Source organism: Perna viridis, chromosome 8, assembly GCF_037379345.1.
Source record: "Perna viridis isolate PV_CMFRI_1.1 ecotype Kerala chromosome 8, ASM3737934v1, whole genome shotgun sequence".
Lineage (NCBI taxonomy): Eukaryota > Metazoa > Mollusca > Bivalvia > Mytilida > Mytilidae > Perna > Perna viridis.
Window position 1 is genome coordinate 48390010 of NC_142452.1, and position 576716 is coordinate 48966725.

General features: G+C 33.6%; 21 protein-coding genes, 4 long non-coding RNA genes and 1 pseudogene across 53 annotated transcripts; 18 read left to right on the forward strand and 8 right to left on the reverse strand.

Annotated features, from left to right (window-relative positions):
- Positions 1–5324: 5324 nt before the first annotated feature.
- LOC148610800 (allene oxide synthase-lipoxygenase protein-like) lies at positions 5325–26241 on the forward strand. The gene is made up of 15 exons (XM_088596177.1): positions 5325–5848; positions 7499–7543; positions 8204–8332; positions 8988–9085; positions 11106–11241; positions 11875–11970; positions 13282–13378; positions 14219–14336; positions 15399–15491; positions 16363–16423; positions 17018–17126; positions 18500–18591; positions 21140–21313; positions 22874–23037; positions 25491–26241. Exons 1-15 carry the CDS (start codon positions 5390–5392, stop codon positions 25603–25605), a joined length of 1986 nt encoding a protein of 661 aa, XP_088452303.1. The 5' UTR covers positions 5325–5389; the 3' UTR covers positions 25606–26241.
- Positions 26242–30310: 4069 nt separating this feature from the next.
- Positions 30311–31294, reverse strand: LOC148610801 (uncharacterized). The gene has a single exon (XM_088543239.1). It carries the CDS (start codon positions 31292–31294, stop codon positions 30311–30313), a length of 984 nt encoding a protein of 327 aa, XP_088399365.1.
- Positions 31295–34281: 2987 nt separating this feature from the next.
- On the forward strand, positions 34282–160365 carry LOC148610802 (uncharacterized). Of its 2 annotated transcripts, XM_088596178.1 has the most exons (13): positions 34282–34435; positions 37228–37358; positions 39445–40679; positions 44225–44520; positions 147466–147575; positions 149813–150032; positions 150283–150351; positions 152236–152580; positions 153530–156949; positions 157083–157172; positions 157808–158095; positions 158543–158632; positions 159601–160365. In XM_088596178.1, the coding sequence occupies exons 2-13, from the start codon at positions 37233–37235 to the stop codon at positions 159717–159719; spliced, it is 6408 nt and encodes a 2135-aa protein (XP_088452304.1). In that variant the 5' UTR covers positions 34282–34435; positions 37228–37232; the 3' UTR covers positions 159720–160365. The 2 variants fall into 2 exon arrangements, with proteins under 2 accessions (XP_088452304.1, XP_088452306.1); XM_088596180.1 differs by lacking the exons at positions 157808–158095; positions 158543–158632; positions 159601–160365 and adding an exon at positions 157647–157764.
- Positions 85218–88777, forward strand: LOC148610803 (uncharacterized). The gene is made up of 2 exons (XM_088596183.1): positions 85218–85676; positions 87914–88777. Exons 1-2 carry the CDS (start codon positions 85649–85651, stop codon positions 88210–88212), a joined length of 327 nt encoding a protein of 108 aa, XP_088452309.1. The 5' UTR covers positions 85218–85648; the 3' UTR covers positions 88213–88777.
- LOC148610804 (uncharacterized) lies at positions 110171–115885 on the forward strand. The gene is made up of 2 exons (XR_015924773.1): positions 110171–112583; positions 115338–115885. It is a non-coding gene; the product is annotated as an uncharacterized LOC148610804 (long non-coding RNA).
- LOC148610805 (uncharacterized) lies at positions 119860–124955 on the reverse strand. 2 transcript variants are annotated; one of them, XM_088596181.1, is made up of 3 exons: positions 124846–124948; positions 121271–121464; positions 119860–120736 (listed from the first exon to the last, which is right to left on the reverse strand). In XM_088596181.1, the coding sequence occupies exons 1-3, from the start codon at positions 124918–124920 to the stop codon at positions 120079–120081; spliced, it is 927 nt and encodes a 308-aa protein (XP_088452307.1). In that variant the 5' UTR covers positions 124921–124948; the 3' UTR covers positions 119860–120078. The 2 variants fall into 2 exon arrangements, with proteins under 2 accessions (XP_088452307.1, XP_088452308.1); XM_088596182.1 differs by having other exon boundaries at positions 119861–120736; positions 124913–124955.
- On the forward strand, positions 121841–128693 carry LOC148610806 (uncharacterized). The gene is made up of 3 exons (XR_015924774.1): positions 121841–122011; positions 125142–125205; positions 125604–128693. It is a non-coding gene; the product is annotated as an uncharacterized LOC148610806 (long non-coding RNA).
- A 399-nt stretch (positions 160366–160764) lies between the features above and the next one.
- Positions 160765–263073, reverse strand: LOC148610807 (uncharacterized). 2 transcript variants are annotated; one of them, XM_088596184.1, is made up of 54 exons: positions 262830–263070; positions 252074–252163; positions 249900–249961; positions 245850–245932; positions 244557–244641; positions 238640–238783; positions 237784–237906; positions 236136–236390; positions 232824–232950; positions 231183–231417; positions 228683–228838; positions 226382–226745; positions 224385–224679; positions 222386–222509; positions 221264–221488; positions 220367–220576; positions 218117–218388; positions 216958–217108; positions 216418–216636; positions 215029–215182; positions 213560–213816; positions 212406–212438; positions 211007–211204; positions 210292–210427; positions 209019–209186; positions 206329–206558; positions 205180–205338; positions 204510–204699; positions 203210–203449; positions 200723–200940; positions 200066–200171; positions 199175–199291; positions 195234–195369; positions 194632–194815; positions 192707–192983; positions 191688–191874; positions 190809–191020; positions 189966–190192; positions 188684–188837; positions 187985–188163; positions 186291–186428; positions 182261–182432; positions 180921–181053; positions 179568–179689; positions 179227–179366; positions 177718–177865; positions 176910–177113; positions 174022–174225; positions 171165–171953; positions 170589–170801; positions 168483–168578; positions 165339–165664; positions 164733–164934; positions 160765–163400 (listed from the first exon to the last, which is right to left on the reverse strand). In XM_088596184.1, the coding sequence occupies exons 1-54, from the start codon at positions 262898–262900 to the stop codon at positions 163117–163119; spliced, it is 10224 nt and encodes a 3407-aa protein (XP_088452310.1). In that variant the 5' UTR covers positions 262901–263070; the 3' UTR covers positions 160765–163116. The 2 variants fall into 2 exon arrangements, 1 of the variants encoding a protein (XP_088452310.1); XR_015924775.1 differs by lacking the exons at positions 160765–163400; positions 164733–164934 and adding an exon at positions 166740–167707 and having other exon boundaries at positions 165531–165664; positions 262830–263073.
- LOC148610808 (uncharacterized) lies at positions 233683–244563 on the forward strand. Its single transcript, XR_015924781.1, has 3 exons — positions 233683–233820; positions 234779–234862; positions 244422–244563. It is a non-coding gene; the product is annotated as an uncharacterized LOC148610808 (long non-coding RNA).
- Positions 252151–268428, forward strand: LOC148610809 (uncharacterized). Of its 8 annotated transcripts, none has more exons than XM_088596187.1 (7): positions 255828–256889; positions 261531–261625; positions 263628–263850; positions 265976–266100; positions 266835–266922; positions 267265–267320; positions 268109–268428. In XM_088596187.1, the coding sequence occupies exon 1, from the start codon at positions 256274–256276 to the stop codon at positions 256694–256696; it is 423 nt and encodes a 140-aa protein (XP_088452313.1). In that variant the 5' UTR covers positions 255828–256273; the 3' UTR covers positions 256697–256889; positions 261531–261625; positions 263628–263850; positions 265976–266100; positions 266835–266922; positions 267265–267320; positions 268109–268428. The 8 variants fall into 8 exon arrangements, 3 of the variants coding, with proteins under 3 accessions (XP_088452313.1, XP_088452315.1, XP_088452314.1); XR_015924776.1 differs by lacking the exon at positions 255828–256889 and adding an exon at positions 256924–257277; XR_015924777.1 differs by lacking the exon at positions 255828–256889 and adding an exon at positions 256924–257204.
- Positions 254908–255867, forward strand: LOC148610810 (uncharacterized; annotated as a pseudogene).
- A 7732-nt stretch (positions 268429–276160) lies between the features above and the next one.
- Positions 276161–278821, forward strand: LOC148610811 (uncharacterized). The gene is made up of 2 exons (XM_088543240.1): positions 276161–278173; positions 278345–278821. Exons 1-2 carry the CDS (start codon positions 276161–276163, stop codon positions 278819–278821), a joined length of 2490 nt encoding a protein of 829 aa, XP_088399366.1.
- Positions 278822–293665: 14844 nt separating this feature from the next.
- Positions 293666–298109, forward strand: LOC148610812 (uncharacterized). 2 transcript variants are annotated; one of them, XM_088596185.1, is made up of 7 exons: positions 293666–293759; positions 294443–294569; positions 295032–295084; positions 295678–295795; positions 296217–296272; positions 296478–296742; positions 296972–298109. In XM_088596185.1, the coding sequence occupies exons 2-7, from the start codon at positions 294446–294448 to the stop codon at positions 297103–297105; spliced, it is 750 nt and encodes a 249-aa protein (XP_088452311.1). In that variant the 5' UTR covers positions 293666–293759; positions 294443–294445; the 3' UTR covers positions 297106–298109. The 2 variants fall into 2 exon arrangements, with proteins under 2 accessions (XP_088452311.1, XP_088452312.1); XM_088596186.1 differs by lacking the exon at positions 293666–293759 and adding an exon at positions 294008–294201.
- Positions 298110–305145: 7036 nt separating this feature from the next.
- LOC148610813 (uncharacterized) lies at positions 305146–305658 on the reverse strand. The gene has a single exon (XM_088543241.1). The coding sequence runs from the start codon at positions 305656–305658 to the stop codon at positions 305146–305148; it is 513 nt and encodes a 170-aa protein (XP_088399367.1).
- A 5148-nt stretch (positions 305659–310806) lies between these two features.
- LOC148610814 (uncharacterized) lies at positions 310807–315028 on the forward strand. The gene is made up of 7 exons (XM_088596193.1): positions 310807–310950; positions 311632–311758; positions 312183–312235; positions 312625–312742; positions 313165–313220; positions 313537–313801; positions 314043–315028. Exons 2-7 carry the CDS (start codon positions 311635–311637, stop codon positions 314174–314176), a joined length of 750 nt encoding a protein of 249 aa, XP_088452319.1. The 5' UTR covers positions 310807–310950; positions 311632–311634; the 3' UTR covers positions 314177–315028.
- Positions 315029–315742: 714 nt separating this feature from the next.
- Positions 315743–325232, reverse strand: LOC148610815 (SH3 domain-containing YSC84-like protein 1). Of its 2 annotated transcripts, none has more exons than XM_088596192.1 (9): positions 325170–325232; positions 324336–324531; positions 323680–323805; positions 322813–322877; positions 321966–322207; positions 320491–320683; positions 319165–319330; positions 318529–318627; positions 315743–317432 (listed from the first exon to the last, which is right to left on the reverse strand). In XM_088596192.1, exons 2-9 carry the CDS (start codon positions 324448–324450, stop codon positions 317323–317325), a joined length of 1116 nt encoding a protein of 371 aa, XP_088452318.1. In that variant the 5' UTR covers positions 324451–324531; positions 325170–325232; the 3' UTR covers positions 315743–317322. The 2 variants fall into 2 exon arrangements, with proteins under 2 accessions (XP_088452318.1, XP_088452317.1); XM_088596191.1 differs by having other exon boundaries at positions 325134–325211.
- Positions 325233–326786: 1554 nt separating this feature from the next.
- LOC148610816 (palmitoyltransferase ZDHHC17-like) lies at positions 326787–349647 on the reverse strand. The gene is made up of 14 exons (XM_088596194.1): positions 349558–349647; positions 347585–347820; positions 346810–346887; positions 346293–346363; positions 344464–344602; positions 343513–343675; positions 341853–341978; positions 341023–341162; positions 340579–340679; positions 333430–333711; positions 332722–332805; positions 331827–331984; positions 330747–330892; positions 326787–329716 (listed from the first exon to the last, which is right to left on the reverse strand). Exons 1-14 carry the CDS (start codon positions 349612–349614, stop codon positions 329548–329550), a joined length of 1950 nt encoding a protein of 649 aa, XP_088452320.1. The 5' UTR covers positions 349615–349647; the 3' UTR covers positions 326787–329547.
- Positions 349648–349666: 19 nt separating this feature from the next.
- On the forward strand, positions 349667–397730 carry LOC148610817 (muscle LIM protein Mlp84B-like). 5 transcript variants are annotated; one of them, XM_088596199.1, is made up of 11 exons: positions 349667–349751; positions 363016–363133; positions 367655–367820; positions 377981–378150; positions 387658–387823; positions 388663–388829; positions 390033–390198; positions 391790–391931; positions 395018–395111; positions 395643–395734; positions 397519–397730. In XM_088596199.1, the coding sequence occupies exons 2-10, from the start codon at positions 363037–363039 to the stop codon at positions 395708–395710; spliced, it is 1236 nt and encodes a 411-aa protein (XP_088452325.1). In that variant the 5' UTR covers positions 349667–349751; positions 363016–363036; the 3' UTR covers positions 395711–395734; positions 397519–397730. The 5 variants fall into 5 exon arrangements, with proteins under 5 accessions (XP_088452325.1, XP_088452321.1, XP_088452322.1 ...); XM_088596195.1 differs by having other exon boundaries at positions 395643–397730; XM_088596196.1 differs by having other exon boundaries at positions 349684–349755; positions 395643–397730.
- A 12461-nt stretch (positions 397731–410191) lies between these two features.
- Positions 410192–421090, reverse strand: LOC148610818 (NEDD8-conjugating enzyme Ubc12). The gene is made up of 5 exons (XM_088596204.1): positions 420919–421090; positions 420231–420325; positions 418740–418882; positions 417215–417278; positions 410192–412937 (listed from the first exon to the last, which is right to left on the reverse strand). The coding sequence occupies exons 1-5, from the start codon at positions 421025–421027 to the stop codon at positions 412797–412799; spliced, it is 552 nt and encodes a 183-aa protein (XP_088452330.1). The 5' UTR covers positions 421028–421090; the 3' UTR covers positions 410192–412796.
- LOC148610819 (uncharacterized) lies at positions 414534–417208 on the reverse strand. The gene is made up of 2 exons (XR_015924782.1): positions 415875–417208; positions 414534–415776 (listed from the first exon to the last, which is right to left on the reverse strand). It is a non-coding gene; the product is annotated as an uncharacterized LOC148610819 (long non-coding RNA).
- A 153-nt stretch (positions 421091–421243) lies between the features above and the next one.
- Positions 421244–446584, forward strand: LOC148610820 (phosphatidylserine synthase 2-like). 3 transcript variants are annotated; one of them, XM_088596201.1, is made up of 13 exons: positions 421274–421290; positions 426373–426427; positions 427474–427656; positions 428300–428401; positions 429356–429438; positions 431997–432064; positions 432861–432992; positions 434972–435022; positions 436207–436320; positions 436992–437110; positions 438058–438172; positions 438997–439142; positions 439796–445369. In XM_088596201.1, the coding sequence occupies exons 3-13, from the start codon at positions 427505–427507 to the stop codon at positions 440121–440123; spliced, it is 1410 nt and encodes a 469-aa protein (XP_088452327.1). In that variant the 5' UTR covers positions 421274–421290; positions 426373–426427; positions 427474–427504; the 3' UTR covers positions 440124–445369. The 3 variants fall into 3 exon arrangements, with proteins under 3 accessions (XP_088452328.1, XP_088452329.1, XP_088452327.1); XM_088596202.1 differs by lacking the exon at positions 426373–426427 and having other exon boundaries at positions 421244–421290; XM_088596203.1 differs by lacking the exons at positions 426373–426427; positions 439796–445369 and adding an exon at positions 446357–446584 and having other exon boundaries at positions 421251–421290.
- Positions 446585–455178: 8594 nt separating this feature from the next.
- Positions 455179–469546, forward strand: LOC148610821 (alpha-1,3-mannosyl-glycoprotein 4-beta-N-acetylglucosaminyltransferase C-like). Its single transcript, XM_088596206.1, has 5 exons — positions 455179–455261; positions 459134–459217; positions 459812–459861; positions 460356–460629; positions 466830–469546. The coding sequence occupies exons 2-5, from the start codon at positions 459142–459144 to the stop codon at positions 468020–468022; spliced, it is 1593 nt and encodes a 530-aa protein (XP_088452332.1). The 5' UTR covers positions 455179–455261; positions 459134–459141; the 3' UTR covers positions 468023–469546.
- An 8576-nt stretch (positions 469547–478122) lies between these two features.
- On the forward strand, positions 478123–479025 carry LOC148610822 (uncharacterized). Its single transcript, XM_088543242.1, has one exon. The coding sequence runs from the start codon at positions 478123–478125 to the stop codon at positions 479023–479025; it is 903 nt and encodes a 300-aa protein (XP_088399368.1).
- An 8002-nt stretch (positions 479026–487027) lies between these two features.
- On the forward strand, positions 487028–507951 carry LOC148610823 (alpha-1,6-mannosyl-glycoprotein 4-beta-N-acetylglucosaminyltransferase-like). 7 transcript variants are annotated; one of them, XM_088596210.1, is made up of 6 exons: positions 491541–491666; positions 495615–495673; positions 500154–500247; positions 502750–502793; positions 503525–503861; positions 505914–507190. In XM_088596210.1, the coding sequence occupies exons 3-6, from the start codon at positions 500157–500159 to the stop codon at positions 507083–507085; spliced, it is 1644 nt and encodes a 547-aa protein (XP_088452336.1). In that variant the 5' UTR covers positions 491541–491666; positions 495615–495673; positions 500154–500156; the 3' UTR covers positions 507086–507190. The 7 variants fall into 7 exon arrangements, with proteins under 7 accessions (XP_088452338.1, XP_088452334.1, XP_088452337.1 ...); XM_088596213.1 differs by having other exon boundaries at positions 503525–503693; positions 505914–507188; XM_088596212.1 differs by lacking the exons at positions 491541–491666; positions 495615–495673 and adding an exon at positions 487028–487168 and having other exon boundaries at positions 503525–503693; positions 505914–507951.
- Positions 507952–525767: 17816 nt separating this feature from the next.
- On the forward strand, positions 525768–564847 carry LOC148610824 (NADH-cytochrome b5 reductase 3-like). 5 transcript variants are annotated; one of them, XM_088596217.1, is made up of 9 exons: positions 525842–525877; positions 551149–551190; positions 552206–552352; positions 558863–558935; positions 559385–559491; positions 559648–559777; positions 560958–561127; positions 562085–562184; positions 563057–564847. In XM_088596217.1, the coding sequence occupies exons 1-9, from the start codon at positions 525848–525850 to the stop codon at positions 563227–563229; spliced, it is 972 nt and encodes a 323-aa protein (XP_088452343.1). In that variant the 5' UTR covers positions 525842–525847; the 3' UTR covers positions 563230–564847. The 5 variants fall into 5 exon arrangements, with proteins under 5 accessions (XP_088452345.1, XP_088452343.1, XP_088452344.1 ...); XM_088596218.1 differs by lacking the exon at positions 525842–525877 and adding an exon at positions 547546–550836; XM_088596216.1 differs by lacking the exon at positions 525842–525877 and adding an exon at positions 547546–547580.
- On the forward strand, positions 538528–542662 carry LOC148610825 (uncharacterized). The gene has a single exon (XM_088596215.1). It carries the CDS (start codon positions 540628–540630, stop codon positions 542398–542400), a length of 1773 nt encoding a protein of 590 aa, XP_088452341.1. The 5' UTR covers positions 538528–540627; the 3' UTR covers positions 542401–542662.
- Positions 564848–576716: the final 11869 nt, after the last annotated feature.

Here is a 576716-nt window from a genome sequence, read left to right on the forward strand (position 1 = left end):
TGATGTAGGTTATTCTGTAGTAGTTAGATTCTAGTGATCCATATTTTTTGTTGTCCTTAGTCATGTAACTGCAAATCATAGCTTAAAATAAACAAAATAGATAAAGATTCTACGAGTGTAGAGGCAGTAATTGTGACTAGTAATTTGTAAAGATTTGTTATTATGGAGAATGGAGCTTCTGCTTGTATAGATTTTATTGTGTGTTGTTATGTACAGATACAGTGCTGAAAGTAGAAGTTGAACAATTGTCTATCTCCACAGTGAAATGTGAAAAAAGCTAAATCACCTTAACTATGCTGTAGTTCTGTGATTGTAGTTGCCGAACAGAGTGGAATGATTAAAGTCCACTTTGGCTATACTGTAGTAAACAGTATCATTTCTTAAATGTCTGAAACTTGAAAATTAAATCCTGTTTATAATTATAATCAAATACCATAAAACAGATTATTTTGATTGGTGTATAATTTGGTGATTTGTAGGCAAAACAGTATCGCAAATATTATGGTGATTCTAATTTTGGCAAATGCTAATTTGTGCTCTAAGTACCTGAGCTCAGAGTCATTATTTCACAGAATTTAAAAATAGTATCGCAAATATTTTGGTGATTCTAATTTTGGCGGATGCTAATTTGTGCTCTAAGTACCTGAGCACAGAGTCATTATTTCACAGAATTTATTTTGCTGATTTTAGTCTGGTTTATTCAGGGTTTTGTTCTGACAGGTTTCTCAGTACAGATCAACAGCATTTTCCCTAATAACAAGTCTATAGTGTAAATACCTGTGGTATAATAAAGTATTTGACATTTAAAGGTCAAAAGTTCATTTCTTCCATTTTCCAACATTCATATCAAAAGTGGATAGCATTTCTTAAGGAGAAGTACACTGACTGATGTAATTAAGTATTTTGATAGTTGGCGGATTCCATGGTTTAGACCTCACATTTTCGTTGGTTAAGTTTTTTTTTTTAATTTTGTGCCCAATTTCCAAAACTCCTTTTTTTCAAAATCATTGGGTTTGTCCCTCATTTATTAAATATAATTTAATTATTGTGAATAAGAAAATATTGTATATTTTATTTACTAAGAGAGAATTTGAGTCATTTTTTTCTGTATTTTTTTTGTTATTTTAAACTTCTGTGATCTTTTATAATGAAATTGAAATGATTTTATAGCATGAAATGTACTGAAGTAAGGTGCCACTTCTGTAAAGTTTGTTCTCTTCATGCTATATTTATATTTATCACAATAATTGTTACTATATTTAGAAATTGTTGATATTTTCTGGAATTTTATATTACACTGTTATTTCTTTTCTTCAACTTTATTACAAATAAATTAATGTTGTGTAAATCTTTCTGTTTTTTTTTTGTTTTTTTTTGGGGGGGGAGAGTAATCAAGGGAACCAAGGATATAGCATTAATCAAAAGAATGTAATCCAGGGACAAAGACCAGACATGGAAAATAGACATGCACAACAAAGAACATAAAGTAACTAAAATCATACATACAAAGTAACATGAGTAAATCAGCAACTGGGACACCACTAAAAATTGGGAGCATGGACCAGGTGCATTGGTAGGGTAAGCGTCCTCTGTTTTTCTAGAAACACCCGCCAAGTTGCTCATAAAAAGTCAAGTCCGGGATAGACATAAAAAGTCTTGTAGTGACGACTTCAATCTTGTAGCAACATAACCCTGTTCCAGAAGCCTATTTATTAGAATTCTAGCGCGATACAAAAAGTCTGCGTAGTTTCGGCAAGCTCTGGCACAACGTACGAGTTGTGATATGAACACTCCATATGCAGGTGCTGAAGGGATGTTGCCACAGATGAAAGGAAAGTTGACAATTCTGAATGAAAAGTCACCACGTTTGTCGTACAGTTTGGTCAATAGTTTTCCTTTACCATCGATTTCTAAGTGTATGTCAAGATATGAGGCTGACTTCACAGTGTCTGTAGCATCCTTGATCTCAAGTTCTTTTGGGTAGATGCGATGTATCAAATCCCCGAAATTAGATTTGTTTAAAGATAATACGTCACCAATATAGCGGAAACTGACATTAAAGGATCTAGCCAAACGATATTCTTTCTTTCGGATCAGATCAGCTATAAAGTCAGCCTCGTAAGACTGAAGGAATAGGTCAGCAAGTAAAGGAGCACAATTTGTTCCCATTGGAATGCCGACCGTTTGTTGAAAAACACGTTTACCACACTGGACAAATATGTTGTCCATTAAAAATTTCAGCATTTTGTAAACATCTTCGTCTGTATATTTGGAAGACGATTTGGAATTATTTCTTACAAAGTATGAGGAATCTCTACCAAGAACTATATATTTGTATCTAGGTGTACCATCTTTTTTTTTGGAAAAAACAACGATGTATAATGTTTTTAAGTCGGAATTTTAACTGAGTATGGGAATAGAAGTTTACAGTGTTGAAAAACATAGGTTTTAATGCTATTATATTCAGATAATAGTCTTGAACTGATTGTCTCCAAAAGATCTTTCGAATTTTTCAGGATCCACATTGAATTAATTTCACTACAGAAGTAACAAGTGTTGTGGTAGGACTGTAGACCTTCTTTGACAGTTGTGAGTATAGAGGTTTAAAGGTTTGGAAGAGGTTTAGTGGTAAATTTTGCAGATCCAGCTATGAAACGTTGTTTGTATGGATTCTTGTAGAGTTTAGGAATCCAGTACATAGACGGTAAATCACAATCATCGTCCTTGGTAGAGACCAAAAGATAGCACAGATTTATGGTTTTCCACAATCTCTTCTTTGGAGAATGTGATAGCAGTATAGGTCTTATCACTACTATTATTTTCTACGTCTGCCTCTGATAATAAATATTGGATGTAAAACGTTTTGCAGACAGAAACAATGTTGTTTTGGGCTTTGTCAGCTGGTACGACAACATATTTGTCATGTATAGTAGACAATGTTTTTTGCTACATCGGGGTCTTTGAAAACTGATGTAGCCTTGGCGCTCATTGACCTACTTAAAACTACTTCATTCGTTTCAAACTTAAAGACCTCACGGCCTTTAACCACTCTGACAGAGAATCAATGTCTTCTTGTTCTCGTTTTATCCATTTTCTTGCATAGTCCTCGACGGCATTCATAAGAACTTTAAAGTTATAATTCCAATTTATGGAGCGTGGTTCACGGTACTTGGGACCTTTAGAAAGGATATTATGCAGAGATTCGTTTTCTATGATGGTTAAATCTTCCTTAACGACATGACCAGAAGGACCATATTTGAATGGAGAGTTTTTGCAAGAACAGTCAGGTGGTTTAGCATTGAAGTCCTCAATCTCGAGGTTCTGGAATAGCCTTTTATAATTGAAAATTATGGATGTAATGGGTGAAGTATAGGAATATGAAATAATTGGTATGGATTTGTCTTTGAAATATAGGGGAATTTTGTTGGTAACGTTTTTGTGATGGAGGATGTTAGCCGAATTAATTGCATCTATACCTTTGTTGACAAACGGTAGTGGAAGAAATGATCGTTTTTCTTCATCTTGACTTTTCACACAAACTGATTTAAAGAGTCTGTGGAAACCAATATCCAAAATGATGGCAACAAGTCTGTATAATGATGAGGTGGGGTCAGAAACAGGAGTGTCAAGACTTGTTTTGTAAAGGGAGTGTAGCAGAGTGAGAGGTATAGAATAAAGTTTGGTTCTTATGTGATGAAGTCCAAGAGGTTTTTGTATGAAAGGAAGGAGACCATCTATGGAGACATCATGTAACTTAGGTGACGTATAGTGGCGATGGCCATGACTCCTTTTCCGTCTTGGATTTTTGTCAAATAAATTCATCACATTTATGTTATTGTTATATCGGCTTGAAAGGTTTCCTGTACTTTTGATGTTGTCATTGCATCCGTAAGGTATTGCAGTACCTAGCCTGCGTATCCAGTACTCCTCTCTTTCCCTACGATAGTTTTTTCTTAGAACGGGACTGTTCGTAGGATGGTTATTTTTTTTCTAAAATACGAACTTTCATAGAGAGGATTGAATGATCTTGTCGATTAAAGTGTTGATAAACTGAAAAAAAAATTACTTGGTGGATCTTGATAAATTTGCACCTAAGGTTCCAAATCATTTAATGAGGCTTTATATTGAATTTGGGGGTTATGTCCCCAACTATTTTGGAATTAGGGGCCAGAAAGAGAAAAAGAAAATCATTTCATAAAAAGAAATTGGTCACTGTAAGCACATTTTGTATTCGTAGGTATTTGAACTTATTATGAACCAATGATTATCGAGGATTATTTTGCAATGATCCGGGCGGATCTTGAAAAAAAACTTATTTAGTTCCGGTTGAGACCGGAAAAAATATTTAGTGTCAAGTAAATAAATACAGTACATTTTGTAACATAACAGCAGTATTCTAAGTCAAAACGGTAAGTTCATATTAAAAACTTTTTTACTACCACAATACATAAAAAAGACAAACGGTCGAACCCGGCGTGGACTTAAAAAACGAAGGTTCCTGGGTAAAATTGTTCATTGTTTTTGACAAACTAATGGACGAAATTTAAAAAAAAGAAGTTCAAACTAAAAGTGGAGATTCCAATTCTCGGAATCCTTTGGCGGACTCGCAAATACGAACATATCATAACTCACCCATATTCAGGATTGATTGTGACTTTCAATTTTGGTTTCTGTCCTTTACACATTCAGGTGGGGCATTATCACTTCTCAAAAGCAGTTAATATCATCCAGATGCAGGCATGGATTTATGAAGGGGTGGACCCGGCTTACATCCCTTCCCTTTAAAATGATTTAATTGGCATGATTTTTATTTTAAATGAATTCTACCTCAACACAATTTCTTGCAATACTTGTCTCGCCTTTTAAATTTTACCTAAGTCCTCATATTTTCCTGAAATCCTGGGTCTGCCCCTGAGATGTATTTACAACGGTATTGCATGTTCTCACTAGGATAGCAAAAATAAACATGAAAACGGCTCACGGAAAAAAACACATTTTGAAAATGGGTGCGTCTTCACGTCTGTCACTGGGTCAATAATATCGATAATTGTCAAAACTGTTAATGAGCTAACCTTCTCTCTAACAACAGTCAGACCGTTACCCTTAACAACGGATTACATTCAATGATAACTAATTTCATATTGACTTGACAAACCCTCATTTAAAGTTACCTCAAAATCAATGAAGCGATCGAGGAGCTGTACTTTTAAGGAATGTGTATTGACAAACACATAGACAAACAAGTGAACGGACATTATAATTCATATGTTCCTACCTAGAACTTCATTTGATAGGATGGGTTATACGAAAAATGCAGAATATATATTTTTTTATTCATTTGGTGTATTTTCTACTCAATTCAGATTAGTTCAAAACGTTCGTTAAAACAATGACACGCTATGAAATAACCATTAAAACGGGTGATATTTATGGAGCTGGGACGAATGCCACTGTCAGAATTATTTTGCACGGCAAAGGAAAAAAGACGGAGGAGTTTGAGCTCGACAATGCCTGCATAAATGATTTTGAGAGGAATCAAGTCGACAAATTTTTCGTCGAGTCACAAACAAACATTCTAGAAGTGGATAGAATAGAGCTGTGGAGAAACTCAGATTTTTTTTTCGGCAATTGGTTTGTCGACTACATAGAAGTTACCAATCTGGTTAGCAAAATCAAAACTATATTCCCTGCAATGAAATGGATAAGAGAAAATGAACGATATTTCATCAAACACATTGACACATGCCTGCCCCAAGATGAGCCGTTCAAGGAACACCGTGCCTTAGAGTTGAAAGAAATTCAACAAAAATATCTGCTTGAAGTCAAAATACCAGGTGGGACCGCTCAGGTTTGTTTACAACCTTACTAAAATCTAGTTCAATCTGTTAGAGGACGAGAGTGATATCCCACAGGGGTCTTATCAATAGATATATCACTGATCATAAGTTGAGCAATGTCTTATGTCCTGTAGTAGAGTAGGGATGACTTTGTCTGTAGATCGAGTTGTCCCATTTGTTAATTTCAGTATTTGTTTCACGATTTCCAGCAGATCTTCAAGACTAAAGTGTCAATACTAAATACATATAAAAACCCGATTTAAACGCGTTCCCATACATATCCTTCCAATACACATAACTCTCGTAAATTAAATTGATTGAATCACAATGGCGATGCAGTATGACCAACAATTATCAAAGTTTTAACGAAATCCAACGGACGGTTTCATGGAATTAACGTCCTTTGGACGAATGTGACGGACGGACGGACAGACGCACAATATTACTAAGTCCTGTTGCATTGTGGCAGATGACTCTTTTCCATCGTAAACAGGTTCGCGCATTTGTTATAACGTTTTGGTAGTGCTCATGAATGCCCTGTGATTGCCTGTGGTCAGGAAGTGGTTATGGCTCTGCATGGGAGATTTTTTTCGTCACTTCGGCAACGTACAATGTACACATATACAATAGTATATCCTTTATTCTGTTGGTAATGATACGACAGAGGGAACAATAAATAGTCTATACACTTTAAAAAAGCGGCTATTGTTCATTATTGTAATATCGATATATTTTCTTTATTTGTTTTCTTTGGGTGATTGGGAGTCCAAATAATGCATGAATAAAAGAAGTAGCACGTACATTGTATTTATGTTCACATAATGCACGAAAGTCGGTGAGGATATAAGATATAATGGCTAATTAGCCGAACTGGTTTCCCGGACTGGTTGTCCTTTCTGATCTGCATTGCTCCGAGCGGGAATATTTAGATATTTTAAATTGTTATCGTAGCTCTGTCACCGAAGCTATAAAAAATAAAAAAATCTTTTTTTTTTCTTTTTTTTTTTTTATAAAAAACATATACTTTGTCAATAATTTACGCAGCACAAAATAGGACAGATCCATGCGCAAATTTTGAAAAGCGGGTTCTAGAGAAGTTGTATATAGGCTCATTTATTCCCAATTTTATCGCATAATTAACAAAAATTTTCAAACTGAAGCCGGATGTCTGACTTCCGGAAACACCCCACTTTGGACGCGCCCCTACAAGAGACATGGTAATGTTCTAATTAAAATTATCGCGATTTGAAGGGACGAACATTTCAGATATTATTTTACACACATTGTTATAATCAATATTTTTTGTAACTTACTTATCTATATAAAAAATCAGTTTCGACTGTATCTCGACCTTTATTGAAACCGCCATAGCTATACACTTCATTTCTGACTAATAGAAACTGGTAGATTCTACCAATGTCGGAAATAATGAATGACTTTAAAAGACCTCAATATCAAATGTCTGCCGATTGTGCACGGCTGCCGTTTTGTGGCGCCTATAATTTACTCAAATAGCATTTTTTATTGGCCGTTGTGTGTGTATGTGGGCATAAATTAACTGTAACCATTAAGTCGATGTGTACAAGGACTTAATTCATATCGTTAGTTTGTGTTCATTAAAATCGAAAAAAAACTTTATTTATTTCTGCTTTGATTTTTAGCTAAAAGAGCTCCCTGATGATGAAAAGTTTTCCTTCCAATACCAGGTAAGTATCACTTTTTATATCTAAATCAAACACAAATTTCATACATCCCTTTCTTCATAGCTTTCAACCAAACCGGACGCATTTCGATAATAGTTACGGATTGAGATCTCCCTCACTTCGACCAATCAAATCGACTTTTACTGAAGATTTGAGGAAAATCTCAAGGGTTCAAGGAAGTTCTCAATTTGAGATTTTATATTTTGATGAAATACAACAATGTGGCGACACGTGTTTGCTTTAAGATTGTGAGCCAAACGGAGATAGATACGGACGGAGACAAAACAATAGACGACTTCGTGTCGAATTTGATTGAAACTGGTCTGTGGTTTCACACTAGACAACGAAATTTAGAATATCCGATTTGAAGGATACATTATAATTGTTTCTCCCATTCTAAGCCGGTAATAAAAATGCACGTGGAGTTTTAACCACCGAGCGGTAATTTAGTTTCAGCGAGAGTTTTCTGCAGTAATAATTGGAGAAACAGATTCTCGTCCAATGTTTTCGTGGGTTGAAATCAAAATTTGACTTTCTCGAGTTGAGAAATATTGTAATCTCCTCGATACTGATGGAGAATTTATATGTCTCCCATTGCAATGCCTCAGATCGTACGCCTGTTGACGTCTTAGTCCGCGCCTGATAAATCATTTATGTTTCTAGTCGAACGTCTTAAGCAAGATAAAGAAATTCCAGGAAGAGAGTAAAAAACAAATACAAGAGAAGGGAATTCAGTGGAAGAGTGTGGAAGATGTTATGGGTAGTTATACAGGAGTGTTTCCCATACCGAAGGTACATGTACATCTCTGCTTTTCATCCACTTATACATCGGCAAAAATACAGAGTCAACACTGGGACAATTCAGATATATCAAAATTCAAATGTTTACAGGACATGAACATGAAAACAAAGCCAATCTACATTGACAATGTAGCAAACAGAATATTACACAAAAACAAAAACATAAATATATAAACAATTAAGATAAGGCAAATAAAACAACACACCCTCCCCCCCCAAAAAAAAACAAAACAAAACAAAACTAAATTAAAAATACTAAAATAGTATCAATATGAACTCCCACATAAGTAAATCCTGTTCCGTTAGCGGCACGCGGCATATTGCAGGTGAGTATAATCTAGAAAACACAAAAAAGGGCCCTTAAAAACAACGGAATGAATAACACTTACATGGACGGTATAACATAAATAATATGATGTAAATAAAGTATGTAATGAGGATATTGTAGAATATTATCCGAAATAACGAAATAAATAAGGCGCTTTAAAGAAATATGATGAAAAATCTCCGAAAAACATGACAATACACCCTATATCAATTTATAGTTCGAGTTTTTTTTTTTTTTTTGCACTCTACAGATCTGTTTACATAGTTTGAGGCAAATAGTGTTTGGGACCCTTCAGATGTTTTTGCATCTATTTTTTAGGGTTCTACAAATTTCAATGATGATGCAAGCTTTGGCAGGCAAAGACTATCGTGTTTGAATTCCACTGTGCTGAAACTATGTACTGAAATACCAGAAAAGTAAGTCCAGTCTTTATACGACCACAAGACATGTATAAGGTTTGGATTGATTTTTGTGGTTTCGCCTGGAATCATTTAGAAATAAGGGACCGAAAAGTGACCACTTCGTTTCTTGTCAAATTCTTATTCTGTGTTAAATAACTAATCATAATCAAAATTAAAAGCTGTTTAATTCTATTTTGAATGTTGTGACCATACTTACCCGAACTGTACTGTTCATGGTTCGATCTCTGCGTTCCTATCAAGCTGTGCTCTTTGGAGCATTTTTTTTTATTTGCCATGTTATTCTCTTTTGATCATGCTTATTTTAATGGATTTAATTTAAGTGTTTTGTTTTAACTGCGGAGTAGTCTTTGTGCATGCCTAATATATATTTGCGCGAGGGAATTTTCTGAGTCATTCCTCGCGAAAGTAATTGTCATGTATGCTCATAGACCAATGTATCTATTCATGTACTGCTTTTCAAGGGTTTGTTATTTGTCATAACATGAACTACATTGACACAAAATACCGGTAATCATCTATGAGATAAAAAGACATGTCATACATAAAATAAGCAGATAACTGTATGGTATCTTAAGAGATTTGGAGGCATTAATCTTTAATTCGACAGTTGCAAATAGAGTTTATTACAGTGTAGTGAGCATGTTTACAAAATGCTGGAATTTTTAATTGACAACATATTTGTCCAGTGTGGTGGACGTGTTTTTCAACAAACGGTCGGCATTCCAATGGGAACAAATTGTGCTCCTTTACTTGCTGACCTATTCCTTCACTCTTATGAGGCTGACTTTATAGCTGATCTGATCAGAAAGGAAGAATATCGTTTGGCTAGATCTTTCAATCTCAGTTTCCGCTATATAGATGACGTATTATCTTTAAACAATCCTAATTTCGGGGATTTGATACATCGCATCTACCCAAAAGAACTTGAGATAAAGGATACTACAGACACTGTGAAGTCGGTCTCATATCTTGACCTACACTTAGAAATCGATGGTAAAGGAAAACTGTTGACCAAACTTTACGACAAACATGATGACTTTTCATTCAGAATTGTCAACTTTCCTTTCATCTGTGGAAACATCTCTTCGGCTCCTGCGTATGGAGTATTCATATCCCAACTCATACGTTATGTCAGAGCTTGCCGAAACTACGCAGACTTTTTGTATCGCACTAGAACTCTAACAAATAGGCTTCTGGAACGGGGTTATGTTGCTACAAGATTGAAGTCATCATTACAGAAGTTTTATGGTCGTTATCATGAACTCGTGGATCGTTATGGTGTATCCATCAGCACCATGAAAACTGATTTATTCAACGGGTCATAGTTTTCCTTCCCTCGTTTGTCTACCCCGGACTTGACTTTTTATGAGCAACTCGGCGGGTGTTTCTAGAAAAGCAGAGGACACTTACCCTACCGGTGCACCTGGTCCATGCTCCCAGTTTTTAGTGGAGTCCGAGTTGCTCATTTACTTTTGTTACTTTATATGTATGATTTTAGTTACTTTATGTTCTTTGTTGTGTATGTCTGTTTTCCATGTCTGGTCTTTGTCCCTGGATTACATTCTTTTGATTACCGCTATAACCTTGGTTCCCTTGATTACTCTTAAATAACATTGATAGTATCAAAACTTTGTTGAAATTATTGTTACATATCAATACCATATTGAATGTATATCGTAACTCTTTTTTTCAATTTGATCGTTGCCACTATTTATGAAGTTTACCGATTCTTCTGATTTAAAACTGGTTTCCGTTCAGCCAGTATCAGTCTAAAAAAGATGCTACAATAATGACAATATACCGTAAGCGCATACGGTTCTACGTATTGATTTTAGAGTGTGTTATGTTGTCAGCCAATCATAAATAATCGGCGCTTCACTTCTGCGTTATTTGAGATTTTTATCCAATGAGATGATGGTTTTCAATTTCTTCGTGCATGTTATCTGCGTTCAATTCTTTATAATCGTCTCCACGGAGACGATTAATCATGTAATGACATACTGATTTTTAATAGGTTTGGTGTTACAGAGAAGATGATTGGGAGTCTCTTAGAAGGGAAAAGTATTCAACAAGCAATAGATATGAAAAGAATGTTCATGGTAGATTATGAAATTTTAGAAGGAGTTCCAACTAAAGCCCCCGAATTATTGGTTTGTTTCTTTTTAAAATAAATATGGGATTTACTTGTCAGTAATACTTCACTTGTAAATAGAAACATTCAATGCATTCTGACGGATGAAATAGAATTGTTCAACATTCCACCTGTCAAAACAATGGGCTATATTTCAATACATGATCGCATTGTATTGAATATATATGCATGCGCAACTCGCACAAAAAAGAAAACTTTTCATGGGGGTCTTTGTTGGCATAAAGACAGAACGGGAAGTAAAACGTATTTAAAGGGTACATATTTTTTTCAAGTTTATCAGACGTTTTATTCAGTTGTGAGTGCATCGCCACCGTTTATTCATCAATAAACTCTATAAAAACGTATTTAATTCTTTAGCATTATCATGCTGTCTAATTGAGTGTGGCTTTTTAGGCTCACATCTTGTAGTATGATTTATTCAAATGGTTATACAATAAAATGTAATACGTTTTTGATATAAATCAAATATTGAATACTTTCTATGATGGTGATAGATGCTATTATGAGCTGGAACATAACAAAGCAGGGCAATACACCAAATATCTTTCTAATAGGGTTTTAAACGTTGACTTAATTGATCACTTACTGCTTTGCAAGTTGACATGATTATATGACGGATTATTATTTACAGGTTCCTGCCCCTATCGCTTTATTTTACTTCAATGACAAAAATCGACTGATGCCTGTTGCCATACAGCTCTACCAACAGAAAGCAACAGACAACCCGGTAAATATTTAAATATTTTGTCGCAATCGGCCCTTCGCAAATTTCTGATTTTATTTTATATTGATTTCCGGATTTTAAACTATCAACAACACTAAATCGTTTTTTCTCCTATGTGGCGCTTAACTTCTCAAATCAACAACTGTACGAATATTTGGTGAGAACTGATGAACGAGGTAAAAAGTAATGTTACAAATTAAAACAGAACCTTAAGATTTTGAAATCGGATCAGAAAAAAAATCAGGACAGATTTATTTTCTGAATGCAAACCAGGAAGGCTTAGTGGTTCCTATTCAGAAATAATAGCATACAGATATTAGATATACAAGTTACCAAAACCCGAGGCAATAGTCATGCCAAACCAACGTGAAATGAAGTTAATCAACCGTTTCCGAGCTTTCAACAAATCTTGTACAAGAACCGACTCCTCGTCAGCCAAAACCCCTCCCCTTTCTGTGGAACAAATAATGATAAAACCCTTTTTCCGACGCAGTCCGTATACTTTCGCTTTTTACTCGTCACCTGATCGCAATTCTATTTCCCGATTGGCCAAATACTGATAACGTAGTGGCGTTTGAAAAAAAAAACTGTACCGAAAATTAAAATTGGGTGCCATGTGCTATTTTCTTGAATGGAAAATAGAAACTTATAAGTAAAAAGAACAAAATTTTACTGTGTCGGATATCTTTTTTAAAGATAGCACTTGTTTATTCTTAAACTTCGTCTGACGTTCAAAGCACATTCCAAACGCTGCAGACAGCCTTCTTAAAATTTACTGGTTCTCCCGTCCTAGATGCTACTCTAGTCAGAGTAGTAGAGCACAACGCAAGAGACAGCCAGTTTATCTTAAAAAAAAAATGCGAGAATCTTGGAAAGTCGGGAAAAAGTGAATGATTTTACGCTTTATCCGATTATCAAACGATGTTTATTGAAATATTGTCCAATAATTTCAAAAGGCTTGTCTGCATCAGTAAGTAAGGGAGGAGCGGATGTCTGCCACTGCTTGAGTCAAAGTATAAGGCAGGTGTAAAAGGACCAAGTTGAATATATTGATATTAAAAAATAATTCTACCTGTAACATTTTTACATTAATTAAGAGTTTTGATTGAATAATTCTTTCATGATGAAATAAAAACCTTTTAGATGCGAGTTATAAACAGAAACCCATTTTGTTTTTGCTATAGATACGAAACTAGTAATATTCCTAACTCGATATCACAAAATCTCCGTGCTTCTAATGTCAGTTAATTTAATATCGTTATTAGAATGTCATCGTCTGTGATACAATCATCATTATTCTACTTTATTTTAAAGGTATTTCTTCCTACTGATCCAGAATACACGTGGATGTTGGCAAAGATGTGGTTTAATTTGGCTGATTCTACATACCACCAATCTCTGGCACATTTAAGTAAGTTAATTACGTATCAAAATATCTTGTTCTTTGAAAAGGATTCAGATATTTTATGCTACAGCCTTTAAACAATAGCTGTTTTTACCCTATATATTTTTTTGGATTGGGTCAACCTCTCATTATTATATTGGTGATGGATGTTTCGAATTAAGGATTTGGAAGTTGAGTAAATTTTTATATAAAAAAAACATAGTTATACCATATGTTAACAATTTAAAAAAAGAATAATGTTTATCACGTGTGTCTACAAAAACAGAGAACGCTTACCCTATCGGTGAACCTGGTCTATGATCTCAGTTATAATGGGGTCCGAGTTGCTCATTTCTTTTGTAATTATGTGAGTGTTATTTCCGCTACACTAAAAAATTACCTGGGATGCAGAAAGATGAATTTATCCCTGAATTATATTTTTTTTTTATTACGGTTTGAATCCTGAAGTTCTTGATTTCCGTTTCACTTGCTTTAGATTCAAATATGAAATTATTTTAGTAAGATTCACTCAACACGTATATGTACACAGTATTTTGTTTTTATACAACATGTAGTTATTAATTAAAAGAAATTAACATCATTAATTTTAATTTCTTTTCAACTATTTAACTGTATCTATATTGTTCACTTTCATACTTCCGAAGACACCTACGTTAGGGATGTAAAAATCGGTAAAATAAAAATTAATTATCTTATACATATAAGTATGTTTCTCTGAAGAATAATCTTTCTAATCAAGATTCGACAGATAAAACAGCTCCAAAACAAACAGCGGGTGTGAATTTATTTATCGTCGGGTTTTAGAATTTATCTGTCTAATATTAATACGATCTTTTCAATATTTAGCTCTCACCCATCTGATGTTGGAAGGGATCGCTGTTTCTTGTAATCGACAGTTGTCCTCATCGCATCCGATATTTAAGCTGCTGAAACCTCATTTCCATTACCTGTTCCCAATTAATGCGTGAGTAAATATCGGCAAAAAATACCGACGCATCAACAGTGGGATGATTCAAATACGTAAAAATCCTAAAACATGGCCGACACGTGAACACATGAAACAGAGACGATCTATATACACAATGTAACGAGCCGAATAAAAAAGATTACGCATAGAAAACTAAGGGAAGCAGAACGTCGTCCTGCTCCGCTGGCGTAGTAGGACATGATTATTAAATGTATAGATACACAGCCAAAATTGCCCCTTATGGTCGTATTTTGCTTGATTCAAATAATCATCATATGATAATCAATATGATAGACAAGACTCATAAGATTCCTGTTGTAAGTATTTGCTTCGTTACATACAAATATATGATTATGTTAATTTTGAAATAAAAAAATATGATTATCATGTCATTGACATACCATAATCATGTGTAAAGTAAAACATCATATGTTGAATTTCGTATAATTCTCATGTGTAGCACTTTTGCCAGCTGTGCAGTAATCATGGGAGGTAATCCAAAATTAAACATTAAGAACATCTTAAAGAAACTTGTCATTTTCATACTATAATAAATCGATTCTTATACAAAAAGGGATACTTCCAAATAGTGGGTTGAATCTAAGATTACCTGCGAGTAGATTTGCTCCTTTTATCGCAGAATATACTTGGTGGTAAAAACCAGACATTTTGCGATAGACATACAGAAATGTGTTGAACATTTTCATTCTAAAACGTATTAAACACACATAGATACAATATTGAAAAAACTGCAGCAAAAACAATGATGATGTTAAAAAGACAGAATTAATGATAGTCATATGATTCTCATATGTAAATTTTGGCTGGAAAACATATGATAATCATATGGTTTCGAAAAGCATAACTATGATTCTTGTATGATTATCATGCGATAATCATTTGTAAAACTGGAAGAAATGAGTATTATATCATGCTCGCTTCATGTATGATTATCATATGTGGCAAACCAAATGATTCTCGTGTGTATATGTATATGATGCAACTTGGAACTTTATACAACTTGTATAGTAATTTGACATTTATTTCTACACACAACAGATTGGGCCTAGTTACCCTGATTAAGCCTGGAGGTTTCTTTGACAGAACTTCAAATGGTGGAACCAACGCTTTTCTGTTCTTAATGAAAAAGGGGTAAAATTACATGCATATTGTTTAATGGAATCATTTCTAGAATTTATGTTCAAACACGGTTTATGTAAACAATTGTACAAACAAGGTGGAAAAGTCTATTTATAGATATCATTACCAATTAAGATTAAGTTTTTGTAAGAATAAAGATATATCAGAAACGTGCTTGGGAAAAAAATACCGATCCGACAACACAATTTCACTCGAGGATGCTTTCTCTGTTTGAAAAGACACTTATTTATTTGATCTCAACATCACTGCATTTGCTCGGAAATTTTTCAATACAATGTAAGAAAAAAATATGTTTTCGACAGTTATCTGCCCTTGAAATGTTCATTTTCAGTGCATTTCAGTAAAATTGTAACTCAGTTTACCAAAATGATATGGAAAATCTTGTCTTTTTCCCTCCATTCTGAGGGTGAAAATTTCCAAATGCATGGTGTTTTTTTAAGGATACTTACCCTAACGGTGCACCTGGTGCATGCTCCCAGTTTTTATGGAGTCCGATGTTATTTTGGTCATTTTATGTTATTTGTTGTGTGTGTCTGTTTTCCATGTAATGTCGTTGTCCCTGGCTTAGTTCTTTTGATTTCCGCTAGAATCTTGTTCCATTGATTACTCTTCCATGTAATGTCTTTGTCCCTGGGTTAGTTCTTTTGATTTCCGCTAGAATCTTGGTTCCATTGATTACTCTTTGATATCCGCTAGAATCTTGGTTCCCTTGATTACTCTTTGATTTCCGATAGAATCTTAGTTCCCTTGATTACTCTTTCATACCAAGTTTCACCCAATGCCTGATTCTTACAGACAATTAAACTGCCAAAACGTCATTCTTCAAAAAAGGCGTTAAAAATGTTCTTCCTTTCGAATTTAGATTGGAGTTCTGGAGACTCGATGTTCATGGAAATTTTCCCGAGAATCTGAAAAGTCGACAGGTAAACCATATACACGTCTAAAAGTTCTACACATGAGAATCAGCTGATTTTCAACATATGATAATCATATGTTTTGGTTTACATATGACTGTCGAGTGATTATCGTATGAAGATCGTGTGTTTATCAAGTTCCATAATCAACATATGAGAATCATATGGCTAGCATATGTCAATTATCATATAATAATTGTATGTACAAATGTATATTACATATAGCGATCACACAGACTGTGATGTGTGATACATTTGACTGTATGAATACAAGTACAATGACAATGCAGGGACGGGTACAATTTTTTTTTACAAGGAAGGCAATAACTCATGAATATTTGCTTATTTTTAGCCACCTTTGCCACATTTTATATAGAATTAAAAAAATGTTTAAAAAAGGAATGTGAACGGGTGTTATTTTGATACTAACTGTTTTTGTTTGTTTGTTTTTTTATTTATTTATTTATTTATTTATTTGCATTTCAGAAATGCATGTCGATTGGAGACGGCATCATTTTTGAAACCGTTTTTGTTGACGTTTAGTTTGTAGGTTGTATTTGACATTATATTTACATTTTGATGAGCTAAGTTTTGATTAACTAGGTTTATGATGGATCCGTTCTTACTGGAGCGTATCACGTCAGAGATGACGGTTTGTTGATTTATGACGCAATCAGAACGTACGTCGATAAATACGTCAGACACTACTATGGTTAGTATTATTTATAAGAGAGATTTATTTCAATAATACATGGACGTCGTGGTGACTGAGGCAACATCGAAAGCAATAAACAGAAACAAGGATAAAATAGTCGAATTAAGCAGTTTTTGAACAATACTTTAAAGCTCAATGCCCTGGCAAGCGTTCGTTCACTATCAAGCCCTTTGATGATCGAGCATTTTTCAAACAAAATGTCAATTGACAATCGGGAATCGCAGCTTAAAATCATTCATTTTATTTTTTGACAATTCAAAATTATTTCAATGAAGCAGTGTATGTGTGTTTCGAAATTCAATCGTTGTTCTGAGCTTATCCAATGAGGCTAATGGAATGTGATGTTGATTATTGGGGGATGTAATATAATGTAAATGGGAAGTTTCATATCATTCAAGTGCTAAACGTCATTTTTTCATTTACTGTTTAAAATTTACCTGTAAATCGATGAGGATGCAAAACGAATTCTCTATTTCAAAGGTTTTACACCACTGCCACGCCACTCCGTGCAGGTCCGGGTGTCAAAAGAATAGACCTGCAGCAGCGCTAAGCTTGTCGTAAAAAGCGACTAAATACTGCTCAGAACCCTAGCCGGGGGCTAGGGCGCTCTGCCCACAGAGCAACTGGGATGTGTGCCCCATGTGGTGGAATGGGGTACCCTTGGCGTGTTACATGCTGGGGTTGTCAGGCTATAATACGGAAAACCTGATCGCAAACCATAGTGGTGCACCGTGTTGGGAAAGATGCCACGTTCCTCGCACGTTAAAGAACCCTACTGTGGTATTCTCCCGGAGTATGAACCACAGGGCTCCGCCACAGGAAGCTAAATTGCCCGACCCTACCCACCTGTCCCTATTTCCAGTGGCAATCAAAATTTGTCGACCCCATTGCCCTTGTGTCCCATCCCTTTTTCATTTCATCATCAATTTCATGTTCATCGTCTGCATATAGCTGAAATATTGCTGCTCGGGCGTTAAACCCCCAACAAACAAACAAACAAACGCCACTCTGTGTTAAACCTCACCCCTTTATGCAAACTAGTACAGTACAACGGTAACAGATGATTTGAAATAAGCAGCATTTATGTCCTGTAAATTTAAAAGAGAGCCTAAAAGCATACAAGCTGAGTGCATGAATGATAGTAAATCAGAAAGCGGTTTAATATGTCTGTGGAGGTCACAAGGACTTTGGTAGAAGAAAAGATTTCTTTCTCCCGGAAGTGTATGCTGAGCATGCTCTTCTCAGTTAACATAAAAGGGTTTCTTGAATGACCGAAACAAAGGCTAATTTTTTATTACATAACAAACAATATTTCGCTTTGAGTCTATTATCAATGCTTGTCTTCATATGGCTTTTTAATTACTTCTTAGCTAAGGATGGTTCACTGGTAGCTGATTATGAATTACAGGCATGGGGAGAGGAAATTGTTCGGCCGAGAGACGAAGGAGGAGTTGGAACTTTGGTAAGTATTTATTATTCTTTATCCACCTCGTGTGTAAGTGGACACATTTGATAACTTTTGTTGTGTCTTCTTGAAACAGGGCCGTGATACTTTACATTTTAGTGGTCTGCTAACTAACTATAATACAATTTAGGATATTACCTGTACATCAAAATCTTTCATTTTAAATGAAACTAATTTTCATATATCGAAATATACTGTGTGAACGTACCGTAACCATGGGGAGTATGTTCGGTGTAACTTTGTTCAACGTGTCTTAGTTTTCCTTTCCTTTTTCGTCTATCCCGGACTTGTCAATGACTTTTTATGAGCAACTCGGTGGGTGTTTCTAGAAAAGCAGAGGACGCTTACCCTACCGGTGCACCTGGTCCATGCTCCCAGTTTTTAGGGAAGTCGAGTTGCTCGTTTGCTTTTGTTACTTTGTATGCATTATTTTAGTTACTTTATGTTCTTTGTTGTGTATGTCGGTTTTCCGTGTCTGGTCTTTGTCCTTAGATTACATTTTTTTTATTACCGCTATAACCTTGGTTCCCTTGATTACTCTTTGCTTCACACATCCCTGTGATAAATACATATACATGTACAGGCTGTATTTTCGACAATGTCTTAATATTGGTACGATATATTTAATATGCAGCCCAAATGGTTTTTTTCATTCCGTAGTGTTAATGGACTTCTACGTCATTATATTCCTCACTGAAAGTTGGGAATGTGAATTAAAGATAAAGGAGGACACTTCCGTGACGCATGCAAAGGGGAACCCTTTCCTTATTTACGTCTTCTTCTTCAACAATGCATGTAATTTAAGGTTGTAGACCTAGGGTAAGGGACACAACTCATAAAAATCATTGGATCGTTTGAATTCAGCATTTTATATCAATCTTATGTAAGCTTCTAATTAACTTGGATTCATTTTATTCTACTTCAAACGAAAGCGTGAGAGGCATTGGTGAAATTGAATACAATACAAACTTATCACTGATTTCATGAGTTATGTCGCTTACCCTAGGTCTACCTTCATAGATTATTTATCTGATATCGAAGAAATATGAATCTCTTATTTCAGAATTTAAACTGAATGGTTTTGGGGTTGGGGGTTGGGGGGTTAATAGCCAAATATGGACTTTTGATGATCAGCAACTTCTCCCACATGCATGCACTAAGTGGGATTTAATGACACTTTCAAACATAGCAATAAATTAAGGCGAAAATCTATACAATGAAAGAGAGCTTTAACTCGGAACAACTCATGTGGTTATCTGAATCCTGTCCCATACAACAATCATCAGCTTTTGATCAAAGTTTATGCTTGAGTAGAATAGTCCTGATCACCTTTTTCAAAATACTATTGACTTCAAGATAACTGGTAATGACATGGGGAGCTTGGGTATCAATATAGTGACCAGTGCTCACAGGATTTTTTCTACTTTATCTTATAACTTGTCTATGGGGCAAGGTTTCTAATTATATTTTTATCTCATTTTCGCATTCCCTGCTTACCATATAACATACAGCTTAATATTGAGGATAATAAATTGTTATGAACTATGTTACGTATGTAGTTTCTTTATTGCATTTCACTCGACATTTAAAGCTGCATTACCTGTCATTTTCGGAAATTTTTGTTTCTTATGAAATTTGAATTATTTCTACTAAATAGTACTTTTCTTATACAATTTCATTTGATATCCACAAATAAAATACAATACATACCTGAAATAGGTGTCTATATATTTATTGTCTTGCAAGACAAAAAATCGACCTAGATAAGTTCGTATGCATGTAACTTCTGGTGACCTTAATCCGCGCATGTGCTGTAAAGGTCGTTTCTATAATAACAAATCTGATTGCAAAGCGAAAGAGACCGACGGACTCAAAAGCCGTAAAAGAAAAAAGTTCGAGTACAACACAAGGGTCATTTTGGAATTTACGTATTGTGATGTAATGCGACTCAAATATGGTCATTATTTATTTGAAATCTAATCAAGAAGTAGATGAAATGAAATGAAAACAAACTCGTGCGTTATTGCTTTTTTTTCTCACCAAGGTCAAATTATTTTTAATCCAGGTGAATGTCCTTTCGGCAATTTTCGGAAGTAATTAGATCAGACCTATCGATCTTCTTTGATTAAAAAAAGGTTGTTTTCACAATATTCTGTATTATCAACATTTATTGCTTCAATTGCATTACTACAAAATTATTTCATTGATTCAGCCCGATACAGTAGGATCAAGAACTACCAAATTTGGCAGCTAATGCAGCGTTAACTTAAATTAGTTACGTTTAAATTTTTTTATAAACAATTTGTGCTTATAAAATGATCATCCTCCAGTTTCCCTTTTCTCCATTCCCTATAGCAAAATTGTTCGTTGATGTTTTGTCCCATTGAGAACTGTACTTATGTACTGTGAAACCTGCCTTAACCGAACACTTGTCTGACAGGGGTTTGGTTTACCAAAGTTAAAAGGCGTCTAGTTTCGATAGTTTTTATATCATTCAGGGTTCATTTCCAACAAATTTTACTGTACATACAGTATATAATTGTAGGGAGTCCCGAACAACGGAAGGTTCGAGACAGTAGAAACATTGATTGTTACCCTTACGGCTATTATATATACATGCAGTGTTGCCCACGCAGCGGCTAACTTTCAACAATACGATGAATATGGAGCGCCATTCAATTATCCTTATACCATGTACGGCACACCTCCAAAAAATAAGGTAAACAAAAAAAAGATTAAGATTCCACTAAAGTCAATATTTAGGACATTTCTTGTTTAACTGTTTTCATTCATCGTTTTAAGTATTCATTAAACCTAGCTTTGAAACTTTGCTATGTGTGTCTGTGTGTGTGTGTGTGTGTGTGTGTTTGTGTGTGCCATTCAACACAAATGGACAAAACAATGAATTATCAATATTACAACATTATATTTTTTAATATTAGAAATTGATTTTCTAATATTAAAAAATTGATTTGTCGTATTCAATTACGATTTTTTAATATTAGAAAATCATTTTGTAATATTAAAAAATGTGACTGATTTAGCAATATTGAAAAGTGATTTTCTAATATTACTTATTCATTTTCTAATATCACAAATTAAATTTGTAATATTACAAAATGTGTGGTATTTTATAATATTACTAAATCAGGAATTTGTAATATTCGAAAATGAATTTTTAATATTAGACAATGAATTTGTAATATTGGAAAATGAATTAGTAATATTAGAAAATAAGTGTTTTTTAATATTAAAAAATGATTTTTTAATATTACAAATTCATTTTCTTATATTACAAATAAGATTTCTAATATCACAAAACACTTTTTTGATATTAAAAATTCAATTGAATTTCTAACATTAAAAATGATTTTTAATATAAGAAATTGCTTTTCTAATATTAGTAAATGGATTTGTCGTATTCAGTTACGATTTTTTAATACTAGAAAATCATTGTGTAATACATGTATTAAAAATGTGACTTTATGGCAAGCCAAAGTGAACAAAAATCAATATTTTGTAATATTAGAAAATTAACTTGTAATATTACAAAATCATTTTTTTAATATTAGAAATTCATTTCGTAATATCAAAAATTGATTTTCTAATATTACAAATTCCTGATTTAGTAATATTATAAAACATCAGACATTTTGTAACATCACAAATTGAATATGTAATATTAGAAAATGAGTTTGTAATATTAGAAAATCACTTTGCAATATTGCAAAATCAGTCACATTTTTTATTATTGCAAAATGATTTTCTAATATTAAAAATTCGTAATTGAATACGACAAATCCATTTTCTAATATTAGAAAATCAATTTCTAATATTAAAACATCGTTTCAATTCAATTGAAATATAATATTACAAAATATTGATTTTTGTCCACTTTGGCTTGCCATAGTTTTGTGATATAAGAAATCTAATTTGTAATATTAGAAAATGAATTTGTAATATGAAAAAATCATTTTGTTTTAATATATATTAAAAAAATCATTTTTTTTTAAATATTAGAAAATACTCGTTTTTGTCCACTTTGGCTAGCCATAGTACGAAAAGGTAGATGTTTCAGTGACAATTTAGTTTATTCGACTTCGTCATATTAAAATGATTGTGTAGTGAGCAATTTTGAGTGCAGATAACATTTTGAGTGTGTATTTATTCCCACTTTTGACGAGAACATCATGCGATAAAAAACGCAAAAACTTTTCACACGTTTCCCATTGCACTTAAAATTCTGGCTTATTTTGATATTATCATTGTGATTTTGAAGGACCCTTTAACATTAGATGATGTGTTGAAGTCCATTGGTAACAGGGTGGACGTCTTGAGCCTCATGTCAATCACCTTTGTTTTGAGTGAAAAAGCCACACAAAGTCTAGGCGATTTCGAGAAACAATTTATTGTTGACCCTCCAGCGATGAAGATTGTGGAAGAGTAAGTTTAATTTGAACTGTATTAAGCTTTCTGATTGTATGATTCTCTAAAATCGAATGGATTCATTGGTGTATAGGGTTTGATTCTAATTATCAGCTCACTTGGCGTCTGCCGTCGTCAACATTTTTTTCAAAACTCTTCTTTTCTGACAATACTTGACCAGTTGAAACCAAACTTGGTATGAATGTTCCTTGGAGTATCCTTCATAGAATTGATGTGGAGATTTTTTATCTGTTCATATTTTTTACAGCTTTCAGCCAATATCTTGATAACTATGATGAATATAAAGAAATGAGATGCTTATGATAAGTCCTATCAAAGTTTTCTTGAGTCAAAATTGTTGGACAACTCTTCGTTAAATTTATTGCCATTGAAAGGCATAATTTAACTAGGTGAGCGTTCAGGCTCATGAGAGCCTCTGTTATATAACAAAACATGTAAAAGAGACAACAACCTCACCGGGATGAAAATGTCGGCTCAAGGTCACTCATTGGTCTTCAAGTGATTGAGATATGCTGTTATTGTTGGTTTAATGATGCAATGCATATAACTTATAAAGAAACCATTCTCGATACAAAAATACTGCTGAGAGACGCGATGGAAGAAATTATTTATACTCCCGCCCCAAGCAAGGTACATAGTGATCATGGTGTCCTAATGTCCATTCGTCCACAACTTTTTCGCAACATTTTTTCCGTATAAACCTATGCTACTTTGGTCACTTCATATTTTGGCAGATGTTATCGTGGATTTTATTTCTGACTTAAGCGTCACTAATTTCCTGTTTGGCAGCTCCATTTTTACTTCACATGGATTTGGAGCGGGGTGTGCAAATCTTCTCAAATTATCACAGTTTTAAAGAAAAGAACAAAATGGCTAGACATTTCTACTGTTGTAATTTTAAGTGGGTGTTCATTAGTAATTTTCTTCTCCGGATCCCTTAACCGTTAATTGATGAAAGTCGCGGTGTAGCATCAATCCATGGCTAGCCTGGTTAACTCTTATTAGTAGTTGGGAAGAAAATTTTGCGAAGGGGTAATTTTCTGATTTTTTCCAAAGCTTATCAAAATTAGAGGGGCCATTTGTTAACAAGTTATATTAAATTCTTTTTTGCGAAGGGGTCATTTTCTTTCAGAAAGGAGAATTAGCTCATGGCCTGCGGCCTTCCCATCCACTGTCTTGCATGATTTCTACTTAAGCTTCAATCCTTGGCCAGCCTGGTTCTTATTTTGACCTCTATTAAATCATCTATTCGTAGTCTGTCTGGGCCTTACATTGATCTCTATTTAAGTACCAATTCATGTCCTGACTGATTCTGACGTATATCTCACCTTAAGCATCAATCCACGGCCAGCCTGATATCCCCCACACTTTGTAAAGGAGACATGATATTACTGTTTGCTCTGTTCGTCTGTCTCTTCGTCACACTTTTCTTACAGCAATTCCTCGTAAACTACTGCAACAAAACTCATGAAACTCTGTAGGTATGTAATTGTGTATACTATCGGGAATTTATTATTCATTGAAATTTGTGGAAGTTATACCCTTTTGCACTTTGGAATTGGGGCATACGTTTTGTTGGCCAAAAAAAAATCTTACACAGATCTCTACTCAAGTATCAATCCAAAAATATTCAGACAAAGTCTTTTGTTGAGGTAATACATCTTACTGTAACTGTAGTACAAAATTAGGCTAAAGATGTGGAAATTAATAGTCTGGAACTCTCTTTTCAAAATTTCTGGTTTTGCAGCCCTTTTCACAAAAAAAATCGTAAGAGTACAATTAGTCGTAAGATGTGACTTCACAATACTTTATTCTATTATGACATCTTTACTTACGACTAATTTTACACTTACGATTTTTTGTGAAATGGGCCGCTGACCCTGGGAGTCAATGTCTTTGATAATGTCTTGTTATCTATTACATTGTATTTGCTATGAATGCTTATCTTTCATGGTCGGTCTACCGCTACCTATAAACACATTCATCTTATCCAAACATGTGATCCCAATCTCCGGACCACTTCCCTACTCGGATCCCCCACTTGTTGCGTAGTGACGAGATAGCTTTGATAGTGTCTAATTATGTATTTAGGTAGCACTCCACATTAGAATCATGCAAAATGTAATTCATGATGGGAAAGCCTACATACATGTATTTTTATATTTGATATTTTGTTTGTACTGTAAATAACACTACAATACAATAGAAACTATTGGAATTTCCATGTGGATTGTCTCCTTAGAGAAGAGAGATTGGAATAAATATTTATACATTTCATCATATAGACCTATAAAGCAATTTAATAACAAAAATAAAAATATAGAGCCTTTTTTAGGTGTATCACATTTACAGAATTTGCATGATCCTTACAAAGACTGCTACTTAAAATACGTGATGTGTATGCTTACAGTTTACTGCTCTTAAATCAGCTATAAACATTTGTATTGTAGATTTAGAGAAGAACTCCGAGGAGTTCAAAAGACGATTGAAGAACGGAACTCGATAAGAGAAGCTCCATATAATTATCTCGAACCAAATGGTATACCAAATGGGATCAGTATCTAAACCGAAATCTAATGTGTGTACCCTGTATATATATCTTGTTTTGGAACATAACTTCAATGATCCAAGGACAAATAAAGGGCGAAAATTAATCATTAAGTCTTTAAAGATTTAAATGGGAATTTGGAGACTTGAATACATATAATAAAATAGAAAACAGTAACACTTTGGATAATTCTGCATTAAAATAACAAAAGAATTGTTTGAAGTTTACCAAAATTCTGATATTCTGTCAGTCTTGTACTTTTTGTTCACTCTCCGTTTATAATTTCTGCAAAGAAATGGGATCCATACAACAGAAACAACTTCGATCATATTGAGTGAATAAATTCATTATTACATAGTTTACAAAGTTTCCTGTATGTAAATATGTTGGGAGTGAAACACTAAAATTTACAATTTTCTGCAGTTTATTGTTAAATGAGGTATAATTATGGCATTCTAATGAAATAATGCCATTAAAGATTATTTGCCCTAATATTGATATATTTTACTGTGCTATGAACAATATTTATGTTATAGTAATAAAGTTGACATTTGTGGCAATATTCGTAGCCTAATGTCCCTATTCCTTTAAGTATTATGCATAAATTGTCCTGTACTTTACCCACTTCATGCTGTTTTATTAAATGTAATAAATATTTCATCAAACTTAGTATTTAATTATTTTCTTAAGCGTGGTATACGTATCGTTCATACGGGAAGAGAAAACATCATTATGTTTAAATACTATCCTGGCTAAGGATCAGGCAATGGTTGGCACAACATTTTCCCATATTTATTCATTTTTGCCTAAAATATATTCAGTACATCTAGAAAATAACCCAAATGCTATTCAAATTTACCCTGAAGCATCTGTGACGTAAATATTTTTTACTGCTTATATATAGGGGAAAAAATTTACGCCTTTTTTCATAGTACGCTTCAATTAAATTTGACGACTCAGTATCTTCTAAATGAAAACATGACAAGCTCTTTCATTGTTACATGTAACTCTGAGGTTTATGAGTGAACCTCAACCGGCATGTAACGTTGACTCGTCTTACTCTATCACTAGTATACAACATGCGTGCATTATTTATATTTAAAATACAATATTGAAGAATCTGTATCAAATCGGTTGGGACGGATCCAGAATTTTGAAAAAGTGGGTAGGGGTTTCAGAATACAATTTGCTCTTTTTGGTCAAAATTCGTTCACGAAATAAACAAATTTTCTAACAAAAGAGGTGTGTCCCAACCCCGAAGACCCCTTTTTTGGTCCACGGTTTCCTCTTCTTTTGTACCTTTGGTTTTAAACATCTTTACATCATCGTTTAGATCGTGTTTGCCTTGAGGAGAATAATGGATTTTATTTGTTGTTTAATATATTGTGCTTTGACGTCGTATAGTATACGAAAATATATTTCATCCATTTCCGGAGGTTTTTAATGTGTTAACAGTTCTAAGCAACGCCTAATTGAAGCATGATCCCACTTGGACACATTTTTTTTTTCTGATTCCGAAATAACAAGTCGTCACTCAGTACCCGACATCGCGTGCTTGGCGAACGTGCACGCAGTGCATGACTCAATCGGGGATTGAACCCACGACCCCAAGCAGTCATAGTGAGCACGCTGCCAAATGATGATCATAAATAACACGAAATAAAACACGGTGTATGAGTGGTAAACAAAGGTATGACCAGAGAATTTTGAAAAGGGTGTTTTCAGGCTATAATTTGCTTTTTATCAATTCAGATCGAAGATCAGAGTTGATATAGCAGTCAGCAGAGCCTTTAGATTTGTAAAGCCTGATAGCATCTGCAATTATCATATACTTCCGCTGTAAAAAAAGCCCAATTGGCATACCCTATATAGATTCAAATGCAGATAGTTATATCTATTTTATAGGTATTTCTAATATATTCTATACATTATATCTAATATATAACTGCGAACTCAATATGCTGATTTATTTAAGGATTGTACATTTGTATTAACAACGATCCACTTAAAAATAGTTGACGTCTAATTTCTTATCAATACCTGGCAATTTCTATGAAATCAGTCGATATATTCAAGTTGTCTACTTATTTTTAGACGCATAATATAGCTAGAAATGAAAACATACGAGGCTAGCTATAATAGTCGGAATGCTAAAGCTGTCTTCTGAGATTTCAATGCTGGCCCTAGCGGACCCAAATATTTACAAAAAGGGGGCAGTAGATCCCATCAAGGAACATATATAATGAAAGGGGTTTCATGCTATTATTTGCCACTCATTTTTGCCAATGTACAAAAAGGGTAGCCTAACAGGTGTTTCACTCACTTTATCGTGTATTTTATTACAGTTATCACCTCATGGCACCGGACGTCCGCATAGACTATGAGATAGGAATTTCGATAATGCATTTCTCGGGAAGGATGTCAGTCTGTGTTCTGGTGATATTACTTTTTATAACAATAATTCAATTGGGCTATTTTGGCCGTGTGTAAGGATAATAATGCTGCAAGCGTTCCACGGCCTTAAAAGTGCATGCCTAATGACTGCACCGTACATCATCTTCTTGTCGTTCGCCATTACACTTGAATGCCAGACTCCTCAATAAATCTGGCCGTCTTCTGTAGATCTTCCACAGGTCCATACAGTTTCTCTGTAATTGTGCTTGGTTTATCCCATATCTTCTCTCTCTGTGACTGGTGTAACTTGCACGTCTGACCTTCAAAACTCTGTACTGATGTTGGTTGAGTCTGTTGTGTCCTGTCCTGAGCCTGAAGATTGTAGTTTGCTCAAATTTTTTTAGTTGATGGTAGCTATCTTGCTATCTTCTGAGGGTATTGTGCAGAGACTTGATGATGGTCTTCATCTCTGTGTAGCAGACAAGATTTTTATCTTGCTGTTGTTGAGCGCCTTCCTGTGCTAGCTTATCTGCTTTTTCATTTCCATTGATTCCACAATGTGAAGGTATCCACTGTATGGCAGTTCTAAGGCTCTTGATGGAATAAATAGCTCTTTCAAGTTGTGGTAGTTTGTTGTTGGTCAGTGCTTGTATTACAGAGAGGGCATCTGTTAGGAATACTACTTGCATATTTTCTGCACTTTCCTTGATGTAATTTGCAGCATGGATGACTGCTTCTTCTTCAGCCTTGTAGTTGGAGCAATGTAATCCCGTTGGTATTGCCATTGACTGTTGTACTCCATTTGTGTATTCTATGTAGATACCTGCCCCTCCTTTTGTTGTCGCATTTGTGGCTGAACCGTCAGTGTAACTCTTGCCCACAATTCTGATGTATACTCTTCTTCCAGCATGCTCATTGTTACGGTTTTTCTGACGATGTTTGATTGTTCATCTTTGGCACTGAGTAACGGAACTGTTGTCTGAATGGTTACATTGTCCTCCTTTCTCTGCATATAGTTTGTCATTCATTTTAAAATCTATAGGTGGTGTTTTCTTTGCAATGCTCTTGTTTCTAGAGTGAAGCTAGATCTTTTGAGTCTGCCTGAGGATAGTTGTTTCAGTCTCTCATTCATTGGGTGGTTTGGTAAGCATTGATATTTGGTGGCCTGTATCATAGCTTTACATTCTCTTCTCTTACTTAATGGTTGAATGTTTGTAATTTCCTCCATACTAGCAATAGGTGTTGATTTCATGGCTCCTGTGATGATGCGGAGTGCCTGATTCTGAGCAACTCGGCGGGAGTTTCTAGAAACGCAGAGGACGCTTACCCTACCGGTACACCTGGTCCATGCTCCCAGTTTTTAGTGGAATCCGAGTTGCTCATTTACTTTTGTTACTTTGTATGTATGATTTTAGTTACTTTATGTTCTTTGTTGTGTATGTCTGTTTTCCATGTCTAGTCTTTGTCCCTGGATTAAATTCTCTTGATTACCGCTATAACCTTGGTTCCCTTGATTACTCTTTCTGGACTTTATCTAGAGTCTGATGGTTAGACTTAGCTGCTGTCATCCAAGCACTAGAGACATATTCTAGATGTGGGCGTACATTTCCTTCGAAGACAGATTTCAAAACTTTCTTATTAGCACCCCATTTTGTACCAGGAAGTTTTCTCATGATGTTTAGTTTTCGTCTGGCTTTGGCTTCTGCTGTCATTATATGCTGTTTCCATGTAAGTCTTTTATCGAAGGTTACACCAGGGTATGTTTGCTGATCTTCCATTGTGATATGGATGTCATCCATGGTCAATTTGACAGATTGGGTTTTAGGTGAGAGTGTAAAGAGGGTTGCTGTTGTTTTCTCTCTATTGATGGTAACATTGACCCATTTGACTACCATACCTAATGCTGTTTGTATCCTGTACCTTTCAGTAGTTGCATACTCTTCAGATCATCTGCGTAGAGTGCTGATTGTACACCATTTGGTAGCTCTGGAAATAGGTCATTCATATAGAGTATGAAGAGAGTCGGTGGCAATACTCCTCCCTGTGGTACACCCTGTTTAGAAGTATTTTTCGGCCATGCTTCCCATCTACGAGTACTCTTGCTCTTCTATTGTACAGATATGAGTTGGTCCATTTGTACATTCTTCCACTTACGCCAAATCTAAGAAGTTTCACAAGAAGCCCATCTTTCCAAACTTTGTCAAATGCTCTCTTAAGATCTACAAAGACAGCTAGCGTTACTTCCTTTGATTGAAATGCATCCTCGACTACTTGAGGTAGATGTGTTTCTGATTTTCTGTGCTCTTGTACTGTCTAAAACCAGCTTGTTCATGACCAAGAATGTTCTCCGATTCCAAGCATGTCTGTAGGCTCTTGTTGATTATACACTCCATTTAATTTGCAGCAACAGCTTGTTAGGCTAATTGGGCGGTAGCTTGAGGCTTTCGACTTGTTCTTTCCCCTCTTCGGTATTGGCATCATTATGGCTTCTTTCCAACATTGAGGAACTTGACCTTGTCTCCAGCTCAGGTTGAGAATTTCTAGCAAAGTTGTTAATGCTAAGGTGCCAAGGTGTTGAAGCATTTCATTGGTGATGTTATCTGGACCTGGTGCCTTTTTCATTTTCATTTTTCTGATGGCTGCTTTCATCTCAAACATGGTGATATCTCTCTGCATAACTTCATGTGTTGGCACCTCTGATCTTTTTCTCAATTCAGTTCTTACTTCTTTTTTCCGTGATGGTGGTATATCAGTGTTGCTTTCTTTCTCATAGCCTTTAGCAAATTCATTTGATGCCGCTTTCCCTATGGTTGTTTCTCCTTCAACTGCTAGCGTGATCTTTTCACCTTTGCTTCCCTCACCATTCAGTGCTTTTGTCAAGTTCCAAAGCTTTTTTGTATCTTTTTCCATATCCATAGATGATGTTTTCTCTCTCCACCCTTTCCTTTGACATTCAATCTTTGTTCTTAGATGTTTGGCCTTGCACTTTTGGAGTTTGATGTTATTTTCCTGACTGGGATTTAATTCTGCATCATCCCTTGCCCTTGTGAGTGCCTCGTATGTTGCCTGTATCTCACTGGACAAGTATGGCTTGTAGTCCTTTCTTACACCTCTTGGTATACTTTCCTTTGCTGCCTTTAATACAACAGCGTTGAATGCTTTCACCACATTGTTAATATTCTTTCCCTCTACTTCTATGTCCCTTGTAAGTTCATCTGTTCTAGCTTGAAACATACTCCAATTTGCCTTCTTGTAATTCCATCTTGGTAGATGAGCATACTCAGATGTTGTTGTTTCTGCAATGAATATCATGACAGGTCGATGATCACTGCCTTCTAGCTGGTCACATACCTTTCTACTGATTTTTTGGTGTATATCGTCAGTACAGAAAGCTAGATCTGGTGTGGTGGTTGTATGCCATCGACGAGAATAAAAAGTAGGCGCGTCAGTGGCGTCGTTGACAATGATAAGGTGGTTTTAATCCTGCCAGTCTTCTATGGTCTCCCCTCTTTTGTCCATGGTATTATATCCCCAACTTTGTGATTGGCTGTTGAAATCACCTACTATGAGGAATGAACTCTCTGGTATTTGTATGGTGTCTAGTGACAGTTTCTTATCATTTGGACAGTAGAAGTTAACGATGTTATACGAGCTTTTCCCAATAGTTGCTTTGATTTCAATGTATTCTGCTTCCTCCATAAACTTTTTTGTCTCTAAGGCATTAATGTTGTGTCTTACAAGGGTCATTACACCACCTTTCTTTCCTTTCTATCACTCTTGAAGACTTGGTATCCTCTGATCTTAAAAGGTTTGTCCTCTTGAAGATGTGTTTCTTCAATACAGCAGATGTTCACATTGTTTTCATGAAGAAAGTGTTGAAGTTCTTCTCTCTTGTTTGATACCCCTTCTGCATTCTACTGCACAATGCTAATATGTGGTTGCTCTTTTCTTTTCGGTTGGATCTTTCTATGGTCAGTAGCTCTCCTTGTTTGTCCCCTGACTCCACAAGACGAAACTAAGGTACCTCCAGTAGCATTGGTTGGGCTCCTTCGAGACAGAGAGCCCGGCATGCACCTGCTTGGTAGGTCCTCACAGCGAGCACTAAATCGTTTATTCATGGTTTCAAGTGTCATTTTGGCTGTTTGTGCGTGGTGTTGTGATCTGTTCGAGTGTGCTATATCGCACCGTACATAATTGTTGAAATGTATTCTAAGACTTTTGCGTTTATGTTAATGTACTTGCGTCTGGAACTAGATGCTTAAGAAGCTAAGCACTTTGATTGACACATAGGTGTCTATGCGATAACGTCGAGCACTTGAGCTACAAAGCTTATATCAACAGAGGAATGTAGCTAGTTGCCTTTTGAAATTGGTGTGTGTTTTTGTAATGTCTGTTTTTTTTTTTTTTTTTGTTTTTTTTTTTGGTTTGTTCTTTTTTTTGTAATTAGAATGGTGAATTTAAAAATAAATCAAAGTGTTCAATATTAACTATTTACAATAATAAGCTTATTCGATTCCCGTACTTTCTTTTTTCTCAAAATTTTGCAATTTGACGATTATATGAGGCTTAAAAATTCAAACGATCGAAATAAATTGATTCAGTACACGAGTACATCGATTTTTATCAAATTATGCACAAAATTAACAATTATAATGGTCATACCGGAACACCCTTGGATCGGACATCGTGTACAGTAGAAATATTATACATCATACGACACTTTAATTAGATATATATTTAAAAACACGCAGCTGGTCCAGGATTTCAGGTTTTATGGCGTAAATATAATTAAAGCTAGACCGACCGTGGCGAGACAAGAAGAATTACATGCCCCAATAATATTTCGCCAATTTCAGGGGTCGCCCCGTGAGTCTGACCTGAACACAATGATGGTCAAGATATAGAGAACATATAAATACAAAAATGTGTATTGATTTTGATATCAAAGTACATCTTAAACAAAATGTTACAAATTGAGAATTGAAAAAAGAATAAAATCATATTTCATCACATATTTAACTTAATACGTGTGTTTTTACCCATTTGATAATAGCCGGAAGATAAGGAAAGTAATCAGACCAGGGCAATATAACATATTTATCACATATTTCTGGCTTTGAATAGAAATGCATTGTAATTAACAATTTAATAAATCAACGAATGTAAATATATATATTTAACAAAACAAGAAATCACAATAGCTTTTCTCAACTTCAAATTAATAAACACAAAGTTAACACTTTTGATTTTTATTAGTCACTTACCAAAGCTGTTAATGTTAATTGTGACATTTCCAATAGAAGCATTTGGCAAAATAGTGAATTTGGATCCCAGACCCTTAGGGGGTGTCATATTTACGTCATTATTATTGCGATTTTTTTTTCAATTTCATTAAAAGAGCTCCTTACTGCATCGAGAGCAAAGTCACATAAGGCATTATCGCTTGCCTCGTCAGCTGCAAACTCAATCACTGGTTCATATACTACATCATCCGTAGTATTTGGAACGGCGGTTTGAGGATTTTGAACATTTGTTGGAGCATATTTACTTGGTACAATTTGTAAATTTGCACGTGAAACAGTATTTTAGACGCACAATAAACCATTTAATGTTTATCTAGAAATAAAAGCTCTGCGAGATTAATCATTTTAAATAGTCAACAACCAGAAAAATGAAGTATAAAGATAAATGCTGAATACAAATTGAAAGAGCGATCTTCTGATATTTCATTCATGGCATAGCGGATCCATATACAAACAAAAGGGGCAATTGTTCCGATCAAGAGACGTATATATAATGAAAGGGGTTCCAGGCTATTATTTGCCGTTCATTTGTTTCGCCAATTTTTTGACAAAAGAGTAGCATAAATGAAACATCGCTTAATTTTAATAGACGGTGGCATAGGAATTTCGATAATGTATTTCTCGGAAATGGTGTCAGTCTGTGGTGTGGTGATATTGCTTTTTGTAATGTATATTATCATTCTGAAAGGCGATACCACTGAAATAAGACAGTATTGCTAAAATACAACATTGCGATATTATATTTGATTTTGTATCAAAATAACTATATTACACATTCAACGTAAAGAAATGAAAAATAAAGAAAAAAACGATTAAAATCACTAATTTCAAAGCTACAGTATGTCTGTCTATATTTCCGATCTCTAATTTTGTTTTCCCATCCTCACCTCTATGGTCCTCTATGTCCCAACCGACCATCAACCCATTTCAGTTGTAAGCAATTAAATTTTGGCGCCAAGTTTACTTTTCACCACTGACCCTGATAAGTGGTTCTCTTCGCGGAAGTAAACGAACCAACCATCTCAAATCGAGGCTAAAATTGAAAATTTGCGACAGGCCATTGTTATCGATGCTGTTTCTTTTGAAGTAGTCTGAAAAAAAAAACACTCAATAGCTTGTCATACATTGATAATTTAAAACAAAAGTACAGGTATGAATATGTGTTGTAAACTTCATTCGTTGTCGAAGAAAACTTATCACATTCGCAAAAATCACCATTCAAATGTTGACTGATTTCGGGCACTTGCGACTGGCCGCCATTTTAAAGTTCAGACAAGGCAAGTTTGATTTGCCTCACAGACTGTTTGAACTATTTACGTTATTGTGTTACCATACCTTTCCAAAACCTCGTAACTCAGTCCCTGTTGTGAAATACCTACCGTACTACACGACGACAATTGCTAACCTCGTTAAAGAAGGGGGGTTGGTGTAGAATGCACTTTTTGAAGCTGTGACCGTAGAACATAAGGGTCCATGAATACAGTGGTGAATCAAGAAATCCTGATTAAAGGGGGCACGCTGACTGGCTTTATATTAAATGTTGTTAATATGGGGTAGGCATTGCCTAATTCAGCGAGCACCGTGAGCTTTTACCTTATATGTACCGTCTGTGCGAGACTTTTTAAAATAATGAAAGACATTACAAAGAGGGGGGTCGACCCAGATGAAAATTTTTGCTTCTCTAGTGCAATATTTTCATTAATATTTAAGCAGCAAGTAAAATCAATATATCTATTTGAAAATCTGTCTTGTTAACAAATAGGGATTTTTTTTTAATAAATGATTCACCCCCCTCCCCCCACCAAAAAAAAAAAAAATTCCAACCCCATACCCCCATTCCCTTGCTCTCAAAATGGTCAATAACTTTTCAGTACTTTACATTACTTTACATTTTATATCCCTAAAGAGCATCTCTAGCAACATCCATTTCAGTTTTAATCTGATACCGGAACTATTACAGTGGTGGGAATATTTTATATGTGACATAAACAAAATTCAGACGACAGCTGCAAATTCCAAACAAGAAAATAATTGCCTTTCCTATCTTAGAAAAGCTATGCTGCGATTTTGATAATATAATCGGAGTTATATTTTTTCCGAGGTGGGTTTGGTTCTGACAATATCCTCATGGGAGGTATCAATCAAATGTAAATATTATTGAGCCAATCAAAACTCTCATCATCTGGTCAAAGGTAAACACATATGGCCATGTGCACGTGGCTATATACAAGCTTCACAGTCCTGTCTAACCATGTGATACATTCAGAAAAGACTTACCTAATAACAGAATAAATTAAATCCAATTAACAATGATTATCCCATCAGGAAGTGTCTAAACACTTAGAAATTAAAGAATTGATGAAAGAAAATGGATGACATTTGTTTACACTTTTGCCATATGACTTTTTGGCGGGAAAGTCGGTACCAAGATAATTAAACAGGGACACAATTAATGGTCCTTGATACAAAATGTAGTTTGTTCGAAATTTTATCACGAAAAAAAAAAAAAAAAGATTCCAGTTTGTTAAATTTTAAAAAAATTAAATTATATTGTAAGATAAATTAGACCATGAAGGACAAAGGTGAAAATGCTTTCAAATCAGGGACTATGTGAGAAAAGTAGTTAAGTCCTTGATAGAAATAAAATACCTGTTTCTGGAGTAGTACTTCATTATTTTATGCATATGAAAGTGACAGACTAGAGCTAAAAACCTGCTTCATTCATGCATCAAGAGTGAATCTTGTGTACATGTATGTCATGAACGGAGATGTTATTTTGATGAGTTGACAAAGATAATTCATCAGTGGTCTTAATACTGTCATATTTTTTAAAAAAAGTATAAACTTTTTTTTTTTGGCATTAGAATCCCAATTTTCAAAACTTTATAGCTTTGTTATTTTACATCTAATTTTGGTTCTGTAAAATGTTTCATTTACCTACATGTAAAAGAATTCATATTTTATATGTGAATTTTTAACTGTTTTTCTTGAATAAATTTGAAATGATATTTAGGAATCTTGGTTCCCTTGATTACTCTTACTTAACATATAATATATACAGTAAACTATCAGATACACAAATGTACATGAGATTTGCAACTAACTAAAATGTCATACAAGATCTTGTATATGTCATACTTTATTAGCAATTACAACTTTACTTTATATGATCATACATACATGTAAGTATTGGGAATAGTTGAATAAAACCTCCATTTTCCCATTCTACGATATCTTAACTTCATGTTCATACCATATTTTTCTTTCTACTAAAAAAAAGTTTCTTATCTCTGTGTATCACACATGTATGTCTCTGATGCTATACAAAAACGTATAACAATTATGTCTGACGAAACAAACACAACAGAGCAAGAATTGCATGTAAGAATTAACAACAGAAGAAATAAACATGTCGTGATGATACTTCTGTTGTCCGTTATAATGACCCTTTTAATAAGTTGCAGTGCATATAAGTTTCATTCTATTTTCATTTTCTTTCTGGAATTTCCAATGTAGAATGTATTGAACTCCGACGACCAATCTGCATCTTATTGTTTACTTCACTTCGCTGCATTACAATGCAAAATCTTCTATTTTATGCTTGTCGTAATATTTTTATCATGTATAACTAGATACATTATATTTGTCATTTTTTATTGGTATTTTTACATAAAAAGATGTTTTACCTTTAATACTGAAGACAATGCTATGTTAATGACAAAAGTTCCATGCGTTTGAATGGTAGATTGTCCAGCAATAGCCCATTGGGACCCATTCTCAAGAAACCAAGGGGTCATGTGACAAGACTTGCATTTATATACCCTATAAAAGCCAAAAACTCAAAGAAACAGGATTTGATAAATATACTCATTTTTGTACTGCACAATATGAGACATGCCTTGTGAGGGAGAGTTATATTTTTTCATGAATTAATTTTTTCAGGAACAATGAATTACCAGAAAGTGTATATGAATCACATCCATTCAAGCTCATTGCTCTGTCAGCTTGCCCAGATGTGGAGAAGTCAGCTTCTCTGTGATGCATTGATTTGCACTGGAAATGTTGTCACTAAGGTAAACATAAACTTTTGCATTTGGATTGTCACTTATGCACAAGTCAGAAGTAAAAATAAGAAAATTTGTCTAACTGGTCAATTGGGCAAGTTTCACCAAAAGTGAATGGACCCCAAATGAAGATTTCTTACCTTAATGATTTGATAAACAGAGAAACATCAAACATTTGGTGGACCACTTGGCTGTCATTCAAGTTGCTTGCCTTGGCCCAGTATGAGAGTACTTGATACAATCTTTGCATGTACGTGTACAGTACAATGTAGACTAAACTTCTTAACCAGGGTTGAATTTCATGTACCTGTACACATGTAGAGCAGGGATCTTCATGGATCAAAAAAGAACACATGGCTTACCTTTTGATTGGACAAATTTTCTTTGTGGTGCATGTCCTTTCATGTAGAAGATAAATTGCCAATGAAAGTAAGATAAGGTTGAATGAGACATATTTAATAACACAAGCTACAACATAGAAATTAACAATAAACAGTGGTAAATCTTTCAGTCTGTATTGTCTAACTCAATTATCCCAATGACAAGTTTTCTTTTCCCCAGGTTTGATCATTGTTCCACAGCTGTAGAGAAATTCAAATCACTGGCAGGTGTGGTCATTTTGTTGATACCATTAAACAAGTTCTTTATACAATATTGGAACTTAGACAGTCATACATTGTCTGAATCAGACAGTCATACATCGTCTGAATCTGTTACTAAACAATCTATTTGAGATTTTGGGAGGAAATCCATCATCCTTTCAAAAAGTTAAGCAAACTGGATAAATGCCAAGATTGTTGACATTTTTGTATAAATTTAATATTGTCTTGCTCCCTCTTCAATCACATTGATCTTTGTCAAATTAAATTTAACTCTTGATACTTTCTATATTTCATTAAATGAAAAGTTATCAAATTTTATTCATTGAAAAAACAGTAGAAATCATTCAGCTTATTTGAATCTTATTGATTTTCCAAAGGTGATAATTGCCATTTTAACAGATCCTAGATTTGTTTATACACACGTTTCACTCCCTGACACATTAACCCCTTGGAAATGACCAGTCAAAACATTGTACACATGTACATTATAGCTCACAACATAGTCTGATAAATGCCAGGTATACCTTCAACACCTGGCATACCTGGCACAACTCTTAGAAGTTATCTCCAAAATTTTTAATTTACATGTACAACTCAATAGTTAATTGAAAAAGAATTGTGGTATCCCAGGTAACGTGGAGAAGTCCAAGTAGTTCAGTTAGATAGGTAATTATTGAATGCTTGTTGAGTTATGATATGAATTTTGAAATGCAAGACCCAAAAAAAAGGCTAAATGTAAAATTGACTGAAATTATTCTATACACTTATGTGACACCTACATGTGCAATGTAGTACAGAAGGGAGTCACCTGTTGAACCAAGACAGGTTTTACCTGTACAGTTAATTAGTCACATCCTGTGTATATTGGAACCACAGATGATGGAATGGGGTCCTCTTACAAAATGTAATTATAGGACAAGAAATAATTAATACTTAACATTGGATGCCAGGTATGAGGTATGCCAAGTATTTATCAGACTATTGTGTGAGCTGTATTATCATTAGAATAACACTCATGCCATATTGACTTACTATGGGTATAGGTAATTAATAGGCAAGAGTAATTGGGAAATACAGTGCCGCGATATGCAATGCATGACACAAATTTGAATACATGGTGCTCGTTTGAAATCATGCCGTTTGGAAACTAACACATGGCGCAGCGCCGTGCAAAAAGAGGTCATTGAGAGCCCTGAAAAATCAAATTTCTCACTGAACAAAGTGTACACACTATATGATTCTCTTATCTACCCCTGGGAGTTCAGATGCAGAAATGGTCTTTTTTGTCACATTTGAACAGAAATAGTTCATGTTACAGAATGTAGGTATGGTGTTGTACTCATTTACACAAAGATTGGCTTTTACATGTACAATGTACAGTATATTTAAGGCTTGGTGTAACTAATGGAATATAAAGACCCCCCCCCCCCACCCCCAACTGCAAAAAAAACATTAATTATTACATGTCCATGTAATGTATGATTCTCTTTCAGGCACACAGAGTAGTACTTTTGGCAGCTTGCCCAATGTTGCAGTCTATGGAAAATGCATCCATTGGAACCGAGTTGGAGGTTCGTCTTGCCGCTGATATAAAACAGGAAGCTGTAAACACGTTCCTACAGTATTTATATGAAGGATTTATGTTGCTTACTGAAGATAATGTAAAACATGTTGAAAAAGTTGCTCGATTATTGCAAGTAGACAGTGTTGTTAAATGTTGTTCAGACTTCTTCAAATGTCTTGAAAAATCAACTGGAAGACTACACAATGGCAACTATAAATTTGACAAGTATGACTTGCTGGAATTTCGTCATGTGCGTGCTACAGGATTACAAAAGACATATCATGATAGACTTATGAAGAGAATATCTGAATCTCCACACTCTCCCAGTCCTACTAGTGGGAAAAGACAGAGAATGCAACGCCCCTCCAGTCCACCTTCTGATTTCACAGCGCAAAGAACTGATGATGCACGGACAATGACACAAAGTTACATGACTGCTATGCCATCTGGTGGAGCTGGAAGTGTGCGTTCTGGTACATCAAGTCGTTCAGATTCACCATCAGTTGTTGAAATTATTGAAGACAGTTTAGAATTGATTCAAAGAGAGAAACCTGTGCCAGGACAACCTGAGCCATCACGCCTTTCACAACAAAAAACATCAATATCTGTTGCCTCCCATGTCTCTAATGCTAAAGACACTCGTGTTGTCAGTATTGCTGATGATAGCGGGGGCAGTAGAACGTGGACAACTGATTCATTTAGTGATAGACTTCAGGGAATAGCAGCAAGTCAAAGTTCTGTACAGCAGACTTCATCACAAATGTCAGCTTCACCAAAGATTCCATACCGTGATCAAGCCAAAGCCTCTCATCATCAGGCATTACCATCTTTCATGCAGAGAATTCCGCCAAATCAAATGAGTTCCACATCATCATCGTCACAACCACCTCCACCACCATTACAGCAAGGAGGAACACTAAACATAGCCCCTCTCTCTCTGTCATTCTCATCACAAGAACAGTCTTCAGATTCACGTCCTTCACAAATGTCCTCTGATATACCAGCATTTGCAACAAGTACGCCACAACGATCCCACGCCACACAACCCTCTCCTGGTAAACTGTCGTTTGCAGCAGGAAGTGCTTCTCAGGCAGTTCAACAGTCGACCACGCAGCAGCAAGACTCTGGCCAAGGGGAGAAAACTGAGAAAGAGGAGGGAGACAGGTACATTTGTAATTAAGGCTATACATACTTATTTTTTTTTTATTCTGAGGTCAGTTAGATCAGGGGTAAAGATTAAGAAATACAAGCTGGAAGCCCAGACTATATTTTCTATATGTTATCTTAATTTTTCTCAAAAGTTTGGTAGTCCAGCTCAAAATCTAGTATTCATGGGCGGCTACCTTGATTACATGTATGTTGATAATGACTTGTACATTTGTGTATACATGTACATTGTACATGTATGTACATGAAATGTATCAGAATTTATGTTGTGTAAAAAATACAAATTTACAGAACAGCTTGGTTAAAGTTTTGCTCAACATGTACATGTACATACATTTGTAATGAACTATTAGTAGATTCCAATTAATTAAATGCAATGTACATTGTAAATGTCTATTTTTACCTGTTAAATGTAAATGTACATTATGTAATTGTGTATTCCTGTACATGTACATGTATATCTCATTGAAACTCTATCCACAAAACCATTCTTTATCTTAAGCCCGTCGAAAATATTGTATGAATTTGCTTAGTGTTGACCATTCGCGATTGCATAAAACCATAAAATGAACGAAGCAGCAATATGCAAATGGAGAAAAATCCATCCGCGATTGATGAAAATATTTGAATTAACAATATGCAAATGACAATTAAAGGAAAATCCATTCACCAATGATAGCAATAGTTGCATAATGGCATTTAGACCAATATAGCTGCTCTAGCAATGAAATGAAGCACACTAACTGAGCACTTTTGAACAAAGTAACCTGAATAGTTCAATCATGCCACAATCAGTCACTGTACATTTGACCTGGGCGCCAAGACAAAAATAGATTTTTCCTAGTAACCACTGAATGATTTCCAAAATAACTTAATTAATTAACAAAGATTAATTTATTTCCCCGTGATATGGATAAGCAAAATTTTACGAAAACATTATAGGCTCCTGTAACTGTCTATGATTATTTAGACAGTCAGTAGATCTGTAAGGGGAAGTCAGCAAACGCCTCGCCCTCCAACCAAATTTACTGACTGTCTAAATAATTAAATAGGTCACTTAGGAGATTATAATTTAAAACTGGTCTTGTTTCCTGCTTACAGCAAGAAAAAAAAATAGGGCTAGTACAGTGTGGGAAACCATTTTTTTCCCCAACTTGCCATACTGGCTAGTGGAATATTGATCTTGCTAGCCAAATAGAAATTCAACTAGCCAAATGTTTTCTTTCTGCAACTATCTTTTCATTTGTTTCTAAATTAATCAAAAACTTTTCCTTTTTCGAATATTCCCTCCTGTTGAAGTTTCTCAAGTACTTAAATACCAGTCCACATAAAATTCAGACACTACCAGTGGTAAAGTGATTCATGGTCAAGAAAAACCCACCAAACAAATGATACTTTTTAGTCTACATATGCTATAGTTTCACATAACAACAACCTTTTCTGTACTCAGATTTGCACTTTTGGGAAAATCATACATTTATCTCCCACTATAAGCAACCAAATGAAGCTAAATCAAGAACGATAACTCTTGCAAAGTGCAAAGTTCATGTACAATCTATAAAATTTTTATCTCAAAATCGCAACAACCAAATGGAAACCTAAGACTTGTTATGTGATCAGTTACTTAAAGTGCTCCTTTTCTGAACTCCTATTTTAAAAATAAAATTATATTTCAACAGATTCATCATCATGAAACTAGGAAATGTTTATCATTTGCTTCCTTTTCATTTTTATTTTGACAATAAACAACTAATTTGCAAGGTAACATTTCATAAATTACCCAGATAATACGAGATCGGGTCCGTTGCATAGGTTTTAGGATACAAGAGCACAATTATTCACAATGCAATTTCTGTATGGGGGGTCCTCGCTTCCACATAAATCTAAAAATAGATACGGGTGAAATTTTTCCAATTTTAACGCAATGTTATTAAAATACACCCATATAGCTTTTAAATTTTGAAATAAAAACCACCATGTCATGATGACGTTTCTGTCTGCAAATTAAGTTAAAAAAGGAGGATACTTTTTCAAACATTGTTTTTTCAGTAGCCATCCTAAGCCTTAAGTGCTCCATAAAATACAAATATATGGGCTACTAGCTTTTAAATTCGATACTTTTGGTTCCTTACTGTTCGTACAATTTTTTCATGAAAATATCTTTTTTATTATCCACCAATCGTGAACATTTCTGTATTTTCCACTGGGTTGCATGTTGGGGGTAATGATCTGGCTTAATACCAAGGAGACATAATTGTGCTATTGTAACCTTTAGGTCATCCTGTTCACTGTAAATTAAAATGGCAGATCGTAAACAATGCTGTACAAGTCAATAAAATTGTGCAAAATTCACTTGAATTCAAGCTAAACTTCTTAATATGTAGGGAACATATTTTTAGTGTATGATGTTAAGGGATGTTTAACTAAATAAGCTGTTTGCTGGTCATCTTTCCTTGGAACTCACCAATCAATGACAGTCACCAAATTGACGAGTGTAAGCTAATGGGAACTCCCCAAATTATGCATCTGCTCGTATGTGGCGAGCTGGCGAGCGGTGGTTTCCTACACTGGTAGTACATTGTTGGAAGGGAAATTATTTTTTTTGCAAAACATTTTACATTGAGTTAATTGGAAAATTTCTAGACTTTAACATTGTGTTAGCCAAAATGGTTGTAAAGTGTTGAGGGTTAGGCATAAAAATTTAGGATAGGTACATTTTACATATATCTGAAGGGTAGCAGGAAACATTTTTTTGCCTTATACAAATCCATATAAAAATCCTCTTATTTGCTTTAAAGAAAAACCGCAAGGGAAAATTCCTCTTTGATGTACAATTGTAATTGCATAGTTTGTAATATATTTTCGTAAACATTTTACTAAAAGTTGTACCTGAATGGGTAAAACAGCATTATTATATTGATAGCAGTGTTTTATCCAGTGTTCCACGTGTAATAAGTTTCAATACTTAACACTGAAATAAATTTGATAATTTCACTCTTGGACTGTCTTCTGCCAAAATGTCACAACTTTGATATCGATCACAGAATTTAAAATTCATGTTGAAAATATTGATAAATTATGAAGAAAATCTAGATGATAAAGAGATAATCAATTGGCTGTTGTGAGTAACCAAAATATGATCACTTGTGTCAAGAAAGATTGAGGATTTAACAAGGTTTGCACGCTCTTCAAATCTAGCCACAGGTGTAGGCATTCTTCAACACTCGTGATAATATTTTGGTTTTTCACTCTTTCCAATTAGTTATCCTATTATTATTTCTTCAGTGAAATAATCTCTTAGTTACATTGTACATACACATGTATGTAAAATGTAAATTTAAAAAAAAAAAACAACATTTTTCTCTTTTCTAAATCTGTAAACAGAGACATGCAATAAAAGAACTATACATCTACAATGTACATCAAGAATTTCCCTTTCTGTAAATTGCATTAATGATAAACATGACCAGTGGGATATGAGGTCTGCTGTACTATTTACATGACCAAACTTTTACAAAATGTAATGCATTAATTCATTGCAGTTCAAGGCCACAAGAAGGTCATGACCCAGGTCCATCTGAGAGCTCAGAAGATACGGCAGACCTGGCAATAGTTAAAATTGAAAAAGTTGATGACGAAACTGGCGGACTTTTGATGCAAGTTGATAATGGACAGGGTGATGGACAACGATCTGGACAATATATGGCGGATGAGGAACATGAATATGATGAAAGTGATTTGACCGGTGATTTCTCTCAGGATGACGTGTCTAATGAAGCCAGCATGCTGCAGGGTGACCAGAGTGGAGCAGGATCGATGTACATGGGACCAACAACAGGTAGGGGTCTATTTCTATTTTCTGTCATAGTATGTGGTCCTGAAAATACCTAGTTATCACATGTTTTAAATCTGCTTGGACTGTGCTGAATAATTACATTTAATTTTATCAACTCAATTTTGTTTTACCATATTTCACACATTTTTTGAAAACCTAAAGTAAAAACCAGAGTGTTGTATTTAAAATAGAAAACTCAAAGGATACAAAATAATAGCGTATTAAATTGTACTAAAGCCTGTAACGGTGAATTTCTAAGCAATACATGTTGTCCCGTAATTACATTTACATGTATGATATGAACAATTAGAAAACAACAAAAATCTTAGGGGAGATTAATTTCCTGAAGACACATGTGGTGTTAAAAATGATCAATATCTGTCAAATCATTTCTTACACGTATTTTTAAGTTATCATAGATTTTTTGGGTGACAGACAGACAGAAAAACATAGAGAGGAATACATGTAGAATTTTCAGATATTGATTGATGGTAAAAAAAACGTTTGTATAGGGATAATACAGCACTACAATGTTTAGGAGAATTCTTCTTCCTGAAGTTTGAACTGACCGATTTGGCCTAGAATTAGTAACTTCATGGAACTGATTAAATTAAAAGTTAGCCAATACATGAATACACTTTTTGTACATGTACTTTAAATGTACAGTTGTACTTCAAAATTAATGTTCACAGTATACAGTTTACAATGGTCCAGGCCGGTTTGAAAATGTACTGACCATTCATTTTATGTTTCACTGTTCATCATACTGATTTATATGAATTCACAAGCCATTTGTTTTTATAATTACATAATTAACCTTCCATTTTCTATTTATAAGAAAGTACAGAGCAATTATAATGCAAAGAATGCATTTCTGTCAAAGAATTAGCTTTAGTTTTGATTTTAGATTTGCAGACTATTATCTTCCCACTACTGTATATGGAATTGTACTTGCATATACATGTACATGTACATTGTGTACATTTACAAGTGTACATGTGTACAGCAAGTTCTATATTGTCTTGCTCTTTTTTTTTTGCTTCATGCAATCTCATCTTTTAAGGATTTCCAAAATCTGAAACATTTTAAAGGGGGCGTGCATCGACATGTACATGTAGCTTATTCTATGTACGATATTCCAGCCTTATATTCGATATTTCTTTATTAGTTGCCTTGATACAACAAATGTTTATTCTTGACAAATAGACGTTGTTGACACATTTACCTAATATTTCCATTTAAAAGAAGTCGTGGCATTATCAAAATTGGCTAAAATTTGTCAGATTTAGACACTTACTTCATTTTTCACTTTTCAGTTACAATTTTTATTCTTGCATGAAGTGCAATTAGGTAATTGTTAGTGAAGTACATGTAAGCACACGGTTTACCGAATATGATGCAATATCCATATTTTGGAAAAATGTTTTCTCCTCAAGGGGGGTTGGTAGGACTGATTTTAATTCAGACTTAATGTACATCGTACAATGATTACATTTTGTAAGTTTTGGGATTATTAGGCCTTGTTTCTATTTCCACATTTAGTTACATGTACATGTACACATGTATGTACATTGTAGGTCCAAAGGTTGCAAAATTTAACCTTTTTTTTTAAATCTTTGATTCCATTATGCTTTCTGATTCTAACTAAATGTAGATTTAAAATTTTGTGCCCTGTGTTAAAGTTGAATAAAATTTGAGTTGTAAGAGTCTGTATATTTTTGAAGATGGTTAACTCTTACAAATCATTGGTAAGTTTGTACCATTTAAATCTGTCTAGTATGAATGCTTGACAGTTTTTGATGAAATTGAGTAAGATACAAACATATTACTGATTTAAAGAGGTGAAAAATGTGCAAAAATGTATGTTCCCTATTCTACATTTTTGTGAAGGTCCACCTCCTTAAGTTTGTATTCAAATTTTAACCACACTTATTCTGAATCACAAACATACCATGTTATTTGTTTACAATTCTAAATTTAGACACATGTACATGTGTATATCAGACTTGAATAAAGTATCCATTTTTGCCAGAACAGCTCAGGCAGTTGTCTGAATGGTGTCATTAATGCAAACTTTCGGTGACATTGGTAAGGCCAAAACATAAACGCCTTCTTTTCTGCAACCAGCAAGAAAAAGATAGGTTGGGTAGGTACAGTGTAGTTAAATTATTTATTTTTTCAAAATACATTGTATTTACATTGAGTTAAACAAGAAAAAATTTAGACTTTAAAGATGCTTGAGTCAAAGTAGCCATTATATGTTTAAGGTAGGCACCCCCCAAAAAAAGAGCGTAGAAACATGTATGGTAGCAGGAAACAGATAGGCATGTTACTTCATTTATTTTTTTTGTCCTAAAATGGTTAAAAATATGAATTTAACATGGAAAACAAAACTTTCTTTTGCATTTTCTTCTAATACCAGTTTCCTCCTTTGGTAGTAATTTTACATATACTTTTACATAAATGGTTGGATTTAGCAAAATCACGTACAGAAGTTTTTCTCAAATTTGTTCAAAAATTGAAAACAATTGCTTGTGAATTCATCAGAATGTTTAGTTTTCAGCCTTGAGAAGAAAATAAAGGTAGGTGGTCTGGCCCCCTGGTCCTCTTGCTACTGACATCAAAGGATAATTAAGAAAAAAGACCTTTTTTTGTCTTTTTAAAAGGAATTTCAAGGATTTTTATTTTTAGTTACTTATTTAATTTAATTTTTATTTATTTAATTTTATTTATATTTATTTCTCATGTCTAACAATGTGCATTACCTGTACAGTTTGTGTTTTGAAGGAACTGATGCCTAGGCAAAACTAAGATTAGTTTTAAAAGTTGTATTTAATATAAGGCCATGAAAAAAAAATGCGTTGTATTTCCAGTAACTTGCTAAAAAATTATGTTCATTAGCTCAGATTTTTATTTTGTTTTGTTATTTGTTGGGACATACATGTAATTTTCCGCCATTCTCATTGAGATGGGAATTTTCTGTAATTTCTGTTCCAGATCTGTTTGGCAAATACATTTTTTTCAGTTGCAAATATGATAAACATGTTGTTTTGCATAAAAATATTTTTTTTCAGTGAATTTGACCTTCATGTTATGTTTTGCGACATGTTTTGTGATCATGTCTTTACTGAATAAATTGTCTTAATAGTGGCAAGTATTGAAAATTTTCAGTCAGTTTCTTGAAACCTGTAATTGATAACAGGGTCGGTCGGGTTACATGTTCTTGTATGTCATGTCTTTTATTTTCTTAGAAGTTGAATAAAAAAAAGTAGTGTCTGGCTGTAAGAAATAGAGTCAGTTTAGTTACTGGAAATATGATTTTTTTTTTACTTCAGCCTTATGTTGTAACATGAAAGATTAGTTAAAGTTATTTCATCAGGTCAAATTCTGCTGGTTTTCTGGAAGCCAAAGTTATTTCATCAGATCTGGTTTTCTGGAAGCCAAAGTTATTTCATCAGGTCTGGTTTACTGGAAGCCAAAGTTATTTCATCAGATCTGGTTTACTGGAAGCCAAAGTTTTGCATGTTTTTCATTATTTTTTCATTCTGTCAATATTTGTTTAGTTTTACATTTGAATTTCAGACTTTAAATTGTTGTTGAAGCAGTTATAAAACTCAAAAGTTGTAATAATGCATCTGTATTTCTATTTGTGCATTTATAGTTGTTTTACAATATTTAAAGATAATTTTTGTTTGGATTGTAAATTGTACATGTACATGTCAGATAGCATAAAGCATAATTTGAATTCAGTTTTAAAAAAAAGTTGTTTTGATGTCAGTAGCTGTCTCCTTGATTTTCAAGTATACTTATCATATTATTGAATTGTTGTGCATTTGAAACTTGCAAACCAAGACCAAATAGAAAAAATCTGTGTTTCTCATACCACAAAATCTTTGTAATGCAATATACACAACTGTCAAAATGACTTTATTTCTCTTTTGGATCTCCATACTGGAGATATTGTGTGGTGATCACCAGATCTCCACAATGGAGATATTGTGTGTTGAGTCATTATTTCAATATTTGTTTGTAATTAACTTATCATGTTACGGAGATATATTTTATGGTTTTGACAGTTTTACAAAAAAAATATTGAAAAGTATTGAAATGAAGCAATTTTATCTCAATTGTGTCATAATAGAGGACAATAGTGACTCCACTGTTGAGAGTTAAGAAATTAAAATTTATATTGATGGTAGTGTAGTTCCATTGATTTTTTCTGGGCAGAATTACAGCTAGTTGAAGTAGACCAGTTCCAATTTCTAAACAAATCTAGGTAGGCTACTGAGTGGTTTAAATACATGTAGCTCTGTAGGTAGAACTCTGCCCTACATTATACCAATATGTTCTACCTAACTTCTTGAGAACACCTGTGTGATCTTTTGGACAGTCTTTTAAGTTTGAATAGCTGTCATTTATGATGACCTTAACCTCTAAAGGTCAAGTTAATACAACTCACTGAGGCCATTTAAATCATTATCATCATAGTAGACATCTATTCAAACTTAAAATACAGTGTCCAAAAGATCACACAGGTGCTCTGAAGTAGTCAAGTAGGACACATAGGTATAATATAGGACAGATTTCTCCCTAGAGAGGTATTTAAATTACTCACTAGGCTTAAATTAAAATATTGTTTGTTTGCCCTTTACTGACCCTCTTTTTAGAAAGTGGGTTGGTAGGTAGGTAAAATATATATATTTTTTTTTTTTGCCAAAAAATAATTTGACCGTAAATTTTTTTCCATGGGTAGGTAGGTAGGTAAAATATTTTATTTTACTGATGGGTTAATAAAACGTGCATGAAGTAATTTTTGTCTGTATTGCGTATAAATATATCTATATGTATACACCAAATTTTCTGAATTTAATAGATGGAATATATCAGTGTTCTAGGATTTTTTGCTCTACTGAACTTTCCAAGGGGAAGTTGCTTACAAAAAATCACTTTCCCACATTTCAGTTTGACTTTCCCCTACATTTGAAATGTGTACAGAAATTTATCACAAATTCAAACTCATTTATATTCATTTCAACTGAAATTCTTTTGTTATTTGATTTTAAAATGATAATTTTAGGCTTTTTTCTTTGTATTTTAACATTTTTGAATCAAGAAATCGTTCCCATCGATCCTTGTTTGAAAAAAACTAATTCCGGATTTTCCGATTTTACCGTCACGATGCAATTTTAGTAATCAAGTCTCGAAAGCGTTTTACTGCAATGACCGTTATGACTAAAAGAAGCGCCGTTAAGACAACGATTCAAAATAACAAACTTGTCAACTTCACGATCTAATATAAGATGCTTTACTTTAATAAAATCCCCGGGGATGATTTTAGAGATAAACGGAGAGTAACGGGAAAGCTTAATATCATTTTCAACAATCCCGAACTTTAAAAATTACTTCCCCACGGGTCAGTAGGTATGAAATTACAACTTTCCCGACCTCAAAAATTACTTTCCACGGGTGACGGGAAATAGGAATCCTAGAGCACTGTATATGTATCTTAATTCAAATCTGTAAAAGTTAAGTTGAAAATTTTGGCACATTGAAAATTAAATCATTTCAGATTTGAAAGCAAATGCTCTTGGTAAATTCCTTTCATATGAAACCATCCAAAACAGGACCATGTTTTCAAATAGACCAAATATCATTGAAATCTGTATAACTTATGTTTGATGAGAAAATGGCTGCCATTATATTAGAATAACATATTTTAATATGTAAGCATGTATAATGAAAAAAATATATCTTTGAAATCCTAAACAAGTTGAAAATTGATGTTGGAAAAATGTTTCCCAGAAAAAAATATTAAATATCACAAGGCTTTCAAGTTTAATAGCATATCAGATTTACTGTTGAGCTGGTATGTGATTCCTTTTTCTTCATGTACATTAGTTTTAACATAGACTTGAATTCTGTGAGCACAGCTAACTATAAGATACCCCCAGCCCCCAAAATTAGTCAATCAAATTCCAAAATACTCTACAATCCATTGTCATCATGGTCATTGACTGTTTCAGTCATAATCTGTAGGATGATTTTAGACAGAAAGATTTTTTAAAGTGTACAGACAACATACATGTACTTTTTTGCTCAACTGTTTTATTGCTACAAGTAGATGTCAGGCTATCAAAAATTGAGGAATAAATCCAGTATTTCAACCAGTCCATTCATTTAAAACAGAGAGAAAATACAAAATATTTGTCAAAGACTACAAAAAATCTAGCTTTTCAACTCCTGAAAACCAAAATGTTGAAAAAAGTACACCAAATTTCAAGGCATTTTGTAAAACTTGTATTTTAACAGAATATTCGTATTAAATGAATACCAATTCAATGGTAATGTCAAACGTGAATACCAATTCAATGGTAATGTCAAACCAAAGCTCGAAGTCTTAATTGATGATGGGTATCGATTCAAACGCTCCCAAGCTACTAATCAGGTTTGATCTTATGCAAGAACGAAAAAATCCGAGGGTTCCGATAAAAAAGTTTTCAGCGGTAAATACAAATATAAGATTTTTGATGGGTCGGAACAAAACACGATAAAAAAAATTATTGCCAGTAAATACAAATAAAAGATTTTTGATCGGAACAAATTTAATGGGTCGGTCAGTAAAGGGCAAACAAACAATATTTTAATTTAGGCCTTATCCTACATATATACATTCATTAGTATTGATATTGGAACTGGTCTTTTTCAATTAGCGATAAATTCAGGAAAAAATATGGAATAAAAATGCAAAGATCAAAACTATTGCAATCATTTTCAGCAGATGTTCAAGAGGGTGTACTTTTCAAAACAGAGAAAAAAAAATTAAGATTTGTTAATGAAGAAGCACAGACTTATATACATGGTCTTTCTTAATAACTTTTACATTCAGTAATTGCCTCCCTTGAGATAAATACAAAGTGTGCAAAACAAATGCTCAAACTTAGTAATACTAAAATAATAAGTCTGTTTATGACAGCATCCTTTGTTTTCTCAATTGAAACCATTCAAATGTTCTACAATTTTTTGTTGACAAAATTATAAATCTGAAACATTTTGTGCATATAGGAGGCAAGTCCTGTGTGTTGTGTTTCTTTGTTTGGTTGTAATTGTTACATGTAATGAATTTATTTGTTTTCTTCAGCTCACTTCGACAACAGGTTCATGTGAGCTATTGTCATCACTTTGTGTCCATTGTTATCTGTCATTAACTTTTCTTAAAAAGGAGCTGTCTTCCAAATTGAGCATCCTTGAAGTACATGTATCTAATGTTAAAATTGTGTCAGTTATGTAGTTCAAATGTAAGACATGGTTGCAGTTGCTAATTTTACTTGCTAGTTAGGACATTTACCCTACCTGTGCACCTGGTCCATGCTCAAGGCTTCAGAAACTACATGTATAATAAATGTCGGTCAATGACCGACAAGTTTTGCTAATGACTAACAATCCTTTTCCAATATCGGACATAAAAAATTGTTAACCCTTATAAATTAGTCTGTATTGTTTTATTAAATATCCTGTCTACCTGTCTCCTAATTGTTTATTGGAAATTAATGGGCAGATGTGCATCAATATTAGCCAAAGTGCAACCACCTTTGTCTGTGATTTTTATGTAACTGATTAGTTGATTGCATAATTAAATTAAAGATACACCAGCAGCTCCATTGCTTATACCAATAAATTGAAATGACTCCAAGAATTTTCATACATTTATTACTTGATGTACTTGTATTAAATTAAGAAAAATGTAAACAAAAATTTTACGCACTCCATCATTTTCCCACGATCTTTCAGTGGAAATGAAAGCATGTGGGTACTGAAATTAGGAATCAGTCAGAATTTGAAATATTAATTTATCAATTGAACCCTTTTAACACAGAACCCATTTAAATCAATATACTAAATGTATTAGCGTTTTTCTTTTATCAACATTTTTCATCACTCAGAACTCGGCTGTTTACCTATGTGATGAAAAAATCCAAGAGATGTAATGTTGTGTTTACTTGATAGAATACAACATGTGGTCGAAGCCAACCTCATTCACTCGTTCAGGTATTTTGCAACGGAAAAGTGCGTGTATGTGATGAAATAACATGAATTCCAATTTTTATCTTTAAATAACTATAAAAACAGTTTTTGAAATTTTATTCTCGATGTGAGCATGTAAAAGACTGACACAACATTTTGCTGGCTGATGGCTGTCAAGATTTCTGGAGCCTTGTCCATGCTGTCAGTTTTTAGAGGAATCCACTGTCTTGGTTGCTTACCTTGTACATGTTTTTTGTGGTTATTTTATTTTCTTTGTTGTGTGTGTGTATTTATCGTATCCAGTCTTTATCCATGGGAACTATTTTTTTATTTCTGCTCAAATCTTTGTTCCCCTGATTTCCCTTTAGAGCACTGGAGTTAAGTCATCAATATCTTCATATATACTGGAAAGTAAATGTTAGTATTCTTCAATATTAAAGACCCATTTGGGTATTGTCCCTAGAAGGTCATAAATAAGGATTTTTGAGGCACTTAAAAACAGTGATAGATAAAAAGAACTTTCAATTGTTGATATGATCCTTTGTACAAGGTTATTTTTGCAAGGATCAACACCTCCAGTGCTACTAGCACTTTCGTGGTGAGCAAATAAGTCAATCCCTAAAAAAATACATGTGTTTACTTGTACATGTATGATTATAATAGATGGAACTTAATTCTTTCTATTTTGCATTCAGTATTCAATGTGCATTCTCATGTAATTGTAAATTGATTAGGTCCCCAATTTACATGTAGTTAATTTATTCTTTGATCTGTAACCACTGAATCAGATCATGAAAAGAAACTCTATAACTACTTAACATATGTTCATAATTATTTGTAAAACACATGTTCAGAACTAACATTTTGAATAATGATAAACATTTTAAAAACATTACATAGGAATTAAATGTTCTCCATAGTACTCATAATTCTTTTTAAAGTGAATCATCTTTGTATAATTTTGGAAGTCATATGATTTCTTGTGTTCCAGTATTTTTTGTGTAGATGATGTCCATTTTTATCAAGTCCTCATTCATCCTTTCGTTGGGAGCATAGGCCATCAACAAACTCTTATTGACATGGTTAGACAAAAGAAATCTGCCAAGCTCCAGTTGTGACCCTGCAGATTTGAAGCCTGCCTATGTTATCTCTTTGTCAGGTGTTTCCTGGTTTCTTTTGCATTTGTCCAAAATGTCTTCATTCCACACATTTTTTGTGATTATTTTTGTTGATATTGAGGTGGTTTTGTAAGTGTTTGATTTGATAGGTTATATATCTACTTGACATTGTGTTCTGTTGATGAAATAATGTCCCATGGACTTAATTAACTTCAGTTTTAATGAAGAAACTGATTATTACCCAATATGAGCATAAGTGAATCAACATTTTATTAGTCCTAAATTATCAGTAGTGATTTTAGTACATGTACATGCTGTTTTGCCCTTAAAGGACAAATATTTTGTATATGGGCTGAGTAAAAAGAATTAGAAACTACTGCCCATTCAAACAGATTGCTACACAATATTGTACAAATATAATTGCAATGCCCACTCCTTTATCAGTTCAGTAATTTTGTTATTACCTTTGATTTGGATCACTTTAGTCCTGCAAGTTTTTAATACAAACAAGTAAAAATTGTGGGGATAGAAACTTTTGAATGAGGTTGCCTTGGAGCTAATAGATAAGGTTCTAAGTAGAAAATACAGATTTCAGCTCGATATAAATGTTTTTGAAGGTGAGCTTCTGATGTCCATATAAGTGCTCCATTTTCTTTGCTATTAAGTCTGTAAATTGATATCTAGCAGATTATTTAATATAATGCATGTGTTACAAGATTTAAAAAAACCTTATGAAAAAACTTGTTTTTAACAAAAATATTTGCATTATGACAAATGGTTAAACACTTGTGTGCAGTCATATATATTAAAAACACAGTGCACTTTCCTGAGTATCTGGTTCAGTTTATCTTTCAGAAGTTTTAGAAAGATTATCAGAAATTGATTTGAGCTTTGTTCTCAAATTTTGAACAGATGCATATGCATACATAACAGGTTTTTTTTTAATGGTTTCCCCTTCTATTGTCCTTAAGACCTTGACCAAGGACATAATGTGTGTGTTTAGTTGCTTCCAAATGTTGTTGATGTTCAAAGATTTTGCAAAATTGAATTTAATGTAATAAAGTTAAGCTGAAATTTTTTAAACTGTATTTTTTGCAGACTGCAAACTGAAATTAGTTTTTAATTTCATAGAAGAAAAGAAATTTTCTTTGGACTGTTTGTTCTTTGAGAGTTTCATTTACATGTTGTTTTTAATGAAGAGGATTTTTAAAAATTCGTAACTGGTACACACATTATGTTCATTGTCTGGTTATGTTGCCCAAGAAGACAAAGATACAGAACAGTTGGAGCAGAACAGATTGTATGAGGTTTTTCATTTCATAAAGTATTATCCAAATTGGATTAAAATAGATTGAGAATGAATTTTATGTACAAGAAATATGTTCATTTCCTTTAAAATTCCATTTGTTGATATCAATATTATATTAACAAATGTAGCTAATTGGCAAACTAATATTTTTCTTATGGAATTTTAACTTTGCAGTGTCTTTCAAAATTTCAACAACTCATAAATTGAGTTAACAATGATTAATGGATTTAATTTAAACATATTTTATTTGCTAATAAGAAAAATTGGTTCAGACACAAATTATTCCAACTAACAAGGGTCTTCTCCATATTAATGAGTCTATGAGTATTTTAAACTCTACTGATATGCCCAAACTGTGTGTGTACAAATATTTTTCAAAAATTTAAAACTTTAGGAACACAGAAAACCATTTTTATAAATTTTGTCTTTTACAAATACAAAAAAAAAATAAAACTAAACATTCTTGAGTTCTTAGTTTCAATTGATTACAACTTGCACATCATTGAATTTTTTTTTAAATTGTAATAAAAAGCCACATATTTCATAGCTTTATTTTTCTTCATATGTTTTTTTGGGAATGAAAGTGAAATGAGAAATCTCAGAAGGTAAGTTATGTGTTGTTTGCATCATGTTTTGTTTTCATTCATCATCTTGGTCTGTACTTGTGATAACTAGGTATTTCATCATGGTTCATGACTCTTGAGGCAATACTGTTTACATTATGAGCTCCTGATTTGTGCTTTGATATGTTATTTTTTTTTTATTTTGTCAAATTCTATTGTTTTATTTCTTCGGTGAATCTTAGGTAGCTGTGATATTTCAAAGTGAACTTAATTTCCAATTCTTGCATTTTTTAGTTGTTTTGTATTTTTCTTTATTTAGTAAAGTCTTTACTAAACATAATAATGAACTGTGAATACATATAGTAACCAGTGGTGTTATCTTATTAAAGTATATTTTTTACGTCAATGCATAACTGCCTTTTTTTCTTTTTTGGGGGTGTGGGTGGAGTTTGTTTAATCCTTTACTTGTTTTGGAGAAGATCCTACTCTCTAAGATTAATAGTCAAAATTTTAAAAAAATTATCTCGCAGAAACTTTAAATTTTGTATCTACTGTATGGAGGGTAATATTTTTGGAGTGCTTATTTTGGAATATTTTAGAGACCTGTTTTAATATCCCAAAATAACTTTCTAAGAAATATTATCTCTGAGCATCAGAACTTGGTGCACTTAGCGATCACCATTTTTTTTTTAAATGGTCCATTCTCAAACATTGTATATCCCAATATCAGAATTAGTTTATGAAGCTTTTTTTTTTAAAGAAAATGTTTAAAAATAATTGGTTTAATTTTAAATTGCGTACCCAATTATATTTTCTCGACACATGTATGAGAGTATTGCCTCATAGTTTGTGACAATCCCCCTGCTTACATTTTATTTATGTATGTTTATATGTAGACAAATGGTTATTATGAATATTGATAATGTGAAGATACAATCTAATGGAAAATAAGGAAATATTAACAAAGCGAGATTTTTGACATGACATTTTCTTTAACTTGATCTTAGTATTGTTGAAGATTGTTGTGTTCATTGTTAAAAACTTGATTCAGATTGAAATTTGATTTTACTTTAAATGATTATAATAACTTGAAAAAGAAAGGGTATTTTAAGAACTGACTATTTGAGTGGTTTTTTTTCTATATAATGACTGAATTAGGTGATGGAAGTGGATTGGTTTTCTGTTAATAGTTGTGGTTTATGATATGTTTCAAATATCTGATACTACTTATTTTGGTTGCACTATGCTTGGGATTTTTGTCTGTGATAAAAGTTGTGTACAGGTGGACAAGACTTTGAGGCAAGATCAAGATAATGTTTGTAAACGGTGAAAACACGCAATTGAATACATAAAATGTTTTAAAACCGTTACAGATAAGATGCTTTGTTAGAAATACGATATTCTAGATTACGAAGTAAATTGAAGATGTTACGGCGTGGATTCAGGGATTTTGTAAAGAGATTTATTTTTTAAAAGATATCTGATCCTCTTTAAGTATTGCCTTAAAGTAAGATATTGAATTATTGTTAGCAAATTTAGTGATAAAGAATATTTGTTTGATAACTAGTATTTATATGAAGATTATTGCTTGTAGAGCATTTAGTACACTAAAATCGATTTTAAAAAGTCCCTTCTAAATACTCAGGTAGATTGAATTTAATGGAGACATGAGGAAAACTTGCAAATGTCCTTAAAACACCCACCTTTCACGGTGTAATCATTATATTTTTCTATGGTGTACCCACCAAAGAAAAAAAAAACTGAAATAAAACTGCCATTTTTATATGTTTTTGTGATTCCACTAATTCGTTTACTTAGTGAGTAATGGAGTAATTAAAACGTGTGTATGTCCAAACAAAATTTTAAAAACAGATTTATAAATGGGCAGTTGCAGTTCTTACAAAAAACTATTAAGTTCATATATTTCTTCCATTAGCATGTATTTGTGGTTGCATTTTCTTGGTGATTACTTGTTCTTTAATACTTACTGTGCGACGGTAGATATTGCAACTTCGAAAAAAGTACAGGTAATGTCTTTCTTCTTGATGGCCTGTGTATGTATTTATTCTTTTCATGCACATCAGTGAGAAGAAATGGAGTCTTAAGTTTACATGCACATACGTTTTATTGTCACAGTGTTTAACGGAATGTATACTCTTGAAGTCGGCACCTTTTACTTTTGACTTCTTGGAACATCATTATTGATTATGAGATGAGTATTGAAAAATGTTTTGTCTGTTTGTTCTTTTGTTGGACGAGACATTGACTAATTCAAAAGAAATGAGGAAAAGGGTGCACTGTTTTATCATTGGCAGACTGCCTACTGTCAAATTCTTTTGAACAGTTTTCTCTTGCAACTATTTGCATTGACGTCTATATATAAATCTGAAAGTGGAAGCGGGTTACATTACTTAGGGGCATTGACTATCAGATTCATACTTTATTTTCCTTAGGAAAACCTTCAAACCATTGTCTGTAATTTGTAAATGATAGCGAACAATTTAGTGGACGTGTAATGGTATCATGTTGACGTCGTCGTTGTTGGCATCCGATTTCGTTTATGTATGAAATTTGAGTAGAACGCGTTTAAATCGAATTGTTTGTATGAGCATGATAGAGGGTCTTATAGTTTCTGGAGATTTTGGCCCAGTTTAAGAGGTTAGTAAGGTGTAAATAGACGTTGCAGTTAGAATCAATTATCTGATTTTGATGATTCTGTTTTCGAATTACGTCTGTCTGGGTTATGGGGAATATAACCGGACCGTGCCCAAAAATAAACTTTTTAGCTCACCTGGCCAAAGTTCAAGTGAGCTTATGCCGTCACTTGGCGTCCGTCGTCGTCATGGTCAAATTTTATAAAATCTTCTCCTCTGAAACTACTGGACTGACAGGTTTTAAACTTGGCATGATTGTTCCTTAGGGTGTTCTGCACAAAATGAATGTTGGGAATTTTGATTCATGAAAAAACATGGCCACTATTACTAAAAATAGAACATAGGGGTCAGATTGCAGTTTTTTGCAAATAACTCAAAAACCGTTGCCCTTACCAAATTTCTGGCATTGGGTAAAATTGTTAAGCATCATGAGAAGGACCTATGCCGAAATTTTCAAAACCATTCATTGACTGATTGACAGGTAATGAAATGCTATGAAAAGCATTTCCTGCTTTTGACAATTTATTTGATTTTAACTTAGCCTGTCTCATTCCTCAAGTTTTTTTTCAAAAAAGCAAATGGTTAACCAGGTGAGCGATTCAGGCTCTCTTGAGCCTCTAGTTTTATTTTGGGACCAATTTAATTAAATTTTTTTTTGTTTATTAGATTCGAAAATCTTTGAGTTTCTCAATGAGATTTCAGATGTCTCATGTCGTTTTTCGAGTAAAGGGATCGAACAAAAAGGTTTTTGATGGACACTCTAAGGACAGAACTTCTTTAACTATATTAAATTTCAAATTTTGCGCAGTATAGTGTTAAAACAAGTTATTATGTCCATAAAGAAGTGTGCCATAAACTGATTGTATATCCTGTTTTTAAGCTGCATTGATTTGCTTGTTCTTTGAAGAGTAAGCATGGTTAATTTTCATTAAACTGTAGTTTTAACCTACATTTACCTCCAGTGGTACCTATATCATCGACTTGATTTCCATGATTTTTGGAGTGAAAGAACTCTGAAAGATGTCTAGATCGAAGATGTTTGAATTCTAGTTGTTTCTGTCGAAACATTTCAAACCAAAATGGTTTTAAGTACATATATTTTGTCACGTCGACGAAATATGTTCCCAACTTCTACTCCCTTGTCTACATACTGTGTTATAAAATATAATGAATTGTTCAATATTCTATTGGCGTAAAGTGTAATATAATTTGAGTATGCTCGTGATTTGTTGGTTTTAACCACAATTCAATCTCCCTGTTTGTACTGATGTTTAGTGTGTGCATTGAATTTTCCGTGAAGAAAAGAAGGAACATTAAATGTTATGTTATGTAGGAAACAATCTTCTATATTATGGAAACTGTTCAATATAATTATCATGATTATGTAAACCAGTTAAAAGCCTTTTTGACTAAAGAGCGGAAGTGTACTTTTTCACTTGTGATCTTGGTACATGGAGTAAAAGAAATAGTACACGGAGATGAAATAATTATGATTCGTTTGTTCAGTTTAGCTTAAATTGTGAAAATGGTGTTTTCGTGTTGTACTCAAGAATAGGTTTGTTCCATTTGGAAGGCCTTATCTGATTTTGTATACTGTATTTCAGAGTATCTGCTATCTGACTATACACCAAGGAGACGGTCTTACAACATAAACAACTTAATGTTGGCTGTTGATGCTGTCAAAAACAAAACCATGAGCCGCTCACGGGCTTGTGAAGTCTATGGTGTTCCTAGAACAACAGTGTATGATTGGATTGCAAGAGAAAAAAGGGAGAAACAGGCAAAATTCAACAAACAAATACAGGAAATAGTTCAAAATGACCCCATGTTAATGAGGACCACACCTACTACGGGTTTTACCCAGAGACAAGACCAGTCGATTGTAGATCCTACAACCTTATATTGTGATAAAAGATTGGACGACGACAAAGATTCTGGTGCTTATCATTTGAAAGAAAACGACAGGAAAGGGAAGGAAGAATCGAAAATAAACAAACAATTGGAAGAAATAATTCAAAAGGACCCAATGTTAATGAGGACGTTTCCTTCAGCTACAGCAAGTGCTACTAAAAGTCCTGATAAACTTAATATAGACTCTATGAAATTGTATATTGACAGGAGTCTGGAATTGGATTCGGCAGATGAAAGTGAACGATACAAAAACTAAATTATATCTTCGAAGTACTTCAACATATATATTTAACTCAAGCAATTTCTACTCAAACACCATATCTGTTATAGTTTTGCTCAGATCAACGTAAAGATACAAATGTATATGAAAAATAACTAGAATTTTGTCAAATACTGAACCTTTCCGGACATTTTTTTCGTTGCATGAGTTTGACTCAGAAAGAGTAGTTTAATAATGCAGATATTCTCCAAGACAGGAATATTATATAAATTATAAATGAAGACATGAAATGGCAGGTCTGAAACACTATTATTTCTTGACCTCTTTAATCTTATTGGGATCATGAAAATCTTGGTACTTTCATCTTGATTCGATTGTTATTTTCTTTATTTTTTTCTGCTTTTATTGAACATTGAATGTTTGTAGTTATGAAACAGTCTCGGTAAGACTCGGGCTGTGGACGAAACGTGGAATGAACGGAATATGTTCCTTACATTTTTGGTTAAATGACAATTTCTGGGACATAAAACCTTATTTCTTTTACTTTTTAATGAAAACATTACGTATGGATTTCTAAAAGCCTTGCATTGAAATTGCAGAGAAATTTTTGAAGTTTATATCAGAATTCAGGAATTCTCTCAAATTTGCTTTTTGGCCATGTACCAGTCAGGTTTCTGTCAGGGAAATGATTTCCATAATCAAGCAAGCAAAGATAAGCATTATTACATATATCTACATGTGTGAAAATATTAAGTTGTATCTGGTGTTTTCTTGGTAAAAATGTGTACGAAAGCAGCTAAAGGGGCAAATTCGTTTTCACCAGTTTCTAGTCGTGCTATTTCGTGAATATCATAGCTTTCCAACAGAATACACGTATTTAGATATTTTCGAGTTCACCAGGCCAAAAATATTTCAGAGTTGTCATATCATTAACAGATCTAAATGACGTCACAAAGTATCGCTTCTTTGCAACATTCAATAATTTCTTGCGGAATTTTGAGATTTGTTTATCCGGACATATTGGTCAAAGCTGCGACGAACTAAATACTTTAGACATTGTCTTATTACGGCTGGAATATTTTAGTTGTCGATGCAAGTGGCCAATATCTCCATCAAAGATAAATGTTATGAAACAAATTGTTAGGTCTTTTGCACATATTTTGCTGAATTTACGCTTTTTTGTTCTATTTTGAATTAATGTTTTAATGTTTTCATAGATAACAGCTAAAGAAATTGTTGTAAAATGGAACACCTTTTTTTACTAAAGATAAAGATTTAGCTACATGTTTATCGAGCAAGTTCATGGCCAATGTTGATAAAAACCGAACACATCTCTTTAACCAATAACAATTTTTTTATATGACCTATAATTATAACACAGTTATAACATAATTTTAATGAACGTAAGCAACAAAACATTCATTTTCTCTACAATTGTGTATGAATATTTTTTTATGTTGTTGAAACAGGTACGATTTGTTTTTGGATTATTATCAGAGCATTATGCCACTACATCTTTGCCTGAGTCTTTCAAAGACTTCAATTATCGTTCTTGAAATTTTCTCAATATAAGGAAATGAAAAAGCCATCTTACTAATAGTCCTGAATCATTGGAATTGTTAAAATCAAAATATAAGAAGCACTTGTTCACAGAAAAATTGCTAAATATACACTAAATTTGTAAATACGTTGCTTATAAAATTGAGTTTTTACATTCGATTTTAATGGAAATTGTATGTTAGTGTTATGTGTTTTATTAAAGTGCTATTGTTTTATTGTGGGTTTTAATTATTTCATAGTTACATGATTACGGAAGGCAATCTTGTTCTCTGTATATGCCTTTGCGTTGCTTTAACTTTCTGTTTTTCTGAAGAAATCAAACTTGATAGCTTAAAAAAAAACTAACAAATATTACAACCAGAAAAAAAAGTTGAGAGAACAGATTGACAGTGAATTTATTATGCGTAAAATCCGTCCCCTTAGTGCCAATTTGTTTTTCTTTCACTTGATGAACTAGTACAATTGTTTACAATTGCAATTGTAGATAAATTCAAATAGGGTTAAAATCTGGTGTTAAAGAGAATCAGGAGTAAAATTTATTACGTTCATGTTTCAATAGATGAAACGCTGTACATGAATGATAGTGTAAAAAAGACAAAACAAGAATAACTGTAAGGACGACTTCAGTGTTTCATGGTTAGACCGCTTAAACTATTTAAACTGTATGACTCCAAGTTTGTCGACAACTAATATGGGAAATACTTGTAATTGGTAATAAAGGTATTTGAAGATCGGAGACCAAGAACCAGTGTTTGCTTCATGGAGACCATGACCTTTCAATATAAGTGCTCAAGTAATTTCAATATTGCTGACATGAACCATGTATTGCAAAAGTGCCACTCATTTTTATCATTTAAGTTACATAATCCCAGCAGTTAGATTGTACTGGACAGTAGGTTGTACCTGGCGGTATTAGTATGTTATATTCTGTGTTGAAACGGCTTCTTACTGGTTTTCTCTTGACAACTGTATTGAATTTAGCTTTACGAAGATACATTTCCAATTACTTTGGAAAAAAATATTACTTCTTTAAAAACACATATGAATGGTTGAACTTCGAATGTTTGTATTGAGGAACATACTTATATTTGTACGTGTAAGGTAGTCATTTAGACACGTTTTAGAGTTTCTTCTGACATCCTTACTAGTGTATGCATATATGGAATTCTGATACTTCATGACCGTTGAATATGAATTTTCGGTGATTGGTTTCTTCTATATTTATAGAAATTAATTCATTTATGTGTTCGATAATTTTAAGTCAGTATTGATAAAAATGTGTTGTTTGATATTTGAAACCGATATATGGAGGTAAAAGTCGGTTTAAAAGAAAATGGTCTTATTATATTCTTTGGCGACATGTATAGAGTAGTAAATGCATGTGAAAGTTATTCCCGTTAAATCCCTTGCATGGTTGTTGTGTATATTTCTATTGTGTGTCTTTCAGAGTTTTTCATGGGCAGTTACACAGACCTGACACGTAGAAAAAGAACACAACAGAAAGCTTATGATCCCAATAATTTAGTAGCAGCAGTTAGGGCTGTGCAAGATGGTAGTATGAATGCATATCAGGCAGCCCAGGCTTACGGAGTTCCTAGAAGAACTATCAGTTACAGGGTAAAGAGAGAAAGAGAAAATTTCCTAAGGAACCTACGGATAATGGAGAGCATGGGACAGAGAGTCAACCCACAGACATTTCCAATTGAGAAAGCTAGTAATATGCCTGTTTCAGCAGAGTTCTTGACATCTTTGCATACATCGTCATCCTCAGTTGAGAGCATTAAAAACATAGGTCGAACTATCGACCAAAGGACAATTTCAGATGTTAATAACATGCGGATACCAACAGAATGTAGTCACCCAATGCCCAATTCATCTGTTGACCAAGAATATGTTATTATAGAAGATAATGAAGATACTAAAGATGGTCGACGGATTGATAGAACCAAACAGATACTAGAAAAGCATGAAGACAGCTGAATTGTCAAACATTACGTAAATAGAACTTAAACATGTTCAGATCGATCTCCGCTGGACACATTTCTGAATGGAGATTTATATGCTACAATAATGCCTTTGGATGCATGAGAAATAGACTTCAAAATGTTTAATTTTAACGCTTAATTTTAAGGATATTTTTGTTTTTAGACAGAACATAATATAAAAGAGCTGTTGAGAATGTTTTTCTTTACTGTAACCAGTACTTTTCTTTTTCTGGTCTGTTGAAGTTGAGGATCCTCGGGGTTTGCTTTTAAATGATAATGCATTCATAATCATAAAAGCAGAAATCTGATTAGTTAATGAGAAAGGTCATTTTATTAGAAATTTGTTTTGTTAGATCATACATTGTCTGAATTGTCTAAATAGAACAGCTAGAAAATTTGATTAGATGCGGTTGTCCGGTTTGTGCATTTACTTTTGTTTTTTATCGCCTGCCTGTTCTCAATCTTGTGCATTCCAATGTTTCTACAGTTTTGTAGTTATGTGTTGTTTGTATTTGTTTTGTTTGTTAATAATTGTCGTGTCTTTTATTGATGCAGATAGTATACACACACTTGAAATCCAAACTTTAACCGTGTGATACTTTTCGCAGATCATCATTTCATTGTCAGAAACATTCTTTGAGCATTCATTGTATGTAACAGTTAGTTTTATATATATCTTAAATCTATATCTTTTCATATATAATAGTTTATGTTTATATATACATTTTGTATGGGTATATACAAAAGCAGGGCCCTCCGGACCTATAATTTGCCTATATATATATTTTAAGTTGACAAAACGAAAACAAACCGGACATCAGCATATTATGTCAAAAAAATTAACTTATGGTGTATACAAAAACACCACAAGACAATATTGACTTCTGAATACCATTTTTTCTCAAGGTCTCTATTTTGTTCAGTGTAGTGCTTTCTAAGAATATAGAAATATCAGCTTTATTGATTTTTTTATATAACCCTTTATTCCGTGTTAAACTAAAAAATCATGTATAACTTCTATTATTTTTCTACTTGTGTATTTAGTAGAATAAACTCTCTACATCGTATTAGACTTCAAGTTATTGACTTTTACAGGTTACCTGTAAGAGGACGAAGATGATTAAATTGATATTTAAAAAAAAATAATGCCTTTCACAGTTTTTTTATAACTAGGATTTATTTTTCGAAACAAACTAAAAACTGCATTCTGTTAATCTTAACAGTTAAATTCCTGTTAGACTGAAATCAAGCTCACAGTGCAGGTTTAATTCGCATTGATTAACATTATGAGAATCGTCTTCTATTATTTATATGAAGGTAGAACAGAAATAAAAAAAAAAGTGCGGAATAACGAAAATGACACATATACAAATGTTTATATATATGTTCCCAGACTCCTTATTAACTGTCGGGTAAACTACTTGTTATCAAGATCAGTGGTTTTTTTTTTGTTTGTTTTGTTTTGTTTTTTTTTTTTTTTGAGCAGTGACCGTTATTTGCATCTTTTGAACAGTCTTCGATTTGTTTTACTTTTGCTGAAATGAGCGGGTATCTTTTTCTCTTGATTGATCTGTTTCTGTACTTCAGGGGGACATGCTGTTGATAAACCACTTTGTGTTCATCACTTTAAGAATTATTTACAGAGTTTGAATATGTCTTCGCCAATTCTTTTTCAAAGTATGTTTAATTTTTTAAAAAATGCATTGTGAATACAATGTTTCTGAAAACAACCCTTTGTAAATGTCTGATTTTTTGTGAAAGTCATGCGTATTCTGCAACTTTAGAGGGAAGAACAATTAAATGAGAACAACAAGGACGCCCTTGTTTTCTTTAAATCAGATTAATCCTCAAAGATAACTTAAGTGCTTTTAAACTTGCATACCCTTTTTTTTGCGATGTTGAAACAATATGGGAATAACTCCTGCTATATCATTTATACGTCGTTTCAAATATTTCAACCTACTTAACTATTACCTTACAAGTCGTTATATTGGCCTTGGTGGACTAAACTGCTGATGATTCTTGGCATATGATTGATAAACATGGAAGTTGAATTTGTGACCGAATTCGCAAATTCTAAGTATACCGGTGCTTTTATACGAGGCGTTAAACCTTCCATGGCTGCATGTCTTTAGCTGTTGTCTTATCAAACTTAACTCGAAACGACGGAATCTTGTTTTAAATTTTACTATTTGTTTCAGAGTTTTCCCGTAGGACAAGACGGCGAAGAAAGGATTATAAAGACTATCATAGAGTAAATCTGGAAATGGCTGTCAATGCCGTTATAGCGGGAAATATGAACGCTATCCAGGCATCAAACTGCTATGGTGTGCCGAGTCGGACTATTTACGATCGTGTTGCTAAAGCAAGAAATTTACCCAAAATTAAAAAGCAAGATCCTGACAATGTGACTGGCACTGAAACATGTTTTTCTGACCACACTGATCAAATACAGTATATTCTCGTTAAACAACTTAGAGAAGATGAGATAATCAAAAAGGAGTAGTAATTTCATTAATGCCGTCGTATAAAAAGGAAAATAATTGTTACATTGGATCCATTGAATGGAGAAAATTATTGCATCAATGCCATCATATTGATTGACTTACTGTGTCATCATATGTACTAGTATGAAAAAAAATATTGCTCCAAATTGTGTCATATTTGCTTAATATTGTCGAAGTACCTATTTGTGTGATCGTTGTCGTAGTTAGAAGTCTTCAGGCTGTGACTATTACTGTCGAATGACTGTTTCATTTCGTTGAGACTTGTTTATTAACCCATGGTGAATCTAGAGCAGTGACATCTTGAAGCTGAGTGCTTTTGTGCGCCAAAACTACACGTACTGGTTTTTGTGCAAGTAAGCTTCATGCTCTAACGGCTACGTTATAGATGTTCTGTGGACTTTTTTCTTTTTTTTTCCAGAAACGATATGATACCTGTGACGATATCACTTGTGACATAGCAAGATTATAGTATTTAAAGTAGTGTATTCATTGGCATTGCAATTGTTTGTTCTTTTTCTTTTTTTTTCTCTCTCTCTGTTATAAAAAATAAAATCAAGGTTATGGTTATTATTGTATTTGAATACAATAGCTTTCATGGCTTTAACGATGATGCAAGTTGAGTGTAAAATTTGACTCATGTAAGTGTCATATATCTACAGGTTGATTTTTTAGTTGCTTGAGAAATGCATGTAGGTAATAATGATGACTGTTTCGGCCTGTAAGTTTTCGACGAAATGAATAATATTTATTGTAAATTAGAAGTTTACATCGAAGATTGCCCTTCGTTTTTCTTACCCTCTTTTGTGTTACTAACTCTTGTTCGTGGTCTTCTTCGTAAAGTATGATTCCTGATGTGAATCCATTTTTCCATGGTACCTAGTGAGCCTGCAACTTGTATATTTCGTAAGACCATTTTAAGACCCCCTTTTAAGTAACATTTATATCCATATACATGTAGTAGTTGAAGAGTTCAACTTGATCATCTCAGATCTTACTTCCTTTAAAAAAAACATTGTTACTTAGTGACTGATTGAAAATATTTGCCTAAATACTGTATACTGTGTCTTTTAAGCTTGTTAAAAGTTTGTTTTCTTGAAAATAATGTTGATGGCACCTTTAATACTCTCCAGTTTTTAGATAATTAATATTCCGACTTTTATATTCGTTTTTTCCTTTCAGACATAACACAAATGATAATGACTATGACAAACTCTCAGAGAAAGTATTCGAGGAATTACAGCGATGACAACTTTCGGAATGCCCTACAAGCCGTTCTGTGCGGAAAAATGAATCCTTCTCAAGCCGCGAGAACATTCGGTGTTCCAAGAATGACAGTTGTGGATAATGTTGCAAAACTTCAAAGGCAGATATACAAAGACACTTCGATTGGAAATGCCTATCTGTAAAAGCAGATTTATATTTTTCCATTGTTCTTATGTTCTGAGTGCATTTGTTTTTGTTTGTTGTTCTTTGTTCAATGCATTCTTCGTTTTCGGTTCCTGTTCAATGTCAATGATGTAAACTTGTTGTTTTGTGTTGCATTAACTTGCTTGTAATGGGCTGAATAGTGTTACACAGTAATAAATTTGATATACTCCATAAATCTAACGTATTATTTGACGTCAATATGTAAGATGATAAAAACGTGTCTATAGACCCTTATGTGATAAGTTAATGAGCATTGTGAGTGACCAATATACACTTCCGCGATGTAAGAATTGGGTAGAATAAAAGAATTCCATGAAGTCCAAAAAGCTACACGCGCAACTTCTATGCCTGTATATAATTAACAACTGCCAATTTGACAAACTGTGTATTGGAATGGACATTTGCAGTTTTTAATTTCGTTTCAACATTTTGTAGTTTTTATAAAATAAATGTGTGACTCCTTAAGTCTTCATTATATCCCGTTTAAAATAAAAGCTTCAGTCTATTAAGTAAGTCACACATACCTAAACGAAAGCCAAGGAATAAAAAAAAACATTGTTTATCTTGTGATATACTTTAGAATACAGTTATATTACCTTTATATCACATTCAGTAACAAATAACAAATAACGTTCAGTAATGTCATTAATATCAGGAAGCTGAAAAGAAAAACTCGTGATCAAACTACTGTACAACAAACGCGATGACTTCACATTCCTTATTATTCACTTTCTTTGCATTTCTGGCATCATTTCTGAGTACCAGAATTATGTTGCTACAAGATGAAAGTTCGTTATGAGGACCGATTTGTTCACCGTGTCATAGTTTCTCTGTCCACCCCGGACTTGACATTTTATTAACAACACGGTGGTTGGTTCTGGAAAAGCGGATGAAATATCATTGATTGATGTGTGTCATAATCCAAATGTAGTGCAATCTCTTTTTGTGATGAGAGTCAAATCTGGGTACACGAGCGTGCTCATTTAGATTATTTATAATTGGGGGAGGGGCTAGTTTCAGAATAGGAAAAAAACGAATTAAGAAAATGTTTAATATTAGTTGTATGGAAATTCATTATTTGAGTCTCAAATATTGCGATCATATATATTGACAATGTTGAAATATCGTGATTAGTAAACAGTTAAGGTTATACATATTCCATGAACAAAGTCAATAATATCTGTATATAAATGCTGATTGTTTGAAGAATTGACAGTTTGTCTTGTTTATGTGTGAGTTTTTTCAATATTTACTTCTCATTTCTTGAAATAATTGCTCAGAGTTAAGAAAAATAATTTCGTTAATAAGATTGATATAATAACGATGTATTTTCTGTAAATGAATGACTTCAATAAGACGAGATTAAGGATAGACTGCAAGTGCACGTTTGACTCATTTTGAAAATAAAACGACCCTTTAATCTTATTGTTGATATGATTAATACCGTGAAGGCATTTATATTTATATGAACCAGTATTAAAACTTCGTTACTCTGTGCATTTGTATAGGTCAACGGGAATTTAACATTTTGCTGGGAATTGAAATAACGAAAAACCAGAAAAATGTCATTTTTTATCTCTTGAACAACAGTTCGTTTACGAAAAAAAAAATCGAATATATGATGGTCGATCTCAAATTTGAACTTTGAATTTAAAGTTTGAAACTTAATTATTACATTTGGCTCGTCATCGACATAGCAAAAAAAAATTATATTTGTATTTATTAAGTAGACTGGCTGGATAAGTCCATTATGCGGAGCTTATTTGAGACAGTTTGTTCTGGCTTTAAAATTAACAGGCTAGAAAAAACGAAAAGTAGAACAAGCGGTTTCATATCGATCATGTATTTGAAAAAAAACAGAATTTGCTTATTTCATCCAAATTGTATTTAGCTTTTTCTATTCGTTTTTTCTTGTTGACATGTCTATTGGAAAGTGTTTGGTTGCTATGGAAACGAATGTTTGTTTTGTAAAATGTTTAGTGAAATCATCAAAAGACTGCATGAAAATATCCTCCTGTGTTTCAGATTACGGTTTTAGAATGAACCTCTCAAGGAGACAGCGGAATTACAACCCTATCTGCATGGATCTGGCCGTATCGAGTGTTCTCACTGGCAAATTGAACCCAACCCAGGCATCCAGAGAATTTCAAGTTCCCCGACAAACTATTGTTAATAGACTGAATAAGATGAATTGGAAAAATGTTATAGCTACGCCTACTACTGACACATGATTTTACGGAAGCTACAGGGGATGATTTCTTGCTGCTGTTTTGCCGTATTGGTTAACTTAATTCTGATGGAACAATTTTGATGAACAGAGGCGTTTTCTCTTTTGATAACTCATCCTGTACCTAAGTCCAAATTTATTGGGTTTTTTTTCTGCTTTTTTTTTTTTTTTTTTTTTGCGTGCTTGTTTGTTTTTTTTTAATGAATAAAACAGTTTCCTTGGAGTTGATTGCAAAATGTCTATGTCTTTGAAGTCGATATTGATGAACGTTCAACTGATTAAATTGGATAAGGTAGTTTGTCAGCAGAACAATAATTTTATCATGATGGTTACTTTTAACTTATCGGTTGTGATACCCAAAATATTATAAGAAGTTGCTTCTACCAGAAACCTCTTAACATATCATTAATGACTTAATAAATGATGACATTAATGCATTATAATGGACTATAAAATTCAAGATTTCCAGTCGCTGACATTGATGTGAAATATCAAAATTCTTGAGGCCGTGTAATTAGAATGACTTTAAAATCAATTTAGGACTAATGCTGGACATTTATTGACTAAGTCATGGTGTTTTTAAAAAAATTGAAACTTTTGTTTGATGGTTGTTTAGTTTACCTTGTCGATTATGTTGTTTTTTTTTTCATCTCATTGTTTCCCTTCTTATTTAACCTGCTTTGATCGAACAATTATATTTGTCATTCAAGTCTTCACTTAAAGAAGAGAATTTCAATGAATGAACACAATCAATGTATGATTCTAAGACAACAATCTGACGTACAATTTACCATATCGTTTCAGCTCGTTGGGTCAAGACCAGGAAATACCAGAGAGTAGATTCTGAACGAATAGATCAGGCAGTCAAGGCATACATGTCAGGAAAAATGTCCATACTTGAGGCATCAAAAGCGTATAATATACAGGACTACACAATATATTACCATGCAAAGCGGTCCCCGAGAGTTAAAAGAGATTTCTTAAAATGATTGCACTATGAATGTTTTATTATCCAACTTGGAGACGGAGTGCGCCATCAACGGTTGACAAATATCATATTTAAATACCTGCATGTTGATATTTGAAATACCACAAACTTAACGTCTTATTAATTTTGATCGGGATACATGATATGCAGTTTTGGCGTTCTCTGTGTTGTTGACATTACGTACTACGTACAACATTCTACAAAGATTCAATTCACGACTTTAATCTCTTTAATAAGATATGCACTTAATGGACTGTAGTGAATAAATACGGATTTCTGAAAGGGATTACGAAGTTAAAAACAATGTTACATGCCTCGGTTTTATCTATCTTTTTAGTATATGAGATGGTATAAAATATTTGGTGAAAACTTTAAAGTTAAGCCAAAGATGTTTAAAGTAATAACCTTCCAAAACAAATAAAATGCGAACAGTTTTGTTGTAAATGTGTTTTCTGTGTATGTTTTGTGTCTTTTTTTGTAATAAAAGGTGTCTGTTTAAACTTGAATTCCTTATTTGCTCGTATGTCATATTCATTTCATGTATGGATGTTATTTCTTCTCTATAATCAATAAAGTTGTCTTGTTCTGGGATAGGATTGGATCAGATTGTTCTGTAATTAGTGGTTTTAAAATTGTTAGCAGTATTATCATTATTCATCGTTCCAAGACTTGAACTTTTTGAAGTTGTCTGTAAGATTTTGTATGTATAGATGGTCTTAAGCTTTGCTTATTTTCATTGTTAGCCGTATTGTCATATTCATGTGCGTGATAGTTGGCTAGTTCTATATTAAATGAGTTTCAAAATATGTCGGTGAGGTGAAATGGTGGTCTAATTTGATGAAACATATATATGCATAATGTGTTCGAAACAGTCTTCTTTCATATTTGTTTTTTTATCATGACTTGAATTTAGTTACTGTATAACATGTAGAAGAATACTAGATTTCACAAAAAATGAATCCATCAATGAAATATTTCAGGTATAGAAACCTGGGCTTTTCAACAGGAGGCACCAAAGATTCCGGGAAGAAGAACTAGGGTGTTGAGAAATTACAGTCAGGAACAGTTACAACTTGCCGTAGAAGCCGTTAAATCTGGGTCATGTACTATAAGGAAGGCAGAGAGCACATATGGTGTTCCTAGATCTACTATTTTTGGGGTTATCAACAAAGAGAAAAAACGACTTGGACTCCTGCCCGCTCGACCAAAGACGAGCGATAAAGTGCATTTAGATTTCCTAGGCTGGAGCTAGTTGGATAATATACTCATTTCACCCAAGTGCTGATTTTTTTTTCAAAGTTTATTTACCAATTATTGTGTTACTTTTTTTTGTTCTTGTGTTTGATTACTTTCTCTACAAATTGTATCTTTTGTTTCTCGTCGAAGATGATGTTGAAATGTATTCACGTTCAAGTTAAAGAAGATATTTTTGAATTGGACTTTTGTGATGAAAAAGTCAAGCAGATAAATTCTTTATATGTTCATTTTCGTAGCGATTACTTGTTTTGTTGAATAAAGTGCTTCGTTATTAGATAAATGAGTGATTTGAGTCGTACACATTATGCAGCTATGACACCAAGTAAGAAGAAAGAATTAAAATTTGTTAAACACCAGATAAATTACGAATATCGCTGCTGCAGATTTAAAATACCTAGTACTATGGAAAGTATATATATGTAGGGGGTTTCCATGTGTACATGATTCTGTTTAAGTAATCAAACCCTGCAATAACTATATACAGAAAAATAACGGACTTGTGATTAAAAAAAGAAATGACATCGAAGTTCGTTCACCGCAATGAATGTTGCTTTTCTTGATATGCGTAGTTGCCTAATGGGATTTGGTAATTAACATCAAATTTGCTCTTTTAAGAGCAAAATGATTTGTGCAATTTCTTACTTTGGTGCTTATACTTATCAATGGACGAATGCAGTTAAGTTACATTTTATCAAGTTTTTAATGCGTAACTAGTAAAAGGTAATGTCAAATTCGTTTGTATGACAGTATCAGACTGTGTGTCAGTTATTCAATCTTTTGTGAAAATGCACATGGGGATTGATATGGTTGTTATGTATTCTTTTAATTTGACGTTTTTTTGTTGTTTTTTTTTTAGCGTTTTCATCCTCGTAAGGCATTGGACGTTTTTGTGATAGTTTCTGTTTCGTCCCATTGTTTTTTTTTCAGTTTGTGTTGTGTTGGTGATGACATTCGACTGTCTAGGGTTGTTCAAATGCGTCATTGTTCTAAACCAAAGCTGTAGATTAGTGAATCGTAATAGTGAAGTGAAGATGTCTACGAATGAGAGTCGTTTGGCATTGATTTTTTTACTCAGGTTTTTGAAGCAAAAAATCGGTATGGTATATACCAATACAGTCTAGCTGTAATCTTTTATAAGACTTGTTGATTATTATACATTAACAGATCTAACATAGCTAAGAACTTTGATTTGACCAATCGACATTTCTAACTTGGAAAAAAGCTTATGGAACGTCAAAATTTGATTAAATAAACAGTTATATATTTCAATCGTTATACCGTTGCAAATCTTTCTTTCAGAAGAAAACAGGAAGACAAGACGGAGAAAGCCATTCAAACGACAGGATTACGATCTGAAAAACCTAGAATTAGCAGTAATGGCAGTTAGGTCAGGGGTGATGAGAAGCACTCAAGCTGCATACCATTACGGTGTTCCAAGAACGACAATTCATACTCGCTTGGCTAGGCTTGACCAGATGCAATACACTGACATACTGACGTCACCGGAAATCGTTCTAAAACACAAGGACTAAACTGTGAAAAGGACATAATTTTATCATTCCAGAAATGAGGTGTCAAGTTGGATTTTGTATACTGCTGATTATTTTGTTGAGATAGATGCTATTAGGCATTATAAACAAGACGTATGAAAAATGGTAAACACGCTATTGAATTCGATATGATTGGTGTAAATGGTGCTGAGAATAAAGATTTAGTAATAGTAATGTGTTGATCTTGCAGGCGTGTTGAAATACTTTTGCAATAGATAAACGGAAATCGGCTGGGTGTATTTATATCAATATCTTAAAACTGAAGGTATTTTCTGTTTTTGATTTGGGTTATACACTAATGAATTTGTTCACTATATCCGTTCTTTTTTTTCCCTTTAGGACACTGATTGTTAATTAGTGTGTTCTCACAAACAGTGAAACAAAGTGGTCATGTGACTGTATTAAAGAGATATATTTTATTGTTCTGCTTATTGGTTACTTTGTTGTTAAGTGATTTTAGATTATTATAAATATGTAGTTTTGGCAAACCTTTGTAAACCGAATGTATTGGCACTGAAAGTTTCGACTTAACGTCATGTAGCAACGCTACACATTTCTTACAATTCTGCATACTATTGTTAATGCTCTTGGAATACTTTTGATGGATATTGACACAGCCTTGTATATATCAAAGTCGAGAAAGAATCATTCTGGACCACTATCAATATTGAGGGTCATAGTTGTGCGGCGGAGATGAAATATTTACTTTGAACTTTGTTATATGGCTATGTTTTTCCTTCGTTGTTCTGTGTCGATGTACCATTGTACTAGCCAGCTGCCATATACAATTTGATTTTGTTGTGTTTCTTTTCATATAAAGATTAGTGATAAGATTAGAATCTTGGACTAAAATTGATATGAAATACTCATAGGATACTGGTATTTTTTTCTCCATGACTGCTATAAAGAGTCTTGTGTGTAAATTTGAAGTTACTAGTACTACTATATAATTTGAATGCATGATAATTGCAAAACATGATTTTACCACGTAATTTTAAATTGTTCTTTGAAATAATACATATATGTGCAATTTATGTTTGAATGTGATAATGGAACATATAACTTGTCCAAGATATGGAATGCCGAATTGTTCAATGATTATAACTCATAGGACGATAACACAACGGAATACACGACATAAAAAAAGAAACAAAATAAAATCATTAAGCGTTTATGACAAGTTGTACATTGCTTCGCCACTGTCCTTTGGTACATCAAAAGTCTAATTAAACAATGAATTAACTAAGTAATGTACAAAAGTCAAACGATAATGGATAATGTGTAGCTTAAACCAACGATATGTTATTCAAAAACAAAAGATACTGGATACTGTTAAGCTAAAACGATTGATGAAATCAGCAATATGGAATTCGATATCGACTTCAATAGAGTGATAACCAAATGATACTGGATTCAATATAGCATAACCTGACGATATGGGCTTCAGTAGAGTAATAACCAAATGATATTGGATTCAATAGAGCATAATCTAACGATATGGGCTTCAGTAGAGTAATAACCAAATGATATTGGGTTCGATAGAGCATAATCTAACGATATGGGCTTCAGTAGAGTAATAACCGAATGATATTGGGTTCGATATAGCATAACCTAACGATATGGGCTTCAATATAGCATAACCAAATGATATTGGATTCAATAGAGCATAATCTAACGATATGGGCTTCAGTAGAGTAATAACCAAATGATATTGGGTTCGATATAGCATAACCTAACGATATGGGCTTCAGTAGAGTAATAACCAAATGATATTGGGTTCGATATAGCATAATCTAACGAAATGGGCTTCAGTAGAGTAATAACCAAATGATATTGGGTTCGATATAGCATAACCTAACGATATGGGCTTCAATATAGCATAACCAAATGATATTGGATTCAATAGAGCATAATCTAACGATATGGGCTTCAGTAGAGTAATAACCAAATGATATTGGGTTCGATATAGCATAACCTAACGATATGGGCTTCAATATAGCATAACCAAATGATATTGGATTCAATATAGCAGAAAGAAATTATAAAGAGTAGTGTAGAGTATAAACAACTGATATGGGTTGAATATATTGCATCAATAATCGATATAGGGTGCTATAGAGCTTAGTAAAATGATATGTAATATTATATAGCACGCATTTACGAAATTTACACTTGATAACTTGAAAAAACATAAGGTCCTTGATAGCGTAAACAAACGATTTGGAATAGTATATGAACATATGAAAAGCAAACGATATATAGTACTAAATAGCAACACAAAAAAGGAAATCACGTGCTCCATTTTCTGCCACTGGACAAATTTATATTAAAAAAGGTTTAATTCAACGCAAGGTAGTCGACGAATGTTGCGATTCTTCAAACTTCCTGTTCAATTTAAAATGAAAAAATTTTTTTTCCATGGTTGGAAAACGAATGATTACATGGAAAAGCGTTGAATCGGATATCAAATACACAACGCTCGTTTTTTGTGTCATAAACACGTCTACTATTCATTCAGAAATTACTCTTAAGTAATATTGTTGATCTCATTTGTATTGATAGTTTATTTTGAAGTGAATCTGTTTTTATCAAATATCGGACAAAATTACTTTTGCAAATCTTATGTAAACTATTTTACCACGATTTCTTCAAATTTCTTTCAGGTGTAGATCAGAGAATGTTTTTTCAAGGTAGAAGTCCAGACAGAACGTTCAATATGCAAAATGCTATTAAAGCCGTTCTAAGTGGTCTAGTGTCACAGCGGCAGGCAGCGAAGATTTATGGAGTGTCTCAATCTACTTTGTGCCGAAAACTTATACAATACAAGATCAATCCTAAATAACTAAATGCATGAATTCCCTTTGGCTATTTTAGGAATGTCATGAAATATATGAAACTTGGAAAATGTTAGAAATTGTAAACGTTAGTAGTTAAATAGTATTCATCTTATATTTGGTTAATTTTGGACTGGATTATTGTTATATTTTGATTGCCTATGGATATTGTGTTTGAGTTAACTAGATGCGTACAACGTATTGTCTCAAATTAAATAAATGATTAAATTGATTTCAAAGATATTGTATTGGTTGGCGTTTTCTTCGCTGTTCTACTGTTCTAATGAATGATTTCCTTATATTTAATATTTATGGTATTAGAAACGACTGTTAAAGCAAAAACTGATAACAAAAACTGTCGTTATTAAGGCAATTGAAGTGAACGGATTAAAAAGAAAACAGATGAAGAAAAAAAAACCAAAGGGTAACAACTAACTCGAAATAAAAAAAAAGACAATAAAATAAAAGGTATGACGGAAACTACAATAAACCAAACAAACAAAAAAACTAGCCTAGGAACAAAAACGATATGCAATAACATTGGGCATTATCAACCAGGATTGCTTGAGGTCTGTGACCCCCTTTTAACATGTTTTGAATGGATGCCGTTTAAAACCTATATATCAATAGATGATAATGTAATTGTACACGTCATAATGACTAAATGGGCGTGTCCGTTTGAAATCCCTATTTATACCATCACTGAAGCAGAGTGATAACAGCTTGATGATTTGCTACGTATTACTCCACTAGCGTAAGAAATCCACTCAAGTGTCCTTAATTACTCTGCACATGATGTGAGAGAAACTAATGGATTGAACACTTTTCATTACAAAGTCCTGAAGCTGTACCCGTTGTACATAACTAATTTGCATAAGGAGGCGGGGTTTCATACTGAATGTGGCATAGCTGTGAATGCTGTGAAATAGCAAATATACTCTATGCACAGAAGATTGTATTTATACATGTAATTTTTATAATTACGACACAGCTATCTAGGGTCGATTGTCGTTTCGAAGGTGACCTACCTTTTACTGTCGGAGGTAATTAAAATGAGAAATTTTTTGTTAGTCAGTCTTCAAGATTGAAATTGGATTAGTTGTCTGATTAAATAGAATATAGTATCTTGGTCTTGTAGCTGGAACGAAACATAGAGACGATGGTATGATTAGCACATATGAACCTTTGTGATAACTGTTAAGTTAAAATAATGATCCCATTTAGGCAACGATAGTGTTTAAAACTACATGAATGATATCAACAGTTAAAGTCATACCATCTTCTCTATGTTTCAGACTTTCCCTGGCAAAAACGTCGACGCAGCATGGGTAAAAGGTATCAGCCAGAAGACTTAGAACAAGCCTTACGAGATGTTAAGGCAGGCAAAATGACTCAGCCAATGGCAGCACGGGTTTACGGTATTCCACAATCAACAATCGGGACTAGAATAGCTAATTGGAAAAGACAACAAAATTTGAAATGATTTCAAGTAGATAACAATTATTATTATTACTATAATTAAATTTTGGAGTTATGGCAGTATATGGACTACATGTTTTGAGACATTTTCTTTTCTATGAACTACTGAGTACTTATATCCAATTTTGATCTCTGCGTATGTTATATTTTTTGTCTTACCTGGTTATTCATTGTAAGTACATGTACTCTCAAACATTTTTTTGGTCATGTAATACCACTTTTCAATATAGTATACTCTTGTTTCTTTTTTTTTTCTTAAAAGAAATTGTTTTTGTAAAGTTAGTCTCTAAACGAAATTTGCAATATATATGATTGTAAATGTACATTTACAAAGTATGTGTAACCTTGTTAATTAATTTGAAAATTATTTAATAAACATTTCACAATAGTCACGGCTGTAATTATTGAATCCAGGCCTTGCATATATCGTTTATTCATTTGAAAGTTTTTCATTATTTTTTTAAATTCCTTATGGATGTATTTGTGGTTTTTTAGTTGTTTCGTTAATACTTTTTGAGTTGGTCTTTTTGCATTTACACACATTTATACACTTATAAGAGATTAGTTTCGATAGCATTGAAAAGTTATAATCGAATACAGTGTGTCTGTGGTTTCACTTCACTGAATGGTTGATTTTGGAGCAGTTTTCCTAAAAACAAATTTTACATAGAAAATTGAAAATTATGGGAGATTAAAAAATGGGAGTTACTTAATGGAAGAATAATCAAGGGAACCAAGGTGATATCGGTAATCAAAAGAATGTAATCCAGGGACAAAGACCAGACATGGAAAACAGACATACACAACAAAGAACAACATGAAGTAACGAAAATCATACACACAAAGTAACTAAATCAAATGAGCAATTCGGACTCTACTAAAAACTGGGAACATGGACCAGGTGCCTCGGTAGTGTAAACACCCGTGGAGTTGCTCATAAAAAGTCAAGTACGGGTAGACAAACGAGGAAAGGAAAACTATGACACGTTGAAAAAATATGGATACACCATAACGATCTACGAGTTCATATAAAACGTGCGAACTTGCGATATAAAAACAAACAAGTGACATTGGGGAAAAATGTACTGTAGTAATTCTGCCTTTCTGTTCTGAGAAATTTCAATTTCGAATTCTGTTTATTTATTTATTTATTTATTTAGATTCGGTCACCCGTCTTTGATTCTGACCGTTTGTTTATATTAGTCAACTCGAATTCAAAGGAGCGCGTATTACATTGGTTTTGTTTGTGTTGTTTCCGTGTCTATTGTATACGAGTTTTGTTTACGATTTCTTTCAGCGTAAGAAGTGTTTATAGTGATTTAATTCTGAAATATTTCGCATATTCTGAAAACTCGTTACCTCTGTCATTTAAAGGACACGAGTTCACTTACGGTTATTATGTTATGTGATGCACGGTAGTTCTTCGTGTTTTGTCTTTTTAGTATTCCAGGTTTCGATTTCCAAGAATGTTTTTCGTTTGAACCTTGCAATTTGTTCTTCCGAACTTTGTTTTAAAAACTACCTGTATGGAATGTTTTCAAGTAATTAGAAGATATAAAAATACAATTGATGTTATTTACTTCAGTGTTGCAAAAGCAACAAAATTTCATATTTTATTTAATGTCGAAAATTATGATCGGAACGATCATTGTGTGAAATTCTGTTGACATGTCTAGAATCTATATATAACATCCTCTGTTTCAGATGATAATCCTTTTCTACAACCCCAACAACCAAAACGAACTCGGCGATATTACAGTCAAGAAAAATTGGAAGAAGCCATTCGAGCGGTTGTCTCGGGAAGGATGTCACAACATCAAGCTGCACGCGCATTTGGTGTTCCTCAGCCGACTATTTGTTGTCGTCTTAAGAAAATGACTTGAATTAATTTCTTTCAATTTTCTCATAATATGAAACCGGTTGTACAAAAGAATTACTCCGAAAATCTGGTGGTAGTTCTATTTTGATGTTGTTATTTTTTTTATTTTTTTTTCTTTTATCGTTCTTTTTTTTTCTTTTTCTTTTCTGTTTTTGTTATTTGTTGCGAAAGGTGGCAGGGTTATTGCGTATTTTAAACGTTACACGATTTCAAATGTTAGTTAGTTTGATGACATTTAAGATTAAAGGTAACATTGTGTTTCATCTGAAAAAGGAAACTAATTTCAGGAAAAATAGTTAAATGCAATTTTCTGTAATCAATGATCTATTGATAATATATTTGCATGATTAAATTAATATGACACTGATAAAATATGTTTTGTTTTTTTTTTTGCACTTTGACAAGATTTTTTCAAATAAACATTTGAAAATGGTTTAATAGTAACTTAGAACCGAATTCTTGATCAAATGAACGGTCTCTAAATTGATGTTTGAGTGTAAAAGAAGGGTTTTAAAAATTTATGTTGATTTTTGTCTATTTATTTACACTCCATTGGTAATAGAACCTGAATGGTTTTTTTTTAAATTAGGCAACACTCGATGCATGTATATTTTCGGATTTCTCGAACTTGTTGTTTTATGATAGTTTCCCCGTTAATGTAGATATAAGATCATCATTACAAGAAACGCTAGTGCTTAAATATATGAAAACATTCTTAAAGCATGTGTGTAGTATCAATATATCATATTGTCTTACTAAAAATGTAGGTTAGTGATAGTAATTTATCATTCATTTAGAGGAATATGATAATCTGGAAATTATACAGGCATGTTCTATCGGCTAGATTAATTATTATATGCATATGCAAAATGTATGCACTCTTCAGATTTCCTAACTGTTTTGTAAGATGTAATTTTCATGAATGTTATTAATCAAGGGATTAAATTTATATGATGTGTTGTCAAGTGTTGATATATATAGTAAATAAAGGAATTCACATACTTTGTCACTTTCCTGCTGGTATAAATGTGGAAATACAACCGATCTATTACCGTATCTAAGTTAGAATAAAGATCACAAGATGCTCTTTTAGTGTCATTCTCTGTTCGAATCAGACAGTGAGTGAAATAAGCTATGAAACACACCATTTTGAAAGTTTAATATGACTCTTTAACCTACTAGAATTAAGGGAAGATACAGGATTTTCTAAATCATTTTGGTAAATTGAGTGATAGGTTTATTGTCGTTATCATGAACTCGTGGATCATTATGGTGTATCCATCAGCACCATGAGAACTGATTTATTCAACGGGTCATAGTTTTCCTTACCTCGTTTGTCTACCCCGGACTCTAGAAAATTCTAGATTCTAGAAAAGCAGAGGACGCTTACCCTACCGGTGCACCTGGTCCATGCTCCCAGTTTTTAGTGGTGTCCGAGTTGCTCATTTACTTTTGTTACTTGGTTCCCTTGATTACTCTTTTATTGAGAAGCAATGAAAATGATCATTACATTGGCAGATATACTCATTTTTATTTACATTGTATTGAAAAATTTCTGAGCAATTCATCAAACAAACAACGGTCTGTTCAATTAGAGAAGGCATTTTTCAGGGAAATAACACTGACAAATGGGTGTTTTTTTTTACATGCATGTCTCTGATTTTCCCCATTTTGCCTGATTCTTATAACAAATTACATCTGATTTCATTTCTTATTTGCTGATGAGCTCATTTAAGAATTGACGTAGATTTCTTCTTTTGACATTGATATGTTGATAATTGTAATTGCCTTCTAAAAGACGAAATCGGCGTTTGATACGACATGGGTCTTTTTACCTGCGCCACCAACGGTGATGAAGGGTCCAGTAGCCATCCGTTTCTCTGATGGGGTACCTACTTTGCATAATCCATAACCCTAAAAAGTACGTACCCAATACTATGAAATCTTTTTACAGCGTTTATAAACATGTTGAAGATGTGTACCTCTTATTATTTTGAAATTTAATTAAATTAGGCATGTTGAACTTATCAATTAGTCATCACTTTTTGTTGTGGAGGGTAACTCAAATATTACTAAAATTTCGCTCATTGTGAATAAATATTCATATTGAAGATGTGCAACTATGGACGGCAGATGGATATATAAAGACGTCATATTTGTGTATGTGCTCATAGGTGTGACATATTAGGAAATGTAAGCAGTGCCATCTAGCGGTTATTTTTGTTTATTTTACTTATTGTTTACAAACATTTGGAAGGAATTTATCAAATACATGAGAGTGACTCTGTTCCAAAAATGTTATTGGACTTATTCTTTATTAAATTGGTTCATTTTAAAATCTGTTTTTAAAATGCACTACTCTTCGATGTAAAAAATTATGAAGGGAAGTTGTACCTAAAATTCTTAAACAGTACACATTGATGATTATTAATCGATAAGGGCTATTAGGCTGGTTTACATCACGTCCAAGCACTGATATATTTTTATCACATGTTGAACAACATGTGCATGATTTATATAGCTAGCCTACCAATATTGACTTTTTTTTCGAATTTGATGTAAGTATAAGTTAACATAGTTTTAGGGCATTCTGGCTGAGAAAGTTTCGGTAAATGATGCAATGGTACAAAGTATTATGATGTGAACTATGACTATAAACTAGTACAAGTTTTATTTATCAAATCTTCAAAAAGTAATCAATGAAAAATTATCTATATTGTAGGATCGTTTCACCGAGAACAGATTTTTCATCAACACGTATTAAGACAACAATATGATGACGGTTTGGAGAAAGCCATTCAAGCGGTATTACAGGGCAAGATGAATCAAAGCCAAGCAGGGAGGATGTTTGGGGTTCCTCAGCCAGCAATATCCTACCAAATCCGAAAAAGAATGAAATATTTAGAGGATGGAAATATGCGATAAATTGGCAACGAAACTAAGAATCTAATCTGTAATGATATTTCAAAATATATATTACCTTTTAAGAAGAATTCTGTTCTTCTTAGGTTAATAATCATCTTTGTTTTTTTTTATGTGAATGATGTTTTTACCCTGTAATATTGCTTGCGCTGTGTATTTTGTGTACCTATGTAAATATGTTCAATATTAAATTGTTGGTGAGTAAAACCGTGTTTCTGCTCTTTTTGCATTAGACTGAAATGTGTGTAAAAGAAAAAAAACCACCGTCTACAGCTATCTTCAGTAGTAATATCTACTGCAAACTCGGAAGCTGCTGAAATGGTTTTATTGTTTTTTTAAATTTGAGAATGGATTGTTATCGTAAATATTCGGGCTTATTGATAATTTGGAACACACATACACAAATTTATATATATCGATAAACCGGATATTTCATTGAATTAACCAAGTTATTTAATAGGACTTGGTTTCGTTTTGCTTTACATAGTATTATGTGTAACGTGTATTTTCTTAAGAAAAATACTTGAGTTGTGTGTTTTTTTATAATTAGATTTATTAAATGCTTTTGAAATATTCAGTTGCTAACCAATTTTAAGTATAATGTTCATGCCATTTTGCTTGCACGGAATACTCTTAGTGACATATTAATCATGAAAAGAAAGTAACAGTATACTATCTTTGTTGGAAAAATAAGTATGTCTTCTGATAGTCGACTCAATCAACTAGTTGTTTTTATTATTATTTTCTTCCTCTCTACTTTGGTGTTAAACCTGAGAAAAAATAAGTACTTAAAAACTATGTTGAAAATGTGACGAAAATTCTTGAAAAATATTAACACTAGAACATGAATATGAAGATGGATGGACTGGGAAATGGGATAATTGATGAATCTATTAACATGTACCCTTACGAAAGAGTTTACAAAATCTATATCTTTAAAAAGTTTTCCATTGCTTAATTTAATTAACTACATATAAAAAAGCTAAAGTAGAAATAACTCAACTGCACCTTTTCATTTTAATTTGATAGGGACAATATGAAAATCCACATCAACATTTTATAACAGTATAAGTGAAAGAGCCTACTTCATTTCTTTATAAATGAATATTGTGATTGTTTTGACAATTAGTATAAATTATTTCACAGATTTAACAGTTTTATAAGTTCAAGGTTTAAGAATTATTATTAACAAGTTATGAAAGTACGTGTTGGAAATTCTATAAAAAAAAATCTTGGAAACTTTTTTTCACTGTTATGAATACCCACAACAGAAGTTAAATTTGAATATTTAAAGACTGGTTAACGAGGCTGATTTATTCTGTGTTGTTGCTGTTTGATTCGTGAAGTATAATTACAAAATAACCGAACTGATCAAATCTATGCAGTTATCAAAAAGTCCGTATAACAAATGGCAATATCGTGTTAAATCCCGAACTGTTGTTAATCACAACAATGGTCTTGACTTGGTACAGGTATTTAGGAAAAGAATGGTGGGTTAATCTAGATTGTATAGCGCGCAAAACCTCTCCTTTACTTAGTATTTCCTTGGTATGTCTGGAAGAGCAAATAATTCCATCAAAATAATACAATGCGAATTCGGATTAATTATCTTTTTTCCTTCTCTGAAAACTTGAATGAAAAATGAATGGCAGTTTTAGACACTTCTGGTTTTTTTTCTTTGTTGTCATGCAAAATGATCGTATCTTTTTATTTTGTTTTTTTTTTAGTAAGACGTTTATTTGTTTAATTAAATAATGGTATTGACAAGAAGACTTTTTATATATTTGAGGTAAAGAATGTGCAAGTAAATTAAGATATTAAGAAATGACTCTTTTTTTTATCTCCGTCGCTTTAAGAAAGATTATTTGAAAACAATTTGATAAAAGTGTATGAATTTTGATCCACAGTTTTCCTTCTGCCTAGTTCTAGATAGAACTGTTAGGTGCTAGATTTGGATATAGAACTTTCATCGTTTTTGGTTCTAAATCTGCTGGAGAGAAGTTACTCGTTGAAATACCTTTACTGCGTATCGGTATTTGCAATAATAATATAAGTGGTATTTTTTGTATTATTACAGAGATGAACCATGGAGAAGATTTTCTAGGCCCTATCCTGAGGAAACATACCCAGTACTTACCGGCAAATCTGGAAAAAGCTGTTCAGGCTGTTTTATCTGGTTCTTTGTCACAATGCAGGGCGGCAGTCGTATTCAATGTGTCACAGCCAACAATTTCTCGTCACGTGATACGGCGGAAGGAAAAATTCACGTACCTGAATAAATATAGGATATAAATTGTTCTACAGAAATGACGAAATAGACATAGACATAAATTTCATAATGCTATTCAGGTTGTTCCGTCTGTTTCACTGTCTAAATGCAGTCATATTCAGTGCGTTAAGGACAAATAATTTGATACGAAGGGAAAAGAAAAGCAGATACCTTTACAAATATAAGATCTGAATAATACTTTCGTTCGAGTTATATGATATGTGCATAAAAATGACAAAACATATATCTTACAGTTAAAATGTAACAAAAACTATTTACTACGAAGTAAAAAAATATGATCTAAATGTATGAAAGTAACAAAAGAAGCTTTGTAACCATCTAAATAGCTTTATACAGTAAAACCCCTCCCAACTGAACCGGACTGTGTAATTATGCCGGTTTGAACAGGTTTATGGTTTGTCCGGGTTCAAAATGTAATTGAACTGACAATGGGACTTCAAATGTTGTTTGGTGTAGGTAGGTTTTAGGTTAATTCAGGGTTTCGCTGTACTTCTACAAACGTTCATGTTTTATCGAGCATCGCATGCGAGGCTGGTGATAGACGTTCGGTCTGACAGGTCTGCAGAAATGGGTCGATGAAAGTGAATTCAAAGTGAAAGTAGCCTTTAGATTTATTGGAAATTTAAATATGTAATTCAAAAACAAAGATAAAAATAGAGAAAAAATATATTTACACTATCTAGATCCGGTACGCAGAAGTATTTTTTTTTAGAATTGACAACCGTTTACTTATCCCATCTCGCCCCTTTCAGCTACCGACTTTTTTTCAATAATTTAACACATTATGTAAGAAAAATGTATAAGTGCGATGCTCGCTTGTAGGCAGTTGTCCAAGTCATATTATGTCTGTTATTATGTTTAGGGGTGGTAGCCTTTGAAAGTGCTTAATTGTAAGCTGGAAAAAGAATGGTTTTGATAATGCCAAATAATCTAATAATCGAAATGGTATAGTGGTTTTTACCTATGGCACAGGTTGTTGAACGTTATCCACCGGATATTGAAACGTCGGTGGATATTTTGTACATTAACTTGTAAAATAATTTCTTTGTCATGTTTTGTCACAATGTTGAGTTTGTACTACTTGAAACACGTGTACAGGATATCGAACTTTGAAATACTTATAAGTGGTATTTTTGTAATTCATTAACAGTTTTGTCGAGGATATGTAAAGTCGATCTTTTACTTGGATTTCCTAGCGCTGTCCAATGGAAATTGAGACGTCGCTGATAGTTTCTGAACATTTTGAAAACTGATTTAAAAAGTAATTTATTTGTCATATGTCGTTACAATGTAGCTTTTAGAAATCAAATTTTGTAAAGAATATTTAAGGTAGATTTTTACTTGGGATTTGTAATGTTTCGTCCTTTTGTTGATTTGTGTTTTTGTTGTAAATAAAGAAATGCTTGGAAAACGGTATTTAGAATAAAATATTTCAGTAAACGCATGGCTTTTTTTAGTGATAACAGAATTTTCAAACTCAAAATCATCAATCGGAGATGAAACAATTGACTGTCGGAAATATTTAACGCATGTGCAGTGTTATTTTTAAGTTTTTTAATGGTGATTATTACAAATATATATGACTAGATTCTATTTGGAGGCGTCAGTCTAAATTTAATGGTGGCAACTATACGTATTGTATAAAGTTGCACATTGTCAACTTCGTTCAAGTACGATACTTGTATGGTGAAAACTTTCCACCCCATGGTATACAGGGGCTTTGATTGGGGATTTGTATTGGTGGAATGAGATTTGCAGTTAAAAGTATATATACACATGAAACTATCTACAATTTCATTAAAAACAAGTGTATATATGATGTATCTAACAATGTGAAATTGTATTTATATAATGTAATTGTAATAGCAATGGAGGTTCTCTGTGGGGTAAAGTGGGAAGTTTGTAACATTCAAAAGCTGTTGTTTTCATTATTTTTAAAGCATTTTTTCGACTGCAGTAATGTTTCTTAGGAGTGATTAATTTAACCAAAGCAATTGTAAGCGTAAAATCATTATGACGTTTATGACGTTTCATAGAAAAAGCATTGTGACGACGTTTTTACTTACGATCAATTTTACAACAGTCCTTTTTACATATTTACGGAATGTAAGCCATTTTAGCAAGTTTTTCCAAGGGACATAACCCTCCAATATACGACAACCTGGTTGATGCTCTCATTGGGGAAAGGAAGAGCAGTAAACATTTTTTGTTTGAAACTATTTTTACCTTGGTAAGTAGCTAAATGGTTTGAAATAAGCTGCCAAGTACTTACCACAGCACCAATGACTCAAATATTTGTATTTCAAGTAAACTGCTGTCTATTGATCCAACTGGGGAGTAAACCAGTCTGTTGGGTTGGGGAGTTACTTCCCTTTGCTCAATTAAGTCGGGAATAAGGAAAGGAACTATTACAGTTGTTTAACTGACTACTAAAAGTGAAGTGTTGAAATAGCTTTGACGTGGATCTTATATTCACTGTCATTGCATACTGATAGGTTGGTTCCTAAATGTTTTCTTGTCATGTAGACAAATATTTGATGATAACTTATTTTTTTTTTAAATAATTGTTTTATACGGGTCATTAACGAAAATGTTTAAAGATATAGAATAAAGATATTTTATTTTGTACCAGTAAATAACGTAGAGGAAAATTCCTGATCTAATTTTATTACCATTCAACTATACTTTTTCAGCGTTTCCTGCTCTAGTGCCAACCGATGTGATGTCTCCGTTTGGTCAAAGTTCAGGACGACCTCGTGGTCAACACGGAAAGCATCCGATTCTACGTGCAATGCACAGACGGTCATCTTCGTACACTAAGGAAAATTTACAGAAAGCATTACATGCCGTACTATCTGGACAAATGACTCAGTTCCACGCAGCAAAAGTATTTGCAGTCTCTCAACCAACAATATCAAGAAAAGTGAATCAACTTCGGGAGTTAGCAAAGTCCAAAAACCCGGAGGATCGAGATAAAATAGATAATGTTTAAATAAAAAAAGACCATTAATATTTCATGATTATTGTGTCAGACATCTGATTCTTAGCATTAGAAGTGTGATTTGAATCCTGGTGTAGTTAATTAGCACTGACATTTTATTTCATACCATGCAAGTTTCTGGCATGAACGTTTCATTTCTAAAAGAAAGTTTATAACGATACGACTTAAACAAAAAGATATTCCTTGTGGCCTTTTCCAATTACTGCATAAATGACATTATAAATTGACCTTTGACCATTTTTTATCTGTTTTCCCATTCTGTTTTTGAGAAGATTATAAAATGTCTATCCCTTTTTTAAAAATCTTAACTTTTTATTAAATCTAAAGTTGTTTGCAAAACGAAGAAATGAATAAGTTAAAATTTTAGAATCTTCTCATGAATCTCAATATATATAATGATAACCTTTAGTTATAGTTAGACAGAAGACATGAAACACTGGCCAAGTATTTCATTGTTCTGTCGCAAATAATGACGAATTAATACTAGACATTTGTAAATTTGTGTATGTTTGTAGTTTTGAGTAAGTATTTCATTAATAAATACTTGGTTTGGTTATTTTTTAGTTTCTAGCTTAGAGTTCCGAAATGGATTAAATTGTACTTAAAACTGAATGGCGAATGACGCTTCCTATCTTGTAAAATCAGACATGTTTATTTAAACCATTTCATGTCCAGATTGTTTGATAAAGTGGTGTCTCTGTTTGCTATATACATAGGCATGGTTATTATTTACGTTCAATATTTTATCCTCAATGTTATTGTTATTCCATAGTTCTTGCCGTCTGATTGTTTTTATATATCATGCTACCGCTGTGATGCTGTAAAATATCGGCAATTTCATATGACCCCATAACGTCAAATCGACTGTTTGGTCGCCGATAAATACAAAAAAAAAACATATCGACAGAACATTACATCTCACACTATGATTTTTGTTGTCTCGACTTTTAAAACATACTTGCATAAGTTGTACCAGAAAAGTTCGGAACAACTTAACTATAATGTTTTCATGCTCCGATCAATTCACTGATGGTGAATTTGCTGATGAACGTTAGTAGTAGTCACTCATTTTTTAATAGTAATATTTTTATACTAACGGCTTTTTATTGGCCTACATATAATGTGATTTTTAAAACGCCAAAAAAGATTGTCTCTTATCTAGTCATTATTGAAAACAAATAACTTGTTCTGCGTCGTCCGTGTGCCTCAAATAATGCACATTCATTTACATTTTTATGGAACTCTTAAAGGAAGGATCTTGAAGATATTTTACTTCTTTAGAAGAGGTTGTTTAACTGATGTACGAAAACGAAAAATCCTTTGATAACATAATCCCGGGAAAACTTAAATTACAATCCACGAAGTACAAAAATCGACGTTGACTTATTGCAATATAAAGTTTAAAGTTGGGTCTTCAAATTGAATAGACAGTGTAAGAGGACATATTGTTGTGTGATTCGTGATTTGAAGATCTCGAATTTTTGGAAAACATCAATTGACGTTTGAAAAAATGTATAAGAACCATATGATTATGCCAGTTCTATTTAAAAAACAATGATTGGTAAAAGTTACTGTTCCGATTTGACTGTTTGTGTTTCCGTTTGTTTGATTTGACTGTTTGTGTTTCCGTTTGTTTGATTTGTAGTTGTTTTTGCGTTGTCCGTTTACTTTAATAGTCTTTGATTCTGTTGGCCGTCTTTTATGGTTTTGTTTTTGTATTTGTCTTTTTACATAGTTTCAAAGCAAGGAATAACATTTTTATAAAGAACTTTTATGGTATAGTTTCACTTTATTCAGCATGTATTGATTGAACTTTCTACTCAGTACATGCATAATATGAAATACTTGAGTAATGTTTTGTTTAAAACGCATGGAAGGATATTTGATAACATTTGTGATATATCTTAAAAAGCTTTGATAAATTTAATCAAACTTTAAAATAAGCATTTTTGTGTATCCTTTGCGGGGTATGAAATAGAATGGTTAGGTGTATCGTTGGCTGAAAATTGTTCTGTTCTATATCACAGTTAACCTGCCAAAACCTAGCTTTCACTGAGGCTTTTTTTTTAAATTTTTTGATAGCATAATTTTTTGGGCTTTCCTGAGGATTTCCAATTAAACATTTTTCGTTCATGGAATATGCATGAATCACTTTTCGAATATTTTCGCACTATTCTTAGGGAAACATTATTTAAAGTGTATATCTTTTAAAAAGTTAATCCATTTGTATTTTTACGTGATGTTTATCAAATGTCAATTGAAACTCATCGTCTTGGTTTAATGATGACGTTTTTTTTTTATTTTATTTTTATGTTGTAACCTTGATGTTGTGTTTTATGTCTTTGTGTTTCTTACTTTTCAGTGATGAACAGGTTTTATTACCCCGACGAAAAGGATAGAAATGAAAAATGTACCGATTGTAATCGAGCGTTTGCCTCAAAATCGGGTTTGTACAAGCACCGGAAGTTGTTCCATAGCAACGCACAACTGTTCACCTGTGACATATGTGGAAAGAAATTTGGATTCTTGAGTTACCTGCAAGCTCATATGTACAGCCATTCAGAAAACAGGCCATACCAGTGTAAAGCATGCGACAAGAAGTATAAATCTGCAGAAACTTTTAACCGACATAGATGTGTTGATACTAAAACTGACGACTAAATCATGTCGTCATGTGTTGATACTAATCGATGGTTGAATCTATATTATGAAAAGCTTGTGTTAGCAACAAAAATCGACGCTTAAATTATATCGCCATAACAGTGGCATATAATGACCAAGCTCGACGACAAATCTTGCGACATCGCACTTGCTTTGTAACCAAAAACATATATTACGTTACAAATATACATGTATGGTAAAATGATCTTGTTTAGCAATGGACAAAAATTGTTCAAGAAAAGCAGCTTCATTTGAATAGAAAAATAGAAAGTACAAAAATGTTATTGCTTCAAGATTACCATACGTATTTAGGAGAAAAGCGAAGATAATTGCCAAAATATGACTTGTTTCTTGTTTTTATGATATCCATTTTCCTTGATTTGTTCAAATTAGGCTTTTGTCATGTGTCTTATATTTCTCTGATCAGTTGTGTTAAAATGCCCAATAAAAGATTTTGTAGATATCAGTATGAAATATATTTTAATTATGTATTTTTATATGTATATATGTAAATAAGCATAGCATGATGCAACAAAAACCAGGGAAGATGAATCAGGTGTGTTTTGCTAGGTAAGCAAGTAGTCATGGGAACCAAGATTCTAGCGGAAATAAAATAAACGCAATCCAGGAACAAAGACCTGACAGGGGAAACAGACACACTAAACAAAGAACATGAAATAACCAAAATAATGCGTACATAGAAGCAAAAGAAAATAAGCAACTTGGACTCCACAAAAAACTGGGAGCATGGACCAGGTGCGCCGGTATGATACGCAAAGAAATCAGCACATAACTATTAGCACAAATGCCGACATATTACCTATAATAAGTAGAAAAAATAAGTTACTCTAAAGAGTCCCTTAAAACTTGTGAACGGCTAGGGTTGAGCGGTGTGTCGTTGTAAATCTGCATCTAAACAGTATTGATGAGTTGAAAAAATCCATTGTTACGACTAGGAACACATGTACAAATCATAGACCTTTATTGCTTAGGTTGGTTAAAATGTATTCATTAAAATATTGAAATATGACGAGAATGGATATGATGAATTTGTCAAGGAGACAACAACCCTACAGGAATGAAAAATGACAGCTCAAAGGGACTCATGGGTCTCCAATGAATGACAAGGAAACCCCCACACCACTTGACAGGAGTCCATTAGAGTCCATTAGAGATATTACATTTCAAATCGAATTTTCCAATGAAAAAATAATAATAGCGGATGGGCGGCCAGAAAAAAAAACTTGTTTGTGCTGTAATATTAACACTTTTTGACTGAATATTTTCATATTCAGATATGATGTTTTCTTAAACACCTGGAAAGTCTTAAATATTTTCATATTTTTGCTACTATCGTTTTTTATATGGCACTTATCCAATCCTTGTCGGATTGAAAACGTGCCATCCGATCGTAAGTACGGAATCGTATTGACAATCACCAGAAATGTGTCCATAAAAGTCCGTATTCAATGATACAGATATAATGATGATGTATTGTCCATCAACAACCTTTCTTTTGGCAATGGTTAGCGTCAATATAGCCACCGGAGCTCGAGTTAAAGGAGACTACAGAAACAGCTTGTTCTGCATCTTCTTTTGGTCTACATCTCGAATTTGACAACACTGGTAATCTTAGCACTAAGATTTATGATAAAAGAGATTGATTCACTACGCTACTGTGAATTCCATGAACGCCATTAATATCTACGTAACAGACTCCTGAATCAGGGGTATGTGGAAAAGTGTCTTAAAGGTCTCTTGCCAATTTTTTTTTATAGATACCAGTCTTTGGTTGAAAAATACACAGTTTCTTCTAAAACAATGAGTAATAATTGTTTTTGTAAAGTGTTCTTTGTGCTGATGTGACCGCTGATTTACCGATTATAACAAAAGCATACAAATGTTTTAATCACCACTGGTATATTTACGCCGCAATTCAAGAGGGAGGTTTTGCGTGCTGTAAAACCTAGATTTAGCCCTCCATTTTGTTTGAAATGGTAGTACCAAGTCAGGACCATTGCGGTACCAGCTGCTCCGGTGGTGTAATCATATTTTGCCAGATTTATTTTGGACTTGACTTGATTACAAACGGATTTGTGTACGGTAATTTGTTTGCTACCCTTATCGTTAAATTGAATCTTTTTTTTATGGCGAGAAATGTAATGTGAAAATTCGGTTTACTGTCGTTTTGGTTTCCATTGTTATGTTCTAAAACCAGTTTCATCTAGATATTTTGTTGATTGTGATAGGGAATTGTAAGAATACTCCAGTACTGATTTTATGAAGTGGTGAAACATGTTCAATTAAACCAAAATTATGAGGAAAGAAGTTTCATATGCGAATATTCATTTTGTAAATAATCGAAAATCCGTTAATTCGCGAAATATTGAATAACAATGTTATTGTACGGCATTGTAGCTTTCAAATGTTTATTGAAATTATTTTAGGTATTTGAAAAACTGTAAAGTTGTTTCCCGATTAAAAGTGGTATCACAACATGTCATTTTTCTAGTTCCCTGGCCGATCTTATTGTATATAGTGTTGACTATGTTACAACGTTAAATAAAGTGTTTTTACCTTTCCGAAAGGGCAGGAAAAGTGGGTATTTTATTCAGAGAATAAATGACCATGGCTTAGTGTCAACTTATTCTCGTACTTCTGCAAGATTCGATGATCATACAATTTTTTTTACACAAAGGAGAACAAATAAAAAAAAAGAAACCTGATCTCAAGTCGAAATTGTGATTTTGTATTTTGTGTTAATTGTATCTGTTGAACTGTCTCATAATGGAGTTGTTTTTTGTACAGAAGTGTTAATGTTTGGTACTTTGGCAAAACTAAAAAGCCGTATAGTGCAAATCCTATGATCTATTTGATATGTCAATCTAATTTGCTTATTTGAGTTGACTCATACGCATTTTTCGCCTGATTATTGTCATCTTCCCGACATATTTGTTCATTTAAAATTGTGAATCAAATCTGTATCAGTAGATTTGACATCGATAATTATTGATAATTTAGTTCGCGTAATATAATTGAAACATTTGTTAGAACTTGTTTGTTTGTTTGTTTGTTTTTTCTGTAATTAATTCAGTTTTTAAAATGTGAAATGTAGATCTGAAAAAAAATGCTGGTTTAGGTTTGTATTTACATATTAGTTTTTGTGGTTGCTAACTGTCGTGATTTCTGTCAAGTGAACATCGAGTTGTCGTGAATTCTGTCAAGTAGACATATTTGCAGGAATTAACTTTGGCGGTTACCATGTTTGCGATTTTCTGTCCACTGTGCAAATAGCAAATATTGGAGCACCGCGAAAATAAAAACGTTTACGTTGTCAACATATGATATCAATGTGAGTTACAAGAATTATTGTGAAAGAAGATTGATAAGTTGTCTTCAAATGGATGCTATATCGAAAACAACTTCACTCTTTACATTTTCTTTTTAAAGCTAACATTGTTAATGATGCCAGTGGAAGACAGATTCAGTCAGAACAATTATTTCTTGGAGGAGAACGAAGAAAAAGTTTTGACCTTCTAAAAGCACCTCTGTATGATTTTGGATCGTTTGATGAAGGTTTCATTCCAAAAGATTTGCCAACATCGCCACAAAGTTCTAGACCAAAGGCAAGTTTTACAATTTGAATTCAAAAAAAAATTCTGATAATAACGTTATATTATTACCGTACTTTAGTCCTCTTTCAGTAAAATTCAATAAGACCAATTTTACTGTAAGAAGATATGCCGTCGTTTTAATTTTTTTTAAATTTTCCTATCACTTGATCAATAACCAAGGTCATGAACTTTTAACCATGCCGCTTTTAACTTGACTATTTTTACCAATGAAGTAAACCTGTCTGAAAAAGGCGTGTGTATTGGAATAAATTAATATGAATTTATCATAGTTTTTGCCAAACATATTAAATTATAAGGAATGTATGTAATGAATTCAAATATCAGTCACATTCCTTAACTAATTGTACAAGTACTTGGCACTTAAACTCAGTTTTATCTTTTGTACAACAAGGCTAAATTGAATTGGTGGCATTAAATCAAATTGTATCAAAGGAAACCTTATAGAAATCTCCTATATGTTATGTGTAAATGTGGATATTAGGAATTGTATTCACTCTTAAATTAATTTTCACGTCTACACTCATGTCGCCTTTCATGACTTCAAATTTTTATTTTGCTCTGAATTATGCCAGAGTTCAGACGATTCACGAAACTAAATGAAAATATAGCACTCTCTTCAATAGCCTTCCACAAACGTAGCTACGTTTTCTAAATATAACACGTCTTTATTAGCGGCCACAAACGTAGCTACGTTTTCTAAATATAACACTGTCTTCAATAGCGTCTACAAACGTAGCTACGTTTTCTAAAACCTTCCTTACTACGTTTTATCTTTTTAGACGAAGCAGTATAGGTGTTCACTGTGTGACAAAGGTTACGTTTACAACAAGGACTTAAAGGCTCATATTTCTGCAGTTCATACCGCGGAAAGATTCGAGTGTTTGCACTGTGATAAAGTTTTTAACAGACGGAATTCATTGAGAAGCCATGTTGATGGATTGCACGAGGGAAAGCATTATTATTGTAATGTCTGCCATGTATCATTTAAATACCAGTTCCAGTTCAATTCTCACATGCAGGAGCACATGTCTTGATGCAACATATATATGAAGTTTAAATATGTTTCACTTTGTACGTTTATTCAGATATTATACCAATTAAAGTAAAATGAAATGCTGTTAAGTTACTTTTATTAGTGGATGGTAAATCAAGAGAACCAGGATTCTATAAGTAATAAAAAGGATAACGAAAAAGAAAATAGTCAAATATAACAAAGAACATAAAATAACCAAGATAAAACTCACAAAGAAATGATAGTAGATGAGCAACCTGAAATAAATAACACCTCGGACCATGCACAAATGACTCTATCATAGAGAATCTTATTTTAAGTGCAACTTTTACATTTTGATGAAAGTTTTAAATCTTTGTTTGACTGCACCACAAAAACCATGAAAAATTGGTGACTTTTCGAAAATAATAGCAGCTGAAGCATTATTAACTACGACCTTTAAGATAGATTTCTGCCCTTACATCCTGTGTTATCTTCTGTGGGCGTTACCTTGGTTTGAGACAGTACAGCCCATTTTCTTGACGTCAACGGTAGTAGTGTTCAGTATAAGCTTCTGGATCCCTCAAGTTCTACTGGTCCTTTCATTTGGAATGAAGCCAGGCTATATCCAGATAAAAAAATAGGGCAAAGTCTGGATGTTCGAGGCTTAAACCCTTTGCTTGGTTTCTTTTCTCATACAACTTCGTACTACTGCTCTCTTTCATTGGTGGCATCATGTTCACAAGAGTACATTTTGATTTTTTGATACAATATATTTTGTGTTTTATATGATTCTTTATACGACGTTACTTTTACGTATTTGTTTGTGTGTGTATAACATTACCAACAACAAAATAGAAAGAATTATAAATTACGTGTTTTTGATATTTCTGATGACGTTCGACATGTGTGCCCCAGGAGGTGGAATGGGGTACCCCTGGCGTGTTACATGCTGGGGTTGTCAGGCTATAATACGGAAAACCTGACTGTAAACCATAGTGGTGCACCGTGTTTGGAAAGATGCCACGTTTCTCCATGTTAAAGAACCCTGCTCTGGTATACGAGGATGCTAAATTCCCTTTTATCCTGTGGCAATAAGAATTTATCGACCCTATTATCCTTGTGTCCCATCCCTTTTATCATTTCATTATCATCATTTCATGTTCATTTTATCATCCTTTTCATGTTCATTGCCTGAATATAGCTGAAATATTGCTGCTCGGGCGTTAAACCCCAACAACCAATCAATCAAATATTCTACTTGTTTCGTCTGAAAGCACTCATATGATATTGTTACAGGAATCCGGTGGTGGGGGTTCATGTAGATATTTATAAAAAATAAAAAGTTGTGTTGTTGGTTTTCTGTGATGTCTTGTAAGCCTTTGTTATATAATACAAATATTTAAAATTTCAAAGTTCACTGAATAATTTGGATTTTTTTTTTGTAATACAAGTGTTTGCTTAGTCATATTAAAGAAACGTCCTTCACAGCTCTTTTCAATAAAGTTAACTTTCGAACTGGGAACAGTTGATTCATAAAGTAATTGTCATCTTTGCAGAAGATAGCAATTTAGTGCTGTCGAAATGTTAAAACTAACTTTTATGGTTAAATTTCAGGGATTTTTCTTCTTCTTAACTTATGGTAACATAGTTGAGTCCATGCGCCGACTTGTTCATTTACTTTTGTTTCTTTGTACATGTTTTTTTTCGTGGTTTATTGACTGTGTCTGTTTTCCTAGTGTTGTCCGTGGATTGTTTTGATTTTCTCTAGAATATTGTTTTCTTGATAGCTCTCAGATCATACTAAACATTTTACTAGTATAAGGAAGGCAATGTCCTTAAGTGCGACCGAAGTCAGAAGCATGAAGTATGAGGTTCCCTTTTCAACTATTTAGACTTCATGCCATTTATATTTTTGCCAAATTTATTGAGGGTTTTTCATCAGTTATTAGTGAGAGACAGCAAAGGACATGACAAATATGTCAAAGAAATATCGGAAGAACTGTTTCGGGTTCCGCCTATATTGCAGGGTTTTTTTCACGATGCTTCCAATCGGGAGTAGTTTTTTTTTTTAAGAAAATGTCAGAGTAATTCCGTATTAATTACATAGACATGAAAAACAGACACACACAACAAATCCATCTGCACCATGAGAACCGATTTTTCCTTTTCTCTTTCAATTACCCAGGATATGACATTCTATTAGCAACTCTGTAAGTCTTAATGGAAAAGCCGAGGATGCTTATGCTTCAAGTGCACCTGGTCACAGAAAAGATTTAGCTCCCCATTTTGAATGATGTCCGGTTTTCTCATTTACTTTTGTTTCTTTGTATGTGTTATTTTGGTTTTTTATATTGTGTGTTTCTGGTTTCCCCGTCTAGTCTTTGCTCTTAGAATGTATTCCTTTGAACCTGCTCAAATCTTGGCCTCCCTTCCCTTCATTACTCTTAAGTATATTACATTATGTTATTATGTCACGTGTAGCCGACAATAGTTAATTTGAAATCAAGACAAATTGAAAATATAGAAAAGTCTTAAACGTTTAAATTATGACGGCAAGGATTATATTGAATATGAAAAATAACTATGTAGTGGCCCTGATACTGAACTGTTTTCCTGTGTGATGGTTAGTACTCTTTCCTTAATCGTTATCTGATAAGTTTTCTTGGGATTTTTTATGACATACTTTGTTAAAGACTAGCTAATTCAGCATTTCGTTTACACTTCTAGGGAACTATGGAGGCTGAATACCGACTTATCGCGGAGGTCGTTTTCTGAAATCATCATTTTTAAAGGATTTAGCTTAGCTTCCCTTTTCGATATTTTTTTATTTAATTTATTTTTTTTAAATCCTCGGTATTTGATTTAAATGCTTCGCATGAAAGGCGAATCCTTGAAACACAGCATACTGAAATTTGCAAAATCTTCAATTTTTTTTTACGAGTCGGAAGGTAGTCAATTAATCGAGTAATATATTGATTTTTGTTGCAATTAATTTAAACTTATTTTAGAATAGAATGAAATAATTATTATTTATTACATTGTTAACAATGTTTGTTTTTTCTTGATTTCATCCACTCTGTGTTTGTGCTGCATTGTCTTATGTCTTATCTGTCCTTTGTCTCAATTCCGTCTAAATATACGACTTTTCTTACAGGTCCCTCACAAGACAACAGCTCAGGTTTACCTGTTATCGACTCACCAAGACTTTCTTACCTGCAAAAAGCCACTGATGCATTAGAATTGAGGATGGAAGTTCAGAGAGGACAAGCTTCTTTGAATACTCAAATATTTCATGATTTACAAATGACAAAGCTGGCTTCAAAAGGGCCAATTTTATGCTTGTTTTGTACAGATACATTCACAACCCAAATGGATATGAATACCCACATTGAAAATGCGCATAGATACAATTGTATCCCGTGTTTAAAAGTATTTTCTACGTCATCTGGTCTTTATTCGCATAAACGCATGTGCCACGGAACCGGAAACAAAAATTTACTCGAATGTAAAATATGTGGTAAAAAGGTGCTTTCAAAGGCCAGGCTAGAAATTCATGAGAGGTCTCACTCTCAAAGCAGGATGTTTCAGTGTTTACAGTGTAATAAATCCTACAAACATAAATATAGCTTGGATACTCATAACTGTGTAGTTGTCATTGAGAGGAACAAAGACTCATAAATAAATTACGAAAATATTTTCATAAATACACCGATATAGACAATTTATATTTTTAATTATTGTTATTTTTACATCTTTATCACGAGGTTTTGCGTTGGTATGTAGAAATATTCGATCATTTATTGAGATGTAGCAAAAGATTTGTCAGTGTACATTGTAATGCTTTTTACCTGTTGGTGACGATATTTTATGTTTTTCTAATTAGATTACAGTCCAGCAAAATGTTGTTTTAATTTTAATGGTATATTGATATTATGGAACTGTATCCAAGGGAAACATAAGTTGGGGAATTCGATTTCAGCATCCAATTGGTTACCTCTTTTCACCGTCTGTTCAGCATTTCAGCTTCCAATTGGTTGCCTCTTTTCACAGTTTTGAAAAGCTGGTCGTTTTCTCTTTTGAATATCAAATCATTGTCTCTGGTAAACTATTTCTTTCTATTCAAGATGGTCTATCTGCCAAAACCTTTCATTGTTTAAAGATAGTTATATGTGCTGCTGAGTGTGATATTCTCGATTTTTATTTTGATATTTTTTTGTATTTGTTGTTTGTTTGGGAAGCGGACGGATATTTTTTCTGTCCTTATCTAGAAGATTTTTATGCAATCTCCCAATGAGAATGATAAACAAAATGTGGAATAATCAAGAGAAACGCACGATGGAAAATGAAAGTTTGTACTGTTCTTGTATTAGAATAGTATAAGTTCTGGTTTTATGGCTTATGGGTAATTTGAAATTGGGAAGTACGTACTATTTCGTATGGGTAAGTTTGATTCTAAGTGGGGCGAACGGGGAAATAGGTTTTAAAAGTATATATCTATTGTAAAACTTTATTAAATTTTGTCAGTAAACAAGTTGATAAAACGAATTTAAAAGTTCCTTCAATAATAAAATGAAGTAATACTTTCAACGAATACGCAAACGTTTGCGTGTAGATTATATTTGAATTCTTTCAGTATAATGTTATGCTATTGATTGCATTCATTATGAAATTGTCATTTTTATATTATCTATATATTTAAATGATTTTCTAGTTAATCAGTTGCTGTTTTTCATAAATTTAAAGACATGCAAAACGTCAAAGTTTTGTAAATGTTAGTATTGATAAGCGGAAAGTGGACACTTTAATTCCAACAACCATGAAATCAAATATGCAAAATATGACTCCGTGGTAAGCTTCTATATAACGAGCCGAATAGTCCTACCAACTAGTAGAGATAATTATAATGCTTATGCATTTGGCATTATATGTGTTATTTATGTCAGAGTATTGAGGAAAGCTGTTTGCAAAGAACTACTTATACATATTATTATACAGGTATATTTTTATTTTTTCCCAAAATTATGCTATATAATAATGTTATCTATGCTTCGAGTGTAAACAGAAATTGTCCGGTGTTTGGGCCTTTTTGTTATCAAAGTTTTCTCGATTTTGATGATAATACATTTTGTTTCAAGATTTTATATCTTTCGTTATATATTCATAGCATAATTTAAGAACCGCCTCGATGGATTGTGGTAGCGAGCTCGACTCGAATGTGAAAGGTTTTTGTTTTAATCACTGACCAAGTATTCGTTATAAATGTTATTCCGCTTAGAACGCATTATCTTAAGGATATAGTGACAACTGCTTGGATCGGAGTCATAGTCAAGTGACAACCTTTGTGTGGGTTTGATCCCTATGAGCTACAACAACGCAAAGTTTGGAAATAGTACAATGTCTCTGAAAGTATTTACTATTTTGTTATACTCTGGTGCATTTTTTACGTTTCACCATATCCGTTCTTTTTTCTATAGTACAAAATATTGTTTGTTCGATTGATCAAACGTCAACTGTTTGACGTATTTGCGACAGTGGTTAAACTTCAATTAATGGAATAAGAAAGTTTGTTTAAGGTACTATTCCGAATCACAACAAAATAACAGCATGGAACAAATTAAGATTCAAACAAAACAAATGCGAAGCAAAAACTACAAAAAAAATACAACTGGAAACAATTCATCAAGTGTATCAAAGGTTATTGAAAAAAAAATTGTTTACACCTTTTGTAAATGCTTTTTATTATCTGTTAGTTACATGATCGACAAAGGGCTTAAGAACAGTTTGGCACTTTTGTGCACCATTATTGTATATTACATGCTCTATCACACATATAGGTGAAGTAAATAACGGTGGCTTCATTCAGAATTGTGTTTTATTTGGAATATTTGTTTGCAGATAGATTTTCTTTCGGATTTCTTTTCTTTGATTTTTTTCTACCAACAAAATAAAATTTAATCCAGTACGAAAATTTCTACTAATATCGAAATAATTTGAAAACGTCAGAAAAACGCATTCAAATGTAAACGAAAAGATTGATGGCAAAAGATTTTACGAAGACATTTTAGTTGACCAATTGACGTTTGAATATGTAATAAAATTATATCTTGTGTAATGTTAACCCGGGTGTTGATATTAGAATTGAAATGATGTCTATACTGTTCAACTAATGATGCGTCTTTTTTTAATAGGCAAAGGAAACTCCCAGTCGAGCATTCCGGATGGTGATGATGTATTTGATTTGATTCAAGTTGATCATGCTTTCCTCCGATGGCAAGGAAAATATCCTTGCAAGTTTTGTAACCGGATGTTTTACTCTGATGGCAACCTTCAACGGCATATTGACAAAATGCATTCATATGGATATGATGGACCGATGAAATGCTCGTATTGTAGTTACGCCTGCTCACATGGTCATGAATTAAACTCACACTTAGAGATTATGCACAAATTTAAGTGTGATACGTGTCAAAAGACATTCTCTAGCTTTTCTGGCCTTAAGAATCACAACCGTACAATGCATGGAGCTGAAGATCTTCTACATAAATGTAGTATATGTGGAAAATGCTTTGAGAATGTCAGCAGGTTGGAGTTACATGAACGTTCCCATTCTGATCACAGACAGTTTAAATGTCAACATTGTGGAAAAGATTACAAGTATAAATGTACACTTCAAAAACACTTGAAAGTATGTGACGGTAGTAACTGACACCGGAAGTTTACAAGTGTACACATACGTATACTTTATATGTAAGTAACATTTTACCTGATTCGTTGTTCTTGGACCTCTTCGACGTTAACCGTTTCAGTGGTGAAAAAATTGTGACCGCCATTCTATCTGTAAATTTATATAAGTTTTTAATGATTATCTGGGTAAATAATGCCAAGCCTGGTGATTTCTTTTCACGTTGTTTTTATGGAAATTATTAAAAATTAACATAAAATTGTATACATATATCCCCGGTGTATCCATCTGCACCGTGAAAACTGTTTTCATTTCCTCTTTCGTTTACCTTTGACTTAGCTTCTTATGAGCAGTTCGTTGGGTGTTTTAGAAAAGCAGAGGATGCTTACCCTACCTGTGCTCCTAGTGTTTAGTGGAGTCCGAGTTTCTCATTTACTTTAGTTATTTCGTGTGTATTATTTTTTTTATTTTATAATTGTTTTTGTGTGTGCCTTGTTTCCATGTCTGGTCTTTGTCCCTGGATTACATTCTTTAATTTCCGCTAGAATCTTTGTTCCCTTGATTACTCTGTCTATAACCTTTTCTATACCGCGGTATGTCATATCATGTGGGTTATACAATGAAAATGATATGAGTATTCCTCATAAAATTCATTCATAATCTGTGGAAGTGTTATCCGTAGTGGAATATATAGATCATCTATTTGCTATGTATATTTGAGTGATTTTTTTTTTCGGATTATTATATATTCGTTTATTTTTTGTAATTCTACTTCTCACTTCTACATGCAGTACTGCCTCCTGATTCAATTAGTATCACTCTGCAAGTATTTTATTGAATTTATTGTCACTGGTGTATAATAAGATTTTTATATGTACCTGTATCCAACAAAGTTTTTTGGCTTGAAAATTAATGCACCATAGTACTTGGAATACCATTATTACTAAAAAAAGGAAACACCAATCCTAAAGAAAATAATGCGAATTTCTGAATGCTGTACAAATGTTTCAATGAGTTACCTCTTATCAGCAGCATTAGAACCAATATTAAGAGAGCGTCAAAATGGAGCTTACGACTTGTGTTTGCTAAACTTTAATGATATGGATTAAGAAGGATTATAGACTATTTTTTTCTACATAATTTATAGATGATTGAATCGGTCCGAAGGGTTTTGATATAAAAAAAAATGTTAAATTAAAAAATATTTGATTAAGTCTGGAAAATCAGTGATAATGATCTGTAAATTCTAGATGATTTTTTACCCGTTATTCAGCGCAAAGTACTTTTCAAATATCACACAAGAAACGCTAATCGATCGAACTCATGTCGTAGCCTTGGAATATTGGAATATTTCTTCAGAGGGTTTTTAGTATGTAACTATGTATATATTGCGTTTTAGCACTAGAAATGTACTAGTAAAGCCCATTTGAGTTGAGGAATATCTCTGATTAATTATATACAATCGTGTGATATTCTGAAATATTATGTGCTTCATTTTATACGTTCTTGACATTTTCTATGCTGTCGTGTATGGTCTTGTTATTCTATCTTCTAAAGTATATCCGCACTGAAATGGAGAAAGTTGTAATTGACATATGTACAAAATATCCTGTAAAATGCATGTTGATACTTAAGGAAGTAGAGACCTATGGTAAGGGACAATCTCTATCAAATCGTTGGAACGTTTTGTATCAGCATTTTACATCAATTTCTTATAAGCATCACAGTAATTTGGACTGATTTCATTCTGTTTCTAATGAAAGCTTGATAGGGTTGGTGAAATTTAATATGATACAAACTTATCACTGATTTCAAGAGTTATTTCCCTTACCCTAGGTCTACTTCGTTAAATAAGACAACGAAATGTCATCCAATATTTGTTCTAAAACAAGCGCCTTCATCGACCCGATGTTGTGAAAATGCAAATTAAGTTGAAATACTATAACTATTTCGCCGTCTAAGAGAGAGACCATTTGAATTTTAATGGGGGTGGCTAGGAAGGATGATGGTGCGATAGTGTGTGGTTAAAGAAATTCAGGATGAGCATTTCCGTAAATTAAAGTATGCAAGTATTAAAAAATCAGTATATAACTTGAAATTGGAATCCAGGACTGACTAGAACAAAAATAAGAAGTCATAAACTATACTTGATATAAATAGAGGACACAAAATATTATCCTAGCTTCCCAATAAAATCAAATCAATTGTTGTTCCCGTGATTTTTTAACGTTTGTAACATTCCGTTGGTAAATTATGGAAGCAGATTTGGTGATACTTGACTTGGAAATGAAATGAATAAGTTGTTGGTAAAGTGTATAACTAATAGCGACTTGTCAACAAAAAATATATAAAAAAAAAATATAAAGTAAATGTTATTTTGGTAGTTAAGTGTTGTGCCTACCGATAGATCTTTTAAATACCTTATGACTTTCTGATTTCATTTTTAATTTTTGTGCGTTCTAATATTTTTCATGATGATGATATGAATGTGTCTGATATCGGTCTCTTGTATTCATTTTGTTCGCATTTTTTTACCCTGGACATTGAACTTTTGAAATGATACGGTATTTGTTTTATTATTTCAGACTATACGACGACAGTGAAATCTGAGGAACCTCCTTCCTCAGATGAAGTAGAAGCGGGGATTGTGGTAAAACCGAAGACTGGAATCGAGTGCACCCAATGCGGAAAGTTGTGTATTTCGCTTAAAGTACTAAACAAGCACCATATTGACTACCATTCATTCATGTTTACAGGAAAAATTAAATGTTCTTATTGTAACTTTGCATGTAACGACCAAGATGAGATGAAAGCGCATTACCAGGAGGCTCACAAACATGTTTGTAAACAATGCAACAAAGCATTTGGTTCGTTTTCAGCATTTCATAACCACAAACGTCTTCAACACGGATCTAAGGATAAGGTCTTCTCTTGCAGGGTGTGCGGATACGCTTGTCCGAGTCTAAGCCGGCTAAAAATTCATGCAACATCACATAGCAATACAAGGATGTACAAATGTCCAATATGTGCTAAGGAGTACAAATACAAGCACGGCCTTGATCACCATATTAGGTCATTTCATTAAAGGAGAATTGACGGTAAAAACATGTGCTAGTAAACATAACTCTCTTGATGTTAAACAAAAAAAATGATGATAGTAATAATATCGGTGTATTGCGACATAACTTTTCGTTTTATAGTATAACTCGTGACTAAGTTGTAAGTAAATTGTTAGTTCACTCAAAATTTCCTTAGTCTTTCAATTATCTAGATTATTTCACACTGGATTTTTTAGGCAAAATAGATTTTTGTTATTTATATGCCAAACCTTTTTGTTTATCTGACTTAGATGCGGCAAAGACTAACAGAATTAACATGGTAAAAGTGTCTTTGATTCTTTTGGTTTGACCTAATAAAGTAGATAAATGCTGTTGTTTTAGAGTATTCACAGTAACCAATGTATAATGCTCAAATTTTGTCTGCTGTTTATGACTTTGGTGTTAATTAATCATTTGTTTTACAACGTTTGGGGTTTCAAATCTATAGTAGGATTTCATATTTGAATGGTTTTTCTGCTATGTCTGCTCTAAAGCTTTTTAGACCAAAGCTGTGGTAGACTTTGATAAACGTTTGACGATCGTCATAGACGTATGGCAGTCTTCTTCCGACGTCAGAGATATTTGTTACCCAATTTTACCGACGTCACAACATAATTTTGCTGCATAGCAATCTTCATTTCTTACAACACATAGGCTGCGGCTTTTTAAAAAATATGAAGAAACTAATTCTACTAGACTCAAAATAAATGACAGAATTTAATGTAATCATCGTTTTACCACGGACTGACCATTTATGTCGATAGTCAACCACTTCCTATTGCTCGGGTGAAAATATCAATTGCCAGGTCCTGGTAAAATCATTCTAGAATGGAATTTCAGTGGTTTATTTCTTGAAGAAACGACTTTTCAACTATCCGATTTTGTTATGTATATTAATTGTTAATGTTATTGTGTATTATTGAAGCAGATCTGTGTGAAAACATATTGAAAATGTTGTATTTTGCATGCCTATTTTGTGTTTATTGTAACTTGTATTTACACTTGCATTCACCAAATGTGTTTATGTTCAACTTTTCGTAATGTTTGTGTAGTAATTGTTATCAGGTAATTACACATGCAAAATTACCTCGCATGATTTTCACACATATTTTTCAAGTGTTTTTTTTATCCTAAATAGAGCAAATGAAATTGGTGACAGGTTTAGGTGAAATTTTGGTGAATCGAACTTTCAAGTGACAGTTAAGTCCATGCATGCATGTTTAGTGAATTTCACAAGAAAATCATGTTAATTCCAATTTGATTTTCATTTCATATGAAGTAGACGTGAATTTTACGTGAACATTATTTACCTGTTTAGGTTGATTTAAAATTTGTAATGTTTGCTTAGCGCTACATAATGGCATTGATGTTTAACATTAAATAAACGGTTCAGTCCTATTATTAGTTTTACTTCGAATGAATGTAGATAGTATATTGATCTTCATGATTTGTTAACGAACCTACAGTACATTTCATAAATTTATATTTACATTTCTTTTAGAAATGCAGTCAAATTCAAAAAATTATTGTATGTTGACACAAGTAAACTATCAAATGATCCCTCGATAATACATTTCGATTATTAACTTGTGAAAAACAAAATACACATGCATATCACTTCACTTTCGGACTTCCACACACATATAATGACATTATTTTCTTGCGATGTTTATTGTGACGTCACTGATAATTTAGAAAATCAATCCACAGCAATCCACAAAAATTGTTTGAAAATTTTACTTGATTATTGAAAAAAAAATTATAACAAATAGTATCAGAAATTGGTCATCGTGAAAAATCAAAATACGACTACTCATAGTGGAAAGGAATGCACATTGAACTCGTGCACGGAACTCGTCCCGAGCTCTCCATCACTACATCTTGACGTCCTTCAACACCCGTCTTTATAATTTGGGTATTCACTTGTATTTTTCCAATTAATTTTGCGTTTGCTGTAAGATCATTGTGATCACAGTTTAAGTAAAGATAGAAAATTGAAATCGATTATTTAGCATCAAAGACAGAAACAAAGAAGAGACACAAAAGAGAAATTGTTTAAATTCACGCAAACTGCCAATCTAGAACACAAAAACCATAAGAACCAAGAGATAACGTTGTGTTACTAATTATATTGTGTTGTTAGGTAATATGAACAAAATGAAACGTTAATCAAACATGATTAACAATATCAAACTTAAAAAAGTCTTTATATTTTTAAGTTGCTTTATAAGTCTTCATTCTATTTCAATCTGTCTTATCCACATTGAAAATCAAACAGTTTCTATAGCATTTACAGAGTTACCTGATTTATTAGAATTCTGCATTACATTCTATATATATTTTTATCTCCGTAGAACAAGGTTTATATGAAAGTCCACTTGTTAATTTCTGGTTATTATAACATTTTAAACACAATATCTTAAGTAAAATTGTGTAGGCTTTCGTACCATGTTTTACATTTTTTATGATTCTTAGCTGGAGTGCTACTTAAGATTTTCCTATCGGAAATTTGGTATCAAACCAGCATGTTTAAGATCAGGAGAATGGCTGTCATATTCCAGTGACAAATCAGTGCTTGAAAATTATTCAAACGATTGCTCCCAGTGAAATACTATCTTGATATAAGGTCTAGGGCTCACTCTTGATGAAATATTACTTTTACTTGTCTTAACCAGACCATTAATTGCGCGAAAAACCTGTCTAACCTATACCGGTAATAACATGAAAACCTGTCTAAACCAGACATTTACACAAAAACCTGTTTTAACCAGATACTTACTTACATGCAAACCTGTCTAAACCAGACATTTATCAAAACATGTCTTACATTAATACAATTCTTTTTAAGTTTAGTAGACCGAAGGAGCGAGTTTATTTTGGAAGAATCTTCGCGATTTTAATTTATATATGGTTAATTGCTAATTGAAAAATAATCCTTTAAATGCCTTTATTCTGTTTTAAAAACACCGGCAAACATTCGATATTCGGAGCTGTATCAGATTTCAAAGAGTAATCTAGGGAACCAAGGTTATAGTGGTAATCAAAAGAATGTAGTACAGGGACAAAGACAAGACATGGAAAATAGTCATACACAACAAAGAGCATAAAGTAACTAAAATCATACATACCAAGTAACAAAAGCAAATCAGCAACTTGGACTCACCCGCCGAGTTCCTGATAAAAAGTCAAGTCCGGGGTAGACGAACGAGGAAAGTCGTGTCTATACTTATTGGCATTGCTTATGGGCATGTTATTTTGCGTCCTACGAGACGTTGTTTAAGCTTGCGACTTAAATTGAAATGATAACAAATATAATATATAGTTAATGGAATAGATGGAAAATAATGGTGAAATATGCAAAATACGTATTATACTAACATAATCAACTTGGTTAAAATGTCTCGTTCCGGTATTAAAATTCAATTGACCAATCGAAAATAAAAAATGCAAAATGTAAGAGGAAATGGTATATGTAAGTAATCGATATTTTATGGGAATTCAGGATTTTTCTTTGGTGATGAAGGTTGGTACATGGCAAGCTTATTATGCAAAGCTATTCCGTTTTTTTTCCGTTGATTTCTCAATCTCCGAGTGTTATTAGTGGTAGATGAACTATGCTGTTTCACATTTTTTTCTTCTTTTAAATCAATATTTGGTATGATTGTTATGATTTGTAAAACCAAAAACTTAGACTTGGAAGGGTAAAATATGGCAATATGTTAAGAACTAGTGTATAAAATCTCATAAGATTGACTGAATGTCCTTATCAAGTTGAAGTAAAAAGAGAATTATGTTGTAAGTACATCATCTGCGATTTTTATCTTAATTCTTTGTATTATACATAGATACAAACAAAACATTCCTTGTTTATTTAATTCAGGTGAAATGTTTAATCGGAAAACGATTGCTGCATTTACATATGAATTAAAGTGAAATTGAAGGGTTATTCTGGAGTGAATTTTTTTATATTTTATTAATTGAAAGAAAAATATGCGCGTACCGTTCTGCCAATTATGTTCAAGGTTGATGTCATTGCATAAGTTTTGAATTGTTTACTGACGGACCATTTTTTAAACTTTTTTTATGAAAAGAAAATGTGACTTTCAAATCTTTTGTTTTTAAACGTGTTTCAGGAAACGATTTATAAAACGAACAAAAAATGTTTGCCCCAGATAACAAAATTGTGTCTTTTGTATTTCATTAAAATTGCTTTTTACCAGGAAATATATCTTATCATTATTATTGGAGAAATACGACAGAAAAGTTAAATTTGGTTTAGTTCATTTGTCTAATCTTTAATCATGGTATTTCCTGTAAATTTGACTCATCTTATAATCCATTTTAAAATCATTGCAGTAAAAACAATAAAATCATAAGAGATTAACTTCAGAAAGAAGACCTGGGTTATGGGAAATAAGTCTTAAAAATCATTTGTACGTTTATATAAATCAAATTACATAAATCTCATGGAAGCACCTAAGTATATTAGATTTGTTTCATTCTGTTTCAAATGAATGCTTGACATGCTTTAACGAAATCAATTATTGCATTAACACATTACTGGTTTCAAGACTTATGTCCTTTACCCTAGGTCTATCCAGCTTAGACGTTATTTTTGTCTTTTTCAGATGCTCGTACATTTCGATGCCATTGTGGGAGATCATATCAGAGTCGGGTTGGCTTGACTTTACACAAACGGAAGCATTCACAACAGTATCCGTTCACCTGTCATTATTGTTCTAAAGGTTTCTCGTCCAAACGAGATTTAAACGAGCATGTAGCTCGACACACTGGAAATCCAGTAGGGACTTGTGACGTTTGTGGATTTAAAGCTACATCTTATAGCGGCCTTAGGCGTCACGTGAAAAGGCATAAAACCTAGACACAGGTTTAATGATAGAGACAGCATTTAAGTATAGGTTTGCGATGTAGTAATAGTTTAATTGTAAAAATGTGTGAATGTTATTTAATAATAAGGATTGCCTCTCTGTTTTGTTTTGTTTTGTTTTGTTTTTGTTTTTTTGGGGGTTTTTTTTGTTGGTTTTTGTTTTGTTTTGTTTGTTGTTTGTTGTTTTTGTTATTTATTTTGTTTTTGTTTTGTTTTGTTTTGTTTTGTTTTTTTGGGGGGTTGGGAGGTTTGGGAGGTGTGCGTGTTACGAATTCTGATGATTCCAGCTGATGTATGTATATACGTGGGTTGATTTCTTTTAACCATGCAGTTGATTTATGACATGTAATTTTTTTTTATCTGAAATCTAAATGAGTGTTGATGAAATTAGAAGACCAAATAAGCAATTCACTCAATTTATTTTCCCATGAAATGCTGATTATTATCAAGTTTGAACTCAAACTAATTACAACAGATGATTTTTTGTATGCTATTTGCTGGAATATATCGTAATAAAAAGTAACAAGGGTGATCTCCCGTATTGGTACAATATTCAAAAGGACATTTCACGTTCTGTTAGATTGATTAATGAAATCCCACAAAGCACTTTGAAAATACCATTGATTACAGATATTTTTAGGTTAGAAAGAGTAGTCAAAGGAGCCAAGTTGTCAGTTTGTCGCATGAATTCTAGTAATGTGCTTCAAGATCCAATGTTCACGCGTTTACACATAAATAGTTGGTATAACCACATCTTAAATGATTTCTTTATCATCTTAATTTAATGTATCTTTTATAGATGATTTCCCACTATTTCAAAATATTCACTTTATTTGCATTATGGTTCTTTATCGATTTGAATGATATTGCCCAAATATAAACCGCTCCGTTGTACAATTGAGCGTATCAAGAAAAAAATTCAGGTTTTTTTTTTATATTTAATCGATTTTATTAGGTTCCCTATTTTTTGTATGTATTTAGTCTTTGTTTCTTGTTTTTGCGTTATGGCCATGTACACGATTTGGTATTTTGTTTCCCGATATTTTAATATGTGCGTATCGATCGTACACATTTATTTGTTTAAATGATCCGGTCTTGTCTTTAATAAACACCACTTTTATTGAATTTAATGAAGTTGGTGATTGTGCATATTACCTCTTTCTTGGCTGAAACCTTTAAATCATTTTATGCATTTTGTAAGATTAAAAGAGCAATATGGTAATAGTGTATCATTTTAAGAACCAAACGTATCGTTTCAAAAACGTTCCCATATGATGCATTTCTTGGCAACCATTGTCCAAGTGTGGTGTTATTTCATTTTTAAATGACGAGAAAGTTCGAGCTCCAGGAAGTTTTTACATTATTTAATCATGCTAAATATATTTCCCGCTACATATTTCAGCTTAAAACAAGATATCTACTTGGCCGAAACATAGAAATAAATCTAACAATATGTTGTAATTTCATATCATTTTGTGAAATTCATACAGTAAACGGAGCACTATGGCGCCACCCACGACAAGATCTACGTCGTATAACGTATTAGATATATGCAGGACTCAGATCAGTTCCATGACTGATTAAAAAAATCAAATTGAATATGCTTGATTTATTTGATAAATGTTGTATGAGACGACCCCTATTTTACTTTTTTTTCACAGTCTGTGTCGGATTTCATGAAATGTCAAACAGGGCATCGTTGATGTTAATGTTTTGTGAGGTTATCTGTTAAGTAGACGTTGTTTCGTTTGTAGACGACAAAAGATCAGTGCTTTTCTGTGGAAATCTTTAATTTTTCGTTTATTTGAAATGACTTACACTGGAAAATCGGAGGACGAAAAAAAAAAACAAAACATATTGACAAATAAGGGAAACAACAAAATTTCCGAACACTAAGCCGTTTCATAATCAAGTCAAGTCCAAAAGAAACCTGGCAAAAAAGATACTTTTTTGTACTACACCACTGGAGCAGTTGGTACCGCAATGGTCCTGACTTGGTGCAGGCACCCCAAAAGAAATGGTGGGTTAAATCTTGGTTTCACAGCGCGCTAAATCCCCTTCTTCCATTGCGGCGTTACTATACCAGTGGTGATTAAAAAAGCATTTGTATGCTTTTGCTATAATTGGTAAATCAGCGGTCACATCACCACAAAAAAAATTAATTCACAAAAAACAATCATTACTCATTGTTTTAGATGAAACTGAGTATTTTCAACCAGAGATTGATATCTAAAAAAGTATTTGATGAGAGACCTTTTTTTCCTCGTACCCGATTCAGGAGTCTGTCACACAGATACCTATGGAGTTCAAGGAAATAGGGGTAGTTAGGACGTGCTCTTGCGTAGTGAATCAATTGTGAAATATAAACGCCATATGCAGGAGATGAAGGATTATCGCTGCACAGGTAAGAAAAATTATGATATTAAAATTAGAATTGTCTCTTTTATCATAAATCTTAGTGCTGAGATGACCACTGTTGTCCAATTCGAGATGCAGGTAAAACAAAATGCAGAACAGGCTGTTTCTGTAGTCTCCTTTATCTCGAGCTCTGGTGGATATTTTGACGGTAACCATTTACCAAGGCTTGTTGGTGAATAAAATATATCATCAATATATCTATATGTAAAGTTGAAAGACTTATAATCTTGATGAAATATGATAATTGATCATGGCTTAAGTTTCAAAAATATAATAAAAACCGTTGCCAAAGCAAATTAATTTTCGTTTGTTGTTTGTTTTGAAAACTTCACTTTTACCCTACCGATGCACCTGGTCCATGCTCCCAGTTTTTAGTGGAGTCAGATTTGCTCATTTACTTCTGTTTTTTTGTACGTATTATTTTGATTATTTAAAGTTCTTTGGTGTATATGTCTGATTTCTCTGTAGCCTCTTTTTCCCTGGATTACATTCTTTTGATTTCTGCTAGAATCTCGGTTCCCTTGGTTACTTTTTCAACAAGTTTGTTCATGCCATGTCATGACGTTTAACGAAAGGAAATTGATACATGATTTTAATGACTCATTATATACAGAAAACCTTTGAGTAAATCGATCTGCTTAAAAAACACAATAGAGACCTAAAAAGATAGTTTTCAACATTTACCTTACATTTAATTTTTGTTCTTTCAGTATTGCATGTTTTATTGACAATGATACATTTCTATCCTTTTAACTTAACGAAAAGGATATTTGTTACATTTTAAACGTGATACTGAGTAGCACAAAAACTCAGAGGGATATTCAACCGTGTTTTAAGTTAAATATGGTTTTATTATCTGTATTGAGAACATATTATATTTTTTACTAAAACAAAATTAAAAGTAAAAGTCATCGCTTAGTAAGGTGTTGGTTCTACAATATAACGTTATTAAAGCTGAATATTTGAAAATTGGTTTTTAATACCTGATTTATCACGGGCATCTCAAGTGCGCCTGGTAGGGCGAGCCTAAGATATCCCATGATAAAGCCGGTATCAAAACCAGTTGCATAATATTCTGTTCATCGGAAATTAATTAACATTTTATTTTCGTCTTTGTATGTTAAAAATACAAAATTCAAAACTTAATCTTTAAAAAGAATGTTTTTAAAGGACTTTTCGGTGGATGATCCAATAATACTTTGGTACGGTTCATTTGCTTAAGTCATTCAGCTTCACTGTGACGTTACGAATTGATTGTTTTGAGGAGCGGATCCCCCTACTTTGTTACGCATGCCTCGTAGTAAATTTGCCTGTAAATATTTGCTATCAAGGCCAGTCTGCTTTGACTGGCATTCTGGATCTGTTTAGATCAAAGGCAAATTCCATAAATTACCGGAAGCTCTGGAACCAACAATATCACGTGGTTATTGATTTGACTGGATGTGTTCATTTCTTATATGACGACCCACCGCCATCAATTACACGTGTTTCACTTTTTTCACCTGAAATTACTTGCATTGATCGGGACAGCGGATTTGTTTAAAAAAAAAAATGGAGCACCATTTATCTTGACGGTTTGAAGTGTTCTTAGGTTGGTTGAAGGTTCAACAATTTTGTGAAATTTTCCATCGTGGATTAACAGAAGTTTGTTGTTGATGATTACACAAAAAAGTAATCCAAAAACAGAATTAACTAATCAAACTTTACCTTTAAAAATTTGCATTCGATGCAAATATTATCTGAATATCAATAGAAATAGGCCATTTATAAAGCTAAGATAAAACTGGAATTAATTTTTACTCTCTGCAGATGTATTTTGATAGAATAAAGTTATTTAAGTGTTACAGCGTATCAGTTTATGACTTTACCAGTATATCATAATATACTTTCAATGTAACAAAATGTCATATGATATGTGAACTAAAATTAATCTATATAGACCAAACTTTTTTGTAATTGAAAGTTTTAACATTGAAAGTTTATACAGTGTTTTTGAATAGCATAATAATTTTTTTCTCTCAAATTTCTGTCTGTCTTCAAGGTTGGCTTTAGATAGTTTTTACTTATTGTTTAATGTTATTGTTTGTTTGAAGTTCGCTGATCTTTGGTAAACATACGAACGTCATTCTATAAAGGTCTTTCGTGGGTCCTTTGTTGTTAGTATATTGTAATATAGTGGTGTTATCGTGAATTTTATTATACTAGTTTAACTCTACTTCAGGTGTGAACCTGTCCATAGTCAGGAGATTTTTGCCAGTGTCTGTTCTTGATGAAGAATAGTCGTTTTGTTACCACAGAGTTTATTACGTCTGTTGTTGGGTACTTTCAAGGGTTACTTAAGGAGGTAGACCTAGGGTAATTGACATGACACTTGAAAACAGTGATATGTTTGTATCATATTCAATTTAGGTCTTATGCTAGTGCATTTATAAGGTTTCACCATAAGTTTTTTTTTTTTTTTTTGTTTGTTTCGGTCGGAAAAAATGTTTGAAGTTGAAAGTTACTACACTGAGATTAGTTGTCAGTTAATGGTAGAATTTATATGGATTTGAGTTACATTTCAGTATAATGTTTTCGTTTAACTTACTTAAACAATAAGTCCGTAATAAACATTGAATGGAAGCTTTTGATTGTACAAGTTGCAAAACTACGTTAAAACTTTATTTATCGATATTTTTTTTGCTACTAAAGTATAATGTACTTTCAATGTTTTCTGTTATTTGTTTTACTTTATTTACAGGTATATTACAGTGTCACTGTGGGAAGAAGTATTATAGTCGAGTTGGCCTAAGACTTCATCAAAGAAAGCACTCTCAACAGTATCCGTTTAAGTGTGATTTCTGTTCGAAAGGATTTTCAGCAAAAAGGGAACTAAACGAACACTTATCTCGTCACACTGGCAAACCGATCGGAACATGTGATATTTGTGGTTTTAAGGCTACATCCTATAGTGGTTTGAGAGGTCACATGAACAGGCATAAATTATAAAACTTTTCAGCTGCAACGTATGATCGATTCAGTGAACACATGAAATGGCACTTACATAAACGTGTAAGCAAGTCAAAGGACACATGAACTGCACAAAATTCAATTTAAAATACATTATATGGTGTCGTCGCAAAACTGGCGAACAGGAAAATACATTTTTAAACATTAAGTGGCACAAAATCAAATATTTTAAGCTAGTCGAAGGGCATATGAACCATAAAAATAAAAAAAAAAACATAAAATAAACTATATGGTGTAACAGGATACACAAATATGCATAAATTATATATTTAAAAAGAAGTCATCCCGTGCTGGTTTCGATGGATATATAAAGTGGCACAAAACCATAAACGTTCAAGCTAGTCGAAGGATATATGAACAATATAATACATTAAAATACTGTCTATGGTGGCGTTTGAAGACCCATGAACTTTTTATGAGCTACATCCTTTGGTGATTTTAAGGATACACTAACAAACATACGCTATAATCTTAGCAGATCCAACTGGTTTCATAGAATACATTAGCAACTATAAAATAGTTACCGTCATCTTTTAGTAACATGACAGGTTACATGGACTTGCATGAATAATCAATGTTTGTTTCAATTTGAATGTCACATATCCTATTTCATATTAAATTTCCTAGTAATAAAATTATGTAAAAAAATTGGAAAAGGCTGCCTTAAAAAACAAATACATAAAGATTGTTTGCATTTTTCATGACAATGTCTACTATAATTTTATTTCCTTTTTTTGCTAGTCATCATGAATTCGTGGGTCGATAGGGTGTATCCATCTGCACCTTGAAAACTGATTTGTTCGATGTGTCATTGCTTTCATTTCCTCATTCCTCTACCCCGGACTTGACTATTTCTGAGCAACTTGGCGGGTATTTCTAGAAAGGCAGAGGACGATTACCCTACCAATGCACCTGGTCCATGCTCCCATTTTTTATGTTTTGAGTCCGACTTACTCTTTTACTTTTGTTGCTTTGTATGTATTATTATTTTTTATGTTCCTTGTTTGTTTGTCTGTTTTCCCCGTTTTTGGATTATATTCTTTTGATTTTCGCTTGAATGTTGGTTTCATTGAGAATTCTTTCTTATCATTTTAACAGGGTAATAAGACTATCCAAATATGGCCATTAACGAATTACTCATTATTCAAATCCCGAAATTGCAGAGTGAAAGGTAAATCACGGAACCATACCCAAGCGGTAATTAAAAGAATATGATCCAGGATAACGACTAGACAAAAAAACACACACAGCAAAGGATGTGATTACGAATGAACAATACAGACTCCACAAAAAATATAGAGCATGTCGTAGGTGCGTTGGTAGGGTAAGTGTCCTCTACTTTCCTCTAAAATCATCGGGCTGATCTTAAATGTCACGTGTAGACGAAAGAGGAAAACTGAACGTGAACAAATCGGTTCTAATATTGCAGGTAGCTACACCATAATACTTTTATAGTTGGAACTTTTACCTTGTAGCACCATAACCCTGTTTCAAAAGCCTTATTGAAAGAAATTTAGCTAGGTTAAAAAAAATTAACATAACATTAAAAAGTGTGATACGCAGGGATCTTGATGAAATTAAGTGTTCCAGTGATTGTTTTTGTTTTGATTCTGTGATGCTACCAAAAAAATTTGTTAACAATGCAAGGTATTATCGCTGTGGGTATAGCAATTTCAAACTTTTCTCACGAAAATACCCTTTGTCGGACAATAAAATTGGAAGGGGCAATGATGAAAACGAGTAAGGGATATAAATAATATGTGGACAAAGGTGAGAGGTAGAAAACTGACCCTAACCCTGTGAAGCCTATTTGTTAGAGTTCTAGCGCGATACAAAAAGTCTTCGTAGTTTCGGGAAGCTCTGGCATAACGTATGAGTTGTGATATGAACACTCCATACGCAGGTGCAAAAGGGATGTTGCCACAGATGAAAGAAAAGTTGACAATTCTGAATGAAAAGTCCTCACGTTTGTCGTATAACGTTTGGTCAATAGTTTTCCTTTACCATCGATTTCTAAGTGTAGATCAAGATCAAGAGGCTGACTTCACAGTGTCTGTAGTATCCTTTATCTCAAGTTGGTGTAGATGCGATGTATTAGCGGAAATTGAGATAAAAGGATCTAGCCAAACAATATTCTTTCTTTTGGATCAGATCAGCTATAAAGTCAGCCTCATAAGAGTGAAGGAATAGGTCAGCCAGTAAAGGAGCACAATTTGTTCCCATTGGAATGCTGACCGCTTGTTTGAAAACACGTCCACCACACTGGACAAACATGTTGTTGATTAAAAATTCCAGCATTTTGTAAGATCTTGCTCTGTATATTTGGAAGATGATTTGGAATCATTTCTCAAAAAGTATGAGGAATCTCTACCAAGAACTAAATATTTGTATCTAGGTGTACCATCTTTTTTGGCAAAACAACGATGTACAATGTTTTTATGTCGGGATTTTAACTGAGTTTGGGGAATAGAAGTATACAGTTTTGAAAATCATAGGTTTTAATGCTATTATATTCAGTTAATAGTCTTTAACTGATCGTCTCTAAAAGATCTTTCGAATTTTTCAGAATCCACATTTAATTAATGCCACTACGGGAGTAACAAGTGTTGTGGTAGGACTGCAGACCCTCTTTGGCAGTTGTGAGTATAGAAGTGAAAAGTTTTGAAAGAGGTTTGGTGGTACATTTTTCAGATTCAGCTATGAAACGTTGTTTATATGGATTCTTGTGGAAATTAGGAATCCAGTACATAAAAGGTAAAATACACAAAAGAGGATAGCACAGATTTATGGTTTACCACAATCTCTTCTTTGGTGAGTGTGGTAGCAGTATAGGTCTTATCACTGCTATGATTTTCTACGTCTACCTCTGATAATAAACATTGGATGTAAAACGTTTTGCAGACAAAAACAATGTTGTTTTGGGCTTTGTCTGCTTGTATGACAACATATTTGTCATGTATAGTAGACAATGCTTTTGCTACATCGGGTTTTTTGAAAACAGATGTAGCCTTGGCATTCATTGACGTACTTAAAACTTTCATTAGTTTCAAAATTAAAGACCTCACGGCCTTTAAGCATTCTGACAGAGAATCAATGTCTTCTTGTTCTCGTTTTATCCATTTTCTTGCATAGTCCTCTACGGCATCCATAAGAACTTTCCAGTTATAATTCCGATTTATGGAGCGTGGTTCACGGTACTTGGGACCTTTAGAAAGGATATTACGCAGAGATTTGTTTTCGATGATGGTTAAATCTCCCGTAACGACGTGACCAGAAGGACGCAGAGGACGCTTTTCCTACCGGTGCAGTTGGTTCATGCTCCCAGTTTTCAGTGGCATCCGAGTTGCTCATTTGCTTTGTATGTATGATTGAAGTTACTTGCGTTTTTTATTTTGTTGTGCGTGCTCGAGATCATTTTTTGCATGTTGTCACTGAGTAGTAGAATATGGAAACGGCTACGTAGCACGTTGTGTTATATGCAAAATACTCCTTACCGATATTCCGTTATTTTTATTAACTGTTTACCTGATAGAGATCTTAAGTGAGGGTGGGTACTCCTTATAACCATCTTGGATACTGTAAACATATTCATTTTTTGCGGATTCTGTCGAGGGAACATATTCGCGGGTATCAATTTTTACGGTTTCAAAAAATGATGCAACGTTATATGGTACTAAAAATCAATTTGGCGGGTACTGTTTTTCTTGGTTTGTGTATGTTTACAGTACATACTGTGTAGTTGCCCAATCCAAACACTGGTGATACGCTCCATTTGTAAGTGGTTGTATTATAAACAGGGTCAAAAATATTACCGTCCCGAAAAAAGTATCAAAACCCGGTTATTATCTTCGTTCAGCAACTCAGAAATACCAGCATGGCCGCTCAATTTTCATGTACTGTGAAGGAATATAGCAGCTGCGTTTGAAAACCTAACTAGTCTGGGAAAACATTCGTTAGCTTCTTTTTTAAGGCGCTCAAATTATTACGGAAATTGCATTATCAGTTTAACGACATTTCGGTACGGACTACTCAGAAAGTGTATTAGGACAATTCAAATCGTACATAAGGACGTACTGCATTGAAAGGTTATTAGAATAATATTACAGGGCTGATTGGTGGTATGGCTATTCTTTATAACTCCCTGTCATGCAATGGGGGAAGTCCAGTGAATATATTGTTTTTGTTTGAATATCTTCACAGTCCTAATTATAGAAGATAATGTCATCATTACGGTAACGTGTACGAATTTAACCTATGATTTAACTATCTAATTTTTGTGTGACAGAAAAAAAATATGAAACACCTTGGTTTGCAGACAGGACGTCGATGGCTAGCTTAAAACTTAATCCTTTTACAGGTTAATACTGCCTGAAACTCATGTAGCGAATCAAATATCTTTGGGAGTCTTCTAGTGAGATTAAAGAAGGATAAGTAATTAGCAGCAGTTTTATTTGTAGCAGTCAATGCTTTTTTCAGTATCTAAAATGCTGATTTCCACCCCTATAAATACGACTCCGTCCTACATACTTTTTCTTGCATGGTGGCATAAGGGCGATAACTCTTGATGGACATCCGCTTCCATCTTCCAGCTTCATGACACCAACCACGATCGTTGCCCCTGACGGTGGGACATTGTCCAAATTCGCAACATTTTCAAGTCCAGGTATATTGTGTGCTCCTAGAATGACATGAGCTGGAAATGTTCGTGATTGACCATAATCGTTCGACGGAGTATCGACGCCGACGATATTCACATTTCTATTTTTGACCAACCAACCAATAGCGTCTTCATGCCAAGAGGGAAAATGATAAGTTGTAGAGTCTTCCGGTATGTCTGTGTTAAATACTAAATTTCGATCTGGATACCGAACTGACCATCCCGAATTCATCAAGACTACAGCTCCATCTGGAATTCTTCCATGTTTTTGTTCCCATTCTTCGAAGTCGGAACGAATAACCTGATAGTCAGGATTTTTCTTTGCCTTTTCTTTAACATTGATGATAACACCGGGTCCTACTAATTTTTCAATTGGTATTTGATGAACGCGCCATGAACCTTTGTGTAAATGTGCAGGTGCGTCCATGTGAGTTCCGTAGTGCTCTGATGTCTTAAATGTGTTCATTTCAAACCTAAAAGATAAAAATGTTTAAAGTATTTCCTGTACGTTGATATTTACGGAAGCCAGTGGGGCAACTTAAAAAATATCATGTCGTCATTTCGACACTCTATGTCGTCATTTTTACATGACTATATCGTCATTTCTGCGTAGGATTACGACATATTTTTTAACACTTGGTATGTTAATTCAAATTTGAAAATTTGATGGCTGAGTGTGACGATATATTAAAGAGTAATCAAGGGAACCAAGGTTATAGCGGTAATCAAAAGAATGTAATCCAGGGACAAAGACCAGACATGGAAAACAGACATACACAACAAAGAACATAAAGTAACTAAAATCATACATACAAAGTAACAAAAGTAAATGAGCAACTCGGACTCCACTAAAAACTGGGAGCATGGACCATGTGCACCAGTAAGGTAAGTATAACTAGTAAAAAAATAATGGTTCATTCTTTAGAATATTCGTTTGGTTTTTTTTTCCAAGAAGAGGCGTATGTTTACTAAGTTCATACCCACCGCAATCTTTTCCTGAAACTTACCATAGAGAATTCCATGGGCCTCTGTAATCAATTGTGAACTCAAGGTCTTGTGTCGTTGTCCACCTTACAGATTTGTTATTGTGTATGTGGGTCAGGTCCACTACTGAATACCTCACACACAATGTTGGTGTGTACACGGCGGCCAACAGGAAGACGACAAACGAAAGTATACAATACCCGGATTTCATTTTAACCTGCAGTAATAGTCTTTTACCTTAATTAAGTGTAACAACAAAATTACCGAACACTAAATCGATTAATTATCAAGTCAAGTCCAAAACAAATCTGACAATATATATGTGTGTGTGTGTGTGTGTGTGTATATATATATATATATATATATATATATATATATATATATATATATATATATATATATATATATATATATATTTATCTTGACTTAATAATAGTCATCATCGCCAAAAGTAAGTTAAGATCAAATTTACTATATAATTCAAAGACTAAAAATAAGGAAGCTCTCACGATACTAAGTATATATAATTATACATTAAATCCTTTCGAATTATAAAACCTTGAGGTAATTTTAACACGGATGATGTTCGGAAAGTTTAAGTGTAAAGGGAAATGGACCTTGTTAGCCTTCTAAATATTTCTACAGGGATGTGATTCATTTGTCGACTTGAAGTCTCATGTGTGGTGTTACAATGCGCTTTATATTTTACATTTTAGTTACACTTGATTTGCTTGTGATTGTGAAATCTGGTGACATAAAAGCAGGTATGCAATACATGTATTATATAAATAACATATAGCTTAGAGGGTGATAAAGCCTTAGAGGGCGATAAAGCAGTTTGTGTCCCCGAGAAAATCATTGTCATCCAGAGGCGACGCCAAGGGTGACACTGTATTTTCAAGGGTTAACAAAATTCAAACTGTTACAATACATGATAAAGTATATTAATTTTAAAACTGCATTAGCTGTCATTTTCGTATTTTTTTTTGGTTTTGTTTTTGTTGAAATATACGTTAACTTTGAATTATTTCTACTAAATAATGCTTTTCCTGTATAACTTCATTTGATATCCACAAATAAAAGGCATCAAATGCATGAAATATGTGTCTATATATGTATTGTCTTGCAAGACAAATAAACGATTTAGATAAATTCGTATACATGTGACTTCTGTTGACCTTAATCCGCGCATGTGCTGTAGGGTTAGCTTCTTTAATAACAAATCTGATTGCAAAGCGGAAGTGGTTATTCAACGGAAAAGAAAGACCGACGGACTCGAGCCGTAAAAGTCAAAAGTTCGATTATAACGCAAGGATCTTTTTTAAATTTACCTATTGTGATATAATGTAAATATGATCATTATTTATTTGAAAACTAATCAAGAAGTAGATGAAATTAATATTTATATATATATATATATATATATATATATATATATATATATATATATATATATATATATATATATTACATCACCGGAACGGCTGGTACCGGAAGAGAGTAGGCATTTCAAATGATTTAGGTTTTACAGCGCGCCAAACATCCCTCCACCATTGCAAGGTGAATGTACCGATGGTGTTTAAATAGCATTTGAATACTATTGTGTTATGGTCGGTAAATCAGCGGTCGCATCAGCATTATGAATAATTTACAAAAAGCATACTATTCATTGTATTAGAAGAAACTGGGTAATTTTTTAATTAAGGACTGATATCTGAAGAGACATTTTTTAACTTTTTTTATCGAATAAAGAAGTTGTGTTGAATAGCAAATTAAATATGGACTAGAGCCCATATTGTAACTTACAAGCCTTTATCATTGGACCAAATTGTTACAAATAATTTGTATCTAACTGGCATTATCTTTTTTGTGCATTATGGTCGCTCACCTTCTACAGCTTCAACTTCAGCTTTGCGTGAAACGGTATTTTTTTCTGCTTTGTTTATTCAGAACAACAATTTTGAAAATGGCTATCATTAGCCCTTATACATTTTGAATATTGAAATTGACAACCATGTCACGTTGTTGAATGATGGTCTTCAATAATAAAAACGATAAATTATGTTCAAGTGTACTGATTGGAATTTAAAGGTTTAGCTAGTGATAGTTACATCTCTCTTGTTATTTGATACTTTTCACGATTTCGCTTAACTTGTCTACCGAAGTGTATTGTGGTCGATTGATCTTCTGATCTCTGACCTCTCCTGTTATTAATTAATGCAAAATAGCAGAACACTTAACTGTGTTTCAATAAGATAAGACTATACTCATTTCTTTTTCCACTACTATAAAATATAGCAATATACACCTGCTAGGCCCATTAATTTTGAAAACTAAAGCAATTTTTTTAATACCTCTTCGTAGCACTTCTTATCTTCTTAATCGTCCTAGTAGCAAACAAAACGTGAGAGACTTCGACAATAGAAAAAGGCTTTATTTGTTGTTGATACATATAACGAATAATAAACAAAGCTGGGTTCATTTCACCAAATGTGGGTAAATACTTATATTCGTGGAGTACCATTTATGTGGATTTCGTAGATGACTCAAGCCATGATAGTAAATTCACGACGAAATACATATTTTCCGTATATATGTAGTGTGGGAAATGTCAAACTATGAATTTAAGAACCCATTCAAGAAACAACTTTTGTCTTCGATCCAAGAAAAATGATTTCTACGAACAAAAGTACTTTCCCAGTGAAAGCTCTAGATTGAAATCTAATAACTGCATGACCAGTTTCAAATAAACACGAAAAACCATTAGTTGAATTAAACAATCGAAGCCACACTGTTGTTTTTTTTTTAAATGTTTTCTGATTGTTTTGTTTTAAGCAAGTCGTCTCCTTTAGAAAACAGTATCATCAAACTATTGGCAAAACGGTGACATTTAGTTTTTTTCTCCACCAACATTATTAGCCTTTAAAATTTCAGTCATTTCTAAATAAAAAACTTAGTTAATTGAGGTAGTATTTTAACTAGGAATTTGTTTTAAAAATCACCATTGTATTAATATGTGACCACTTATTTCATCCACCATAAAAAAAGTTTGAAATCACCAGTACATATCATCGATTATTCCTCTACATGGTTTTCATGCTTTGTTCTAGATTTCCATTAAGTATTTAAAAACAAAAGGTATTTGAAATAAATAAAATTCTTGATTTGCAATCCATTTTTTAGGTAAATACATGGCGTCGTCGAAACCGCTCCTTTTGTCAGGAAGTGTAGACCGATGGTCATTGAATGAAAGTAAACTTTCATATTAATGTAAATTAAAGGACATTTTTTGCACATCAAAATAAGCCAGCTTTTTATCATTGATTTCTAAAGACTTATTTACAACTTGAAGAACAGCAGTGGGAGTTTTCCTTCTGAATTTATTTCTTAAACTTATAACACACATGCTCGTAGTTTTATCACTTGAATATTAATTAATAAAGCATAAAGACACAACTAATATAAAAGGCTTAAGAAGGCATGAATCACTCACCTAGAAGTCATTTATTCGCCTTATAAATAATTGATGTCAAGAACAAAAAAAATAGAATTAAGAGTTTAAAAAAATTCAATATCGACAATCTCACTTGAAACTTACCTCACTTTGATTCTTACTCGCAGTATGACTATACTTAGTACAGAAATTACACCAAATATATACAAACCAGACCATCTTGAGAACACATAGGACTTAACCGGCTGTTTCGAGTCACGAGCTGTAACAGTAGAATGGCTAAAGAATTCAAAAACTATGTATATGTGTCACTGATCACGGCCTTACGTTACAGGTTTATATAACATCTAACATATGGTTGATATTGATCCTGACTATACTTTTCTGAATTCATATCATCAATTATTTTTCTCTACATGGTTGATCATGTTTTATTGTAGGCTTCCATTAGGGATGTGTTCAGCTACAAATATGATGAAATTTCGAAATTGAACCAACATGGCGGTAAGTGACAAATTTCAGTATCTAAAATAAATAAAATTCTTGGATGATATTTCATTATAGACGAAACTGCTGTTATAATGTGAAATTTAAATAAGATTCGGAACGTTGGCTATTATTGAATATTAGAGCATTATAGCAGTATTTTCAATAATGTTTTTAACAACCTTGTATTATCCTATGTCAGTGTCACTGCTTACATACAATTTGATCATAATAAGAAAAAAATAATGATCATTTGAATTTTTTTCATCGCCCATTAGGAAAAAAATTGATACAATAATAGTAGGCATTCTTATTTGGTGACACCTGAAAATATTTTTTTATTTTGTATTTAGATTATACACTAGTGCATTTGTTGCGTTCAACCATATCCGTTCATTTTTTTTCTGTTGTTTTAGTTTATCTACTATTTAGTCCAAGTTAACGATCTCAAGTACCTATCTATACCTACTCGCAAAACTAAAGGTGTATGTATGCCAACGTAAAAATATCCTTCATAACATCGGTTAGAGGACTGAAGGGACGAACTGTTAGTGTGGTTATGTTCGCTGCCTGTATTTGACAATGTTATAAGGGTGTTTAGCCCTACTAGACTACTTTAAAAATATTACGTTCTAACTACGGACCGTAGAAGGCAGAGGTAAATATAAAAAAAATATATCATATATATTGCAACATTTTGATATGGGTGAATTTTTCATCGCCCATATAGGGCCTTTCCGCTGCCATTGCCTATTTTTTGTTATCGTTTTCGGCAAGGTTGTATATTTAAAATATGTTCTCAAAATCTGGAAATCCCTCTATTTTTTTTATTTTATTACTATTCTTTCTGTTTTTGTTTGGGAGCGGGGGAGGGGGGTAATTAAACTTTTTGATAGTCATTTTATGCTTTGCATTGTGTATTTTTATAAAGAATGTTCAATTATGTTTTCGTTTGTTATTTTGCTTTTTTAAGTTGGTATGTGAGTGTGGGTTATTATTTAAATTTTTATTTTTTTTTCATTTTTTTTTTATTTAATTTGTTATGTTATGTTTCGTATTTATTTTTTGTTTTGTTTGTTTTTTAGTGTTTGTTTGTTTTGTTTTGTGTTGTTTGTTTTTTGGGTTTTTTTCATTTGTTTGTTGACTTCTATACAGTGAATGTTTATGATTTCAAAAAGTTTCTCACGGGCATGGATTTCAATGGAGGATCCGGGGGACGCAACCTAGTTTGTTCAAAGAAGCTTTTCGAATTGAGGAAAACTGAGTATGTTAATATATTAAAGCACTAGATTCGATCTCCCACCTCAGGAAAATTACTTTAAGCTCAGTTACTAAGAAATATAAACACCATATGCTGAAGAACCTGAAGTCTTTCGTTTCTAGTTCTAGTGGATAAATAAAGTAATATTAGCTTTGAAAAGATTGTGTATTTAAGTTCTTGTTGATAGTCAAGACTTCGATTAAATCATCTTGGTTCACTATTTTTGTTGGGGTAATCTTTATCTTTAATATTTTGGATATCGTTCTTGACACTATTTTTTATATTCGAATGGTTATGTTTTTTATTGTGTGTGTGTGTGTGTGTGTGTGTGTGTGTGTGTGTGTGTGTGTGTGTATCCTTCCTCTACTAGAGTAATGCCTTTCCGACAAACTAAGTGGAGACTACGTCATCGCACCGGAGACAAGCTGATAGCCAAGAGACATCGGTCGACATTGTAAACCGCCAAACAAACAACAGGATAAAAACTTAAAATCAAAATATCTTATCACAGATAACGATATCATCGGTAAAATTTCGGAAGCAGAATGTCCTCTGTCACATCATTCTGGTTTTAATGACTCAAGACATCACGATATCCTGTAGCAATATCACGATATAAAATCCACGCCAGAAACAAGTGAGCATCTAAAAAGTTTTGATATGCGTATTTAAGAAGATCGTACATCCCAATTTCAACTTCGAGATTCAACAACATCCGCGGAAAACATCCCCGTACCTCAAAAATTCGATATGTATAATTTATCAGATCATAGATTTCTGCAGAATTAATATACAACGTTTTCAGATGAGATTTCAAATTAGCAAACTATCAGCGATTCTTATAGCAATAATCTCTTTCTCTGATACAAAACAAACATAAACGTACAGTTTAGTTAATAAAATCCAACAACAAAAAATGACACATCAATTACCAAACAAGAAAGAAATGAGTAAATCAATCTCTATATATTGTTGTTGTGTTCGTATAAATACATTTTTGCTCTTTTTGAATGTTGACTTTGATAAATACTAAAAAACGATCGATACTGTAGTAAATTCCGGACCAGAAGTAAATTTTATTCAAGAAAAATCTGATTTGTTTAAAATGACATATTTTTCCTTTTCTCTTTCGTCTACGCTGGACTTGACTTTTTGTAAGCAACTCGGCAGGTATTTCTAAAAAAAACAGAGGACGCTTACCCTACCGATGCACCTGGTCCATGCTCCAAGTTTTTAGTGGAGTCGGAGATGCTGATTTACTTTTTTGTTGCTTTATACGTATTATTGTGGTTATTTTATGTTCTGTGTTGTGTGTGTCTGTTTTTCATGTCTGGTCTTTGTCACTAGATTACATTCTGATTTCCGCTAGAATCTTGGTTCCCTTGACTACTCTCTTTATCTTTGTTTAAATCGTGTACACACGTTTCCTACTAGCATAAATTGTAACTAAAAGTATTCATCTTTATACGTCACTCTTTTGAGCCAGTCAGTCTGTTTATGCAGCAACCTTTATAAATACTTTAAATACTTTAGTTAATATTTTAATTAAAAAAAACTTACTAGAAGATAAAAATAAGTATAAAACACATGGGTAACATTTACAAATTGTTCAATGTATTCAACTCCCGAAATTCCGTGGCGAAAAGGAAATCATAGAAACCAGGCGTCGAACGATAATCAAGAGAATATAATCCAGGGATAACAACTAGACAAACAAGGCACACAGCAACGAATATGAAATAATCGAACGAACTCGCACATAGAAACACAGGTCATTAAGTAATCCGGACTCTCCTAAAAGTTTGGAGCATGGACAAGGTGCGTTGGTGGGGTTAGCGTCCTCTGCGTTTCTCGAAAAATTACCGTTATTGCTCCTAAAATGTCACGTCCTGTGTAGAAGGAAACTATGGTACTGTGAACAAAGCGGTTGTTATTTTGCAGGGAGCTACACCATAATACTTCTATAGTTAAGAATTTTGTCTTGTAGCAACATAACCCTTTTCATTTTTTTCCATTGGTGGGTTGAATCAAGGCTTATAGCGCGCTCCTATTAAGGGTCAATACTTTTTTTATCTGAAACTAATTGGAAGTTTAGCTTAAACGTATCTTTCGTTGCTTTTATAGACAACATAGGTAATACTTTTTATACAAAATTTTTTTTTATACAGCCGCAAAATTTGCCGTCGTATAATTTTATGGCGTAGTCGTCGTCTGGGCTACTTCGTTTCCGTTCGATAACTTTAGTTGAACAATTGTTCTTAGATTTTTAATAAATATTTATAAAATATTTGATTAAGACTTTGTGGTCCCTACCGTGGCTAAAAAGGTCGGAGATATTTTATTAAAACCCATGTAAAATGTCTTTTTTTCAATTTTAATTATTCCTTTTTTATTTTGTTCTTTATTGAATTCTGGTAAACAAATGTTACAGCAGAAATTTATGTGTTTTGGACTGTTGTCAAGTTATGGGGGTGGGAAAATTGGGGTCATAGGGGCCACATCCGAATTTTTTGTTCGATTTCAAATTTATTTCAGTGGATTCCTCATTATTAAAAAAAACTGCCAACGGTTTACACTCACATTTCAGATATCTCTAACGGTCTTTTTTTTTTTTTTTTTTTTTTTTTTTTTTTTTTTGTCTTTTTTTTTTTTTTTTTTTTGTCTTGATCATATGATGTATGGCCAATTGCGAGTAATCTTTTTAGTAATCTATTAATCTATTAAAATGCCATTGTTTGGAAATATCTTATTGATTTAAAGGGAACAAATTGTGCTCCTTTACTTGTTGATCTATTCCTTCACTCTTATGAGGCTGACTTTATGGCTGATCTGATCCGAAAAAAAGAATATCGTTTGGCTAGATCCTTTAATCTCAGTTTCAGCTATATAGATGACGTATTATCTTTAAACAATCCTAATTTTGGGGATTTGATACATTGCATCTACCCCAAAGAAATTGAGATAAAGGATAATAGAGACACTGTGAAGTCGGCCTCACATCTTGACCTACACTTTGGAATCGATTGTAAAGGAAAACTATTGACCAAACTTAACGACAAACGTGATGATTTTTCATTCAGAATTGTCCTTTCATCTGTGGCAACATCCCTTCAGCACCTGCGTATAAAGCATCATATCTTGACCTGCACTTAGAAATCGATAGTAGAGCCAGAGCTTGCCGAAACTACGCAGACGTTTTGTATCGCGCTAGAACTCTAACAAATAGGCTTCTGGAACAGGGTTATGTTGCTACAAGATTGAAGTCATCACTACTGAAGTTTTATGGTCGTCATCATGAACTCGTGGATCGTTATGGTGTATCCATCTGTACCATGAAAACTGATTTATTCAACAGGTCATAGTTTTCCTTTCCTCGTTTGTCTATTCCAGACTTGACTTTTTATGAGCAACTCGGCGGGTGTTTCTAGAAAAGCAGAGGACGCTTACCCTACCGGTGCACCTGGTCCATGCTCCCAGTTTTTAGTGGAGTCCGAGTTGTTCATTTGCTTTTGTTACTTTGTATGTATGATTTTAGTTACTTTATGTTCTTTGTTGTGTATGTCTGTTTTCCATGTCTAGTCTTTGTCCCTGGATTACATTCTTTTGATTACCGCTATGACCTTGGTTCCCTTGATTACTCTTAAAGCAGATCATTTGAATAGGTAACAAAACATTTTCTCATTATAAATGTATTGCAATACAAGTGTTTCCTTCTAAAGGTTAAGCTTAAGTCAATGTATAGGACATTCCTTAATGAAATCGTTTCATTTGTATTTTTGACAATAAGTTAAATTTCACGTTGAAACATGGCTAAATCCATCTTTTAAACTTAGAATCAAAATGTTTTATAATTTCTGTATATGTAACATTAACAACACATTTCAGAATAAATCTACAGCTGTCAAAAACAAGATGTGAAGTCTGAAACTCATATAGTTCTGTTCCTTAATGTGTTATACAGTGCAAGCTAGCATTAGGTAGTACAATACAGTTAGGTTATTTCTGAAAATTTGGTCTCATTTTGTTGAATAAACCTGTTTTCAGGCAGTCCACACAGAAATTTCTAGTGTTTTGTCATAAAAAGTGCATGTTTTTGAAATCCTTGGTGTGTGGAGGTTCAAGTCATTAATACATTATTTAGTGATTATTGTTATAAGATCCAGTAGCCATGGTAAAATACTGAAAAAATATTACTCAGTTTTAGTACAAATCAGGGGTGCCTTTCCAAAATTAACAACCAAATAGTATGTTTTATAAAGTAACAGACACTAAGACACTACCACATGATGAAAGCATGCATGGAGTAGGTGGGAAAAGGGTAAAAATAATAAGACCGTTTTCGATTCATTCTCTCACAATTTTAGTTCCAAAAGTTTGTGCGAAATAAGGTATTTTGAAAATCAGCCATCTGATGCTGAGGAGAGAACCTAATGTGGCAGGGGATTGAAACGTTCCGGGTACAATTCTTCATTTAAAGTACGCCTGTTTACCATTACATATATAACATCTGTTTATTTGTAAATGCTTAACTACATTAAAACAATATATCCACCAAATTTCAACTTTTAATTTTGTTTACAAAATTTGACGGGGGTAACTTGTTGTGCGAAACAGTGCGCCTTAATGTAACTGTATAGTGCACCCTTATTTTTCTTGAAAAAAAATGTCATTTGTAACACCTTCAAATTACCAAGGTTTTGGCGGGAGAGAGAGCGCGTGAGACCGTCTAGGGTGAACCTCAGCGTCAAGGAACAACACCGCTGGATGATGAAATGATTTATGTGGTGAAATTTCTGATTCAGTTACAATCTACTTCTTCTATTAGGTAAATTAAGATATGTTATGCCATGATCCAACCAAATACCAACACCAATAAACATACCGCCCCGTGCAGGTCCGGGTGTTAAAGAATAGGCCTGCAGCAGCGCTAAGCTTGTCGTAAAAGGCGACTAAATAGTGCTCAGAACCCTAGCTGGGGGCTTGGGCGCTCTGCCCACAGAGCAACTGGGATGTGTGCCCCAGGTGGTGGAATGGGGTACCCCTGGCGTGTTACATGCTGGGGTTGTCAGGCTAAAGTAAGGAAAACCTGACCGCAAACCATAGTGGTGTACCGTGTTGGAAATCATGCCACGTTCCTCGCACGTTAAAGAACCCTACTGTGGTATTCTCCCGGAGTAGGAACCATAGGGCTCCGCCACAGGAGGCTAAATTGCCCGACCCTACCCACCTCTCCCTATTTCCAGTGGCAATCAAAATTTGCCGACCCCATTGTCCTTGTGTCCTACCCCTTTTTTCCATTCATCATTTCATGTTCATTTTATCATCAATTTCATTTTCATCGTCTGAATATAGCTGAAATATTGCTGCTCGGACGTTAAACCCCAACAAACCAATAAACATACCAATAAAAATATCAAAATTGTCATTCAAATCTGACAATTTTTTACAAATTATTACTAAGCTTGCACTGCACTAGATATTTAGGCTACTACATATTTGCATTTCCGGACAAAAAGATGTTCAGGTAAATATGTATATATATATATGCATTTTTTTTTAAATTTGATGATTACACTTCTGTTAGCAAAATATGGCTATTGTAACATGTTTTGTGATAATAGGAATCATACATATACGTAGAATACTGAATAAAAAGCATTTAGCAAAGTCTTCAGGAACATTTTACGTGTATTCTTAACATCTTGACTAAAATTATCTTCAAAATTAATATCCTAGATTTGAATTTAAGCAGAACCTTAAGTATCGTACAATTTGTTTTATTCGTATTTTCTTTTTTTGAAATATCGATGCAAGTCCATGCATCATCAATACAGAATGCAAATGTGTTGTGGAGATGGAGGGGACACATTTGACATTTTAACTTGTACTAGTATTTTCATTTGTGACAACTGCTGCACAAAGGCAAAAATTGTACATTTCCGTGTATCAATTTATATTGTTTCAACTTTATTTGAGGTCGGAGTTTTGTCCGTGATGTACGGTGTTTTCTCAAAACGTTCTGTGTTCACTGCTTACAATGAGGGAGTTTGCACTTTAACCGTATATTTCTGCTGGGTTGAAATTTGAGCTTTCACTATTCTCTTAATCATATCATGCGATGCATGCTGTTACCCTGACGTTGATAATGAAAAAGACCTTTTTGAACGTAGTATGAATGTTAATTTTCTAATGCCACTAATGGATTATTGTCTACAGATATGGATATTGGAGAGAGTTTATTTGATGGATAATGGAGAGAGTTTATTTGATGGATAATGGAGAGAGTTTATTTGATGGATATTGGAGAGAGTTTATTTGATGGATAATGGAGAGAGTTTATTTGATGGATATTGGAGAGAGTTTATTTGATGGATAATGAAGAGAGTTTATTTGATGGATAATGGAGAGAGTTTATTTGATGGATATTGGAGAGAGTTTATTTGATGAATCATCTTGGGTTACTATTTTGTTGGTATTACCTAATATAATACCTGATATAATATCAGCAGAAACTCCATTCTCACAAATTTCTGATTTTTGTGACTCAAGAGATAACGATGCCTTGTTACACAATTGCGAGGTATACCAGCCTCGCAAGGAACAAGCGAGCAAAAACAAGGTTTTGATATGTATGGTTTGAAATCCCAATTTAATCATCAATATTCAACAGCATCCGGGATCAACAGCGGCGAACCACAACTTTTCGCTATTTCTCATCATTGTTTCCGTGGATTTACAACTTTTTCAGAAGAAATTTTAAATCAGCAATTGGCTCCTTATGGTGCAAAACAACCGTAGTGTTCAGTAAATAAAATGCAAAAAATAAAAAGTGCATATAAGCTACCAACCACAAAAGAAATAATCTTACTATATTATTATTGTGTTCGTGTAAATACTTTTTCTTCTGAAATCCATAATTTGCCCAGAAACCATAGGAATTTAAGAGAAGTCCGGGTCAGAAAATGTATAAATATGTATTGTTTTATTCAAGCAGCAGAATTTGTCAGAATCAGGGTCTGGGCGAAACATACAATTAAAATAATCGACCACTGTAACATTTTGTTCTGGTGAAGAAGTTTTTAAGACAATATTTGTCCAGTGTGGTGAACGTGTTTTTCAACAAACGGTCGGCATTCCAATGGGAAAAAAATTGTGCTCTTTTACTGTTGACCTATTCCTTCACTCTTATAAGACTGACTTTATAGCTGATCTGATCCGTAAGAAAGAATATTGTTTGGCTAGATCCTTTAATCTTTAACCTTTAGGAAAAACCGCGGCTTTAGTAGTTCGACTTGTGATTTACATTGTTTGTAAATTGGTTGAATTCATACTATTGGCTGTAATTTATGGTGCCTCATCAGAACGTTCATTAATTGAATCTTATCATGCAGGAGTGATGTCAACTGAACCCCTTGTTTTCTTTTGGTTTTACATCGTAGCTTTCACTTTGTTTTGTTTGGGATGTTCGGAAAGTAGCTACTCAACACGTATTGTTATATGCAAAGTTTTCATGTTCTCTTCTGATATTATGGCATTCTTATTCACTCTCTTCCTGAACTTGGATATTGGAGAAAGTTTATTTGATACATCTAACGGATTTACTATAATTGTTGGAATCACTTTTATTTTAGATATCTTTGATATTTTATTTGACATTGTTTTGTTTTATTAAAAAATATAATTAAATCTTGATTGGGTTATTGACTAAAGTATAATTACTTGTTGGAAAAAGGTGAAGATCAAATTGTCGGTCGATTTAACTCAAAACTCTGAGCCTACAGAAAACTTAAGACTGTCGTGTTTATTTTATTAGATACGTTTGCCTCGTTTTTACATTTTTTGTACTTGTGTTGTTCAAAACATTTTTTTGCCTTTTTTCTTCATAGAATAACTATGTATTATTGTTTTAATTAAATAATCATTTGTTATAGCCAGCTAGTGACATTTTTGTTGTGCTGTGTATAAATCTAAATATTTTGTTTTGATCAAGTAACCATCCCTTACTGACTACCAGCGCCATAGTGTATTCATATATTTGGAATATTTATTTTGAATAACCATTTGTTATTTTATTAGTCAAATAGACATTTATTATTACCAACAGTCAATTAAGTGCTGATTTATATCATCTGAAAATTCTTGATCTTTTTAAATGTATGACTAACAATACCCTGTATGCAAACCTCCAAACGATATTCTAATGACAAGACGACGGAAACACAACAAAAACATAAAATAAGCAAACGCCAACAGTTACACAGAAATACAAGTAACGTAAACAAAGTAAGACAATGGTAATTCTTTGAATATACATATTTGATACAAATATATATGTAAACGTTCAACGATATATTCCAGTGATAGATTAATCGAGTGTCGCCTATTTAAGGTCATTTGCAAGTAACTAAAGTCATAATCAGGACGAAATCAAGCTAAAAAAGAAAACATAAACAATGAAAATAGGGAGGAATGGAAAAAAATCAAATTAAAATTTTGGCTGCCATCGTAAATTAGAGAAATTGATAAGGCGTGTACTTTATCCATCTGAAGCGGCTTGGAGCCTACTCAGAAATAACACTTCAGATAGGGTCTTTTACATGCATGATGCGTGGCGCTGTCGTTACATGTCTGCGGTCAGGTTTTCATTTCAAGTGAGGGCAGCTACCCCATTCAACCATCTGGGATACACACTCTGTAATTGGACGACCCGGCATCTGGTCATACATTCGTTAATGGTTGTACTATAAAAACATAATGGTCCACTATACTTACGTCTCGAAAAGTTAGCAAAATCCGGTTTATACCTTCAGTCGGGAGCTTAAAAATATACCATGGCCTTTCCAATTCCGTACACTGTTAGGAGTTTGAGAACCAAACCAGTCTAGGGCACATTCTCTAGCTTCGTCTAAGATATGGATTGCCAAAACAGTCAATAGTATGGCGCTAAAATGTTTACGGAAATGACGTTTCGGATAAGACAATTCGGAAAGTGTATTAGGACAATTCAGGTCGTTTATCAGGAAGATTTGAACCGTAATGGAAGGTTATAAGAATACAATTGCATACCAGTTATAACTTGTAACATTCTATTGGTTAAACATTGATTGGTGTATAGCAATCCACTGTATTGAAATATATCGGTCCGATTATTTTATATTGCCTGTCATAAAAAAAAAAGGACCGCTATTTATTCCCCGTATGTTACGCAACGATGACATATGCCAGACGAACAGGAGAGGTTTGCAATCTTTCAGAACAAGATGAACTGAAAGTTCTCTTATTATATGTAAAAATGACAAAATGAATGCTGGTGTGAATTTACATTTCGTCAGGTTTCACCTGCCTCGTAGTGTTTCGTTATAATCGTATTAATTTCTTACGACAATATCAGTTCTACCCCAGGCATAAATTTTACATAACTCACGGTTCAAATGATGGGGTAAGTGATTATATGTTTTTTCGTTATAGGGAGCGTCTTCATATTCCTGATTATGGATGACAGTATCTTTATAATGGTAAAAATTTAAACTATAATTTTACGATCTGATTTCAGCCTGACAGGAAGTGATCTGCTGTGTAAATTACATGGTGCAAATATGACGGTTGAAACATGGAACAATTCGTCTTGAAAGCATGTTGTCTCGAGGCTTGTAGGACTAAGGACATAATATGATAAGGGACATGCCTACCGATAAAGCCTTTGCTTTACTTTTCTCCTGAATTATATTTCAATAGCATAGTAAGAAAAACATTGGGCGTCTTCAGATATGGTTAGGCCTCGTGCGGGTCCGGATGTCAAAAGAATAGGCCCGCACCAGCGCTAAGCTTGTCGTAAAAGGAGAATAAATAGTGCTCATAACCCTGGCCGGTGGCTAGAGTGCTCTACCCACAGATCAACTGGGTTGTGTGTCCCAGGTGATGGAATGGGGTACCCCTGGCGTTTTACATGCTGGGGGCGTCAAGCCATAATACGGAAAACCTTATCGCAAACCATAGTGGTGCATCGTGTTGGGAAAGATGCCACGTTCCTCGCACGTAAAAAGAAAACCTGAGGTATTCGATAGGAGTAGGAACCTTTGCGCTCCGCCACAAGAGGCAAAATTGCCCGGCCCTACCCATCCCTCCCTATTTCTAGTGGCAATCAAAATTTGTCGACCCTATTATCCTAGTGTCCCACACCATTTTTCATTTCATCATCATTTCATGTTCATTTTATCGCTTCCATTTAATGTTCATCGTCTGAATAAAGCTGAAATGTTGCTACTCGGGCGTTAAACCTAAAGTATCAATCAATCAGCTATTACTTAAGAGTTATTAACAGTAGTTTTATTTGTAGCAGGAAATGCTATTTTTAGAATATATTATGCCGATCTCAACCACTGAATCTACGACTTCGTCCTGATCAGTCAATAGCCACTATGTGTCTTCAAATGTGGTTTCAAAGAGAGAGAAAATAACGGAAGTTTTACTTATATGTATTATTGTATTATGTCAATCTCCCCTCTATATTTATTTATAACTTCGTACTAAATATAACATCTTGCTTTGCGGCACAAGGGTGATTACTCTTAATGGACACTCTCTTTCGTCTTTCAGGTTTATTATATTACACCAACAAGTAATAACTTTTCCAAGAATCTAGCCGTGTCTTAGCTTCAATATTAGATTGAGATACTTAGTTTATTGGCTTTGACGATGTTTAGACAAGATTTCTGTTGGTTACATACTTGCAATGTAGTTGAAAATGAAAATGTTATTACAGTTGTCAAAAACCAAAATTAAATTGATCAAGTGAAGAAATGAATGAATTAATGAAGCAGTAACAAAAGATAGGTTATTTTTCTTTTGTTATGATATATACTTGGATTTATTTAGGAGTCACTATAACTGTAAGTGCTCAATGAGAATCTCCTGATTGAAATTCCTCCTAGTGAAAGTAGTAAAGTAAATATTCAACTTCACAGGTTACTTAAAAAATGTACTAAACTGATATGTTGGATTAATTGTGGTAGTGTGATGATACAATGTTTACCTCAGCAAATATGATAATCGGAAATCTAAATTATTATTTTGTTCAAGAATTATATCAAGTTTAAATTGTCCATCATTATTCGATTGTAAAACGTCGTTTGGTTGGGAGTATGTCGGAAAATTTTGAAAGGCATGTCTGCAGCGATTAGTCAGAGAGGAAACGAACATCTGTTGCTGTACGGAACTGCTTTTGAAGGACTTGTATTGTAGAGTGTTCACAAATATATTAATGACGGGTTGTTGCGTAACTATAAGCCATTGCAACTATTATTTGGCTAGTGGATAATAAGACAATTAATATATTCCTTGAACACATCTATAAAAGTAATCAAGGGAACCAAGTTTATAACGGTAATCAAAAGAATGTAATCCAGGGAAATGAAAACTATGACACGTTGAACAAATCAGTTTTCATGGCGCAGATGGATACACCATAACGATCCATGATGACGACCATAAAACTTCTGTAGTGGATGACTTCAATCTTGTTGCAACATAACCCTGTTCCAGAATCAAGACTATTTGTTAGAATTCTAGCGCGATACAAAAAGTCTGCGTAGTTTCGGCAAGCTCTGGCATAATGTGTGATATGAACACTCCATACGCAGGTGACGAAGGGATGTTGCCACAGAAGAAAGGAAAGTTGACAATTCTGAATGAAAAGTCATCACGTTTGTCGTAAAGTTTGGTCAATAGTTTTCCTTCACCATCGATTTCTAAGTGTAGGTCAAGATATGAGGCTGACTTCACAGTGTCTGTAGTAGTATCCTTTACCTCAAGTTCTTTGGGTAGATGCGATGTATCAAATCCTCAAAATTAGGATTGTTTAAAGATAATAAGTCATTTATATAGCGGAAACTGAGATTAAAGGATCTAATTGATGTTTTTTGCTTTGAGTTAAGTTTCAGTCAAATCCATGAAGTTGTTTACGAGATATGCTGACGATAAATGTGACACACAACTGTTAAATTCTAATTATAAATTTGTGTTGGAATCATATTTATTCATGCATATCATGATATAGTGTCGTTTAATTCAGTTTCCTTTTTGTGAAGTTTCGTTAAATTTGTGCAGCAGTCAAGGATGACATATGAGAAGTTTGAAAAGCGCTAAAATGTATCTGTATCGTGTATTTTCGGTAGATTCTGCATATTTCAGTAACACATGACGTTTCTATACTTTTGTTTTCATCGAAAACACACACAAGATAATTATGTTTATCTGAGTTATTCTAAGTAATATTATTCTCTTTTTCAAAGGCACAGTATCATATAAATGTATATGGGTCAATTGATCTTTTTTCAAAAATCTCCTGTAATTAATTAAAAATTGCAGAACTGTATTCCACTTAGAAAAGTGTGGTCTAAACAACTATAGTCACTTATCTTTCTACTGATATTAAATATCCATATGCCCTCTGGGCCCATTTAACTTCTCCGCAGCATTACTGAATCTTCCTGGAGACAAGTTAAAACGTGAGAGAATTTGACAGACAATAAAATGACAAAAAATGTTAAATTTCTGAAAAAAAACAAAGCAAACAAAAACTATGTGAAACAATAAAAAAAATAAGAGGTACTTTATCTCGTAGTGGTCTATTTAAAATCGTCGCCAAATTTTAAACATAGAATTTTTAACTTCCTTAGTATTTGGTTCTTGTGCTGTTGATGAGAAGATACTTCTTGAAATATGTGTGCCAGCTTACCGGAATTTGTACAGTTAATATTGTTTTCTTTCTATTGATTGAAATGAAAAGACGCGACAAATAGAAATTAGACTGATTTCTTTCCTTTTAATATTTTGCCGCAGTAGCGGATATGGGGAATGTGGTTCCTGGAAATTTAAATCCGTATATTGGACAAAAATGGGGAAATTATAGCGTTAAACCCTTTATTTCCTACCCCTCATATCTGAACGGCCCCGACAGCAAATATATCATTTTTTTTTATCATTTTATATCTAGTGCTCCAGAGATCCTTTGTTTGTTATTTTATTCCGAGAAGGCGTTCTTGAATGAATATGTTTTCAGACTGGTGAGTTTTTGAAATATTTGATTCAAGTGACTTACACTTTGCCTGTTTGTTTTCAAAGAGTTATCTCTAAGTACCAGTCCACCGATTCACACACTATATTTAACAAAGGGATTCATGGTTAAGAGAAAAAACAGTGAATACACGATGATTATTCAATATACACATGGTATATTTTTACATAACAAGTGTCCTTTTGAGAAGTCATACATGTATCTCCCATTAAAATCATCTAAACCAAACAAACGAACAATAACAGATTCCACTACGACCAAAAGGAAAATTAAGACCAGTTATGTGATCAGTAACTGTTTCTCAACAAGAAATAAAAATGAATTTGGTGGGTTTTTGGTATGCATAATCACTTCCTCTCAGATTTTCATAAAGACTGTTACTTAAAAAAGGTCGATTTCTTAATATATTATAAAAACTTTTCCTGGATAGGGTATACATTCTCTATGAAATATCTGCCATAGAACATCAATCAATCAATCAGCTAGTAGTAATAATTGGTGAACTAAAATGTAAATATAAATATTGACCTCATTGAAAACATTGGTATTACTGTTTCACACTTAGTCGCAAATTTATACACGGGGAAAAACACAATTATGTGGTTGATTGAACACATGATAACGTAGTCCATTATTGTCTAGAGATTTTTATATATGTTATTTTAATTCATATTATAATAGATATTTTTTCCCAAAAGATATGAACAAAAAAGATTACATGACTCTATTTCAGTGTGATATTGAGGACTTCTCATTTGGACGTTGTGTTCAAATATAATACACAGGTTACAATTGTCCAATTCAATTTAGATTGAAATAGGGGTAAGCATGTGTTGTGGAGATGTAGGAGACTCGTATGATATAACAAGCTTTTTGTCTTATAAAGCTAAGTGATGCCTGCTTCGGGGTTGCAAAAGAAACGAAATTTAAAGCCGTTGTTTTAGTAATTCGACTTATAATTTACATGGTCTTCAAAGCGTTGGAATTGATACTGCTTGCTTTAGAGTATGGAACCTCATCAGAACGCTCATTTATTGCAGCTTATAACGCAGGAGTACTATCAAGTGAAACCTTTACTTTATGTTGGATTTACATAGCATTTTTTATTTTGTTTTGCTTGGGATCTTTGTGTGCATGTTGCCATACGGTAGTAGATTATGAAAGTGGCTACTCTACAAGAATTTTTATGTGCAAATAACTTATGCTCGTTACCGATATTCCGTCATTCTTATTTACTCTGTTCCTGAACCTTGATGTCACAGAGAGCTTCTTTGATACATCTAGCTGGTTTTCTATACTTATTATTTTTTTTTTTTTCATAAATATCATATATATCATTCTTGATATCATGTACTTTATATGACTGATTGGTAATGAATCTTGATTTTGCCAGATTTATTTAGTGTTCAACCTATCCAGAATTCTAAAAAGAAGAATGTTTGTTTGATAATACAGGACAGCAACAAGTCAGTGAAAAGCAAATGACCGGTCGATGTAACTAAACTCTTAACGTTATAAAATTTAAATATTTCCACAACTGATTGTTGTGTTATTTTCACCTGTGTGATACACGTTTTGTATTTTTGTTGTTCATTAGAATTTTTTACTATTTCGTTTTGATACAATAATCATTTGATTTTGCCAACAACTGTAATTTTTATACTATGTACGTATTTATATCATCTGAATATTTTTTTTATTAAATAACTATTTGTTTTTGGCAACTAGTGCCGTTTTTGTGTTGTGTATTTGTATCATCTGGAAATTCTTGATCTATTCTGATCAATGTTTTTGACGGAGCCTGAAAAACAGTCATTACGCGGACATTTCCGAAATGCTTTGGTGGTAAGGGCAAACTGGAATTCTTAAATAAAAATTACGGGGGAATGAAAAAAGAAACAGAAACAAATTCACTTACGATCGACTGTTTGTAAATCTCTACCGTCTCCTTTGTGAAAGCGGATATGAGAAGAAGAATGATATGAGTACTTAATTAAAACAGTGGACCTTCACCCTAAACATTACGCATGCACTTGTCTTATATTAGGATTAATACGTGTTAATCGGTAATCTGTTCTGTTTTCCTTTTATCTTGGTGACAGATATTTTTCCATCCTTTACACATCAAAAGATACTGGTATTTAAAAATATCCATCAAAACATTTGGTGTGATTGTGACATCAAGATTTCTTCTTTAGTTTTCAATGAAAAAAACAAAAACAAAAAAAAACAAAACAAAACAAAACAAAACGAAAAAAGTAGTTTGTAGTACTAATAAATTTTTTTCTAAAATTACAATACCTCAAAAGGAAATTATTAGATTAGCAATATCATGTGTAAAATTTACGCGCTCGTCGATATATTCCACTTGATATTCGAAAGTAAGTTTTATTTTCTATTATTTTTTTTTATTTTTCAATGCATACCGTACAGTTGCACCCGGTCAGTGCTAGGCTGTAATGAAGTATAGATAGCTTTTTTTCAATTTCTATATCAATACTCATAATTGGTGTTTTATGGATTTTTATCTATTTTCTTTATCTGTACTATTTCACCGGATTGTGGATATCTCATTCTTCGTTTTCGCTCAGTCTATTTGCTTTTTTTATTATTATTACTAGGTGGAAAAACAAAGAGTTAGAAATACTGGTTGTTTACATTTAGAATCGATTGTAATCACACATGACGTGAGTGTGCTCTTGGTCGTGGATAATCCCTTCTGGGATTCGGCACTTGAGATATTTTTTTGTTTTGACCACCGCCATCAAACAAAAAGAGATTGGTCGTGGACTGTCTAAAATTATTAATAAATTAATTTCTAAGCAAAGTTAGTGATGCAAAGATAACACTCAAGGATGCTTTCTCTGTTTGATTTGCATCACTAGCTTGCTTAGAAATTTTCAATAGAATCTTGGAAAAAAGAGGTTTTTGACAGAGTTATCTGCCCATGAAATGTTCAGTTTCGGTGCATTTCAATGAAATTGTAATTCAATGGTTCAAAATGACAATTGTCTGTTTTCCTTGATTCTGATGGTGGAAATAGTCAAAATACACTATCAAAAATTATGGGGTTTTTCATACCATATTTTACCTACTGCCTGATTCATACGGGGACTAACATTTAACCCTTGTTTGCAGAATCATAAAAGGGCGGATTTGGTTTGGGAGTGATGTGCGTGCGTCTCCTTCCGGCAAAACATGTATTAAAACAGTAAAACTCAAAAAGCTATGTACATACTAGTATTCGTCATAGTAACTCATGAGCATAACATCTCATTCGTATTTACCCCCACAGGGATAAAACATAAGACCTTCTGTAAAGACCAATACATCTTAGAAAAGCACGAACAGGTTGATTAAAATGTTAAAAACTGACTAAAAGTTGCCCAACAGTGGATGTCCATGCACCACGAAAAATGGGCGTTTGTAGGCATTAGGCAGAAGGAGTATAGTGATATTGTGGTGGCTCAAGTTTGTTTACGAAGGTATTTGTAATTAAAAAACTAAAATACATATTAGAAAAGAACATTGCAGATAAAGAAAAAAAGATTAAAATGTGTCAACATTTTCTATCCATCAGGTAATGGTCAATTCCAACCAGGTGCTTCGATCCAAATGCAGGTGAAATTAAACCAAATTTCGTCCCCGCTCGTATTGGATCTGGTACCATTAGTTTAAACATTTTTACAGGAACAAATGAAATAAACAGCAGGCTAATAACCGGGCTGGTATATTTGGTACAAACACTTTTTTTGTTTATCGTAGAATTAAAGTTTTGTTCTACATATTCAAAATCCATCAGTTGTCATTTACACGATGTATTGTGATTGTAGTCACACGTTGTATATTAGATTGTGTTACATGTATCTCCCTTTTATTCATTGTCGTATTGGGTAGTGGTTCCTTGGGTAGAACCGAAACTGACTCATTCGGCAGTGCCGACATTGGTTCTTTATACAGTATTATTTGTATTTGTGCACATTGTTTGTTCTGTGTTCCCATCCCGTTGATCTCTGTCATGTTGGGTACTAGTTGTTGTACATTATTGGTTTATTCGGCAGTGCCGAGGCCGGTTCATTAAGTAGTACAGAAAATGGTTCCCTAGGCAGTGTGAAGACTGGTTAATTAAGCAGTACAGAAACTGGCTCCTTAAGCAGTATTATGGGTCTTTATATTATATTATTATTATATTACACTGGAGCAGGAACACTTGAAACAAACCCATCGCGACTGGTGCATTCGGTGCGAATGACGACGCTGGTACATTTGGATAAAACACCGGCGCTGGTATATTTTGACACAACATCGGCGCTGGTACATTTGTGTGAAACAGTGGGGCTGGTGCATTTGGGTAAACCCCCGGCGGTGGAACACTTGAGTGAAACACCGGGGCTGGTACATTTGATACACACGGAAGGACTGGTTCGCGTGGAACAAATTGTTCATCATTTTCAAGTGAATTAAACTCTTGTTCTACTTCCTCTACGGATTCCATATCCATAACCTGCTCTGATTTTGTACCGATGTTATTTGTTCCTTGTTCTCATACTGTTGATCTTTATCGCATTGTATTTCGGGGTGAGAACCTTTGAGGTTTTGGTCTCATCCAAAGTATCTATAGTGAAGAACATTTTCCCAGACCAAATAATGTCGAAAAAATATCCACACTATTAAATATGAAGAAGATCCCGACTAAAGTTGAAAATCATGCCGGGATTTCTGCTAAAAGCATTTAACATTTTATTACTAGCCTGCGTTTTAAAAGTGTATTATTAGTGTCTACAGCCTCACACTCACAAAAGACGAGAACCGATACAACACAAAACAAAACAAAAGCCGTAACTGCAGAAAAAAACAAATGTTCGGCGTGTGATAAATCTGTCCTTATAAGATGTGATTATCTCGCGCGTGATAAATCCGTCATTATAAGCCGTGATTATCTCGCGCGTGATAAGTCCGTCATTATAAGATATGATTATCTCGCGTGTGATAAATCCGTCATTATAAGCTGTGATTATCTCGCGTGTGATAAATCCGTCATTATAAGATGTGATTATCTCGCGGTCTGAAAAAACATCATAAGACAATAAACTGAATTCAACAAGCGACACTATAAAGTAAAGAAAAACAAAATGGCGTTCAACGTATCTAAAGACGATTTCTCATGTTTACATACTTCGTAAAGACATGTAAGGACACATGTAATAATGTCGAATAAGTCTCCGTCAACTCCACAGCATATTGTTTCAAGCCTTTGTTGTCGAATGATATTACACAAATTAAAAAGAAGTGTTTGTTTCTGGTGCGATGCCTTATATATGCCCGCTATCAAATTGTGTGGATCAATTTTTATAATGACACAAAAATCCTTATTTGTTTTTGGTCTCCATTCATAAAAATTTCGAATCCGTTCATTTGTTGATGCAGACCTAATATATACACTTACATGATTCGTATTAAATGTGTTTTTCTGGAACACTGAACATGTAAGACAGGTTGATGGTGTTTAAGTATTTCAAACTAAATAGTGTTATTAGCAAGAGTCATATAATTTTAGTTTCTACCACACACGGCTCTTTATTGTGTGTGTGTGTGTGTGTGTGTGTGATTTATAAATAAATTGATGTGTTGCCACTCATCATAGAAAAAAAACGCATTATTAAATATTTGACAATAATTAGATCAATGAAACTGGCCAAAGGACACGTGTAAAAGTAAAATTAATATTTTCACGTTATCATTTTTTACGTTAAGATTTAGATATTCTGTATTACATTTAAAATACAATTGCCCATTGGAAATTCAATTAGTTAAAACACATTTTAAAGGTAATTGTTTATTATAATACATTTTGTTAAAATACTATAAATCAAAAGTTCGATAAAAAACGAAATAGTTTGTTTTTGAAACATATAATTGATTGATTGATAAATTGATTATGGTTTAACGTCATTTGGCAGATATTTCATACATTTTAGGACGAGGACGATTGACCAATCAAACAAACCCTACTTTGTACTAGTCCGTTATCAAAAATTGCAAGTGAAGTAATAAAAAACTCAAATTATACAAAGTTAGTATTGAACATTATGGTCGTAAAGAAATGACGGGAGGTTTAACGGTCTATAAAACCTGATTGTACCCCCGTATAAAGTCAAAGTTCATTGTAGTTGTTTCAAAGTTACATTTTTGCCTTTTTGATTATTACATATTTTACTATTGCCTATAGTTCGGTAATTCTATTCTTACCCTTTATTTATCTAAAAGTTGTTAACATTTTTATTACTTTTTCGGGCGTTGCTATGACGTCCACCAGATTTGATGAAACTTGAAAGGTTGATTTTTTCTCAATTAGTCCATACAAACACTTCATCATAAATTTATACCAATTTCTATGCATCGATTTTTATTTTAGTTAATATAGATGCAAGTTTTTGTTCAATTGTACGTTTTTTGTTTATTTGTCTGTTTTTGTTTATTTGTATGTTTTTTGTTTATTTTTATGATTATTTATTTGTGAGGGGGAATCAGGTAACGGACAGATATTACACCAGATTCAATAAACATTAAAATTTATCATTGTCGTTCTTAGAATACGGCCTTGAACTTCCAATTCACGTTATCAATGAACTATGAATCTAAGTTGGACATTAGGTTAGAGCGACATCTTATCTTTGACCCATAGAAAATGACTCTTAGTGTGAAATTTTGTATTCTTATTATTTCTGTTTTATTTTTCGTGCAAGTACATGGGTATTTATTACGAGTAAAAGGTATGGAAGTGTCTTTTATTTAAATATTCAGACTGTTTTTAAAAGACTTGAGAGTTCATAAAATTCAAAATTTACATTATACAAAATGTAACAGTTGTTTGTTGTGGCCTTTATTTTTGCTTAAGATCATAACTGTGAAATGTTTATTAAAATAGAGTTCTGAAATAAAGACGGAAAACGATGAAAAGTGTGAAACATGCAAAAAACGAGGATTTTATCGCGTAATTAACATTTTAAGCTCGTTGCCTTTATTAAAGACAGCATTACTTGAAATGAAAAAATGCGACTTATGGGGACTGCGATTACCTTCTTTTCTTTTTCGTGGTTTTTTGACTTCTGGTCTTGTTTTTTTTTTAAATCTCTTTGTTACACTTTTGACAGTTCGGTATAAATTATTGTCAAATCTTTCTTTTTCTAATTTGATTTATTAATTTATTACATCCATATAGTCTTTAGGTTACATACATTGTATGTATTTATATTCTATTTGCAGGCAGACTCTTTATCCCATCACGTGATATCCGGTTCACGTGGTTTTGAAACATGTCTAGATAATACACGGAACGTGACGGTGGCTAACTGAGATTTGTTTAGTGTGAACATTGTTATGTTATTTGTTATTGTATTTTCGTTTTCTTTATTCGTTTCTTCATCTTTAAAGTAACACGACAATTTTTAAAAACATATAGTAATTGTACACCTAAGAATCATCCTAAATGAGATAGGAATGATTTTTTTTCTGCGCGTGGTTCTCATATCATATCACTAAATTGACATTTTTATTTTTTTTTAAATACAAACATTAAAAAAAAACAATGGATTTATTGGCCTTTGCATGTCTTTTAGTTGGAAGTATACGTTGTTTTTATTTCCAAATTGTTATCCATTATTTCAATTTTGTATTCAACTTTTTTTATAGTGTAAAAAATAGTAATTATTTCGTGCACTATTTATTGCTATTTTATTATTTTAAAAATGTTTTGACGAAATCGATTGGCGATGTAAAATTATAACCTCAATTATCAAGATAATTCATTCGCATATTTAACATTGCAACAATATCGGGTTTTATTGTATTCAATAGGTAGAACTCTGATAATGTTCAGCTTAACGACCATTAAATACTGAAATACACTAATTTCATTTGAAGCAATAATTTTTACCTTCAGAACAAAAGAGACAGGTGGATTTAGCTGGAGCCAGTGGTGATCTCAGCGTACAAAATGGCCAGGTTTCTGGAAGTGGCAGTTTAAGCCTTGGTTTCGGTGGCAGTAGTGGTGTATGTCATGTTTTTTTTTACTTTATTGTTTAACATCTGATTCAATTCTCTGTAAGGATAAAAATTACCTGGCCACATAGGAACAAATATTTCTTGCTAAGTTCTTTTTCCTAGCTCAATATATTGAAGGTCAAAAATTGGAGAACTATATTATATTATATTATTATGCTATATCATATTATAGTGATGTATACATCTTAATTAAAAATATTATCTAGAACGGAAAAATATTAAAATTTTAATTATTTTTTACATATATTTGAAAATGAAATAGATTTACAGCATTTTATTGGGAAAATGAGTAATAAATTAAACTGAATATTAAAATGTATTTAGGGTAAACACACATCAAATAAATAAAACTGTACGTGGATTAAGAAAAGTAAGATAGTTTGGCGTGTATATTTTTGTTTGTTTTTGTTTTATTTGTTTATTTGTTGTTTTTGGTTTTTGGTTTTGTTTGTTTTCTTTTTTTTTTTTTTTGTAAACGCACACCGTCAATGAAAATTCATCACGTATGATACATTTGATTTTAAGAGGATTCGCCGGTGTTTTTATACTCACTTGCAAAGTGATAGGGATGTCCGTCCATCCTACCTTCCGTCTGCACTTTCCATTACACAGAGGAGGGAGTACACATCTTACCCGTTACTCGTCCTTCATAAAATCTTTGCTTGCTAACACTTGATTATCATATGTTTGGAAAATAAACCAAATGGTTATCTAAACAAACATATGTTAATCATGATCGTTTTTTATGACTGTGGCACTCTTGACTGTTCGTTAATCACAGCCGATTATTGTACTCATTCACTACCAAATGTAATGCAAAGAAAATCAAAAGATCGATTTCCGGAGGTGAAAAAGATAAACATTTGAGGGTACGGTCCGAATATTCTGGTTTTAATACCAGTAGATGAAAATCAACGATGGGATTCTGTGGCCAAAGTATCGTTCATGATGTTTCTCGTGCATTACATATCTAATACTCGTATTTTCTTGCTGTCCTTTGTATTTGAGGATATATATATTGTTTATCCGACAAACACATCCGTATTAGTAATGACCTATTTCAACCTGTTGTTTGAAATCTGTAGAAATAAAACCCTTATATTTAGATATTTATTTAACATATTTGCTCTAGATTGAATACTTTGATTCGATGATTTCTAAACAACCATAATAATCATAATAATCATAATAATCTGTCGCTTTTTGCAATCTGTGATTTAATGAAATGGCGCAAGATGGTTTGTAAAGTGTTTTAGGAGAAAATAAAACTCTTTGGTTACAAAAATCTATCCCAGGAAAGGTTAATCTCATATATCTTATTAAAACAGTGTTCATAGCCCAACATGGTCGTACACTGCATTCATTTTTTTTATAAAGGAAATAAAACCTGACTGATATATTTTCATCCATGTGATTCTGTTTTGGTTACAACGTTGTTAATCAATAAGTCTTATTCTGTCAAAGGACAGTTCGTATTGGTTTAAAATTCATGCTATATAATAATATCCGTTTGTTTCATAATCGATTTGTGACGTAATCACCATTTACAACACATCTCTAGCGGTGGCAGTTAAGGGTTGCTTCCGGTTTTATCTGGTGGTGGTTTCTCGCCGCTTGAAACTCCTTCCTTTCTAGGTCATTTGCTATTTAAATTGCCTTTCATAGAGTTAGCTCGTGAGTACTTTTCTTTGAACAAAGTGTCGATAAAGTTGGCACTTTACCCCTATATCAGCCTAAACGTTATTAAAAGTGATAACATTTAAGCTATTTCCACTAGTTTCACCTGAATATTTTATTTTGGCTTGAAAAACGGTTTGTTTATTGACTTGCAACTTTTCGTTTTTTACTCTGTTATTGGAAGTGGTTTCCTGTTTTCCGGTTTTCGCCCCGATATTGCCATATTGTATTTTTTTATTTATTGTTCATATTATTTTACTACTGATTTTACCGATTTTGACGGGTGGCATTTAATTATGCCCATGCATTTGTGTTGAAATATACCGGAAATAATGAACCGTAATGGATGCAGGAGGTGTAACGCGCTATAAAACTTGGTGTAAACCACCATTTATTTAGAAATGCCTATACCAAATCAGGACCATTGCGGTTGATTTTTACCACGATGTATCAATTTGTTATATGAACTTTTCTTTTGACTATTCCTTGTGACTACTGCCTAGATTTTATCAGCTCGGTTATTTTATTATTTACCTTCTTCCCCTCAGTGTGACGGTTCTTCGAGTGGTGGACTTAATGTAGGATTAGGCGTGGACACTAGTAGCGGTTCAACAAGTGTATCTGTTGGCGCCTTTACTGGCAGACGAAAAAGACAATCTTTTGGTCTTGGAGTTGACACGAATAGTGGCTCTTTGTCTGCAGCTGTATCTGTTCCTACCGGAAGTGGAAGCAGTGGCTGCGGGGGAAGCGGGAGTAGTGGTGGTGATGGTAAGAATCTTTATAAAAAATTGTAACTTTTTTTAAAAACTTTTGTTGTGCAATTAATTTCTTTCGCACCTTGAACAAGCTTGTCAAGATGCTTAATACACGAATAATTAAAGAGACTGTTTCACTGAAGTCGAAATTATTTCACCGAGTACATCATTGCTTCAAATTTTGTGAAAATGTAAATTGATATCTGGCATTCTAAGGCCATCCTAACTGCATCTGAAATACAAAGTTGCTTTCTCTTTTCAAGGCACAGGCTTTAATCCAGTCACATATACGGGACAAGCTAATTTAAAGACTTTTGATCCGAACACGTCTTGTAAGTCGTACTATTTTACTATTTGCAAGAACTGTTACAACAGAAAATAGATGAACGCCAATTTTCCATTCTTCATTGATATCTCAAATTTCTTTCCGGTCATATATGATTTTTTATATTTATAAAAGTTTAATGGAATAAAATCTGAGGAAAAAGAACACAATACAAAAACATTATTACCACTACCATAATCAGTATTTATCCAATGTATGTGGATAATTTTGGAGAGCTTGCAGATCCAGCGGGAGGAGCAGGAGGTAGGCATCCCACCTTTTTATAGGAAAATTTGTTATTTTCATATTTAATTGATAAAATGGCCCTTTTCTGAGGAACCGCGACTGGCACCCCTCCTTTTCTAAGTAACTGGATCCGCCCCTGTGACCAAGCATGGTACAAAGCTATAAAAACAAAATAAAGAATGCATATTTCGTTATTAGTAACCCAAAAAGTTAGCCAAATTTCATATATTATTCTCATCCAGCTGACTGGCATGTTTTTGCTACGAACTGCTTGCGGTAACCTTCCATTGCCGATATATGTTTGAGACTGGTCGAAAAATAGCACGAACAAGTTGATTTAAAAAAAAAAACAAAAACAACTGAAAACTCTCCAACACTACACTGAATGTCTACTTTAAAGATTGTGCATTTAAAGTATAAGGACATCGAATATATTGCAGAAGGCGAAAATTGATTAATTTAATCTAATTAAAGTGTACAGAAAATGTTGAGCAAAGCAAACCATAAACGAAACATAATTGGATACATAGATGGGTCATTTCTTTTGGTACTTTTTTACAAAACATCGCATGTAGTTGAAGAGCCTTATACTGGTATTACGTAGTAAGTATGGTTCTGTCTAAAAACCAGGCAAATGGTTATTTACCATATCTTAAGAAAATCAATGAAACTTTTATGACCTAAAACTTTTAATGTGTTCATTTTCATGGATCTGCTATATATCGTGAAATATTTTTTGACTGGTTAGTGTACAAATTTCCCGTACTTTTCCTTAGTGGAACGTTACAAAATTTTAAGTGCTTATATCTTCAGTAAGTAACTTTTATTTGCAATATTATTTTAAATACAATTTCTACTGAAAGATTTCCAATAAAGACATTGGGATTAAGAAATGCACAACACTAATCAAAAGCTTTTGCCTTGTTTTAAGACGACGGAGTCGTACCAACACAATGATCCTTCGAAGAGTTATTAAGGGAACCAAGGTTATAGCGGTAGTCAAAAGAATTTAATCTAGGGACAAAGACCAGACATGGAAAACAGACATACACAACAAAGAACATAAAGTAACTAAAATCATACATACAAAGTAACAAAAGTAAATTAGCAACTCGGACTCCACTAAAAACTGGGAGCATGGACCAGGTGCACCGGTAGGGTAAACGTCCTCTGCTTTTCTAGAAACACACGCCGAGTTGCTCATAAAAAGTCAAGTCCGGGGTAGACAAACGAGGAAAGGAGAAAACTATGACCCGTTGAATAAATCAGTTTTCATGGTGCTGATGGATACACCATAACGATCCACGAGTTCATGATGACGACCATAAAACTTCTGTTGTGATGACCTCAATCTTGTAGCAACATAACCCTGTTCCAGAAGCCTATTTGTTAGAATTCTAGCGCGATACAAAAAGTCTGCGTAGTTCCGGCAAGCTCTGGCATAACGTATGAGTTTGATGTGAACACTCCATACGCAGGAGCCGAAGGGATGTTGCCACAGATGAAAGGAAAGTTAACAATTCTGAATGAAAAGTCATCACGTTTGTCGTATAGATTGGTCAATAGTTTTCCTTTACCATTCCTTACGAAGACTATTGCAAAAGAAATATAATAATTAAATGTGCCAATATGTTTTTTTATTAAGCTGGTAATGGTCAATTCCAACCAGGTGGTCTTAGCGGAGGAATGCCGAACTTCAATCCGAATGCGGGTGTACCACAACCAAATTTTGGCCTCGGGGGTACTGGAACTGGTTCGTTTGGCAATATCGGAACATTTGGAACTAATCCCGGGACTGGTACATTAGGTACCAATACTGGGACTGGAACATTTGGTACCAATACTGGGACTGGTACATTTGGTACAAATATCGGGACTGGTACATTTGGAACAAACACTGGAACTGGTACTTTTGGTACAAATTTAGGAACTGGAACGAATAATCCTATGACGCCCGGGTACTCTAGAACAACCATAGGAGTTTTTGGTGGTATGTTTATCGTTTCATGGCTATAAAAGATTCATACTGATTCACAACTTTTCAACAACAACAAAAATGAACGATGAGCCGCTCAAAAATCGAGAAATTTTTTTGTAATGAATTTTATATTTTGGATAAGCTGATGTTAATCTCACCACACATTTTTTAATCAAAGTTTGACAATATAGCCTACTAATCAATGTTTTTAACTTTGTTTGTTTATAATGTAGCTGATTCAGAGTTCACTCCCTGAAACAAGTGAACAGCAAACCGAAATTTTGAATATTTAATATTTTTATAGTTATCGCAATTGTCCATCAGATTTGCTGCTTTTTTTCAAAATTTGTTCAACTTTTTGAATCTTCATCATCTTTATATTTTATCAGAAGAGCTCGGTTATCTCCAATAAAAACTTCTCGCGAATATAGCGAAAGATTTGGAAACACCAGATAAGTTAAGTAGCACTCCAGATAAGAATCATGCAAAATGTGATTCGTGGGTAAAAAGCCTACATAGTTTTATTTTTGATATTTTGTTTGAAATTTCATAGTAAACAGAAATAAACATGTGGTTTTCATATAACCTGTGCTCTTGGGAGATAAAAATTGTATAGAATGCACTGTAGAATTCAAAAGAAAGGGAGATAACTCTGTAAATGACACTCAAATACAATATAATCTATTGGATTTTCGATGTTGATTATCTCCTAAGAGCAGGCAGATTTCATTTCGTAATATAGACCCACAAAACAACTTAATTGCAAAAATAAAAACATGTAGCCTTTTTTTGGGATGTATCACATTTTTCAGATTTTGCTTGAATCTTACAAAGACAGCTACTTAAGACCGTGTACAATGGATAATCATAGAGTTGATTGACTTCAATAAAATTAAATGAAATTAAGTTTTTTTTATCTTTTCAATGTTTGTGGTCTTAATTAGTTGAATAAAACTTGCAGCGACAAATGCTCCTACACCTGGACCGATGCCACCGAATGGCCCAACCCCAGGGCCTTTGCCCACTCAAGCACTTGTAACAAATCAACCTACAAGCTCCATCTCACCTACAACTTCGACCACACCTACAACTGCCACAGCAACTACAACAACAACGACACCTACAACTACCACAACATCTACAACAACACCTACCACTACAACCACCACAACACCTACAACAACGACACCTATAACTAACACAACACCTACAACAATAACGACACCTACAACTACAACAACACCTACAGCTACCACAACACCAACAACTACGACACCTACAACTACAACAACACCTACAACTACGACGACACCTACAACGACACCTGCAACTACCACAACACCTACAACAACAACGACACCTACAACTACCACAACACCTACAACAATAGCGACACCTACAACAACACCTACAGCTACCACAACACCTACAACTACAACGACACCTACAACCACAACATCTACAACTACAACGACACCTATAACCACAACATCTACAACTACGACGACACCTACAACAACGACACCTACAACTACTAAGACATCTACAATTACAACAACACCTACAACGAAACCTACAACTACCACAACATCTACAACAACACCTACCACTACAACCACCACAACACCTACAACAACGACACCTATAACTAACACAATACCTACATCAATAACAACACCTACAACTACAACAACACCTACAGCTACCACAACACCAACAACTACGACACCTACAACTACAACAACACCTACACCTACGACGACACCTACAACGACACCTGCAACTACCACAACACCTACAACAACAACGACACCTACAACTACCACAACACCTACAACAATAACGACACCTACAACAACGCCTACAGCTACCACAACACCTACAACTACAACGACACCTACAACCACAACACCTACAACTACAACGACACCTACAACCACAACATCTACAACTACGACGACACCTACAACAACGACACCTACAACTACTAAGACATCTACAATTACAACAACACCTACAACGAAACCTACAACTATCACAACATCTACAACAACACCTACCACTACAACCACCACAACACCTACAACAACGACACCTATAACTAACACATTACCTACATCAATAACAACACCTACAACTACAACAACACCTACAGCTACCACAACACCAACAACTACGACACCTACAACTACAACAACACCTACAACTACGACGACACCTACAACGACACCTGCAACTACAACAACAACGACACCTACAACTACCACAACACCTTCAACAATAACGACACCTACAACTACCACAACACCTATAATTACAACAACACCTACAACGACACCTACAACTACCACAACACCTACAACAACAACGACACCTACAACTACAACGACACCTACAACTTCCACAACACCTACAACAAAAACGACAACTACAACTACAACAACACCTGCAACTACCACACCACCATCAACAACGACACCTACAACTACCACAACACCTACAACTACAACGACACCTACAACTACCACAACACCTTCAACAACGACAACACCTGCAACTACCACAACACCTACAACAACGACGACACCTAAAACTACCACAACACCTACAACAACTACACTTACAACTACATCAACACCTACAACTACCACAACACCTACAACTACAACGACACTTACAACAACGACCACACCTACAACTACCACAACACCTACAACAACTACACCTACAACCAACTCAACACCTACAACAAAAACGACACCTACAACTACCACAACATCTACAACTACAACGACATCTACAACTACCACAACACATACAACTACCTCAACACCTACAACAACACCTATAACTACCATAAAACCTACAACAACTGCGACACCTACAGCTACAACTACCTCAACACCTACAACAACACCTATAACTACCACAAAACCTACAACAACTACGACACCCACAACTACAACTACCACAATAGCTACGACATTAACACCTACAACTATCACAACACCTCCAACTACCATAACTCTTACAACGACACTTAAAACTGCCACAACACCTACAACTACAACCTCTCGAACTACTACAACAACACCTACAGCTACCACAACACCAACAACTACGACACCTACAACTACAACAACACCTACAACTACGACGACACCTACAACGACACCTGCAACTACCACAACACCTACAACAACAACGACACCTGCAACTACCACAACACCTACAACAATAACGACACCTACAACTACAACAACACCTACAACTACCACAACACCAACAACTACGACACATACAACTACCACAACACCTACAACTACAACGACACCTACAACCACAACACCTACAACTACGACGACACCTGCAACTACCACAACACCTACAACTACAACGACACCTACAACTACCACAACACCTACAACTACGACGACACCTACAACTACCACAACACCTTCAACAACGACAACACCTGCAACTACCACAACATCTACAACAACGACGACACCTAAAACTACCACAACACCTACAACAACATCAACACCTACAACTACCACAACACCTACAACTACAACGACACTTACAACAACGACCACACCTACAACTACCACAACACCTACAACAACTACACCTACAACCAAGTCAACACCTACAACAAAAACGACACCTACAACTACCACAACATCTACAACTACAACGACATCTACAACTACCACAACACATACAACTACCTCAACACCTACAACAACACCTATAACTACCATAAAACCTACAACAACTGCGACACCTACAGCTACAACTACCTCAACACCTACAACAACACCTATAACTACCACAAAACCTACAACAACTGCGACACCCACAACTACAACTACCACAACACCTACGACATCAACACCTACAACTATCACAACACCTCCAACTACCATAACTCTTACAACGACACCTAAAACTGCCACAACACTTACAACTACCACAACACCCACAACTACAACGACACCTACAACTACAACCTCTCCAACTACTACCACAACACCTACAACTACAACTTCTCTACCAACTACCACAACACCTACAACAACAACGACACCTACAACTACCACAACTACAACAACAATAACAACACCCACAACTACAACTACAACCATTCCTACAACTACAACAATATCTACAATTCCTACCATTCCAACAACTACAATCACACCTACAACTATAACAACACCTACAATAACTATGACACCTACAATTTTAACCACACAATCAACAACCACGACACCTACAACCACTCCAACAACTACAACCACACCTACAACGACAATGATTCTTACCACACCAACAACTATAACTACCATGACACCTACGACTACAACAACGACAGGTAATTACTTATCCACTTTATATCATTCAATTCTTATTGTCAATATTTGTTGCATACATATTTCTGTGAGTTCTTTTGCCACAATCTGTACATATAATTGTATATTTCCATTAATTATAGATTATACTTTTAGGTTGTCCAGTCTTTCCATCGAGTTGCCCTGCGATGTGCGCCACATTTGATTTCAACTTCTGTATGATCTGTGATTACTCCATATGCGGAGGTAAGGATGTTTAGTCAACTACAATTTATTTCTAACGGCAAAACCTCGGCACTGTAACAAAGTCTCTTTGATGAGCTATGAATCTATCTGAATAAGGTTTATATATCACATGATGATTCCTATACTATGTCGCATCACGGGGGTGTTTCGGGGGATGGGCCACTCTTTTTATGGAAAACTTTATTATGATCGTGGAAGAGTGCAAAATTTCTGGTTCCGCGATTGGATACATTTGCAGAAACAGTGTAAGATCAATTAATTTTGAAGCGTATTTCTACTGCTGTAAGCAATTAAAACGGAAGTCCGATTTGCATTTTAGCTTGCTACCTTCGGGTACAACAATATGATGCATGTCAAAGTTGTTTTTTTTACTTTGTGCTTTTACCCAACTTATTATAATGAAGAAATAGTTAATCGTGATATTTATTCGTATAACAGGTTTTCATTGATAGGATTGTAATCTTTACTCTATAGGCAACAACGTTCTATGCTTCCGAATTTGAGTTTGTAGCCCATTTGCGTGAAATCAGAGGGTAACGTCACGAACCTTACAGAACCTTCAAGTAATGAACTTTTCGTTGGAACTGAACATTTATAGACCACTAATATTATCTTTTTTTTTACTTCAAATAAAGTAAAACCAGTTGTAAGTGGTACAAAAATATCAACTTCCACTAAAAAGCTTACAACCACACCTATCAGTACTGTAACAACCACGCCCACAACAACGACGACAGCCACTCTATCCACAACTACAACGCCCAAAAGTACAACCACACCTATGATAACAATCACACAAACGACTAACTCTACGCCACCAACTACTACCATGCCCACAACTACAACTACGCCAACAATAACAACCACGCCCACAACTACGTCAACAATTACAACCACCCCCACAACTACAACGCTAGCCGGAGGTAAGACATTTGTAAATGTGAAAAATGAAATATCCCAGATAAATGTTACAGTGATGTGAAAAGCTTAGAAGAATGTTTTTTAGTAGTATATAAGGGACCAATGCAGATATATTTATGGATAATTAGGAATTTAGCATATTTATAAGGACAGCTTTAATGAGCATTCATATGGACATTTTTACAAACCAAATATTAAATGCAAGAGATCTCATAAATTGCGCATATTTATTTTCACTAAAGATAAAAGCACAAGCATGTACATATTTGCACGAAAGAATTTTAAGCAGAAACCCAATCGAAAGAGGCCAAGGATATACAATATAATTCGTTAGAAAGAAATTTGGGTAGAACATTTCAGACGTCTATATAAACTCAAAAGAATACTTTATGCCTACACTGTACTTGTAAGAGTTTTGATTGCACTCTCTTAATTTTAACTTTCTCAAGGTTGTCCAGCCTTCCCAGCAAACTGTCCAGCAATGTGTGCGACATATGACTACAATTTTTGTATGATCTGTGATTATTCAATTTGCGGAAGTAAGTATATTAGATGTATTTGTAATAACTTATGTGGTGCAGTCGTCTTCGACTGTTGTTTTAAATAGTAGACATTTTCGTGTTAAATGCGGGACAGTCGATGAGCATGCGCAAGAAATACTTCCAGTAGTTAAAGCTGGATAGAACAAAAGAATGTTCCTTTTCGGAGTGCATATTGAGCAGAACATGTTCATGGAATGTACAGACTGTCCGTGCAAGTCTCGTTAGAGTAGTCAGTGGCGTTGAAAACCCCTTAGACTCCCCCGCAGTTAACACGAAAAGTCTATAGATTAAATTGACAGCTTTCAAAAGAAAGTCCAAGGAAAATCCAGGCTCTGGTTGGGTCATTTGAAATTTGATTAGAGATTACTTCAGTGGTAACATCATGTTTTGTGAAATTTTAAAGTTAATTAATTACTTGTAACTGAATGAAATGAATAACAGAAATTGAAGCACATATACTTTAAAATTAAGGGAAATAACTCTTTCCGTCATCATAATGAAACATTGGAACAAAAATGATGGTTATTCTGTGCCATCCATATAGGATCTGGCTGGTTTCTGTGAAAGAATCTGAAAAAAAGAATGTTGCGTCTTTCATGGTGCTTGTTTGCCTTTTTTTAATTGCCGAATTCAGTCACAAGGTCTTTAACGTTATCTTGGTCAACTTTTATACTCCCGCGTTGAAAATACATGAAAGTGGTATATGTGGTCATCGTGTCCGTCCCTCCGTCCATTGGCATTACAGCAACGTAACATTTTAACAGAAGTGTAATGCACGTGTGCCATATCATGAGGTCAGATTTTGAGCGATGTCGACTGAAATTTGTAAATTGACTTTATGGCATCATTCATGGCATGTATTTCAGTGAGGGTCAGATTTTGTTTCTCTTTTTAACCCTTCTAAATTTAAATCTGTTGTCTTTTTCATTAAAATACTGTACGTAATATATCTTGATTCTTTCTAGTGACACCAGCTCCAGCTCAGAGTGGCCCGACATGTCCAAAGATGTTTTGCATATTACCATGTAACGGCCATTATAAAAAGGACAGCAATGGCTGTGATAGATGTGAATGTCTCTTTTAGAAGATTGATGAATTGACAAACTGGTATTTTACTATTGGACCGACTGCTGTATAGCTTACAATTTCGCTTTTTGCTTGAGCGTTTCTGTAAAGCTAAATATAGAATAATAGTAATTTTCGATTTTATACTGACAAAATCAAAATCGAAAGTAATTATTAGTCTGTTTATCGATAATTTAATAATTGCATTGTTGATCATTATAAAGTACTATAAGCAAAAAATTAGTAATGTTGGTGTGTGACGTCATTTTCAATCGAAACTCTAAACTCTAATGACGTCACAATTAGTCCCAATGTTTTTACAAGTACAAGTATTGCTAGTTTTTCTGCACCTTATACAAAATTCTAAGGCTCACTAGAGGTTAATTTTTGTCCCTATTTTTTCCATAATGTTAATCCAAGCCGAAAGTCATTCTACAGAAACTGAAGGCACAATTATACTTCTAAACAAACCTCTTCACTTGTTTCTGGCTATACAGTAGTGAATAATTGAATCTCATTGACAATGAATTGATACCGACTCTCCTTTGGTCAGGGCTCCTGAGTTTTTGTCAAAATGGCAGCACTCTTTGTACTAAATTTGGAACATTTCCTAATATGAATGTATGTATGTAGCTTGTAGCAAAAAATAAATGATTTGAATGAAACAGTATGTTATATTAAACTGCCTCATACTTTTACAAACTATAGGGACAGAAAAAACGATAAAATTTCTCCAGCTGACAATTTTAATTTTTGTTGGTCCTATAACTGACCCTTGAATTATTTCTCAAGCTGTGTATTCAATCAGCATGTCCAATTTCAAAACTGGCTATTCAAACATATCATTTTAGCACCTTTGTATTTTAATCACCTGGTATCATACAAGTTACAGGGGCGGATCAAGGATATTAGGTCAATTGAAGCCAAAGCAAAGTGACCAAAAACATTTTTAGGACGTAACTTGTCCGAATAAAAAATCTAGATTTCATGCAAAAAATTTTTTTTTTCAGGGGGCATATGCTAGGCCCTGCCCCATATGAATCCTCGCCTATATAAAAACAGTATGGTAAAATAAATTTATTCTCAGTATCACAGAACATCTTACAAAAAACAAAATATATACATTCTATGTTGATAAGGTTGATTGTGAACACATAAAAAATGTACATACAATATGTAAAATTCAGTATGACCATTGCAGTGTTGGGCAAAGTGATCTGTCCAGATAGTGGTATCAGACATCATACCTCACAATTAATGGAACCAAGCAAAGATCAAATAGATATATGTAAAAGTTAACTCCCAACTTTCTATTGGGTACTTCAGTTGATATTCATTGAGAACTATATCAGTGGTGGATCGGGGGGGGGGGGGGGGAGTGGGTGGATTGGAGTGGTGGTGCAGGGGGTCGGCACCTCCTCTTTTTATTGGAAAATTTGTTATTTCATGAAAATTGACAACAAATGGCATCTAATGTCTTAGCACCCCCCTTTCCAGAGAACACCAAGCTAGATGTGCCCCTGTCTATCTGTTGTATTCAATCTTTGGATAGTACATTGTCTGTTTCCAAAATCTGCAAGGCTCACACCAAACAACAATGTAACGGTCATACTGAATTTTTACAGATTATGAAATAAATCATCCATCATACTTTCACAGAACAATGTTGAACAGTTGAACAGAAGGATATGACTGGTGACTACAAGTTCGTAAATATTTTTAGTGATTTCCAGCAGCAACATAACAATAAGACATACTGTGATGTCAGAAATAAAAAAAAGGTGCTGCAGGCTACATCTTACTAAAAATACCCCACTAAACAATTTCAGTCAAACCATGGAAAGAGAGACACAGTACAAGTCATTCAATAGCAATATACCAAATATCTAAATATCTGAGAAATCTGTAATGAAAAGTGTAACAGATAGATGGACAAGATTATTGCAATATAGCCTTACTCTCATGTGTATTATTTAGGGTATCTGATTGGACATTAAGGAGGTAGACCTTGGGTACATGTAAGGGACACAACTCTTACAAATCATTGAAGCATTTTACTTTGTATGTATGATTTTAGTTACTTGATGTTCTTTGTTGTGTATGTCTGGTCTCTGTCCCTGGATTACATTCTTTTGATTACCGCTATAACCTTGGTTCCCTTGATTACTCTTACATCAATCTCATATAAGCATCAAAGTAACTTGGATGGATTTCATTCTGTTTCAAATGAAAGCTTGAAATGCTTTGGTAAAATTGAATATGATACAAACATATCTCTAATTTCAAGAGTTATGTTCCTTACACTAGGTCTACCTCCTAAAATCATACAACATTAAATGCAATTTAAAATGGCCATAACTTTTGTGTCAATAATCTGATTTGACTGAAATTCAAGCTTTTGTATTTCATGATATTCAGTAACTATACCAAGTTTGAAGATTATCTTTAAAACACGTCCCCTGTCTCCTCAAAAAAGATTAAGTGCAAAAGTCCTATAACTCCCTCAAAATGGCTGTGCAATATAATCAACAACAAATGGTAACTAGCAATTCTGCAAAATTTGAACAAAATCCATTGAGGAGTTCCGACCACAAAGTCAAGAGTGATGGACACAGTTATTCCTATGTGACCCCTCCAGAGTATTGGTGGGCACATAAACTATGAGAATCAATACAGACTGGTATCTTATATTTCAGGAAGCAACATGTCTATTTTGGTTACATTCTATCGATCACTGATTAGTTTCCGATCAGTAATCAATCCATCAAACCGATCTGTTAAACCAGTGATCACATGACCCACTGAGCAGTAAATATATTTTACAGATTCCATAGTTTCGTTGGTCATATCTTATACATATTCACTAAATGCAGTAGATATAAACATCAATTTATTATTTCCATTTCACAATTCTTTTATTTTTAACAAAATACAATTTGATTTAATATCTTAAATCTAAAATAAATCTTATATGGTATTATATTGGATTCGTTCCAATGGAAATTCTGAAATTTACATGAATCAAACATCCTTTATTTTACATATCAAAACTGCTATCAGATCAGTCATGCGTCATCAATTATCAATCTGTCAGCATCAGGGATCTGTCAAATAGTTGCACAGATTGATTCAAGGACTGTATATACCACTCGTACAACAATCCAACAAAAACAGGGCAACAACCAAGATCACTTAAAACATATACCCAACCTACATAAAGCCATACCAAAATTTGAAATCAATAAGTCGAAACAATTGCAATTAAATTTGCACAGATTGGACTGACAAACAAATTGTGGTATACAATAGTTGAGCAAACAAAAAAAAAACAAAAAAAAACAAATGTATAAAAATGATATCACATTTTTGCTGATGAAAGACTAATGTGCATGTATATGTCATAAATAAACAAACATCTAAGTTGGGAATTTTATAGTTGCTTGAGCGTCCGTAAAGACGCCACTGACTGATACAGCTCTGACCAATACATATATATCTAATCCAGCAGGGGCGGTGATGGAGGCGGGCATTCCAAATTGAATATTTTCATTGGTTGTTTCCAACCAATGAGCTATATTAGCTCCGCCCTGATAGGTACCAGCTGACACTTCATACACCAATGGGTGCCCTGATATGAAGACCGCTGTCCAGGATACGTCGAACTGGTCATCATTCCACTCAACTGACACCTGCTTTGTATCTGGAAAAAGAAATCAAAGGTCACAAACAAAACAAAAACAAACACAACACAGCTAAATTACTTTTGAAGATACTTCATATGTATTGTAAAAATATTGATTTTCACAGCCTCCTTATTTCACTACTTTTGCCGTGAACATCTATTAAGTGCAAAATAAAGAACCTGGAAAAATGTCTTTATAAAATCCATTAATAAAAAATTAAGAGTAAGCAGGTTTTTTTTTAGGATTTTGTTAAGTGAACATTTTTAGGATTTAAAAAAATTGCATACCATTGCATATAGTGTTGATAATCCTCAAAAATTAATCTGCTCTACTTGTCAATACACTATTTTTTTTTATTTATTGTTAAGACATCAATTTTTTTTGTTTTTCAAATTTGCATCCTGTTGGTTGTTTATTGATTTGTTGTTACCATCTATTGTGTATACTACACATATTTCAGGATGCAAACATTCTGCATTCTACTATGCTGACAAATTGAGCTGGCCTTTTAAATGTGCTAGCTCACAAAAGCAACAGCAAGTCCTCAGGTAGGCAATGTCTTGGACACTTAAATCCAATCCCAACCAGCTGTCAGTCTACTTCCTACATACTTGGGTGATTAACAGTGACAAACAATTTTAAAGTCTTTCTTATGACTTGGCTGTTCATCAAGCCACCAAACTCCTACACAAGGTGAACACACTACCATGGGACTACCCAGACAGTATAAAAATCTGACTTAATATCAATCTCCCCCACAGACCTATAACTGCTTCCTGATTTACTAAGTATCACTCCACTAGCTTACCGACTCCGCTAAACAGGATATAAAAAAAAAAAATACAGGGCCTGAGCGCTTGTTACTGTTTACAAATCTGTGAAATTATTTTTGGTGTACTATAATTATCTGCATAAAGGGGTTGGGTTTAACACAGAGTGTAACAGGGGTGTAAAGTGTTGAAATAGTGAATATACCCTCTGTGTAGAAGATTGGTTCTATGTCCTTTAATATTGAAGTTGTCATCATTTCAAGTCTCTAGCAGAATAACACATTGTATACCATTCCTAAATACTGTAAGCTTGTTAATTTTTGCGGTTGCTAATTTTCGCAGATTCTGTCCAGTGAACATATTCACGGGGTATCAATTTTAGCAATTTCAAAAAAAATGTTGAGCGTTAGAAAGTATTAAAATCAACTTCGCTGGTATTATTTTTTGCGAAAATAGTGAAAATTAGTATGTTTATAGTATTCATTAATTTGTCACATATAATCCAATTCATGAATATTCATTAGTTCACTGCATACTATATGATCTTAAAAATTCAATCTGTAATTAAATAAATCTTACCATCTCTAATGGGAGGAGTCAGTAACACTGTCATATTCCTAGTTACTTTATCACTCTTCTTATACAAAACATTAATTGCCTGAACATGTACGTCCTGGAATGATTGGGCAAGGTTTAGGTTGTAGAAATGGGCAAAGAACACATCTTGTTTTGCCGGAAAACTGACTTTCTCTTGTCGCCTGTTAGTACCATCCAATGATATCTGAAGTCAAAACAAGTTAAAAAAAATATGGCAAAACAATAAAAAAAATATGTGTCAACAAACATATAGTATAATGTAGTTGCATGTATACTGGGAGTGATTGGGCACAGTGAGCAACTACTGGCAAAAATATCAATATTGCAAAATACAGTATGCTATATATACAATTCAATGACCAAACTCTTATCAACAACAAGCGAACCTGGAAGATTTAAGTACAACAGTAAATTGTATACAAGAAGTATTCACAACCAAAAATATTAAATTAGAAAGCCAAATTCATCACCCAAGAGCAATGAAGCCTTGGTGTTTTAGTGCTTTTGAACTTTATAATACTGAAAATTATAGTAATTATTCTATGATATGAAGATGAAGCAACAACCTTAAGACAATTACAAACTTACTAAATAATTATCTATGCCCATAGAATCACTAAATCCTTGCCATTTCAGTCTGACGGAATTGGTCATGCTCTGGTAGCCATCCTTGGCAACATACTCGTTAGATGACAGATAAAATGGCGACAGAACGGCACTTGCCACACTAGGAACTTGATTTGATATCCTTACCCCATCAGAAGATGATGTGTTACTAAGTCCCATTTTATTTTGACACTTTACAGAAGTGTACACAATTTGACCTTCTAGGTCACTGTAGTCAAAAACCATGGCAACAGAGGTCAAGGTTGTAGTTGTCCATGGATGAAGGTCACTACCTCCAGGCTTATATCCTGAGATATAAAGACATAAAACATTCAGATGATCATCAAATGAAGTCACTTTATAGCAATTTGAAAAAGAGTGATACCACTTTCAAAACAGACCTAAGTAGGCTTTTGAGTGAATTACATAGCTCTGAAATAGAAATCTGACCTTCCTTAACCTGGAAATTAATCAATGTATACAAAAAAAATCGCACGAATGTAAAATGGTAATAAGAACCAAGTGGTATAATGTAGACAGCTTTCTACTCTGATTTAAAATCACCATTAGGCCAAACTTATTACAACCTAGGGTTTTATTAAAAATGGTATCCCTCTATTTCAAATTGCCATAATATTTTGAAGATTTATCAATTACTGCATTCATAATGATGTTATGTTTTCAAAGCCGATTGTTTCCCAGAAATGGTTTTGTGTTTGAACAGAGCAATGCATGGTCTTGACTAAGGCCAATTAAGGTTCAGTAAAAAAAACAAAATCAATTACAATCAAATTGTATTAAAGCTCCCTTATCACAATCTGTTGAAACTGTTCAAAAGAAAATTTTATTTCTATGTGTAATATGATTAAAATTCATGCCTACTAAATTTTATTGATTTTTTTTTCCTGTGATGTATTGAACATAACTAGAAAAAAAACTCTTTATATAAATATATAATAGTTCTGTGGGTAAAAAAAATTGGGGAACAAAGTCAGAAAATTTTGTAGTTCCTTTCAAATAATTTTTTTATTGATTAAATCTTTCTACAGCATACAAGATTCTCAAGTGAATTTAACATTTCAGCACAAAGAAATTCTGCCATTTTTATTTAAGATATTGCAGCCTAAAATTTTCCTATTTTTTTGATAAATAATTCAACAAATTACTGCCTTGTTTTGATCTCTAGAAATATTTACTATATTGGAATTAGTTAAACACTGGTGTGCATACCTGTTAACCTTCAGAACAGTCTATGAAGGAGATTCTCCGTGATTAACACTTTCTGATGAGGGAGATAATATGCAAAAAAAATTTAATAAAAAAAATTTAATTATTTATTTCATTTTTACAGAAAAAAAAACAGTAATTCTAATCAAATCTTACATTTCATATTGGAGATTCTAACTGATCTGGGAGTCTACCCCTAATGCAGTCTTATGGTGCCAACCAAAGAAGTGGATACTGTCCACATTGGAAGTATTTGTTTATACACCATGTCTCTTTTTTTTCCATGATCCCCAGATCTGTCTTTTTTTTACACGATTCACCATATATGTCTTTTTTGCCATGATTCATCAGTTCTGTCTTTTTTTTTTTGCCATGATTCACCATGTCTTTTTTTTGCCATGATACACCATATCTGTCTTTTTTTTACCATGATTCACCATATCAGTCTTTTTTTTTGCAATGATTCACCATATCTGTCTTTTTTTTTTGCAATGATTCACCATATCTGTCTTTTTTTTTGCCATGATTTACCATATCTGTCTTTTTCTGTCATGATTCACCATATCTGTCTTTTTTTGACATTATTTACCATATCTGTCTTTTTTGCCATGATTCACCATATCTGTCTTTTTCTGCCATGATTCACCATATCTGTCTTTTTTTGACATTATTTATCATATCTGTCTTTTTTGCCATGATTCACCATATCTGTCTTTTTTTGCCATGATTCACCATATCTGTCTTTTTTTTTCATGATTTACCATATCTGTCTTTTTTTTGACATTATTTACCATATCTATCTTTTTTTGCCATGATTCACCATATCTGTCTTTTTTTTGCCATGATTCACCATATCTGTCTTTTTTTTCATGATTCACCATATCTCTTTTTTTTTGCCATGATTCACCATATCTGTCTTTTTTTGCCATGATTCACCATATCTGTCTTTTTTTGGCCATGATTCACCATATCTGTCTTTTTTTGCCATGATTCACCATATCTGTCTTTTTTTGGCCATGATTCACCATATGTCTTTTTTTGCCATGATTCACCAAATCTGTCTTTTTTAGGCATGATTCACCATAACAGTAAGATTTGTCTGATTCTTACAGAGATGTGTATATCTTAAAATATTGACAGAAATATTTAATTGCAAGCACTTTGTGTGCTGTTTTGTCTAACTTACTTCCCCTTTGGACTTAAGTTGGGTCAAGGCAGGTGTTAGGTTCAGCAAGGTTCAAAATAAACTGATAGAGACTTTATAAAAAAAAAAAGGTGTTTGGTTTCAGATGGGTTTACAGGGTTCAGTTGAGATGGGTTTACAGGGTTTAGTTAAGACAGGTTTTCAGATTTATTGGGGTTGGGTTTTGGACAGGTTTTCAGATTTATTGGGGATTGGTTTCAACAGGTTTTCAGATTTATTGGGGATTGGTTTTGACAGGTTTTCAGATTTATTGGGGATTGGTTGCGACAGGTTTTCAGATTTATTGGGGTTGGGTTTAGACAGGTTTTCAAATTTTTTTCAGGGTTTGGTTTAAACAAGTGTTCAGGGTCCTATTTAGACAGGTTTCACTATATTTAGTTTTGTAAATTTACTTGTATTTTCTATACATTGTGAATGGACATTATCTTTACTTTCTTGTTTTCAGGTTTTTATTTACTTGGATTTTGATATTTATGAACTCTTCTGAATTTTTTTTTTTTTTTTGCCATATAAAAGCTATACCATCTTTGACCAGTCAATGTATATGTTAATTTTTGTTTAGTTTTAAAAAGTTCAGCAACTTCTTGTTTTGTAAATCATCTTTAATTATAAATAGTTTTCCATGATATTTTTCATGTACAACCATTACTATAGGATTTGCCAGTTTCTTGCAAAGACATGTACCAAATACTTACCAAAAGCATATTGACAGAAGTCAATACCAGATTCTAAGTCTTCTACTTCCCAGTTGGCAGAGACTTCATTTGTTTCCCATGCATCTTGGTCAGCACCTAAAAATAAAATTATTCAGATTACTGACATGGAATTTTCCATACTGGCCATAATTAAAGCATGATATTCCCATATCAAACCCACAGATTTCAGCTCAGTGTTCAATATGGGTTGTGAGTTTATTCAGTCCCTGAACTGATCTGCAAGAACCATTTGATAGGTTGATGACCATGTAACTGTCAACTAATCCCTGATGGATTGACAATTAATTAACCTATTAATTAGGGTTTCATTATATAAAATAGCAGCTGTTCAATTCATATAAATTTCAGAATTCTTGCGAGTTGAAAAAAATTGTAAGATTTTGATTTTCAGTTTTCCTGACCTAAATATGCAAGTTTTATTTTCAGTTTTCCTGACCTAAATATGTAAGTTTTATAAGCTCTGCAAAATTTCCTTTCGGGAGTATTTTTTGGCGACATGCTATGTGATGTCACATATTTTGTGCAGCTGTAATACACATTATTTGAAAAAAAAAAATTGGTTATCTGTGACAGTCGCGTTTAAAATTTGTAGAATAATTTTGAGATTTATTCATTCTAATCGGGTAAGTTACTGTTAATCATTTTCCATTGTAGACTAGAAATTATGCCACAAACTAGCCATTATTTCACACGCTGTAAACAAACACAGTTATTTGGGTCGTCCAATATTCCTATGCAGTTGCTTGTATGTCACGTGAGGACATAGAAACTAGTGATAATTTTCATTCTCACTCGACTGGCGTGAGATTGAAAATTATCGTATAGCAAGATCAGAGTGATTTTAAACAAAATAACAATAATGTAAATTTACTTTAAATTTTAAACATTAAATAGTGTAAATCTATATCATTAGGAAAATGTATGTAAAATGGAAACAAACCATTCAAAAAGTTATATGAACTGATCAATGGTCACATGGTGAAAAATGCAAGCAGTAACAGGTTTAACAGATTGGAAAAATTGATGAAAATTCAACTTGAAATATTTGATCTTTTAGTAAATGAATATTAAAAAATAAATAAGATTTGGTTGCCCCCTGGGATGCTTAAGAAGGTAAACCTAGGGTAAGGGAAATCACTCTTGCAAATCAATGAAATTTTGGTATTCAGCATTTTACATCAATCTCATGTCAGCATCAAAGTAACATGTATCAAATGAAAGCTTGATAAGTTTTGGTGACATTGAATATGATACAAACATCTCACTGATTTCAAGAGTTATTTTTCTTACCTAAGGTCTACCTCCCTTATCCATAATATTCTATTAAAATTTAATCCCATTAAACATGATTTTTTATAGCAGGAATGGCCCTAACAAGAGGTAATGATGAAAATCTGGTAAGTGGCATTGCTCTCCTTTACAGACATTTGGTGATATTTATCTTTCTTCATGCACACCTACATATGACTCCTAAGCTTCTTACAACTTCTTACAAAGTTTCATCAAAATCAATTGCATGGTATGGGAGGAGATAAGCTTACCATTGGATGGACAGGGATAATTGTATTTACTCCCCAACTTGATGGTACATTGAGATTTAATCATATACAAGCTGTTCAGAAAAAAGCATCTGAAAAGATGTTTGATGCTCATTGTTGGAAAAACAGATTTCTAGAATTCAGCTACCCATTCCACCAAAAGCAAAACTGAATGCAGGTGCTGTCAGGTAAACCTATCTCTACCATTGTAAACAAACTTGACCACATGTGCTATTAAGTAAACTTACATTAACATCCTGAACAAATCTGAACACAAATGCTGTCAGGTAAACCTACCTCTACCATCGTAAACAAATCTGAACACCAGTGCTGTCAGGTAAACCTACCTCTACCATCGTAAACAAATCTGAACACCAGTGCTGTCAGGTAAACCTACCTCTACCATCGTAAACAAATCTGAACACCAGTGCTGTCAGGTAAACCTACCTCTACCATCGTAAACAAATCTGAACACCAGTGCTGTCAGGTAAACCTACCTCTACCATCATAAACAAATCTGAACACTGGTGCTGTCAGGTAAACCTACCTCTACCATCATAAACAAATCTGAACACAGGTGCTGTCAGGTCTACCATTACAGGATTAGAGTAAGCAACTGTCCTCAGCCCAGCAGCATTTGTCGCTATTACAGTTATGTAAATAAATGTATTATGGACCAGCAAGACGTTGTTGTTCAGACCAAATTTTCGTCTTCCTTCACTTTTAAATGTGTGAATCTGAGTTCCTCCTTCAGTATAACCTAAAGCAAAACATTATTTGTTTACAATGAGATCAAGCAAAAGATGACAAAAGTCTGCTGCCCTTATTGATTTACTTCCATGGTAAAGGTGAGAAAAGCTGCCTTTATTGATTTACTTCCATGACATTAATTTTGACAATTTTAGGTGTGCTTCACTTTGAGTATTAATTTTGATTTTCTTCGCTTCTGCAGGTACATTTTCTAGATATTCATTTTATGCTTAAAATGACTTGTTATTCAAACAATATAGCTAACTACGCAAACTACTTCTGTGGTCTCATGCCTATTGTTAGTATAGCAAATCAATCAAACAGTAGTTAGAACTGACAGAAGTTAAGGCTTCTTTGTAACCTTAGACCTTACCTATAGCCCATGTATAATCAATGATGGTAGATTCAGGATCAATAAAGCTCCAAGAACCATGTATAGAACTCCACTCATGAAGGTACTCAATGTGACCGATCACATGACCAGAGGATGTAGAATCAGTGGCTAGCTCAACCTCGTGTACCTGAATGTTGTCAAAAAATAAACCAGTTTTTATGTTCACACTGCCAATGGTCAACAAGACGTTGTTTGAAGTTGCTGTAAAATAGAATGTGTGTCTATGCCAGGAAGTCAGATCCCTAGAATCAACACCATGATCATCTATCCTGTAACTTTTTGTGTATATCAAAAAGACATGGTACTCATCTCCAAACTTAATATAGCCTTCCTTGTTAGCAACATAAGCTTCCCATACGGGTAAATGGCTGGTATAAAATCTGACACGGTACAGTTTTCCTACTTCAACATTAGTAAGAGTCTGATACAACTGCCCACGAAGGTACAAGAAAAAATTTCCGTCATTTGCCAAATTGCTTGTTGACGTCACAGCAGTCAAGCATGTATCAGATCCCGCAGTCCAGTGAGCAGGATGGTGGAAAGTTTGGCTGTACGTACAAATATCCGTTGTAGTGCTCAATGTCTGCCAGTTAATAATGCTCCCTTGTGTTGTCTCAAAAGAAGGATTGCGAGCAAGGTTGGTAGTCAGATGGACCATATACTGTCGAGCTGGGCCAGACTCATCAACTACAACCCCGTCTGATACAGCTGTCTCAGATTGGAGTCCTACAGAATCTACAGCATACACTTTGTGGTACATCTTGGTTCCTGTACAACAAACAGTGAGTTTTATAAAACTTACAATACATAAAGTATAAATAAACGAGTATTGATTGTCATTCTCAGTAAGAATCAGGCAGTGGGTGAAACATGGTATGAAAAAATCACCTTTCAAAAGTGTAATTTGATTATTTGCATCTTCAGAATCAAGGAAAAAAGATTTTTCATACGTTGGTAAATTGAGTTTGAATTGAACTGAAATGAACTGAAAATGAACATTTCAAAGACAGATAATGCTGTCAAAAATATTATTTTTCTAACATTCTTTCAAAAAATTTCTGAGCAAATCCATTAATGCAGAGATCAAATAATGGTCTTTTCAAATAGAAAAAGCATCCTATAGTGAAATGATATTGTCAGATTGGTCGGTTTTGGACATTCATGCTTCTAACTTTTCCCATGTTGCCTGATTATTACAAAAACTTATACTTAATTGTGTTGGGATGCTAATGCAAAGACTCCCAAACTGAATGCTCTTTGGCATAGCCATAAAACATGGTTTAATTACCAGTTCACAATGTCAGTACCAAAACAGTAACATAGTGAAATGTTTCTGATTAGTTGAAAAGAAAAAAAAACTGCAATTTTAAGATAATTGCAATGTCTTGATCCTACGTATAATACCTTTGTGACCCTCTTCCATTCTCAACAGGGAGAATCCATAACTTGGGGAAGTTTGTTACCATGTGGAAGTTACGGAAAATTGTATGCAATCAACAAATACCGTGAACAGGTATGTTAAAGATTCACAGTTGACATACCACCAAATAATATGAGACAGGTGAAACCTGAAATGCTCCAGAAGAAACCTAAATTTATGCCACCTCTCACTCTTTTTTTATTCTAATAACCTTCCAATATGGTTTACATTTTCCTGATGTATGTTAGCATTGTCATTACATGCTTTGAATTGCTATGGTCTGAAATATCTTTGGGTCAATATGTCCGGTGTCATACGAAATTTTATCATATGACACTGGCATAGACTAATATTATGGTACCTTTAAACTAAGAGATATCAAGGTTTCTTTTATTTCATTCCATTTCGTTTTGTTTCATTTTATTTAGATTTTATTTTGATTCACTGTCAATTGATTCTTTTCATTTGATTTTGTTTTGTTAATGTTTTGCTATTTTAGTACCCAAGAATTATGGGTAATACTGATGACATCATTTTTGTAAACATCTGGGCACCATGCTGTTGACTGTTTTGGCCATCCCTACCTTGGAAAAAGCTATGATTTGATTTGAAGGTATCATCAAAGCTATCAAGTATTTTCCTTGACTGGTTTGGTTCTCAATTGCATATTGACAAAGTATATGGAAATGAAACTGCAATGATGCTATTTTTAAGCTCCTGAATCTGAACTACAATTTTTTTTCTGGCCGTAAGTACACAGAACCCAACTGATAATGCAACCATGAATGTTCCCTTCAAATGCGGAATAAATACTTAAATTTTTAATTTCAGACTAGACAGGTGTTCAAGTTAAAAAGGTTCTAAATACGTTATAATTGACCGTAATCCACCTTTCATTTTAAATTGCCTGCACCAAGTCAGTACCATTGCAGTGGTTTTCAGTTTTTACCCTGATATTGTTGTACAAAAATTCCTTCTGTCCACTGATTTTATGAGTTCAGTAATTTTGTTATTACACCTCATTTAAAAAAATGTCTGGTTTAGACAGGTTTTTGAATATCTAGGGTTAGGCTTAGACTGGTTTTCAGAATAGTTAGGGTTCAGTTTAGACAGGTTTTCAGATTATATAGGGTTCAGTTTAGACAGGTTTTCAGAATATTTAGGGTTCAGAATAGACAGGTTTTCAGATTATATAGGGTTCAGTTTAGACAGGTTTTCAGAATATTTAGGGTTCAGTTTAGACTGGTTTCACTAAAATTCTTAATACTACAATATGAGCAGTTTATCAGATGGATGTTCAGACAGCAAAAATCCTTTGATTACTTGAGCAAAAGGCTGATATTGTTTGAAGAAAACATATTTTTTAAGACATTTTTTACCTTTCCAGAGCCATCCTTTAATCATTAATATTCTCACCTTGAGTAGCTCCAGTAGTTAGGTATCTGGAAGCTGAAGTATGAAGCCCAACATTTTCCCAGTCTTTCAGACCACATTCAGTGGGGTTCGTTGTAGACCCCACACACCAATAATACTCCTTAATTCCGGACTCAATATCACTAAACCCATGCCAGTGAGCTCCAGCAAACATTGTTGAGTTCTGGTATTCTAGATCTTCCAGGCCTGAAAACAGTTTAGAAAATAAATACAATGTTTTAAATGCATTGTTCACACGTACCTTATATAAGTACATAAGCATTGAAACAAGCATGTTTAACTTCAGACATCAAAAGGTAGACTATGTATTTTGAAAATTCTTCAAATTACCCCAGTAAGCTTAAAGGCCAAACTTCAAAAAGGACATTTTCGTAATGAACAAATCTGGGTTTTGTTTTAATACCCCTTACACCAACACTTGGAATCCAGATGAAAAACCTAAATCAACTTGTAGTTGCACATGCTGTTGTGCTATGGATACCCCGACTCTTACAGGAAGCTGATATTAGAGGGCAACCAAAATTGCTTACAATATATGCCTCATCTATAAAAAGCTATACATTAAATTTGAAATCAATCCATCCACTCAGTGTCAAAAACTTGCAACTAAAACAGAGTGACAGAGTGATTACAATATACCACCCAATCATTGACTGGAAGACAGATACCACCCAATCATTGACTGGGAATATAATAATATCTAATAATCAATCCAATCTAAGCTTTCATTAAACTATTCACTGAAATTCAAAAGAATCTATAAAAAATTGAGTTACTTTTCTAACAACAATATGCTATGACACAAAGACAGAGGGGTAAAAAAAATTATACTCTGGCAATTTATTGGGGTACACAGAATAGTAGCAGTTTTAGAGTCAAGACAGAAAATATCACAGTGAGCATGAGATAGAATGAGATGTGATATTCCGTTAATATGTTCAAAACTGATGTTATTCTGTTTTATAAGCGATGTCCCAGACAACTTGACACAACTATAAAATATAACATATGTAGTATGATTGTCAATGGGACAGTCTTCTACCAAAAGTCAATCAATGAACAATTAAACTTCTATATGTCACCACACAGTCTTCAATGATGGACAAAACCCATACCATAGAGCAAGCTGTAAATGGTCCAAAATAGATGAGGTGAAACTATTCATAGAAATCCATCAAATCTATAGAAAAGATGAATAACAATGAACATAAAAACAATGGCAACCAATGGACTACAGGTTCCTGGCTTGGGAGAGGTGACAACCACTGGACTACAGGTTACTGGCTTGGGAGAGGCAACAACCACTGGACTTCAGGTTCCTGGCTTGGGAGAGGCGACAACCACTGGACTACAGGTTACTGGCTTGGGAGAGAAACATAAAGCAACCACTGGACTACAGGTTCCTGGCTTGGGAGAGGCGACAACCACTGGACTACAGGTTCCTGGCTTGGGAGAGGTGACAACCACTGGACTACAGGTTACTGGCTTGGGAGAGGTGACAACCACTGGACTACAGGTTCCTGGCTTGGGAGAGGTACATAAAGTGTGTGCACTGGACTACAGGTTCCTGGCTTGGGAGAGGTACATAAAGTGTGTGCACTGGACTACAGGTTCCTGGCTTGGGAGAGGCACATAAAGCAACCACTGGACTACAGGTTCCGGGCTTGGGAGAGGCGACAACCACCGGACTACAGGTTACTGGCTTGGGAGAGGTGACAACCACTGGACTACAGGTTACTGGCTTGGGACAGGCAGCAACCACTGGACTACAGGTTCCTGGCTTGGGAGAGGTACATAAAGTGTGTGCACTGGACTACAGGTTCCTGGCTTGGGAGAGGTACATAAAGTGTGTGCACTGGACTACAGGTTCCTGGCTTGGGAGAGGCACATAAAGCAACCACTGGACTACAGGTTCCGGGCTTGGGAGAGGCGACAACCACTGGACTACAGGTTCCTGGCTTGGGAGAGATAAATAAAGCAACCACTGGACTACAGGTTCCTGGCTTGGGAGAGGCACATAAAGCAACCACTGGACTACAGTTTCCTGGCTTGGGACAACCACTGGGCTACAGGATTCTGGCTTGGGAGAGGTACATAAAATGTGTGCACTGGAAAACAGGTTACTGGCTTGGGAGAGGCAAATAAAGCAACTGCTGGACTACAGGTTCCTGCCTTGGGAGAGGCACATAAAGCAACCCCTGGACTACAGGTTCCTGGCGTAGGAGAGGCACATAAAGTGTCAACATGTCTTTAAATGCTCAACCTTCCCTCAACTTGGGACAGTGGTAGAAAAATGCAACAATAAAACAAAAATCTGTTAAATACGATTTAACTCCTGAGATACAAAATGCAAACTTTAGGACAGACAGCAACACACAGTATCTACTTTATCAGTAAGCTACCCAAAAACAACTGATAATCATACCAATATCGAAAAAAACAGGATTTAGTAAAAATATATCATAAAATGTCTGAGTAAAACAAGCTCAGTTGATGGAAATGCCAAGATAAAAAGTAATGACTTTCACATGGCATATTAATATAACAATGTTGAATTCATTAATTCTGTGTCATTGATAATTCCAGATATTTTTCAGTATCAAGATAATAACTAGCTTCAGGAAATACTATGAAGTAAGAACAATGGATAAAGGATAAAGTTGCCAAATAATGCTACACAATGTAGGTACAGTACCATATAAACCTTTTTTTTTTAAAACTATCCCATCATACACTATTTCTGCAATTGGAATCACATAATCAACACTCCAGTGCCAGTTTCCAAAACATTTCAAAAACACAATCATTCCATTGAGATGTCAAAAATTGGCAAGGTTTCAAAAATTATTCAAAAAATTTATTTTTCTTACCAATCCCATCATACACTATTCCTGCATTCGGAATCACATGATCAACAATAAATCCATCAGAGGTCGCTGTCATGTGAACACCAGAGTAACTATATGCCACAACATTAACATAATATGTCACTCCAGCCTCATAACTCAGGCGAGTCATATTATATTGAGTTGTGGTTCCTGACAAAATATCAGACAGTATCAATACATCATATCCTGGAAAAAAGAAAAAAAACTCTGATTTTAAAAAAAGAATTCAGAACAGAAAATTGTTTTTATATATATTAACACATAGTCCCCTTACTGTATAAAAATCCAATCCTATTGCCTTGATCTATGATGTATAAATATCTAACCTGTGACCTTGACTTATGAACATGAATACAGTCTAGATTTTCATAAGGTTTAATATTTTAAGTTGTAAATTTGGTCCAAATCAATCTAAGGATGTTGATTTTAGAGTATTCCAATATGGATGGATGCATGAATGGTTATGTTACTAATCACCTTCACAACTTCATTGACAAATAGGTTGGCCGAGGGTGGTGATGAACAAAATATTAAGTACCAGTCAATCTAAGGCAGACTCGGTAGGAAAAAAAAAATTGTTTATTACTAAATGCATCTAAAGCACCAAAGACACAGTGTAATACATTCTATTATCCATGAAGGAGGAAAAATTTGATTACTTAAAAATGTTTAACCAGTCAAAATTATCTCTCTTCATCTTAGTTCTAATACCAGTGAAACTTGAAAGGCTCCTGAATAAAAACACAAGTTCAACCCTCCTACACAGACACATAACTAGTAAACTCCTTACCACCAGGGAAAGTACTTATGTAGATCCTAAACTCCTTAATCAGGGTATCAGCATTGATGAACTTTCCATCCCAGTCAAAGGTCATAGGTCGTCCTTGTCTTACATAATCAGCATCTCTCACACTGGTACCAGTCACCTTCTCTGTCACCTTCAATATTTTAAATAAAATGGTTTTTAATTAAACATCTTTCAGGTGATGTTAGCATTAAAGAAAACTAAATAAAGAGATGCCCCCGCCTTTAATCTTCATACAGCTATATCATAACTCATAATTGTAAAAAGCGCTTTGTCAGATGTGTTATTGTGTCTGTAAGACACAAATGATGCCCCCGGCATATGTTTTTGAGTAAAACTCAGCATAGCTGAACGAAACTTAAACTCAATCTGTAACTAATCATGACAGACTCACATACCAAAAACCAGTCAAATATCTTCAAGCATTTACAAAAATAAAGCGAAAAACTATTATTTCAATACAATTTTTAAAGTGCAGGGCCCATTATTTTGGTAAAAATCAGTGTAGAAGAATGAAACTTATACTCGATTTGTAAATAATCATGACAGACTCACATACCTAAAAGCAGTTCAATATCTTCAAGGGTTCACAAAAAAAAGTGCTGAAAACTGTTATTTCCATGAAATTTTTAAAGTCCAGGGCCCATATTTTTGGTAAAACTCAACGTAGCAGAACGAAACTTTGACTCATTCTGTAACTAATCATGACAGACTCACATACAAAAAACCAGTTCAATATCTTCAATGGTTTACAAAAAAAAGTAAGGAAAATTGTTATATCCATGGAATTTTTTAAGTCCAAGGCCCATAATTTTGGTAAAACTCAGCGTAGCGTAACGAAACTTTAACCCCATCTGTAACTTATCATGAAAGACTCACATAGAAAAAATCAGTTCAATATCTTCAAGGATTTTCAAAAAAAGTATGGAAAACTTATGGGACGAACGAATTACGGACTGACGGCATTACGGACGGCAGTACAAAGGTAAAACAATATGCCCCCCATCTTATTATTGCGGGGGCATAAAAAAAAATCATCTGTTGATTGTACCATGATTTTTTATACTGGTATGACAGTATAAACTTTAGGATGTTCCTCTGCTTGTTATCAAACCACTCCCACTTAAGGTTTTAGCCATTTCCATATTGGTTAAGCCACTCTTACTTTGCTGTGCAAAAATGACAAATGTCAATAGACTTGATATTTATCTAAAATATATCTTACCGAACAGGAAATTCTGAATTATAGTTACTATTCTATATTTCTATAGAGAAACCTGTCACAATTAAATCCCTTTTGGGGCTGACAGATTTGTTCTGTTAAGAAAAGTGCCCAGTCTACATGTTAAAATTATCTTGACAATGACATGAAGATTAAAAATATGTATGGATAAGACAAGTTTTAACATTTATTAAAAGCTTACTTAAAGCAGGTTTCATAGTTATATACAAAACTTACATGTAAATTACCAAGTATTACAAAAGAAGACTTACTGCCTTGCCTGCTGCCGTAGCAAGCGCTAGAGTTCCAGTTGATATCATGATTCCATTGGTTTTAAAATCAGCAAATGTTGTACCATCATACCACAGCCTTACAAAGAATGAATACCTCTGTCCATCTGTCAGGTGGAAATCTATACAAATAGAAAAATAGTCTTACAAGGAATGAATACCTCTGTCCAACTGTCAGGTGGAAATCTATACAAATAGAAAAATAGTCTTACAAGGAATGAATACCTCTGTCCAACTGCCAGGTGGAAATCTATACAAATAGAAAAAAAGTCTTACAAGGAATGAATACCTCTGTCCATCTATGGACATCAACTTTTACTTACCATATTCTGAGGAGTATGTAGCTGACATAAGCTGACCAGCATCATGCCAAACTCTATCGCCTGTGGAGTCATAAATACCATTAGGTGTGTCATCTGCTGCATATCCAACACTCCACTCAAACCTACAATATCATTGTAAAAAAACTAGAATATAAAATCTTTCTTTCTAAATATATTGAGGTCTAACTAAACCAGACTTATTTTGGGCTTCAACATTAGTTCAGCTAAGACAGTGATTAATTTATCAAGGTAGTTGCAGCTTGCAAAAAGTGGTAAAACATCTGAAATTATAAATTTTCAAATAAAGCAACAAAAAATCACCATAAAACAGAAAGTAAACAACAATTCTTGAAATATTGTTTTCATGTCAGGGTACAAGATTCTTACATTTAAAGGTAGTTTCTCCTCAAACCACTTTCTAAATTTTGTAATTTTCTAAATAATTTGAAACTTTAAGAAAGTCAAAATTGTGACAAAAATATCCCTATGATTTGTATTCAATGTTCGGAATTTTTGGTGAATTCTATTGAAAATACTTCCCACCAAATCTTATCTATACAGAGCACTGTATAACCAGTCCCACTGTCTAAACTTACTTTGTTATTTTTATTGATCCCCAAATCACTATTGGGAAGTACTGATGTGTTTCCCCTATTAAGAAAGTTAACACATGAAATGATCACTGTCTGCATGACTCTTAAGTGTCAGTCTTTGTAATAATCAGGCAGTGGGTGAAACACGGTATGGAGAAACCCACAATTTTTTAAGTTTAATTTGACTATTTGCACCATCAGAATCAAGGAAAAAAGACCATATTTTCCATATCATATTGGTGCATTGAGTTCAGTTTCATTGAAATGCCCTGAAAATGCACATTTCAAGGGCAGATAACTCCGTCTAAAACCTTTCTTTTAAACATTTTAATGAAAAATTTCTGAGCAAATCTAGTGATACAGAGATCAGATAATTGTCTTTTCCAAATAAAGAAAGCATCCCTTGAATGCAATCATATTGTCTGATTGGTGGGAATTTCACATGCATTTTTCTGATTTTTCCCATTTTTGCCTGATTCTTACAAAAACTTATACATATACAGTGAAACCTGTCTTATATTAAATCTTAAATAAACTGCAAATCTGTTTTGATTTAATATAAGTCCCTACAAGTCACATGAATGGATATGGTGTCCATGAGACATCGACCCCACCGGGATGTCAGGTCAAGGTTACCAGTGGGTATTCAATGACTGATGAGGAAACCCTCACACCACAGGGCAGGTAGGGATTTTATAGGAAATACAGGGCCACTTGAAGGCCTGATACAACCTAAGGGTATGTCTGTGAAACAACTTACCATCTAGGAGCTATTCCTTGCCTCATTATAAACTGCCAGTATCCTCTAAGAACTGTATCTGAGGATGTAATCTCTTGGTCTATCAAACTATAACCATTAACATCATCTACACTAACAAGGTCATTTGGATTGTCTAAAATAAATGTGATTGATTATAGTTAAATGTCCTATTTCAGGAATTTCATGCGGTTTTAAAAGAAAAAAACATTCAAGCAATTGTTTTAACTTGGTGGGAAATATAGAAATATTCAAGCAAACCAACTCATGCATTGCGGTCGTTTTTCATGGTTTTCGTGGAAAACGCAGAAATTTGGTTACCAACAGAAACGAGATTCCCATAAATGTCTATACTGAAAACCTAAAACCATGAAGTCCAGAATCCACTTCTCTAATCGACAAATTGGAAGTACTTTGACAGATTTTATCCGTTCGTTTATTTTGTTATTACCCTTCATCTGAAATCTTTACCTCAACAACTAGAAACCCTATTTATCACAGGAGCTCCCGCCTCATTTGTTAGTAGTGATTTTTTTTTAAGTAAATCAAATGTGTCTGTAAGACACTAATGATGCCCCCGCTCGCTAGATTTGCCAAATTAGAAACAAAAATATTTTGGTATGAAGACATGGTTTGCAGATTCAGAAATCCTTCCAAGACTTGTGATACTCATGGTCTGTTGGTTCAATTCAATCCTTCCAAGACTTGCAATGACAATCTGTTCCAGTACTGTAACTTGAAAAATTTGGGGATCAATATGGGGATCAGAAATTCCTAAATATATGCATATCTACATATTTTATCCTGGCCACATAGTGCCATGAAATTCTGTTTGGTAGTGTCAGACTAGTTGCAATGAGAAAAAGAGGACCGATTGACGGACTGTCACATAAAAAATGTTTATACCCCCCATAACAAAGCCTTAACTGTGTTGCTTGGGATATATTTCTGACAAAAATTAGTCTTACTATCACCCAGTTCCATAATATTCCAAAGTCCAACTATCACCAAGTTTCGTAATATTTCATGAAAATCAAGACCCTATGACCTTGCACACCATCATTATGTGTAGGAACATCCTGCAAAAAATATTTTAGATGAGGAGATAGCCATAGAAGCCATATTACTCTATTTCTGATGAAAATGACTAAGAACTTTCACCAATTTCCATAATATTTCATGAAAATCAAAATCCGTTGGCCCTGCACACCTTCATCATGTGTAGAAATATCCTGTAAAATATTTTAGATGTAGTTCAAAAACTGTACGAGGAGATAGCCGGACAAGCCATAATCATGTGTAATCCAGACGGACAGACAGACAGACGGACAAACAATACCTACCACTTGTCACACTGTTACACACCAGGCCAGAGCTGTAGGCGCATTTCAGGTCTTGAGGAGCACAGACACAGTGACCAATACATGAAAACGTCTCACATCTCCGGACTAGCTCTAAAGAACCTCCTGCTTTCTTGTTAAATGCTGAGTGGATCATAGCACTTCGAAGTCCAACCTAATAACAAGAATTTGTGTGTAAATCAGCCTTGCTGTTTTAAACAGATGCAACTAATGAGGTCTAGATCATATGTAGCTTTAAGAAGTAAAAAATGTTGGAAGTTACATCTTGTCATGCTTGGTATACCCCCCACTTATACAGGAAGTTACATCTTGTCATGCTTGGTATACCCCCACTTATACAGGAAGTTACATCTTGTCATGCTTGGTATACCCCCCACTTATACAGGAAGTTACACCTTGTCATGCTTGGTATACCCCCACTTATACAGGAAGTTACACCTTGTCATGCTTGGTATATCCCCCACTTATACAGGAAGTTACATCTTGTCATGCTTGGTATACCTCCACTTATACAGGAAGTTACATCTTGTCATGCTTGGTATACCCCCCACTTATACAGGAAGTTACATCTTGTCATGCTTGGTATACCCCCACTTATACAGGAAGTTACATCTTGTCATGCTTGGTATACCCCCCACTTATACAGGAAGTTACACCTTGTCATGCTTGGTATACCCCCACTTATACAGGAAGTTACACCTTGTCATGCTTGGTATATCCCCCACTTATACAGGAAGTTACATCTTGTCATGCTTGGTATACCTCCACTTATACAGGAAGTTACATCTTGTCATGCTTGGTATACCCCCCACTTATACAGGAAGTTACATCTTGTCATGCTTGGTATACCCCCACTTATACAGGAAGTTACATCTTGTCATGCTTGGTATACCCCCACTTATACAGGAAGTTACATCTTGTCATGCTTGGTATACCCACTTATACAGGAAGTTTATATCCGACAGCAACAAAAATCAATTACACTATTACAACATGTTCCTCATCTAAATAAAGCTGCATACCAAAACTAAAATCAATCCTTTGATTGGGATTTTAGATAACTGTTACAAAATTCAGACTGACAGATAGACAAGGAGATTAATGTGACGAGATTCAGACTGGGTGACAAGGTGATTCTGATGTACACATGAAAATTGCAAGATATGTATTTCCAGAGTTTCAAAAAATCTTTGTTAGTTCTTCAGATACTATAAGAAAGCAACTTTTTCTTTGAAAAGCTTTGTAAGACTTTCTTTGGGAATGGATTGACCTTAAAGGCGAGCGCAAATGTGGAAAAAGGCCTCCCGTTAAAGTTTATGTAACACATGGCTAATTTTGGTATGGATTGAAAGAAAAATCATCATAGCTTAAGATCTGATTGGTCGTAAAAGTTTCCTGTGGTCACGTTTCTTAAAAATCTTGTGAGATCAAAGATATGTCGAAAAGCTTGTAATTAAACAGTGAGATTTAATTCAATATATTTTGAAACTTTTGATGCTGAATTATTTCTTTTCTTTATAGAAAGATAAAACATTGTCATAAAAAGGAGAAAATCTTGATAAAAACAATTTTAAACTATAAATAATCAAATGCAAAGACATTATTGTCGACCCCCCTTAAAACAGCACAAAAACATTATATTGCTTTAGATTTCTTATCAAAATAACCTATTTGAAGTCTTTTTTAATCTTATTTCCATTACATTTAAGTGATTTATTCACTTAATGAAGATCAATGATGGGATTTAACATTTTTACAAGCCTTTAAAATAAATAGCAGTCAAGCTGTCTTCCAGATTGTTTTTCATGTTTATCCTGGCCTCGTTATATTCATTGTGTAAATTGAAATATTCCTTCCTAAAAAGACATAATATTTGCGTATCATGATCGAGTTTCAGTTCTGTTGAATGCTTACCTTGCCTCTGAAACATATACAAAGCCAATAAATTGGCAACATTGTATTATATGCCAAACTGTCACACAGCAGAAACTAACCGCTTATCAACTGATAAAATAGTCCCAACTTTTATAAATGCTTTAAGGTAGGAAAGGTGATGTATATAGAATGTTACTTATTGAATTTGATCCATTCGATGACATTCCTTAAAACAAAATTAGGCATCACAAAAGTTATTACAAGACTCATACCAGTAAACGACACTTTGCATTCTTTGTTGTGATTGGCTGTTTTAAATGTCTGGTCTTTGTCCCTGGATTACATTCTTTTGATTTCTGCTAGAATCTTGGTTCCCTTGATTACTCTTCAGTCTCAATCAAGTTTTTCATTATCATTTAAAGTGTAAAAAAACACTCACTCAAAAAAACTACTTGTTTCGGTACATGTCCAAACCAATTGACTATATCTAATACCTCACATAAGTCGTCTAGCATTTTATGCAAAAAGATCGGAAACTCCATCGTATTCATTTGTATTTCAAAATACAGCATAACCTTATCGTGATACAGCATCAACAAAAAATCGAATGAGAACACGTTCGTGTACTATTCACATGACTTATCAAATTTATAAGTGTAGAGTCGTTCGTTCTGAAAAAAAATGTCACATGCTGAAAAAATACAAATATCACTTTCTGCATACAGAGAAATTATTCAAGTATGCATCGTTTAGACTTCAACTCATTTTTTTATAAATACTTCAGGGACAACATAGTTATTGATGTGAATCATGGTCAGGGGAAGTCCAACTTTGTATCAAGTAGTTTTTTTCACAACTGTTTTAGGCACTCAGAGTTTTTAGTTTAAAAACTGAAAAAAAAAAGAATGTGTAAAACTACAAATGTGTGCATAAACTTCAGAAAAAGAAACCAAAATACTGTTTTTTGGAAGCTTCAGTTCTAAGACGCAAAATTAGGATTACTGTTCTTCAATAAATATCCTACTGTGAATAAAATGACACTGATGAAATCTAGAGACTTTGCCTTCTTCATCGACAAGGATTATTACATGACTTTTTGATGTTACAGCAATGTAGAAAAAGGAACATTTATTTGAATTCCTTTTGTATGTATACGAAAAGGCTCTAGTCACACTTTGTATTGAGATCTCTTTGCAATTGGACTATATGGAAGGTCATAATTTGTAACTGAGCTTACACTTATACTTTCATAGAATCCTTGCTAAATATCACGAAATTTGATTGTACACTGTAGTTGACAATCTTTGCTTGATTGTACTTGATATATTCCCACTGTTTTCTGCCATTATGATGCCAAAGTTGACATGTGCTAGTGCCGCATTTCCTGTTTGTGAGGAGGTAAGCCGCAATAAAAATTAAATAGTTGGCAACACAATCAGAGAATCACCAGTTGTCAATTGAAAGCCCAGCCAAAAAAGTTTAATACTCCTATTTACCAAATGCTTTCAGGAAAACAACCCAACTGTACCGTATGAAGTTTCATATTTCTGTGTAAGACATATAGCCGACAGGCACTGCAGTTTTTGTGGTTGTATCAGGTAACAAGAATGTCGTGAAATACCTTAAGTGTTTTGGCATGCCACCTACAACATTTGACAGTTTTATGAGCTGTTCTCTTACATTGGGCAATCATCAAAATTAAAATCATCAAAAAGCAATAAAAGCAACCTCGGATAAAAAATGATGACATTTTAAGAATGGGCATTTATAATTATCCTCTAATTTCTTAAAGCATTATAAATTTAAAAATTAATGAAGTTAAGATTTAAATTGTTTAAAAACAATTTTGACATAATTTTAAAATATGGTTTATTTTTAAACAATATTTTTATTTAAATGTTATACGATTTTGAAATACTCATTTTTTGCTGTTTTTGCAGTTTAAAAAAATTGTGACCACTTCCCATTTTTACGACCAAGCAATTCTGAAAGTACGATTAAAGACCTTTCCAAAGATATATAATATAGCCGTGTGTTACATAGGTGCATAAAAAACCTCGAAATCCCTTGTTCGGTACTCGCCTATTATACTGTCATCCCTATACAGCAAAGTGGTATCATCCTAATGTTTAAATACCTTGTTTACAGCCCAAACAGTGACATATACTGTATCATACAGTATCAGATTTAGGGTTGGGACTGTGTTGAGCTGTAGGTGCCCCTCATGTCCATGGTCTGTTCCCGTTGTTGTGTGACCATACTTTGTGGTCGTGTCCTATTAATTGTAAAGTATGTATTTTAAATATTTTTGCTGCAGATATAAAACAACTGGGAATATTTTTTTATAAGACTCATTCTCAATTCATTTTTGACCCAAAGTTTCTACTGTTGAAAGTATTCACAACCACAGACCAACTTGTACATGTATACAAATCGTTACATTCATGTACAGCAATATGATACACTGAGTGTTATAACCAAACTTAATATGATTTTAGGCTATGCCTATGGTGGGCAGAGCTTATTCTTTGTTAACGATGCCATGTTGCTAGGATGGGTTGAAATAAAGACCAAAAAAGACATTAAAGCATGCATTTTCCTCTATTTTGACTTCTAGTATTTTCTAGTCTTTTTTGGTCTTTATTTCTACCCACTGCATATTGCTATGGGCGATATCTCATTTGGTGAGGAGAATGTATGAGACTTTCTTCTGGGAAAGCTTAATGCATTTCTAGACAGCCAATAAATTCCAAATTATTACTAAATATATAAAAAATAAATATAAAATTATATCCATTGACAAAACAACACCTCTGCACTTGCGCAATTGTCTACTTCTGTGTCGACAAATTTCGACTTCCATCAGAAAATTTTATAGCCATTCATAGTTCTGGTCTTACATCTACATACATAGGATGTTGTTGATGCTCCGTCCATATTATAATGTAGAAATAGTCAAGTGTTAGATTTTTATCTTTCACATTCATGCTAATAGTGATGCATCTGGTAATTTTTGCAGAACTTGAACACAAATTACCAAAAATTCTCTGAACAAAATTTCTAATTTCTTCAGATAGGTAGAGCAAAAATGGTCAAAAAGCAGTATCATTATGAATGTAAATGCACTATTGGCTTGTTCTTCTCCATTTTTTGCCTGAATCTTACAAAGACTTCAGGGGTTGAAAATTCCTAAAGCCTGACGCCCGGGACTAAAAAAAATGCACCTCAGACGTGCCGTTTTTCAATGAAATAAGTCCATCGGGCATGGTAAACCTAAAAAAATAAAAACTATTTTTTGAAAGATTTTGTTGTCATTATTTGGACCATGTTTCTTGATCTATTCCCTGACCTATAAATAGTTATAACTTTATTTTTAGAATGGGTATTCACTAGATCTATCTATTGATTAGTCATTCTCAAGTCTGAATCACACCTGCGCTTTATCAGATGCATATTTTGACATACTACAAATTTTATTAATCAAGTGCTGGAATGATAAAGATCAACTTTTGAGGATTATATTGTAGCTCAATTACAATTTCACGGTTAAAAAAATGCAGAAACGGAAAGCTGATGACAAGGCATCAGACCTGGAGACGGAATCAACTGACACTGTGTCTTCTTCCCTGCAAACATAGAATTATACATAAGAATATCAAATAACAAAATTGCATTTATATTGATTGGGACTTGACACAACATTGTTCGGGCTTAGTGTACAAAATATGAAAAAGTCCAGGGCTCGGGTTCTCGCATAAAAATTTTCAACCCCTGGACTTGTATCTATTTTAAAGTATATTTCAGGAAGAATAAAGCTCAAAACTATCTTACATCAGTGAGATCATCTTTGAAGTAACTACTTCCAACTGTAACTTTGTAATGATCAATCCCTGAATGGATATCTGAAAACCCAAGCCATGCAAGGTACAGGGCCCTGGCAGACCATGTCATGTGACCTTCCTGGTGTCGGGTCAGATTGGCAGCATGCTCTGTGCTTACTGCAAACATTCCTGTGAAAAGATAAAACGTATTTATTATTTCACTATTATTACAATAAGACTATTAAATTGTTGGGCAATTTCTCATTTAATTCAATTTTTAACTAGACAAAAAAACTTTGAGAAATGCACACTAAATTATTACCCGCAGTCCCCTATTTGACCCAAAGTTATTTTGAATCAAAACCTTAACACTGAGGTCAACAATGTGAATATGTAATAAAGATTCTGTGAAAGTTTCATTAAATTCCATTCATTTCTGCACAGTTGTTAAATCTTGGTTGGATTATTCACTCTTTGCATGTGTTATTGTGCTATGCATACGCCAACTCAAAACAGGAAGTTGATATCAGAGAGCAATCACAATTGCTTACAATACATGATTTATCTATACAAAGACACATCACATTTAGAATTAATCCATCCATTGGGAGCTGAGAACATTGTGATGAAAATCCAGACCGACAGACTGAGTGAATGTCAGACGGACAAGGTGATTCCAATATTCCAGTATAATAAATCATTTCATTACCTCTGGAAGGAGGGGTGGTATCCACAAACATGCCCTCTGATACACTGGTGGTACACAGCTCTGCCCCATTACATGCTATTAACGTGACATAGTATCTCACACCATCATGCAGATCAAGATTAGTGAAGATGTAATTTCTAACTATTCCATTCACCTAAAGGGTATAGAAAAATTATGGTAAACTGTAAAATTTTTCAGATTTTCTTCTATCGTTGATTCCCTGTTAACCTATTTTCAGACAGTCTCAATTATGTGGAATGCCCACCAAAATAAATATTTTTCATTCTTTGATATTTGTGAATGTCTCACATTGGTTAATTGCAAGATCTATTATTTGTAGTTTCTGAAAGACGTGATTTCCATCATGTGATTTATCATGGTATTACTAGGTCCATCATACATTGTACATATGACGGAAAAAAAAGAACAGACATGGTGAAATACAACAAAGGCATTAGTGTATAACCTATATCCAAAATATTATAACAAATACCTATACAGCAACCACAATTTAATTACCAGGTGGGACTTATTTTATAAAAATATTTAATGTCCAAGTTCCCACTTCCCATTTTAAAAAATGATAATTTATACATATGTTCATAAAAACTATCATAGGTGTGAGTATTGCAAATAAAAATGTAAAAAGTGTAAAAGGAAATTTGATTTTTAAATACAATAAAAGACAAGAAATGTGGACAGACAGACAGACAGGGTGATTCCTAAGTAACCCCAAAACTTTGTGGAGGATATATAAATCTTAAATGATGCATGAAAACCTCAGCACTTCCCCTTCCCTAATAAAATAGTTAATGCCTATTCCAGGGCTTTTTCTACCTTTTTTCAAATAAGGTCCCTGCCCCTGAGATTGTGAATTTTTTTATCAACTGGGAAAAAATTAACAAATAAAATAATTTACTATTATGAGACACAATGTCGTTTTCACCTTTTATTTTACAACCCATTGGAAGATAAAGATAAAGTAAGTTACGAAATAATTATCATAAATCGACTGCCGTAAAATGCCGTAAATTGAAGGATAGATGTGTTTCTTTCCCGATCTTAAAATTGCTCTTAAGAAACTGTGACAATAACAATTTCATCAATAAAATATTACTTTCATTCTAACGACAGACGAACTAATTAACAACTTTCATATTGCATGCTTCAGTTAGGAAATTCATGATAAATTCTGGGAAAAAAGACACTTTTTGTTGTTGGGAATAGGGTCGTTAATTGGCAGTAAATCAAAGGTAAAAAAAGCCCTATATTTATAACATACCTCAACAGATGACAACTGAAACTGTCCACCTATGTGAGATTTGATTGATAGATATTGTCTCTGTATGTGAGATTCAGTGTCGTTTGCAGTCCATTCCACTTTCATTGCTGTTCTGTAGATCTGGGTAAGTCCAGAGACACCGAAGCTCTCTGGGAAGGATGGCCCAGTGATAACAGGCCCTGTACTGTCAACTTTGAAACCATTGGAACTGGCCTCAGCCCAAAGACCTACCAAAAATGTTCAGATTATAGTTTAAGTAGCTGCCTTTGTAAGAATCATGAAAAACCTGAAAAATGTGATACACCCCAAATAGTCTACATATTTTTAATTTTGAAATTTAAAAGTTGCTTTGTGGGTTTAAATTATAAAATGTGTTATTATTCATTCCAATCTGTCTGCTCTTAGGAAATAATCAACACTGAAATCCAATAGAGTGGCATTTACAGAGTTATCTCCCTTAATTTTGAAATCTACAGTGCATTCTATGTAATTTGTGTCTCTTAAGAACATGGTTATATGAAAAACCAAATGTTCATTTTGTTTTACTATGGCAATTTAAACAAAATATCGAAAATAAAAATATGTATGCTTTTCAGCCATGAATCACATTTTGCATGATTCTTAGATGGAGAGCTACTTAAGTATTCTTAAATTAAATGCACCTCCAGTAAACAGGAAGTGGGTGTGCAAGAGAGTGATAAATAATACACTGGGTGCATACCAAATTGTAATAATAACCCTTTAAAATCAGTAGTTTAATCTAAGTTGTAAGAAGCTTTTCTAATTGGTTGTATTCTTGAGCTGTTTAAATTGTTTCTGTTTTTTTTATGCTTTTTCCATTACCTGCCCTGTTGTAAACTCGAACTGTGATATATATAGACTTCCCAACAGGTAGCAGGGGAGATAAATCTGGTATTGAAGCAATTTCTGTGATATGGAGCTCCTTAGGTGACATAACATCATCTCCACCTCTTGTAGTACCTGCTCTCCATACATATTTTTCAATGCCTGATTGAGGATCTGTGAAACTATGCCATTTAGCACCTATATAATATCTGAAAAATTTTCAAAATATGGACTGGAGTCCAACTAACTTTGGAGATCTTTAAAAATTTAAAAGTCTAAACAGAAAGGAAACTAAATTCCCAACAATTCTGATGCTTTTATTGCTTTTTTTTTCAAGAAAATCAGTGGAAACCAGGCCAGATTATACAACTAAATACCAATCCATATTTTTGGCCATATTTTATGAAAATGGCCAGTAAAATCCTGAACTTAGCATGATTTTGACATAGGTAAAATGAACGGGTACTTTACAGTTTTCTACTTTCTTCTTCAATATACAATTTATATTTATGACTTGGACATAAACTGAATATTACATGCCAAAAGTCTGTATTATATGCTGTATCAACCCAAGACCTGTCTGCAAGGTCGAGGGTTGATATGTGATACAGATATTTTGGCACATAATATTCAGTATATACAAAATGTATTGACTTGTATCAAAGTCATGAATCATTTTATTATATGAACCAAGGTGTTTGTGAGACTCTACTTTCATTTTCTATTATTACCATTAGTTATTAAACTTTGCATGACCTCAGCTGATTTATTTATAGTTTAAACGTGCAGGGGGGAAGAATTGATATCACATGACCTGAAAGTAACGTTTAGGCCAGTCAGAAAACAGAAAAAAATCTTCTTTATGTAATAACAAACCTAAGAGACTGATACTGTATGTCCTGGTGCCCTGTTCCATCCTGTACAGAACCAGTCTTTGGTGGACTGTTGTCAATGACAATACCATCTGATGACACAGAAACACAAAGTACTGCTGTGTTACAAGCTGTTACAGTGACATAGTATTTCATACCACTGCCAAGATGGATGTCAGTCAACTGAAAATCTGAAATAATACATGTACTAAAATACATGTTATAACATATGTGAGTGATAAAAACATCAGCATGAGCTTTAAACTGAAAACACAAAACAACAGTTCAATCTGCCTTGAGGAACTTTCAAAGGTAGAGCAAAGCTATGGTCCTAATTACAGGTTAATTTTACATAAAATGCAATACATAAGGATATTCTAATCAATGTCTATTAAAAAAGATTATTGATGAATGCAGGTAGCCACACAGAAAGGTTATTGCTGAGTACAGGTAGCCACATAGAAAGGTTATTGCTGAGTACAGGTAATCACTTGGAAAGGTTATTGCTGAGTACAGGTAATCACTTGGAAAGGTTATTGTTGAGTACGGGTAATCACTTGGAAAGGTTATTGCTGAGTACAGGTAATCACATAGAAAGGTTATTGCTGAGTACAGGTAGTCACTTATTAAGTTTAAACTGTATATTGGTTATTTACTACAATAACTATCCTAATATCAATGAAGTCATGTCTATCGTAATACCAAACATGACCTTACACTCTATGTTGTGCTAAAATATCCCCCCACTCAACAATTTCTGCAAAATCTGGAAAGTACAAATCATCATGCAAAAGTAATAAATCATATATTAAGCATTCCTTAGAAGTCTGTTACAGACGGATGGACAGGCAAGACAGCTGAAGTATAGCTCCCACTCCTTGGTGGGGATATTATAAGAAATCAGTGAGCCAATGCCCACTTGTACTTCTAGTAATATTCCTTCAGGACAAATAAATTGTTCTCTTTACAATGATGACATTGAAAATGAGACACACTTTGGTCTTCTATGTACAGATTCATTACCTTCAGCTATACCTAAGGCTTGTCTTCCCAGGACATTATCACAACTTTGACAGGTCCCAACACTGACAAAGTATTCCTGAATTGGCGAGTGAGGATCGTGAAATCCTTCCCAGTAGGCATAGAGTACCGTTGTCTCTGATTGGTAATCACGATCTTTTATGAAACTCATCAATGTACTTCTGGGACCATCATAAACATGTCCACCAATAGGGGGTGTTGTATCAACAACAAAAGCCCAGGATGATGCAACAGAGGATAATCCTGCATTGTTGAAAGCCTACAATTGATCAGGTAATTATGTTACTGTACTGAATGAAATAAACAAATAAACTAAGTTCAATGTTTTAGTACATTATATTGTACTAGTGTAAACGTATTAACTTTGCGGTTGCCAATCAACTTGGAATCTGTCGAGATATTTGCAGGTACCAATTTCCAGTTTCAAAAAATGATAAGTATTTAAAACATACAATTGAAAGTCAATTTTGTGGGTAATATTTTTCACTTATCTGTCAACTGCAAAAATAGCAAATTTATACGTTTACAGTAACCTTGAAAGTATAATTCTTCATAGTTTTCACCTTTGCTCACCACAAAAAGAACATTTTCCATTCATTGTCATATTCACAAATTCAAGAAACTATTGAGGTTGATTTTGTAAAGAAAAGAAAGTGGAAATCTGCAAAACCAGAAGTAAATGTACAATAAAAAAATAATCATAATAGTAAAACCAGGTTTCAAAAAAAAAAAAACAGAATTCTGTTAAATAACTACCGAAAATCATCTCTGGAATCAATGAAATAGCATTTCCCCCTTAATCACAAAAATTGCTACCCATGAATAAAAGTTCTTCCACAGATTACAAGTAAATAAGTAATGTAATACAACAGGGGAGTCTGTCTTTAGCATTTTGTACAGAAAGCTCATAAGTTCAATTTAATTTAAATAAACCCTACTAATTGTAAAAATATTTACTTCCTTTTCAGATGACCATTCTGATCAGCCTATCAAAATTTGACTTGCACAATTATGAAAGCATTATTCAAAGGTAAAAACTCAAGGATTCTGAAAAGGTCATCTATCTAAAACATAAAATCCTACAAGCAGTGAATGAATGGAACAATTAGTATGTCAGTTCTTACAAGCAGTGAATGAATGGAACAATTAGTATGTCAGTTCGTACACGCAGTGAATGACTGGAACAATTAGTATGTCAGTTCCTACAAGCAGTGAATGAATGGAACAATTAGTATGTCAGTTCCTACAAGCAGTGAATGAATGGAACAATTAGTATGTCAGTTCCTACAAGCAGTGAATGAATGGAACAATTAGTATGTCAGTTCGTACATGCAGTGAATGAATGGAACAATTAGTATGTCAGTTCGTACACGCAGTGAATGAATGGAACAATTAGTATGTCAGTTTGTACACACAGTGAATGAATGGAACAATTAGTATGTCAGTTCCCACAAGCAGTGAATGCATGGAACAATTAGTATGTCAGTTCGTACACACAGTGAATGGATGGAACAATTAGTATGTCAGTTCCTACATGCAGTGAATGGATGGAACAATTAGTATGTCAGTTCCTACACGCAGTGAATGAATGGAACAATTAGTATATCAGTTCCTACACGCTGTGAATGGATGGAACAATTAGTATGTCAGTTCCTAATTAAACTTAAAAGATCAAATGAGTAACATTTCAGACCTTTAGATGAAGCATAATTTAAGCCTTGTTTTATGAAAATGAGTTGTAAAATCTCAAATTTTGTGTGTCATTTTAACGTGGGTATTATAGAGAGATTCACAATTGGAAGAGTGTAATTTACTGTCATAAACTATGATGAAACTATAAGGGTAAACAAGTCTTTATCTATTTATCTTCCAGAAATCTACAATATTCCACCAGTGACATTCCTTACTTCAACACTGATATAATAAGCATGGCCATCCAGTAAGTCTAAAGCCGCTAATCCTGGAGTCTGACTACACTCCTCATTTTTCACCAGTGTGCGGGACATGATATCATAATACCCTGGTTGTGACCCTATGTACCAATCATAGTAGTTTATACCACTTTCTAGATCCTCAAATACTGATGTCCAACTGAAATTAAAATATGTGAAACCCCAAAATTTATTAAATAAAAAATCTAATTATAGGAGGTGCACGATGTGAACATGTAACACCTAGCATCACATTTGAGGCTAACGATAGACATTCAGTCAAACTGGAATAGTTATCAGACAGGCCTGTGGAAATGGGAAGTTAATTCAAAGCCTTTAAGTTTATTTAAAATTAAAGTATGCAATTCAAACAAAGAAGAAACTTAAAAAAAAAATATTTACAGAATCTTGATCTGGTACACTGAATTATTTACAGTATCTTGATCTGGTACGCTGAATTATTTACAGTATCTTGATCTGGTACGCTGAATTATTATTTTTTTTATAATGGAAAACCATTTAATGATCCTATCTTGTCCCTTTCAAGGTGTGTTCGGTGACAGGGTGGGGATACATACCAAGCCTTGACCACTTTAGTTGAGGTTATATGCCTCCCTGGTAGATAGATTGGTTTGTCTGTTTTAGCTGGAGCTGTGTAGTCTACAATGATAGGGTTTGATGTCTTTGTAGTTGTTCTCCCAGCGAAGTCAGTAGCTAGATTAAATAAAACATTTAAAACTTAAATTTTTCTTTTTTAAGGAAACAAGAAAATTCCTATTTTTAGCTGTGCGACATTTCCTTACCCACTGGTTGAGACAGAATATGTGCCCTTTCCGAATATGTGCAATGTAAATAATTTCATTAAAAAATTGCACACTTGAATGAAAGAGTTTGTGAAATATTGATCATGTCTCACCAGTATATAGGTAAAAAAAAAATCTTTTGAAATAATAGTTTTATTGCGATTGCTTATTTCTTGCAATTTGTTTATTTTTTTTAGTGACCCATATTTTACATTATACACCTAGTCATGATGTACCACTGGCCATAATGTTTGTCTTCATTAGTTGTTGCATGTAGTTCATTTCATTTCAAACATTTAATCAGAAAACAAACCCATAGTGAGAAAAAAAATCAAACATCAGCTCATGCAAGACTGGGAATTCTCTGACATCCTTGAGTGTCCGAGATTTCCCTATCTTTAAATCCACAACATATTTGTCCAGTGAGGAGGACGCATTTTTCAACAAATGGTCAGCCTTCCAATGGGAACAAATTGTGCTCCTCCACTTGCTGACTTATTCCTTCACTCTTATGAGGCTGACTTTATCGCTGATCTGATACGAAAGAAAGAATATCGTTTAGCAAGATCCTTTAATCTCAGTTTTCGCTATATAGATGATGTATTATCTTTAAACAATCTTCATTTCGCAGGTTTTTATACATCGCATCTACCCCAAAGACCTTGAGATAAAGGATACTACAAACACTGCAAGGTCAGCCTCATATCTTGACCTACACTTAAAAATCGATAGTAAAGGAAAACTATTGACCAAACTTTATGACAAACCTGATGATTTTTCATTCCGAATTGTTAACTTTCCTTTCATCGGTGGCAACATCCCTTCAGCACCTGCGTATGGAGTGTTCCTATCACAGCTCATACATTATGCCAGAGCTTGCCAAAACTATGCAGATTTTTGAATCGCGTTAGAATTCTAACAAATGGTATATCCATCTGTGCCATGAAAACTGATTTGTTCAATGTGACAGTTTTCCTTTCCTCTTTCGTCTACCCCAGATTTGACTTTTATGAGCAACACAGGGGTGTTTCTAGAAAAGCAGGAAGCTTACCCTACCGGTACACCTGGTCCATGCTCCCAGTTTTTAGTGGAGTCAGAGTTGCTCATTTGCTTTTGTTACTTAGTATGTATGATTTTATTTACTTTAAGTTCTTTGTTGTGTATGTCTGTTTTCCATGTCTGGTTTTTGTCACTGGATTACATCCTTATGATTACCACTATAACCTTGGTTCCCTTGATTACTCTTGCACTTGTACAGGTCCTAGATCCTTGATATGTTTTATGCATCATATCTTCAGGTTGAAGGAATTCATTTCAAAAGTTCATAAAAGTTCTCTTAAATTAACAGGAATATTACATGAGGTGGATGTGGCACTGACTTACTCACAATACAAAAAAACATACTGAAGCTTCAGAAGAAATTTGAAAGCTTTCCAATCAACTTTCCAAACTTAAAATCATTCCCCTGTTACTGAGCTGAAAGGTAAGGTTACCCATCATTCCCCTAACCTGTTACCGAGCTGAAGGTTACCCATCAATCCCCTAACCTGTTCCTGAGCTGAAAGGTTACCCATCATTCCCCTAACCTGTTACTGAGCTGAAAGGTAATGTAGAGAACACCATTAGCCATAGTATACATTTATTTTAGTAAAGCACACTTGAGTCGTTTATCAGGTTATTATCTCATGATTAAATAACCATAGGCCATATATAATATAGATAGACGTGTTGGGTTTTTTTTTTTACCATGTGTATTTGAATATTCAATGGGTTGAAGAAATGAAGGCTAATATTTTATGAATAAACATGTTTATTTATGTATGTACATGACATGACATGTATTTTCATTTTTGTTCATATTTGTCATATCAATTTTTACAAGATTTGCAAGGTAGAAATTATTATAAAATATAATTATCATAAGTCACAAATATTGAAGTAGATACCACTTGTGTCCACTTGTTGTCTGCTGCAAACCACGTGGTCACCATGGCATGTGTTTAGTCCTTTCACAGTTGAATGATCCATTGTTGAACGGCTTTTACGCATATTTGTTGTAGTTTTGTAAACATCAAACTCTGTAGTTGTTTGTTGCTTTCTTTGAATAAGTTGTCATACGAGTCTCGATATGTTTTCCCAATAAATCATGGAAATAGGGAACGTACACAGTAAATACCAGCATCTTCTGGTCTTATGAATGAACCGGGGGACATGCGCACTGCGCCACATATAGAATCTCGCAATCTCAGAAGTCAATTTTTCAATAAAAACTGATTCGAGAGTTGTCAAGTCTTTTTAAAGTAATAACGTTCATACATATAGTATTTAGGAACAAAGTATCATGTATTTCGCTGATTTTACTCACACTAATTGGTGATATTTGTCATTTTTATTCACCGGTTCTGAACACTCGTACTTTCGTTTTCAAGTTACACTTTCGGTTGCGCAATGTATGTTATGCATAGTAGAATTGTACTTTAAGATTAAAATATAAAACAAATGTGTTTTACACTATAGAATGTTTTTATTGTTAAAATAACGTACAATTAGAATATTATTGTATTTTTATAAATTCTCATTAAAATATTTGTGAACTTGTTGGAAGTGAACGTTTTTCCAACAACGCATGTCTTCCAACAAGTGACGTAATTACACTAAAAAATTTAGTCTTGCTGAAACTTTTGGCTGTAAACTTTAGTATTTTTTTAGAGAGCTATATTTTTAAAGAATGAGTATTTATTTTTACTTCAAATGTATTTTTTTTGTTAATCTTTTAAGAGAAAAGTCAAGGATAATGGTAAATTAGAAATTTTGGTTTATTATAATTATAGTTAAATTCTGAACTTTCGCAGGCAAAGCTTAAGTTAATTAAATATCAACTTCATAGAACTTTGCCATCCATCGGTTTAATTTTTGAAATAGGAATAAATAGGAGATATTTGGATTTAAGGGAGTTTTCTTGAGGCAAGAAACTATTTTAAAAATGTACTCGTATTGGAGGACAATATTTGTACAGATAAACTTTCATTGTACAACCTCAACGAGGAGTTGAGAAGTACTACTGGTTAAATGCATTGGTGATAAACCAGTCATTTAAATTATATTACAGTCAGAATAAGGTTTTCTGACAACTCTTACCAAATCAAAAAATTGTTTTTCTAAATTAATAATTTTTAGCAGGACTCAACTCAGATATTTTCCTATGCATATTTTTAATTTTATTGTAATTTCATGGGTAAGGAACCTATGATTATTCATTGTCCTATCTTTAAGTATTGAAGATATATTTTGGTACTACAATGGATTCTTGCCACATGTACTAAATATAACCCATCATTCCCCTAACCTGTTACTGAGCTGAAGGTTACCCATCATTCCCCTAACCTGTTACTGAGCTGAAGGTTACCCATCATTCCCCTAACCTGTTACTGAGCTGAAGGTTACCCATCATTCCCCTAACCTGTTACTGAGCAGAAGGTTACCCATCATTCCCCAAACCTGTTACTGAGCTGAAGGTTACCCATCAATCCCCTAACCTGTTACTGAGCTGAAGGTTACCCATCAAGCTGCAAACCACAATTATAGGGTTGCCATTGAGGGTTGTAATTAATAATACATATGTTTCCCTACCAATTTCAAAGTATGAATAGGTATTGAACTCACAACCTCCTGCTGTCAATGCAGACCACCCATATGGTGTGTAGTAATGTACTGACCTGTTACAGTAGCATAGTAAACAAAGCCATTCTGTAGATTTAATCCATGGAAGGCTTTGTGGTTGACTACACCGACACTCTCCCACGGTACAACGTCATTGGCTCCTTCAGATGTACCTTAAAAATAAACAACCAATGCTTGGATGTCTCTATTTTTTATTTCAAATCTTATCTTATTCAACATAAAGTGAAAAGGATTAGGCAGCAGGCAAAGCCTATGTAAACCCTCTCTTCAATGTCTAAAAATGTTTTGGAAGTACTAATCCATTTAAGAACCAAGCAGGCCATATACAGTGATAAAGTGAAAACTGCATAAATCAAATGAATAAATAAAACCTTCGGACTCATCCAGACTTTGGAAGTTCTTTTAAATACATTTTGAATCTGTGTAAAAAGATTCAATTTAAACAGGTGAATCTTGGAAGTAAAAAAATCTTTAAAAGTTGACTGAGCAACCAGTTGGGTTTCAAAATCCATTTTACAGTTAAGAAGAAGAAGTGCTACAGAAGTTTTATGGTTGTTATCATGAACTCTTGCGCTGTTACAGTTTTCAGTGGAGTCCAAGTTGCTCATTTATTTTTATTGCTTTGTACGTATTATTTTGGTTATTACAAGTATTTTGTTGTGCATCACTGTTTTCAATGTCTGGTCTTTTTCCCCGGATTACATTCTTTTGATTCTTGGTTCCCTTGATTACTACTGTACTACACTGATAGACAGATGGATGTTTGAATAAATGGACACAATTGTTTGGGTGTTCAAAGTCATTCCTGCATACCCCCCCCAAAAACAAAAAAAATAGTGTGCAAGCAGGTATACATAAAATAACTGGTGCATTTTTCAAGCTTAATTAATGTGTAATAGTCAAAACAAAACACTCATTTGACTTACCTATCCCGACAGTATAGTCCATAATCCCTGTAGGATTTGGACCATTACCAAACTCTTCTACATCAATGAAGGCCTCCCAGTTAACATACATCTCAGATACAGAACTCTGAATTTAAAAAAAACCAAATGAATACCATAAACATGATTTGACTATCTTATCTAACAGTTCCTTCTTCCACCAGAAATTGCTGACCACTGTGGTCTAAAAATAGCAATGGTAGCCATGTTTTACGCATGATACACATAATCAACACCATTATTAATACAGGTATGCTAAGGATGCTGATGACAATGTTTGTTAACTATCCACTGAGTTAAAGAAAAGTTCACAACTGACGAAACTGACAATGGACACCAAGTGATGACAAACGCTCACATGGCCTTCTTCGCCTTTTTTGACCTAAAGAGCAGAAACCTGGTATGATATTCAACCTTCATATCAAGTCTCAGCAAAATCTATTAAATGGTTAAGGAGAACTTATTTTAAAATATTTAAAATTCAAGTGAAGGCTCAATTCACATTAATACTGCAAACTTTAATAATATATATTTGTTCAATTAAGGTGAAACTCACATAATATTCATGTGAAAATCATGTAAGAATATATTGTCTTTGTATATTACTTTTTTCCATGACACTGAAACCTATCAAATTACCTGGTATCTAATATCAGGACTATGTGATATCCAGACCTTTCCTGCCATTGGTGGTGTAAGGTCGACAACGACACCATCACTACATGTACTGACAGCAGGTAGTTCCTCCATCCACGTCCCACGATCAATAACCTTCAGGTCAGCATGGACACAAACTATGTACCTAGTACCATGCTTTAACTCATCAGCAGTAAATAACTCATTCATGTATTCATTACCTGAAATAAAGATATCAGATCTGCTCATGAGCTCACTATATGATAACCCTGTTTGAAACTTATAAAACCCTCCTGGTAAATTATCTTCTTTTGTAAACATCAAGCAATACTTATCTAGTTTCCTGCATATCTATATTCAATGCATAATTTTCATATAAAATTTCATCAAAATCCATGAAGCATTTAAGAGAAAAAGAAGGATGTATGGACGGACAAACAGACAGGGTGATTTCTTTTAACCTCTATAACCTTGACTTATTCAACAAAATAACATACATGAATATATTTCAAAATAATTCATCTTCAGCCAAATTGGCTCTTATAGAATTGATAACTGGAGAATCCATTAAGGAACTATTCTGTTAAACTGAAGCATGGAAAAATGTGATACAAATTAATGTGTCCTGTGAAAGCACCATTTTTTTGTGGTGAACTAATTTTCAACTTTTTATTTTACCAGTAAAAGATGAGCAAAAAAGTAACCACAAAATATTTCTTTTACACTTAGAATGGTTGACTATTTTTCACAACCATAAAAACAGCAAACTAGAGGCTCAAGAGAGCCTGAATTGCTCACCTGGTTAACCATTTTCTTATTTGAAAAACTTGAGGAATGAGACAGGCTAAGTTAAAATCAACTAAATTGTCAAATGCAGGAAATGCTTTTCATAGCACTTTCATGACCTTAACCAGAATTTTGCTAAAGGCAGCAATTTTTGATTTTTTTTTCAAAAACCTGTCTTATGATCCCTAAGTTCCATTTTTAGTATAGGCAGCCATATCTATTTATGGATTAAAAATCACAATAGTCATTTTGAGCACAATACACTAAAGAACTATTATGCGTATTTTCATTCAATGATCTTAATGATCAAACGATTTTAGAGAAGAAGATTTTCAAAGTTGTATATGTGAAAAAAAAACAACAAAAAAACTGTTTCAGGGGTCATAACTCCTACATTAGTCAATGAATGGTTTTGAAAATTTCGGCATAGATCCTTCTCACGATGCTTAACAATTTTATCGAGCCAAAAATTTGGTAAAGTCAACGGTTTCTGAGTTATTTACAAAAAACTGACATCTGACCCCTATGTTCTATTTTTAGTTATGGTGGCCATGTTTTTTCATGAATCAACAATCCCAATGGTCAATTTGTGTGGGACACCCTCAGGAATATATATGCCAACTTTCACTGAATTCCTTGCAATGGATTTTGAGAAAAAGATTTTCAAAGTTGCACATGCGAAAATATAAAAAAAACTGTTTCAGGGGCCGTAACTCCTACATCAGTCCACCAATCGTTCTGAAAATTTTGGCATAGGTCCGTCTCATGTTGCTGAACAATAATACCCTAACCAAATTTGCTAAAGGCAACGGTTTTTGATTTATTTGCAAAAAACTGCCATCTGACCCCTATGTTCTATTTTTAGTAACCGCAGCAATGTTTTTTCATGAATCAACAATCCCAAATGTCATGTTGTGTGGGATATCCTAAGGAACATAAATGCCAACTTTCATTGAATTCTGTGCAATGGATTTTGAGAAGAAGATTTTCAAAGTTGCACATGCGAAAAATGCAAAAACAACTATTTCAGGGGCCGTAACTCCTACATCAGTTGACCAATTGTTTGAAAATTTTACCATAGGTCCATCTCATGATGCTGAACAATTTTACCCATGCCAGAAATTTGCTAAATGCAACAGTTTTTGAGTTATTTGCAAAAAACTGCAACCTGACCCCATATTCTATTTTTAGTAACAGCAGCCATGTTTTTTCATGGATCAAAAATCCCAACAGGCATTTTGTGCAGAACACCCTAAGGAACAATTATGCCAAGTTTAAAACCTGTCAGTCCAGTAGCTTCAGAGGAGATTTTTTAAAATTTGTCCACAATGACGAAGACGGACACCAAGTAATGGCATAAGCTCACTTGGCCTTTGGCAAGGTGAGCTAATAATGTTCATTCTAAAAAATCTACCAAAATTAGCAACTGTATTAGGTTTACATTTAGTATTTCTACAAATTTAATTCTAAAGGACATCAAAAAAGCTGTTAAAATAGGAGATATTGACCTGCCTACTTGAAGTTCACCAATATCACAATTTTTATTAAGTAACCCTATACAAACCTTAATAAAAAATGTGATATTAATTAATAGAAATTGTGATATATGTGAGTTTTATACATTTACATATTTTTTGTTTTTAACAAATTATGCCTGACTTTAATTATGAGTTAACAAGAACTTTGTTTTGAAAAAATCTTTACCAGTTGTTCCACATCTAATCTTGTCTGTATGGCTGCAAGGCTTAGTCAGTGACGGGGATCCAGTTTGTTTATAGTAAGTTGTCACATCAACACTCTTGCCATCCAGAATGGCGTAGGTATAGTCACGATGACGTAGCGTTGGCCATACAGCTGATATGATGTTGCTGTAAGGAGTATAGTCAACATCTGGTTCCGTCCAGAAGGCATTCTGTACCAAGACTATTGCTTTGCCTGTACTTTCTGCAACAAAAAAACAAAACAAAAAAACACAATTCTTATAATATACCTCTTCTGTTTTTCTAAAATCAAGTTTCCATATCTCTGAAATAAAAAATTAGGAAATATAGAAAAAGTAAAGAAAACTTCTTAAATGACATCATACCAGAAAAATATTAATATCTGTGAAAGCATTTCTTGTTTATCTTACAATATCTGGTCAGATATTCGCACTGGTATACAACACGTCTGTTAAAAGAATGGTGAACAAAAATACTTTAAAAAGACAAAATAAATCTGAAATCTATCTAATATATAATCAACAGAATTTAATGTAAAATTCATAATCCCTTCCACATGTGTTTCTATATGAAGTGCTTTTGATCTGGAATCACACACAAAAGGGTTGTAACGATACTCACTTTCCACAAATGATAATAATAGGATAATTAATTGGAAGGAATGAATAACCAAAATATGATCTCAAGTTAAATCTTACTGCGTTCTTTGCACGAGTGGTTATATTTTGGTTATTCACAATAACCAATTGATTATCCTATTTATTATATAGATTTCCTCCATTATTTGCTGCTATTTTCAACATAAATTTCAAATTTTGTGAACGGCAGATTGATATCAAAGTTGTGACTTTTTGGCGGGAGAAGGTAAGAGAGCGAAATTACCGAATTTATTTCAGTGTGAATTATCATAATCTATTACACTGAGAACACTGATTAAACACTGCTATCTATATAGTAACTAGCAATATTTGACATTAAATATTTACTTGATATATATTTTTTAGAATGTAGTTTGATGGTAAACTCTCAATAACAATAATCCTTGACATGAGTGGCACCATTTGTTTGGTGTATGGTCGCTTATGTCATAAACATACATGTACTGGTACTTTAAAGTTCATTTTAGAATAATAACCTAATAATATTCAATCAGTTAATTGTGAATTACAAATTAAATTACAACCAAAGAAGAAAATAAAAGTTCAATTCTTTTTTTTTATGTTTTTAAATTTACCATCGCACCATTACATAGGCTCCCTCCCCTAACAAAGAACAATACAAACCATCAGAATCAGAGCTTCCCTTGGCATCAATAACAATATTTGGTATAATAAGCTTCGGATTGAAGGCATCACACTGTTTTATCTCCATGGAAACAGTGGCATACATTTTGACCTGGTTAAAACCTCGAACTGTAAATCTTTTACATTTGGTGAAATCCATTACACCTGTCAAAGTCACTTCAAAGGTCATCTGAAATAACATTTTAGTAATTGGTATCATTATACCTAATAAGTAAACTTAGAGATAAGACTCATACCAACAACATATTGGGTGAAAAATTTCCATGAAGTTGTTGAAATATGCAATGCAATATTTAAAAAAAATATACTGCCAGGTTGTTGTAATTGTTACCTGTGAACAAAATACAATAAAATTCCCCCCCCCCAAAAAAAAAAAAACAACCAAAAAACAAAAAACAAATACTTTAAACTGCTATTTGTCATCTTAGACCAAGTTATCATTACTTTTTTCTATGTTGAGAAAAACCCTTCTTCAGAAAGTTAATATGTCATACTGTAATTTGAATTACTGTTATTACAACCTTGAAAATTTTTGCAAAATTTGAAAAAAAAATTACCCCCCCTTTTTTTCTAAAAAAATTCTTTCATTTTAATTGAGCCTTCTCTTCACGATCTTGATCCTAAACATAGGATCTTATATTTAACTTACTTCTTCACCACTTGTTACTGCTATATCAGTCCAGTTAGTGTAGATATTGCCGATCACTGAATCGTCAGTTATAGCGTATTCATATCTATCTACTGCAGCATATTTCTCATTAATGTTAGGTATATCAGGGTCATAGAATTTATCTATCTTCACTGTCAGCTAAAAGAAAGAAATAAAGATTTTTTGACAAATTCTATTTAGGCTTTTCTTGTTTACTGTGAAAGTACTATTATTGGTGGGATACCAAGCTTTGTGGTTTTCGTGGGTGAGCCAAACAATGAAATTTGGCTCCCAACAAAATGGAGATTTCCACTGAATTCAAGAATCTACAATATTGTGTTTTTTCCCTAATCCATGAAAATTTGTATCCATGATTTAAAATAATTTCACAGTATGTAATTTTTTTTTTCAACCTCTTAAAATAAAACATTTCTTCCACAGGTCTCATCAGTTTCTTTTTACAGTTCTACATCTTTGTCTGTTGGTGTTTCTTCAGCATTATATACTGTAAAAGTTCCCCGTGGATTCTAATATGACATGCTTCAAAGCTCTTTAGACTACAGCCATGGTAAAAAAGTAATAAACACATGACCAACATTTCGTGCAACACTTAGGCTGCGTCTATTTAAAAAAATTAAGAAACTAGTCAGATTAGAAATGAAATAAATCATCGAAACTCCATTTTATCATTGTTTTACCACAGGCTGGCCATTTATGCCATTATTTATTCCTCACTCAAGGTAAAACAATGTGACATAAATGGCCAACGTATGGTAAAACAATGTGACTTAAATGGCCAATGTATGGTAAAACAATGATAAAATGGAGTTTCAATTTGAAGTAGACAAAATAAAAGGCCAGGAGAATGTATCTAACATTTGTAGAAGTGATTAAATATTGCACACAATTTTTTACCCAATTCATTAAACTAGTGAAAGTTCGCTTTTTTTCTTACAATTTTTTGCAAAAAAATAAATAAGGGGCCAATTACACCTATAAAATAACCTCAACTTTTCTAATTAAAAATATTTCAAGTAAAACAAAGATTTTAACATGCTTTGTAAATCTGGCATATTAAGTATAGGCTTAGTAGCAAGTAACTAACAGAAACATGTTGCAAAGATAAAATTTATTCCAACTGGCACTAACCTTTTCGGAACTTCCATTCACATGATTAACTTCAATACTGCCTGTAACAGGTGGATTTGATATGACCATGACGCCATCAGTTGACACTGGTTTGAAACATGTCTGTCTGGCACATAGTTTTAACGTAATTCGGTATTTATAACCTGGATTTAATGACAATCTGTTGGTCCCCACACTAAAACATGTGGAATTAATGTATTCATAGTCTCTGAATACTGTCCATGTGGAAACTGGAATGTAATAAAACATGGAATTGCAAAGTGTCAAAGGAGAGAAAATATGTTGAAAAAGAAAAAATTTTGGAACACAATAAATGAACGTCATCAAGTATAAATGACAAACTGAGGAAATGACCATGATTTTGATACTTTGGAAAAAAATCAGCAAGGGTGGAACAAAATGTATACTTCTCTACTCTCTTTCCGATGTATACTGCTGTACCCTCTTTCCGATGTATACCTAGTTCCGATGTATTATTAATATCCCTTTTTGTACGGAACTGATTGCATGTGCTAGGGTCAGAGGTCAGAGGTTGCCGACACTGAACCCGGCCTATTTCATAAAAAAAAAACAACAAAGACCAGCTTGCCAGTATTCCAGGTAATTTTCAAGTTTTAAGCTCAGCCTAGAATATTTCCAATTTTCCCAAAACCTCTGTATGCCATATTATTTAATCCCTTTTAGAAATGTAGAAAATACACATGAAACCAATCAATCGATATTGATTTATCATCTGCCATTCACAAAGCATCCAAAACAACAATCATGTGACCAAAATATGTCATGTGTCATACAAATTAACTATGGAAAGCCAGATTAACAAAAAATGAACATTTTTTGAGGATTTGACAAATTAAAATATCAAACATATTTTCCATCATCTTAAAAACATTCTGCTTAGAAAAATTCAATGGAAATTAATAGTTATGCAGTATTGAACACTAGACAATTTTCACAATGAACAAATTTAAGCTAATTTGAGATATTTTTTTATTTACAGATATATAAATAAAATGAAGAAAAAACAGTATCACCCTGATGCTTAGAAATCTGCCTTCAATGCAGTAAAGAATGGACATTTTTTGTTACAGTTTTTTTGCTGCTGTTGATTTTATTAAAGTTGTTCAAATGTATAAATGATTTAATTTTCTAAGTTTGAATTAATTCAAATGAAAAATAAGTTGCGCAAAAATGGTATATGAAATACTTATATAAGAATATTTAATATTTATGAATTAAAAATTAGCAAGTTTCAATAATCTAATGATTGAGATCACCTAGTATATCAATTTTAAGTAATCTAAAATATTCTAAATGATTTCAATTCTTAATGAATTTCAGTCAAATAATTATTGAATAAGAATTGAAATAAGATAAACATCATTCTGAAATAATTTGCCTTAAATAATGAAGTGTTTAAATTCTCACATACAAATATTTCTCTTTAAATAGACTAAAAAAGTATATTCTATAAAGTTATTTTTGTCCAGTACTAAATAAATCCAATACTAGCATATTTCTATTTATTTAGTTGAAATGTATTGTATCCCATATGGCTCCCCATACTTGTTTAATCTCTGAACCGGAAATGCACAGATTTGGGGTACGACAACAATAATTGCGGATGATTGACATTTGATTTTCTGTTACTGGCGTAATAATCAAATAAAGACATGCACATAACATAATTTACAGAAGTGGAAAGTAGAATGTCTGAATTTTATTTTTATGAATAATATTAGCATCGTCTGGTCAAATTGGTAACTCGATAGGAAGAATATTATTTTGACCGACGGAATGGGGGTACCCCAGTATAAACTTGATCATCAAGATAGACTCACATATAAAAAATCAGCTCAATATCTGCAAGTGTTTCGAAATAAAGTGCAGAAAACTTCAATTTTAGTAATTTTTTTTTAAATTCAAGGGCCATAACTAGGACAAAAAATCAGCTAAATATCTGCAAGCATTAAAAAATTAAAATTTTTCAGTGTTCTAGGGCAATAACTCAGACAAAAATTTGCGACACAGAACAAAACATAAACTTGATCTGTAACTCATCAAGGTAGACTCACATACCAAAAATCACCTCAATATCTACAAGCATTTAGAAAAAAATTTTTTTCTCTGAACTGACAGACAGATGGACAGAGTGGAAATCTAAAGTCCCTTTTGGCTAAAGCTGGTAAAAATGGGGCATCTTATGGGACATTAAACTATACCCTGCCATCATCAGGAAACCTTTGTGGAATGGACAGACAGACAAAAATGCAACTTTTCAGAAGGCATTACATAATGCCTCACAACTTTGTTTGGCAGGGTATAGAAATGAGCAGCTCAAACACTAAAACCATGGGTGCTCCTTGAAAGTGAGCAGTTTCCTTCTCCTTCAAGACAGCAGTCATGTTGCTAGTTGTAGGTCATGCAAAGTGAAGGAGGGAAACATCTATGACAGATAATGGCCTGTTTATCTATATAGAATATTTGTTTGCAAGAAGAAGAGTATCAAAATTAAGGTATGGTAGATTACATGCTATATTCTAAGAGAAAAAGTGACCACGAATGAAATCTTTGGTATGACTTGACTGAGATCAAACCAACAACATTCAGCACTGGAAATGAGCATGCTATCACACAAAACCACCAAGATGGTCATCCTTAATATAAGAGTACAAGAAAAACATATTCACAAGAAGCCTGTGTCCTCTGTTCCACCTTGAAATAAGCATCAGGAGTGTACCACTGTATGTTGGCAGGTATCGTCCAATAGGCATTCATTGTATTGGTTGATGACTGAGCATCAATATCAGTCTCACATGGAACACGATGATCCTGTTCATGGTGTGAGAAAGTCTGACCTGAAAATACAATCAAAATTTGTGTAATACCCAAGCACACAGAAAACATCATTACAACATTAATATCCGTGGTTGCTTATTTTCAGGGATTCTGTCGAGTGAACATACTCCCAGGTATCAACTATTGTGATTTAAAAAAAAATATTAGCATTATACTATGCTTAAAATCAATTTCACTGGTACTATTTTCCTTGATTTTCTGTCCACTGCTGAAATAGTGAAAATTAGTATGTTTACAGTACTGAGAGTTAAAACTCACAAAGGATACCACCTACACATTTTGATGCTGAATTGAGTCATGGAAGCTTAAATAATTTATTGCAATGGTGCATACCATTTAAGAACAGAATCAGGTGATATATGATTTAAATAAAAAATAGTTTTTCAAAGGTCAAGGTCATATAGAAGTCATGAATATACTCAACACATTATCTCACGGGGATACACCCATGTACCAAATATGGTATTTCTACATGGATATGTCATCCACAAAAGGGGGATTATAATGATCTACAAGACAAACTTCAAATCAAGCATATGCAGTGGAACAGACAGACAGACATAGAATTTCCTATATGTGCTTGGCACGTGGACAACATGCTTACTATTTATGCCAACAACAAAAGGGAAGATATAATGATTTACAGTCCTTGAACTGATCCGCGCAACAATTTGACGGATCGATGACCGTTAACTGATTGATCACTGATGGATCAATGACAGATGACGGGTGACCGATGTGATCGCAGTTTTATGTAAAATGACGTAAGATGTGTTTGAAATAAAATAAATGTAAAATACAAGTATAAATTGATGTATAAATCTATTACATCATGTAAATATGTGTAAAACAATAAAAACCGTAAAATACAGTGACCGCTCCGTGGTCACGTGATGCGATCACCAATTTAATGGATCAGTTTGATGGATCAATGACTGACCGGAAACTGATCGGGGATCGATGAACGATCATAATTTTTGTTGCACAAATCGGTTCAGGTACTGTACAAATTGAACTTCAAATTACGCATTAACTTGGAAACAGACAGACAGACATAGAATTTCCTATTTCAGCTCTGCAACTCTTAGTTACAGACATACTTACTGGACAAATTACAAGGAATTCCATCAAATATCTCCACCCCTGGCAATGTTTCATACTCTGTTACTATGGCAACACCATCAGACGACACTGACACAGTACCAACTGAGGTCACTGCAGTCACAGTGAAATAGTATTTCTACCAAACATAATGAAGGGAATAATCAATATAATGAAGATCTTTTTGTTGTATTTTAACACAAAAAAGTATATATATGTTGTTATTTTGCCAAGTAGGCTAGTAATAGAAGAGGAACTAAGTTGAACATGTAGACAGCCATTTTGTTCAATTTTATACTTTGATTAAATATTTACTATCAAGCAGAGCACAGCTACAACTCTTTTATGGGAGAAGACCACACAAGTCCAAAACTTTTGTGTCCTATCCCCATTTGTGTTAGAGCAAAATAAAGATCCTCATAAATTTTACCTTTTTAAGGCAAAATGTGATAAAAATTGTGAATTTTAACACAGTCACATGACATTCCTGTGTACTGCTGAGATTATTCTGGTTCCTGGGACTACATACCAGCTTAGTTACTAGTCATACACTGTCACTGTAAATTTGTATAAGTGTAACATACTGAATATTGCAATCAGGAACCAGTTTATGCCGAGATATTCTGGCAAAAGGACAATACAATACATCCTAAAACTTATATCCCCCCTTTTGTTCAGCTACTGAGATACTGTTGACAAATAAAATCTAAAAACAAACCTGGAAGGCTGTTAGAGGGAGACCTGTTATAACAAAAGATGTACTGGTTCCAACATCAGTAGGAGAGGTTACATCATCTCCACCCATTGTTGTGCCAACACTAATCTTGTACGTTACGGCAAGATGTGGATGAGCAAAACCAGTCCAACGAGCAACCAGTCTTGATGCATCCGTATGAAAGTCAATATCACAGATATCCTATAAACCAAGATCATTATTACTATTTATCAACCAATGAAAAGCTCTTACGTAAGTTATGTGATTATTCAATCCCTATCTTCCCATAATGAACAACTGAAAGTTTGTGAAACAGATATTGTATGAATTTTCCTATTTGATAGATCAGAATATATTTGCTTTGTTTCAATCACAGGGCTCTCTAGTGACATAACAATTACAAACATCGATTGCAGTCATTCAACTTATGTAATCAGTTACAAACTGCTGCAGAATATGCAGCACCAATTTCATTTTCATCAGAATTAGACAGATGATCCCATTGTCTTATGCATACATTTATTTCCTTCAGGTCTCATAAAAAAAAACTTGCTCTGTAATCATATTTAAGTAGATCGGACATGACTGTGCTACACATAAAATGAGGTTTATTTTCTCATAGTTTCAAATTGATTATGATATTTTTCTTCAATTGTCATGAGAAGTCAGGTAATTGAAGCCTGGCATCCAATCAATGTATCAGACTTTTACCCTTTCACCCAATAATAATGATTTACTATGACATAAGTTGACATAAGTTGAAACCACTTTCCTCATGAATAAAAAACCTGTCTATAGAGATCAAGCGTTGGACAGGATTCATTTTTGAACCTGTGTATTATAAAATCCTGTCCTTATAATAAAAAATTGTCCAACTGAAGTTTCATTTAGGCAGGTTTTAAAAACCTGTCTAAAGCAACAACTTCTTACAATAAGTCATAGTATTTTTATTCTTAGTTTACGAAAACTTTTTCCTAAATTTTGCAAAATTGGAAAAAAAATAAGTTGAACTCCTCCAATCCTGTTTTTTTTTTTTCATGCAGTAAAAATAGAATTATAGATCATAACTAAATTAAAGAATCTGAATTTATGTTATTTTTGATGTAGAAAGTTGTTGCACATTGTTTTTTTTTAAATTTAAGCCTTGTCGAGATTAAAGATATTTGTTTACATTTTTTAATAATCTCCTAGTGAAATAAAAGGAAAGTATATTTTTTAGGTTGATATTAAAAAAAAATCAACAGCAGATAATTTTTGTTTTTTTCGTCCTCCTACCCATGTTTTATCCCCCAAAAATTGTAATAGCTATGGCCTAATGTGTTTCGACAGTCTTAATCAAAAAGAATCTTCAACTCTACTAAAGTTAAGTTTAACCATGTTTCACTGAGTTCAAATATCTTACCTGTAAAGCTAATGGACCACTAGCAATATATTCCTACAATGAAAAATAAATAATTGATTGAATGATTGATTGACTGTATTTTTATAACATATTTCATGCATTCCAAGAAGACAATGTTTTAGGTGAGTTTAGTTGTGTAATATTTTTTTCCACAATGGCCAGATCTAAAAGGGGGAAGGTTGTGACATGCTAAAGTATTTTAACCCCATGGCAGTTTTTGGGCATGTCCTAAGTCAGGAATTTCTAGCCTCTATGTATTGTTTTGTTTTCACTTTCAGTTTACTTTTAAGTTGCTGGAGTATTTAAAGTACAACTGTTTTGCTGTACCTGTGTATAGTGTTGTTTTTTGGGCTAGTTGCAGCCTGCCCTGTGGTGTGAGGGTTTCCTCATGGTTCATTGAAGACCCTTGTTTGCCTTGAGCAAACATTTTTCAACCCAGTGGAGTCGATGTCTCTTTGACATTTTCACCATATCAATTCTCGTTATATTTACCATGCTTTGTACTAGTCTGCTAAGCTGAAATAAATAATGTGCTAGCACACAGTAACAACACCCTGCATGTAAGCATGTCAAACAATTTGAACACATTATTCTGACCCTGAGCGAATACAGAGGTGATAGTGGGATGAAAGCTATGACACAAAGAAGACTACACAAATTGACTACTGTGAAAATACTTTAATTCGTGGATACCAATATTCATGGATTAGGGAAAAAAAACAAGTTCGTGGATTCTTGAATTTGTGGTTTTGAGGTTTTCAGTATACATACCAGTTGAAACCTCCTTTTCGTTGGGGACCAAATTTTGACCAAACAGCCCACAGAAAGGCATGCCGCCGCACTCAGACACATTACAGCCCACAGCGAGGCATGTCGCCTCATTCAGACACATTACAGCCCACAGCGAGGCATGCCGCCTCACTCAGACACATTACTGCCAACAGGGAGGCATGCCGCCTCACTAAGACACATTATTCTGATTCAGAGCCAATCAGTTATCACTTAATACCCTCAAATACCACATATATGGTGGAGAGGCAGTGACTTCCAATTCTAAAGTCTTTCTTGTAACATGGCTGTGGATTAAACCTCCAAAGACCACTCAAGGCAAGCACACTCTTAAGCAAAAAAAAGCAAATCAAAAAAGTACTTACAGCTGGGTCAATATCCAGTACAACACCCATTGATGGCAACTGTACATTGTGAATGTAAGCAGTGGATGACCTAATTGTCACTAGTCCTGCAGTGTTCCTCACTTTAACAGAGATGTAGTAATAGTGGTTGCCATGGAACCACCAATTAAGTGACATGACACCAGCAGCAGTACATGTTGGTGTTGTGATGTCAGTACATGATCCACCAGCCGACAAAGGCTGAAATGACTGGATCTGTGTTCCAAGAGCTGTCTCACCTACAAGAGTAAAAGCAAATAAATTAACATACCATTAGGGAAAATTTAAATTTAAATTTTAAAAAATCTTTCTGTAAGTTCACTGACTGTCCGATGAAATTATAAGCAGATAAATCAGCCATTTTCAATACAAGAAAAAATATATTAGACATGAAAATTTCATACCAGTTAACCTTTGAATGCTGAAAGAGGGAGATCTCCCTCTTTTCAACTTTTCTAAGAGGGAGATTTAGCATGGCAACTTTTGTCACAGAAAAAAAGGACCATTTTGCAAGAAATTCAAAGATAAAATAACAATATAAAAATCTTGTTAATCTACTTAGGTCTTCCAATCAAATTTTGAGTAATTAGGAAAACAAAAGGATTAATTATTGGTTGATTGTGTATCAATGATTATCATGTTACATAAACATTGCATTTATATCAATTTAAAAAGTCATTTAGAACAGAACTTGTGCAATATTTCTGCTATGTGGGAGACTTTGGGGGGAGAAATTTGTGAACGAGGGAGATTTGTGTCTCCCACTTGGAAGACTTTCTCAAATAGGGAGATTGACCCAAACTGAAAGAGCCTCCCTCCTAAAGATGAAGGGTTAACAGATATAATTTTTTTGCTAAGTTCATAGTAAATAATTATCCACAAGATAACATATTTGCAAGAACTTTAAAGAGAATAGTTTTAAGACTTCTGATTAGAATTTTAACCCCACATCAAATGACTCATTCCTAAAATGACAAAAATAACAACCTGCAAAAATTAAGTATATAAATCTTAATTTAGGTATCAGAAATATGCCAAATTCATTTACCTTAAATTATCTGTAGTAGCTTTTTAAGCATTCTAACAGTGTTCAAATATGCACTGTAACTGATATAAACAGATCTTAAAATGTATTTTTTAAAAGGGAATTCAATGATGGTTGGGAAGGTTTTAGGGATATGGTTTCAGAGTTGGTTTAGATAGGTTTTGGGGAGTTTAAGGATGGCTTGGGCAGGTTATTGGTGTTGATATAGGGTGGGTTGAAACAGGTTCCAGGGGAATTCAAGGATGGCGTTAAGCAGAGTTAGAAGTAATAGCCTGCCCGCCAGCCTGAGACTGGCATTTTTTTAGCAGGGCGGGCTAATTTTAGCAAAAATCCATTTAGCCATATAGTAAATGTATTGAAAAATTGTATTCAGGGCTGGCTAGAATTGAGGTTATGCACTACCTACCAACAGAAAATTCATAATATAAACCATAAGGCTCCTCGCTGTCTGAGAATGTTCCAGTTGGCCACTCTGCCACTAAATAGTCCCCAGACATAGTCAAACTGATGGTTCCTGTGAAGTCTGGAGGGGTGGTGTCCATATAGCAAGGGCCAACAGACTGAAAGATCAATTAAATCAGTGAGCTAAAAATTCTTAATGAATATTAATAAAACTCGATTATAACAACTGCAGGAATAGTTACAAAAAAACAATAATTATCTTCTATCAGCAATATTACATATGAACTTTTGGAGGTTTTTGATAATTGTGAAATTTGTAGCATGAACAAAATTTTAAAGATTACATGATCTAAAATAAAATTGTGATCTTGCACATACATATGCATTTTTAGATTTTATATCAAGAACTGTCATTTCACTTATATCTATAAAGTGAATGTCAATCCATACATCTTATCCAACTTCACACACAACTGCAAATTTTGTTCCATTTCACCTTTTTCCTCAATTTTTAAAATTATCCAAAAATTAATTTGCATTAACATTAAAAAAAAAACTTTTGTAACAGATTATTCAATATACTCAAATAAAATCAATTTCAGCTTAATAAAATAATTTCCTTGATAACATAAGATTTTCAAAAACTTAATACTTTTTATCAATTTGAATATTCCCGCCAATTTTACTGAGTTAAAATCACTGCTTTTCACATCCTGTTTATTAATGGTAAAGAATTAATGAAAGGATGGAGAATTTGACTGGTAAGTGTGTTAAATGGAAGATGCTTAACACATTTCATGTTTCTTCACACATTAGTGCAAGAACTAAATTTCCTAAATGCAAATTTATTACTAAACATCTTTCAAGGCCAAAAAGGAGTCCCTCAAATCTCCAGTTAATGTGAAAATACTGGTAGATTTTAATTTCATTTGCAGAAATAATAGAATATCATGTAGTTGAATAATTGCCAGAAATTTATTTTCTAGTTATAAAAGATGTATTAAATGATACAAAAGGAATTACATTTGGACTATATTTTTGTGTAGTCTTCAGAAATAGTAGGGTAGTTCCAGTGATAGACCGATGACATAAGGTACTTTGATCCCCAAAGATCAAAAGCCAAAAAATGAGTGTAATTAGAACCCACAAAATAGATGAAGAGGACCTAAATCTGAGAACCAATAAAATACATTTAGTTGGAATGAGAACTAACAAAACATGTTTGTTTGACCTGACAATATTTTAGTTGGCATGACAACCAACAAATTTTTTTAGTAGACCTAAGAACCAAGAAAACATTTTTAGTTGGCCTTAGTAAATTACAGATTCAATACAATAACAAGGAATCAATCAACTTTCTATATGTATAAAATTTCATGCAAAATGAACTCACCACCATGCCTTCAACATTAGCTCCACTAATAGCCTTAATTATAATATAAAACTCAGTTCCATCAGGAATATTGGCATGTTGTATTTTGATGAATTTATTCTGCCGTGTTGAGGTGAAACTCATCAGATTTGGTGCTGGGCTTGCTGCTGTCGATGACAGGCCTACTTCAAAGTCATAGATCTTTGATGGTAAAGTGTCCACTAGCCATGAAATGGATAGCTACAGAAGATGCATAAGGTTTAATTTAAAAAGTGCTTCTAAGGTATTTTATGGAAGGAAGTGATTTGGAAATGGCATAGAATTTCCCTCCTAACAAACAGGGGTAAATAATTCAAATGGGTAGAAGAGGTGAAAATGTAACTAACTGTTGAATTGATCAAATTTCTGAGCTTAAATTGTGTAAAATCACAATATTATGCACAAAAAATACAATTCTAATTAAAATATCAAGTTTTTTTTGGCAGATGAAACCTGTAAATTTTTCATTCATGTCCCTGCCCACTCATCCCTCCAAAAAAATTTTAGTGAAGAGTAAATTACCACAGTGGTAGTCGCCATAGTCAAACCAGAACTTGATGGGGCTCCAGTGGAGTTATCACAGAAAATCATTCCATTCACTTCCACCAGTGTTCCATCATCATGCCTCTGGACTGGATACAGGTCAAGGTCAGTCCTTGTTGTTGCTTTGGTTCTGAAACATAAAATATGTGATTTATTTACCATGAATTAGCTTCTCACCTGAAAGTAAGTTATCAGCAAAATATGACTTATCGTTTATTTTGAATAATGTTACGATACAAAGGCCTGCAATTACATGCTACAAGACTATCAATGAGACAAAATTTGAACTGATGAATTCTTAAGTAGATAGAAATCCATCTAAACCAAACCCTGAATAAACCACACATTTGTACCTGTTTTAAACTAGAAAACTACAGAATTACCTATCTACAAGTATAAAAACTAAACCTCAATAATGAATGGTTTCTCATGAAGGCATAACATAGTGGCTTTGCTATGAAAATTCATTTGAATTTAAATTTCATACATTTATCTTTTACAGCAATTTTGTTGTTGACCAATCAAATATGTTTACCATGACTTGGAAATTCAGAATCCAAACATATCTGAAATACTTATTGAAATTTTTAATGTTCAGATAGAATTCCTTAATTTACAAAGAGAAGAAATAACCAAACTGGTAGCACAGATTAAATAATACCATAATATGTATATTCATTAATCTTAAAATAGCAGTATTGTATATTGGGTTATATATGCACTGGCTATTACTTTGATCACATTTCTAACCTTAATTACTGACAGTAAAATCTCTTTTTATTTTCATCTTTGTGGACTTAATTAAAATTTAAATATGAAGATGCACATTACAGTGTGCTAAGCAGACACCATTGCTGTCTAATTCATGCATCACCTAAAAATATACTAAGTTGCATGCTTAACAGGACGTAGATAAGTGAAGAACCAGGAAAGGGGAGATGTAGTGCAAGTTATTATGCATAGCAATATACCAAACTTCTAATAATTCCCTGCAATTGAAACTACAAAATCTGTTACATTAAAGTGAAATGGACGGGCAGACAGATGGACAAGGCGAGTGCAATATAGCCCTAACTCAACAGAGTGGGCATATAATATTTACACAACAGTAGAGTTTGCAATAAAGGAAATAACTTACTCGCAATCAGAGGTATGGTTGGCAATCTTCCTAAGTGTCCTATCTGTAGACAAAATCCAATAATTTGTTCCATCAGTGACCAGTCCACCTTTTACCAAGACATTTTCAATGGTTATTTCAGAGATGGTTGGAACAGCGGTATCTATTGTAACACCATCTGAACAGACTGGATCTGATGCCTCCAGTGCTCTGTTATAGGCAACAACTGTAAAGAAGTAGGTACCAGTTCCAGGAGCTGTGAAAGTTCCAGAGGTTTCATATGTTTCTATCACCTGAAAAAAAATAAAATAAAACTGGACATGTATATATGTGTGTCTTGTTTCTTTAAAGACCAGCGGAGAAGATCCTCCATCTCCATTCTTGCAAAAAATTATAAAAGCAATGATTACCAATGACCTACAGCAAATCAAAAAAAAATAAAAATTCATATCTTTATATAAAGGGTAACCTTGACCTTTGACTTAAAATTTATAAAACATCTTCACATCACACAATTTTGATTTGTGCAAGTTTCCCAACAGGCGAGGAATAAGTGGTGCTTCTTAATACATATATTCATTTTTTGTGGTTAATTTTCACTAAAATGACAATATTTGCAGCAACCATTTTCCTCGATTGTTGAAAGGATTAAATGTATCAGTATGTAAACACTGTTTTTTATGCATTATTTAACATCATTTAACTCAGAATACAGGCTGTTTCACCTCCGAACAAAAATTCAAAATCATGCAAAGTTCCCCCAAAAATTACAGTTTTCATACTTCCTTCAAAAACTTTACAAGGAAAGGTGCTTGTGTCATAACTTTCTAGTTCACAAATGATAAAGTTCATAGAAAAAAACTGTAGGAGGGGAAACTTTTGAATTGAGGTGACAAAATTACAACAGAAATTATTTTTATTTATGGTTTTATAATGAGAATAGATATAGTGAATATGTCAAAAGGATGATAACCTCACCAGGATTAAAAGTGTAATCTCAAGATTATCCATGGGTCTTTCATAAACAAGGAAACCCTCACCCGACAGGGCAGGCTGCAGCTGGCCCCAAGCATAATACCACAGGGCAGGCTGCAGCTGGCCCCAAACCTAATACCACAGAGCAGGCTACAGCTGGCCCCAAACCTAATACCACAGGGCAGGCTGCAGCTGGCCCCAAACCTAAAACCACAGGGCAGGCTGCAGCTGGCCCCAAACGTAATACCACAGGGCAGGCTGTAGCTCGTCCCAAAACAACATTATTCACAGGTACAGTGAAAAAGTTGCCCCTATACACTCTAGCAACATAACGGTAAACTGAAGTGAAAATGAAACAATACATTTAGAGACTAGAAATTCCTGACTTGGAACAGGCACAATAAAGATGGTTACAGTAATTTTGATAGATCACAACCCTCCCCTCTTTAAATCTGGCCACTGTGGAAAAAATAAAAAAAGAAAAAAAGAAAATGATTATTACACAAATGCACAAACAAAAATTTTACCTGGCATTAAGTATAACTTCTAATACACAACCAAATGTGTCACACATGAGAATCATATGAAGAAGAAGATATGATTATCATACGAATCAAATATGATATGATTAACATGTGTTTCAGTTTACTTTTAATTGCCTTATAATTGTTATATGGTAATCATATATATTTCTCAAACATGATAATAATATGTTACCAAGCCCCTACTTACATATGAAAATCATATGTTACCAAGCCCCTACTTACATATGACAATCATATGTTAGCAAGCCCCACTTACATGTGAAAATCATAGTGGCATTTTTGGCGATGTATAGTAATACCTACATTTTTGGCGATGTACAGCAATACCTACATTTTTGGCGATGTACAGTAATACCTACATTTTGGGCAATGTACATTAATACCTACATTTTTGGTGATGTACAGTAATACCTACATTTTGGGCAATGTACATTAATACCTACATTTTGGGCGATGTACAGTAATACCTACATTTTGGGCAATGTACAGTAATACCTACATTTTTGGTAATGTACAGTAATACCTACATTTTTGGGGATGTATAGTAATATCTACATTTTTGGTAATGTACAGTAATACCTACATTTTTGGCGATGTACAGTAATACCTACATTTTGGGCAAAGTACAGTAATACCTACATTTTGGGCGATGTACAGTAATACCTACATTTTGGGCGATGTACAGTAATACCTACATTTTTGGCGATGTACTGTAATACCTACATTTTTGGCGATGTACAGTAATACCTACATTTGGATGCATCCTCTCTAGATCAAAATCAACTGCTGCAGCACAAGAATTACCAGCAATGTACTGATAAAATAAAACACCACTTTCTCTGTCAAAGAACTGGGACCAGTATGCTGTCAGTGTGGTTCCCTGTTGATAATCTACCTCTGGACTTCCTGGCATCCCATCATGCACCATACCTGCATGAGGTGGTGTGATGTCAATGGTTATCTAAATATAGATAAGACAATTGCTGTCAAGCTAAAATGCATGACATTTACTGTGCTAAAAGTCACTTTAATTATGTCACTGAAAGTCCTGTAAATCTACGAACAAAGCAGAAATAAAAAATGTGAAATTTCTTGAAAAAAGCATTCTTGAATTTTACTACTTTGGCCAAATGAAACAAACATTCCAAACTTCTGAGTGTACAAATTGAGTATTTCTTTCTTGTTCTACTAAAACTGTCTTTTTCATTCGGTCTACCAAGCGCAAAAGGCATTATAACTGTCAGTGAATAAAAAGATGGACTCTTTTTAAATTGAAATTTTGGTTTAGTTTGAGTCAACTCATCTTGAAGGCTGTATAAGTGTATAATGTTTAAGTTTTTTGCTGTTAGGTCTTTATACACGGTTCAGTATTCCATTCAATACTGAAAAACCTTTATGAACTGCTTCAGTAATTTTCAAAAAAATTGTCAAATTGATTTTTTGCGGGTTTGAATATTAGTAATTACATAACAGGTTTCCTTCATTAAATGGCTTCCACATATTATTTATCCATAGAGTAAGATACTAAAATAGTTAACTGTTTTAAGCATTTCTATTTTATTTCATTTTCCTTTTTTATACATGATTTAATTATCTCATCTTAAATTTTGCTTAAACTGGCACTGCAGAATTTTTACTATTGTTTTACCTTTTTTCTTGATACTGTGACTAACTGAGCTTTGTTTGTGACAGAAATTTCAATGTAATAATCATAGTCATGAATGCCTACATCCATCCCCATAAACAGTCCCTCGCTGACCTTGACAGCAGGTAGAACCTGGAAATGTCTGTGGAAACATCCCTCAAAATTGGTACAGTAACAGTTAGCTCCCCTGGGATATGTACCATATGTTGCTTGGCAACTGCCATTATCCTGAAAAGATAAAACATTTTCAGTCCTCTTCATTATGACTATTTAACAACCTTGGCCTCGTTTCATGAAAATTTCACATGAGATTCTCATCAAATGCAACCTCAGTTTAAATCACATTCAGTTACATTATTATTTACAGTAAATCCATTACTACCCTATTACTACCCTCGAATATTGTCTGGCTACATTCTCATGGCCATGTAATATGTAGTGACGAATCCTGAGGCGGATGCTGAGGATTGACAATTGTAAATTTCATATGTAAAATTTCCAAAAAATGGCAAATAATGTGCTAGCAACCCTTTTTTATTGAGGAACCCCTGCTGGCACCCCTCCTATTCCATGTCTGGATACACCCCTGATATTTCTGTTTCAGCAAAGTTATACAAACACCCAACAAGAGGCTCTAGAGAGCCTGAATCGCTCACCTGATCAAAAATAGTCTTTTTAGCTTCCTAAAACAATAACTCAAAATTGAATTCTTGACCCTACTGTACAATTATCATAAGAATCATTTAATAAATATTTCAAATTATAAAATATATCTCTCTGTCATTTTTCCGCTCTTCAAAGGCAATAACTCCAACATCAATCAACAGATCTTTAAGTAAATTTCAGCATAGGTCTGTCTCACCATGCTGATCAATTTTCCCCTCAGCACATTGGTTTTCAAGTTATTTCCACATATCTTCAATTTGACCTATAGTCTATTTTTAGTAACAGTTGCCACATGGGTAAAAAATCCCCTTAGGAACATGCATGCAAAGTTTGGTTACAATCTGTCCAGTAGTTTCAGAGGAGAAAATGTTTGGAAAAGTTAACAGATGATGGACACATAGCGATGACAATGGCTCACATGGCCCCTTCAGGCCAGGTGAGCTAAACAGCTAATATTACCATAGAATATTGTCTGGCAACATTCTCATGGCCATGTAATATGTCTGTTCCAGTAAAGTTATCAAAGATCCTCCAATACAATGAGTCTATACCACTATGGTAGTCATAGGCAACCCATTCTATCCTGAAAATATAAATTTGGTACTAGAGCTAGATTTTCAATGTGATAGCTCACAAAGGCAATGTCCTACTCATGTTACTCAGACTCATTTTTCTGACTTGAAGCCATTCATTATCTATTACATGCAGTGAACATAGTAACCACAATCATAGTGCTGATAGCACTGGTAGTTTTTGATTCTCGAGGAAATTGTAGCATGAACAAAATTTCAAAGATTATATGATGTTAAATGAAATTGTGACCATACATTACATTTAAAATACTATTAAGAACTACCCTTCTTTAATATGTATAAACTGTAAGTCAATCTATACTACTGATCCAACTTCACACACATTTATAAATTTTTGTTCCATTTCACCTTTTTCCCCAATTTTAAATCTATTCAAAAGTTAATATGCATTTACATTCTAAAGCTATATTAACAGAGTATTTATCCTACATAACAATTATACTTAAATAAAGCCAATATCAGCTTAAGAAAATAATTTCCTTAACACAAGATTTACAAAATCTAGACACGTTAATCAATTTGAATTTTCCTGCCAATTTTACTTTGTTAAAATCACTGCTCTTCACTCCCTGTTTATAAATGGTAAAATATTAATGATAGGATGGATAATTTGACTTGTAAGTGTTTTTAAATGAAAATATTAAAGACATTTTATTCTTCCAGATACTGCAAGAAATAAATTCCCTAAATGTAAATTTATTACTAAATATCTTTCAAGGCCCAGAAGTCCCTCAAATCTTGAGTTGATGTGAAGACTAGATCTTAATTTTATTTGCATAAATAATACAATATTACTGAGCAGATAAATTGCAGGAAACATATTTCCTAGTTATAAAAGAGGTATTGAATGATGTAAAAGGAATTACATTTGGACTATACTTTTGTGTAGTGCTCAGAAATAGTAGGGAAGTTCCATTGATAGACCGGTGATATAAGGTATTTTGATCCTGAAGGATCAAAAACCAAAAAAACTTTGCCACTTCACCACAAATATTCACTGTTTGGCAGTATGTACATACTGAATGGAAATGCTGGTACAATTGGATTACTTAATACACAGAATCTGTTACAGACCACATAATCAGTCATAGTTTTTCTTTTGGGTGTTGCACTTTTGAGATAAAATTTAAATAAATTGGACATGAAATTAGCACTTTGCAAGAGTATCATTTTTGATTTTGTTCGATCTGGTTGATTTTAGTGGAAGATAAATGTATGATTTATTCAAAAGTACAGATCTAAATATGGAAGACAACTGTTACGTAAGCATATAGCATATGTAGATTGAAAAAGCATTGTTTGTTCGGTGGGCTTTTCTTCACCATGGATCACTTCAATATGCACAGTGTCTGAATTTCATATAGACTTATATGTAATAGTCATAAAAATAGGAAACTAGATACTTAATATAACATTTCAAATGGGTACAGAAACATATCAGTTGATTTCTATATTTCTGCATTTTTAAAAATTCAAAGTTTACAACTTCTCAGGGATGAAAATTTAAAAATTGTTAAGAATTTGACAGTTTCTGCATGCAATGTAAAATAGTTATAATGGACTGCTAAAAATGGGTAGATTCTATAGACAAACTTTGTTATGTTTGCAACATTTGAATTTTAAATCTTATACTTTTATTTTTATATACAGTGAAACCTGTCTAAATGAAACCCCCTGTAGGACTATTGGATTTGTTTGGTTTTCTGAGGTTCAAAATGTATTGATTATGATAGGGACTTTATATAATGTCGGGTTTAGAAGGTGGTCTGTTTTAGATAGGTTTTCCATTTATTTAATGTTTGGTTTATACAGGTTTTCTGTTTATTCCAGGTTTGGTTAAGACAGGATGCACTATAATATCTTACGTCATTTCAGTGAGTTCTATAACCCTGTGCACAGAGACATTCAACCGCTCCCCTCTTGTCAACCACAGGTCTTCAATCACAGGAGGTGTGGCATCCCGATGTAATGTGATTGTGTCGTTATTAGAACTTCCTATTAAGTCAGTGGCTTGAACCATCAATATAAGTTTATCTCCGTCACTCCACAATACATCTAGAGTCGTTGATTGGTCATGGAGGTCAGACATGGCTGTCAGGTTCTGGGAGTCAGAAAGATCTGGTGAGAAAACCATGTAACCAACATGGAACTCTACTATACCTGGTTCAAAACAATATAAATATTAATTAGGCCAACTGTGATGAATTATCTGTTACTTTTCCAATAATGGGCTTTTATCTGTTACTTTTCCAATTATGAGCTTTTAGACCAACTGTGATTAATTATCTGTTACTTTTCCAATTATGGCTTTGGGTAGGCAACTTATTAGAACTCATTGGGGCTGAATTTGACTTCCAATTTTGTTTTTATTTGAATACTTCATGAATATAATTCATTTTGTAATCATATCATAAACTTTCTACATATTTGATTCTAATGCTGCTGATGAGAAGTTACTCCTTGAAGCACTGTGAACAGCTTACCAAAACTTGCCATATTTATGTCTTAGGTGCATAACTCATTGTGCAAATTTTTAACATTTTTGTAGAAATTTTATGAATCAATTTTCATTCCTCTTGTCTATATTATTTTGTAAGCAATTAAGGAAATAGACCTGAGACTAATATGTCAAATGTCACAGATGGATTAAAGTTACTCTCTTTTAATTATTATTGTTTAATTGCTTAATTAGAGTGACAAATGTTTTTCATCTTTCATTTAATTAATATCTCATAATTAGCTTTTGGCATATTTCAAACAAATGTTAATATTGCTCAAATACATACCAGTCTTGAGCAATTGTCAATTTTGGACCATAAATAGACTGAATAAAGTAAAGAATAGAATGATAGGGTAAAATATAGAATAGAGTTAGAAACAGTAACAGTGAAGTTAACAACAGTACAGAAGGAATACAGTAGAACCTACAAAGTCATCTAGTTCCAGTTACTCCGAATCATCCGTAACCAGATATCTGCAAACGTTACTGATTCATTAGACTTCCAAGGAACAGATTCCAGTACTCGCTGGATCATTACTTAACCTTCTGGACTTTATCAAAATTCATTCAGATTTGGATTTAGTGAATTTGGACATTGTTAAAATTTGAAAATTAACATTATAGAACCAGAAACTGCGACAACCTTAATAGTGCATTTTATATTTTGGTTTCTTTTGGCTATTGTTATTATTAAATTGTTGAAACTTTATGTGTAGTTACTTTGCCACAGAACAGAAAAAGAGTCTAACCTACACACATATCCCGAGTCACTGGAGCCAAGCATACAGAGCTAATTCCCCTAACCTCATGCTCAACTGGCTCTTGGTGACATTTATATATATAATTGATACTTTTGATACTTTCTTATTAAAAAGATCATAATTACTAAATACAACATCTAGAACAAAATTTTATGTATAGGTTTTCATTTGGATAGAATCAAATAAAATCATTTCCATACTGTTCTCCATACCCCAAATTATTATTGTGTTTTAACATGAATTGGTTTCACACAATAACTTGGCTGACTGAAGCATATTAAATTTTACATCAAATCGCAGATACTTGATATATTTCAGGATGAGAACGGTTGAACAATCCACAAACCCTGCTTGTTCTGACATGCTGAGCAGGTTTTTTATTGTGCTAGCTCTGACACAGAAACAATAACTTGAAGGTAAGCATGCCACCTATTCTGATTCAAAGCCAACCAGTCATCCTCTATCTCCTAAATGTGGCATTTAAACTTTTAAGACTTTGGACTCACTTGACATGAAATCAAACCCATGACTTTCTGCATGAGATTAGCATGCTAGCATGAGACCATAGAGGCAGTTACACACCAACTAACCATATTATTACCCTGGGCATTATCAATAGCAGCTGTGGTCCTATTCCCATCATATTCCTCATAAACTGTTGATGCAGAGTAAGGTTCAATCTCAGCCAGCCACTTGTTAGTCACATGACGATTATTTACAAAATGATTGGTCCATGTTATGGTAACCGTGTTGGTGTCCTTGACGACCCATTTGTTTGAGCTGTTTAAAGAAGCTTCTGCACATGTCATAGGAATTGCATCATTGATATCAACAGCTGATTGATCATCAAAAAACAAGAGTGTCCGGGCAGCACGGTAGTTTCCCTCATTTTCACCATTTCTTGTGTTGTCATAAGCAGTAAGATGAATGGAGTAAACTCCTGGTTCTGTCAAAGTAAAGGATCCCTATAACAAAAAAAAATGTTATTCATTTTATCAGCTCCTATATCAAATAATCTCTTCACTTCCCTGTTTATGCATCCACATGTACTCCGTTTCTTACTGTATGGCAATCGACAGCTAAAAGAATTTAGGTGGTGACATTGACAAAATTTTAGAATATACAAAAAAAACCATTTTGCAGTGTCATCTACCAAACATCATTATTATTTGCAATATTTTTTTCTTCATTGTGTATACAGTGCAACCTCTGTAAACCGGCCATCAATGGGACTGACAAAATCGGCCGGTTTTCAGGGTGTCCGGTTTCCAGAGGTACCAGAAATTGACGTTGTTGCTCCGGAAACTGGTTCCGGAAGTATACAACTATGATTAATCAATGTCTGCAAAATACCCTCATTTCATTTTTAAAGCATGTTGACTGTTTGTGCAGTGCATTCTATTTTTTTAAATGTTTTTTTTTGTAATACATGTATGTTTCATTGAATAAATATTTATATCCATGTTGTTGTTATTTTACAAGTTTATTTATAGAATACCATAAATACATCGATATCGGGGGTCACTGACCTTGAAATACCTGTATATCTGTGTCAGCGTTTAAATGTACAAAGCATGATAAGACCACGTGGATAAGACCTCTTCATTTCGTGTAAACCACGCAGATCATTGTGTGTGCAAGCTAAATTGCCTTTTAATCATTATATTTACAAGCCGATTTGTTTTAATTATTATGTTTTGATGTTTGATAATTACATTTAATTACGATTTGCACCTGTATGATATGTTTACGTAACAAGGTAAATAGTCAGGTGGCAATGGTTTACATGTAAAATATGTCAATCAGTAATCAATACACAGAGTGACAGGCAACACGGTTCACCCATTTCTCAGGTAAACAGATTTTGTCGGCCGGTGTTAAGAGGTCAATATTGTATGAAAACATATGTTTCATACCAGAATGTACGGCCAGAATTCGGAATTTAGAGGGGCCGGTATTTTTGTACTTAAATATATAGGCGTTAATTCCGCACCAAAAATAAATGTACAGTTTTCAGAGGGGCCGGTTTATGGGGATTCCACTGTATTAAGATAAGCTTTCTGGATTGATGTTGTTTAACAGTAATAAAAAAGGAATGCCAAGATCAAACATTTTTTTTACATTTTGCTAAATATAATTAAAGAAAAAATTGAAACATTGGGATTATGCATACAGAATATAGTCAGGGAAGTGTTAAATCTATGGATTCACCCACTCAAAGAAATGCTAGTACATGTATTAACATTGGTGAAATATTTATAAAAAAATCAACAAATTAAGCAACAAGATGTTACATGCTATGTCATGTATACCCCCCCTCAACAATTTCTGTCAAATTAATTGGACAGTAAACAGTAAAATACATCAACAAGGAACATGGCAAGGCCAACTATCTAAGCATACTTTGCAATAAAAGCTGAGAAATCTTTTACAGAAGGACAGACATATTGACAAGGTATAGTGGGGGTGTAAAAATGCAAATTAAAGGATTAATAGAAGCGTGGGAAAGTCTGATATCTGAAAATTATGCAAAAATTTTACCCTTAAAAAGCTGACCAACTCCTATACCATATGTGTGGAGTTAATTTTTGCATAGTTTAGCGGTCAGTCTTCAAATGCCAAAATCAATTATGTTATTTGATCAGGATTTGAATAGAAATCAACAAGAACAAAACCTAGGGATAACGAGACTAGACAAAAAAAAGGAACATAAAATAACAAAAAAAAAAAAAACAAAAACAAAAAACAAAAAAACAAAAAAAAAAACACAGAGACCAAAAGTAAATGAGCAAGCCAGACTCCATTAAAAAACTGGGATCATTGATCTGAGGCACCTGAAGGATAAGCTTCCTCTGATTTAATGACACTATTTACTAATACAGTGTATAAAACAAAAACAAACCGTAACATTGTTGATATTTTCGTCAGATATTGTAGCTGGAGATACTCCATCTTTTAGCGTTAGCCCATTTTCTTTTACTTCAAACACTTGAAATGTGTATTCTCCGAGTCCAGACAAATCATCTCTCCATCCTCCAAAAGTAAACTCAACATTCGGCTAAAAAACAAATTTCAGTCGAATAAAGTGAACATCAAGTGATAAATTCTCAGTGTTCTCAAATGTTGCTTCAATATCAGTTGCATTTTGACTATCTAGGGAAAAAAAATCTTTTTGGGGACTACCTAGAACCTATTACATAACTTTTGAGGGTTTCTCTTTTTCCAGTGTACTGATCAATTTGTTACTTTCTATGCTCCAGGACTTCAAGATAATTTTTAAAACAAATTCAAAAAAGTGAATTTCATGAATTGTATTCTCTGTTATACACAGGAAAAATATCAACATATATGTTTTCATGTTTTGAAAAATAGGGAAACATATTTTTAGGAATGAAATTTTTGCATATAAAAAACACACTGAAACAGTTTCTTCCAAAATTGTATGAAAACAATATTCTTCTAATATATAAAGGCCTATGGAAGAGATATATTTCCCATATGATATAAATTTACTTGTTTTTCATTAATTAATTTGTTTATTAAAAACATGTTTTTCATGGTGGTCCTAAACATATAAAAAACATGAGCAACATAAGTTTTTCAGATTTTTTTCAAACATGTGTAAAGCATTTGTTGTAATTTTTTATGTAGAGTGTAAAAAGGTTACAACGTTGGATGAGAAATTATCTTGAACCTTTTTATAGTAGATTTCAACTAATATTTAGCTGCTAAATCAACTTTCAATGACAATTTTATTGCTGAAAGAAACTTTTTGTCTTCCTGAAGGGTTTCCAGTCAAAATATTCCTGTGCATAAGACATGCATTAATCATGTACTTTCAGCTTTTGTATAATTCTAAGATTTCAGACTTGCCTACCTCTTTCTTACTAAAACCGTTCGGTGTACCCCAAAAATAGTAATTAAAGTTCAAAAATTGTAAAGTTAATTTTTTGTTGAAAAAAGATGATTTTATGGACAGAAACCAGCAAATATTGTAGATGAACAGCAATACAATGGATATAAATAAAAATAAACTTTGTATCATGTTGTCTTACGCTTTTTCTTGGCAAAAACATCATAATTTTCTTCACAACTACATTTGGACATAGTTTTTGTTTGATGTTTCCAAAAAGAAATGACTAATGGTACAGTATTTACTGAGTCATATAAAATAGATGGTGTGGAACAGAAAAAAAAAACAAGAGGCTCCCAGGAGCCTGAATTGCTCACCTTGTTAAATTTTGCCTTTCAAAGGCAATCAAATTAACAAAAAGTTATCCAACAATTTTGACTCAAGAAGTTTTTAGTAGGACTTATCATAAGATCTTTTCAACATTTGAAAGTTTCTTTTAATCTTTCATAGTTTTCAAGATATTGACTGAAAACTTAAAAAGAAAAGTCATTTTTTCCATTTCAAGGGCAACAACTCTTACAAGTAGCCACTTGTATCCCTGAAGACTTTTGTAGTCCTAATAGTATGGATCATTTCAGTTATTGAAAGAATTTAGCTAAACTTACCAGTTTTGGAGATATATGCAAAAAAACTACTGCCATGTTTTTTGACGGACCAAAATACCCACATCAGTTCTATGCAGGACACACCAAGGAACATTTGTAGCAAGTTTGGTTTCAATTGATCAAATAATGTCAGAGGAGAAGCTTTTTGAAAGAAATAACATTAAAAATAGCAAAAATCGTTGAAAAAGGGCATTACCTCTAACATGACTCACCAGTATAAAACCAAAATTTGACCAGCAATAGATCTCCCCATGCAAAACACTTTTATACATGTCAGAATTTAGCTAAACTTACCAGTTTTGGAGATACATGCAAAATCTGCTGTCTGACCCTTATGTTCTATTTTTAGTAACAAAAATTGTTGAAAAAGAGCAATAACTCAAACATGGCTTAATGGATGGAAACAAAAATTTAACCAGAGATAGATCTCATCATGCTGAACACTTTTACCCTGTCAAAATTTAGCTAAACCGAACGGTTTAAAAGATATATGTGAAAAACTACTGTCTGACCCCTATGTTCTATTTTTAGAAACAGGCAGCCATGTTTTTCAATGGATCAAAAATCCCCACACCAGTTCTATGCAGGATACCCCAAGGAACATTCATACCAAGTTTGGTTCTAATTAGTCAAGTAGTTTCAGAGGAGAAGAGTTTTGTGTAATTGTTAATGAAGACAACAGACAACGTAACCACGGATGCCAAGTGATGGCAATAGTTCACATGGCCTTTGGCCAGGTGAGCTAAAAAACAGGAAGTTTACCACTGTATAAAGGAATTTGACAACAGTCATAAGCGTAAGCCTTGTGCCAAAATCACGAGGGTAGGCAACTCTGTAATTTTTACTCAGAGCTATACTTAATAATACAAGCTGAAGAATCTTACATCAGAAGTAATATCAGCAGGAATTATCTCAACCGGGTAAGGACAAGAATCAGTTCCTGTAGCCTCTGTCTCACTACAATGATACGGGAATTCAATATCCCAATGAAATGTAAACGTCCTGGTCCGTGTCTGGCCATTGTAGTAAAACTTCTCTGTGGTTACTGTAGTTGGAAAGTTATCACGATTTTCTACGTCCACATAACCTCCATTTGTAGCACTCACTTGGTACACAATCCTGTAAATTAATCAGATTACATGTATATAGTGGGAAATTTTGAGGAAGTTTTAGTTTTATTATGGAAAAACCAGTAACATGTAAAACAAGCAACTTGAAGCCATATGTCCCCTACTGTCACAAAATAATTTTAAGTACAAAAGTCCCATAACTCCAGTTAAATTTATAAAATCATAATGGTAGCCCAATATGATCAACAACAATGGTGACTAACAATCCTACAAAATTTGAAGAAAATCTGTCCAGTGGTTTCTGCAGAAATGTATCCAAAAGTTTGATCATATGGATGGACACCAGTATTTCTATGAATCCTTCTGTATAATGGCAGGGGACAATAAGTTGATTTCACTGAAGGAACTGTAATGTTTTGAGTGGAGATTGCTACTGGTAATTTCATGTTGACATGAAAATTGATTGGTTGAAAAACCTATGCAAAAAAAAAACTTCCAAAAAACCATTGACATTGTGAGCTGTTTTCAAACTTCATGCACTCATATAAAAAATTGAAAATGAGAAGAAAGATGAGCAAAACTTTATTCTAAAAAGGACTCTGAAAAAGAACGTGCTAAAAATAAATTAAAAATTTTTCTTTCTTTGAAATGAAAAAAGAACATCTTGGCAAAGGAAGACTTTTTCCCCTTCATTCATCCATAGGAAAGACAGATAATAAAATACTGTCAGATACTTGTTAATCTTTTGAATGCTCAAAGAGGGAGATTCAGCGTGATGACTTTGTTTTGCAGAAAAAAGGATAATTTTGCTAGAAAATCAAAATCAAAGAATCGACAAAGATGTAAAATCTACGATAATCTCATTAATCTACCAAGAGTTATCAAATTTTGAGTAATTAGTACAACAAAAGGATTAATTATTTGTTGATTGTTTCTCAATGATTATTATTTACATAAACATTGTATTTCCATCAATATAATAAGCCATTCACAACATAAAATGTGCAATATTTCTGCTAAGAGGGAGAGTTGTGGCTCCCATGTGGGAGACTTTCTAATCTGAAAGAGGGATATTGACCCAAAAAGAAGTATGCTGTCATTTCATATAATTCAATTTTAGTATCAAAATCTAAGGATTAATCATAAAAAGTTCAAAACATCATTAGTGATCAAATTTTAAGGGAAACGCTTGCTGAATGTAAATTAAAATTCAATTTTTAAGTAGTAATTTTTTCTGCTATATTTGGGTGTGGGATTCTACAAATTTTGTGAGAAAAGAATTAACTGAAGGAACTAAGATTTAGTGAATCAAATTTTTTGGTACTTGCTAAATCAAGCTAGTGGATATATTTCTTAAATTTAATCCCTGCATTAATTACGCTTATGAGAAGTTCAACATTTTTTTGTATCAAATCAGAAAATGATTACTGAAATAAAATTATTCAATTATATCACCTATCATTATGTTCTAGTGGTAACCAATCAACCAGGGCTACAGTCTCATTACATGCTACATCCTTTGGTGCTGTGTCTTGTCCAGCCTCTGGACAATCTGTTGTCTTAGTATTAGGTGGAATTCCATCTAAAATAATGATATGCATCAAAAGGTTCCAAGAATAAGGATAGTATCATATTCAGGGTTCTCCCCAGGATTTTCAGATAGCGCTGTATTCAGCGCATGTGACACATTAATATGTCTCGTGTCGAAATGTGCCACTTTGTATTTAATGTATTATATAAAGATTGATCAGTGTATTAAAAATGTATATTTGTACATTGCTATTTATGTTTACATGAATTATTTGAAGGTAAATATTTTACTTTTTTTCTTCTTTTGCAGTAATTATAAATTAATACCATTTCTTATTTTTCCTTTTTAAATTAACAGAAAAATTAAAGATAATCTATAATATCAAATTATGATAAGTAATTCTTCATAATTTTTCATTAGTTGTGGGGCCTCAATGGCTGATTTGAATGCGATATTGATTTGACTAAGAGCATTCTCTAATACACTCTTTTTCTAGTTTTTGTAACTTTCAATATATCTATATATTTAGAATATTATCTAATCAGGTACATGTAAAAGACTACTCTGGTCTTTATATTCATGATTCCAAAAATGTTCAGGAGGTAGTGTGGAGTAAGAAAAACATAGATCTTATTCTTGTTATTTAGTTGTTTTGTTTTGAAATATTATGTTTATATGTAGTTTATTCATGACAAAAAATTTTTTTCCCCCCACACCTGTTATACTATTTTTAGACTTGGGGGATTTTACAATCTATTTTTTAAGGAATTTTCCCACCAAAAACATGTGCTCTTGATACACAACAACATGGCAATGTAAACAAAAGACGGCCATTTCCTTTTTTTCTCTCCAAATGTTTTGGAAGTACATGTATCTGATGGGATAAATATTGTTTGGGAATTTAATATGTTCTTTTATAAGGTAATTCAGCTTCTTAATGTTAAAAACATCATGTGATTGTGCAATTATTCAACTTTGCATTTATAAACAGCCACATGCTTTTGGGCAGGGTTGAGTGAATTTTTACCATAGTCAGTTCCGATTGGTTCAACATCAGGTGTTAATATCTGATTGACAGCTTCATTATAATTAATTTGTGACCAGACACCTGTGCGGTCACACGGTGATTAACTGACCATAGCATGTTTACTGCTAATTACTTTGTAGAATGCCGTAAATGACCATGGGCACACTTGTTTCCTGTCGGAATTGATTTTTAATCCTCTAATTTAAGTTAATAGCACAGCACTGATAGCAAGATAGCACAGTACTGATCTCGATAGCGCAGCACTCAATCTCGATAGCGCTGTAAAGTGCAGCACTTTAAGGGCCTGGGGAGAACACTGCATATTGAATGCATGCAATACTAAAATGCTAAACCCTAAACATGGATTATCTCCCTTTTAATGTGTTAAAAAAATAACCTTATTTTATGCCTATCTTCATACAATTTCTATCCTTTATTATCATTTATTCAAATGCAATTTAAATCCATTAAACAGTGCAGGAGAAATTTTGAACTTGTAAATCTTATTTTAAACCATTAAAACATAGATAAACTCCCTTTGAAAGCATTTCTTCACATAAAGCTCTAGTTACATGCAGTGTTCTCCCCAGGTCATTATAGCACTGTACTTCGCAGGGCTATGATTTCTTAGCAGTGTACTATCAGTTTTCATATTTTAGTGAGAATGCGCTATAGGCACTGTGCTATTTAAAAAATATGGGGAGAACATGTAAAATCATCGAATCTTTACATGGCAAATGGACAGACAGACAGAAATCTCTATCTTTATGACCTAAATATGTTAGCATGGTAAACACCACAGTAATATAATATTACAGTAATTTGAGCATCAACTGTTTTATTATTTTTCAGGCATCATCACTTTGTTCCAGTTCTTTCTCAAGTCCTTACGCAAAAGTTCAGACTGAGAAGGAATAATGCCAGTTTCAACAAACAGTAAGCATTCCAATGGGAACAAATTGTGCTCCTCTACTTGCTGACCCATTCCTTCACTCTTATGAGGCTGACTTTATAGCTGATTTCATCCAAAAAAAGAATATTGTTTAGCTAGATCCTTTAACCTCAGTTTCCGCTATATAGATGACATATTATCTTCAAACAATCCTAATATTGGGGATTTGATACATTGCATCTACCCCAAAGAACTTGAGATAAAGGATACTACAGACATGTGAAGTCAGCCTCATATCTTGTCCTACACTTACAAATCGATGGTAAAGGAAAACTATTGACCAAACTGTACGACAAACTTTTCATTCAAAATTGTCAACTTTCCTTTCATCTGTGGCATCCCATCAGCACCTGCGTATGGAGTGTTCTTATCACAACTCGTACATTATGCTAGAGCTTGCTGAAACTACACAGACTTTTTGTATCGCGCTAGAATTCTATCAAACAGGCTTCTGAAACAGGGTTATGTTGTACAAGATTGAAGTCATCACTTCAAAAGTTTATCATCATGAACTCGTGGATCGTTACGGTGTATCCATCTGTGCCATGAAAACTGATTTGTTCAACATGTCATAGTTTTTCTTTCCTCATTCGTCTACCCCTGACTTGACTTTTTATGAGTAACTCGGCAGGTTTTCTAGAAAAGCAGAGGACGCTTTCCCTACCGGTGCACCTGGTCCATGCTCCCAGTTTTTAGTGGAGTCTGAGTTGCTCATTTGCTTTTATTACTTTGTATGTATGATATTAGTTACTTTATGTTCTTTGTTGTGTATGTCTGTTTTCCATGTCTGGTCTTTGTCCCTGGATTACATTCTTTTGATTACCGCTATAACCTTGGTTCCCTTGATTACTCTTTAACTATTAAGATTATCGAACAGCCATTTATTCAAAATAACGAAATAAGCAGTACTGTGAAAATATTTTTGTGGATACCAATTTTCATGGATTAGGGTCAAAACACAACTCATGGTTTCTGGAATTTGTGGTTTTGATGTTTTCAGCATACACATCAATGGGATTCTCCTTTTCATTGGGAAGCAAATTTCTTAGTTTGGCTTACCGAAGAAAACCACTAAAATTGGTACTCCATGATCTATAGTACTTTCACAGAATTAATAAACTGAAAAATATTTTTTTAAAAATAAGCTTCTACTAAAACATTAATATGAAAATATCAATAAAGCTCAGTGTATACATACAGACAACAGTACATCATAGATCATTCATAAAAAGGCGGGCTTGTCAAAATTAGTTATACCTTTATAACGACTTAATGTGTATCTCATCTCGGCCAAACCCACTTTGAAGTCTGTTACAAAATGATTAGCATCTCTTGTATCTGCTGGCGGGGTGTATGTAGCTGTCATTGAAAGTTCTACCCGCGTAAAATCGTCAACATTAGTCCAAATGACCTGATCATCTTCAGCATAGTTTGGATCATTCTTAGCTGTGTTGGTCTCACCATCATTGTAAAATACTGCACTGTTAAGAGTTATGTCAGGAAGATTCAGAACTGCAAAATTGAGAAAAATTCATACATTTTGTAAATAAAGACTATAGCAGTTACATTAATTATATTACTTTTTTTAGATGCTGACAAACAGCCAATGTAGTGGTACTAAGATACTTTCGTTTGTTGGTCTATTTTGATTAGTTTTGTGGAAATTCAAGTTCATAAAGGTTGAGATACAATTTTCCCCTAATTGTCCTGCAAACTGATATCCGAGTCAGAACACACTTTTACATGCTAAACAAAGTGCTAAATCTAAACTTTAATTGCCTATATTGTCTAAAACCACATAGAAATACAATTCAAAGTTATGACACTTAAACATGTTTAAATCCAGAAAAAAAAGTTGATCTGATCAGAGAAACCTCTATATCTCAAATTTTCAAGCATGAATTACTGTGGAATTATAATTGTTAATGGGGTACCAATTTTCATGGTTTCATGGGATCAGTAAACCATGCAATTTTGTTTCCAAGGAAAAGAAAATTAACCATTCATTTGTATCAAGGAGTTGTTTAATTCATGAATTCAAGAATCTAAAAACTGATGATTTTCCCCTTAACCACAAAAATTGGCACCCACAATTAAAAGTATTTTCAAAGTAATCCATACTTCTTGAACATGTTGCAATGAACTCGAATTGCAAGGTCACAATAAATGCTTTCAAATTTTAAAAAAAATTGGCTGATGAATTCTTTGAACATCATTACATAATCAAAAGAGATTGATGAATAGGCAAAAGAAAGGAGAGGACAATCTGTTTTAACCCCCACCAGTAAAAAGTTTTCTAGTCGTGATCTAAAAATAGAGACACAGGAGGAGGGCACTTTAATGTGTGAAGTTCTAGTATCCCACAGACCATCAGCTTTGTCATATTGTTTTAATACAACTAGCACATGTATATATTGCAAGAACAAAACAAATAGGGCATTAATGGAACATTAATGTATACTATGCTATATTATGGTGAAAGGGGTATGGCAAATGTTCAAAGTGGCCTAATTTGATTACTTAATTTTAGATTTTATTGAAAATTTGATGCAACCTGTATTTAATGGTACTAAACAGTGCAACCTTTTTTAAAGATGCATTGACACACAATTTTTGGAGAGTATCACATAATACAATTCCACCTAGTGTGGCAGGAAATAAAAAGGAAATTATTTGTAATGTCTATTTCATATATAGAGATAACTTCGTGACTCTCTTTATCAAAATTTCATTAGGGTACTTTGAAATTGTGAAGAGGGACAAAAGGACACTCAAAAGTGGCAAAGGAGTGCAAGCCCTACAGAATGGGGTGAGGTACCACTCCATTTTGATCTACTTACGTAAGACATTGGGTAAAGGATTTGATAGGATGAAATTTTGGTTTCTTTTTTTTTCATATACATACTGTTTTCACAATGATTCCCACCAAAGTTGTCTGCACAGACACAGCTTGTAGCTGAATCATTTGTCCCAGTGCCACACACACCAGGATAACAACGGGTACTATCTGCTGCCCATGAACACACCTCTGTAAAACAGTCATAATTTTTTAAGTGTTATACAAGTTTATTGATAACAGTTTAAAATTAAATCTGAATTTTTTAAGTTAATGATCGGGACCAGTTTCATTAAAAAATTTCAAATTCATATTTACTCAAATTTCTTTGAAGCTATCTGCTTGGTTGAAACTTCGAGTTCAGAAATATTTAAGGAAAATATCATTTGGAACACTTATGAAACTGGGCTCATAGCCTTAATTCCACTGTCATTGGCGCTTTCTATCTAACCTTTTAGTACAATGAAATCTCAGTCAAACCTGCTAAAAGACTATGATTAAAATTTCCCTGACCCTTTGCTGTGCATTCTATGTCAAATTAACCTGTATATAAAGACCGCTCGTCTTATGTGACCATGATTTCACTCTCCCTTTAAAGGTCACTTAAGACAGGTTTAACTATATTACAATATTAACCAAGTATAGACATAATGCAATGAGCAATTTGACTTCCAGTAAAAAAAACTAGAGATACTATGACCACATGGATATATCCTGTACAACTACTGCAAGAAGAAGTAAAACTTCAAAAGTGCAAAGTTCATTCCTTTTTTTTTCTTGAACTGCATTAAAAACAACAAAAATAATTCTGTTTTTTTTTTTGGTTTTGTACTTACTTATAAGCCACCTCTTATTAGGAATATTTTTTAAGTTGAAAAGGTCTAGCTGTTGCATTTAAGTTCAAAGGTCAGTAAATAGGACTTACTATCACAGGTTTCACCACCACTTATTTCGTGAGTATAAGTCCTGTAATACTGGTTCCCATCTATGTCACCCTGGCACCAGTTACATGTTGTATTGGCCAGGGACGTACACTGGCGGTGATTACAGTTTGGTATATCAGCACATACTGAAATGATTAAAACATTAGACAGGAATAAAATAAGCAAAATTTTTCCACAACAAAGTAACATTTGTTGATGTAACTTATTTCATGAACAAGCAAAAATTGTGAAACTAAATTGGTGCGAAGATGTCCCTTCATTATGCAATAGATGCAAATAACACATGTAGTATTAGTAGCAAAGTTGAATTGATATTCAGAAATATTAATAAGAATTTGCAAAAAAATAAGTTGCTTTACTGTTATTTTCACATGTATTTTACTGTGGGAAAAATCGTAAGGGAAATCAAGGGAAACCAGAATTTTAACAGTAATCAAAGGAATACAACGATAATGACTAGACAGGGTAACTTTTTCTTTAAAGTAAAGAGGACGGTTAAACTACATGGCAAAAAAAAAGCAGACACTTTGGAATTACTGTGCTTTACTGTGCTTGTACTGTTACATGAAACCAAAACAGTGAGGATCCAATAGGGGTGGGGGGAGTCCGGAAGCCCCCCCCCCCTTTGCTGAAAAAAAAATTGTAATTTTGTGAAAAAGGTGGGACAAAAAGAGAAAATAATGGCCTGGAACGTCCCTTCTTTTTTAAAACCTCTCTAAAATCCTCCTTTTTTCAAAATTTCATTTCCACCACTGGCAAATTTCTTGTGGTTGTATAGAAAATATAACATTACATATAAACAGGGTTGCCACACTTCTTCACTATATGAAATTCAAGGGTTTTTCCATTGTTTTTCAAGGATTTTGCCCAGGTTTTCAACGATATGTACCAATGAGAAGTTGCCGACTATACCATGATTTTTTATGATATGCATGAATAATTCATTCATGTAAATACAATTGTACCAAAGTGGGTGCTGTTATTTTTTTTTAATCTTGTCCTTAATTTCATGTACAATGCACTGTTCTACTGATCACATTGCAAGCAATATTGCAGCCTGTCCCCAGATGTGGATGTTTCTTAGTACCTTCTACGGCTGTATTACCTGGTAAGATATTTTTCAATATCCTTCCATTTATCTAAGGTCAATACATAGCATTAACCAGAGGCTCCACAGAGCCTGTAATCGCTCACCTTAGCAAACTGAAATTTTTCGTTTAACTATGAGAAGATGAAAATGTAGTTGACAAACTACACTGGCAATAAGGGTAATCTCACATCTTGACTGTACAGCACAAAACTAGATATTTTTTTTTATCTTAATAGTTTTGACATTCAAATAAAAAAGTTCTATTCAATCAATTCTTTATTAAACAAATTATTAATAATAATTAATAAATAATTAATAATAATGGATAATAAACTGTTAACAAATCAAACAATACATGTATATATACTTCCTGGATAATAAACTGTTAACAAATCAAACAATACATGTATATATACTTCCTGGATGATAAACTGTTAACAAATCAAACAATACATGTATATATACTTCCTGGATAATAAACTGTTAAAAAATAAAAACAATACATGTATATATACTTCCTGGATAATAAACTGTTAACAAATCAAACAATACATGTATATATACTTCCTGGATAATAAACTGTTAACAAATCAAACAATACATGTATATATACTTCCTGGATAATAAACTGTTAACAAATAAAAACAAAATATAACAAAAATAGTAAAAATAAAATACTGACAACTGATAAAATAAAACACTGACATTTGAAAATCAAAACTTGACTAGAAAGAACAATATTGTCCATAAGATTGACTTAACCAGTAAATGCATAATGTAAACCTTTTCAAGTTGCAAGTAAATACTTTTGGAACTACTACTGAATCTATCCTAGCATGCTCATCAAAAGATTCAAAAATTAAATTTTACATGAGGCTACAAGGTTTCCAGGTGGACAGACTGAAATATACAAACTTCTTTGCTGAGCATTTATACTATTCTATTGATGCACAGAAGAATTTAACAATTTTGTGCAGTTTACAGGTTTGATAACAGCATTGATTGTGTATCTACCTGCTTTCTGACATCTGAGAGCTCTTTAGCTTTTTCTCTTTTTATGAAGAGAATTTAATTGAGTAATATGAGGAACTGAATGAAGCTGTTCAGCTTTCTCTGCATTTTCATCTAAAAAATTTATTGATTCCTCAATACATTTAGCTTTTCTTCTTAACTCATTCAATTTTTCTTCAACCACCTTCCTCTTTTCTCCCTTTCTTTTCCTCTTTTTCTCAGTCTTTTTCTGTTCCAAATAATCAAAGTACCTTTGTCTTGCTAATTTAGTATATTGTGACAGCTCCTTTGTAGCAAACATACACTCAATACCCCCCTACACTTTTAACATAGTCTAATACATCTTTTAGCAACTAGAGACTCTTTTGACAAATTTTGCTCATTAACTTCTTTATTTACAGAAAACCCTCTCTCAACACCAGCTTGCCCATGGGAAAGTAACAATAGTGTGTGTACAATACACCAAACATTTTTATATGCACACTGGTCATGCATCTCCTCATAAAACATTTTTATCCACTCCATCAGTGCTCTTACTAAACTCTAACTTAGCACTGTGCTTCATATTAAAAACGAACTTCTTAAATTCAGAAAAAATATTGTCACAATTATCAAATTCCAATCGCTTCAACCTGCTTAAAGCATTCAAAACTCTTCTAAATTTCTCAAGTGTCTTCTCACCATCTACACTGATCAAAACAGGGTTCAAACATGATAAGCTGCATACTAAACTGTAACCCAGAGGAGATTTGTCATTAATTTTACTCACAAGATGGAAAAAAAGTCAAGACACTGTTTTCTAAAATCCATAATTTGAAACTCACTGACTTTCTTACTAGTTTCAACAGCTTTTAGTTCTGACTGCGCCACCAAACCGAAATCAACATCCTTTAAATTTTTCAAAATTTCCCTGTTCTTAATGTCAATATCTGCATTGTGTGAGCCTCTTCTATAATTGAAGTTTTGATAAACCTATCCATATTTCTTACCAGTTCTGCCAAGTCTTGTGCAAGAAAAGGAATCATTGGTTTATCTCATTGATAAAAAACTAAAAAACTCTCAACCTGTTTCCCTACCGACATAACAAATGCGAACTTTGCTTTCATTGAAGGATCTTTTAACATTTGTCTTACTACATCAAATGATTTTGTGCTGGGCTTTTCACTTTTTTTTCTTATCAACAGCCTCTATATACTTATGCAAGTTCGAAAGAACCTGTACAGCCCTATCAAGAACTTTAACATGTTCTACCCATCTATGTGAACAAAATGGCAGTGGGTAAACATCAGATTTTGTTAACTCCTCATAATCTTCTCTTGAATCTTGCAGGGACATTTTCAAATAAAGTATGCAATGATGATAATTGATTTGAAATCTCCCATTTGGTAGCATTTACACCAGCCCTGAAAGTTTTATGCACTGTATGTTACCCACAACATCTATATTAATCAACTTTGTGTTATATTCTTTTTCAATTTTAGTCTCTAATTTATCAAAAGCTGACCAATTTACATTTGGTCCATCCATAGAGAGTTGAACAATGTTTGTTAGACCCAATCTTTGTTTTCAAATGTATGTACTAAATCAACAGCACAAGCATGCCCTAAAAAGTCTTATGTATAATATCGATTTACAACTTTGTCATCTTGCCAATGACTAACCAAAATGTCCAGTTGCTTTTTTTTTAACTCTTATCCTTTGTTGAACTTCCAGCATCTGCTGTAACAATGGTAATTAGTGTTACTTGTGAATTGATAGATGCTATACATTCTTTGTGCTTCTGGCCTCTGGCATGTGATTTCAGGGCTGAGTGTTCCATTGAAGTTAAATCTATTGCTTTTTTATATAATTTACAATATGCTAAATGAGGTAAAGATTTCACTTTCTGCAACCAGTCTCTGTATTCTGACTCCCATTTATTCTGCAAAGTACATGCCATCTGCCAAAACAAATCATAATAACAAAATACAATTATGCTGTTTTATTATTTACAACACAAGATAAAGACGAAGGATCATACATAGTGATGGCATAAACATTATTCTCTCGTCGATAAGGCGCTGTACTTTATTGGGAAATTTTTTTTTGGAAAAAATATGTAAAATTCCAAAATTTAGCATAAATATATACATAAACTGTCTTGACCAAGCGCAAAATAATCATACATGTACATATTTGGTGTTGTCCCCAATAGAACTAAGGCCTAAAAAATTGTTTCTGGTAATGTCTCCTTCAAAATTTTAGACAGTAGGAAAGGCCTTTTTTAATTAATTGATTTTATTCATTTATTTATTTATTTTTAACTGAACTTGTTGTAGCCACGTCCATGCCGTTGCATTTATTTAAGCAATTTCGAACCTCTACAGTGCATAAAATTTCTATTAATTTTTTTGTTGTTGACACCACATAAAATTAGGGCGGCAGGAAAAATATAGCATCATTGGGCATTAATAGTAGACCTAATCTAAATATTTAATAAAAAAAAATAGTTACATTTGTAACTCTTTTCATCATCATGATATATCATGATCAGAAAAAGTAGACAGTAGAGGGGGTACATGTACAATGACAAACCAAGCTTCCTATGTTGTATATTACTCGCTTGTTGGTTGTAGCTGCTGAACTGTATCTCAAGGTCCTTTTGCTAATTTTATGATATTGGCGGACTGTACTCAAAAATCATAAAATTGGGAAAATGACCTCGAGCTACTGTTCTGCAACTTTCATTGGTTGTTGTTTCTTTTACACATTCCCTGTTTTTATTTATTTTCTTTTTTGATTTTCTCTCATATTTCAACATCAATAATATCCATTTATTGCTAATCAAGTGTTTATGCTACTTACATTTAAACTTTACATAAAAACTTCATCACTATATTCATCTTCTGAAGGCTACAATCACTGTCTACTAGGTCCACATTGGGGGGTATGATTGTACATGTTTGTTGTACAAAGAAGAATATCTGTATTTCACATATTGCATAAAGTTTATCAATTTCTGACCAAATTCTATCTTAGGAAAATACTCATTATATAGGTCAATCCAACCATAATAATTGTGTGTCTACCTTGAGGTCAGATGAAATCGTATCAACTTAGGGTTATTAACAATAACTGCAAGTGCCTGTGTTTGACTGATATAAAGTGTTCTCTAAATTTGTAGTGACTCTATGAAATTTGCAGATGCAAATTCTTGGCAGTATTGATCTGTAGTAAACTCTGTAAATTGGTTTCCACATGTTAATATTCTCTCTTCCAAATAAATTTTTATGACCCTTTTAGAAAGAATTGATTGAATACATGAAACGATAGCATCATCCTTAAATATGTTTGAACTTAACACTATTTGGAGAGCAATGTTTTATTCCAATCTGTGTTAGCCACAACTGTTTCAGCACACTGCTTTCAGTTTCACCACCTGTTTTAAAGTGCTGCATTTTGAAAAAAGTCTATATCGATATTAATCAGCGGTGATGCATTTAAAAAAACATTTCAAAGACCAAAATTGGCAAAGGTCAGATCGTCACTTATTTCTTGCCCCAAAAATGTTCATAAAATACCATATTATCATTACTACTGGTGTAAGGGAGGAAACCGAAGTTTAATTCAACTTCTGCAATTTCGAGTTCAAGGATCTTTCCCAAATCTTTTCTATTTTTCAGGTTTTCCCGGACATTTCCCAACTGAGAACACCTTTTATTGAATTCCTGGCCTTTTCCCGTTTTCCTAGGTGCGTGGCAACCCTGTATAAACTTTCAGTCAAAACATTTACACCTTCACCTCCTCAATTGACTTACTTTCACAATATGAACCATTTGAGTAGAATCCATCATTACAACCAGTGCAGTTGTCTGGACCTACACACTGTCCACCACTCCAATACTGAAAAAGATAAAACAAAAGACATGATTTAATAAAGCCAACATGAAAGAAGGAGAAATAAATATAAGGTAAACAAGCATTCTGATTGTATTGCAAAACAATACATAGTCCCTTACTGGCTGTTTCTATCACTGACCCAAACACTACCTTGGATCATCAAGTATAAATGACTGAGGAAATGACCTGGATTTTGAACATAAGAAGGAATATGGATAAAGACAAGAAAGATGTTTAAATCCATTTAACAGATGCAGATTTGCAAAGTTTTATGCTCAGACAATTGGATAGATTAGGTTTCAAATAATGGTTGATTGATTTGTCAAAGAAACAATTCAATTCTTAAGTCTTTAGAAAAAATTTTGAAAAAGCCCTTAAAGCTGGAAGTTGATTACTTTGAAAAAAATCAGCAAAACAGAACTTGATACGTAACTCATCAAGGTAGACTCACATATTGAAAAATCAGCTCAATATCTGCAAGCTTTTAGAAAAAAGTGCGGAAAACTTAGATATCTGTAAATTAAAGGGCCATATCTCGGACAAAAATCAGCAGAACAGAACAAAGCTTAACTGATCTGTAACTCATTTGAGGTGACTCACATACAAAATAGCAAGCATTTAGAAAAAAAATGTGGGAATTTTCAGTACATTTTTCAAAGGTCAGGGCCTAAAATTGGACAAAAATTTGCAAAGCAGAATGAAACAGAAACTTGATCTGTAACTCATAAGGGTAGACTTACATACCAAAACTACCAAAAAATCAGTTCAATATCTGCAAGCATTTAGAAAAAAGAGCAGAAAACTTAAATATCGGTAAATTTTTTGAAAGTTTAAGGGCCATAACTCAAACAAAAATCAGCAAAGCTGTTTCCCTAACATGCTCTAACAAATAAGGATTGGTAGGTACAAATGTACACAAAATTTCTATTTTTTCAAAAGTTTTTAATTGGTTTGTGTTGTAGACATAATCAGACATTAATACATGTAGTCCTTGTTAAAAAAATGACAAAAAACTTAAGGGGAGGCATAAAAAAAATGGGTTTGTAGAGTTATCAGAAACACAAGTATTATTAGGCCAAATTGCATTTAAGCTAACCAGCTAACATCAACCCATACCTTTGGATAATTTTTTTACAAATAACCAGTGTATCATAAAAAAGTTCTTTGATACAGCATATTTTGACTGAATGTCGATTACATATAAACTATACCTGTTTATTATTTGGTCTACTTATAATTGGGGCATCATAATACCTCGTGCAGGCATCGGGGTTGGTTTTACCATCACAGAAAACTGAAAAGAAAAGCCAGCAATGCAGCTTCATTGTGGTAATATCATGCATGTATGGATTAAACATTTTTTCCCAACAATATTGTTTAATTTTTCTTTTTACCCTTTGACCTTAAAGATGCTCTTCTATGGAAATGCAAGTCACGTCACTGTAACTCTGTTTCCCAATTCACCAAAAACTTAGACATACAAAATGTACATGGGCATTATTTTTTATTGTAATGAATGCATACAATTTCAGGATTTCTTAAGCCTTAAGAAAACCTGCAACAAACCCCTGAATCACATTGAGGAGGAATTACATTATGCAATAATGTAATCTACATCAATACATATCAATTTATTGCTCACTATCAGCCCTAGCCTAGACTTTTTTTAAAGAATTTTCTTTAAATCTTTTTTACTTTTAATATTCAAGTCTCAGCATGATAGAGTGAGAATGGAAATTTATTACCAGAAACAGAGAGTAAAATGTAAGCATAAAACTAGAAAAACTGTGACCAAAGCTCACTTTGTGATACCCCTGCTTTCCTCCCCAGAAACCATATCTAATACCCCATAATTGATTTAAGTGTTCAGATAGAAAAAAGAAAATAGAAGATGCCCAAAAGCATCATGTAATATTAGATGTTAACTAGAAATACTATTAGCGAGTTGATAAAAGAGAATAAAAATAGCCCCACTTCAAATGGAGTTAAAAATTGGATGTAAAATCCTCAAGTTTATTATTTCCCTATAAAATCATGAGTTATCATATTCTTTTCCTATACTCAACGTCAGTTCCAGCCCATCTACAATTTAATCCAAATATTCTTCAGTCGTTATTTTATTGAAGCAGAGTTATCTTTCTTTTGATTTGTTATGCATTTCTCATTACATAAAAACCAAACATCAGAACTTACCATTGATATGCACAATCAAAACAAATTTTACAATTCCTTATGAGAAATTCCATTATAATTCCACCATTTTTGTTGCTAAGTGAGGATTGTTGACAAAATTCTGATAATTGTATTTTTCAATTTCGATGTTGACAAAAATGTAATTTCTCACAAAATAGAAAATAGACATCTACTGTGTACTGGATTGATAACCCTCAGAATAAAGATAAATATAGGCGGTAAATCTTCAACACTAACAACAACCAAACACTATTTTGGTAACAAAATCATGATTTGACAATATAAACATTGTGATCTAGATTTGTCATCGGATTTGAACAATTCACATTTTACGGAGAAGTCGTTTTGCAATATGAATGAGCAAGTTATTTAACACATTTTAGATATCAGTAGGTGTCAATAAAACTGTAGACCAATTCTTATTTTGAATTTAAATGATATGTTATATATGTGATGCCGAGTATAGACATTTACTTATAATGCCAAACCTTCCTTCAAAATTTCATTAAAGTCCCTTCTGCGGTTTAAGACAAGTTTTAACATGTAAAACCCTTAAGTTAAATTATCTTCCTTTGGTGTCCTCAAAAAGTACTTATATAACTTCATGCACATCTATTAAAATCCCTTGAGCAGTTTATGGGGAGTGAAAAATAGACAGACATACAGACAGATGGGATAATTTCTAAACATGTATATTATACATCATACAAAATTCTCATATTATTGGATAAGCATTATGTATTATTTTGGTCTATTCCTTTCTAGCTCCACCCCCTAAAACTGATTGGTATTTACAATATATCACCACAATATATATCTCCCCTTTGATCAGAAATAACTTTCCTTGTCTGCATGTGCATCCTTTTCATATTAATTTTAAAATCACTATTTAAAATTAAAAGAATAAATAGTGGAAGTATTCATTTTTATTTTATTCTTTGTTTTGCTATCGTGGATTTATTTAAATATTAAAATACTTGTAAATTTCATTCCAGTTTGACATTCGCAATATCTAAGGTATTGCAACAATTATACCTGTTTTTTAAAGGTTACGCATATGTGCATAAAAGTGTGATGTATTCAAAAGGATATTCAGTAACATATAACACATATAGCCTGTGACAGAGGGTGATACACCATGTAACACACTCTGTAAATATATCACCCTTGACTATGTCTCAGGTGACGTATCTACCTCATGTGTTACTTCAGCTTATCACCCTCTACTGCAGGCAATATGTGTATAATATCCCTAACAATGCCCAACAGAAACACAATAAAAAGACAATGGTACAGAACTATTTTTTATGAGGTACATATATCTTTAGTTCAGTCAGACAAGGAGTATCACAGTGTTTATTTACTCCTACAACATAAGAGGTTGGAATTCCGTTCCTCCATACCCCAACATCTTACTTCCAAGCGCCATATTGCATAACGCTCGTTCCTCCATTCCTTGAAATCGGTAGAATTATAGTAACCTACTTTCCATTTAAAACGTTTTATACAGTTTCTTTACCATTACACGGGAGAAGGAGACTAAACTAAAGAAAAACAACGACCTACCTGATGAGAAAACCCAACAATCCTGGAAATACTTTGTAAAAGCAATTAAAATGAACTTCACATCTGGTTTTTAACTTTTTGAGTGTGTAATTCTGGTTGATAAATTACGGATTTTAAAATTTGCGAAACAGAACATATCAAATTAACAAACGAGTTGCCTTTAACAACTATAAGTTTGTTTTGTCAAAAATATATTGTATTCCGTAAAATTAGTGACCTAATTCAAAATTGCTGGTCATTTTGACAACTGTCTTTATTGCAAATGTTTTCTAGGTATTTAACAAATATTTAGGATTTTTATCGTTCAATTTCCGGTAGGTTAAACTTCTTTTATGTAAATGAAAGACATAAAAACACATATTTAGTTAATTAACACTTGTGGTGGCTTTCAACATGTTAGATGCTAGAGGTTAGGATGGCACCAAGTCAGAAAATAGCTCGCCAGACAACCTCTAGCATTGTTGGAGTAAGTGTTTATTTACTTATATAATATTGTACACAAACATTGCATTTCCTAAATAGCTGATATACATGTAGTATTTGTTTGTTGAGATCCTTTTATTGATGTGTACTACTACATGTACATGTACTATAAATAGTAAAGCAATCATGCTCATTATTTAAAAAAATAATCTTGCTTTTTCCCTTACACCACTTCAGAATTTCCTGTATGCCTGAAAATATCTGCCTTGCAGAAGAATATGACTTTTGTATGGTGGCTCATATTTTGTCATACATGTCTGATTTCCATGTCTGGTGCCTGGATTGTGTTCATTTGATTTCCGCTAGAATCTTTGTTCCATTGATTACTCTTTCTATATAACCCACAAATTTTCTTTATAGTGGTACAGCATAAATATGTCAATGACAACTTCATGGGTTTTTATTACTGTGCAAGACTAAAAAATACAAATAATACTATACTATGTTACAAAATGTACATAACAAGGTACATGTATGCTACAAACATGTATGGGAGAGTTCACCAATCTCATTTGTGACATCATTATTCACTAACTTGCATCTTATTAAGCATCAAATTCATCAGCAAGTAAACAACTAAATAAACAATACACAATTTTATAACAAATTAACAATCCCTATTTTCAATTCTTATAACTTATTTTTTATCAAAATATTGTTCTGTAGAAATAATTCATAATTGAAAAATAAATTTGTAGTTATATTCATAAGTGAACTTATTTTTCATATATAAATTGTTATTTAAGTTTTATATTTATAAACTCTAATTACTGAATATTTATCTAAAAATTCCATGGATAAAAAGATTTATAAGCAGTTCAGGGAACCAAAATTTTTTTTTCAATTATCTTAAAAATTTACAATGATTTAAAGTTGATGCCACTTAATGGACTTTTTGCCAACCAAAACCAAATCATACATGTACATGTAACTGATGACATCACAGAGAACTCTCCTATTATTACTACATGTATTTTTGTACAATATTTACTATACTATGTTTTAATACATATACATACATTGATCACAATCAACCCCTGTATAACCATCACAGCAGAAGTACTCTGTCGATCCAACTGACCTTAAATATTAATAATAAATATATTATACATGAATTAAGATTTAATCAAAAATAAACCTGCACAGTATATTCTCCTTCATTAAGGAGAGGTTTAAAATATTTCTCCATTCAAGATGATAGACTTAAAATAATTTTTTTAGTGAGCATGTTAACATTTAAATTTTACCACAGAAAATGGAAAAATAGCTTAAATTAAGGCTAGGAGAATCATAGTAAAGGACTATCATTGTTTAAACCAAAGGGTTCCATGAGAATAGCATGTACATGTATAAGTGTACATCTGAACAGAGAATTTTTTAAGTGATTTTCATAAAATAAAGAATCTACAACTTTTTCATAAAAAAATCTTGAATTACATTTTGTAGCTGAACGAAAGTAGATTTACACATTGAAAACACAAGATCTGAGAATACCTATACTAAAAAAGGTAAACGGTGGATTGAGTGACATTAAGATTGATAAAAATAAATTCTAATATGAGGTCCTACTAATGTTAATTGATAATACTTAATACAACTAACCCTACGACATTTTTTTTGTTCATATTAGAAAAGAAATAACTCATGTTAGGAATGGTGTTGTACTCATTAACACATGTGTTGGCTTTTACATTGGTATTTTACACATACATGTAGCTAACACTCTGTATAAAATATACATACCCAGCCAATGTGTAAACAAGTACACCACCCCTCATGAACTATTTATTAAATATCTACTTGAGAGAAATATTTTAATGGTGAATCAAGTGTCGTTTTTAATGATGATTTTGAAGCGGCAGATGACAATTACATGTACATTACTAAAAAATTGGTCCACACTTGGTACCATGATAATTTTATTTTACTCCGATCATTTTGAGTGTTCCATCACTAAGGAATGACTTAAATTTTTTCCAACTACATGTATGAAGAAATACACATAACCTTACTTACGTGGTACAAACTAAATAACCTGCATAGCTCTGCTTCTTCTGGGTTCACGGATGCATGTTATAAGTACATGTATTTTGACATACAATTAAATATAGCTTTATAGAGCATACATAGAACATTGATGCCCCTCCGTGTAATTGTAGATAAAGGGTTAGGGAAAACTCAAAAACTACATGTTCATTTTTTTTTTCCTAAAAATTTATCTTAAGGCCTAAATGAAATATATGTTTCCGGTGCCCCCGACCCTAACTTTTTTATGGAGTGGGCAAAAAAAAAAAGTCTGGAATTTCTGTGTTTTCCGTCGGCGATTTGCATTTTATTGTATTTAAATCGCTCTCCGGTGTGGAGACCCATTATCACAGTAAGAACGCTATGGCGAACGCCAGTGCGAGTTCAGTATTTGCAATCAAAATTGCAAAATGTCAGCACTTGGAGGCTAAAAACCTACTTATCATAGTTCTTTGATTAACTTGATTCACTTATGACCACTAGGGCTTATCCATATTGACAATCTCCACCCCCTTCCCCCCAAAAAAAATTTTTTTTTTAAAACTAGACAAGAAACTTTTCGCAGGGTTTCACATACAGTACAGACCGACAGCCATCCCTTTACTGAACACCAACATAATTTTTTTTTCTATAATGGATTTTTTGTTAATTTCTTTTGTATTGTGAGTGGTAAGCTCTACCACTTTATATGCAGAAAAAAAATTAAAATGCCTTTAAAGACTTAAAAGGTATTTACTGTCACTCTATAAGTACTAGTGGTACACCACGTCATCGATCAGGTCATGGTATGTCTCTTTCTCAAGGGCAGATCCAGGATTTTAGTTTAGGGGGTTTGGGGGGGGGGTTAATTGAATTAAATTCTGTGCAAAAGAAAGGCAAAAAATATTATGAGGTGAAACTTGTGGTTCTTACCGATTTAGGGGGGTGTACGCCCAGTACGCTAGTCCTTGGATCCGTGCCTGTTTCTGTACTGTAATACATTGAGTGGTCAGGTACAAAAATGTACAAACATGCTATTTTTCAAACTTCCTCATTCCATAAAAAGGTAAAATCCCACCATATAAGGGTAGTACCCCAAATGGGCCATCACCACTCATTTTAGAGGCTGTTCCCAACTTGTCAATAGCTAATTTTACTGCAAAAACATGCACGTCAAGTGTAGCCTTACCTATATCGGGTGCATTTTCCAGTTTTCCAAAGCCCACAATCTTCTTGATAACTTACAGATGAATATATTGTGAGAGAACACCATCCTGGGCTGAAATGTCCAATGAAAATGAATGAACAAATGCAAAAACTTGTAAAGTCCATAACTCTGAATAGGAAAAAAATCAGAAAAAAAAGAAAGTGAATTTTTTTTACAATTTACATTTAAGTATGAAAACAAACCTCAGTGAATGAATTTAAGAGGAAATACTTGGTACATTTATAAATGCAAGTCAAAAATATATTTCGCTAGTAGAAATTATTTCCCCTTGGCCTTCCTAACATTTGCAATTGTTCAGAAATAACAAATGATGACTCCCGTGTTTGTGCTGTTCAACACATATAGCTTACAAAGTCACTTCTTTCTCTTATAGGGAATATAGTAGTATTTATTTCCCTGCATGTAGGTTGACCAATCGTGTACCCTCTTCAGATGAAAGGAAGTAGAACTTTGAAAGAACAGATAGGTGTACTGACAAAGTTTGTAATGATTTTTTTCTCTCTCGGATTCTTAAAGGATTAAAGTTTTTTAAAAAAAAAATAAGTTGCAAAGTTTATGAAATTTTAAAAAGACTGCATATTACAAATGAGTGCGGAACCAAAAAAATGCAAAACTTCCGGTACCTTCAAACTTGATGGTGGTTGAAAAAAAAAAGGTCAACCTCTATTCCCATGGAGATTTTTTCGATCTCTGAATGAAAGTACTACAACAAAAATGGTTTAAGAGTCCTAGTTTTAATTAGAAATTACTGAAAAACATGAAAAGGTTAGTACTGTCGGCTATGGGAAAATAAATACTACCGTTTTCCCTATATATACCATAAACCTGCGATTAATTAAGAGAGAGTAATCAAGGGAACCAAGGTTACAGCGGTAATCAAAAGAATGTAATCCAGGGACAAAGACCAGACATGGAAAACAGACATACACAACAAAGAACATAAAGTAACTAAAATCATACATACAAAGTAACAAAAGCAAATGAGCAATGCGGACTTCACTAAAAACTGGGAGCATGGATCAGGTGCATCGGTAGGGTAAGCGTCCTCTGCTTTTCTAGAAACACCCACCTAGTTGCTCATAAAAAAGAGACTTGAAATAAAAGGCGGTAAAATTTTAAGTGTTCAAATGCTAACGGTGTGAAGGCTAGAAACCACTGTAGTGGTACGGGGTTTAGGTTGCCCCAATAGGATGCAGCTTTGGGGAATCCCCGATACTGTTCCCACCAAAAACCAGCCAGCCGGAACGAGGCAGACAATATTGAGACCCAAAACAGTTCAGACGATATCCAGGCCTTGAAACAGTACAGTCTAATTTAGAAAAGTGGAATCTATTTTCCAGCCCAGTGTATACATATAATAGTAAGTAGTCATAAGCACTATATTGGCGCTGCGACTATTTACAACCTGCGGGATTTTCTAGCTGCAGATTTAGCGCAAAATTCTTTTTTTTCCAAAACTTGAGGGAGGGAACTCGTTGACCGCGTGGTCAAGGGTCGGCCATTGCGATCACTCCCGATTCTGGTTGTTCACTCGGGAAGTTTAAGGGATTTAGAGGAATCGTCTCTGTGTATCTCGGGGTAGAGATAGCACAGTGAGAATTCGTTTTTCTTTTCAGTAAGAATTTTCAGGTGAAAATTATTTTTCCCAAATCCTAGAGAATTGTCTGGAGGGGCTGGTACGCTGTGAGACAATTAGGTCTAGGACATTTAGGACTAGGGAAGATAAGTTTACATCACAGCAGTTAATCTCTTACAAAGAACATTGTTTTCAGTCACAGGAAAAGGGACCTAGTGTAAAAATCTAGTTTTCCCTAAAAAACCTACATACACGCATAACCAAAAAAAAAAATAGCCCTTGCCCAATTTTTCCCCAATTTTTCGGACTATTTTGGAAACCTACGGATATTTTTATAGAAGAGGGTGCAAATTCTTGATTTTGACTTTGCATTATATGTTGCCCCTGGCCCCACATGGCAGGCAATCCCATGGTCGCACACTATTCCTGGCCCGAGATACCCCCACCAGCGACAAAGGTCAGTGTCGCAAAGGTTGACGTATGAGACCCCACTATACTCGGCGTCACATAAATAACATACTGTTAAAATTTGAATAAAAATATTTTCTACGACTTTATTGACACCAACCGTCGTTTAAATTGTCTTAAATGACTTGCTCATTCGTTTAGCCAAACAGCTTCTCAAAAACAAGTCGCTTATTAGCTTAAATCATGCGTAACAAATCCTTACGGGAAAATCCCATACTAATATCCGCCATGTTGGTTTTTACGGGACGATTTGTTTACAAACGAAGTGCGTAAGTTCCCGTCGAACTCCGGTGACAATCGTCTGCTTGATCAACTTCTCGGTATTATATGTTGATCGCGTAAAATAAATCCGAGATATCCGAAATAACGCCGAATTGCATTCTGGGTTCTTCGGTTTTTGGACAAACCATTTAAACGTAAACAACATCTCCTAGCAACCCGATCACTGTAAACATGGCCGACTTTTTACAATGTAAATATTGCCACCTAGAATTAAAATCTGACCGGAATTTAACGATTCAATGTTTAGGGAGAAGCCGTTTGGCTAAACGAATGAGCAAGTCATTTAAGACAATTTAAACGACGGTAGGTGTCAATAAAGTCGTAGAAAATATTTTTATTCAAATTTTAACAGTATGTTATTTATGTGACGCCGACTATAGTAGAAGGTTATGATAGGGGGGAGAGAAGGTCAAGGAGGGATACATTTGTTGGTAGTAGGGGTTACAACCGCAATAGGTCAAGCTTTGAACCTAATGAGGTGGAAACACCAGTAGGTGGGAGGGGTCATTTCAAAGAGAGGTGGAGTGGGAGAGCAGACCCGAATAGGGGGAAACTGGGAGAGGTACAGGTAGGCCCTACGGTGAGAGGAACTGTAGGGATGAACCTTATAGAGAAGGTAGGGGAGACGTGTTTAGGGGTAGGCCCCAAGGTGTAAGAGTCCACAGGGATAAAACATCAGGCAGGATATGTGAGCAACTCTACTCGGGTTGTGCAGGTTCAGCATCTATGGGTAGAGATGATTGGGAACAAGATGAAAGAGGGAGGGGAAATGCCAAAGGTGTCATCATCCCAAAGGCCTTAAAATATGATGGGAAGTCTAACTGGCAAGCCAAGTTCTCCCGGTACTCAGAGGTGAATGAGTGGTCCCCACAGGAGTGCATGGACCAATTGTGTTAGGCCCTTGAAGGAAAGGCCAGTGGGTATTACACACTTCTGGTGGAGCGCAACCACAATATGGCTTATGGTGACTTAATCAGAAAGTTGGAAAAACAGTTTGGGTTTAAAAAACGCCCAGAGACGGCCCAAGTGCAGTTCAATAATGCCCGATAAGCCCCAGAAGAGTCCCTTGAGGACTGGGCTGACAGGGTACTAACCCTGGCTACCAAGGCATTCAGGTCTCTCCCAGATCCCGGCATCTACCAGCAGGCAATTCTGAAACTGTATGGGTGCGGCAGACAAAGAATCAGGGAACTATGCTTTCAAGATACGCCCAACAAGCACTGAAGAGGCAGTTGATAAGATGCGCTGGTTTCACTATAACCACCAAGCTATATATGGTAGGGGGCCCAGAAGGGAAATTAAAATGGTGGGTCCCAAACTGGGGTGGGGCAGCCACTCGGAGAGGGAAGAGCTTCCTCAAGTATGTGCAACTGCAGAGGGGGAGGGAAGGCAAATCAGGCTCCCTGGAAAAATGAAATTAAAGGGCTGAAGGGAAAAATTGAGGAGCTAAGGAGGCTGGTTACCAATATGGCTGGTCAATCCAGGCCCTCAGTCTCCCGTAGCCCATCCCCAAGATCAAAGGGGGGAAGTGTTTCCATTGCCAGCAGGAAGGCCATTTTAAGAGGGAGTGCCCAAATAGAAGGCCTGACCCCAAAACCAAAGAGCGTAAGTTTTTCAGAGGCCGTTAAACAGCAACGGGTCAGTTCAAGAGGCCTGAACTTGACCCCTGAACTCAAAGGTCTCACCGGTAGTGAAGCAGTTAGGGCAGACAATACACTAAGGGTGGAAGGGTCTATTCTAAAAAACAACTTAAACCGGGGGCTCATGTGGATGGCAAGGGGAAGCAAGTTCCCCCGGAGTATCCTAGGACCAAACCTTGGGTAGAACCTCAAACCATGGCCCAACTGGAATCAAACACAATGTTGGAGAGTCCCCACCCTAGGCAAGTGTCTCCAGGGAGGGGTAGAGCCCAACAAGGTTGCCCTAGAGAAACGACAGGGAGGACCCATCTGGGGACTCCACTCTTAGGAGACCTAAATTGTGCCTGTTCTTACAGCCCATCACCACATAAGGGGGTGCAGGCAACTCGTTCTCCAAATCATGGACTAGATAGCACATCCACATCTAGTCCAGCCCATAGTGAGCAAAGCCCAGAACGTTTTCCTAGCCCCATGCCCAGAAACTTCCGATCCTCAAGCCCAGGTGGCGATACATTGCTATCACATGACACTAATAGGGACAAAAAGCTATCCCATGGGGACCCACCTAATGTAACCGCAACTCCAGAAAAAGGCTATGAGTCTGATACGTCTGATTAGTTGGATAAGGAAGTGGGGCAGTACTTCCTTGGGGCATCAGTCAATAGGAACGATTCGTCTAGTAGTGATGACACCATACGCCTGAATGCAGGGGAGATAACAACTGATAGTACTGAGTTGGAAAATTGGTTGAAAGGGGGAGAAGATCAGGAGCACAAAGGGGACCCTGCCCCCTCAGATCAGGGTGGAGTTAGTGAGTCAAAAAGGGGAATTGGATCATGGGAAAGTAGATACTGAAACGGTGGGGATAGGACAAAATCACCCAGTGAGGGACGGAATCAGGGGGATCCTATCAACATTGTGGAAAGTTCAGAAACTGGGACGGAGGAAGTAGATAGAGAAATTGAGACTGTTGCAGTCCGACATGTGTTGGGAGGGAACATGTTAAGAATCCCAGTTACAGTCCAAGTCCAGGGGTGACAACAATAGTAGATACGGCCGCTGAGGTCACCCTCATTTCTGATGATGTGTTCAAATCCCTAAATGTCACACCACCATTAAGCGAAAGGTAGTAATGAATACTGCAGGCAGAGATATGCAGATGAATGGGTTTGTAGCTGGGCCTGTGGAAATTGGAATGGGTAGGCAAACATTTGAAGCTGATGTTCATCTAGCCCCAATAAGTGATGAGATGTTGCTGGGGATTGATTTCTTGAACCTGCAGGGGGTGGACCTGCAGTTGGCTAAGGGTACATTTTCAGTTTGGGGGAGTCAGTCCCAATGAGGGCCAGTCTCAGAATGCCCCCAAGTAGCAAGGGTGGCTCTGGGGACAAGAGTAAAAATACCCCTGAACTCTATGGTCCAACTGAAGGGTATCCTAAGGGAAACTTTGAATCTGGATTATTTCCTAGGGGCAAGCATGAGATTTTGATCCCATGGATACTGAATAGAGCGGGCTCAGAGCCCATTGTGTGTCTCATCAATGTGTCAGACTTGTTCATTGAGCTAGAAAAGGGGATTGAGCTGGCTCATGCTGAGGAGGTGGAGAGTGTTGAGGGAAGAAAGGGAGGGGGCTGTTTAAAGGGTCCTACTATAGGCCAGATATCAAGATCAGAGGACACGCCCCACTCTAGTGTGGAGGTACCCCCCACCTTAGGGAACTGTATACCAGGTCAAAGAGAATGCTTAAGGAAGAACACCACCCTAAATTAGCATCCATTCTACAGGAGTTTCAGGATGTATTTGCAAAAAATGAATATGACCTGAGTTTTGATCACATAAAACATGAGATTGACACTGGGGACCACCCCCCAATTAAGCAGCGTATGCGCCATCCCATGAAGAAGAAGCCCACCTGAAGAAAATGTGTGAGGCAAGGGTGATCCAACCCTCCATATCAGAATGGGCGTCTGCCCCAATATTGGTACGTAAGAAGAATGGCGTGGTTAGGTGGTGTATAGACTACCGCAAGCTCAACCACCTCACTCACAAAGATGTTTTCCCCCTTCCATTGGTAGAAGAGTGCCTTGATTCCCTAGCGGGTAATGTCTGGTTTTCTAAACTGGATTCTAACTCTGCTTATTGGCAAGTCAAAATCAAGGAGTCTGACCGCCCAAAAACGGCCTTTATTACCAAGAATGGGCTTTTTGAGTTTCCCCGTATGGCCTTTGGTTTATGCAATTCGCCGGCCACATGTGCCCAGGTGGTGAACCTTTTCCTCAGGGGATTGACACAGAATGTGGTCTTGGCTTTTCTGGATGATATACTGATCTTAGGCAAAGATGTGGATACACATTATGACAATATAAGGGCAGTATTCGAAAGGTTTAGGGAGTATGGCTTGAAATTGAAGCCCAAAAAGTGTGAGCTATTCCAACAGGAGGTTGAGTTTTTGGGGAGGGAAGTGGGGCCCCAGGGAATAAAAATAGGCCCAAGATATTTAGAGGATGTTGAAAAATGGCCTATTCCTCAAAACACAAAAGAGGTGGAAAGGTTCCTGGGATTTGGAAACTACCACCGTGCCTTTATCAAGGATTATTCCAAAATAGCCATCCCTCTGCAAGACTTAACAGGTAAACGGCCCTATCACTGGGGTACAAAACAGCAAGAAGCCTTTGAAACCTTAAGGCAGTCCCTATTGTCAGCACCCGTCCTGGCTATTCCCAATACTGCGGATCAGTTCATCCTAGATACTGATGCCTCTGACAGAGCAGTGGGGCTGAGCTTTTGCAGGTCCAGGAGGGTCAGGAGAGGGCAGTGCCTTTTCGCCAGTTTTACTCTGACTCCAGAACAACAGAAGTACTGTACAACTCGCAAAGAGTTGTTTGCCATTGTGCGGTTTACATGCCTCTTTCATCAATATTAATTGGGGCGTCCATTTATAGTACGGACAAACCACAACAGCTTGCATTGGCTAACTAAGTTCAAGGAGCAACAGGGGCAGCTGGCAAGGTGGATGGAGGAACTTAGTCAATATGACATGGACATACAGCATAGGGCAGGGTCCAAGCATGCCAATGCAGATGCCCTGTCGAGAATGCCTTCCCTGCTTCCATGTCCAGAGTTCATACCAGAGGGCCCCCCTTGCCGGTTTGCCGTGCGGTGGGTGTAACTACTGTGCCAAAGCTCACCATAATTGGACAAGGTTTTCCGAAGAAGTAGATGATGTTGTACCCCTTGGGAGAAATAGGCCTGATGAGATATTTGGGGCTCGGATTTAATTCAAGTGAAAAAGTTGTCGGTGGTACAATCCGGACAAGAGTGGTCCCTGGTGTCCCACCAAGGGAGGGAACCAGCCGTAAAGGTAACCAGTATTGTAACAGGGGAGGGAGGTGCCACAGAGACAGTAGCTGAAGCTGGCGGGGAGCAAGTACCACACAAAAGGGTAGTAGAGTACTGAAGTGGGTACTGGCAAGGCTGAAAGAAGGCATCCAACCTTCCGCAGCAAAATTGTTTGGGGCAGGCCCAGCAGCCAAGTATTATTGGATAAATAGGGAGGCCTTTGAGCTTCAGAGGGATGGGGTCTTAGTGAAGAAGAAGTTTGGGGACAAATCCACACTGTTAGTGGTGCCCACTGAGTTAAGGGGTAGGCTAATAGAACTAAACCATGACATCCCTATGGCTGGGCACCAAGGGGAAGCACAAACCCTAAGTAAAGTCCGATCAAGATACTACTGGCGGGGAATGAAAGGGGATATTGTGACATTCATTAAGGGTTGTACTCAATGTAACCAAAACAAGAAAGCAAATAGGCATGCTAAATATCCCCTCAATTTACACCATGCAGGGGCACCCATGGAAAGAGTACATCTTGACTTTATAGGCCCTCTGCCTAGGTCTGAGAGGGGTAATGAAAACATCTTGATGGTGGATCAATTCACCAAATGGGTGGAATGTATTCCCCTGCCATCTCAGAATGCAGAATTAACGGCAAAGGCCGCCATCAATAATTTCCCTGCCTCGTTTGGGGTCAACCCCATCACCTCCCCTGCTGCCTTAGCCCACTGGCAGGTACAGTTGGTGGTGATGGAGTTGTCGGGCCTGAAGAAGGTGAAGAAATTTCTCCAAATGGCCCCCTCCCCCGGGGGAGAGGAGGGTGATGAGGTTGCAGCAGAGGTGCACCGGGTGGCCCTCCAGCTGTGCAGGGAGTATTGCCCCCCAGACCAAAAGATACACCTGCACTGTTTCCAGGGGGGTCTGAACAGGTGCGTGGTTGGATTAGGGCTTTCCCAGAGTGTGTCTTTGGATTAACCCTGGGAGTGGCCAAATTCAATCACGTACAGGCCCAAGCCCTATACTTTTTGGAGCCAGGGAGGATTCTTTTAGAATCTGATGTCCCATATTTCCCTCCCACCTGGGGCAGCTGTAGGCCATCCATGCTATCTGCTAGCAGTGGCCAGGGCAGTAGCCCAGGTGAGGGGAGGTAACTTCCTGTCAATCCTCAAAGGAACCTTGGAGAATGGAAGCAGGTTTTATATATATAAGTTAAATTGAAGTTTGACCCAAGATGCTCAGGAAAAAAAAAGAAAAAAAACTAAAAAGAACAACTAATAACAGTTTACAGAAAAGAGCATTCCGGGAGTAAGCTGAACAAATATTTAAAACTTTAGTAGAACCAAGTTATGGTTCCCAGGAAGAAAAATATTTCTGATAATTTAATGAATTTCTATTAATTAGTCCCAAGAAGGGATAGTAGATATTTTAGACTATTATCTTGTATGGACCCAAGTAAGGTATGTAAATATATTGTTCTGGCAACTCCTAGAGTGGAGAGTCAAGACAGTGTTATTATAGTTGAACATCTGTACGTTTAGTTTTTACAAGGGCGAAATTGGTCATATATTAAGTAGTGGGAGGGGGTGGATTTTAAAAATTAAAAGGACATCTTTTTAGCCTCTGCAGGGCTGGGGAGGCTGCGGGGAACCAGGGGTGTTCACTAGTTGAGGGCCCAGGGACTGCAGCTCTCCCTCCATCAAAATGTGATATGGGGATTTTTATAAGCCCAAGGGGAACACAGGATAAGAGGGGGGGGCTTTAATAAAACGGAGGGGAGTGTAGTGGTCCAGGGTTTAGGTTGCCCCAATAGGATGCATCTTTGGGAAATCCCCAACACTGTTCCCGCCAAAAACCAGCCAGCCGGAACGAGTCAGACAATATCGAGACCTAAAACAGTTCAGACGATATCCAGGGACGCATTTCTTTTACCTGAATCTGAAAAATGTTTCAGTACAATGTTTCAAAAAAACAGAAACATGATTCGGTGATTAAAAATACAACATTTGAGAAACTGTAACACGCTTCAGTTTCTATCAAAACAAACATGTTTCGATATCATGTTTCTGTTTCAAGTAAAAGAAACAGTGAAACATGAAAATGATTCAGAATCATGTTTCAGATTCAGGTAAAAGAAATGCGCCCCAGGCTTTGAAACAGTACAGTCGAATTTAGAAAAGCGGAATCTATTTTCCAGCCCAGTGTATACATATAATAGTAAGTAGTCGTAAGCACTATACCACTAATTCCACTTTCCATAGGCTTCTATGCTAATTTCACAATATTCAATGGCTTCTCTTGACTTTACCTTAACTTAACCAGCAGAGGACTATATATCGGCACGATTCTACATATGTCAGCTCACAATCCTCAGAGCGGCATGTGGGGTTAGCAGACTTGCAGTGCAGTACTGGTCACCGGAAGTGAAGGGTCTATAAATAGCATGGGAAATCCCAGTGTTTTCACAAGATAGGGGTATATTTAGAAACCATTATGGAGATTAGGCTTCACATCACAAGAAGCAAAATGCACCTATAAAATGTACAGAAATGTTTTTCCTTTCAGAAACTGTTTAATTTTTTTTAAATAAGATGAGAACTTTTTTCACAGCACTATGAGGAACAGGGGTAATTTCTGGGTAGGACTATTTTTGCGTATGTTCCAAATGCTCATTGGTTGAATTGGTGGTCTGTAACCTGAATGAGATTCAATATCCGGACAATGATTATCTCCGATACTACTGTGCAAAGTTTCAAATATCGTATAAACAGTTGAACAAATCAAGGACTTAATATTATTAATTAGTTAAATTAGTATTATGCAATCCCTGTACAAAATAAGGATTAATTAAGCTCAAATTGGCGACGATTCTTAATCTCTTAGATTGAAACAATATTTTTTATTCGCGTATAATTAGTGGGCAACACATTTTTTTTATTAACAATTTAAATTATCAATTACAAACCGGGTTCTTTTCGTCAAGGAAATTTTCCCATCCGATTACCACACCACATCTTCCTAAGTAACACCTTTAGACATTATGTTTGAATAGTACGATGGTTCGTTTGATCGTATAATTTATGGAAAGACAAAAGATTTAATGAATTAAGAACACTTGCACTCTGAAAATATATTAAACAAAATTGCATCAGCTGCTTTCCTTTTTGCAGAAGACGAAGGATAAGGAGAAGAATTTATTATTATTATTTTCTAATCAATGATCCTCAAGTATACTCATGCCAATTATCATATATAGACCCTATATAAAGTCGACTCGTGTTTAAAATTTTATAGGTTGCTTCCATTTTTGGCACCAAAAATATAACAAATGATTAAACCTGGCGTTATTGCCAATTTCTGTCACCATTTATCTATGAAACTTATAAAAAATATTTCATTTTCCCCGAAACAACAGACTTACCCAGTTTGAGAATACGTTTCTTGCAAATTATCGGCGAAAATGAGAATGAATAATATCCATTTTAGGGGCATTTTACAGAATTTTCACGACATAAAATCACATAGCTTCCATTTAGTGCCCTTCATTATCATGACATATACATCTATATGTGTATCTTTAGTATACACGAATTTCTTTTGTTCTTTTTCAATCATAATTAAATACCTTGATCAGAGCTCGTCGTCAACGGTTAATAATTTACATTTTAAAGAATGGAACAATATGGTTGGGGTACATTTGTCAAATACAGACCAGAGGTTTAAATGGTCCACTTTGTAATGTTTTCAATGCTACATTAACAGTTCAGTGGATACATCATGCATTAAATGGTGGTACGTTAAATAAATGAAGTGTTTAAAATCGTTTATTAAAAGTAGCATGTAAATAAGGGTAATAACTCCGTCTAAGATATAACTATTGATCAGTGATGTGTTTAAGTAACTAAAGTACAAAACTGTTAATTCAGCCTGTCCACATGAAAAGGTCCACATGAGTGAATTGAAACGACGGACTAAAACCTAAAGCCTTTGTCCCCCTTTTCTCTCTTTTTTTTTCAGTATGAGACCATATATCAGAAAACTTCATATGGACAGTTATAAGTGCGCTATTTGCTGCTATAACACACGATTTCGTATTTTTTTCTTTTTAACAAAAAAAAAATATATTCCGACCCCAAGTACCTGTGGTAAAGATAAGGATTAAATAAAACTGAATTATCAAAATATATATTTAGCCATATCATACAAACCTGTATTTCAGTATTACCCAGCATACTATCAGGAACCGTTCATCATAGGCATAGGAGAATGCATGTACCAATATACAGTGGAACCTGTCTAAACCGAATCTATTTTTGGACTGATTGAATGGTAGGGGTGTGTTCGATTTAAGACTAATGAAATGGTTATGGTGTGTTCGATTTACAGAGGTTCAAAGTACATTCAAACTGATAGTAAGCGGGAACATCCTGGTGAAAAGCCTGGTAAATATACAAGATTGTATCCAGGTTTTCCTTTCACTCATTTTGATGGGGTTGGGCGTGGTATGTCCCTGGAGGTGGAACCCCTCTTTAGTTGGGAAATTTCGTTAATATTGAGAATTAGTTGTAGAAAAAAATATCAAAAATGTTTTGCAACACCCAATTCATTTTTGAATTTCTGGGTCCGCACTTGGTAATATCATACATATTTGAAACTTGATGCAGGGTTTGCACCTGGCCCATGCTCCCAGTTTAAGTGCATTTACTTTTGTTGCTTTGTACGTATTATTTTGGTTATTTTATGTTCTTTGTTGTGTGTGTCTGTTTTTTATGTCTGGTCTTTGTCCCTGGATTACATTTCTTTTTTGATGTCCGCGAGAATCTTGGTTCCCTGCATTACTCTGTTCATTTACAATTTGGTGACGCTTTGAGTCATACATGTACATAGGAACAGCCTTAATGTAGTACAGGCATGCCAAAACACAAAATATGTTTGACAGCTTATTAGACTGGTTGACTGGAATAATACAAGGAAGCACATTAAGTGTTCAATCAACACTAACCACAAATCGAAGTCCGAAGCCAAAAACCAAAATTAATGACAAGGAGAAGCAAAGAACTACGGAAGCCCATTAGCGTCACTGTTTTTTATTACCTTTTCTTTTGTCAACTTAAAAGTTGGAATTTTCAACATAAATGTTGGAATTACCGACAATTCGAAAAAAAATAAAAATAAAACAGTCACCATAATAGGCTTTCGTAAAGAACACATTCAGAAGACTAAGAAATAAGAATGTCTATCGATCGCCTTTGTAGTTTAATGTATAACATACTTGAAATAATTTAAGATATTTCATGACATTTTATCCGATTCTTTTAGAATGGAAAAGTACCCTATGCTATCATGCTATGACAAAAACAAGACGGCCGCACACAGTTAAGTGTAAGTCATGTGGCGGATCTAGGGTGTGGGATCGGGTGCAGCAGATTAGCACCCCTCCTTGACCTTGGTATTGGAAAATTTGTCATTTTCATGTATAAAGTTGAAAAAAAAATACAAATAATGTCCTAGTATCCCCTTTTTCTGAGGTCTGAAGTCTTTGTAAGAATCAGGCAAAATGAGAAAAAATCCGAAACATGCATGTTACAACCCCACCGATCTGACAATATAATTACTCATGGATGATAGACCTCTACTTGATCTCAGCATCACTGGATTTATTCAGAAATTTTTCAATAGAATGTTAGAAAAATGAGGTTTTTGACAGAGTTGTTTGCCCTTAAAATGTTTATTTTTAGTGCATTTCAATGAAATTATAACTAAATTTATTAAAGTGATGTGATAAATCTTAATTGTCTTTTTTACTTGATTCTGATGGTGCAAATAGTCAAATTACACTTTCAAAATGGTGTTTTTTTCATACCATGTTTCACTTACTGCCTGGTCCCTACAAAGAATGACTCATAATAGTAATAATATGTAAGAGATTGGCACATAATATCAGTCCTGTACCTCTTTGAAGATAAGATATTGCCCTCTTTTTATGTCTATCATCTGACTAAGTCGAAATAATCGATTTCGCTGCAGACCCACAGGCACTTTAGGCACGGATGGTTCCGAACACCCCTTTTCTCTTTTGATAATTTCCGTCTGATTCGTTAATTTGATTTTAAATACCTGATAAGATGATGGTATAAGGCATTCCTTCGTGATATTCTTAATGAATGGGCCAAGAAACTGGTAAAGGTACGATTTTTAATCCAATTAACGAATCAGACCGAAGTTATGGTTCTCGAGAAAAGAGGGGGTGGTGTGAACCATCCGTGCCCCATGTACATGTGGCAGCGCCTTGAGACTTTATCAACAAAATGAAGAAGTTTATATTGAAACAAGTTGCTTTTTATTAGATTAACATCAAAACTTCGTCTTTCAACAATCTATTATAGATTTTAGCCCCAGAAAACTGTCAAAAATCATTTTTTTTTGGAATCGAATAGCAGAGAAAAAAAATACTGAAGAAAAAATGCCGAATATTTAGCAATGATAACAAAACATAAAAAAGCATACCAAAATAGGTACAGCATAAAGAACAATACTTAAATACTTTGAATTCTACATGACTTCCAGATTATGGGTACAAAAAAAGTTGGTGTTGCTGAAGCAGAGACTATGGCGCCCCCTGCTGGAAACTGTATTACGCCCATTGAGGACATTAACCAACTAAAAAAGAAAGATAAGCAAAGAGCAACTTGGTAAGATTATTGTGACCCGCCAATAAATTGAATACATGTATTAAAAACTACCCCTGGGAATTGTATAAAATATGAACAGGTATTGGGAAAGTCGGCATGTAAATCAGTGTCTGCAATATAATCTGTTAAAGTTTGGGGCACTGAGGTGCATGGATGCATATGTTAGTAATGCAAACGTTTACTGGAGACGGGATTTAAAAACCTGTGGGATCGAACTTGTCGTACAAACCACGCCTTCTCGATAGGGACACGAGTTGAATCTAGTGCATTGGCATACCGACAATAGTAGATTTCGGAGGTTGACCCACCTATTTGAAAATTTTGTTAACTGGATCTGCCAAAGTGATTCTATGCCATTGTATAAAACTGTAACTATGTGGTATTTCCGTATGTCGAAGTTTAACTTTTATATCGTTTTGTATTTGTATATGAATACTTTAGAACCGAAGTTGGGCAAGACAGCACAGACTTCGCCTGTATGGTAGGTATCACCCAATCTAATTTAAAGCCGATCTTGCATTGCTCCCGGTTTTCTGTTATGTCGCGAGATCGGCTTTTAAGTAGATTGTGTATTTGAAAACCACAAGTTGCATCTTTTTATTACGTTACTTCAACATTTAGATTATTTGCTCTGTTTTGGCTGCTCGGAATAATTTCCTTTGAAACCATGAATGTACACGCATATGGTAAATGTTTCTAAGAAAACAAGCCATATAAGCTTTAACCTTTTGCAGGCCAACGAAGTCCATGCAAAAACAGAACAGACTATAGAGGGTGTTTCAGATGATACCGTCTTTACATCACACGATGGTGAATTATCCGGTATGTCGTTTCTGAATGATATAGACCATGTGGCGAATCAAGAAATACTAAAAAAAAAGGGGGTGCTGACTGCATCCGCATATATTGTCTATTGTCTATATATTTAGAGTATTTGTTTTCTGATTTGATAATGCTCGCTAAGTATAATACAGTTTACCAGGAAAATTATGTTTCATTCAAAGCATGTTAATGTTGAACGAAATAAAATATGCTCAAATGATATTTAGAAAGAGTAGCTGTATAATTATATGGAAACAACGGATTTTCAATAATAAAACAAGGGACACAAGTATGCAAGACTCATTTACTTTGGCTAAATAATTGTATATGTACCTTTTTCAGAACATAGCAAAAATATTGAGGATGATGGATTTTTATTTTCCGAAGATATGCCAAAGGTAAAAAATACTTATCAAATACTGAAAGCAATGCCTGTATAAACGCATGCTGTAGATGAATTATACTTGATTTTAAGTTTTCAATCGAAGCTTAAAGCACACTTGAAGCCAGCAGTCGATAATAATGTTTATATTTGTACACGTTGATTTGTAAAAATCCAGGTCGGAATTTTATTTTGGTCTCTGGTATCATATTTCCATTGAACAAATCGTTGTTTCACACACAGTGATAGAGACAATCTTTCAAATTTTGAAATTACTTAATAAATACTTGAATAAATGACAAAGAAAATTGAAAAATTGGGAAAAATGAGGCAAAAAGATTTAAGAAAGTTAAGAATACTCCAAGAAAAACGGGCTGAGAAATACAAAAAGATTCAGGAGAACCAGGTAAATGCTGAAATGGAAGAAATATGGAAACACTGGCACGATGAGGTTATAGGGGACGTGAAAAGGGCAAGGAAAGAGAAGAAAAGGAAAGAAGAAGTAGTTAAAAGGAGATGAAGAAAAGAGCTAAACACGAGAAAAGTAAGTATTTACGGTACTCCAGCAATGCTAGTGGTTGCCTGGCAAGCTATTTTCTGACTTGATGCCATCAGGGCGGAAATCTTGTAGATGTAAATATTACAATAAAACCTAGCTAAATTGAACTCGAACTCTTCAATCATTTATGACAAGGGAGCTAATTGTTCAAGTGGCGAACACATCGGACTAACTGTATTCAGGTACGTACGGCAATACGTTTTTATAGTTCGTTAAAATTATTAAAGATCTTTCTTGTTTTTTAGAGAAGATAAATCAGAGAACACAAACGGGAGGAGACGGTTCATTTGACAGGAAAGAGCATACAAATACAATAAATCGGATTCAGTGGACTCTTTAGTTGCTTCCCTTGCTTTAGTCCCGGGAAATCAAGTTTTTGTAACAAAGAAAAAAAAACAAACTAACAACAAAGAACATTTCTGTCTACAAATGTCCTTGGTTGATGATCTAATTTTTTCAAAAACTTTTTGTGTTAATTTTTGTGATTTTTTTTTTTTAATTTCGATCGTTTGTTTAGAGTGTGAGTGTTGTTGTTATGCGTATCTTAAAACTTATTATTCCTGTTTGTCTTGTTTCGTTTCATTGCCTCAGTTATCATTGAGTTTTGATGCATATATAACGCCCATTTGTATTTACAATGCTTTTCACTGTACTTTTCCTGCTTCTTTAATTAGGGGGTGGACAGGGGGTACCTTTCTCATTTTCCCAAACCCTTTCTCCTTTGCCTTGAGTCCTCTCTCCAATCTCCTTTTACCCTGTCCACTGTCCCATACCTACGACTTTGATAAAGCTACCTTCCTTCATATATATTCACAAGAAATGAATAATTGCGAATCATTATTACTGGTTTTAGTTAAAATAGAATGTGACTTTACAGTATTGTTGTTGCTTTGTTTCATTTTTTATTCAACTAAAGAAAGTTTAACCCTTAATACAAAAACTGGTTGTATCAACACCACCCAAAGCAATTGGAAGATACATGTACACAGATAAAATGGCAACACATATTTTTATGTTTTAAAAGACATGGAGACGTATGTTTAGGTCCGATATGGAAATGTTTTTATGTCTATCAAATCAGCAGTTTTCCTAAATTGTATAAAAGAACACACCATACACTGAGTTCTGTGGAAGACATAAAATTACCACATGCTTTTTATTTACCTGTATTTCATGATTTAATTTGTTAGTCCTAATATAAACATCTTTTTCATCTGTTTTTCAAAGGGTCCTAAACGTATGAAAAATAGATGAGAAACATGTTTTCCTATGATTTCAAAACATATGAAAAACATATCTTGCAGTTTTTCTTGTGTATATTTATAGAAAAAAAAAATGCGAGATCGAACCCACATTTGCACCACTACGCCGTGTTTTCACAGTTCTAAATCCAAACTAGGGGAACAAAGGGATTCTATGAGTAACAAAAACATAATTCAGTGATAACAGATTTAACAAAGGAAACAGACACACACACAAAAAAAAACAGAAAGGACATGAAATAACCAAAATAACACCCCAATATATACAGAAAGTAAAAATTGGAGCATGGACCTGGTGCATAACCTTGTTAAATAAGCAAAATTGGAGCATGGACCTGGTGCATAACCTTGTTAAATAAGCAAAATTGGAGCATGGACCTGGTGCATAACCTTGTTAAATAAGTTAAAAATTGGAGCATGGACCTAGTGCATAACCTTGTTAAATAAGCAAAATTGGAGCATGGACCTGGTGCATAACCTTGTTAAATAAGCAAAATTGGAGCATGGACCTGGTGCATAACCTTGTTAAATAAGCGTTCTCTGCTTTCCTAGAAACATTCATGGAGTTTTTTTTATAAAATCATGTAAGAAAAATATGACATTATGATCAAATCGGTTTCCATGGTACAAGATGGATACTCTACAACGATCCACGAGTTCTTGATTACGACCATAAACTATTTTGTAGTGATGACTAACATCTAGTAGTCATATAACAATGTTCCAGAAGTTTAATTGTAAGAAAACCAGTAAGGTACAAAATGTCCGCGCAGTTTCGGCAGGCTCTGACATAACATATGGGCTGTAATATGAAAAATCCATGCACATGTGCTAAAGGGATTTTGCCGCAGATGAAAGGAAAGTTGACGATACTGAACGAGAACTAATTGGGTTTGTCGTTGTCTAGTTATGAGTATTCACTCTAAACCGATCCCTTTGAGTAGTTGCAGTTTTCATAGTGCGTATAGTATCTTTCATCTCAGGTTCTATATAGCGGTAACTTAGATAAAATGATCAGACTAAACGATATCCCTTCTTTTAAATAAAATCAGTTATATAAAGTTAGCATCATAAGAGTGAAGGAATAGGTCAGCGAAACACTAATTAAAAAAAAATTATTTCGGTATATTTAGAAGAAAAATATCATGTGTGTATTATTAAAAAAAAGACAGACTGTTAAAGTTCATTGAAACTGCCATCAACAAATTTTTAAACAAAAAAAAAAAACGAAAAACAAAAACAAAAATATACCCCACCAAAAAAAAATACAAAAATAAAACAAACAAAAAAAAACAAAAAAATTTCCTCAAGCAAGTTTACAATACAATATTGCGTTCATATAATAAAATCATTTAGGGTAAGAGCAATTCGGATAAAGTTAAACATTTTCTCTTCTTGATTACATATGGCATTATTTCCATGCACTAGAAGGTCGTTATGATAACTTGTCGTTCCTAAGTTATGCAGTATATCCCTGGATGAACTCTTGCTATTTATGCAGCGCGACTAGTACGAGTTTAAATAAACTGCGACGGAAATCCTTCTCAATCAGCATTCTAAAACAACAAAAGAAATCGTGAAATTAATAAAATACACACACAGAGAGAGAACATGTCCGACAAAGGAGTTATGCGTAAATGTTGTAACGCATAGACATTCGGAATATGTATGGGTTTATCTAAAGTGTAAATTTAAACCGTTATTTTGCCAGAATTTATCGACAGAAGACCATTATCTCAAGGGCAATCGCGTATTTAATATCATGTTTTTGAGAACTCTTCGACAAGAGTTTAATTAACTTTTATTATCACCCGCTTGACTCTTACACGAGCGTGTATACTTAATCCACTTTGATGAAGTACAGAAGAACTGGAACCAATTTGGATAGTTTAGTTTGTTCGGTTAAGTCGAAAATCAATATACACGCAAACGTGAAAGGTCTTGAAAACGTGTGTGGTTAATACAGGTTTTCCGTTTATTCAGGATCAGTTTAGACAAGTTCCACTGTATAATTGTTAGATACACGTAACATAAACACGCTATTCTACTGTTAGTTTCACACTGGTCCCAAGTCAAGAACTAGTCCCATTGGTGGATCCAACTGGGAGAAAAGAGGGCGTTAAATAATTCTGTTAAATCAAATTTTGTGATCCATTTGAAAAAAATACCTCTCCCCCCTCTCCATATATATTAAGTTGCCATAGATATCACAGCGGTACGAGTTCGAGTCCCGCGGAAGGAATGATAAAACATTTGCTTCGCAAATTTGACAGTACTAACATCGTTGGGATTTTTTCAGACCCTATATATGTTTACATTATCTTCCCTGTATCAATTTGATCCGATGGAGCAGTGTAGAGAATAGAGTCGTCACATTCTGAGACGTTTATATATATGATTATTTATGATTAGTAAACGCATAGAATCACATTGCTAAGATTGTTTTTGTAGTTTGTATTTACCTTATCAGTTCTACTTCGTTCAGTGAGACTGGTTCTATATAAGAGGCTAGATGGTAAAAACGGCGGCTGTAGGAGTTACAAACCATAACTTAAAAATCTATAGAGATATCATCACATTCCTTTTTATGGAAGACATTAAGACTTGTAGCCAAATTTTACCCATTCCAGTTTATTTTCTATCAAACACAGTAACATCACTGTTCTTCATCAATTCATTTATGTATAATGATACCAACACTGAATATATCATTTTGAATTGCATTGAAAAAATAAATTTAAAGTAACCCATCCATGCATTTATATGTTTTTGGCATATGATAAGAGCTTGTCCTTTCTATTCTATACAGTAACTTGTACCAATGAAGAATACTATATGCGTTATGGGTATATTTTAAACGCCTTCTAATGAGAAATACATCAACAAATAACCAGCTTCGTTTTAGAATTCCTAGTATATTCTAATATTTTCTCTTATCCTCCTTCTTCAAAACATCTTGAAAGTTCAGAGTATAAATAAACTTACATATTTTATAACTGGACCATCACAATACCTGAATAGACTTCACCATCATATCTGGATAGACTTGGCCATGGACTTGACCATCACAGAATCTGGAAAGACTTGACCATCACAATACGAGGATAGACTTGACTATCACAATACTTGGATAAACTTGACAATCAAAATACTTGGATAGACTTGACCATCACAATAACTGATAAGACTTGACCATCACAACACTTTGATAGTTTTGACCATCACAACACCTGAATAGACTTGACCATCACAACACTTTGATAGTTTTGACCATCACAACACCTGAATAGACTTGACCATCACAGTACCTGGTTAGACTTGACCATCACAATACTTTGATAGTTTTGACCATCACAAAACTTGGATAAACTGGATAAACTTGACCATCAAAAGACCTGAATAGACTTGATCATCACAACACATAGATAAACATAACCATCACCAAACCTGGATAGACTTGTAACCATTACAATACCTGGTAAGATTTGACCATCACAAAACCTAGATAGACTTCACCATCATATCTGGATAGATTTGGCCATGGACTGGACCATCACAGAATCTGGAAAGACTTGACCATCACAACACCTGAATAGACTTGACCATCACAACACCTGAATAGACTTGACCATCACAACACCTGGTTAGACTTGACCATCACAGTACCTGGTTAGACTTGACCATCACAGTACCTGGTTAGACTTGACCATCACAGTACCTGGTAAGACTTGACCATCACAACACCTGAATAGACTTGACCATCACAACACCTGAATAGACTTGACCATCACAGTACCTGGTAAGACTTGACCATCACAACACCTGAATAGACTTGACCATCACAGTACCTGAATAGACTTGACCATCACAGTACCTGGTTAGACTTGACCATCACAGTACCTGGTTAGACTTGACCATCACAACACCTGAATAGACTTGACCATCACAACACTTGAATAGACTTGACCATCACAAAACCTGAATAGACTTGACCATCACAACACTTGAATAGACTTGACCATCACAACACTTGAATAGACTTGACCATCACAACAATTGAATAGACTTGACCATCACAACACCTGAATAGACTTGACCATCACAACACCTGAATAGACTTGACCATCACAACACCTGAATAGACTTGACCATCACAACACCTGAATAGACTTGACCATCACAGTACCTGGTAAGACTTGACCATCACAACACCTGAATAGACTTGACCATCACAGTACCTGGTTAGACTTGACCATCACAGTACCTGGTTAGACTTGACCATCACAACACCTGAATAGACTTGACCATCACAACACCTGAATAGACTTGACCATCACAACACCTGAATAGACTTGACCATCACAACACCTGAATAGACTTGACCATCACAACACCTGAATAGACTTGACCATCACAGTACCTGGTTAGACTTGACCATCACAAAATTAGGATAAACTGGATAAACTTGACCATCAAAAGACCTGAATAGACTTGACCATCACAGTACCTGGTTAGACTTGACCATCACAAAACTAGGATAAACTGGATAAACTTGACCATCAAAAGACCTGAATAGACTTGATCATCACAACACATAGATAAACGTAACCATCACCAAACCTGGATAGACTTGTAACCATTACAATACCTGGTAAGATTTGACCATCACAATACCTAGATAGACTTCACCATCACTTAAAACTGAACAAAATATTACATCGTTTAAAACGTTCAACATCGCAGCTTTCAACTAAATCACTTTTGACAAAAATTAAGTTCCTTCTCGGGTTTTGTTGTTATTTTGTTCATGAATATGTTGACTATCATGTAGGAAGAAAGGTCATTTCTTTAATCAACCTTTCGCAATTGTTTGTTCGAGGTAGCGAGAAAGCACATCAGTAAATAACCCATTCAGTTAAAAAAATTCCTTGTATATATTCGGCTGAAAATGTGTCTCTTTCCTGCTTCTTTGTAATATCTTGAAATTTCAGAATATGACCAATCTTACCTGATAATGAACAATTGCTTTCATTAGTCCTAGTCATAATTGGGTCATCATAATACACGAACAAACTTGATCTTCACTTTAAACTGAATGTATAAGTGACACATGTAATTATAACATTTGAAATGTGCAACAAAAGCTTACAAATTAATATTTTTTATAAGAACAAAATTTTTACTCAGATTTTGTTGTTCTTGTGTTCATGAAACTTTTGATTACTGTATGAAAAGGTCAATTGTTTCCTTTTTGAAAGTCAAATCTGTATATAATAACAACACAAATAAACAGTAATATAAAACAACCAAATACTTCATACATCAATCTGTAGAAAAACAAAATAATTCAAATGCAAACTTTGATAAATTATTAAATTTCAAGAATTGGATTGTAAATATGAATTACCATTCACACTGAACACACAAAGCATGTTAACACAAATGAGAAAAGCAAGCATTTACATAAAAGCTTTATTAAAAAAAACACATAAGATTTTATTTATTTATAGTACAATATGGGTGAAAATCAAATAAATGTACATTTAATGTAATTTTTGTCCTTCCTATGCAAAGAAATCGTTTTTTTTCGAAATAAGTAGATGTATGACTTTTGACAGATTAATTTAAGTGTTTATTTGAAGATAACCAATGTATTTTCCTGATTTTTAATGTTTTATATGCAAATTGTGTGATTCAAAAGTAGTCATTTTTTTCTAAACGCTGTACGGTAAATCTGTCCTTTTTGACGTTCATATGTTTAAATGTTAATTTCTTGCGTAACTTTTGTGAAAGTTTGTCTTAAATACGATATTTTATCAGTTAATATTGTTTAGATTAACGTAATCAAAATTTAGGAGTTAATAACACTCGAGAGTTTGTGATAATTGCAAATGAAGACATGTCCAGAAAATTCTGTCACTACCGTACATTTTCCGTAATTTGTATTTTATTCCGAAATCGATGCGAATTTAAATTTAAAATCACGTGATAACGTCAACGCCATTTTTCCACTACGACATTGGTACACTGAACGCAATGCAAAATGACGCAGATAAAGCAGAAATAACAAGTAAGTAGTCATTTAGAGTGAGTGTGTTTATTAATGGTCACCATTGTACCAACTATCAGACGATATTAGAGCGAAAAAAGTTCCCCCTTTTTAATTAAATAGAATAATGACGGTGTTCTTTTCATGAATCAATTAATTACCCATAATGCACTTAATTATAACGCTATTAATACGGAAACATGTGTTGATTGTCACTACCGTGCAAGTCACTCTTGTACAGTGAATAGAACGTATGGTAGTGACATATGAAGTACTTAAGTGACAAATTATGTACGGTAGTGACCAAAGTGATTAAATATTACATCTAATACGATATACATTGAAATAAAGTGACTCTTAGATCCCTCCAATATATGTTATGCAATACACAGACTTCTATCACATTTTAAGAAACACAAACGAAACGTTTTAATATATAATTTAAACTCCAGTTTTAAGCAGAGAATAACTAATGACAAAAGCTGTCTCAACTGATGTATCAATCAAAGACCTCATTATCAGCTAAAGCCAAATCAGTCTGTCAAGTATTCAAAACACTAGTATTTCATCTAGTTATATGATGAAACATTGTATATTTGCAAGGCGCCTGACACGAATACCTATAATGTTAGTATTGGTCAAAAACGTCGTATGATTACAGATAGCACTCATTTGTGAGATGTTTACAGCACTTTAAATAATCAAAAACTCTCCACTTGTAAATATGTAAAATTATTCTTAACAATATATAGACAAATTCATCTATTTCTTTTTCAGGAATACCTGATGTTGATGAGTTATTTAAAGAAATATTGAAAACAGAGCAACTACTAGTCAGTTTAGATATCAGCTTAGAAATACAATTAAGTCTGTGCATGTGGCACGATCATGCAAAAACCAATAGAAGCTAGATGGTTGAGAAACAGTGGAGACCTTCTAATTCACACGCAAGACAAACGAAAACTTTTCATTAAGAAAGTTAAAGAATGGGAAAAACTGTTAAAAGAATCACAGAAGCACAAAGACTTAAGAACTACAGAGCCAAACTGAAAGAAGACCCCGCAAGATATGAAGAATATCTGCAGAAGGAAAGAGAACGATATCAAAGAAGAAAAGAAAAAGTGAAAATAAAATTGATTGGCGATCTTGGGAAACGTGGCCAGAGAAATCAACGAAAGCAGTGGAGAAAAAGAAAAAGGGCAGAGCGAGATAGAAAGAAGACAGGACAGATAGCTTTTAGTTTCATTAAACAATATACACCACCTCAAACTCCGGATCATTCAAGTGAAGATATTGTTCCGCTACAAGAACCCCAGTCTCAGACCAGACGTCAGAGGGGGCGCAAAAAAGTGAAAAGATCTAGAAGTGCAGCATACGGAACAATAGAACGTTTGACAGCACAGCTTTCTAAGAAAGAAAAGGAATCGGAAAAGTACAGAAAAAGATATGAAAGGCTCAAAAAGAGAACAGAAGAAAATGCCAAGGCAACCGATATTCCCGAATCCCCAAGAAAGAAAACCAAACAACAGCTCAAAGGAAGTCGTGTTACATCCAAACTGAAGAAACAGCTTTTACTTCATCATTGTATTTTAGAAGAACTCAGATCTAAGTTTAAATCTCTGAATAAAGAATCCGATAAGCAAGTCTTTTCCAAAATGATAACAGGGAATGTTCTGAAAAAGTATGGACTCCTAGGTTCATCCATGAAAGATTTTCTTGGAGTTGGACGTCGGCGCATAGCTTCAAACAGAACGCGATCAGACAGACTTGTTTATGAGAAAAAACCAAGAAAAGACAGAAAGAAAGTGACTGTTGGACAAAGAGTCATAAGGTTTCTGGAACAAGACATTAACCGTCGAGTTATGCCAGGAAAAAAAGATACTATTACAAGAAAGAAACTGAAGAAGCAAAAACGTGTTTTGTGTGATACTTTGAAAAATTCGCACAAGAAATTTCTACTTGAAAACAAAGATGTCAAAAAGTTGTCATATACAGCTTTTCTGCGTTTACGCCCAATTTGGATTGTTACACCGAAGATTACAGATAGAGATACTTGTGTATGCAAATTACACTCGAATATGCAAAGTATGGACGACAAACTGCACAAGCATGGAGCAATATTGTCTAACAACACAGAAGAGTGTGTCAAGGAGATATGTTGTAACATACAGAACAAGAGTTGTATGTATAGGGAATGCAACGAATGTCGAAACAGAGAACTGAACGTCACTAATTGTGAACTTGGAAGACAAGTCCATGTTTATGAATGGCTAAATAAAACTGAGGAAAGGACAAGATACAAACCAAATGGGGAATCAGAATCTTTCAACGTTACCATCGTCAAAAGAGAAAAAGTTCAGAGCTCACTAGGCGAACTGATAGAGCGCACTAATATACTTTTGACAAAATTTTGTCGACATATTTTTAATATTCATACTCAGTACACTTCTTTAAAGAACCTCAAAGATAATTTATCTACCTCTGAATGTCTAATACACATAGACTTCTCAGAAAATTATGAATGCAAGGTCTCCGAGGAAGTTCAGGCAATGCATTTTGGGGCATCAAGATCACAAATTTCTCTACACACAGGTGTATTATACATTGCAAATGAAAAACCCTTTTCATTTTGCTCAGTTTCAGAGTCCACACGTCACGACCCAGTTGTTATTTGGTCACACTTGAACCATGTTTTGGAAGAAGTAAAAAAACAGAATCCGGAAGTTGAAAATGTGCACTTCTTAAGTGATGGTCCTACGACCCAATATAGATCAAAATTAAACTTTTTCTTGCTGTGTTCCAAAATGAAAGAATACGGATTCAGAAATGCCTCCTGGAATTTTAGTGAAGCATCACATGGCAAAGGTGCACCCGATGGTATTGGTGGGGTACTAAAACGAACAGCAGACAGATTTGTTGCCCAAGGAAAAGATATATTAGATGCTGAAACATTTATCCAACAAGTTATTGGTGCAGAAGTTAAAGTTAAGATATACAGGGTTAAAGAACAGGAAATTGTTAATTTTCGACCATTACTGCCCGTTCTCAAGCCAGTTCCAGGAACTATGAAATTACATTAGGTCAAGTGGAACGTAGATCAACCAAGCACTATCCACACACGATGTCTCAGCTGCTTTTGCCAAGATAAATGCAGTTGCTATGATCACAAGATTTTCACTTTTCCAAATGTGTCCGATAGTCAGGTTACTGATAAGTCAGTCAGTACAGATACGTCAGTCAGTAAGGACCCCTCCTCTGTACAAAATGAGACAGTGCAAAGTCAAGTAAAATCAGCCGATACAGTTGATAAACGTCTCCCTGACGATGGACGTGAACAATCTGAACTTCTTCCAATCGATCATGCTGATGAAGATCTGATAGGAAAATGGTGTGTAGTACGTTATGATGGGAAAATTTATCCAGGAATTATCAAAGACGTTGATATCGACAGTGTGGAAGTTACTAGTATGCATCGGATTGGCAAAAACAGATACTTTTGGCCATTACTGGATGACACAATTTGGTACACGTTCCAAAACGTAGTTTCAATGATTCCAAAGCCAGCAAAAGTTACCCAGAATGGAAGGCATGTGCAAATCCAACCAAGTTTGTACAAACTGATTTCTGATAAACTTGATCTTGACTAATTAGGTCCAAGTTTGATATTTCCGAAGTCAAGTGTAAAATTGTTAATTTTAAAATATTCACTGCGGTTTAAGTTTTGGTATATATGAACTTCGTTCAATTGAAAATAATTAAGTGTTGAAGTTTTTCAAAGTTGATATGACTTCAGTTAGTTGTTGGTCTGTATTTTGAACATAATGAACTGTTAAAGTTAGTTCCTCAAGTTTCGATATTTTTTAATTGAATTTTTTTTTAAGTTCAGATGTTTTTTGTGAATAAACATGTTCTGCATTCTGAAGTGTGTTAGTGTAAGCCTAAATATTACGATACATAAAACTGTACTTGGAACGATATCGTTATCATTACGTATAAAAATAACTTGCATAGTCTTTTCCATATAGTACAAAATCGTTCAAATTATGGTAGATGGGCATCCAGAGCTGCAGCTTTAAACCTGTTACTCCAGCTGCATGCAACCTTAATTCTACCTTTTCATGCAGTTCGTTGTCTGACTTTGGTATACGCAACATCTAACAAAGAAAAACAGCAATAAAAGTGCTGTTCCTTTGCTTTAGATTCGTCCAAACTATATCCCTTCTTTTTATTATATTGACTTAATACGGGTACAAAACGTAGAGCATATAGAATGTACTATGATCAAAAGGAAAATACTCAACAGCTGCATATTCCTGGACAAAAAAAATCATAACATTTATAGTCTTGTCACTACCGTGCATGAAATCATTACTACCATACAGCATCGTCATTACCGTATACATTTGTCACTTCGCTGGCCGGGTGATTCCTCCTCGTAGGATTAATCTAGGGCTGTAACTTAGTACACGATGTATGGTAGTACGGGACAGTTCATCTAGGTGTTATAATGTAGGATAGAGGATCAAATTAATGATGCATGTCACAACAAATCAATATTATACAACGTCTCAGAATGTGACTAGCCCTAGATTAATCCTACGAGGAGGAATCACCCGGCCAGCGAAAGCTATATTTTTTATATAGCCTAGCTGGCCGAGTGGTCTAGGGCGCTTGACTTAATGCAGGCGGTGTTGCCATAGATGTCACAGCGGTACGAGTTCGAGTCCCGTGGAGGGAACGACAAAAATTTGCTTCGCAAATTTGACAGTTCTAACATCGTTGGGAATTTTTCAGACCCTTCTATAAGTTTACGTTATCTTCCCTGTATCAATTTGATCCGATGGAGCAGTGTAGAGAATAGAGTCGTCACATTCTGAGACGTTGTGTATATATATATATATAAACGTCCAATTATGATTAACATCACCAGAAGATGGTAAAATTTACATAATACTTCGGATAACTGATATCCTTCTCCAGCATAAAACTCACAAAGTTCAAGATCAAAACAGATTCAGAAGCTGAATCACGTACGCTGTGGGTGATTTTATCTTTATTAAAGGCACACATAAGCAAATCGTAAGGGCTCTGACTCTGAAAATGATCAAAACTGAACATCATATATCAAATTTAGAAACAAATTTACATCAAGGAATTATTCCTAAAGGCCTAACACTTAATGCTTCCCCCCTTACCACTGGAGAAAAATCCAATAGATTTCATTACAGATGGAATAATATTCTTTTTAATGGTTCTTTGAGTCTGATGGATTTATTATATCAAGAAGCTAAGTATCAACTAGCCAATTTCAACATATCTCATCAAAATTTACTGAAAAATGCTCGTTCTTTTGTATCTGCTCTTGAACTTTGTAATATTCAGAGACGATTAGTCGAAATCCGAGCTATTCAATCCAAGAAATTAAGAAGTAAACAACTTCACAAATTCACACGAGACGGCGTAAACACCTCGAACAATACAGAAGCACATATTATTTTGTCACAGGACAAAACTACGCCTAAAAAGTCTCGTAAACGCAGATTTAAAAGAAAATCCAACTTGAAACGAATTTCCACCATGACAAGTGTCAACCTTTCATCTTTTGCTCTATATGAAACTGAAACCAGGATTTTATCTAAAGGTTTGAATTTCTGACCTACCCCTAACAATATAGATGAAGTTCAACTTGAAGATGCCCTAGTAAAATTTGCAAGATCCCTCAGGCTCAAAGAGAATTTTGCTAACAAACATGAAGACCAGGATATGGACCCTGACAGTTCGCTCTCCAACCATGAAGTAAGTGATATATACACTCGAAAATTCAAAAAGAAAAAATCCATGGGCGCTTAAATCGAACAAATGTAGCACGCTATAAAAGGTCATTGACAAAATAAAAGCAGTTGTTAAACACTTATCCAACAATTACATCTCATCTTCCTTCAACATTACGCCCGATGAGATAAAAGCAATACAGTCGTTGAAAAACCGTGACGATATGTTATAAAACCAGCAGACAAAGGCAGTGCCATAGTAGTTATGGATAAAAATAACTACATCTCAGAAGCAATGCGTCAACTTTCGGATGAAAGATTTTATAAAAAGCTACCCAGCGACCCTACTAAATCTTTTAGTGAAAAAATCACTTCAGAACTGAACAAAATGTGCAAGGACGGCAGCATTACCGAAGAACAGCTCGAATACTTAAAACCAGAGGATCCAAGACCCGGACGTTTTTACATTCTGCCTAAAATTCATAAAAAAGATATCCTTGGACGGCCCATAGTTTCTGCTAATAGTCACCCAACCGAAAACAATTCTGAATTTATTGATTACCATCTCCGACCCCTTGTTCAAAAGCTCCCGTCATATTTAAAAGACACCATGTACTATCTGAAGAAAATGGAATCAATGAATCCTTTACCTCCCGAAACACTTCTGGTCTCCCTTGATGTCACTTCACTCTATACTAATATTCCACACGATGACGGTATAGAAGCCTGCAGAGAAGCTTGGGAATCACGAGATATTTTGGACCCCCCTACTGACTGCCTAGTAAATTTACTCACTTTAGTTTTGAAGTGTAACAACTTCACTTTCAACGACGAACGCTACCTCCAAATCAATGCTACAACTATGGGAACGAAAATGGCTCCTTCGTATGCTAACATCTTCATGGGTAAATTTGAAAATCAAATAATTTCAACATCTTTATCGAAACCCTTCTCATGGTTTCGATTCATCGATGACGTTGACATGAAATGGACTGAGTCGAAACAAAATTTAGACAATTTTATCACACATGCCAACAATGTTCATCCATCAATCAAATTTACCCATGAAATTTCTGACATTAAAATCACATTTTTGATACTACTACGTTTGTAAAAGACGGGGAAATGTCCATAGATCTTCACAGCAAACCTACTGATAGTCACCAATACTTATCTCCCAATAGCTGTCATCCAAAACATTGTACTAAAAGCATACCATACAGCCAGGCACTTCGAATTCGGTGTATTTGCTCATCTGACGATACCACCAACAAACGTCTAGTTGAACTCCGTGGTCATTTGTTATCGCGTGGCTATAAATCAACAGATATAGATCGGGGATTTGAACGTGCTAACAACATCAGCCGTAAAGATCTCCTCGAGTACAAACCTAAGAAAAAGATCAAATGGGTTCCTTTTGTGCTTACATACCATCCAGCCTTTGGGAAACTCTCGCAGTTACTGCATTCAAATTGGAAAGACATTCAAAAACATCCTAAGCTCTCCAAGCTCTTTCCTGGGGCCCCGGTCCTGGCATTCCGTAGACCTAGGAGCCTATGAGATGCCCTAGTAAGAACAGAGATTTCATCTCAGCCCAAGCAAAATACAACGGGCCAGTGTCGACCATGTGGAAATAAAAGATATAAGACCTGTACCCAGATATCGCACACCAATACGTTTAAAAGCTACTGCACTGGAAAGGAATTTGCCATTTTTTGCGACGTGACTTGCAAAACCGAAAATACCATATACCTTCTCCAGTGCCTATGTGGTATGCAGTACGTTGGCGAAACATAACAACCTTTCAGCAGGCGTAAGAATGGTCATCACAGTGACTATAAATGCAAACCAGACCTCCCTCTAAGTCGCCATCTTAGATCCGCCGGTCACACCCAGGAGGATCTCCACAACAATATTGTTACCATCATAGAACATAATAAAAACTTGACAAAATGTAAAAGAGTAACATAATAAAACTTGACAAAATGTAAAAGAGTATCTCGGGAAAGCTTTTGGATGAAGAAATTACAAACAACTTCTCCAGATGGAATAAACGAGAAAAAAATACTTCATTCTAGGTCTTGGTCTAAGAATAGTACAGCACTACATGATATACATCAACACGCCGTACTACGATATTTGGACTTTTTTAAATTGTTTTCCACAGTTAATTTTTACTTTTTATTTTGATAAAAAGACCCCCTTTGTTATTTTTATTCAGGCCCCTTACCATTTGCTTATGTGTGCCTTTAATAAAGGTACAATCACCCACTGCGTACGTGATTCAGCTACTGAATCTGTTTTGATCTTGAACTTTGTGAGTTTTATGCTCGTAAAGTTTTGTGAGTTTTATGGTCATAAAGTTATACGAGTTTTATGCTGAAGAAGGATATCAGTTATCCGAAATAATATGTAAATTTTACCATCTTCTAGTGATGTTAAACATATTTAGACGTTTATTTAATTTATTGTTATGTTTTGCATCGTTTTTAACGATCCATCACCCCGTAAGAGTGATTGTTGATTTTTATAAGACCTATAGCATATATGGCAAGCCAAAGTGGACAAAAATGCCTATTTATAAATATTAATAATTGAATTATTAATATTTATAAATCCAAGACAATTATAAATATTTATAATTCATTTATAATATTTATAAATATTTATAAATAGGTATTTTTGTCCACTTTGGATTGAATTATAAATATTTATAATTGATTTATCAATATTTATAATTGCCATATTTATTAATATTTATAAATATTAATAAATGATTTATAAATATTTATAATTGAATTATAAATATTAATAAATGATTTATAAATATTTATATTGAATTATAAATATTTATAAATGAATTGTAAATATTTATAATTATTTATAAATATTAATAAATAGGCACTTTTGTCCACTTTGGCTTGCCATATATATCGAGTGCTGACAATGTTGATGAGCTATATAGTCAATATTGTAACGAGCCACTGTGTCTGAATCGCAGACTGAGTAATATTACATTAAGTTCAATGTTAACCGATCTTTTCCTTTGAATGTAATCTTCCCATTCTCATACAAGCAAAAACACACGTAGAACACATAGAGGTACATTTGGATATCGTATGAAGCTAGAATTGACGGTTTACGGCATCGATCAGCAGCATAAGGTGGTGTAGTGATATATAATTATACAAATTATATGTGAATGCAAAGCACTGAAATTACGAGTGCAAGAAGTCGCTAACAACATTAGCTCCTTAAAAACTTATTTTCAAGTTTCTCCTTACAATAGCCATTTTTTTCGAAAGAGAAAGAGTAACGGTCAATTGTATTTAACGTCGGTGAACACATATACGCATATAAGTCAACAATTAAATAAGCTCTGTAGAGCAAGATTTACGACCGGCTTCACGCATTGTCGCTAGGCTTGTGGAAGAGGAAAGCCCAAATTTTCACGCTGGAAAAGCGGTTAAGCCCTGGGCTAGGGTTCGGGCCACCTTCGCACGTGGGACTTGAACTCACAGTGGTGTCAATCTCGTGATAATATGTCCATCGCCGTAACACCCCGGCCACCCTGCCGGAAATCGAAGTTATAAAATGAGAACAAAAGCAACTGCGTTTCTGTGTTATATACAACAGAATAAATGTACACTACAACCAGAAAAAAAACAATTAAAAAAATAACCTATTAGATGCAATATGACTGGTCCCGCAGGCGGAGCAGAACATGATTACCCTTCCGGAGCACCTGATGTAACTCCCTGTTATTTATGGAGTTAAAATTGCTAGTACTTCGGTTTTTGTGCTGTCTTGTTTTTCTATCTTCAGTTTTTATGTATAATCTATTTTATTCAGTTCGCTACATTGTGTATGTATATTGCCTTTTTTTCCTGTTTCCGTGCTGAACCAATATACTTGGATTTTGACGTATTTGACATTCCATTAAGGAATTCAATATTTTTGTCCATTTATATTATACAAAGAGTAATCAAGGGAACCAAGGTTATAGCAGTAATCAAAAGAATGTAATCCTGGGACAACGACCAGACATGGAAAACAGACATAAACAACAAAGAACATAAAGGAACTAAAATCATACATACAAAGTAACAAAAGCAAATGAGCAACTCGGACTCCACTAAAAACTGGGAGCATGGTGTTACATGGTAGATTGGCATGGTCATCAAGTTCCTTACGAGTTATTCATCTTTGTACATTGTCGTTACGCAATCCGTAATTATATATGTCCGGAATTGTTTTCTGTTAGTTTTTGTGTTGTGAGTAAAATATTACAGTAACTAGAAAAAGTCTCTATCAAATATTTGCCTATTTCCCCGATCAAAGGCAGGAGTGAGCGACCTCCCTACATGGTGGAGAACCTTAATAAAGAGGAAAATTCATAGACAGATTTAGTGCTACTGTTTGAATTTCCGAGGTAAACTTTATTTGATTTTTCAAAGTTCTGTTGAAGGAGGCATCCACATGGCGCCTCGTTTTGGACCACCATGAGCAAATTGCATAAATTTAAGGACCAAGTCGATAAATTGATCCGTTAGTTCAGCCCAATCGAAAGCCTGTATTAATTACTGACAGTAAAGGTTTTAGTTTCAAGTCACAAGTACCTGTTAATCCAGAAACATTTACAGAATTTGTAAATTTGCCGTCGGCCACATCAGAGAACTGTTTGAAGTACTTGAAAAATAATTTAGACACGTTGATACAAAGTCATAGCCAAATTTGTTTATTTGTTTGGATCGGAACGTGCGATCTCACGACCAAAACTGGTGAATTTATAGACGTTACTACTCACAACACATCATCGGCTTACAACCTCGTTGACAATCTCAAGAAAATTTTCCATTTTATTAAAACATTTGGAACATCTGTCAAGTTGGTATTTTTACATATTCCTGTCTATTCAATCTATGAGCATAATAAAGTGAAAGGTCGAGACTGGGACAGTTATCAGGCTAAAGATGTCATTTTGCGTAAACATATAAACATTGTAAATCTTTACATCGATGAAATCAATAGAATACTTAGTGTCAGATATGGACCAAGTTTTACGGGAGATTTACGGAAATCAAAGAAAAAGAGCTATAGTTCTCGGGTAAAATACTCGTATGATTTTACTGGATATTCTGATGGTGTACACCCGAAGCCGGAGCTTGCCAAATTGTGGCTGACAAGACTTTGTAAGCTTGTTCACGATTTTTGCTACTGAGGTTGATTAAATATTGGGGGTAATAATAGAATTTCCTCGCAAGTTAGTTACATGCTTTGTTAAAAATTACAAATGAGGGAAATAATAGAATTCCCCACATATTAATTAAAATATTGTTTGATGTGTTCATTTATTTGTTGAAATGTTGGTTGAATCATTTCAGGGGAAAGAATAGTCTTTCCTTTGAAACTATCACAGACACGTATATGAGTTTATATTCTGAGTCCCTAGAGTCGGATGAGATTTTGAGTAACATTTATAGAGGAAAACTGTTTCCAGTATACCCGTACTTCCACTCCGTATCCGTCGTCGAGTTTCAATGACAAATACTTAGATGTTCAAACACCCGAAACTCCTGATCCTTCGAATTTTGACCTATGTGGTGACATAAATCAGCAACTATTAACAGCTAAGAAAAGTATCCAAGTCAGTCGTCAAAATATTAGAAAAATTTTATTTGCTTCGCCTGAAACTTCAAAAGTTCAAGGTCAATATTCTCAACACCAGTCTACATCAAAAGTCACCATGAATTTTGGAACTGAAAAGCTAGGGGTATGCCGAAAATTTGCGGGGTATCCAAAAGATAGTGGTTCAAAATTTCTTCGAGAATTTGACTCTTTTTGTAATCTTCATGATATCGATGTTGACGGTAGAAAGCAATTGGCTTCATTTCATTTACATCTAGAGGGCCCCGCTTTGGCATGGTTTAATGGTTTGAGCCCAGACTTAACATGGCGCACAATACGTAAATTATTTATTGACAAATATGTTCGAATTGGTTGGGAACATCCGTCTGTCGTCATTGAGAGTGAAACATTTTACAACATGGAATTGGTCCCTAGTCAAGAAATTGAGGACTACTGTCAAGTCCAAGAAAAAGATCAACTTCTCGGGAAACCAGAACATGAGGTAATGTTCAGATTTTTTAATGGTCTCCCTGACAAACTTGCATTTTATGTACGGTCTTGCCAACCAAAAGATCTGTATAGTGCTTTGTCATATGCAAAACAAGGTGAGGCAAACAAGTACAGGGTCCACAGCCAGTGTTCCGCAGTAACACCGAGGAAGAATGACATATCTGACTCTAGGTCTCAGTCTGATGATATTTCCGCAATGAAATCGGAAATATCTCATTTGACAAAGTTGGTAGAAAATTTGACAACAAACAAAGCCCACCCACCCTCAAATTTCGAAACAAGTAGCACTCGATGTTACAATTGTAATGGGGTTGGTCATATGAAAAGGTTATGTAAGTGGAATGGGTCTGGAAGTTCGTCACCGGACATTGAATGTCAATTATGTCAACAGAATGGACATTGTGCAATACAATGCATAAAGTTTCAAAGTCAATCTGCTAATGTTCAAGACAGGAATCAACCACGAGTTGTCTGTTAAATTTGCTCTAAACCAAATCACAGTGCCGCAGAATGCTACACATATATTCGAATGGGAAACTCGAATTCCCTGAGGGACACCAGGCGCGACCCCTCCGAAAGGTAAAAGGTGCCAGAGATAGGGAACAGGCCCCTTTTCGTTACGGAAAGGTAGTAAATAATGTTGATACTTTTAGTGATGATACAAGTGACGATATTTGCACTGATGAAAGTGACATCTACGCCAATATTAATACACGTGTTGATAACTTTGTATACTTGCCAGTTAGGATTCAGTCATTGAAAATTGCCGCCCATGTTGATTGTGGTAGTTCGATCAATTTAATGTCTTTAGCTTTGTACAAAGAAGTCCCATCACACTGCAAATCATCGATCGATAGTTTCAATAGTGGAAGTGTCAAGTTAGCTAATAACCAAACTATACATGTCAATGGAACGGCTACTTTGAACATGCATATACAAGGGGAGAAATGTACGATTGAAGTCTACATATTGAATGACACGTCCCATCCATTAATGCTAGGCACTTCTTATTTAAAGGAAAACAAAGTAGTAGTAGACTTTGGTGCTTTAAAAGTTGTTCAAAATCAGGCTAATGTAAGGTGTGCAAAGCGATTTACTGTGGATCCAAATAGTGAGATTATTGTCTGGGGAAAATTACCCCAAAACATTACATTTGGACATCAAAGTCTGTGTGAAAGTCACTCAAAAATTGTGGCAAAAGGTCTTATTTGTAGTAAAGCTGTAGTCACGGTTGCACAAAACAGAAGAGTGCCTATTAAATTGTTTAATTTAGGGACCACACCAATTGTTATTCCAAAGGGCAAGCTTATTGCCAAATTTACCCAGTTAAATGACGACTTTAGCGTGCGTCGGGTAAAGTTCGAAGATAATATTCCTGTTGTACAAAATGTCAACTTTGTACCAAGTAAAACGTCTGATAAAAATAGTGACATTGATGAGGAATTTTTGAGTAATTTTGAAAACGATCACCTTGGTACGGAGCAGAAATCTTCTTTAGACGGACTATTATGTGAAAACAGAGACATATTCGTGACAAATGATAACCCATCGCTTGGTTCAACGGAAGTTGTTGAACACCATATTGTTTTGAAACCGGACTTTCGTCCTTTGCATCAAAAACCCTATCGGTTGACGCCACATAAAAAGGAGGTGTTACGGCATCACCTTGATGAACTCCTCGAACAAGGAGTTATTTCAGAGTTAAACGCGAACGAGGTCGCGCCTATCACTAGTCAAGTGGTTTTAGTCACAAAACGGAAGAAACATCCATCGGATCAACCGTTAGACAGGGCGTCTAGTTTGAGACATTTTCGTTTTTGCGTCGATTTCCGTTATCTAAATTCTCAAACGGAAACTTTCAAGTACTTTATTCCCGATTTACAGGAATTGACGGAATCTTTTACGGAAAGAGTTCCAAATTACATATCCTCGATAGACATGAGTAGTGGATTTTTCCAGATGAAATTATCTCCAGAAAGTTCAAAATATACGTCGTTTAACACTTGCTTCGGCACATACAAATTTGAGCGGGTTCCTATGGGGTTGCATACGGCCCCGAATTCCTTTCAACTTTTAATGAACAAAGTTTTACGCAATTTGACATTTCGCTCGTGTCTATGTTATCTTGACGATGTATTGATATGTTCGGAGACATTTGAACAGCATTTATCAGATATTCAGGAAGTATTTAATCGCTTTCGGCAAGCTGAACTGAAACTTAATCCACAAAAATGTACGTTCGCGAAAGCGTCAGTCATATTTCTTGGTCATCATATTTCGAAAGACGGTATCCGACCCCCACCTGACCGCGTGAAAGCTTTAAGTGAATTTCCAACTCCAAAGAACGTGAAACAGCTTCGTCGCACTTTAGGCATGTTTAACTGGTTTTGGAAGTATATAGCGAATTATAGTGCGAAGGTCGAACCTCTTACTAAGTTACTAAGGAAGAATGTCAAGTTTCAGTGGACATTTGATCAAGAAAATGCGTTCAGGGAACTAAAAATATCACTTTTAAATTCTGAAATTCTTTCATTTCCGAGGTTTGATCTCCCTTTCTATTTAGGTTACAGACCACCAATTCAACCAAAGAGCATTTGGAACGTACGCAAAAATAGTCCTACGCAGAAATTACCCCTGTTCCTCATAGTGCTGTGAAAAAAGTTCTCATCTCATTTAAAATTTAAACAGTTTCTGAAAGAAAAAACATTTCTGTACATTTTATAGGTGCAATTTGCTTCTTGTGATGTGAAGCCTAATCTCCATAATGATTTTTAAATATACCCCTATCTTGTGAAAACACTGGGATTTCCCATGCTATTTATAGACCCTTCACTTCCGGTGACCAGTACTGCACTGCAAGTCTGCTAACCCCACATGCCATTCTGAGGATTGTGAGCTGACATATGTAGAATCATGCTGATATATAGTCCTCTGCAGGTTAAAGTTAAGGTAAAGTCCAGAGAAGCCATTGAATATTGTGAAATTAGCATAGAAGCCTATGGAAAGTGGAATTAGTGGCTTTTAGCCTGAAGATGAAGCCATGGCAAAATGAAAAGTTTCTTGAAATAGCTTTAAACTACTTGAAGATCTTGTTAACTTTGCCATGAGAGGAATACACTACAAAAATCCTTCAAAATATGCATTTTTTTAAGTTATAGGTCCAAATTATGGAAAATTGGTCTTTTTGGCCGATTTTTATGTCCTATCTTGTAAAAAGTGTAGAAAATTTAGTAAAAATATCAAATATTAAACTTTGAGGGCTATATTTACCTAAATATGGTGGTAATAAGCACTTGAAATCAAGTTTTGTGTAGATTTGAGCAAAAATTAGGTTAGAAATGAGGAAAAATTCACTTTCATTACTGCAGTTAAGGCCATATCAGCATTCCCCTATGGCAACATGGAAAATCCATTATTGAGTACTTTTTTTGCTTTAGGTGCCCTTTACTGGTCATGTTTTAATGTGAAAACACTGTATTTACAAATTTAAAGCCAAATATATCACCTTTTGTGAAAATTTAAAGATTTAGGATTTTTGACATGTGATCAAGAAAAAGGGGGAGGCATGTCAGAAATAAATTTTTAAAAATAGACCAATTTCTCAGAAAATGATTACTTTTAAAACTATTTCTTCATTAATATTGTTAAAAAACAAGTTGTGATAGATATTTTTTATTTGAAAAGTCAGAAAAAGTTCTTTGCAAATATTTAATGCATTTAAGTATGGTAGAATATTGTCACTTTTTTGCTCGCACAACTTGGTTACCCTATATTTAAAAATCAAATATTTAAAAAAGTGCTTGTCACATTTCACTGAAACTTTGCAAATGCATTCAGTATGTGTGTAGGAAGATACCTGTATAGTTATTTATTTTTTCTAAGACAAAAAGTGACTCTTTAGGTTACAGACCACCAATTCAACCAATGAGCATTTGGAACGTACGCAAAAATAGTCCTACGCAGAAATTACCCCTGTTCCTCATAGTGCTGTGAAAAAAGTTCTCATCTCATTTAAAATTTAAACAGTTTCTGAAAGAAAAAACATTTCTGTACATTTTATAGGTGCAATTTGCTTCTTGTGATGTGAAGCCTAATCTCCATAATGATTTTTAAATATACCCTTATCTTGTGAAAACACTGGGATTTCCCATGCTATTTATAGACCCTTCACTTCCGGTGACCAGTACTGCACTGCAAGTCTGCTAACCCCACATGCCATTCTGAGGATTGTGAGCTGACATATGTAGAATCATGCTGATATATAGTCCTCTGCATGTTAAAGTTAAGGTAAAGTCCAGAGAAGCCATTGAATATTGTGAAATTAGCATAGAAGCCTATGGAAAGTGGAATTAGTGGTTTTTAGCCTGAATGAGATTCAATATCCGGACAATGATTATCTCCGATACTAGTGTGCAAAGTTTCAAATATCGTATAAACAGTTGAACAAATCAAGGACTTAATATCATTTATTAGTTAAATTAGTTTTTTACAATCCCAGTACAAAATAAGGATTAATTAAACTCAAATTGGCGACGATTCTTAATTTCTTAGACTGAAACAATATTGTTTATTCGCGTATAATTAGTGTGCAACACATATTTTTCCATTAACAATTTCAATTATCAATTACAAACCGGGTTCTTTTCGTCAAGGAAATTTTCCTATCCAATTACCACACCACATCTTCCTAAGTACACCGGTAGGGTAAGCGTCCTCTGCTTTTCTAGAAACACCCACCGAGTTGCTCATAAAACGTCAAGTCCGGGGTAGACCATGCAACACATGTAAGTCAGATTAATATCTAGTAATTCGAAAAAAATGACTAAGATAATCGCTTATCCCATTAGTAGTCCATGCTCACGAATTTCTTAACGGAGTCTAGGATGCTTATTTAATTTTGTTTCTTTTTACGTGTAAATTATGTTATGTCATGGCCTTATTTGTACGTGTAATTTTGGTTATGTCATGGCCTTATTTGTACGTGTATTTAGACTTTATCCTTGGATTACATTCTTTTGATTTTCGCTCGAATCTTGGTTCCCTTGATTACTATTTTACCGTAAATATCACATTCTATTCCTCATTAGCATGATTCTTAAGTATGCCGGTAGCTAATGTCAATTTATTTCTCGGAAGTTATCGGCGAAAATGAGAATGAATAATATCCATGTTGTGGACATTTTACAGAATTTTCAGGACATATTATCACACATCTTCCAGGTTCCACTTCATTACCATGACATGCACATCTATATATGTATAGTAAGTACACAAGAATTCTTTTGTTCTTTTTCAATCATATTTAAATACTGTGATCGGAGTTCGTTGTCAACAGTAATAATATAGTGTAACTAACTGGCTGATTCTTTATTGGTCTTGATATTGATTCGAGGTTGGCGGTCCTTTAGGCCGAGGGTCAATACTACTAACCAAGAACCAATACGGGGTCATTGCTGAATCAGGCAGTTCATAACGCTATTATCATATATAAATAATACCGGACAGTCCATACATTTGTCTTGTTTTCATTTCATTTCATCTATTTCTTGATTAGTTTTCAAATAAATTATGATCATATTTGAGCCGCATTGTATCACAATACGTAAATTTCAAAAGAATAAATACATGTATATACACATCTATTTCACATATCTAATGCATTTTATTTGTGGATATCAAATGAAATTGTACCAGAAAAGTACATTTTAGTGGTAATAATTAGTTAAGACATATTTCAACAGAAACAAAAAATTACGAAAATGACAGCTAATGCAGCTCTAATTGATGAACGAGAAACACGAAGTCGATACGACTTTTCGTATAGGATGACCGAAAATTAGAAAAGTTATAAACCGGGTAGATTTTCATATATTTATACAGACTAGGGCAACATGACCGATATTTGTCATTCCGATTTAAGCATATTAGGGCTGATTTTTACATATTTTTTTTATAATTGCATTTAAAGAATGGGAAAAAAATGGCTGAGTTACCGATTTGTCAAATGCAGGCCAAATGTTTAAATGGTCCACTTTTAATTAAGTGATATCGCAGTTTCTACCATGAGGTTCCTGGATAAAACTCACCCTTTTTAGAGTTTTGTCGATAATGGCGTTAAATTCGGACAAAAATGAGCAAATGTGGTCTGGAACACCTTTTTTTCTAACCCATTTTCAAGATGTCTGGATCCATCCCTGTATACCTATTTTAAATCGTGAAAAAGGAAGAATCCAGAGGAGGATAACCTTTTAAAAATGATCACCAGATCAACCATTATTTTTTATCAACGATGCATAATACACTTTATACTGAAAAAATCTAGTAGTAGATTCTAATGAATATTGTTGCATCTTGCTTCAATAAACATATATTTATTTATTGTTGGTGTTTAACTGCTGATTTATAATAATGAATGCACATCATAAAAAAATGCGTTATAATTTTCGATTTATGACTAACGTTTAAAAACCTAGCCACTACGTTACGCTGTAAGCGGAGAACCGGAAACGTTGGTCTGGCGTTTGTGTCGTGCAAATCGTGCCGAACGTCACTTGACAACGTCTTCATAGAATCTCTGATCGTCGTCGAGTAAAGACGCTTTTTACAGAGCTCTTACCAATTAGAACTTTTTAATTGTTTATCGGCAAGTTCGGTGCATATTAAGAGTAATAACGTGGTAAGTTATTTATTCTTCAAGCTTAAGGGAGGGACTTACACAAAAATGTTAAACATGATTAAAATTCATATTTAACAATCTATTCTATACTTCAGACCCAGAAATTACTTTCGTCAAAATTCATTTTTATTCGAATTTCAGGAAAAAACGCCGAATGTTCTGAAATGTTGACAAAACAGAAAAAAAGGCATATCAAATCTATAATTTTCGATATTTATGACTAACGTTTAAAAATCTAATCACTGCAATACGCTGTAAACGGAGAACCGGAAATGTTGGTCTGGCGTTTGTGTCGTGCAAATCGTACCGAACGTCACTTGACAACGTCTTCATAGGATCTCTGATCGGCTTCGTGTAGAGACGCATTTTACACAACCATTACAAATTAGAACTTTTTTATTGTTTAACGACAAATTCGGTGCTTATTAAGAGTAATAACGTGGTAAGTTATTTATTCTTTAAGCTTAAGGCAGGGACGTACAAATATAAGGGAAACATGACTAAAACAGTGGCGGATTCAGAAAGGGGGTGCAAGGAGTTGGCACTCCCTCTTCTTGGAAAATTATGTGTAAAATTGACAAAAACTGACAAATAATGTTCAGAAATGTTGACAAACAGAAAATCACAGACGGTACAACCAAATGAGCAATGCGTCTATATTTTGGAATCTTTTTACCTTTCAGAATATGGGTGCTAAGAAAGTTGGTGTTGTTGCAGCTGAGACTGTGGCGCCCCCTGCTGGAGATGGTTTTACCCCTGTTGAAGACATAAACCTACCAAAACAAAGGAAGATAAGCAAAGAGCAACTTGGTAATAAAATTTCGTTAAATTGGGATATACAATGTACATGTAATATTTAAAAAAAATACTCTTGTATGTTATGCAAGATATGAACATGACCTACGAAAGTCGACATGCATATCTGAATTGTTAATGGCAAATTTAGGACCTTAACTTTTAGTAATGGTGGCGTTTACCGATATTTTCAATACATGCAACTGTAAAGGTGCGAATTAAAAAATCAAGGTAACGTATTTAAACCTGTGAAATCAAGCTTTTCGTAAAGGTGCGTTCCCTGGGCCTATATGAATTAACTCTTGTGTATTAACATATTTGACAATAGGGGATCCCGGTGTTTATCATTAATAACTGACCCCGCCAATTCATACCGAAATCATTCTTTGCAGTTATATAGAAATGAAACAGTGTTATTACTCAGTAAAGGATATTTCCATATCGAAGTTTGACTTGTATTTCGTTGCGTATTTGTAGAGGAATTCTTCAGAATCAAAGTTGGACAAGACAGTGCTGCCATCTCGTGGGTGGTAGGTATTATTATTATGGGCAACGTAAAACAATACTAACAGGAATGCCAAATAAAAGAGTTATTATTTCATTGAAATGCACTGAAAATCAACATTTCAAGGGAAGATGACTATCAAAAACCTCATTCTATAAAAAATTTCAGAGCAAATGCAGCGATGAAGAGATAAATATTGGACTTTTTAAGTAGAGGAAAGCATCCTTGAGTGATATTTTATTGTCAGATTGGTTGGGTCATGACAGGCACGTTTCTGATTTTCCCATTTTTTTTTACAAAAACTTACACTTAATAACCACCCCAACTTTGAGGAATCCGCAAATTGACTATCATCTGTAAAATGTTGGCATTTGGTACCTTTTTTTGTTGTTAGTTAACTTGAAAATAAGTCAGTCATTGGGGGGTTGGGGAGGAAGGATCACAGGAAACCAAGGTATAATATTATATGGCGTAAGCGATACATACAGTAATTCATTACCATTTTTTACTTCTTTTTTAAAGATATTTTGTTATTTTTTGGTTTATGTGTAACATTTGCTTCAAGTTGATAAAACCGTAAATGTTAACACGCTACTAAAGAATTTTAACTTTTTGAAGGTCAGTGAAGAAGCCATTAACCCACGTAGTAACATCGATATCAGAACTGTAGAAGAACAAGCTATTGAGGATGGTACTGATGTTATCGCCATTACATCATACGACGACGAATCATCCGGTATGTACTTTCTGAATAAGATAGAGCAGTGGGGAATCTAGAAATTCTTGAAAGGAACGGGCTAAGTATCCTTATAGTGGACCCGCTCCAGTGATTTCTCATACGTCCAGTAATCAATCAAAATTTTTCGAGCATTCCCTGGTTAATTCACCCATAAAGTATTTGGTTTTCTGCTTGACAATACTCATTAGGTCATAAAGATTATTTGCAAAATTATGCTCAAAGCAAAACAAAGATATCTAAGTCATATCAATGGTACTTTCCAAGCCATTTATACTCCCCTACACAAATCTAATTGATAAAACAACATGTATATGAAAGAAATAGTAATAACAACGGACACATGTACGATCTATGGACACATGTACGATCTATCGACTTGTCTTAAGACAATTGAAATAGTATGTACCTTATTTTTCAGAACATTACGAAGAGTTTGAGGACAACGGATTTTTATTTTCTGAAGAAATGCTAAAGGTAACCTTTAATTCAGACAGTAAAAGGAAGATGAATGATACAATTCGAGTTCTAGTTTCAAAAACCCTTTTACATGTATCACTTTCCTTCAGTAAGTCTAAAGTACACTTGAAGGCAGAAATGGAAAAGAATGTTGATTTTGTTAACACATGATTTATGTTTCACAACTTTCATGAAGAAAATTTGAAATTACTTTATTACATAGGGACTGAGCAAAAAAGAGAGAAAGAAAATTGAAAAGCTTGAAAAAACGAGACAAAAAGATTTGAAAAAGTTGAAGAAACTACAAGAAAAACGTGAAGAAAAATACAAAAAGATGCAAGTGGAACAGCACCAATCGGAAATAGAAGAAATATGGAAACAATGGCATGATGAGGTTATAGGGGACGTGAAAAAGGCAAGAAAAGAGAAGAAAAGGAAAGAAAAAGAAATTAAAAAGGAGATGAAGAAAAGAGCTAACCAAGAGAAAAGTAAGTTTTTACGGTATTTCAATAATGCTACAGACTGTCTGACAAGTTATTTTCTGACTTGAAGACATTCTTATAGGAGTAGATATGACAATAAAATGTGTTTAACCTAACTGGAAAGCTTAAATCAATGTTTAATCGGAACGAACTCAAGCTACCCTATGGCAATATGTTTTCAATAATCATTTGAAATTATCAAATATAAGTAATCAGTATTTTTATTTGTTTTTAGAGGAGAAAATAAATCAGAGGAAACAAACAGGAGAAGACGGCTCATGCGACACGACAGGAAAGAGGATAGAAATTCGTTACATCGGATGCAGAGGACTCTTGAGTTGCTTCCCTTGCTTTGGTCGGGGCCAGTAAACTTTTTCATATTTGAAAAAAAATACAGGAGCATGCTTCATATGCATACCTATTATTTTTGGTTAATCATAAATAGATATTTTAGGATGTCTTTGTTTGTTATGTTGTGTATTATGTTTGTTTGTTTTTATTTATTGTAACAGAGTATGACTTATGTTGGTGTTTTTTTCTGTTATATATCTTTAAATTGTTGTTTTTGGTTTGTTTTGTCCTTGTTTACTTCCATTATCTTACATTTATTTTTACCGTGTTATTATTTGTGAATAGTTTTTTTTATACATTTTCCGTCATTCCAAATAAGGCACTACATGTACATTTGTCCAAGTCTATGTCTTTCTTCTATATAATGTGAAACCTGTCCAAACTGAACCTCTTGAAGACTAAAGAATATTTTCTGTTGAAGCAGTTCGTTATATCCATGTTTATAATATACTAGCATTTTAACTTAGATTTTTAAAAAGTTTGATTCAGACAGTTTCTGATCCTAATTTCAAAGTTCCGTTTAGACAGGTTTTGGTTTTAATTTCTGTGTTTGATTAAGGCAGGTTTTGGTCTTAATTTTAATTAGTGTTTTGGTTTATACAGGTTTGGGTTTTTATTTTGGCATTTGGTTTATACAGGTTTTGGTTTCAACTACAGTGATTGCATTAGACAGGGTTTCATTTCAATTTCAGTTTTGGTTCAGACAAGGTTTGGTTTAAATTAATGTGATTGGTTTGGACAGGTTTTACTGTACTGCAAAAGAATTCAGGAGTACTGTAAACAAATGATTTTCTCTGTTGCTTATTTCTGTCAAGTGAACATATGCAAGTATCAATTTTCACGATTAAAAAAATGATAAGCGTTTTACAGTGTTAAAAATCATTTTTTTCATATAGAATTTGATTTAGAAGTATTCTCATTTTGTATAGATATCAATTCTCACAATATCAGTTTTAATAATAGCTACCAATCATCATTTCTACTGTATGAACTATTCAAAATAAAATATGACACAATACCTATTACTGTTACCAATTACTGTGTTTGTTGCCTACTCATTTCCATACAACTGCATAGCACGAATTCAGAAAAAAAAATATGCAAATGCTTTTTGATCTTTTTTGCACAACTAAGCTGGTTTTCCCATGTCTTCAATCAGTAATGACCAATACGACATAGATGATCTGAATTAGATTACTGTGAAAGTACTTTAATTCGTGGATATCAATTTTCATGGATTAGGAAAGATACACAAGTTTGTGAATTCGTTGTTTTGGGGTTTTCAGTATACACATGAATTGAAGTCTCCTTTTCGTTTGGAACCAAATTTCGTAGTCTGGGTCACCCACGAAAACCAAGAAAATTGGTACCACACAACCGAACAATAGTACTTTCACATTACCTGAGACACTGCCTTATAGAGGAGTCGACGCGAGTCATTTTTTTGGGGGGGAGGGAAAGTGAGGGTGGGGGTTAAGAAAATGGCTTTGCTGACTATGAGAACAGTAACCCACAGTCCATACTCCACATTCATACACATACCATATCTTAAATTGTATTGTTTTTGCTTCAAAGGAGAACGACAATTTTTTTTTATTATACTGTCATAATAAACCAATTCTTGTATCTCCGTCTAAAATTATACCAGTACAAATAAAATGATATGACCATAAAGAAAATGACACACAAATGTTTTGGAAAAAAACCTGTAGAATTCAAGAGTTGGTGCAAAAACAGCTTTATCTAAATTTAAACAGACACAAAGCTTCACAAAAGCCTAGTCAAGTATAGTATAGGAGAATCCCATGTCTTGTAACAGTCTTCCCATCTTTTAAAAACTTTTTTCTATCATATTTTGTGACAGAACAACGTGTTCCGAAGTCTTTATCTCAATTTAAATGCAAAGGTTTCAGTGAAACCGGAAACACAAAGTCGATGCAAAATGGGCCAATACGACTTTCCGTGTTGGATGGCCGAAAATTGGAAAAGTTGTAAACCGGGCGTGTTTTCGTTTATGGTTGTATTATCAACTTGTTTCTGTATACTTATGGCAAGAAAAAGCATCAATATCCGGTTTGTACCTTTATTTCCGGGAGCTGAAAAACAGTATAATGTCAACTTCACTTGTATATATGCGATTGAGAGCCAAACCAGTTTCGGAAAATATTCGCCAGTTTCAATAATTAAATACAAATCGAATCATAGCTTTTCCAAGTTAGAGTTGGTCGTAAGTCTGCAGTATTGTGCCCAGATGTTTACGAAAATTTAATTTATCAATATTACCCATAATTCTCGGTTCATAAAAAATTCCAAAACGAAAACAAAACAAAACGAAACGAAAATAATCGCTAAAAGAAAGAATCGAAACGAAACAATTCGATAAAATTAATAAAATCCTTATAAAAACATAATTAAACGATACAAATTGAAACAGAATGAAGCGAAACTAAATTGAATAAGAGAAATCTTTTAAGACGTTTCGCCAATTATAAGAACCATAATGTTTACCAGTGCCGGACAATTCGATCCAAAGACATTTCGAACCATGACAACCAATAATTCCTTAGGCAAAAAAAATGTCTGTTTCGGGTTTCCCGACCGACCCTAATTTTTTCTCCCGACTCTAATACATTTTTTCTCCAAAATTGACAAATTCGATAATTTTCGCCAATTTCCGGCGTAATACGGATCATTTCCGGTAAAACCGAAAGTACGTTAAAAACCAGGTCACAAAAGCGTTTGAATAGGAGACTTATTTATATTACATAAATACAGTGTACTTATATTTTGTTCAAAATTCCTACAACAAATATATGTATTGTAATAAAAAACATGATTAATAGGTGTGTATGTTAAAAATTAAACTTTCTACTTAAAACCAAACACTTTTATGACTTAAACATGATGCTATTTTACAAATATAGGCTCAATTTTAGTCGAGAAAAAAATAAAATGAAAATGCCGACCGACCTACCCTATTTTTTGGAGGAATATAACCCTAAACAGACATTTTTTTGGCCTTATGAATGCCGGACATTTTCGGCCAATTGATATATCAGACCATGACAATTAGTATTATGCTTTAGGACATATATCATTACAATACTAACTATATTTGAAGGTTATAAGTATAATATATCAAATAAGAGCTGACAAAAATTATCAAAGTTGTTTTTAATTGATGTTTCTACGGGAGCGTTAAAAGGTTTCACCTTCATCATACATTTAATATTTATACGGACTAGGGCAACATGACACCCATTTTTCATTCCGATCTAAGCAAATTACTGGCTAGGGGCTGATTTTCACGTATTAAATTTGTTTGATAATTGCATTTTAAGAATGGAATAAAATGGTTGAGGTATATTTGTCTTATACTTTTAATGAAGTGGTACCTCCGTTTCTTCTATGGGGTTCCGGGGATTAAAAGTCTTTTTAGATTTTTGTTGTTAATTTCGTTAAATCTGTGCAAAAAATGTGCTAATGGGGTCTGGAACACCCTTTTTAGCCCTTTTTTTCAAAATATCTGCATCCATCTTACCTATTTTAAATCGTGAAAAAAGAAGAATCCAGAGGAGGATACTCTTTTATAAATAATCACCAGATCTTGCAAAATATTTTCATATGGAGTAATCAAGGGAACCAGTGTTATAGCAGTAATCAAAAGAATGTAATCCAGGGACGAAGACCAGATATGGAAAACAGACATACACAAAGTAACTAAAATCATACATACAAAGAAAAACTGCGATCACCAAAAATGAAAATTCATGAGCTAATTAACCACGTGACCAGTCGACCAATACCCGACAATTCAAATACCATATGTTTTTTTTTTTTTTTCAGATACCAGTAATTTACGGAATATTTGGGCCATTACGTTATCATTCAGTTGTTTAGTGATTTGATCTGGAATAAAGCTATTTTCAAATGTCGAGTGAACTCTTTTGACAGAGCGCACAAGGTAGGTGAGTAAAAAGAGAAAAGAAATGTACTTTGAAGATTAATTTCAACACCTGGATTCGTGCAAAACATTGCGTCTTAGAAAATCATTAAAACACGAAAGTCGCCATTTGTTAGAGAGCCTGAATCGCTCACCTGGTTAACCATTTGTTTATTTGAAAAAACTTGAGGATTTAGACAGGCTAAGTTAAAATTAACTAAAATTATTCATAGCATTTTCATGACCTGAACCAGAACTTTGCTAAAGGCAACAATTTTTTATTTTTTTTCAAAAACCTGTCTTATGACCCCTTAGTTCCATTTTAGTATAGGCAGCCATATCTATTCACCGATTAAAAATCACAAGTCATTTTGAGCACAATACACTAAAGAACTATTATGCGTATTTTCATTCAATGATCTTAAATGGCTTTAGAGAAGATTTTAAAAGTTGTACATGTGAAAAAAAAACAACAAAAAAACTGTTTCAAGGGTCGTAACTCCTACATTAGTAAATGAATGGTTTTGAAAACTTCGGCATAGGTCCGTTTCATGATGCTGAACAATATTACCCTGCCACAAATTTGCTGAAGGCAACGGTTTTTTTCAGTTATTTGCAAAAAACTGCCATCTGACCCCTATGTTCTATTTTTAGTAATGGCGGCCATGTTTTTTCATGAATCAACAATCCTAACAGTTATTTTGTGTGGGATACCATAAGAAACATAAATGCGAACTTTCATTGAATTCTGTGCAATGGATTTTGAGAAGAAGATTTTCAAAGTTGCACATAAGAAAAATGCAATAAAAACTGTTTCAGGGGCCGTAACTTTTACATCAGTTGACCAATCAGCCAGCACTCCACAGTATTGTAGAACTGCCTAATTTTGGTCTTGTAATCTGATGCTTTGTAACATTTATCACTTTAAAAAATTGTCAAGCATCTGTAAATCTATATATCTAGAAATAGCTCAAGCCAAGGCCTTCAGGATGCAGTAAAAATTTTCTGGAAAAAAATTACCCACAGCATAAAGGGTTACCATAGAAACCATGCAAAAATATGCGAAAATTTGCAAAAAAGTTCATAAAATCAGGTTTAAAAATATCAAATTTCCCGCAAAATATCTGAAATTTTTATTTCAATCCCTGAAACTGTTCAAACTTTTCCCTTCAAAAACCCCTTCCTCATATGGGCATCGCTGGTTAGATTTTGAGCTATTTCACTTTGTAATCCACTTATTAAATTTAGCATGGTAAAAAATTGACCGAAAATGGAAATGGATTGGTCATACTTTAAGGAAGAACAATAAAAACACTACAAAGCAAGCTTTAGATTGGAATCCCCAAGGGCAAAGAAAAAGAGGAAGACCAAAGAACACCTGGAGGAGGGGTTTGAACTCTGAACTGAAGAGAGTAGGACTAACGTGGAAGAATTGTAACACCATCGCCCAAAACCGAAGCGAATGGAGAGAAACTGTAGTCGCCCTATGTCCACCCATGGACGAAATGGAATAAATCAAAATCAAATCAAAAAATTGACATACTTTCACTTTCACAATGAAGTCAAATTGTCATTGAAAAAAAGCCCCTTCAACATTGAAAATATATAAAACATTGCAAAATACTTTTAAAAGTCCCCTTTTTTCAGAAAATGTTTTATCAACAATAGATTCTTCATTTTTAATCACTATAGCAACCACCGGTTTCCATTTATGTCATTTTTCATCCCTAGCCAAAAGTGCGAAACTAAACTAAACTGTGGAGTGCTGGCTCATTTTGAAAATTTTGGAATAGGTCCATCTCATGATGCTGAAGGCAACGGTTTTTTGAGTTATATGCAAAAAAAACTGCCATCTGACCCCTATGTTCTATTTTTAGTAACAGCGGCCATGTTTTTTCATGGATCAAAAATCCCAACTGCCATTTTGTGCAGAACACCCTAAGGAACCATCATGCCAAGTTTAAAACATGTCAGTCCAGTAGTTTCAGTGGAGAAGATTTTTTAAAATGTGTCCACGATGACGACGACAGACACCAAGTGATGGCATAACGCCATGGCATAAGCTCACTTGGCCTCCGACCAGGTGAGCTAAAAAGTATGTGCTCCCGCTCAGAGATTTCATTTTCTATCGGAACCACTTATTGTTTGTCCATAATTTTGGGTTGCCAAAACATTCAGTTAGATGGTCCTGCCAACGTTTTCACCCAGATAGCATAAACAATCATATATGCTGAGTTAATACTGAAATTTTGACGCCATTTGGAATCAACTATGAAATGTATGGAAATATGCAAATTAGCTACAGTGCTGTGCCATAATTTACCGGCAAAAATCCAAGATGGCACCGGTGAAGCGTAAAAAACGTTGCATAAATAAAACATCATTAAATGTGTTTAAATGTACTTACTTTTATTCAATACTTTGTCATTTCGCCCTTCACTTCCAACACTTTCCGTAAACGCTTTGGAATTGAATGATACAGTCCCTGAATATAGTCCACAATGACTGAGATGTTCCCAGATGTCACGGATCACGGCTGACAGTTCGGCGGCTGTGTTGAAAACTTAATGATTCATCTCTCTGCTGCAACTGAATTTTCCATTCGAGCCATACATTTTTGATGACATTTAGGTCTGGTGATCGTGCATGCCATTCCATTGAATTTATATTGTTTTCCTGTAGTTTTTGACATCCTGGGCCCGATGTATGGGGGTATTGTCGTCTTGAAACACACAATCCTGCTCCGGGAAATGCCGAGCAATCACTAGCCATAAGTTGTCCTCGAGTATCTCGATGTACATTGTATTTATGTCTATTTATAGTACCATTTACTGTTGTAACAGTTCCAACACCATGGTAAGTAGTCTAGTCCCAGATGATGACAGAAAGTTTCCTCTGGGTCGGTGAACATACACAATCTTCGGACTCTGCCTCATCCTTTCTCCGCCAAATATAAATATGGTTATTGGTGCCAATCTCCACCTAACTTTCGTCCAAAAATATAACTTTGTCCCACTGACCACGAACACGCCAATGAAGCTTTTCTCGGGCAAATCTCATGCGTTTTTTTCTGTTCACCTGTCGTATCTTCTTAACAACTCTCCGATGATATCCTTCTTGGTACTAAGCACGCTGAACTGTCCTTTTAGATACTTGATCAGCTCTATGTTCATTGAATTTTAGGGTAGCATCCTTTCATTGGTCTAATAATCACTCCGAACTTGCCGAACGAGCACCCTTTTGTCCCTTGCATCACGCCAACTACGGCGACCTGTTTGTGGTTTGTTTTCTGTTGACCCCCTGCGCCGAAAACGAACAATAACATCTGAGACAGTTCCCCTGGGAATACACAATGTGTCAGCAATCTGTTGCAGTTTGTGTCCACTCTTACGCATTTCTACAATCGCTTTTTTAATGTCATCTGACAACTGTTTTACGTTTTCCAGCCATTTTTGGAAACATCAACTTTCACTGACGTACACTCAGGTGCCAAAAGTATGTCAACTTTTTTTCAATATGGCGTTATTGTAAACAACAAACGTCACAATAAAAATTAAAAATCATACCTTTATTTATGACATAAAACTTCAATATTTTGTAATAAATCCTTTAGACATTAACACTTGTCGGCAACGTTTCGGCAATGTTCCGTATAGGCTCTGCAGGTATGTTACACTGATCTTATTCCAGGCCTTCCGAAGTTCGCGTTTTAGGTCCTCCGTGTCTTTAATGTGAAAAATGTTTCTTTTTATGTGATTTTTCAAGACCAGCCAAACATTCTCAATCGGATTTAAGTCCGGGCTCTGTGGTGGCCAGAAAAACGGTTGAATTCCATTTCGCTGCTTCCAAGCTTCGGTTTCTCGGGACCTGTGCACGGGACAGTTATCATCCATAAACTGAAAGTCATTATTCGGAAAGTGTTTAATGATAACAGGCCATAAAAAGTCATCTAAAGTCTTGATATATTTCTCCGAATTCATATTTCCGTCAACGAATGCAAGCAGTCCTCGTCCGAAGTAAGTAATAGTACCCCAAACCATAAGCTTCAGACTACGAGTCGGGCCCTGATTCAGATATCCAAGACAATAACCCCGCCATTTTTCGTTTTGTTTTCTTCATACCTTCACTTTACCATCCGGTTTTATAACAATAGTCATCTCATCACTGAAAATAACTCTCTTCCACTTACGGTTAGCTGTCCAATGTAGTTTTCCACGACAGAATTGTAGGCGTTTCTTCCTGTTAACCTCGCGTACTCCAAGTTTTTTCGCTACTGTCCTCCTATTATACCCAAGCCTCTTCAATTCACGTTCAACTGTTCTACGAGACAGTTTCACAGGTGTATCACTATTAAGTTCCGCTGTTATGTCGTTCAAAGTTTTCCGGCGGCCTTTCTTTACAATCCTTGTCAATGCGTTTTCTCCGCGAACTGTCAAAAGTTTGGGATGTCCTTTCCTTGGTGCGTTTTCGTTGTTTCCACGTTCTCTATACCTCTTCAAAACTTTGGAAACTGTAGACTTATGTATCTCCAAGATTTCTGCCACTTTAGACGACTTAAGTCCACTCCTAACCATAGATAGAATGGTTTCTTTGGTTTGAACATCAAGATCTTTACCTCTCTTCCCCATGTTTACAAACACGCGAATAATGACGTAACAAAGAAAATGACGTCATTTTTGACCCAGTCACCGTAAAAGTTACTTATTTTACTATTTTTAAACCAACAATTACAAAGTTGACATGCATTGACATTGTCACTATCGGTATCGGAAAAATTAAAAGGGGGCGTGGCCGGACTAGCGTACATGTGAAAGTTGACAAACTTTTGGCACCTGAGTGTAGCAGACGAAACACTAATTTCCGGTTTAATTTATAAAAATAGAAGTAATTAAAGACATTGTCATAAATTGGTTTCTAAAATTAAAGACGGAAGAAGGTCAGGGTTAGATAATTTATTGCTGATCACGCTTGACTGGCGCCATATAAGGCATATTTGTTTTTGCCGGTAAATTACGGCGCAGTACTGTACAGGTAAACGGAAAAAAGTCACAGGGAAAAAAAGTCACATGAAAAAAATCACAGGAAATAAAGTCACAATAATATTAGTACTCTGACTTGGTATGATTTACTCGAAACTTTTGCTGTGAACATAGATTTACTTCTGGCATAAAATGTGGGTTAAACACTGATTTATTGTGACATATTTGACATATTTTCTTGCTTGTTTTAATGATTAATTGTTAGTTTATATGTCATGTTTTATTGTCTTTAAATAATCAATTTATTGAGGGATTACAATAATCCAAAGCATATACAAACAAACAAACATACAAATACAATATACATGTGATATGATTATATGAGTTTGACAATTAATAATAAAAGATGACAGTTAACATATTTCTTTCCTATTAAATAAAGTATCTTGAAAAGGTATACCCATGAAAAAAAGGTGAACAAATATGTCATAGATTGAATAAAATTAGAAATAGAAGTATTAAGATGATAATTCAGATTTGAATACGATACTTCTTTTCATGTATTGTGACTTTTTATCCGTGACTTTTTTTTCCTGTGACTTTATCCTTGACTTTTTTCCTGTGACTTTTTTCCTACATTCACTGTACATGGTCGTAATTTCTTCGTATGTATCAGCGACACATATATACACACGGGATGTCAGATTTTATACTGAACTATTCTCGTAAGACATTCTGGTAAATATTGTTGCATCTTGCTTCGATGAAGAAATTTATGGCAAGCCAAAGTGGACATAAATCAATGTTTTGTAATATTAGAAAATTAATTTTTAATATTACAAAATCATTTTTTTGATATTTTTTAATATAAGAAATTGATTTTCTGATATTAGAAAATGAATTTGTAATATTAGAAAATGAATTTAAAATATTAGAAAATGAATTTGAAATATTAAAAAATCACTTTGCAATTTTGCAAAATCAGTCACATTTTTTTAATATTACAAAATGATTTTCTAATATTAAAAAATCGTAACTGAATAGGACAAATCCATTTTCTGATATCAGAAAATCAATTTCTTATATAAAAAAATCGTTTTTTTAATGTTAGAAATTCAATGGAATTTTTAATATTTAAAAAAGTGTTTTGTTATATTAGAAATCTAATTTGTAATATTAGAAAATGAATTTGTAATATTAAAAAATCATTTTTTAATATCAGAAAACACTTGTTTTCTAATATTACATATTCATTTTCTAATATTAAAAATTCCTGATTTAATAATGTTATAAAATATCACACATTTTGTAATATTACAAATTGAATTTGTAAGATTAAAAAATGAATTTGTAATATTAGAAAATCACTTTAAAATATTGCAAAATCAGTCACAATTTTTAATATTACAACATGATTTTCTAATGTTAAAAAATCGTAATTGAATACGACAAATCCATTTTCTAATATTAGAAAAATCAATTTTTAATATTAAAAAATAGTTTTTTAATATTAGAAATTCAATTGAATTTTTAACATTAAAAATGATTTTTTAATACTAATACAGTGTTTTATGATATAAAAAATCTAATATTAGAAAATGAATTTGTAATATTAAAAAATCATTTTTTAATATTAGAAAATGCTCATTTTGTCCTCTTTGGCTTGCCATAGAAATTACACATCTTAAATCAAAGTACTCAGGTATCGAATCAATTTATATCGATCGTTTGAATTTTGACGCCGCAAACAATTGTGAAATTGTAAAAATTGAGCCGAATAAAAAGGAAATTCAAATGTATCTAAGCATAAGCATTCTGTTGTAAATGTTTTATATTGAACTCTGATTTATTCTTAAAATTCACCATTCTGATTACGAAGGCCATTACAAAAGCACACACCGAAGTCATGATGTATCGTAGCAGTTCGCGTATTATCAAAGTTCGATGTCGATTTACATGGAGCACCTATAGAGGATGAATGGAAACAAAGCAAAGTTTCATTTTTATTTGTCATCTCCGGGATTCCGATGTCACATGGTGGTAACCGTAATAAAAATACAAGGTACAGTGAGTGATACATCGGGATGGTTTCGAGGGTTCTGCTACCCTGTTGTATAACATTTGGCCCAAAAACGAGTGGAAAATGATAGCATGGAACCCGTCTCTCTATGTAATTTTATTTTCTTGATCGGACCCACTTCCCCCTTCTTTGTAAATATTTGGATCCGCCGGGGCCTGCATGGAATATACGAGGACAGCTTCAGCATTCCACTTTATATTTCATTTCTACTAAGGGGTTTGTTATCGTACTTGACTATCCTGTCAGGTCTCGCACGGACGGTATTTTATTTCTATGATAGATGAATATGTATAGCCTCGCCTGGTTTTCATTTCTAGCTAAACATTAAATAGTTTAACATTCGTCTAAAATAAACAGACAACTTGAATATCAAAGTACTCATGTTCTGCATCAATTTATATCGATCGTTTGAATTTTGACTCCTCAGAAAATCGTCAAATTTCGTATAAAAGGAAAATTCGGGGAACGAATTCAAACGTATGTTAACACAAGCTTATTGTTGTAAATGGTTAATGTCACATTGAATTATTGGATTTATTTTTAAATTAATCATTCTGATTACGAAGGCCATTAAAATAAACCGCACACACCCAAATTCGCGATGCATCGTTGCAGTCCACCAGTTCGCGTTATATTAAGGTTTGATGTCGGTTTACATGAAATACCTTGATAAATGAACACAAACTCTTCGACATATTGCATATTGTAATCGAACTACAAGACGTAATACTACTATTTCATGCCCCCCTTACTTTCTATGTTAAATTCAGCTATTTATTAGGCTCAAAGCAAATTTTACATGAGTACAGATAGTGCTGGAAGGTTTCATTATCATGGGCACCCTTTATCTTAATTCTCATAAAAATGTCAACATACCTTTAAGTTATATGCCTTCTAAGAAAGAACCGTAAAGTTAAAGTAGCCAGATGCAGAAATCACTACTTTCGTTTTGAAATTTAGTCACATCAAGGGCATAGAGTTTTTGTCCAGAATTATTTTACCCACACTTAGAAAAGAAACTGTAGTTTTAAGACTACTGCTGATTCACTCAGCTTTCAGATGATACTAAGTTTTATATCTCTACTTAACTATGAGAAAAATGAGATACAACCTTAGGACTACTTCATGTCATTTCGAACTTTTTTCTTATATGTGCAGGCGAATGGTTCCCGAAACAGGGGTATACCTCTAACTACTAGCTGGCCTTTCCCAGTTAATAAATTTTCAAGTCGAAATTCATTTTATCGACCTCAGGGTCGAATCTGTCTGTCAAAGAGTAATCAAGGGAACAAAGATTCTAGCGGAAATCAAACGAATGCTATCCAAGGACAAATACCAGAAATGGAAAACAGACACACCAAAACGATACATACAAAGTAACAAAAGTAAAAGTGCAACTAGGACTCCACTAAAACAGGGAGCATGGACCAGATGAACCGGTAGGGTAAGCGTCCACTGCTTTTCTAGAGACAACCGATGATGTAACTATAATAAAAAATACACCATATAATGGGTAATACATCAGGATAGTTTTGGGGCTTATACGACCCTTTTGTTAAAAGATTGGCAAAAAAGAGCGGCACATAATAGCCTGGAACAGGACGTGTATTCCCTGCCTGGAACCTCTTTCTTTATACAAGTTTCTTGATCGGAACCACTGCCACATTTTTGTAAATACTTCGTGTATGGATCCGCCAGAGCCTGCATGAAATATCTGAAAACAGTTCTTCCAATTGGAAATACCTCTTTATATTTCATTTCTATGAGCGATGACTATTTATAATCTCGCAGGGTTTTCATTTCTAGTTAAACATCAAAAGCTTTGTTATGCGTCTACAGGGATTTATATAGTTAACACCTTGGCGTCTTTAACTAAGAATAAAGCATTTATAGGCAATTTGAATATATCGACAGTGAGCGATTGGTTTATTCTGATAAACGCATAGAAATAAACAGGTACTGATAAGAGGTTAAATGTCAACTACTTTTAATTGAATCATTGTCAATTCAACCAAATTAAATTAGCATATTTATTTCGCAGTAAAAGTTGTTTATTCCGTTTGTTTATTGGCGTAAATAGCATCGAATTAATTATGATGTATTAGAAATACCTATAAAGTGTACCTAACTATCTGCATTTGAACCTTAACGAGGTAAGCCAATGGGACTATTTTCCTGCGGTATTGCAAGATAATTGCAGATGCTATCAAGCTTTACAAATCTAAAGGCTCTGGCGACTGCTATATCAATTCTGATCTTCGATCTAAATTGATAATAAAGACGGTCAACGACTGGTTGCATAGAAACCAACAGGTATTGATAAGAGGTTAGAAGTCAACTATGGTTTAATTGGATCGTTGTTAATACAAATGTACAGTCCTAAATAATCAGCATATTTAGTTCACAGTAAAAGTTGTTAATTGGCGTAAATAACGTAGAATTGAATTTGATACATTTGAAATACCTGTAAAATGGACCTAACTATCTGTATATGAACCTAAATGGGGTATGCCAATGTGACTATTTTACTGCAGTAGTGTAAGATAATTGCAGATGCTGTCAGGTTTTACAAACCTAAAGGCTCTGGCGAATGCTATATCAATTCTGATCTTCGATCTAAATTGATAAAAATACATTTTAATTTTCGATATAAATGACTAACATGACTACGTATACGCTGTAAGCGGAGAACCAGAAACGTTAGTCTGGCGTTTGTGTCGTGCAAATCGTGCCGAACGTCACATGACAACGTCTTCATAGGATCTCGTCGTCGAGTATAGACGCATTTTACAGAGCTTTTACAAATTAGAACTTTTTTCTGATTAACGACAAGTTCGGTGCATATTAAGAGTAATAACGCGGTAAGTTATTTATTCTTAAAGCTTAAGAGGGGCTTACAAATATTAGTTAATTATGATTAAAATTCATATTTCACAATCTATTCTAGATTTTAGACCCAGAGAGTCCTTTTGTCAGAATTAATTTTTATTCGAATTTCGGAGAACAAAATACGCCGAATGTTCTGAAATGTTGACAAAGCAGAAAAAAAAAACATATCAAATTAATAATTTTCGATGTTTATGACAAACGTTTAAAAACCTAGTCACTGCAATACGCTGTAAGCGGAGAACTGGAAACGTTAGTCTGGCGTTTGTGTCGTGCAAATCGTACCGAACGTCACGTGGCAAAGTCTTCATAGGATCTCTGATCGGCTTCGTGTAGAGACGCATTTTACACAACCATTACAAATTAGAACTTTTTTATTGTTTAACGACAAATTCGGTGCTTATTTAGAGTAATAACGTGGTAAGTTATTTATTCTTTAAGCTTAAGGCAGGGACGTACAAATATAAGGGAAACATGACTAAAACAGTGGCGGATCCAGAAAGGGGGTGCAAGGGGTTGGCTCCATCTTTTTATTGGAAAATTGTGCGTAAAATTGACATAAACTGACAAATAATGTTCAGAAATGTTGACAAAACAGAAAATTACAGACGGTACAACCAAATAACCAATACTTTCATATTGTATTTGTCTTTCAGAATATGGGTGCTAAGAAAATCAGTGTTGTTGCAGCTGAGACTATGGCGCCCCCTGCTGGAGACTGCATTACGTCCGTTGAGGATATTAACCTACCAAAACAAAGAAAGATAAGCAAAGAGCAACTTGGTAAGAAAATTGTATTAAATTTAGATGTGTTATTTGAGAAAAACGTCTTTTATTTTGTATAAGATACTGGAACTAGGAAGGTCGGCAATTATATCTGGATTATAAGTTGAAAATTTAGAATACCTTAAGTTCCAGTAATGATGCATGTTACTGCAATGGTGCGAATTTATAAAAATGCAAGTTTCCTGAAAACCTACGAGATCAAGTTTTTCGTAAAGGTCCATTTCTTTGGGCCTATATCAACTCTTGTATATTAACATGTCTGGCAATAGGAGAACCTATCCATTTGTTAGCTGAATCTGCCAATTTATACCAAATCTTTTTTATTCTGTTCTATAGAAATGAAACAGTGTTACTACAAAGTACATTTGTATACGATATTTCCATATTGAAGTTTGACTTGTATTTCGTTATGTATTTGTAGAGGAATTCTTTAGAATCAAAGTTGGACAAGACAGTGCTGCCATCTCGTGGATGGTAGGTATATCATATTGGTAAATGGTAAATATATTCAGATGAACAATATTGACAGTAAACGATACCTACTATACATTACCTTTTTTAAAATATGTTACTTCATTTTTAAAGATAATTTGTTATTTTTGGTTTATGAGTATCATTCAGAGGCGGATCCGGACACTTTGAAAAGGACGGGTGCCAGTCGGGGTTCCTCAGAAAAAAAGGGGGATGCTAGGACATTACCAACCATTTTTGTCAATTTTACACATGAAAATGCCAGATTTTCCAATAAAAAGCAGGCGCGCCGACTCTCTCCCTTTGCACCCCTACATCCGCCACTGCCATTAGCTTTAAAGTGATAAAACCATAAATTCTAAAAAAAATTTAAAAAAAATTACTTTTTGAAGGTCAGTGAAGAAGCCATTAACCCACGTAGTAGCATCGATATCAGAACTGTAGAAGAACAAGCTATTGAGGATGGTACTGATGTTATCGCCATTACATCATACGACGACGAATCATCCGGTATGTACTTTCTGAATAAGATAGAGCAGTGGGGAATCTAGAAATTCTTGAAAGGGATGGGCTAAGTATCCTTATAGGGGACCCGCTCCAGTGATTTCTCAATACGTACAGTAATCAATCAAAATTTTTCGAGCATTCCCTGGTTAATTCACCCATAAAGTATTTGGTTTTCTGCTTGACAATACTCATTAGGTCATAAAGATTATTTACAAAATTATGCTTAAAGCAAAACAAAGATATCTAAGTCATATCAATGGTACTTTCCAAGCCATTTATACTCCCCTACACAAATCTAATTGATAAAACAACATGTATATGAAAGAAATAGTAATAACAACGGACACATGTACGATCTATGGACACATGTACGATCTATCGACTTGTCTTAAGACAATTGAAATAGTATGTACCTTATTTTTCAGAACATTACGAAGAGTTTGAGGACAACGGATTTTTATTTTCGGAAGAAATGCTAAAGGTAACCTTTAATTCAGACAGTAAAAGGAAAATGAATGATACAATTCGAGTTCTAGTTTCAAAAACCCTTTTACATGTATCACTTTCCTTCAGTAAGTCTAAAGTACACTTCAAGGCAGAAATGGAAAAGAATGTTAATTTTGTCAACATTTGATTTATGTAAATCCAGATCTGATTTTTTATCACTGGGCTCTTATTTTCATTCAAAAACTTCTCGTACAGAAATGTTTTTTTTTTTTTGTTTCCTTGTTTCATCTTTTCCAGGAAGACAAACTTTGTAGTCCGAATTGAAATTTTGAAATGACTTTATTACATAGGGACTGTGCAAAAAAGAGAGAAAGAAAATTGAAAAGCTTGAAAAAACGAGACAAAAAGATTTGAAAAAGTTAAAGAAACTACAAGAAAAACGTGAAGAAAAATACAAAAAGATGCAAGTGGAACAGCAACAATCGGAAATAGAAGAAATATGGAAACAATGGCATGATGAGGTTATAGGGGACGTGAAAAAGGCAAGAAAAGAGAAGAAAAGGAAAGAAAAAGAAGTTAAAAAGGAGATGAAGATAAGAGTTAGACAAGAGAAAAGTAAGTTTTTACAGTACTCAGCAATTCTAGAGGCTGGCTGGCAGGCAAACTATTTTCTGACTTGAAGCCATTCTTATAGGAGTAAATATGACAATAAAATATATTTTAACCAAACTCGAAAGCTAAAGTCAATTCTTAATTGGAACGAACTGTATACAGCTACGTATAGCAAATATGTTTTCAATAATCATTTGACATTATTAAATATAAGTAATCCGTATTCTTTTTTTTTGTTTTTCAGAGGAGAAAATCAATCAGAGGAAACAAACGGGAGAAGACGGCTCATGTGACACAACAGGAAAGAGGATAGAAATTCGTTACATTGGATGCAGTGGACTCTTGAGTTGCTTCCCTTGCGTTGGTCGTAGCCAATAAACTTTTTCGTAATTTGAAGAAAAAAAGCATGCAGCTAGGAGCATGCTTCATATACATACCTATTATCTTGGTTGATTTAAGGTTGTGTTTGTTTGTTATGTTGTTTATTTTATTTATTGTGACTTTTGTTGATGTTTTGTTTTCTCTTGTATATCCTGTTAATTTTGTTTGTTTTGTCCTTGTTTACTTTCTTTATCTTGGACTTATTTTTACCCATTCATTATTTGTATTTAGGTTTTTTTTATGTATTTTTCTATAATTCCATATAAGGCACTACATGTACATTTGCATATACAATATATTTCTCTCTTTCTTTTATATACTGTGAAACCGGTCTAAACTGAACCTCTTGAAGACTAAAGAATGTTTTCTGTTGAGGCAGTTCCTAATATCCATGTTTATAATATACTAGTATTTAAACTTATATGAAAAGATTTTTAAAAAGTTGGATTCAGACAGTTTTTGGTCCTAATTTCAGTGTTCAGTTTAGACAGGTTTTGGTTTTAGTTAGTATTTGGTTTAGACAGGGTTTGGTTTAAATTTTAATGTTTGGTTTAGACAGGTTTTGGTTTTAATTACAGTGTTTTGGATTAGACAGGTTTCACTGTACTATTTTTCACAGTTGCTTATTCCTGTCAAGTGAATGTATTTGTGGGTATCAATTTTCACAATTTAAAAAAATTAAAAAGCATTTTATAGTGTTAAAAATCATTTTTTTAATTGAATTTGATTTAGAAGTATTCTTATTTTGTATTGATATAAATTTCACAATATTTTAATTCTAATAATAGTTGAATGAATCATTATTAAATTTCTGCCGTATGAATTAAAAATAAAATATGACAATACCTATTACTGTTATTGTTGCTTACCCATTTCCATACAACTGCATAGCACCCATTTAGAAAAAAAATATGCAAATGATTAAAATATTTGTTTGTGCTATTAAGCTGATTTCTCCTTGTCATCAATCAGTGATGATAGTAAGGCACATATCATCTGAATTGGATTACCTGAGACAGGGGAGTTGTTGGAATTTTTATTATTATTATTTTTTTAATTTAGGGAGGAAAAGTGAGATTTGCGGACATTACCCCACATGGATATATATATAAAGCCTAGCTGGCCAAGTGGTCTAAGGCGCTGGACTTTGTGCCCTAGATGTCACAAAGTCCAGCGCCCTAGATCACGCGGCCAGCTAGGCTATATAAAATATAGCTTTCGCTGGCTGGGTTATTCCTCCTCGTAGGATTAATCTAGATGCCATAGATGTCACAGCGGTACGAGTTCGAGTCCCGCGGAGGGAACGACAAAAATTTGCTTCGCAAACTTGACAGTTCTAACATCGTTGGGAATTTTTCAGATCCTTCTTTAAGTTTACGTTATCTTCCCTGTATCAATTTGATCCGATGGAGCAGTGTAGAGAATAGAGTCGTCACATTCTGAGACGTTATATATATATATATATATATATATATATATATGTCTTAATTGTATTACATTATTGCTTCAAAAGAGAAAGACAAATCTATTTTATTACACTGCCATAATAAACTTAAAGCTAAATACTAAAACATTAATTTATTGCACTATAAAAATATAAAAATTGTATAACTGGCAATGTATGAATAAAAACAAATAATAATAAATAATATTGAAAATAAAAAATACATACTGTTCCATCATGAGAGAGCAACCATCTGATTTCCTATGAGTGGTAGAGGGAGCAGGGGTAAATTATTTAACCTGTGTTATTTTTCTATGTTGGATTTTCAGTCCACATTTAGAAACAAGCAATCTGAGAGTACTGCAAAACAATACGTAGTCCCTTACCGGCTGTTTCTATCACTGACCCAAACACTACCTTGGATCTTCAAGTATAAATGACTAACTGAGGAAATGACCTTGATTTTGAACAAAAGAAGGGATATGGACAGACAAGAAAGATGTTCAAATCCATTCAACATTCAAGTTTTATGCATGGACAATTGTCCAGAGTAAGTAGATTTAAATTGAATGAATAAAAATTATCCAGATTAGGTTTCATATTCCATACCAATCTAAATGAATAATTACCTGATCTTTTGTTATATTAATATATTGTCACATTGAGATAACTTTAACCAGTTTTCTTTAGAAAAAGGCATGAAACTGAAATTGTGGAATAGCGCGTCAAACTGAAAGTTGGTAACATTGGACAAAAATCAGCAAAGCAGAATGAAATGTATACTTGATCTGTAACTCATCAAGGTAGACACGCATACCGAAGATCTGCTTAATATCTGCAAGCGTTTAGAAAAAAAGTGAGGAAAACTTAAATTTCAATAAATTTTTCAAAGTTCAAGGGCCATAACTTGGACAAAAACCTTTGGAACAAAACAAAACATAAACTTGATCTTTAACTCATCCAGGTAGGCTCACATACCAAAAATCAGCTCAATATCTGCAAGCACTTAGAAAAAAAGTGCAGAAAACTTAAATTTCTGTAAATTTTTCAAAGTTCAAGGACCATAACTAGAACAAAAATCTGTGGAGCATAACAAAACATAAACTTGATCTGTAACTCTTTAGGGTAGACTAAAATTCAAAAAATCAACCCATCTGCAAGCATTTAGAAAAAAAGTGCGGAAAAGTTCAATTTTTTTCAGACTGACAGACAGACGGACAGAGTGCAAAACTAAAGTCGCCTTCAGCTAAAGCCTGTAGGGGACTAAAAAGTATAGGTTTAGGCCAGAAAACAAATGGTCATAAAAGTTAATGACCTTTACACTGACCTTTCTTTTAACAGGCAATGTTTTTTTTTTTTTTTAATTTCAAAGTTCTGTGAAAAAAAGGGGAAACTGATCTTTGATTCTGTCCCTACAATGAAGAATATATTGTGACTTCAAATTCACCAAAACTTATGATAAATTTTACACTTCAATCTAAAAAAAGAGAATATGACACTATAAATTAGATGAATATCATTCAAGATCTCAAACTCCAAAAATTCTTTTCAGGACACAACATTAAATACGCCAGTTGACTTGCAATGACATTTTGTTGAAAAGAAAACATTTAATGTTGCCATAGCAACCACTTTCTATAAATCACAGTCTAAGATCACCTGAGCTCTGACATTTCAATGGGTAAAAATCACATGATCATCAAATGACCTTAACATAATTTGAAGGGAAAATTCCTATGTTGCCATGGCATTCTCCTTCCCACCAATCACAGTCTGAGGTTGTCTGAGTGATCACATTTATCACATCTCCTGAAAAACATGATGTTTATAAACCTGTAAACAAAATACCATTTTTAGGTGGCCAGTGCTGGGGTTTGACTTGTAATTATCAACAATAAATTGAAATTTTTAAGTTTAACTTTAAAGACTCATATCATCTAAAAACTCTTAAAAGGACTTTTTTTGCCTTTCAAGGGCAATATTTCTTACGAAAACCAAATGAAGACATAAGTAAAGTTATTTAAGGTAAACTATAAACGATTTTATCAAAATACGAAGACAATCTATTCAGTGGTATCACATGAGAAGATTTATTAAAATTTTAATAAATGACGATGATTGACAACAACAGATGTCAATGACTACTACAGACATCAAGTGATGGCAAAAGCTTTAAAGCACTTTTGATACAAGTGAGCAAAAATAGCTTCCATCAGGCAAGTAACCAATTTAAGGTCAGTCTCTGTAAAAATCAGGTAGTGAGTGAAACATGGTATAAAAATAGCCCACCATATTGACAGTGTAATTTCACTATTTGTACCTGGATCATAAAATAACTTTTTAGCATCAGGATCATTGAATGACTTGTTACCATTAGGATCATAGAATGACTTTATAACATCAGGATCATAGAATGACTTTATACCATAGGTATCACGTAAGTGTAAGCAACTACATCAGTGCCTATACAGTACCGTAGTAAAAAAAATCCTAAGTGTAAAAGTTTTTGAGGAAGTTTTTTTTTATGTCGAAAAGAGGGAAGGTTACAAGTACATGTACACAGCCAAAAGTTCCACACATAATAATCATGGTTTGCAACATATGATTATCATATGAATCAGGCATGATATGATAATCATATGTTTCGGTTCATATATGAGTATCACATAATTATCATATGTGATTATTGTATGATTATCATATGTTTCAGTCAGTTCATATATGATTTTTGCACAATTATGGCATGATTATAATATGTTTCAGTTCATATATGATTATCAAATGATTCAGTTCATATATGATTATTGCATGATTATTGCATGATTATCACATGATTATCATACATGTATGTGGCACATTTTGGCTTTGTACAGTATTGATTAAAAGAAACTTTAAAGTAACTTACCTGCATTAAATGACAAATCACATGGTAACAACCCATTGTAACTAAATATTGCCTTAAATTTTGTTGCTCTGTCTGCAAATCTAATTCCTGCATCTCCACCTAAAATTATACCAGTTCAAATAAAGTGATATTAAAAGAATCTGAAACTTCAAAAAATCAAAAAACAAAACTTATTACCATACAGAGAATGGACCACAAATGTTTTGTAGAAAACTTCTAAATATTCAAGTACATTTGTACTTGCAAAAAAAGCTTTAGTAGTAAATAATTATTCATCTACTAAATAAGAACAGCATAACTGGTACCATCTATAATGAATATTAATAAAGGACCAAGAAAGATTTGTTTTCCATCGTACAAGGTAAAGGCTGACTCTATGTTACAGCACATAAAATGGAGATGTTCATGGGATAGAATTTGACTTCACTGAATAAATGACCTGAAGAACTTTCTTAGGCAGTCAGTTAGACAACTGATAAGGACACTTATAGTTTATAATCAGGCATGTCACATGTTAGTTAATTTCATAAGTGTCTGAATCTATTTTTCTGATACTTGGTTCATAGGTAATTGTCCTTTAATCAATGGAAAACCACTCCATTCTGTGAACATTATCATTGTATGTGCTGTAGGTACCTTTGAAGCTTGAAGAGACCTGTGTCTTCACAGTTTTTGTTGTAATAGTCTTTCCATCTTTTTTAAAACTTTTTTCTACCACAGTTTGTGATTTTGTGACAGAATGACGTGTTGGTGGACTCTTCTCTTCTTGAGGTTTGTCATATTTTGACCTAAAGCTAAAACCCTGAAACATCCAAATGAACACTGAAAGTACATTTTCACTATAAATTGAATTTTTCTACACTATGTCATGTCTCTTATTTTTAAAAAACAACAAAAATTACGACTACTACTAGTGAATGTGTTAATTAGAATCAGTGACGGATCCAGGAGGAGTGTGTACGGGGTTGGCATCACCCCCCTTTTTTGGGGGGAAAATTTGTCATTTTCAAGTGTTAAATTGACATAAAATGATAAATAATGTCTTAACACCCCTTTTTCTGCTGGCATCCCTCCTTTTTAAAGTGTCTTTATCTGCTCTGTGAATAGCAATTCCTTGATAGTCTAAAATCAACTCTTATAATTCCAGAATGAATGCAGCAATATCAGATCTACTTGATATTGAACATATGTTAATTATTCTCTTTTTTATTGTCTATTTCCATCATATATGAGTACCACTGTCACATCATGATCATAAATGTTGGTTACTTATTTTAATGTTCGTCAACATTGTATTGTTTGTATTCATGCCATGATCACTTATTGTAAATGTGTTTGCACAAATAAATATCATATAATAGAAATAGTCAGCTAAAATTAACAAAACAGAAAATCCATATTATTACACCTTATAAATGTATTCCCTAATATGCATTATGTACAAGGTACAGGCCATTTTCTTCTGGAGGGTGTCCTGGGGTTTTTCATAGAGTGAGTAATCAACAGTCAGAGTTGAAATTTTTATTTAAAAATCTACATTGCTACCTGAAGAAATGAAGAAAAATCTGAATCATATTTTTTTTTCTCCATGGTTGAATTTTTGTTGTTGTTGCTGAAATTTAAAATAATTTATATTCATTTAAACAAAAATTATATCACCCCATACTAATAAAATGGATGGTGCCTAAGAATTATATATTAATGAAGAATGTTTATTGTTTGTTTTAAGGAGGCAGACCTAGGGTAAGGGACATAATCCTTAAAATCAGGGATATGTTTGTATCACATTCAATTTCATCATAGCCAATCAAGCTTTCATTTGAAAGAGAATTAAATCAGTCCAAATTACTTTGATGCTTAGATGAGATTGGTGTAAAATGCAGAATACAAACGTTTCAATGATTTGTTAGATTTGTGTCTCTTACCCTGAGTCTACCTCCTTAAACATCTCTATATACTAACACTAAGTCTATCCTGTATTTTCTCTCCCATTGACAGAGCATGTTTGTGAGCCTTCCTTTTGGCTGCATCTATCATTTCCTGTTGAGCTCTTTCTCTATGTCTTTCCAAGATTTTGTACAATGGCATGCATTCCATGGGAGGGTGCACTTCTCCATTTAGAATTTGATGAGCTCTAATATCTTGACCATAAAATCTGAAAGGAAAAGATACATAATTTACCTCATTACTGTCATGGAAGTGGACATTTTTCTTACAGGAAGTGGACACTCTCTCACTCTATGGTAAAACAGGACACTTTCTTGGGTGGAGCTCTTGAAATACAAAACTTAGTGAATCATCAAGTTGCATGCAGTAATTTTAAATAAATTTTATTTAAATACGGTTTGGTGAAAATGACATCTAAAAGACTGGTAAGGTTATTTTGATATTCACACAAAAATAACATCAAACTGTGATCAACCTCTATACCAACAAAATGAATGACATTTCACAGTTCTCACTTCTTCTTTATATTTTTTTCTTTCAATGCACTGCATACTGAACTCATAAAATATGAAATAATGGGAAACTGGACTCAAAAACTTAATCTTTGCCTTCATGGTGTTTGAAGTCTAGCTCAAATTTACTCATTTGCTCAGAAGGAGAGAATGTTAATTTATGCCATTCAAAGTCAATTTCTAATTTCACAGGCCATTCAAAGTTAATTTCTTGGTTGTCAGGCAATTCTTAATGAAAACCATGTAAAAAATGAGGCATTTCCTTCATTAAAGAATTTTGTTGCACCGAAAAATGGTGTCAATGCATTGCAGAATAAAATACTTTGTGGAGCACATCATGATATGACTGCAGTGGTCAAACCCAGAACATTTGGGGCAAGTGTGGATACTACATTAATTTTTGACACACTTAAGCACAGATACTTACAATTCAACTGATTTGGACACTATATTGCACAAAATTTGAAATTCAATTGAGAATTTTCAAAAACCATAAGAGACATCTGAAATCTGATTGAAAATGCAGGCAGGGCTATTCACAAGAAATCCAATTGAATTTTTATTTTTTCGAAATTGGATCTAAAATAAAAAAGTAAATTTCTTGAGATGTGGCCCTTTGATGCCTAATACCTCAAAAAACCATCAGAGATATCTGAAATCTGATTTAAAAGGAAGACAGGGATTCTCATAAGGAATCCAATATTTTTTTTTTCAAATTCAGACCCAAAATGAAAAAGCACAACTGAAGTTATTGCACAGAAACGAAGTGACCACAGATGACGACACCTGCAAATTAACATTATATGATAGCAATATTTTGTGGTCCTATAAAAACAATGAGGAGGCTTGAAGGAAAAATGAAGAAAGGAGGGAGTACTTTTATTTCTTTACATGTCAATAGGTAACAGGAAGTCCCAAAGAAAAACGGGAAAGCCTTAGAACCAAGAAATTTTCTTTGATTGGCCTTACAATTCTTACTTTTTATTTGCATCTTTCCTTTCAATCAATGCACTTCCCTCTACAGAAATACCAGCAAACAGTCCTTTGGTTTTGGAGTATGTATATATAGCAGCAGGACTCCTAACAGCAACATCAGCCTCAACGTTACGACCAAGAGGACCTGCAGCTATTGAAAAGTTCCCTCCAAGTGTTAAATTACCTCCCTTTGAAAATGCTTCAACAGAACTTCTGCTCATTAAAAGAATAACAAAATCTGTCACCTGTAAGAGATGTAAATAAATATTTATTATAACAAAAATTGCAATAATTGAAACTCATATTGTGGAGCATATTGTATCATATACATGTACTTATAACTATTGTGGGATTTTGTCAAAAAAAAAACAACAAAAATTAAGCCAAAATTTTGACTACAATGACAAAATTCACATTAATAAAATAAACACGTTTATAATATCTGAATTTACATTAATTGTCAGCTGATAAAAAAAAAACAAAAAAATATTTGTATACCGGTACATGTAACTGCATTTAATTCAGATATTAACTGCACAGTAACTAAACCAAACAGCATGTATTTGTACAGAAACCAAAGTTATTTATGACATGCTCCATCTATATAAAGCCACATGACATGTTTGAAATTAATCCATCCAGTGACAGCGGAGATGATTTTATAAAAATTTGAATGGAAGGAATGAACTGAATGGGTGTATAATATATTCTAGTTTCTTAAGTAGCAATTGGGTTTTTCATTTACTTGTACTTTTCAGTTCATGTTCAGTTTTTTTCTTCTCTTTCTTTACTAACTATTGAAAAAAATGTCTATGAGTGATTTTTTAATCAATTAAAAGCTTTAATTCACCTCGGCTCCAATTTCAAATCCTCCACCCAAACCAGCAATACCTATAGCTGATGGAGCTGACCAATCTGTAAAACAGGAATGCATATCAAAATAATCTGAAGACAAAGCTGTATATAAAGATAATGGCACAGCCATAGCATAAGGATATATCCCAGCTGTAACACAAATATAGTCCCAGTCATAACACAAAGATAATGTTCTAGTCATAAGATTAGAACAATTGCCTAGCTGCAACACAAGTGTTTTGTCCAAACTTAAAGACAGTGGTTATTGTCCAAATCTGTAACACAAGAATAGTGTCAAATCTGTAACACAAGGATAATGTCATATCTGTAACGTAAAGATAATGTCAAAGCTGTGACACAAGGATAACATCAAATCTGCAACACATGGATAATGTCATATCTGTAACATGAAGATAATGTCAAATCTGTAACCCAGGGATAATGTCAAATCTGTGACAAAAGGAATCCTGGATAATGTTGAATTGGTAACACAAGGATCATGTCAAATCTGTTACACAAGGATAATGTTAAAGCGGTGACACAAGAATAATGTCAAAACAGTGACAGAAGGATAATGCCAAATCTGTAACACAAGGATAATGTCTGAATTGTAACACAAAGAAAATGTCCCAGCTGTAACACAAGAACAATTTCTCAATTGTAACACAAAGGAATGGCTCAGTTACAATACAAGGATGAGTTTATTCAAGTGCACTTCTGTTGTTTTCAAAACAACAATTATAATGGCAGTGAGAAATTTATCATGCCTCATATTTTATACCTATTCTAAACCTTGATCACCCATGTTATAGTATTGGTTTTTTTTTTAGTCAATATGAGCTATTGTCTTTATGGTACATACCTCCTTCAAACAAGTCATCGTTCTGTTTCGCTATAACTATTCCGCTGCCTGCCCTTGCTGTTACCAGAAATCCAGCTTTAACTACTGTTAGAATGGCAAGTCCCTTGGCTTTCAACAGTATACCACCTTTGAATAGATATTTGAAGATAATAAAACCAAAATGTAATAGATTAAGCAGTAATGTGCAAACAGGACATTGATGCCAGTATTATCAAGTATTAACCACAATGAAAACAATTATCTGATGTTATAACCATGACCACATGTATATGTACATTACCATTGTTTATGCAGCGTGATTGTAACCTATCATTGTCCTGTGTACACTCTTGTCAGTTACAAATTAAATAAAATACATATTTTCATGGTCTTAGTGAAGAACTAGCCATATCATAACCCCAAAGATTCAAGTATAGACTAGATGTACATTCTGTATTTACATGTAATAGAGATAATGAAATTTCACACATCCTAGAATGAGAATACTTGCCACATTGAGCAGATTCCTGTTTGAGCTAGACCAACACACTTAACCTGCATATCGTTAAAGTGAAAAATATGTTATTTCAATTGACATGCACGCACGCACACGCATGACTCCTCATGGCCAGTTGGACAGAATATTTAAAGATGATTCTCTGTGGTAAATAACTTACTTGGTATAAGTTTATCTGGCCCAGCCTTAGCTGTAGGAACTGTGAATTCTTGCAATATCTTTGCAGCTTTCTTTGCCTCAGATTTGAGACTGTGTGGAATAGGAGTATTGACCATATTCTTCTCTTATTGTACTAAATATATCATGTACAACAAACACAACTCAAAATAGAGTCTAACCAATTTTACATGGTATCTCTGCAAAACAAAATACAAAAGTTACTAAATATTCACTTGTATTAATTATTCCATTTTATAAAGGTCAAGGTGTAAAATGAAGGTAATAACAAAATTATTGAATTCATAATCATGAGTTGGAGATACATATTAAATAATACATGAACTACATGTAGCAAACTTGACGAAAAAACATCTTTTCTGTTTCCTGAGACTTCCTTAACTGCAGGACATTTGCAGTCAAAAATGTACTTCAATCTAAAAATTGTTATTATAGTTATTTCTAGTTATTTGTTGTATGTGGCTATATCCTGTCTAGCCTTTAGGAGATGATTAATATTTTAGTTTTATTGTTTCCCTTTTATCTGATTTTTTTTTTTGCAATGCCAATGATAGTTACCCAGTAACACGACCATAAGTCAGAACCTCATTCTAACTTATTTCATGATTTAGGCAAGTTACTAGTCCAGACATTAGCTTAGGTTTTTTATCTAACATTTAGACCTATTAACACCACCCAGTTGCTAAACCCGTTTACTTTTACCAATATGCACTGATTTTGTCTATTTCAAATTTCTTTATTATTCAAATTTCTTTAACTTAAATCAAAGGTTTGTAATAACCATGTATATTCATATGACTTCAATTAAAAATCACACCAGGAATTTCAATCTGAGATGCAGGAAATAGAGAGATGTCATAAGTCAGGGGTATGAAATGATGAAGAATGTGATGAATAAGTTCAACACGTCACTTCCTGCTTTCGGACCTTACAAAACACACTTAATGCCTCAAAAGAATCTCTTGTATTTATGAACCTGCACAAAATTTATAATTTATATAATTCAAACTGTTAACATGATCTAGGCCCCTTTCTAAAATTGAAAATTAGTAAAAGTGTTGTACACATATTTAAATATTCATAAAAGCACTGAAAAAATCTTAATTTAGCATTACTTTTTTCATACAAATGAAAAATACATACCTTTATTTGCATTATTTTTATGAGGAAAAACATTATTGTCCTGAGTTTAAGCCCTCCCACCACTGCCAATTCTGTTAATTTAGGATATCTATCACTAATTATTATTCTAATTAGTGAGCATAATATCAAGAGTTTTAGGAGCAGATAAACAGACTGAAATTGTTGTCAGAGATGATAACCATATCGATAAGTACTTCTATGTCTAAAAATAAGGCAAAATGTGTAGCACATGAAAAAAAACAAGACAGATATTTTAATGCATTGTCCGAGTACTTAAACTTCATAACTTCCAGAAATAACCATCAAAATTGTGTAAGAATAATCAAGGGAACCAAGGTTACAGCGGTAATCAAAAGAATGTAATCCAGGGACAAAGAACTGACATGGAAAACAGACATACACAACAAAGAACATGAAGTAACAAAAATCATACATAGAAAGTAACGAAAGCAAATGAGCAACTCAGGACTCCACTAAAAACTGGGAGCATGGACCAGGTGCACCGGTAGGGTAAGCTTTTCTAGAAACATCCCCTGAATCGCTCATAAAAAGTCAAGTCCAGGGTAGAAAGGAAAACTATGACACGTTACCTGTAAAGTTTGCCTTTTACAGTTATTGAATTGTCAAATCTAATTAATTTGCACTATGGAAAAAAATGGCTGAAAATTCACATTTTCCTTATATCAGTAGTTAAATAATACCTAATACAAGATGTTTATCTGTTTGTTTTCAGGATGTATTGAATATCATTGAGGCTTGAGGTAAAATAAATGATGTGCCACCCATTGCCTGATTCTTACACAGAATGATACTTAAAACTTATGATACTGTAAATGTTAACATGATTTACTTTGTATGTATTTTTTGTAATTATAAAGCACCAACCAATTCAATATTAGGGTGGTAGAACTGTCATGCAGGATAGAAATTTTCTAGTATTCACAATAATTCTTTTTCATTCTTGTGAACACATCTACATGCACATTTCAATAATAAAAACCATTTAAGCTGTCAAGAAAAATGTTAGTACTGTTTGTAAAAAATTGTCAGAATTCCACATGTATAAAATTGACACTGGGAAACTTAAAGAATAACACCTCATCTGAGTTTTGAAGTCAAGACAGTTTCTGAACAGCCCATGGGCAAGATGTGATGTTCTGACCAAACATTTAAAACTGGTTAGTGATATTACAGTTGATTTGATATAACATTGTCATCTGAAATTGCCAATATTTTACAGTACCCTGAGGAAAAAATTATCAGGCAGCAAGAACAACGAGAAATGATGAAGCTGACTTAAGAAAGTTTTTATTGTTATTAACAATCATAACTATTAACATATTATAAGTACACTTCAAAAAAAGAAGAAGAAAACATTATAGAATACGTTCATGTATGTATATTGCTATGTGTATCTCATTCTTTCTTATAAAGCCCACAAGTCTTGATTGAACAGGTTTAATGAATCTTTTGAAGATGGCTGGTTTATACAGGTTTCTTAAGGGGTTCTAAGTTTCTTTCAAGAGTTTTTAACCTACAGAATGTATAATCAAAAACAATATTAATATTTATATGATTCATATAAAAAGGGTATGTTCAGTAAACATCAAATTCCACCCAATGAAATTGAGGAACTTATTTTTTTTTCATTTCCATGATATACTAAATGAATGTGTTGTTTTTTTGGAAACACAATTTATTGCAGTTCATGCACACAAGTTGCACTTTAGCTGATAATAAAAAAAAAAGATTTTTTTTTAAACCAAATTATCAAAAATAAAAAGCTTAACACTTGTCCCCCTTTGATGGATGTTCAAAAGACCAAAATATAATCAAAATCATAGAACAATGGAAAACAGAAAAACAAAAGGAGTCTTCCTTTATAAAGAAAAACATATTTAGAAAAATAATCAAAACTGCCTAACCATTTTTTGAGTTACAATAGTACATAAAGAAGGAACGAAAATGTAATAAATACATCATTAAATATAAGTGTGAAATACACCTATTTGCATCATGTGTTACCAACTACACATATATACAATATACCTTTACCAAGTGTCAATGTATGGCCACAATTTTAAATGTTGGTTAACAGGAATGACAAACAAAACTTTCCAAGTCTGCAGAAAAAAACTGATATTAGCTGGTTTTTTTTTAAATTTATGCTGACAAAAAAATTTGCATTCATGGGTAGCCGTGAGCTGACATTTTCTTCCCCTAAAAAATACCCTAGTTTCCAGGGGTTTCAATGCAAACCAATCCCATCCAAGTTGTATGATTACCAACACTATATCTGAGTTAGAAAGGACATAAAAATGAATGCAGGTAAAAAGCAAAAATCTACCACCTTCCCCTAAGTTCCCTCTGGTACCTCTTAAAACAGATTTATATGAGAATCAATACTATTCCAGCTGGTTACCAAAGCTCCATCAAAAGATCAAACAATAAAAAAGGAAATACACCAAGGAACAGACAGACATTTTACAATGAAAAACAAGAATGAGATTATATTAAAAAATTATGAAAATCTGTTACATCAATTTATGAGTTATAATATATGTTGACAGACATATAGGATGTTGACAGAGGGATTGTCAGACATACAGGATGTTGACAGACAGATGGAATGTCAGACATACAGGATGTTGACAGACAGATGGACTGACAAACATACAGACATTAGAAATCTTTTGATTGAAGATACTGGGATACAATTAACAGAGTTAGATATTTGCTGACAGTATCCAACAAATCAATAAACTGTGGCCTCAAAAAATGACATTAAAATATTACAACACTATCTGATAAGGATTTCTACTGGAATACAATTGTTACATAGATATCAATCTATAAACTACAAAACTTAACAATGAAACATTAATTCATGTTTACAAGGACTTCACAAAGGTGGATCCAGGACAAGCATGCAAGATGGGCATCCTATGTTTTTTTTCTAAAAAAAACCAACAAAATATTGGTTGAATTGAAAAAAAATCATTGAAGTGTGACATTTTGCCCCCTTTGGTCTGTCAGCGCCCCTCACATTCTTCAGTTATTGAATCCACCCTTGCTTCATTTATTAGAGTCTAAAAGACTTTAACAGAATTACAAATATAAAAAATGAACTAATCAAATTTGATCATTAAAACTTCCATAAAAGAGTATTATGCTTACCATCTTTTATTTACTAGTACTGAGAAACCTATTTAAAATGGTGTACTGTGAACATTAATTTTTTGTGGATGCTAATTTTCATGAGTACTGTCTAGTGAACTTCTTCATGGATATCAATTTTCAGAAAATGGTCAGGGTTTTACAGTATAAAAAATAGATATATTGCTAGTACTGTTTTTCATGCTTTTCTGTCCACCCCGATAATAGCCAAAATTAGTACACAGGGGCAATTATGTTTACAGTATAAAGTTTTGTGTGAATTTTCCAGTACTTTTTCAACCAATATTTAGCTACAAATATCTGCTTTAACCCAATTCCACTTTTAAAGTTCAAAAGAAGGGTTTTAGGCCAAAAAAAATGTGTGTAAGATATGCATACTAATATATTTGTTACTTTCACATGATTTTTAGATCTTTAAAATAAATAAAATTGTTACCAAATAAATAATATAATCAAACCTGTCTTAGTGACAGCGACTGTCTGTATTCAGCAATAGACTGCCTTACTCTTTATTCTTAATTTGAAGAATTGCCATTATTTTGTTTCTGAGGATTTAAAGGTGTGTTTACGTATGTTGAAGACCTTTTAGTGATCTCTGAAAGTATTTGCCATTCTGGATTAAGGTGATATGCTAGCGCATTTAGAGCATTTCACCATACCCATTCTTTTTTTTTCATTCAAAAGATTAAGATAGAAATATCCCTATGTAGTGCATTCTAAGTAAAGTTAATCTGCTTATAAAGACCACCTGTCTAATGTTATCCTTATTTTGCTCACCTTAGACAGGTTTCACTTGTACTATTCAGATACAATAAATGCTGACATTGTAAAAAAAACTTAAGTATTTGATACTAGAGCTCATTTCTACATGAGTATCACACATATTGATAATTTTCTCGTGTAACGTTAAGTCTCATTCTCCGTAAAACATTTTCTGGTTTCCCAGGAACATCATATATATTTGTCCAGTCAATTTTGTTTGGTCGTAACAGTCCAAAACAGTTGAAATCTAGGACATCTATCAGATTATAGAAAACTCCTCGGCTGAAAAAGGAAAAAGAAGAATTCATAAGATAGTGATGAAATACCACATATTGTCTGAAAAGAAGATATAGGAATAAAGTTAAATAACTTAACTAAAGTTAGAAGTGTTCCCAGACAAAAACGACATGTGATATTCTTGTCAATTAAACTTCACCTGAAATTCACATGAATGTCATGATTTTCAGATGAAATTCACTTAAAATTCACATGAAGGTCCAATTCACACAAATTTCATGTGAACCCTTATCACAAAGTTTATTTGCTAAATTAATATAAAATTCATTTGAAAAAGTTTGTCTGTATACAGCATGATTGCATAAGCATCTGAAGCATGAACTAATTCCCATTTTTCTTCCCCAAAAAAGCAATATTTCTGTTTGATTCAGTAATCTGATTCACAACAATATTTTTTGTCATTTTCTAAGCCATTCATTTGAAAGTATTACAAAGAAAACATGTTGTATCACTATGTAATAAATAATGGTAGAAAAAAATAGGGCATTAATGGAACAGTAACCCAGCCATGTAATGGAGAAAAAGGTAATGGAAAATGTTCAAAATGCCCTAAATCAATAACTACATTTTGGATTCTGAAAACTGAATTTAACCAGTGTTTTATGGTACTAAACAACTGTGCAAAGTAAAAAAAATTGATTGATCTGTTCTCAAGTTATCATCTGGAAACCTTCGGGGATGGACAGACAGATGGACATAAACATTTTTGGAAGGTATCACATAATACCAAGCCACTCCATGTGGCAGGGTATAAAAAAGGTGGTGGGGGGGTTCATCCATTCACAAAGAATCTGTGCATGTTCCTTAAAAAATACTGACCATACAGTGATTTGTAGTGAATTAATCTGACCTGTTATGACATTTCTCACCATAGATACAACTCTTACTGGTATCACTATAATAATTGTGACTTTTTGGAAAATTTTAGGTAGTTAATGAAAGCTGACAAAATTTTCACCCCCCAACAAAAAACGATTCTTAGGGAAATACATGAATGTACAAAAATGTTACCCACCTAAATGGACTTTTTGGTCTATGTTTGCATCTATCATCTTCATCTTCACAGTGAACTTGTCTGTTCTCCTTTTCATAATGTTCATGGAAATATTTATAGCGGTGACAATTCAGTCTCTCATTTGTAGTCATAGCTAACCACATAATCTGTAAAATAACAAATTTAATGTAAGTATTTTCGTTCTTGTCAATTTTCAAAATCCAAAATAATTTTAGATTCAAATCAGAACAGGAAGCTGATGTCATATCAGTCAGAAATTGAAAAAACAAGATATGGCATATCTATATAAAGCTTCTGTCAATATGTCAAGTGACTGTGATTGGTAGTTGCCGATAAAAATATAATGAAAAAGTTGTGGCAGGATGAACGATCTAACATACACCAGATCACTATATATATCGCCTGTAAAGTTGTTTGTATGATACTTCTATTTAAATCACAAATTATCATTCCTGCCCTCCTTTAATCAAAAGTGTACAAATTTTCCCATTCCTTATGAACCATGGACAATGTTTCAATCTCTCATACATTTTACCTGGTATAATTATCATCCCTGCCCTGATTTAATCAAATTATCCAAATCCTTATCAACCATGGACAATTCTTTCATCTCTCATACAACTTACCTGGTATAATTATCATCCCTGCACTGATTTTATCAAATTTTCCCATTCCGTATCAGCCAGGACAATTCTTTCATCTCTCTTACAATATACCTGGTATAATTATCATCCCTGCCCTCATTTAATCAAATTTTCCCATTCCTTATTAACCATGGACAATTCTTTCATCTCTCATACAACTTACCTGGTATAATTATCATCCCTGCCCTCATTTAATCAAATTTTCCCATTCCTTATCAGCCATGGACAATTCTTTCATCTCTCATACATTTTATCTGGTATAATTATCATCCCTGCCCTCATTTAATCAAATTTTCCCATTCCTTATCAGCCATGGACAATTCTTTCATCTCTCACACATTTTACCTGGTATAATTATCATCCCTGCCCTCATTTAATCAAATTTTGCCATTCCTTATCAGCCATGGACAATTCTTTCATCTCTCATACAACTAACCTGGTATAGTTGACACAACAGTAACATTCCAACCCAACAGAAATGGAATGCAGCATTCAGAGCTATCCAAGTCACCCATGGACAATTTTTTATCAGTTTGTATGAAACTCCAGTAATTCCTTCCTCGTAGAAATCAAAAGGTGTCACATTCTGCCAATCTATAAAAATAATAAAAATAAAAATAGAAAAATACAATTGATGCTGTGAAGTAGAAAATTTCATGGCAGTTTTTTTTTTTTTTACTTTTTGTTGTAAAACTTCATCACCACAGTCAATTGCCATGCGGTTCCTGGTATTCATTTTTTAAAAACAAAATAATGTTTATTTATTACTTTGTTAAAAAATATCAAAGCATAGTTCAAGATATAAAAAATGGTTCATGTAGACCAGTTTTGTAATATTAGGAAATCTCCATTAGAAATCATGATGCAGTGCTCAGTCAATCTAGATGCCTGATATTAGTGTTCCCATTGGACATGTCATTATTGTTCATAATTCATAGTATTCAGCTGCAACATAATTAATCAATATCGGAAGAAACAAGTAATTTAAACTGTCCTGAATTTTCATAGTGAAGGAACTATAATTAGATCTTAATTAAACCACAACTTTTGGACTTTGGAAAACTATTAAAAGGTCCATTAGTGGGAAAAAGTGTAAAAATTTATGACAGACTAACATTTCTCTTGTTTGCTTATTTATGTACAAAATAAAGGCTGGATATAAAATTGGTTGGGAACAGGGGAGGCAACAACTCTCAAGATTTTTTATTTTCACCTCGGAAGCTAGTAACAGCTCCCAAATGATAGTGTAATTTTGTGAAGTTAGTGCTTATTTTTTTCTTACCATATTTGATTCACAACAGACAGACAGACAGAGTCATAGTAATACTTACACAGGTTACATCCATACAAACACCAGCAAATCATACCAAAGAGAAAAAATAAATATCCTATAAAGTATTTGTGGTTCTTTGCTCCTGAAACATATAAAACAGCATGATGTTAAACTTATGATACTTATCTATATCTCCCATTCTAAGCAAGTGATTAAAAATGCACATGACTTTTCAACCACAGAGCAGTGATTAAATTTCTGCAAGAGTTTTCCTGCCACTTAACATTTTCAAAGTTTTCTACAGATTTCATTGTAGAAAATGATTTTTCTTCATCCTATTCTTGATTTAGATAATTTTTTTCACTCTCTATGGTAAAATTAAGATTTTAACATGCTCGCTAAAGCTTGCATGATGAAAATTTAAATTTTACCATCTGGAGTGGAGAAATAATTTAAACCACTCATTACTAAAGGAAAATCTATATTTTTCCCATTTTTGACGAATTTTTATACCGCTTGACCAGGAGATTAGAAATAATTTAATTCCCAAGGGGATTAAAAAGGCATGTGCAGTAGATTAATTTCATTGGTTCTGTAGATTATTTTCGAATTAAAGGTTTATGAACAAGCATAAACTGCCACAAAGGTGGTTATATGAGCATCACTTTAATACAATTTTAATAAAATTTAATACAATCCTTATAATTTAATTTCTACAACACCATCTACCTGATTCCTACGCAGTCTTGCATTTTACAATACTTACCAACACAATTATCAATCCACGGACAATGGTGATCCATCTTGGCCACACACTTGTTGCAGAAACTGCAATGCTTTGATCTGATTGGTCGATGAATTAAACATGTGCTACAGAACTCCTGTAAAGTCAAGGTTTGTGTCTCAGCTAGATCTAAAATTGTCTGCATTTTCTGTTCCCTACCAGTTTTGATAAAACCAGGATCACATCTCCAAGCCTTCACAAAATTATATGTCAACAACAGGGTATTAATTGTAAATAAAATGTTCAGCTTCATACTTTGTACATCTATTTAAATGTTAAGGAAATAAACTTCAGTAAATTGTTTTGCAGGGCACACCTTGATATGACAGCAGTCCTATTTTGAACAATTGGGGAAAGTCACATTTGAATCCAACTTGCTTATTTACTTTTGTTTAGTTTAAACATATTTTATTTGCATATAAACAAAAGGGATTGAACAAAAGTGAATCACACTTACGAGGTTCTCTCCTAAATACAATATAATATACAATAACAAAATGACATTGAGCATGCATCAACTGTGTATACTTATAACAATCAGTTAAATTTAAAGATAGAAAATAAAGAGAAAGAAATAGAAAAAAAAAAAAAAAAATTGACAGAAAAGTAGTGGTGATGATGATGGTGATGATGGTGGTAGGAGAGTGGGTACACAAAGTAATATCTTACAAGTTATTAGACAACAGAAAATCTCTCAGAATCTTTGATAAAGGCTAGAACGTGCTTCAATAAACTTATGTTTTGATCATATGTTAATTCCAAACTACCACGTGTAAGAAGTTCAACATCTATTGTTAAAGTATCAGGAATCCAGTTAATGTGGTTTAAAAGGCGTGCTCTTATTTCATCATATAACGGACAATGAAAAAAGAAGTGATTAACATCTTCCATTCTTCCGCATCTACAAAAAGGTGCATCCACTATATTCATTCTGTGCAAGTCATGCTTTAAGGAAGATACAGAATGTCTTAGCTGGGTCAGAATAATATTTAGTTTCCGTGGACCAAAAGAAAAATGCTTTGGAACTTGCAAGATATTTGTATTACTTTAAAAAGCGGGCTTGAACTTAGAAATTGCATCTAGTTCTCTCGTGCAGATATCGAGTTTATTCCATTCTTTAATTGTAGAAGGAAAAAACGACTCGCTTGTCACAGATAGTCTACAAAAAGGCTGCATAATGTCATTTCCATTTCTAAGTGGGTAATTTGTAAGTGACTGGATTTTAGGTGGAATTAGATCGCATAGGTATGCAGGTGCATTTTTATGTTCGATATTATACATCATGTTTAACTTTCTCCTATTACGTCTCACTTCTAATTTTTCCCAACCAGTTTCTCCGTAGAGTTTTTCTGAGTTGGTGAAGATAGGTAAACCTGTCACTATTCTAGCAGCTTCCAATTGAAGTCTTTCTAATTTAGACGAAAGACAAACCCCACAATTATCCCAGACTTCAGGAGCATATTCTAGTATGGGTCTAATGTAAACTAAGTATAATTTCTCTAATGTATTACGGTTAAGTTGGTATTTTAGCTTTCGCAAGATATTCAAGTGTTTTTTAACACTAGTTACAACGTTTTCAATGTGATCGTTCCATTTAGCATTGCTACTAAATGTAACACCAAGATGTTTGTGACAATCTGTGATTGGAACGCTTGTACCGTTTAAGGAGAAATTAAAATCAGGCTTTTCGATGTTTGAAAATACCATAATCTCAGTTTTGTCCGGATTAAATGACATAAGCCATTTGTTTGACCATTTGTCCAGTTCCACCAAATCATGACTGATAACAGAAAATATCTGCTCTCTATCAGAGTCAGAGTAACTGAAAGAAGTGTCATCTGCATACCGTCTGCACAGAGATGTCAAATTCCCTGCAATATCGTTTATGTATATTATAAAAAGGAGAGGACCGAGGACCGAGCCTTGAGGAACTCCAGCCGACAGAGAGCAGCTGTTAGAGGATGATGTGTTTAGAATCACCTTTTGACGTCTATCTAATAAATAACTTTTAAACCAGTTAACAAGATTTCCTGATATACCATACGAATCTAGCTTACACATAAGACCTTTATGCCAGACTTTATCAAAAGCTTTGGAAAAATCGCAAAAAACAAAACAGTTAATTTCTTTTTTCTCAAGTGAATTTAGGATGTTACTATAAATTTCAAGTAGTTGGTGGACAGTCGAATGTTTTGGAAGAAAACCAGATTGATATTTGTAGATGAGATTGTTGCTGTGAAGATGGTTGTACACATATTTGAAAATTATTCTTTCCATTACTTTTCCAACACAACTTATTAATGATATGGGTCTATAATTGGATGGTAAAGATGTATCACCCTTCTTGAAGAGAGCAGTCACATTTGCCAATTTCCAACTAGTAGGAAATTTGCATTGCTGAATAGATTTATTAAAAATTTTCTGCAATGGGAGAGCGATTTTATCAGGACACAGCTGAAGCATTTTATGACTGATAACATCGGGTCCAGATGCTTTATTTGGTTTTAGAACCTTAATAATATCAATAATTTCAGACTCTTCTATATGTACGTCCGATAATTTATGATTTGTTCGGTTTTGAAATTCCGGGACTTGATGATTTTCTTCATCCAATTTAGTGATTGAACAGAAATATTTATTTAGTAATGCACACTTCTCGTCATCTGCATATGCTATATCATTTAAATCCTGATCGTTTATAATATTCTGAAGTGGGGGTATAGAGTTGGAACCTTTGTTTGACTTAATCAACATTTTCATTATTTTCCAGTACGCTTTGGGGTTGTTAACATTTTCTAAAATGAAATTGTCCAAATTACTTTCGAATTTTTCTTTTGCTGATTTTTTAAGATTATTAACTCTATTTCTCTGCCTCTTGTACTTAAGAATGTCATCGTCGGTTTTTGATTTTAATGCCCTTTTCCGTAAACGGTCACGTTTTCTTATTTCCCTTCTTAATTCGTTATTAAACCACGATTTGTCATTTCGTCTGATGGTAACTTCCCTAGTTGGAATGGACCTCCCCGCGACGGCCAGAAATGTTTCTGTAAATATATCAGTCATTTGATCTACATCTGTACCGTCGGGAAGGAGGGCATTCCAATCCAGAGCCTGTAAATCAGCTGAAAACTTTTCTTTATTCGTTTTATCATACAACCAAATATGTCTCTTAAAGGCTACGGATTCTTTATGTGGGCACAGTAGGTATACTACAGCTGCATCGTGGTCCGATATTGATCTCGGAACATCAAAAACATCAGAAAAGCTGTACGACAATGTATCACTAATAAGTATAGGGTCTAATAAAGATTTACGTTGGTCAGTTACTCTTGTTGCTTTCTTGATCACATTAGTGAGATTAAACAGATTCATTGTGTCGAGAAGTCTATTATTTTCTCTGACAAGTAAATCCGTATTCAAATCTCCACAGATCACTAAACCGTGAGTGTATAGGTAACTTGTACCTATCGAGTGGTTCAAGCGCGTGTAAAATTCCGAATCTGTACCTGGTGGACGATAAACATTACATAATAGAAATTTTTGACCCTTTGCAATAATTTCGACCCAGATAGTTTCATCAACATCATTTTCCAACATATTCATTCGTTTTACATGGATATTTTCCTTGGTTAATATCAAGATACCGCCACCGAACGCATTTCTATCTTTTCGATGAATGGATTTAGAAAATGATTCTAAATGGATTTCTTCGTCCTTAATGTTTGGATCTAAGTGTGTTTCTGTGATGGCAATAATATCAAAATCTTCACAAAACAAGTTTAAGAAATTAAGTTTGTTTCTGATACTTCGGATATTGATGTTACATATCGCTAGTGAGTTGTCGGTGACCGATGACCTAGTAGATGATCCTGGACCAGGGTTCATCTCTATGTTACCGATGATCAAAATAAAATGGAGTACAAAAAGCAGAAAAACAATGTCAATATTAGGATTAACTGACTGCAGGATGGACAGATTGACGACGAGAAATGTACATTTTAGATTAATACACAACAATTCAAAGAAGGTGGATTTTGACGGTTTTAGTGGCCCAGATTTGACAAATCTTCTGTTGTTGAATATACCAATGGCTGCCCTGTAAGTACTAAGGTCACTACCCATCATCTAATACAGGGACAGATATAAGGTAAGTTACCTCAGTACAGCCATGGTTATAAAGTGTAACCCGTATCAAATCATCATCACCAAGAGAAAAGATAAACAGATATAAAAATGTACAAAGAGAAACAATATAAAACACAAGATATGGAGACATATACAGGTAAAAGACAAATATCATTTCATTGGGGAATTTAGGGATCATTTTGAGAGATTTTCACGAACACAGAAATGCATTAAAATATGGTAAATCATAAAAGCTGAAAATTTGTATAACTACATGTACTTGTATTTAGTAAATTTAGATATAAAGCATCATTCTAAATAATTGCAGAGATATATCCATCACAATGCACATCGTACCCATTGGATGGTTTTGTCAGGATTGACAGATCCGCAGAACTGCAACAGCAGAGGTCTAGGACATGTGTTACAGTTCTTCAGGCCTAGCAGCAATCCAAAATCAAAACAAAGTACAAAATACATTACGATGGAAAATACATAAACTACAATATAAAAATATATTTTAGAATAATTCTGAACACGGACTACAGTAACTACAAAACACAAACAAAATGAATTATTCGGGTATCATGAGTAATTTTGAATGCAATACCATGATATTTTGAATTCAAATGACATTATATTTCATTCATACACATCAAGCAGCATTTGTTTTGATTTTAAATAGCAGAAATGAATGATATACACTTGGTACTTATTATATACAATATATTAAATAACTACTGTTTTTTTAACAGTGTCTACAAGCAAGATATTGGTATTAAGATTATAAAACCTGGTTAATGAAATTATTCCAAAACGAAATCAACTACTTTTTGATTCGCCGGAAAAGTTTTAACTCTTGAAATCGTTTTTATAATTAATCATAAAGTCCAGAGAATTTATGAAGTTGTCGAGGAAAAACAATGAGAAAATGAACATCTTTTAATCACACATGTGAAATTTTCTAGTCAAGGTAAGTGGTCTATTCTAAATTTAGCAACAGGAAAAACCCTATGGTGGAACAGGTGAGTATCAATAACCAGGTAACAATAACAATGAGAGATCACGTGTTTCACTTTGACGTGGATATTTTAGAACCCAATACACAGTTCTAATATTATAACATAAAGAGTACACAGACAAAGAAAGTATTTGGTTGACAGTTATGAATTGTTAATTTGGCAAAAGTTTATTAAGTTTCTACAAATTTATTGTTTATATTCTACACCATCATTGCTGTTCTGGTCATCATTCCAGACACTTTATGACGGTGGTTGCTCCCGGATCCTTCGCTCTAGGTTGGAGATATCGTCATGACAGTTTATAATAAGCTTTGTACTATCTTCTGTACGCTTGACAAATATTCTGCCATCGAAGGTCCAGTAGGCCTCTATCTGATTGTCATTTTTAAGCTTGGCAATCCTCTTGACTAGACTTGTTCTGAACTGCGTCAAATTTTCAGAAATGAATGTACCGTTAGAGTCATTTTTCAGTGCCTTTTTATTGGAGTACACCAGATGCCTAGTCCTATAGGATATGAATCTGACAATCACCTGCGATTTACCATTGCGCACTTTACCGATGACGTGTGTCCGACCTATGTCCTGAAGTTGGATGTTCAGCTTCATTTTCTGGTTGCATATATCTAATATGAGTTGGTCGGTATTTACTGGATGTGCGATTTTTCCGTCATCACCAATGGGCACGGGTACATTGTGAAATCGGAGGCTTGTTCTACGGGAATACTGTTCTTGGTTTTCCAATCTATATTCCAAGTCAGCTATTTTCTGATACAAAGCATCAATGTCCCTTTCGCGCTCCTTGACAGCAGTAATACTCTCCCTTGTCACCCTTTCAAGATGGGAGATTTCTATAAACTGCTTGCAAATTTTAGTCTCATTGTGTTTAATATCAGCGCTTTGTTTCGCTAGTTCTTCTCGCAGTGATTTTGTTTCTGCTTGTACCCGTTCATTTACTTGTTGCTCAATCATGGTTGATAATGACTGGCCGATTTTACTGGCTAACACAGGGATGATAGAGTCAAGCACCTCGGGACTAGATAATATCTCTAGGACTTTGTCAGCGAGGTTTTTCTGAGCGGCTAATTGCTTCTTTGTAAGTGGTTTCAGCTCTGTCATATCACCAAAGGAGTTGCGTCTCCGGATTTGTCGCTGTGTCTGCTTTTCTGTTGCAGGCAAACCTTCGGGACTTTCTGGACTAGGCCGTTTGTTATTTGTAGGGTCAGTAGAATCAAGAGAATCGAAACCAGTAGTCGAAGTTGGGTTGGGCTGTGACTGTGTAATGAAAGGCGGATCATGTATGGGGGCGTCCATGTTTGTTTATGTTTTTGTTATTGTTGTTGTTGCTTGTGAGTCCGAGCTCACTATCGAGTTCACTTCAAAAAGTTAGTGTATCAAACAATCACTAAATCAGCTGAATATCAATTGTAATGTACATCTACATTAGTATTAATGTTACAGAAAGTTTCTTTATGTAGCATTCATGTTTTCCAGCTTAAATCCCGAAAATTCCGACGGATATTTTTCAACCTACCATGTCCTGTTTACTTTTGTTACTTTGTATGCATTCAAACATAAATCAAGACTTACATTAATTCCAATGTTATGATGTTGTAGGAAATATTAAAAGTCATTATTGAAGATCTTCAGAACTTTTTAGCTTAGAAAGTTTTTTATGATCAGTATGTAATGTGTCATTTAATGCAGAATGGTTTAAGTAGAGGGTTTAAGCAGGAAAGAAGTACATTTCTTCTGCAGAAATGATTGATACTTGGAACTTTACATCCTATTATGGAAGGTATTTTATGCATTTCAATTAAAGAGACCAAGTCCAGCTTAAAGAGTTGGAATTTATATTTTTCTGTGGATTTGTTGTGTAATAAGTAGGAATAAAACCCTAGGGTAAACTAAGTAAGTTACAGAAGGCCATAAGCAGCATTACAAAATTCTCATGGCAAATAATTGGCAACATTTTTCAAAAGGATACAAGGCATACAGTAGAAAAACCATGTATAATACATCCAGACCTTGGTAGCTAGATATAGCGGCAGTGGTATTATATTCATCGTTCTCTCATCAAAGAAAAATCTGCAATAAAAAAAACAAAACAATATTATACCTTGGTAACCAGAGGCCGAGGTAATTCTATTGATTCTTATATTTTATTTTTTGCTGTGATAATATAGCACCAAATCTGCACTAAAATACCTCAATCAAACAACCAATCAGCAATAGATTGTAATTCTAGGACCAAGAAACATGTGTGCTTAAGCCCATTCCTATCAATCATTTTCTTCCTTCTTTTTTTGGCTTACATACTGTTTTTGTTATCATCAGTACTACAAAGTTATGTAGTTTTTCAATCATAAATGGGAATGCATTTGTAGACAGTCAAAAAATCGTTATCATTTCCTTTACAAATATTTCTTACGTTTTAACAAAAATATAACCTCCTGCTGCCAGTAGTGCATATACTATTTTTGTGTAGACAGGAGCTGTCATTTCAGGTATATAGCCAATCACAAACAATGCAATAAATGGAAACACCCACATCACATGCCTTCTTGTTTCCTGGAAGACAAAATGAAAGGTCAATGTCACTGTTATTAAAAATAAAGTGTTAAATATGAAATTTGATTTTAACAACATTACTTTAACTTGTCTGCATAAATTTAGTTGAATAATTTAAATAGTGTCAAAGAGGTAAAAAAGTATTGATGAAATCACGACTTCAACACAGTTTATACCATAGATATTCTTTGTACTTATCAATGCAATTTTAAACAAATGTCAATTTTAATTTTATGATATCAAGAAAATTAATTCAGAATTTTTTATAAGAAAAATCCTTAATGTTCAACTAATTTAGACAACAATTCTGAAACTTTTTTTGCCAACAACAAATACATACATCATTTACTAACTTCTAGAATGTAATCCAAGTTTTAAAAGTTTTATTCTTGCAAAGACAAAAGTAAACTTTAGTGATCAAGCTCCACATCTAATATGGCATCATACAAAGATTTTTAAAAGACCAAAGACAATGGATGAATAAAATTGGAACATTTAATTTTTTTTTTACCATGAATCATTTACGTCACAGATGTAATAAGCTTTGTAACGATGACCCTAATGACCTTGATAAACAGCACATGGCTTTAATATTATAAATTTTTTCAAAATTTATATCAGAATTTACATAATTTATAGACTCCAGTTTATCATTTTGTGAACAATAGTGAACTAGTTCATCCAATATACCTTGTTTCTGTAGTATCGAGAGAGGCAATTACTCTTAGAGGTATCTTGTTGTTCTACTGCCATACGTAACTTCCTGACTACAGCTGGTAACTTAGCAGCAACTGCCATGTCTATTGGAGTTTGTCCCTGCAATAAAAATGAATAATCATCTGAAATAAACATTGATTTTTGTCATTATAAAAAAACAATGAAACCTGTCTAAATAGAACCCCTTTTGGACATTTAAATTTTAAAAAGTATCTGGTTCAGACAGGTTTTTGGGTGATTCAGGGTTTGGTCTAAACAGATTTCACTATAGAAAAGGGAATTAAAACTGAATGATAGTGGTAATCATTAGACAATATAGCTTTTTTGGCAGAAACTTAATTTTTCTTTGAATGGATTTATCTGTGGACATAATTACTTCCCTTAAATGCCCAGTTTTAATTACAATTACACAATACAATGAAATTTGTCCTAAATAAACAAAAACCCTGTCTAAACAAGACACTTTTTAAAGTCCCCTCACATCAATTTTTCTGCCCATATTTTTTTCTTAGACCTAAACAAATCAGCATGTGAAGTTTCATTTGATTCTGTTGACTCACAATAGGGATTCTGCATGGTTTTCTCAGAGATTAGGTGTTAAGTAGCACTCCATCCAAGAATCATGCATAATATGATTTATGGTTGGAAAGCCTACATATTTTTCATTTTCATGTTTTTTTTTTAATGTTTTGGTAAACAGAAATTAACAGGTGTTTTTTCATATAACCCCTGTCCATAGGAGATAAAAAGAATATAGAATGTACTGTAGAATTCAAAATAAGGGAGATAACTCTGTAAAGGACACTAAAATAAAATGGAAACTGTTGAATTTTATTGTGGATTACCTCATAACAGCAGACAGACTGGAATGAATAATTATACATTTCATAATATAGACCTATAGAGCAACTTAATAACCAAAAATAAAAATCTATAGCCTTTTTTTGGAGGTGTATCACATTTTACAGAATTTGCATGATTCCTACAAAGACTGCAAAGTTTGTTCTGAACCTGGGTTTGGCTGTACACGAAATCTTTGATGAATTTCAATACAATACTCTGAAGTATTCTTAATTACTAAGAGAAAAAAATAGCTTGCTTCCTCCTACCAGCAAGATAAAAACAGGGCAGGTAGGGAAATGTTTTATTTTTCAAACGAAAATTACATTCAGTGAATGGGGAAACAATCTAGACATTAATAGTGCTTGGGCCGAAATTGCTACAAAATGTTTACATGTATATCATCTAGCATCCAAGAAATCATCCCCTGCATAATTTTGGGCAGCTTGCTACTTAGTCATAATCTGTAAGAATCTGGCATTTTTGGTGTAACATGGTATGAAAAAACCCACCATATAGAAATTTTAATTGTACTATTTGCAAAAAAAACCAAAAAAAAAAACCAAAAAAAAAACAAAACTGGGTTATAATATCATTAAACATTTTAACTCTATTTTTCTAACGTGCTATTGAAAAAATTCTGAGCAAATCCAGTGATGCAGAGGTCAAATAATAGCCTTTTCAAATTAACAAAGCTTGTATAGTAAGAATGGTGGGGTTTAGATATACATGTTTCTGACTTTTCCTATTTTGTCTGATTCTTACAAAACTTTACACTTAAGAAAATACCAACCTTGTTATTTTGGACATCTATTTGAACATTAGCATCCATCAACAATTTAATTGCACAGGTATTTCCTGTAATACAGGCATAATGCAGTGGGGTGTTTCCAAACATATTCTCTCGCTTATTAATGCCAGCACCAAATGTTAACAGCATCCTTGTAGGGTCATACCTGAAGTCATAAGTCATATTGTGGTGAACAGTAATTTCAGGAAAAAAGCATTCCCAATAACTTTTAAAAGTCATCAACACATATAAAGCCCTTTTCACAAGGAATATAACTGGCAGGAAAATTGTTTTACACAAGTTTAATACTATATTTAACTTTTAGAAAAGATCAGTGACCCAGATTTTCATTTATGAATTTGAAAGTTTGTCAGATATTTTCTTTTTTAAAAATCAATAAAAATTCAATTAAGCAAATTTCTAACCATTCCAAAAATAAACCAAAAATGCCCTATGAAATTCATATACAATCTTGTAAAATTTACAAATATGAAAGAGGCTCAAATATTTCAAAGTCAAGTTCAGTGACCTGCATTATCTAATGAAAGTTTTATGTATATCCATTGGACATCATATCTGAGCAAAAAGGAAATCTTAAGCCAAAATATTATATTGCTTCTTCAACTGCTATTTTATTATTATAAGTTGTAACATATTCATACGAAAAATAAGGATTAAAAAAGTGGTAGTTCAAGGTCCAGGACGCTCAATTTCTGATCTAGGACCTATGAATTCTTATTTATCTAGGTCCTTGGCACCATTTCACAAAGCTGCAGCACTAGTAAGACTTACTTACACTTAAATCATGGAACTTACATGCACATAAGTCTTACATAAGTTTAAGGAACTTTACCATCACTTTAATGAGGACTGTCAGTTTTCCTCATGTGGATCACTGATTTGGAGTAGTCCAAGATTTTCATCTCTCAGAACCCCAGTATAAGTAAAACCTACCCAAATACTCTGTGAGCAGCATACATCAGAGGAGTCATACCATTCTTGTCTACCATGTCTACATCATTGCCTTTAGCTATAAGGTAGGCAAGAATAGCTGTATGTCCAAACTGAGCTGCCAAGTGGACGCATCTACAACCTGGAAAAAAAAATATGGCAAATTTTGCATTTGATATAAAAAAACATGTCCCCTTTTTGTTGTAAAACCCCTATGAGCAAAATTTACAAGACTATTACCTGAATATAATAGTTCAAGACTATTATCTGAATATAATAGCATTAAAACCTATGATTTTTCTACACTGTATACTTCTATTCCCCATACTCAGTTAAAATCCCGACTTAAAAACATTAAAAATTGTTGTTTTTTCAAAAAAAAAGATGGTACACCTAGATACAAATATATAGTTCTTGGTAGAGATTCCTCATACTTTGTAAGAAATAATTCCAAATCATCTTCCAAATATACAGAGGAAGATGTTTACAAAATGCTGGAATTTTTAATCAACAACATATTTGTTCAGTGTGGTGGACGAGTTTTTCAACAAACGGTTGGCATTCCAATGGGAACAAATTGTGCTCCTTTAATTGCTGACCTATTCCCTCACTCTTATGAGGCTGATTTTATAGCTGATCTGATCCGAAAGAAAGAATATAGTTTAGCTAGATCCTTTAATATCAGTTTCCACTATATAGATGACGTATTATCTTTAAACAATCCTAATTTCGGGGATTTGATACATCAGATCTACCCCAAAGAACTTGAAATAAAGGATACTACAGACACTGTGAAGTTGGCCTCATATCTTGACCTACACTTAGAAATTGATGGTAAAGGAAAACTATTGACGGAATTTACAACAAACATGATGACTTTTCATTCAGAATTGTCAACTTTCCTTTCATCTGTGGCAACATCCCTTCAGCACTTGCGTATGGGGTGTTCATATCACAACTCATACATTATGCCAGAGCTTGCCGAAACTACACAGACTTTTTGTATCGCACTAGAACTCTAACAAATAGGCTTCTGGAACAGGGTTATGTTGCTACAAGATTGAAGTCATCACTACAGAAGTTTTATGGTCGTCATCATGAACTCGTGGATCGTTATGGTGCATCCATCTGCACCATGAAAACTGATTTATTCAACGGGTCATAGTTTTCCTTTCCTCGTTTGTCTACCCTGGACTTGACTTTTTATGAGCAACTCAGCGGATGTTTCTAGAAAAGTAGAGGACGCTTACCCTACCTTTGCACCTGGTCCATGCTCCCAGTTTTTAGTGGAGTCCGAGTTTCTCATTCGCTTTTGTTATTTTGTACATATGATTTTAGTTACTTTATGTTCTTTGTTGTGTATGTCTGTTTTCCATGTCTGGTCTTTGTCCCTGGATCACATTCTTTTGATTACCACTATATAACCTTTGTTCCCTTGATTACTCTCTTACAAATCTGTTTGACAATGAATTTCATATTTAAGATTATAAAATTGAAATAAAGAGTATGACACCGCTGAGAGTGGTAGACACAGCCACTGGCAGCTGAAAAGTTTTGAATAACTGATGGACTGACAGGTCAAATCATAATGAGAGTAGGACATTAAAATATGCATACTAATATTCTCTTTTTCTGATAAAAGTATATGGGTCATATTCAATTTTAATGCAGAATTGTGAACATAACCCTTTGCCTGTACTCTGCATTAAATGAAACACTCATTACCTACAGTATTACTGTATAAAGAACAGTTTCTAATTATAGAAGGCATTTAATTTCATTATATGTATATAGTCCTTTAATTCAGAGGCATTTACGAAATCTATACAAACCTTCTCCATCCAGTAGCGTAGGGTCAGCACCAAAAGACATTAGGAGGACCACTGTAGAGAGGTGTCCTTGTCTGAAACAAATTTGGTAAAAATTAATTTTCTTTTCTCAAAAAGAGATTTAAATTTGCATGAAATGTTTTAACTTTTAAGAACAAATTTCTTTGAGTCACTTTTCTACAATTTTGATTGGTAAAAAATTCTCTCCCTTTGTTTTCATTGTGTATGTATTGTTACATATACCAGTGACTTTTCCCGTCAAAGGACACTTATACATGTACAATTTGGATATAAACAAGTTATACATAGAATTCAATAGCATGAATTTACATCAAACAATATCTTTTCAAATTTACTTCAAAAATAATGGTGTGTAATGCTTTATGATGTAGGATACTGTTACATGTAAAAAATATTTTTTCCCTATGGTTTGCCCCTCAAGTGAGGAAAGTGGTGTTGGATATACATGTTTACAGATGTGGTTTCTAATATTTGTTACAAAAGTGCATGACTTACTTACCTTGTAGCCCAGTGTAATGGGGTTGAGTTTAGATCTCCACCAATTCTATCAACGACTGCCCCTCTGTCTATAAGATATCTGTATTTAAACAGAATATAGATTAATTGCATGTAGCACAAAATGTCAGTGATAAAACTGACAATAGATTGGAAATTTAGTACAGTACTTTTAGAGTGGAAGTAAATATATTTTTTGTCTTAAAAAATATTTTTATACTTTGTTTTGCATTCAAGATGTAAGAGCTTTCCACTCACAATACAAAAGAGATTAATTGGGTTATTGCCATTGGTCAAAACAGTTGGTCTATATAACTTTAAAAAATTCAGGAAGTAAATTACCCATTCAAAATGAAATACATTTTTCTGCAGAGACCTAATATCTTGAAACAAAATTGTAGATGTATTTGTAAATGCCTTCTTTTGTTTACTTTATATGTATCATAATTCAAAGGATTTGTTTTTTTTTCAAGTATGGCACAAAAAAAAAACCAGAAAATAACTTTACAGTTTGGGGTTCACACTACTGGGTGGTTTAGCGAAATAATCGCACTGAGGTCGCTCACTTATAGAAATAAACATGTAAAATATAAATATGTAACAGTATGTACTTTTACCCTACTGGTGCACCCCATCTTCGCTCCCAGTTTTTAATAGAATCCAAGTTGCTCATTTAATTTAGTTCCTATTTGCATGTTTTTTTTTTATTTCAGGAAAAAGGGAATGAGAACTTTGGAACACTTCCTAACAATGTCAAATACATTTAGATATTTCTTTACCTAATTATTTCAGTTCTGTTATTAATAGAAGCCCAGTGTAGTAAACTGACATTCTCTGAGTCCATTTCATTAACATCTGTTCCTCTGTCCACCAGCTCTTGAACTCTATCAAAGACACCATACTGCACAGCCTTGACAATCCCATAGGACTTTGGATCTTCAGCTTGAGCTTGTGGCTGGTTAGCTGATTGGAGAGGAACAGCAGAATCAACTCTATTTAATCCATCATCTTCATTCTGAAAAACAAATTCTAATATTGCAAGGAAACAGAAACTTGATTTGATTATTACAAAGAATTTTTAAATGATACAATTGTGTTATAGAAGCAATTCAGATATTTTCATGTTCAGAGTCCTATTTTCACTTAACCATTACCGTTCTTGTAGCCTTCTAATATGATATCCTTTCTTTGTCTAGTAGCGAGCATCCTGAAGTGGTGAGAGCTGTATGGCAATTACCATGTACATTATACATGTATCTTTATTCAGGTTACAGACCACCAATTCAACCAATGAGCATTTGGAACATACGCAAAAATAGTCCTATGCAGAAATTACCCCCTGTTCCTCATAGTGCTGTGAAAAAAGTTCTCATTTTATTTTAAAAATTTAAACAGTTTCTGAAAGGAAAAATATTTCTGTACATTTTATAGGTGCATTTTGCTTCTTGTGATGTGAAGTCTAATCTCCATAATGATTTCTAAATATACCCTTATTTTGTGAAAACACTGGGATTTCCCATGGTATTTATAGACCCTTCACTTCCGGTGACCAGTACTGCACTGCAAGTCTGCTAACCCCACATGCCATTCTGAGGATTGTGAGCTGACATATGTAGAATCATGCTGATAAATAGTCCTCTGCAGGTTAAAGTTAAGTCCAGAGAAGAAATTGAATATTGTAAATTAGCATAGAAGCCTATGGGAAGTAGAATTAGTGGTTTCTAGCCTTCACTTAAGGTTCCCCAATATACCAATGAAAATTAAGTCATGTCCAGGAAGTAACAAAAAAGGGACTGTTCTTACAGACAAAATTTCACATTTTCTTCAGTCAAAGAAATTAAAACTCTTGATTGAAGATAATATCTCAGTAAAACTAAATTAATCTTTTTAGATAGTCATGAGGTCTTTTCTATTTTTTTCTCTAATTAAAATAAATGAATAGTTTAAAAAGTTTGGGAAAAGTTATATATCTTTTTCCACAACTGAGTCCACTGATCAGTTCAATTGGCTGTTCATGAACATAAACAGCCTCAGAAAAAATATAGCTTTGATCATATCATTCAAATTGAACCATACATTGCACATTGTAGCTTTTCTAAGATAGAAAACACATTCAGTGTTTTCTTGAAATTCATCAGTTGCATAAAAATCTTTCGTGTGTATTTGTTTACCTTTACATCATGTGTAAAATATTCCTGTCTTCAAAGGGAAACTGTTCTGGAACATGAACAAACTTTTATAAAAAAAAAAAGGATTATGCTGGAGCTGCTCATGATGGTAAAATGACCATTTCCAGTTGATGAAATTCACAGTGCTTGCTTTTATAGGCATAATATAAAACTGTAAACCAGTTTCCACCAGATTAGAACTAAATGGTGAATGTAAAAGTTGTCTATTGACGTAGTTGTTATGACTCCCTATTTTACAATTTCAAAGCTGACTAAGACTAAGAGTAAGACTATAGTAAGAGTTTATACTAAAATGGTCCATATCGATGTATGAGGTGAATGTAATTTTTGTAGGGTATAAATAAACCTCGTTGCACAAGATAAACTTAAACTAAGCTATTTAAAGCGGTTGGACAGATGACTTTGGCTTAAATATTTCTTTGAATAATTGATGGAGTAAAAATGGGCGTCATAGTAACGCGTGTCTAAACTTGTGATTCTGGGGGTGAAATCGACTCATGAAGTACTATCGTAAAATAGAAACAAAGAGATGTTTGAAAAAAAACAATAATCTTCACACAAACCTGCTGCATTAGAGGCTGCATGGGATTGCAAGAGGGGTCTGCTTCTGGCTCCATCATTTTGCAATTCCGAGCGGAAATGCTGAGAAGGGAGTAAATATTAAAACGAAGACGGAATTGAACTTCCGGTAAAAATCTGTGTCAAACATGAACGTCTAGGGTATGAGCAGTAGTAGTGATTTCTACTTACCAGGCTGGCAGGTAATTTGCATGCTATCTTCTTTATTAATTTTGTTGTGATAGACATAGTTGGTGTTGGCGGTTAAAGTAGATTTTTTTTGATAATGGGAAAAAAAAACTTTTAAACACCTTTATTTTCATCTTGAAGTATTTCCAATTTTGGCGCAGCTAACTTTGCAATATTGACATATGAATCAGATTGAACTCATCATAAACCTTCAGCTGTAAAAGATTGTTTTGAGATGTTATTACAGGTAATAAATAATTTATACATACATTCTGGACCTGGGATTAAATATTACTATTATTTTATTAGTCCCAGATATATGTACAATGTACATGTACATCCAAGGATTTTTTTATTACATGTGTTCTGACTATACATCTTTTGTATACTATTTGAGCTACTGTAATATGTCAAGATTCTTTGCTTGACAAATAAACATCATTTATATATAAACAAAGACCAATTACATGAATGAAAATCCTAACTTTTAATTTTTCATAACTTTTGTTACATGTGCATGTATTTTAAAACATAATTTGGTTCTGTAATGTGTATGCCAAAAAAATAATTATTATTTGGTATATTAATGTTCATTTTTGTATAAAATAGGAGATGTGGTATGATTGCCAATGAGACTGCCAGTTATTCACCAATAGCTAAGCAATGAACAATAACTTGTGACTTGTTAACTAAAATTAAAGTCCATGATTAATATCAAGTCAACAATTCTTAATTTACAATTTTAGGAATCAAAAGAATTTTTAAATTATCTTAAATAATGAAAAAAGTTGTGACAATTTAAAGTTAGTACTCCATGCATCACAATTTTTTGCAAACCAAAAAACATATTACAGATACATTAAATTGTAAGTGATGACATCATCGAGAACTCTCCAGTAGTTAATACATTTGTACATGTACTGTACATTTAATATGAGTTCATTAATTATGCAATCAAATATTTTTCATTTTCTTGTGTATGCATGTACATGTATAAGAATATTAACAGTTACAATTGATAAGCATATACATTTGTAGTTTCAGATCATTTGACACATATATCAAAAACAAAGTTTTTCTGTTTGAAAATAGGCAGTTAATTTTGTCATTTTCATTATTCAATGTACATGTACATACATGTATTACTGTAGCATCTATAGGTAGATAAAAGGAAGCCTTTACATGTACATGTATGAGTTGTTAAACAAATTACCTACATGTACTTGGTGACCCAATTTTTTTTAAGCACTCAGGCTATTGCAATCAGAAATATTTTAAGTCTGGCCTTAGATCAAAATAAAAAATAATATTCTCATCCCCTCCTGACCCAATTTTTTCACCCTTCTGAAAAAAAAAATATTTTGATTTTTGCCCAATTGACTGTAGGTAAATTTCTTTCAAATTGAAAGTATTTTTCACTAAAATTGATAAAACAAAAAAAATAAGATTAGTCCCCTGCCTATAATTTTGAAAGATGTTGGATCTACATGTACATGTATGATTTTTGTTTATTATGGCCTTATTGGTAATAATGAACAAAGTTTTCAAATAAAACCCAACTTCCTTGATTTGCCAGTGCTATTGATTTAGTAGAGTACAATTAAATGTACAATATGTACTAATGTATTTAAGTAATAGGACAATTTTTGAGCTACCTCTGGTACACGTACTAGATCAATGTTCATGCAAGTTAAGTACATGTATCTATGTCATACATTTTTAAGTGTACATTTTTTTAACTGATTTTTTGGTGTGTTTAATTGTGTAATATTTTTTTTCACAGTTTTTAAAAGAGGGAGGGTTGTGATGATGCCAAAGTAATTTAACCTCGCCACATTTTTTTGCGCCTGTAACAAGTCAGGAATTACTGGCCTCTGTGTGTCTTGTTTCATTTTCACCTTTAGTTTATTTTTATGTTACTTGAGTATATGGGGCAACTTTTAGGCTGTACCTGTGTATAATGATGTTTAGGGGCCAGCTGCAGCCTGTCCTGTGGTATGAGGGTTTCCTCATATTCCATTTAAGACCATGGGTGGCATTACACTGACATTTTCATCCCAGGGGGATGGGGGTTATTGTCTCTTTGACATACATGTATACACCATACCTCATTATTTTGTAGTTTGAATATTCCTGCCCAGTAATCTACTTATTATATAGAAAATATTCATCATGATTATCTGATTACCATGATAGAAAGTTTGATGACTTTATTTAACAATAATCAGTTTTGCTTTAATTGACAGCTCTCATATACTAGTATACTTTTGTGCATGAAAAATATATTGTGCGTATGTACACTAATTATATCAACCTAAATTTTAAACTCTCTACCCCCACAGTGGAGCTGTTATTTTCTTCCACTGTGAATCCTCCATGTATCCATTAAAATAATAAAAAAAAACATATCAAAACTTTTCAACAAAAGGGGAATTGCATGTAATTAAGGGAGTCAGGATTTGAATGGTAATCCATGGACAATGGCCAAACAGGGAAAATAGACACACACAACAAAGAATATGAATTAACCAAAATGATGAGTATTAAAAAACAAATGTAAATGAGCAACCTGGATACCACTACAGTTATGGGCACACAGTACATTTACATGTAGGTAATGATCATTCTCTGCTTTCTAGGATCACTGAGTTGCTCTGAAAATGTCATGTTAGGGGTAGACCAAAGGGGAAAGGAAAACTAATTATGACATGGTGAACAAATTGGTTTTTATGTTGCAGATGGATATTCATGTAGCACTTAATGAACCATAAGTTCATGATGACAACCATGAAACTTACATAGTGATGACTTTAATTTCATAGCAATGTTCATTTTGTCACCCTGTTCCAGAGGCCTTAATTTACTTTTACAAGTGCTTTTACAGAACTTTACCAAGTTTCAAATCCATGTTTCACTTGAGGAAAATCAAAAGTCAACAATGAAGTGCCAATGATGACCTTTTCAGAATACACAGGGTTTTCCCTTTGGATGATGCTAAAAAAAATCATCAAAGATGAAATCTGATTGGCTGATGAGAAAGGTCATCAGAATATAAAGTAGAATGGAGTGTTGTTAGACCCTATATTGTAGGAGAAAATTTGAGGGCCCCAGACCCCTGACCCACACTAATTTGATCCCCTGTCAAATACATGTAGTTTAAGTATGAGACTTTGTAAGAATCAGGCAGTGGGTGGAACGTGGTATGAAAAAACTACCGTTTTAAAAGTTTGATTTGACTATTTGCACCATCAGTATCAAGGAAAAAAGACAAGGTTTTCCATATCACTTTGATAAATTGAGCTATATTCTCATTGAAATGCACTGAAAGTGTTCAATTGCAGATACATTGTACATGTAACTCTGTCAAAAACATCCTAAATTTCTGACCAAATCCAGTGATACAGAGATAAAAAAATGGTCTTTTCAAAGAGAGAAAGCATTATTGAATGAAATTATATTGTAAGATCAGTGGGGTTTTGGTATGCATGTTTCTGATTTTTCACATTTTGCCTGATTCTTACTAAAACTTACATTCAAAAGAGATAAGATCATTGGGTATACATGTTGAGAAAACTATTCTTGTATTTAAGAATTTAGTTCTTTTGGTCTTAAAACAAGTGAAGGAAAATATTCTTGTGTTGTAAAAGCATTTATTTCATTTGGTCTGAATACATTGTAAGTTTAGGAAACAATTCTTGTACATGTACATGTATTATAAAAGAATTTAGTTCTCTTTGCCTTAACAAAATGAAGGAACTATTCTTAGTTCATTTGGCCTTAACCATTTGAGGAATCTATTCTTGTATTTAAGAATTTAGTTCTTTTGGCCTTAATAAGTTGAGGAAACTATTCTTGTTACACCTTAGGCAATTTAACCATTAGATAAAAACACATGTAATATATTTCAAAATATGGCAGATCAAAAAACAGATGAGAAAATTTAACCTGAGGGTTAGGCAAAATACAAACTAATGTACAAGTGTACACATGTGTGTATATCTAAGTCTATATTGTATGTGAATAGTTTTAAGAATAAGGAGACACTTTAGCTGTCTGCACCTGCATGTATCAAAAAGGATATTAAGTGTGTTAATGTGTTTTTTGGGTGTTTTTTTTAACTGATTAATTTATAGGATTTTAAAACTGATTAATTTGTTTAATGTAAATATTTGACAACCATGATTTAATCTCCTGAGCAGGTAAGCTTTTTTTATAATGATCCTACATATACATGTACAGTGTATGCCAGTTTCTCCCATTCTAAGTAGGATGGGGATTTAATTTCTGTGAGAGTTTTCCTGAGTTCTACATCATGGGTAAAACTGATTTTCCTTCAGCCTATGCTTAATGTAACTGTTTTCTCCACTGTTTGTAGTAAGATTATAACATGCTTGCATGTTTTTTTCTGTGGTATGAAAATAAGGAACTTCTAATAGACCCCTTTTATCCTATTTTTTTTTTGGCATGCTCAGTACTTCTGTGATGTAAATGCAACACTTTCCAGTGAAAAGTTGGTTGAGCATGGTTAGAATTTTCTTTTGGGTACATATTAAACATGGTCAGAAAGATAGCACGAAGAGACTATTTACCCTGGTTGGCATGACAACAAAGAAGGACATGAAGGATAATTAACAGAATCTAGGAGTTAAAGCACAAATGTAGTTTTCTTGGCCTGATTTTATGTAAATAATCTCAAATCAGATGATAAACGAGTTACTTTTTAAACTTCTTAAAGACCTATATCATATCTTTTTCAGTGTATGTTTGTGCATTGATATCATAAAGGATTAATTAAGGACAAAGTCCCTTTAATTATGTGGTAGATTATACATTAAGTTATTTTTATGTAGGGATATTTAAAATATGTAAAATTCCTAAAAGATTTGAAGGTGTTTTTTTTATTGTTACTATTTATGTTTTATATTTGATGAAGATGAAATAAGATTTGACTTACATAAACAGCTTGTTTCTGTTTTGTTGTGATTAAAATTATGTTTTGTTTGTTGTGATTAAAATTATGTTTTGTGAAATAGTTTTTTTTTGGAGGCTTATACATGTTTGTATGTGTTCTCAATTATTTTGATGAATTTGACCTCTCTTTGGTTGTATTTTCTTCTTTTTTACTCAATATTTGAACATTGTTGTGGTTCTATAAATTATGTGTTGTACAAAGTGTGTTATATTTGATTGACTGACTATCCCCCCTTTTTACATAATTTCCTACTCATGACTATTGCCTTGTAGTTACAGACCAAGAGTGACAATTTACTACCGACAGACTTCAAACTGTTCTTTTAAGTATGGCTGTGAAACAATGCAAAATTCATGAATGACTAATTTTAGGTTGAAGTATTATTTCATATACTGTATAGTCTGTGCCAGGGAATATTTCAGCTACTAACCTGAGTAAAATATTTCATGTATTTAAGCAAGTTGCCACTGAATTTCAACTAGCCCATATAATATCACTTTTTATTAAAGTCTGGGATAAGCCTAATGGCTAAAGACATCAGTATGAAAGTTGAATTTATTAAGGAGAAAATGAAATACTCCATCTGACTACATGTATATGTATCTTCCTACAGTATTCATGTACAAGTACTGGAATTCAGAAAAGGTTTTACAAAAGTGGAAACATACATTATTGTACATTTTGTTTAAATGTTGGCCTGTTATTGAGTTAGTCTACGCATCTTGATTACAATGATCAATTAATCAAAAGATTAATTGATATATAATTTTTACGTCATGGCATTTTAAATATATGGAATTCTTTATATATTTCAAATTAAAGTGTACATTTAAATCTATGCATACCTTTTATGTACAGATATTACTACTCCTTTCAAAAGGCTTTATATTAAATTATTACTTGTTAAGGGAATATATTTTATTATTGTCAAGTTAAAGGAATGTCACTTTGTATGACATCAATGTACTATGATACTAGATGCTTTTAAAACTTGATTCTGGTTTATAGGATTTTATTATAGTACAATTATTTGATAAGCTAACTCATTCTATTGGACAGTATATAAAAAGAGGGTGAGTTAAAATTAAAAGTTTCATGTAAGAGGTTTGATGATATATTGTTTTTAGACCATATTAAATTTTTAGCTCGCCTGGCCAAAGGCCAGGTGAGCTATTGCCATCACTTGCCGTCCGTCATCATCGTTGTCCATCGTCGTCATCCAATGTCATTGCTAACAATTATACAAAACTCTTCTCCTTTGAAACTACTTGACTGATTAGAAGCAAACTTGGTTTAAATGTTCCTTGGGGTATCCTGCATAGAACTGATGTGGGGATTTTTGATTCGTTGGAAAACATGGCCACCGTTACTAAAAATAGAACATAACATACAGTAGTTTTTCACATATATCTCCAAAGTCGTTATGTTTAGCTATATTCAAAAGGGTAAAAGTGTTTAGCGTTATGAGATCTATCTCTGGTCAAATTTTGGTTTTAATCCGTTAAGCCATGTTGGAGTTATTGCCCTTTTTCAACGATTTTTGCTATTTTTAATGTTATTTTTTTCAAAAATCTTCTCTGACACTACTGGACCAATTGAAACCAAACTTGGTATGAATGTTCCTTGGGGTAGCGTGCATAGAACTTTTGTGGGGATTTTTGATCTGTCGAAAAACATGGCCACTGTTACTAAAAATAGAAGATAGTGGGTCAGACAGCAGATTTTTGCATGTATCTCCAAAACCATTAGCTATATTCTGACACAAGTTACAGTGTTTTGCATGATGAGGTTTAGTTCTTGTCAAATTTTGGTTTTAATCTGTTAAGCCATGTTGGAGTTATTGTCCTTTTTCAATGCTTTTTGCTATTTTTAATGTTATTTCTTTTAAAAAATCTTCTCCTCTGATACTACTGAACCATTGAAATCAGACTTGGTATGAATGTTCCTTGGGATATCCTGCCTAGAACTGATGTGGGGATTTTTGATCTGTCAAAAAACATGGCCACCATTACTAAAAATAGAAAATAGCAGTCAGACAGCAGATTTTCGCGTATATCTCCAAAACGGTTAGGTTTAGGCAAATTCTTTCAATAGCTGAAAGATCCTTATTATTAGGACTACAAAAGTCTTTAGGGATAAAAGTTGTCAGATGATTCCTTGTAAGAGTTATTGCCCTTGAAAGGGGAAAATGACTTTTTTTTAACAGTTTTCAGTCAATATCTTGAAAAATATGATGGTTTAAAAGAAACTTTCAATTGTTGAAATGATCCTTATGATAAGCCCTGCCAAAGACTTCTTGAGTCAAAATTGTTGGACAACTTCTTAAATTTATTGCCTTTGAAAGGCAAAATTCAAACAGGTGGGCGATTCAGGCTCCTGGAAGCCTCTTGTTATGTAGGACTCAGAAATGTCCTCAAATCTACTGTAACATGTACATTTATTTGCATGTATGTTGATTGTATGTGAAACCCCTCATTTCAAAAATTGTTGTTGTCACTAAGACCTGATTGATTGACAATTAGTGTTTGTTTCTCATGATATGACCAACCACCTTAAAAAATAACCACAAGTTGTTGCTATTGTGTCCAATTTATCCTTGATGTACATGTAGCTGCAGTACCACACTGACAGGTGTCTTGTAATAACCATAAATTGCTCATATAGTGTACATGTATTTTCAGTGCTCCTGCATTTTTAGAGCTGTGGCGGATCCAGGGGGAGAGTTTCGGGACTCAGACTCCCTCCCCCTTTTGTTGGAAAATTTTGTTAATTATCTCAAAAATTTGAAGAAAAATGAAAAAAAAGAAAAATATCAGCCTGGTACCCCCTTTTTTAATCTTTAGATCTGCCACTGTAAGTTTGGTTTGTGCTGTTCATTTTTCTATGTCTACTTTAATAGATCTTTTTTTCATGTTACTTGTATTTTCGTTGGATGTTCATGATGTTATCCTTTTGATGTTACGGCCTTACTGGTATTAAATAGACCAGGGATTTCTGCTGCTTTGTACACTCTTGTGTCACTACTTCTTCCAAAAGAACCTTTTTTAATATTGTTTTCTGAATACTTCGTTTTGATTAAAAGTGTGTACATGCACATGTTCATATACATATGTATAGCTATTCCACAGATTCACCTCTTGTTAAAGTCTGTTAAAACTTCTCATAGTCTGTACATACATGTACATCATGTACATGTAGTTAAATATGTACAGAATGCATTTATTATAATATGTAATGGTGTTCATTTATATTACTTACGTCACAGCCACCTACTGTCATTGACTGCATGTAACTGACACCATAAAACATACATGTCTGAAACATTGCTTTTAACATGTTTTTTTTTTCCTGTATTGAACAGTTAAGTGAAACTTAGTGCTGGCAACTCCATCAAAACCACTGGTTGGATTTTATTCAAAGGTTTGTCCACCACCTCAGTGCAAAGGAGGGACCTTTCAATGGTCTGTTTCTGTCGGTCTGTTTGTCACACTTATATTGTAGACAAAACTTCCCTGAAACCACTTGATGAAATCCATTTAAATTTTTGAGTGATTCTTACATACGAAATGTACTTTATGACATCTGCTGCTATTTTGATTTTGCAAATATTTAGTTGGATGTTGGTTGACAATAAATTTGGACTGGTCTTTGATGTGGTGTTCTAAAAAGACCTTTTGACAATATTTGCTATTTATATGGTTTTGTTTAAAATACATCTATGTTTTATTAGTGTTATACCTCCACATTACAAAGTGATTACCATGATATACATGTACAATTTGTAATTCCATTGGGTTTTCAAGTTTTTGATGTACATGTACATGTACATGTATTTGGCGACTACATGTATGGCTACTTGTTGCATACTTGTTTAAAAATTTACATGTAACTGTTGCAGGCTTGTACTTCTCAACTTTAAAGGACCTAGCTAAAGCTTTTACATTATATTTAGCCATGTTTAGATTTAAAATTTTGTAGAATGATTTAAAAAAAAAAAAAAACACTTTATGTTTGTAAATAATAGAAAATAATTCATGGAAGTAGATGTTATCATGGCTCCTACTGTATGGAAATTTTCACCCACAGCTCTTTTTTTGTTATTTGGGTACGTTTTTGTCAAATTCATGTATAATTATTTAAAATATAATTAGTAATACTACATGTATTGATAATTAAAAATCAAGGTACTTGCATTGATATTCATATTTTGCTTGACCTTAAATAACCTTTGACCCTTTTATTGACCTCAGAGCATTATCTCTTTCTGACTTGATCATCAAACAGTATTCACTAGCATATTTTGCTATGAACACCAGAGTGTGCTAAATGTGCAGGATGTTTGGGTTCTGTGTTTATCAAAGATAGGTATATGTTTATTAAAACTCTGTCTTTATCTTTAGTTATGCAGTAATCTCAGTAAGGTATGTCAATGCTAAAAGAAACTCCTTGATTTTAATTTTCACAGAGGTAATTCAAGCTTTTTGCTCTTTTTCATGCATCAATTCATTTACTTTTCCTGAATTCTTTGATCTAGTCTTCCTTTCCTGGATTTCCTTTGTAGTTCATATTGTATTTTCTGCATTAAAAAAAAAAAACAAAAACATTTTTGTTGCTAATCATTTTCATGTTCTCTTGGTATTCTTGATTTAATTTTTTTCTTTGTTGTATTCTACTTCTTCTTCATCAATGCATTTATCAGAAATGCCAATGAGAATTCTTTGATTTTAATTTTCTGAGAGGAATTTTCTCTATTTCATCTGTAATCAGTAATGAGATAATGAAAGCTTAAATTTAGGATAGTAGTAATGACTAATACTCTGCTCAGACATTCAACCCAAAATCAGTCTGATTCTGTCTACCTGACTGGGAGTTTGATAAGGTCAGATAATGTCATTAAAATTGATCACCTAGGTTCAGTAACTTTCTTTTTAATACTGATCCAAATTTTATGTGTCCACCCAATTTATGAATTATAGCGATTTGGATTAAACTTATACCAATTTCACTGCAAATCCAGGTTCTGAGCTATTTGATATCTCAGTAGATAGAATTCTTCCATTCAGTATGTCCTACCTTATTACAACTGAACCTGTGTGAACTGTATTTTTCAAATACAAGCAATCTTCGATATTGACATCAGCCTGACAGCCATGGCTGGTAAAAATGCTGGTGGGGTTACAGAATTTGGCTAACGAGGTAATGATTTATGTTAACTAACATTTTTGAGCTGGGACTGATACAAGTGCATGTTAGTAAAATTTAGAGGTCATTTAATTTTAAAGTGATGCCAGTCCAATTCAAAATGCCATGAACCATTTAGCCGTTATGATGTCATATGTGGTTAGAAACTATGAAGGTAACGCCATCTGCTTACTAGTATCTACATGATATTGTGGGCACATTTTCTCCAACATGGCTGAATCTTTACAAGCCATTTTTGTACTAAAGTACCTTTTACTGAAAATCCCAATTAGAAGATGTGAAAGGCTAAAGATCTTGATAAATATAATAAATGATTTTGGAATTCTTTAGATGAATGAAGTAGTATTAATGTTCCCTGCAGCTTTATCAAAGGGCTGAGTACTTTAGGTAAAAAAAGGACATTAGAGGCAAATTTGAAGACTCATACATAAGAAAATTTACATAATTAGGCAGAGCACATATAAAACCCATCAAAAAGGGCATCTACACCCTCCTTAAACAGTCTGTTTGGATCATTAAGGATTTTTGGTCTTAAATAACAAAATCGTCATTGAAATGTTTATAGTCTAGAGAAGTTGTGCTCCAAGGTTCTAAAGAGTTTTGCTCCTAGGTTCTTAAGAATTGTGCCTCTATGTTCTGAAGAAATTGTTCTTCCAAGGCCATGAATGAGTTAAATTCTCAGTAAATACAGAGGGATTTCATTCATAAAAAACTTAACATATTATCAGCTGAAGTGATGTAATTAATTATGAGTGATTTAAACATTACATCTGTTGAAAGTTGTAACAAAATTAACTGATGACTCACCAAAGTGGTAAAGATAAGGTGATAAAACATAGTAAAGTGTCTGATTCAGAATGTGGCAAGTTATTTTAGGCTGTTTATCTCTTATTCTAAAAATTATTTGACTTTTATAATAGAGACTTCTGGCAATAATTAAATGAATTGCTTCAAGAGTTTATTCAAAGATAAAACTGTCTAAACCAAATCCTGAATAAACTGGAATCTGTCTGAACCAGACAAAGTCCCTTTTACCACTCCACTTTGCATGAGGTATGAAAGTGATCATGGTATGTCCTTTTATTTCAATTTGTTCTTATCTCAACATTTTCATTACAGTTATCTTTGCAACTACATACCACAGCCACTTGATAATTTGACAGTGGCTGTATATACAGGTAGTTAAAGTTATGCATGATTGAAGTGATATCTACTTCCTGTTGGAAAAATAAAAAATCAAAGGTCTTTGGCAATAGTACTACTATACAATGTAATATTAATATTAATATAGCAGAGTCTTATTTATCTTCAGTCATAATTTGCCTATTGATTCTTGCTCATTTTATATCCTTGTCTGACACTTAGCAACAGGTTATAATTTCTATTAGAAGCCATTTATGATGGAATTTTAGGTGGAGATAAGGTATTTGAATACAATTCCTTTATTGCTTTGTGAAATATTTTTTTATAAACTTTGATTTTATTGTATTTTCATTAGATGATTTCTATTATCTTGTTGATAGTATTTCAACACAATTCTTTTATTGCAGTTTTATAGATTTTTTATCAATCTTTGATTTTGTGGTACTTTCATTCATTGTATAATTTCTATTATCTTTATGATAGTCTCTTTCGTGCAGGTATTTAAGGATCGTGCTGCATGTTTTTAGATAGATGTCAAGTCATTAATGTTTTCAAATTGTTGCTGTTTTTCACAATGAATATTGTAACTAATTACTTAGGATAGACTTATAAAATTTTCCTTTCCACCTGAGCCTTTGCTGGAAGTCGGAGGGAAAAGGGGGGATGTGGCGTTTTTGAAGAATGGTAAATTAACATCTCTTGAATGGTAAATTAACATCTCTAGAATGGCACTTTATATTGGTTACTTATTAATTGTGCAATGAACATGTACCTACATGTAACTCTGAAATCAGAAGGTTTTGCTAAGTTATTTTTTTATAATGACTGACTTAAAATTGCAATAATAAATACCTACAATTACATGTACATGTATGAAACCCATTATGAAGTGACAATGATACGAGATTTTCTTTAATGATGAACAATCTTAGTCAAAATTGTATAGTCGTCTTTCTGGAATATGACAAAATTGCAATAATTAATGAATGCAATGATTCCTTATTTTACAATGCATGCTACACAAAGTGGTTAGGTATCATGTTATATCCTCTAGATAGTTGCGTGTCTGTCCGTCTGTCCATCCATCTGTCTCTCCCGACTTTGTCCTCTATAGGTTTTCAGATGATAAATTTTGAAGGTATTGAAGGATCTTTTTCATACTTTTTATAGTTATTGAGTATCATAAAATACAGATCAAGTTTGAATTTCAGTTTAATTGGATTATTTACACAAATGTTATTGCCATTTTAAGTAGTTTATGCCCCAAAATTTTTTGGCAATAAAACAACCATTTAATGTCCCATTAGATGCCCTTTTGTTCTTGTCATGTAAAACAACTTTAAGCTTCCATATAGGTATCGAAGTTATGATTACTGTACCAGAATGTAACTGGTTTTACAGAAATATAGCTAATATATTGAAGTTGGTAAGGCCACCAATATGGAAAACCTTACGTATTTATACCTTTATTGACTAACTAGTCCAATTCGTTAAATTGGTGTTGCTCAATATGGATTTTAGGCCAATATAACGTATCGGAAGGTAAAAGCTATATTTGACGTCTAAATCTCGTATTGAACGGTTAAATCCCATATTTTGGCGCAATTTTGTATTTTGCATTGTACTGGCTGTTTTGATCATATTTAGGCTAATTTTTTAATGTTAGTTAATAAAAAATCGTATTGCCCTGTCATTAACAGTATAACACGCTCTAAGAGATTAAGTTAGACTGATTTTGATGTGCTACATACCTGTTAACCCAGCTTCAAAATAAGGACTTTTTACATAAAAAATTTGCTTTTATTTAAATATTTCCCTCATGAGACAGTGTCAATGGGGAGAATCTCCTGTGTGAACTGTTTTGAAGATTAAGTGTGAAGTTAAAAACATAGTTTTGAATAACTTTCACAAAAAATGAGTACAGGTATTTATTTGTTTTTTTTCTTTTACTTTTCAGAAGTAATAACATACCTTAACCATGCCTGAATACTGCCCTAGGTGTGATAATGCTGTCTATTTTGCAGAGGAAATCATTGCTTTAGGAAAAAGATGGCACAAACTTTGCTTTAAATGTGGTAGGTTAATTTTACTCCCCCCCCATACTTTGCAAAGAGACCAAGAAGGGTACCCTCCTCTTCTCTGCAACTCCTCCTACACTCTGCTGAACTGAATACTTTGTAACTTTCACAGAATCTTCAGTAGATATTTAAGACTCTGATCTGAATGTTTTTTGAGGCCTCAAACAATCTCTCTGCAACATGGTGGGGGGAGGTAATCAATTTAGTGAGTATACCTTGTGGTTTTCTAGTACAAATGGCATGTAAATGTATTCCTTTCTACTTATACAAACTGGGGTCATAAAGAGCTGTTCTTTTTTTTCTTTTATTCTCATGGGAGAGTATTTTTTCTTTAATCACAATTGTTGAATTAATCATTATGTGTATAAGTCTAAAAACATTCTATCATACATAGTAACTCTAATAAAATATTTGGATTTCCTGATGTCAAAATATATTATCACACTTAAGTAATTCTGTAGAACTGATATTAGGAAATTTCACGCCAAAAATAAATTTTGCGTTTCCGGTTTCCTTCATAATTAGGGTGAGTAGAAAGATTTAAAAAATATAAATTAATAGATTTGCAAAACATCGAAAATTTACCGGATTTGCAGCCTCTGTTACCATACAACACCACTGAATACTGAACTTTTTGTAGCCATGGCCATGTTATTCAATTTCTTTAATGAAATTTGAACCTCCACACGGTAGAGCAAAGTAATTCTAGTAAAAAATTGATGACAGAAACACCTAAAATCTGTATTTTTTTGTTTTTGTTTTTTGACACCATAAAAAAAATTAAGGTAAACAGGGAAAAATACCTTCAGTTAGGTTACCGGAAACACAGAACTTTTTTTTTCAGACCTAAGCTGTAATTTTCAGTTTTTGTAAAACTGTAACCACAAAATCTCAGCCATAATTTTAAAGTTTTAAACACTGTGACTAAAAACTCTCATCGGAAATTTTCCATTATAAGTATCTACGTTTAAGGAACCAGAAATCTCATCCTTGGTTGTCAGAGAATTGTCTGCCTTTTTCACTCTCAGAGTGTTAAGATTGAAAATTGAAAAGTATACATTTTGTATCTCTGACTGACATGAAATAGTCCTAATTTATCATTCAGCAATTTTCTCTCATATAGATTTCAACATTTTAACATCTGCAGCTACATTAGGTTACTTTAAGTAGTAGATCAGTTACAGACAATTTATTTTTAGAACTCTAATTTACTAATTCAGTATTTGATTTCTCCAGAAAATCTGTTTTCATTCAAGCCTTACACATCAATTATGATAGTGAACAGTTACATACTATAAACAATTAACTCAATAATTAGTTCTTTTACAATAAAGAAGTTCTTTGTTCATAATGACATAATGGTACATGTATTAGAAAACTGGTTTTCATTTGTTTTAGTAATTTAAGCTTCTTATGAGTATAATTATATTAACATGTGATATATATGTTATTATTTGTACTGTTATTTTGAGAATCTGATAGTCGTGCTCTGTATTTGTAACATAGTTTTTCCTATTCTACTTTGTCTACCAAGGATGTGACATTTTATGAGCAGCTCATCTGGTTTTTCTAGAAAAGCAGTGTGTGCTTACCCTACCAGTTTACCTGATCCATTCATGCTGTTTAGTGGAGTCTAGGTTGCTCATTTACTTTTGTTTTATTGTATGTGTTACTTTGGTTTTGTCATGTTTATTGTTTGTGTGTGTCTATTTTTCATGTCTAGTATTTATCCTTGGGATATATTTTTTTTTATTTGGCTCAAATCTTGGTTCTCTTGATTATTCAGTAAAAAATGTAAAAAAAAAAGTATTTGACTTAGGTAGTGTAGCATTTATTGGACATAACTCAGCACTACATGTATCAGATATAAAGACATAACTCAGCACTACATGTATCAGATATAAAGACCTTGTAACAGTAATTACTTCATTTTCTGGCCTTCCCTAATTTCCTTTAAATTCAGTAGGCTCATTACCCGTTTATATTGCCATATAAATAAAATGTAATTGAAAAAGGAACTTCCTCATAAATGTACTTTCTATATGGCACCCTCATTACTTTTTGGGGCAAGAAAAAGGTAAAGAGAAATGTCTCCCTCCGTCATTGTTTTTATGTCTCAAGAACCAAGAAATTAACTTTGAAGAGCCTTTTAGACAGACATTGTATCCTTGCTTAATGATAGCTGATTATGTTGCTCTTTAAACCTGTGAATTTACATTGAATGTCAAATCTACATATCAGTAAAGAAAAAGAACTTTTGATCTACATGTATTTTTAGCTGTCTACTCTAGTAGTCGTTTACTTGCGTTTTGACAAGAAATGTACTACATGTACATGTAAATACATGTGTGTATTTAAACATATTTTGATCATGTCTCCTTAAATTTACTATTGCTGATTGTGGGCTCAAACTTGGTCTATAGTGTCCTCTCAATTTATGTTAGAATATGCAACAATGTACTGGCAGAAATCATGGCTTCAAAATTAACCTTAAGGGTCAACTCGGCTTCTCCTTGAATGTGCTGCAATGTACTAACAAAGACCATGACTTCAAAAGTGATCTTTAGGGTAAACTCAATTTCCCCTTAATGTGCTAAATGTACTAATGGAGATCGTGGCATCAGAATTGTTCTTTATGGTCAACTCAGTTTGGCTTTGAATGTGCTATAAAGTACAAGCAGAGATCATGGCTTCAAGTTTGGGTGTTAGGATCAACTCAATTTCTTCTTGAATATGCAACAAGGTACATGTACTATCATAGGTAGCTTAGATTGTTCTATACCTAAATATTCTCCTGTGTGATTTATCATATACTTTACATTCTATTGTTGGTAGAGGTAGTTGGGTGCGTCAAACTGCTACATTCTATTGTTGGTAGAGGTAGTTGGTGGCGTCAAACTGCTACATTCTATTGTTGGTAGAGGTAGTTGGCTGCATCTTGTGTTGCTGCCTGAAGACTTGGTACTTAAGTTAATTTATATACTTTCTATTGCAAATATAAACTTCGAAAATAATGTCTCCTTCATGGTGCAGTCTGTATAATTTTTATCTAGTCCTTTCCTTCAAAATACTCAACATCTAGCTGAAATAATAGAGGACTGTATAAACTAGCCCAAAACAAGAAATGTACATATCATTTCACTAGCCTGAATTAATTTTTACTAGCCCCAGGCTAATGGCTAAAGGTCAGCACTGTTTATCTCCAATGTGAAAAACAGCATCAAGTTTATTATCATTAGTTTTTTTCTGTTTCGCTTTATATATCAATCAAAACTAGAAAAAGATTTTGTTTAAATAAAAAAGTAAAGTAAAAGAAATACAAGTAAAAACTGTGAACCATATGGCACATAAGATTTTGAATTGCTCTTTATGGAATGTTTTGAAAAAGAGTAATCAAGGGAACCAAGGTTATAGCGGTAATCAAAAGAATGTAAGCCAGGGACAAAGACCAGACATGGAAAACAGACATACGCAACAAAGAACATAAAGTAACTAAAATCATACATACAAAGTAACAAAAGCAAATGAGCAACTCGGACTCCACTAAAAACTGGGAGCATGGACCAGGTGCACTGGTAGGGTAAGCATCCTCTGCTTTTCTAGAAACACCCACCGAGTTGCTCATAAAAAGTCAAGTCCGGGATAGACAAGCGAGGAAAGAAAAACTATGACCCGTTGAATAAATCAGTTTTCATGGTGCAGATGGATACACCATAATGATCCACGAGTTCATGATGACGACCATAAAACTTCTATAGTAATGACTTCAATCTTGTAGCAACATAACCCTGTTCCAGAAGCCTATTTGTTAGAGTTCTAGCGTGATACAAAAAGTCTGCATAGTTTTGGCAAGCTCTGGTATAAAAGGAGTCAATTTCCTTTGAAGAACTTTGTATTGAACTGAATTTTCTTATTTTGTGCTTTAATTATTCTAAAATTGTATTAACAGAAAACTTCACTTTACCAAATCTTGATCCATTGACCACATTGTGTATATTATACATACAGTCCCAACTTAAATTTGTTGCTATATCAAGCTGCACAATATGGAGCTTATTTTTAAAAAATGATGAAGTTTTGGTAATGTGTACATTAATCTAGAATCAATCAATCAATGTGCATCTGGTGGACAGTGAAGAAAAGTTATGTCTCTAATGGCTTTTTGATGTATACATGCATCCTTTTATGTTAATATCTCCTTTTTACTGTCCCACTCTCTCATTACATACAATAAAACAAGTTTATCATCAACTAAAATAACAATAAATAATACGGATTTCTGTTCATGTTTTCATTCCACTTTTTTTAGTTGCGTTTAATAGTGGTCCAGGTAAGAATCATGTAGGGGCTGATTGGTAGGTTGAAAAACATCTTTTTTGTATAAAGTACATTGGTAGAAATGCTTCAAAGTTTTGAAATAAATTTGGTATCTCAGTAATTTGTTAAATGACAAGTTTTATTTTGAAGGGAGGTAACTCTGTTTTTTTTTAAATTATTTTATTATTGCCATATTTTCAGGAAACTGCAACAAATTACTGGATAGCACAACCTGTACTGAGCATGATGGTGATGCTTTTTGTAAAGCTTGCTACGGGAAACTGTTTGGACCAAAGGGGTATGGCTTTGCTTCTGGTGCTTCTGGGCTATCTATGGATACAGGCAAACCACACCAAGTTACTAGGAAGTAAGTTAAATTTTGGATAACTTAGCTACTTTTTATACGCCTGCTAAAAAAATGTGGTTGTACATTGGTATAGCACTGTCATTGTCTTAGTCCTCTGCAATGTCAGTAGTGACATCGACATTATCGTATGTAGACACTTGACTTTCATGCCAATGTGTAACTTGAGTATTAGTTTGTTGATCTTTATAAAATTTTGTATTACACAGATTTCAAACCACAAAAGGAAGGTTGGTATGTATGTATTTTTGGTGTTACAGCCTCACTGTTTAAGGATTAGGGGTCAAATAAGGGCCTAAAACAAACATTTCATAGAATTCAACTATAGAACTCCTGTAAAAGCATAGGAATGATCAGACTTGGATTGATTTTAGGGATAGACTTGAACTTTTAGAAATAGGGGGCCGAAAAGGGGGCCAGAAACATGCATTTTTCTTATGTCAAGACAGTAACTTTATTTTTGGTCTTATTTTGACAATTTCTTTTATTAGATTTCATATTAAAACCCATGCCTGCATTGTCAATCAGATTTCAGATATCTCATACAGTTTTCTAGTTATAAGGTGTTTTTTTGTGTCATATTGTGTTCAAACCAGTTGTTATGTTTATAATGAATTGTAAGTCCCTTAAATGTGTCAAAAACTAATGTTATTGTCAACACTGTTCAGGGTTTGGCCACTGCAGTCTTATCATGCTGCACTCTGCTTTATTAGCCCCCATGGCATGAACATTTCAGTGACTTTAAAGTTTTCTGCACTTTTTTTGTACTGCTTTCACCAATTGATTTCACCTTTTACAGTGGAACTCCCCTAAACCGGCCCCTCTGAAAACCGGAATCCTCCGAAAACCGATCATTTAGTTTTGGTCCGGAATTTTCCCCTATATAATTAAGTAAAAATTTCCTCCCTAAACCGGCCCCTCTGAATTTCGAACATCGGCTGAAAATTCGGTCCCAAAACCCATTTCTTTGTAAAAATTAACCTCCGAAAACCAGTGAAAAGTTTGCCGACAAGTAAAATCAATGAGCCGTGTAACATGTTGTAAACATGTCAATCACGGTAAGATCAATAAATCAGTACTTCAAAAGGCTAACACCGATCTTGATTGGCATTAACAAGGAGTGACACTCTTTTATTCATTAATTATCACAGATAATGAGGGCAATAACCATGATCCTATATGTAATTAACTTTTTAACAAATGTTAAATTTAAAAATTGTTTTGATAACCACATTTTCAAACGATTCTGTAAAAACAGAAAATGAAAACTTCAAAATATGTTGTGCCGACCGCTTGTGTTCTATTAAAAACAGAAAATGAAAACTTCAAAATAGGTTGTGCCGACCGCTTGTGTTCTATTGTAAAATGAGTAAATGAAATTAAAGTTATGGCTTGAAAATGGTTTTCCTTAAATAGCCGGTGTTACAATTTTCAAATCATTCTGAAATTTGCATTGCTTCTGGTTTAATCTAAAATTACTGCTAAAATGTCAAAACCGACGGCTAAACGTCGTCGTATTGAATTAACGCTAGAAGACAAAATGAATTTAATCAAAGAATCTGAAAGTTTTCCAAAACCATCTCAGAAATCGTTAAGTGAAAAATTCGGTGTAGGAAAAACGACCGTTTCCGATATTTTAAAGAGAAAATCAGAATATCTTGCAAATTATGATAACAATGACAATTTGAAGAAATTTAGATTTGGTAACAAAAGTAAACATGACAATTTGAACGATCTGATGTGGGACTGGTTCCGTCAAGCTCGAGACAAGGCTATTCCGATTTCCGGGCCTATTTTGCAAAGCAAAGCCTTAGAATTTGCCAGTCAGTTAGACATTTCCGGTTTAGAGACATTTTTATTTCACTTTTGATTTGTTTCTTTAGTTTCTCAGTCACATCTTCATCTTTTAGTATTTTTAGTCAACAAAGGCATCGGTGACTAGTTTACCTTAAAAACTTTACACAGATCAAAGACAATGTCAATAAACTATGCCACGCATCACTAAACTGTCAACAATATAAAAATACTGAACAGTACGATTACTCTTTAATTAAAAACAACAATACAACTTTTACGTTTATTCTTGATTTGAGCACAAACATACACAAATACCTATCAAAGAATGTGTGTAGAAACATACAAACAGTGCAATCAGATAATCATCAATAGGATCAGATCGATCACAAGATCAATAACATTGTACTTCCGGTATCCATATACGGAACGGATACGAAAATTTCCGGAACCTCCGAAAACCAGCACCTCTGAAAACCGGCCGATTTCTTTGGTCCCATGGGCAGCCGGTTTTCAGAGGCTCCACTGTATTTGTAGTCTTACTATGAGAAGTTACAGATTAAGTTCGACTCAGCTTATGGTTGAATGATTTTTACAGAAGTTATGGCCCTTGGACTTTAAGTCCATCCATCTGTCATTCCGTCCGTCAGTCCATCATCAGTTTTCCGGACTTTTTTTCTAAACCCTTGCAGATATTGACATGATTATTGGTATATAAGTTCACCATGATAAGTTACAGGTCAAGTGTACTTTTCGTTCCGCTCTGTAGATTTTTACCAAAATTCACATGAATAACCTTTTTTCGACTTCTTTTTTCTAAACGCTTGCAGATTATGACTTGATTTTTGGTATAGAAGTTCACCATGATGAGTTACAGGTCAAGTTCAACTTTCGTTCTGCTCCGATGATTTTTACTAAAAATACAGGCCTTGCACTTAGCAAAATTCACAGAAAAAAAGTTTTCTGGACTTCTCTTCTAAACGCAGATATTGACATGATTTTTGGTATGTAAATTCACCTTGATAAGTTACAGGTCTAGTGTATGTTTTGTTCTGCTCTGATGATTTTTACCAAAATTATGGGCCTTAAACTTAGCTAAATTCACAGAAATAAATTTTCCGTACTTTTTTTCTAAATGCTTGCAGATAATGACATGATTTTTGGTTTATAAGTTTCCCATGATAAGTTATAGGTCAGGTTCAACTTTCGTTCTGCTCTGATGATTTTTACCGAAATTACGGGCCTTGAACTTAGCAACATTCACAGAAAAAAAAGTTTTCTGGACTTTTTTTCTAAACGCTGCAGATATTGACATGATTTTTAGTACAGAAATTCAACATGATTAGTTACAGGACAGGTTCGTAGTTGGTTCCACTCCAATTATTTTTACCAAAATTACAGGCCCTTAACTCACAGAAGTAACCTTTTTTCGACTTCTTTTTTCTAAACGCTTGCAGATTATGACTTGATTTTTGGTATAGAAGTTCAACATGATAAGTTACATGTCAAGTGTACGTTTTGTTCTAGTACGATGATATTTATTTTGGATTAAGTAAAACTCAAAGAAGTCACAGTCTGGAGTTCAAAACTACCATTTTGAGTAACAGAATTTAGTTAGAAGATAAAGGTCTAAACCTGGAAAAAACTCTTATTCCATTTTTATCACGGTCCTTCTACATGTTTTTCTCTTACAAACAAATTTACTTGAGTATCCAACATGGGGACGCCTGGGGTATGTGAGCGCGCTCACTAAGGTTCTTTAATTTGTTTAACAAAATGTTAGCAAAACATCATGTTTTTTTAATGTTTATATATAGCCTTGTTCATTGTTATAGTAACATTACATTGGCTCTGATAAAGAAGGCAATTTGTTGGTTGAAATGTATTTTTTTACATGGCGGACATTGGAATGCTGTTCTTTCATTTCATTTACAATCTGCATTACATTGAGACATCATGTTTGATTGTGACGTTTCACATTTACCTTTTAGGATTTATTGCTCTTTTTATTGTTGCAATATTTGGTTTTCTAGTTTATTTGTTTATTTTTTAAAGAATTTTCTATAATCATGAGAACTTTTTAGTCCTGTACCAGCATCTTTTGCCAAAGAGGGCTCAAGGTTTGCACACCATATGTCGGTCAGTCCCTACTTAAGAATGTCAGTCTATTATTGTCCATCCATCTGTCATTCACCAGTCCGTCCATCCAATAAATCTGCAAATAAATTTTCTGCATTTTTTTTCGTCATGCTTGCAGATATAGCTACATTTGATATTTAGGATATGGTTTTACCGTGAAAAGTTACAGATCAAGTTTGAATTGTGTTCTGGTGCATTGATTTTTTGCTGAAATATGTACTTCGTGGACTTTGAAATTGAATGCAGACTCAGTTTTTCACACTTTTCTTGTTAAAAAATTATGAATGAAATTTGCATTCTGTTCTCTTGATTAGATTTGTGTTCCTGTAGAGGATTTTGTATTGCTATGGAACACCCTCAGAATGTCTGCATTAAGTTTTAAAAATATCATTTTAGTCATAATATCTGCATGACTTTATTAAGTCTGAAAGACAAAAGTAAGCTCATCATGGGCTAATATTTAAAAAATTGTTGGCTATTTAAATATTTTTATTGGCAACTTTTTCCAATGTTCTTACTTCCTGAAAACTTAAAAGTTTTGTGATGCTCATGGACAGCATAATGTCAGATCAATTGGAAATTTTATGTGAAAACTGCAGTCATGCTGTATATATCTACCTGATGACATGTATAGATTGGATGAGATTTATTAAGTGAGTAAATTTTTTGGATTGTTCAACTCCACTATGAACAGTGGGAACTACAAAATCCTCCTGTGCTGTACTGTATTTTAACTTTCAACCAAAGTGATTTCCTGGCATATGATTGTTGATTCAATTAATATTTGTGTATTGAGGATTAACAAATCAATGCAATTCCTTTACTGACTACATTGTACATTTGTCTGTGTCATGCTTTACATTGTAATTAAACAGATGGATTTCTGTGACAGGAACTGTGCATTATATTGATAAATAATTAATGAAACCTAATTTCAAGGATTATTTACATTTGATCAACCCTAATGATATTGAAATTAAGTACCAGTCTGTACAAAATTCAGACACTGCCTATTGAACAGGTGATTCATGGTGTAGAAAAACCCACCAAATAAGCAATGTTTTATTTCTCTTCAAATGCTATATTTTTAAATAACAATAGCATTTTATGTATTCAGATCTTTTAAGAAACCATACATCAATATCACACTTAAATCAACCAAATCAAAATAAATCAAGAATGATAACTCTTACAAAGGGCTAATTTCATGTACAATCTATTTAAATTTAATAAAATGCGCAACACCCAAATATAAAACTAAGACTGGCTATGCTGTCTGTAAATGTTTCTGAATAAGGATCAAAAGTGAATTTGTTGGGTTTTAGACATACATGAATCGCCTCCTGTCTGATCTTTATGAAGACTGCTTTAAAAGAGACAACAGATATAACTACTTCATACCTAAACCTTTTAGACTACACAGAACCTTTAAAATCAAAATTGTATGAAAAACATATTGACCTCAAGTTATTAACTTTCCCTTTCTTTGTCAACATCATAAGCCTGGATTATACATTTCAGATGGATTTCTATGACAGTGTATAGTATCTTTCTGTGCTGTCCTTACTCTGGTTATGCAGAGATACCCTTCTCTTTACTTTATTTCTCCTACACTACTGAATGGAATTTAATGAAATTTTCTCAGAATATTTGTTAAATACTGAAGATGTACATTTGAAAGTTTTTAGCAATTTTCCAAAAGCAAAACATGAATTTCGCCTTTTATGAATATAGGGTATTCATTTCTTATTCTGATGAAATTTTAATGTAACTTTTGGAGAAGCTTTATAATGTGAATATTCAAATTGTACATTGTTAGAATTTGGTCCTAATCAAAAGATGCACGCTATCAAATGGTTGAGTGGTGGTATTAATTCATTGATCATTGCTCACAACTTTTCTAGTTAATATTTTGTCATTTCTAAACATTCAAGGGGTTCAACTACAAATTATTGGATAAGACTTTTATAAAGGGAGATAACTTTGGTCCAATTAATTGCTTGCTTTTAGCAAATGAACATTTTATTATTCTTTGTGCTGGTGTAACCACTGATTTTACTGATTATGACACTATAGCATGCAAATGCTTTATAATCACCACCCGTATATTCATGGTGCGATGGAAGAGGAAGGTATGCATCCTCTAAAACTTAGATTTAACCTACCATTTCATTTGAAATGCCTTTACCAAGTTGCAGTACCAGGTACTACGGTGGTGTAATAATTTGTCAAATTTAATTTGGACTTTACTTGATTATGGATTGGATTAGTGCTCAGTAATTTTGTTGTTACCTTTATTTTCAAACAAACAAAAAAATGACAATGACTGTAGGGGTTTCTAATATATGATTCCTATTGAGGGTCTAGGATTTCTTCAAATGTCTGTTGTCTCATGTATAGTTAAAGGGTTGTCTTTTTCATTTTTTGCTTTGTCTTAAGCTTCACTTGACTATTAGTCAGATGGTCTAGAGTGAGTGCTGGCACCCTGCCCTTTTTATGGGCCTTGCAATCACCTTGCCCTTTTCAGTGATCAAATTTAAGGGGAAATACTTGCTAAATGCAAGTTGAAATTCAATTTTGCTAGTAAAAATTATTTCCACTTGCTAAAATTTGCTAGTGGAATTCTATATGTCATATAGGTAAAGTCCAGAAATAACCCGAAAAACTTAAATTTAGTGATTCTAAATTTTCAGTACTTGCTAAATTCAGCTTACCCTACTGGTGCACCTGGTCCATGCTTCCAGTTTTTAGTGGAGTCCGAGTTGCTCATTTGCTTTTATTACTTTGTATGTATTATTTTAGTTACTTGTTATGTATGTCTGTTTTCCATGTCTGGTCTTTGTCCCTGGATTACATTCTTTTGATTTCCGCTAGAATCTTGGTTCCTTTGATTTACTCTTGAACATTATTTTGACCTTTGGATTGGGCATTGAAAGTACATGGAACCCCTGGGACATGGACATCGTTAAAACAACTTACCACTAATATTTGAAATTCTGTCAACATCAAAGTCTATTAAATCATAATTCACCCGGGCTGTTACATTATTAACACTTCATGATTTCTGTTTGAACATTAGATTTTATGTAATTATTGCTTTTGTTTGATGAAGTGTGAGAGATGCATTTCTGTATGGATCTGCCTATATAATGATAGGATATGGAATTTCAGTCTCAAAATCTCTTGTTGTTTCATCATATTAGGTAGTGGAGTTATTTGGGAATGTCATCTTCAATTTAGACATGTATTCATGTTTTAGAATTTGCATTTTTATTTTTAAACTGATCATTTCTGTGGTGGATTGTATATTTTACAGTTTCTCTATACTTTGGGATTATGGAAATACATTATAAATGGGCAGGTAGGCTGTATTCTTTGACAATTTGTTTTTTCAAGTGTGGTTTAGAGAAGAAATTAAACAAGAGGCTCCCAGGAGCCTGAATTGCTCACCTTGTTGAATTTTGCCTTTCAAAGGCAATAAATTAAACAAGAAGTTGTCCGACAATTTTGACACAAGAAGTCTTTGGTAGGACTTATCACAAGATCTTTTCAACAATTGAAAGTTTCTTTTAATCTATCATATTTTTCAAGATATTGACTGAAAACTATTAAAAAAAAGTCATTTTTCCCCTTTCAAGGGCAATAACTCTTACAAGGAGTCTGAAGACTTTTGTAGTCCTAATAATATAGATCATTTCAGCTACTGAAAGAATTTGGATAAACCTTTTGGTTTTGGAGATATAAGTGAAAAACTGTTGTCTGACCCCTATGTTCTATTTTTAGTAATGGCGGCAAAGTTTTTCAAAGAATCAAAAATCCCCACATCTGTTTTATGCAGTATACTCCAAGGAACATTCATAGCAAGTTTGGTTTCAATTGGTCAAGTAGTGTTAGAGGAGAAGATTTTTGAAAGAAATAACATTAAAAATAGCAAAAATCGTTGAAAAGGGGCAATAACTCCAACATGACTTAACAGATTAAAACCAAAATTTGACCAGAGATAAATCTCATCATGTTGAACACTTTTACTTATGTCAGAATTCAGCTAAACCTAACGGTTTAGGAGATATATGGATATGCGAAAAACTAGTGTCTGACCCTATGTTCTATTTTTAGTAACGGTGGCCATGTTTTTTTATGAATCAATAATCCCCACATCATTTCTATGCAGGATACCCCAAGGAACATTCATACCAAGTTTGGTTCTAATTAGTCAATTAGTTTTAGAGTTTTGTATAATTGTTAACGACAACGGACGACGAGGACGATGGATGCCAAGTGATAGCAATAGCTCGCATGGCCTTTGGCCAGGTGAGCTAAGAAGGGGGTGGGGTAAATTATCAATTATCATGGTATTTTTTTATACCTTTTGTTATAGTTGACATATGCCTGTCTGTAAGTGACTGTTTGTAGTCCCTGTGGTTTCCAGATTGAATGGAATTTCAGAAATTTTTGCACAATTTTGGCAGTATTCCAAATTTAAAAATACGTAAAACACCGAGGCTTCATTCCTTGCATTGCATATGGTAGAACCTTTCGGTGTTGGATTTGGCTTCCTCTTTCGATAGATTTGGTTATGAGTACTTCTTGTATACAATTAATATTTTGAATATGATCTTCGTACATATTTAACTTTAATGCTGCTGATGAGAGGTTACTCCTTGAAATAGTGTACAGCATATCGAAATTTACAAATATAAAACTGGTGTTTGTTTGTATTTAATATGATAAAATGGTATCAAGACCAATTTTCAACAGAATCCTATTTGTAGTACATCTATTTATAGGTGTTTTGAACTGATGCCACCAGTTTGTATTATTTGAATATTTGATATGTCTTAGGCTAAAAAAATTATATGCCTGTTTCCTGCTACCCTGCCTCAGACCTGTCATTAAGAGGTACCTAGTACTTTTACCTTCATTGCCAAAAATTATGAAATCCTTGCTTCCTATTCTTTTTTGCACCTTCCATAAATATTTAAGGTCATTTTGGCTCAAGCATTGTTCCCCTATTAAGTCAATATAAATTGTTTTTGAAAAATAAAATAATTTCCCTACCATCCCCTACCCTATTTTTTATTTCTGGTAGCAGGAAATAAGACTACTATTTCTTTTGGCCTTACCTTTTTGCCAATGATATGATGGGGTTCCGTTTAACCTACCATTATTTTTCTTATGAAATGTTTTCAGTTTGTTTTTATAGACAAAAACAAAGGGGTTGTTACCATAATTAAGAATGATTTTGTATTCGTACTACAGTCTAAGACATTATGACTTTGATGGACCCCACCTCTCTCATAAATGCAGCCCTACAGTATCTGTCACTGCATTGATATGTTCAATATACCCTCAATACGTGTTGTCAACATTAAACTTTGAAAAGAGGTCTATAAAAGTCATTCTTAAAGTTTTAAAAAAAATGCCTTTGAGTTCCTATTTCCATTTTTACCTTTGTCCTGTCACATTTCCCCTCTTCAAGAGTTTTCTTACTATGGAAAACTCTTAACACGACTAACTCAACAGTAATTAAGTGGCAGTCTTTGTAAGAGTCATGCAAATTCTGTAAAATGTGATGCATCCCAAAATAAGCTACATTTTGTAGTTGCTTTAAAGGTCTATATGATGAAATGTATAATTATTCATTCCAATCTGTCTACTCTTAAGAGATAATTCACATTGAAAATCCAACAGTTTCTTTTGTATTTTAGTGTCATTTACAGAGTTATCTCCCTTAATTTTGAATTCTACTGTACATTCTATATAATTTTTATCTAATAATAACAAGGGTTATATGAAAAACCACTTGTTAATTTCCGTTTATGGTTTACGAAAACATTTTAAACAAAATATCAAAAATAAAAATATGTAGGCTTTCCAACCATGAATCACATTTTGCATGACTCTTACCTTGAGTGATACTTAAAACCTTGTTGAATTTTCTAACTTGGGCACCAAATTGAACTGGAGAGCATAGGCATTATCCAGGTGGGGTTGTTGTTTCTTTGACATATTCACCATATTCCATTCTTGTTATATTTATTTCACAAAGTTTAACCATTTCCACCAAGAATTAAAAACCTATGGTGGAGATAGGTCTAGTAGACTGACTCTCTACTCTTCTTTGTGTACCAACTTTGTGTTGTGAATGAAAAGTAAAGAATCGATATTATTGAAACTGCACAGTGTTAATATATACATATATATTGAAGACTTTCTTATTTGTTATTTAGCAATGTGTCACACATACAGACTGCTCAGATAGCTCCAAAGCTGAACAACGGGACAGAGAAGCCTCGATTTGGATCAGCCGATGGTTGTCCAAGGTGTGGGAGACAGGTGTACTTTGCTGAGGAGAAAAGAGCCCTTGGGAAAAAGTGGCATAAAATCTGTCTAAGTTGCTGTAAGTATCATTTCTGTAAAAAGTGGCATAAAATCAGTCTTAGTTTCTATAAGCATCAGGTCTGTAAAAAGTGGCATACAATTTGTCTTCAGTTGTTGTTAAAATCATATCTGGAAAAAGTGGCATAAAATCTGTCATGTTGCTGTAAAAATCCTATCTGGAGAAAATTGTTTTGGTGGAAAGGAACTTTCGTTAGATGAACACAGCTTGTTGAATGAAACAAGTGTTTTTTCTCTGAGAAAGGTTTGGTTTAAAACAAATTTTACATTACATAACTGAAATTGAAACCAAGCATTTTTTGTAGCCCTGTCATATGAGTTTATTGTATTTTAACTGTAAGTTTTTATAAGAACCAGGCAAAATGGGAAAAATCAGAAACTTGCATGTCAAAATCCCTCTGATGTGAAACTATAATTTCACTCAAGGATGCTTTCTTTATTGTAAAGACCATTATTTGATATCTGCATTATTGGTTTTGGTCAGAAAATTTTTCAGTAGAATATAAGTAAAATGAGGTTTCTAACAGATTTATCTACCATTGAAATGTTCATTTTCAGTGCATTTCAATGAAATTATAGAACTACGTACCAAAGTGATATGGAAAATATTTTTCCCTTAATTGTGATGGTGTAAATACTCAAATTAAACTTTCATAATGGTAGTTTTTTTTCATACCATGTTTTACCCACTGCCAGATTCTTAGAGAGACTGGCACTTAAATCTGTGTTAGCTAATCATTTGTTGAATGTATGGTAACAGTTTTTTTAGTGCTTGTGGGGTTTGGTTATGGCAGATTTCACTCTGTATAACTGTAGATTTAATTTCCACACTCATTTTTTTTTTCTGATTAGGTTTGGAATTTATGTCCTTAACTCCAGGATTTGTTTTTCCGTATTAAAATCTTTGAAAATTTATAATACTCTAATGGGGTCTATATTAAATGAATTTTTCCTAATACGTAGAATTTGTCATATTTCAAAGAAAAATGAACTAATAACATATCTCCAAGAATAGTATTTAAAATAAAAATCTTTGTTTACAGAGTTGAAATGAAATTCAAGGTTTTTCAAAGCTATCTCAGTTTACATTTTAATTATGTTTTTTTTCTCTAAATAGAGTTTTAATGATATATATCAAATGGATATAATTTATGGTCATCATCTTGAACTTTTGGATCTTTATATAGTGTATTCATCTGTACCATGAAAGCCATTTGTTCAACTTGCCATAGTTTTCCTTTCCTCTTTCGTCTACCCTGGACTTGACTTTTTATGAGCAACTCGGCAGGTGTTTCTAGAAGCAGAAAACACTTAGCCTACCAGTGCACCTGGTTCATGCTGCCAGTTTTTAGAGGAGTCCAAGTTGCTCATTTACTTTTTTTTACTTTGTATGTATTATTTTGGTTACTTAATGCTCTTTGCTGTGTATATCTGTTTTCCATGTCTGGCCCTTGTCCCTGGATCACATTCTTTTAATTTCTGCTAGAATCTTAGTTACTTTGATTACTTTTGTTAATAATGTTTCTTGGTTTAAAAACTATTACAGTATACATTTATAAGTATAAAAGTAAGAGATGTGGGGTGATTGTCAATGAGACAGTCATCTACCAAAGCCAAGTAAGGAACAATTTAATTCTGTATGTCTCCACACAGTCTTCAATGAGGGATAAACCAATATCATAAAGCAAGCTGTAAAAGGCCCCAAATTAAATAAAGTGAAAATATTCATGAAAGATGAAAATTGACAGAATTTATAGAAAAATGTAAAACCAACTTTTTTAATTATAATTTCTTGATTTTCAAGATTTTCATTCTTTTGATTACCGCTATAACCTTGGTTCCCTTGATTACTCTTTGATTACCGCTATAACCTTGGTTCCCTTGATCACATTTTGATTACTGCTATAACCTTGGTTCCCTTGATCACTCTTTGATTACCGCTATAACCTTGGTTCCCTTGATTACTCTGATTACTGCTATAACCTTGGTTCCCTTGATCACTCTTTGATTACCACTATAACCTTGGTTCCCTTGATTACTCTTTGATTACTGCTATAACTTTGGTTCCCTTGATTACTCTTTGATTACTGCTATTACTCTTTCAAGTCATACAAAGAATGGTCCATTATAAAACTAGAAAAATTGTGAGCAAAACTCACTTTGTAATACCCCCACCCTGCTCACCTTCCTCAAAACTATATAGGAAACCCCATAAGTGATTCAGGTAGAAAAACAAAATAGGAAGTGCACTGTATGATAAAGAGAGTGTGACAGATTCATCAGGTTAAGGAGCGTTAGATTAGAAGATGGTCCCATGTCCATTCGTCAAACAATGACAAAATCCATGTTTTACATCAGGAAACCCCTTAAATATTAAAAAAATGTTTTCTTTAAACTTTCATATTTCTTTCTAGGAACATTATTATGTGCTGATGTTAATTCTGAGATAACTAAAACAAACAATTTATAGACTAAAACTTTGCATACTTCACTTTTGAGGTGTTGTACAGGTAGACTGGCTTTATCAAAATATAATATGTGCTTTATTCTGTTAAAATAATCTTTCGGTTTTTCCTTCCGCCAGTATTTCTGTTCCTTCCGCTAGTATTTCTGTTCCTTCTGCCAGTATTTCTGTTATGGTATTCTAGTTATTTGTTGACAGCACCAGCCTGGTCCTATGAAACATGAAGAACTCAAATCTTTAGTTTGGAAGTAACATATTTTAGATATGTTGTATGTACTAAGGGCTTTTAGCCCAGATGAACAGTGTGTTTTAGGAAGTCTAGCATAGTCTTATTATACATGAGTGATTTAACAACCATTAACTATCAAATTTAAATTTTATTTAATGCTGCAATAACACATTCAAATTGTCCAATTTGAACTGAGTCAATACACTTTCAAAACATTGATAACTTTCACATGTATCTGAATTCACATTGCGTTCACATGTATCTGAATTCACATTGCGTTCACATGTGTTAAAACATTTATTTGCATCTGATTTGATTTAAGAATTTCACTTTCACTAATATTGTCACATGGCATTTCAATATGAATTGAATGCTAATAATTGAATTATTGAATATGCATTATTGAAAATATATCCAGAAGTGAATTCAACAATGCACATTATTTCAGTTCACATTAGAAATTTGTTTTACGTGTGAACGCTTAACTTGATTAGAATTTGGTTTGAATGCAAATGAATGTGCATTATTTGACTTTGTGAATGCACCATAAGTACAAATAGCTCTATCCTCCATAGGAAAAGCCTAGAATCATGTTATTCTGTTTAATGGAACTTGAAAAATAAAAAAACCCCATTTAAGTCCAATTATGTGCTTTAAATGCTGTTTATTAGGATTAAACAACACAAACTACAAACTTGATGGTTCACACCTGTTCTCTGCATTGAACAAATTTTCTTCTCTTACTCAGATTCATAATAAATACTGCAAAGGTATTAATTTTAACACTATATATATTTATTTACAAGTTAATGCTTATCATTGTTAGCTCATCTGGTGGAAGACCGTGTGAGCTATTGCCTTCTCTTGGCGTCCGTCGTCCTTAACAATTTTTCTAAAATCTTCTCCTCTTAAACTACTGAGAGGTATTACATGAAACTTGGCACAGATGTTCTTAAGGGTATCTTGCACAAAAGTAGTGTTTAGATTTTTGATCCGTCAAAAGAAATGGCCGCTGTTACTAAAAATAGAACATACTAAAATAGAAAATAGAAATCTATGGTCAAATTTTCATTTTAATATTTCTAGCCATTTAGGAGTTACTTTCCTTTTTCGATGTTTTTTTTGCTATTTTTGTCCCCCGCGACGTGTCGCGAGGAGACATGGAAATGCCAAGCATTCATCCATCTGTCCACGTTTTCCACACTTTTTGTTCTTATGCTTTTACCAAATAAGTTTGTTTTTGCTATGTGGTCTTATTATGAAGAGTTACAGATTGAGTTCGATTTTGGTTACAATTGGATGATTTTTACAGAAGTTATGGCCCTTGGACTTAGAAAATTTCAGTGAATATACAGTTTTCCGCACTTTTTTTTGGAATGCTTTCACCAAATGATTTCAAATTTTGTATATAGTCTAACTATGAGAATTTACAGATTGAGGTTGACTTTGGTTATGGTTGAATGATTTTTATGGAAGTTATGGCCCTTGGACTTAGAGAATTTCAATGAATTTACAGTTTTCCGCACTTTTTTTGAAATGCTTTCACCAATTGATTTTAAATTTTGTATGTAGTCTTACTATGAGAAGTTACAAATTATATTTGACTTTGGTTATGGTTGAATGACATTTACAGAAGTTATGGCCCTTGGACTTAGAAAATTTCAGACTGTAGTTTTTCGCATATATCTCCATAACTGTTAGGTTAAGCCAAATTTGTACATGGATAGAAGCGTTCAGCATGATGAGATCTATCTGTGGTCAAATTTTCATTTTAATCTGTCTAGCCATTTAGGAGTCATTGCCCTTTTTCAATGTTTTTTTGCTGCTTTTAATGTTATTTCTTTCAAAAATCTCCTCTGACCCTACTTACTAAAAATAGAACATAGGAGTCAGACTGTAGTTTTTCGATTATATATCTCTTAAACTGTCAGGTTAATTGGCCAAATTCGACTTAGGGTAAAAGTGTTCAGCATGATGAGATATATCTGTGGTCAAATTTTCATTTTTATCTGCTAAGCCATGTATTGATCCTTATGATAAGTGCAACCAAAGTCTTCTTGGGTCAAAATTATTAGTAAACTTCTAGTTAAATTCATTGCCATTGAAAGACAAAATTTTACCAGGTGAGCGATTCAGGCTCCAGGGAGCCTCTTGTGTGAAACTGTGAAACTGTGAAATTGAAACCTGCTAATATATGTTCACTTGACCAAATCTGCAAAATTTAGCAGATTTAGGGAAATTTCATACGTTGACAGTATAAATCTTTTTAAATATAGTTGCCATACAGTATACATGTGGTAGTGATTAGTTGCCTAATCAATTGTAGTGGCCATTGTCACTGTTTGATGAATCATTGTTGCCATAGTGACAGTTAGAAGACTGATTAAATGTTTTCACCATGAAATATTTTGTTGTACTTGTTTATGATGATGTTTTGGGGCCAGCTGCAGCCTGCCCTGTGGTATTAGGTTTGGGGCCAGCTGCAGCCTGCCCTGTGGTTTTAGGTTTTGGGCCAGCTGCAGCCTGCCCTGTGGTATTAGGTTTGGGGCCAGCTGTAGCCTGCCCTGTGGTATTAGGGTTTCCTTGTTGTTCAATGAAGACCCATGGATGGCCTTGAGCTGACATTTTTCATCCCAGTAGGGTTGTTGTCTGTTTTACATATTCACCATATCCATTCTTATTATATTTGAAATAAATTTGAATTACATGTATCTTTCTTATATACATGTACCTTCAATCAGTCAATCAATAAATGAATTTTTTTTGTTCCAAACTTAATATTTGTATAAACTTTTTGTTCCACTTTTTTCTATTTACTTGACCTTAAATACCTATAATTGTATATATTTTTATAAAGATTTTAAATATCTGAAGTACCGGCTCTTCTAAGAACTATGCATGGTATGATTTATCGATCAAATATTTTCTTTTGAAAGAATCACTCAGAATTTTAGAATTTCCATTTTAATTCCAGTTGGTAGTGCAATTTAGCCTAGGGAAAGTAATTACATTTTAAATATAACAAGAGTAGGTATGGTGTATATGTAAAAGTCAGACAGCAACCCCACCAGGATGACAATGTCAGCCCAAGACTACCCATTGGTTTTCAATGAATGATGAGGAAACCCTCAATATATTGGTGATGTCACAGTTGCTTTGACCGCAATTTCTCATTGGAAATTTCTGCTGTTTTTTTTTAGTATTATTGCTATAGCCAGAGAAAGAAAATATCAGGCAGTAACAATAAAAAAATATCTTGACAAGAAAGACAATGGAAAAATGTTGAGGTTCAAGGATACAATGCTAATCACTATTGGCTATAATGGAAACTTTATTACATGTCACTTGTTTTATCTGATTATTGATCCATCCATGGTTATCCAGATTTTATGACAATTTATTCCAAGGGTGTGGTTTCAAGTGATTCTGTGTTTTTGTTTTATGCTCTTTATGCCCCTATTGAAACAACATTTACCCTACAGTTTACTCTGGATAAACCAAACCCTAAATATTCTGAAATCCTGTCTTCTCCAGACACTTTTATAAGTTCCTTATTATCAGTTTAAGGAGGTAGACCTAGGGTAAGGGACATAACTCTTGAAATCAGTGAATTTAATTTCACCAAAGCCTTTCAAGCTTTCATTTGAAACAGAATGAAATCAATCCAAGTTACTTTGATGCTTACTTGAGATTGACGTAAAATGCTGAATACAAATGTTCCAATGATTTTTAAGAGTTTTGTCCCTTACCCCAGGTGTACCTTCTTAATTGTATTTTGAACCTGGGTAAACTGTCTAAACAAAAAACCTGTATAAACCAAACATTTGTCTAAAGCAAACACCTATCTAAACCAAGCATTTGTCTATAGCAAACTCCTGTCTAAACCAAAAACCTGTCTAAATTGATTATTTGTCTAAACCAGAAACCTTTCTAAACTGATTACCTGTCTAAACCAAACTTATTTCAAAATCCTGAAAGGATTCAGATTAGATAGGTCTCTTTGTATTACATTAACCTATATACTGTGTTATTCTTAGTACATGTATGTTATTAAAAAGGGGGATATCTGCTTCTGAGAGGAAATACGTTGATTTTCACAGGTGATTTCAAATATTCTGCAATTTTTATTATGTACCTTGTATCTCAGAAAAGTTGCATGTCCCTCCATCTTGATGGTTTTCAGATGTTATTTTGAGAAAAGATCAGTGATGCTTTTTTGAAGCTTTGCACAGTTGTTTAATACCCTAAAACACAGGTTAAGATTAATTTTCAGCGAAGTTTTTGAACATTTTGCTATTCCACTTTTTTCTCTATTGCGTGGTGACATATAACTTAATGTTCCAGTAATGCCCTATTTCTAAATATGCTCATCCTGTGTATTTAGATTGTCATTTCATCATTATCGACAGGTAAAAAGTCCAATTTTTTTTTTTTTTTTTAGATTTCAACAAAAATTGGATTTCATATGCAGAATGGGTCTATGCATTTGAAAATTAAGCCCTGTTTTCAAGTCAAGGTCAAGCTTGACAAAATCTCTATGTACTCATTAAGTTCATGTTAATTTACATGTACCATTTTTTAATAGTGTACACTGACAAACTCACTGCACACATTTTGCATTAATTTCATATAACTCTCACCTGTATCAAGCAAATATATTTTGGGATAAATGTACATAAAATTCATGTTGATAGAGTCTTTACATGAAAATCAAGTGATGTGAATTCCATGTACACATCATTTGCTTGTGAGCTGGGAAAAAATCAAGTGGAGAGTGTTCATTCAAATGTTGGAACAACACAACTCAATGTAAAGCAATGATTGTTTACTATATTGCTATAAGTCCCTTGTATTTTTCCCATGGACAAATCACTTCACTTTTCCATTGTAAGATAACTTAATGAAGCTCTTGACTGTTGTGATATATTGATTGTCGTCTGCTAATCTCTCCAATTTTCCTCCAGGATAAACTAAGATTTATAGGTGTTGATTTCTATTTGATACCTTTATGTATCTGATTTTTTATCCATTTTCAATCTTGATGATTAAAACTGTGAGGAACTTTGTGTTTAAGATTGGAATATTAGTGCTTCATGTACATGTATGTATTGATAATTGTATACCCATATTTAGTTGTTTATTAATATCGATAAATGAAAAAAAATATTTCTGATACTTGTATAATATGTATAAGGTATTAGACAACAGTGGATTGTCATTTTAATGAATTCAGCATGTTTAGGGGTTTACATGTACATCTATGTATCTATTTTGAATGTTGATGAATATTGATAATTGATGAAATGGTACCAGTACTTGTATAATTAAGGTGTTAGACAAATTTGTATTGCTATATTAGAGCATTCAGCTTGTTTATAGGTATATATACATGTACATGTATTGATGAATATCAATGAATGATGAAATATTCCCAATACTTGTATAAGTGTATTGTCATTTGAGGGAATACATCATGTTTAGGGATATAAAAGTGCATGTATGTTGATGAATATTGATAAATGATTGAGTAATACATGTACTTGTAAAAGGTGTTACATGTAGAAGAAAGTATACAGTGAAACCTGTCTAAACCAAACCCCTTTTGTACTAAAATATTTGTTCAGTGAAGGAATTAGACCTTGGGTTAGGGAAATAACTCTTGAAATCAGTGATAACCCAGTGTTTGGTTTATACAGGTTTACCCAGTATTCGGTTTAGAAAAGTTTACTTAATGTTCAATTTAGACAGATTTACCTAATGTTTGGTTTAGACAGGTTTACCCAGTGTTCAGTTTAGACAGGTTTACCCAGTGTTTTGTTTAGACAGGTTTAGACAGATTTACCCAGCATTCGGTGTTGACAGGTTTACCCATTGGTTTTTTTTTTTATTTTTCATTGCTGCAACTAGTTATGATATTATCATTGTGGCTTTATAAAGTTATGCCTTATTGTGGGATTTCACACTGAAGTAACATCAACTTCCATTTTAATGTCTTGGGTTGTATTTTGACCATGTGACATCAACTTCCATTTAATGACTTGGGTTGTATTTTGACCATGTGACATCAACTTCCATTTTAATGTCTTGGGTTGTATTTTGACCATGTGACATCAACTTCCATTTAATGACTTGGGTTATATTTTGACCATGTGACATCAACTTCCATTTAATGACTTGGGTTGTATTTTGACCATGTGACATCAACTTCCATTTTAATGTCTTATGTTATGTTTTGACCATGTGACATCAACTTCCATTTTAATATCTTAGGTTATATTTTGACCATGTGACATCAACTTCCATTTAATGTCTTGGGTTATATTTTGACCATGTGACATCAACTTTCATTTTAATGTCTTGGGTTATATTTTGACCCTATGGTTACTGGGAGAGAGTAGTCAAGGGAACTAAGGTTATGGCAGTAATCAAAAGAATGTAATCCAGAGACAAAGACCAGACATGGAAAGCAGATACACACAACAAAGAACACAAAGCAACTAAAATCATACATACAAAGTAAGAAAAGCAAATGAGCAACTCGGACTCCCCTAAAAACTGGGAGCATGGACCAGGTGTACCGGTAGGGTAAGCATCCTTTGCTTTTCTAGAAACAAGTACAGATGTTGTATGTGGATTAGAGGTATCCTTTTGTGAGCTTTACTCAGTTTATCTAGATTAAAACTAATTTGTCATTTTTTGTGAATTTTCTTAAAACCTTTTTTATTTTAACAAGATTTTTTTGGTTTGATTAGACTTTTACATAGATATATGTACGTATGGCTTGATGAAATATTTTTGAAAATATTCTTTTCAAGATCTATGTAAAAAGTCTTTAGACAGTACTACATGTAATGACCACGACGGAGAGATCTATTGTAAAGCTTGCTACGGAAAACAGTTTGGTCCAAAGGGTTACGGATTTGCTGGTGGTGCCTCAGGATTAAACATGGATACAGGTGTCAGGGGAGAAATTACAACAAGGTATGCTTGACATATTATCTTCTGTAAATTATGAAATTATGTGAAATGTTTCTGCTGGTAGGTTGATGAATGGCCTAGGTTTTATAAGAAACCTCAAATAAGTTACTTTAGGGGTTTTATTGGTTGAATATTTAGTTAAATCAAGATTTGACGACATTCAGCATTTGAAGATTTTTTTTATTAAACTGGACCTCTGTCTCACACTCAACATTTCTGTAGACATTGTAAATTTCAAATGGAAGTTGAGTATTATATGTAGGTGTACAATAGGCCCAATTTCTATCTATGTTAATCAAGGGAACCAAGTTATGAGCAGAAATCAAAAGTATATATATTTCAAAGTCAAAAACAAGACAGAGAAAACAAAGACACACAACAAAAAAACATGAAATTACTAAAATATTATGTACAAAGAAATAAAAGTAAATGAGAAACCTGGACTCTACTAAAAATTGGAAGCATGGACCAGGTTCATTGGTTGGAATCTTGCAAAAGAAGCATAGACCAGGTGCGTTGGTTGGATTCTTGCAAAGGAAGCATGTGCCAGGCGCATCGGTTGGATTCTTGCGAAGGAAGCATGTGCCAGGTGCATCGGTTGGATTCTTGCAAAGAGAGTTAATCAAACTTAAATGTTTAAAAAGGTATTTACGTTAATGATTGTATGTGTAACTCCTCAAGAACCATGGAACAGATTCTTTTGAAACATTACATAAAGGATGGAATTATATTAAGAAATTTTTGAAACAAGATAGTTACTGTTGCTTGATACAAAGGGAGATAATCTAACTGTTTTGATATTGGAAGAAAGAAGTACAACTGCATTACTCTTCCACTTTCAGAGATGTATCCACATATCAAAAAGCCCAAGCTGCCCCATTGGTTAATGGTGATAGTAGTAGAAAACTAGGAGGAGGCAATGTTTGCCCAAAATGTGGCAAGGCTGTCTACTTTGCCGAAGAAGTCAGTGCATTAGGACAGAAGTACCACAAGTTATGTCTTAGATGTGGTGGGTAATTTATTCTAAGTTACAGATACATGTATGAATCAGCAAGCAAAAGTACTGTATACTGTGACATTTTTTGAGCCATCTTTTTTTCATGGTTTCTTGGAACAAATTATTTTCATGCAACTTTAAATTTGTGTTTGTTTCCCAAGTCATATAAAAATGTGCCTTGAATATTTGTTTGAGAAATTTTATTACAAAATCTAAGAAACAACTCATGCATACTTTTTAGTTCAGATCTATTGTTATAAAGAAAAATGTTTTAAATCATTATACCATCCATTCATTCACCCTGTCTGTCACTCTGTTTCATTAAAATCACCTTGTCTGTCACTATGTTTCACCTTGTCTTTCACTCTGTTTCACCTTGTCTGTCACTCTATTTCATTACAATCACCTTGTCTGTCACTTTGTTACAATACAATCACCTTGTCTGTCACTCTTTTTCATTACAATCACCTTGTCTGTCACTCTGTTTCATTACAATCACCTTGTCTGTCACTCTGTTTCATTACAATCACCTTGTCTGTCACTCAGTTTCATAACAATCACCTTGTCTGTCACTCTGTTTCATTACAATCACCTTGTCTGTCACTCTGTTTCATTACAATCACCTTGTCTGTCATTCTGTTACAATACAATCACCTTGTCTGTCACTCAGTTTCATTACAATCACCTTGTCTGTCACTCTGTTTCATTACAATCACCTTGTCTGTCATTCTGTTACAATACAATCACCTTGTCTGTCACTTTGTTACAATACAATCACCTTGTCTGTCACTCTTTTTCATTACAATCACCTTGTCTGTCACTCTGTTTCATTACAATCACCTTGTCTGTCACTCAGTTTCATAACAATCACCTTGTCTGTCACTCTGTTTCATTACAATCACCTTGTCTGTCACTCTGTTACATTACAATCACCTTGTTTGTCACTCTGTTTCATTACAATCACCTTGTCTGTCACTCTGTTTCATTACAATCACCTTGTCTGTCACTCTGTTACACTTTTCATAACATATTTCTCACTTTCTGCTGGAGGGAATTCTTAGTTATTTGGTATGTTGCTTTTGCATGATGACTTGTACCATGTCTCTTTTCCTGGTTCCTTACTTATTAACTTCCTGTTAATTGTACAACTTAGTAATTTTCTAGGTAATGCATTATGACAATTTCATATTTCGGATGGAATTTTTTTTTCTGTAGGCAATTGTAACAAGATGTTAGATAGTACAACCTGTACTGACCATGGCTCTGATATCTACTGTAAGAACTGTTATGGTAAACTGTTTGGACCAAAAGGATATGGATTTGCTGGTGGAGCCTCTGGTTTATCTATGGATACAGGCAATGCTGGAGAAGTCACTAGGGAGTATGTACTTATACCCCCTCTACCATAAAAAAATTTGAGGGGCATTCAGTGTGATGTCACACTTTAATTTGATTGGTCAGTTGAAGGAATTTAAAATTGACTGGAAGCAATTCAGAACTACAAAGTCCATATGCTGAGATGGAAAAATCCATATTTTTGCAATCGTAAATATCTTTGAACATAGAAATTAATATTAAAAATGCTTTGGATTATCTGTTCAAAAGATACTTTAAAAGAAGAATTTTTATCAATTAAGAAGATTGTTGCTACAGATTTTGAATTAGCTTTTGGGGTTCTAGGAATGGTAACAAAAGGCAACTATGAACTGCACCTGTATACACTGCATAGACCCCAAAGTGCCCAGATATCTGGAAAGGAGAATTTTGGAATCACCTTGTCTAAATTTCCATCCATGTATTCCTTGATTGATTTTTACATAGTTTATGTTTAATATGGATGAGCATTTAATGCCTTCAATTGTTAAGTCTGCTCTGAATGGCTGGCCTTGAATTGTTACGTCTGCTCTGAATGGCTGGCCTTGAATTGTTACGTCTGCTCTGAATGGCTGGCCTTGAATTGTTACATCTGCTCTGAATGGCTGGCATTCAATTGTTACGTCTGCTCTGAATAGCTGGCCTTGAATTGTTACATCTGCTCTGAATGGCAACACATAAACATTAAACAAAAAAAAGATGGTAGATAATTCTGAACAGAAATTCAAATTCTCATTCTGTCTGTCTGTTCATCAGGAATTCTATTGAATGTGATTTCACAAACCACAGTATAGTTTTAAACTGGCACATTATACATGTACTCATTATATTATGATGCTTATGAAGATGTGAAGTTTTATTATTTAAGTATAAAATGATTTTTTTTTATTTTGAAAAATTTCTCTGCAATACTAGGCTCACTGTAGCATTAAGCACACTGCAGTGCTAGGCTTACTGTGACATTAGGCTCTCAGCAATGCTAGGCTTACCGTGATATTAGGCTCTCTGCAATGCTAGGCTTACTGTGACATTAGGCTCTCTGTTATACTAGGTTCACTGTAGCATTAGGCTCTCCACAACACTAGGCTTACTGTGACATTAGGCTCTCTGTTATACTAGGTTCACTGTAGCATTAGGCTCTCCACAACACTAGGCTTACTGTGACATTAGGTCTCTGATATACTAGGCTCACTGTAGCATTAGGCACACTGCAATGCTTGACTCGCTGTGACATGGGGCTCTCTACAATGCTAGACTCACTGTGACATTAGGCTCTCTGCAATGCTAGGCTCTATGTGACATTAGGCCCTTTGCAATGCTAGGATCACTGTAACAGTTGGCTCTCTGCAGTGCTAGGCTCACTGTGACATTGGGTTCAATTCATTAATATTTGTTCATACCATTTTAAACTTGAAACAATCACTCAAGTAGTCACATACAGATACATGGGAAATGTCCACAAGACTACCTCTTAAGTAGTCATATACAAATTACAATAAAAAAAAAACAATAAAAAACAAAGAAACAAATAAGAGCACATTGCCTTGCATTCAATTCATGTTACAACTCATACTAAACATGTTTTTTTCTGTTTCTAGGAATGTCTCTAGCCTTTCAATAGCACAGGCAGCTCCCCTACTTCCAGAAACCAAGCAACATGCAGTGATTGGTGGAGGGGATATCTGTCCTCGGTGTGGCAAAGCTGTCTATTTTGCTGAAAAAGTTTTTGGTGGAGGCCAGGTGGGTTTTATGAATTATATATCCTAGTAGTTGATTATGAGTTGTCAATTCATGATGGTTATACACAGACATGATGTTTATGATCTGATATAAGAACTTTCCCAAGCATGTGGCATGTAGGAGGTTGATTGGTGATTGGTTGGCTAGGAGTTGGAACTGTGTGTTAGCATATTAAAAATCTGGTTCAACATGTTAAACTGGAACACAGCAGAGAATGTTTGATACTCCCCAGTGCATGAAGTATCTGCTGTAGGATATAAAATCACAATCAATCAATCAATCTATCAATTTGATTTTAGTTGTATGACCACTTCTCTTTTACACGACTACAATTTGCGGTGGTATAATAGCATAGTGCTGTCATTGTTAGTGTCTGTGGTTGTCATGCTATAACTTGAATATTAGTTGATTGATCTATATAAAATTTTACAGAAGGAAGGTTGGTGTTGATTTGTGGCTCCAACCATTTTAGAATTAGGGGCCAAAAACAAGAATGTTATAGAACTTAATTATATAATTCTCTAATAAAAGCATAGAAATGTCAATGTTGTTATTCCACAATATTCCATACCGTAAAGGTTAGACTCATTGATTTTAGGGGTTAAAACTTCAACACTTTAGAAATTAGGGTCAAATATGGAGAACCAAATAACAATATATATTATTATAATAGATTATTAGTGAATGGATCACTTTGATATTGTATAACAAGAGTCATATCACCAAAGGAAGGCTTGGATTGATTTTGTGGGTTAAAGACTTGAATTGTTTTGGAATAAGGGGACTGAATAACGACTTTCCATGTGTGGGGCGAAAAACTTGAGTAAAAATAAATGGATCTCATGAATTTTTCTAGAAGATGCCATTACTGCTAAGGAGCACTGGGGTTGATTTGGGGAGGGGGGTTGTGACTTGAGCCAAAAGGCCACAAAGGGGCCAGAAGACAAGTTTTTTTTTATATTTGATTAATTGAGTAAAAACAAATGAAACACTCCAAATTGTATCACTGGGTTTGAACGGAAAAGAAGGATTCAGGAATAAGGGGCCAAAAATTGACCATTTCAATTATTGCCAAATTCTTGTCCTGTTTCAAATATCTTATCACAATCAAAATTCAAAGCTGTATCAACTTTGAATGGTGTGTCCATACTTGTCTAAACTATTCAGGGTTCAACCTTTAAAGTCGTTTTAAGCTGAACCCTGTGAGGCATTTTATTCTTACATTGATATGTACATAAAATATTGAGATGATTTTGTGTCTTATTATCAAGAAGTTAAATAGATTAATTTATGATAATTTATGTCTGTTCGTCTGTGCTAAATTTGTCTCATTCTATGCGGTTCTACATATTTTGATAAAAATGGTGAAGTATTTATACTATATATACATTTTACTAGGAGGAGAATCCAACAAAGGAGCAGGTTAGGTTATAAGTAGTTTGTATTTTAGGTCTTTGATTAATTGTTGTGATTCTGGTAGAAACTTATCTATTGCTCCTTGCACTAGGTCTATATCTTTTTCATTATTGATGCCCCCTCAGTCTGTCTGTCTACATTTATAAAAAACAATTTTGTAAGCAAAAACTTAGGAATTATTTGCATGGTCAATGCATAGCTTTTAGATGGTCTCAAATTCCTGTTTACGGCATTGTTTGGGATATTATTTTTACTTCTGTTTGTTTTCAAAATTATTAGAAGTAAGAGTAAAGAATTGAAAGCTTCCCAATTTTTGCATGACCCCTAATTCTGTTACTATTTTTCTAAATATAACACTCATAGAATGTTGTCATTAGTGCAAATAAATTCCCTCATTTTATCCCCTTTCCAAGTTGTAAAAAAGGGGTATAAATTAGTACTACTGTTTGTCAGTCCGTCTGTTAGTCTTAATGTAACATCATTGTGATCACTCTATCACTTTAAAGGAATGTTTGTACTTATTTTATTTTGTTATAAGTTCAAAGGTATGTGTCACATAGTCAAAGGTATGTGTCACATAGTCACAGGTATGTGTCACATAGTCAAATTTTTAGATGGCAACGAGACTCACACTTTCCATTGCCTTTGTAAAAACTCAGAGAGAGTAGCAAAAATCCAGAAACTCCAAAATGTTAACAGGATATTTAGGCCATACTTAAAAAAATTGCTAGCTGTTTATCTACACTGAACATTGGATGTTTGTAGGAGAATGATTTTTTTTCTGAAAAAAAAATGAAGGAAACACTGTTTTTCAAGAAATACACCCAAAATATTGATCAACAAATTTATGGACAGTAAATGATGAAAATAAAAACTGATTAGTTGAGTCAATGAAGAAACATCAAAGTTGATTTTTTTCAGGGTGGACTGATAGGATCATTATGCACCAATAGTCAGTTTTGTAAGATGTCACTAGTGTAAAATGTATTGCTTTTTGATGGCACATTGAAAAATACATAATTATTGTATACCCCCAAATTTTGGGTGGGGGTTAATAGGAATCACCTGTCTGTCTGTTGCAAGTGCAACTCCTTCTAAACTGCTCTAGAAATTTTGATGAAATTTTGTAGGCAGGCTGGGCATCATGTGTGGATGTGCATGAAGGAGTATAGTTTCTGTCAAAATACTCTTATGGGAGATAATTTAAGGGTTTTACATGTTATATAAGGGAGATAATTGAGCTTTCATGTTTGATATTAAACTTCATTTGAAGCAAGAGGGGGTATTCTCTTTGGGAGTTTGCACACAGTATTTCTAGTTAAAACTGACTGCAGCTAATATGTAATTAGTAATTTCTTTAGCTGTAAACAAGGTCTTATCTGAATTTGGAATTCTTTAGATTTATAAAAAAAAAACCTTAAAGAGATTATTTTATGAAACCAGTGCCAAAAGAGGATGTTAATAGCAACTAAAAAGTGTCAATAAGTTAATCTTGTCTTTTTTTGTTACTAACCTAAACTCTCAGCAATGACAGAATGACTTATCTCAGAAAAGGGAAAGTTACATGTATTGTTTTCTGTACTAAATTTCCTGAAATCAAAGAATAATTCCAGGTTCCATTGAAGATTTGTGATTGAGTTGTTTGTAATTATTTGTGTTTCTATTTCCAGACTTACCATAAAAGTTGTTTTAAGTGCACTGCCTGTGGTAAGGGACTTGATTCTACAACCCTTACACATAAAGATGATGATGTTTTCTGTAAATGTAAGTTCTTGTTTTTTATAGAGACTGAGGATCAGTGATGCCTTTATAGAGATGGAGCATCAGTTATGCCCTATGTATGTGTGATAAGTCAGAACATGCATGGCTGAAAATACTCTGTTGGAAATGACGTTCTGTTTTTGTAGTTATTGTTGGAACATTTATTGCAGGCATAGGTTGGGCGTTCAAGGAAGTCAATAAATAATAAAGTCAAGTTTTTGTAAGAGTTAAGCAAAACAGGAAAATCTTATTAAAACATACATGCAAAAAACTATCCACCAATCTTACAATATAATTGCTCTATAAGAAGTCATTTCTATTTGATATCCACTTTTTAATCTCTGTATCACTGGTCATGTTTGGAAATGTTTCATTACAATGAGAGAAAATTGAGGTTTTTGGTAGAGTTTTCTGCCCTGGAAATGTTTTTTGCAGTGCATTGTGAAAAGATATGTAAATTTTGCCTTTAGTTCTTGACTTGTATTTTCTTCCTGAAACTTCAAGGAAATGTTCTTTTTTTGTGTATAATTTCAGCTTGTTATGCCAAGTACTTTGGACCAAAAGGTTTTGGATTTGGATCAACTTTACAACACACTGGTTAAATGCTGGAACAGATTGGTTAAATGGTATACACTACAGCACGTGGAGATTTCAAATTTTCCACTCTCACTGGTGAAAGTGGGCATTTATTCAGCTAATTTCTTTGACAGTTCTGTTTATACACCACATTAATTAGATAAAATGGCTTATTAATGAGATGAGAATGACTTACTAAGCCTCCTGTCACATCATCAAACAATTTTCCTGATATGTATTCACTTTGGACACATGGAAAATTTAAAATTCACACTAGTTGTAGTGTAGACATTAGAAAAGCTTAAAAAAAATGCATTCACTGTCAACTGGTGCAAATTGCAATATCTACATGGGTTGCAGTGTATTTGACAATGGTCTGATTTAATGATTGATGAGCTGCCAAAGTCTTTAAAAATTCAAACCAAGATACTTAAGAATTTAATGATTGAATATCAAATTTTTGTCATTTGTAGGTGTTTTGACTAGGTGGTGAATTGTCACAAATAATTTTTTTATGCATATTCTTGCTTTTATGTGACATTTTTACTATGCAGTTTTCATTTGTCAAGTTTTTTCAACAGGTTTTATATAGTATAGTACATGTCTTGTCTTATTCTGTCTAACTGATTTGTAGTTCTACAAGACCAAATATTTTGACGACTGTCCATTCACCAACTACAGAAATTTGTTAATGCTACTATCTGCTTTCCCATAATGAACTTGTAAACATCATAGGACCAGCAACCTTTCAATAGATTTAGGCATAATTTAGTACAGTCCATTCATTGAACCATATATATGTTTGACAGATCAATAATTGATTATCAATTATTTATTATTGACTGACCACTGGTGGATTATTGATTAATTATTAACTTATCACTGATTGACATATAATTGATTATTGAATGATCACCGATAGATTGATGACTTGTTGATGACTGCTCAGTTTCATATTGATGATTGATTGTTGACTGATCACTGATAGATTGATAACTTGTTGATGACTAATCAGTGATGGATTGATTGTTGACTGCTCACTGACAGATTGATGGCTTATTGTTGACCAATCAGTGATGGATTGATGATTGATTGTTGACTGATCTCTGACAGATTGATGACTTATTGTTGACTAATCAGTGACAGATTGATGACTTATTGTTGACGTATCAGTGACAGATTGATGACATATTGTTGACTAAGAAGTAACGGATTGATGATTGATTGTTGACTGATCACTGACAGATTGATGACTTATTGTTGACTAAGAAGCAACGGATTGATGATTAATTGTTGACTGATGACTGACAGATTGATGACTTATTGTGGACTAAGTAGTAACAGATTGATGATTGATTGTTGACAGATCACTGACAGATTGATGACTTATTGATAACTAATCAGTGATGGATTGATGACTAACCACTGACATATTTATAACTGATGACAGGTGACTGATCTGATCCCTGTTTTATGAAAGGGAAACCAAAAAAATATGAACCGTCATGCTGTCATGTGATAGCCCATTATCAGCATGATAGTTGATAGTTCAGCAGTCATGTAAGAGTTCAATTTGACTGATCAGTGACTGGTCTCTAAGTGTACAAAGACCCAATAACAAATTATTACAAGTATAATAGTTGCCTATATCTATTCATGCATTGTTAACTATAAAAATTTGACACATTGTTAATTTTTAGGTCAATGTATAATGTCAAAGGGTCGAATTTTTGATGGCACTGGAATGATACTTTTGTATGATTATTAGTGAAAAAAAGTCATGTGTTTATTTTTTAATTATATTATAATTACTGTTTTATTTTATTTATTACAGGAATGGGTACAAAATGCTTGAATACTTCATCGGTATATTGTTATAATCATACACTGTATTGATATTCCAGAATTTTATATAACTGAATCAAAACTTTTACAACCATATCATAATATAATACATAAATCTGTTTTTAGAATACGTGTATTCTTTTTTTTTATTTTATATTTCCATACTTCCTTAGTGATTTATGATATTAATCAATTAAAGTTTATATTGTGTCAGTTACTTAAAAGAACAACTTTGAAGACAAAAATGCTTGGAAATAGATTTTTTATAATTAATTTCCAAAAGCATTGCTTTTATTTTATAATGCTATAAAGAATTATTTAAGAGAGTGTCTATGCAAAAACCAGACAGTGGGTTGCAAATGGCAAATTTTGTTTTCAAAAAATTTCCATCCATTTCATATCACAAATGAATCCTTTCTCAAAGTTGAATGTTGGTTTTTGATTTACTGCAATGGTAAAAAAAATTAATAGAAAGCATTGCAAGTCATTGAAAAAGAGAGATAACTCTTTCATTTTGTTCAAAATTTAGTTGCTTTGTTAGGGAACTGAGTCATCCATTGTCGATTTAAAAAATCTTTTTACTATTCAACATACATTTATACTATAAACATTACATCGAAACAAAAAAAGTGGGATAAAATGTACCCTGTGCCAACCATATCATAGGATCTGTCTGATTTTTACATGGACAGCCTCTTAATGATTGAAGTACAGCTTCATCCAAGAATTATGCAGATAGTAATTAGTCCATATTTTTTGTCAACTTTGTTACTACAGTGAAACTTATCCAAACCGGCCAGCACTGCGACAAAAAAAAATGGCCGGATTTGTGAAAAACAGCAATGCATTCTAAGACCTGTTTCCATTAATGTGTTCTATAACCATACACCTTGTCAGTTTGTTGGTCGAGACGTGTTTAAAGCCAATTCAAAACTTTTGGCCTTTTATTACATTTCAAAGCTTGCATCATTTGTAAATTATTTGACTTTACAAACAGTACTGCCGGCAAAATAATGTTCATGGTTTTGAAAGAATGAGTATTAAAGATCAAAGGGCTATTGATGGTAATTATTTGTATTGTTTTCGTCTATTATCTTTCAACAAAGTCTAATAATTTCACCCCATATTAACCCACATTAATTGACAGTTAGATCATCATAAAGATTGTACTATTAAATGACCCTGGTTGACTGATGGTGTACACACCAATGAACAGCCAACCAGTGACAAAATGTAATGTCTGGATTAATTTTGTTGTTTAAACTACTGTTCCCTTCAATTATCATCTGTCCACTGATGAAATGCAAACGGGACAGTGAATGAATTATTAATTACATAACATTACGTAATCATTTACAGTTTTGTTGACACATTTATTACAGGTGAACAATAACCGGGCGGCTGAAATTGAGAGGTTGTTTTTATTTGAAATATGTAACTAAAACTGTGAAAAACCAGTGATGTACGGTTTTAAGGGATGGCCAGTCTATTGAAGACAAAATACACAGGTTTTAAGGTATATTGGCTGGGACTTTTGAAAACGGTCGGTTTGAAGGGAAGACCGGTTTTCTGATGGTCCGGAGAAGTTTCACTGTAGTGTTAATGTACTCAGTCGATTCAGATATAATTCTGAGAATCATTCAGTAGAATTAAACTTAATTTTTAACTTGCTTCATTACTTTCCAAACCTCAGGTGCAACATGCATTGGTATTCTTATCATTATCATTACAATTATGATGAAGTTTCACAAAAACGTTGGACTTATCCTTTTTTGCATGATTTTTATGTGAATCTCTACTTAATTATAAAGAATATATTTTCTGTAAGAAATTTTATGTGGCATTTTAAGCATGAAAGTAAAAAAAATGAGGCAAAATTAAGAACAGTCATGAATGGTTTTGTAAGTGTGTATTATGTCTTGTCTCATCTTCTAATGACACTCGTTATAGTCATACAATATGTAAACCAGGATTTGTAAAGTATTTTGTATATTTATAGATATTTAGTGTTGTTTATTTTAGTCAGGTATTTTATGTATATGGCATTTTAGTATTTTTAGTAACTATTTTAATGGCATGACATGTAGTCTAAGGTCGTATACTCATAGTCATTTTTTTATAGGGCTCATTTTGTAAACCTAATGTAGTCTGAGGGTCTGAAACTAAAATACCAAATACTGTGGAAGTACTTTTATCAGTGGATACCAATTTTTGTGGATTAGAGTAGATACACAGGTTTGTGGATTTTTTAATTTGCGGTTTTAGGTTTTCAAATTACAGATCAATGGGAATGTCCTTTTCGTTGGGAACCAAACTGGGTCTGGCGTATCCATGGAAACCACAGAAATTGGTACCTCACAAACAATTGTACTTTCACAGTACTGTAGAATGGGAAATATTTACAAGGTTCTAATTATCGCTATATTCCTGAGTTTCAAGGAATCACGAAAATAAAAGCTCACCAAATTTAAGTTAAGATATTTTCAAAATCAAATATGTAGACAGTATCTAAGGATGCAAAAATATATGACAGAGAAAATTTAATGCCCTATTCATGAGGCAAATCACAAAAATTAGCCATTCGTGAAAATTTTCCGCTATATGATGTATTGTTGAAGTACAGTTAAATCACCCTTTCAGGACTTAAAAAATTAAGTGTTCAGTTTACCAACATTCAAATTATTGCCTTCTTTTCTTTATACCTGAACTTCTTGATTTGTCACTGAGTCAAACTCTAATTTAATGATGCAGGGTAAGTTATAAATCAAGCATCTCCTTTTGTCAAAAGTACATCAGAATGTTACAGGGATATTTATGATGATAGAATTTTAATTCTGTGACATCATTGGCAATTTAGAGTAGGTTGTCTCTACTTTCTCTTGTTATTGTGGCATACTGTCCAGAAAGATGTTTTAGAATTGTACTCTCAGACTCCAGGCACTTTAACATCATTTGGGAAGTGTTTATAATTTTGTTGCCTGTATATTTGTTTGTATTGTCACTTATCAAAAAAAAAAAATTTTTTTTTAAAAGAAACTTGGCAATGAAGATTCACTTTTTAGTTTATAGTTAATAAAAAATAATTGTTAAAATTTAGAGTTTATAGGTGGATAATGTATGTATCTTATCAAAAAATGGAAAGAGTAAATACATAATGATATATTAAGTTAGAACTAAAAGGGAAAAAAAAAATTCATGGAAAACATTCCCTCAAAATTTTACACATCATTAATATTTAACTTGTGTTAAATGTATGTGATTTATTTATATATCTGCAAGTATATGGTTTTTTACTGCCTATATGTGCAATGGGAATATAATCTGTAAAGGTCCAGGAACATTTCTTCCATTCCAAGCAAATGATATTTTACCACTGATCTTTGAATCCAAGAGGTTTCTGGCCATTAAACATTCTACAAGTTCTCTAAAGATTTTATGGATGAAACAAATTCTCCTTCAGCCTTGTCTTGCTTTAAATAAATAATTTCTCCTCTCCCAATGGTAAAATTATCTTAACCGTGTTGAAAATCAAAATTTCACCATCTTTATCCCAGCAGAATGAGGATCTATTGGTACATTTCTAGATCCAGGGATGACTTTTAATGAACAGTATCATTTTTATTATATTCTTTAATAAAGCAATTTGAATTGAACTGGTACCAATTTCTATGCACATCAACATGTAATTAGGCTCCTCAGAGATTTGAACAGCTCTCGAGGTAGAAATGTGCTATACATTAATACCAAGGAGTCATTCTTCATTCCCCCCCAAAAAAAACTGTGTGATGTTCCGATCAGTCTGAATTGTAGTTGATGATAACCTTAGGTAATATTACCTATCCACCAGCTATTACTTTAAAACTTGCCATTCGTATCTATAATAATTGGCCAATCGAGAAAAAAAGGCAGTTTACTGACCAACCTTAGGGAGGCCCCAATCTAGTGAATTTCAAAATTGCAAATTTAATTTTTTTAATTTTTTATATAATTTTTTTGTGAAAAATTCTCATTTAGATAGAAATTGGTCAAAAAATCAAATATATTTTGGGTAGGGTAAAAAATCAGGTTGGGAGGGAATGACAATCTAAAATATTTTTCATTTTGGCCTGATGTAATTAATGGATATGTGTTCATTTTCTATGCCTTGTGAAGATATGTTGGTATACTCTTATCTGTTGTGTTAATTGTGTAATATAGGTGCCAGTTTTTGTTAAAGTGTTAAATTAGCCAGCTTTATTAGGAATATTTAATCAAGCTTACAACTAATTCACCATCTATACTTTTTTAATCACACATTTAAATTTCTGGAAGGTTTTAGTAGTTGAAAAAGATGACAACTGTTTTAATTTTTTTTTCTTAATTTCATGATTTTTAGGTTAACCTGCATCCGATATTAGGCAATTACTAAAAAGTATTTAGAAAGTTTGGTTGAATATTTTGAACTGGTTGTGAATGTTGTCATATTTAGTTTTGTTGTATAATAAATGCTTTTCATAGAACAATGTTTTCTGTTTTCTCTATGATTTCTATTAACATCTCGGACGGCTAGATAAATTGTGGTATCACACCATAGATAATGGTTGTGTTTGTTCCATTAACATCTCGGACGGCTAGATAAATTGTGGTATCACACCATAGATAATGGTTGTGTTTGTTCCATTAACATCCCGGACGGCTAGATAAGTTGTGGTATCACACCATAGATAATGGTTGTGTTTGTTCTATTTACATCTTAGACGGCTAGATAAATTGTGGTATCACACCATAGGTAATGGTTGTGTTTGTTCTATTAACATCACGGACGGCTAGATAAATTGTGGTATCACACCATAGATAATGGTTGTGTTTGTTCCATTAACATCCCGGACGGCTAGATAAATTGTGGTATCACACCATAGATAATGGTTGTGTTTGTTCTATTACAACTAATACGGGTAGATAAATTGTGGTATCACACCATAGATAATGGTTGTGTTTGTTCCATTAACATCTCGGACGGCTAGATAAATTGTGGTATCACACCATAGATAATGGTTGTGTTTGTTCCATTAACATCCCGGACGGCTAGATAAATTGTGGTATCACACCATAGAAAATGGTTGTGTTTGTTCTATTAACATCCCGGACGGCTAGATAAATTGTGGTATAACACCATAGATAATGCTTGTGTTTGTTCTATTTACATCTTAGATGGCTAGGTAAATTGTGGTATCACACCATAGATAATGGTTGTGTTTGTTCTATTTACATCTTAGACGGCTAGATAAATTGTGGTATCACACCATAGATAATGGTTGTGTTTGTTCTATTAACATTTCGGACGGCTAGATAAATTGTGGTATCACACCATAGATAATGGTTGTGTTTGTTCTATTAACATCCTGGACGGCTAGATAAATTGTGGTATAACACCATAGATAATGGTTGTGTTTGTTCTATTTACATCTTAGATGGCTAGGTAAATTGTGGTATCACACCATAGATAATGGTTGTGTTTGTTCTATTTACATCTTAGACGGGTAGATAAATTGTGGTATCACACCATAGATAATGGTTGTGTTTGTTCTATTAACATTTCGGACGGCTAGATAAATTGTGGTATCACACCATAGATAATGGTTGTGTTTGTTCTATTACAACTAAAACGGGTAGATAAATTGTGGTATCACACCATAGATAATGGTTGTGTTTGTTCCATTAACATCCCGGACGGCTAGATAAATTGTGGTATCACACCATAGATAATGGTTGTGTTTGTTCCATTAACATCTCGGACTGCTAGATAAATTGTGGTATCACACCATAGATAATGGTTGTGTTTGTTCCATTAACATCTCGGACGGCTAGATAAATTGTGGTATTACACCATAGATAATGGTTGTGTTTGTTCTATTACAACTAAGACGGGTAGATAAATTGTGGTATCACACCATAGATAATGGTTGTGTTTGTTCTATTAACATTTCGGACGGCTAGATAAATTGTGGTATCACACCATAGATAATGGTTGTGTTTGTTCTATTAACATCCCGGACGGCTAGGTAAATTGTGGTATCACACCATAGATAATGGTTGTGTTTGTTCTATTTACATCTCAGACGGCTAGATAAATTGTGGTATCACACCATAGATAATGGTTGTGTTTGTTCTATTTACATCTCAGACGGTTAGATAAATTGTGATATCACATCATAGGTAATGGTTGTGCTATCCACTGTTTTGATAGGTTGTATTGTGATTATGTCAAATCGTCTACAGAATCTGACATTTCCTACTTTGTTCTTTAACAAGATGTCACAGACTGGCTATCAACAGAAATTACTGCTATGGGGGATATCCAACGATTGATTGATTGATTGTTGGGATTTAACGTCCGAACAGCAATATCTCAGCTATATTTAGACGATGAACATGAAATGGATGATAAAATGAAAAATGGGACGGGACACAAGGATAATGGGGTCGACAAATTTTGATTGCCACTAGAAAAAAAGGAGGGATGGGTAAGGTCGGGCAATTTAGCCTCCTGTGGCAGAGCGCTAATGTTCCTACTCCTATCGAATACCACAGCAGGATTCTTTAACGTGCGAGGAACGTGGTACCCTTTATAGCCTCACAATCCCAGCATGTAACACGTCACGGGTACCCCATTCCACCATCCGGGGCACACATCCCAGTTGCTCTGTGGGCAGAGCGCCTAGTCCCCGGCTAGGTTTCTGAGCACTATTTAGTTGCCTTTTACGACAAGCTTAGCGCTGCTGCAGGCCTATTCTTTTGACACCCGGACCTGCACGGGCGGGATATCCAATGAGAAGCAGTCACATATTGCATATGATTCATTAGGGCTGTGAAAATACACCTACCTCATGATACGATGTTGCAAAATGATAAATTTCGATACAATACACAGCAGTATGTTGTCCTATATATTTTGTATAATTTGGAATAAACAATATTCAACAGATTTAAAAATGTTGAGTTTTGTTGAAGCCAGGTTTCATCCTTAGAGTCTATACTTTGATCTTAACAAACCTTTTTCCTCACAAGACATGCCCTACTTTATTATTTGCATAGTAATTTCATAATTGTTTGAAATGAAAAAAAAAAGTTGTATTTTGAACTGTATTATATCGTATCATATTGTATCGTATCGTATCGAAACCTAAGTCAAATGTATTATATGGTGACAAAAAGTATCGTGATACGTCGATATCGTGATGAACCGTTTCATTCTTAGGATTCACAGAGAAAAATGTTTTTACATTAAACTCTTAAAACTGAATTGTGTGGCAAGAGTAACCAAGGAAACCAAGAGTCTAGCGAATCAAAAGAATGTAATCCAGGGAGAAAAACCAGACAAGGAAAATAGACACATACAACAAAGAACATAAAATAACCAAATGAATACATACAAAATAACAAAAGTAAATGAGCAACTTAGATTTCACTAACACTGGGAGAATGGGCCAAATATCATTGAAATTAAAGGAAGTGTACAACAAAGTTTCGTCATCACCATTCAGCTAAGAATACCAGGTTTAAAAAATAAACTAAAAATCATTGGAATCCAATCAACATTTTCAAAATGGCTGCTAATTGGCAATCATTTTGGAAATAGTCGCCCAACAAAAAAATTCAATACTGCCAGTCAACTGAGAATATCATGTTTATCTCAGGAGTCGCTTTCATCTTCATTATTCTTCCATAGTTTTGGTCATGAAGTCGATGTATTTCAACTGATGAAAAATTTTAAACAATCAGTTTGTGCAGGATACCCTAAGGAACAATTATGCCAACTGTAATTAAATTTTGTTGCATGGTGTCAGAGAAGAAGAATTTCAAAGTTGTACATGCAAACAACAAAAAAATCTGTTTCAGGGGCCATAACTCCTACATTGGGTGACGAATCATTTTGAAAATTTCGGCATGGGTCCATATTCTGATAGTGAACAATATTATCTAGTGTCAAAGTTTTGCTAAATTCAACTGTTTTTAAGTAATTTGCAAAAAAAAAAACTGTATTTTGGCCCCTATGTCCTATTTTTGTCAATGAAGCCACGAGAATGGCTGAAATTGACCTTAGCATCACACGAAAATCTTGCTAAATATCATAATTTGCGGTATCACTCATATGCATCCGCGATCAATACCATTATGAATGGGAAACAAGTGAAACGTGAAATGGAAAGGAATAAAAATAACCATGACACTGATAGTTAATCAAACACATGCAAGGGAAATTTCGCATCTTCCATTTTATTTAGAAATCCGTGTAATATTTACGCACTATTTAATGACTTGTTTCTTTGGACTGCTGATCACGTGGTGAAATATTGTTGCAGTCACCGCCCATTTTATGCGTATGCATATCTCACGTGACCTTAGAAGAAAAGTTTCTGAAGCTGAAGGGGACGCCAAACAGGAAATAGTTTGATTAAATAAGCACGAAAGCACTCCCTAATGTAGATACAATTCTTTCACTACAGATATTTTTTTCGAACAAGTTTTGATTATCTTGAGGGAAAGTATGGATATCTTTTTCTGTATCTGTAGCCCCCGCTAGTACCCTCGCGTCATCCCACTATCTTGGATTTCTCCAGTTAAGCATCATGACAAATCTAAATATAATCTTTAGTTTGCCTGACAAGTTTTAAATGTGGACTTAAAATAGCTGAAAATAGTATTTGAGTTAAAGTTTTATATATTTTAATATTGAAGAGAAAATGAATCCATTTTTTCTGCCAATTAACCGGTTAGTACAGTACTTCCGCGTCACCACGCATGCATCTTAACAGACGAGCATCATATCAAATTTTCTGTATTAATCCTGTTTAATTTTTTGTTATATTATTGATGTACAAAATTTGTAAAATGTTCTTTGTACTCTGTTAGTTTATGATAAATAGATATGAATCTATCATGAGGTCATAGTCCTGGTAATTTACCCTTTTTTGCTGTGTAATGTATGATTATATTCATCTTACAAACTTAAGAACATTTGAACTTTTTGGATCAGTTTATAATTATGCAACAACAGTTAAAGTATAGGTATAGGATGCTATACATACATATATGTACCAACAAATACTTGTAACATGTATTCTTTTTCCGACGCAGTTATTTCCAGAGTGAAATGTAGAAAATTGTAAGTAAAAGGAACAGATTTTACTGTGTTGGCTATCTTTTTTTCAAGATAAGACTTGTTTACAGTGTGTTACTTGTAAACAGTACCCTACCGGTGCACCTGGCCCATGCTCCCAGTTTTTAGTGGAGTCCGAGTTGCTCATTTACTTTTGTTACTTTGTATGTATGATTTTAGTTACTTTATGTTCTTTGTTGTGTATGTCTGTTTTCCATGTTTGGTCTTTGTCCCTGGATTACATTCTTTTGATTACCGCTATAACCTTGGTTCCCTTGATTACTCTTACAAAAACCTAGTTTCAGTTGATGTCTTCATATCATTGTTTGTCATCTTAATACATATACACATATTTACAATTAACAACACATGTTGAAAACTGTGTAACGTCCTTGTTTTTGTCTAAGTTTAGAATAGATAGTAAAAATGTTATTTACCAAAAGTCTTCAGTTTCTGTTTATTTAGAATATTTTGACAACATTGCATTTAATAGGGATGGGACTTGCTAGTTATCTGATTTAGCCATTAAACAAATATATGTGGTCCATTAGTACTGAAAGATACAAGTTGTTTGAATGACATGAAAATACAGATTGTTTCTATCACAGTCTTGAATACCCTTTTTGCGTCTCTCGGGACTGCTCCATTTTATGACTCTGATAGAAACTCTATTTAGTAAAGGTGAAAGAACCTTGGTTTTGGATGAACTACTATGTTGATGCTCTGGTCTGATTGTATGGTCATGATTCATTTTGAAAGTAATTAGACAGCAAAAATGGGAAATTAACATGCTTTGACACAGGAACACAGGATTCAACAGTTGTTTAACTAAAGAGTCTTTGTCCATGTATGACTAAGGGAGAACTTGGGAGCTTTATAAATATTTTCTTCAATTCTATGATAAGTAGAAGCAAAAGCTATGCAGTGAAGTGATATTAAAAGCCAAAATAAAAAAAAGCATGGAAGAGTGAATTAACATGTATATTTTTAAATGTGTATCGTCAGATCTGTGTGTGTGAAAAGTAAGAAAAGGTTGTGGGTCATTTTCCCCCATTCGTCTTGTCAACTCAAGAAGTCGTGGCTGCTCAGGTCTTTGAAAAAAAAAACAACTGAAGAAAGAATGGTAAAAATATCCTTAGTTTAAAATATTACAATCCTTTTTTACGATTAGAAATGTGATTGTGCAGTGAGAGACAGAGCAAACTATGAAGGCTTCATTGGCTCAGTACTTCAATACTTTGATTAGTAACAGCGGCCACGTTTTTTTTTTTTTTGTTTTTTTTTTTTTTTGGCATTTCATTTTGTGCAGGATACCCTAAGAAACAACCATGCCAAGTTTCATTCCAATTGATCAAGCAGTTTCAGAGGAGACGCTATTTGAAAAAAGCTAACGACGACAGACGACAACGGATGATAGACGCTAAGTGATGACAATAGTTCACACGGCCCTCAGCCAAGGTGAGCTGAAAAGGAAGTCTATAAAAATAATGACAATATCAAAAAGTAATAACTGGAAAGTCAAGAACAACTCTAATGGCCTGACTTGGTACAGGCATTATCAATATCTCACATGGATCTCTTTTGTTATGACACTTAATTAAAAATAACTTCTTTTCTGATAACAGAAGATGTGGACAGTTGAACCAGATAGAGGGTAATTACGACTCCAGCTAAGAATCATGTGATACATGGTTGGAAAGTCTACCTATTTTTATTTTTCATATTTTGTTTACACTGTTTTAGTAAACAGAAAATTACATGTGGCTTTTCATAAAAATCCTTGTTCATAAGAGATAAAAAATTACTTAGAATGCACATCAAAATTTAAAATTAAAGGAGATAACTCTGTAAATGACACTATAATACAAAAGAAACTGTTGGATTTTCAGTGTGGATTATCTCCTAAGAGCAGACATATTGGAATGAATAATTATATATTTCACCTATAAATTGACCTATAAAGCAACTTAATAACAAAAATGACTAGAGGCTCAAGAGAGCCTGAATCGCTTACCTGGTTACCATTTGCTTATTTGAAAAACTTCAGGAATGAGATAGCCTAAGTTAAAATCAACTGAACTGTCAATGCAGGAAATGCTTTTAATAGCATTATTATGACCTGAACTGGAATTTTGCTAAAGCAACAGTTTTGGAGTTATTTTCTAAAAACTGTCTTCCGACCCCTATGTTCCATTTGTAGTACAGGCAGCCATATCTACTCATGGATTAAAAATCACAATAGTCACTTTGAGCACAATACACTAAAGAAAAAATATGCTTATTTTCATAAAATGATCTTTGGAGATTTTAGAGAGATTTTCCAAGTCGTACATGTGAAAAAAAAACAAAGAACTGTTTCAGGGGCCGCAGCTCCTACATCAGTCAATGAATGCTTTTGAAAATTTCTCCACTGGGTTGTCACATGATGCTGAACAACAATACCCCTGCCACAATTTTGCTAAAGGCAACAGATTTTGAGTTGTTTACAAAAAACTGACTTCTGACCCCTATGTTCCATTTTTAGAAATGGCGGTCATGTTTTTTTTTCACAGATCATAAATCCGAACGGTCCTTTTGTGCACAATACTCTAAGGAACAATCATGCAAAGTTTACATCCTGTCGGTCTAGTAGTTTTGAAAATTTGTCCACAACAACAGATGCTAAGTGATTTAAAAGCTCACTTGGACTTTGGGCAAGCCAGTTAAAAATGTGTAGCCTTTTTAGGAATGTGCCACATTTTACAAAATTTGCATGATTACCTGTATAATGGAGACTGCTACTTAAAGCTGCATTAGCTGCCAAATTTGTTCAGTTTTGATTCTACTGAATTTTGCTGATAAAATGAAATAAGTTAGTAGTAATGCAATTGAAGCAATAAATGTCGGTAACACCTACAGAATATCGTAAATACAACGTTTTCTCAATAAAAAAAATTCGATAGCTCAAATCTAATTATTTTTTCGCCATTACTTCCGAAGTTTGCCGACAGGACATTAACCCAGGTTAAACATACTTTAACCTTGGTGGAAAAAAAATAATAAAAACGGATACACAGGTAAGCACGTGTCTTGTTTACATGTACATTTCATTTCATCTATTTCTTACGTAAATTTCAAAAGGATCCTTGCATTATATTCGAACTTTTTTCATTTACGGTTTGAGTCCGACGGTCTTCTTTGCCACCACTTTCGCTTTGCAATCAGATTTGTTTTTTTTTTAAAAAGCGACCCTTACAGCACATGCGTGGATTAAGGTTACCAGAAGTCACATGAATACGAATTTATCTGGGTCGATTTTTTTGTCTTGCAAGACAATAAATATATAGACACCTATTTCATGTATTTAACACATTTTATTTGTGGATATGGAATGAAATTATATAGGAAAAGTGCAATTTAGTATAATTAAGGCATATTTCCACAGATTTTTTTACGAACATGACAGCTAATGCAGCTTTAAAAAGGTACAAAAAGGAACTCAATCAATGTGCTTGAAAAATAAATACTCTATAAAACATGCAACGGACAATTTAATATTTTTATTATGATCTTACAAAACATAACTGTCATCCTGTTACAAGTACATGTATTCACAAAACTGAAATTACTCAATATACCACAAAACACTCAAAAATCATGTGTATATAGTAACAGAAATAATAATGAAACTAAAATGTTTTAATGTGTAAGTTTTTGTAAGAATCTGGCAAAATGCATACATGTTAAAAGCCCACTGATCTGACAAAATAATTTCACTGGAGGAAGATTTCCTTTTTGAAAAGACCACTAGGATTTTTTCCATTTTTTTTTTCAATAGAATGTTTGAAAAAAATGTTTTTGACAGAGTTATCTGCCTTTTAGATGATTATTTGCAGTGCATTGTAATGCAATTATAATTCCATTTACCCAAATGAAGAAAATTGTGTCTTTTTCTGTTGATTCTGATGATAAAAATAGTTCAATTACACTTTCAAAATGGTGGTTTTTTTTTAGTTTTTTTTTAGTTTTTTTCATACCATGTTTCACCCATTGCCCGATTCTTACAGAGACTGACACTTAACACAAAGAAGCTCACAAGCTTAGATGAATTCCATATTACCAATTTATACATGGGCAGTGGGTAAATTAAAGATACACAAGTTAACCTTGCTTGACCAGGCAAGGCAAAAGTGAGAAAAACCGTGAAAGGTTGTAGGTTGTTGAAAGTTTACTAATTTTTTTAAACTTTCACTGCATGATTCTTAGCAGAACCTTACTTCAAGACAGTTCAGTTATTTAAAAATATGTAAAATAATGATGACCTATCTAGCATCACTCATTATCAAATGAAAAACCGGTACAATGTAGGTATAAACCACCACCTGTACGGCAACAGGAAGTTGACAGCAAAAAAAACTGCTGACAACATATGCCCAATATTAAGCCGCACACCAAATTTTAAATCAATATATTCATTGGCAGTTGAGATAATTAGGAAAAAAATCAGACTGAATGGCAAACAGATGAATGAGGAAATTTTAATATACCACCCACTGTAAAATGGGGTATAATAAAAGCTTACAACAGAAGTCATTTTTTTTTGAATGTACCCATTGTGGATGGTGGGAAAATGTGACATCCACACAACTACAGTGTAGAAATTTAAAAAAAAAGCTAAAAATAAAAGGGAATTTCCTGTTTATCCACTGTGGACAAGTGGAATATGTAAAATCCATAGAGCTGATGAGTATGAGTAAAGAGAGATAATAAATATTGTTTACATAATCAAAGTAAAATGGCAAACTGTCATCTAGCATAAATTTTCACAACAACATTCATTCTTATTATAACCACACATCCCTGTAATATTTACAATCATACATAAAGCAATTTAATAGAAATAGAAAATTTTACTATCATAAGAAAAAATGTATAGGGCTTGTTTTTGGAATCTTACTTTGCAATTAGTTTATTTAGGACATGACAACACAAATTAATGAAACCAATACGACTTAGTTTACAGTATTGCAATATTAAATACTAATGTAAAAGTATTTTTATAATTTTAAAGTTACTCTATGAAGCATCACACAAGTTTCTTTTGTGGACAATATTATGATTATTTCTATGGGAAAACATAGAAAAATAGGTGTTGCCCTTGGAGTTCCTTCAAGATAAGTTTATCAAATCTCCCTTGACTGGGTCTAGTGATTACTAAGTAAAAGGACGACTGACTGAAAAGTTCAAGAAAAGAACAATGAATATATTCCTCTAATTAACAGATTTATAAGTAGTGAAGTTATGAAATAAAGGACGATCGTAATGTTGGTGTTAGGCAAGGAAGAACTGCTCTAGGGACGAAATTTTTTCTCTACTGCGATAAACTTTTCTTTACATGCACCAAACTGAAAAACTATAAACTTAAACACTTTCATGATTTAGAAAGAAGCACAATATAAATATGAAGACATGTAGTTAACTGATATATGGCTAGTGTTACTGAATTCCCATTTCCAGTCACTCAGGGCAAGGGGAATTTTGGGAAACTTAATTATAATTTTCCACATTCCCACTGACAAATTGGAAACTTGAATTTGAGAGAGGATTTGATATCTTTTGGTTGAAGATATTAATTTTGGGAAAGTTCATTTTCATTTGGTGACCAAAAACTTTTCAATATCCTAGAACATTGTGTAATGGTTATGTGACAAAACATTGGCAAAATAAGTTTCTGAATCTTTTTCTTAATCCCAAATTCATACAGCACTATTAAACCACTCTCTGAAATTTTCAGAATACAAATGTAATTAACAGGTACACAAATAACAATCCTTATTTATCATTTACAAGCAAGAAAGAACAATTACTGAAAATTCCACTGGAAGGAAATATCATGGCACACAACCATTCAACCAATAAAATTTCACTAAAGAGTCACAAGACATAACAGTTTAATACACAAATCAAGATTCTTGTAACTGAAAGTCAAAGTAACATAAATAAAAACTATCAGCATTTATACTTCCGTATATTTTTTTGCAAATGCTAGGTTGGTTGCCACGGCCTGATATATTTTCAAGATGTTCATAGTACGCTCAAGAAAAGACGTTCACTCATCAATAGCCTCTAAACTCCTAAAGTGTTTCCTATCATTTTAAACAACGTTCAAACATCGTAGACCCTATATATCCACCTCTCATCGACTTATAGACATTTTGCTCAAATAATCGTCTATTGTTTTGCAGAACATCGGCCGCCTCTTTGTTCAATGGATCTTCTGGGTTGGGCTCCTAAAAATAGAAATGATGTCAATGAAATTCATACCAGCCTGGGTTTCACAAAAAATTCTCAAGCTGAGAATTTCCTCAAATCTTCAATTTCAAGTGATCTAATTCAAGTCAACACTTTGAGTTGAGGGAGGATTTGAGGAAAATTTCAATTATTTTTTTTTTAATGAAACTGAGCCCTGACCATATTGAATTTTCTACTCGTGTTGTCTGCAGACAAGAAATTTTCATTTTGTTTGTGTTTTTAAATGTGTAATAGTAGGAGAGTGTTTAACTTATAAGTATATTTTTATATTGTTTTACATTGTTTTGCAGGGCTTTTGTCTCTTTGACACATTTCCCATTAGAAAATTATTTACTACTTCCACTTCACCATTTTAAAGTGATACAGAGACAGAGTGTCAGCAACATTCCATATATATGAATGGGGTCCAAATGTGAATGACACAAAAATGACATACATAATTCAATAGTGATTGTTCGAACTTTTAAGCAGGTGCAGTGTTAGTGTTCTAGGAAGTCTTGCATATTCCCATAGGTCAAGACATCGTCCATAACAACATGGCAGTGTACCATTAATGATGAGGTTATTTGAGAACCAATAGCTCCATTCCTCACAGGAAATGCCTTCTATCATATTAATTAGCCCAGAATAAGATACATTTGCAAGGGCTACATTTTAATTTTGTTATGGGAAAGTCAATCTTCATGACAAGCTTTCCCATAACAGGGTGTGCAGCCACTTTTGGCCTAAAAAATATAGGATTATAGGGATTGTTTTTCAATTTATAGGGCAAATATATTGATTTTTTAAATAAATTTATAGGGATACATAGGGTTTTTATTGAAGGATTTGTGTTGAAAGTCTATTGTTTCAGCCTAGAAACCCAGCAAATTTGGTATTTAACAAAAACTGAAATAATATGACAACATACATTGTATACTAAAAAGACTTTTAACTTTGATTAGTTACTTGTCCAGCTGTTATATTTCTGACACCTATATATAACCCTCAATTCTATGTATTATGGCCTCCTCCTCCTCCATTTCCTTTCCGCTATTGTTTTTCCTAATATACATTAAGCCATTACTAAGTTACTCTTTATATCACATAAAATTAAAGAAACAAATATTCAAAATGTCATAAATGCTCTTGTTTCTTTCTATCTTCTTCATGTGCTGTTGTTGTTTCACTCTTTCTCTTAGTTGATTTCTCTCCCTTGCTTTTAGAACTACTTTCTTTGTTATCCAGCTTTTTTTTAACTTGATAGATGACGGTGTTCATGATGTTTTGTATCATGCTTCGCTTGCTTTGTCTCATCTTTTTCCCCAAGAGACGTGACCTTTCAAAACACTGAGCTTTTCTCCTTCACCAACACCTTTTGTTTCTCTGATTTTTTTCCGGCTCCTTTAAGGCTTTTTCTGATTTGCTTGTACCTGTATCAATCATCATTTGGGCAACCTGAAAAGATGACCTACATGTATCTATGTCCTTTCCCTCATTATCTTTTCTAATTTCATTTTTCGTTCTTAAAGGAGGGCATTGCCTGCATCTATATCAATCTTAACTTGTGTTTCTGACAGTTCTAGCTCTCTTAGTTCTATTTTTTTTTTTTTGGTAACTGCTTGATCTTCTTCTCGTTTTCTCTTTAATCTTTCTTCATTTTCCCTTTTCTCCCTTGCTTTGGATAATTCCAGTTCTTTTCTGTTTCTTTCTTCTTCAAGCCTTGCTTGGTAACAAGCATGTGCAGTTTTCAAAGCTTTGATCAATTCCTTTGTAAAAAATGTTTCTTGGCTGTTTACGTTGAGAATCATAAAATGCAACTGCATACTCCACCATTCGTATGCCATTAAAGGCTTGCTCTGAAAGCAAAGTCCTATCATCAGTGACCACATTAATATTCACTGACAAACTCCTTTCTACATCAGCATTTCCATGTGGCAATACCAGAGCTGTTTTAATTACTTTCTCCAATAGTTTGTACTTAATTTTGCCATCATTCTCTCCAGTACTGGTCAATTCTATGTATGTTCAGGATTTCCCTACCTCCCCCATTTTTGTGTTTTACAGTGCTTGCCCTAATGTTTTATCAACATTCTTGGATAAGCTCTGTTAAAAACAAGTTATCCCCTATATAAAAATCAGGTAAAAAAGTCAATGCAAAATTGTTCATAACAACTGACCCTAATTTTCACAAGTATGAACATCTACCACCTAATCACACATTTGGTCTATTGTGCTGAACCATACAAACATCCACCACCTAATCAGACATTTGGTCTATTGTGCTGAATCATACAAACATCCACCACCTAATCAGACATTTGGTCTATTGTGCTGAACCATACAAACATCCACCACCTAATCACACATTTGGTCTATTGTGCTGAATCATACAAACATCCACCACCTAATCACACATTTGGTCTATTGTGCCGTACAAACATCCACCACCTAATCAGACATTTGGTCTATTGTGCTGAATCATACAAACATCCACCACCTAATCACACATTTGGTCTATTGTGCTGAACCATACAAACATCCACCACCTAATCAGACATTTGGTCTATTGTGCTGAATCATACAAACATCCACCACCTAATCACACATTTGGTCTATTGTGCTGAATCATACAAACATCCACCACCTAATCACACATTTGGTCTATTGTGCCGTACAAACATCCACCACCTAATCACACATTTGGTCTATTGTGCTGAACCATACAAACATCCACCACCTAATCAGACATTTGGTCTATTGTGCTGAATCATACAAACATCCACCACCTAATCACACATTTGGTCTATTGTGCTGAACCATACAAACATCCACCACCTAATCAGACATTTGGTCTATTGTGCTGAACCATACAAACATCCACCACCTAATCAGACATTTGGTCTATTGTGCTGAACCATACAAACATCCACCACCTAATCACACATTTGGTCTATTGTGCCGTACAAACATCCACCACCTAATCAGACATTTGGTCTATTGTGCTGAACCATACAAACATCCACCACCTAATCAGACATTTGGTCTATTGTGCTGAACCATACAAACATCCACCACCTAATCAGACATTTGGTCTATTGTGCTGAACCATACAAACATCCACCACCTAATCAGACATTTGGTCTATTGTGCTGAACCATACAAACATCCACCACCTAATCAGACATTTGGTCTATTGTGCTGAACCATACAAACATCCACCACCTAATCAGACATTTGGTCTATTGTGCTGAATCATACAAACATCCACCACCTAATCACACATTTGGTCTATTGTGCTGAACCATACAAACATCCACCACCTAATCACACATTTGGTCTATTGTGCTGAACCATACAAACATCCACCACCTAATCACACATTTGGTCTATTGTGCCGTACAAACATCCACCACAAGGCAATTAGGTCAAAATCCTTCTTTTTGTTTGTTTCTGGTTGGATTGTTGTCTTTTTCACATTTTCCCATTTCAAGTATATATATGTTGATACTGATTCCAAAATGATCAAAGTTTTTTTTTTGTACGAATATGAAAATATGAAAAATACTAGTATACTAGTATTCATTTAATCAATAAACTTTTATCATCCACTCAAAGGCAAAATGCTGATAAGTTTTAAAATATATATTACAATTTATAGCAGTGTTAAATATTGACATAAACTTATTTATTTCCCACTTTAAAATCTTAGAAGCAAAGCCAATGCTAAATCAAGGACGATATATCTCTTTGTAAAGTCTTTCTACTAACATGAGTATGATGATCAATAAACGTGGCTTAAATTTTGCTGCCCTGAGTACACCAGTTAGAATATCATACCTATAAGGTATTTTCCCAGAAACAGTTATTTAATACATGTATATGAGCATCTTAATTGCACATAAAATAGTAAAGAGATACATTGCATATTAATGATTCATACAGGCTTCATATATCAGTGTTTTTTTTATCATTTCAGAAAAAATATCACAGATTTTTTTGAATATATTGGGTTTAATAGGGATTTTAATGAATTATTGGGAAAATATAGGGACCTTCAAATTTATAGGAAAATATAGGGACTTGACACCCTGCAGCGTAAAAAACCAAAAAGTTCTTGACATGGCAATTGATTTGATAATATTACAGTAACTACATGAAACTGCAGTAATGTAGAAGAAATAACCTAGATTTTTAAACTGGTGTAAAGTAAAGAATTGACCTAGATTTTTAAACTGGAGTCAAGTAGAAGAAATGACCAAGATTTTAATCTTACCAAGAATAAATACTGTAATCCATATACTATAGAGTTTATTGTTAACACTGGTTTCCAATCTTCTCTGAAATATAAGATATTCAAAACAATAATAGGAGTGTTCAGTAGCAGTCTTCATAAAAATCAGATAGGCATTAATTCATGCATGCCAAAAACTCACTGAATTCACTTATGTTCCTAATATCAGACCACATAACCAGTCTTAGTTTGTCATATTGTTGATGCACTTTTAAAATAAAAATAATATTGATTGTGTATGAAATTGGCACTTTGCAAGAGTTTTTGTTCTTGATCAGGTCTGAATTGTTTGATTTTAGTGGAAGATGAATGCAGTTTTCTCAAAAATACAAATTAGAATACAGAAAGTAAAATCATTACATAAAATATAGCATACATGTATGTAGACCCCAAAAAAATTTTCGTTTTTTTTTTTTTTTACACAATGAATCATCTCTACCATAGGCAGTGTCTGAACTTTATATGGACTAGTACATAATACCTACTGTGTCCAAAGACTAATAAAGTACAATGTACACACAAATGTAGCTACATGTACATGTTACCATAAACAATGCTTGGTGGTCTACTGTCTTCAGTTACAGTAACCTTGACCTTTGAGAAACTGACTTCAAAATGTATACATGTCTTCAACCTCCATTTTTGCATGTTTAATTTTCCAAGAGAAACAACTACCATTGGTGATATTATTTGTTCTAAGGGCAAATCCTTGTAAAAATCAGGCAGGTCTTACAGTAACGGTGATACATTAAACAAAAAGTTGCAGAACATTCAATTATATAAAAAATTCAATGCACTTAAAGAGCAAAATCCTAAACACTTTAAAGCACAAACCTAAGATAATGTGGGAGGATACAATAGTTTAGAAATTGTATTAACGTATTAGAAATTGTTTTAACGTATTTACAAAACTGTTTTCTCCTTTTTTTAATCAGGAATTACATGTATCTCTCAATACCATACTACCACAGCACTATCATTTGTATAAAACGTGCAAGGGCAGATCAAGAAATTTACGGAAGAAATAGTAGTCGGTGTTCCAATCCAGAAACTGTTTAAAGAAAAAAAAAAACTTTGCAAAAGATTTACCACCAAAAGCGGTGAGTTCCAACCCCTGGATGCCCACTCAAGTGTTTACTGGATCTTACATTACAGCAACAAGGATCGACACTAACAGTAGTCTAGTAGTCCTGTGCCACCTTAATTTTGGAGAGGACTACTTGTAAATTTTCAAGGTAGTTCTATGGGCTATCTAAATTTGCCTTATTTTTCAGAACAGAATCGTTTCTAACATCTGCTGACTACCTGTTTTTCCTCTGAAGTAGTCCTGTTGACCACCAAACAATGAAGTTAGTGTTAAACCATGTGGTAATAAAAAGGTCTGGTAAAAATGTTGGGTGTGTTACCTATTGCCTGATTTTCAGATTTTGCCACAAAAAAAAAAGTTGATGTATAAGTACTTTCTCCATTTCCAAGACATATCCAAATATCCTAATCTTCAGCTTACCTTAAAATATTCAGGCAGACATTGCCTTCAAGATCTATATTTGGATGATATACCATTGTTTCACATTTGACTTTTGGTGGGTCATGAGGATAACCTTGGCCTACTTTGAAACTAAAAACAAATCGTCCTCCTCTATAAAAGCCCTACAAAAAAAGAAAAAAACATGCACATCTATATATAAAAACAGAGCTGACCAAAAGAGGGAATATAATAAGAAGTAATGACTTAACGAGTAAATAATCCACAATAAATCTATACAGTACAAAATGTATGTGTAAAAATAATTGTACAGAACAGCAACAGACATACCATGACTGATCACTGACATGGTGGTGTGCCACTTTTAGAGTGGCAGTAAATAATGTTTTAGTCCTTAAGCTATTTTTATATTTTTTCTGCATTAAAAGTGGTACACCACTATGTTGGTATTAGTAACTGTACGTACTGTATGTACTGTAATGTAAAAATATACATTAATTCTGACAGTAAATTACAACTAGTCTGTTTCATTCTTTTTACCTGGAATTTCTACTGCTAATAGCATTAAAATCTGATGACTGATTTGTACTAAGATACTGCCAGAGTCATCAGTATAATGCTTCTCATATCTTGACCTTCACTTAGAGATCAATGGAAAAGGAAAACTATTGACCAAACTATATGACTTTTCATTCAGTATTGTCATCTTTCCTTTCATCTGTAGCAACATCTCTTCAGCACCTACGTATGGAGTTTTATATCACAACTCATACGTTATGCCACAGCTTGCTGTAACTACGCAGACTTTTTGTTTCACACTAGACTTCTTACAATTGGGCTTCTGGAACAGGGTTATGTTGCTACAAGTATGAAGTCATTACTACAGAAGTTTTATAGTCATCATCATGAACTCTTGGATCATTACGGCATATCCATCTGCACCATGGAAACTGATTTGTTCAACATGTCAATGTTTTCTTTTCCACTTTCATCTATCCTGGACTTGACTTTTTACGAGCTACTCAGCAGGTGTTTCTAGAAAAGCAGAGGACACTTACCCTACTGGTGCAACTGGTTCATGACCCCAGTTTATAGTGGAGTCCAAGTAGATCATTTACTTTTATTACTTTGCATGTATTATTTTATTTGTTATACATGTATCTTCTTTGTTTTTCTGTTTCCCATGTCTGGTCTTTTTCCCTGGATTACATTCTTTTGATTTCTGCTAGAATCTTGGTTCCCTTATTACTCTCTTCCACACATAAAAGAAACCTAGACCTTTTTGTGGGTTTTAATTTTTCCCAATTTGCCTGGTCAAACATGTCGTTAGGGTGTAAATTTTGTTTTGGCCAAACTTCTTTACATCATTAACATACATGTATTTTACGATGAAATTTTGGTGTTGGAATCATTTTCATGGTTATTCCACGACTTTACCCCCAAGTCCAGAGTTTTACAGCATATAATGTGTTTCCTTTGGTTGAATCTTCCCAAGTATATACTATTACTTACCTCATCTGGGCAAATAATCAATTTAAAGTTTAACAAATCGTCTGGATCAGGGAAATCAACTTGACACGTTTTTGGTAAATTAAGCTCATTATTATCTAAAATGAATTAAAATGAAAATGAATTAAAAACAAAACATGTACATTAAATTGAAGCAAAAAACACTAAACATTGAATACTAAAAATACAGTTTCTATGGCAATTTGAATTTTAATTCAAATGGTACCACTTCAATATAAATCTTGCTAAGCTTCTGAGTGATGTTCAATGCAAAAATGGTAAAATAAAAAAGCATTTGATGTACATGTATCTTTACTAAGAGTACGAGTCTTTAAAAAAATTATCCAACACAGAAAAATAGAGGCTTAGTCTTTTAGGCCTCTAAATTTATCCCAACCCCAGCAAAACATCTTAAATGGACTATCTGATTTTATTGGAGCAAGCAGCTAAAACCATAAATAGGGCAATGAACTTATGTTTCTTCTGGAACGTTCAAGTTTCTCCAGTCTCACATGAATTCATGAGTCATGATAGCCCAAACAGCTTTTTTAACGTTCATTAAAACTTTCAATATACACATGTCATCATGGAGAAACGGGAAATTTTTTTACAGAAATAGTCTTTCCCATATTTTTACAACTAACGTAGTAACGAATTATCTAAATGGTATATGATATCAAGTAAATTTCACCTTTCTGAATTCTTAGTTGGGCAGCAGAGGCTTTCTTTTGACTTCCAGATTTTTCCCCACCATCAGTACCGTCTTTTTTCTGCTGTTTTAAAGAGAATAACTTAATCATTTTGGTTAGTCTGAAAGTCTATTGTAAAAGTATCCTCAGTGCGTAATAGAGCACTTCCGTCCTAAGTTTCGCATACTTTATTTAATCAAATCATTGAATAAAGAACTATGAAAAAATCCTAAAGGAATTCAAATAATACACTGTAAGTTATTTTAACAAATCATTGATTCATACGATTATATTTTAGTAATTTGTATGGGATTCGAAATAAATCGCGTGAACATCGGACCACAAAGTGACTTCCGGTTTATGTTGGATGCAAGGTAAACATATGATCAAAATAAAAATTTAACCAGAATTTATGATAAAACATTACTTAACCGTTCGACTGAAGTTCAATTGGTCATTTTTATCATACGAATGCATACAACTATTCTACTATCCCTGTCTCACCAGCTGTTAAAAGGAAATGCATGCCATGCGTGTTTCTTTCACACGTTGTATGCTGTAGCCATACACAACGATACCTAATTGATACCCCCAATTATTTGAAGTGTTTGGTGTGATAAAATAGACGTATTTACACTTGATAATGTTATGGTAGAAAATAATGAATTTTCCTATTGTTTTTATGTTCATGCAGTCATGGCATAGTCATTAAAGCTGCATTACTCAATTAGCAGTCATTTTTGGAAATTTTTGTTTCATATGAAATTTGAATTATTTCTACTAAATTATTTCTACTTTTCTTTTACAGTTTCATTTGATATCCACAAATTAAATGCATTACATACCTGAAATAGGTGTCTATATTCATTGTCTTGCAAGACAAAAAATTCGTATGCATGTGACTTCTGGTGACCTTAATCTGTGCATGTGCTGTAAAGGTCGCTTCTTTAATAACAAATCTGATTGTAAAGCAAAAGTGGTTATTTCACGGCAAGGAAGACTGATGGACTGAAGCTGTGAATCCGTTATTGTTATTTTTTTTTACCAAGGTTAAAGTATTTTTAACCCAGGTGAATGTCCTTTCGTCAATTTTCGGAAGTAATTAGATCAGACCTATCAATCTTCTTTGATTAAACAAAAGGTTGTTTTCACAATATTCTGTGTGTATTATCAACATTTATTGCTTCAATTGCATTACTACAAACTTATTTCATTGATTCAGCCCAATTCAGTAGGATCCAGAACTAACAAATTTGACAGCTAATGCTGCTTTAAACTTCCCACACTAATTGTCAGTAGTCTATTGATTAAGGGAGACTCCCACAAAATCAATGAAGAATTTAGAATCTCCCTCATAAAGTTGTATGATTTGTGGGAGGTTTTTGGTTAAAATTACTTTATTTTTTATGTGAAATACTAAATAAATGAATTTTTACATATAAAAATTGTTGATGTTAAAGTCTCCTACATTTAACTTTTCCATAAGTACAGGTACATGTATGATACTGAATTTACTATCAACAAAAAGACTATTGATGTCACAATGTAAAATTTCAGGGTGCTAGTTAAAGTAGCACCTATGTAAATAGTTAAGAAGGCACCTGGTTAAAATGGCACCTAATATAGTCAAAATGGCACTTGGTTTATTGTTGTATTTTTTTTTTTGTTTAATATTTTTTAATTAATTGATGTCCCTGCAGTAATATGATTATATGATGATTATGCCAAATCATTCTAATAAAAAATTAATTTGTGAAAGTGATTAGACTGATCAAAGGCTTAACTTACATTTTTTTGCATTAAACATACCAATGTGGATTCACACACACCCATACACCGACACACATATATTTAGTCATAAGTATTACCAATAAAGTATTTTTATTATTTATTTTGAAGAGCTAATTTCATTAAGAAAAGGAAGTATTATTCAAGTTTTGATTGCAAATTCATTAAGTAAATTAGTTTGGGAATTGGATTATGGTTTATAGCTTAGCCTTGGTTTATTTAATAGGTGATACAGGTATTATTATGATAATTTAATTAGATTATTTCACTACTTTAATTACTATCTTGATGTGTCCTGATATCCACATTACTTTGGTAAAATTTTTAAGTTTTATATGATTATATACAAAGTAATAAATGTGATATTTACTTTTGTATTTTAATCTAGTTTCCCAAAGAGTACTAAATATATCAGAGGATTTATTTTTATATTATTAAATGATTAAACATACATTTATGATGGGTGCCATTTTAACTATATACAAGTGCCATTTTGACCAAGTGTCATTTTAACTTCACAGGTGCCATTTTGACCAAGTGCCATTTTAAGCAAGTGCCATTACGACTAGAATTCAAATTTCATTGTTTATCTGACATCCTTTCATATATTTTGGAAGGTATGATATTGCAGGGGCCTTTGTACATGTAATATGTATATTGCATATCAGTTACTTAGGGATGTACATGTAGGACCATTGAAATTTCATTACTTTTGTTCTTCTGGTGGATATAAGTCCTTTAATTGAAGATGCAAAAAAGTCCTATGGTCGATTTCTCTAAAAATATTGAGTTAAAAAAGTATGACATCACAATACCTTGATGTTTTTATGTACATGTTTGTGAAACCATCAGAAAAGATGTATGTGTTTTTGTCCATCCATTTGTCCGTTCCCCAAAAGGTTTCTAGATGAAAACTTGAGAACAGATCAATGATTTTTTTTAAAACTTTGCATAGTCATTCAATACCGTAAAATACAGATTCAGATAAATTTTCAGCAAAATAAAAAATGTGGTTTTCATCTTAAGTCCATTTTGAACATTTTCCACTCCCCTTGTTTAACCATTTCGTTGTGGGTATCATTTAATGTTCCATGAAATCAGGAATTTTGAAAATTACAACTTTCCACAGGAAAGTTCCACATGAAAATGGGCTTTCCATTTATCAAAATCTGCTTTCAGCAAGGTATTATTTGAAATTGGAATTATTTTGGATTTAAGAAAATAAGTGGACAAAATATTTGTAAAACTTACCCCTACTAAGGGGGTTAGTCATGCCGTCATGGGGTTAGTAAGTTTCCTTGACATCTTACCAACCCTACCCCTTTAAGGCATGCTGGCATGACTAAGTCCCAAAGGAAGGGTTAGTTTTACAAATTTATTTTTTGTCATTTTCTTAATTCCAAAAGAATTCCAAGTTCAAACAACACTCTGTTTTAAGCTCATTATGTATATTGAGGGGTGATAACTCCATAAAATTTCACAATATGTGAACATACTGTTGGAAAGTAACTCATCTCATTTCAAAACAGTTTCAATACATTGAAATATTTTTACCATTTTTAATTTTTGACTTTTACAAATAATGTACGTGTTATTTGAAAATGAAAATTACTTCCAGCCATTTTCATTCTATTTTCTACAAATGTCAGATCACAGATGTTTAAATCATTTGTTGTCCCTGCATGACTTTTGATTAAATGTGTTTTACATTTTTTATAACACAGTTCAATTTTTTTGTCTTTATAGTTCTTGTAATTTTTTTCTTTTTAAGAAAGTAGAGTTATTATATACATTGTATGTACATGTATACACTAGTACTTAAGGTAGGGATCACTTAGTTTTTTATAGTTTTATTTAGATGTTTTACTTGTATACAATCATAAATAAATGTTGATGAAAAGAACGAGGTAAAACAAAGAAAAAGGAACAGATATGGACTGACTTAACAAATGCATCATTTTACAAGTGTATAACCTTGATAAAAATAGTGAATACAGAGTTCACCAAAAGTCTTTAACAAGTGTGTACACATCTTTAAGGAAGCTCTGAAAGGTTTTGACAACAAAAGTGAAAATATTGCAAGACCAGTCCATAACCATGAAAAATAAAATCTTCACTTTCTATCTAAAATTTGTATAATGCACAATCATAATAGAAAAAAAAAGAACTGATATGGTGAAATGTAACAAATGCACTAGTGACTATAACTGAAGTCTAAACTACATAACATTAAATAGTTTCAATCACCAAAAGGTCTTCAACAAGTGTTAACACACTTCAGTAAGCTCTAAGAGGCCCCACAACTTCACATTAATGACCAACATCTCTGGGAACAAGTGCAGGGAATCTGTGATGGGGTTAAACTAGTTTAATAAGGCCTTAACCATCCCCCTTTTAATGTAAGTTTTAAAATGAACTGAAACAAAAAACAAACATACCATGAAAATCACCCAATAATTGCTCTCTCTCTATGGAATACATCCACATACATTATAGGCATGTAGACAACATGAGATCCACTTAAAAAGCACTTACAGTTACTGAAAACTAGTTCGGAGCATATTAAAAAATGACAATACCATTTAAACTACTGTAGTACCAGCATTAGTAATAATTCAAAATGTACATGTACATGTAGGTCACTATTTGAGGTAGTATCATTATGTACTAAATAGGCAAGATTACGTGTAAATGTAGTGCAATACTAAGAAAAGACTTAATTTTAATTTAGTTAAAAAAGGTGTTCATCCATACCATATTTGTTACTGTTTGCTCTGCAACTACTTGTCACAGCCAGGCCTTTATTAAATAATTCTTTGTTTCCTCTTTAAACCTCATTGTACAATAAAGTAAGTCGGCAGAATACAATTTTTTCCATGTAGGTAAAATTTGAACAGGTACATGTATGTCATGAATGAAGGGATTATTTTGATGAATCAATGGACTTGCATGTAATACTCATTACTGTCATATTTAAAAAAAATTAGAATAATTTTGTTGGACCACCCATTTTGCTCTAATTTCTGAAAATTGGCGAAAAAATGGGCAGCTGGCAATTTTTTTGGCAACAGAATTTTGGAAGCTAGAGCAACCCCTAAGTGATACATTTTTATCACATGCATTTTGCATAGAAAACAACAGTAAATTTTCTATCACAAATTTCATAAAAAAATTGCAATAAAATCTTTTGGGTAGGAGGATTCTTGACTCAGGGTTGGTCAGGATTGGGGAAACAAAGTTTTATTTTTGGCCCCACTTGAAATTTTGAGAGAAGCTTTATGAAAATCAAAATTTCATACAATTTTTTTCCAATTGGGTGTTAGGGGGGGTACACTATGATGTGTGAACTTGTTATGCTCTGTTACAAACAAACCCTGAATTAAGTGAAAACCTGAAACATCTAAATGCCTCATATCACTCTTACCGTTCCATCAGTAAAGAGGAAGTAAAAAAGGCTTCACAGTAACGTGTATTAAGCTGAGAGTAGCATGATTTAGATCAGTGACTGTGATAATATTTACATTATGTAAGAGTGTTAAACTGAGAAATCCTCATGTCTTGTAGTGTACTGATGTACATGTACTTTAGTTCTCAGATCACCTGACTGTGACTTTCCTTATCTTACATGTCCACTTTCTGTCATTTATATAGGACATTTGTGGTTTTAGGTGGTGGTCTTAGGTAGGTGAGGTTTAGGTGGTGGTCTCAGGCACATGGTCTCAGGTAGGTCACAGTGGTTGGGTATTAACCCTGTGATTATTCAATTTTTTTTAGTGCTTTATGCTGATACTAACTACTAGTAATGGTTAAACAAGTGGCATTCCCATGAAAATTAAAAGTGTACATGTATATTTACATACATGTATATGTTCATTTTGATTACATAATTTTTTAAGGAATATCAGATTTCAAAATTTATGATATTGAAAGAAAAATAGACTTGCTACAAGTTTCTCTCTAAGAATTAATTGTATATGTTATCAGTGTTTGTGGATTTCCTGGGTAAAGTAAACCACAAATTTTTATTCCCAATGAAAAGGATTATTTACTTTATATTATATGACAGGATTTTCAAAACCATGAATTGAAGAATCCATAAACTTGTACTTTTCTCCTAAACCTGGAAAATTGATTCCCATGAATGGAAGTACTTTCACAGTACATGTGTATATTACGTCTCTAGCAATCATGACTGATAAAATTTCCTCTGTTGTAGCTGTCTATAGTTTATATCTCTCTCATAGCAACAGTTTTCAAAGAAACTTTGATAAATACTTGTAGCAAGTCTTAGAGAAAAAAATTTCTTCAGTAATTCATACATGTGAGTTTTTGTTATGGGATTTCTTGCAATAATGATAATATTACATTGATTTTCATTTTTTTATTTGTTTTTGTTTTTGTTTTTTTTGCAATTTGAAATGAATATTCAGTCAAAATTTCACAGAGAGGAATAAGAATGTTCATTATGTCTCCCTCTTCTTAAATGGGGAGACCTATTGTTTTTGCCCTGTTTTACATGTACTGTCCATCTACATTTTTTTGGTATCTTTTTCTCACACTTTTGAATGTGCAACTCCGCAGAAACTATTGCACCTAATTTCATGAAACCAACTTGAAGGTAGTTAGGACATTATATGTTGATAAGAATATCACCAGGGATTTACAGTATGATTCTCTGAATTTTATGAATGTTGTAATTCTTTGAACTTTTGAACGGATGGATACATGAACTTTAAGACTCAAAAACAAACTTTAATTTATCATTGTAGGAGTACGATGATGTAACTGACTTACTGGTACATGCAAGGAGTCACAAATACTTTAAAAATGGCATCAGCAAACAGCAAGTCAGACAAGATAATACAGCTTCATAAAGCCACAGCTTTTGACTGGGAATCAGAGAGGAATAAATATAAAGATATTCAGGATGATGGCTCCATCTCATTCTTTTGGTGAGCACAATTTATTTTAATTTATGCTGAATCTTTATGTGTACTTTAATATTTTGAACAGAACAGTATTTTCACCAGCATGACCAATGTTGAAAGCAGATGTAGTAGTCACCCAACTCTTCCTCTTGTGTGTAGTCTGAAGCTCAAAAAGTATTGAACCAATATTATTTAAACTTTGCAAAATGTCCATAAAACATACATTTTTTTATCAATATAGAAATGTGCATCACTTATGATGGAGATTTGACAATTTTGAACTAGGCCATTTTTGTCGCTTTATGTTTCTAATGATGCATAGATATTTATATATACATGTATAAACAATTATATGGAAGATATGAACCTCCTGTTTTGCACACATTAGACTCAAATATGTAATATGAATTTTTACATGCTGAAATTAGCCATTTGTCAGGATTACATGCTATCATAAGTACTTATTACTTTAGAAAATTTGTAACCCATACCATACATTTTTTTTAATTTTTAACTTACAAAGCATTTATGCATATTTTTATGCTGACAAATATATGGCTTTGGAGCCTGTCAAAACATTTTGTCAATCTCATTTTATAATGTATTTTGGCATTGAAAATGAAATTGTAAGAAAATTTTTAATTTTTGTTTCTTTCTTTTATTTCAGGCAGGCCCATACAATATTGGTGCTGTTTCTGTTTAGTTTGGTGCTGGTCTATGTTACTATATTTGAAGAGGTTGTCAAAGATTCAGATTACAATATGAAAAGGTATAACTTACCTCTGGGTTCAACATCTCACAATTTTTTTTTTTTGTCTAAAACCCTCCAGAGGAAGTTTTTTCTTGTGACAAACCTTAACATGAAGTATCTGAAAATAGACACCTCCTGTAAACTAAGTTTTGAGGAGCACCTATGGAATGACCTTGTCAGTCTGTCTGTCCATGAAACCATATATATTCCTATAAAATTTTTCGATGGGTTTAGATGAAATTTTATATGAAGGTTTTGTATCAACTCAAGCGTATTATTAGGCAAAATAATTTTTTTGGATTCTTTGAATGGGAGATGCTTTAGATGTTGCAGGATTTTGCAGTAAAGAGGGGCGTAACTGAGCTCATTCATAGTTTTTATGTTATTTAGTCCCCTACCAGCAACTTTTGCCAACAGGGACTTTAAGTTTACACTCCATCTGTCAGTCCGGTAAATCAGTTTTCCACTGTTTTAGAGGTCAAGATTGCAGATATTCACTTGACAAATTTTGTTATAGTCAGATATTTATACCTCCGCTCTGAAGGACAGTAGGGTATAATGTTTTACCTTTTTTGTGTTTCCATGTTTTGTTATACTTTTTTCTGTGACGGTTTTCTTGGCAACTACTCATCACAGTGGCTCAAAATTATAACACATTCTTCCTGTAAATATGCTTTTTTGGTGGGATTCATTTTGGGAAAAATTTGACAACTTCCTGTTTTCTGAGGACTTTGTATATTTTGAAAATTGAAATTTTTTGCGGCATTTTCATTTGTTGCAACTACTCATCAAAGCGGCTTGAAATTTCAACATATTCTTCCAAGGGTGTGCCGTATGATGGGATCCATTTAAAAAAAATGGAGAACAACTTCCTGTTTACTGAGGACTTTTTTGACTTCTTGATTGTTTTATTAAACTTATTGATTGTATTAATTTTACTTAACATGCTTAATGTCTGTGTTATTTTAACAGAGGTATAATTGCTATGATGGTAACTTTCCTGGCTGTTGGTGTTACACAGACTCCAGATGGACCATTCAAAAGACCACATCCTGGTATAGTATATAAATCAAAATTATGTTTTGTTTTTATATGGCCATTTCTTTCTGGCAATTAATTTTTCATCACCAGCAGTGAAAGCAGGTCAGGGAAAGGCTTGCCTCTGCCTGTCCCTTATGCCTTTTGGTATCTATTTTGTGTAATCTGTATCTCAAAAAGTACTTTACATAGTGTTGATATACAAAGTGAAAGGGGTATTAAGGGAACTAGGACAGGAACAGTAATCAGAATAATATATTTTAATTTTTGTGAAATTCTTACTACTTCAGTATCATCAAGCAACGTTGTCAAATTCATATAGCCTTAATTGGTATTTTGCCATGCCCCCTAACTACAGAAATACTTCATATACTTAAAAGCATGCATGTCTATTACAAATGGTGCAATGATTGACAGTTGACAGTATTGATCTGTGTTTAAAAAAATGTTGATTTTATATTTTAAAAAAAATAATTTTTTGTTGTGATTTAATTCTTGGGTTTTTGATCCATCAGGATCAAAATACCTTATGTCATCGGTCTGTCACTAGAACTTCTCTAATCTTTCTGAACAATACACAAAATATAGTCCAAATGTAATTCCATTAACATCATTCAATACCTCTTTTATAACCAGTAAATATGTTTCTTGCAATTTATCAGCTCAATAATATTCTATTACTTATGCAAATTAAATTAAGATCTAGTCATCATATCAACTCAAGATTTGAGGGACTCCTTTTTGGCCTTGAAAGAAATTTAGTAATAAATTTACATTTATGGAATTAATTTCTTGCAGTAATGTGTCTGGAAGCATAAAATGTGTTAAATACTTTCATTTTAATACACTTATAAGTCAAATCCATCCTGTCATTAATATTTTACCATTTATAAACAGGAAGTGAAGACAAGTAAAATTGGCGGGAAAATTCAAATTGATAAAAGTGTCTAGTTTTTGAAAATCTTGTGTTAAGGAAATTATTTTTTCAGCTGATTATTGGTTTTATTTAAGTATAATTGTTATGTAGGATAAATACTCTGGTAATGGAGCTTTTGAATGTAAATGCACATTAACTTTTTGATAGATTTTAAATTGGGGGGAAAAGGTGAAATGAAACCAAATTTGTAAATGTGTGTGAAGTTGCATCAGTAGTATAGATTAACTCAGGTTGTACATATTTAAAAAGGACAGTTCTTAATAGTATTTAAAATGCAATGTATGATCACAATTTTATTTAACATCATATAATCTTTGAAATTTTGTTCATGCTACAATTTTCACAGGAATCAAAAACTGCCAGTGCTATCAGCACTTTGATTGTTTTCTGGTGTTATTTTAATAAATATATATGAATTGTTTTCAATTGTTGGTTAGATTATGGGATATAAATGACTTTGGGTTGGTTCATGCTGCAACATAAACTGTGGATTGTTCAGTGTAATCCCACCCAGAGTCGTCCACATCCCATAATTTAACCAGCAATTGTAAACAATCCATAAATAATACAAAGATGATGACTAGACAGGGAAAATAGATACATGCAGCTAAAGACTAAGATCATGAAATAGGCCCCCCCTCTACAAAAAAATCTACTTAAGAAACAAATTTAATAAAGAACCTGGACTGCACAAAAAAAACGGGAGCATGGGTCAAGTGCATTGGAAGGGTAATGACCTTTGCTCTAAAATTTGACAAATTTTTCAACTCCAAAAATGTAAGTCGTGTGTCTCTGTGTACCTTGTAAGCCCAAATCCTTTAGAACAGATCAGTTAAATATAATGAGAATTAATGTATGGTTTGTATGATTAATAGTCCAGGGAAGATAGGTAGGGAAATCATTTTGTTTTTCGAAAACATTTTACGCTCTATCCTGTAATGATGTTTGACTCAAAATGGCCATGAAATGTTTAAGGTAGGCACAAAAATATAGGGTGGATAGGGCAACAGGAAACAGACATTTTATTATATTTTATTGGCTTTATGCACCTCCATCTGAATTACTTTATGTGTTCCCTTTGTTGTTTTTTGGAGAGGGAATGGGGGTTATCAGTTAGTGAGGTTTCTAAGTTGACCACATAACATCATATTAAACTGTTGTCTGTCTGTCTCAAAAATTGCTTTGAAGAGTAATGATAATTAGTTGTTTATATGTCTGTTTTGATCAACTGTATTTGTTTTATTGCTTTCTGATTTTTTTTTGAGTACCAGGTTATTGATATTTTTTTGAGTATCAGGTTATTGGTATTTTTTTGAGTACCAGGTTATTGATATTTTTTTGAGTACCAGGTTATTGGTATTTTTTTTGAGTATCAGGTTATTGATATTTTTTTGAGTACCAGGTTATTGATATTTTTTTGAGTACCAGGTTATTGGTATTTTTTTGAGTATCGTTATTGGTATTTAAGTGCCCCATTAAGGGGAATAGAGGTTGATTATATTGTTAATGGTATCTATATATTCCTGAATGATTAAAGATGTATTTTTTTTTCTAATTGTAAATAAGCTTCTTGTCATAAGAACTATAAAGAATTGATCCAATGGAGCAAATATTCATACATTTTTTTTTGTATTACAGCATTTTGGAGATTGATATTGTGTCTGAGTATTGTATATGAACTGGCTCTTGTCTGGTTACTTTTCCAGGTATGATGTATGAAATCCTGAGTTACAAAAATATAGTTGTTCGTTCTAGGTCTAGCTTAAGGAGGTAGACCTAGGGTAAGGGACATAACTCATGAAATCAGTTATTCAATTTCACCAAAGCCTGTCAAGCTTTCATTTCAAACAGAATGAAATCAATCCAAGTTTCTTTGTTGCTGAGATTGATGTAAAATGCTGAATACAAACATTCCAATATGTAAGAATTTTGTCCCTTAAAGAGTGTCCATTGAAGACCCAGCAGTGGGTGACACTTGCCAAATTTGGTTTCAAAAACATAATTATCTAATAGTGATGTTGGTTTGTAATTTTCTGAATTGGGAGGATTGAAATAAATTATATAAAAAAGTAGTATGAACTTTGTAATGGTGTGGAATAACTGTTTGATCTGTCACATTTACTGTTAACTGGAAAATATTCATGTCAACTTTTTATGGTTTTCCAATCTTAACTTTATGATTAATCATTAAATTGTAAATTGAAATTTGTTCTGATGAAAATATTTTTGACAGATTTCATTTGGTGAATATCGTAGAAATAAAAACAATAACAAAAATAGCATATAAATCAACTATTGGATAATGCATGGTTGTTCAGCAGCTAAATAAGAAAAAACACTCTTTTCATACATTTTGTACTGCCAGCTATTTAAGCAGTTTCTGAAACACAGGTTTGTTGAGTAATACATATTATAGTATTTAGAAAGTAAGGACAAACGTGTGCTAAGTCATTTCTGTTTCAAAGCTTATATGTTCCAAATATTGGGTTTTATCATTTACAGACTGTACATGATGCCCGTCATGTTCTGAAGCACTTTGATCCTAAACTTGGACAACCCCTGGAGCAGAAAAATTATGGTGGAAATTGTCTGATTTATGATCCTAATGCAACAGAACCATTTCACAATGTCTGGGTAAGTCTTTCCTGTTCTTGATCTGATGCGTTATTGTAGCTTTGTATGAAATAGTTACTTCTTTTGATTTTGATACTGACAAGATGATGTGGAATATCTCTACCTTGATCTCCACTGACAAGGTGATGTGGAATATCTCAAAACCTTGATCTCCACTGACAAGGTGATGTGGAATATCTCTACCTTGATCTCCACTGACAAGGTGATGTGGAATATCTCAAAACCTTGATCTCCACTGACAAGATGATGTGGAATATCTCAAAACCTTGATCTCCACTGACAAGGTGATGTGGAATATCTCAACCTTGATCTCCACTGACAAGGTGATGTGGAATATCTCAAAACCTTGATCTCCACTGACAAGATGATGTGGAATATCTCAAAACCTTGATCTCCACTGACAAGGTGATGTGGAATATCTCAACCTTGATCTCCACTGACAAGGTGATGTGGAATATCTCAAAACCTTGATCTCCACTGACAAGATGATGTGGAATATCTCTACCTTGATCTCCACTGACAAGGTGATGTGGAATATCTCAACCTTGATCTCCACTGACAAGGTGATGTGGAATATCTCAAAACCTTGATCTCCACTGACAAGGTGATGTGGAATATCTCAACCTTGATCTCCACTGACAAGGTGATGTGGAATATCTCAACCTTGATCTCCACTGACAAGGTGATGTGGAATATCTCAAAACCTTGATCTCCACTGACAAGGTGATGTGGAATATCTCAACCTTGATCTCCACTGACAAGGTGATGTGGAATATCTCTACCTTGATCTCCACTGACAAGGTGATGTGGAATATCTCTACCTTGATCTCCACTGACAAGGTGATGTGGAATATCTCTACCTTGATCTCCACTGACAAGGTGATGTGGAATATCTCAAAGCCTTGATCTCCACTGACAAGGTGATGTGGAATATCTCAACCTTGATCTCCACTGACAAGGTGATGTGGAATATCTCAATCTTGATCTCCACTGACAAGGTGATGTGGAATATCTCAACCTTGATCTCCACTGACAAGGTGATGTGGAATATCTCTACCTTGATCTCCACTGACAAGGTGATGTGGAATATCTCTACCTTGATCTCCACTGACAAGGTGATGTGGAATATCTCAAAGCCTTGATCTCCACTGACAAGGTGATGTGGAATATCTCAACCTTGATCTCCACTGACAAGGTGATGTGGAATATCTCAACCTTGATCTCCACTGACAAGGTGATGTGGAATATCTCAAAACCTTGATCTCCACTGACAAGGTGATGTGGAATATCTCAACCTTGATCTCCACTGACAAGGTGATGTGGAATATCTCAAAACCTTGATCTCCACTGACAAGGTGATGTGGAATATCTCAAAGCCTTGATCTCCACTGACAAGATGATGTGGAATATCTCAAAACCTTGATCTCCACTGACAAGGTGATGTGGAATATTTCAACCTTGATCTCCACTGACAAGGTGATGTGGAATATCTCTACCTTGATCTCCACTGACAAGGTGATGTGGAATATCTCAAAGCCTTGATCTCCACTGACAAGATGATGTGGAATATCTCAAAACCTTGATCTCCACTGACAAGATGATGTGGAATATCTCAAAACCTTGATCTCCACTGACAAGATGATGTGGAATATCTCAACCTTGATCTCCATGTCAGCATCGTTATTTTTATTCACATTTTTCTGTTTTGTGTTGTTATTATATTTAAGATTCCCACTTTATACAATATTTTCTGCCAATTATCTTCCTTTTGAAAGAAACCTTTTAAAATACATATGTTTGTGCAATCCCATAAATAGTTCAAAGTAAAAAATTCAAAAATGCTTTTTTTTTTTTTTTTTATTTCTATTAATAGCACATTGAATTTTTCATCAGTGTAGTTTTGGTAATTTGCTGTCAACAAAAAAAGAGGAACTATGTTGTGAATGAAAAAAAGAATAACTTTCATTTTTCTTTTTTAGGATAAAATGGATGGATTTGTTGCTACACATTTCTTTGGTTGGTGGTTAAAGGTAATTTGAACGGTGTGATCAAGATTCAATTACTGTTAACATATTAACTTTTGTGGTTGCGAATTTTCCAGGACGCTGTCTAGTAAACATATTTGCAGTATCAGTTTTCATGGTTTGAAAAAATGATTAGCGTTAAATACCGGTAGTATTAATAATCAATTTTGTGGGTTTACAAATGTACTATTTTTCACACTTTGTTTTTTCTACCATGAAAATAGTGAAAATTAGTATATTTACAGTAGATCATTCTGCTAAATATGTCATTATTTCATTAAATTAGTGTGGGTTCTTTTCATCATTTAGACCTCAGATTTGTTTATTTATTATTTCTATGTACCATGTACCATATTTTTTGGATCTAAATGACATATCAGACAAAAGAGAAGTGGATTTTGTCATATTTGGTCAGACCAGGGTCGTGGCTTGTAATATATGGTCAGACCAAGGTCGTGGCTTGTTATATTTGGTCAGACCAGGGTTGTGGCTTGTAATATTTGGTCAGACCAAGGTCGTGGCTTGTAATATTTGGTCAGACCAAGGTGGTGGCTTGTGTGCAAGTTCTTATGTCATGTCAGTAGCTAGATGCTGAAATCAAATGGAAATGTCCACATAGAGGTGTGTTTGGCCCTTATGAACAGGTTACAATATTGATAATCTTCTTAAATTTTCAGAACTAGGTAGAAAACAATGATAATACTTTGGTACTGAAATATTTAATTAACTGTGTGGGTTAATTCTGATAGTCAAAATTTGTTTAGAACTCTATTTACTCTTAAATTCTTAAACTCTCAACCTTTGCAGTTCCACATTTTGGATTCTGATTTTAGCCCTAAATGTGCCCCAACCTTTGCAGTTCTATATTTTGGACTCTGATTTTAACCCTAAATTTGCCTCAACCTTTGCAGTTCTATTTTTCAGACTCTGATTTTACTCCTAAATGTGCCTCAACCTTTGTATTTCTATATTTCAGCCTCTGATTTTAGCCCTAAATGTTCCTCAACCTTTGTACCAGTACTTCTATATTTTAGACTCTGATTTTAGCTCTAAATGTGCCTCAACCTTTGCACTTACATATTTCAGACTCTGATTTTAGCCTTAAATGTGCCTCAACCTTTTTACTTCTATATATCAGACTCTGATTTTAGCCTTAAATTTGCCCCAACCCTTATATTTTTACATTTCAGACTTTGATCTTGAGGGACTGGTGGTTATGTACAGTAATGAGTATAATGTTTGAGTTACTGGAATACACTCTGGAACATCAACTTCCTAACTTCAGTGAATGTTGGTGGGACCATGTAAGTTGATACATACAGTTACTGCTAAGCTTGTATACCATAGTGGACCCTAAAATGGACCAACTAGACACAATAGTCAAGGACCCAAATATTCCATCAATACTAATTGGATAGACTCTAATCTAGCGTGAATGACCCATGTATAGCTTAAATACAGATCTGTTAATTCACTTTTTCTGTAATGATGGCATCTAAATACCATATAGCAAGTACATGTAATTTCGGGTGCTAATTTTGACATATTTTTGGTCTGTCCAAAAATGCAAAAATAAATTCACCAAAATGTTTACTCCTTGTGCACTACTAAGCATCTGCCTAAATTTGTATTGGAAAAGTATTTTGCATAGTTTACCTCCTCCAAAAGATGCCATACGGTATATGTAGCCAATCAAATAAAGTTTGTTGAAAAGAGAAATTTACAGAGATTTGACAAGAAAGGAAAAAATCCATTTTAACTATAGAAACAAAGAGGTTACCTTTGGTTGCACAATTATATATGGTAATAGGATACAAAAGTGGAAATTTCATTGTTATCAATCTGCATATTCCAACTCCCTATCATACCCTACACATACTTCACAGTCAACTGTTCGAGAGATTATCAGAGTCTCAGTTTCATAACAATTTTCACCCGCTTTTTTTTAAAGTAATGATTTTGTTTGTTATTTCAGTGGATTATGGATGCTGTAGTATGTAATGGTTTGGGTATATATCTTGGCATAAAATCCTTGAAATATCTATCTATGAAACCGTACCACTGGAGAGGCATGTGGAATATCCCTACATACAGGTATGGTCTGACTTCTGTCTTGGTATAAAACCCTTGAAATATCTATCTATGAAACCGTACCACTGGAGAGGCATGTGGAATATCCCTACATACAGGTATGGTCTGACTTCTGTCTTGGTATAAAATCCTTGGAATATCTATCTATGAAACCGTACCACTAGCGAGCCAAGTGGAATATCCCTACTTACAGATATGGTCTGACTGCTATCTTGGTATAAAATACCTGAAATATTTATCTATGAAACCGTATCACTGGCGAGGCATGTGAAATATCCCTACACACAGGTATGATTGGACTTCTGTCTTGGTATAAAATCCCTGAAATATTTATCTATGAAACCGTACCATTGGCAAGGCATGTGGAATATCCGTATTTACATTTATGGTCTGACTTCTATTGATATTAGAACTTCTCTGAGTTCTTGTGGTAGTATGCTCCTTTCGCGGCTAGTATTATTTTCTTGGTAAGATCCTGTAAAGCAAAAATTAAAATGTTGTGAATATTTCCATCAAAGTACATTATAATATTTAAGTGATAATTGTGAATTTTAACCTGCAAGGAAGTAGAATGGTTGCACAAACTGCAAAATAAAGATGGCACAAAAAGTTTCCTGTTTACACCATACACTTCCCAATTACTGTGAACAAGAAAATTTTCACAGTTTTGGTGATTGATCTATCTAATATTTTTGCAGTTTTGAATCAAATGATAATGTTCTACAAAGAAAATATTTTTTACTGTTAAATTTTTGTTTTACAGGTTTTACTGTGAAAATAATGAAATTTAAACTGCTGCAAAATCTCGTCTTTAACTGTACTTATTCTGAAAATATTCAGGCAGAATTGTTGCCATACAAAAATTAGTTGTCTACAGAACTTTAATATCCCTGCCAAATCTGTACTTGGCATTGAAATGATTTAGGGTTTAATGTTGTGGTTCTTTGTAGGGGTAAAATGAAAAGATTAGCCCTGCAGTTTACACCTTACAGTTGGACAGACTTTGACTGGCGACCTCTGTCTAGTCTTAAACGATGGCTTGCCATGTTAGCTATAATTGCCATAGTAAGTATCTAACTAGTTTCAATGATAACTTGGATTGATTTTAGGGTTTTAAAAATGGCCAAACACAAGCATTATTCTACTTTCTGGATAAAGGCCTGATTAAAAATATAATATGGATGTCTTTGAACATGTACTATGAGGTAGTTCCATATAACAAAGGATGGTCTTAATTGATTTTGGGGGTTATTGCTCTTAACTGATAGGATTCAGGGGCCAAAAGAAAGCATGTTATAGAACCTAACTATGTCACGTCAGTTTAAGTGTATGGATCTTTATGAAACTATTTTAAAAGTTGCCAAATAAAGAAAAGAGTAATTGTGATAAATTTAAGGAATTACAGCTGCCTAACCATGTAGAAACTATTTCTTATACCTAATTGTTTTTTGTGAAGTTCTTTGACCACTATCATTATTCTGTGTCAAACACTTTTAAGTCAGAATCCAAATTTCAAGCGGTATCAAGATTGAGTGCTGTAAATACAATTGCCCTTACTGTTATTGGTTTGACCTCTGGGATAGTTCCAATCTGCATTTGCATTCCATTTTTTTGATTAGCTGTTTGGTCCTTCATTTCGAAATCTACTGTATAAACTTAAGACAGATTGAGTAGGAATTTTGGAGTTATGTCCCTTGATAAATAAATTAACAAAGAGGCCATATGATGATTAAAAATTTGCAACTGAGCATTGTGATCATAATATACAGGTGTAAAGTTTGATTTTGTTGTGATTTATTCTATAGTTATAGTTCTTTATCTTTCTTCAGTTATTGGCCTTTTCCGCAAATTTCTTGTTTAATAAATATTGTTTAACTATTTCTTTTCAGTTCTTACTTGCTGAGTTGAATACGTTTTACCTCAAGTTTGTATTATGGATAGCTCCTCCACACTGGTTGAATCTGATGAGACTGGCTTTCTTCTTATTTATGGGTGCAGCAGCTATGAGAGAAGGCTTCCAGTATCTTGACGATCCGTAAGTGTTAATTATTTCCACATTATTTAAATCATGATATTGATATTGCAAAAGTGTGAATTATATTTGACAGTCCCCCTCTGTGACGTGACGGAGAGCTGCATTGCTGTTGCTAGACTATTTTCAGATTATTCTCGCTTGCAATATAATAGGTGCCACTCACAGAACTGGACATGCTTACCCTTACAGAGCAGTTAATGTCACTCCTGGTTTTTGCGGGAGTTCATGTTGCAAGTACTTCATTTTTTCAGATGATGTCGTGTTTTCCTTCATTTTTATGTGTAATCTATTTTGTTCAGTTCACTACATTGTGTATATATCATCTTTGCTTCTTGTTTTCCTGTTAATGACATGTATTGGGATTTTGATATATTTGAGTAGTCCCAAATCTGACGCTTCAGTTTTTTTGGTTTTTTTTGCCTGCCAGATATTTAGTTACATTGTACATATATGTATAAACATTCAGTTAACAAAGGAACACAAATGTAAGACTAATAAACAAAGCAAACTACAGTAATTTTTACATTTGTCTATTTACATGTATATTCTTGTATAAATTAATAAGTAGCAACCCAGATGAAGTAAAAGGTTGTTTTATGTATAAATGTCAATTTAGAAACTAATTTATGTTCAATACATTATATTTATTTTAGGAACTGTAAGAAATTTGGACGCCAGTCATGGATGATAATAGCAATCATCATTACTGAATTCCTTATCGTTGTCAAGTTTGACTTTGAGACCATAAGTAAACCTCTTCCTCCTCATGTGGCCTATTTCTGGATCCTTGGGCTTTTATCATTGATTATATGGACAATTTGGAAATTCTACATTTATAGAGATGTCAAAAGTGATCTACCGGAGAAATCTGAAAATTTACAATCAAATGTTCAATCTAAATCAACAATGGCAAGGAAGGCGCAAAATGGTGATAGTAGGAATTTTTATTTAAGGTCCCGTTCCAAGGTGAAATCCAGTTAAAATGTATGGCTGAAAATTATTAGGCTTCTTGTTATGTGAAGTTGTGTTATATATTTATATGTTATTGTGAAGCAAAGGTTGAGTTGAAAATCTTTATTTTTCTTGTGCAATTATTATGTATACTTTTTGTCAGTGTATTAACATTGTCTGCGATTCATCCAAAATTAGGGTAAGGTTGTATTTTCCTGTACCTCTCTTTCGACAAATGTTTTGTAGGATGAAACACCATTTTAAATGTAGATTCCCCTTCTGTAATGAGTGGTTTAACTTATTTTTCTGCTTTAGATGGTAAAATTAAGATTTTCAGTATGCAAAGTTTGGCTTGCAGGAACAAAAAAATTAATTTTATTATAGAGAGGAGAAATAATTGAAATCAAGAATTGGTGTGAGAATTAAACCACTTCCTGAACTGCTGTTAGAAGCAACATAAGCAAATCATATGAAGGCAGTCCCTAATATGCAAATCATAGAAGAATCATTTTGTTCCACAGTCTAATTTAAAAGGTCTTTTAGTGATTTGAAATTTTGGTACAATATTGGTCCATATAGTAGGGAGCTCCCTGTTTTTGCATGTGATAGGAATACTTGTCTTAGGGTTAAATCTCATGTTTATAAAACTACCAAAATTAGTGGGTTCTGTGCATTATCATTCAAGTTTGTATCTGGTTGCCTCTAAAGACACTGCATTTGACTGTCTTGGTGGTCTGGTGGTGGCATGCTCGCTTTTAATGAAGGACATTAAACTGCAGTAAATCAATAGACAGATAGTATACCACTGTCTGTCTGTCTGTCAATAATTCAAAAATGCTTCCTTGTATGTTCATTAACTTTTGGTACAATATTTTTCTTGAAGTATGGATATTCTTCAAAATTTTCATGTCACAGTTGTGGTGATAAAAACAAATTAAAAAGAGATCAGATAGGTCTATTATTTGTTTAAGTACAGCCGCTTGTTCTGGGCGCAGTTTCATAAGAAATCTCAAATTGAGATTTTCTTCAAAACCTCCCTCAACTCTGACCTAATCAAACACTTGAAAATAAAGATTTGAGAACAAAACTCAAGGATCTGAGGAAAATCTTAATTTGAGATTTTATATGAAACCAGACCTAGTTATATAAACTGTTATACTGACAAAACAAATGAGAAGTTGATACTGCACAATACTGGTAATGGCTGCACAAAACTGGTAATGGCTGCACAGAACTGGTAATGGCTGCACAATACTGGTAATGGCTGCACAATACTGGTAATGGCTGCACAATACTGGTAATGGCTGCACAAAACTTTTGTTGTTTTTGGCATTGAATGTTTTGGTTGATTAATTTACTATGGTAATTGTGTTGATTGTTCATTAAAACATTTTTTGTAGTGAATTGTTTAAAATAAAGTAGTTTGTTATGGTGAATTATTTAATGACATAGTAATGTTTTTAATCCAGTTATTGATGCCTTGAGAGATGGAGTTAATTAAAACTAAGGGCTTTTCAAGTATTTTTTGTGGGGAGGATTGCAGTTGAACTCCCTCACTGTTCTAGTTACATCTGTATTCAGGCAGAATTGAACATGTTAACTGTTGATGGCATCTTTTGTGAGTTATTTATAGCTTTGATTGTATCTACCTCTTCCTAGATCTCAATGCTGAATTTGTCGTTGAAAATCTGACACCCTGTTATGCCAAACCGACTCAACCTTTGTCACAAAAATTCTTTTTGTTGTTGTACTTTTCTGTTTGGACTATTCTGAAGAAAGAAATCTATCTCCCCGAGATACATTTTTATACTGCAGCAAATTTTTTCTGATGTATAATTGTATCATCATGTAATCATCATTGTCATTGGCATCAGTTGTCTTCCCTTTTTTACAATGACTGGAGTATAAATACTCATCAAATCTTTTTGAATTTTTTACTCATTGTTTGGAAATGGCATAGGCCCAGTACCTATACTGTGGTTGTATCAGGCTTCACTTAACAAAGCTCTTTATTCTTTTTAGAGCCACTCATGCAAAATTGAACCCAAACTTTTGTAAATGATTTCTAAATTCAATATTATTAGGAGTCCAAATCAGTTAAGGTATCCCTGAGTCACATTGGCAGAATTAGAATTGAAAATTGACATTTTCCCCATTTTTTTTGTTTTTGGCTGATTTTCTGCTTCCATAAAATTGAAAACTGATAAAATGGTGAAAATTTAAAACTGTATTTAAAAAAATATAATCATCCATCACACAATGCCTGTCAAATTGTTGTCATTTACTTCAAACTTGTTATTTTCCTAAAACTGGAAGCCAAATATGGCCCTTATCATACCTTTATTTCTGTGGTTCAAGGAATAGTCCATTACAGAAACCAGAGGGGTAACTAATTGCTCAAATGTGCCTATGAAATACCAACAAAATGTTGATATATATTTTTTGTATTAAGTTTTGCTAAGATTTTATTTTTGCAGAGAATCATATTTTAATGTTGTAAATGCCTATAGCAGCACATATATATATATATGTATATATGTATAGATATGGTGTAATAATGTAGATTTTTATGCTATTTCTCATAAGAAAAATAAAAGTCCATAGTTTCTTTTTTCTTTTCTTGGTTTACAGATTCCTTGGACTCATATTTATATTTTTTTAAAAAAGCAATTAACCAATTTGTTCATTCCACTTTTCAAAGATTTTATTTTATTTTTTTTCGGAATTAAGAATTAACAGTTATTACTAGTAGCCAAATGTTCCTTTTTTTCCATTTTGATCACCTTGTTCGCCTGTCATCCAGTCTGTCCAAATTTCATATCCATTATCTAAACTTATAATAAATGGATTGATCTAAAATTTGGTATGTGGCTTTATGCGGATGAGGTATATGATGTAAGGGATATTAACTTCCTGTATGAAGTTTGTGCAATGTCATGTTTTCCTAGGAATGACGACCTGTGGCGTTAGGTATAAACAAACTAAATACGATAATTTGCACTTGTTTTTTTTTCTTGTTTGCCCTGCCAGTGTGAATAAGGGTTATGATATTAAATTTCGTGTGTATGTCTGTCAATCATCATTTTATATCCCTTGCTTCAGGGTACTATGGTGTTGAAACATTTGGGTCTTATTAAGATGAAACTTGGTATAATGATGATTTTTAAGGGGGTAGGGAGGTAGGAAGGGTGGTGGATACCTATTCCATTTTTTATGAAGAAACTGGGTATAATGCTGATTTTTGGGAGTTGGAAGGGTAATGGATAATATAAACTATATTTATGAATTCCATTTTTCATGAAAGATATTCCCTTAATCACAACTTAGTCCAAATTCCGATGAAATTTATACTCATGAAAGCATGTACAACTTGGTCAAAATATTTAGGTGAAAATTTTAAAATGTGTGATGTTTACCCTGCTTGTTATCATAAGATATAGATGTTATGTCTTTGAATTGATGGGTCTGCATATGCCAGACAATTTATTTATAGGTTGTGATATTTATTGACTGATATATGGTTTGTATTGAATGAATGAAATTTGGTTGCATTTGAATGTTGTATTGTATTTGACATACACACAGGTTAGTATTTTGTTGATATAACTCTCCTATGAATATATATATATATATGCTTATTTTTTTATTATTTTATTCTGCTAATTTTATGTTACAGCAAATACAATGATGATTGTCAGGGGATAGAGTTAGTCTTTTCTGAATTGAATGTAAAAAAAAACCTGATGAAGTTTCCTAAGTAGTTACCTGGACATAATAGGAGATTACAACTTCAGATCAGATACTGATTCAATATCTAATGAATCTACTATACAGTAAACTACCTAAGGGAAATCTACTATCCAGTAAACTATCTAAGGGAAATCTACTATCCAGTAAACTACCTAAGGGAAATTGTTGGGGTCTAGCTAGCTCTATCCATAGAATAATTTACTGACAGATTCATTTATAATACAATGTAACTGTTTTGGCACTGTATACTAGTAGTACTACATGTACTTACATGTGAATTTTCAAATATAATTAAAATTAGTCACTACATGTAGGATCTAACAAGACTCTGTTCTGATGACTTGTTCAGATGACCTTTTGAATAGCCAATCAGATTTCAGTTTTCATGATTTTGGAAGCATTTTAATCAAATAAAAAAAACCAAGGGTTTTGATAAAGTCATCAGATCAGAAAGTAGAGTGGATGTATGTTAGATTCTGGATGGAACAATTGACAGCACTTATTTTAATTAGATTGATAAATTATCTGCCAGGAGATTAGAAATACTTGTACCTGTCTATTGAAAATTTCAAAATTCTGTTTATGTGAAATTTTATTGATAGTTTGTTTTACCATCTTTTTGGGTGAAAACTGACATTACACAGCTTTTCTTTCAATTCATTTTTAATTCTGAAACTCAGTATAACTAAATTGCTACACTCAGTCACTGCATTAAGGCAATCTATTTAAAATTCTTCACTGTAAATTTACATGCAAACCATACATGTATCCCAGGACATGTGTAAGGATAGGCATGATGCTAAAGCAGGTTCAGTTTGTTTCAACACTCAAAAGAGAGTTTGTTTCAATATACCACTGCTTGAAAAGCCAGAGGTATACAGTGATCGTGCTGTCTATACTGTTATCTGTGCATCTGTTTATCTGTTCTTAGTTCTTATCACCAAATCTTATAAAATTGCTGAATAGAGTTTGATAAAACTTTCAGATATTCTTTATCTTATTATACCATTCAGTACCTATTAGTTTTTTTTATCTGAACTACATTTCGGGTTTCCTGTATGGTTTCAAGGGAGAGGAGCAGGGGTATCACCAAGTGAGTTTCGTGAACTTTTTCTAGTTTATACTTGTAGTATAACTTTTTTCTGAAAACACTATCATTGATAAACTGTATCCATTAGTTAGTATTTATCTACATGATGACTTTTGAAAGGAGTGGATAAACTTATGAACAAAAACGAGCCGGTCTTATTCAACATAATCATCCAAATATAGTTAACATTTTATTGTAAAAATAAAAATAACTGGGCTGAATCTGTGACCTAACAATACATGATCCTCTGTATTACTTTTTATATGACCTGATTACTCTTTATAATGCCTTATGAATAGGTGTCATAATTGTTAGTTTTGCCATGGAAATTTGTTATAATTTTATACAATGAATTTAGATTTTATATTTGTGTCTGGATCTGTGTTTAAATGTGATAGATGTGTATGGCTATAGATAAAGTGCTATCTTAACTTCGTTTTCTGTGTCTCTACATAACTTTGCCAACATCATGTAATGGGCTAAAATAAGTTAAAACCTGGTTTAACCAATCTTTCATTTTGAAATACCTGTACTAAGTGAGTACAATTGCAGTGGTTTCGAACTTTCCGCTTTTCACCCTGATATTGCCATTTGTTATACAAAACGTCTTTTTTGCTATTCCTTTTTTACTATTGTCTAGATTTTATCTGTTCGGTAATTTAATTATTACCCTTCATAAAATATAATTTTCTATCAACGAAAATATTTCTATGGTTTATAATTAAGCATAGGTATAGTTCCGTAGCTTTTACATATAGGTGTACATTGTGTATGTTGCAATTATACATAGGTAAAAATACGTTTTTTACGTGCTTTGAAAACACATGAAAAATGCATGTTTTGTCATGTGTTTAGGACGACAATAAAAAAAACCGCATAAAATCACGTTTCTTTCTAACAAATTAATTCATGGAAAATGAGTATAAAAAATCATATGGTTTCTACTTGATTTCATAGTTCTATAACAATAGCATTGTTTCCGTATGATTTTCGGAAAACCGTGATATCATAACATGTATGTTAAAATGCACAAAAATATATATTTATTATACCAGTCCTAAACATACGTTTCCATATGTTTTAAACATTTGAATTCATTTGTTGCAATTTTGCCTGTGTATTACATCTAAAGTTCAAGCTTCATTTAAAAAAAATAAACATGACGGTGACAGACGCAAAGTAACGGCGATTGTTCACATGGACCATCAAGACTCAAAACTTGTAGAAATAAACTGTGAATAGTCAGAGATGTTTACTCGTTATATAAATCAATCTAGACTTAAGTTAGAGAATCACACATATCAAGGAAGTCCTGATACAACAAATGTGTCTTTCTTATTTTGCTGAATGGCTTTGTTTAATTTTTTATACGTTATTGTATACAACATTCATTTGCTTCATATTTTTTTATATTTATTTCCAGTTCAGCATTTGTTGTCAGTTAAAACACATTGATCTGTATACGACACCAACAGGAAAACATTCTCACGTTTTGCATTAAATCTGAGCCTCATCCGTTTATTGATTTCATTTAAAGTCAATACACTATTACATGTGTTGTCGATATTCACTTCAAAGTTATGTGATATATCTCTGTATACAAATGTTGTTCTGTCGATATTGATTAATGATAAATGTTCTTTGTTGTGTATGTCTGTTTTCCATGTCTGGTCTTTGTCCCTGGAATACATTTTTTGATTTCCTTTATTTTTCCCGCTAGAATCTTGGTTCTCTTCATTACTCTCTTTAACTTGACTCAAGGTGGGTGAAGTGAAAGAGGAATAACAGCATTTACAAGTCGAAAAATAGAATAATGTTTTAAGATATGTTTTATTCCTAAAAAAAACTTAACAAATTCAAAAGTGATAACAAATAAACAGATAGGTTGAAACGCAACATAATCTTTATAAAAAATAGATAATACTAACAGAGATCACCAAAACGTCTTCATTGAGTGTGAACACACCTTCAAGTAAGCTCTGAAAGGCCACCATAACAAAAGTAATAAAATCCACGGTATCGACACGAAGTCACATTAATGACCAACAGTATCAAACGGTGATCAAACACTTTTTGACATACATGTAATGGCGATATCATTCATTTATAACCAAGTATCATGCTGCAAGCGCAGCAGAAAACATGGAAATAGTGGACAAACATCCGAAATCGACAAAATTGGATAAAGGCAACGAAAAACCGCCATAAAACATGCGTGATTAATGAATAATTTGTTGACAATTTTGAATTTGATCGGTAAAAATATCCAAAATATTCTGCCAGCGTAGACAATATGCACAAGCGTTGTAAGTAAATTGAGATGTTCTCGTCTCTATTGTAAAGATATCCAAGAAACTTATTTTATAGTCCTGGTCTATATCAAACCATGAACACAAGGGCAGTTTAATATATAAACAGAAAAGCGTTAACCTTCAAAAGCACCTAGCTTATTTTCTATTATTTATGGTGAGTGCGAATGACGTACGCTTTGAAACGGTTATTTTGAATTTCTTTTGTTTTCAGTAAGTTAAAGTGAAACTAGATGAAGGTTGCTAATTAGTGTGACTGAAACTCGATGAAGGTTGCTAATTAGTGTGACTGAAACTCGATGAAGGTTGCTAATTAGTGTGACTGAAACTCGATGAAGGTTGCTAATTAGTGTGACTGAAACTCGATGAAGGTTGCTAATTAGTGTGACTGAAACTCGATGAAGGTTGCTAATTAGTGTGACTGAAACGGTAGAGAAGCACTTTCGTGAGCGAAATAGAGAATTTTTATTGTTCAAAATTAAGGTCAAAAATACAATTTATACTTGTGCATGGCGATTTCTATTACTGATCAACAAAGTATCATGATATGAATAAAGTAAAAAAATCGAAAATGGTAGAAAATATCCGAAATAGACAAATTAGAACATCACCATAAAACGTGGCACTTTTTAACTATAAATTTGAAAAGGCATGAATTTTATCTTGAAGTTGATACAACAATTAAAGTACTTAAATAACATCGTGCAAAACAGAAATGTGCCTCTGTACATAATGTATAATGTCGACGTCCTTATACGATGGTTGTCTGATTTAAGCCGGTAATAGTAACAGCAATACACGAGTCACAGAGACAGTTTACATGTATCACTTCAACTAAATATCATGCAAACAAAGCAAACAATGCGGAAATATCCGAAACTGGCAAATTAGATAATAAAAAATCACCATCAAACGCGTGGCATATTATAAATAGACATTTGAAAACATTAAGATTTGATCTTGAACTCGAGACAACATTCAGTGATAAATTAATATTCATTTAAAAGAAGTTGTATATGTAAAATCAACAAGCATTGTAGACATCGGATTGAACCGTCCATGTGCATCTACACATGGTGCCTAATCTTTAGTATATTTTTATAGAAATTTGTATCTCGGTAAAGAAGATGTTGTACTTACAATGATGCGTTAACAGACAGACGCGTGGGCAGAAGATGATTCAAATATAACTCCAGATATTCTTTTGCAGTGGATATGAATTATAGATTATTTATTATCATCTGTCGATTTTCAGACGGAACTAGACTCACAATAGCGACTGTGAAACTAATGACTATCGGTTGAAAGTAAACCGATTTATTAACCTTATGAAACTTGTTGACCCTTGTGTGACTTGTGTCAGGGACATACATTATCGTTGCTAGAATATTACCGTTTTATACTCGCTTGTAATAGTACAGGTGCCGCTGGCGGAGCAGGACATGCTTACCATTCCGCAGCATCTGATGACATTTTGGGTTTTTTTTTATTTGTGGGAGTTCATATTCAATTTGGTAATTCTTTAGTTTTTGTGACGTCTTGTGACAAAGTTTGTCTTTGTGTTTTGTTTGGTTTTTTTTTTTACATACTTTAATTATTCCACTGCTGGCGTTTCGTACCTTTTGCTGATATTCAATATACACACACTGCACAATTTCTTGCCGAATTCGGTGTCATTCGCATTTCCACAAAAAAAATCAGTAGAATTAAATACATGTTTTGGAGTAATTTGTACTGCCTTAAAAAAATACGTTTCCTTAAGTTTTATTCTACAGCCCAAAAACAACGTAGAAATAGAGAAGCAAATATATTTTTCAAGAATAACTATGGGTTCTATTAAATATCTGGAAAATTGAATCGATATCACATGTAAAAGAACAAAAAAAAAAACTTAATTGTTCTTTAGGTGACTTAAAGCTGTTAAACCATCAATAAAGATATCTATTTTAATTTCTGCAATCGATGTCATTAAGGGAAAAACGAAATCTGGAAAGATTTCACAAGTTAAATATTTATATAAATGTAGATTACACTTTTTGGCTTAATAAAATCCATCCTGCCAAAAGCAATTGAAGAGAACTTTGCCCTAGAAATGATCTTAAACAATAACAAATTACAGGGACATTTTTTAAAGTCAATACTTTCTTTTAAATTTCTGGATATTCGTTCCAAAATCGGTTAAATGTAGAAAAATTATTGTTTCCGACCGCCTTTTCATTTTCAATCGATATCTTGTTTGATTTACATCATTGTTTCTAATCCTGAAATACACTGTTTAGGAACCGATTAGTTTACTATACAGGGTTGTGTCGTGTTAAGATTTTTGCGTCCGAGTTGGGAGTCTAAAAATATTGTCAAAACGATAGTACGGTAGCAGCCAAAAAACGATGAATTGGCTAAGTGCTGCCATGCAACAGTAAAAAAAACAATTATTTTTGCTTAAATCAAGGTCATAAACATGTATTTTCTAGAGACAATCAGTCTTTCTGATTTCTATACCGCTTGGTCACTATGTATCAATCGCCCTCTGCTTTACAGAATATTGTTGAGAACACTGTATTTTTATACAACACAACACAAATTTCGTTCACCGTTTAATATCCATCGTCAAAAAAAACATCTTAACAGATTTACAGATGGTATATATACTAAAACAAAGCTCCAACAAATCTGTTACACGAGCATCCTTTGTAATTATACAAAGAAAGGAGAAAACGGAGTAAATATTACTTTACAAATATCAATTTAGTATTAAAAAAATAACGAAGAAAAAACGGAGACAAATTACAATACAAAAAACAATGAACTGTTCTCATTCAAAGTTCATAATTCAAAGGACTGTCTTTAAATAGCATTCGCCGTTCCCGACAAATATGGAAAAAAAGTCACAAGACACGAGTGTTTATTACGAATCCGCGAAGCTACACGAATTCCCGTTGTAAATCTACTTTGCATATAGTACGTGGGCTGAGATAACCCCCCATGCACTCCCACTTGCAACCAAAATATGATTTTCATGTACCCTTATACCTCCCATTTACGAATCTTGTTTGTCGCAAAAAAAAATAAACTGAAGCATTTTTTTTGTATTTTTTGGCTACTTTTTATACCTCGTTGAGGAAAAAATCTATTTCTAAAGTTTTTTTATTCTACAAACTTCTACTTTCTACAGAACGAAGTAAACTGACATATGTATGTGTCATCATGTAGCCCAATGTCTCAGCTTTACAATAGTATCAAAAAAGTTGCGGTAACACTTACGGTTTTGCGGTAAAATGAAAAAAAATGTACCTCTACCCGCCGACAAATCGCTTAAATTAACATATTTTTTCCATGTCAATACCCCAATAGTATTTATGTTTCAGTAAAAAATGGCTTATTTGGTATTTTCTGTTTAGTATTATCACAATTTATACTTCTGGGGTTCTTTTGATGAAATTTGGCGATTTTTCGGTCAAAAGTCACATAAATTCGACTCTACAAGTTATTGCTCCCCTAAAACGTCTCAAATTTGGCATCATTCGATAGATAATTCAATTCTCTACATAAATGAATCTTGAAAACTATATTTCAAGAAACATGTAAAAATATTACCCCTACCCCTAGAAAACTGGTCTCAGTATCAAAAAGAATTCTCATTCACAGCGTACCGACACCGTAAAACTCATGTTTGAGGTATTCATAATTATGATAATGATGTTCCCAATATTTCTGATCAATTAAGACGCTTAGATTTTCTTTTTGGGGTAATAATAACTATACTAGTACTATAAGATCGGAAAAAAGGGAATTTTCAGAAATTTAGAATTTCTTACTATATCACCCGTTATTTCCCTTTCTCAGAATACCGTAGTTCAATCAAGCTTTTGTGTGATACAGTACAGTAAAGTCTTAGCTTAAAACTTAGCCCAAGTAATAAATATTTGAACTTTTCCCAGTAAAGTTAGGTGAAAAATTGCCACCCCTACCCATGAAAAAAATGCCTCAACATGAACCTAGATGTTAATAATTTATATATAAACGGTATACAATAGACATGTTTGGTACTGTTGTTTTAATTATTGATGTATTCACATATCCTCAATTTCACCTGCCAATTATAGGTGAAATTGAAGAAAATGAAATTTCGAAAATTCCCCTTTTATGAAAAACTCATTATTGTCACATTAAAACAGAAAAAAATACACGCATGAAATGATAAGATATGTTGAATACATCGATAATTAAAAAACACACAAAAGCTTGTTTATACTACGGTATTCTGAAAAAAAAAAAGACAATATCGGGTGATATAGTAGGAAATTCGAAAATTCGAAAATTCCAATATTTTCCGATCTTATAGTAATGTCACCCCAAAGGAAAAAATCTAATCGCCTGAATTGATCAAATAATGTTAGGTACATCATTATCTTAATTATGAATGCCTAAAGTATGAGTTCTACATAGTCAGTATGCTGTGAATGAGAATTCTGTGTGATACTGAGACCAGTTTTTTAGAGGTAGGGGTAATAATTTTAACATTTTTTTTTTAATCCTGTCTTGTTTTCCATGGTTAATTTATGTAGAAAATTAAATTATCTATCGAATGATGACAAATTTGAGATGTTTTAAGTAAAAAATAACTTGTAGAGTCGAATTTATGTAACTTTTGACCGAAAAATCGAAAATCCAAATTTTCGCTTTTTTTTTGATAAATTCTGACTACGAAAATCGCCAAAATTCATGAAAAGAACCCCAGAAGTATTATATAAGTGTGATAATATTAAATAGAAAAAGCCGAATAAGCCATTTTTACTGAAGCATAAATACTCTAGGTGTTTGGACATGGAAAAATATGTCAATTCAAGCGATTTTTCGGCGGGGTAGGGGTTCGCTTTTACCGCAAAACCCTTTGGTGTTACCACATTTTTCTTAAAGCCATTGTAAATCTGAGACATTTGGCTATACGATGATACCTAAATTTGTTTAGTTTGTTCACACATGCTATCCCAAGAAGGCTAAGACTCTCAAACAATTGAGTCACAAAAATCTTGGCTTTTTGACCCAGTGGGGTACAAATATAGGCTTATACTAAAAAAGAGTCCAAAATATTCTTTGGCGACAAATCGATTCGGTAATGGAAGGTATAAAGGTACCTAAAAATCACCATGAAGTTGATGAGTCTAGGGGGTGCACTGTGGACCTTCCCAGCCCATGGACTAATAATGAGGTGGGGGTTACGAACTGAGTGTTGCAGGTGCGGAAAAGTTTTTAAAATGGCGAATAAACCCTCTGCCAAGGAGATTGTTCCGATTCACTTATTTTGAAAAATCAATTTAAATAAAGAAAATCGAGACTGAATTCGAGTAGGAAACACATAAATCCGTACAGCTAAATACATGTGCATAAAAGTTAAAAACATGACAAATGAAAATGACCAAAACACTAGAGGTAAAAATATAAGTCTATTAGACTTTACCCACGTGGCGCATACTCATCAATTGATGTAAGATGAAAATTAGTATTTTTGCCCCGTGCAGGTCCGGGTGTTAAAAGAATAAGCTTCTCGTAAAAGGCGACTAAATAGTGCTCAGAACCCTAGCCGGGGGCTAGGGCGCTCTGCCCACAAAGCAACTGGGATGTGTGCCCAGGTGGTGGAATGGGGTACCCCTGGCGTGTTACATGCTGGGGTTGTCAGGCTATAATACGGAAAACTTAACCGCAAACCATAGTGATGAACAGTGTTGGGAAAGATGCCACGTTCCTTGCACGTTAAAGAACCCTACTGTGATATTCTCCCGGAGTAGGAACCATAGGGCTCCGCCACAGGAGGCTAAATTGCCCGACCCTACCCACCTCTCCCTATTTCGTGTGGCAATCAAAATTTGTCGACCCCGTTGTCCTTGTGTCCCGTCCCTTTTTCATTTCATCATCATTTCATGTTCATTTTATCATCAATTTCATGTTCATCGTCTGAATATGGCTGAAATATTGCTGCTCGGACGTTAAACCCCAACAAACAAACAAACAAACATTAAAAATGCCTTTGCATATGTGCACTTAACAAGGTTATATAAACATAAAGAAATACGATTTGTGTTTAGTTCAACCAAGAAGTTTCATTTATTTATTTTTCGATTGAGAAAAATTCTCATTTATTAAAGGGACAATAAATTTGGCGGCAACTTTAGTTTTAATTCGTCTAAAAATAAGAATGAAATCAAATGTTAGTGAAAATGTACGTGCAAACCATTTAATGCTTAATCATTCAAACGTGAACGAATTCTTGTTAACTTTGGTTCAGCGCGCATTTAGCACCTGGGTGCATATTTTGAGTTTGATGACACAATGACGGACCCAGGATTGGAGAGTGGCGTGGGATGGAGCCCCCTTTTTGTTGAAAACTATATCGTAAAAATGTTGGCAAAAATAGCAAAAAATAACCTTGATTAGTTTTGCATTTTGTATTATATGGTCAAATTCCACCATTACCAAACTGAAATCCTGTTGTAAGTCAAAAGGAGGTTTACGCCTGTAAGAGGGTTTAATTAAGGTCAAATTATAAAGTCATATAGCAAAATACAAGTACAAGTAAGGCGATTATTCAGATAATCGCACGAAGTCGGAAGTTACGATTATTTATTTATCGGTAGTAAATTGCTAATCGACCAAAAGTTTCTTCTGTACTACCGGTAATTCAAATGTTTACTCTCTCTATGACAGCGTAAGGTATTACATGTACAAGAGACAGATGACAATAATACATTGTACTTGAAACTGACGATGTACAAGTGACGAAATAGAGTTCATAGAATACCTTTGTTCAAATATAGGCTCAATTCATCCTCAATTTTCCATCTGACGTCAGACTAACTTGTGCACTAAGAAAATGCAGAGAATGGCTTCACTTAGGTAACTTTTTGTGTTCTACAGCTTGAAAAAGTGCACAGCGTAAGCCTGATCTGTTTTTCGTTTTTCATTTCATTTCACCTATAATCAATGCATCTTTTTCGAATTTAGGTTGTGCTATGGCGTTCAAAACATTGTCTAAATGCAACATATCATAAAAGATTTCGTAACACAGGTATAAATATATATATTTTCCTGAGGTAGACATACCAAAATGTGAACAATTGAACTCTTTTTTACAGATAGTAAATTGTCTTTATGGGTTGCATAGACAGTATTGAATATTACACAGATTTTGATTTATCATAGTATATCGTCCTTTGACACGCATTTCATGCATTTCAGAAAGGGGGGCTTTGATCAAGCGAACACCTGTTTTGCAGCAGACTGACAGTCAGAGTAGGATTTTTATTGTGCTAGCTCAAATACAGGAACAGTCCACTAGAAAGGTGTATTTACCGGCCCCTGACACATTATTCTGACCCGCAAGCCAACAAGTTGTCACTCCATCTATATTCCTGCGGCTTTAGACATCACCAATGTTTCATCCAGTATCACTATCCAATGACCAGTCCATTTATAAAACCATCTTTGACGTTTTAACATAGTTTAATGATTCGAATACAACATGATCTGGGGTAACCAGAAATTTTGAAAAGGGGGTCCAGACTTTGTTTGCTCATGTTTGCCACAACCTTTCAAGAAATTAGAACAAATTAAAAAAAAAAGGGAGTTCCAACCCCCGGACCCACTCCCCTGAATCTTCCACTGATGACGATGACTTAAACAATAAAAATAACTCATTATTCTCTAATATGAAATAAATTTTACAATAATTATTTGTTTGGAACCTTTGTATTCTGATTAGAAATATATTTTACTTATAGTGTAGTTTCCTGCAGAATAAAACATTTTCTAGATTTACTCATTTTAAACAGTGAGCGATAATCATTAAACCGCTTTACAGCTGACAATTTAAAGCCACCGATTCCGCAATCATATTTTTATGAAGTATAGATTTTCAAACAAATTAACAAATGGTTGATTATGAGGTTCAAGGTAATGAAAAAGGCGTATGTTGAGATGTTCGGCAGGATTCTACGCTATATGTAATTACTGATACAGGGTACGGTAAGTCAGACATACTATAATAATAATTTATTGGGGGATTTTTAAGGAAAAATTCTGACGCATCACTCAAATTTATAGACAAGGTTTAAGGAGGTTGGAATCTTGAGTTTTACATATTTAACATTGCATTTTGACATGTAATTAGGAGACAAATCAGGGTCGGATTCAGGCTGGGGCATGTTGAGCGTGCGCTCCACTTAAATTTGTAAAGCATGGGTTGTCAGGGGTAGATTTAGGCGGTTTTAGGTTGAAACTTTATTTTCTTGCTAATTTTACCACAAAAGATATCTACATTGCCCCACTCTAGAAGAAAATTTAAAAATTAACATAAAAAAAAATTAAGTGTACGCCAACCCCCCCCCTTAATCTAAAATCCTGGATCCGTCTTTTTTCAGGTTATTTCTACATTACAACGTAAATAACTGCTCATTTTTAAGGCACAATACGTTTTACAATACAATGAATAACGAAACACAAAGATCATTTTAAAAGATTCGGAGGGAGAGAGCATAAACAATACATTTCTTGATTCATTATTCGAAACATTTTTGCATCTCAACGACCCAATATTGAACTACATAACATAGCACGGGTGATTCCTCTTTGTAATTCTCTAAAAAAAGCGTATTGAAATTCATGTTCCGATTTAGTTTCAGAGATGGTAAGCCCGATCGAAGCTTGGCTCGACAGTACAATATCGCATTTTTAGGCTTTCAAAGAAACTATCAAAGTATTGACGGTCGCCTAGACGAAATGCCATTTTCTTTGTTAGTGTCATATTTTAAAGATTGAGAGGCTAATTTTACGTTCTTGCTTTGGATACTGCACATCTACATATGTGTTGAAGTTTGTAGTGCTTTTTTCATGATTTCTTTTCAAATTCTTGAGTATGAATAGTTGAAATTAAAGGGTTAAAAGAAAGAATCGGTTAAATTGCGAGTCGTTTAACAAAGAAAAATTAAAAATTGTTGCAATATGCCAAACAAAAAACAATGAACTGTACTATCGTGTACGGACCAATTAATAGCTCAGGAGTGAAGTATATTCCGACAAGATCGAAACAACTAAACTGGACATAATTGATCATTAAATTGGTAGACAAATAAAAGTGTATTATTTCCAGATTTCCGAGAACTGCATCAAGAGACGGCTGTAGTTCTTCTAACATTTCAGCAGAGCCAGCTCTTCTGATAGTTCTTGCGGAGCTGGCTTTTAAAGAACAGTTTTCGTAGTTGGCTCCTTTGGCAATGTAGAATCGATTGTTCTGACAGTTCTAGCAAAGCTTGCTCTCGGAGAAAAGCCGGCTCTACTAGAAAAGTCAGAAGAACTAGTTCAAAAACTGTTCTATGACACCTTTGTCGTAGAATCGACTTCTAACGAGGCAATATAATACCTGTAATATAAATTATGTATCCATGCAGTAGAGGCGATTAACATTGCTCTAAATCTTAAGCATAGGATTGCCTAAGAATCGTCCCAAGGAAAAAAAATGTGATAGCCGACAACATTAGGAAGGTTACATTTGGGATAAAAAAAAATACTAGTAAGAGTTGTATTGGGTTTCAAAGAGACGAAAAAGGGTATCCAATTTTCAACCCTCTTCTTACCTTGAGCGGTTCTTAAATCATTTATAGGATGCACTGTATGCGCATTCACACTTTCAAGAACGTTATAAAATATATGGACTCATTTCCCCATGCCTGAATCCTATAAGAATATGTTCTCAAAACTACAATCGTCTTAAGTGGCGTGATATTTTCATTTAATTACTCTGTCTCTTGTTATATAATTTTCTATCTATTGAGTACAGAAAGCTAGTCCAGTGGGTATTAAATGGATTCATGCTGTTCGTCACTAAAATTCTAAAAACTTTCATCACTTTTACAGTGGAATAACGATTTTTTTTTTCAAATATTCTGTGTAGAAATTTTCAAAATTGAGTGGATTTAGGAGTGGTCGATTTTACAAGACAAAGTATGCAACTTCTCTGTCTAAGAATCTGGCAACATAAAGTGTGGCACACGAAGAGAAAAAAACGGATTTTAAGGCATCATCCAAGTATTTACCTATCATACCCTCCAGAAATATTCATCAAAGAGTATGTGAACTTTGCCTTTTTAAGATATTGATAGGTAAAATTTATTTGGAATGCACTTAAGAGAAATGGCGGGAATATTTTGCAACAATTTTTCCCTATCATATTAAAGCAGTCAAAAATATCTATGTCACAGATACTTCAGGATAAAATTAAAATGGAGTTTCGTTTGTTTTCGAGATTGTGTTTGTATTGCATGTATTTGAGGCACACAAAAAATACCCAAACAATCTCCGTTCATCTTGTTCAGACAAGTTTTAGAATTAGCATAGGTCCCACTGTTTGATAAATTTTGAACCTTCCTTAAAAGTAAAAATCTAAATTATTTGAGTCAGATTTTAACTTGGACCACAAACTACGTAATGTTTTTTCCCTTAAATTAAGATATGAGCCATTTCTCGTCTCTGCTTTGGGCAGTTGCTAATTTTTAGTTTCATATCAATCTCCCACTTTTGGATATTTCCATATAACGTCGTTAAATTTCGATTGATTTTATAATAAATCTATACATTAAATTGCAATTATTATTTATTATTTATAAGTGGCGATTAACCTCGATTTCTATCGGAAATACGCGTATAGTTAATTTCAATTAATGAAGCAGAAACCTGGAAGAGCCTCGAAAATGGGAAATTCAGCTGGTGGTGAGGGTATCAGACTTTGATTGTAAAAATACTATAAAACATTATTTACTGATTAAAGTGAATCTAGCCGGTCGGCGCTTCTACTTAAAAAGTAGCATAGTAGTTCAAACACACGAAAGGTACTGAAAGAGTGTGTTTTTATATCTATTTTTACTGTAGTAACTTATAAATTGTTTATTGTTTGATAATTTAACCGCCTCGGTGGTCTCATGGTTTCGTGCTCGATGTGTACGGTAGGTCGTTGGGTTGATCCCCTACCGAGTCACACTAAATACTTGAAAACTTGTAACTGGTAGTCACTGAATAACACGCAGTATATTCAAGGGATAGTAACGACCGGTTCAGAGATAACTCTTGAATCTTCTCATATTTGGTCAATGACCCATTCTTATGACATGAAATGGGTGCTTTCTAATAGTAAAATTGGTCAATAATGTGAATAATGCACTACTTTTACACACATAAAAAATAATGGGCCATTAACCCATGTCTCCCTACCTTTTTTGTCTTTTTGGGTCAATTTTACACTTTTAAGGCCAATGGCCCATGACCCCTCCAACCCCAACTTATCCCAGGAATCATTCTAGGTTCTGGAGGACAGTTCCGGTCAATCTCTCCTGCAGACCTATAACCAGTTCCTGATTTACTACAAATTACTCCGCTAGCTTAAAGGCACTGCTACACATGATGAAAACAAATTCATGGGACTCGAGCACTACTCATAACATAACCGCAATGCCGCAGCTGTTTCCGGTGTACTGTACTAATTTGCATAAGCGGGGGGGGGGGGGGCACTGAGTGAAGCAGATGTGTAATGCTTTGAAATAGTGAAAATGCCATGTGCGCAGGAGTTTAAATTCTAATATCTTCAGTGGAACGATATGAGAATTCTAAAGTGAGGTCATGAAAAAAAATATTACGTTTATCTTGAGGACTGCATACGTTTTCATTAAAATGTCTACAGCCTTACCACTGTATAGGCCTTTTCGTGTTAACTGCGCAACCGTGAGATATACTTCCGGGAAGTAGGGCTTGGATCCGTTCCAAAACTGTATATTGACCATGTCCATCTATTACGAAGCAGCACAAAAAGAGATATTGTACTCAAGTATATGCATGTATGCCTTTTTCAGGTCTGACAATGAAAAGAAGGATATCCTTTCAGCTAGTTTTGACTACATGTTTGATTTTTTGGACCCTGAATTTCCTAAACACGTGTATGTATTTCTGTCGTGTTAATGATAAAAAGACACATTGTTTATTAGGCCACATGAACAATTTCTTGTAAAAAATATGTGTGTGATAGCTTTAATTTGCATGTTCCTAGGTGGATCTAGAACCATATTAAACACATGTAAATGTCTTATGATCACAGTTAGCAACAGTGTCAGATATTGTCTCGCTACTCTTTTTGCCACAAGTATTCAATAGACAAATTTTGATCACGCATTGTAGCCATGGTAGATGCGCACATTTTAATGACTGTCACAGATAATCACGCTTAGGACATGTAAGAGGGGCACATCAGATGCTATGGTTTTATAAATGGTCGAGCTATATAGATGTGTACATTATGTCAGCTAGACATTTGAAAGTAGTCACAGATGATAGCAACAAAGTCAGTTCAATGTGGTGCCAGATACGCACAATTGGACTTTTTTGTTAGTGGTAGCAAACTACATAATTTATGCCTTTCCAAGATGAGTTGTTTTTAAGAGTAATCAAGGGTACCAAGGTTATAGCGGTAAAGAAAATAACAAAGTATAGCTAAAAAGACATCTTGGAATAAGCATGCATCTCTTTATTTTCAGTTCTGTATTCCTTTGGAAATAATTTCGGAGCTTCCTTTTTATTTGAGCAGGTAGGTTATCAGCATAATAATCAAATTCAAAAGTGTTTGAAATTAACTGATTAATTGGCAAATGACACTTTAGAAGGGTCTGCGAGTCTTATGCAACTCGACCCAATAAACTTGCCCACCACACAATCAGCATATTATTGTTGACCGTTTATTTACAAGTAGAATTTTCTTGTTGTGACGTCACAAACTTCAACGTGCGTCTTGAAATTGCCAGGATGTCGTCCTTTTCTAAGAAAAGTTGTTGTTTTCTAGATTCCATAAAATATAGAGGCAGTGACAGTGCATTGAGTGCGCAATAATTGGAATGCTCAGCATTGCATTTTTAGGGAAATATCATTTGATTTTAAGGGGGGGGCTAAGATCAAATTATTATTTGCTTATTTTTGTCAAAAATTGACACAAAATCGACAATATTTTCCAAAAAAAAGGGTATAACTCACTTGGATCAATTCATTTCGATCTTACTAGTTTTCACTAAGTACTTATAATTTCAGCCAATAACAAACGGAACAAAATCGGAAATCGTTTTTGCCTACAAGTCAACAACCCGTGATTACAAAACTGAAGACGTTTTAATATCACGGCGAAACAAACAGTGCAAAAATACAGAATGGCAAAACTCTGATAGAACCGGAAACGTTACGCAAGAAGGCGTGGATAACTTACATCTAGGTTTTCATCCGATGTTGTTTAAGTTCTCTCAGTTATATGAAAATGGTGGGATCGACTGCAAACTCATTTTGTATGGGCAACAAAGACAAAAACCAGGTATGTAAAAATCAAATTTTAATTTGTATGGATCACTGTATTTTTGAAATCCAATCTACGACAAGTTGAATCGAAATGATCAACGAAACCTTAGAAAAAATGAGAAATTTACAAAAAAAAACCCAACATATCTTAAATGTATTGCGATAATATATCTCCAATCCCATGAAAAAATGCAAATTCCCATAAAAATAATATCAATGGATATCCTCTTTCCCAAAACGATGTCCTCACTATTCTTAATGGAAAATTCCTATTCTCGGAAGAAAACTTCCCCATTCCCCGTAGAAAATTCTTAATCTGCATAAAAAATTCCTAATTCCAGTAGGGGGTGTAGTTATTGTTCACAAAAAAGGGAAACTTTCACCATATAAAACAGTCCATTGCGATATCTTCTTTTGTTTTCTGTGATGTATCTAAAGTTTTCGACCGAGTTTGGCACACAGGTTTACTGACAAAACTTAAAGCATATGGAGTAAGCGACAATTTGAAGAACTGGTTTAAAAGCTACATATCGAATAGCAGAGCGCAAAGTGTTTTAGTGGCCAATTCAAAATCTCCTCTGAAGCAAACAAATGCTGGAGTACCACTAGGCTCCGTTCTTGGGCTTCTGCTTTTTCTTGTTTATATTAATGACATAGCTGATGATATCATCAGTTCTACCAGACGTTTTGCGGATGACACATCGCTATCATACTCTGCACTATCGTATTCTACAATCGAAGATGTAATGAACTTAGACCTAGAGAATACAACAATGTGGTCTGAAAGATGGTTAATAAATTTTAATTCACAGAAAACCAAGGCTTTAATCTTTGCTAAACGCAACATTACGGAAGACATTGATTTATTATTTCAAAACCAACCCATTGAATTTGTTTCGTCTCATAAACACTTAGGTACAACGTTTGATTCGAACGGGACGTTTTCAACCCATTGAGACAATATCATGCGATCTCCTGGCAAAAAATATCTGTTCTTAGAAAACTTAAATATGTTCTTGTAGAAAATATTTAAGTAAAATTTATCTGACTTTCATTCGTCCAGTCATAGAATACGCTTCAGAAGTCTGGGACGGGTGTGGTCTTGATGTTAAAAACAATTTAGAAAAAATGCAACTTGAAGCTGGGTGTATTGTAACAGGATTACGTATTTTTGCCAGTAGGGAATCGGTTTACTATGAAACAGGTTGGAAGTTATTGGAAGGTAGAAGACGATTCAAATGTCTTAACATGTTTTACTCTATTCATAACCGTCTGTGTCCACAATATTTAAGTGATTTTATGCCCCCACTAATAACCATATTTCGTCGTATAATTTACGCAACAGTGCGGATTATACCATACCCCATTTCAGATTAACTAGTATCGGAAGGTCATTTTTCTATTCAAAAGTAAGAGACTGGAATCAGCTAAATTTAGAGACAAGAAATGCAAGAAACATTAGCATTTTCAAAAGAATCATTAAAGGACAACGGTAAAAAAAACCCTGACTACTTCAAATTTGGTGAAAGGAAAGTTATACATACCAGGCTAAGAAACATGTGCAGTTCCCTAAATGCTGATTTATATCGTATAAATTTAGTGCCAACCCTATCGTGTAGTTGTGGACATCCTTTCGAAGATTGCATCCACTTTTTTTTATGGAATGCAATTTGTATAATGAACATAGAAATTCCCTGCTGGCACGGTTAGGTGGTTTTAACGCAACAATAGAATTTCTGTTGGCTGGTGACGAAAACCTCACATACGTTGAAAACACGGATATTTTTGCTTGTGTTCATCATTTTACCAAACGATCTAAAAGGTTTGAATAATACTGCATGTACATGTATATATGAAATGACTACCTCTCACGTTACTGCCATCCGCCCTTTTGCCAGACCCCCCTTTTATTCCATTTCCTTGTTTTAATTTCATATCGTTCGTGTTAATTTGCATTACCTTTTCATTTCTATTGTTATTTTTAGTTATATCTAATTGCCGTCATTATGCATTCTTTGTAATCATGATTGATTGTATGGGAGAGGACCTCCATAATGTTGTTATAACTTGAGTCTAATCCTCTTGCTTGTATTGTTGAGCAAATAAATATGTTTAAACTAAGATAGCAATAGAATATCTCAGATTCCTTGTCGTGACAGTATCTTTATCCCACTGACAAATCACGCTGCCCTATTAAAATATCCATTCCCCATCGAAACAACTTACATATCCACAAAATAAAATTAGATTAATATTTTGTTATTAATTTCTAACCTATAACAAAATAAACAGAACTGATGTCAGAGGCATCACTCACTAAATTTATATGATAATTAATTGCACGCATGACCAAGAATTTCACATTTGCACCGGACCAAGTTAAACAAAGACAATAATGGTGGCCGATGACCGTTCCTTAAGTAGCTCACCATTTACATTCATAACAATTCTTTCGACATTTCTTAAAAGAATATCCACTCTACGTGTATAGAAACAAAGCATGTCCATCATTTGTCGTTTGAAATTTGTATTGGAGGCTTGGTATTTTAAATTCCGGAGTGAGGTTAACCCACACTATATATTATATTGAACGGGATAAGAACATTGGTCAAGGGACAAAGACCAAACAAACAAAGGAAATAGAGACACACAACAAAGTACACGAAATAATTAGAATAACACCCAAACAGAAACAAGTGTAAATAAGCGTATCTGATGATATGAAACGAGAAAAGAAGTCATAGAATTTGTCATAAAGTTTAGTCATGAGTTTCCCTTTGAATTCCATCAAGTGTCGGTCAACATATGAGTCTGGTTTAGTGTTTATAGTATCCTTTATATAAATGTAACGAAAGTACTTTGGTGGTAGATGCGATGTATAAAATCCACGAATCTATAGCGTCAAAGTGCAAAAGCGTTATCTACAGTATTACGACAATAGATAAGGAGAATAGATATGGTGAATATGTCGAAAATGTCAGCTCAGCCCTTCAATGAATGACGAGGAAAGCCTCACTTCACAAGGCAAGCTGCAGCTGCCCCCAAAGTAACATTTTACACAGGTACAGTAAAACAGTTGTCCCCATATACTTCATGTCAAAGATCTCATTGACACCACCATATTAGTGAACATAAAAATAAGAGATGTGGTATGATTGCTAATGAGGCAGGCAACCAAGTAATGAACAAGTAGAATTCTACAGGCCACCACAGACTTCAATCATGGGTAAAACCCATAAAGGAAGCTGTAAAAAGCCCCAAAAATAAATGAAGTGAAACTACATTTTTGTATTCATAAAAGACGAAAATCGACCTGATCTATAAAACAACGAAAACGAATAACAATGAACATAAAAAAGTAACGACAGGTTCCTGTGGCTTGGGACGGGCACGTAAAGTATGTGGCGGGGTTAAACATGTTTGTGAGCGCTCAACCCTCCCCCTATACTGGGAAAGTTGTGGGGAAAATACAATAAAACGAACTCTAAAAATCTGTTAAATTCGGATTCCACTCTTGAGATCGATACAGAATACAAACACTTTAACTAATAGGACAAAGAACAACAAGCCGTATCTACCTCTCTATCTTGAAAGAGAACTCGCTTTTTCTGTATGCGATAAGCGCAACTTGTTTACCTAAAACTGAAGTTCTAGGAAGCTCACGTACCGGAAACCCCCCTTTCCATCACTTTGCAGAATTGTTTGGGGAGCCACTGTATATGATAATGAATCATTGATTAATAGGATAATTGATTGGAAAGAGTGAATAACCAACATACATGTATGACCACGAGTCCCGAAGACAGCCTAGATTTAATGAGTGTGAGGAATTTGTTCCGCGTACCAGACAAATTTTAATGCGTTCTCGGCACGAGTGATCATATTTTGGTTATACACGATAGCCAATTGATCATCCTATTCATTATATAGATTTCTTCCATTACTCTTTGCTGTTTTCATCATGAATTTATAATTTTGTGAACGGCGGATTAATATTCGTGTTGTGACTTTTTGGCGGGAGAAAGTGCCGGATGAAAGTACCGAATAGGATCTGTAAGTCTCGTTCTAGTTTCATTTTCTTTACCGGATTTTCTTATTTAGAACGTATTGAAATACGAAGACCGGTCTGTATTTTATTAGTTACTTCCGGGATCTGGAATCCCTGTATTACAATTCAAAATCTTCTATTTTACGCTTTTTCTTAACACCTTTATGGTGTGGAAATAGATAAATGTCTTTTGTATTGGTATTTTTACACGGAGATATGTTTTATACTTTTATACACTGAAACCAACGCTCTGAAAATGACAAATCTGGTAGATTAGGACCCATTCTCGTGAAAGCACATGACGAGACTTACAAACCCTATTTATTTCACAGTGTGAATTATCGATTTCTTTACACTGGGAGCATCCGGTAAGTCACTGCTATCTACATAATAATATCTAATATTTAACTCTTTTTAGGAGTATGAAAATAAATTATGTATCTCTAATGAGATGCTCGACATAGGGAAGACAGCAATATCGGAGGTCCAAATGAGTGGTAATTCTGTAAAAAGGCAAAGCCTGAAAAAAATATAAAAAGAAAAACTAGCGTGTAAGACAAAAAAAAAATCAACAGTAAGGAAATCCCTAAAAAGGGTAGTTACACTTGTATCATCATGGACTGAGCAATTCCGGTTTCTTGTATGTTGCCCGTCTTCAAGCTTGTTGGAGGCCAAGTCTGGTGAAAGGAAAAAATAAACTATGACAAATAAAGGTGTATACACAGCCAAAAGTGCAACACATGATAGCCATATGTTTCAGTTAACATAGTTTTACAATTATCGCAAGATTATCTATGGCACGCGAAATTAACCAAAATCCCGTTATCCATGGGTTAACAGACTGTAACTCTTAATATCACCCGTGATCGATAATTAAATTCCGCGATCTATGGGTTAGCAACCCGCTAACCCATAGATAACGCCCGCTAACCCATAGATAAGGTAAACATTATCATTACCGTTTGCTATTGATAGTCAATTCTATTAAAACACTGTTACATGGATATATGAATTTATTTACGAAGTTTTCGTTATCTATGGGTTAGCAGGTGCTAACTGTAGGATACCGAAGCTAATTCATAGATACATGTAACGCAATTGATTCATTGATAACACTTTGACCAATCAAATGACGTGTTACGTTCATCTGGGTAAGAATGGAAGTGCAATCAGTTTTATGTTGTTGGCAAAGGTGTACGCAGTTTGTTAACACAAATATCGATCTTGACATATAACTGTTTTTTTTAATAAAATTAAATAATTAAATTTACTGTTGGGAAGGAAGCTCAAGGTAAAGCCAGTTTAAAGGAAAAGAGATAATATAAAGAACCACCCCCTGCGTCCCATGGCAAGTAGCCACGAGCCAGTACGTCCTCTGTGTCTCTTTAAGTATTCCCTACCTAAATTGAAATTGCAAGACAAAAAATCATGCTTTTTCCAGGGAACTACTAAACTGCCTTCAATTCCATTGCCCCTCGGCTAGCTCTATTATGCAAATGTTCATCATTTCAGATATGATGCATTCATAAAGGGCAAGCCAATGGTAAAGAGTTGTCCACTAGGATTTTTGTGGAGTATATGTATTTTTTCAAAACCATATAATAATAATAATAAACATGTTTCCAAGCCAAAACTAACATTTGGCAATCATTTCATTTTCATATTACAGTATCATATGATAATTGTACATGTACAGTATCATGTGATTATCATATGAATCGAGCACAATATGATTATTATATACATTTGACTGTGTAGTCTTCAGGTCACGAGTCTTAAAACCCCATTCACACGAAACATTGCATACAAGAGAGCATACGTGCAAATGTTATTTAGAGAACTTTGCTGAAACAACGTAAGTTTAATTTCGAAATAGAACACGCATTGCAATTTCCAATCGAACACTGATTGAACTTTGTATATACAAAAACTGTCGGAGATGACGATGGGTCAGCTATAACAAAACTAATATACTGCAGAGGGGATCCAGAGATTTTGAAAAGGGGCTATTATTTTTACATTTTTGACAAAGTTGAAATATTTCACGAAATCCACAGAATTTACCCAGAAAAGAGGGAGATGGTATTTCAGCATTGGACTCGCCACTTTATTGTCAATATATACGACCATATTTCAACTTTCAACTTCCTATCTATACTATTTTTCAGGTTTTCTAACTTTAGGAATACCAACGGTGAAGAGACGATTCAATGACTACTATTACCTAAATGTTACGGTTAGTGGACTCATCCAAAATATTGACCCGGAAATGGTCAGACAAATTGTTATTGTCATATTCATGGCGGATTCAGACATTTCATGGAACATGCGAACTGCACAAAAAATATTTCTTACATTTCAACCTCAATTTGAAAGCGGTTTGTTACAGATTATTCACATTTCTCCAAACGTATATCCACAGTTTTCACTTTTGAGGAAAATGGGAACGGACAGCGTAGAACGAGTAAGATGGCGGACTAAACAAAATGTAGACTTCGCACTTGTAATGTTGTATAGTCGGTCATTAAATACATACTATATGCAGCTGGAGGACGATCTTTCTGTGGCTCCTGATTTTTTTAATGACATTCAGTCTTATGTTCAGAAACAGAAAGGAAATTGGTTTCTTTTAGAATTTTCTACACTTGGTTTTATCGGTAAACTTTTTCATTCTCACCATCTGTTTAGCATTGCATCATATCTATTGAAAAATTTTCAAAAAAGACCATGTGACCTGATGTTAGGTCAACTCCGAGATCGTTTTGGTCAGAGTAAAATTTTGTTCTCTGGAGTTAGTCTATTCCAGCACATTGGGAAAATATCAACGCTAAATAATAAGATAATGCCTGCCGTAGACAAAAAATTCAAAAACTTCGGATCACACACCCCATTGATTATGAAACTACCGGACGGTGGTGTGAGGCCAGAAGCAACATTCAAAACTAATATGCGCATAATTTCGAGATTCCCCCCAGAAAATGTATATAAAAACAACTCTCACTTCTATACTGACGTTGTTAAAAGGAATCATTATTTCCAAATATTGTTTAAAGAACACTTGAACATGTCACGTTTACTTATTTCAACAGGAAGCTCATTAAACAAAGCACATATTCTTAACAACGGAATATTGAAGATCGGTGCCAACGAGGAAAGAGGTACGTTCTGTAGGAATGTACATTACATAGGCAAATTTGTAAATGGTGAAATAGACACTCTAATCCAAGGTTTTAAATTGCCATTGAACATTGATTGCATACATATAGAAGTAACAAGGTCTCAGAGATTTCCTTTGATTATTAGGGATTTAAAAGTTTACCTTGAGAAAATCCCAGGGATTTATACAGCATCTATTTTATAAAGGAAATACTGGTTATATCTCACGAGGAAAAACATTGACAAAATCAAATTTTAATTCTTGAAATAAAAGATTGGTCCATGTTCAATGGGATAACTATCAGAATATGTTTTCGTTGTATGTGTGTCGTTATCAGCTTTTCAATGGTATAACTATCAGAATATCTTTTATTTGTATGTGTGCCGTTATCAGCTGTTCAATGGGATAACTATCAGAATATGTTTTAGTTGTATGTGTGTCATGTTTCGAACATGTTATGGTATGATTCAATTGTTACAATACTTTTATTAACTTTATTTTAGGACAAAGTCAGAGTCCTTTATTAATACAAGTACCAAGGACATGTACACAGGGTCAATATGGAAAAAGCCATACATGTACATTGTACATTGATACTTTTTTTGTTGACAAATTTTATAATCATATATGTTTGTTTATAAAATTCAGCATTATTTTTTTAGGATTGGGTGTTTTTATACTTGTTCTTTGAGTTTCATCATTGACTATATTAGGAAAGAAAACAGGGAAGGTTAGAGCTCTATAAATCTTGTTAAATCCCACCGGAGGTTTCACGTGCCTGTCTATAGTATGGAACTGGTAGTCACTGATGTCCTGTTATCATTCAACACTCGAATATCTAATAAAAGTTGTCACTTATTGTAAGAAATGTACGCCATTTTGATTTAGTCCATAATGGTCCCGTATTGATGTTCTGTTTTTAAATTCTTAATGCATGGCTGTGATCCGTAATGATCGGCTGTGGAAATTACCAATTCTTAATGACCAGTTGTCGAAATGGTCGGTTCGTATTAGAGATTGGCATTTCTATACATATTGCAGTACGTTGGTTAATAATGTGTGGTGGTTTGTTGTTTCAGTTCATTTTTGACCATGCATTAAACGTGGATGGTTTAACCCCACTGTATGTTCTCTAGGCCTGAGATATCTGGAATGTAATGGCTGATTTTTTGATATCTGGAATGTAATGGCTGATTGTTTGATATCTGGAATGTAATGCTGATTGTTCTACTGTATCATTGTAACCAAAGATCTCAATGTCATACAATAAAAACTGTCCACACTGAACCATGAAAACCAGTCACTGTAAAGTATTTTAATATTAGTTTTTAATTTATTTTCAGCATTGGATGATCGAACATAATAATTCTCAACCGATAGAATAGTATAGTCCAAAATGGGTTCGGTTTACACCAGATTCACTGTAGTTTAATATTTTAGATAGTTTTCTAATGTTGGATAATCTGGTCTTCGTTTAGTTTTTTATTTATTTTCTTTTTTATTTACATGGTTTGATCGTGATGTTATGTTGGAACATCTGGTGGTTTTGTCTACCGACGTGTTCTCATCATGCTGTTACTAGTAAGAGCATCTGATCGTTTTATATAGAAACATTTTGTAAGATAAGGATAGGTTTTCAAGTAATGACAATGTTCGGCGTATAACAGTGACTAGGTAGGTCCTTATTTGTAACCATTAATCGAACTAAAAAAAATCTGTGAACAAAATGCTCACTAAATTGATACCCCCACTCCTCCATTTACCTTTTACCCTCCAAATTGATGTGGTTTAAAATCTGACAAAGATTCGAGAGTGCACCATGAAATTAATATATAATCAAGATTCTATGAAAATTGCATATAAAATTCCATTCAGTTGTGTACAATGAGTTACGGATGCCCAAATATTCAAAACTGCCTACGTCCATGTTTTGCTATATGATACCTCCAAAGTGATTCGGATCGAAATTTGAAAAAGGAGGTGCACAAAGAGAATATGTTACAGCAATTATGTGAGAATTTATTGTAAATAGGAACAATTTGCAAAAAAAAAAAAGTGAATAAGTTCATGTAAAATTGAATGATTTTTTAATGCGACCTTTCAATGCTACATTTGATTCATTGTTACTGATTGAAGTATGCCAGCAAGGATTTTCATGAGAATCCAGTGAAAAACAAATTTTTAAAATCGGACCGCAAATTAAAAAAAAAGTTTTTTGGGCGTGTCCCAGCTATTGCCTCCTATATCCTGAAAAAAATGAAAATGCCATATAAAATGAGTATAAAATATTTGTTAAATATTTTGTAAGAAAATAAAAACAAATAAAAAGAATTGTAAAAAAAACTGAATGAACCAAATTTAAATAAACATATATTTTATGTTCCTTTGTTCAGAACGATATGACCCAGTGACCCCATTTTATCCCCCTTTGTTCAGAACGGTATAACCCAGTGACCCCATTTTAAATATCAAGCTTCCTACAGCTATAGTTGTAAGTAATTTTTTTTTAATTTCATGATATTTGGTTACTAGCTGCACAACGTTGCTAACATAACGAACGAAAACGAGAAAAAAAAGATCTGCAGCATTATAACATTTACTGCGCATATCATTAAAATACGCTAATGCCATTGGATAAGCGACTTTATAAATAATATTTAACGAGTCGGTGAAACTTATTGTTTTCTGTATTGTCTATTTTTTATGTATTTCTGACGATAAAATAGAAATGAAATATAAAAGAAATCCATAAAAAAATAGCAAAAAACCCGGAATTTTTACCCTTTCCGATTGCCATTGGTTACATGTATACGGACTACTGCCTAGAGTTTATCATTTAAATAATTCTATTATTCTTCTTCATATATACATAAACTACAACAGAAATAAAGAAATTGATTATACGTTACACAAATGCACAAGCAAATGACTGCTAGCAGTTAACTGACATGCCAGCTCCAGACCAGTTTGAATGCACAAGAGTACGTCTGTCCTCAGAAACTACCGTTTAAGGTAATCAATTTTTTTATCGATCTAGTTAACAACCAAAAACAAGTTTTTTATCAAACCGATTAGCTTTGATAAATATAAGCAAATCGTTTAGATTTTATAAATGTAAGTATTATAGACAAAATAATACTTAAGAAAGTCATGAAACATTTAGGGCAAATACCTTCTGTTACCGAATTTACCTGTTACCAAATAGACCACAAATCTACATATTGCCATTAGTAACTGAATACACGTATTTATTTGATAGTCCATGCCAATAAAAGTAAAATTCCTCATTTTATTGCATTTGACAGTATGTAGAACAATAAATAATTAATACGAAACTAGCAATTTAAAAATCCTTTCTCTGTATACATGTTAACTTCCTGTCAGACAGAAATCGGGTTCTCGGTGCTTCTAAGGTCAAAGGTTAAGTTTGTATTGATTGATTACAGTTACATGTACGAGGATGATCCAAATTGATGTCGAAAATCAAAGATAAAGGGAAATACTATTAAAGGATTGATGGCTGACCAAAAATGTACGTAATGCATTCTGGAAATATACATGTGCATAAATAACCAACGTATCCTCCAAGATGTAACGTTTAATTCTTGCATTGTTCATGATCAAAGTGATGAAAAAAATGAAACGCGAAATTCTTTTATCTGTTTCACTTAACATGTATTGATCACCTTAATTTATTGAAGTATTATCGTCATTTTATGGTCACATCTTGTAAAATAACAAAAGTCTTTGACGTAAGAAATTGGTGACTATTTTGTTTGCTTACTAAGTTAGGTAATTAAATCATCGTAATATTGACTGAACAATGAGTGTAATCATTATTATTATTATCATATAAATTCATTTTAATCATTATTATTACATAATATTTGCATGGCCTACTATCTGGTTATACAATTACTGTAAGCGATTTACACTCTCTTTCAAAAAAGCTCACCAGAGTTTATGTTGTCTGTTATTATTTGCACCGAATCTTAATAAAGTTTTCATATTCGTATGTAAAATACATAAGCAATACATTTACAATATGCCCATATATAAAAATAAATATTGAACACAACATCATACATAAGAATATTGATCACTGTCGCATAATTTAAAGAAAAAAAAAGCCACGATGAATAAGATCTTTGCTGGTATCCCAAATGAATTAAAAAAACTTAAAATGTAGACTACCGGGCCTTCTAACTACCGATATTTCAGACTATCAAAACTTCGGACTATCGAATCTTAGGACTGTCAAAACCTCGGACTATCGAACCTTAGGACTGCCAAAACATCGGACTGTCGAACCTTCGAAATACTGAACATTCTGACTACCACCGAACCTTTTGAATAGTGAACCTACAGACTACCAAAACTTTCGAACACTCGGACTACCGGACCTTCAGACTATAAGACCTTTAGTCTATAAGACCTTAGCTCTGACTATCGGACCTCCAAACTATCGAACATTCGGACTATTGGGCCTTTTAACTATCGGACCTTCGGACTATCACAACATTATACTTTTGAACCTTCTTAGGTGCACTTTACAGTTACATTAAGGTGCACTGTTTCGCACATCAAGTTACCCCCGTCAAATTTTGTAAAACCTAAAATTAAAAGTTGAAATTTGGTGGATATATTGTTTAAATGTTGTCAAGCATTTATACATAGACAGATGTAATAATATATAATGGTAAACAGGTGTAATTTAAATGAAGAATGGTATTCGGAACGTTTCAGTCCCCTGCCGTATTAGGTTCTCTCCTCAGCATCAGATGGCACGAGACCGCAATTAATTTTAAAGTGCATTTCAATATACACATTTGAGCAGATTAAAAAATTCCACCGGCGCAAACTGAATAATCTTCTCTGGCCTATAGATATGTACAAACAGGATTGTATATATAAATTGTAGAAAATTTTACCATCATTTTCTGAAATTAATACATATAATTTGGAGATGGGGTAAACATGACAAATGAACTGAGTTAAAATCCTAATTTTTAACCTTCTTCCACTGAACCAAATCACAACTTTTAGTCAGAATTGATTAATGAAAAAAAAACCATGTAATTTTAACCTATTTTCTACCAATTAGAGGCAAAACTTCAGCAAATAAGTTTCCAGTAAAAATATGAAAAAACGTAGAAGGTATACAACGAAAACCAAGGGGAATTAATTGTGTTCTCGTACCAGATGGCTGATTTTCAAAATATCTTATTTCGCACAAACTTTTGGAACTAAAATTGTGAGAGAATGAATCGAAAAGAGTCTCATTATTTATACCCTTTTCCACCTTTCATCCTGTGGTAGTGTCTAAATGCCTGATTTTTTATAAAACATGTACTCGGAGTCACATAAATAACATACTGTTAAAATTTGAATAAAATTATTTTCTACGACTTTATTGACACCTACCGTCGTTTAAATTGTCTTAAATGACTTGCACATTCGTTTAGCCAAACGGCTTCTCCCTAAACAAGTCGCTTATTAGCTTAAATCATGCGTAACAAATCCTTACGGGAAAATCCCATACTAATATCCGCCATGTTGGTTTCTACGTGACGATTTGTTTACAAACGAAGTTCGTAAGTTCCCGTCGAACTCCGGTGACAATCGTCTGCTTGATCAACTTCTCGGTATTGTACGTTGTTCGCGTAAAATAAATCCGAAATATCCGAAATAACGCCGAAATGCATTCTGGGTTCTTCGGTTTTTGGACAAACCATTTAAACGTTAAACAACATCTCCTAGCAACCCGATCACTGTAAACATGGCCGACTTTTTACAATGTAAATATTTTTTTCAGTATGTTACCATGGCTACTGGATTTCACAACAATAACCACTTATAAATGACATGAACCCCCACACACCAAGGATTTAAAAAAAATGCACTTTTTTTGTGACAAAACACTAGAAATTTCTGTGCGGACTGCCTGAGAACAGGTTTATTTCAATAAAATGAAACCAAATTTTCAGAAATGACCTAACTGTATTGTACTACCTTATGGCAAGTTTTTAGGAACCCTAGATCTGAAAAAAATAGGATTGTCACCATAGAAACCCCAATTTCTTGTGCAGGTTAAGGTGCACCGAGTAAGAAAATGTAGTTTGTATGAAGAAATATAATTGTGTAGTGCAAATAAGTCCTTAGCAACCAAATTTTCTGTTGTTTCATCATTTCAAATGCGATGTCATAGAAGATATTCTTGTATCTTCTTGCAATATGTGCTATTCTTACCACTTTTGAGTAAAAAATGTTACTTCTTTAGCTTATAATAAATAAAATGAATAACCGAACGAACTTTTTCTGTGCAAATAAGTATTGCAATGAAAGTCAAAACAAGCCTTTAAGTACCAGTCTTAACTTTAGGGAAAACTCCATGATTTTCTGTACTTTCATCCTCATATGTTATTTTTTTTGAGTATGAAAATCAATGATGAGATGAAAACATCAAATAAATACTGTTTTCGGACTTTGAATATTTTGACTACCAGACTACTGAACATTCGGACTATCGTACTACCGGACCTTCGGACTATCGGACCTTCGGACTACCGTACCTTCGGACTTCTGAACATTCGGTCTACAGGAATTTTGAACAGCCGGACTTTCGGTCTACTGAAAATTCGGACAACTGAATATTCGGACTTCGGACCTTCGGGCTACCGGACCTTCGGACTACTGGACTCTAGGAGAACTAAACATTCAGACTACCGGACCTTTGGACTACTGAACATCCGGACTACCGGACCTTTGTACGTCTAAATATTCGGATTAACGGACTTTCCGAATATCGGGCTTTCTGACTACTGAAGAGTTGGACTACAGCACAAAGAATAAAGGGCGGACAAATTTTCCCATAAAAAGTTCAATTCAGCGGTGTAGTTAGTGTGTCAGTAACGGATAAGATATGGACCCCTCTATGTAAGGGAAGTAAGGTAGAGAGGAAGTTTGGATGGACGAGAGGAATGGAGGACGGACGAATGGACTCCCCTATCACTATATACAAATGTATAACGCACTTTCAAGTGGCGTGTAATTACATGCATTCTTTCAACCCTGTCATTGAATCAATAGAATTATTGAAAAAAAAATAGATTTCGAAAAAAAAATCTGTAATTCGGATTTATCCCCGTAACGGTTGCACTTCAAGGAAAAGGACACACATTTACGGACATTGTTAAAGCTTATAGTGTTTTAAGAAGGAGTCGATTCATGAAGTTGTGACACATATTGTTTTACTTCTTTCTTTATAATTTTTATTTCGTCTTTCTGATCTGCATTATTTCTCTGGCTCAATGGAATAAAACTATACTTGGATCATTACAAAAATGTGTTATTTTCTTAATTTTTCGAATTCATAAAGGGCGGACCGGAGCCGCGTCTTGGATCCGCCTATGCATTTGCAGTTTTGCAACGTCATATTAAGAAACATGGCTGCCATTTCAAAACTTTCGATAAAGTCATCAAAAAGTAGGAAAAAAATCGTAGAAAGTTCATACTTGGTTTAAATATAGGCGACAATATGGGCTTCAGATTGGTCACATTTAAATCTAAAAAAATTGCCGCCATTTTGAGATGGCTTTGGTCAAATATTAGATTTTAGCCTTAGAAACTGATTTCAAGTGCTCCTGGGACATTGAGGAGCTGGGGCAACACTTCGTTATGCTGTATGCGACTATTATATCTATATTTGTAGTTTTCATTTGTTTCTTTTTACGTAATTTGTTAAGGCATTAATAAAATCACATTCAAATATGATATGTAAATCTAACACAAACAATTCATGAAAAAAAAACATTGAAACATGGGAGTTTCTTTTTCGTTAAAATATGTCTTAAACTGATTTCTATCATCCAATACATGGTACAAGTATTCAGATTAATAAAGGAGCATCAATAATTGATATGATTCTTGAAGCATGTCGGCGTGTTGTTTTATTCAAATGATTCGCATACATGTACCAATACAAGCTAGCTACAATCATTTAGAAATTGCATCTTAGTTAATGGGTTGGAGCATTGAGTCTGAACCGTTATGTTGTCCACGTGGTAGCAAGAAATGTAAGTATTATATATTATTATTCTTTGAAATGATAGTTAGAGTAAAAGATATGAGGAAAGTGGCGACGAGACGACACCCCGTGTAGCGAATGGAAAAAAATACATAAGAATTCTGTGAAGTAAATAATACCTCAATGACTAAAAATGTAACAAATAAACACCGTCAAGCAACCAAAAGAAGAATTATTACCTAATTATAAGGTTTTATCTTGTTTATTAAATATACTCATATTTTCTCTATTTTCAAAATTTTTCAGGACAGGGCGATCTATTGCACTGTCGATGTACTATTGCACGGTGCAATAGTCTCCTTGAGAAGTCTATTGCACTGACCCCATAATGACCTTTATCTAAGCCTTTTGATTGGTTGAACTTTTTAAGCGCTTCATTGAATTGGAATTACACACAAAAAACTCGAGTGTAAAAACTTAGATGTGACTCTTGTCTGCCAATTCGTAAATATGGACCGGTCAGTTTCCTATTCCTGGTCGAATGATTGTCTCTTTGACATATTCCCCATTGCCATTCTTTATTATATCTCATAGACAAATGAGGTAATAAAACAGTTATTAAATGGGTTGGATGCAATAGACCAGAACATTTGTCCTTTGGTACAGAGAATGATCAAGTGTTCCATTGCACTCGGCCATTGCAATAGAACACTTGATCATTCTCAGTACCTCTGGACAAATATTCTGGTCTATTGCATCCAACCCATTTAATAACTGTATACTATTATAGTTTAAGCTCAGACAAGCCCCTCACTGTAAATAAATGAAATTGTACAAAATATTTTTTTCCGCCTTTGAACTATTTTTACTGGCTTATAACATATTTAATGGGCCATTCAAATGCTAAATATATGTACATGTATGTAGCTTCACAAACACTACATGTAAGTCGATAGTATCTTAAAGAAATAAAATGAGAATGGGAGTGTCAGCTTGATTTCTCAAAAATTGATAAATAACATGATTTAAAATTATATAAATGGTCATAATGTTGATATATCCTCATTTGAATTATTTTGGACTTCCTCGGATAAGGTGCACGCGAATTCGTGTCAGTGATTAAATAATTAAATTTAGAAGTGTTCACACATACATTGTATTAAGTACAGCATTGCCTTACTACCAGACAGAAGCTTACTTGTATCTTAATCCAAAAAAAAATCTTTAGATTGGAAATCCTTCATTCGGCTTCATAGAAACTGTATTCGACAATAAGTGTGCAAATGTAAGAACAATGTAGGTCACTGGAGATACTAACGCTAAAGGTTTGGTCAAGTTCTACTATAGAAAAGTACTGCAAAATGTCCTGCCAGCTGCCAGACTTTTTACACCAACAATCATAAATCATGCCATGATATATAGCAGATTCAAGGAAATGAACACAGGAAGAGATGTTTTTGGGGAAGTAACAGTTGTGTTTGAACAGTTTCATTGATTATCTTTTGATGAATCACACTTTGCCTGGTTTTAAGGTAAGAGCTGTACTTAATTCGCAATGTCTAATAAATAAAGCTATTTATCATTATAGGATTGTTACTCTTATCATTCATTCTTATTCGTAGTTGAATTGCGCCAAAAAATATAATCATTTTGCGCACAAATACAGATAAATTTTGCAATTATCTTAATATCATAATAATGACGGTACATATTGTAAATACGGAAATTATTTAATATAACTATATATTAGTCATTGTCAATTACATGTAAATTAAAGCAAAGAAGCTTTGTTTCCGACTAAAAATAACTATAGCAATTTATTGTCCAGGAAACAGCGACCACGAAGTAATACAATTTGAATTTGACTTTGGAACTACAGAAGTAGTACAAAACAAAGGCAACTATGATGCTATAAACAACCAATTAGCAGATACGAACTGGGATTTAGAACTGGCAAATGGAAGAGTAATCAAGGGAACCAAGGTTATAGCGGTAATCAAAAGAATGTAATCCGGGGACAAAGACCAGACAAGGAAAACAGACAAACACAACAAAGAACACAAAGCAACTAAAATCATACATACAAAGTAACAAAAGTAAATGAGCAACTCGGAATCCACCAAAAACTTGGAGCATGGACCAGGTGCAACGGTAGGGTAAGCGTCCGTAAGAGATATCCATAAAAATTTAGGATGGATTTGCCGATAAAATATCAAATACTTACAAAGAAATCACACCAGAGCGCAAATCTAGACCATTATCTTTTGATACTCCCTGGATGAACGAGGAAGGAAAAGAAGCAGTAATAACAAAGCGTAGACTATGGAAAAAAATTATATACTGTAAGAATTCTGAAAACAAAGATAGATATGAATCCGCTAAAGGAGTATCAAGCAACCTTGTGCGATGGGCAAAACACGATTATGAGCACTCAATCGCAACTGAAATAAAGGACGACAGTAAGATCTTTTGGAAATATATCCAATCTAAAACAAAAACAAAGGAAAACATTCCAGGCATTGATGATAATGGAAAACTACATACCAATGACCAAGAGAAGGCAGAGCTTCTTAACAGTTTTTTTAAAAGTGTATTTACAAATGAAGATCCGGATCAAGTGATCCCACCATTCCCCAATAGAACTGACCGGAAAATCGATAGCATAATATTCAATAAGGATAAAATCCAAGATCACCTAAAAAGAATGAAAGAATCCAAATCTCCAGGACCTGATCAATTACATCCAAAATATCTGAAAGAGACAGCTAGGAATCTAGTAGAATCCCAAGTCAACAGAAACTATGAAAATACCTACCAGTTGGAGAATGGACAATGTGTTTCCTATCCACAAAATGGGCTCCAAAACTACAGTATCAAACTACCGTCCAACAGTTTGACTTCTGTTATCTGCAAAACCATGGACAAATTTGTGAGAGACGAACTAATGGAACACATGGAGAGTAACAATCTCTTTACTGACCATCAACATGGCTTCAGGAAGGACAGGTCATGTATTACTCAACTAATAGAGGTACTTGATGAATGGACAGAAAAACTAGACAGCTCACATGCAATAGATACAATTTATTTGGATTTTCAAAAGGCATTCGACACAGTGCTACATAAACGACTCATAAGAAAGTTAAAAAGTTATGGCATCACTGGTAATCTATTGGGGTAGATTAGAAATCAGAAAACAAAAAAATAGTTCTAAATGGAAGCCACTCAGAATGGTCACAAGTCACTAGCGGTATACCACAAGGAAGTGTTCTGGGACCTATCCTATTTTCAATCTACATAAATGACCTACCAAATGTAGTTAAAAATATTGCAAAACTCTTTGTAGACGACACCACACTGTATGCAGTAGTCAACAATGCTGAAGAAGGTCAAACATCACATGGAGATATTTGAGATCAGATATTGTGGAAACATATAGAATAATAAATAATATTGACTAACTCGATAGCAAAATTTTAATTCCAATTAGACCAACAACAACCAGAGGGCATAGCTTCAAAATATACAAGAAATATTCTAGGACCAATATAAGGGAATACAGTTTCTCACAATGAATAGTAGATATATGGAACAATCTGCCAAATACTGTTGTGGAAAGCAAGTCAGTAAACTTCAATAAACATTGGAATAACCTCGTAATAAAATTTACGCCAGATGTATATGGAAAGGTAATGAAATTGCTTGATCTTGTTTTTCTGACCTAGTTAAAAATAATATTTTTTTGTTAAGTACACGAAAGCTAAATATTGTATCACAATAAAATTGGGTGTCTAGAACCTTGTATAATAATCTTCCCATTGAAAGTGGGCGTCTAGGACCTAAAATAATAACCTTCCCATTGAAAGTGGGCGTAGGCAATTCGCAAAATCTAAGTAAAGAAAATAGAAAATGTCATTTATGTATGTCGGGACTTATTGGTGGTGAGTCCCATTATTTGTATAACTGTATAATTTTCCTTTGATAGTGACAGAAATACACTACTCGTAGAAAAATTTGTTAAAAGACTTAACATTATTAATTCAAAGCTTTAATTAATAGCTCATCACCTTCTGTTCTTACTAGTTTGTACGTGTTTACCTATGCAACAAACTTCGAAGATGCTGTCTTCATGGTAGTTCCATTAATTTATGTATTATATTAACTCTCAACATTACCAAGACATGTTATGTACACACTAATCAATTCCTTATACAAGTGTACATATGACTTGTATCTATGTAAATTGTATCGAATTTGTTCTCTGTACCGTTGTATTATGGTGTTGGAGTAATAATGATACAGGCGAAGGTTTTTTGTTAGATATATTTTTAATTTATCTTTATTTATTTTCATTTAGTTGATTTTAGAAAAAGTGTGCAAAATTTTTGCAATTTTAATGCCTGATCACCCCCCCCCCGTTTTATTGTTTCTCCCCTATTACACCTGTCTGGACCCGTTCTTGCATTATGTGTAAATAAATACAAGTTGTACAAGTACATGTATGTGTAATTTTGTTCATTGTATACAATTGTATAGCTACTTGTATGAGAGGTATACGTACATATAAATATCATGCCTTATTTACTTAGTTTAAAAATATTTTATTTGTCAAATAACAAAAAGGACACAAATAAATTCATACTTATGAAGTCCTCTCCACAATACAGTGTATGTATATATAACAGAAGTACATAAATCAAGGTACAAGAACGTGCGCTCATTTTCTATTATAAATTCACAAGAGAAATGTATACAAAAGGGTCCGATGTTGAAGGTGTGTTTTTGAGACTTATGATTACACGATGAGAAACCGTTTGGATTTTATATATTCAAATACCGATTTAAATATTCTTACATTTTGATCATATGAAAGTTCGGAACTACCACAGGTAAGCATGTGTATATCTATGGTCATCTCATTAGGTAGTGAGTGCAGATTGTCAAAAGGTTATATTCTATAATCATTATATTTTCTACATTCAAAGAAAAAATCTTTTACATCTTCATTTTCTGAATCACATCTACAGGCAGGGTCCGAAATAAGTTTGGCTTTTGTACAGGTCAAAGTTAAGAAATGACGTTGAACATCTCAGTTGAGTTAAGATTATATTCAATTTCTTTGGGCCATAAGAGTAATGTTTTGGCACTACACGGTCGTACCACCTGGTACCTCTTATTGCATGTTTGAAAACACCATCTGAATTAGAATTTCGTACATTTGGATCAAGACTATTACAGTACCTAATTGTTGCTGGAATGAAAGAATTATTTGTAATAGAGAGTCGACAATAAGGTAGAATAAAGTCATCTCCATTACGTAATGGATAAGCGCTTAATCTTCGGACCTTAGCAGGAGTGAGTTTAGATAAATATTCAGGTGCATCTTGATTTGTATTTTATAAAACATTTGTAACCTTCTATACATGCGTCTTTCAGCTAAAGATTCCCACCCAATTTCGGAATACTACGTTTCTAATTCAGTAAATACAGTGAAACTTTTCCAAACCGGCCAGCACTGGGACAAGAAAAAATGGCCGGTTTATAGGGGTGGCCGGTTTTGTGAAAAATAGCAGTGCATTCTAAGAGCTGTATCCTTTAATGTGTTCTATAACCCTACACCTTGTCAGTTTGTTGGTCGAGACATGTTTAATGCCAACTCGAATCTTTTGGCCTTTCATTACATTTCAAAGCTTACATCATTTGTAAATGATTTAATTTTACAAACAGAACTGCGACAAAATAATGTTCACGGTTTTGAAAGATTGTGTATTAAAGATCAAAGGGCTGTTAATTTATGGTTATTAATTATTTGTTTTGTTTTCGTAATTAACCTATCAACCAAGTCTAATAATTTCACCTCTATGTTGTTTTGGCTTTATTACAGGTGAACAATAACTGGACGGCCGGAATTAAGAGGTTGTTTTTATTTGAAATATGTAGCTAAAACTGTGAAAAACCGGCCCAAGTACGGTTTTAGGGGTGGCTGGTCTATTGAAAATAAAACACACAGGTTTTAAGGTAATCGGCCGGGACTTTTGAAATCGGCTGGTTTGAAGGGAAGACTGGTTTTCTGATGGTCCGGTTTGGAGAAGTTTCACTGTACTGGGAATCCTGTAACAATATTCGCTGCTTCCAACTGGAGTTGTTCTAGTTTAGAAGCGTTTTCAGAACCACTGTTATCTAAGACTTCAGAAGCATATTCGAACAAAGGCCTTATATATACTAGATATATTTTTTCCAACTTAGTTCTACATAACTGGTATTTCAGTCTTCTCAAAACATTTAGATGCTTCTTTATATTTGTTACAATACTTTCAATATGGAGGTTCAATTTTGCGTCGTCACTAAATGTTACTCCGAGGTGCTTATTACAGTTGGTAATGGGAATGTCAACATCGTTGAGAGTAAACGTTATATCTGGAATTCCTACATTTGAGAACATTATGGTTTCAGTTTTATCTGGATTGAATGACATTCGCCATTGCTTTGACCAGTCATCCAAATCCTCAAGATCGTGATCAATTACTGTTTTGATATGGTCATGGCTTTGGTCAGAATAATTAAACGAAGTGTCATCTGCAATTCAATAATCGACATAACGAAGTTAGTTTCACAGAAATGTCTCTTATATATATATTACGAATAACAGGGACCTAAAACAGAACCCTGCGGCACACCTGCGGATGTGTTACATATAGGCGACCCAAACGCATTTAAAACAACTCTTTGTTTCCTTGAATCAAGATAACTCTCAAACCAACGAAATAAATAATTTCTTATGCCATAAGCCTGTAATTTCTTTAGAATCCGATTATGCCAAACTTTATCAGAAGCTTTAGAAAAATCACAAAAGACAAAACAATTAATTTCTTTCTTTTCCATAGAGTCAAGTATACAGTTATACATTTCAAGAAGTTGATGAACTGTAGAATATTTGGGTAAAAACCCTGATTGGAACTTATATATCAAAGAGTTTGAGACAAGATGATTGTAAACATGCTTGTATATAATCCTTTCCATGACTTTGCCAACACAACTTATAAGCGATATCGGTCGATAATTTGATGGCAATGAATTGTCAACCTTCTTAAATATCGGAATTACATTGGCAATTTTCCATTCAGATGGAAATATGCATTGATGGATAGATTTATTGAATATGATTTGAAGAGGAATTGATATTTTTTTTCTGGACATATTTTGAGCATTTTATGACTTATGCTATCTGGACCAGATGATTTATTTGGATTTAATATTTTTATAATATCAACTATTTCACTTTCTTCTATATGTAAGGTTTCAATAAAATTTTCTGTTTTATCATCGAAATCTGGAAGAATTGGAAATTCCTCATCAAGCTTACTTATATTATCATACATATAATCATCACCTTCTGGATTAAAAGCATTATCTCGAAGTGGAGGAATATCAGACGGTCCTTTATTTGATTTAATCAACATTTTCATTATTTTCCAAAGGTCTTAGGAGAAGTTGCATTTTCCAAAATCATGTCATCTAAATGTTATTTAAATTTTTCTTTCGCACTTTTCTTCATATTATTGACCTTGTTTCTTTGCTGCTTGTACCTAGCAATATCCCTATCACATTTCGATTTCAGTGCCGATTTTCTATACCGATCACGTTCTCGTATTTAATTTCACTGTTGAACCAGGATTTATCACTTGTCGTTATGAGCTTTGTCGGTATACAATCTCTTACAATCTCAAGAAATTCGACAATAAATATTTATGTTTTGTCTGTTTTTCAGGTTGAGTTGGAGGGGGATAAAATGACCTCTCGGGATGAATCTCCTCCCATCTATGTATAGTTTGTCGTTCTCTTTTAGAACTGCATAATGCTTTTGTCCCTAGCATCTATAAGATATGGTATGAGCTCCCTTTTACTGTCTATAATTTCAATTGGATATTGCTCGTGGACACTGAATTTATCATTATATTTAAGCATATCAGTTGCCACACTCAAGACCCTGTTTTTGTCTTTTCTCTTCTCACATTTTGCTATGATACCCCTAGGGGATTTATCTGGTTTTGGTTTGAGCCTTAGCACAACATCAAAATTGATATCATCCTCTATCTTTAATTCTGTCTTAACAAATTGAACCAGTGTTTCCTGTGTTCTAATCAGGGTCACAGGTGTCTGTGATACACCTAAAGATTAGAGTCTCTCTCATTGACCTTGCCTGCTGTTGGATGTTTTTTTAATATTTCATTTTTTCTTGTTTAAGACTAGCAATTTGTTCATCTACATTTCTTAATCTATCATATACACAATGAATGCCTTTATCCATCTTGTTCATTGTCTCATTGTCTGATTTCATGTTCTGTTTTATTTCACGTATTTCATTGTCAATTCTTTTAAAATTGTTCTCCATAGCTACAAGTCTTGACAGAATGTCATTTAACATATTTAACTTTTTTAGCTTTTCTGGAACAGTGCTAATAAAAGCATCAATTTGTGGATGATATATGAGAGAAGGTGGAGATGGCGATGGTATAGGCTGCAGTGGTTGAATTTTTTTGGGGCAACATATTGGGTGGTATATTGGCTGGTGTTGTATGAGATGCTGATGGCTGGTTATAAGGTGTGAATGGATAACCTTGATATGGCCCATATAATGTAGTATGTGTTGCTGATAATACAGATACATGGGGTATTGATCTGGGGTATTATAATAAACCTGTTTTAATTTCGTATCAGTCATTTTATCAGGTCGGGGCGAAGGTGTGTTTGAGCTCGCAGCTTGTTTACGTTTTCGTTTTTCTTTCCTCTTATGATTTCTTCCCATTTATTGTCTTTTCATCGTTTATACACATTAACAGTAGTTTGTGTTTCAAAATTTGGTAACATTTTTGTAAAGGTTTTTTTTGTTTTTCTTGTCTATTTCAAGATTTTCAGTTCGTAACTTTCACCGTACATCTTTTTCGAGATACATTTTTGTCACTGGGTTAATTTGCATGATAAACTTTAATCATTCAATCATTTATACATCCATTCATTCATCCATTTATTCATTCATTCGTTCATTCTATCATATTGACAAATTTGACGGGAGAGTATGAAGAAACATACTTCAATTTATGGGCGGACTATATTTAACGGTATATGCTTTCGCGCGCTAAACCAACTGCATGAGCACAGTAGGACAGACTCTGACTGAGTTCTTCAGTTAGGTATCCCGAAGGCTGGGCTCCGCTACCTTCTACTACTAACCGGCATTACTAACAGAATCCCCGTAAGGGGCGGTCGTGCCTGATCGGTAAGGATAGTAAAGACCGTAAAAAACCCCAATCATCATATTCGTTGTCCAGTCACGTGTAGGGCGGTAGTTATGTAAAGATTCTTAGTTGTTAAATTCATTTTGGATTATATGTTTTTGATTTAGAGAGGTAATTTATAGATTGGATTTTTGTGTATTGAGACTAGAATGTCAAAATTTTGAAAAGAAAGCTCTAAACTTAGGAAATTGAATTTAACTGTGATTCGAACATAATTACCAAGTTAGTTTACTTTGCGGAAAATATTTAAAGCTGCATTAGCTGTCAATTTCGTAAATTTTTGTTTCTTTTGAAAATATACCTTAACTTTGAATTATTTCTACTAAATGGTACTTTTCTTGTACAATTTCATTTAATATCCACAAATAAAATGCATTAAATACATGCAATAGGTGTCTATATATTTATTGTCTTGCACGAAAAAAATCGACCTAGATAAGTTCGTATGCATGTGACTTCTGGTGACCTTAATCCGCGCATGTGCTGTAATGGTCGCTTCTTTATCAACAAAGATGCAACAAGCCTGATTGCAAAGCGAAAGTGGTTATTCAACAGCAAGGAAGACCGACGGACTCAAGCCGTAAAAGAAAAAAGTTCGAATATAACGCAAGGATCCTTTTGAAATTTGAATATAATGCGGCTCAAGTATGATCATTATTTACTTTAAAACTAATCAAGAAATAGATGACATGAAATGAAAACAAGACACGTGCTTACCTGTATATCCGTTGTTGTTATTTATTTTTTTTTACCAAGGTTAAAGTATTTTTTAACTCTGGTGAATGTCCTGTCGGCAATCATCGGAAGTAATGGCGAAAAATAATTAGATCAGACCTATCGATCTTATCTGATAAAAAAAAACCTTGTTATCACAATAAAATTGGCAGCAAATGCAGCTTTAATATAGATTATGCATGTCACGCGCATTGCATGTTACATGTATTGAATATCCCAGGTTACGAATCATTACTATCATCTATTATATTTATATGCATTTCAGTATTGTAAATGAAGTAACATTATCTGTACTTTCAGAATAAAATTATATATCATTGGACGGCTCAATTTTTAGCAGTGGTCATATTTATATATCATAGCTGGACCAAAACCATCATTTTTTCACTGCGACATTTATTTGACAAGAATTTAAACTAAGCAATGGCGGATCCAGCCTCCCCCCCCCAGCCTCTTGGAAAAAAAATGTTAAAAAATTGTCTGTGTTAAATCATGAAAAACACTCACTTCGTGATCCTCACCGGTGATCCGGTCAAGAAATTTTTTGGCCCCCCCCCCCCCCACCTTACCTAAAACTCTGGATCCGCCACTGCTAAGTTTTTACAATTTCAGGCCGAAAATTCAAATAAGACAAATAAGACGAGAGAAATACCGACTAAGTCTCTCATTCTGACCCAGGCAATTGTTGATTTCTTGTCTAATAACGGGGAGTCTCCCGTAAAAAAAAATCGGGAGACATATCAGCTATGCAATTACAAGTAAGTCCATTTTCTGTTACTTTTAATTAGTAAATCTTAATCCTTTAATTGATTTGACTGTAATTAACGGAATCCCATTTAAAAACTTTTGTAATTAATACAAAAAGTAGAATTTAATTATTGTAATTAACCATGCCACCTGGAGTTATTGTCCATTTTCTTGACAATAAATAGCTTAACAATGAACATTGTCCAGATTGACCGCTAGGGGGCAATGGTTGCCATTAATTGTAAAGCGTCTACATAATTTTATTATAAGTTACAGTCGTGTATTGATCCGGAGTGGATGATTTTATTCTGAACAACCACAATAATTTTGCTATATAAATGTATTATGGCAGATTTGTTTGTCAAAATATTTAAAGTGTCATCGATTACACTAAGAAAGCTAATTATATCACTTGGAGAGTAAAAATATGCATAGAGAATAGACGAATTCATTAGCAGGATTCGTGTACTATATTTCTGTTTCTATGGTAACGGATTTTGTAATATTGAGAAATGGAGGAAATAATGTAGATTGACGATAGATTGAGTAAGTTATATTAGTCTGTATTTTTTTCTTCTCCTTTACATTTGTATATCTGGCTAAGTCGAACACGTTGTCTACAGTATATCCTTACATTTTTGTGATTTTATACACGTTTTGCTATTTGTAATTTATGTTCAATGTGTATCGGTACATTTTACATGGTTGATATAAAAAGATAAATTATATAATGATGGATCGCAGTGGCGGGTGTTCAAGGGGTTATACATGTATGTGGAGATCAAAGTCTACTTTTTTTTGGGAGGGGGAGTAATAAAATTTGGGCACAATTATGTAGGCATGCCAAAGTGATAGCTCCACATGAATTTCTTGGTTGGAACGTTAACCCCTCCTTTTAATTTTATAATATTCTAGAACAGCATCCGGTTGGTGATAGAACTTAGAACTGAGTAAAAAAGATGGAGTACTACATGTACATGTATGTACATTAGTGGATCTAGGGTATTCAGTGGGTCGACCCCCACCCCCTTTGATAGAAAATTGTGCTATTGTAATTTCGTGCAAAATTTTGGCAATAATGAGCAAATGCATTTGCATTCCCTTTCTCGTACCACACTTGACCCCCTTTTTCAAAATTACTGGATCCGTCCCTGATGTACATTCATGTATACATGTGTACTAGGTATAATATAGTTATGAGATGTCCATTGTTAAATGAGCATCGAATCATCGAATTGAACATACCAAATATTTATTTCAGATTTTCAGAAAACTGACACGTGCGCATTTTGTACAAAATTCGATATATCTATAGGTTATTTTAAGACATTATGCACCCTAACAACAATGACCAACTTCCCGGGCACCATCCCCGGGACACCACCCATCTGCTTTGAAAAAGTTAGTCCCTGTTGTTATGAAACGAAGATCGAGGTCGCTGAGATATTTGATTTTCGATTTAAAGTCATTACGTATCTGAACTTCAGCGTAGCATTGAAAAAAAAACAAAACAAAACAAAAACAGACCCATTTTCCATTCCATTTTCGTTTTTGTGACATATGTCACTGCCGTGGCAGTTCACAGCATGAAAGAGGAAAGGCTATTAAATGAAGGCTAAGTGTTAATTAAAAGATCGTTTTAGCTAAAAACATTGAATTATTCACGACACCATATGGCGATGATCATATAATGTTTATAACATATACATGTACTGTATAGCAGCTGTAGTGATTTTGCTGATTAGTTACTGATCGGATACTTCATCATCGTCGTACAGATGACATCCACTACTTAGTCCGTAGTAAGTTGATATTTGTTGATCGGGCACTTCATCATCGTCGTACAGATGACATCCACTACTTAGTCCGTAGTAAGTTGATTTTTTTTGATCGGGTACTTCATCATCGTCGTACAGATGACATCCACTACTTAGTCCGTAGTAAGTTGATATTTGTTGATCGGGCACTTCATCATCGTCGTACAGATGACATCCACTACTTAGTCCGTAGTAAGTTGATTTTTTTGATCGGGTACTTCATCATCGTCGTACAGATGACATCCACTACTTAGTCCGTAGTAAGTTAATTTTTGTTGATCGAGCACTTCATCATCGTCGTACAGATGACATCCACTACTTAGTCCGTAGTAAGTTGATTTTTTTTTATCGGGTACTTCATCATCGTCGTACAGATGACATCCACTACTTAGTCCGTAGTAAGTTGATATTTGTTGATCGGGCACTTCATCATCGTCTTACAGATGACATCCACTACTTAGTCCGTAGTAAGTTGATATTTGTTGATCGGGCACTTCATCATCGTCGTACAGATGACATCCACTACTTAGTCCGTAGTAAGTTGATATTTGTTGATCGGGCACTTCATCATCGTCGTACAGATGACATCCACTACTTAGTCCGTAGTAAGTTGATTTTTTTTGATCGGGTACTTCATCATCGTCGTACAGATGACATCCACTACTTAGTCCGTGGTAAGTTGATATTTGTTGATCGGGCACTTCATCATCGTCTTACAGATGACGTCTGTAGTAAGTTGATATTTGTTAATCGGGCACTTCATCATCGTCGTACAGATGATATCCACTACTTAGTCCGTAGTAAGTTGATATTTGTTGATCGGGCACTTCATCATCGTCTTACAGATGACGTCTGTAGTAAGTTGATTTTTGTTGATCGGGCACTTCATCATCGTCTTACAGATGACATCCACTACTTAGTCCGTAGTAAGTTGATTTTTGTTGATCGGGCACTTCATCATCGTCTTAAAGATGACATCCACTACTTAGTCCGTAGTAAGTTGATTTTTGTTGATCGGGCACTTCATCATCGTCTTAAAGATGACATCCACTACTTAGTCCGTAGTAAGTTGATATTTGTTGATCGGGCACTTCATCATCGTCGTACAGATGACATCCACTACTTAGTCCGTAGTAAGTTGGTTCTAGATTTAACGTCAACATTGAAAATCAAAACTAGTACCTAATAAAAACCTTTTTTGAACTTATAATAAAAGGTACATGTATTCCTGTTAATCTCTGACCCTATATTTTAGTACATCCATGTATAGAGCCTTGCTGGGGCTTGCATATAGACTTTAGATGACGCTTTTATGGATCCCTGGCGGACCCAAAGGTGGGGTAAAGGAGGTTCTTCTGGGGTCGGAACACCAATTTCATTGGAAACTTATGTTAATTTGGCAATGAATGAGTAATTAATAACAGCTACATGTAGTTTCCTGGTTTATAATCCTCTTCTTTTAACTTTACATACATTATACTATAACCCAATTAATAACAGGGAAAAAAATCAAACGAATTAAGCAAAAAAAAAGTAAATTGCGTCATACATTTACACGAAGTTACTGATTCACAACCGCAGAAATGTATAAATAAACAGGTTTATCTAGAAACCATGCTTAAGATGGTAAGTCTGTATTTTTCTAACTATCTTAAAAAGTATGTCCGATTAGTAATTTGAGAAATAATAAAGTACAAAGTAATAGTTTGTTATAGTGACTTGTGCATACCATGATACAGTACAGATTCAATAATACAGTTAGATAATTACAGTCCTCCCAACCGACCCGATGGACTTACATTGTATGTCAATCCTCCCATTCGACCCGATGGACCTACATTTTCTACAATGTACATCCAGTCCAATGGACCTACAATGTACAGGTCAAAATATTTCTAAGGTCAATAAAAGCAGCAAAGACTTTTGGGTCATTACTAATTATTCTGTTTAAGATAAATAAACGATCCTCACACGACCTGATTTTTCCTGAATCCATTCAGTTCACTATCTTGGATATCTTCAGATTCGAGATAATTTTTCAGTCTTTTATAATTTATAAATGCACTATACAGTTGGCGTTTGCAGGATAGTAAACTAACGCCTCTGTAATTCGTAGGGATTCGAGGATCGAAGGACATGTGCTTCAGGACCGGAAAAATAATCGATTTTTTTCATATATACAGAAGGTATTGTATCAAAGATCAATTGAAAAAGCCAATGAAGGATATCAAATATCACCGGAAACTTTCAAATGTTATGCGGAATTTGATCAAATCAAATCCACTTGTGGAGTTTCTGCTTTTATCACAACGTTACTTATCTCCTTTTTAGTAATGTTTATATTTATCATATCATTTTTGTTGCTTTGTTTTATTCTAACAAATATTTATGAAGTTTTGATTGATTGCAATGATAGTTTTTTTTCAATATCGACATTTAAAGAACTTAGAAGTCAATTCGCCACACTTGAGCCTCCAGCACTTCCGTTTCATATAGATTAATACTACTATATTCACTAATTCCATCGGATTTGTTTTAGTTGAACATGGTCCTAGCACTTTTATTTTCAACTAAAGGAGAATTTTTTAAGAAAGGGATTGCACGTGCCACCAACACACCCTGGTTACGGCCTTGTAGAATCTTAACTCATTACATCATTCAAAACTGCGAAACAACTGTACTTGGTATTTTGCCATGAATGCTCATGTAACTTTCTGAGAAAAAATATGCTGTGAGAGGAGCTGACAAAAACCGGTATTAAACGTGATCACAATACGCGTATGTATCACGAGTGACACCAGTAGGACTAAATCAGACTGATCAAGTGAAATATACTTGTACACATTACCGCATTCTAAACTCCTCTTTGAGTCACTCAGTTATGTATGTTAATCAATGTCTTGAGCGGACGTAATTGGCTATTTTTTAGAATATCAATTCAAAGTTAGCGTCTGAACTTTGCAAAAGGACAGTCCAAATCCTGAAAAGTTGGAGTATACTTACATATACATGTATTATTGAACAGATACAAACTCAGACACACTATTTATTGCACTTAGCTAGTTAATAAAAATACGATATAAAAATAACATATAGTAGACAGTGTATCAACCTCATCTATCACTGTACACATCTATCTACAATACGATGGGAGAATAACTTATACAAAATGTGTATGAACATTTACATGTTTATTATTTTGAGATTTCAACTTCAAACTTTTCACGGTAAGACTCTTCATTTTAAAAAAAATGAGTACTTTTAATGCTTTATCAAGCAATAAACACGGTATAAAGATGGGGTAAAGTGGCCTTTTTTGTTTCCTCTTGTTTACAGTTTTGTGTTTTATAGTAATTTTCATACTACAGTGTAGTGTATTGATCTTTAGGAATCCTTTTCATCATGTACACCTTTCTTTAAAAGCAAGTCACTCGATCCCTTTAAACGATTCATCAAGATCCTGAAGCACACCCCTATTAAAATTTTAAATTCCCGTCCACGATTCCTTTATGGTATTTTTTATAAACCGGATTACCTTATTGACGTTATATTTTAGGCCTTGAGGGTACGGAAAAAGAAATGGAAAAATAAACAAACAAATCAACAAAAAGTAAGAAAAAGGGAAGAAAAAAACTTATCTTTTAACCACCTTTGAAACCGGAAATAAATTTAAATCAAATCAAAGATAACCTCTATTATCAGTTCAATGCTCTTGAAAATGTGAGCATGTTTTGATGAAGGAAAAAGATATGTTTGAGATTTAGAAATTAACATAGCGATTTTCATTCAGAGAAAAGATAGGGTAAACGTAGAAGTCCCGCAGTTAATATCGTAACATTTGATTGTTATTGAAACCTGTCTAAACCGAACTCATAGTACGTGGGCTGAGCTAAGCCCCCAACTCATCAACCAAAATATGATTTTCAGGTACCTCTCATTTAAGAATATTTTTGTCGCCAAAAATTAACTGAAGCATTTTGTATTTTTCGGCTATTGAGGCAAAAATCCATTTTTTGAGTATTTTAATTCTACGAACTCATTCTTTCTTCAAACCGAAGTGAACCTACATATATATGTATCATCATGTAGCCTAATGTCTCAGCTTTACAATGGTACCAAAACAGTTACGATAACACTTAGGGTTTTGGGGTAAAATGAATTAAATGTACCCCTACCCCCCCCCCCGAAAAATCGCTAAAATTGACATATTTTGTAATGTTAAAACCCTATTAGTATTTATACTTCAGTAAAAATAGTTTATTTGGTATTTTCTGTTTAGTATTATCACAATTTATACTTCTGGGGGTTCTTTTGACAAATTTTGGCGAATTTCATGGTCCATATATCCAAAAATGCAAAAAAATGGAATTTTCGAATTTTCCGTAAAAAGTGAGATAAATTCTATTATATACCTAATCTACAAATTATTGCTCAACTAAAACGTCTCAAATTTGGGTATCAGTCGATAGATAATTTTATTTTCTACACAAATAAATCACGAAAAACTAATTTTCAAGAAAGAAATTTTTAAAAATGGTAAAAATATTGCCCTTACCCCTAGAAAACTGGTCACAGTATCAAACAGAATTCTCATTCAGAGCATACCGACAGTGTAAAACTCATAATTTAAGCATTCATAATTAAGATAAAGATGTACCAAAATATCTGATCAGTTCAGGGGCTTAGATTTTCTTTTTAGGGTGACAATTACTATAAAATCGGAAGAATGAGAATTTTCAGAATTTCAGAATTTTCTTCCATATCATCCGTTGTTGTTTTTTTTAGAATACCGTTGTTTAAACAAGCTTTTGTTTGATATGGTACATTAATATAGTGTCTTAGCTTCAAAATGGGTCTAAGTAATAAATATTTGAACTGTTTCATGTCAGATAGGTGGAAAATTGCCACCTTTACCATATAAAAAATGCCTCAACATGAATTTAAATATTAATTTTTGGCATATAAAGGGTGTACAATAGACATGCTGGGTACAATAGTTTTAATTGGCAATGTATCCAATATATCTTCCCATTTCAGGCGCGAATTTTTCAATTTCAATGTGACAATAATGAAAGTTTTTTCATAAAAGGGGAATTTTCGGAATTTCATATTTTCTTCAATTCCACCTATAATTGGCAATTTTCATCAAATACCGTACTTCAAACAAGCTTTTGTATATTCAAATACACTTATATAGTGTCTTAGCTTTCTAATGAGCCCAAGTCATAAATATTTCAATTTGTCCAAGACAATGTTTTGGCACCATTGTCAGGCTGAGACATTGGGTTATATGCAGATTTATGTTTAGTTCGTTCACACATGCTATCACAGGGAGGCTTAGACGGTCAAACAATTGAGTAACAAAAATCTTGGCTTTTTCACCCAGTGGGGTACAAATATAGGCTTATACTGAAAAAGAATTGGAGAATATTTCGCGACAAATTGATTTGGTAATGGGAGGTATAAAGGTATCTAAAAATCACCATGAAGTTGATGAATGTGGTGATGCACGGAAACATGTCTAAACACAACTCAGAATAAACCGGAAACCTGTCTAAACAGAAATCAAAATAAAACCAGGAAACCTGTCTAAACCAAACATCTGTGAAAGTCCTCTAAATAACTATCAATTACTTCAATTACTCTGGTATAAATAGATCAACAAATGTTTAAATAAATAATTTAATTTGCCATAAAACAGCAGGAAATTGGTTCCTGCTTGATAATAACATAATGTAATGAAAATAATAATTCTATCACACTCACTTTCTCTCGAAATCATATGAAACCGAATAAGGCGGGCCACAAAAACATATAATTCGGCAAAAAAAAAATACCCTATATGAAATGAAGTAAACTTAATAAACTGAGTAAATGACCATAAATAATACAACTATTAAAAGGAAATTAAACAATGAATAAATGAATAAATGGGAGGCAGGGAGGAAGGGAAACTCAAAATTTTTATACACTAAATATGTAGCCTGTCGATAATGACCCTTGGCTATACACATACATGTACATGAAGAGTGCTATTTAATCGTCGTAATTATCTGTTTTAATTTATTTATTAAAACTAACCAATTACTCTGGTATAAATAGATAAACAAATGTTTAAATAAATAATTTAATTTGCCATAAAACAGCAGGAAATTGGTTCCTGCTTGATAATAACATAATGTAATGAAAATAATTATTCTATCACACTCACTTTCTCTCGAAATCATATGAAACCGAATAAGGCGGGCCACAAAAACATATAATTCGGCAAAAAAAAATACCCTATATGAAATGAAGTAAACTTAATAAACTGAGTAAATGACCATAAATAATACAACTATTAAAAGGAAATTAAACAATGAATAAATGAATAAATGGGAGGCAGGGAGGAAGGGAAACTCAAAATTTTTATACACTAAATATGTAGCCTGTCGATAATGACCCTTGGCTATACACATACATGTACATGAAGAGTGCTATTTAATCGTCGTAATTATCCGTTTTATTTAGTAAAACTAACCAATTACTCTGGTATAAATAGACAAACAAATGTTATAATAAATAATTTATTTAATCTGCCATAAAACAGCAGGAAATTGGTTCCTGCTTGATAATAACATAATGTAATGAAAATGTTAATTCTATCACACTCACTTTCTCTCGAAATTATATGAAACAGAATAAGGCGGGCCACAAAAACATATAAATCGGCCAAACAAGCCCGCCAAACACTACAATAAAGCAATAACATGTATATATTACAAAAAAAACCCAAACTATGTAAAAAAAAGGAAGAAAATCTACATGAGATGCTCCACTCCCTGATGTAGAATAAGCTTCAAAGAGATAATGTTCTCCCTTGTAAAACCTCTACGTCCCTAACAGCAGAAAGAGATAGTCAGCTCTCTTATCAAGCTCGGACTCCACAACATGCCCTACTTTCGTACAAAGTAAACTTCCAAAGGATGAAGTTCTCCTTTGTAGAAGTTGGCCTAAAACGTAAAGCAGAACTTTGTAGATATATGTTACAAAAATACAAGAAAAAAAAATAATACATCACAAATATAATTATCATCAACAACAAAAAATACACTACATAGATAACTATATAAAATCACAAGCCTTTAATATATATTTGCTTTCTGTTTAACACAAGAAATTTATTTATTTTGTAGATGACGAATTGTATTGATAAAACACCATCTTAACTGCGTGGTACCTTCATAGCTCTGGTGTAAGCCATCACGATATGAGAAAAGTTGTCCTACATATTGACCCTTTACTAAAAATCTTTTATAAGATTTAACATTGCTTCTAAGACAAAGTTCACTTAATTTTATGTTTATTTCAGAACAAATTACCTTGGTTTTATCAATATCGACGGGTCGTGGTAAAAATAGAAGAAAATAAAGTTTTAGATCCATCAGAATGTTGTAAACAAACTTTCAACAAAAATCTAAAATTTGCCATAATTTTGTGGATCTTATTTGTGTTAATATCATTAGTGCCTACATGTAAAATAATATAAGAAAACTGTTCTAAATTAAACTCTCCTCTTTTAATTTTTTCTTCAATGTCCACCAGATGTACCCCTCTATAAACCATGACATTGAGATTATCCACTTGATCCACGTATTTAGCAATAGAATCCGAAATAAGGACTACATGAAACTTATCTGAAAAAAATCAAATTTGGAGAGACTGAGCTAACTTCCTAGCAATAGTGATTTTATCATCCAATAAAAATTCTAAATAAATTAAATATGCGTCACTAGCCCAATCACCGAGTATTACAATCATTTCACTGGGCACTACGAACGAAAACTAAACGTTGCACCTCCCCTTCTGAAACTATGACTAGAGAATTTTGCTTTATTTCGCCCTGTTTTTTTAATTAGATCCTTAATATAACGTTGAAATATAGGACACGTAATAGGAGTTAAACCACCCTTGCCTCTTGCAATACTTCGCTATAATAACTTAATATGAAAGTCGTCTAATGACAGAAACGAATGGCCTACAAGTAAATGTTAAGTACGAACTCCGTGTAATTCTTAATAGAACCGACAGATTTAAAAGATCTGCCGAGGAATTGAATAAACAAACAAATAGTCTCCAACGATGCGGGTCAAGTCAACAAATTAAAAAATGTACAAAATAATAAAAAGGCTCCCCAGTGAACTTTCAGATTTTTTCTAGTACCCTCAGCGTAAGCTGAAACAGAATACTTCTTAATGTCTCTTTTTAAAGTATGCAACTCATATTCTGAAAAAAATACAAAAAGAAGGACTTGTCAAAATTACATTATTCCAAAATATATCTGAAAAAGTTGACTTACATTCATGTTTAAATTCAAAATAACTGTCTGAAATGTTAAACTCTATCAAGTCACAAGAATTGAAATCCTTTTGAACTATCTCATGAAAAAGAAAACTAATATTTTTGTCCAAATGCCAGCGAGATAGTAAATCTGCTACTCTCCTTGGAAGAACCTTGCAAATAAACTGCTTTGATTTCAAAATCGTGAACAGCAGCTAAAAGGCACATTTCTCTTAAACAAGATTGTAGAAAAACGTCCCTGAATTTCCCAGTGTTAAGAACCTGTACAGATACAGTATTGTCTCAAAACAACTTTAAGCGCTTATACTTTAACTGTGGTCCCCACAGTTTAAGACATACCACAATAGCCAAAAGTTCCAATGCGTTTATATGTAAATTCTTATCCAAAATGAATTTAGGAAACTGTTTATGGAAATGTTTTCCTCTAAACCATTCACCACATCCGCTGATACAAGCATCAGACGACATAAGAAAATCTGTATGCAACCATTCTTCAAGAGCCATAATTGACACTGCATTATAATGGACAAAAACGTATTCCACCAAAGAATATCTTTTTTTTAATATCTGAGGGTATTTTGATATCGAAGCCAGTGGACCGGTACATAAAAGCAATGGCGTTTGTAACTCTTTGACATATCTGTGCTGCAGACCTCAATCCCATCGATAACGCTCTTTCAGACCTTTCAATTCCTTCTCTTTCTCAGCTAACTCTGCACGAAGTTTTTCTATTTCGGTTACCCCCCTTGTCTGTTGTAGCTGCTTGTCAACCTCTCGTGCTCTAAGAACGAGCATCTCTTCGTCATCGCTGTCTTTCTCAAGTGAAATATGTGTTTCTGCGTCAGTCGTCTGTCTGCGATTTCTCAAAAAGCAACTCTTTCCTGATCTCAGCCTTCTTTTTAGAGACGGACCCTGACGGCACGTCACTGTGGCTCTGTTGTGTTTTCTTTGATATAGCTCCCGTGGACTTGTCGGTTATCTTATCCACATCTGGAAAACCATACTCGTGCAAATCACGATAATTCACACAACTGGTAGTATGATGCCGGGTACTTGATCTCGTCTCTATATCAATTTCGAAAAAACATCAAACAAAATTTCTAACAAAAAGTTTCTTTTTTCAAAATTACTCCTCGAACTGAAAATGCTTCCAACCGCCAAAACTCAAAAATTTTCTAACAATGAAGAGTAAAAGTATTCACCTAAATATATACCGTAAATAATTACCCTTGGCTATACACATACATGTACATGAAGAGTGCTATTTAATCGTCGTAATTACCCGTTTTAATTTATTTATTAAAACTAACCCTAGTAATCCGACCATCTTGATTAAATGAGCAAACCTTCCGTTTTGACAGGTTGAATGTTACCATAGTTAATAAGACGTTATATTTTTTTATAAAGTGCTCGAGTGATTAAATATATAATATGGTTAATTTTTTTTTATTAAATGGATTTGCCACCTGAATGTCAACGAATTTCAACCCTCCTCCCAAAATGCCATGAAAAAATACATACATGTACAAGCTTAATTATCTTTTTTTTAGGCTTTAATATTAAGAATTTCTCTCTTCATCACGATTATTTTAAAAATATTAAGGTTTACATTTAACTTGGTCGAGTCAAGTATAGAAAAGCAGAGGACGCTTACCTACCGGTGCATCTGGTCCATGCTCCCAGTTTTTAGTGGAGTCCGAGTTGCTTATTTGCTTTTGTTACTTTGTATGTATGATTTTAGTTACTTAATGTTCTTTGTTGTGTATGTCTGTTTTCCATGTCTGGTCTTTGTCCCTGGATTGCATTCTTCTGATTACCACTATAACCTTGGTTCCCTTGATTACTCTTTGTACATGTATATATTTTTAAGTGAGCTGGCAACTACCCATTAGATATATTAGACAATTGATATTCACTTTGAATATTACTTGTAATCAAAACATCACAAAATATGGGTGTGTCAGAAATATATTATTAAAATGGAAACTAAAAAATACGAAATGTAAGAAATTTAGAATAGCCAAGTCAGGTTGTACTTCGAGTAGGTTATTTTAATATACAATGCGATAGGGTTAAGCCGTTGGAATCTATCACCTTTTCATGTTTCAAATTATATGATACGCATTGGAAAAACAGACTGTAAATTTATGATAAGGTTGAAGTATTACGATGGGGATATGTGATAAGGTTAAGAATGCTATAATTCTGTATGGTGAGATTTTTCGTAAAACAATAAATATGATAAGGTATACATTTTAATGATCCTTAATATATGTTAAGGTTGGGGTACTGCATATAGAAGCTGCTCTCCCCCTGTCTGGATTCCTCCAATGGTTGCACGAAAGACATTAAGGGTACTAGCTCCCCTATCTGGATTCCCCCGATGGTCGTACGGAAAACATATTAAGGTTGGGGTACTAGCTCCCCTATCTGGGTTCTCCCGATGGTCGTACGGAAGACATATTAAGGTTAGGGTACTAGCTACCTTACCTGGATTCCCCCGATGGAAAGACACCAGGGGTACTATCTCCCCCATCTGGATTCCCCTGATGGTTGTAAGGAAGACATTAGGGTAGTATCTCCCCTATCTGGATTCCCACGATGGGACGACATCAGGGGTACTATCTCCCCTTCTCTGGATTCTCCAGATGGGAAGACATCATGATTCCCATCACGAAAGTGTTGTTGCAAGAACTCACACAAAATTATTAGAACAAGATCGGACGCGGCAAAAATATCTATTTCTCAGTCACGCCACAAAATGTTTTATTATACCCACTGAAATGGGGGAAGTATTAAACGAAAGAGCGCATATCCGGTCATTTATCCATCCCTAAATTTGTTTAGTGTTGAAATATATGTCAGTGTCGTGATACCTTAAAGACATTTTGCGGAACTTTTTTTATGACTGAAATATATTCAAACAAAGAAATAGTAATGTTAAAATAGCATGGCAAAGAGAGATACAATATGACTACATGTAGTTACAGAACACTTATAAATAACGAAAGAAAACTAAGGGGAACAAGTTTGAAGTGCATACCAGCAATATAAAATCATTATTCTTACTTTTTTCAATGGATGAGTAAAAAACTATTTCTCTCCAAAAGTTTGGAACATTTATTTTTTTCAAATATAATCCCAGCCCCAGCATCCCGCCCCTCGCTAATAAAATAGTCAGTGTCTTATACTCCAAGACATAATACATATTAGGGAAATTAAGGGAACCAGAATTCGAACGGTAATCAAAAAGTACAATTTCTAAAGATAAAGACAAGATAAAGGAAATAGACCACAACAAAGAGCATGAAATACATGTAACATACACAAAGAAACAAAAGTAAAAGTGAAACACGAATTTTTTTTCATTTCAGGCTATGAAGGGTATGAGAAGAACTAAGAAATGCTGCTGCAAATTGTTGCTGTTTATCTTCGGGTGGATTTGTCTGCTCCATGTGCTTCTTACAGGTATGAACATAATTATATGCATGGTGACCTTTGGCCTTAACCATAATATATATTGGAAACGACCTTTAGACAGGTTTGATCTACGACCTTGTTACGAGTGAAGGAGAAGGTTATAACATAAACGTTTGATCGTCGTGAACTTTAATATTTACTGCGTTTACATAAGCACAATTAATTAAAAGATGGTTTTGGCTGTCTATTTCGATAGTTTTGGCTTTGAGTACTAGTCTTCTTGTATTAGTTTTGGATTAAGATCTTCATATATATTTGATTCTAATGCTGCTAATGAGAGGTTACTCTTTGAAATACGTGTATAGCATATCGAAATATTCCTGGGGTGTAGTCACATTTTGACTCCGGGTGTGTAAGTGAACCCTTTTGATTCCTGATTCCTGGGGTGTAGTCACATTTTGACTCCGGGTGTGTAAGTGAACCCTTTTGATTCCTGATTCCTGGGGTGTAGTCACATTTTGATTCCGGGTGTTTAAGTGTACTCTTTTGATTCCTGATATGTAATTGTACACTTTTGTTATCTGAAGTGAAGCGCCTTTTGATTCTTGATGTGTAAGCACCTTTTGACTCCTGTCTTGTAAGTGTACCCTCTTGGTTTCTTATGATTCCTGATTTATAAGTGTCTTCTGATTCCTGGTGTGTTAGTGTCTTCTGATTCCTGATGTATAAGTGTCTTCTATTTCCCGATGTATAGGTGTCTTCTGATACCTGATATACAAGTGTCTTCTGATTCCTGGTGTGTTAGTGTCTTCTGATTCCTAATGGATAAGTGTGTGCTGATTCCAAGTGTCTTCTTATTCCTGATGTTTAAGCTTCTTATTTGTGATGTATTAGTGAAATGAATGTATGGTTAATTGACTATCGTTACGCAAAATAAAGCACAAGAAGACTGAAAAACTGTGTGTTGGGTGTTAATTTTTTTTTTGTACAGCATGAATAACCTCTTAAAAATGACTACGCATTACAAGTGTCGTTATTTTAAATGTACTGGTACTTAATGCCTCTTATTTCTACTTCCTGACATTTCTGTTAAAAACTAGTTTATTTTAATCGAAATCAATAAAAAATATATTTATGCAACTTGAAACCAAACACTCAATGTTGGCAAATATCCCTTCAGTAACATTCTAAATGTGAGTTTTGGGGTGATTTAAGATAATTTGCATTCCTAAAATATCTAATGAAAATAATTACAAATATTTCGAATTGTATTCACTTGTGCATGTGCAAACAGAATAAACACAAAATCCAGATATTTATAACGAAGAAGGGGGGCCTGACCCGGGGGACCAAATTTTACTTCAAGAAAATTTGTGAAAAAGATGCATAGCACATGCATGTGTTCATAATGAAACGCTAATTTGTTTGGTTATTTATTGAAGTATATTGATTTCTAGGCGTTTTTTTTCAATATTTTAACATACATGACATAACAATACAACACTTTACTAAAGTTTCAATGTCCTATAAGGGAAACGGGCCGAGCCAAGTCATAACAGTAAGGTTCCACTGTTGCCATGAAGACTTTTATAACCTCCAAAATCATCCCTTATTTGTGACACGTGCCGTTTAATTCTTTTGTGTGGTCTTGCGCTTTTTATGCCTCTTCACACGCAAACAGAGATGATTTAATTTAAAGGTTAGTTCTTAACAAAATTAAAGACACGGACCGTTTGATTGAGGCAGAGGTGTATTCCCTCTGCGCAGGAGATCGGAAATTAAATGCAATCGAATGAAACAGCCTTTCTCGTTACATAACGTAGCGGGAATGGCCGAGTAGCTCCGATTGAACTGAAAGCAGAATACTTTTAGTATCTATGGAACAAATCGGCCAACATACAAATCGCCCTACTGAGGTCTACTAGAACTGGCTTCATCCAATCTAGCGTAGAACTTTTTTTTGCAGGTAAAACCTTCCCTCATACGATCATACGTAAGATTAAAAAAAAACTACCCACTATGAATATATACACTTTCATCTTGATCGGTGCATGCGTTTTTGTTTTTTGCATATTAAAAAATGTAATTTCCGTGACTCAAAAACGTGAAAATTGAATTTTCCAAAAAAAAAAAAAAACAACAAAACAACAAAAAACCAACCAACAAAACAAAACACAAAACAAACAAACAAACAAAAATTGGAGCTTCCCACTATAGATATATACAGTTCAATTTTAATGGGTGCAATCACTTTTGGCTTAGTTGTTTTGCTATAGTATAACTGCATGGAAAACACCATCCTATCGTTTTAATAAATTTCATAAATTACTAGTAATCGATAACGAAAATTTTGAATATTCAAAAAAATAATAATAAAAGAAGCTTTCTCAAAGTTTCAAAAGTTTCGAAAGTTAGTAGGGGATGTACGGACAGACGGACGGGCGATGGTAAAACAATATGCCCCACTTTTAGCTGCTTTGGCATGAAAATTCTTATTAACATTTACCAAGAAATCAGTATTTTTATATTTGAACTTATTTTTTTTTTCAGTTGATGTTAATTTGTCAAGAGATGATGAGATTTTACGTCTACAGGTAAAAATTTAATTTGCGAACGTCTTGTGTAACTTGGGATTTTTATGCTTCTTCACAAGTAAAAAATAGTTGATTAAATTAACGTTTAATGGTTGGTTCTATAAATAATTTATGACCGTTTGATTTTGGCAGAGGTTTAATTATGTATATACACTGCACAGGAGATCGAAAATTGAATACAATCGAACAAATGTATCCTTTCTCGTCACACAGAAGAAACTTTTTAGTACAGCGGATCCGACTCAACCGAGAGCATATGTATCTATGCAACAACTCGGACAAATCGTCCTTACTACCCAATTTCGACTTCGATAGGCCAATCATCTTACAGCGTGTACAGATTTAACCTGCCTCATATTTTCAAATGCTTCTTCAGGTGTAATATTTACTTGCAATCGAGTCAGGAGGCTTCCAATTCGATTACAAGTGCCAGTATGACTTTAGTAAGTATGAAATGATGAAGTTTTTTGTTTTTGGTTATCAACCTTAATAACAATTGGGGACAACTCACCTTTTCCAATAATTTAAACGAGATTACAATTTCTTGGTGAAACGAAAAAGACTGAGTAGTTTTGATCGTAAAATCCACAGGCCCTTGTGAAGAGCACCAGATTTTTTTTAGTGGGATTGCCATTGCCAGGCGATCTTCCAATTACCTCTCTACACAAGAGTCCTTGGTAAAAGAAAAAAAAGTCATTCAAACTAAATACTATATCTTTTTAATCTTTCAGGGTGGCGTGTTGGTGAAAAACATTACTTTATTCCGACATGTCATAAAAAGTAAAGATATGAAGAATATATCACTTCCGTCCTCCCTGAAGAATTTCCAGCAGTTTTACAATAAGAAGAGTCAAGTTGACCCTGTTGCAATCATGCGTGGTAAAACTCCTAAAAAACCAGGTTGGTTCAACAATTCCTTTCTCAATGAGTTGAAGACCAAATCGAGAACATTGGACCGCATGAAACTAAAACTTCCCACTTCTCTCTGTGGGTTTGAGAAGTTTTTCAACGTTCGCTATAAAATAGATCCAAGCGTGCTTCAGTATGGGTTCTTTCGAAACAAGACAGGTTTGTTATTTCCGCCGGTGTAATTCTATCTTTGGATGTTGTACTAACCCGATGGTTTTTTTTGGTATTGGAAGTTTACACTAAACACAAAGTACGAATCTACAAAATGTTTTGCATGCATTGAAAAATAATTTGTACTGTGTGAACTTTCAAATATGGGATCGATTTGCACTGTTGGTCTTTTTTATGACCAAACTTAATGTTACCCTGACTGCACTTTCTTAACATTCCCTTACCCTCTCTTGGTATAAAGTTGCTTCTTATTTTCTAACATATTGCTTTTCCCATTCAGTGGTGGTACATGTATCCCCCTATTTCGTCTTTGTATTTTGAACATGCGGGGCCATGTCTTCAAACTACATGTATGTGCTGTTTATCAGAATATGTACATGTTTATAATATTAGATCGTTGAATAATATAATCATCTGAAATTATAAGTGCGAAACGTTTAACTAATAGCTTGCTTCGTTACAGACAGAGTTACCAGTTTAATTGATTGATTGATTGATTAATCTTTACTTCTTCCATAAATGAAGAGTTTCAAATATACTAAGTACAATACATGTAACAGTTAAATTAATAACAAACACAAATAGGACACATCGTCACACACACAATGAAACATGGGCAACCTTGGGTAGAATGTATAACAATCGATAAAATAACGGTTGGTCGAGTCGCTAGTTTGGTTGAAATGTGGATGGGAAATCGTAAAAGCGTAATCAAGGGAACCAAAATTATAGCAGTAATCAAAAGAATGTAATCCTGGGACAAAGACCAGACATGGAAAACGGACATACACAACAAAGAACATAAAGTAACTAAAATTATACATAGAAAGTAACAAAAGCAAATGAGCAACTAGGACTCCACTAAAACTTGGAGTATGGACCAGATGCAACGGTAGGGTAAGCGTCCTCTGTTTTCTAGAAACACCCGCCGAGTTGCTCGGGATGGCGGCTTGTAGAATAGGCACACATGAACAATAGATAAGACAGATATGTTATAATTTCCTTACTGGTGACATAACTATCTTATGTATGTTTAAAGATATTTTCGATAAAAAAAAACTAAAAAACATATTACGGACATGTACGGAATCGACCAAAAATACACTAGAGAATAACATTTTTCTCGGGCTTTTCTACATTGGACGTTTATATTAATACAATGTACAACTACATTTGTACATTGTGCATAAAAATATCCTAGTAATACGTTTGCTATCAAAATACCAATAGTTTCTTTATAAAAAGAAATTTCCACAAAGTTTTATTCTCAAAATTAGATAAAGCTAAAAGTCGGCTAGTTTTATTTAGAAAAAGCAATTACTTATTCGAAAATAATTATGACCATTGAACATTTACATACATATGAACTCAGGCGGTTTCGTTAAACGAATCAACTCGATCGCCGGGTATTTCCGCCACACTAAATTTTCGCTTAATATGCACGCGGGCATTTCCGCCATACTATAATTTATTGCTGTACCTGCAGTGTTAGGAAGTTTTTATAACCACAGCTTCATTTAAAATCATTCAGAAAGAATAATAAATATAAAAGAATATAAAGAAATATAAAAGCATCAATATAAGCATTAAACACGATTTATAAAGTAATTGTATGATTCAACCAAGTTGAATTTTCCCGCTAGTGTTTTTCCCCAAATCATTTATAGAACAGACTTGATGTATAAGCACTGTATAAGAAAGGTGACAATAGTACATACTTTCCGCCATATGTCTATCTCTTAGGCGAACCAGTGCTAAATACACACAAGATCCATAACACCGATTCTCATATCAGAGCCAGTTTTGAAATTCAATAAGATACTTTTGTACTGTTGCTATATTTGTATGTAGCAACACGTACATGAATACATTGAATTTATATTTCATAAACTGAAAGTAGGCTAATGAATTTTAACCTAATTTGATTGCTATGATATTATGATGTGACATTTTTTCTGCGATTAGTGATCATTTTCTACAATTATGATATCATCGATTCACATATTGCATACAATGATTATATTATCATCACTTTTTCAGGTTATCTGACGATTGGGATACCGACTGTAAAGAGACGGTTTAAAGGAGATCGCTACCTCAACCTAACAGTTCAGTCACTCATTAGTAACACTGGTCATGGCCGGTTAAAAGACGTTGTCATAGTGATTTTCATGGCGGATCCCGACGAAACTTGGAATAACAGCACCGCCGCCAAATTATACACTGAATTCAAACCGTTCTTCGAAGATGGATTGTTACAAATAATATCTGCTCCAAAATATATTTATCCGGATTTTCAAAAGCTTGAAAAAACAAAGCATGACTCAGCAGAAAGGGTCCAGTGGCGATCCAAACAAAATGTAGACTTCGCATTTCTAATGCTCTATTGTCAAAAATTAAGCTCTTATTATATTCAGCTAGAGGATGATGTGTTATCAGCACCCAATTTTGTGACCGACATAAAAAGTTTTGTTTCAAATCAAACCAGTAATTGGATTTGTTTGGAGTTTTCTACTCTTGGATTTATTGGCAAACTGTTCCACTCACGTGATTTGAAAGTTATTTCATCGGTACTTCTGACGTATTTTAGCGAGACGCCATGTGATATTCTCCTTGGAGGAATTATAAAGTTTCTTGGTCAAAATTCACCAATTCATTCGCCATTTAGCTTATTTCAACACATTGGGAAAATATCGTCTCTTCGCAATAAAATGATGCCTTCTATTGACAGATTATTCAAAGGAATGGGTAAAAAGACACTCCCTATAATGCAAATGCCTAGGGGAGATCACCCGGAAGCTGTGTTCAAGACAAATATGAAAGCTATCCATGGGTATCCCCCAGAAAATGTGTATAAAAATAATTCGTACTTCTGGGCTTCTTACCCTAAAAGTAAACAATATTTTAAAATTATATTTAAGAAGCCAATCAATATATCTAGGCTGCTTATTTCTACCGGTGACAATGTAAATAAGACTGACTTTTTAGAAATAGGTATATTAAAAGTTGGGTTTAATGAAAAACCAGGTAAATTTTGCACCGTTTTAAAAGAAATCGGTCCTTTTATCGAGGGAGAATTTGATTCGATGATACAAGGAATCAGGATTCCGCCAAATATAGACTGTTTACATATAGAAGCAAAAAGGGGTCAAAAACACTGGTTGATTATACGAGATATAGAAGTATTCAAAAATAAAGCAGAAATTACCTAATGTGTTGCTTCATTTTGCTGCGGGTATTGATTATCAACACAGATCACGCCGAACACGTAACACAGAAGAAAACGGCCGAGTAGCTCCGACTGGCACAGATGAATATATTTAAAGATAATTGAGGCCTGCATTCATTAGGTTATAGATGATAGGTATGGGTCCAATTAACATGTTTTCAGAGTATAGGTTCAATTTAATGGATCGTTATAAAATTTCACACACACAAAAAGTTTCAAACAACTTAATTGAGGTTTGTTTTGATTTTTTGGGGGGTTATGGCCCGACTTTGTTATATAAAAATGGAGGCTCGAATCATTGCATATCGTGAATTTTTTACTTTATAACCCAGAAAAGTATTTGGTTTTTATGAAATTGTTACATATATAGTGCCAAATAGCAAAAGTACAACTTGTATTTATTTTGATGGTTATGTATAGAACCGTTTAGGACCGGGTTATTGTGTTATTGTGTATGGATCTGTATTACATATGGTTTCATACTTATAATTGATTTTCTGGGTAATGGCCCTTACAGGAGGTCAAAGGGCACCAGAAGTACATGTAGGCGTTAAAAAAATAACATATAGATTTATAATTATAAACATGTGGATCGCAATGAACGAATACCGAAGTTAGGTTATGATTTTGTTTTTGGGTGGTTACCGTATCTGTAAAAGAATAAGGAACCAGAACATTTTCTATATGAAGTTTTTATAAGGTTCTTCATTAGGAAAAGAAGGTTCAAATGGTTTAATGTAAAACAAAAAAGAGTCAGAAATACATGTACATTGTAAGCATTTTCTGCAAATTAGTATAAATTGCTTATTGCCTATGAAATTTTGTCTAAATACAAATATTCTAAATTCATCAGAGTACTTTCATTCTGGTCAGAATAAATAACTAAACGCAGTTGTCCTTACTATACAAGTTGCGACCTCTACAGTCGTATGAAAGAAAGCAAGGGAACAAAGATTCTAGTGGAAATCAAAATAATGTAATCCAGGGCCAAAGACCAGACATGAAAAACAGACACACATAACAAAGAACATAAAAAAACAAAATTATACATCCAAAGAAAAGTAAATAAGCGACTCAGACTCCACTAAAAATTGGGAGTATGGACTAGGTGCACCAGTAGGGTAAGCGTCCTCTGCTCAAAGACTTATAGAAACACATAATGAGTTGCTCAGGCTTGACGAAAGAGGAAAGAACAAAATTTTATGACACGTTGAACAAATTAGTTATCATGAAGCATATGGATACAACGTAAAGACCCACGAGTTCATGATGGCGACCAAAAAACTTCTGTAGTGGTGATTCAATCTTGAAGCAGCATAACCCTGCTCCAGAAGCCTAATTGTAAGAAATCTAGCGCGTTTAAAAAAGCCTACGAATTTACGGCAAGCTCCTGCATACCATATGAGTTGTGGTATGAAAACTTCATATGCAGGTGCTGAAGGGATGTTGCCACAGAAGAAAGGATAGTTGACAATACGGAATGAAAAATCATCGCGTTTGTCGTATAGTTTGGTCAATAGTTTTCCTTTACCTTCGATACTAAGTGTAGGTCAGAATAGGAGGCTGACGTCACATCTAGTGTCTGTAGTATCCGCGTTCTTTGGGGGGTAGTTGCGATGTACAATATCCCCGTAACTATGAGATTGTTTAACGATAAAACGTCATCTGTTCAAGCTGTGTCAAGCGAAGGATTTTACTGTAATTTCAATATGATTATAATATAATTTTGTTTTGTCATTTCTAGGAAGTTTTGTTTATTTGATTTTTTATTCTGCAGATTAATATAAAATGATAAAAAAGGCTTTACAAATCATTCAATCTAATAGTGAGAAATCTCTTCCTGTAATTTATTATTTCCTAGGCAATTTACTTGTTTCAAATGGGCGACATTGATGGCAAAATATTTTACTGCATGCTGTGAAAAAAACCAAGGCCAAAATTTTAAAAAAGTACCACTGTGAAAAAGAAAATGGTTCGTGCCTAATTTGTGTATTTATTGCAAAATTAAACCATTTACGTGGAATGTGTCAAAAGGACAATACCATTCCTGGTAATGTGGGAAAAAAACAACCAAAGGAAGTATGTTGGTCACCAATCAAAATCCGACAGAATCTGTCTTAAAATGGTTTCTGCAACGAAAAAATGTATCGTTTTAGCGAAAACACAATACGTCCTAAACAAACAGTGTATGTGTAAAATACCGAAAATTCCAAATAACGCAATATTAAGAAAGGCTCTATGTTCCCAACTAGCGAAAGACAGGCTAAAAGATATTAAATGTTCCCCTTACTCCTGGCTACATACGTAAATGTTCCCCTTGCTCCTGGCTACATATGTAAATGTTTCCTTACTACATGTGTAAATATTCCCCTTACTCCTGGCTACATATGTAAATGTTCTCCTTGCTCATGGCTAGATATGTAAATGTTCCCCTTACTCCTGGCTACATATGTAATACAGATGATAAAATATACAATAAAACACGATAAAACAGTTCAATACAGAGCGGTCAGATCGTGAACTCAATGTAACTTGAGTTAGGAAAAATAAATCAAGCATCAACTAAGTGATTCATGCATGTCCCCAACCCCCCAAAAATCACCTTACAGACCCCATTGCCAGTCTTTGTAATTCGGTTGTTGATTTTTTTTAAAATAGTGCATGAAATTGCCGCCGCGGATCCAAGCTCGAGCAACACTTTGTTTTGCATAAAATATTGATTCTTTATAAATTCAATCTCAAAAAGATTTCTTGCCGCGCTTCGTTCGGTATTTGATTAAAGCGCCCACTTCCCAAACCTAAAATCCTGCTCTAGCTTTGGCGCTTTGTAAGAGTTATCGTTCTTGAATTGGTTGATTTAATACGGAGATTAATGCAGTTTTCTCCAAAATATAGATCTGTATACAGAAAGGACTATATATTTTTCATGTAGTCACGTGAAAAATATTTAATACATAGCTAAATAGTTAACGAAAAAAATAGCATCTGTTAAGTTGTACAAATAGATTATTTCAGGGGCGGTTCCCGAGTTTTAGGTCAGAGGTGGGGCAAAACAAATTTCTTGACAGGATCACCGGTGATGATCACGAAGTGAGTGTTTTTCATGATTTAACACACACAACTTTTCAACATTTTTTTGGGGGGGGGGGGTGGGGGGGAGCCCCTCCCCTCTTGGATCTGCCACTGTATTTACTCATTTAACAATAAACACAACACTACTAGTAGTTGCTGAAATCCCCAGTTCACAAGTGGTTAGACATTTGATTAAAACAAAAAAATCAAATAAAATCGAAGTACATGTATTATCCTATTACAAACACTAAACTGATATAATAACGGATTTCAGTCTAACACCTAAATCATATTCAAGGTTTAGTGACAGAGCTCTGGTGTAATGATATCCATTATGGAAGGGGAAATCCGCCATAAATATGTTCACGCGTTTCTTTTAACTATCTTACTTGCTTATTCGTTTTCTTTCTTTGTTAATCGAAGATTGTTTAAATGTTAAGTAGCTAAGAATCGTTCAAAATGTGATTCATGGGTAAAAAGCCTACATATTTTTATTTTTGATATTTTGTTTGAATTGCCATAGTAAACAGAAATTAACATTCAGTTTTTCATATAACCCGTGTTCATAAGAGATAAAAATTATATAGAATGCATTGTAAATTTCTAAATAAAGGGAGATAACTCTGTAAATGACACTCAAATACAATAGAATCTATTGGATTTTCAATGTTGATTATCTCCTAAAAGCAGTCAGATTTGAATGAATAATTACATATTTCATGGTATAGACCCATCAAACAACTTAATTACAAAAATAAAAATATGTAGCCTTTTTTGTGATGTAACACATTTTTCAGATTTTGCATGATTCTTACAAAGACAGCTACTTAATTCGTGAAATGCATTTTTTAGCACTGTAACTTTCAGTTTGTACGTATCTTTCTTTGCTTAATGTCGTTTCTTTTTCTGTAACGTCTTTCTTTTACATTTCAACAATTATTAATTTTTAAAATACTTCTTCTAACCCTGAAAGTCGTAGTTTTTCACTATCTTTCTTTGTTGAAAGTCTTAAATCAGTGATTCATACAGGTTATATATGAATTAAAACACGTTTCATTTAAAATCGAAACGATCGACACAGTTACAAAGAACGCACTAACAACTGACAAATGAAGAATAAACATGTTACTTATGAGAGATTTTTCACCGGAAGATCAGGGGGTTGGTATAAAAACCGGGCGTTTTCCGATACATTTTTGGCTGTAACTTTTGTTTTATTTAATGACATTCAAAAATTTGAAATGATTTCTAAAGAAGAATAAAAGTGCTTTTTGGTATTCCAAATTGATTTAGAGTTAAATCCAAAATCTTGACAGGACTAAATCTTCATTTATCGACATAATTAGGCTTAGAACTTTAATATAAACGTATAGAAAGGTCTGAAAAATTCCCAACGATGTTAGAACTGTCCCTCCGCGGGACTCGAACTCGTACCGTTGTGACATCTATGGCAACACCGCCTGCACTAAGTCCAGCACCCTAAACCACTCGGCCAGCTAGGCTATATAAAAATATAGCTTTCGCTGGCCGGGTCATTCCTCCTCGTAGGATTAATCTAGGGCTGTAACTTAGTACACGATATATGGTAGTACGGGAGACTTCATTTTAGATGTTATTATGTAGAAATGTAGGATAGAGGATCAAATTAATGATGCATGCCACAACAAATCAATATTATACAAACGTCTCAGAATGTGACGACTCTATTCGCTACACTGCTCCATCGGATCAAATTGATACAGGGAAGATACATAAACGTATAGAAAGGTCTGAAATATCCCAACGATGTTAGAACTGTCAAATTTGCGATGCAATATATATATATAAATGTTCTCTGTAATCTGCCTAAATTGGATTACCGATCTCTAATCACCATTAACTGGCTCGTAAAACCGTAAAACTTTCACACATTGTTAATCTAATTCATAATTAATCATGCAGGTAAATGGATTTTGGACCAATTTGATGGACTCTATGATCCATACTATGGTATAACAAAAAATTATCAGAGAGCTATAATGTTGTTTTGAAACAAGGGAATGAATGGCAGGAAACTTGCCTGTTAACATGATTGTTCTCGATTACCACTTTTTACAAAACTTTGAAAACTATGAGATTCTTAGAGGCTTATCTAGCACAGGTAACTAAATGTATCACCTAAAACGAGTTTTCTAGAGCAGCTATGTCGACTGGCGAATAAGTTATTCCTAAAAGAATTATTGCACCTTCGACATAATAGAATACATAAAAAAGAGCCTCAAATCTATGAATGGTCTTCCTTAAATCAAGCAAAGCATGAGTTGGGGGATGAAAAATGGCATGTAAGGCTGAGGAAAATATATCAGATACATCGCACACACAGGAAAAAGTTGTCTCTCCTCCCAGAATCATCAAGTAGTCAACACTCACATGCAAGGTATGTAATAGACAATAACCTTATCACTCCTGTTTCCACTCAGGGTGCCTTTATTGTTCAAGGTAGAAGTGGTAAGTATTGTGTCACAACAGTTCCCGATGAATAACATGCTTCCATATCCTAACAGCAAAACTCCGCAGAGGGTATGAACCTGTCAAAAAAAATAACCGTTGTCAGTCGTCACCTACTAGCAAATACAGTAGAAAGCGAGAACAAGTAAATCTACTCCGGTATCAGGAAAAAAAGTTACAATTTAATTTAGAGACAATCCAGGAAGATGACAAGTACATGTATAGATGTCAGTCCACAATTACCACATTCTTAACTTAACCTACATATGAAAGATGGAAACTCGATTACAACGAAAAACATATCCAGGCAGACATTTTAACACAAATCATACCTTGAGTAGGAACTTTAAGACATGCATTCAACTCGGCTTCTCATCAAAACCCCAGAAATTCATAAACGATCTAATTCATTTGTTTGTGGTTTATATGGCATTACAAACACGGTTCTGTATCAGTGGTTTTACTGGGGTCTTCATATTCACCACCAAGAAAAATATATAGTAGACCATTTGATTTCATGTTTGGAAAAGGGAGAGTTATGGATTTTTCAAGTAGGTATGGTAAAATCAAAAACTGCAACTGTAAAAATGAATTGTAATTGTGGTAAGGCCCATGGTATTTAGTACATGGGAGGTTGTGACTATAAAAATGAGTTAGAGCTGTAGTGTTTAGACACACAAATCTTGTGCAGATCTATGCTGTGTATATTGTATTATAACTCAAATACCATAATACTACGGTACAGAGAACAAATTCAATACAATTTGCATAGATACATAACATGCATAAGAAGTTGGTTAGTGTACATGTATTGGAAGAAATAGTATTAAGTCACATTCATGATGAATTTCTATATAAATAAATTTAGAGAATACCATTGAGACAACATCTTTGTAATTTGTCGCATAAGTTTACATAGATTACTGAAAACAGAAGGTGATGATCCATTCATCAAAGATTTAAATTTAATAAAATTTGGTCTTCTAACAATTTTTTTCTGCGGGAAGGATTTTTTCTGTCACTATCAAACGTTGTGCACTTAAACAAATAATGGAACTCATCCCTAAATATCTCCCGAATTACATAAATGAGCTTTTCTATTTTCTCTACTAGTATTTTGTCAACGCCCACTTTCAATGGGAATGTTCTAAATCTACAAAGAGTAATAATATTTTGTCATCTAAAATTCTGAAAAAATTTTCAATTCCAAAATCTTCTTTGTACAATCTATAATTCAGAGATTCAGGTGAGGTTTTCACTTTAGGGCTCCACGACTGTTGAAATTGGTCTAAAAGGCTTTGCTTAATTGTAAAAAATATCCAAGATGCATTACGTTCGTGTTGTTCGTTCCAAACAAAAGACAAACCATACTCATCCAGTATTGATTTAATCTTCTTTATCCGGAATATTCTATCGCCATATTTTTAAGTGCAAAGTTAAATAAAATTGCAGGTAGCTTTTCAGATTTTCCAGTAACTAGTTTAAAAGTTAATAACCCTCGGTTTAATTTTTATTCCAATGGATATCTGCCTAGTATATGGTTCGATTTGCCTTTTCTACGTTTGCCTTTTTCGCTTTTGAAAAGCTACCTGTTCTTGACAACAATATTCCTAAATAATTGAAACTATCAACCGTATCATGAGATGCATCATTGAACATTAAAAGTTTAGACTTTTTGCCTTTTGAAAAAAAGCAACAATTTTATTTTGCTAACATTAACTTTAAGTTTCCACAATTTGAAGTAGTCATAAAGTGCATCAAGTTGTTTTTGTAGATCGGATTCTGATTCTGAAAGTAACACCATGTCGTCGGAAAATTTCAAAAATGAGAGAGTTCAGTTTCAATTTCTTCTGTTAAAAGATTCAGTCCATGAATGTTGCGATTCTTGAAAAAGTCTTCTTAATTATTGACCTATATTGAAAAGAGTATAGGTGACAAGTATTCTCCTTGTCCGACACCTATGTTACAAGGAAAGAAATCGGTATATTCTTTCCCATTAATCAAATACTCTAGACTTTATATTATTGATGCTGAACCTGAAAAAAAAACACGGTATAGCACTTACTTAAGTAGCAGTTCACCTAAAAATCATGCAGTGAGTGATTTATCGATGTCAGATGTTTTATCCAAATTGACTTTAAATCAGTTGGATATATTGGAAAAACAATAAATAAAATGAAAAAATGAAAAATATTTTAACCGTTACCGTAGCAACGACCACTCCTTAGCAACTACCAATTAAGGGCCTAATTATCACAAAAGCATCATGATTTGAATGTTATTTTATGTATCTAATGGTGGAAATTTGTCAAAATACATAATTATTTTAATGAAGTGTGTCTTAAAGAAAACAATTTACAATAAAGTACAAAGCAATCTTATTGGTTTAGATCTGGTTACCATAGCAACCAAAATTCTGAAATTTTGAAATATACGAAAATCGGCTTTGTTCAGACCCGTTTGCCAGCACTAGAAAGGAGATATTATCCAAATGTACGCATGCATGTGTAGCAAGACCTCTCCACTTAAACTTATCAAAAATAAAAATATGTAACCTATCTTTGTTTTTTGCTCATCTGGATCCGAATCACCACCCATAAAGACTTTTCTTCTTCTTAACGCTTTTCACACTAACATTGTCCAGACCATAACTTTTTTTGTCTTTTGACCTAGACTTCTAATATTTGGTCTGTTGGTATATACTTTCAGGGCAGAGTGTTGCGTACCAGAGTATGTGACCTTTGACCTTGACTTTTAACCTCAATGTCAAATCACATATAAATTTTGGTATAATACGATACATAGTTTTCTCTGTGCCAATACTTTTTTGGTCTTTTCCTTTGATATCTGATCTTTGGCATTTAAGTATATCACACCAAGGCAGAGAGTAATGTTTTAGGTAGATGACATTTGACCTTGACATCTGACCAAAGGGCAAATAACAAATAACATAAAAATTATGGCAAAATACCATACAAGTTTGTTTTGGCCATAACGTTTTTTATTTTTGTATTTTTACCCAGATATATGCTATTTAGTATGTAAGTTAATCACATTAATGGACAAATAACATACCAAATTTTGACTTAGTGTTAGTGAGGACGAATGTCGCATGACTGATACTAATTTTTTTTTATTAATTTCTGTATGTTGAGAGAATTCAATTAGACCCCAGAATAATATTTCTCGTTTTTGTTGATCTTCTCTTGACATGATAACCCATTTCCATTTTTTGAGCTCATGTTTTACTGAAATGCACATCTCCTTATCAAAATGTCCCAGGATTACATTCTTTTGATTTCCGCTAGAATCTTGGTTCCCTTGATTCCTCTTAAAAACTGAACATATAGATTCTTTTTATAGAACATTTCAAAATGTTTTATAATTGTGTTGTTTAAATATATTGTCACAATACTGTGAGTTACTCAACATGGCATTTGGTGGCAGAAATTTAGATAAGAACAATTGGAAATTCAATATTTATAACTATATTATAGAAATATTATAAATGGATAACTAGAGACCCAAGAGAGACTGAAGCGCTCACCTTGTTTCCATTTGCTTATTAGAAAATATTGACAACGAGACAGGCTAAGTTAAAATTAACTGAATAGTCAAATGCAATAAATGCTTTTAGTAGCATTTTATGACCTGAACCAGAATTTTGTTGAAGGCAACAGTTTTTGAATTATTTAAAAAAAAACTGTCTTCCGACCCCTATGTTCCGTTTTTTTTAGTGTAAGCAGTCATAAATATTTAAGGATTAAAAATCACAAGTCATTTCGATCATAAATACACGAAAGAACTAATATGCTTTATTTCTATTAAATGATCTTAAATGGTTTTAGAGAAGAAGATTTTCAAAATTGTATATGTACATGTGAAAAAAAAATTGTTTCAGGAACCATAACTCTTATATTAGTATACGTATCATTTCGAAAATTTCGGAATTGGTCTGTCTTACAATGCTGAATGATATAACCCCTGCCTTCTGACTCCTATAACGGCGGCCATGTTTTTTTCACGGATTAAAAGTACCAACAGTCATATCGTGTGGGATATCCTAAGTAACAAATACATCAAACAATTAACAGACACTGTTTATGTTTGTTAATTCTTGTATAACATGATGTCACTTTGATTAACTGGTAACACAAATTAGCTCAATAACAGAAAGGAATGCATATCTATATTAATGTTATAGGTCTAATTATGTCAATAAATGAAGATGTTTCATCCCGAAAAAAGTTCGTCCTGTCAAGATTTTTGATTTATCTCTAAATTAATTTCAAATATCTATACATTAAAATGACTAGCACAATTAAAAGCTTTGAATATTTTATGTTTTGTTACCATACGCCCGTGAAAAACTACACAAATTACGTAAGAGAAAGAGTTCGTCCTGTCAAGATATTTCCCCTTTAACTTTCTCAAAATTAAATATTTTTACATCAAAATATACCGTTTAATACAGGCTTTACGAATATGTAAAACTTTTTTTTGACAGATATTTATCACTTAGAGAAAAAATAACATTGTTTGTTCCCACATTCGATACCAAATTGAAAATTTCCTGTCAGAAAAAGTTAGTCATGTGAGATTTTGAATTGATTTTTGAACATGTTTCAAAAACATATACTCCGTACAACACAATATACCAAAACGTTTAAGCAGACATGACAGACATGAATTAAAATCCAAATATTTGATGTTTTCTTACCGTACCCCCGTAAAAAACGACACAAATCATGTCAAGATTTTACCACTTTAACTGGCTCAAATGAATTGTTACATCAAAATGTACCTATTAGTATAAGCTTTAAGTAAACATTATTTGACTTAAATGACACATTTTATGAATAATGAATTTTCTTCATCAACCTGTCCCCCTTTTCATCGCAAGTTTTTTTTGTCAGCAAACGTTCGTCCTGTCAAGATATTCGCTTTATTGTGCGATATTTTCCAAAAAAACAAACAAACAAACAAACTTTAAATCATTTAAAAGCACTTTTATTCTTTTTTAGAAATCCTTTTAATTTTTTGAATGTCATTAAATAAAACAAAAGTTACAGCCAAAAATGTATCGGAAAATGTCCGTCCAGTGTTTATACCAACTCCTCGATCTTCTGTTGAATAATCACTCATGAGTAACATGTTTATTCTTCATTTGTCAATTGTTAGTGCGTTCTTTGTTACCGTGTCGATCGTATCGATTTTAAATGAAACGTGTTTTAATTTATATATAACCTGTATAAATCACTGATTTAAGACTTTCAACAAAGAAAGATATTGGAAAACTACGACTTTCAGTGTTAGAAGAAGTATTTTAAAAATTAATAATTGTAGAAATGTAAAAGAAAGATGTATCAGAAAAAGAAACGACATTAAGTAAAGAAAGATACGTACAAACTGCAAGTTACAGCGCTAAAAAATACATTTCACGAATTAACATTTAAACAATCTTCGATTAACAAAGAGAGAAAACACAGAGAACAAATAAGCAAGTAACAAACTTAAAAGAAACGCGTTAACATATTCATGGCGGATTTTCCCTTCCAAAATCCATTAGCACAATCCGTGTCGTTTTTATATTCTAAAAACTGCGTAAAATCATATTTATATTGATGTTCATTTCCATTTAAAAAAAATGTGTCAAGTTCAAGATCAACTTGCATGTGGATTGTGTAAATATGATATAAACTCAGACGTTGTATACTACATAGTATATACATAATCATATGACGAAGGTGACACCTTTAATGCTCCCCAAGAATCATTAATTAAAAACAACTTTGATAATTTTTGTCAGCTCTGATTTGATATATTATACTTATAACCTTCAAATATGATAAATTTTGTAATGATATATGTTCTAAAGCATTATATTGATTGTCGTGGTCTAATATGTGTATTGGCCGAAATGTCCGGCAATCATACGGAATTATTGATTGTCGTCGTCTGAAATGTCTTTGAGTCGAATAGTCCGGCACTGGCAAACATTATGGTTCTTATAAGATTTCATTTATTCAATTTAGTTTCGCTTCATTCTGTTTCGATTTGTATCGTTTAATTATGTTTCTTATTACTACCTGATTCATTTGACCAAAATGTATCGTTTTGATTCTTTCTTTTATCGATTATTTTCGTTTCGTTTCGTTTCGTTTTCGTTTCGCAATATTTATGACCCGAGAATTATGGATAATATTGATTACGTAATTTTCGTTAACATCTGGGCGCCATACTTCAGAATATTATGGCCAACCCTATGACTTGGAAAAGCTATGATTCGATTTGTATTTAATTCTCGAAACTAGCGAATATTTTCCGAGACTGGTTTGGCTCTTATTCACATATATACAAGTATAGCCAAATGAAGCTGCCATTATGTTGTTTTTAAGCTGCTGAAAATGAAGGTACAAACCGGATATTGATGCTTTTTCTTACCATAAGTATACACTCAAGTTGATAATACAACCATAAACGATCCCTTCGGGAGCGTATTATTCCCTTTCAAATCAACCCGAGTAGTCAAAATGTCTTATGAATTAACCGCTACTTCACAAAAATTACTTCACAAAATTTCGACAAATCTATACCGAAGTAAAATTATACTCGAAGTCACATACAGCATATTTTTGATTTGAAGCTCTATTTTTTAAACTGTCGGGACTTACCGCTAGAGTTGTCTCTCTTTTATTTAATCTGAAGATAGTTCGCATTTATGCATGACGTGATAGTTCCAACGAGTCGTTCATTGGCTGAAATCGTGCGTAACAAATCCTTACGGGAAAATCCTATACTAATATCCGCCATGTTGGTTTCTACGGGACGATTTGTTTACAAACGAAGTTCGTAAGTTCCCGTCGAACTCCGGTGACAATCGTCTGCTTGATCAAACTTCTCAGTGTTGTACAATGTTCGCGTAGAATAAATCCGAGATATCCGAATTGGCGCCGAAATGCATTCTGGGTTCTTTGGTTTTTGGACAAACCATTTAAAAGTAAACAGCATCTCCTAGCAACCCGATCACTGTAAACATGGCTGACTTTTGATAATGTAAATATTGGGACCGAGAATTAAAATCTCACCGGAATTTAACGATTCAATGTTTAGGGAGAAGCCGTTTGGCTAAACGAACGAGCAAGTCATTTAAGACAATTTAAACGAGGTAGGTGTCAATAAAGTCGTAGAAAATATTTTTATTCAAATTTTAACATTATCTTATTTATGTGACGCCGAGTATAAGAAGAATGGGCTGGGAGGGTCCACCGTGCATCCCCCACTCATTAACTTCGTGATGATTTTTAGGTACCTTTATACATGTATCTCCCATTACCGAACCAATTTGTCGCCAAAGTATATTCATATTCTCGGATTCTTTTTCAGTGTAAACCTATATTTGTACCCCACTGAGTCAAAAAGCCAAGATCTTAACAAAAGTATGAAACAATTGTTTGAACTTCTAAGCCTTCCTTGGATAGCATATGTGAACAAACTAAATAAATTTAGGTATCACCATGTAGCCCAATGCCACAGCCTTACAATGGCACCAAGAAATTTGCGACTACACTTAAGATTTATGGGTAAAATAAAAAAAATGTACCCGAACCCCACCGAAAAATCGCTTTAATTGACATGTTTTTTCCAAGAGTATTAATGCTTCGGTAAAAATGGCTTATTTTTTATTTTCTGTGTAGTATTATCACAAGTTATACTTCTGGGGTTCTTTTGATAAATTTTAGTGATTTTCGTAGTCAACATTTATCCAAAAATGCTTGGGATTTCCGATTTTCGATCAAAAGGCACATAAATTCTACTCTTTTAAGTTATTACTCAACTTTAATGGCTCAAATTTGGTATCATTCGATAGATGATGTAATTTTCTACATGAATAAACCACGAAAAACTAATTTTCAAGAAAGAATTTTAAAAAAATGTTAAAAATACTACCCCTAAATCTCAGTATCAAACAGAATTCTCATTCACAGCATATTGAAACTGTAGAACTCATATTTTAGGCATTCATAATTAATATGATTTTTTCCCAATATATCTGATCAATTCAGGCCCTTATGTTTTTCTTTTGGGATGACAATTACTATAAAATCGGAAAAATGGGAATTCTCAGAATTTCATAATTTTCTTCCATTCACCGTTTTACGATTCTATAGAAATTGTTAGAAATTGTTACTCCAAAAAGAAAATCTTAGCGCCTGAATTGATCAGAATTGTTGGTAACATAATTATCTTAATTATGAATGCCTAAAATATGAGTTTTATTGACATATTTGTGTCGATATACTGTTAATGAGAATTATGTTTGATATTGATACCAGTTTTCTTGGGGTAGGAAATATTTTTTGAAAATTCGTTCTTGAAAATTAGTTTTTGGTGGTTTATCTATGTAGAAAATTAAATTATCTATCGAATATTACCAATTTTGAGACGTTTTACTCGACCAATATTTTGTAGAGTCGAATATATGTGACTTTGACCTAAAATCGAAAATGCAATTTTTCGCTTTTTTTTTGGATAAATTCTGACTACGAAAATCACAAAAGGTCATGAAAAACCTCAGAAGTATAACTTGTGATAATACTAAATTGACACAGAAAATACCAAATAAGTCATTTTTTACTGAGGCATCAATACTCTAGGGGTTTTGACATTGAAAAATATGTCAATTTAAGCGATTATTTGAGTAGGGAGTCATTTTTTTTCATGTTACCTCAAAACCCTAAGTGTTACCGCAACTTTCTTGGTACCATTTTAAAACTGAGACGTTGGGCTACATGTACATGATGATACATATATAAGTCAGTTCAATTCGTAGAAAAACGATAGTAGAATCAAAAAGCTTAAAAAATAGATTTTTGCCTCAACGAGGTATTAAAAGTAGCAAAATATAAGGGTACCTGAAAATCATATTTTGGTTGAAGAGTGGGGTGCAATGGGTGGGGGTATCTCAGCCCACGTACTAAATTCAAAGGCAACGAATTCCAAGTATAAATAAGAAACAGAGACGATCTGCATATACAATGTAAATGTGTTATGAAAATTAGAAATTCAAATATTATATATACCAGTGTATATACCATAACAAACAAAAATGCGAAAAACAAAACAAAACAAGAACTAAAGCACTTGCAGTATGAACCAAACTAAACAAAAACTAAAAACAAACAAAAAAAAAAAAAAAACAAAAAAAAAAGAAACCTGAGTGACATCAGTTTTTTTGTCCTGCTCCGCCACGACAATCGTTAATTAGTACGTACATAACACATGAGTAAAATCCACTCAGTGTATGTTTCGACGGGTTGTCAAAGACGTGAAATTTAACTGAATATTTAATCTTAATTGGCTAAACTTTGTACAGAAACCACGCAGGACCTACTTTAGCTTGTCACGTGGAAGTGTGGTTGGTTTATAAAGTTGAAAAAAATCAAATGTTTTCTATTTTCACAAATTAAATGCAAGACATTTCAAAGAACTTTTTTCTATGTATGGTGTTAAGGTATCAAAATGTGACAATACTAAACTTAAGGAGGTACACCTAGGGTAACGGACACAACTCTTAAAAATCATTGGAACGTTTGTATTCAGCATTTTACATCAATCTTTTGTAAGCATCTAATTAACTTGGATTCATTTTATTCTGCCTCAAACGAAAGCTTGAGAGGCTTTGGTGAAATTGAGTATGATGCAAACATATCACTGATTTCATGAGTTATGTCCATTACCGTAGGTCTACCTCCTTAATATTAGCATTTGTATCAGTTTAATATATAAGTGCACAAACTACCGAATTATCAGGATGTAGATCTAAAATACCTTAAACGTTTGTCAATCTGAAATTAAAATGCACACGTAATTGGGACAGTAGAAAGGAATTTCAAATTGGACCGTTTTAAGCCTTTATAGGCCCTGTCTCTTCATTATACATGTATAGTAATGTCAAAGAGTAATCAAGGGAACCAAGGTTCTAGCGGAAATCAAAAGGAAGAAATCCAGGGACAAAGACCAAGCATGGAAAACGGACAAACACAACAAAGAACACTAAATAACTAAAATAATACATACAGAGTTACAAAAGCAAATGAGCAACACGGACTCCACTAAAACTGGGAACATGTACCAGGTGCACCGGTAGGGTAAGCGTTCTCTGCTTTTCCGGAAACACCCGCCGAATTGCTCATGAAAAGTCAAGTCCGGGGTAGACGAAAGAGGACAGCAATACTATGATACGATGAACAAATCAGTTTTTATTGTGCAGATGGATACATCGTAACGATCCACGAGTTCATGATGGCGACCATAAAACTTCTATAGTGATGAAATGAAATTTGGAAGTTTTAGACAGGAGTTTATGTATTTAGATTTTTATATCAATGTTTTTTGCGCTCTGATATTCTTTAAAGATTATATTTCGGGTGTGTTTGCACCATTTCAAGTCGATTGCCAATGCGTTTCTCGGTCAGTTTGATTTTATACCTCGCTTGAAAAGCGGAGGTATCTTACATTGTGATCCTGATGTCTGTTCGTCCGCCCTTAAAAAAAACTAATCTGCAACCGTTGAATGGAATTAGATTAATCTTCCACACATTCTTGCACCTCACATTTTGTTTGTTTTGTTTGTTTTGTTTTGTGTTTTTTTTTTTTTCATCAAAGTGACCTGAAAGACTTTTTTTGTTTTCATGTTGCAAAACATCATGCCACTTTGTCATTTGTCGACCAATGGGATCCACCTTCTGTAACTCCTCTATGTACCTTAAAACGTACACATATTCATTGAACATCTTCTATTTTGTTTAATTGAATAACTTTTGGAGTTTCCAGTATGGTTTCTAGGGAAGGAAGTTGAGGTATAAACAAGTGAACTTTGTTCAGTTTCCTAGTTCACTTCTGTTTTTTGATGGTGTCTTTGCAGACGATTGCAACATTTTTTTCTTCTATATAAGACACTTTGAACAGATTAGGTCATGAAAACAAAATAAATAAAACGTGTGTTTCCTACACCTTTGAAATAGGGTAAGTAGGTAGGGATTTATTTTTATTTTACTAATTTTGTTTTAGTATTTTTATTTAAATTCATCTGATTCGCCTTTAAGGAAATTCTTGTTTTGAAATTTCCTTAAAGAAAATCTAATGTATAGTTTTTCCTCTAGGGAAACGAAATTTCCTGAAAGGAAATAAGATTTCCCCAGAGGAAATCATTTTTTTAAAAGCTTACTGTGCTTAGATGGTAAGCACCGTAAGAATCTATGTCATTTTTTTACTACTATGTTAAGGACCGATCATAATTTATCTCCAGGGGTGGGCCGGTAAATTGAAAAAAGATCCCGGAAAAAATAACTGACCCCCTGTCTCAAGTACCAAAAACAAAAGTCAACCCCCACCCCCTGCATTTTATTTAAAATGAAATTTCAATGTATGTATTGATTTATTCAAAACAAAATAGGAAACGGAGTACAATCTCAAGTTATTTAAGGAATGTTTCCTATATTTGAACAGGTTATACAATATAACCTGGTTTGGGGCAATTAACGCTTAATAGTCCGCGTTGTTATCTGTTATTCTAGTCATTTAATTAACAAGATCGATTAGTATTTTAAATTGCTGTTTATTATTCATTTATTTTTTTGGTGTTTTGTTTATATTTATAAAAATATATATATCTTGTTTGTTTTATTTACATGCTTATTACATTTGTAATTTTTTATTGAAATTTGGAATTCTAGTTGTTTAAAAACATGTTTGATATATTATTATTAAAGTTTATTCAAATTTTTACTGTTGACTGTAAAGGAGTTGTAAACTGTTGTGTTACCATTTTGTGAGCTTTACATTTTTTTTTTTTCACACAAAAACACTATTCATTCATTTAAAAAGAAACAATATTTTTTTGTGTTTTGCTATGTGCACATACACTTCATGCAATTGAAAAAGAACAAAAATGGTATAATGCAACAAATGCAAACTACCATTACATCCAGCAGTAAATTTAATACCTTAAGCGGTCACAACAAGACCTTCATCATGAGGATAACCTCATCTAGTAGTGAGCTCTGAAAGGCCCCGAGTAAAAATTTAAGCATTTTCTATGAATAGGTGCATGAAACAGACAATTAGAGACAATGACTGAACCTAACATAAAAAGCTTTATTACACAGGGCATTATGTATAAAATTCTAGATATTGCACAAGTACATGTGTAAATGATTTTTCTTTAAAAAAAATCATGACCCCCCCCATCATCAATTAGTAAAAAAATACAACCCCCCTTTCAAGTACTTTCAAGTTTTTTGTGATCCCCCCTACTTTTTTGTCGGCCCACCCCTGGAGATAAATAATGACAGGTCACTTAAAGCGCTTTCTCTAACAAAACTCGTTTCGCTGCACGACTAAAAATGACGAAGACCATTTTTGCACTCACCGGAATTGCAAACTTGTCCCGGAGACCAGGGGCGGGTCCAGACATTTTGAAAAGGAGGGTTGCATGCCAGCCGGGGTTCTTCAGAAAAGGGGGATGCTAGGATATTGTTTACATTTTTTTATTTTATACGTGGAGATGATAATTTTTTCAATAAAAAGAGGGATGCCACCTCCTTCGATCCGCCACAGGAAGCAACAATGACTTTGACCGCGCTTATTGAAAATTGACACAAAAACTTTACAGTACGCTTTCTTTCCCTATAAAAATAGGATGTGAAGATTGAAAGGACCCCCCTTTTTTTTTAAATTTGGCCCGTATTTAGTTTTATGACAATCATCACTTTTTCAAAAATATATTTCAAATCGGTTTTTCGACCATATAAATGAATGCATCAATGCTACAATGCTAAACCCACTTTCTTTTATCATCTTTTATCTTGCAATAACTTCTATTTTCAGCACCAAATTAAGACGATATCCTACTTTTTAGGGCTGGGAATTGTTAGGCGGTGCAACAGCTCAAGGAACAGCATCAAACCGTAGATAGGTTTCAACTTTAGTATTTTATTATCAAAGTAAGAAAATACAAAAATAATGAATAAAAAAAAACCACTCTGCTACACTTCCTTAATTGTCTTACAAGGACAGATCCTTGCTAATGGTACATTTACCATATAAAATGTGGTCCGACTTGACCTTGGTCCAATTTGTCTTAATTCCTCCGAAAGTCATTTTCCAGTTGTCAGACCGGTGAATGCACAAAATGTCAAGAGAAGAAAATTGGGTAAAAGAACTGTTTATTTTTAATCAACATTACGGTAAACTGGATTGACCAGGCTTTTGTCAGTTAATTAAACAAAATTTGTATCGTAAACTGTAACTGCATGAAAAACTTTACTTTACCAAGGTGGGTTTCATTATTCGGCGTACGAATTCAAAAGGGATTAAAAAAAAACATGTACTATATCTATGTACAATATACATGTACACGGTATTTCGAATTACCGAAATCCCCCTTGGGTTTGGTGAAAATCCCCTAGATATGTTTGATAATAAGTAAACAAAAGTTTCTATATAGGTTTAGTTAACTAAATGTAACAGCTACTTGTTTTAAACATACCGCTGTCAATATGGAATCCACCAAAGAACCCCCAATCTTCATAGGCCCAGTGTTCATCCATGACAACAGTGACTTTTTTACATTCAGCAACGTTTTTAATCATTTACGATTGAAACTTGTGGTAGTCAACACCAACAAACTTGTGTTTGGGACTGACGAAGAACTTGCAATGTTCAATGCCATTAACAATGCTTTTCCTGATTCGAACCATATATGCATGTGACATTTATGCGAGAACGTGAAGCGTAAGCTACTTGATGACGTCATCGACAAAAAGGACTGCGAGTCTTTACTAGATGATATATTTGGACGTGACGGACTTATTAATGCTAAGGATGCCATTTGTTTTGATCTTAAATGCGAGGCTATTGAAGCCAAGATTGGTGGTATTTCCAGGAAGTTCCTCCAGTATTTTCAAAACAGGTTGAAGGACAACATTATGGAGCAATGGAACACTGACCTTCCTGCAGGATATTTCGAAAGGAGTTGGACCAATAATAATTGTGAATCATTAAACCATATCCTGAAGAGAGCGATTGATTGGAAATCCCAACCATTGCTGGACTTGGTGAACATCCTTCAAGATGTTATTGATATGCAGTATAAAGACCTTCTCAGATCAGTTGGAAGTATGGGTCAGTATAGGCTTTCAGAATCTCACCGACATTTCCTTGTTTCTAAGACTGCATGGTTGAGTAAGACACAGGGAGAGAGACAGACTGTTCAGTAGATTTTGATGTTTTGTTCCTAAGGATCAGAAAACAATCACATCTACAGACGGTACCATGACTGTGCTTAAACCAAGAGGACTTGGAAAGAAGATTGGTCAAAGAAAGAGGAAGATTAATGAGAGGACAATGACTCATAAGAAGACGAAAACAGACTGTGATTCATAGAGTGTATTTCTTTTAATTTTTTAAACGTGATGTATATTTTTAATAATTGATTTCAGCTAAAATTATAAAATATCTTTTTTAATACTTTATATCATTTTTTTTCTTTTCTTTTATTTAATGGTCTATCAGTTGATGTAGCCAAATGATGTATTTCTTATTTTTATTATTAAATCTTTTTTATCTGGTTATGTGCCTACTGCAGATATGCCCATGCCTTGTGCAGGATATCTTAGTAGTTTTAATTTTTTGTCATACAATTTTAAATAACTTTTCATGTGACTACGACAGATATGCCTGTGCCTTGTGCAGGATATCTTAGTAGTTTTAATTTTTTGTTATAAAATTTTAAATAACTTTTCGCGTGACTACGACAGATATGCCCGTGCCTTGTGCAGGATATCTTAGTAGTTTTAATTTTTTGTTATAAAATTTTAATTAACTTTTCGCGTGACTACAACAGATATGCCTGTGCCTTGTGCAGGATATCTTAGTAGTTTTAATTTTTTTATATAAAATTTTAAATAACTTTTCCAGTGACTACGACATATGCCTGGTCTTGTGCAGGATATCTTAGTAGTTTTAATTTTTTTTGTTATAATATGTTAAATAACTTCTCGTGTGACTACGACAGATATGCCAGTGCTGAGTCTTTGTAATCACTCCTTTTTCAATCATAAAACTAATATATGTCCCTGTCCACCCTCATATGCCCATAGCCTTGACGTGGCATGGGGGATTTTTACTGATATGAGCATAAATATACTATACTCGGCGTCACATAAATAAAATACTCTTAAAATTTGAATAAAAATATTTTCTATGACTTTATTGACACCTACCATCGTTTAAATTGTCTTAAATGACTTGCTCATTCGTTTAGCCAAACGGCTTCTCCCTAAACATTGAATCGTTAAATTCTGGTGAGATTTTAATTCTCGGTCCCAATATTTACATTGTCAAAAGTTGGCCATGTTTACAGTGATCAGGTTGCTAGGAGATGTTTTTTACCTTTAAATGGTTTGTCCGAAAACCAAAGAACCCAGAATGCATTTCGGCGCTAATTCAGATATCTCAGATTTATTCTACGCGAACATTGTACAACACCAAGAAGTTGATCAAGCAGACGATTGTCACCGGAGTTCGAGGAGAACTTACGAACTCTGTGTGTAAACAAATTGTCCTGTAGAAACCAACATGGCGGATATAAGTATAGGATTTTCCCGTAAGGATTTGTTACGCACGATTTCAGCCAATGAACGACTCGTTGGAACTATCACGTCATGCATATATGCGAACTATCTTCAGATTAAATAAAAGGGAGACAGCTCTAGCGGTAAGTCCAGACAGTTTAAAAAAATAGAGCTTCAAATTGAAAATGTGCTGTATGTGACGTCAAGTATAGTTTAAATATTAATTTGACCTAATGCTATCAGTGCTTTTCAGTACTTTGATCAGATATATCCAGGTAAACAATCGGCCGCCATATTGGTTTCGTATAAACATCGTGGCTGACAGGGAAAAAGTGCTCCGTCACACTAGAAACTGATTTTTAGTTAACTAAACTTATATAGAAACTTTTGTTTACTTATTATCAAACATATCTAGGGGGTTTTCACCAAACCCAAGGGGATTTCAACTTTTTCTAGGGGGATTGCGGTAATTTGAACTACCCACATGTACATGTATTAATGCACACATGTGTTCATCTAAAGACAACTAGGTGACAAGCCATCAACAAACGGTTTAGGCTGTAGAATCAATCATTTAGCCAAGTCAATTAGATCATGTATTTAATCTGATTGGCCCCTAATAAAGACTTGAATTTTACGGTTGCCACCACTTTAGTCCAATAACATGTGATTGTAAGCTTATTTGGTAATGTTGCAATAGTTAAGCATTTGTGTGTCACATGGTATCAAAGCTTACTCAATACAGACTACATGGGAAAAATAATCAAACTATACCGCAGAGATGGGTCCGATAACTTTCCATGTAATTGATTAAATTATCATTTCATGTACTTGGTCAAATGTATGATTTAATTAAATTAATGATTACAGCATTTCTGAAAGTAATTGATTAAATTATTATTGGCAAGTAATCATGATTACATCTGATTACAATGAATTTGCAAATAACTGAATTATTTGAAAGGTTTGGAACATTTTATTTATGTTATTTGTATTTTTCATAGGACCTTAACAGAGGTTTCATTATATTTTTACATTGTAGGTACCTTTGGTTTTGTAGGAGGTACTTTTCGTCATTTTGTTTAATAAAAATGTATGAAATTTTAAAATTCTGGAGGTACCTTTCAGTAGTTTAGAAGGGTAAAAGTACCTGATACTGTTAATGAAAGTCAATATCTAGGACATTCCTTAATGAAATGTTTTCATTCATAGTCATAATAATACATTAAATTTAGCTCTGAAATATGCTAAATGCATCTTTATATGTATATAACACACAAGCATAAGTCAAACTTAGGAACACATGTTTTATAACTTCAATATTACATTAAGAACAGTATGTAAACAGTTGTGGTGAAATTCTTCGGACCGTCGGACATGACTGGTACTTTTAGCCGCCGGCCCGGAAAAATTTGAGTGATTTCCTGACCAGATGCCTGGTACGTTTTATTTATTAGACACGCCTCAACGGGAACTTCCGGTTTAAAGATGGTGTCAGAATGGAGGCAAATTTAAATTGGATCAGAGAAATTATTCCGGCTTTAGTATATAACAGGAATATGAGGAAAAACGTTAAACGAGGAGTTTTAATCCAGAATGGAAAGTTGGCAGTCCATGGCTGCTTCTTGAAAACGATCTCCTAAAGTGCTCAATTTGTATTGAGTATTACTCAAAAATGAAATGCCATAAGAGAAGCACTCAAAACCAAAATATGTTTTAGTAACCTTTAATTAACAGATCAAGTCATAGATAAACATTTAAAAAAGCCTAGAATTTAAACGTAATTATAAAAAAGCAATGCAAAATTCTTGTTTCTTTTTCGGTCCAGCAGATTTTGTTAGGTTGCCGGACCAAATGTCCGACAGGTTTAAAAATGATTTTGCCAGGTCTGTGTAAACAACATATTTTAGAATAAATCTACAGCTGTCAAAAACAAGACTTATCGTCTGAAATTCATGTAATTCAGTTCCTAAATGAATAATGCAGTGGAAGCTAGCAATAATTTGTGACAGATTGCTGGATTTGAATGAAAACTTTAATATTTTATGTTTATTGGTGTTGGTATTTAGCCGGAACTTGGTATAAAATATCTCAATTCATCTAAATTTAAAGAAATGGCAATTTTTTAAAGAAAATTATTGCTTAAGCTTGCACTGCATTGTACATTTAGGAACAGAACTATATGAATTTCAGACTTCAAATCTTGTTTTTGACAGCTGTAGATTTATTTTAAAGTATGTTGTTTACATTTTTGTTGTTAATGTCATATGGAACTACATTTGTAAGAAGTTATAAAACATTTTTTTCCAAGCTTGCCATGTGCTTGTGTGTTATATACATATAAATATGCATTTATCAATGTTTCAGTGCTTAATTTAATGTATTATTAAAACAATGAATGAAAACATTTCATTAAGGAATGTCCTAGATATTGACTTTACCAGAATCTTAAAGTCTTTGAATTTTGCAGATTATATTATTATCAATTTAGATCGAAGATCGGAATTGATATCGCAGTCGCCAGAGCCTTTAGCTTTGTAAAGCCTAATAGCATCCGCAATTATCGTACTCTACCGCGGAAAATAGTCCCATTGGCATATTCCACTAAGGTTCAAATGCAGATAGCCAGGTCTACTTTATAGGTATTTCTGATGCTTAGCTAGAAATGAAAACCCTGCGAGATTATAAATAGTCATCAATCATATAATTAAAATATAATGAGGAATGCTGAGCTGAGTACCAACTGGAAGAGCTGTCTTCAGATATTTCAATCAAGAAATTTGTATAAAGAAAGGGGTTTCAGGCTATTATTTGCCACTTATCTTTTTTTACAAAAAGGTAGCATGAATTCTAGTCGTAATGGCATTTGGTCAAAATGGCACCTGTGAAGATAAAATGGCACCTGGTTAAAATGGCACTTGGTCAAAACGGCACCTGTATATAGTTAAATTGGCACTCATCATAAATGTTTGGTTAATCATTTAATGATATAAAAATGAATCCTCTGATATAATTAGTATTCTTCCTGGTATTTTTTTGAGTTTTTTTTTAATTTGGATAGATATAAAATTAAAGTCTTTTTGCAAGACATACCATGCATTAACTGTGATGAAAAATGTTTTATAATTTCACCTGAATAAATTATTGTTTTCTTTTCATTTACAATATAAATATGTTCACACACTTTATATATTATTTTCACTGAATTATTTATAAAAATGGGAAAATATATAACACAATTAAAATAATGTGTGAAATTAAATGAAATACTCCCCCCCCCAAATAAGGTGTGAATTATATCACAAATAAAAACTAGATTAAAATACAGAAGTAAATATCACATTTATTACTTATTTATATCTTATAAAACATAAATTTTACATAAGTAATGTGGATATCAGGACATATCAAGATGGTAATTGAAGTAGTGAAATAACCTAATTAAATAATTATAATAATACCTGTATCACCTATTAAATATACATAGCCATAAATTATCATCCTCCCAAGTCAGGGTTTTGAGTCCACCCTCGCTCCCTCAAACGCCTAACATCATTCATTCGTATTTAGCGGGTATCGTCCAGCGCATCTAGTGAGTTACTTTAATTTAACCCGGATCCAAAATCCAATCAAATCACTTGTAATGGAAACTCTTCGATATAACTTACAAAGTGGCTACACATAGCGTAATTTTTTTTTCAGTAAAGGCTCTAAACAGAATATACAGTTATCATTTTTGCTCATATTGCATCATTTGTGACATCATACAATTTTTAGTTACTATATTTGATTGTCCATTACCTCGTACTATTGTTTACCTTTCCACAGACATTTTATGTTAAATCAATTTTTATTGGTGCTTCTCACCTGCAGAAGCAACCAATCGGAATTAGCTGGACGATACCCGCTAAATATGAATGAGTGATGTCAGGGGTTTGAGGGAGCGAGGGTGGGCTCAAAACCCTGACTTGGGAGGATGTAAATTATAGGTAATTAGCAAAGTCATAAACCATAATCCAATTCCCACACTAATTTACTTAATGAATTTGCAATCAAAACTTGAATAATATTTCATTTTCTGAATGAAATTAGCTCTTCAAAATAAATAATAAATAAAATAAATAAATAACAAAATATTTTATTGATAATATTTATGACTAAATATGTGTGTGTGAATCCATATTGGTATGTTTAATGAAAATAAACATTTATTCTGTCATTGGTTATTTTTTTATAGCTACACTCCAGTTGATTGTTTTAATTGCTTGTTCTGTTTATTCAGCATTTAATAAGATAAGCATTGTCATGATCATTAAAAAATAGACCAAATACATGCAAGTGATATTTTGGCTATATTAGGTGCCAATTTAACCAAGTGCCATTTTAACCAGGTACCATTTTAACTATTTACATAGGTGCCATTTTGACCAAGTGCCATTTTAACTAGCACCCGGTAGCATGACCCCCAAAACCATCCTGACATATTTTTATTACGATTACCGCCTCGTGACATCAGAAGCGCTGATCTGACAAATAAAAATGAAACTTTACATAAACAATGCCATAGAAATTTTGATTGTGCATTTCTCTTCAATTGTGTCATTTTTTTGTCTGGTGTTATTGGTTTTTGCAAATTTATAATCATTCTATCTGCCTATTTTTGCCATGTGTATGTTATTATAATAGAGATGTAGGTGCTCCATGGCCTTAAAAGTGCATGGCAAATGTTTCCTGCAGCAGCCACGATTGGTTGAAATATATTCAAAGACTTTATCATTAATGGTAATGTATGAGTCTCTGAAACTAGGTGCCCAGAAACTACGTGCATTTACACATAGGCGTCTATGGACTAACTTTTAGAACTTGAGTATAAAGCTTATCAACCGAGAAATGTAGCTAGTTTACAGGAACATGTATCTAAGGATACGATTTATTTCAATGTTACTGGCTTAATTTTGAATGACTTAACATACAGTTTTGACCTGGAGGTCAATAAATTGAATATATTTCGACCTGAAAATTTGAAAACTGGGAATGGCCAACTAGAAGTTTGTAGTTCAAAAATGTACTATGTCGGAGAATTTTGAGTTCATTCATCTAGGTGCTCCATGGAAACCAATATAGAACTTGAATGTTACGCAAACTGGCGCACTGCTTCGATGCATCATGAATTTTGGTGTGTGTGTGGTTTTTAAGTGTCATTTGTAAAAAAATGGTGAAATTAAAAATAAAAGCAAAGAGTTCAATATTAACCATTTATAACAATAAGCTTGTGTTAAGATACATTTGAATTCAATCCCCGTACTTTCCAGTTATCCCATATTTTGCAATTTGACGATTATTTGAGGCGTAAAAATTCAAACGATCGATATAAATTGATTCAGTACATGAGTACTTTGATTTTTTAAAGTATAGTAGAACATCAACCTTCACCAATTTATTAAGCCACATAGATCTATAAAAAAATAAGTTCAATATAACAATCTGTGACTTTCAATTGAATTTTTAAGAACCATTGCACTTGATCATCATCAATCGTTGAAAAGTTTTAAATCTCAGCCTGCATCGGTCTGGTCGAAATATTTTCTCTCCTATGCTGAAAAGTCTTTCTACTGCAGCAGATGATGCATGGATGGAAAAATATTCCAAAGCTAGATTGGACAGCTGAGGATAAACACTCTGTTTAGATTTCCAAAATTGTAACGGATCACAATCTGTTTCTTTCAGCGGCTCATTTAAGTAGTCTGCTACTTGACAACCAACTACAGAATCATGATGCTTTCTTGGTGTAGCAGGAATAAATTCTCCAAAAATAGGTGGACCTGACAATTGTTTGATCCCCTTTCCACAAAAACATTTAAGATTCACTGTACACAAATAAAGCATAAAATCATGAAATGAACTCACTTTATATTTTGGCAGTTGATCAGATTTTAGCCGAGGGCATATGCAATGAGAGAATAAAATTTAATGTACCCTTGGGTTTTACTTTTGTATTTCTAATCAAATTCATTAGAACAATTGTATAGGATCTTTTGATAGCTCTTACAAACATTTTTCATTAGAATAATTAGATTTTTTTTTTGTTGGTATTGAATGAATACTTTGTAATATCTTCATAAAAAAGGAAAAAAAAAACAAGTGAAAAATTTACTCAAAGAAACATTGAATGATTAACAATCATTTTACTCTTTTTTGTTGTTGTTGACATAAAGCATTATCCATAGATACCATTTGAGGCTTTAATATTTCCTTTGTAATCATAATGTAATCATAAAGTAATCAGAATTACAGGGTATTTTGAAAAGTAATTGATTAAATCAAATTACATGTAATCAGATTTTTGGCTGATTAATGATTACTTGAAGAAATGTAATCAATTGCAGCTGATTAATGATTACAATTACTATTACCACATCTCTGTTACACTGTCAAATTGGTTTTTGCATTTGATGTTGTCACTAACTGTTAAGAATTTTTTTAGACTTGAGTAGTTTTCCATGTTTTGTGGTGCTTGGGCCTGCAATGGCAATGATATGCCAAGTCCAACTCTTTTTTATATACCCGTCTAAGACGGAACGTATTATGGTAAACCATTAACTTTCTCTCCGTCCACACTAAGGATAATAATTCAAAAACACTTTCACCTACTTTTATGACACTTCGGTGAATTGTTCATATATATTGAAGTAAGCTCCCTTCTGATTTGTATAAATGTCCAATTTTACGTTTCTGTGTTTTGAAGTTTTACTCTTTAAAAAAGGTGGAAATGGCCAAGGAAATTTTATTCGTTGAAAGATCGTTAAATGGTTGCCTTGATAATGTCAAATTTTTTGTGCATTTTTTATTTACTTTTATTTTTTTTTTGTTGGGGGTATTTGACAGGGCTCACAATATTTCTAGTTGATCATATAAATTCATTAAAGGCCTAAGGACAAGTTAAAAGGGCAATGGGCGTATCATGCGCTAAAAGCGCAGCTCTTTACTTTTTTGTGGAAAAATTAAATAAAAAACAAAAAAACAATTGTATCTGGCAAAATCTATGTTTTATAAATAACAAACGTTTTTGATTATTATTCTCAGGGAGTTTGTGGATAATGAATGTAAAATGGTTCAGTAAGCAAGGAAATTAGTTCTGTCAGACAATTGCATTTCTTTGGCATTTTTGTCCCAGTGAGCTTACATGCCATCACTTTGCATCCATTGTCTGTTGTCAATCATCTGTAAAATTTTTGCATTTTGCTTAAACTACATGTAAATGAAAAACCCTTGACCAATTTATAAAAAACCTGTGACCAATGATAATCAAATTTGGTAGAAATCATGTATGCGGGATCCACTTTTGGTTCTGCTTGATTAAACAAAATGGCCATCAGAAGCTACATTGTACAAATACCAATACAAATACTTTATTTGCACAAACTCAATTACAGTGCATGGTTATGGCCTGTTACAACAATAAATGTACATTACTGTGAAACATGATAAATTTAAGATACAATAATTATATATAAGCTTATGATGGGCCAGTTTTCAAGGATCAACTCCTCTGAAACCGCAGGAGCCAGTGTTTTGAAATGATAGGGAGGTTAATTACTTTTATGCTCTCTACAAATGATCCACTTTCTGTGTGGTTCAGCAGATGGCTGCAACCACTCAAAATTGCCATTGAAACCCTATTTGGAAAAACAATTCTCCAGTATCTCTGCTTTTACGTAACCAGTGGTGACCAAACTTGGCAGAAATTATAAAAGGGACAACATTATTGTGTGATAAAATTTTGGTCTGCTTGATTAAACAGTTGGTTAAACTTGATGGCCACCATAGGATATTTTAACTTCTGATTGGCCAATTTTCAAAGATCAACTTTTCTGAAAAATAACAAGTGCCAATGTTTTCTAAATTAACTTTTTGTGTGGCTCAGGGGGTGGCAGGAATGATGTAAGGATAGAGAACTCATTAAACTGCTCATATTGATTTCAAATTCTCCAGGTCAGTGATTCATACTCTTTAAGAGCCTCTAGTGTATTTTTTATCTTCAGTCAAGTTGGTATCAGAGTGTAATGTTGTTCATCATCCCATTTCTCTGCAGTTCAACATGTTTTTTAACGTAAGATTTAACAACATGCCAAGTGTAATTAATACAAGTGACCCAGAGCCAATAAAATGAACAAGTTGATTTTACTTATAAGGATGTGTATTGTAACCCCACCCCCCTCCCCACCCCCAGTGCATTCTTCGGTTGCAAATGTAACTGTAGAGCACAATGCACTTGATGAAATTTACAACAGTACATTTGTACTTGGGCTGGAATCTGTACATGTACCTGAGCTTGAATCTAACTTGGAACCACTGGCAAAATAAGTCAATGCTCTACCAACTGTGCTAGAAGAGTACTTCAGTGCAGAGCATGATACATTTTGTACATAAATGTATTTTATGTATTTGTGAGGAGAAGCAACTGCTATATTTGTTTGTCTCTGTGTTAAATGAGGTATAAATTTTGCAAACATCCTGATTATATAGCCTTAGTGCAACATATTAAAACTCCTTTATTATCTGATATCTAATAAAGGAAAATAGTTCCAGGTTGTTTTAATTTTGTAGAACTAAGGCCATATATAATGTACGTAATCATGCTTAGCACATTGTTCCTAGGTACAATGGCTAAGGCCTTATAGTTTTTGTCCTGCTCCCTTTGAAAATAATGGTCTAAAAGGGGTAAAATAGGTGTTGTAATTATAATTGATAGTAATAGTTTATTTTTAATCTGATTTTGAGGATTTTTTGTCAATGTATAATGAGAATAGGTATGGTGTAGATGTCCAAGAGACAATTACCCCACCGGGAAGAAAATGTCAGCCCAAGGCCACTCATCAGTCTTCGGTGAACAACAAGGAAACCTTTGTACCAAAGGGCAGTCTGCAGCTGGCCCAAAAACATCATTATACATGTACACTTGTACCTGAGTTGCCCCTATATCCTCAAGTAACATAAAAATAAACTAAAGGTGAAATCGAAACAAGACATACAGAGGTAAAAAATTCCTGACTTGGGACAGGTGCAAAAAATGTGGCAAGGTTAAATACAAATGTACTTTGGTATGATCACACCCCTCCCTTTAAAACACTGTGGAAAAGGTACTACACAATTAAAAACACCTAAAAATCAGTTCAAAAAGGTCAGAGCCCCTCGATAACAAAAGAAATAAAGAAACTACATGTAACTATAAACTTCACAAATGTACAAACTAAGGACTACTAGCAGTCAAGTGACATGCCAGCTCCAGACCGCTTTAAACGTACAAAAAGTTATGTCCCCACCGTATGAAAATTAATCCCAATCCTTCCCATGCAGTGTTGAGAATCACGGTACATCATAAGTCATACAAAAAGGGCACAACCCATGTCAAAACTGGTTTCAAATATAGTGTTTTAATTTCAGTGTAAAGACTCTATGAGTGAATCAATGCTAATAATACCAAAAAATGCTATCATTAATGACTTGGCAACAATATCATAACTACATGTATATCCCTTACGAATGAGCCTATTCAATGGTTTAGTTAACTTTCTGTGTAAAGGCTTTCTATGCTTTTTGTAGAATGTTACCATAAAACAAAGGGTGAAATATACCTGCATGTATTAATCCTTTACAAGTACATCTGAGAGTGAGTTCATTGTAACAGTTAAAAATTTTGTGACTGTTGAATTTGTGATATCAAAAACCTTGATGTGATAATTTCTGGGTTAAATAAAGATTCCTTTCATTAAAATCTGAAACTTTGTTACAAATATGAGCAAATTGAACCAATTGAGATATGTAAACACCATATGATGGTGACAAGGGAACGTCACCATCTAAAAATGGATAGTTCAGTTGACAATAGGGAATGAAAAAATCATCCTTTTTATCGTAAATTTTAGTATCAAGTTTACCACTATCAATATGAATACTACAATGTATGATAAAGAAACTGACATTCTTTGTTATCAATATTTACTTAATTCAAGACAGTTCAACAGGATATAATCTTTAGTATAAATATTGAAGTCATCATTGTTTAGAGCCAAAATTTTGTCCAATTATCAAAAGTGCTATTACATGTAAATTTTACTATGCAGTTCCTTTTGCAATTCTGTTTTGATTTTTTTACAGGGTAGGCAAATCTTTCACTGTTTTGGATTAGGTTTATAGAGGTAAGAAATTGGCCATGCTCCAAGTCAACTTTCATATTTTTTTTTCAAAAGAATTTAAGAAATATCTTATGGTTTTATAGTAATAGGGGGCCAAAGTGGACCACACCCTAAAAATCAACTTTTTAAAATTTGGAACAGCCTGCCTGCATTTTTCAACCAAATTTCAGACATAACAAATCTGACTTCATTTGTCCTGTGCTTATGTTCATTTGTAAGAAATAGAACTATATGTGTACCAGTATTTATACCAATCAAAGTTCCAATCTGACAGTTTTACTGCTATTTGGAACCATTGTTATGATTTATTTACATACATGTACAATGTATATGTAGATCAGTTTTACTGTATAAAAGGCTGCTATGATCACATTGAAAAAAATACATTAAAAGATATGGTAAATTTATCTTACTTGAATGTGTGTGACAAAAATTATGGAATGGCTCATACATTTTTGTACATGTACTGTACATTCCAGTTCGAAAGAAACTTTTCTTCAATCTTGCCCTTTCTTTTTATTTCCCACCCTCCCCATAGAAATAAAATGGTTATTCCTTAAAGCAGCAGCCTGGGTATATAAGGGTTGCATCCCTTGCTTTTCAAAAATCTTATTGTAACTGGCAGGGTTAAGATCAGAGAATATAATTTTAGAATATCATGAGCTAGAAGCAGATTTTATTGACAATCTTTGTCTCAAATGTTTCTACCTTAACAATAAACAAATTGTGAAAACATATTTCCTATTTGATCAATATTCCTAGAGAAATTACATTTGCAAAATCTGAAGTGGACACAATTTTGTACAGATTTTGAATTTAGTGGGAGGAGTTTGGTATCAGCTGTTTTTGTTTGTAAACAAATGCACATGCAAGTTAGTGGTTACAGGCATGCTTCATGTACCTTGTTAGCAGTACATGTAATTTTCGCCTTATTCCAATAAATACTGATATCAAAATCCATTAACACATATCCAAAGAATAGAATATGTCAGCAAATAAGTTGTTACACAAAAATCAATCTATTCTAATATACTGCAAGTGAAAAGTCGATCTAAATAACAGTTTCATATTTAACACTTTAGCAATTTTCAATACCATCTGTGCCCCATGTATGGCTTTGACTTAGGATTTGGATAAAGTTCTCTTACAAGATTTAAAACGCAGATAGGCATAACCTCTCTCCTCACAACCACTACTGAGTCATCTACTCTATCTCCATTAAGAAGACCACTTTTTTTTTCTGAGGTACTGCTCATGACTCCAGGCTTCCCTATTCTGCATCATTCTCCAAAATAGTTGGTATTTGGTTTTCCTAATAGCACTATTTCTAATGTGAGCCATTTGCCCTTCACCTAGCCAACTTTGCCTGTTTATAGTTACACATGGAGTACAAAAACATTCCAAACACATATCCCAATCTACTTCATGCTGAATGTCTTCCTGATGGTTTGGCCCACTTTCAAAAGTTTGCAGGTCAACATGTTGTTCTTCAGACTCATTTCTGTTGGTGTTTTCAGCGGGTTCTTCGATTCAGCAATTTGTCATCTGATTAACTTCATTAAAGTCCCAATTATTGTGATTGAAAAAAGCTTGTATAGCTAATCTTCGTTCTTCAGTAACAGCCAAAGAAAGCACACTTGCTTTCTGGAGATTTTCCATTTTCACTGACTTTTACAAAGTTTATGTGTCATCATTTACTGAAGTGGGTCAGAATCAACTTTATGGGCATTTTGGGGTTATTCTGTGGGTAAAAGTGTCTGTAAAATTTACTATGAATTACTTGTTGACCAAAGATTACCACATGTCAATTTATATATCATTGTTCGTAAAACTTTATTTTCTCAGCAGATTATTCTTTTTATTCTTAGGCAATTTAATTAAAACCTATCATTCCCTCTAATGAAACAAAAATGCATGACCTTTGACAACGAGGTTATAGAAGAATAGAGATTTTTAATCATTATCCCAATCCTCAAAACATTGCAACAATCAATCAGATGGGATGATATACCTGTCAAAAATAAAATGTTTCAAAAGGTAATGATGATCCTGACAAAATACATTAATTAATATAAAAAAATGCATTACTATAAATTCCTTGATGGCCCCATGTTTTAGTGGGAAATTTGTAAATGTCACAGTTTGGAGGGAAATTTTTAATATATGAAAATAAATGTATCATCATGGAAGCACTACCTCTTCAGAATATTAATATAAATAATGAATATAATCAAAGACCAGAAAACAAGAAATACGCAAAAGATAATTTTGAAAGTGTCAAGAAGAGAAATATTGCCAGAAAAGATAAACCAAAACCTATTGATGGAAAAATTAATTTTACATGTGAATCAATTGATGAAAAAGACCATATATATAAAATGGCCGATGACATCAAGTGTGCCATGGGTGGTGGAAATCCTAATAGAACAACAAATAAAGACATGCTTTTGGAAGTATTTTCTTTTTATATGAGAAATAAACTAACACAAAAGTTGGACCCTGAGAACCAAAATGATGAGGAGGATGTTCCATTTTTAGACTGTTCGTTTACAGCTTGTGATATTGATGCATCCCAACAACAGCTTTTTATAACTGGTGAAAAGTCTATAGAAAACCTCATTCAGAGAGTAACAAATCACAGGAAAATCTGCAAGAGCAATTTATTTGTCAAATCAACTGATATAAAAGGACATGTTGGAGTTTGTAAACTTAGATGTGAAGACAAACAACATGATCTACTTTCGTCTTCTTCATCCTACCTTGGTGACAAATTTCTTTGTAACCTTCGGATGGCTCATGGATTTTATGTCTCTGGTATTTTACCAAACCAGTATTCAAGATTCTGTCAGGCCTCAAATATTGGATGTATTGGCGAAATTACCCTAAATGGAATATTTCAAAAATATTCACCAGTAGTGGAAGGTTTAGTAAATGAGTCATGTAAAACAGCACTTCTTGAAGAAATTGCTTCCTATGAAGAACTTCAAGACGGCATTGACATTGTTACTGATGCTAGGCATGGAACTAGGAAGAACTCCATGTTTACTGATGTTGTATGTCTTGGTTCTAGAACTCACAAAGTGTTACATGTCGAAACTATTTCTAAAGTTGATTGTCCGAGCGCACAGAAACACGAACTGATTGGAACAGAAAGAATATACGAGTATTTTAACAATTTACATGATGAGTATGAAGTAAAAATCCGTGTTCATTGTCATGACAGAAATACAAGTGTGAACAAATTCATAAGGAGCAATGGAATGGATACTAAATCTACAAATGATACTTGGCATGCAACAAAAAACATTGCAAAGGAAATTAAATCAATTTGCACAGGGCCAAAGTACAAAGAGGGGCAAACTTGGCATCCCGAGTTAGCAGATAAAAGTGCTCACATTTACTGGGCAATGAAAAATTGTAATCAAGATCCTACAAAACTTAAGTTAAGTATACTGAATATTGTAGAACATTATAAAAATAATCATGAACACTGCAGTGAATTATCAAGATGTAAAACAGAACTGAAGTATGAGCCATCAAAAGATGTGATTTCTGATCCAAAGGCAGAAATGTTACTTGGACGAGCATTAATGAACACTCAAGTGTATAAATCACCTGTAGATTATATTCACTGCATGGACAGTTATTATGTTGAAAGCCTCAACAATGCTATATTGCAGTATCATGACAAAAGGATAAACTTTCCCCAGCAAGTTTATGTACTATGGACTAATCTAGCTATCTTAGATTGGAACGAACACGTGAATAGGGAAGCAACATCAACAAAAACTGTGCAAGATGCTAAAAATCCAAGGCGACAAGTAGATATAAAAGTGCTAAAAAGAAAGGCAAATAACATGTGGTCAGAAATATGGTGTCAACTAGTTAAAGCATATCTAGATTAATAAAATTGGAAAAGCATAATTCATTTTTCAATTGAAAAGATGATTAAGAACTATTTCTTTATGTAACAAACAATAATTAACTCTGAATGTCGTCTGCATATATTTACCTAGATAACCACACATGCATTTGTTTTTATTTTACACACAGCTGTATGTACGTGTCTAGTTCATTTGGATTTCAAAGAAATACCTAAGCGATATTAATTCCGGCCGGATAAATTTATCTGTGTGTAAATTTCCATTTCACATTTTTGTAACAGTTGCTGCTGGCACGAAACCACAATTAATTTTCCCACTGTCTTCTTCATAGCCTTTCTGTAATTTAAAAAAATTCCACCGGCGCAATTCAATTCAGATTTTCAGGGACGTTAATTTGAACCTTCCAACAACTTATATAAAAAATATAAAAAAATTTACCATTATTTTTTCAAATTTTATGCATAAACACAGAGATACCCTAAAAAATGACCCAAAATGGCTTCTGGATGTCACAAACTTGACCTTTTTTGACCTCACCAAATCACAACCTAAATGTCAAATTTCTCATTTCAACACATCTACTAAAATAATTTCATTATTCCTCTTCCATTTGAGCACAAAAAGTATGAGAAATTCTGAAAGGAAGTGTTTCTAAAAAATTTTTGAAAAATCCCCTATTATTATAGGAACTATATTCGTATACAACGAAAAGCTAAGGGCAGATAATTGTGGTCTCGTACCTATTAGATGCGCTAAAGTTAAAATACTGTAATAAAAAACCATCTTCTGTTATTTCATCATATTTCCAATCATTCTGCAAAGTTTCGATTAAATCGGCTCATTATCATGTCCACAAACCAGCTTCAAAGACAGCTACCCAAAACTGTTTGCAGCTCTTCTTTCTTATCTGAAAAATTCCAAAAGTCAGATATGACCACTTTTATCAATATTGCAATAACTTTTTTACTTTTGGAGATATTTTCACAAACTAAAGTGTTTTTTTCTCTTGGATAATTATAGTATTTGAATTACAAATTTTCTTTTATCAAATTAGTTTTAAAGTGGTTTAATTTTTTTTTTCAAATTCCAAATATGGAAAAAAATAGAATTGAATCAAATGAAGCTAAAATTAAAAATACTTCTACTTCATAAAAAATATAGAAAAAAATATTGTAAATTACTTTAATAATTCAGAAAACAGCCCCAATTTACAGATTCTTGATAAGTTGAAAAGTATTTGTGTAAATAATTATTTTCTACAGGTGGCAATATGACCAATAATCTAAAGGCTCAGGGTTGCATACTCATACATAAAGTTCTTCAGATAAGAAAATTTTTGAATAATTACACAGGTATTTTAGGAAATTTTCATCACAGCAAGTTTTTTTCTTCACATTTTAAAGAAAACAAAATTGATTTATCACATTTGGGTCTCAAAGAACGAAAATTATAATATAGTGGTGCAAAAATGGTCAATTTAATTTTTTTTTTTTTTTCTAAAGGCATTTTATTTTTTTTTACTAGTATCTACTTAAAAAGTACAAAAACAATCCCAAATCAAATATTTGTTATCAATAATACGGAATTAAACCACCATATTGGCTTTCCTTTGATGATTCTTTGAAAACCCCCCATCACTCAGGGGGCAGTCTAGTATCCTATTAGGATCAAATTATCTGATCTAATGAGTAAAAGACTGCACCCTGAGCCTTATTAGAACTAAGTAAACATTGTCAGCATCTAGAAATTCTCACCTAAACTATCAAAAGAACCAAAAAGTACAAATAGTAGCCCTTTCGAGACTAAAATCATACCAAATTTTGTTGCGGAACCATACAAGAAGAAGATTCAAATATGTTTACTGATGGTAATACTCCACACAACAAAGGCAAAACTGGTCTAGCAGGAAGCCACAAGGTTAGTAATGCTGGACGGTTCAAGAAAGGTCATACTCCGTGGTCGAAAGGTCTCGTTTTTGAGAATGCAGTTTCATCAGATGAAGAAGAGTCAAAAGCTTACATCCGAATGAATCTGCAAGATCACCAACAAGACGACATCAAAGCTGATTCCGTATCCAGGACTGACAGCTCACAAGTGGTAAAAGAAGTTGGAAGTGGTGTGATTAAATCCAGTATGATCCTGCGGCCACGGTTCCTGAAAGCAGACAAAGAAAAGGTGACATCAAATAATTCTCATATTATTGAGAGTGAAAAGATGTTTGACATGTTCAACTTGGCGTACCAACAGCACAGGGAAACACCAAAAACTTGTAAGAGGCCATGGATGGAGCCACATAGTGACAGAAAATGGGGTGCCTGTATCATGTACAGAGTTCGGTGTGCAAACTGTTGGTTTGTGACTCCAACACTAGCAAAGTTGTACTCAGAAGTTGAAAACAACAAGCCAGGGCCAAATCCAGCCGGTACTAACATTGCGCTAGTTTCAGCAGGACTAGATAGTCCAATAGGAAGCACCAAGACCCAGGAGATTTTAGCGCGTGTAAGTGTTCCACCTCCATGCAAGAGTGGTATGCAGAGAAACACCGACCGAATTTCTAAAGTTATGGTAAAGCAGAACAAGGACGACATGAAAGATAAGGTTGAACAAGTGAAGGCATACAACAAAAAGAAGGGACAACCAGAAAATGTGATAGATGTGACCTTAGATGGCAGGTACCCAACTGCAACAAGGTCCAGCAGGAAGAAACCAGGGTTAAATGCATCACAGGCACAGATGCTTGCGATTGAACAAAATACTCCATGGCAGTTTGTAGTCGCATCATCTTCACTAAACCAGCTATGTTGGAAGGGAGCTTGGCTCAGAGGAAAGGGATTTGATGCAGAGTGCCCAGGCCATGAAGACTGTACTGCTACCCTTCATAGAACTATACCAATATCAGAATATGCCATGGGAAAAGAAATTGGAAATCAGCTTGCACTGCAAGGTATGCTTATCCGTTATGCCACAACAGATGGAGATGCACGTTCCGCTAAAGGAGTAGAAGATGCCATACATGTACTGTATCCTATGTGGGAAGTGCAGAGACTGGCGGACCCAGTACATCTAAGCCAACATCAATTCCGAGCGGGAATGCGAGCTGAGTTTAGTGAGACCATGTTTCATGGACAAACTAAAGAAGAGAACAAAGACTTGAAGAAAATGTTTAGCCTGGACTTGAAGTGTCGCAGTTCCATGATATTGAACCAGTTAATGAATGAATATAACAAGGACACAGAAAAAGTATGTAAAAAATTACCTACCATCCTTTCAACTACAGTCCAGTGTTATGGTGGAGACTGTTCATCTTGCCTTAAGGAGTCTGTGGTATGCAAAGGTACAGTCAGTGATAACTGGTGGACTAGATCCTTTTACCTAAGCACTTACAACATCACTGTGCTGAAAATAGATGAAATTGATGAAATTATACTGCTAGAACTACTGAAAATGATACTTAGTGAGGAAGCAGTCAATAGCATGAGAATGTTCCACACAACAAATAAAAATGAAGGACTTCATCGTGCATTGAGTGTGAGTTTACCAAAAAATGTAACTCATGGAAAAAACATGGAAGGCAGACTTCATTCTGCAATACACAGGACCAACAACAGACCTGGTACATCAGCCAAGATGAAAAGCAAAGAGTTGAACATTAAAGTGTCCGAAGACTGTGAGACCTTCTTTGATAAAATGGACAGAGAGTATACTTACAAAAGGAATTATGAGCAGAAACCTGAAGTAAAGATAAGAAGGTTACAACAGACAGCTGTCAGACTGGAGGAACACAAGATTCATAAAGAGCTCCACAAAAAGAGACCAGACTATGTAAAAGGGCAACTAGATCCTGTACCAGATGAGCTGATGCATGATGCATACTGCAAGAAGAAGATGCCTAAGTAAAAGACAGACAGCTTAAAAAAATCAAAGGTCCTTTTAAGGACCACCCAAATCTTTCAAAAAGATTTCTTATATTGATACGAATAAAATGAAATTTAATGAATAAATGAACACTTTCCCCTGCCCATTTTCTTTTAAATCCATTAAAATACCTAAATTATTATCTGGCATCTTAAGGTGCACTAAACAGGGGGGAAAGGGGGCAATGTGACCTATACATTCCCCTTTCGACACACATGTTTGCCTACTGTTGTTGATACCATGTGGTTCCAACACCAGATGAGCTACATTTATGCATTTGGTATTGTGGCACAGGTGTGATACATCAACAGCTGCTAACTGTGCAGCCCTATGCTGTATCATGTATGCAAGCCTGTGCACATATAATAATTTCCACCCAATGGCACCAGGAAATCTACAATTTATGACCCCATATTTGCCATTTGGTGTACATGACCCTGTCCAAATAAAACACTCTCCATTTAGCCCAAGGGCACATTTTTCCTCTAGCTTTTGATGATACTTCTGAAAAAAGGCATCCATTTTGTAAAGTTACTTTTTCAAGCAAGATTGAGTAGGAATATTTCTCAAAACGAGGATTTGGTACTCCTCAAAACCACAAAAAAAGTCCAAATTTGAGATATCCATCTCCTATCTTTTGAAAAATGGCTAAATTATGCAAAATTTCCTCAAAATATAGTAAATTTGATATATTTCAATAGTACTGTACCTCTACTACACATATGAAACATAAAAATACTCACCAGTATAAAAATGTAGCCATATCAGCTGTTTTTGTATGCAAACATACCTCTCTATTAGGCACGAAACCACAATTAATTTTCCCACTGTCTTCTTCATAGCCTTTCTGTAATTTAAAAAAATTCCACCGGCGCAATTCAATTCAGATTTTCAGGGACGTTAATTTGAACCTTCCAACAACTTATATAAAAAATATAAAAAAATTTACCATTATTTTTTCAAATTTTATGCATAAACACAGAGATACCCTAAAAAATGACCCAAAATGGCTTCTGGATGTCACAAACTTGACCTTTTTTGACCTCACCAAATCACAACCTAAATGTCAAATTTCTCATTTCAACACATCTACTAAAATAATTTCATTATTCCTCTTCCATTTGAGCACAAAAAGTATGAGAAATTCTGAAAGGAAGTGTTTCTAAAAAATTTTTGAAAAATCCCCTATTATTATAGGAACTATATTCGTATACAACGAAAAGCTAAGGGCAGATAATTGTGGTCTCGTACCTGCTAATCGAAGCATGGGAAGAGCACTGACAGTTGTAAGTAACCGTAACACTTTAAATGTGTACTTCGACACCAATCGGTTACAGTCATTTAGAATCAATATTTACCGTAGAGAAGCCCATAATTTGTTTAATTTCTGATGACAAAGGGTCAGTGAAAAACCTTCCACTTAATGACTTATAATTGATTTACAAATACAATGTATGTCAATAATGACCTTCAGCGGCTTCATAAATACATAAGGATTTGATGTTATGCTTCCCTTTTATATGTAAAGAATGTCTTGGACATTTACCACAGGAGGATGCATACAGACACTGGATCTGCTAATTATACTCCCATTTAGGGTTCAGTGTCCGAAGCCGTTTTCATATTGCTGCTCGGGCGTTAAACCCCAACAATCAATCAGTCAATCAATCTGAAGCCGTTTTCTCATCAGTAGGAGGCTCATGCAAATAAAAAAAACATACACATGCACATTGTATACACATGTATAATTAAGTTGGATGATAAATTCTAAAAGGGAGTATTGGCTTGCATGCAAGGCTCTGAATGTCCAAGTTTCACGGGATGGCCTGACTTGTCCTACAAGTAATCCTACAGATATAGACACTATATTTGTACAACCATATCTGTTAAACCTTCTGGGATAGGAGGCTATCGATTTAGAATATAATATGGCTATATAATATATTATATATTGATGGAAAGCGTTTTTCAAACTTTTATCAAAATAGCAATGTCGTACACATCTATTGTGGTCACGTCTTTAACAAAATGGGGTAAATCATGAATTTTTGAAAGAAAAGTTATTTTTGTATGGCTTACTTCCCTTTGCTGTTGAGAAAAATTACAAACTTTTTACATCAGATCAACTCAAATTTCATCCCATACAAGAATCAATAGCTACATGTTTATTAAATAAAAGCTAGCAAATAGTGCCGTCTGCAGCTGTTTTTGGTAAATGTGCCAAAAACTTTCAAATTTTAGTAGTCTGAAATGAAAGGCCAACCAAATAGAATAACATCTATTTTCTTCTTAGACCCCAACATAGTATCGTGATGAGTCAAATATTCTGAATGAATTCTTTTGTGGATTTAAAGAAAAAGTCAAAATAAAATTATACCTCTGTTTCCTGTTACATGCCAGAAAAAAAAATGGGTAGGTAGGTAAGGATTTTTTTTTTAAGTGGCAAAAACCACCAAATCATCCTTATGGCAATTGACACAATTCAATGGTGAAATGTGTGTAAAGGGTACATATGAGATTTAAGTACACTGGTTTTAACAATAGACAATTATCATTTCTTAACAAATTTACTTTAACAGTGGATCGATTCTGACGTGGGGCCCCGTGCAGGTCCGGATGTCAAAAGAATAGGCCTGCAGCAGCGCTAAGCTTGTCGTAAAAGGCGACTAAATAGTGCCCACAGAGCAACTGGGATGTGTGCCCTAGGTGGTGGAATTGGGTACCCTTGGCATGTTACATGCTGGGGTTGTCAGGCTATAATACGGAAAACCTGACCGCAAACCATAGTGGTGCACCGTGTTGGGAAAGATGCCACGTTCCTCGCACGTTAAAGAACCCTGCTGTGGTATTCGATAGGAGTAGGAACCTTTGCGCTCCGCCACAGGAGGCTAAATTGCCCGACCTTACCCATCCCCCCTTTTTCTAGTGGCAATCAAAATTTGTCAACCCTGTTGTCCTTGTGACCCATCCTTTTTTTATCATTTCATGTTCATTTTATCATCCATTTCATGTTCATTGTCTGAATATAGCTGAAATATTGCTGCTCGGACGTTAAACCCCAACAAACAAACAAACAAACTGACATGTGGGTTGCCATTTTTTTCAAGAATAATCTGAAAACCGGAAACTCAAAGTAGTCATGTAGGAAAAAAAGATGAACCAGTGCTAAAAATTTCTGGTCGGTTGGCTTATTTTAAAAAAAAAAATTTAAAAATTTTGACACAGTCGGGAGTGAAATTCAACAGTCGGTCAGGTAACAGGAAACAGAGGTATAATCTTATTTGGCCTTAATGCAATTGCAATCTTTCAGTTTGCCTTCTTATAAGTAAGAAAAAAACATTTCCAATTGTTAAGCAGATGTACTTCTTTTCAAATTTTTTTCACACTTATAATTTCTTATTTAGCTAAACCACTGATCCAATCCTCTCTGTTTATATGCCTTAATGTTTTATTGACTAAGATTTCTTTCAACCTCATAATATAATAATCATTTCTCAAGTCTACTAGTCTTAGTACTAGATGTCAAAAGTTTAAAAGATCATTATAAACCAGAATTAAAATGCATCATACTCAGATTTGGTCCCAGTCTTAAAAATGTCACTTGGAAAAAATACCTGGATATCCAAATACATGTAAGAACACAAATACAAAATTCTGTCGAAAATTTCTAGCAAACTAAACAGAACTTATCCAGCAGAATATACAGTACACAACATATGAGCAAAATGCAACAATACAAAAGTATAATTTAGACTAAGCGTACTAGTTGTTGACTGGCCACAATACACAGTAGATTGTACACGGAATATGTGAAATTCTGCATTTATGAGGTAGCTTGTACCACCGATACTGACCTTTTTGTGTACTAATTAAAAATACTTCTTAACATTACACAAAATTCAGAGTTAATTCAGAAGGTACCTGGTTACAAAATCTATACATTTAAGCCCAATGTGGTCGATAAACATGTACGAGTTTCATGCAATTAATGAAAATTTGCTTAAAATTAGCACAAAAATACAGTCTACATAAAGCTACATAAATATTTTCTGCATGACCATGTTTAATTTAAAATTCAGCATCATGTAATCTTTAATGTTTTCTTTGAAAGACACTTATATCAATAAGAACTTTGTTTCGTGTTTTCATAAGGAAATTTAACTTTTTAACAGCCAAAGGAAAACAGGGCGCCCTCACGAAAAGCAAAATTTTACGAATTGTGACTGTAGTACATTTGTACGACAATTCTAATTTGAAAGTAGAATGATTTTCCTTAAATAATGATACCAAATATAGCCGTGTTATAATTTATATTTCGGTGCATTAAATTTCATTATTTGAAGACTTCTTAAACACTGCTATCCTACTACTTCGCAGAAGATCTCTTCAGATTTATTTTCAAATTGCAGGAGATTTCTTGTGACATTTTCAACAAATTATTTGTATATATTATATTTGTCAGTAAATGTCTATGGAAATTTTTAATATTTTATGCAGTTATAACCAGAAAAATACAAATACGAATCCCAGAAGCAAAGCCTGGTAAGAATATCTCTAAATATAATAAAAAATTGCTATCGGGAAACAGTCCTGTGAAATATCTGCTTCCAGAAAGTTGGGGCCTAATCTAGACATTGATGACAAAGAGAAGTTGAGAAGTTTTAGTAATTTCTATAAATTTGAAAAATAACAATATTGACATTATTATCTACATTGTACGTAATCTATTACAAAATTTCTCACTCTCTAAGACCAATGGGAGAATTTAGCACAAACAAGGAGAATTTTTTCCTCATCTTGCCCTCTAAACTAGGCGCTGAATCAATTACAGAATAGTCTCAACTCTAATTTCAGGATTCTATGGAAAAATACTTTGACATTAAAGAAATAAAAGTGGTAAGACCATGCAGGGCATTTAGTAGCAGAAACAGCCAGTTTGTGATAAGCATTTTCTGCATGCCTTTTTAAGATCATTTACTCCTCTGTGTACACTACTGAAATTGAATTACATGCATATGGTTGGTAGTATGCTTAGTCACTCCCCAACTTGCAGAACACAGAATTTAATTAAATCATCGACTTAACTGTCCATTTAAAATTGTAAACTATGCAGGGTATCCTTGTTGAGCATGCGAGCATTAATCAGCTTTTCAAAGGGTAAAACTTAACCAAGTGCATACAAGATCAATGGTAAACAACAAAAATGGCTTTTAAAAATGAAAAAAATACAATAGCGGGAGGTTTTGCAGTAGATATCCACTAAAACCTGAGTTTTGTGTCTCCCGGCCTTGAGACTACTTGCTCGAGAAAGGTCTGTTTTGGGGGAGTCACCCGCAGAAATTGGGAGGGTAAACATGTACGGTACAAATTATTGACAATTTTAAAAAAAGATTATGCTACAGACTTTGATTTCTGTTTTTCTGGGGGAAAAGATGGTCACTCTTTAAGTCATCTATAGTTTTAACATGATTTATATCAGTGTACAAGTACATGTATTGTATTTATCATATGTATTGCATTTTCTTGTATAAGCAAAAATGTTTTACATGTACATGTATTTCAACCAGGTGTTTGTTTTAATATTCTTGAACACTGCCAATATTATAACACGCTTACCCTACCGGTGCACCTGGTCCATGCTCCCAGTTTTTAGTGGAGTCCGAGTTGCTCATTTGCTTTTGTTACTTTGTATGTATGATTTTAGTTACTTTATGTTTTTTGTTGTGTTGTCTGAATATAGCTGAAATATTGCTGTTTGGACTTAAACCCCAACAATCAATCAATCAATGTTTGTTGTGTATGTCTGTTTTCCATGTCTGGTCTTTGTCCCTGGATTACATTCTTTTGATTACCACTATAACCTTGGTTCTCTTGATTACTCTTTAACATCATCTGTTGTATTTTTTGTCAGGGTTTGCCAGTGGCCATAGGCCTTGGAGTTGTTGCTGTTACAGCCATTCTAGCCAAGATTTTTTTGTTTGGTAACAAGAAGAAGAAATCACCAGTCACATTGGAAGACCCAGAGAAGAAATTCCCATTGAAGTTAATAGATAAAGAGGTACATGTGCTTCTGAATATTGTATTTCTGACATATTTAAAGAGAGAGGTATGTGTATGCAGTTGGAGAGAAAAATGAATTCATTGGGTGGTAAATTTTTTTACACATGCCACTCCTATGAGGGGCCTTAAATTCCATGGGTTATAATTGCAGTTCAGTGAATTCTGAATGGTATACTGTAACTTTTACCAAAATACCTGGGTAAATGGAAAACTATGTCACTGAATCATCTTCCTACAAAACGTAAGTAATCCTGATAATCTATACAGTGTTTGACATTGATATTTTGTGATTTTTGCCTTGTTGGATGAAAATTTGACTTGTCAAAATTAAACAAATATGTTGGTCTTGGGTTAATGTTTGTTGAAAATAAACGAAATTTGGTTGTTCTTTAGACAAGTGTAATTTGACTCCTACAATGCCATCTTGTTGTTCTTATTTTAAGTTTTAATGTGTAATCTATGTTTACCAGTTCGCTAAAATTGTGTATGTAGACCATTATTGTTTCATGTAAATGTTTAAGCCATGGTTGATGTTACAGTATTTTTATTCCGATATTCAGTTTGGTCACCTTTCATTAATGCATTTTAGACCAAAAATGTGATCTGTCCTAATCAGTAACCTTCCGCGACGTTTGGACTATTTCATGTGTATTGGTCATTTGGAAAATGACGTTGAACATGACAAATATCATGTTTATGCGATTACTGTGTTGCATCCACTTGACGGAAAGCTATGATTTTTTTTGCCATGGAAAATTTAGATATTTAGAAAGTAGTCTTTCTACTTTTCTTGTCTAGATTTGAAAAAAAAAATGTTATTAATTAATTTTCTTTTTCATGCAAAAAAGTTCAGACACTTCCCCACATGATCAGAAAATACGCAAATTAGGTACAAAAAAATGTTACCTCCTGGATTTTCTTGAAAGTTGGCAATATGAAAATTGAAATTCCTGGCCACATTTTCGTATAAGTCCGATTGAGAGTCACGGTTGAACAAAAAAACGTACCTAATTTTAAATGAGAGTTTTATTTTTTGGTAGATTTTCCTATGAAATTTTATATATCGGTTTGATGCTTCTTGCTGGCACTCTATTTGACAATTTAAAACTTAAAAAACTACTAATCTACAATGATGGCATTAGAAATTATCTTAAAAAGCATTGTAGATGTATTTTTATGGCCGTTAACTGGCTTGAACTTTAAAATTACACACGACTGAAATGTAAACAATGTCGTTGCATGTGTTTGGTTTTACTCGAATGTTGACGCATCAAACGACTTGTCCAGTATGCAGATCTACAGTCTAATCAGCATTTTGGAATTTGTTAAATGGACACAGTATGCGTTGTTTCTACAGTCTGAATTATGATAAAATTGTTCCAACAGGTAGGTAGGAATGTCCTCATCAGTCCATGCATTTGTCATGCAGTACCTAATATTGTTTACAGTTACTTGTAAATATTTTCATATTTTGCCACCTTTTTGTATTCATTTATGTTAAAATTGTTTTTAATTAAAAAAAAAAACAAAACTTGTAGACAACATTTATTTTTAAAAAAGAAATCAATCTTTTACTGAACTGGTAAAACACACTCATACATGCTGTACCTCAGTATGTAGAATAGTTTTAGTTGCTGATCATTCTAAATGTCATCCTAATACCTATGGTCATGAACTAACAAAGTATGCTTTTAAAGTTCGAACAAAAACCAGAGAAAGGCAGCTCCACCATATAAGGCTGTGTGAGAGAGCCAACAAAACTATTGTTGAATGATATATCTGCTCTAGTATTTTAAAGAATACGATATTTGGCTGACAAACATGACTGTCACTATCATGACCCACCCCTTTCATCTCTTTGTATAGGGATGATAACCAACCTCTGCACTTTTTTTATGTTGGGAGGTTGCTTTTATTTGTTTTTAATGTTCAAATCCTATAACACTATTCTTTCTTAACTGGAAAGTTAAATGTAAATAAGTTGTCAAAATAGATCAAAATATGTCAGACCCTTACAATGTATATGGCAGTAATTCATCAAACATTTTGCATTTTAGTTTGAATATATCTAGTACATATAGTCATATAAAAGGTTATTGAACAGTGTACTTTTGAGAAGTGTAAATATAATTAAGCCAAATTTAACTTACTGCATTGAAAAGTGTGCATACTAAAGCACTCTCAATATATTTATCTGTTTTTACATTCCTTATAATAATGATAATTTAAAAAAAAACCTTTAAAATAGGCCTATTTATTATCCTTCCTGTACATACTCAAAACTTAACCCTTTGGCAAAGGCTTGGTATGCATGTAGTTTTTAATAATGTATTTTATATGTGATAAGTAAAGGGATACAACAAATTTTAGGAAACATGGAAATGCTAACATCAAATGAAGGAAGCTTATTCCAAGGGTTACATGTAGGTATACATGTACATGCCTCATCAACATGGAACTTAGCAAAGACAAAGGACGATGAATTACCTTGATGCAGACTTATAAATGACAGTACCTGTACATGTATAACAGATTTTTTTTCAATATCAAATTGTTGTATTAAAATCTTAAAAAGGTCACATTATTATACCATACATGAGATAAAGTCATTCCTTCAAAACTGGAGATTTAGTTTGAAAATTGAAGGTTTTTTATCAGCATTTTTTTTTTTTCGCAGCATAATGAATCAGATATATGTTAAACTTATGGAAAACCTTGTATTAAGTCTGTTTCCATGAGAAAAAATGCTGAATACTCTACTTGAATACTTAGAATAACCCTTTTGATGGAGTAATGCTTGGAGATTTTAATGATTTTTATTAATGACAATATTTACATAACAAGAACAGCATAAACATGAATAACTTTCTATTTAAAAGTTTCATCATTACTGTATAGCTACTATTAATTAAATAATTTTCATTTAAAAATTGTCACTACGTGCAATTGCTACTATTGCATTAATATGCATCAAAATGATTTAATTTCAAATAGTCACTACTGACTTCCATGCAGCATTGAATTTGGAACAGTACTGTGCTTTCTTGGCAGGAGGTGCTGAAGATGAAATATTACGTTTCAGTAGTTTGACAGTTGATGATCATGAGAGTGCTCCAAATAGAAAAATACACATAATTCCTCCATTGAGTTGGATAAAAAATAAACCACACTTTGAGTATTTCAGTGTTTCCATAACCATCAAAAAATCAAATGTCCTGCATCAGTATTAATGCAATGCGTCCCAATCGTCGCTAATAAATAGTTTAATCATGTAAGAGTGTGCCACTAAAACTTTGGATAATTGTCAATCATCTCCTGTTGTTATGTAATCATCACACCTTTTGAATTGCATCTCGTTGATAACCACTAAGGCTCTAAATTACTGTTGATTACCCTAATTAACATGTTCACCTGTCTGCCCGAGATCAACCTGGAATTTTGTTATTCGATCCGCACAGGTTTTTTTTTTTAGTAAATAAAAAAAATGGCGTCCAAAATTTGTTTATGGTATAATTTTCAGAAAGCGGTAGATTTTCTGTTTAAACGGTTGAAGGCACGAGACCACAATTAATTTTCAAGTGCATTTGAATATACACATTTGAGCAGATTAAAAAAATTCCACCGGCTCAAACTGAATAAAACTTCTCTGGTCTAAAGATATGTACAAACAGGATTGTATATGTAAATTGTAGAAAATTTTACCATCATTTTCTGAAATTAATACATATAACTCGGAGATGGAGTAAACATGACAAATGAACTGAGTTAAAAGTCCTAAATTTTAACCTTCCACTGAACCAAATCACAACTTTTAGCCCGAATTGATTAATGAAAAAAAATCCCATCTAATTTTAACCTATTTTCTACCAATTAGAGGCAAAACTTAAGCAAATAAGTTTCCAGTAAAAATATGAAAAATGTGGAATGTACCTACTACCAAAGTTTATATTCATATACAACGAAAACCAAAGGGAATTAATTATGTTCTCGTACCAGAACGGTAGGCAGGTTCTAATTCCGGTAGAAATGAACTACCTTCGCTAGGTTCACATGTATATTCTACAATTCTCATACTAATTCAGTTGCAGTAACTATATTGAGGGCCAATATTCAAGTTAACATTATAAACATGAACTGTAAATGTACATGTACATCAATATATTAGAACAAAAAGCAGAGCCTATATGTACATGTATCATGCATACATGTTATACCAGTACTTGTATATTATTATGAACAACATTGTTGTCAGAAAAAAAAACTTTCTAGTTGTCAAGACAAAGATTACATGTTTAACTGTTGTATTACTGACATCTTTAAATGTTTCATTTAATCAAATACAATATGCATTCAATTTTGCTAGAAAAACTATTAGAAAAAAGGTTATAGATATGGAATTTCACCAACATGTACATGTAAATTTCATTTTATAAGAGGAACTAATGATGCAGTGCAATTTCAGTCAGGTTTCCCCTTATTGTATAATAATAAAGATGTGTAAATGTTTGTGCTGAGCATTTATTGTCACAACTTTTAATTTGTAATAAAAGGTCACAGAAGTTGAGATAATCATTGAGAAAAATAAAAAAATAACTATCAGTGAGATATATAGTAGTTTGAGAGAGTCCTATGGATGGAAAAAATCTAATTGTTAAATCTTTAACAGCTGTTATCCAAAACCTTTTATCCCTCAAATAGGATATTTAGTTGTACATGCATATAACTTGCTAGCAAGGTTTAAGAGGGGCACATTAATGAAAATACATGTTAGCCTTTTCTTCCTTTTATTGCCTTCTATATTTCAGTTTGGTGAAAATACAAAAAAAAATATCTTACAAAAAAAAGGATTAATCAGTAAAATATAGTTTTGTAATCCTTAGGGAACTACCATTATTTTTTTTTAATAGGGATGGGTTACAGTACATTTATCCCTGTTTGACAAACTTTTACTGGTGTAAATATATCTGTTTAATGTATACAAATTTGCCACTGTGTGACCCACTTTCAAACAATACATGCAGAACTGATTAGTATGAAGAGAAAAAATAGATTAAACACAACAAAATAAACAAACTAACAAAAGCAAACTGGTCAATAACAACATTCCATGTGCTCTGAATTTCATACTTTAAATAGCATCTACACTGCAAACAATACAGTTCATATTAAAAACAAAAGTTTCACAGATGTATAAACATTTTAGGCATGATAAGTTGATAATTGGCATTCCAAAAGACTGTATCCTTCTACCTGAAAAGACACAGAAAAATTTACAAACAAATTTACAAAACCCAGGGCTGTCAACCTTTCAAGATGCAAATGTGTAAGATTTGGCTGAAGTTGGAAAGATGAAAGAAAAAATACATCCAAATCAACTTCAAAATGTGTGAGATTTAAGGAAACATATCATGTACATGTACAATATTGGTAAAATTTTATCAATGCATTAACACTAACATTTACCCCGTTTGATGAACTTATACGTGTGTAAATAAATCTGTTTAGTGTCCTACAAATACATGTACATGTACACACTACTGGTGTCAAAATTAAATGTGTGTAGTTGCAATACAAATTATTGCAATGCATTAAAAATATTTACCAGTAGCTGAATTCTTGCACCCAAAACCAGTGATGGATCCAGTGGGACCTGGGCTGCCCCTTAAAAAAAAAATTGTTGAAAGATTGTGTTTTTAAGCATAAAAACATTTACTTCATGATCCTCACCAGTGATCCTGTCAATAATTTTTTTTGCCTCCCCCCCCACACTTTACCTTAAACTTTGGATCCACTACTGAAAACTGATAGACTCAGTGCAATCAAGTTGTTTTATTCCATCAGGAAGATACCAATGCTCATTGACAAAATGACAACATTTAATGTAAGCATTTCCATTTGAGAAGGTGAAAATAAATGTTACTTACATGATGAACCCAAAATCGTGTATATTTTCGTAAAAAAGATGATATTTCAATTAAGGTACAAAAAAATGTTACCTCAGGGATTTAAGCGATTATGGGGTATTAAAATCTTTTAGTTCAAAAGATGTCATTGCGAATACTCCTTACGAGAGTCACGAAACCTCGTCGCTTTGATTTTTGCAAAATAAAAAAAAAACTGCTAATTTTTGGCACACAATTTTAGTCAGATATTAAAAGATTATTCTAATGCTAATGAGTTTATACTGACCTAGTTGTGGCTCTCTTATGTCCCATGTTATGATATTCTAGCAGGCAGATCCGATTTTCTATCTAAGCAGTAGCAATCTGGGAATTTGGAAAAAGGTGGGTCCCAAAATTTTCCTAAAAAACGCAGCCATTTTGGCTTCCTCAGCAACCACCTGTGATTAGATATTTTCCTACATTGGGGCTTCCGGTTGTCCTACAGAGTTGTCAATCTGTCTAATTCATCATTGACCTGTCAATTATTGCTCAGATCAGTTCAGGGACTGTAGTGTAGGTTATTGTTTGATTACAATATTGTTAAATTATGAAACTTCATTTTTCAGGAAGTAAGTCCAGATACAAGAAGGTTTCGTTTTGCTCTTCCCAGCCCTGAACATATTCTTGGTTTGCCTATTGGTAAGAACATTATAATACAGTCAGAAGTCAGTATGAGAATTTATGGATTGGAGAAGTATATATTGACTGAAGTAATGAATTTATGGATTGGAGAAGTATATATTGACTGAAGTAATGGATTGAGGTTGATATGGGATTCTTTCTTTGTACAGCTACTCCAAAAATGTTCACATAATTCAATTTTCCTTGAAAATGGAGATGTGCATACAAAATATTATAGCACACTTACTTTATTCATATTCCAACAGATTTTTTATAGAAAATCCACTCTGCAGATTTTGAGAAATTAGGACTTAAAATTTGCTTAATTTAAAATTTGAAGCATTGAACTATGGTCAAACCAAAAAATAGTCTTGATTCCTGCTACCAGCAAGAAAAGTTCTGACGACTGAAAACTTTGAGTAACCTCCCTTATCTCAGGTCTAATACCATTAAATTTTCATTTTTAGGTCAACACATATACCTAACTGCTAGAATTGATGGACAGCTTGTTATTCGTCCATATACGCCAGTCTCGAGCGATGACAACAAAGGTTTCATGGATCTTGTTGTCAAGGTACCATAATTTTAGTATATATGAATTGAAGAAAGTAGTTAAATCAGGATTCAAATTGATCTTTGCTATAAAGCACAAACTTCTCATGTATTACCCTTAATTTTAAAGCCCTGTTCAGTGAACATATCAACCATACTGCATTCATTTTTTTTTCAGGTCTACTTTAAAAATGTGCACCCTAAGTTCCCTGATGGTGGTAAAATGTCACAGTACCTAGAAAATATGGACATTGGAGACTTTATTGATGTAAGAGGACCTAGTGGACTGTGTGTCTATGATGGACAAGGTGGGTGGTCCTATTCCACTTACTACATTTGTTTTTTGGGGTATATAAGAATCACCATGTCTGTCTTTCTGTTTGTTTATTTGACCTTGGTGACCTTATGCTAGTACAGTCAAACTTGACTCGCTTGAACTCGGATGGCTCTAACACCTGGGATTTCTTGAACACAGTTCAAAGTGCCAAATCTTTCTCCTATATAGTCAATATAAATAACTTTGGATTTCTCAACACTCGAACCGACTAGTCGGTCCGTTCGGTAATAAATCTTTGAGAATAACCCTCACTAACTTGAACTCGTCAGCCCTTTTGTCAATTTGGGTAATAAAAGGTGTGAAAAATTGTAACCCTATCATTAATCAGTGTCATTTTAGTTAATTGTAGATAATATTTAAGTCATAACTACTTAGGTAATATTGATCTATATAGTACTGATTGATGTTTGTGAATGTTCAGAAGTCAGTATGATGAAAGCATAAAAGGAAATTGGATGAAAACTAATTATTAACCAAGGAACTCGAACTCTGAACGTTTTTAAAAGTGAATACAGCATTTTTAATGTCAACAAATCAAAATAATCTACCGAAAGCGAATGAAAAAGATCCACGAACTAACACAACTTCGTAGAAAGTAAGCAATTTCTAACAATAAAGTCGAACTCAGGCCGGCAACGAAAAAAATCTGGAAATATACTAACTTCAATGTCTCGAACTCGCGATAACTCGAATACATTTCAATGGTCCCTTGGGGTTCGAGCTACTGAGGTTTTACTGTATTTGTGTGAAAGAAGTGTTTGGTTTCTCTGTGAACCACACGGTATATAAGAGATAGAGTGATTGTCTCAGTCAGAATAATGTGTCACAGTAGGCTGTTGTCAGCTATCATTTGATTAGATTCATTTGTTTTCAATGAAATTACATGTACATTTAGGCAAAAAAAATATTAAATTTATTTGACCTGCTATTTTTTTGGCTTTTACAGGGTTGTCATCTTAGATTTTTGCTGGGTAGCCGACAGCTTAAATTTTGGTAGCTAATAAGCATAGTTCTTTACAATAACAGAAGAAATTTTGTAGCCCATACCAAGTTAAAGGAGCCATTTGAGAGTAGGCCCCTGCTGATTTCAAACCCTGTTTCATCAACATGAATAAATTTCGTTTTTGAGTGAATTATATTTTACAATTCAGGTGTATTTAAAATAAAACCTGACAAGAAGTCTGAACCAGAGACTGTGATGGCCAAGAAGCTTGGAATGATTGCTGGAGGTACTGGTATTACTCCAATGTTACAGCTGATCAGGGCTTGCTTTAAAGACCGAAATGACACAACTCAGATATTCCTGCTGTTTGCTAACCAAGTAAGTATTAAAAAGAGACCTTCAAAATGATCTGTATTTCCAGTTATCTGCCTGACCTTCTACCACCCGTCTCTTAAACTTATTATTCTATTTTCAATAAAATATGAAAGTGATACTGACTGACAGACTGATTCTGTTTTCAGCCTCAATTGTTGGAGCTCAACTTGAATTTTTCATGATATGCCACTATTTGAAGAGAGAATTCTTGGAATAAGCCTTTTTTTTGTTCAAACTGTGTCAGAAAACATACTTTCAAGGAAGAATTCTGGAATTAGACACAGAAAAAGCACAAAAATTTTCAGCAGACCAAATATCTTATTTCAAAAAAAGGTAAGAGAAACAAAAACCTTACCTACTAGTATCAACCCTTATTTATACCCCCACTCACTGAGTGGATGGTGTATTGACTTGTATGTCATTTCATCTGTTTGTCTGAATTTCATCTCAATTATCCAACTTCCTGTTTTGTTGGCCATTTTTCACTATATTGAATGATAGGAAAAATTTCTTCACAAAAAATTCAGTTGGCCGTGGACGTATTGTTTTTTTGTATACTTTTGTAGACTTGTATAAGTGAAATGTGTTCAACTTTATGTTGTTTTTTTTTTTTTTTAAGAAGATGCTATTGCAAACCCAGTATTTTCTTATAGACCGAATGGTTATAGGTCTTTGTGATGGGTTATCTGCTATAGGCTATTGTAATAAAAGTTACAATATGCGTTTGTAGTACTGTAATTAAAATTGCCATTTGAAGTTTTTTTGTTGTTGTTTTTCTTTATATTGCTTAAAATGCATAAAATGAAATGACATTTTGATCTACATGTAAATGTATGCAATAGTTTCTATTAGTGTACAGTACCATAACAGTCACCACACAAACAACCATGTTGTCAGAGTTAAAGGACAATGCTGTTGAGAATGTACAGGAAGATGTTATCTATGACTTGTATTTTTCAGACTGAGAATGATATATTGTTAAGGACAGAGTTGGAAGAGATTGCTGCTGAGAATCCAGGACGATTCAAACTCTGGTTCACCTTGGATAGGCCAGAAGATGGTAAGTAATTGGTACACCTCTCCCCCATTTTTTGTTGTTTTTTTTCTTTCTTTTTGGTCTGTGAAAGTTTCAGTAGTGCATGGATTTAGGAATTCTTGAGTTTTCTTTTAATATCAAAAGTTTTCTGTTTAAATAAAAGAGATATGGCACCAGTGATGTCCTATACATGTTTGTGGTGATGTCTTATACATGTCTGTGGCGATGTCCTATACATGTTTGTGGAGATGCTCAGAAACATGAATGGCTTCTGTTGGAAGTGTCAGGAGCAATGATTTCAGTTGGGAAGTGATTGTTTAAAGGCAGTCAAATGTTAATTGAGTAGAAATAGCTCGGTCCTTCAGACTTAAATTCATATAACATTTTTCTGTGGCTGTGTATTGATGGTGTGATTGAACCATGAAAACCTCTAATATTTGTACCAAACAAAAACTTCTATATTATAATTATACCTCCTGAATGAGTGGCTGGTATACTGGAATCCCCTTGTCACTCCGTTTGTCGTTCTTTCATTGGAACTTTCTTCATGGAGAATTTGGATTGGTAGGATATCAAGTTTGGTATATATATATATTTTGAAAACACTTGATGAACTTGTGTTTTTCATATGGTTAGGACCGCCATAAAAAATGTATGTTTAGGACTAGGTAACAAATAATTCTTGAAAAAAACGGTAAATAAAAATCAAACTGCAATTATATGTCTTTCATAGGACTGAATGTATGAAATTATGTAATAATTCCTGTGTATGAATGGTGATACATCTAGCAAATAAATGTACAGCTTCATGTTTTTATTTTGCCCTTGATATCTTGTTATTTATATTTATCCCTTAAATTCTTATCATTTAAAATTTGGAAATCAAATGATTTCAGATTGGAAATACAGTAAAGGGTTTATAAGTGCTGATATGATCAAGGACCATTTACCGCCACCTGGTGATGATACCCTGATTCTGATGTGTGGACCACCAGCAATGATCAATTTTGCCTGCTTGCCTAATCTTGATAAACTAGGCTACACACCTAAGATGAGATTTGCCTACTAAAGTCTGTCTTCATAAACACCTGAAATTCAGCCTTTGCAATACTTGCAAACATGTGATCAAGATGGATATGTTTCAAAACTAGAATTTATATGTATGTTGCTATTTGTATGCATAACCCTGTGTTGCCAAATTGTAAAAATAGGTTAAATGTTTGGAGTGTCTGCAAAAACTTTTGGTGCAATTAATTTTCAAAGACGGGCCTAATTTTGAACATGTGAGGAATTGTTAAGAGTAATTTATGGCAATATATGCATGCTTCAATCTTTCACAATACAAGTTTTGTTGTTTTAAAGCCTTGAAAAACAAAATGTGGTTGAATGTCGGATGTGATTATTTCAAGGTGATTATTAGTTGTTTAGATTAGTTAGTGACATTTAATTTGATGGTTTGTAGTAATATATATAGTATTTATTTGTTATATTTTCTATGAAATAGCGTTTTTTTTTTTTGCTATCACATTGGTGCATATCAGTGCTATGTTCAGTGTAATCTGTTTGCTTAATAATTTGTTTTTCTAACTTTAACCGTCTTTTAATGGCTACATAAGTTATAAAACGATTTTGTTTTATTTGATAAAGTCTTATAACCAGCAATGTGTAAGTACAAAATGTAAATACTTTTAACACAAATTCTTATAACATATTTAACTGATGTATTGTGGATTAGTTAAATTCGACATATTGTTTTAAAGAAAAAAATATCAGGCTTCTTTTGAATCAATTAAAAGAGAGTTTTAATGTTCATTTCACACAAAATGAATTCTGGCAAATACTGCTCTTAATGCTGAGATTCTACCAGAATTTTTATTAAATGACCAGCCTTTTATACATTTATCTAATATATGGAAGGCACTTAATTGATAATACCACAAATCATTTTGAATAATATGATGAAATATTGATAAATTATTTACGTTCCATCAGCTAAATATAGTCAAGGTTCTGAAATTTAAATATATTTTGTATATGAGGTATGATTCCAGATAAGAATTATACAGAGGATGATTTATCAAATGTTTGATATAATTAAGATATAATGTACTGACCCTTTGAATAATCCCTGCAAAATTTGCACCCCTAGGAATGCTGTATACGATGATTAAGTTTTTGATTTGTTATAGTATAAAATGGCAGGAACAATATACATCTAAAATGAACTTTTACAATGTGTTTCTATTAACATTTTATATTTATGGCCTTTTGAAAGGGTTTCAAGTCAAAGTATATGCACAAAATCACTAATTATTCACTTGTACATGATTCTTAATTGCAGTAGTACTCAGAACAGAATTTTTGTCAGTTTGAGATAACTACTACTAAGTTAATTTTCTAATAAGCAAATTGATATTGTTTATAAAGTGAAACATATTTAAACTGAACCCTGAAGATCATAAAATTCTGTCTCGACCAGATATTTTTCAAGGTATACATCAATTTTAATGTAATTTGAGTCTTGGTTAAACACTTAGCCAGACTGAATCAAGTTCCAGCTAGAACTGGTTTCATTGTAGGTTATTTGTCTTGTATAAAAGACTATGTATGTATTTAATGTTCTAAGATAAGCAAATGGTTAGAAATATGCTTTTGTACAAATTTTATAATAAAAAATAGCTTCCAAATTCTGGTCTTTAATAATTAAAATTAGATAGCCGCACTTGCTCTCTATTTTCACTTGTCGTGTGTGTGATCTAAAATCAACAGTTTTGGGTCCATGTCAGGGGCCACCCACAACAAAAAACATCCAAATGAAAATAAGGAGCAGTTGTGGATATTTAATTTTAATTAGATTGTAAAGTGTGTGTTTTTATTATTACTCATTAATTTCTGTATTCCTCTCTTTTTGTATACAACAGGCACTATTTGACCTAGGCAAATGGCTATAACTTTTGAATTCAGTAATATGTTTGTATCGTATTCAGTTTCAACAAAGCCTATCAAGCATTCACTGAATCAGAATAAAATCAGTCCAAGTTACTTTGGTGCTCACATGAGATTAAGGTAAATATTTTACACAAACTTACCAATGATTTATGCCCCTTGCCCTGTCTACCCCCTTAACATTTAGTTTGGATATTCCCGTTATTGTTCAAATAATGCCTACCACCCATGTACAAGTAACATAACTAAAATTGTTATATATCTAAAAGATAAACTCTGAATAAGAGAAAAATTTAAGATGACCATTTGGTATGGAGAAATACATATGTAATAGGAATAAAAATTGTATTGATCAGTTATTTACACGAGATGCATGATAGGAATCTACATACTTTTAAATTATTAATAGATTTTCAAATGTGTGTCTTATTGTGTCCAAACCACTTGTGTCAATGATGAAGTCCCTATATGCTGAAGAGTATCAAAAACTTGTGTTATTTCTACATTTGCCCAAGGTGAAGAGAGTTCACTGGTTGCGGTCATATTATGCTGCATTCTGCAAAGCTCTTTATTCTTTGTTCAGATAATAGTGATTTATATTTATTTTAAAAGAAATAATCAAACATTTACAGAAATAGCCAATGCATGCTTCAGTTTTACAAAACTAACGCGGTTTGGAGCGGACATATTCCAAGTAAGATTGATGTCAAAGATGTAGCTGTAGTACAATATCTATACTACTAAAGGAATAGACCGATTTCTTCGAGCCACAAATCCTCTTAAACCATACATGGTCGAATATATTTGTGATATGTGGGGTATATATATAGTGTTGTGTACTTCCTAAATTTGTCTTTGAAACAATCTTTTTTCTACGGGAAATGCGATTTTTTGTGAAAATATCCCAATGCGGAGACCGTTATTGGTTCGCGTGTTATAATATTATTGTATGCTTTCGCGCATGCTTACTCGATGTACTATCCGGATCTTATCAACATGTGGAACACAAATATTATACGTTCATTATTTTGCTTAATTAAACGATATCAAACATTTTTCTGAGGTGCAAAACTGTTCAGACATGGAAAGGCATAGAACGTGTCGAAATAAAGCTTCCCCTATCTAAGTGTAAACATCTGCGCTCGAAGTCCGGACCCACCCCCCTTTTTATGTGTAAACTAGCATGACTGGTAAACCCCCTTCCCATTGTTTTGAGTAAAATATTGAATTATTTAAAATTTAAGAATATATTATGGCCTTTTAACTTGGTGGAGCAGAACTTTCAGAACTTTTTAAAGGGTGTTCAACCCATACCCCCTTCCCTTCCACACCCACCACCCCACCCCAATAAAAAACAAAACGAGCAACTGGATCACCAATCACAAACAAACAGGAAATGACATTTTCACACATTTAGGTGTAGTACCAAGTCTGAAAAGCTTATGGTATACATGTAGTTGTCTTTCTTTTATTACATTGTATGATAAAAAGTTCTGTTCGAGAGAAATGCACAGTTCGGATGAAGTGTGAATGAAGGCTTGCCTTTTTATTGTGCATAAAAATTCAGTTTAATGTCCGTCTGTCTGTCCGTTAGTCTTCCGGCGTTTTCCATTTGATAAACAAAACTACAGTTGTTAAGCAAAAAAATGCATGCAAGTTCGATTGTGTGCTAGATAAAAAATATTTTTCGAGTTAGCAAGAGACCACATTGATAACCTACTTGAAAGCATTATTGGGCGTAATATTTCGCAGAATAATAGAACAAAATACTAGAAAGTCCCCTTTTCGACTTTTCTTGCCATTCAACCATTAAAAAAACGCTAGCTAACCAGTCTCAGTTTGGACAATGGGGGTTGATCACATATTTGTATTTACATATAAAAGGGTGGTTACGGAGTGAATGTTAGTCTGAAAAAACTCACACGATACATTGAAAATAACCGATATCAAGGAACAGGGCTTTGATGTCTCTTCTGCGCCTTGATGTTGTATGAGGGTCTTCAACAATGAAAAAAAAAGTTAACGCCTTAAAAACAGACCAGAAGGTCCCTATAACGTGCACATAAGCAGAATTCTAGATAAAATGATAATCAAGGTTACTCTCTTGCTGCCCACTGGCCATTGAATGAAAAATTGAACGCAGCCTCAGGATAAGCAGCTAATAATACCAGGCTTACAGGTAGAGACTGCTAATTTTGAATTAATCGATTGCAGCAAAAATACGACATTCATGACGCAACGCATGTCTGTAGCGGTCCGATTGTTAATTGTAATGGGTTTTTTTCCCATCAACGGGCCATATCAACTTTTAAAAGTCTATGTTTGCGTTTGTCGGTGTCGTCATCGTCGTCCTAAAACATCAGCTTCTCCGACACTCCTGGGTCAAATTAAACCTGGGACCAATAAAACAGCTTCTTAATCCCAGATTAAACAATTTTTTCCTGAGAAGTGCATTAATATGAGGATATGAAACTTTGCTTAGGGACGCACCATTTAACTTCCGCGGGGTATCTTTAGTTGTTAAAAATATTCGATCCTGACTTTGGAGAAAAGATAATTTGGTAAGGAATAGTTAAAGAAATAAGTACAATGTAATGTGAATATAAAAAAAGAAAAAAAGATTCGCTTACATGCGTTAGAAAAGTACATATTTTTGCGTACTGCGCGCCAAAAAAAAATCTGAGTCAAGAGAAACCCAAGTCTCCCTGGAAGGTTAATGGTCAACTCTTAAACCACTAAAGCAATTTGAACAAAACTGTACATCATTGATGTATGATAGATGATCATAGATCCTTTAAAACGATTACTCATTTCGTTTGGATTCGTCAAATTAATACTGTGTCCTCACTTTGCCCAATCGACCGCGATTTTGCGAGCATCCTCTATATAGTATCGGTTGAAAAATTCTGTGAATGTTTTTTCGAGCTTGATGTAGTAATTTTCCGATTATATAAAGATTTCTTCTGAACAGTTGTGATATGTAAACTTTATATGATTGTTGCAAGGAGACGTCACCATCAAAAATGGATAGTTATCCATGGGGAATCATTCCTTTATCGTAATTGTAAGTTATTAAGTTTACTATTATTGATATGAATATTAAGAAACAGACACCTCTTCATTATCACTATTTGCTTAATTCAAAGAACATTCTGCAGGATGTATCTTGAGTATAAATATTGAAGTCGTCATTGTTAAGAGCCAACAGGTTACAGACCACCAATTCAACCAATGAGCATTTGGAACGTAAGCAAAAATAGTCTTACGCAGAAATTACCCCTGATCCTCATAGTGCTGTGAAAAGAGTTCTCATCTTATTTAAAAAATTTAAACAGTTGCTGAAAGGAAAAACATTTCTGTACATTTTATAGGTGCATTTTGCTTCTTGTGATGTGAAGCCTAATCTCCATAATGATTTCTAAATATACCCCTATCTTGTGAAAACACTGGGATTTCCCATGCTATTTATAGACACTTCACTTCCGGTGACCAGTACTGTACTGCAAGTCTGCTAACCCCACATGCCATTCTGAGGATTGTGAGCTGACATATGTAGAATCATGCTGATATATAGTCCTCTGCAGGTTAAAGTTAAGGTAAAGTCCAGAAAAGCCATTGAATATTGTGAAATTTGCATAGAAGCCTATGGGAAGTGGAATTAGTGGTTTCTAGCCAATATTCGCCCAAATATCTGAAGGTGTTATTCATTTTTTCCTACCAGATGTTGTTTGGAAAGATCGTTGTTTATTCTAGCCAAAAATTGAGATTCGTAACAATGCAGAAAGAGATTCGCACAATTCGTCTGTGGGATTTCCAATAAAGTGAAGATAAACGGTATCGCCAAAGCGAACGAAAATGTTGACTAAAAGGAATTCGGGTGCTGTAAGCATATAAAAAATGCATATATCGAAGCGATTGCGGTTGCTGCTTGATATCAACTGTCTCTGTGAGTGGGGTTATATTTGGAATGATAGCGCGTCCAAAATTTATGTTGCACGAGTCTTTATTGTACTGAAAATATAAATTGAGAGCTACCAGGGGTATCACATCAAATTAGGATTTTCTCTTCAGTAAGAACAAATACAATATCTTCTGTATTGGACACTGAACTATAATAACTTATTCATTTTACACCTTTAACAAAAAGTAAATAAGTAAATTGATCTGCCATGTGCCAGTCCACGATCTGCCATGTGTCAGTCCACAATCTGCCATGTACCAGTCCACGATCTGCCATGTGCCAGTCCATGGCTTGTTTATTTTATTAGAGCTACTTTTTGGGTAGTTAGTAATTAAAGCATCAATAAAGGTTAATCACGTACGAGTCCCTACAGATTATTTGGGTGGGTATGGATACCCTGCCTATTATAAGGGCAAAATTATATAGCGTTGCCCTTTTCTGTCAGATTTCCTAAATAGTTGTTAATGCTTCCGTACTGTTTTTTTTTAAATTAGCTTCCAATTCCCAAAAGTACCCTTTTGAGCCCTTTTCAACATCCAGTGGGAACACTGTGATGTGCCTACTATATTAGTCCGTTTTGTTGTAAAAAATAAAGCTGTCTGATATTAAATATGTTTTTCCTTTGGTGTAACACAGACTGTCGAGAGAAATATGTTTTACCCCAATCTGTGGTGAACCAAATGATAGTAAGGGGTCTCCATTTTTACAAAGAAATATATTTATCTCTTTGAGGTGATTGAATAATGGTTAAAGCAATCAATGATGTTTAAAACTTGGCCTTCTGTTGAAGTAAGTCACTGTTTTTACTCACAATTACTCTGGAAACATGTCTAGAACGTCATATTCTAGAGTCTTACGATGATAGCGCATGATTTACAGAATATAGACTTTTTAATTTTTTTCCAGGCGTAGCAGAAAGGAGATGGCCGATTTTTAATTTTCAAAGACTACACTTACATTTGGTTAATATCAAAGCAATATATTAGGATCATCTGGTTTGAAGTATTCACTACAAGGTGGATCAGGTGGAAATCCTTAAAAAAATGCCAGGGCAGTAGGTAGTAATCATGATAATAACCAGGACTCCATTTTAGTATTTTTTGGGTCTTTAGCCTTTTTACTCGCAAGTCACGTCAGTGGCTTCGAGTATTGTAAGTAATAAGAATGACAAAAGGGCTTCCGGCAGATAACTTCACGGACGGAAATGCTTTCTTCCAATTAATGCGTGATTATCTTTTAAACTTGAAATATTTTACCGATATCCAAATTGAATGATATTTCAAACATTTTAAGTGTTAATTTTCAGCTAAATATTGTCGAACTGGTAAATCGAGACGCCAAACTATTTTTTGCGCTTGGCCGCGTAGTAATTTCAAAGAAGATAGTTAAAATCCAATACAATTTAATTGGAGTTATCTCTCTTTGGGTGGTGTTGGATTTTAACTATGCCCCGTGAATGGTATTATAATCAAAATCATTTTATCAAGAAGCGTCACAATCAACATCAGCTGCATTTTTTTCAAGTTTAAGGTCTCAAGAAATTCAAATGCGAAAATCTTATTTTCACGATATTTCTGTACATCTTTGTTTTGTTTTGCTGAAGGTTGCAAGGGAAATATGTGTTCAACACCAAAACAGTCTCAAACCTTGGTCCAGGTCATGACCGGCACTCTAGCACATTGCTTAAAAAATAAACATCGGGAACCTATCTTGCAGGTTGCACACCAAGCGACTTCCGAGTTTCAGCACCTTGGGTTCTTTGATTTTATTTTAATAATGGTAACTTCGTTGCATTAACATATCAATGAGAAGAAAGATTGTTTTGGAAAAATGTCTGAATGGTTGATGAAATAGACCTAGATATTTGTTTGGTAAATAATATTTTCACAATCTGTTTATTAAAGAAACACATAGATAGATTGCCTTGAACCCTTCCAGTTTTAAGTTTGACATACTGGCAAACGTATATTATGCATCTTATTTATTTGATAGGCACTAATGCGCATGCTTCGAAAGCATAAGGTTTGGTATTACGTTGTTACTCAAAAGAAAAAGTTACAGACTCGATGTCTGCACTAAACACATAGACATACACCAAGCACATTCTGTATCATTTAGACGTGTGTAAAAATGGTATCTAATATGGGATTTTAGGATTCGAATATCAGATGTTTTCCATAAATGCCATGCATACAAATGGTAATGATATTAAGAATTCAGGACCAAAAACAAAGATGACCTTATATAAAAGTAATCAAGGGAACACGCATTTTAGCGGAAATCAAAAGAATGTAATCCTGGGACAGAGACCAGACAAAGAAAACAGACACACACAACAAAAACACAAAATAACCAAAATAGTACAAAGTAACAAACGTATATGAGCAACTCGGGCTCAACTAAATTGGAAGAATGGACCAGGTGAACCGGTACGGTAAGCGTCCTTTGTTGTTCTAGAAACAACCGTCAAGTTGTTAAAAAAAAGTAAAGTCCGGGGTAGAAGAAAGAGGCAAGGAAAACTATGACCCGTTGAATAAATCAGTTTTCATGGTGCAAATGGATTCACCGTGACTATCTACGAGTTCATGACGACGTCCATTAAACTTCTATAGTGATGACTTCAATCTTGTAGCAACACGACCATGCGGAAACTGAGATCAAAGGATCTAGCTAAACGATGTTCCTACCTCTTGATCAGATCAGCTATAAACCTAGCACCATAAGAAAGAAGGAATAGATCAGCGACTAAAGAAGCACAATTTAATTTGTTCCCATTGGAATGCCGACTGTTTGTTGAAAAGCGCGTCCACTACACTGTACAAATATGTTGTCGATTAAAAATTCCAGCATTTTGTAAACATCTTCTGTATAATTGGAAGATGATTTGGAATTTTTTGTTACAAAGTCTGATGAATCTCCACCAAGAACTATATATTTGTATCTAGGTGTACCATCTTTTTTTGGAGAAACAACGATGTATAATGTTTTTAAGTCGGGATTTTAACTGAGTATGGGGAATATAAGTATACATTGTTGAAAAATCATAGGTTTTAATGATATTATATTGTGATAATAGTCTTTCGAATTTTTCAGGATCCACATTGAATTAATACCACTATGGGAGTAACAAGTCTAGTGGTAGGACTGGAGACCCTCTTTGACAATTGGGAGTATAGATGGTTTGAAAGTGGTACATTTTGCTATGAAACGTTGTTTGTATGGATTCTTGTGGAGTTAAGGAATTCAGTACATAGACGGTAAATCACAATCATCGTCCTTGGTAGAGAGACCAAAAGAGGATAGCACAGATTTATGGTTTTCCACAATATCTTCTTTGGAGAGTGTGGTAGCAGTATATGTTTTAACACTTCTATTATTTTACTACGTCTACCTCTTATAATAAACTTGGGATGTAAAACGTTTTGCAGACAAAAACAATGTTGTTCTGGGCTTTGTCTGCTGGTACGATACCATATTTGTCATGTATAGTAAACAATGTTTTTGCTACATCGGGGTCTTTGAAAACTGATGTAGCCTTGGCACTCATTGACCTACTTAAAACTTTCATTCGTTTCAAAATTAAAGACCTTACGGCCTTTAACCACTCTAACAGCGAATCAATGTCTTCTTTTTCTCATTTTATCCATTTTCTTGCATAGTCCTCCACGGCATCCATAAAAACTTTAAAGTTATAATTCCAATTTATGGAGCGTGGTTGGGACCTTTAGAAAGGATATTACGCAGAGATTCGTTTTCGATGGTTAAATCTCCCGTAACGACGTGATCAGAAGGACCATATTTGAATGGAGAATTTTTGCAAGAACACTCAAGTGGTTTAGCCGTGAAGTCCTCAATCTGGAGGTTCTGCATTAGCCTTTTATAATTGAAAATTGATGCAATGGGTGAAGTATAGGAATAGGAAATAATTGGGTGTCACGTCTCCATGACCTGATAAAGAGTTAATAAATATACAGTAACCAATGGCTATTAATACTTTTCACGACTACAATTTGTACATTACCGCTTGTTGGCCACTTGTAAATCAAAATAATATTTTTATTGTTTTTTTTCGTTTATGTTATAGTTTCATTTCCACTTTTTAAAGGAGAAAAAGGAAACTGTACTTTTAAGTAATATAAAGAATAATCAAGGGAACCAAGGTTATAGCGATAATCAAAAGAATATAATCCTGGGACAAAGACCAGACATGGAGAGAGCAAATATTAAAATATAAAAAATAAATAAAATAAAATATTAAAAGCAAATGAGCAATTCGGACTCCATTAAAACAGGGAGATTGGACCAGGTGCACCGCTAAGGTAAGCTCCCTCTGCTTCTCTAGAAACAGCCGCCGATTTGCTCATAAAAAGTCAAGTCCGGGGTAGACGAAAGAGGAAAGGAAAACTATGATACGTTGAACAAATCAGTTTTCATGGTGCAGATGGATACACCGTAACGATCCACGAGTTCATGTTGACGACCTTCTGTAGTGATGACTCCAATCTTGTAGCAACATAACCCTGTTCCAGAAGCCTATTTGTAAAAAGTATAGCGCGATACAAAAAGTCTGCATAGTTTCGGCATTGAAGATCTGGTATAATGTACGAGTTGTGATATGAACACTCCATACGCAGGTGCTGAAAGAAATGTTGCCACAGATGGAAGGAAATTTGACAATTCTGAACGAAAAGTTTGGTCAATAGTATAAAGAATGATTGACTAACTTTTTCCATGGAGGCACATATTAACCAAATAATGAATCAATTTGTCAGCTTTTTAGCCAGAGATAAGTTCAAAATGTGGTTAAAGTTTATCAAAATATGTGAGAAAAACATAGAATGAAAAATGCAATAATAATGCATTCATATATATCATTGACTTCATGAATGGGCCATTCTGGATCACCACCTTTACGTGTGCAGTACATATTACAATGTCTTTACTCAGTAGCAGAATCGACCTGATAAGTGAGTTTCTATAAAGGCTGGACCTCAATCTGTCATATTTGTATCTACATGTGACAGATTCTGTATCCGTTTAAAATTCGAAAGGACTTCTGTGGAGCATCAGTTGTTTTAATATATGTTGTGTTTTGGTTACCTTTCTGTGTCTACCTTTCGCTTTCTTTGTGTTTTAGTGCTTTGTCGTTGTCCGTTCTGCTCCTGTTTGTGTATTGTTAACACGTTTTGCTATATCTTTCTATTCAGTTATTTAAAAAAAAAAATCATTAATTGCCTGTAGATGCAATTTCTTACATTTAAGAATACTTAATTATTGACAAATAATTGTCTTCGATAATTCAATGAAAGTCATACTATCAAAAATTAAATTACCTTTAAAACGGTACAAATTCTGATAAATTATGAAATTATTGAAACAAATATCGAGATGCAAACGAATCATAATAACGAAGACATGTATTGACGTAAAAAACAACAACTATAAAGTTCAAAGTAATATATATAAATGTAAAATGTATAAAAACTATCAGTTATTGTATATTTTATTTTTTATGAAAGTGCTGACTTAAAACTTTTGATAAACAGATTTAATAAGAGACAAAAACATCTTTATTACAAGCTTTATATCCAATATAATTGTCCTGTTCCATAGTGAATGATAACAGTACAACTTACAGTTCGTGATTTGTAGATTTGTACTTGAATAGTGTTTATAGTTTCAGTACAAATATAAGTAAGTCAGTAAGTATTTCATTATAATGACCTGTGTTAACATATATGATATTTATATTACATTGAATAAGTATAATTTATCAAACCCGGCCTTTTGGACCTATAAGTCAGCTTATATTTAAATCATTTGATATAGAAACAATGAGATAATCACGGATTGTTAATAGAACATCTTTAACGTGATGACATTAAGTAAAAAGGAATTTGTAAATAAAAGCATAAAAAACGCTATCAGTTCATCAGTTACATGTGTATATGAGAACGTCTTAAATTAGAAGCTCGGATAATAAACTTTACTAACATGTGCATGCATTTGAAGATTCATCGTAGCAATAGTGTTCATGAATGTATATAAATATCACGATACGTGTCATTCGAATGTTATTATAAATATCATATTCTAATAGAAAATAGGCCCCAGACTCCACGGTATGTTGGTTACACGGTCTACACAGCCTATCCTCGACCCGTTCGCTAATATCACGTCCGGTCTCAATTTGTAGTGGTAAAATACCAAAGCGAAATTTTGGTATTAAATGAGATCACTCTGATATGTTTAAGTTCAATGTCATACAGCTCTCTAGATTGAAATTGGTTTTAAAAGTTCTGTAAGTGATCAGTTTCGAAACATTCTATAAAGAGTCTTACCATATTAGGGAGTGCATTTCAAGTAATTCCTTTTCTACTGTTTTTAAATCTATTATCGACGTAGAGATGAAAATGTCCATATCAAGCATATCAAACATACATTATATAGACAGAAGGAGATACTAAAGTATCCACTTCAAGATCGCTCGCAATCACTGAAAGTAGCTCAGAACATAATAAAAATTATAATACCATCATAACTACCAGCATTGAAAATACTCGGGCACTATAATTCCTGTGGACCGGTTTTGAAGCAGTGACGTCAAGTACTAACTATGCAAGATTTGATGTATTGAAATTCTCGAAAATGACTGTGTGTTTACGTTTGGATGCAATTGGGGTCCAATATCTTCATTCATTTGTGAAAACAAGGATAAGACAATAATTTGAAAATCGTATCCTTAACAAATAAATTTATTACAGCAGTTGATAATGTGCTTTATAGACTGTATTTCCATAAAAAAAAAAACTGGATAAGCAACCTACATTTTATACTACACTCCCATGTGTAAGGCGGAAATATTGTATGTTTCTTATTCACCAATGTATCTTATCATCACAAAAGACAAGAAAAATAAACTTTTCTCGTATTGTGTATCGGGATTGATTTGTGACAATATATCAACACTACTAGCCTATGTAGTGTACATTTCATAGTTGATTTGTTACTGTTGTACATTGAATTTGGTCAGAAACATTAGCTTTCTAAATAGAGTAGAGAAATGTCAAGTAAGCTTCCAAGACGTCGAGCCTATCATCACTATAAACTGATCATCATCACCGGTTGATAGTTTCTAATTTACAAATGAGACAACATTTAACTGATGTTGTTTCCGGTTTTATTGCATACTTCAAGTGCATTGGTGTTTTTTTAAATTTATTTTCTGTTTTAATGCAACTGAATTCTATTTTATTGTTTACATTGTGCATGCTAATTATTCTGTCCCTTGTTTTCATGTATTCACTAACTTACACAAATTGTAATACTTTTCAGAAATATATAATCAGTAAAATTACAATTAAAACGTTTTTCGCACATTTAAAAAAACGTGAACTTATCAACAATGTGATGTCAACTTCAAAAGGTTCCCGAGCGGCCTATGTTTACAACTTTTGTTGATTGTCATGTCTTGATGAATTTAATTGCTATGTGTATATACCAAATATGTGACAGAGTATATATATCGTCCTCGCAAAAGGGTAGACAAAGATGTTAAATTCTGGTCCTAGATCCAAATGAAAGACGTGTTGCAATTCAACTTGTAACATACCATGTTTATTCAGTATTACAATGCAATGTACGTATAT

Excerpts from the sequence above, each read along its gene's own strand:
- LOC148610818 (XM_088596204.1), bottom strand. The coding sequence starts at position 421,027 with ATGATTAAGTTATTCTCTTTAAAACAGCAGAAAAAAGACGGTACTGAT. Across the intron at positions 420,326-420,918 it reads CCAACTAAGAATTCAGAAAG|ATAATAATGAGCTTAATTTA; the intron begins GTGAAATTTACT and ends AATTCATTTTAG. Across the intron at positions 417,279-418,739 it reads GTCTGCCTGAATATTTTAAG|AGAAGATTGGAAACCAGTGT; the intron begins GTAAGCTGAAGA and ends CTTATATTTCAG.
- LOC148610815 (XM_088596192.1), bottom strand. The coding sequence starts at position 324,450 with ATGGTCAATACTCCTATTCCACACAGTCTCAAATCTGAGGCAAAGAAA. Across the intron at positions 319,331-320,490 it reads AAATACAGGATAGACTTAGT|GGTTTTAGCTTTAGGTCAAA; the intron begins GTTAGTATATAG and ends TGGATGTTTCAG. Across the intron at positions 317,433-318,528 it reads TGATTTGTCATTTAATGCAG|GAGATGTGATAAATGTGATC; the intron begins GTAAGTTACTTT and ends CATGTTTTTCAG.
- LOC148610807 (XM_088596184.1), bottom strand. The coding sequence starts at position 262,900 with ATGCCCCTAAAATGGATATTATTCATTCTCATTTTCGCCGATAATTTG. Across the intron at positions 213,817-215,028 it reads ATATTATGAATTTTCTGTTG|GTGAGACAGCTCTTGGAACA; the intron begins GTAGGTAGTGCA and ends TTACTCTTGTAG. Across the intron at positions 206,559-209,018 it reads ACAGAGGACACAGGCTTCTT|TTTCCACATGGACAGTATTC; the intron begins GTGAATATGTTT and ends ATTACATTCCAG.
- LOC148610824 (XM_088596217.1), top strand. The coding sequence starts at position 525,848 with ATGCACAAAATGTCAAGAGAAGAAAATTGG. Across the intron at positions 558,936-559,384 it reads TATTCTTGGTTTGCCTATTG|GTCAACACATATACCTAACT; the intron begins GTAAGAACATTA and ends TTTCATTTTTAG. Across the intron at positions 561,128-562,084 it reads TCCTGCTGTTTGCTAACCAA|ACTGAGAATGATATATTGTT; the intron begins GTAAGTATTAAA and ends TGTATTTTTCAG.
- LOC148610817 (XM_088596195.1), top strand. The coding sequence starts at position 363,037 with ATGCCTGAATACTGCCCTAGGTGTGATAATGCTGTCTATTTTGCAGAG. Across the intron at positions 378,151-387,657 it reads TAAAATCTGTCTAAGTTGCT|ATCTATGTAAAAAGTCTTTA; the intron begins GTAAGTATCATT and ends ATTCTTTTCAAG. Across the intron at positions 391,932-395,017 it reads AAGTTTTTGGTGGAGGCCAG|ACTTACCATAAAAGTTGTTT; the intron begins GTGGGTTTTATG and ends TTCTATTTCCAG.
- LOC148610821 (XM_088596206.1), top strand. The coding sequence starts at position 459,142 with ATGAAAAGAAGGATATCCTTTCAGCTAGTTTTGACTACATGTTTGATT. Across the intron at positions 459,862-460,355 it reads CTTCCTTTTTATTTGAGCAG|CCAATAACAAACGGAACAAA; the intron begins GTAGGTTATCAG and ends TTATAATTTCAG. Across the intron at positions 460,630-466,829 it reads GCAACAAAGACAAAAACCAG|GTTTTCTAACTTTAGGAATA; the intron begins GTATGTAAAAAT and ends ACTATTTTTCAG.
- LOC148610825 (XM_088596215.1), top strand. The coding sequence starts at position 540,628 with ATGTCACAGTTTGGAGGGAAATTTTTAATATATGAAAATAAATGTATC.
- LOC148610805 (XM_088596181.1), bottom strand. The coding sequence starts at position 124,920 with ATGGTCTGGTTTGTATATATTTGGTGTAATTTCTGTACTAAGTATAGT. Across the intron at positions 121,465-124,845 it reads CGAGTAAGAATCAAAGTGAG|GTTAAAATGAAATCCGGGTA; the intron begins GTAAGTTTCAAG and ends CTATTACTGCAG. Across the intron at positions 120,737-121,270 it reads GGCCCATGGAATTCTCTATG|GTTTGAAATGAACACATTTA; the intron begins GTAAGTTTCAGG and ends TTTATCTTTTAG.
- LOC148610814 (XM_088596193.1), top strand. The coding sequence starts at position 311,635 with ATGGGTGCTAAGAAAATCAGTGTTGTTGCAGCTGAGACTATGGCGCCC. Across the intron at positions 313,221-313,536 it reads TTTCGGAAGAAATGCTAAAG|GGACTGTGCAAAAAAGAGAG; the intron begins GTAACCTTTAAT and ends TTTATTACATAG. Across the intron at positions 313,802-314,042 it reads AAGAGTTAGACAAGAGAAAA|AGGAGAAAATCAATCAGAGG; the intron begins GTAAGTTTTTAC and ends TTTGTTTTTCAG.
- LOC148610801 (XM_088543239.1), bottom strand. The coding sequence starts at position 31,294 with ATGATATTCATTGCAGAAACAACAACATCTGAGTATGCTCATCTACCA.
- LOC148610802 (XM_088596178.1), top strand. The coding sequence starts at position 37,233 with ATGAATTACCAGAAAGTGTATATGAATCACATCCATTCAAGCTCATTG. Across the intron at positions 150,352-152,235 it reads TTTTGATCCGAACACGTCTT|CTGGTAATGGTCAATTCCAA; the intron begins GTAAGTCGTACT and ends TTTTTTATTAAG. Across the intron at positions 157,173-157,807 it reads TGATTACTCCATATGCGGAG|TAAAACCAGTTGTAAGTGGT; the intron begins GTAAGGATGTTT and ends CTTCAAATAAAG.
- LOC148610811 (XM_088543240.1), top strand. The coding sequence starts at position 276,161 with ATGGGAAAAACTGTTAAAAGAATCACAGAAGCACAAAGACTTAAGAAC. Across the intron at positions 278,174-278,344 it reads TTAAAGTTAAGATATACAGG|ATTTTCACTTTTCCAAATGT; the intron begins GTTAAAGAACAG and ends TATGATCACAAG.
- LOC148610809 (XM_088596187.1), top strand. The coding sequence starts at position 256,274 with ATGGCCCAACTGGAATCAAACACAATGTTGGAGAGTCCCCACCCTAGG.
- LOC148610822 (XM_088543242.1), top strand. The coding sequence starts at position 478,123 with ATGAACGAGGAAGGAAAAGAAGCAGTAATAACAAAGCGTAGACTATGG.
- LOC148610816 (XM_088596194.1), bottom strand. The coding sequence starts at position 349,614 with ATGATGGAGCCAGAAGCAGACCCCTCTTGCAATCCCATGCAGCCTCTA. Across the intron at positions 333,712-340,578 it reads GTTTTTCTACTGTATGCCTT|ATGTACAAAGTATGAAGCTG; the intron begins GTATCCTTTTGA and ends ACATTTAAATAG. Across the intron at positions 331,985-332,721 it reads TTTGTATGGATGTAACCTGT|ATTGGCAGAATGTGACACCT; the intron begins GTAAGTATTACT and ends TTATTTTTATAG.
- LOC148610823 (XM_088596207.1), top strand. Across the intron at positions 502,794-503,524 it reads ATGAGATTTTACGTCTACAG|GGTGGCGTGTTGGTGAAAAA; the intron begins GTAAAAATTTAA and ends TTAATCTTTCAG. Across the intron at positions 503,862-505,913 it reads GTTCTTTCGAAACAAGACAG|GTTATCTGACGATTGGGATA; the intron begins GTTTGTTATTTC and ends TCACTTTTTCAG.
- LOC148610800 (XM_088596177.1), top strand. The coding sequence starts at position 5,390 with ATGACACGCTATGAAATAACCATTAAAACGGGTGATATTTATGGAGCT. Across the intron at positions 5,849-7,498 it reads TACCAGGTGGGACCGCTCAG|CTAAAAGAGCTCCCTGATGA; the intron begins GTTTGTTTACAA and ends TTTGATTTTTAG. Across the intron at positions 15,492-16,362 it reads CTGTTCTTAATGAAAAAGGG|ATTGGAGTTCTGGAGACTCG; the intron begins GTAAAATTACAT and ends TTTCGAATTTAG.
- LOC148610803 (XM_088596183.1), top strand. The coding sequence starts at position 85,649 with ATGGGACTTCAAATGTTGTTTGGTGTAG. Across the intron at positions 85,677-87,913 it reads TCAAATGTTGTTTGGTGTAG|CGTTTCCTGCTCTAGTGCCA; the intron begins GTAGGTTTTAGG and ends ATACTTTTTCAG.
- LOC148610820 (XM_088596202.1), top strand. The coding sequence starts at position 427,505 with ATGCAAGGAGTCACAAATACTTTAAAAATGGCATCAGCAAACAGCAAG. Across the intron at positions 435,023-436,206 it reads TCTTTGGTTGGTGGTTAAAG|ACTTTGATCTTGAGGGACTG; the intron begins GTAATTTGAACG and ends TTTACATTTCAG. Across the intron at positions 437,111-438,057 it reads TGGAATATCCCTACATACAG|GGGTAAAATGAAAAGATTAG; the intron begins GTATGGTCTGAC and ends GGTTCTTTGTAG.
- LOC148610812 (XM_088596185.1), top strand. The coding sequence starts at position 294,446 with ATGGGTGCTAAGAAAGTTGGTGTTGTTGCAGCTGAGACTGTGGCGCCC. Across the intron at positions 295,796-296,216 it reads ATACGACGACGAATCATCCG|AACATTACGAAGAGTTTGAG; the intron begins GTATGTACTTTC and ends CTTATTTTTCAG. Across the intron at positions 296,743-296,971 it reads AAGAGCTAACCAAGAGAAAA|AGGAGAAAATAAATCAGAGG; the intron begins GTAAGTTTTTAC and ends ATTTGTTTTTAG.
- LOC148610813 (XM_088543241.1), bottom strand. The coding sequence starts at position 305,658 with ATGGGGAAGAGAGGTAAAGATCTTGATGTTCAAACCAAAGAAACCATT.